Source organism: Ovis canadensis, chromosome 4 (genome assembly GCF_042477335.2).
Source record: "Ovis canadensis isolate MfBH-ARS-UI-01 breed Bighorn chromosome 4, ARS-UI_OviCan_v2, whole genome shotgun sequence".
Lineage (NCBI taxonomy): Eukaryota > Metazoa > Chordata > Mammalia > Artiodactyla > Bovidae > Ovis > Ovis canadensis.
Genome location: NC_091248.1, coordinates 101,060,196 through 101,558,536, shown reverse-complemented (window position 1 = coordinate 101,558,536; position 498,341 = coordinate 101,060,196). Strand labels below are relative to the sequence as shown.

General features: G+C 39.2%; 2 protein-coding genes, 1 non-coding gene and 1 pseudogene across 4 annotated transcripts; 1 reads left to right on the top strand and 3 right to left on the bottom strand.

Moving 5' to 3' along the window:
* Nucleotides 1–12,781: 12,781 nt before the first annotated feature.
* On the bottom strand, nucleotides 12,782–13,497 carry LOC138439818 (small ribosomal subunit protein uS5 pseudogene; annotated as a pseudogene).
* Nucleotides 13,498–29,145: 15,648 nt separating this feature from the next.
* On the top strand, nucleotides 29,146–112,232 carry AASS (aminoadipate-semialdehyde synthase). 2 transcript variants are annotated; one of them, XM_069588286.1, is made up of 24 exons: nucleotides 29,146–29,281; nucleotides 36,622–36,846; nucleotides 41,106–41,282; nucleotides 44,476–44,560; nucleotides 47,837–47,904; nucleotides 48,010–48,156; nucleotides 49,361–49,439; nucleotides 49,568–49,695; nucleotides 51,318–51,466; nucleotides 54,453–54,575; nucleotides 54,955–55,066; nucleotides 64,443–64,502; nucleotides 64,688–64,755; nucleotides 78,841–78,962; nucleotides 79,151–79,277; nucleotides 83,349–83,459; nucleotides 83,548–83,656; nucleotides 86,115–86,255; nucleotides 95,280–95,447; nucleotides 103,615–103,710; nucleotides 106,005–106,120; nucleotides 106,985–107,073; nucleotides 107,597–107,773; nucleotides 109,524–112,232. In XM_069588286.1, exons 2-24 carry the CDS (start codon nucleotides 36,637–36,639, stop codon nucleotides 109,640–109,642), a joined length of 2,781 nt encoding a protein of 926 aa, XP_069444387.1. In that variant the 5' UTR covers nucleotides 29,146–29,281; nucleotides 36,622–36,636; the 3' UTR covers nucleotides 109,643–112,232. The 2 variants fall into 2 exon arrangements, with proteins under 2 accessions (XP_069444387.1, XP_069444388.1); XM_069588287.1 differs by lacking the exons at nucleotides 106,985–107,073; nucleotides 107,597–107,773.
* TRNAG-CCC (transfer RNA glycine (anticodon CCC)) lies at nucleotides 79,517–79,589 on the bottom strand. Its single transcript has one exon. It is a non-coding gene; the product is annotated as a tRNA-Gly (tRNA).
* Nucleotides 112,233–116,202: 3,970 nt separating the features above from the next.
* PTPRZ1 (protein tyrosine phosphatase receptor type Z1) lies at nucleotides 116,203–324,182 on the bottom strand. The gene is made up of 30 exons (XM_069588278.1): nucleotides 323,983–324,182; nucleotides 265,684–265,749; nucleotides 214,620–214,799; nucleotides 212,284–212,435; nucleotides 208,733–208,828; nucleotides 207,878–207,944; nucleotides 201,980–202,137; nucleotides 201,685–201,835; nucleotides 190,378–190,562; nucleotides 188,192–188,318; nucleotides 178,786–178,832; nucleotides 173,066–174,065; nucleotides 165,524–165,668; nucleotides 157,760–157,851; nucleotides 154,992–155,077; nucleotides 148,783–148,803; nucleotides 148,520–148,616; nucleotides 145,016–145,098; nucleotides 143,315–143,449; nucleotides 142,366–142,500; nucleotides 141,195–141,358; nucleotides 139,512–139,647; nucleotides 137,356–137,502; nucleotides 126,292–126,385; nucleotides 125,912–125,985; nucleotides 123,065–123,193; nucleotides 122,472–122,618; nucleotides 119,634–119,776; nucleotides 118,719–118,854; nucleotides 116,203–117,172 (listed from the first exon to the last, which is right to left on the bottom strand). The coding sequence occupies exons 1-30, from the start codon at nucleotides 324,038–324,040 to the stop codon at nucleotides 117,032–117,034; spliced, it is 4,392 nt and encodes a 1,463-aa protein (XP_069444379.1). The 5' UTR covers nucleotides 324,041–324,182; the 3' UTR covers nucleotides 116,203–117,031.
* Nucleotides 324,183–498,341: the final 174,159 nt, after the last annotated feature.

The window sequence follows — 498,341 nt, the reverse complement described above, 5'->3', positions numbered from 1 at the left end:
GAGATGTATCATAAATGGAAGCCTGGTGGCTCTCTTTAGGGACTATCTCCTAAGTAATTCAGACAGCATCTTGTTCTCGCCTTCTGTCTAACCAGAGGCTATCTCATCAATGACTCTTGGTCCTTGGCTCTCAGTACCAAACTCACTGAATCTTAGGTCTTATCTTTATTCCATACTTAGACTTCCCAGGAAGTTTGAAGTGAGTCCTTCTGGCCTTCCTTTTTTCCACCCCATACACATTCCTCTCCATAGTGGTGGTAGTGGTGCTAGGGTGGGGGCAGGTGGGGGTGGGGCTGGAAGGCTGATTTAGTGGAGCCTGAGGCACTGTGCTAAATTAATGCCCTTTGGTGGCACAGACTCAGCTTTCTGACACTCTGTTGAAAGAAAGTAAAAGTGTTAAGTCAGTCATCTCCAACTCTTTGTGACCCCATGGACTGTAGCCCACCAGGCTCCTCTATCAATGGAATTCTTCAGGCAAGAATACTGGAGTGGGTAGCCACTCACTTCTCCAGGGGATCTTTTTGACTCAGGGATGGAACCTAGGTGTCCTAAATCGCAGGCTAATTCTTTACTGTCTGAGCTACCAGTTAAGCTTGATATGCTGTTGGATTCAAACAATAATTAGATACATTGGACAGTGTCTTCACAACAAGCAGAAGATGCTGCTTCTTCTCATCAATGCCGCTGGTTGGGTTAGTGATCAGATGTATGCTCTGCACAACCACCCACCTTCTACCTGCCTTTTCTTCCCTTAAGGTCCTCCCATGTAGATCTCAAATCAACTTAAAGCTAAACTGGACTTCTCATCCATCTTTTACCATTGAGATACAGAATACTTGCCCTTGTGTTACTAACACTGGAAATAAATTCTTGCTTAGCTATTTGATTTTTCATAATATCATCTCTCACCAGGCAGCCCCAGAAGGAAGGAGGGGCAAGTTACAGGAGCTAAAATGCTGCTGAAAACCCTCTAGTTTAGTTTTCACCACTTTGTCATCCTTATCCAGTTCAGTTTAATTGTTCTTGTGCCTCCTTCTCAGGCCTGTATCTCCTTGAACCTCCCCCTGACAACAGCTCCTCTCTTCCTTTCAACTGATATTCTGTTGTCAACAAGCTCAGAAATACTCCAGACAACCCTTTACCTTCCTTCTCAGCAAAATCTTGACTTTTGTCTGATGAAAGCACAGTTATGTTTTACAATACCCCAAGTGGAGACCATTTTAACCCGTTGTTACTGTTATTTTGTCACTTCAGTCATGTCCGATTCTTTGGCGACCCCATGCACTGCAGCCTGTCAGGCTCCCCCATCCATGGGATTCTCCAGGCAAGAATACTGGGGTGAGTTGCCGTTTTAACCTGTACATCATGGTATATGGAAAAAAGAGTATTACATTGCTATTATCATTCCCTCTGAACACCTCCAGCAGCAGTTTGCAAACCCTCAGTCTTTAAGCAGCAATTCCAGTTGTTAATGATTTTCACACGGGGGAACAAGGAGAATTCATGGATGTAGCAGGTGGGTAAAAAGTGGATATTGTGGAATAATATTCTAAGTTAGGAGAAAAGAGGGACAAAGATATATAGGTGAACTACATTCTGCTTAACAGTGAAATTGGTCCAGGAACACAGAATGTCTTTCTGTTTATTTATGACTTAAAAATTTCTTTTCAGCAGTGCTTTGTAGTTTTCAGTATACAAGTCTTTTGCCTCATTTGTTAAGTATATTCTAAGTATTTTATCCATTTAAATAATATTTTACTTTTATTTGTATTATTTTTAAAATATAAAAATTATTTAAAAATTTTTTGATTCCACCTTACTGCTTTAAAGTATTTTTATTTATTGACATAAGTTTTTATAATTGACATAACTTTATATTAGTTTTAGGTGTACAACATAATGATTTGATATTTGTATATATTGAGAAATGATCACCCCAATAGGTCCAATGCTTAACATCTGTCACCATTGTTGTTCAGTTACTCAATCATGTCCCGCTCTTTGCGACCCCATGGACTGTAGCACTCCAGGCTTCCCTGTCCTTCTTCTCCCGGAGTTTGCTCAAACTCATGTCCATTGAGTCAGTGATGCCATCCAACCATCTCATCATCTGTCACCCTCTTCTCCTCCTGCACTCAATCTTTCCCAGCATGAGGGTCTTTTCCAATGAGTTGGTTCTTCGCATCAGGTGCCCAAAGTATTGGAGCTACAGTATCTGTCCTTCCAATGAATATTCAGGGTTGATTTCCTTCAAGATTGACTCATTTGATCTTGCTGTTGAAGAGATTCTCAAGAGTCTGTCACCCTACATAGTTACAAAATTTTTTGTGTGTGTTATGAGAACTTTTTAGATCTACTCTCTTAGCAACTTTCAAATATGTGACACAGTACTATACTACATCTCCAACACTTACTTTTTAATTGGATGTTTCTATCTTTTGACTCTATTCACTGATTTCACCCACCTCTACACCCTGCAATTCCAATCAAAATCACGACAGTATTTTTTTGAGATATAAACACTTCTATGTGAAGGCCAAAGAACTAGGATAGCCAAAACAATTTTGAAAAGCAAGAGTAAAATTAAAGGAATCACAATACTTGATTTTAAGTCTTATAATGAACCTACAACAATCAGAATTGTGTGATGCTGACAAAGTGATAGACACATAAATCAATGAACAGAATAGATAATCCAGAAATAGAGCTACTTAAACACGGCTGATTTAGTTTTGGTAAAGATACAAAGGCAATTTAATGCTGAAAAGGGGAGCCTTTCAACAAATCATGCTGGAGTAAGTAGGCAACCACAAGCAAACAAATAAATAAACAAAAAAAGATCCTTGGTAAAACTTCATGCCAATGCAAAAATTAATCTTAAAAGAATCATAAAATGTAAAACTTATATCCATACAAGTGTTTAGTAGTAAACCTAGGAAAAGTATTCAGGACTGGGGTTAAACAAAGAGTTCTGGACAAGGTATCAAAAGCACAATCCACAAAAGAAAAATATTAACACATTAGACTTCATAAAAATTAAAACCTTTTTCTCTATGGTAGACATTTTTCAGGGAAAAAAAGAGAAGTTATAGATTGAAAGAAATTATTTGCATTCCAGATATTCTATAGAGGGCTTATAACCAGAATACATAAAGTATCTAAAAGTGAAGAGAAAGAAAACAACCCAATTAAAAATGTGGAAATGCTTGAAAAGACACTTCACTAAAGAGCTTGTGTAGAAGGCAAATAAATAGCACATAAAAAGATATCCAACACCATTTACCACTAGAAAAACACAAATTAATACCATAATTTTAATACCACTACAGTATCTCATTCAGAATATCTAAAATTAAGATGAGTAAATATACCAAGTCCTAATGCTGATACAGAGTAACTGGAACTCTTCTGGACTCCTGGTGATAATAAAACACAGTAGAGCCACTCTGGAAGACAGATTAGCAGTTTCTTTTTTTTTCCTTATTAAATTAAAAAAATTTTGTTTATTTTTCTTTGTGCTGGGTCTTTGTTGCTACATGCGGGCTTTCTCTAGTTGCAGTAAACAGTGGCTACTCTGTATTTGCAGTTGATATCTTCTCTTTGCGATGGCTTCTCTTGTTTCGAGCACGGGCTCTAGGGCATGCCGGCTTCAGTAGCTGTAGCACTAGAGCTCCGTAGATGCGGTGCATGCGCTTAGTTGCCCCACGGAATGAGGAATCTTCCTGGACCAGGAATCAAGCACATAGCCCCTGCATTAGCTGGCAGATTCTTAATCACGAAACCACCAAGGAAGACCTGGTAGTTTCTTAAAAAGTTAAATTTCCCTAAACCCTAGCAATCCTACTCCTAGGTAGTAAAATGAAAACATAAAAACCTCTACAGATATATGCAACTCTATTCAAAATTGCCAGGAGTCAAAACACTGAAGTGTTCTTTAGTGAATGAATGGATAAACTGTAGTATATACATACCATGGAATATTATGCAACAATAAGAAGGAATGAACTATTGATACACTCTACAACTTAGATGTTTTCTGAATATATAATGCTGACTAGAAAAAGGTTATCCCAAAATTGCATACAATATGATTCCATTTGTATGTTGTTTTTTGTTTTTTGCTACATTGCACAGCATGTGGGGTCTTAGTTCCTCAACCAGGGATGGAACCCACACCCCCTGCATTAGAAGGGCAGAGTCTTAACTATTGGACCATTGGGGAAGTCATTCATGCAAAGATAAAAAAATAGGAACAGAGAGCAAATCAGTGATTGTCTGGGGTTAGACATAGGAGCACAACGTTACTACAAAGGATGTTGTGAATATGGAGGGAGTTTTGAGGATGATATAACTGTTCTCTATCTTAATTGTGGTAGTGGTTGCCTGAATCTATACAAGACGTATCCTCTAAATTTTGCTGTCTATACTTCAGTTCAGTTCAGTCACTCAGTTATGTCTGACTCTTTGCGAGCCCATGAACCGCAGCATACCAGGCCTCCCTGTCCATCACCAATTCCAGCAGTTTACTCAAACTCATGTCCATTGAGTCTGTGATACCATCCAACCATCTCATCCTCTGTCATCCCCTTCTCCTCCTGCCTTCAATCTTTCCCAGCATCAGGGGCTTTTCCAATGAGTCAGCTCTTCACATCAGGTGACCAAAGTGTTGGAGTTTCAGCTTCAACATCAGTCCTTCCAATGAACACCCAGGACTGATCTCCTTTAGGATGGACTGGTTGGATCTCCTTGCAGTCCAAGGGACTCTCAAGAGTCTTCTCCAACACCACAGTTCAAAAGCATCAATTCTTCAGCACTCAGCTTTCTTTAGAGTCCAACTCTCACATCCATACATGACTGCTGGAAAAACCATAGCTTTGACTGGATGGACCTTTGTTGACAAAGTAATGTCTCTGCTTTTTAATATGCTATCTAGGTTGGTCATAACTTTCCTGCCAAGGAGTAAGTGTCTTTTAATTTCATGGCTGCAATCACCATCTGCAGTGATTTTGGAGCCCCCCAAAATAAAGTCAGCCACTGTTTCCTCATCTATTTCCCATGAAGTGATGGGACCGGATGCCATGATCTTAGTTTTCTGAATGTTGAGCTTTAAGCCAACGTTTTCACTCTCCTCTTTCACTTTTATCAAGAGGCTCTTTAGTTCTTCACCTTCTGCCATAAGGGTGGTGTCATCTGCATATCTGAGGTTATTGATATTTCTCCCGACAATCTTGATTCCAGCTTGTGCTTCTTCCAGCCCAGTGTTTCTCATAATGTACTCTGCATATAAGTTAAATAAGCAGGGTGACAATATACAGCCTTGACGTACTCCTTTTCCTATTTGGAACCAGTCTGTTGTTCCATGTCCAGTTCTAACTGTTGCTTCCTGACCTGCATGCAAGTTTCTCAAGAGGCAGATTAGGTGGTCTGGTATTCCCATCTCATTCAGAATTTTCCACAGTTTACTGTGATCCACACAGTCAAAGGCTCTGGCATAGTCAATAAAGGAGAAGTAGATGTTTTTCTGGAACTCTCTTGCTTTTTCGATGATCCAGTGGATGTTGGCAATTTGACTTCAGGTTCCTCTGCCTTTTCTAAAACTAGCTTGAACATCTGGAAGTTCATGGTTCACATATTGCTGAAGCCTGGCTTGGAGAATACTTGAGCATTACTTTACTAGTGTGTGAGATGAGTGCAATTGTGTGGTAGTTTGAGCATTCTTTGGCATTGCCTTTCTTTGGGATTGGAATGAAAACTGACCTTTTCCAGTCCTGTGGCCACTGCTAAGTTTTCCAAATGTGCTGGCACATTGAGTGCAGTACTTTCACAGCATCATCTTTTAGGATTTGAAATAGCTCCACTGGAATTCCATCACTTCCACTAGCTTTGTTCATAGTGATGCTCCCTAATGCCCACTGGACTTCACATTACAGGATGTCTGGCTCTAGGTGAGTGATCACACCATTGTGATTATCTGGGTCATGAAGATCTTTTTTGTACAGTTTTTCTGTGTATTCTTGCCACCTCTTCTTAATATCTTCTGCTTCTGTTAGGTCCATACCATTTCTGTCCTTTATCGAGCCCATCTTTGCATGAGATGTTCCCTTGGTATCTCTAATTTTCTTGAAGAGATCTCTAGTCTTTTCCATCTAGTCATTTCTATTGTTTTCTTCTATTTCTTTGCATTGATTGCCGAGGAAGGCTTTCTTATCTCTCCTTGCTATTCTTTGGAACTCTGCATTCAAATGGATATATCTTTCCTTTTCTCCTTTGCTTTTCGCTTCTCTTCTTTTCACAGCTATTTGTAAGGCCTCCTCAGACAGCCATTTTGCTTTTTTGCATTTCTTTTTCTTGAGGATGGTCCTGATCCCTGTCTCTTGTACAATGTCACAAACCTCTGTCCATAGTTCATCAGGCACTTTGTCTATCAGACCTAGTCCCTTAAATCTATTTCTCACTTTCACTGTATAATCATAAGGGGTTTGATTTAGGTCATACCTGAATGGTTTAGTGGTTTTCCCTTCTTTCTTCAATTTAAGTCTGAATTCCCCCACTGTCTATACTTACTAATACGAAATCCTGTCTAGAGCCTTAACCTAGTCTTCAACAACTCTAGTCTCTAACTCTAGTTTTTAATTTCTAAGTTCCTACTATACATTGTCATTTAGATACCTTGCTGGAATATTGCATTCAGTTTATCTAACCCGACAATTCAACTCCATCTACTCCTGTGTTAGTTACTATCCTTCTATTCTACTGTTTCCAGTTCGGCCATTTCTGGCTCCTCTGTTTTCCAGGCATTTTCAATGTTCTATTGATTCTACTCTGGACTATTTTTCTCGTCAATATAAGTCTTCCTTTTCATGTCTATGTACTTTTCTTCTGTTTCTGAAATGCCCCAGGTACATCCATGCTGGTGGTCATGAGAACTGAAAGAATACCTTTTCAGCTGTCTGTGTTTTGATTTGGAAACTTCTTCAGGCTCACTCTTCTTTGTCCTACTGAAAGTCTCCTCTTGTACTGGCTCCTATTGGTTTCAGATCACATGCTCCCCCTTTTTTCTTCTCTACTAGTCCATGTGCCTCCCCGAGTGTTCTCTACCATCTACACAGTCATAGCTCCATGCTAATAACTTTTTGACTAGGTGATTTCTGATAGGTATCAACATATCCCAAGAGAGTTCAAAAAAGTATATATTGTCACTAGGTTACTTCATCACAAACTTTAACAACAACAACAAAAAAAATTCTGTCAGTTAACTCTGAACATTTGCCAGAGAGGAGAAGGAAAGGAGATGTAACTATTGCCTGGCATTGAAACTGAGTTCCTCTGCCAAATTTATAATTAAACTCTCTCTCCAAAACATTATTTCCTTTCTTGTCTAATACCTGTTTCTCTCAAGACTGAGGATTATAAAAGAAAAAGAGGGACTGAAACTAAGTCAGGCCCTGTGAGACCCTCCCAGGTACAAAAGCCTTCCGTGTCCACCATTGTTAGTTCCTAGGAAAAAAGCTTCAGCCTGCCAGATCTTCCTTGAGTTCTAAAGGGCAGATTCCAAAAGTTACTAATTAGGGAAGGGAGGAAATGGAAAAACGAAGACCAAACGGTCAAGAATAATAGTGTGGAAACAACTCTCACCCCAAATTTTGTCTATAAAAACACTCCTTTGAAAACCAGTGTAGAGTTTGGGTTTTGTTTTGAGCACAAGCTACTCATTGTCATTGCTTGGCCCTGAGGTAAATCTTTCTCTGCTCCAAATTTGGACATTTAGCTTTGTTTGGCCTCATGGTGTTGGGCTCTCCAAATTGCATTCTATAACAACTGATGTTACATTAAAAATATACCATCTGGTAGAGATTCCTGGTGACAGAAGCAAGGTCCAATGCTGTAAAGAGCAATATTGCATAGGAACCTGGAATGTCAGGTCCATGAATCAAGGCAAATTGGAAGTGGTCAAATAGGAGATAGCAAGACTGAAGGTCGACATTCTAGGAATCAGTGAACTAAAATGGACTGGAATGGGTGAATTTAACTCAGATGACCATTATATCTACTACTGTGGGCAGAAATCCCTTAGAAGAAATGGAGTAGCCATCATGGTCAACAAAAGAGTCCAAAATGCAGTACTTGGATGCAGTCTCAAAAACGACAAAATGATCTCAGTTCATTTCCAAGGCAAACCATTCAATATCACAGTAATCCAAGCCTATGCCCCAACCAGTAATGCTGAAGAAGCTGAAGTTGAACGGTTCTATGAAGACCTACAAGACCTTTTAGAACTAACACTCAATAGAGATGTCCTTTTCATTATAGGGGACTGGAATGCAAAAGTAGGAAGTCAAGAAACACCTGGAGTAACAGGAAAATTTGGCCTTGAAGTACAGAATGAAGCAGGGCAGAGGTTAATGGAGTTTTGCCAAGAGAATACACTGGTCATAGCAAACACTCTTTTCCAACAACATAAGAGAAGACTCAACACATGGACATCACCAAATGGTGATGGTCAACACCAAAATCGGATTGATTATATTCTTTGCAGCCAAAGATGGAAAAGCTCTATGTAGTCAGCAAAAACAAAACCGGGAGCTGACTGTGGCTCAGACCATGAACTCCTTATTGCCAAATTCAGACTTAAATTGAAGAAAGGAGGGAAAACCAGTTGACCATTCAGGTATGACCTAAATCAAATCCTTTATGATTATACAGTAAAAGTGAGAAATAGATTTAAGGACCTAGATCTGATAGACAGAGTGCCTGATGAACTATGGACTGCATTGTACAGGAGATAAGGATCAAGACCATCCCCATGGAAGAGAAATGCAAAAAAACAAAATGGCTGTCTGGGGAGGCCTTAGAAATAGCTATGAAAAGAAGAGAGGCGAAAAACAAAGGAGAAAAGGAAAGATATAAGCATCTGAATGCAGAGTTCCAAAGAATAGCAAGGAGAGATAAGAAAGCCTTCTTCAGCGATCAATGCAAAGAAATAGAGGAAAACAACAGAATGGGAAAGACTAGAGATCTCTTCAAGAAAACTAGAGATACCAAGGCAACATTTCATGCAAAGATGGGCTCAATAAAGGACAGAAATGGTATGGACCTAACAGAAGCAGAAGATATTAAGAAGAGGTGGCAAGAATACACAGAAAAACTGTACAAAAAAGATCTTCATGACCCAGATAATCACAATGGTGTGATCACTCACCTAGAGCCAGACATCCTGGAATGTGAAGTCAAGTGGGCCTTAGAAAGCATCACTATGAACAAAGCTAGTGGAAGTGATGGAATTCCAGTGGAGCTATTTCAAATCCTGAAAGATGATGCTGCAAAAGTGCTGCACTCAATACGCCAGCAAATTTGGAAAACTCAGCAGTGGCCACAGGACTGGAAAAGATCAGTTCTCATTCCAATCCCAAAGAAAGGCAATGCCAAAGAATGCTCAAACTACCACACAATTGCACTCATCTCACATGCTAGCAAAGTAATGTTCAAAATTCTCCAAGCCAGGCTTCAGCTATATGTGAGCCACGAACTTCCAGATGTTCAAGCTGGATTTAGAAAAGGCAGAAGAACCAGAGGTCAAATTGCCAACATCTGCTGGATCATTGAAAAAGCAAGAAAGTTCCAGAAAAACATCTATTTCTGCTTTATTGACTATGCCAAAGCCTTTGCCTGTGTGGATCACAATAAACTGTGGAAAATTCTGAAAGAGATGGGAATACCAGACCACCTGACCTGCCTCTTCAGAAACCTATATTCAGGTTAGGAAGCAATAGTTAGAACTGGACATGGAGCAACAGACTGGTTCCAAATAGGAAAAGGAGTACATCAAGGCTGTATATTGTCACCCTACTTATTTAACTTATATACAGAGCACATCATGAGAAACGCTGGACTGGAAGAAACACAAGCTGGAATCAAGATTGTCGGGAGAAATATCAATAACCTCCAATATGCAGATGACACCACCCTTATGGCAGAAAGTGAAGAGGAGCTAAAAAGCCTCTTGATGAAAGTGAAAGAGGAGAGCGAAAAAGTTGGCCTAAAGCTCAACATTCAGAAAATGAAGATCATGGCATCTGGTTCCATCATTTCATGGGAAATAGATGGGGAAACAGTGGAAACAGTGGCTGACTTTATTTTTTGGGGCTCCAAAATCACTACAGATGGTAACTGCAACCATGAAATTAAAAGATGCTTACTTCTTGGCAGGAAAGTTATGACTAACCAAGATAGCATATTGAAAAGCAGAGACATTACTTTGCCAGCAAAGGTCCGTCTAGTCAAGGCTAGTGGTCCTGTATGGATGTGAGAGTTGGACTGTGATGAAAGTTGAGCACCAAAGAGTTGATGCTTTTGAACTGTGGTGTTGGAGAAGACTATTAAGAGTCCCTTGGGCTGCAACGATATCCAATCAGTCCTTTCTAAAGGCGATCAATCCTAGGTGTTCATTGGAAGGACTGATGCTAAAGCTGAAACTCCAATACTTTGGCCACCTCACGCAAAGAGTTGACTCATTGGAAAAGACTCTGATGCTGGGAGAGACTAGGGGCAGGAGGAGAAGGGGACGACAGAGGATGAGATGGCTGGATAGCATCACCGTCTCGACGGACATGAATTTGAGTAAACTCCGGGAGTTGGTGATGGACAGGGAGGCCTGGCGTGCTGTGATTCATGGGGTCACAAAGAGCTGGAAAGGACTGAGTGACTGAACTGAACTGAGAGGTTACTTTGGTCCCCCCTCAAAATTCATGCTGAAACCCTTAACCCTTAAACTTCAGATGTGACTAACTTTAAGATTATTCAAAATGATAATTAAGTTAAAACCAGCTTGTGAAGTGGACCCTAATCTGGTTTAACTGGTGTCCGTATAAAAAGATATGATTAGAGATTCAGAAAGATAGCAGTGAAGTGAGTGTGCAGAGAAAAGTCTCTGTGAGGACGTAGTGAGAAGCTGGCCATCTGGAAACCAAGGAAAGAAGCCTCAGGAGAAATCAAATGGGCTGACATTTGGATCTTGGATTTTCAGCCTCTAGAACTGTGAGAAAATTAATTTCTGGTTAAAACACCCAGTTTGTGGTATTTTGTTATGGAAGCCCTAGCAAACTAGCACACCATCCAGCAAGGCGGTGGAATGCATTCATTGTGCAAGCTGTAAACTAGGATAAGTGCTTCCTTGGTAGCTCAGCTGGTATAGAATCTGCCTGCAATGAAGGAAACACTGATTCGATCCCTGAGTTGGGAAGATCCCCTGAAGGAGGAAATGGCAACCCACTCCAGTATTCTTGCCTGGAAAATCCTCATGGACAGAGGTGCCTGGTGGGCTACAGTCCATGGGACCTCAGAGTTGGACATAACTGAGTGACTAAGCAGAGCACAGCACACACAAACCAGTATAAATACTAATGATCAGGCCTCAAGTGAAACAGCAGACCCTGGACAAATTGGATCATCATGATAAAGTAGAGCAAAAAGGAAATTCCATTTCTTCCCTTTCACCTCTTCTTTCCTTCATTTTTTGAGCTAATAATACATGTAATAGTTAGGCCATACTAATGTCATTTTAAATATACATATGTTGAAACGAATCTATCTATCTTTGTAGCAGCAGCAGAAGCCGGAACACAGGCCACCTCTTTCCTGTTTCCTCTCCTTGACTCAGAATGGACAATTATGGGGAACTGGAGAATTGATGCTTTGGAGCTGCGGTGCTGGAGACGACTCTTGAGAGTCCCTTGGACGGCAAGGAGATCCAACCAGTCCATCTTAATGAAGTCAACTCTGAATATTCTTTGGAAGGACTGATGCTGAAGCTGAAGCTCCAATACTTTGGCCACCTGATATGAAGAGCTGACTCATTGGAAAAGACCCTGATGCTGGGAAAGATTGAAGGCAGGAGGAGCAGGGGACAACAGAGGATGAGATGGTTGGATGGCGACACAGACTCAATGGATGTAAGTTTGAGCGAACTTGGGGAATGTGCAGGACAGGGAAGCCTGGTATGCTGCAGTCCATGGGGTCGCAAAGAGTCAGACAAGACTGAGTGACTGAACAACAGCAATGGGCAACAGTAGAGATGCAAGAGATGAGGCATTTGCCCACTATCCTTCAAATTCTTCTCTGGCTCTGTGAGATGGATATGAACGGCTGGGAAGAAAGCCATCCTTGCTGAGTGAAGGGACTCCTCTGCAAATCCCTCAAAATGATTTTTAATGCTTTCAGGTTAACTGTGTGAGAAGCTGGCAGCCAAGAGCTACAACATACCTTGGGATGGCTTGTCCCATCCTTTATTTCTGAACTATCTCAATCAAACCTCTGAATTTGAATCTAGTGATGTTTCTTCTCCTTTTTCTTCTCCTCCTCCCCCCTTTCCCCCTTCTTCTATTTTGATAAGGGCTGCAGATACTCCTTCTGATGGGGATGTCAGATTTGATGGGGGTAAAGGGGTAGGGAGAAGTCCATGAGCAGTGAGTATCTTTATTCTATTTTATACACATCTCATCTTGATTATGTTTGTTTAGGCAAAATGAAAGTATTGGTTTGCTTTTACCCAACTTTTCCAACCACTTTACTGGTCCCCAATCTCCTTCTTCTCAAGAATTTCATCTCTTCACCATTTCATATTTGATATGTCCAAAGTATGACCCAAAGTGTTACTTGATCTGAGCTTTACCCATCCACCTCCCCACCCCTTATGCCTCTTAAAACTCTAATTTTACTTTCATTTGTGCACTACTGGCAATCTTCAAATCTCTTTCTTTATCTCTCTCTTTTTTACCAGCTTCATTCACTTTATTTTTCTCATAGAAAAGTATGTGGTGGCTATAGTTGGAGCCTGGGTCGCCTGCATGGAAACTCTTGTGCAGGTCTCTGCAAGATGGTCAGTGAATTCCTAATACCAAGACTGGGTGAACACTGTCTCCTTCCAGAGATCAGGAGTGAGATAATTATAGATTTGAAATGGCATCAAAAGTGGCCTTGGCCAAGTTGCCCAGAGTGGTGGAGCAGCCCCTGACAGAGGTGTAGCACTCTGTCAGTTCCGGCCATCAGTAGAAGCTTCTTGGGCGCAGGGGCTGAGACCAGGCCAGCGCCCCTGGAGGCAGGCAGGGAGTGGGTGCTCCAGCACACAGCCCCAGTGACCAGTCACCTTGCAAGGGACAATATGGGGCTTACAGATCTTGTTCCCCCAGTAATCTCGTTGCACACTGACAGTGGAGAACTTGCCCAGAGTGCTGGCCCCACAGATGTCAGTGGTTGCCTCCTTGGGAACTTGACCCCAAAACTGACATGTCCCTTGTAATTCCCAATGGCAACAAATGCCTTGAACTTGGTCTGCTGGCTAGCAAAAGGCTGCTTTTGCACAGGCATATTCTTCAAAACCTTCTTCTTGAGGGATGTCCTGGGGAAAAAAGTCAGTGATCTCAGATCCTTTGATCAGCAGAGCGAAGAGATAGATCTCCTCCAGGGACTTGATCTTCATGTCGTGACCAGGTGGCCCAGCTTGGTGACAGTGGCAGGAGGGAGGTAGGTGGGTGTGGGGGGCGCCGAGGACGGTCCATGTCCTTGGTCTTGCCTCTGCCAGCTTTGCAGCGTTGGCCTCAGCTGTGACCCGGGCATGGACACAGGTGCCCAAGCCTCCCAGAAACCACTACAGGAGGGTGTAAACACACATTGTGTACACCACACTGTGTAAAACACAGAAATGTATTCCAGGGGTTTCCAGGTACTGCTGTGACAGCAGAGGCATCGTCTGCCATTCGCTGTTTTTGCACAGAAGAAGCCAAACACCTCTGCTTTTTTCCCTACATTTTTCTCCAAAGATCCTTATTGACAGCACTGAATTTCTCTGTTGGCCCATCTATAAGTAATTCCTTGAGGCTATTGCAAACACAGCTTCTTCTTCACCCCTAACCTGTATCTATCCATTTCTTTCCTTTCAGACACCATGACGTCTACAGCCTTGGAAATAAATAGATCATCTTGTATAGTCAGATTATATTTTCCATTGATTTTGAAGGTGAGAGAGGCTGCCGCCTAGAGAAGATAAAAGCTTTCATGCTTCAGGACCTTATAGCAGGCAAGTTCTGGGATAGAAAATTGTATAGAAAGGCAGTCATCTTACTAAAATTAATCACTAATCCAGGTTCAAATTCACAAATTATTCTTTCTGAGAATAACAGCATCGTGGTTAAAAGCTTGAGCTTTGGAGTCCGCCAGGAAATGGACCTAAGCTTAGTTCCTCAGCAAGGATCTGTGTGTCTTCATTTAACTTTTCTGAGTCTCAGTTTTTTCAAATTGATTGTGACTATTAATATCTATCTCATAGGATAGTGTATGGCTTGCATGGGCTATCATAGATTTAACACTTCACAATATCTGGCATGTAGGTGTTCAAAGATGGTACTTTTCTGATTACCATATAATTATCACATTGTTTGCATTTTACCCCTGCATACATTTGTATTTTAAATGTATTTCTTGTGTCAATAAAAATGTAATTGGTTGATCTAAGAAAGAAGAGGAAAATTTTATTAGAGCCAAATTGAAGATTATAACCCAGGTACAGTGGGAAGCCCCAGTGATTCAAGAGGTAAAGAATCTGCCTGCAGTGCAAGAGAAGTGGATTTGATCCCTGGGTCCAGAAGATCCCTGGAGAAGGAAATGGCAACCCAGTCCAGCATTCTTCCTTGGGAAACCCCACGGACAGAGGAGGCTGGTGGGCTAGAGTTCATAGTGTCGCAAGGAGTCGGACAGGACAGAGCACACACCCAGGAACAGCATCTCAGAGCACTCTGAGAACTGTCCTGTCCATTAGAGGTCAAAGCACAGAGATATAAGTTTTTTGAGAAGAGAGCTGTACTTTAAATGGTATATTTTTGACAGCTGACACAATCCTAGATCTGTAAGTACACAGTGGTGGGTCATTGTGACCCCTTATAAGATGAAGAAGTAATGTTATCTTTTAAGGGATTATCTTATTGGTGCTAGGAGAATGTTGCTGTTTATGCTTGAGCAGGTATTTCTGCCTATGGGGAGGTTTTGCTGATGCATAATGGAGACACACAGTGCGCAGTAGATGCAGGGAGAGGAGACCAATGGACCAAGAAAAATTTTTATGTTCAAATTTTTCTTGTCATAAAATATGAATTGTATTTCTCTTTCAAGACTTTCTAAAGCGTCTGCCTCCAATGCAGGAGACCTGGGTTCAGTCCCTGGGTTGGGAAGATCCCCTGGAGAAGGCAATTGTAACCCACTCCAGTACTCTTGCCTGGAGAATCTCATGGACGGAGAAGCCTGGTAGGCTACAGTCCATGGGGTCGCAAAGAGCTGGACATGACTGAGCGACGTCACACAAAGTGTATATTATATTCTTAGATTCTGACCTGTGCTTTCACTACTCTGTTGTTCATACTTGTTTTTTTTTAATGGAAACATTTCAGGTTATGGTTTTCATGTACTTTAGGATCATTTGCTGCATATTTTTCACCTGATATCCTATAGAAAATATTGAGGAACTCATTGATCTCATGTAAGAATTAGCTATCTGTGTTTATGTAAATAGTTTTCCTATATTCCCACTTTAAATACATCAGCACAGGAATCAGTCTTCTCCACAGAATGAAAGTAACATAAGCCAACCATCAAAATATTTTTAGGAATACTATGACAAGAATTAAAGCAAAAGAGCTCAGATCCTTAGAAGTTTATATTGGGGTATTTCTACAAATCTACATGCTTTCGATTATATGTGAGTCTGGAGATCTTAAGGTTAAACCAAGTCCACGTTAGATTATACAGATAAAATCATTTAAATAGAAATGATGGTTTTTCAGCCAGGATGCTGAGACATTTTTTTTAAATTCCTGATTTCATTATTTATTTATTATTGGCTGTGCTGGGTCTTTTTTGCTGTGAGAGTTTTTCCTCTAGTTGCTGCAAGTGGGGGCTACTTTCTTGTAGTGTGGGGGCTTTTTATTGTTGTGGCTTCCCTTGTTGTGGAGCACAGGATTTATGGTGTGTGGGCTTCAGTAGCTGCAACATGTGGGCTCAGTAATTACGGCTCTCAGGCTCTAGAGCACAGGTTCAGTAGTCAAGCATGGGCTTCCTTGCTCTGTAGAATGTGGGATCTTCCTGAACCAGGGATTGAACCTGTGTATCCTGCATTGGCAGGCAGATCCTTTACCACTGAGCCACCAGGGAAGCCTGATGCTGAGTCTTAATAAGATTTTATTTTGGTGATTCTTTAGCTCCTCCAATTACATATCTTTCTCCTTTCCCAATATTACTTTTTCCAATCTCTACTTCCCCACTTCTCCGCTCCGTTTCAAGGCTAAGTATAATCAGGACTGTTAAACTGAATTTCCATCCATCAGTAGCAGAGCTCTATAAATTCTCTGACTGAAACTCATTAGCAACTGTAAATATTCCTTAGTGTTTACATTACACTGTATTTTAATCTTATTTACGTGGATAACTCACACCTATCATTCCCGACTTTATAAGCCATCATAACAGGTCACAAAAATTCAACAAAGAGAATGGCAGTTCCAAGGACTATTACTATCATAAGGATAAGAGTTAACTATTCATTAGTGCCAGGAAATTAAAAAAATGTCCAGATATGCTCTGGTAATTTTGTTTGCTCCAAATGACATTAGCAAACATGTAGAGTATTATTGAAGAATATTTCCAGTTATAATTACATCAAATATAATTTTAATACATTATTTCTAAAATTGATAGATTCTAACAAAATTGTATCAGCATGTTATTCAAAGTCATTAAACCTCAAAAGGAAAATATAATCCAAGTAAAATAATTATAAGGCATGTTGGGATTTTCTCAGTAGTCTTTCCATTTAGAAGTGGGTTTAGATAGTGGGGTACAAGCCTCTATAACAGAGAGTCTTACATATACACGTTCATTTAGTCTTTCATGTTAATTGATTTAGAGGGACAAATATTGATGTTTGCTCTGTAAAGAAGCTTTAAAAACTCTTCTCAACCTTAAATTTTATAATTCAAGAGTTATAATTTTTAAAAAAAGTCTTTTCTTTTTTTTTTGATGTGTATGTGACCAAGATGCTGAGCTACATCACATCCATTCCTCAGGCTTCTAACTTGATCTGGGCCCGGAAGGCTGACCTCTATGGATTTCATCCCCAGGGTTTGCCCTAAGATCTCCTGTTGTGTTGGGTTGATGAGCTACTCTCGCCAAAGTTTGGAGTACAGGAAAAATATGCCAAGGGACTCTTGAGTTAGAGTCCCTGGCTGAGACCCTGACTTATGTTGGTCTCAAGAGTGATCCTCAAAATGGAATCCTCAGGTTGTGATATTCACATACTTGAATGCATAAATACCATCCTCTTTGGGAGGCAATGGCATATAATAACATCACATTACTCAAATTATCATTAAAGGTGGCATGGGATGGAATATGGGCCTTCACCAGTGACTCAGCAGTAAAGAATCAGTCTGCAATGCAGGAGACTCAGAAGACTCTGGTTTGAACCCTGGGTTGGGAAGATACCCTGGAAGAGGGCATGGCAACCCACTCCAGTATTCTTGCCTGGAGGATCCCATGGACAGGAGAGTCTGGCCGGCTACAGTTAATGGGGTCACAAAGAGTAGAACATGACTGAAGTAACTCAGCACACATGAATGTGATAGTGTACAGGGAGCGAACAAAGTAGTGAGGGACCAAACAGTCTTCCACTTAGTTGACATGGCACCCATGGGGTGGATTGTGGAATGGACTGGACACTTCTGGGTACTCTGGAGAGTGTACATTAAAAGATAAAGTCTAGAATTCCCAGTTCAAAACACTAGCCAATGGAAAATTCTAATAGCTCAATAAACCTGAAACACCAAGGACTCAGATTTTGCCGGCAAAAATGTTTGGGTAACTCCACCAGATAAAGAATTCTGTTCAGCCAAGATGCTGGTAGAAAGTAGAGAAATGCGTGGTAAAACACATAAGCTGTTGTTATTGGTTTTGTCGCCAACTACAAAAAGCTTTCCTAGCAGTTTTAAATGAATTGTTTTCTTCTTTTCCCTTCTTACATTTTATGAAGAGTGTCAGTAGCGGCTAACATCACAGTCTAGATTCCAGGGGTGGGAAGCATGACAGAACTGACATCACTCAACCATGACACTACGGCTGGTGAGATTTTGTGTTTCTCCTGTGCAGTGTTCACAAGTTCTTCATAAAGGCAAAGGTCAAGGGTAAAAGCTGAATACCAAAATGAAGGACTGTATGCCTTATTCTCTGTTTGCATACCCCCACCTTACACTTTGATCCATACCAGGCCCTTTAGCCTCTGTGTGTCAGACACTGACCTCTATGGATTCCATTATCAGGCTTCCCTTGTCCTTTGGCCTCTAGCTGGGTTTGGCCAAAGAGAGACAATAACAGGGTATTGGGAGGTGAAAAGAAAAGCATGTTGGGTTGCTTATTCCCTTTGCACCTTTACTTTTGCCTGGCCAGAGTTGTGGCAGTGGCTGTGTTCTGTAGCTACAGCCTTCAGTTCCTCCTCTACCGTCCCAAACATTTTCTAGGTTATGGAGACACTATTCCCATTCTCGTCCCTTTGGTTGTGAAGTAGCAATGATCTGCCACTCTTGCTGATGATCCCTGAGTGTTTCACTAAGCCTTGCCCATACTTCTTTCACGGAACTCTTTCAGTTGCAGCCTTTGTGTTTGCCATTTCTTTCCTGCTAGTACAACAATATACTATGGAAGGAAGAAAAAAAAATGAGAGGGACTTGATAAGGATAGCCGTTGGCAGTGGGATGCACCTACGAGTGGTGGAGAAAATGAGGCTAGGAAAGCAGAGCAGAGAATGCAGAGAATATGGGCACAGACAACAGCTGGTATTCTAGATGAATACCAATCAGCATTATAGATCATAGCAATAAGTAGTGGTGTTAACTGATAGGCATGTGGGGTAAAGGAGGTGAGAATCCAAGTGAAGTTAGTCTCTGGAAGAACCTGCTAGCTAGCCAAGTGAACAAAGTAAATGAATCAGGATTTTTCAGGCGTCAGGGCTTCAGGCACCAGAATTCTCATCTCTGTTTGGGACTTGGCAAGTGCATAGAAAAGCTTGGGTTTTGATGACAGTTTTTGAACAAATTACCAAACACTGTTCATTTACTTCATACGCTAGCTTGTTTTTTCATCCATTCATCAAATAGGTATTGAATTCCTTTTATACTGCAGGTCCTGAGCTGGACACCAAAGCTATAAATAAATGTGTGTAACATATATTATTTTACTTCATGGGATTCACAACTTACCAGGAGCTGAAGACATGTATGAATGTAACTAGTACTTGGTTACTAAACATCTTTTTCTGGGTATATCCTGTAGGTACCTCATACTAGATATGCATGCAACCTTACTCCTTATTTTCTAAAAAGCACAACTCTCTTCCACTCTCCATTTCATGAACAGCAGCACGGCTACGACCTTGTTTCAGAGTTGACCCCTTGGCCCATTGGAGTCAGTCATTCTTTTTTTTTTCTAAAGTCTGTTTTGTATACAATCTTATTAGAGGATTTTTCTTACTTATGCATCTGATAAGCAGCCAAGGTTGAGAAACTACTGTATTAGATATAAATTCTTCCTAAACTGAGGTCATAATTGGTCCATAGAGAATGTCTTGTGGGGGCAGTGTATGTGTGTTTGTGTATATCCAGGAAGGAGAAGAGTCCAGTATTTCTTGCTAAGTTGTATATATGGAGCTGATGGTGCTTGTTGGAGATGTCAGAGACATAGTGTGTGATTAGTTGTTCAACCATGGATTCTCAGGATGATATTATTTGTAAGAATCTCCACATTCAAGCTGTCATCATTGTTATCAGCACTCTGGGATCTTAGGGACTGACTTGTGCAGATTGAACTCAAAAGCCAAAAATGTCTATTTATTATTTTTTTTATAAGATGCACATGTCATTGCCTGACAGTGTATTCTGTCCTGTGCAGGGAAGTCTGATTATAGCTGGACACAACCCTCTCTACAGAATTGAATGTAGCATAAAGAAAATAGGTTTCAGCTTCGGCCCCTCCCTTACTTGAGCCCTGTGAGTGCTGGGCTTAACTGGGAACTGTAGATTATTCCCAGTAGAGAAGGGAAGCCAGAGTTGAAACCAGGAAATATTTCTATGTCAACATTTTTGGTAAATTGCCTGAAGAAATCTCAGAAGAATGGGACCTGAATTTTCAAGCCCTTAATAATTCACCATGAATTCTTTTCTTAGTATAAATAAGAATTTATTATTGTACTTAATTTTAAATTTATAATTTTGTCTTTTTTATTGAAGAAGTTCCAACAGATGGTATCTCAGGCTGCCCCCAAATCTGGATCTGTCCCTGTGTCTCTAACATGGGGATCTGGGCACTGCTGGCCTGACCAGATAATTGTCTTTCATGGGCAAGATTCTGTTCAGCTTTTTGATTCCATGCATCTCACAGTTCTGGGGTTATCGTTTCATTGCTTCAGGCAGAAAACAAGCAATTAAGTTACAGCTTGTTTACATGATTGTATCCCATAGAGATCTTGAGAGGAAAACAGGATCTCCTGAAAGGGACCTGGAAAATCCCTTTAGTGATTCATCGAAAAACAATTCCTACATCTTACCTGGTGGTCTTGTGGTTAAGAAGCTACCTGTCAATGTAGGGGACATGGGTTCGATCCTGGTCCAGGAATATTTCACAGGAGCCACTAGGCCCAGGCGCCACAGCTACTGAGCCAGAGAGCCTAGAGCGTATGCTCCACAAGAGCAGCCACCACAACGAGAAACCCACATCCTGCATTGAAGACCTCTGTTTTGGTGCTAGTCATCTGTTTCATTTGAGGGTGATACTTCTCTTTTTACTCATGTTGTCAGGCTAGTGTGCCCAGTATACCATATGTGATAATAGCAATAGTACTATTTTCTCGCCAGTGAAAACTTTGATATGCTTTTTGTCAATTACCTCATGAAGCAGCATTGGTTGCAGAAGACTTGTCAGAGATGAGTGATTAAAAATGTTTGTTTCCACCATTCTCTTTTCATATAGGCATTTTTGTAAGCAAAATAGTTTTGCTAAATGAGTCTGCAGAAAATGCAGGTATAAGGGCGTTTCTTCAAAATCTGTAGGCATAGGTCTTTTAAAAGTAGAATCAACTAGTCTCAGTGTACCTGTATTTCAGGTTGATTTTAGAGCTCACGATGAAGCTATAGCTCAATTTCATTTTCTTTAGACATTTAGAGCAAACAACCTTTGAAAGATCAATCTAAAGAAGTGATCTTGATTTAAATTCCTGCCAATACAGTTAGTGTATGTTTCTGCCTTCTTCATTCATTGCATGATTTTACTTTTTGTGTGTATCCTCACTGATACATGAGCAATCACCATAATATTGGGGGACAATCTGGCTGTTTGATGAATTAAGTCTGTACCAGGTTCCCAAGGGCCTCTCTAACAAAGTGGCAATGACTAGGGTTGTTGCTGTTCAGTCACTAAGTCGACTCTGTGACCCACGAACTACAGCGTACCAGGCTTCCCTGTCCTTCACTATCTCCCTGAGTTTGCTCACGTCCGTTGAGTCAGTGATGCCATCCAACCGTCTAATCCTCTGTCGCCCCCTTCTCCTCTTGCCCTCAATCTTTGCCAGCATCAGGGTCTTTTCCAATGAATCAGTTCTTCGCATCAGGCGGCCAAAATATTGGAGTTTCAGCTTCAGCATCAGTCCTTCCAATGAATATTCAAAGTTGATTTCCTTTAGGATTGACTGGTTTGATCTCCTTGCTGACCAAGGGACTCAAGAATCTTCTCCAACACCACAGTTCAAAAGCATCAGTTCTTCAGTGTGCAGCTTTCTTTATGGTCTAACTCTCACATCTGTACATGACTACTGGAAAAATCATAGCTTTGCCTATACAGATCTTTGTTGGCGAAGTAATGTCTCTGCTTTTTAATATGTTGTCTAGATTTCTTATAGCTTTCCTTCCAAGGAGCAAGTGTCTTTAAATTTCATGGCTGCAGTCACTATCCACAGTGATTTTGGAGCCCAAGAAAATAAGATCTGCTACTGTTTCCACTTTTTCCCAACTATTTGCCATGAAGTGATGGGACAAGGGGACTTAGAGTAACATAAATTTATTGCTTCACAGCTCTAGAGACCAGAAGTCTGCTATCAAGGTGTTGACCAGGCTGTGGTCCCTCCGTAGGCACTATGGGAGAATCCTTGCTTCTTCAAGTTCCTAGTAGTTTTGGGGGTTCCTTGGCTTGCAGTACTAGAACTTCACCTCTGTTTCTGTCATGGCTTCTTCCCTTAGTGTGTCCTTTTTTTCTTGTTAATTTGTTTGGCCGTTCCAGGTCTTAGTTGTGGCACATGAGTTTTTTTTTTAAGTTTTGGCATGTGGGATGTGGGATCTAGTTTCCTGACTAGGGATCCAACCTGGGCCCCCTTGCATAGCGGCCAGAGTCTTAGCCACTGGACCACCAGAAAAGTCCCCTGTGCCCTTTTCTTTTAAAGACATATTGTGATGGATTTAAGCCATCTGAATCAGGTATGATCTTGTTTTGATTCTTTCTTTTTATCTATAAAGACTCTATTTCCAGATAAGGTCACATTTCAAGGTTCTGGGTGAACATAAATTTGGGGGCAGGAGGGTGCCATTCAATCCACTACAAATCCTTTCAATTCCATTAGGTGCTGGGAATGCAGTTCCCTCCCTGACAAGAGAGATGGTATTTCCCTGTTGCAGGCTCAGCAGGTGGCACAGCCAGGCATCTACCAGCCATGGAGCTTTCATGGCAGCCAACAGGCTGAGTATGTAAGCAGGCCAGGTAGCCTGTGCCCTAGAAAGAGGCAGGAAAGGAGCAGAAGTGGTTTCTGGCAGTGAAAGTTTTCTTGAACTTAATTCCTTCTTAAAATTCAACAGAGGTGTTCTAAGATGTGGGTATCAACCCCCAGCCTTTGCTATCTTTGTTGTTCCTGAAACCCCTTTCTTTTCTCTTCTCTGTGGCAGCTCATTCTCCGGTCTCCCTCACATTGGACTTATGCCCAATGAGTAAACTTTGCCTTAAGCCTTCTGCCCCTGGGCTCTCACTTTCTACCCACTTCATTCTTTATCTTTGTTTTCTCCACTCTTCCTCATTTTGTTCTTGTTTCATCCTTGGTCTAAATCTATTTCTTTCACAAAACTGCACAGATCCCTCAGACCCAAGAGGGTGTAGTGTGGGCAGTGGACACTGGAAGTTTCCAAAGACAGAGCACAGGTCTTAGACTCCTAAGAGTTTATTCATTGCTGTGGTATTTGTCTTGACACAACTTTGACACTGGGCATTTAGCCTCTTAGGGTAGGGATTGTGTTTATTTAAACTATGTTTAGAAAGTAGCTAAGAAATATTTGGAGTTAGCCCGCATATATGGGCCCAGGAAATAATCTCTTTATCGAAAATTCTTGTCTTTCACGCTTTTGCCTTGGTTTTGTTTTAGGTCGTTCAGTGATAAATGAGAATGATGGACAAGCCTGTGCCTGTCATGGGCAATGTCCACATTACACCCTTCAATGAGAGCACCTTCTTTTGATGTCGTTTCTTCCTTTCAAATTTTTTATGTTTGTTTCTGGGGAGCTATACAGATGGCAATGATCATGAGAGTCAGTTCAATGTCAGGGATACATTCTTCACCTGACTTCCTGCTTCCTGATGTGACCTTGTCTATGCTGAGCTTATTTTTCGTAGCTGCTGCTTCTTATATTGCAGAAAACAATATGTATATTCTTTTCTTCTTCCTGTCTCTAGAGTGAGATGACTACAGTAAAGCATTGGTTTCATCCTTTCTCTAACCCAAACCAGGAGTAGAATGAGAAAACCTTGACCTTCCTACCTCCTCATCTTGGCCTTCTGTTTATCTCCAGCTCAATTACACTGATGATGACTCCAGAAAAACTGCGCTTGTATTTTATTTTTGCTTTAAATACTTCCTCCTTGCTTCAAGCTTTTCTCAGTCCTTTAAGACATCTTCTCTTTTGAGATTTTCATTCAAACAAGGCTGAGAGGAGGAACACTGGTTTTTCTTCCTTGATTTGAATATGTTTTAGTTACATCTGAATATATTAGATTCATTATTTGCCAGGGAGATATATTCCAAAATATATTCCAAAATTTGCATTTCCCCGATTTGCTTGTATTGCCATAACATATAACTGTTACCCAATTTATAAAATGCAGAGATATGGAACTGGAAATTTAGAGGTCCTTGTAGACTTATAATAACAATTACTAAGCAGGTGGTCAACAGATGAGCAGCAAACCTGTCCAGTGAGTTAAGCCTTGCTGCATAACTTTTGAGGGATGTTGTGAACTCTTGGGGATTTTGTGAAACCAACAAATGTTGATCCTGGGCCTTGAAATTTTCTTACAAATTTTTTTTCAGGGAGGCTCCTTAAATAATGATAATGGTAATGGCAGAGGAGATGAAATAAAAAGTAGTTTTCTCTGCTTTATTCATCTAAGGTGGGGGCAAATATAATCCCCCAGGCCATCACTATCTCCACCCAGAACCCGTTTGCAGAAATTGTGATTTTTCTGTGGATGGTTCCTGCTCTTATCTTACCTAATCAGATTTTTTAATTTCTTGGTTGTAAAGGAGGTATATTTCCTTCTCAAAATAATTCGGGACTTAGGCAACAATAGTAGTTGTCACTTAGACATTTTTCTTTCCTAAACTACTTCTTATTTTAAACAATATAAGACTTGGTACTTCCTGTCAGTAAGAAATTTATTTATAATAAGTTGAATATCTTATTAGGGTGAGTGATATAGGTGATACTATGAAATTTATTGTTCATGTGAGAAATACAGAGTATTGAGAGATCAATAAATCAAATGTCCACCTCTTTTCTTTCTATGGCAAAGTTCACATAAGATTGAGAATGAGTTCTGAATACAAGGAAGGAGTGCATGAAACAGAGTAAAACAGTAAACCCCAATAATAGTTCATGCATATTGAGTATGTCCGTCACTTAATCTTCTTGAGAACGTTGTGATGTTTTCCAATGTCCTGATAGGAAAATGACTTGCTAGAGAGTTGGTGAAGGAGGGATGAGTCTAGATCTGGCTCACTGTAATGCTCACATGCCTAACTACTACCCTTACGGCCTCTCAGGAAGAACAGAACCAAAGTAAGGAACAAAGGAAGAAAGTCAAAGAATGTGGAGAAAGAGAGGCAACTTGAGTGGCCTAGACCCAACTTCCCAATTTCAAGAGTATTGACCTAGCACCCCACATGGGCGGAAGGGTTCTCCCCTATTGAAGGAGTCTGAAGGATTGACTGCAGAAGTCCTATGAAAGCATTTTAGGTGTATCCCAGCCTTGTTTTTCATGCATCTATTGTCTCTCAATTGTGAAGAAATTTCTGATACCTGTCACACTTATTACAACAGTCACTATGATGAAAAACCTTTGAATTCTCCCATTTTAAGGAAGAGTATTTATCATGTACATATTTTGCAAAAGCCTTGAGCACCATAAACATCTGAGTGATGGTTTGGAATACAAAGGAAGGATTTGTTTTTTTGGCCAGGTTAATATTTCATTACCAGGTCAGAAGTGCATAGGATTTCAAAATAAAGCAAAGAGAGAGCTAATGGAGCATCGTGGGCTCCAGAGTCACCACAATCCAGGAGCCTTTCCTGGCTGTGCCCATTTAGGGATGCAGTTTTGATAGTTTTCTGGTAAGTGTTCCACCATTTGCAGGGTAATTCACGGTAACCAATCATTCATTTCAACAAGCATGTCTTGAATACCTTTTGTGTTGAATATGCTCCTTTGAACCTTCTAGAACTCCTGTCTCCTCTGTACCTGCTCTGTCCCTGAAGGGTTGACCTTTATGGACTATATAATAGCCCTCTGTTTTTCCTTGTGCCAAATTTGTAGAAAGCACTAGCAGGAGGTGGGAGGGCAGGAGAAGGAAGTAGGGTTATTCATTTTATGGGCTGGGGTTCTGCAAACTATGACCCTGGGTCCAAATCTAGCCTGCAGTTAATTTTTACAAATAACGTTTTATTGGCACACAGCCATGCTCATCCATTTAAGTATTGTCTGTGGCTGCTTTTAGTCTCCAGATGTCAGAACTGGTGAATTGTGACAGAGATTTAATGGCCTGCAAAAATTTAAAAGACGCTTACTCCTTGGAAGAAAAGTTATGACCAACCTAGATAGCATATTCAAAAGCAGAGACATTACTTTGTCAACAAAGGTCCATCTAGTCAAAGGCATTTTTTTTCCAGTGGTCATGTATGGATGCGAAAGTTGGACTGTGAAGAAAGCTGAGTGCTGAAGAATCAATGCTTTTGAACTGTGGTGTTGGAGAAGACTCTTGAGAGTCCCTTGGACTGCAAGGAGATCCAACCAGTCCATTCTAAAGGAGATCAGCCCTGGGTGTTCTTTGGAAGGACTGATGCTAAAGCTGAAACTCCAGTACTTTGGCCACCTCATGAGAAGAGTTGACTCATTGGAAAAAACTCTGATGCAGGGAGGGATTGGGGGCAGGAGAAGGGGATGACAGAGGATGAGATGGCTGGATGGCATCACTGACTTGATGGACGTGAGTTTGCGTGAACTCCGGGAGTTGGTGATAGACAGGGATGCCTGGTGTGCTGCAATTCATGGGGTCGCAAAGATTTGGACACGACTGAGCGACTGAACTGAACTGAACTGAAAGCCTAAAATATTAATTTTCTGGTCCTTTACAGAAAAAAGAAGTTTATTGACCCCTGCTTTAGATAAGTCCCTCTCTGGGCAGGGTTATTGATTCCCTAGGCATCTCCATTCCTGTCAAAAGTCACCACTGTCTGGTGGCTTTCCCTATAGCTTCTGTGACAACCCGGGTAGAGCTCTTTCTGTGTTCTGGTAACTGTCTCTTCCTCTAGACCTATTAAGGCCTACAGATATCTCACTGTTTCTAGTCCTGGGGAGCAAGTGGGCATCACAATCTTTTACTTGTTGCCTTCCTTTATCCCTGCATACACTCCTTTCATGTCTCCTAATTTACCCAAATGAAATGACAGAGAACTGCAGATAAATAAACAAGAGACTTTGGGAAAATAAATAATAATTGTCTGTTTCTTAGCTAGATGCTTGACAGAGCACTTTGGACATCTTCTCATTTTATATGCCCGCAATAACCCCTGAAGTAGTCCCTATTATTTTCCTATTAATAGATAAGGAAACCTAGGTTTATTTGAAAACTAAGTACCTTGTCCATGATTTATACTTCGAGGAGGAAAAGCAAGGATTCTGATCCAGGCTCTTAATCTTAGGAGATAACAAAGGACAGATTGTGGTTCACTATTCTTTTCAGGCTGTCGAAATAAAGCTGAGATGGCTGATTTTGGCCATATCTTGAAGGAACTCAAACATTGTATGAAGGACCGTGGGCAAAAGAGTCTGGGCATGACACACTAAACAGATGTGTGTATCTCCTGGAAAAAAGTTTTGAACTCATGACTATCACATTTGTTTAGTGATACGTACTTTCCGAAGTATTTTCACAGCCTCATAACCAGCCTGTGAAGCCAGATGACAATTCTTAGAACAGTTATAGAGTTCAGCACACTGAGACTGAAAGATTAAGTACAGCATATCCACACCCAATGAGTATTAAGAATTCATGCATATGTGACAAAGTCTAGTGTTCGTTAAAAGCCCTGACTAGGACTTCCCTGGTGGCTCAATGGTAAAGAATCTGTCTGCCAGTGTAGGAGACATGGGTTTGATCCCTAGTCTGGGAAGATCCCACATGCCGCAGAGTAATTAAGCCTGTGTGCCACAGCTATTGAGCCTGTGCTCCAGAGTCCAGGATCCACAACTGCTGAGCCCTCATGCCTCAGCTACTGAAATCTGAGAGCCCTAGGGCCCATGCTTGCAACAAGAGAAACTACTGCACTGAGAAGCCCATGTACCTCAATGACAGAGTAGGCCCCGAGAAGCCTGTGCGGCATCAAAGACTCAGCACAGACAAAAAAAGAAAAGAAAGTCCTGGATAATTGGCCCTGGAAGACAGGAGAATATTTGTTTTGTGAAGACTAGCTGCAGCTCTAGAAGCTGAAAAACGAAGTCCATCTGTAGTCTTCCTAGGGTGTCAGTGGCCAGAGAGTAATATTTCCTTCTGTTTTGAAAATTTTCTCCAACATGTACTTTTCTCATACCTGCCACAGCTGGGTTTCAACTCTCCTGTCAACAATATTGAACCTAGAACATTTTTATAAACTCCACTCATATCTCCAATTACAAAGAAAATTAGAGCCCTCTCTGGAAGTTGAGTTTTCCCTCTGTATCTTTAGCTTTACATCGCCAAGATCGTATTCCTAATCATTCCTCTAAAGACTTTCCTTCTTGCTATGTTTCTCTGCACTGTTCTCAGTATCACCTGCTTCCTAATCACCACTTAGCCAAGCTTGAAATACCAAATTTGCTTCAGTTCTTCCTCTAACCTGTCATCCTTACCCGTGGTGTTGACTCTGTCCTTTTAAAGTTTTTACTATTATTTTTACTCAGATCCCTTCTGTATACTACCTAGACCATATTCCCTTAAGCACGCAACTCTGATCATCTCGTTGATTTGAGCAAAAAACCTCTGGGCCTACACACTATTTATAAGAATAAAGTTCAATGTGAAATTATTAAATTCATTAATAAAATTAATATTCATTGGATGTGTACACACAACACTTAATTTCTCAGTCTCCGTTTGCTAGACTCTAAAACTGCTCTAAGAACGGTCATCAGGCTTCACAGTTTTGTTGTGAGGCTGTGAAAATGTTTTGAGAAGTGCATATTGCTAATGAGCGTGATATACATGAGTTTGAAACTTTCCCCCCCCTACCCCCAGGAGATACAGCCATCTGTTGAACGTGTAATGTTCGGACTACTTCCTTCACCGTCTCCGCCTGTCCCCTGCTGCGAACAGTTACAAACTTGGTCAATAACCATCCTGGAAGGACGTGAGGTCCCCGGCTACGGACGTAGGTCAGAGATCTAAAAAGGCAGAAAGATTTTCGGGGTGGAGCTGGGGCCGGGTATGACCTAGTACCTGGCAGCGCCGCCGATTGGCGGAGAAGAAGGTTGTTCCCTCAGGGAGGGCGCTGATTGGCTGCGGAGGAGGAGTCATGACGTCCTAAGAAGTTGAGCAAACACCTCCTCCTCACCGCCTGCATCCCAATTTCGGCTGGGAATTTGGAGCCTCCCCTCCCCGGGCCCGGGAGCTCAAAGGCGGCGGGGACCGGACGAGGTGAGGGCGGGTGGGGTGCCAGGAGGAGCTGAGCTGATGGGCAGTGGGCTCAGCCTGTGAGATGAGTTTGGAGACTGCTGGCGGGGCTCCGCCTATCCGCCGGGAGGTGCGGGCCAGTGTTCTGCCTAGTCCTCCCTGCGGCGCTGGGGACCCGGGAGCTCCGCGGACGCCGGCCGTTGCCGGGACAAGAGTGGGGAAGAGCGTGAAGAGCGTTCGGGCCTCCTCCCCAGGCCTCCCTCCGAGCGTTTCCCTGCGGACGAGGGGTGGGAAGTCGGGGGCAGTGGGCGCAGCCCCGGAATTGCTGTATAGGCAGGAGAAGGGATGGCAATGTGGATTTCTTTTTTGGCTAGGGCTGAGGTGGGGGGCGGTTGCTGGGGAGTAAAGAATTGGTATTGAAGTTGTAGAACAAAGCCTCTGTTAATTCTTGGACTGTGTGCTTATTTAGATAGGCGGCTGCGGCGGGTGGCTGACGGATGGCGGCGGGCACCGCCCCTCCGGCCCAGCACGCTCGCACCCCCAAGCTTGCTTTCGGCGCAGTTACTGGTTGACCTTTTCAGCCCCTGGCCTGCTTAAACAAATTCGCATCACAAACTTATTCACACTGGCCGTGTGTGCCTGACCTTTCTCTGGGATGCGGGCCATCCCCCTCCATCCTCTGCTGCTGCTGCTGCTAAGTCGCTTCTGTCGTGGACACGCACTCTGTGCGACCCCATAGACGGCAGTCCACTAGGCTCCCCCGTCGCTGGGATTCTCCAGGCAAGAACACTGGAGTGGGTTGCCATTTCCTTCTCCAGTACAGGAAAGTGAAAAGTGAAAGTGAAGTCGCTCAGTCGCGTCCGACTCTGTGCGACCCCATGGACTGCAGTCCACGAGGCTCTTCCATCCCCTGACAGACAGGAAAAGTGCGAAAGTTGAATGTTTGGATATCAGCGTCTCCTGAATTTCTGAGACCCCGCAGGCACTGTGCGGGCCAGTTGGAGAGTTCGCCCGCGGAGGGGACGCGGTTAGAAGCAGTTAAATACCCTGTTTAACTCAATGGGGCTAAATGCCCTGGGTACTTCTGGAAGCAATATGCTTTCCAGGTACTGATTTTAGGAGAGTGGAAGTGGCTTGTGGCGTGGGAAGAGGGAGAGAGTGTGTTTAGTAACTCGAACGAAGACGAGCATTTTTTATGTTGTGGGTCGTCAGTTATTCGGCTGTGAAAATGTAATTGATTAGGGCGACCTAGCTGTGCACACGAGTGAACTCTCATCGACTTTGACATATGGCTTTCATAAACTCTATATTGAAAAAACAACAACAACAACAACGACAACAAAAACCAACCGTGACACTTGGTGTGGGCTGCTTCTATATATTTATGTGTGTTGTGAACTCCTCTCACTCCCTCTCCCCCTTTTTTGCTATAAAGAGGAGTGAACTTACGGCCACAGGACGTTCTAGCTGTGTAACCTGGTGGCCCTTCTGCAAAATGAGCTAGGAGGACAAAGGTTTAAGTCAGTGTCCCCAAGTGACTTTCCCACTCTCCAGAAAATCCTATTTGTTATCAGCCTCGCTTGTTTTTTGGTGACAGCATCATCAGAACTCTGATTTATTTGTAACTGAAAATTTATACCATAAGTAACCAGTCCTCTAAGCATTAGCAGGATTTTGGAAATGATCTTTGGTGGGTAACCAATCCCATTTAACACAAAATTTTCATTTTTTCCAAATATTCTTGTATTAATTTTCTCATAGAGATAACACTACAAACAGTGACAAGTCTCTGTGATGAGGCCACAAAAAATTCTATGGAATTTATGGAATCACAGAAATGCTGTATATCTGGAATGGAAAGTAACCAACAATGTTATTACCATATTCATAGAATTAAGATACAGTCGAGATTATAAGATGTATCCTCCTTTCAAGGATGCTAAAATGTGGGGAAAAAAGTAATTTAAATTTGATGAAAAATAGTATTAAAATGATAACTTATTATCTTGAACCCTCATGCCTGAAGGGTGAAGGTAAAGAGAAGGCTTACTGGGCTTTTAAAATTTTTTTTCCTAAAAAAGTAAGAAGAGGAAGGGATGAACATGGAGTCATTATGAAGGCCTCCCCACAATGTGACCCAGAAGAAGGGAAAGTGATGTTCCACTGTCAGGGGTGATGGATGGCTGTGTTTACCTTTGAGGAGAGGGCAGCCTTGCAGCCTTTTGCTTAGCATTTACTGAGTGTTTATGACATGTAAGGCAGTGCTCAGCACTTTATGACTATTAGTGCAAGTAAACTTCTCAATAACCCTATGAGGTAGGTATAAATCCCATTTTGCAGGTGAGGTACAGACAGATTAAGTTACTCACCAAGGTCTTTGAGTAAGTGGGAAGCTGAGGAACCCAGGCCATTTATGGAGGAGAGTAGTCAGAATTTTTTGTGAGGTATCACCCTCCTATTTTTGGCTCCTGGTCACTGCAGTTAATGCAGGTAACTTAGGTGAATATCCTGTCTTTCTCCACAGTGCTTTTGGTATTTTGTTTCCCTGTTTGTGTACTTTGGCTGGATCTTCATGAGTCAGAGTGCCTCTTTATGTTCTAAAATGTGAATGCCTTTGTGATCCACAGTGTCCAGTCACTATACTTAATGTTGTTGTTGTTCAGCTGCTAAGTCGTGTCCGACTCTTTGTGACCCCATGGACTGTCCTTTACTGTCTCTGGGAGTTTGCTCAAATTCATGTGCGCTGAATCAGTGATGCCATCTAACCATCTCATCCTCTATATACTATACTTAATAGAATCAGCATATTAAAGCTGAAAAGGATGTTAGCATTATATTCCAGCTTGAATTATGAAATTGAAGTCAAGGAAGGAGTCCCATATCCAGTTATATGTCTCAGCAACCAGATCTGGATTTTAATACCATTTTTATTTGTATTTCATAATATTCATTGATCTATGAGATCTTAACAAGAGATTAGATCTTTCTTGAGCCTTGTTGGGCCAGTGGTAAATACGAATCCCTGTTCTTATTCATAAGTTTATTTTGTTTGCTTCACTGGTCTTTATGACATTCATTTGAATCTGCTCATTTATTTATTCATCCTTTCACCAAATATTTAAGTTCTCCTGTAGGGAAGTCACTGGAAATATAGAGATGAGGAAAACAATTCATTTCTTCGAAGAATTTATAGAGTTTAACAAAGGGACAAATTAAGCAAATAAACAGTGTGGATAAGACTCCAATTCAGAACTAACTTTGCATTCCATCTCAGTGAAGCTATATTTGTAGGCTAGAGACTGGGAGACTGGTAGGTGGTATTATCTTTGGATGACTTTGAGTAGCTGATGGGCTTCCCTGGTGGCGTCTGCCTACAATGTGGGAGAGCTGGGTTCAATCCCTGGATTGGGAAGATCCCCCTGGAGAAGGAAATGGCAACCCACTCCAGCACTCTTGCCTGAAAAATCCCCTGGATGAATGGAGGAGCCTGCAGGCTATATTCCATGGGGTCCCAAAGAGTCCTACAGACTGAGAGACTTGACTTTCACTTTCACTTTGTAACTATTTTAACATTAAAAGAATATAGCTATGCAACAGGAAATAGAAGTATGGAGGACAGTGTTGTTCAAGGCTCATGTTCATGCCTCGTTCAAGCCTAGTTCATGTTCATGTTCAAGCCTTGTTCTAACAAGCCTTGGGGTTGGGAGGTACTTGGAGGAGTTCTAGGCTATCACTAGGTATTCTGTTAACTTGGAACTCTTATGAACCTCTTCAGGATTATTACGGTCTGGATGCCAAATATGTAGTGTGGGCGAAGACTCATGGTCATGCAGTTGCTTGCCTTTATAAAGGCTTCCTGGGAAACTACGGCTTTAAAAAATATATTTATATATTTGGCTGTGCCAGGTCTTAGTTGCAGCACACGGGATCTACCATCTTCTTTGCGGCATGTGGGATCTCTAGTTGTGGCATGTGGGGTCTAGTTCCCTGACCAGGGGTTAGACCTGGGCCCCCTGCCGTAGGAGCTTGGAGTCTTAGCCAATGAACCACCAGGGAAGTCCCATCGTGGCTTTTTAAATACACTTGCATGTTTTGAATAAACTGGAAGTGAGGGTATAAATCATTTGCATTTCTCATGCTTTATTTATTTTAGTCAACTGAAGGCTACTCCATCCTTAGTCACTCTAAATTTAGCCAAAATGTATGCCTGATTATATGCAAACAACTTGACATTGAGAAATCTCCCCCTGTGATTTGGTGGTTTTAGTGTGAGTCACTGGATTGTATTCTAGCGGAATTATTTCAAAGATCTAAAATATATGGACAAAGAGCACATTTCTGATTGGGGGCTAGACACAGATGATATGGCCTTAAATTTTCTTTATTAGAATGTGTAATCCTTTTTACATATCCCAATGAAAGCAACAGAAATTAGAAGGGGCCAAGCCTAATTCTGTTTTGTATTTTATTGTTGAGTTGCTCAGTCCTGTCCGACTCTTTGCGACCCCATGGACAGCAGCATGCCAGGCTTCCCTGTCCTTCACTATCTCCCAGAGTTTGCTCAAACTCATGTCCATAAAGTCAGTGATGCCATCCAACCATCTCATCCTCTGTTGACCCCTTTTCCTCCTGCCTTCAATCTTTCCCAGCATCAGGGTCTATTCTAATGAGTCATAATACCCTCAGTTCAGTTCAGTTGCTCAATCATGTCCGACTCTGTGCGTATTCTATCTTGGAGCAATTCAGAAAGTCTCACTGTTATATATTTCTTGATGACCTGAGAATGAAATGAATGATAGTCCCAGAAAGTTCTATACTTGAGAGCAAGGTTCAAGGCTCAAGCAGTTACTGATATAATCAGACTCTCTATAATCGTCTCCTTGCTAAGCATCCAGAAAGTTAAAATTTACCTTGGCCGAGGCTCAGGATGGATTTTTGGTGACATGTAGGAAAGGGGTTGATGGAGGCACCCCATGCTAGGGGAGAACTGGTCATATAGCCAATACCATATGGATCTGATTTCTTTCTGAATTGAGCTGGCAAGAATAACGTGTCAGATATAAGAGGTGTGGATTTGCAGGCTTTGGCAAAGAAGAATCCCTAGTGTTAACTGTTAACCTAGGGATTCTTCTCTGGCTTAAAAGCAACCACGCTAGTCGGATTTCACTTCAGTTGCTTCATCTGTAAAATGATGAGAATAATAGTATCTGCTTAATTAGATTGCCACAAGGAGGAAATGAAATACTGTCTATAAAGTGCTCAGCATAGTGCTTGACATATAATGTTAAATCAGTGGTAACTATTGTTCTGTTTCTTTGAAAACAAAGTGTTGAGAATTGGGATTCCCTACAAAAAGTGAAAGTGAAAGTAGTTTCCTAAATAAAACAGAGAAGGTCAGCCTCTGTTACTTTCGTGTCCTCTTCCCCAGGAAAGTCTGCTTCTGCCAACACGTATGTGTATATTACGTGAGTATATATATCTGTGTCTCTCCTCCCACACCATACCCCCGACTCCAAACAAAGGAGGTATGGAGGAAGAGGAAAAGGCAGAAGAGTGTTTCTGAGAAAGGGGAAGCTGTGGTTTTAAATCAAACCTGGACTGAGGAGAGAGACTGCATTACTTGGATAGGTTTCTGAATCTTTGTGCCAAGAACTGCTACTAATTATAGAAGATTAGGATCATTTGGTCACCCATGGTATGTGAGATATAACCGCTGCTGGGAAGATGAGACTGTGGGCTTGTCAGTATGTTGAGAAAAATCACTTGTCTTTGGAACTGATTTCATTCGTAAACATATGGTTGCAAGTTCTATGAAATATTGCAGATTTTCCTTTGGCTTGAGGGAGAATAAATGGCTTGGAGTTAACATAGTCTGTTTAAAAACAAAGCTATATATATATAAATCAAAGCCTTAGATAGAGTATGTAACAGTCTTACTGAAATGTCGATTATCTGTATTTGGCCTGAGTAAAAGTTAGCCTGAACTCCTCATGATCAGACTGTTTACTTGCTGTGTGCTGTGTTTTCTCTCCCTGCCCTTCTTCTAAAGCCTTCTTAGCTGGACTCCTTGCTGTTTGCTTTATTCTTTCACTCTGCATTGTGAGTTATCCTACACATTTTCTATCTAGGGTGATAAGTAGTTCGCCTATAGGAAATGTACTTGTATGTTCCATTGTTTGGACAAAGCTTCCCTCTCTTTAAGGTGGGTCTGATTTAGAGATTTCAGTCTGATGTAACAGAAATGTGTTCTATAAGAATTTTGCTATATGCTAGGGAATTTCTAGAAGATGTAAGATCATTTAGTATCTATATTTTGATGCCAACCTTAAACATAGAAAAGCGAGGTTTAGCATCCAAATGATCTGAAATAACCTCTGACTACTAAGTTTATGTTCCCATTTGAAAACTGTTTAGTATTTATGCTTTAAAATTTTTTGTACAATTTACTCTGTGCTGACACATAGTAAGCCTCTTGTACATATTTCTTAATTGAACAAATGAATAGAGTTATATAATCTGGGACAGCAGTCTGAGAACTGATTAAGGTCTGCGTTTAATGTAATAGCAGGGAGGGGTGGTAGGGTAGAGGACAGGTTGGAAAGGCGAAAAGCAACAACAGGGTCAGCGAAGTGAAGCTGAGGGGTGTTGGGTGGGGCAGGGGTTTAGGGGTATGCTTTCCAGCTTCTAACACCTATGGTGAAAACATGTTTGTCTTGTTTTCCAATCTGCCAGGACCAATGCTTTTATAAAATTCAATACCAATGAATTACTGGAAAAAATGATCCTGTCATATAAAGATTTCTAAGTGCCTACTTTCTATTTCTGTACACATCTCATCCTGGACCAGTAAAAAGCAGCTCAGTGACTGACAACAGGCTGTAAAACACACTGAGTAGAACTAGGTTAGGAAATGATCAGAGATTAAACTGGAAAGAGGTTGGAGCTGGATTGTCAAGGATCTTGAACATTATGAAAGGATTCTAAAGTTTTCATCATTAAAATTGGTATAAATGATCTTCCTGTATTTGTAGATTAACTTGCTTAAAACCTTTGTGCTGAATGTATGGTTTGATAAAGCATATATTTTAAAAACACGATTTTGACACAGCGAATATTGATTAGTGTCCTGTCAGTGCTTGGAACTTTTTGTTTTTTAATTTTGGATTTACCTTTGTTTGTGAAAGTTCAGTTTTGGTTGGGTAAAGGAACACTGCAATGTCATCCAGGTTTTCCCTCTCCCTTCCTCACCTTGAATCTGTTACCACCTGGGTTGGTTAGATTTTACAACAGATTTCTCAGGAGACCAGAACTGACCTGTGAGCCCTCCTGCCTTTCATTGTCCTGCTCTTATAATGTCTTTACAGTCATCAGGTTTCAAGATGCTGCGAGTGTCCAGAACCAAACTGGGCAGGCTGAGCCCCAGCCTCTCCAGAGGGCTTCACCACAAGGCGGTGATGGCCTTGAGGCGGGAGGATGTGAATGCCTGGGAAAGGCGGGCTCCTCTGGCTCCCCGGCACGTCAAAGGGATCACCAACCTGGGATACAAGGTCTTAATACAGCCTTCCAATCGGCGAGCCATTCACGATAAGGTAATATTTCCAATTTGTAAAGATATGTGAAAATGAAATGACTGTACGTATGAAAATTACAGAGCATCTGAGTGAACCTAAAATGTTAGCTGTGCTGTGCTTAGTCACTCAGTTGTGTCCAACTCTGCGACCCATCAGGCTCCTCTGTCCATGGGGATTCTCCAGGCAAGAATACTGGAGTGGGTTGCCGTGCCCTCCTCCAGGGGATCTTCCCAATGCAGGGGTCAAACCCAGGTCTCCCGTATTGCAGGCGGATTCTTAACCATCTGAGCCACTAGGGAAGCTCAAAACGTTTGCTAGTGTCACTTAAGGACAACACAACAGTGTTTTTACTTCAGTTGTAGTGAGATTATATAGTTAGGAGACTTCTAGTTAGAATACTTTCTTGAGCCCAGAATTTAGCCAGTAAGTATTGTTTTCACTCATTCCATGCTTTCTCCAGTTTAGGGATGACATCCTTCCCATCATTCTTTCATATGTGACCCTGGTTTCAGGACTGGGAAGACCAATGTCTCCAGGAAATGCTTTACTATGTAGAGTTTGTTCATGAGTCCTAACCTTGCCAGTCACCTCACATTCATCATTCTCTTCATTCTTCACCATAATCTTATGACGCAGATTTAACTTTTATTTTTACTTTAGAGACACGCACGTGGTTTTTCTTCTGTGAGCCATTTGAAAATATGTTGCAGACAATGACACTTTATCTCTAAATGCTTCAGTATGTATTTCCTAGGAATAAATCATCTTCCTACATAACCATAACTGTCGTTTCATTTTCACACCTAAGAAATTAATAATTCCACAAGATCATCACACATACCCATTTCAAATTCCCCATTGTCCCTAATGTCTTTTATGGTTTTTATTTTAAGCAAGGTTTGAATAAGGTTCATTGAATTTATTATTATGTATCTTTAGTTCTTTTAATCTAGAACAGTACTAGGTTTATTGTTAATGGCACCCCACTCCAGTACTTTTGCCCGAAAAATCCCATGGACGGAGGAGCCTGGTGGGCTGCAGTCCATGGGGTCGCTAGAGTTGGGCACGACTGAGCGACTTCACTTTGACTTTTCACTTTCATGCATTGGAGAAGGAAATGGCAACCCACTCCAGTGTTCTTGCCTGGAGAATCCCAGGGACGGGGGAGCCTGGTGGGCTGCCGTCTCTGGGGTCACACACAGTCGGACACGACTGAAGTGACTTAGCAGTAGCAGCAGGCTTATTGTGGTGGTCTTTTTGCAATGTATACACCTGAAACTAATTTTGGTATACATCTGAAACGAATATAATGTTCAGTTCAGTTCAGTTCAGTCATATTCGACTACTTGTGACCCTGTGGACTGCAGCATCCTACGCTTCCCTGTCCATCACCAGCTCAAATTTGTGTCCATTGAGTCGGTGATGCCATCCAACCATCTCATCTTCTGTCCTCAGTAAGAGTATACTGAATGGAGTTTAATGTTTCTTAGAAGAATGTTTTTTTGCCTTTAGACTGCATCTCACAAAGAATATTCAGTGTGCTGTGTACAAAACATATCTGAACGTTTTCCTATGTGGTTACATGTCAGTTTGAACCAGTTAGATTTATTTGTTTTCGTTTCTATTAAATTTTAACATTTGCTTTTAAATCCTTTTTTATTTAGTTTTATTTTTTAAATAAGTTAAATATGTATACGTTTTAAAGATGTTGTTGCTGTTTTTCAGTTGTTAAATCGTATCTGACTTTTTGGGACCCCATGGACTGTAGTCCTCTAGCTCCTTTGTCTATGGGATTTCCCAGGCAAGAATACTAGATTGGGTTGCCATTTCCTTCTCCAGGGGATCTTCCCCACCCAGGGATTGAACTCGCATCTCCTGCATTGCAGGTGAATTCTTTAGCACTGAGCCACCTAGTGAAAGTGGAAGTCGCTCAGTCGTGTCCTACTCTTTGCGACCCCATGGGCTATACAGTCCATGGAATTCTCTAGGCCAGAGTACTGGAATGGGTAGCCTTTCCCTTCTCCAGGGGATCTTCCCAACCCAGGCATCGAATCTAGGTCTTCTGCATTGCAGGGGGTTTCTTTAGCAGCTGAGCCACAAGGGAAGCCCCTTTAAAGATTAAAACCATATAAAAAGATGCAACACAGAGAAGTCTTGCTCTTATCTTAATCCCCTACATTCCCATCTACCTTGTAGGCTACTGTTTTCATGAGTTTCTGATCTATCATTCCTGTTTCTTCTTACAAAAATATGTGTTATGTGTTTTCTTATTTTCCTTTTAATCTTATGCAGAACCTTGTATGCTGTATATACTCTTTCACACCTTGCTTTGTTCTTTGGCATATCCCCTAACGCTGGGAAAGATTGAAGGCAGGAGGAGAAGGGGATGACAGAGGATGAGGTGGTTTGATGGCATCACCGACTTGATGGATGGAGTTTGAGCAAACTCTGGGAGATGGTGATGGACAGCGAAACCTGGTGTGCTGCAGTCCATGGGGTCACAAAGAATTGGACATGACTGAGTGACTGAACTGAACTGAACTGAAGGCATATCCTGGAAATCTATCCATGTCAGTTCATAGAAATCAGCTTCATTCTATTCAATGTCTATGTAGTAATTACTCTGTTATTATTGCTCTCTGATTTATCATGATGTATTTAACCAGTCCACTATAAATGGGCAGATAGTTTTCAGAGAAACCAGACATGAACATGTCTATTACTTTTACTGTCTCTCCTCTAGATTTATGCTTTCCTTTCAGGTAGATTCCTAACTAGATTTATCTTCATTTTATTTAACTGCCGCCTCTGGTGCCTTAAAAATTCTGCCTGGATCATGCTGCTGCTAAGTCACTTCAGTTGTGTCTGACTCTGTGCGACCCCATAGACGACAACTCACCAGGCTCCCCCATCCCTGGGATCATGCTACCCCTTTATTTAAAAATCTGAAATAATTCTTTGTTACCTGTATGTACTAGTTATGAAATCTCAGTTTAATGTGTAAGACTTGAGTTTCTCATTGATAAAATGGGGATAATAATAGCACCTACTTCATGGGAGTTTTGAGAATTAAATAATTCACCCAAAGAGCTTAGCAAAGCATACAGTAATTTATTAATAAATATCAATGATAATTTTTATTTAATAAAGCTAATATTCACAATGATAATATTCAGTCTACTTTTCTAAATTGATTCACTTATTATGCCCTAAACATCTCCTTACTTTCCCATCTCCATATTTGTATGTGTTTCTTCAATGCCTCTTACTCGTATTACCACCTTGTATTTCCTATCTCTGTTCCTCCAAATCCTACTCAGCCTTTTAGATTAATTTAAATTTCTGTATTTCCATCATCATCTCTCCTGGGAGTTATCTCAATATCTGTTAAATTAATATATCATTTAGATTATTAATAATCATACTAATTATCATTAAGTAATGATTATTCATATTAAGTAAGAATAATCATACTATTCTTCAGAATTCAACCTAATACCTTGTGCCTCTGATTCTTTCTACAATACTTTGTGAGCTCCTTTACAGGAGGAACCTTGTCTGTCTTTCTTTGGGTTTTATCTCATCTCTATCACAATTCACTGTACAGAGTAGGACAATAGTAAATACTAATTGAACCCCACTCCCCCAAAAAAGAAAGAAAAGAAAATGTTGCAGATTTATGTCTTTCTTTTAAAAATATACCCAAGTAGTAAATTACTGGGCTTCCCTGGTGGCTCAGTGATAAAGAATCCACCTGCCAATACAGAGACATGGGTTCAATCCCTGGATCAAGAGGATACCCTGGAGAAGAAAATGGCAACCCACTCCAGTATGCTTGCCTAGGAGATTCTGTAGACAGAGGAGCCTGCCAGACTCCTGTCTGTGGGATTGCAAAGAATCAGACACAATTTAGCGACTAAACAGCAATAACAACAATAAATTACTATTTAGCATTTCATATTTCACAGCATTGTTGAAAAAAATATATTTTACAAGTATATTTAAATCACACGTTCTAGTGTGTTAGTGGCTATTAACTGTTTTCAAATAAAATTGTGTGCTGAATTTTCTGATTTTTGTTTTTGCTGCAAAAGTCAAACACGTTAAATTCATCTTTAGTCAGCAAGTAAGAATTTTAGAAGTAGTTTTTCCATTATTTGTTCCTTATGTTTTATTCTTTCAAAAGTTTGTGTCTTTAACTGCTAAATTTATTTAGTAAAGAAAATATGAATACAACAAATCAGGGGAATAACTTTCAATCAAAATTACATTCCCAGGAATATGTCAAAGCTGGTGGCATTCTCCAGGAGGATATTTCTGAAGCTTGTCTAATTTTGGGAGTTAAAAGACCACCAGAGGAAAAATTAATGCCCAAGAAGACTTATGCATTCTTCTCCCACACAATAAAGGCTCAGGAGGCCAATATGGGTTTGCTGGATGAGATCCTAAAACAGGTATTTAGTGGGCAATATTCATAAATGTTAACACTGAAACTTTTTTTTTTTTTTTTTGCCTTTAACGGTCAAGAGGAGTTTCAGTTTTCTTTTAGCATCTAGGAAATACATCATGTTATTCACCTCAACAGGAAAGACGATCTGTAAGATAGTGCTTGAGTAGTTCTGCTGCTCCTAGGGCTCCTCTGCGGGGCAGGGTCTTAAAAAGAAGAATCAAACATATTCATTCCTTTTGTATTCTAATGATAGAAGCATTTGTCCCAAATGATCATTAATTTATAAGGTTAGTCGGTCAAATATGGCCGAGCAGAATTTTAGAGCTGAAAAGAACCTTAGGGATCATACAACCCACCACCCTAATTTTTCAGATGGAGCCCAGAGAGGTGAAGCAAATTGACTGAGGTTGCTCTGTAGTACCAGAACTGAACTGGAGACTATTTTTACATATTCATAAGGGAAAAAACCCTTTTTTTGAGATTATTAATACTGTGGAAAAACTAGCATCTATTTAAATTACAGAGTATTCACTCAGCAAGTATTTACCAAGTGCCTACACTGTGTCTGACACTGATTACTGCAATGAACAGGGCTTATATTTGAGTGGAAGGAGACAGATGGTAAATAAATGATACCTCATACATTGCTTGGTGATATATGTAATGGAGGTAAATATGATACAGTAGAAAAAAAGGAGTTCTGGTCACCAGGGGAGGTGAGAATGCTAGTTTAAATAGGATGGCTAGAGAGAGCCTCATCGCTAAGTTGGAACTGAGCAAACCTTTGGAGATGAAGGATCAAGCCATACCCACCTGGGCAAAGTCAGCTAAGCTAAGAGAATAGTAATACAAAGCCCTGACAGTCTTTTTGAGTGGAGGATCAGAGAAAACCATATTCTAAGATGCTTTTTTTGCCTGCTGTGTGAATAATAGTTGGAAGTGAGAGGAGAACAAAATTAATAAGACTGTTAGTCTGGACTAGTCCAGATGCTAGGCTGCCAATGATGGTGGCTTGCACGGAGGTGGCAGAAGCAGAGGTGTGACACGTGGACAAAACCTGCATATATTTTAGAGGTCTGAGCCCACAGGAATCACTGATAAAGTGAGTGTGGACTGTGAGAGAAAGAGAGGAGTCAGAGCTGGCTCTTACGGGATTTTGGTTTCAGTAATTTAAAGGAGTTGCCTTAGATTGAGATGATGCCACTGCCAGAGGAACAGGCTTGTTTAAAAGGATAGAGAGTTGGGTTTAGGGCCTATCGAGTTTAATTTGTCCATTAGACATTGAAGGGGAGAAGCTGAGTGGGCCATTGACTGTGAATCTGTAATTCAGGAAGCCAGCTCGTCCTGATACACAGTTGTCAGAGACCAGAAGGTATCTAAAGCCATGAGATTGGATGAGGGTAGGGAGTAAATGTGGATGGAGAAGTCCAAGGTCTAAGTCCTGGAGTCAAGATATTAGACCGGTAGAAACTAGACTAGCATTTGACAATAGGCAGAGGACAGGAGAATTTCATGAACAGTAAAAGCAGTAGTTCAGTTCAGTTCAGTTCAGTCGCTCAGTCGTGTCCAACTCTTTGCAACCCCATGAATCGCAGCACGCCAGGCCTCCCTGTCCATCACCATCTCCCGGAGTTCACTCAGACTCACGACCATCGAGTCCGTGATGCCATCCAGCCATCTCATCCTCTGTCATCCCCTTCTCCTCCTGCCCCCAATCCCTCCCAGCATCAGAGTCTTTTCCAATGAGTCAACTCTTCGCATGAGGTGGCCAAAGTACTGGAGCTTCAGCTTTAGCATCATCCCTTCCAAAGAAATCCGAGGGCTGATCTCCTTTAGAATGGAGTGGTTGGATCTCCTTGCAGTCCAAGGGACTCTCAAGAGTCTTCTCCAACACCACAGTTCAAAAGCATCAGTTCTTCGGTGCTCAGCCTTCTTCACTGTCCAACTCTCACATCCATACATGACCACAGGAAAAACCATAGCCTTGACTAGATGGAGAAAAATGTATTTTATATAGGCATCCATAATACATTCTTACTATTTTCAAATTCGCTAAACAGAGACTGCAGATAATTTGCAGTGTTTCAAAAAAACAAATTCAAAAACTAATTAATGAAAATAATAAGAAGGTTTCACGTTAAGCAGATAAACTCCTCAAAAAGTACTTCAGAAACTTTTTTTGGGGAGTTGTATGAACTTTTGTTCATTTCAAGAAATTTAATAAAAACAGACCCAGCAGGGCTGCTTTTGGGCAACATTTTTATAACAAATTACTTGGAGTTGGATGAATATTAAATATTCTTAAATACATGGACATGTTAAAAATTATATTACCTTTGAGGAAATAAATAGATTATTTAAGACATTCTATAATTACAATGTATTAGTAGCTTTTAAGCATGAATTAATAGAGGATTTCCAAGAGAAAGGGAAGATCCCCTTTTCTTGGAAGGGAAGGAAAGGGGAAGGACATGATTTTCGAGAAAATGAGGAAGTGAAAAACAAGCAGCTTGTTTTATTTTTTAAATAAAGCTTGCTTGTGAGAGCCTGGAGAGAGAAAACAGAGAGAAAGAGAAAGAGATACTAAGAGAGTCAGAAAGAGAGAGAAGAAGAGAAAGAGAGAGGAAGAGAGAGAATGAGATAGATTTGTGTGTATGGACTTGAGAGGGTGTTTTGTTATCATTTTTAAGGTAGAAGGGAGACTTGGGAATATTTAGAATGGCTGAAGGGAAGAAACAGTAAAGAGAGAGAACGCAAGAATGAGAATAAGTTCAAGAGTGGTGTTGGAAGACACAGAAAAAAGTTGGTATCTAGCTCATAGGGATTTTCAGGAAGGACTCATTTTTGAGACTACAGGGAAGAATGTGAGGATGAGTGGGGCATTATGTAGAAATGTTGGTTGATAGTGCTGGGCTAAAAGTTCAAAGATATCATACCTTTATTATTTTATTGCCTGCCGTCAAGGGGCATTAGCATCCTGCTAGGAGCATTCTTTTGTTTCTCATCACAAACCTATCCTTGGTTTGTGACCCAGCATTTTCTAAATATTTCATGGTGTACCTCATGGTAACTTCTGTTAGCAAGTTAAGATATATTTTATAAGAGGGAAAAGTGTGAAATTTTCACTTGCTCATATATGTGTTCTACCCATTGAAATTAAGCTGGATGATTTAGAAATTTTTTTATCATTTCTTCAGGAAATCCGACTTATTGATTATGAGAAAATGGTGGATCATAGAGGAATACGGGTGGTGGCATTTGGACAGTGGGCAGGTGTGGCAGGTAGGTATCCAAGGCTGTTACATTTGCCTGTAAATTTGCCTGGAAAGTAACTGTGTTTTTTCTGTGGCAAGGGGATGGGAGTGTTCATTTCCACCAATAAAAATAAACATGGTGGGTGTGATGGATGAATGAATATCAGGGGAATAAAATGAGACACTACATTTATTACAGAGATAAAGAAAAGGAACAGAGAGAAGGACAACAGCTATGGATAGGCTTGGAATTCTTCTGTTTGGGAGCTGGAAAGAGAGGTCAGTTTGGGATGAGAAATTTGAAAAATGAAAGAAAGGGTGAAATGGGAGAGGTAAGATGTGGAGATCGGAGAAGACAATGGCACCCCACTCCAGTACTCTTGCCTGGAAAATCCCATGGACGGAGGAGCCTGGTGGGCTGCAGTTCATGGGGTCGCAACAAGTTGGACACAACTGAGTGACTTCACTTTCACTTTTCACTTTGATGCATTGGAGAAGGAAATGGCAACCCACTCCAGTGTTCTTGCCTGGAGAATCCCAGGGACGGCGGAGCCTGGTGGGCTGCTGTCTATGGGGTCGCACAGAGTCGGACACGACTGAAGCGACTTAGCAGCAGCAGCAGCAGATGTGGAGACAGGAACCCATGGAGGAGCAGTCTACAAGGATACGAGGTGGAATTTGGGGAAAATTAACACTTGATTTTTGTCCCAGCTAGTACTTGGAACCGTCTTTAGTTGAGAAACACTGCATGTTATAACTTTGTATCAGATTAGACTACTTGAAGGTCTGTGATTGTCAGAATAAGTAGACAGAAAATTTGTAAGGTATAGAACACAAAGCACTGTCAACCACCATGACATCAGTGACAGCTCTTGCGCACCCAGCATTCTACCTAGCAACTCGCAGAACAGAATAAACATTCCTTTCAGGTCATGTGGAACATCTACCTAGATGGGCCATGTGCTGGGTCACAAAACAATCCTCAATGAATTAAAAAGTTTAAAAACCATAGAGTATGTGCTCTGACTATAATAAAATCGACTTTGGTATTATAATACAAAGATATCTAGAAAATTTCCAATATTTGGAAGATAAACAATGTTTTATAAAATAATCCATGAGTGCAGAAGACCTCCCACAGGAAAAATTAGGAAATATTTTTAATTGAATGAAGAATTAAAGTAGCATGCAAAAATTTGTTGAATAAAGGTAAAGTGCTTTTTAGAAGGAAATTTATAGCATTTAATGCTTTTATTAGAAAAGAAGAAGGCAAAAATTTTAAAGCTGGTTATTTTAAAAAAAATCAGTAAATTTTATAAACTTCCAGTTAGATTACTTTTTAAGAAAAGAGACAGAGAAGTCACATTTAAAAAAAGCAATATTAGGAATACAACAGGAATTATCACTATATACGTCACAAATTTTAAAAGGATAAGGGAATATTATGGATAGGCCAATAAATACAACAATGTTGACAAAATAGGCAAATTGTGCAAGACACAACTCACAAAGAAATAAAATTCTTGAATCTCAATGTACAAAATAAATTATAGGCATTTGTCAAGAGAAGCAAATTTTTATTTGTAAAGAATTATTATAGTAGCTTCATTCATAATAACCCAGGCAATCAGCAGAGGAATGGATAAATAAATTGCAGTATAGTTCATAGAATGGAACACTCCTCAGCAATAAAAAGAAGCAAACTTCTTATACACACAAAGTATGCCTGAATCTCAAAAGCATTATTCTGAGTAAGAGTAGACAGACAACAGAATAATAAATATTTAAAATTTCATTTGTGTGCAACTATAGAAGAAACTATGCTACGCAGACAGAAATAGAATCAGTTGTTCAGAACCAAAGCTTGGGGAGGATTGACTGGGGTGATGGGAGTAGCTTGTATCTTAATTATGTTGTTGGGAATATGGGTGTGTACATTTGTTAACAGTTAACAAAGTTTAGACTTTAAATCGGTGTGATCTATAGCATATAAATTATTCCTTAAAAGTAAACATCAGAAAAAAGATCAAAGAAAATTTGTCAGGGATATGGAGAGGGAAAGTTCTCTTCCGAGAAAGAAGAAGGGGAGAATGGATGCTGAGATCCTCACTACGGGCATACTAAGTTTTTGCTATTTTGAAGGACATCCAAAATGAGAAATCCATGAGGTAGTTGACTGGGTCTTGAAATAAAATATCAGTGTTAGAGATACAGACTTGTAGTCATCAGCATACAGAGAATACCTGAAATTTAGGAATGAATGAGTTGAGCTAAGGAAAATAAAAATGCAGAGATTGAAGAGAAGAGAGCCTGGAACAGAATCCTGGGGGTGACAGTGTTAAGCAAGGGGCAGGGGACACTAATACACAAAGAATAGGCATGCAAAGAGGAGCATGCAGAAATTTAGGGTGATGGTGTGTTTAAGCCAGGCACGCTGAGGGAAGAGAGTTCCAACAAAAAGAAGCTCTATAATCTGCCTGCAGTGCAAGAGACCCCAGTTTGATTCCTTGGTCTGGAAGTTCCCCTGGAGAAGGGATAGTCTACATACTCCAGTATTCTTGGGCTTCCCTGGTGGCTCAGACTGTAAAGAATCTGCCTGCAATGCGAGAGACCTGGGTTCGATCCCTGGGTTGGGAAGATCCCCTGGAGAAGGGAAAGGCTACCCACTGTAGTATTCTGGCCTGGAGAATCCTCATGGACAGAGGAGCCTGGCTGGGTACAGTCTATGGGGTCACAAAGAATCAGACACAACTGAGTGACTAAGTACACATTGCCAAATGCCTCTGACAAGTAATTCAAGGTCTGCAAAGTGTCCACTGAGTTTAGCTGTGTAGGTCACTGAAATAGCTGAGGGTGGGAGGAGGGGTCATAAGGTCAATGGTGACTGTTTTCACATGTTCATTTGTTTTTGGTACCTGAGAAATGTAGGTGTGTTTAAATGTTAAGAATTAACCAATAGAGACGGTTAGAAAGAGGACATAATTCCAGAGTAAATTCCTGAGTGAGACAGGAAGGATGGGATCTGGAGCAAAGGTGGAGAGATTAACCTTAGAGAAGAAGAGGCACACTCTTTCCATTTTAGCAGGATTGGAGGTGGAAGGGACAGGAGGGGGGTGCAGCTGGGTTAATACTTTTGACGGCAGAAACTTGAGGGAATGGATAGATAACTTCCAGGGCCCCTTCCAAACTGAGATGCTGTGGTCCGTGCTTCCTCAGAGCATGGAGCAGGTTGGAGAACTGGCAGAGAAAAGAGTTTCCACTCCTCCTAACTAACGGTCTTTCTGTTGGTCTGATTCTGCAACAGGGATGATCAACATTCTTCATGGGATGGGTTTAAGGCTCCTTGCTTTGGGACATCACACACCTTTTATGGTGAGATGTTTATTGTATCTAATTTTTTTTTTAAACACGTCACATTTCAAACAGAAACGTATCTTGGGTGGTCAACTAATATGAACCACATATGCTTGCTTGCAGCACATTGGCATGGCTCATAACTACAGGAACAGTGGTCAGGCTGTGCAAGCTGTCCGCGATGCTGGCTATGAAATATCTCTGGGTTTGATGCCGAAGTCAATAGGGCCCTTAACATTTGTGTTCACAGGGACTGGTAACGTATCTAAGGTAAATTCCAACTGTCTTCTTTCCGTAAAGCAGTCTGGAACTTGGGCACTCACCTGAAGGATGTGGGCATTTTGTTGACGTTTCAGAGCCTTTTTCTTCCATGACTGGGCATTCTATTCTTGGTACTTTTCTTACCTATGAACTTTTCCTGTAGTAAAGAACAGTACTGGTCCAAACTCACTCTCTTTGCTTTTAGTTGATTCCAAGCTGTCAGGGGCTTTGAATGTTTTTTCTTTTCTTTTTAGACAGATAACTCTTTGCAGTGAAAAGTTCTGTTCTTAGGGTGCTCTATTTTACCTCCGTTACTGAGATGTCTGCAAATTTGGAAATAACCCCAAGATGAGATGCTAAAAAACTTAATTCAAGACTAGAATAAGTCTTATAGCTATAATTATGTCATAATTAATAAGTCTTATACCTATAACTATAGTTATAAGTCTTATAACTAATAAAACTAGAACTGTTATTTTCTCCCTTCTGGAGTAGTTTTGAGAATGCATTTGTGATCCCCTAGAGAAACTTATAATTGTAAAATAGATATTTCTTCCATGAGACTGTTTTACAGACAGGACATCACTATAGTATACTGTGAGATAGTCGTGTGATTTTATTTGGGGGGGGGTAGGAAATATAGTTTCCCCCCTTCAGATAATTTCTGCAATGGAGCAAAAGTTAAATAGAAATATTTTATTGCACTCTCAATTCTAAACACTTTTGTGTCTGTGCTGAATAAGCTTAAGTGAAAAATTAAAGCCCTTTCCAATGTGCATGCGTGTATGCTCAGTTGCTTCAGCTGGGTCTGACTCTTTGGGAGCCGATGGGCCGTAGCCCACCAGGCTTCTCTGTCCATGGGATTTTCCAGGCAAGAATACTGGAGTGAGTTGCCTCCAGTTGCCTCCTTCAGGTGATCTTCCCGACCCAGGGAGTGAACCCACGTCTCCTGTGTCTCCTGTATTGCCCTTGTTTTCTTTTACCTGGTGAGCTACCTGGGAAGCCCTCTCTCCAATGAGTGGTATTTAAATGGTTTGCAGGCTGTATGCAAGAAGCTCATCCGTACTTTCATGTTGTGGTCTTAGTTGCAGGGCAGGGCAGTAGAGCTATGTAATTGTGGAGAAAGTGAGTTGGAACCTTTTGAGGAAATGAGGAAAACATATTGGCTCTTTTCTGATTGATTTTTAAATTTTCACTCATGCATTATTTACAGGGAGCCCAAGAAATCTTCAATGAATTACCTTGTGAGTATGTGGAGCCACATGAATTAAAAGAAGTTTCCCAAAATGGAGGTAAGGAGGTGGGAGGGGAGAGTGACTTACGTATCTTTGTTTTTAACAGTTTGTGCATTACAATATTTTATCATCATAAACCTATATCACTTGTGACCCACTTTACTAATTTCTTTCTCCTCTGCAAGACCTGAGAAAAGTGTACGGAACAGTGTTAAGTCGCCATCATCATCTTGTCAGGAAAACAGATGGTGTATATGACCCTGTGGAGTATGACAAATACCCCGAGCGCTACATTAGCCGTTTTAATACTGATGTGAGTATCAGACCTAGCTTTTGAGTTACTTGCTCATGATACACTATAGTTAGGCTATTTTTAAGGCCTGAAATTGTGAATGTGTACCTTGATTTTCAGTTCCCCTTGTTGATTTGTTGTGAGTCCTTTGGGTATTATGAGTTGTTCTTAGGAATTGTTGGCTTTTATTGATGTTTGGAGTGGCAACAGCAACCCACTCCAGTACTCTTGCCTGGAAAATCCCATGGATGGAGGAGCCTGGTCGGCTGCAGTCCATGGGGTCACGAAGTCGGACACGACTGAGTGACTTCACTTTCTCTTTTCACTTTCATGCATTGGAGAAGGAAATGGCAACCCACTCCAGTGTTCTTGCCTGGAGAATCCCAGGGACGGGGGAGCTTGGTGGGCTGCCGTCTATGGGGTCGCACAGAGTCGGACACGACTGAAGTGACTTAGCAGTAGTAGCAGTTTGCCTGGTAACTTTGTGGCTTCTGTGGGTGTGCCCTTTTCTTCACTGACTCTGTTTCTACTTGAGGTCTACTTGAGGTCCTAATAGCTCTATATCATTTCCTGTGGGTTACTGTTTTCTGTATTTATCATGAGTTAGTACTTGGACAAAGCACAGTGTGGATGAGTTTTGATTTCAACATTGATCCATCATTTCTATGACCACAAGTTGCAGTAATAATCTTGGGCCAGCCATCTTGAAATACATTTTGATTACAGGGAACCAGCGTGAAATAGTATGGTCTCCACTGTACAAAAGTTGCTTCCAATTCACATGGGGACACCATGGTCTCATCTTGTAAAAGGGATAATATATGTGTGCTCTGTAATCATTGGTTATGCATTCGTCCTCCTCAAAATCACCCAACAAAAATGCATGCACCTGTTGTGGAAAGGCAGGTTTTAAATAATTTTAAATGTTTGAACAAATATAGCATTTATAGATTTTGGTATGAAATTCAGTGTTATAACATGTAGAGCATGTTATAGAAGAAGGACCTTTACCTGTACCTTGAGAATGCTTGAGAAACAGGAATTATAAAAACTAGTTTCAAATGGAAAAATTTTGAACCTAGTAAATTTCCGTCCCTTCTCTTTTCCCCAATCACAGAAGTATTGGTGATTGGATGCATCCTAAAACTTATAGTGACCTAGTTATCATGTATGCATGCATATAGCACGTTTGTCCATGGAGCTTACAGATGTTATCTGATTTAATCTTCACAGCATTCCTTTGAGGAATGGGGTACGTATTATCCCTATCTGGCAGGTAAGGGAAACAGAACCCAGGGAAGTTGAGGTACAATGCTTTTAGATCATACTCTACTAGAGGCTGAGCTGGAAATAGATCCCTTGGTTGCTTAAATTTCTATTTCTCTTTTATCGGCTATGTAGTATATTGTAGAACACCAGTATTGATATTTATGTTCATATGTTTTTCTATGAGGTAGTTCTCCACCAAAATCTGGGTGGGTATTTACTGCCTTTGCTTCAAAATGTAGCTACTGACTTGGCAAATAACAAAGTCAGTTAGAGGTAATGTTGTTTCTCATGAATTTTACTGCTAGTTCTCTTTCAACACACTGCACTGAAAAGGGCTATTTCCTATCGTGTTGAACTTGGAATTTCCTTTCCAGATTGCACCCTATACAACTTGTTTAATTAATGGGATCTACTGGGAACAGAACACCCCTCGTCTACTCACCCGCCAAGATGCTCAGAGTCTCCTGGCTCCAGGCAAGTCCCCAGTTGCTGGTGTTGAAGGCTGCCCTGCATTGCCACACAAGTAAGGACTTCAGCAATGACAACAGTATTCAGCAGCAGGCCTACTGGGAGAGTATCACACGCAGGGATCCAAATAGCACAGGACTTGACAGTTAGTAACGTGTTGTCTGCCTTACCTTACTTAATATCCTGGCAATATTTGACAGTTAACCTTCTCTCTCTCTTTTTTTTTTTTTTCAATTGAAGTATAATGATTTACAATGCTGTTAGTTTCAAGTGTATAGCAAAGTGATTCAGTTATACATATGTATAAAGCAACATCCCCGAAGTTAGAAAAAGTGTTCTGGACTTAACTGTGTTAAGTGATCACTGGACTCTGTGATAACATGTTAGAGAGAACTGATATAACAAGGTTTCTTTTTCTTTCTGTCTTTCTTTTTGCCCTATGCAGCCAGTTTATTTTTTATTGAAGTATAGTTGATTTACAATGTTATGTTAGTTTCAGGTGTAAGCACAGTAATTCAGTTTTATATATATATATATACACACACATTCTATTTCAGAATCTTTTTCATTATCGGTTATAATAAGATACTAAATATAGTTCCCTGTGCTATACAATAGGTCCTTTAAAAAAATCTATTATATATATAGTAGTATGTATCTGTTAATTCCAAACTCCTAATTTATCCCTCCCTCACCTGCTGTGCTCATTGGAAACCCTAAATTTGTTTTCTGTGTCTATGAGTCTATTTCCTTCCCTCCTTCTTGAAATTCTCTCCTCTTAACTTCTATGAATCCACATGTAGCTGAAAATTAAACTCCTCAGAGAGGTCTGTACTTGCTTCCACATTCCCATCTCTCTTCAGTTTGTTACTGTTTTTTCCCCTGAAATTCTTTTGCTTATGATTTTAAATTTTCTTGTATTTATGATTTTTCCTGCCTTACTAGAACTTAATCTCCTTAAGGATAAGGGCCCTATTTGTCTTGACCACAGATATCCAGTATGTTGTTTGACGTATAAAGTTCAAATAATTACTAATGTTGAATAAATTCAGTAATCAATAACATATTTGTGGAGCACCTGGTCTTCCTGACACTGTGCTAAGCTGAGTAATAAAGAAAAAATATGACTGTTACCCTCATGCATGTAGCTGGCATCAGGTAAATGCCACAGGAATGCTGGGAGCAATCAATATCAGAGGAGTTTAGAAGAAAGTGGGAGGGGGTGTGGGCTTGGCAAAGTCTTTAGAGAGGAGTAAGAATGAGGATTTCAAGTCACAGGGTTGGTGTTTGATAAATATGACACCAAAGCACAATTTAAGACAGTGAGTGGGATAGTCTAGCACTAAGATAGGGTTTATATGGGCAGTTGGAAACTAGAGATTGGGCAGGAAAATTGTGGTCAACCTCTAAAGGATTTCTAATCCTGGGCTGAAACTTTTGTTCATAATTTCAGAGATTTCCATGTATTAACATGTAAAGTTATACACTATTAAGCAGGGTGGAGGTAGTGCAATTGAAAAATCTAAGCTGTTTAAAGCTAACTAAGTAGTTCAGCTTCAGGCTATTGTCAGTGATTTCTCTAGGAAAGCTTTTTAAAAAAATCTTTTTATTGAGTATAGTTGATCCGCCTGCAATGCACGAGACAGGAGACATGGGTTCTATCCCTGGGTTGAGAAAATCTCTTGGAGGAGGAAATGGCAGCCCACTTCAGTATTCTTGCCTGGAAAAGAAAATTGCATGGACAGAGGAGCCTGGCAGGCTACAGTCCATGGGATTACAAAGAGTCAGATATGACTGAGTGACTAAGCATAGCTGATTTACAATGTTGTGTTAGTGTCAGGTGTACAGCAAGTGAACCAGTTATACAATACATATGTGTGCATACGTGCTAAGTCATTTCAGTTGAGCTTAGTTCAGTTGCTCAGTCATGTCTGACTCTTTGCGACCCCATGAATCACAGCACGCCAGGCCTCCCTGTCCATCACCAACTCCCGGAGTTCACTCATACTCACGTCCATTGAGTCCGTGATGCCATCCAGCCATCTCATCCTCTGTCGTCCCCTTCTCCTCCTGCCCCCAATCCCTCCCAGCGTCAGAGTCTTTTCCAATGAGTCAACTCTTCGCATGAGGTGGCCAAAGTACTGGAGTTTCAGCTTTAGCATCATTTCTTCCAAAGTACACCCAGGGCTGATCTCCTTTAGAATGGACTGGTTGGATCTCCTTGCAGTCCAAGGGACTCTCAAGAGTCTTCTCCAACACCACAGTTCAAAAGCATCAATTCTTTGGCGCTCAGCTTTCTTTATGGTCCAACTCTCACATCCATACATGACCACAGGAAAAACCATAGCCTTGACTAGACGGACCTTTGTTGGCAAAGTAATATCTCTGCTTTTCAATATGCTATCTAGGTTGGTCATAACTGTTCTTCCAAGGAGTAAGCATCCTATCCAACTCCTTGTGACTCTGGACTATAGCCTGCCAGGCTCCTCTGTCCATGGGATTCTCCAGGCAAGAGTACTGGAATGGGCTGCCATGCCCTCCTCTAGGGGATATTCCTGACCCAGGGATTGGACCACGTCTCCTGTGGCTTCTGCATTGTAGGCAGGTTCTCTGTTACTGAGCCACCAGGGAAGCCCACATATATCTATATCCACTCATTTTTAGGTTCTTTTCCCTGTAGGCCATTGCAGAGTAATAAGTAAAGTTCCTATGGTACAATAGGTCCTTACTAGTTATCTATTCTATATATAGCAGTGTTTACGAGGAAGGGATTTTTCCTTTTTGTTTCGCCTCTTTTCATTTCCTATCTTCCTCTTCCTCTTTTTGCTTGTGGTTACTAAAACTCCTATCAGGAAGATTCTCTGTATCCCAGAAGATCTGTTTCCTGAACAATGAGCCATAGGAAAAAGAGCTAAGAGCCTAAGAAATATTTGCCATTTACTTAAAAAAATTTCCAAGCACTTTTCATTTTTATTCATTTTTAATTCTGTTGGAAACTCCAGAGATCCATGCTCTCATCTAAGTATTGATGTTGTTTACAGACTTGTGGCAATCTGTGACATTTCAGCTGACACAGGAGGATCCATTGAGTTTATGACTGAGTGTACAACCATAGAGCGTCCCTTTTGCATGTATGATGCAGATCAGCATATTATTCATGACAGGTGAGTTTGCTAAAGGTGTTAGATGCGGTGAGATACATAGTAATATATTGTTTACTTCGTTTGATATGCTACTCTAATATACCCACACTAAGTGACTGAGCACAACAACAATGCAAATTTCCACAGATATGCTCAAACATATTTAAAAACTTGGTGGAAAAACCACATACAAATTTGAGCGCTTAAATGCACACGCATATATGTACTGCATTTCAAAATGGGTTGCTGAAGAAGGGAAAGGTTTTATTTGAAAAAGCTTGTTTATTTTCTAATATACTATGGCACAAAATTACAAATATATAATAGAGTAGACATCTGGAAAAATTAGAACTTACACATAAATTTTGTCCATCTGAATGAAACGTGTTGATTCTCCTAGTGTGGAAGGCTCTGGGATTCTGATGTGTTCCATTGACAATTTGCCAGCACAGCTTCCAATTGAATCTACAGAATACTTTGGAGACATGCTTTACCCTTATGTTGAAGAAATGGTAAGTGGACTGGTAGCATCAGCAACATCTCTGTGGCTTTAAGTAGAACTTTGGAGTGATCTTATGAACGTTCTGGTCTTCTGTATCTAAGAAATCTGTTGTAAAATGAAACGCCAGCCCTTCCCCAAAGCATGTACTGACACTCTTATTTCATCCATTCTGCTTACTTGTTTCATGGGAAATGTTATTATGTAACTGCCTTCATGCTTCATTACAATTGTATTTACCTCTCATTATGCATACTTTATTAAGAATGTTCCTGACATTGGAGACGAGGTTTACTTTATTTCCTCTTTTCTTCTGCTTTCTAGATCAGTTCATATTGGGGTGTTCTTACTATACTGTGACTGGATGTGTGTGTGTATGTGTGTGTGCTTGTGTGTGTGTGTGTGCCCGGTTGCTCAGTTGTGTCCGACTCTTTTCGACCCCATGGATTGTAGCCCACCAGAGTCTTCTGTCCATGGGATTTTCCCGGCAAGAATACTGGGGCGGGTTGCATTTCCTGCTCCAGGGGATCTTCCTGACCCAGGGATTGAAGCCATGTCTCCTGTATCTCCTGCATTGGCAGGAGGATTCTTAACCACTGCACCACGGATTTGAAAAATCAGAAATGGAAAAATTTGTTTGAGTTTAATCATTAATGCTTAGTTAAATGACAGCCTATATTCTAGTCATGTATTATTCACTGTGATCAGTGATTGTTGAAATACTGGGTGTATCTATTTTTAAAAAAAGAATTTACCTTTATTATTTATTTATTGGGCTCTGCTGGGTCTTAGTTGTGGCATGCAGGATCTTTAGCTGCAGCCATGTGGGATCTAGTTCTCTGAGCAGGGATCGAATCGTGGCCCCTGCTTTGGGAGCACAGAGTCTTAGTCATTGGACTACCAGGAAGTCCCAGTATTGTGTTATCTAAATTCCACTTTCTCTGTCAGAAAAAGGCTTTCTTGTTTCATTATATATTGTAAACATTCACACCCATCATGCTCTATTTCCTTGCTAATGGTTGTCTGCCTCTGGCAAGGTTCCAAAGGTCTGAAGAGTGGCTCTTGTGCTTTTCATCCATAGTTTCACCCAGGAGCTCTCATACTAAGATGGGGCAGTAGGTAATGTGGCTTGAATAAGTGCAGCTTCCAGTCTATCTTCTTTTCTTTCACTTACTATTCTATTTTGACCCTTTATTTTTCCTCCTGGAATATGTCAGCAGGGAGATATAACAGGCTTCAGAAAATGCAGGTAGCAGGCATTATTATGGCTGGAAACAATATTATACAGCATTGGCTATGTTCTAGACAGTGTTCAGATAGTTTATTTGGCTGCATCAGGTCTTGGTTGCATCACAGGAATCCTTTGCTGCAGTGCTCCCGCCTTCTAGTTGCGGCACTCAGCTCTGGAGCGCCCAGGCTCAGCAGTTGCAGCACACAAGCTGTCTAGCTGCAGCTCAAGGGCCTAGTTGCTGTGTGGCATGTGAGATCTTAGTTCCCCAACTAAGGATCAAACCCACATCCCCTGTATTGCAAGTGGACTCTTAACCACTGGGCCACCAGGGACGTCCCCAAATTACTTTATGTATTTTAATTTTTTAATACTCATGGTCACCCTCTCAGGTAGGTACCATTATCAACCTATTTTACTGATTAGAAAACAGGCACACGAAGAAGTGAAGGCTGAGAAGGGTTGCTGACGCATCTGGTGCTGGACCTGAGGCGTGTCTGGAATTGATGCTTAGGAGTTAAAGTAGCTTGACAAATTGTCAAATTTTACTGGAGACGTCAACTTGTTTTATGGCCTTGAGCCAAGCACTCACTTGCTTTCTGCACCTCGGATATTTACCTATAAAATGATATTTAATCTTTAAAAACGTATTTGCCGTTATTATTTTTATTTTTTGGCTTTGTTGCTGCTTGCCAGCTTTCTCTAGCTGTAGTGAGCGGGGGCTCCTCTCTCGCTGCGGTGCTCAGGTTTGTCCCTGTAGTGGCGTCTCTCGTTGCAGAGCACAGGGTCTAAGGCATGCAGGCTTCTCTAGTTGTGGTGCGTGGGCTTAGTTGCTCTGTGGCACGTGGAATCTTCCCTGACCAGGGATTAAACCCCCGTCTTCCTCATTGGCAGGCGGATTCTTAACCATTGGAATACTAGGGAAGTCCTGATAATACAGAATCTTAATGGTCCCTCCAGCTCTAACATTCTGTAACTGTAAATGTCTAAGTGGCTGAAAGGCACATATATATTTTAAAAGTAATTTACCCAGATGTTTACTATTTGCAGTGATGCTCATTCATTTCCCTCTGGGATCATTTCCCTGAAGAATCAGTAACTTTCGTTAGCCCTTTACATGAATTTTTGATTTCAGATTTTCTTTCTTGCAGTTCTAAAATTTCTGTTTGTTTCTTTTTTTTTTTTCTCCTGATAATTTCTTTTGATTTATCATGAGTGTAGTTTTCCTTATAACATGGAGCAGAGTTGTAAAAGCCACTCTACAGTCTACCTGTTATTTCCAAAATTCTGGGTAAACTTCAGCTTGAAATATAGTGATTGTCTTTTCCCCTGAGAATGAGTTGGGTCCTAGTTTTCTGATTTTCTTAAGCTAAATAATTTTGAAGTACATCGTGGATACAGTGAAGACTCACACTGTGGAAATGCCAGACTGTTACATTTCTCTGTAGTGTTGATTTTGTTTGGTTTATTTGGCTTTTTTTCTTTTTTTTAAAGCAGGCGATTAATGAGGCTAGACTTAAACTGAAAACTCTTTCTCACCTGAGACAGGTATCTCAACTAAAAGTTCTGGTTTTTCATCCTTTCTGGGCTGCTTGTCGTCTGACCTGCGCATGCTCAATCCTTCCAGACTCGGACCAGCGCTGACATGGAAGCTGGGCTTCACTTTTATCTGAGTCTGTCATTTCTGGCATTTCCCGCTCACACTCTGGAGCAGGTTGTGGTGCCCAGGGTTTTGTTCCTGTTCCCTTAGATCAGAAAGTCAGTAAGCTTGCTGCCTGTTTCTACTTCTTCACAGCACACGGCCCCTCCTCAGGGCAATACCAAAAGGACAGCACACACAGTTTCAGCACTGATTTCTTCCGAGTTTTGACACTCTCCCCAAACTGCCTGCTCGTCTTCATTCTCTGAAACTGTCATGTAGTTAGTTTTGTTTGTATTTTGTCCAGAGTTTATAGCTGTGATGTATAGAAGGGATAGTTAGCACTTCGTCCCTACCTGAAAAAGAACCCCTCAGTCACAATGCATTGATTAGATCATCTTGACTCCAGCAGAGTCTTGGAGTACCTAGAAGAGCTGTTGTTGAGCCTTTGGCTTTCTTTCCGTTTCTTTTTTTAAAATATAATTTTATTTATTTTTGGCTGTGCTTGGTCTTGGTTGCTGTGAGGGCTTTTCTCTAGTTGCAGGGAGCAGGGGATCCTCTTCATTGCAGTGTGAAGGCTTCTTATCCTGGTGGCTCCTCTCGTGGAGCATGCGTTTGAGGGCACGTGGGTTCAATAGTTGCTGTTCCCTGGCTCTCGAGCACAGGCTCAATAACCGTGGTGCATGGGCTCATTTGCTCCACAGCATGTGCGATCTTCGCAGACCAGTGATCAAACCTGTGTCTTTTGTATTGGCAGACGGTTTCTCTACCACTGAGCCACCAGGCAAGCCCTGAGCCTTTGACTTTAATTCATCTTTTTGAATCCTTCAAGTATGCATTTTAACACAATGCTTAGCTTATCTGGCCAAATTATGGAAAATATTGCATACTAATTTGCCTTTATGAAAGGATTTGATTGTTATTTCTTAAAATGTCATTTTGTTTGGCTGCTCTGACACCATTTACCATCTAAGAAGTTGCTACTAGCCATTTTCAATTCAAAAATGATCATGCTTCAAAATTTCAATTACAAGTTTATTTTTCTTGGATCTTAGACCCCAGTTTTTCATTGTCCTTAGTCAAAACTGCCTTTTATTGAGTACAGTTGATCTCATACAGATGTTAGGAGGAAAACGAGCCAATTCAATGAAATTCTTAGTAAAGTGTGTTTGAGAGTTAGCCCATGTAACTGATGAGGGCTAAATAAAATTTGAATGAAATTTTCTTTTTTTGTTTTGGCTGCACCCACGGCATGTTCGATCCTAGTTTCCTGACTAAGGATCGAACTCAAACCCTTTTCATTGGGAGCATGGAGTCTTAGCCACTGGACCAACAGGGAAGTCCTTAAACAAAAAGAAAAATTTTTTATTAAAGAATAAATACAATTTTTTATATTATATGATAGTATACAATATTAAAGTGTCACAGATAAGTGATACTTAAGTATATAGCATGATAAATTATTATCACAAAGACATGCAGGTGAACACTACAAGGTGAAAACTAGAACAAGGTTAACATCCCAGAAATCCCCTGTGCCTTTCCCAGCACTCTCCCCACTCTCCTTCCTAAAGGGACCTGCTGTCTTGACTTATAACTGTGGATTAGCTGTACCTTTTATGGGAAAATTTTATTTTATGAACATATTAATCAGAGTTTTAAAACACTTCTGATACTTCCAATGAACTTCTTGGGTCGTTTAATGTTCTTTGTTTTACTTTTTCTTGGTTTTCAGTCCGTTCTTATTACTTAATATGCCTGTTTATTTTTGATTGAATGTTGGTTATAGTTTATATAAATCTTAGAGATGATTTGAGGCTCTGGATGGTGTGTGTGTGTGTGTTTCAGAGAAGATTTCCTTTGTTTCTGGCAAAGAGGCTAGGAGAAAATCACCTCCGTTCAGTTAAGAATGGAAGTGATTCCAAAGCTGAGCCTTGGTCCTTTGGAGAACTACATTTTTCAGTTGACCCTTTATTTAGAATATCATCTTTCAGGATCCCAAATGGAAATCTGGCTTTTATTAGGATCCCCTTCAGCTGAACTTAAACCCCAGTGTTTGTTTTTTTTTTACCCTGTGGTCAGCCACAAACTCTTCTCAGTTTCTCTCTGCTCAGCATCCCAGCCACTGCTTCCACATAGGCAGCTACATCTAAGAAAAGTGCTTAGATTTGTTGGCACAGCCAACTTCTCTAAATTTTAACACCGTCTTCCTTTTATATGTCCCTGCTGCTAAGTTGCTTCAGTCGTGTCCAACTCTTTGCAACCCCATGGACTGTAGCCTGCCAGGCTACTCTGTCCATGGGATTCTCCAGGCGAGAATGCTGGAGTGGATGTCCATTTCTTCCTCTGGGAGATTGGTCTTCCAAACAGGGTGGTAGGATTGTCTTGGAGGCATCAGTCTCAGCGCTGGACATATGTAAAAACTGATAACTGTTTCTATGTAGTCTTGATAATACCTGTACCTGCTTGCCACTAAAAAATTAAGTATATTATCTATGTTCTTTTGATAACAGTATGAAGCTATATTTAAAGTACCTTGGATATATCTGGGGTTTAGTTTCAGACCACTGCAATAAAATGAATATCACAATAAAATGAGTAACGCGAATTTTTTGGTTTCCCAGTGCATATATAAGTTATGTTTAAACTATACTGTAGTCTATTAAGTGTGCCATAACCATAAGTCTAAAGATGATATACATACCTTAATTAAGAAATACAGTATTATATGTCAACTATGTGTGTGTATTAAGTTGCTTCTGCTGCTGCTACTGCTAAGTCATGTCAGTTGTGTCCGACTCTGTCCCTAGGATTCTCCAGGCAAGAACACTGGAGTGGGTTGCCATTTCTTTCTCCAGTGCATAAAAGTGAAAAGTGAAAGTGAAGTTGCTCAGTCATGTCCAACTCTTAGCGACCCCGCGGACTGCAGCCCACCAGGCTCCTCTGTCCATGGGAGTTTCCAGGCAAGAGTACTGGAGTGGGTCACAAGTGCCTTCTCCGATTAAGTTGCTTCAGTTGTATCCAATTCTTTGTGACCCCATGGACTGTAGCCCACTAGGCTTCTCTGTCCATGGAATTCTCCAGGTAAGAATACTGAAGTGGGTTGCCATGCCCTCCTCCAGGAGATCTTCCTGACCCAGGGATCAAACATGCATCTCCTGCATTTCAGGCAGATTCTTTACCACTGAGCCACCAGGGAAGCCCGTATCAACTATAGTTCAATTTTAAAAAAGAAAAAGAATATTGCTAAAAGATGTTAACCATCATCTGAGCCTTCAGTGAGTCATAATCTTTTTTGCAATAGTAATGTCAAAGATTACTGATCACAGATCAGCATAACAAAAGTAAAAATAATGAAAAATTTTGAAATATTGTGAGAATTACCAAAATGTGAGACAGAGACACAGAGTGAGCAAATCTGTTGGGAAAAGGGCACCAGTAGACTTGCTCAATACAAAGTTGCCACACATTTTCAATGAAGAAAAAAATCAATATCTGTAAACCACAGTAAGTTGAACCACAATAAAACAAAGTATATGGACTGTCCTGTTTCCCCCTGATTTTCTTTTTTGACGTGATAGAACCTATAGCATTCCAGGGCGTAGGATATCCTTTTGAACCAATATGGAAGTTTTGTTTCAGTTGAATTCAATAGATATTTATTGTCTATTGGAACAAGGCAGACACCTAAATGAAGAGAATTAAAACACAGCTGCTGACCTATAGATGCATGAGGTCCAAGAAGGGCATAAGACACATGTGCAATTCTACTGAAAGATGGAATGTGATAGTCACAGGAAGATGCTAATGACGTTGTGGAGGGAGAGGATCTGTCCAGTCGAGGAAGTCGGGAAATTGGAAGTAGGAGGCATACTGTGCAACGTAGACGGGGGAGCGAAGGTGGGAGCTCATTTAACATAAGGTTTCTGTGTGCTGTCAGATCAGGTGGAATTAAGGTAAATATATTGGTTCCATGTTAAAAGGGGTCTTAACACTGGGAAAATAGCTTGAGATTAATTTAGAAAAGAGTGATGAGCCTCAAAAGTGTTATATGTGAAAGTGACAAGACCTACCATATGCTTCAGGAGGCTGTGCTTGCAGTTTTGTATTGGATGAATTCTAGCAAGGGAGAGAGTTAAATGCGGTAATTTAGAAGCCTTTTAAAAAATATATTTATTTGGCTGTCTCAGGTCTTAGTTATGACACAAGGGATCTTGATCTTTGTTGCGGCATGCAGGATCTTTAGTTGTGGCAGGTGAACTGTTAGTTATGGTATGTGGGATCTAGTTCCCTGAGCAGGGATCGAACCCATGCCCCCTGCATTGGGAGAGGGGGAGTCTTAGCCGCTGGACCACCAGGGAAGTCCCCGAGCAACCTTTTGTCTTTGTTTGATATTTACCTCTCTTTAGGTGGACTCATGACAATTATTAGTTTCTTGGGGAAAAAATGCACTGAATTTTCAATAATGACTGCATGTATTCACTAATATATTTATTGAATATTTGCCATCTTACAATTAGTAGCCTTATAGCAAGATGCCAACCAAGTGCAGTTCCTACTTTCCAAGTCTGTTTGGGGGCAGGTTTTGATAAACTTCCCTTGTGGCTCAACTGGTAAAAAATCCACCTGTAATGTGGGAGAGCTGGGTTCAATCCCTAGGTTGGGAATTCCCCTGGAGAAGAGAAAGGCTACCCACTCCAGTATTCTGGGCTGGAGAATTCCATGGACTGTATTGTCCATGGGGTCGCAAAGAGGTGGACACAACTGAGCGACTTTCACTTTGATAGAGGCTTTACCGAGAAGGCTGTTCTTCAGCTGCATCTCGGAGAACAAAGAGAAGCAGTTTGAAGTGGAGGAGTAACATGTGAAGTGGCTACATGGTGTGGCCAAGAGGCAGGTGAGGACATGATGTGGGTACCCAGCTCCAGGCTGTTCACATGATTGAAGTGTTTGGTGTGAGGCCAGTGCGGGGGTTGAGGCAGGAGAGGCAGAGCCAGACTATAGTGGAAGCTTGAGACTAACTTGAAGGCAATGGAAATCTACTGAATTATTTTAAACAGGCACAGGAGCCTGTTTAAACACAAATAATCAAATTTGTGTTTCAGATTGGAGATAAATGGAGGGAAGAGATGTGGAAGGTAGTTCCCATGATCCCAGTAAGGCCTATGTAAGGCTATAGAATTAAAGAGCAGAGAGAGAGAGAATGAAAAGATACATAGGAGTTGAGTGATTTAACCATATACTGAGTGAGATGTGAACTCATTTTACTATCTGTTAATGGCTCTTGCCTTGTTGACAGGGTTGGTAGGTGGAGGAGTCAGCTTGAGAAGGAAATACTCCAGTGGGAAGACCCCAAGTGTCAGTTTCATCAATTCCCCTAACAATGCCTGGCTTATAAATATGTATACCTGCCTTTTTTTTTTTTTTTTAATGCTGGTTTCCCAGGAATAGCGAGCCTAGGTATCTGATGTTTTAGATACATGAAAGTAGTTTTGTATTTTTTTTAATACAGTAAATATATACTGTTCTGCCAGCATCTGGTTGGTACATTTAACACTTTCTTAAGTTGGGTGAGTGCTGTAGGGTCTTGATTGTCTCATTGACCTTAAGGCCTCACCCATCAGAAGCAACCACACTTATCTGATCTTTACCCTTTGGCGTCTATTCAAAGTTTGGATGCCTTGGAGGAAATGAGAAGGACTGGAATGCAAGGGTGTCAGTATGAGGTGTGGCTTTTGTTGTTGGCTCATACTTGTGAGATAGTGGGAAGGGTATGAAGGATTTTTTGAGTCTACTGGGTCAAGTCATTTTCCTTGACACTTCTGAAATGCTGATGTGTCTATATATGGAACCATTGCTGACCTGAGGGAGACTCCCTATGGTAGCATATCCCATTTTCTACTGCTAATAGAACAGGCTGAACCTTTGGGATGGGATGGAGGTCCTCAGAGTGAGGACTGTGGTGATAAAGCTTGTGGTGATATTTGCCAGCACGCTCAACAAGACACAGGCTTCCCTGGTGTCTCAGGGGTTAAAGAATCTACCTGCAATGCAGGAGACACAGGAGATGTGGGTTTGATCCCTGGGTCAGGAAGATTCCCTGGAGAAAGAAGTGGCAACCCACTCCAGTATTCTTGCCTGAAAACTCCCACGGACAGAGGAGCCTGGCTGGTTACAGTTCAAAGGGCAGCAAAGAGTTGGACATGACTGAGCGACTAAAGAACAACATACGCTCAACGTGACACATCTAACTGGTGGGGAAGTCTAAGTTTTCTGTGTTTCCAGTAAGCAAACGTGATTAAGGTTTTGGAATTGGAAATTGTACTGAATAAACATGTTTTGGGGGGGCAGAATTCATTGCTTGCAGAAGACTCCTTTTGCCAATTAATTATACAATTCAGTGATTTTCAAAAAACTTTTCTAAACATTTTTTCCTTTGACTAATATTTTAATATAGATAAAATAGCAAGACACCTTCTTTGCAACATCATTTATCTTTTTCCAATTTCATTTCCTTTTCAGATACTCTCAGATGCAACACAGCCTCTTGAAAGTCAGAATTTTTCTCCTGTGGTGCGAGATGTAAGTTATGAAAAGTATTTCTTTTCATGAATGTATTTTTTCCACCACTTTCCTTGATCCCTTTTCCTCTTTCCTTCCCTGTCTTTCTCCATCTCTGTCACTCTCTTTTCTCTGTTAGTCATGAGCCCATGGCTGTGGGACTAAATGTGCTGACTAAAGAATTGTCTTGTATCATATATATTCAGGCAGTGATTACATCTAACGGCATGTTGTCTAACAAGTATAAATATATCCAGAAGCTCCGAGAGAACAGGTAAGCCTCATTTACAACCTCTTGTTTAATACATTTATTCTTGGATCTCATGAGTATTTTTTAAATGCTTCCATATGAGTTCTTGATACTAGGATTATGCAATATGTATTTTTTAAATGTCTGTAAATACTAGGAATTTCAAATGAAGTGACTGGCTGAAACCAATGTGAGTTATTTTCCTTTGAACAGTACTGTAGCATCATTTTGGCTTTCTAATATCCATGTAAACTTGTGTGTAGGTAAGCAAAACTTCAAAAGCTCTCTCCCTGTTCTTTCTCTAGCATTTTGCATATTGTAATGTCCCAACTATTCTCTCAAAGGAAAATGAGCAAGCTAACCCTTTCCTTGGCACTTTTAGATTGATTTCTAGTTGAGGATTTGGATTCTCTTTCACTTAGGATAATGTTTAGCAAACTGGACTCTTGGTTAGCAGTTAAGAAAAGTACTGAAAAAAGAAAATGGTGAGAGGTCAGTTTTCCCTGGGATTCTTATTAGGAGGAAAGTGTCAAAAAGTAATGAGACAAATCCACTGGAGAGAACGGTTCTCTTAGGAAGATACTTAGTTAAGGCCTTGGTTTCCATGATTGGCGTTACTACTCAAAATTTGGAAACATAGACATCGACATTGGAATGTTCTGGTATCCAACTCTTTGTACTTGGTCTGTGTTTATACCTGCTCTATTGGTCTATCACATTTAACAAAATGACCCGTGCACTGAATTCTCAGGAGAAGCCAGAGTGGGAAAATTAGAAACAAACTGCCTGATCTTCTGTCTGTTATTCCACCTATAAGAAGTAAATAAGAGATCAAGTATTATCGTTATGCCTTTTCCATGTTTGTTGGTTAGCTTATACTTACTTTTGTATGTTAGTGAAGTATTCTGTCATGATACCAGGGGTATATAATTTTTTTTTTTTTTTAATGAAAAAGCAATTAGTTTATAGAACTCCATAGGTGAGTGTCTTATAGGGGAAACTTCATATATTTGTTCTTCATAGTTTTGTTTATCTTTGGATTTTCATTCTGATGATCTCTTTCTTACATGATTAATCTCAATGACATGTCTAACATGACTAGTCACTCTTTATATACCATATTCCATGTAGCAGCAGGTCTGACTGCTAGGACTTCCTGCCTTCCTTCCCAGGTAGAATCTTGTGCCAAGAGATTGAAAATGAAGATTGCATTTTGGAAGGAAATTAGAGTTTCCTTGAATCCCTGCCTTATTGTTTTGTTCTCTTTATTCGTTGTCCTGTGCTTAGTCGCTCAGGTGTGTCTGACTCTTTGCAACCCCATGGACTGTACCTTGCCAGGCTTCTCCATTCATGGGGATTCTCCAAGCAAGAATGCTGGAATGGGTTGCCATGCACTCCTCCAGGGGATCTTCCTGACCCAGGTCTCCCACATTGCAGGCAATTCTTTTACCATCTGAGCCACCAGGGAAGCCCCTTTATTTAGCACAGTAATTATTAACCAGGAGTGTGGGGTTGCTGATGGGGCAGATAGTATTAATATCTAGAAGTAAGTTTTTTAAAATGTATTTTGAACATTTTCTTTTTAGAGATCAAAATACTGTGTTTCATATACCCAAACTACAGAAGATGTTATTAGAAAGGATCTATAATAGCCAATGATAGTGCTTCCTTCTGGGAGGTGAAATGGGATAGAGGTGGAAGTTAAACGAAAGCTCCCATCATCAGTGATAGGAGTGTTGGGAGTGAAGGGAGGTGGGAGCATTTTATATTTACATTTATTTTTATTTACTTATAATTAATGAAATTAAGTGAAATTAGATTAAGGTTAAAGCTTGAGAGACATCCTAGCCTAAAAGATTCCAGCAACAGAGCCTTCTGCTTAAGTCTCTGGCACCAAACCGTATCCATGGTTTTATACTGCTATCTGGGCATTTGATTCAGAAGACTTTTAATGAGTATCTTTAAGACAGAATGCAATGAGCAATAGTGGGCTTATAAAGATGGAGAAGACTTAGTCACTATCTTGGAGGTCAGAGTTTGTAGGAAAGATAAATCATTAACTGTCAGGCAAGTACAAATTCTAACAGAGAAATTCAAGAATTAGAGTTCTGCCTAGTGACTCATCTTAGATTTCTACATTTAACCCATACCATTTGTGATTTCAAGATTATGGTTTTAGAAAGAGACTCACAAACTTAGAAAATGAACATAGTTTCCCAAAGGGAAGGGATAGTTAGGGAATTTGGGAAGGTCATGCACATATTGATATATTCAAAATGGATAACCAACAAAGACCTATTGTGTAGTACATGGAATTCTGTTCAATGTTATGTGCCAGCCTGGATGGGAGAAGGGTTTGGGGGAGAATGGATACACGTATAGCTGAGTTTCTTCATTGTTCTCCTGAAACTATCACAACATTGTTAATCGGCAATATCCCAATACAAAATAAAAAGTTTAGAGTTTGAAAAAAAAAAAAGAGAGAGAAAATCATGGTTTTCACTGGTTTCAAGTGACCCAAAAGATAAGTCACAAGACTGTGTCTAATATGGATAATAACCTCCTGCTCAGATTGTAGTATCCTCAGATTGTTGTGAGGAGTAAATAGGTTTCTGATAAAAGGCCCCTAGCATGATTTTGAATCAATGTCCTCCCCTGGAAGGATAGTGTGAGACCAAGTGACTCAGTTGTGAACAGCCAGGCATTGGTCCAGCACTTGTACCTCACAAGTGGCACTGGGAATTCATACATGTCGAAGATGTCTGGATCTATTGTTGATTATATGGGATATAAAATAATTAATGTAAAATGTTGGTATTGGGAACTCCTAGTGAGATTCTTATTGTAAGAAATGTGGGGGGAAAATGATTGCTTCACAGTCTAAGTTTTATTTATTTTTAAAATATAAATTTATTTATTTTAACTGGAGGCTACTTTACAATATTGTATTGGTTTTGCCATTCATTGACATGAATCTGCCATGGGTGTACATGTGTTCCTCATCCTGAACCCCCTTCCCAACTCCCTCCCTATACCATCCCTCTGGGTCATCCCAGTGCACCAGCCCCGAGCATCCTGTATCATGCATCGAACCTGGACTGGCAATTCATTTCACATATGATATTGTATATGTTTCAATGCCATTCTCCCAAACCATCCCACCCTTGCCCTCTCCCACAGAGTCCAAAAGACTGTTTTATACATCTGTGTCCCTTTTGCTGTCTTGCATACAGGGTTATCATTACCATCTTTCTAAATTTTGTATATATGCATTAGAATACTGTATTGGTGTTTTTCTTTCTGGCTTACTTCACTCTGTATAATAAGCTCCAGTTTCATCCACCTCATTAGAACTGATTCAAATGTATTCTTTTCAATACCTGAGTAATACTCCATTGTGTATATGTACCACAGCTTTCTTATCCATTCGTCTGCTGATGGACATCTAGGTTGCTTCCATGTCCAGGCTATTATAAACAGTGCTGTGATGAACATTGGGGTACACATGTCTCTTTCAATTCTGGTTTCCTCAGTGTGTATGCCCAGCAGTGGGAATTCTGGGTCATAAGGCAGTTCTATTTCCAGTTTTCTAAGGAATCTCCACACCGCTCTCCATAGTGGCTGTACTAGTTTGCATTCCCACCAACAGTGTAAGAGGGTTCCCTTTTCTCCACACCCTCTCCAGCATTTATTGCTTGTAGACTTTTGGATTGCAGCCATTCTGACTGGTGTGAAATGGTACCTCATTGTGGTTTTGATTTGCATTTCTCTGATAATGAGTGATGTTGAACTTCTTTTCACGTGTTTGTTAGCCATCTGTATGTCTTCTTTGGAGAAATGTCTATTTAGTTCTTTGGCCCATTTTTTTATTGGGTCGTTTATTTTTCTGGAATTGAGCTGCAGGAGCTGCTTGTATATTTTTGAGATTAGTTGTTTGTCCGTTGCTTCATTTGCTATTGTTTTCTCCCATTCTGAAGGCTGTCTTTTCACCTTGCTTATAGTTTCCTTTGTTGTGCAGAAGCTTTTAATTTTAATTAGGTCCCATTTGTTTATTTTTGCTTTTATTTCCAATATTCTGGGAGATGGCTCAGAGAGGATCCTGCTGTGATTTATGTCGGAGAGTGTTTTGCTTATGTTCTCCTCTAGGAGATTTATAGTTTCTGGTCTTAAGTTTAGATCTTTAATCCATTTTGAGTTTATTTTTGTGTATGGTGTTAGAAAGTGATCTAGTTTCATTCTTTTACAAGTGATTGACCAGTTTTCCCAGCACCACTTATTAAAGAGATTGTCTTTAATCCATTGTATATTCTTGCCTCCTTTGTCAAAGATAAGGTGTCCATAGGTGTGTGGATTTATCTCTGGGCTTTCTATTTTGTTCCATTGATCTATATTTCTGTCTTTGTGCCACTACCATACTGTCTTGATGACTGTGGCTTTGTAGTAGAGACTAAGTCAGGCAGGTTGATTCCTCCAGTTCCATTCTTCTTTCTCAAGATTGCTTTGGCTGTTCGAGGGTTTTTGTATTTCCATACAAATTGTGAAATTAGTTGTTCTAGCTCTGTGAAAAATACCGTTGGCAGGTTGATAGGGATTGCATTGAATCTATAGATTGCTTTGGGTAGTATACTCATTTTCACTATATTGATTCTTCTGATCCATGAACATGGTATATCTCTCCATCTATTAGTGTCCTCTTTGATTTCTTTCTTTTATAGTTTTCTATATATAGGTCTTTAGTTTCTTTAGGTAGATATATTCCTAAGTATTTTATTCTTTTCGTTGCAATGGTGAATTAATTTATCTTTCTCTTTTCTCATTGTTAGCGTGTAGGAATGCAAGGGATTTCTGTGTGTTGATTTTATATCCTGCAACTTTACTATATTCATTGATTAGCGCTAGTAATTTTCTGGTGGAGTCTTTAGGTTTTCTATGTAGAGGATCATGTCATCTGCAAACAGTGAGAGTTTTACTTCTTTTCCAATTTGGATTCCTTTTATTTCTTGTTCTGCTCTGATTGCTGTGGCCAAAACTTCCAAAACCATGTTGAAGGGTAGTGGTGAGAGTGGGCACCCTTGTCTTGTTCCTGACTTTAGGGGAAATGCTTTCAATTCACCATTGAGGATAAAGTTTGCTGTGGGTTTGTCATATATAGCTTTTATTATGTTGAGGAATGCTCCTTCTATTCCTGCTTTCTGGAGAGTTTTATCATAAATGGATATTGAATTTTGTCAAAGGCTTTCTCTGCATTTATTGAGATAATCATATGGCTTTTATTTTTCAATTTGTTAATGTGGTGAATTGCATTGATTGATTTGCGGATATTGAAGAATCCTTGCATCCCTAGGATAAAGCCCACTTGGTCATGGTGTATGATCTTTTTAATGTGTTTTTGGATTCTGATTGCTAGAATTTTGTTGAGGATTTTTGCATCTATGTTCATCAGTGATATTGGCCTGTAGTTTTCTTTTTTTGTGGGATCTTTGTCAGGTTTTGGTATTAGGGTGATGGTGGCCTCATAGAATGAGTTTGGAAGTTTACCTTCCTCTGCAATTTTCTGGAAGAGTTTGAGGAGGATAGGTGTAAGCTCTTCTCTAAATTTTTGGTAGAATTCAGCTGTGAAGCCATCTGGACCTGGGCTTTTGTTTCCTGGAAGGTTTCTGATTACAGTTTCAATTTCCGTGCTTGTGATGGGTCTGTTAAGATTTTCTGTTTCTTCCTGGTTCAGTTTTGGAAAGTTGTACTTTTATAAGAATTTGTCCATTTCTTCCATGTTGTCCATTTTATTGGCATATAATTGCTGATAGTAGTCTCTTATGATCCTTTGTATTTCTGTGTTGTCTGTTGTGATCTCTCCATTTTCATTTCTAATTTTATTGATTTGATTTTTCTCCCTTTGTTTCTTGATGAGTCTGGCTAATGGTTTGTCAATTTTATTTATCCTCGCAAAGAACAAGCCTTTGGCTTTGTTGATTTTTGCTATGGTCTCTTTTGTTTCTTTTGCATTTATTTCTTCCCTAATATTTAAGATTTCTTTCCTTCTACTAACCCTGGGGTTCTCCATTTCTTCCTTTTCTAGTTGCCTTAGGTGTAGAGTTAGGTTATTTATTTGATTTTTTTCTTGTTTCTTGAGATATGCCTGTATTGCTATGAAACTTCCCTTTATCACTGCTTTTATAGTGTCCCACAGGTTTTGGGTTGTTGTGTTTTCATTTTCATTCGTTTCGATGAATATTTTGCTTTCTTTTTTGATTTCTTCTTTGATTTGTTGGTTATTCAGCAGCGTGTTGTTCAGCCTCCATATGTTGGAATTTTTAATAGCTTTTCTCCTGTAATTGAGATATAATTTTACTGCATTGTGGTCAGAAAAGATGCTTGGAATGATTTCAATTTTTTTGAATTTACCAGACTAGATTTATGGCCCAGGATGTTATCTGTACTGGAGAAGGTTCCATGTGCACTTGAGAAAAAGGTGAAATTCATTGTTTTTGGGTGAAATGTCCTATGGATATCAATTAGGTCTAACTGGTTTATTGTATCATATAAAGTTTATGTTTCCTTGTTAATTTTCTGTTTAGTTGATCTATCCATAGGTGTGAGTGGGGTATTAAATTCTCCCACTATTATTGCGTTATTGTTAATTTTCCCTTTCATACTTGTTAGCATTTGTCTTACATGTTGTGGTGCTCCTATGTTACCGCTACTGCTAAGTTACTTCAGGCGTGTCCGGCTCTGTGCAACCCCAGAGACAGCAGCCCACTAGGCTCCCCGGTCCCTGGGACTCTCCAGGCAAGAACACTGGAGTGGGTTGCCATTTCCTTCTCCAGTGCATGAAAGTGAAAAGTGAAACTGAAGTCGATCAGTTGTGTCCAATCCTCAGCGACACCATGGACTGCAGCCTTCCAGGCTCCTCCGTCCATGGAATTTTCCAGTCAAGAATACTGGAGTGGGGTGCCATTGCCTTCTCCATGCTCCTACGTTGGGTGCATCAGTTCAGTTCAGTTGCTCAGTCGTGTCCGACTCTTTGCGACCCCATGACTCGCAGCACGCCAGGCCTCCCTGTCCATCACCAATTCCCAGAGTTCACTCAGACTCACTTCCATTGAGTCCATGATGCCATCCAGCCATCTCATCCTGGGTCGTCCCCTTCACCTCCTGCCCCCAATCCCAACCAGCATCAGAGTCCTTTCCAATGAGTCAACTCTTCACATGAGGTGGCCAAAGTACTGGAGCTTCAGCTTCAGCATCATTCCTTCCAAAGTAATCCCAGGGCTGATCTCCTTTAGAATGGACTGGTTGGATCTCCTTGCAGTCCAAGGGACTCTCAAGAGTCTTCTCCAACACCACAGTTCAAAAGCATCAATTCTTCGGTGCTCAGCCTTCTTCACAGTCCAACTCTCACATCCATACATGACCACTGGAAAAACCATAGCCTTGACTAGACGGACCTTAGTCCGCAAAGTAATGTCTCTGCTTTTGAATATACTATCTAGGTTGGTCACAACTTTTCTTCCAAGGAGTAAGCGCCTTTTAATTTCATGGCTGCAGTCACCATCTGCAGTGATTTTGGAGCCCCAAAAAATAAAGTCTGACACTGTTTCTACTGTTTCCCCATCTATTTCCCATGAAGTGATGGGACCAGATGCCATGATCTTCGTTTTCTGAATGTTGAGCTTTAAGCCAACTTTTTCACTCTCCTCTTTCACTTTCATCAAGAAGCTTTTTAGCTCCTCTTCACTTTCTGCCATAAGGGTGGTGTCATCTGCATATCTGAGATTATTGATATTTCTCCCGGCAATCTTGATTCCAGCTTGTGTTTCTTCCAGTCCAGCGTTTCTCATGATGTACTCTGCATACAAGTTAAATAAGCAGGGTGACAATATACAGCCTTGACGTACTCCTTTTCCTATTTGGAACCAGTCTGTTGTTCCATGTGCAGTTCTAACTGTTGTTACCTGACCTGCATACAGATTTCTCAAGAGGCAGGTCAGGTGGTCTGGTATTCCCATCTCTTTCAGAATTCTCCACAGTTGATTGTGATCCACACAGTCAAAGGCTTTGGCATAGTCAATAAAGCAGATGTTTTTCTGGAACTCTCTTGCTTTTTTGATGATCCAGCGGATGTTGGCAATTTGATCTCTGGTTCCTCTGCCTTTTCTAAAACCATCTTGAACATCAGGGAGTTCACGGTTCACGTATTGCTGAAGTCTGGCTTGTAGAATTTTGAGCATTATTTTACTAGCGTGTGAGATGAGTGTAATTGTGTGGTAGTTTGAGCATTCTTTGGCATTACCTTTCTTTGGAATTGGAATGAAAACTGACCTTTTCCAGTCCTGTGGCCACTGCTGAGTTTTCCAAATTGCTGGCATATTGAGTGCAGCACTTTTGCAGCATCATCTTTCAGGATTTGAAACAGCTCAACTGGAATTCGATCACCTCCACTAGCTTTGTTCATAGTGATGCTTTCTAAGGCCCACTTGACTTCACATTCCAAGATGTCTGGCTCTAGATTAGTGATCACATCATCATGATTATCTGGGTCGTGAAGATCTTTTTTGTGCAGCTCTTCTCTGTATTCTTGCCACCTCTTCTTAATATCTTCTGCTTCTGTTAGGTCCAGACCATTTCTGTCCTTTATTGACCTATCTTTGCATGAAATGTTCCCTTGGTATCTCTAATTTTCTTGAAGAGATCTCTAGTCTTTCCCATTCTGTTGTTTTCCTCTATTTCTTTGCATTGATCACTGAAGAAGGCTTTCTTATCTCTTCTTGCTGTTCTTTGGAACTCTGCATTCAGTTGCTTCTATCTTTGCTTTTCTCCTTGGCTTTTCACCTCTCTTCTTTTCTCAACTATTTGTAAGACTTCCCCAGACAGCCATTTTGCTTTTTTGCATTTCTTTTCCATGGGGATGGTCTTGATCCCTGTCTCCTGTACAATGTCATGAACCTCATTCCATAGTTCATCAGGCACTCTATCTATCAGATCTAGACCCTTAAATCTATTTCTCACTTCCACTGTATAATCATAAGGGATTTGATTTAGGTCATACCTGAATGGTCTAGCGGTTTTCCCTACTTTCTTAAATTTAAGTCTGAATTTGGCAATAAGGAGTTCATGATCAGAGCCACAGTCAGCTCCTGGTCTTGTTTTTGTTGACTGTATAGAGCTTCTCCATCTTTGGCTGCAAAGAACATAATCAGTCTGATTTCGGTGTTGACCATCTGGTGATGTCCATGTGTAGAGTCTTCTCTTGTGTTGTTGGAAGAGGGTGTTTGCTATGACCAGTGCATTTTCTTGGCAAAGCTCTATTAGTCTTTGCCCTGCTTCATTCCGTATTCCAAGGCCAAATTTGCCTGTTACTCCAGGTGTTTCTTGACTTCCTACTTTTGCATTCCAGTCCCCTATAATGAAAAGGACATCTTTTTTGGGTGTTAGTTCTAAAAGGTCTTGTAGGTCTTCATAGAACCATTCAACTTCAGCTTCTTTAGCATTACTGGTCGGGGCATAGACTTGGATTACTGTGATATTGAATGGTTTGCCTTGGAAACAAACAGAGATCATTCTGTCTTTTTTGAGATTGCATCCAGGTACTGCATTTTGAACTCTTTCGTTGATCATGATGGCGACTCCATTTCTTCTGAGGGATTCCTGCCCGCGGTAGTAGATGTAATGGTCATCTGAGTTAAGTTCACCCATTCCATTCCATTTTAGTTCGCTGATTCCTAAAATGTTGTTCACCCTTGCCATCTCCTGTTTGACCACTTCCAATTTGCCTTGATTCATGGACCTGACATTCCAGGTTCCTATGCAATATTGCTCTTTACAGCATCGGATCTTGCTTCTATCACCAGTCATATCCATAACTGGGTATTGTTTTTGCTTTGGCTCCATCCCTACATTCTTTCTGGAGTTATTTCTCCACTGATCTCCAGTAGTATATTGGGCACCTAATGACCTGGGTAGTTCCTCTTTTGGTATGCCATCATTTTGCCTTTTCCTATTGTTCATGGGGTTCTCAAGGCAAGAATACTGAAGTGGCTTGCCATTCCCTTCTCCAGTGGGCCACATTCTGTCAGGCCTCTCCACCATGACCCGCCTGTCTTGGGTTGCCCTGCAGGCATGGCTTGGTTTCATTGAGTTAGACAAGGCTGTGGTCCTAGTGTGATTAGATTGACTAGTTTTCTGTGAGTAGGGTTTCAGTGTGTCTGCTCTCTGATTCCCTCTTGCAACACGTACCATCTTACTTGGATTTCTCTTACCTTGGCGTGGGGTATCTCTTCACAGCTGCTCCAGCAAAGCACAGATGCTGCTCCTTACCTTGGATGAGGGATATCTCCTTACCGCCACCATTCCTGACCTTCAACATGGGATAGCTCCTCTTGGCTCTCCTGTGCTGTGCAGCCACCACTCCTCGGGTTGCTCCTCCTGGCCCTGGGCGTGGGTGGCTCCTCCCAGCTGCCACCCCTGGCCTCAGGCTCGGGGTGGCTCCTCAAGGTCACTGCCCCTGGCCTCGGGTGTGAGGTGGCTTCTCCTGGCCGCCCCTGATATCAGATGCGGGGTGTATCCTCCCGGCCGCCACTGACCTCGGACTAGGGGTAGCTCCTCTGGGCCCCCGCCCCTGACCTAAGACGTGGGGTGTCTCCTCCCGGCTCGTGCTCCTGCCCTCGGACGTGGGATAGCTCCTCCCAGCCGCCGCCACTGACCTCGGATGCAGGGTAGCTCCTCTCGGCTGTTCCTGTGCTGTGGCAGCTGGGCACTCTAGGCCGCTGCCCCTACCTCGGACGTGGGGTAGCTCCTCTCGGCTACGCCTAGTGAGCCGGCCAGCAGCCGCCCGCGCCTAGTGAGCCGGCCCGCAGCAGCCCGTGCCTAGTGAGCTGGCTCTGCAAGCCGGCTTGATTGTTATATCTTCTTCTTGGATTGATCCTTTGATCATTATGTAGTGTCCTTTTTTGTCTCTTTTCACAGCCTTTGTTTTAAAGTCTATTTTATCAGATATGAGTATTGCTACTCCTGCTTTCTTTTGGTCTCTATTTGCATGGAATATCTTTTTCCAGCCCTTCACTTTCAGTCTGTATGTGTCCCTTGTTTCGAGGTGGGTCTCTTGTAGACGATATATGTAGAGGTCTGGTTTTTGTATCCATTCAGCCAGTCTTTGTCTTTTGGTTGGGGCATTCAAACTATTTACATTTAAGGTAATTATTGAGTATGATCCCGTTGCCATTTACTTTATTGTTTTGGGTTCGGGTTTATACACCCATTTTGTGTTTTCTGTCTAGAGAAGATCCTTTAGCATTTGTTGGAGAGCTGGTTTGGTGGTGCTGAACTCTCTCAGCTTTTGCTTGTCTGTAAAGCTTTTGATTTCTCCTTCATATTTGAATGAGATTCTTGCTGGGTACAGTGATTTGGGCTGTAGGTTATTTTCTTTCATTACTCTAGGTATGTCCTGTCATTCCCTTCTGGTCTGAAGAGTTTCTATTGAAAGATCAGCTGTTATCTTTATGGGAATATCCTTGTGTGTTATTTGTTGTTTTTCCCTTGCTGCTTTTAATATTTGTTCTTTGTGTTTGATCTTTGTTAATTTGATTAATACGTACCTTGGGGTGTTTCACCTTCAGTTGATCCTGTTTGGGTCTCTCTGGGTTTCTTGGACTTGGATGATTATTTCCTTCCTCATTTTAGGGAAGTTTTCAACTATTATTTCCTCAAGTATTTTCTCATGGTCTTTCTCTTTTTCTTCTTCTTCTGAGACTTCTATGATTTGAATGTTGGGGTATTTAATATTGTCCCAGAGGTCTCTGAGATTGTCCTCATTTCTTTTAATTCGGTTTTTTTTCTCTCTGTTTCATTTATTTCTACCATTCTATCTTCTACCTCACTTATCCTATCTTCTGCCTCCGTTATTCTACTGTTGGTTCCCTCCAGTGTTTTTTATCTCATTTATTGCAGTATTCATTATATATTAACTCTTTTTTATTTCTTCTAGGTCCTTGTTAAACCTTTCTTGCATCTTCTCAATCTTTGTCTCTAATCTATTTATCTGTAACTTCATTTTGTTTTCAAGATTTTGGATCATTTTCACTATCATTATTCAGAATTCTTTACAAGTAGATTCCCTATCTCTTCCTCTTTCGTTTGGTTTGGTGGGCATTTATTCTGTTGCTTTACCTGCTGGGTATTTCTCTGCCTCATCTTGTTTATATTGCTGCATTTGGGGTGGCCTTTCAGTATTCTGGCAGTTTGTGGAGTTCTCTTTATTGTGGAGTTTCCTCACTGTGGGTGGGGTTGGATGGGTGGCTTGTCAAGGTTTCCTGGTTAGGGAAGCTTGTGTCAGTGTTCTAGTCGGTGCAGCTGGATTTCTTCTCTCTGGAGTGCAGTGAAGTGTCCAGTAATAAGCTATGAGATGTCAATGGGTTTGGAGTGACTTTGGGCAGCCTGTATATTGACACTCAGGGCTATGTTCCTGTGTTGCTGGAGAATTTGTGTGGTATGTCTTGCTCTGGAACTTGTTGGCCCTTGGGTGGTGCTTGGTTTCAGTGTAGGTATGGAGGCATTTGATGAGCTCCTATCGATTAATGTTCCCTGGAGTCAGGAGTTCTCTGGTATTCTCAGGATTTGGACTTAAGCCTCCTGCCTCTGGTTTTCAGTCTTATTGTTACAGTAGCCTCAAGACTTCTCCATCTGTCACTTCCAAGGTGGTTCCCTCAGTTTTAGCTTCTTCTGTTTGCTGGTCTCTTCAGTGTCTAATTTTTGTCCTGACACAAGGGGGCGGTGGTGGACAGTTCTTTAGGCTCCCTTGTTCAGTCGTTATGTGGGGAGGGAGGGACGCTGCAAATGAATAACACTGGTGTGTGCTTGCAGTGTCTTGGCCACACTGGGTTTGACCCCGCTCACAGCTTGTGTGTTTTCCCTGTCTACACTGCTTAGGCTCTAGGTTGCTCTGCCAGGAACTGTCTGAGGCCGGCCCTGGGTTGTATGCACTTCCCAGGTCTAAGCCGCTCAGGTTCAGATACTCAGGTACTCCTCAAAGGCACAGACTCGGTTGGGCCTGCGTTTTGTGCCTTTCCCAGGTCTGAGCAACTCAGGTGACCAGGTGTTTGGCGAGCGTGGTAGCTGCGACTTATCGCCTCCCCTGTCCCTACCACTTGGTTTTCTGGGTGTACAACCGGCACACCTTCTCAGGTGGCTGTCGACCGTCCAAAACCCCAAGAAGTCTTGGTTAGCAATGAAGCCTGCTTGCAGTTTGGTAGATGATGCCTCTCTGGGGCCACGATTGTCCCCTTCCAGCTTTGGCTGCCCTCGCCTACTTGTCTCCGGCTGGGGATGGGCCGGTCCGCAGCCAGCTAGCTCTGCTCAGTCCTTTGTTCTGTGAGCGGTCCTGACAGTGTCTTAGGTTAGGGCTTTTCGCATAGCTCTAGTCAGTCCTTTGTTCTGTGAGTGCGTCTGGCGGTGTCTTAGGGTAGGGCTTTTCACAGATTAGCTATCCCACAGTCTGGTTTGCTTTCTCAAGTTAGTTCCCTCAGATTGCCCTGGGGCATTCAGGCCCGGTCCTTACTCTAAGCAATGCAGCTCTCGCCTCCCTGCCCAGCCCCTGCTTGCTAGTGGGGGATGCGGGTGTCTGCGCTGCTTCTCCACTGGGAGTTACTGTTGGGCACGTAATTTGTGGGTTTTAATTATTTATTTTTTCCTCCCAGTTATGTTGCCCTCTGAGGTTCTAAGGCTCGCCACAGACTCACCAGTGAGAGTGTTTCCTGGTGTTTGGAAACCTCTCTTTTTTTAAGACTCCCTTCCCAGGATGGATCTCTGTCCCTACCTCTTTTGTCTCTCTTTTTATCTTTTATATTTTTTCCTACCTCCTTTTGAAGACAATGGGCTGCTTTTCTGGGTGCCTGATGTTTTCTGCCGGCATTCAGAAGTTGTTTTGTGGAATTTACTCAGCGTTCAAATGCTCTTTTGATGAATTTGTGGGGCAGAAAGTGGTCTCCCTGTCCTATTCCTCCACCATCTTAGGACCACCTCCTGCTTCACAGTCTATGTTTTAGTTTGGTTTGGGGACAGCAATTTTTTATTTAAAACTTTTTTTGTTAATATTTTCTCCCCTCCTTTTATTTATAGGGAACGTGCTCAGTCACTTTCAATGGGCACCAAGAAAAAGGTCTTGGTTCTTGGATCTGGTTACGTATCTGAGCCTGTATTGGAATACCTGTCGAGAGATGACAGTATTGAAATAACAGTAGGTAAATAAGTCCCAATTTTTAAAGACGAAGAAGTAAAACTGATTTCAAAACATGGTTACTCTGTGAATTTTAAATCACAGTCTTGTTTCTAAACTTCAAAAAATAATTTTTGGAGATGTTAAAGTGTGTTTTACTCTCTGATTAGTGAAAGGAAATCTAAAGCTTGGACTTTTTAATTCTTGAAACAGGTTCTGACATGAAGAATCAAATTGAACAATTAGGCAAGAAATATAATATTAATCCTGTTAGCCTGCACATTGGTAAACAAGAAGAGAAGTTGAGCTCCTTGGTGGCAACACAGGATCTTGTCATCAGGTTAGTATGTAGCAAGAAATGATTGACATATGTTTCGTTGTTATTTTTTTAGTTTCTCTCTTCTGTCTTCTCCTTTCCCCTTCTCCCTCTATCCTTCCCTCCTCTCTCCTCTCCTTTTCTCTTCTCTCAATAAACTTTTATTTTTTTTTATTTTTTTAAAAAATGTATATTTATTTATTTGGCTGCACTGTGTCTTAGTTGCAGTATGTGAACTCTTAATTGCTACATGTGGGATCTCGTTCCCTGACCAGGGATCAAACCCAGACCCCCTGCATTGGGAGTACAGAGTCTTAGCCACTGGACCACCAGGGAAGTCCCTCAATAAACTTTTAAATTGAAGTGTGCATCTGGGAAAGTGCATAACTCAGAGCTAGGTAGTTCAATGAATTTTCACAAAGTGAACACAGCATGTAACCATCACTCACATCAGAAACAGAATATAATAGCAACCAAGAAGCTCTCCTTGTGCCTCTATTTATTACTAGTCCCATCCTTCAAGGGTAAGCACTGTCCTGGCTTCTAACATAGAGATTCATTTTTGCTAGTTTTCGTTGTGTACAATCAAAATCTTTTAGTGTGTCCCGTTTTGTGGCTGCCTTCTTTCACTCAGTATTGTGACTGTGAGAGTCTTCTGTTTTGTTGTCTGTAATTGTAGCTTATTCTCTTTGCTGTGTAATGTTCCATTATGTGAATATACTATTATTATCCATTTGACTAGTGATGGATATTTAGGTTGTTCCGAGAATTTGGCTATTATGAATTGTGCTGCTATGAACAATTTAGTCCTTGTCTTTTGGTTACCATATATATGCATTTCTGTTGGATATTTACCTAGAAGTGGAATTGCTGGGTCATGAGGCACTCATGACTCATATTTTGGTGGCTATTTTAACCTTTGGACTTATAAAGCTTAAACGAGAGTGAGTAGATTCTTTAGCCCCATGACCATTTTTAGCCTTAACGGAGAAACAGACCTTGAAATAAATATATAATTTATTATTGTCTAATACAAATTCAGATCTAACTTCTAGATATTTGGCTACGTGATACTAGATACTTCATTTTGAAATTACCAAAGTGATGAGAATAAGCCGTTTATTCCTAGAATATATTTTTTTCCTAGAAGACAGAAGGAACTTAAGCTGCTCTTTCATAATTATATAACTTTCATAGTTCCAACTCAAATGATATCTTTGGGAGAAGTTCTGTGATGTCCTCCTTAAAAAAGATAGGGGTGCTTGGAAATCAGACACAATGAAAGGTAATTCTAAGGGGAACTTTCACATTATCTCTTCATATAGGATCACTTTGAACACTCAAAATCATTATTCAATATATAAAAATTTAATGTGCATTAATTATTTTTCAGTAAAAATTTATTAATAACCAATAGACCTTGTCTGTCAGGATATGAGTATGAAAGCAAGCCCTTATTCAAAATGAAATATTGTAGCCTACTGATAAAGAGAATTTGTTTTGCCACACATAGGTACCTAAATATAAAATTGTTGTTTGATTAAAAAAAAGAACATAATAAAACACATTTTGAACAAAATTGGAAGCAAAATATGAGAAAATCATGGACACAGACAACAAGCTAATAATAGGTATAAATTTTAAAGTTCATTGACCTTTAAGATTTAACGTTAGCAAAATCTGTTTTATATTTAATTTTTCTTAGTTGATTGAGTTTCTATGCTGAATAGTGGAAATGCTGTTAAACATTGCTATCCTGTAGGGTTTCTTAAATATCTTTTTATTTTTTAATTTGGAGAAAGAATGTTTTGATGTAAATACAATGTTAGGGGCTACCAAAGTAAAACAAATGGAGAATGTTTCACAAGATTTTGTAATAATATATCAAATTCTCATGGTCTTATTTTGCAATTTTAGTTTTTAATGAGCTAATGAAAAGTCATAATTGAGTTAGATATATTACTTTGAGAATTAGATTTATATTTTTTCTATGTTTGCACAAGTGGCATTTCCAACTATTTGGATTGAGTTATGTGCTGGTGAATAGATGCTCGCTTACATACATAATGAATTATGAGTTCTAATAGCTTTGTCTAATATAGGCACCCCAGTTAAAGTCCTATCATTCTAGTTCTCAGCATATTATTAGATTAGTGCTGATAATGACAAAATTAAAAAAATTCTTAGATCTTGATAAAATTTTGATCAGGCAAGTTTTCATTGTGAAGAATGTGACAAAAAAACCCTTCACTTAACCTTTAAGATAATGCCATGGAACATTTTCTGTTAATACTTTTCCAACAAAGAGTTTTGTAGATATTTGGCACATTGGCTTTTGAAGGGCTACTATATTCAGTAACAATTATTTTTGATTAAAAAAGCTGAAATACAGAGATAAGGAGTTTTCATATTGTCGTTGGCAAGATACATATATAATTCTGTTATGCATGGTAATAAATCTAAGTAACAGTACTCTGTTCTGTTAACCCGAGGAGAGATAAGTGCCTGAGAGGTGATTTTATTGTTTGGTTTTATGTGAAATACAGAAAATCTGAAATAAACAGGATGAACGTAACAAGTACAGTGATACACTATAATAATGTTTATAAGTTTGTATCTATATTTTCATTATACTGTGTAGATAGCTTTACCAAATAGGTAATAAGCTAGTAGAACTTACTGTTATATGACTGATAGGATGCGTATTAGTCCTTGGATAGAATATGAATATACTAATATATATCAATATTTGTGGAAAGTCATTTTTTTGTGATTGTGTAGTCCCAGCACCAAAGTAAAACATCTGAGCGAGATGCTTAGAAAACTTAAAGTTGAGTTTTGAGTACAGTTTCCGTTTTTGCTCACCATATAGACTTTTAGGGCTTCTTAGGTGGTGAAGAACCCGCCTGCCAATGCAGGAGACATAAGAAACGCAGGTGTCATCCCTGCATGGGGAAGATCCCCCGGAGGAGGGCATGGCAACCCCCTCCAGCATTCTTTTTCTTTTAAAAAAATTGATCTATTTTTTGAATTGAAGGATAATTGCTTTACAGAATTTTGTTGATTTCTGCCAAACATCATACTCCAGCATTCTTGCCGACAGAGGAGCCTAGTGGGCTACAGTCCATAGCGTCGCAAGGAGTCGACACGACTGAAGCAACGTAGCACGCGTGCATAAACTTTTAGCTGTTTTGATAGCTTTTACAACAATCAATACCCATAAAACTCATTTCCTCCTCTGGCCTTGCCTGCTGCTGCTGCTGCTAAGTCGCTTCAGTCATGTCGGACTCTGTGCGATCCCATAGACAGCAGCCCGCCGTATGTGCTCCAAGTCCCTGGGATTCTCCAATACGTGAAAGTGAAGTTGCTCAGTAGTGTCCGACTCTTAGTGACCCATGGACTGCAGCCTACCAGGCTCCTCCGTCCATGGGATTTTCCAGGCAAGAGGACCGGAGTGGGTTGCCATCGCCTTCTCCTCTGGCCTTGCCTAGACTCTCCTTTTTAATGTAACTATGGATTACCTTGACTTAGTTTAATGACAGCCGTTTGGAAGACTTGGAGGTAAAAAGAATAGCAACCTTATCTTTTATTAGGGAACTCAAGACAGAAAATCATAGAAATATAAGGATAAGTAAAATAAATTCTATTAAATGTTATAAAGGGAGTGCATACAGAGGAAGATCTGGATTTGGGAAAACCTGGGAAAGTTTCCTGGAGGATGTACCTTTTCAGACTTTTCTTAAAGGAAGGTTTGACCTGGATGGGGGTGGGCAGGTGAGGGACAATTTTAAGTGGATATAGTGAAAGTAAAGTTTCAGAAATGGATAAGTAAAGGCTGTGAGTGGAGAATTATAATAGCTTCTATAATTTATAAAGGAGATACAGGGAGGAAAAATGGAAGGGTGAACTGAAGATCATATTGAGAAGAGTTTTAAATACGAAAACAGGATGAATTTATTCTATGGTCTTCAAGGAGTAATTGATCATCTCTGAGAGAATTATCACGTGATGTCTTCACTTCAGCGCAGGTCAAGGTGTGTTGGAAGGAGAGTTGGAAAAGAAAGTTTCTAATGAGTTTCTCCCTCTGTTTTTAAGCTTATTGCCTTATGTATTGCATCCTCTTGTGGCCAAGGCATGCATCGCAAGCAAAGTTAACATGATCACTGCAAGCTACATCACCCCAGCGCTAAAAGAATTAGGAAAGAGGTAAGTTTCAGTCAGTTTTCAGCGGCTCCATGGAATTTTTAAATTTTTCTATCTGAAGTTTCCTTCTTTCTCTTTCTACCTCTTTTAGTGTGGAAGATGCTGGCATCACAGTCATTGGCGAATTGGGATTGGACCCTGGTCTTGATCATATGTTGGCAATGGAAACAATAGATAAAGCCAAAGAAGTGGGAGCCACGGTGAGCCCAACTGAGACCCAAAGTTCCGTTTAGGAAATTATTAAGAGGTCTAGATTTTTGTGTACAGAAATAATTTTTCTACAATTTTGATTAAAGAAACTGCTATGTTTTTTAAAGGTTATATTCCATTTATAATTATTATAAAATGTTGGCTGTGTTCCCTCTGTTGTATAATATTTCCTTATAGCTCTTTTTTTTAGGCACTTTTAAGATCATAGTTTATTTATTACTTCAGATAAAAAGATAGTATACATATTAGGGAATCCCTTAAAACTCAACTCTAGAGTTATACACCATCTAGTACTTTTGCACTGAATGTTAACCAAAAAAATCTCTAAACCCCTGAAAACCCCACTAGTAACATGAACTAAATTTTGACATTTAATTTGTTCAATATATAGTATTTACGTTATGAAACCAAAGGACTGTAGCCTATCAGGCTCCTCCATCCATGGGATTTTCCAGGCAAGAGTGCTGGAGTGGATTGCCATTTCCTTCTCCAGATCCAATAAACAGTGCTGTGTTTTATTTATACATAATAGTTTGTACCTCTTAATACCCTGCCCCTCTATTGCACCTCCCCACTTCCCTTTCCCCACTGGTAACCACTAGTTTGTTCTCTTTATCTGTGACTCTGCTTCTTTTCTGTTATATTTGCTAGATTTTTAGATTCCACATATAAGTGATATCATGCAGTCTTTCTCTGTCTGCTTATTTCACTTAGCGTAATACCCTACAAGTCCATTCATGTTGTTGCAAATGGCAAGATTTAATTATTTTTATCGCTGAGTAGTATTCCATTGTATACATATACCCCATCTTCTTTATCCATTCATCTGTTGATGGACAATTAGGTGCTTCCATATCTTGGCAAATATAAATAATGCTGTGATGAACATTGGGGTGCATGCATCTTTTTAAATTAATATTTTTTTCAGGTATATACCCAGGAGTGATATATATATGGTATATAATATGGTAATTCTATTTTTAGTTTTTTGAGAAATATCCATGCTGTTTTCCACAGCAGCTGTACCAATATACTTTCCCACCAATAGTGTGTACGGTTCCGTTTTCTTCACATCCTCTCCAACGTTTGTTATTTGTGTTCTTATTGATGATAGTTACTCTGACATGTGTGAGGTGATATTTCTGATTGTGATTTAATTTGTATTTCCCTGATGATTAGCAGTGTTGAGCATCTTTCTATGTGCCTATTGGCCGTCTGCATTTCCTTTTGGAAAAATGCCTGTTCAGGCCTTCTGCCCATTTTTAAATCAGGTTGTTTGTTTTTTTGATGTTGGGTTGAATGAGCTGTTTATATGTTTTAAGTATTAACATGTTATTAGTCATATCATTTATAAATACTTTCTCCCATTCAGTAGGTTGTCATTTGTTTTGTCAATGGTTTTCTCTGCTGTGCAAAAGCTTTAAATTTTAATTAGGTCTCATTTATTTATTTTTGCTTTTATTTCTTTTGCACTGGGAGACGGATCCAAAAAAAATATTGCTCTAATTTGTGTCAAAGAGTGTTCTGCCTATGTTTCCTTAGGAGTTTCATGGTTTCTGGTTTCGCACTTTGGTCTTTAGTCTATTTTGCAAAAAAGCTGCTGCATTCTAACTCATACTATGACTAGAAATTTCAAGTATAATTTTGAAACTGCAGAAATATTTGTGTGGTTAAAAAGAGTCCAAGTCTTAGCATAAATTTTTGGAGAAATAGATGCTACTATAATATTTTGGTTTGATCAAAGACTTAGACTGCTACTTCATCCAAAATAGACTAGAGACCTAAGTGTAAGACCAGAAACCATGAAACTTATAAAGGAAAACATCAGCAGGATACTCTTTGACATAAATTGCAGCAAAAAAATTTTGTTTTTTGATCTTTAGACTGCTTTGAAAATTCTGTAGTATGGTTTGACTTTTAAAAGTCAGAAAAAATTCTTTATAATATTATCAATCTGTTGGTATATAAAATATCTTTTATACATAAGAAGGAGCTATTGGACATAAAGTGTGATGAATCAAATTATATATAACCTAAAATAGATTATATATGTATATAATCAAATAAAATTTCTAATTAATTAAGCTGTATCATGCAATTAACAATATTTTATATTAATATATTAATCAGTATAAATAATTATGCACATATAACCAAATTATAATAAAATATATAATTTGAATTAAAAGGAGGCAATGATCAAGCAGAATTGAACTAACAGTTGGAGTTTTAATGGAGCAAAATATTAGTCACAGTATCTAGAGGATTAAAAAATATATATATATAAATATAATGGACTTAAGTGGTGTTTGGCTTTAAGGATGTATTTTTGAAAGCGTTTGTAACTTTAAGAAAGGAGAAACTTTAATAAGTTTACTTTATTTGTGTCATTGTACTTAATCATTTGGATAGATTAGTCTATCTTATTGCTGATTCTTTATTTTACAGATTGAGTCTTATGTTTCCTACTGCGGTGGCCTTCCAGCTCCTGAATATTCAGACAATCCTTTGAGATACAAATTTAGCTGGAGTCCAGTGGGAGTTCTGATGAACATAATGCAGCCCGCTACCTACCTGCTCAATGGAAAGGTAAAGGAGGGTCATCAAAGCTTTAGAGATACAAACCCAAAATAACTGCCTAAGAAAATCCAAAATCTTTTCCCCTGATTCCAAGGCCCTTTAATGCTGGCTGTGCTGCTTGTCCTCCATTTCCCCCTCCTGCAGTGTTTCCTGGTGTGCATTTTCTGTTCTATTCAGTGTGCTTTCCCCACCATCCCCAGCAAAGCTCATTCTTTCCTCTTTGCTTTCTTGCAAATTGTTTCTGCAGTTTAAACACTCAGCTGCTCTGCAAGTGTATCTGCTGGTCATCTTGCAGTTTGTTTCAGCATGGCAAATGTTTACTGAGTCCCTATTATATGCTAGACTTGGGCCAAGGCACTAAAGGTTATCACGCTGAGTGAAGTTCCTGATCTCAGAGAACTCATGACTGAAATGGAGTGGCTCTTGGGATGGAGAATTTGGTGGGTGAGGGAAAGAAACTAACATTTCTTTCCCAGCTGCTGTGTGGCAGAATGTAAGAGCATTCTGAGTTTAGTATTGTTTTCATCATTTTACTATAAGGAAACTGTGGCACAGAGAATGCTCACAGCCATTCAGCTGGGATTCAAATCCAGGTCTAAGCCTTTTTACCTCCTCTTTTACCAGATAGCTTCATGGCAGGAAAGGCAGACACTGGAAAGTTTGGTATAATTCAATGAGAGAAGTTCCAAAGTATGCTAACATGTCACAGTGATACAGATGAAAGAGTAGTTGACTTGATTTTGGTGAGGAAGTTGGGGAGAGGAAAATTAGCAGGAAGAGCTGTACTCAGCTTTAAGGGTTAAGAAGGTGCCAGCCTGGCAGAGACACTGCCACTCATGACTGTGCTGAGTGTCAATTCATCTAATTCTTACAATGCTATAAGGTTACCTTTTCATACTGTTCATGGGGTTCTCAAGGCAAGAATACTGAAGTGGCTTAAATACTGAATACTGAAGTTGGCTTAAGGCTCAACATTCAGAAAACTAACATCATGGCATCCAGTCCCATCACTTCATGCAAATAGATGGGGAAACAGTGGAAACAGTGGCTGACTTTATTTTGGTAGGCTCCAAAATCACTGCAGATGGTGATTGCAGCCATGAAATTAATAGACGCTTACTCCTTGGAAGGAAAATTATGACCAATCTAGACTGCATATTAAAAAGCAGAGACATAAGTAAAGGTCCATCTAGGTAAGGCTATGGTTTTTCCAGTAGTCATGTAAGGATGTGAGAGTTGGACTATACAGAAAGTTGAGCATGAAGAATTGATGCTTTTGAACTGTGGTGTTGGAGAAGACTCTTGAGAGTCCCTTGGACTGCAAGGAGATCCAACCAGTCCATCCTAAAGGAAAGCAGTCCTGAATGTTCATTGGAAGGATTGATGTTGAAGTTGAAATTCCAATATTTCGGCCACCTGATGTGAAGAGCTGACTCATTTGGAAAGACCCTGATGTTGGGAAAGATTGAAGGCAGGAAGAGAAGGGGACAACAGAGGATGAGATGGTTAGATGTCATCACTGACTCAGTGGACACAAGTTTGGGTAAATTCCGGGAGTTGATGATGGACAGGGAGGCCTGGCGTGCTGCAGTTCATGGGGTTGCAAAGAGTTGGACACGACTGAGCCAGCTGAACTGATAAGATTTTCATGATAGAAACAGGCATAAGAAGTGCTAACTCAACCTCAGTCAGAGATGGCAATTGGCATTAGTGAAAGTTGCTCAGTTGTGTCCAACTCTTTGTGACCCCATCGACTGTACCCTGGCATGGACTGTAGCTTCCCAGGCCCCTCTGTCCATGGAGTTCTTCAGGCCAGAATACTGGAGTGAGTAGCCATTCCCTTCTCCAGGGTATCTTCCCAACCCCAGGATCGAACCCAGGTCTCCTGCATTGCAAGCAGATTTTTTTTACCATCTGAGCCACCAGGGATTGCCAGTGTCCAAATCACATTGATCTGCTTTGATAGTTTATGCTCTTGACTGTAAAGAAAGACTCACACTTGGGAACAAATATAACCGGATCAAGGGTTCCTTTTTATGTTTTGTGCCCCAAGCACCTCACTCACCTCATGCTAGTCCTACCTCTACAGGGAGTGATAAATTATGTGATCAGACATGGGTCTAAAACAGATTATTCTGGCAGCAGTATGATAAGTTCTCAGTGTATCTGTGATCTAAATGTATTTTGTGTGAAAAAAGTAAATTGAAAGAATTTCTTAGGGTGAATGTTATTATCAACCACCTGGTTCTGTACCTATGATGACTGTGGCTCCCAGCCTTGCCTACAAACTGGAATTGCCAAGGCACTTAAAAAATACAGATGTCTGTGCTACATTCCCCAGAGATTCTGATTTTCCTGGGCTTGGGGATCTTTAAAAACCTCCCAAATGATTCTAATGTATAGCTGAAATTGAGGTGAACTGACTTAATGACCAGAGGACCAGAGCTGAACTTAAAGCATGACAGAGCAAGCAGGACACTTTACCTTGATTCTGGAAAGACACATTCACATGTTTCACGATATAAGACAGGACCCCTAGGTTCTGGTCCAAGTGCTGATATCCCTGAGTGTTACCAAAGACCATGCAGTTGTAAAGGTCAACTGGGCATCAGATGGTGGACACTAAAGTTCCATCTAGTTCTCCAGGTCTACAAATCATGAAGGTCTGGGCCCCCGTCTGAGGTTCTACCAGGCACACATCCTTTTCTACACCACTGCCGATCTCCTGTTGTGTGTCAACAGCCCCTTCCACCTTCTGCTGTGTGGATCAGAGACTGACCCACACTTGATATAAACTTACATATGAATGCAAGAAGAATTCTTGCTACCATTGCTCAAAATGCTTATTGTCAGGAGGCCATATAAAGATTATATGGCCAGATAAAGATTGTAGCAAGGAGAAGGTCAGTGGAGAGCAATATGTGCAACAGAAAGAGCAGGGAGCCTGATGCCAGGGGGCCTGGCATGGTGCTCTAGCTCTGCCATTTGCTGGCTGGCCAGTACTCAAGCCATCATTTCATCTCTCTGAGCTTTGGGTTCCCTGCCTGAAGATAAACATAATCACACCAGTCTTGCAGGGTTCTTGCAGTCGGGCTCTGTGAGGTCATATAGATTACACTCTGCTTAACAGCAGATTGTCAGGCATGTCTTAAGTCCCCAGCAAATATTAGCTGCATAAAGAAAGAAATGGTGATGAGAACTCAGGGAAAGCAAGAGGTTGTTTTCAGGCAGTAGCAGTTGTATTTGTTGAATTTGAAGTTTTCCCCTTTCATCCTGAACTCCTTTTGTAAAAGAAGAGTGCTTTTTTGCATCTCCCTGACACTGTGGAGGACACCAAGAGAAAACACGATGCTTTTCTTTTCTTTGCTAAAATGATACTTTTCTCAAGGTCTCCTCTTGTGACTGCAGCTTGTCCTGACCACTCCAGCCCCTGTTAACTATTCTCTTGTCTGAACTCCCACACTTTGATTGTCTGTGTCTAAGAACTTTCTGGATGCTGTATTATTCACTCAGCGATTCAAGTGCATCAGTCTATCTCCTAACCTGGATTGTTAGACTTCTCAAAGCCTCTCTTGTCCCTCCATCCTCTCTGTCACCATCACCTTCTGCCATGGAGCAGGCCTTACATAATTCACAGAATCATCACGGCAGAGCCAGGTGGCTTCTCTGGCTGCTGCTTGAAATAAAAACCTTAAGCTTTTCCAGCAACTCAGGCAGCAGCCTAGGATTTAGGATGTTTCTCACTGGAAATTACTGCAAGGATGTAGGACCACGAGCTCTATTACCGGTACTATTGTTCACTTCTAACTTCGAATCCTGTTTCCAACACATCTGATTTCCTTGCACATGTTTGGAGTCAGTGATTGTGTCTTCTCTGAGTTGTCTTCCCTCCATGGGTGGTGGAACATTGATGGCATCTGGGGGTGACGTGGCAGAGCTTTGCCACCATCTCCTTCAGCCTCCTCTCCCAAGTCACTCACAAGCAAAACACATAGCTAGAAGTAAGGATTGTGTTCTGCAAACACAGCTTTGAGATGGGCTCTCTGCCTCTGTCTCTATTGCCTGCCACTCCCTTGACTTCAGCACCCAGCCTCCTCTTTGTAGTTGCTGCTCTCCAAGCCTGCAGCCATTCTTAATGCAATTTTCAGGTGCATCACCAGTGGCATGATCAGGAATGCTGGACCTGGTTCATCCATATCCTTCTCAAAACATTGACCCACAAATGAGCACCATTAAGGGGACAGTATGGTATAGTAGGGGTATAGAATCTCTATAAAATCCCTCAGTGGTAAAGAACCCATCTGTCAGTGCAGGAGATATGGCTTTAATCCTTGGGTCGGGAAGATGCCCTGGAGAAGGAAATGGAAACCTTTCCACTCCAGTTTCTTGTCTGGAGAATTCCATGGACAAAGGAGCCTGGTGGGCTATAGTCCATGAGGTCACAAAAGAGATGGACACGATTTAGTGACTAGACAACAGCAACAAATGGTATAGTAGAAAGAACACGGATGTTGGATTCAAATACTTCAGTTTCATTCAATTGATCAGTCATATCCGACTTTTTGTGACCCCCTGGACTGCAGCATGCCAGGCTTCGCTGTCCATCACCAACTCCTGGAGTTTACCCAAACTCATGTCCATCGAGTTGATAATGCCATCCAACCATCTCATCCTTTTGCCATCCCTTTCTCCTCCTGCCTTCAGTCTTTCCCAGCATCAGAGCCTTTTCCAGTGAGTCAGTTCTTCACATCAGGTGGCCAAAGTACTGGAGTTTCAGCTTCGGCATCAGTCCTTCCAATGAACACCCAGGACTGATCTCCTTTAGAATGGACTGATTGGATCTCCTTGCCGTCCGAAGGAGTCTCAAAAAGAGTCTTTTCCAACATCACAATTCAAAAGCATCAATTTTTAAGCACTCGGCTTTCTTTGTGGATCAACTGTCACATCCATACATGACTACTGGAAAAACTATAGCTCTGACTAGATGGACCTTTGTTGGCAAAGTAATGTCTCTGCTTTTTAATAATGCTAAGTTGGTCATAGGTTTTCTTCCAAGCAGCAAGCGTCTTTTAATTTCATGGCTGCAGTCACCATCTGCAGTGATTTTGGAGGCCCCCAAAATAAAGTCTGTCACTTTTTCCATTGTTTCCCCATCTATTTGCCATGAAGTGATGGGACTGGATGCCATGATCCTAGTTTTTTGAATGTTGAGTTTTAAGTCAGCTTTTTCACTCTCCTCTTTCACTTTCATCAAGAGACTCTGGTTCTTTTTCACTTTCTGCCATAAGGGTGGTGTCATCTGCATATCTGAAGTTATTGATATTTCTCCTGGCAATCTTGATTCCAGTTTGTGTTTCATCCAGCCTGGCATTTCACATAATGTATTCTGCATATAAGTTAAATAAGTAGGGTGACAATATAAGCATTGACGTACTCCTTTCTGGATTTGGAACAAGTTTGTTGTTCCATGTCCAGTTCTAACTGTTGCTTTCTGACCTGCATACAGATTTCTCAGGAGGGAGGTCAGGTGGTCTCGTATTCCCATCTCTTTAAAAATTTTCCACAGTTTGTTTTGACCTACACAGTCAGAGGCTTTGGCATAATCAAAGAAGGCAATGGCACCTCACTCCAGTACTCTTGCCTGGAAAATCCCATGGACAGAGGAGCCTGGTAGGCTGCAGTCCATGGGGTCGGTAAGAGTCGGACACGACTGAGCAACTTCACTTTCACTTTTCACTTTCATCCATTGGAGAAGGAAATGGCAACCTACTCCATTATTCTTGCCTGGAGAATCCCAGGGACAGGGGAGCCTGGTGGGCTGCCGTCTATGGGGTCGCACAGAGTCGGACACAACTGAAGTGACTTAGCAGTAGTTTTTCTGGAATTCTCTTGCTTTTTCTGGAATTCTCTCGCTTCTTCAATGATCCAACAGATGTTTGCAGTTTGATCTCTGGTTCCTCTGCCTTTTCTAAATCCAGCTTGAACATCTGGAAGTTCACAGTTCAAGTACTATTGAAGCCTAGCTTGGAGAATTTTGAGCATTACTTTGCTAGCATGTGAGATGAGTGCAGTTGTGCGGTAGTTTGAACATTCTTTGGCATTACCTTTCTTTGGGATTAGAATGAAAACTGACCTTTTCCAGTCCTGTGGCCACTGCTGAGTTTTCCAAATTTGCTGGCATATTGAATGCAGCACTTTCACAACATCATCTTTTAGGATTTGAAATAGCTCAGCTGGAATTTCATCACCTCCACTAGCTTTGTTCATAGTGATGCTTTCTAAGGCCCACTTGACTTTGTATTCCAGGATGTCTGTCTCTAGATAAGTGATCACACCATCGTGGTTGTCTGGGTCAGGAAGATCTTTTTTGTATAGTTCTTCTGTGTATCCTTGCCACCTCTTCTTAATATCTTCTGCTTCTGTTAGGTCCCTACCATTTTTGTCCTTTATTGTGCCCATCTTTGCATGAAATGAAATTCAAATAGACCTGTGTTTAAATCTGCCTCTGAGTGACTGTCTCAGCCTCAGTTTTCACCTCTGAAAAATGGGTTATTGTGTGGATTACAGGTTATGTATATAAGGCACCTGGCACACAGTGGGCCCTGTATAAAGGCTTGTTTGCGTACTGCTTGTGTTAAATGTATTGTTGGTTTAGCAGTCAAGCTTATTGTCAGTGGTCCTTGGTGGCTGGGAGACATGTCAGTGTGCGTGACATGTGGGGAAGTCTTGCACTTAGAGCAGCCTACACCAGCAGTGAGTAATGAGCCAGTGTCTCTGCTGGAAGTGGATCTTGGATGTAATTGTTTTCGAGTCAGGAAAAAAATGCACATTCTCTGCCAAATAGATAAGTATGTCTTTCTTTCTTGTCCAAGTCATACAGGACAGGGCTTCTGAATAAGTAACATGGTAGGTCACTGCAAATACAACTCTGAATTGATACCAAGTTATCCAGTAAAGTTGGGGTCCAGTGGCTTCCATTTCAATCACTAAATGGATCATTACCATTCAGCTTATATTGCTCTATTTTCCTTATTAGGATCTCATGATGGACTTAGGAACCAGCTGATTTATTTCTGACTAGTACAGTGCTGGAATAGAGTGCTCTTCATTGACTTTTTCTTAAAAATCCCTAACCTTCAAACATGTAACCAAATCTTAGAATTGCCATAGGTTGTAGAAGAGAGTTAGGTGAGAAGACTCTAAAAGTTAACATTTGCCTATTTATTAGACTTAAAAAAAAATTTAGAATCCTGATGGAAGAAGTTTTCTCTAAAGAAAAGTGCATTTGGGGAATGTTTACTGTGAAGTTCAGAAGAGTTTCACAAGACAATTAAACTAAAAGCATTCCTCACTTCCTTCAGATTCTCCCTCTTGGAATTTTTGATGGTGCTTGATGCTGTTTAAAGTGAGGCTTTTTTTTAAATAGCCGTGCCAGGGATCAAACCCCTGCCCCCTGAATTGGCAGGGCAGAGTCTTAACTACAGGACCACCAAGGAAGTCCCTAAAGTGAGCCTTTGACTGCGGAGACCCCACCAGGCCTGACTCTGAGGTCAGAACTGCCCATTTCCTCCTGGGACTTCAGTTCTATATACATATGTTTCCATTTCCCCCTTCATACCAAGACACACATCAAACCTCCCGACAAATAAACCTCACAAAGCAGTACGTTTAGCCAGAGGCTCCTTTGAGCAAATTCCCCAGACTCCATCCAAAGGTCCATCGCCAGCTCCCTCAAACAGTGTTGTTTTGTGAAGCTCTCAGACGTGGTCAGAGATTGTTTCCAGGGGTGGGAGCAGGACCCAGTCTAATTCCACCAGGATGCTCACTTCTGATTGTATTCCTCCAGCATGTTTTCCATGACCTCAGGGATGATCACCTGCCTCTCAAGCTGAAAGAATTTAGCCCCTTATTCAAGATGAAAGGGAGAAAAATCCTTCACTGCATCTTGATTATGTGTGATGCAGGGAGAGGTGTAGGAAAGAGGACTCCTGGGACACCAGAAGAGCTTGGGATCAGTGTTGTAATTTCTCACCAGCAGTAAGATCAGGAGGTAGCATTTTTATTTATTTAGGTTTTTTTTGGAGTCTCACTGTGTGTTCATTGCATTGTCCTTGTGAGAGGGCGTCGCCCGCACTCCCTTTCCCGACATCCACAGGCTGGTTGACTGGTCTAGGCTGTGAGTGTCGTATTGCTGCTCTAGTGCCGCTCCAGGTCTTGGTGGACATTAAGTAAAGGTTTGTGCAGTGAAGAAAGGAGTGCATGGAGGCAGGAGCTGAGTCTTATTCATCACTGTCCTATTCCCAGGTGCCATCCTGGCACACACATAGCAGGTGCTCCGTAAATACCAGGTGTGAATGGATGTGAATGGTACCTGATGTAGCATTCAAGACGGGGGATGGGAGTGAAGAGAAAGAACAGAGTGAGAATGTGGCCATTTCTATGTGAACACAGAAGGCACCTTGAGTATCTGTTCTTATAGCGTCTTGCCTATTTAAAAACAGAACTCTAGGGGACATAATTCAGTGTCATCTTATCCAGGGTGAGGGAAAATCAGAAATAAGATCTTAGTGAAAAGCAAAGTGCTTTAAGTCAGATTTTAAAGTTTGGAAGAACAATGCCTTTGTGAATTAAGTAATTAGTGGGACAGGTTGAACATGGGATGTTGACCAGGGTGAGTGTTAGTTCCTCAGTCGTTTCTGACTCTTTGTGACCCCATGGACTGTGTAACCCACAAGGCTCCTCTGTCCATGGGATCCTCCAGGCAAGAATACTGGAGTGGGTTGCATGCCCTCCTCCAGGGGATCTTCCCAACCCAGGGATTGAACCCAGGTCTCTTGCATTGCAGGTGGATTCCTTACCACTTGAGCCAGCAAGGAGGCCATTTAAATATTTTTTTCAAATCACCTATTGCTTTTTTTTTTTTTTTTTTGGTAAAAGCTGATTTTTTTTTTTAATATATATGAAGGATGAAGATAAGTCCAAAGAGAGAATCCACTGTTTTAACTCCACACATGCCTTTTCAATGTTCCCCAGGTTGTGAATGCTGTAGGAGGTGTCTCCTTTCTGGATTCAGTCACTCCCATGGATTATTTCCCTGGATTAAATTTGGAAGGTTATCCTAACAGAGACAGTACAAAGTATGCTGAGATTTATGGCATTCCATCTGCTCACACTTTATTACGAGGGACACTGAGGTACAAGGTAAGTGGCTCTATTTGAGGTGAACAGGTTGACCATTTGGATGTAAGTAATGCAAGCATGTAATTTTTCTTCATAATCAAAATAATTAAGATGATAAACCAGATTGGAGTCTGTTTCCTGAGAACTCTTTGGAATCATTGTTTCAGGAGATAACACAGCTGGAACACAAATGGTTTTTGACTCATGAGAAGTGTGGGGGAAGGTGGAGGGCCAGCTTCAGATGTACTCAGGTTTGGGGGTCCAGTGACCTCATGGGGACTTGGTTTCTCTCCACCTCTCAGCTCTTCCTTCAAGCTTTGGTTGTGTCTCCTGTCTCACAGAATGGAGGGATGGTAGCAGGATCTTAGGTTCCAATCCAGTGAGAATGAAAAACTTCATCTTCACAGTCAAAAGTAGAGTTTTTATCTTGTGGGCCCCTGAGATCTGTGCAAAAAAAGGTGCCAGTCAGCTTTGGCCCTTGTTTTTCATCCCCAGAGCTGATAATGTAGCCAGTGTCACCTTCCCCAAAGCAAATCTTAAAATTTTTTTTTTTTTTTACCACAAAATAGAGTGTAGATACTAGGACCATAAATATGAATGTCCAGTACACATTTTTTGAATCACAGAAGAATAGTCACAAGTGTGACCAGATTAAGACAATCAGTATAATGAGAAATCTATATGCAGGTCAGGAAGCAACAGTTAGAACTGGACATGGAACAACAGACTGGTTCCAAATAGGAAAAGGAGTATGTCAAGGCTGTATATTGTCACCCTGCTTATTTAACTTATATACAGAGTGCATCATGAGAAACGCTGGACTGGAAGAAGCACAAGCTGGAATCAAGATTGCTGGGAGAAATATCAATCACCTCAGATATGCAGATGACACCACCCTTATGGCAGAAAGTGAAGAGGAACTAAAAAGCTTGTTGATGAAAGTGAAAAGGGAGAGTGAAGAAGTTGGCTTAAAGCTCAACATTCAGAAAACTAAGATCATGGCATCTGTTCCCATCACTTCATGGCAAATATATGGAGAAACACTGGAAACAGTGGCAGACTTTGTTTTGGGGGGCTCCAAAATCACTGCAGAAGGTGATTGCAGCCATGAAATTAAAAGGCATTTACTCCTTGGAAGAAAAATTATGACCAACCTAGATAGCATATTCAAAAGCAGAGACATTACTTTGCCAACAAAGGTCCATCTAGTCAAGGCTATGGTTTTTCTAGTGGTCATGTATGGATGTGAAATTTGGACTGTGAAGAATGCTGAGTGCCGATGAATTGATGTTTTGGAACTGTGGTGTTGGAGAAGACTCTTGAGAGTCCCTTGGACTGCAAGGAGATCCAAACAGTCCATTCTAAAGGAGATTGGTCCTGGGTGTTCTTTGGAAGGAATGATGCTAAAGCTGAAACTCCAGTACTTTGGCCACCTGATGTGAAGAGTTGACTCATTGGAAAAGACTCTGATGCTGGGAGGGATTGGGGGCAGGACGAGAAGGGAACGACAGAGGATGGGATATCTGGATGGTATCACCGACTCGATGGACATGAGTTTGAGTGAATTCCAGGAGATGGTGATGAAAAGGGAGGCCTGGCGTGCTGATTCATGGGGTCACAAAGAGTACGACACAACTGAGCAACTGAACTGAACTGAAATGATAATGATTTCCTAGGGCTGTTATAACAAATTACTATGAAAGTTTTAACAACAGAAATGTATCCTCTTAACAGAGTGTGTGCAATGTTTGGGTCTTCTGGAAGTTTTGAAACCTTCTCTTGCCACTCTCACCTCACTTCCAGTGATTGCAGGCAGTTCCTGGTGTTCTTTAAGTTGTAGATATATTGGTCCCATCTCTGCCTCCATCTTCATATCATCTTCTCTTGCTTATGGTACTGTGTCCTGTCCTCTTCTTACCAGGACACCAGTCACTGTATTTAGGACCCACCCTTTACTAATTACATTTGCAAAGAGTCACATGAGGTCTTTGAGGTCCTGAGTGGCCAAGAATTATGACGGGTACATATTGAACCCTCTATAACTAACATAGCTAAAATACATAGATCTCTAAAACTTAGGGATCTGATTTCAGATCTCACTGCCCTGTGAGATTTCCTGGAACCTGTGCTCTCATGAGTGTGATTTCCTCACTATCTGGGAACTAAATGAATTGTCAGTGATAACATCTTAAGTAGATAAAAGAACTGTGGATGTTTCATAAGCCTTTAGGCACAGGACAAATTCTAGTGGGAAGTGAAGTCATGCCCTCCCCAGGTCTGGCAGATTCTTGATTCTGTTTTCTTCTTCTTCTAAGATGGTAAGTAGGGACTATTTTTTTCAGGGGATTCAGGAGTTAGGACTTTCTGATCAGTTAGTAAGTTCAGTCACTTCAGTTGCTCAGTGGTGTCCAACTCTTTGCAACCCCATGAACTACAGCACGCCAGGCCTCCCTGTCCACCAACTCCCAGAGTTTACCCAAACTCACGTCCATCGAGTCGGTGATGCCATCTAGCCATCTCATCCTCTGCCATCCCCTTCTCCTCATGCCTCAAATCCCTCCCATCATCAGGGTCTTTTCCAATGAGTCAACTCTTCGCATGAGGTGGCCAAAGTATTGGAGTTTCAGCTTCAGCATCATTCCTTCCAAAGAATACCCAGGGTTGATCTCCTTCAGAATGGACTGGTTGGATCTCCTTGCAGTCCAAGGGACTCTCAAGAGTCTTCTCCAACACCACAGTTCAAAAGCATCAATTCTTCAGTGCTCAGCTTTCTTCATAGTCCAACTCTCACATCCATACATGACCACTAGAAAAACCATAGCCTTGACTAGATGGACCTTTGTTGACAAAGTAATGTCTCTGCTTTTTAATATGCTATCTAGGTTGGTCATAACTTTCCCTCCAAGGAGTAAGCGCCTTTTAATTTCATGGCTACAATCACTATCTGCAGTGAATTTAGAGCCCCAAAATAAAGTCTGACACTGTTTCCACTGTTTCCCCATCTCTTTCCCATGAAGTGATGGGAGCAGATGCCATGATCTTAGTTTTCTGAATGTTGAGCTTTAAGCCAACTTTTTCACTCTCCTCTTTCACTTTCATCAAGAAGCTTTTGTATTCCTCTTCACTTTCTGCCATAAGGGTGGTGTCATCTGCATATCTGAGGTTATTGATATTTTTCCCAGCAATCTTGATTCCAGCTTGTGCTTCCTCCAGCCTTCTCCAGTGTTTCTCATGATGCACTCTGTATATAAGTTAAACAAGCAGGGTGACAATATACAGCCTTGATGTACTCCTTTTCCTATTTGGAACCAGTCTGTTGTTCCATGTCCAGTTCTAACTGTTGCTTCCTGACCTGCATATAGGTTTCTCAAGAGGCAGTTCAGGTGGTCTGGTATTCCCATCTCTTGAAGAATTTACCACAGTTGATTGTGATCCACACAGTCAAAGGCTTTGGCATAGTCAATAAAGCAGAAATAGATGTTTTTCTGGAACCCTCTTGCTTTTTCCATGATGCAGCAGATGTTGGCAATTTGATCTCTGGTTCCTCTGCCTTTTCTAAAACCAGCTTGAACATCTGGAAGTTCATAGTTCATGTATTGCTGAAGTCTGGCTTGGAGAATTTTGAGCATTGCTTTACTAGTGTGTTAGACGAGTGCAATTGTGTGGTAGTTTGAGCATTCTTTGGCATTGCCTTTCTTTGGAATTGGAATGAAAACTGACCTTTTCCAGTCCTGTGGCCACTGCTGAGTTTTCCAAATTTGCTGGCATATTGAGTGCAGCACTTTTGCAGCATCATCTTTCAGGATTTGAAATAGCTCAACTGGAATTCCATCACCTCCATTAGCTTTGTTCGTAGTGGTGCTTTCTAAGGCCCACTTGACTTCACATTTCAGGATGTCTGGCTCTAGGTGAGTGATCACACCATTGTGATTATCTGGGTTGTGAAGATCTTTTTTGTACAGTTCTTCTGTGTATTCTTCCCACCTCTTCTTAATATCTTCTACTTCTGTTAAGTCCATATCATTTCTGTCCTTTATTGAGCCCATCTTTGCATGAAATGTTCCCTTGGTATCTCTAATTTTCTTCAAGAGATCTCTAGTCTTTCCCATTCTGTTGTTTTCCTCTGTTTCTTTGCATTGATCAGTGAGGAAGGCTTTCTTATCTCTTCTTGCTATTCTTTGGAACTCTACATTCAGATGCTTATATCTTTCCTTTTCTCCGTTGCTTTTTGCTTCTCTTCTATTCACAGCTGTTTGTAAGGCCTCCTCAGACAGCCATTTTGCTTTTTTGTGTTTTTTTTTCCATGGGGATGGTCTTGATCCCTGTCTCCTCTACAATGTCATGAACCTCCGTCCATAGTTCATCAGGCACTCTATCAGATTAGTCCCTTAAATCTATTTCTCACTTCCACTGTATAATCATAACAGATTTGATTAAGGTCATACCTGAATGGTCTAGTGATTTTCCCCACTTTCTTCAACTTAAGTCTGAATTTGGCAATAAGGAGTGCATGATCTGAGCCAGTCAGCTCCCGGTCTTGTTTTTGCTGACTGTATAGAGCTTTTCCATCTTTGGCTGCAAAGAATATAATCAATCTGATTTTGGTGTTGACATCTGGTGATGTCCATGTGTAGAGTCTTCTCTTGTGTTGTTGGAAGAGGGTGTTTGCTATGACCAGTGTGTTCTCTTAGCAAAACTCTATTAGCCTTTGCCCTGCTTCATTTTGGGCTTCCCTAGTGGCTCAGACAGTAAAGCGTCTGTCTGCAATGCAGGAGACCCGGGTTCATTCCCCAGATTGGGAAGATCCCTGGAGAAGGAAATGGCAGCCCACTCCAGTATTCTTGCCTGGAAAATCCCATGGACCACGGAGCCTGGTAGGTTATCGTCCATGGGGTTGCAAAGAGTCGGACATGACTGAACGATTTCACTTTCTGCTTCATTTTGTACTCCAAGGCCAAATTTGCCTGTTACTCCAGGTGTTTCTTGACTTCCTACTTTTGCATTCCAGTCCCCTATAATGAAAAGGACATCTGTTTTGGGTGTTAGTTCTAAAAGGTCTGGTAGGTCTTCATAGAACCGTTCAACTTCAGCTTCTTCAGCGTTACTGCTTGGGGCATAGGCTTGGATTACTGTGATATTGAATGGTTTGCCTTGGAAATGAACAGAGATCATTCTGTCGTTTTTGAGACTGCATCCAAGTACTGCATTTTGGACTCTTTTGTTGACCATGATGGCTACTCCATTTCTTCTGAGGGATTCCTGCCCAAAGTAGTAGATATAATGGTCATCTGAGTTAAATTCACCCATTCCAGTCCATTTTAGTTCACTGATTCCTAGAATGTTGACATTCATTCTTGCCATCTCCTGTTTGACCACTTCCAATTTACCTTGATTCATGGACCTGACATTCCAGGTTCCTATGCAATATTGCTCTTTACAGCATCGGACCTTGCTTCCATCACCAGTCACATCCACAACTGGGTATTGTTTTTGCTTTGGCTCCGTCCCTTCATTCTTTCTGGAGTTATTTCTACTATTTCTATGCTACTGATCTCCAGTAGCATATTGGGCACTTACCGACCTGGGGAGTTCCTCTTTCAGTATTCTATCATTTTGCCTTTTCATACTGTTCATGGGGTTCTCAAGGCAAGGATACTGAATGGTTTTGCCATTCCCTTCTCTGGTGGACCACATTCTGTCAGACCTCTCCACCATGACCCGTCATTCTTGGGTGGTCCCACACAGCATGGCTTCGTTTCATTGAGTTAGACAAGGCTGTGGTCCATTTGATTAGATTGGCTAGTTTTCTGTGATTATCATTTCAGTGTGTCTGCCCTCTGATGCCCTCTAGTAACACCTACCATCTTACTTCGGTTTCTCTTACCTTGGATGTGGGGTATCTTTTCACGGCTGCTCCAGCAAAGTACAGCCACTGCTCCTTACCTTGGACAACGTTGCCCCTCCTGACCTTGAACGTGGAGTAGCTCCTCTCAGCCCTCCTGCGCCCACGCAGCCACAGCTCCTTGGACGTGGGGTAGCTCCTCTTGGCCACTGCCCCTGACCTCGGATGTGGGATAGCTCCTCTTGGCCGCTCCTGCGCCATCGCAGCCTGGTGCTCTCAGTCACCACCCCTAAGCATCTGATAACTTTAGGTATATAATCTCTGGTAAAATGTAGAGATCCCCAAATAGAGGATTTTAAGAGATTTAAGAATAAACTAAAGCTCTCAAGAATGTGTAGGGGTGAGAACCACCCCACCGAACCTGAGAGAATGAAAGATGTCACAGATTTCATATCCGTGACGGCCATCACCCTGAGCAATGTCAGCAACCGTTCAAGTAGCCAGAATGTTCTTTCCAGTGTTAGAGATGAGACCCTGTCACCCAAATATGATCGGGAGACTTTGACTTTTTCCCTGCATGTGCTTATCACATGAGTCCTTCTAGACCCAGCTTAATATCACCTTCTCATGATATCTTAACTCCTCTCCTTGACTCCCCTCCCCTCAATCTATGTGAGTCCTCCTTGGTGCTCCCATAGCTATGCTAGCCCATTGTAGGGCAGTCTTCAGTGGTCGTGGTTTTGCTCTCTATGGACCAGGCCTCATTCATTTGTCTTATTGGAGCCTTCTCCTGGACTGTAGTGTCGTCATGGGTTGGGAATGCATATTTCATGTCTGTGGCCTCAGCCCTAAGCACAGTAATTTGCTAAGGATTTACTGATAAGTGAATATACATAATAAATTCATCTCAAGAGGTCACCGTAAAAATATATTTCTGAGATTGAGAAATAGCTCAGACACGTCTCAGTATCTGAGATTTTGGAAGAAGAGCACTCCGGCATTTGTCAGATCCTAGAAGCAAGCTGGAATTACTGCTTTTTTGTTTCTCCTCTTTGAACTGTATTTACATTGGGTTAGAGCAAATGAATGTGAATTCTTTAATTAGTAACCTTTGAACAGTTTGAGTAGTACAGCTTATCAGAAATGTGAAAATCCACACATTAAATGGTGAAATATCCAATGGCAACAGAAACTATATCTTAATAACTTTATTGCTTTCTGAAATAATTTCCTGCCTTTCTCTTCTTCCTCCTCTTCCTTCTCTTCCTCCTCATCCTTCTATTCTCTCTGTTTCTTTCTCTCTAACTGCAGTGGCTATAAAGCCCCTTATTTTGACTTTCTCATTCCACCCTCCCCCTACCATGATTTGCTCCCAAGAGAACATACATTATGATCTTCCTTCACTTTATTATCATTCAGAATCCATGCATCCTGTCACTTGTTTTTGTTTTAGCATACTGGATGATGGATAATGGGGTGAGGGCATGGGGATGAAGGACACAGATACTTTCTATGCCTACAGTTGAATAGACAGTGAATTGCAGTTTGTGTTAAGTGCCATTGTAGAGGTATGCACAAAATACTGCAGGAACCCAGAGCAGAAGGAAGTGCCCACTTACCTAGCAGTAAGTTCAGATGCACTGAACTGGGTCTTAAAAGTAAACATTTCATAAGTGATAAAGAGGTGTTACCACATTCCAGGCACAGGCAGTGTGCACCAAGGCCCATGTCTCTGGAAGAGCCCAGCAGCTTATTTAGGGAATGTGAGTGGTGGAGAAGATCATTAGTTGAGTCAGGCTGGAGGGGTGTATTGGCATGGGTTTCATGCCAAGAACTTTGGCCTGTCCTACAAGAATGAAGGACCCATGAGGAATTTTTATCAGTTGTGACATTTTAGAAATTTCGAATTCTTACTTTTTCCCCTGCTCCTTATTTGCATTAGAATAATGACTCAAGGAGTGGAATGGATTTTCTGCTTTGGGGGATATTCTTACATGCTCCTTCTTCCATTATAAAAGAGAGGACAACTGTTCTGTTAAATATAATTCTGCTGACTTGAGTGTGTAACACAAGAGGAAATTTGCTTTTATGCTGTCAGAAAAGCACCACTCACATGTTACCAGGAAAAAGTAAAGACCCTGTTTTGCAAGTTCTCTTAAATAAACCAGTGGAATGGTTGTTCCACTACTGATTTTGGTTTGAACCAACTGGTGGCTGCATCAATGCTAGCAATACAAATGGCTATCTTCTGTCAGTGAATTATGAAGATAGATTCTTCTTTTCAAAAGAGTTAAAAAAACAATTTTAAAGACATTTTCATGTGTTGCTTACCAACTCTCGTTACAGGGGTATGCCAAAGCTTTGAGTGGATTTGTGAAGCTGGGTCTCATAAACAGAGATGCGTTTCCTGCCCTTCAACCTGATGCCAATCCGCTCACCTGGGTGAGTGGCTCTGGAATTACACATTGTCTGCTGCTCTTCAGAAATGCCTTCTGAAATGGTCAGGTTTGCACCTGGGTTTTGACCAGCAAAGAACCCATCCTATGGTGTATGTGCAGGAAGTTAAGTCCTAGTTCCAAAGCCCCCTTTCCCTTCACTATTTTGGGAGGATGGAGAGGGCAAGGAGGCTGACCCATGGGGCCTATTTCCTGTAGCAACTCGTACCACTTGATTGCCCGTCAGCCTTGAGAGAGATGGGCTTGCCCTCTGCGTTGGGCTCTGGGCTCTGCCGCTTGTCTAAGTGCTGGCCCCATTGATGAGAGTTAAGCTAGGGCCTCCTGAACCTGGGAAGGCAGGAGAGCTCCTGATGGTTTTCCAGAACGGATTCCCAATGCCCAAATTAGGTCTTTCATTTGATCAGTTGTAACCATGAGGAATTTGAGTTGTTAAGTACTGAGTTTATGCACATATCTGTATTGTATTTAAATCCTAGAGTCTCAGGGTTAGAAGGAACTTTGGAGACTTGGAGTGAGTGAAAGTCGCTCGGTCGTGTCCAACTCTTTGCGACCCCATAGACTATACAGTCCATGGAATTCTCCAGGCCAGAATACTGGAGTGGGTAGCCTTTCCCTTCTCCAGGGGATCTTCCTAACCCAGGGATCGAACCCAGGTCTCCCGCATTGCAGGTGGATTCTTTACCAGCTGAGCTATCAGGGAAGCCCTGGAGACTTGGAACTGAATGTAAAGTAAAGCTTCCACTAACTGCCAAGAATTAATTTGTTACCAACTGGTTGTCCAACTTAAATTAACATGCCCATATTTCAATACAGATGCCAGAAATCTGTCCCGAGGAGATAAGAATCTGTACTGCTAATCCCATGTCTCCCAGTGAAGCTGTGGTATTATTAGCTGGTTGCTTTTAAATTCTCATTTTTTGTGTATATGAAAGTTTTTTCAATCTAAGTTTCACCTTTCATAAATTAGCTTGTTGGCGGAAGTGAATAAATATCCATGGAATGAATCTGATGTTGAGGCAATTTGATTGGGAAGGTTGGTACAAGCATTCTTGGGGCTGGTCCCCTTATCTTGGCAGCTACAGTCTAAAACAAGGGCTGGCAAACTGTTTTTTTTTTTGTAAAAGACCAGATTATAATTTTTCTAGGCTTTTATGGGTCACATGGTCTCTGTCAGACTACTCAGTTCAGACTGCTCATAAAAAAATGAGCATGACTATGTTTCAATAAAAGTTTTTATTTACAAAACCAGGTGGTGAGCTCAATTTGGTCTGTGAACTAGTTTTAATTTTTTTTTCCTCTTTGTGGGAAGGCTTTTGATTTTTAATTGAAAGATAATTGCCTTACAGTGTTGTATTAGTTGCTGCTGCACAACAAAGTAAATCAGCTACGTGTATAATCCTCTCCCTCTTTTTTCTCCCTACCAACCCCCATCCCCCCAGCTAGGTCATCACAGAGCACCAAACTGAGCTCCCTGTGCTATATAGCAACTTCCTGCTAGGTATATTTTACAGATGGTAGTGTATATGTAGTATGAAACTTTCCTATGATAGGCCATAGGCTATGAGCTATATATATATATATATATATACACATCTCCACTCTTCCCATTTGTCCCACCTTCTTCTTCCCTTGCTGAGCAAGCTTGTTGATCTTTATTTATTTATTTATTTTTCTTTGTTGATCTTTAATCTAGAGCACAGCCTGGAGAAAGTCTTGTTTAGAAAGTGGAAAAAGCTATGACCACTGTTTAACTGTTCTTCCTTGAGATTTTATTATCTGCACAGTCTCCCTCATTTCCTGAACTTACAAAAGAATCGTGGTTGCTACTAGCAACCACAGCAAAGATCCTTCCACTCTATCCTGGCCAAAACAAGAATACCAAATCCTAGACTTCTGGAGGGCAAGGGATAATGGGTGAAGGGTGATGAAGAGGATCTGCAAAGGCAGGCAAAGTGATCATAAATATGATATTACTCTTCTGGTGTTGATTTGGTGTTATGACTCATTTTTATCGCTGAAATATCATTCTAAAATACCATGCATTTATTGATGTGTAGGTGTGCAGACATATGTATGCACGTGTGTGTTCCACAATTTACTGTTTCTGCTGCTGCTGCTGCTAAGTCGCTTCAGTAGTGTCCGACTCTGTGCGACCCCATAGACGGCAGCTAATTATCTCTAATTTACAATTTGTGGTCCAGTGTCTTCCTAGGAAAATCTCTAAACGTATTTTTTATTCTATTTGGAACTTAGAAGTTGTATCTTTGTTTTGTTAACCAGAAAGAACTCCTCTGTGATCTAGTTGGGATTTCATCCTCTTCCAAATGTGATGTGCTTAAGGAAGCTGTCTTTAAGAAACTGGGAGGAGACACAACCCAGCTGGAGGCTCTCGAATGGTAGGCATGCACCAGTCAACCTAGAGCAAAACACTGGATCAATGATCACTTAGTTCTTTCTAGTCAGAAAAAGGTCAAGATAGAAACATTTCACATTGTCTTTGATGAATTTACTGCTCTAATGTTGGCCCGTTGTAGAGAGATTACCACATACTGTGTTCAGTTCAGTTCAGTCGCTCAGTCGTGTCCGACTCTTTGTGACCCCATGAATCGCAGCACGCCAGGCCTCCCTGTCCATCACCATCTCTCGGAGTTTGCTCAGACTCACGTCCATCGAGTCCGTGATGCCATCCAGCCATCTCATCCTCTGTCGTCCCCTTCTCTGCCTGCCCCCAATCCATCCCAGCATCAGTCTTTTCCAATGAGTCAACTCTTTGCCTACTATGTTCATAAGGGGATTGAAAAGTATGTAGAGAGAGGAATTCAATGGCAATTATAACTTGAGAAATACTTATTTTTGAGAAACATCACTACTCAGTTTTCGAGAAAGGTGGGGCATTTTTTCTCTCCTGTGGGAGATTCTCCTACTCTTCTTTAACTACTTTAAAATACACATTCTGCTGGTATCCTTCACATGGAACAACCGACCTGTAAGTTAATCTCAGGAGAAGCTTGGCAACAGTGTGCACTGATGGTATGTCAGATCTGGCTCCAGGCAGCACTCATGGGAGAGTCTGGGGATGATTCTAAAGGTGAAAACGTTACTGTTATTATTTTACAGTAACTTGGGAGTCCTATAACTTCAGCTGTCATCTTACGATTCTGCCCTTTCAAGATGAAATCCAATGAGTGTTCCCTTCTGCTTCCCAAGTGAGCGTATATGTAGGTCTTGGAATTAACGCAGCCATCTCTTATTCTTCTCAGGTTGGGCCTACTCGGGGATGAACAAGTCCCTCAGGCCGAGTCTCTCGTGGATGCCCTCTCCAAGCATCTGGCCGTGAAACTTTCCTATGGTAGGCCATAGCCTGTGAGCTGAACATCCCCGAAGAAGGATCTTAAGAGCCAGTGAATTAGATTGGCAGGAGTCACACAGTGGGAATGGACAAACGTGATGTCAGGGAAAGAGCACTAGGGCTATTTCTCCAGAGGGAAGAATAAGAGAACTACTAAGCAAGAGTGAACTTGAAAACATGGCAAAGGAAGCCATGATTAGTTTTACTTTTAATTTTTGACACATTAAGGGAATGCTGAAGCAGCATTCTGGGGAGAAGAGAGGATGGCCTCTCCAGCAGTACTCTCATGTCTGTAACTGGGTTACAGTGAGACCAGTCTGCACAGAGGAATCTGGTCAGAGTTATCATTTCCTTGAATTTTTAATTTGTCCTTTGGGCTACAAAGCAGTATATCTAATTATTTAAGGATACACATAATGGGAAGGAAAACTTCAAAGCAGAAGGGGAGGAGCAGGGGGATGAAATATGGTATTGGGGTTGTAATGATAATGACGTTTTCAAATGTATATTTATTAATTTTAAGGTCCTGGAGAGAAAGATATGATTGTGATGAGAGACAGCTTTGGAATCAGACATCCTTCTGGACATTTAGAAAATAAAACTATTGATCTTGTGGTTTATGGGGATGTCAATGGTTTTTCAGCCATGGCTAAAACTGTGGGGTTACCCACTGCTATGGCAGCCAAGATGTTACTTGATGGTAAGTTCTTTCATTGAAGGACCAACTCTGTCTCCATGTTATCTCCAAGTCATTCAACACCTGGATGACACCAAGACTAATCAAATAATTAGTCTTCAGTATGACACTGGCTTTCACTAAAAGTGAGCCAGTTCAGAAGATCCAAGTTCTGGCTGACTGGGAGATCACCCTGTGATGAGTAAAAAACATGGGCTTTGGAGTTAGACCTGATTTCTATTCCATGTAAGCCCCAAGATGGCTGAGGGATGGAATGCCAGTTACTTAGAATCTCTGCATCAGAGTTCATCTGTAAAGTGGGGAAATTGTCATCTCTAATTCATAGGGTTGTATGACATCAAAGTGAAATAATACATAAACCTCCTATCACATAGAAGGGGTCCCCAGGGAATATTAACTGCCTTCTTTCCTTTCCTTTTTTTTTTTTCCCTTTTTTGTATTGAGTGACTTCACTTTCACTTTTCACTTTCATGCATTGGAGAAGGAAATGGCAACCCACTCCAGTGTTCTTGCCTGGAGAATCCCAAGGACAGGGAAGCCTGGTGGGCTGCCGTCTATGGGGTCGCACAGAGTCAGACACGACTGAAGCAACTTAGCAGCAGCAGCAGCAGCAGCAGCAGCAGCAACACTGAAATACCAGATGGTAGTCACTTCCAGATCTTCAAAAATATAAGCCATGTTTTATTAATTTTCATATTTCAATATACTGTCAATGTTCAGTATATGTTTTGAACTAAAAGAATTCAAATTTCAACTTTCCTTAAGGTCATATATGCTTTCGGTAAGCTTATCTCTGAATATAACACCTCATTTTGTCCTTGTAAAGATGTGAAGAGAATAAAAAACATCAAAGCATATAAATGTGAAATAAACAGAAGATATATCAGTAGTAGCATATTGTTGTTGTTTAGTTGCTAAGTTGTGTCCAACTCTTTGTGACCCTATGGACTGCAGCCCACCCCCCCTCACCTGTCTGTAGAATTTTCCAGGCAAGAATATGGGAGTGGTTTGCTATATCCTTCTCCAGGGCATCTTCCTGGGCCAGGGATCAAACCTGTGTCTCCTGCACTGGCAGGTGGATTCTCTACCACTGAGCCACGAGGGAATGTTAGTCTATATACAGTGAAACTACTTACTAGTTATTGAGGAACTATAGTGAAGAAGTGATGTGGGATGAGGTCATCATGGCCTTTAAGGAAAGTGCCCAAATTTATTCTTTCAGCCATCCTAACAGATGCCAGTACCCAAGTTACCAGATTGGTTTCAGATATTTTATTTTTTTTTGCCATACCATGCAGCATGTAGGATCTGAGTTCCCAGACTGGGAATCAAACCTATGCCTCCTACAGTGGAAGTGTGGAGTCTCAACCACCGAACCGCCAGGGAATTCCCTCAGATTGGTGTAATTTCATTGTGTTGGTGTTAAAAAATGATATCAGCAAATCAGACCAGTTAGATTTTTACAAGTTTTTTTTCTTCTTATACTTTTTTTCTCTGATCTGGTAGTTAATGCAGTTAGGTGTATAAATTCAGACTCAGCCCCTAAGTTCAGCTGTGCTTTCCATGAACCCCTTACAGTGTGTTGATTATGTAATAATTTAGTAGGAGATATTTAAGCTACTATTAAAAAAAAATCCCTAGGCTGCCAACAATTCATTAACTTGGAGTTTACTGCTATATGGTAATTCTTGCTGTAGAAATTAACTGTTCTTACCACCTTTAAAATGGTATCTTCAAACTTACTTTTTTCTAGGTGAAATTCAAGCTAAAGGCCTGATGGGACCCTTTTCAAAGGAGATCTATGGACCAATATTGGAGCGAATTAAAGCAGAAGGCATTATGTATACTACGCAGAGCACAATCAAACTATAATTGAGAATTATATTTTATCTTCCCAGCCAACACAGCTCTGAACTTCTGTGCAGTAAACATGCTTGTTAATGTGATATTTTAAAACATGAAGCATGATATGCTTTGATATGTCAATACAATGGTGTTTTTGAAATATAAATCTCTATTTTAATATGAAAACATTTGTTATAAGAAATGCCAGTAATTATCAGAGCTTTAATAATTCTATCATGTATTTTTTAATGTGTATGTAAAGTGATAATGCTTATACCTCTTGTTAACTTATTATGCAACTTTTTTCCTTACAAGAATATATTTTCCTATAATTAGCAGATGAAGTTTTATCTTTTTAGTAAGAAGAAGATTTCTTCACACAGCTTTACTTTTGTTTTGCTTTTGTTTTTCAGACAGATTCAGCTGGATGTTTCTAGATTACCTGTCTACAAGCTTTTGCAATAATGCTATTTGTGCCTTTTTGTAAAATTATGATTTAAGAAAGTGACATTTCTGATAGTTTCCTCTTTAATGTTTAGAAAAGGAATAGGTAAGATGAAATCAAAATCTACAGGATCAGCTCAATAGGCACAGGAAAAGAATCTAACAAATCCAACATCCTTTTGTGATAAAAAACAACACTCAACAAACTAGGAATAGAAGGGAATTCTTTAACCTGATAAAGCATACCTATGAAAAACCCAGAGCTAATATTGTACTCAATGATGAAAGACTGACAGATTCTCCCCGGAAATCAGGGACAAGACAGAGATGTATACTCATGCCATTTCTATTCAGCTTATACTGGAAGGTCTAGATGGGGTAATTAGGCAAGAAAATGAAATGAAAGACATCCATATTAGAAAGAGATGTAAAACTATCTCTGTTTGCAGATGGTATAATCTTATACATAGAAAATGCAAAAGAATAATCTAAGAAAACATTAGATCTAATACATGAGCTCATCAGTTGCAGGATTACATTCAAAAATTGATTGTACTGGTACACAATATCAATGAATAAAGCAAAAATGATGTTAAGAAAACAATTCTTAAAAAAGTGTAGAATAGGAATAGAATGAGAGTTCAGAAATAATGCTTATTGAGTTTTGAAAAAGGTGCTAAGACAATTCAGTTGAGAAAAATAGTCTTTTCATCAAATGGTGCTGAAACAACTGGATATCCACATGCAAAAGAATAAAGTTGGACTCCCTACCTCACAGACCAAATACCCAGATATAAGAGCAAACACTGAAACATTTTTAGATGAAATCACAGGTGTAAATCTTCCTGACCTTCGATTAGGCAATGGCTTCTGAAATAAATGACACCAAAGCACGAGCAACAAAAGGAAGAAAATAGATAAATTGGATATCATCAGGATTAAAACCTTCTGTGCTTTTAAGAATATCATCAAGAAGGCAAAAGACAAGCCACAGAATGAGAAAATGTTGCAAACTGTATATCAGGTAAGAGAAGAACTTGAATAGATAGAGAACTATTGTATTCAATAAAAAGTCAAAGAGCCTAATTTAAAAAAAAGGATAGAGGATCGGAATTGACAGTTCTCCAAAGAAGATATACAAAAGGCCACTGAGCACATGAAAAGATGGTTAACACACGTCAGCTATCAGGGAAATAGAAGTCAAATCTACAATGAGATAGCACTTCAGCATCACCTGGATAGCTACTGTGAAAAAATAGTAAGTGTTGGTGAAAATGTGGAGAAACTGGAACCCTCATAAACTGCTGGTAGAAATATAAAATGGTCTGGCTGCTTAGAGAAACAGTTTGGCAGTTCCTCAAATGGTTAAACATAGAATTACCATATTATCCCTGGTGCAGGGTGAGGCTTCCCTGGTGGCTCAGACAGTACAGTGTCTGCCTGCAATGTGGGAGACCTGGGTTCAATCCCAGGGTCAGGAAGATCCTCTGGAGAAGGAAATGGCAACCCATTCCAGTACCTTTGCCTGGAAAATCCCATGGATAGAGGAGCCTGATATGCTACAGTCCATGGGGTTGCAAAAAGTTGGACATGTCTGAGCAACCTCACTTTCACCATATTATCCAGTAATTCCACTCTTAGCTATAGAAAAAAATGAAAATGCATCCACACAACTTGTAAACAGATGTTTATAGTGGTATTATTCATAACAGCCAGAAATAAAAACAAGTCAAATACCCATCAAATTAACAAAATGTGGCATATCCAGACAATGCAATATTATTCAGCAATTAAAAAGAAACTGGGTACTGATACATGCCACGACATGGATAAACTTCAAGTGAAAGAAGCCAGGCAGGAAAAGCCACATATTGTGTGATTTGATTTGTATGAAATGTCCAGAATTGTTAAATCTCTATATGGAGAAAGTAGATTAGTGGTTGCCTAGGGCTGGGGGATGTTGGGGGAGAAGTGGGAGTGACTACTAACAAATTTGGAGTTTTAGGGAGGGAGATGATGAAAATGTTATAGAATTGATTTCATGGTCATGGAGGTACTACTCTGTGGCTATACTAAAAATTACTGAATTGTGCACTTTGTGTGAATTGTATGGGGTGAGAATTGTTTATCAAGTTGTACAAATAAAACTTTATTTTTCTCCTTGAAGGAAAAATGCTTATGTTGAGGGATATAAATTAAACCTTCTGTGAGACTGTGCTCATATTCTGGCATATGAAACTAATTCTGCTGTCAAAATAAGCAGGTATGATACTTGGGACATATGGCAGTTGAGAAAATATCTATGCTATTTGAAAAGGATCAAAGTTGATTAAGGCTTGGTCTCAATTGCCAACATCCGCTGGATCATGGAAAAAGCAAGATAGTTTCAGAAAAACATCTATTTCTGCTTTATTGACTATGTCAAAGCCTTTGACTGTGTGATCACAATAAACTGTGGAAAATTCTGAAAGAGATGGGAATACCAGACCACCTGACCTGCCTATTGAGAAATCTGTATGCAGGTCAGGAAGCAACAGTTAGAACTGGACATGGAACAACAGACTGGTTCCAAATAGGGAAAGGAGTACGCCAGGGCTGTATATTGTCACCCTGCTTATTTAACTTCTATGCAGAGTACATCATGAGAAACGCTGGACTGGAAGAAACACAAGCTGGAATCAAGATTACCGGGAGAAATATCAATAATCTCAGATATGCAGATGACACCACCCTTATGGCAGAAAGTGAAGAGAAACTAAAAAGCCTCTTGATGAAAGTGAAAGAAGAGAGTGAAAAAGTTGGTTTAAAGCTCAACATTCAGAAAACAAAGATCATGGCATCTGGTCCCATCACTTCACGGGAAATAGATGGGGAAACAATGGAAACAGTGTCAGGCTTTATTTTGGGGGGCTCCAAAATCACTGCAGATGGTGATTGCAGCCATGAAATTAAAAGGCGCTTACTCCTTGGAAGAAAAGTTATGACCAACCTAGATAGCATATTCAAAAGCAGAGACATTACTTTGCTGACTAAGGTCCGTCTAGTCAAGGCTATGGTTTTTCCTGTGGTCATGTATGGATGTGAGAGTTGGACTGTGAAGAAGGCTGAGCACCGAAGAATTGATGCTTTTGAACTGTGGTGTTGGAGAAGACTCTTGAGAGTCCCTTGGACTGCAAGGAGATCCAACCAGTCCATTCTGAAGGAGATCAGCCCTGGGATTTCTTTGGAAGGAACGATGCTAAAGCTGAAGCTCCAGTACTTTGGCCCCCTCATGCAGAGAGTTGACTCACTGGTAAAGACTCTGATGCTGGGAGGAATTGGGGGCAGGAGGTGAAGGGGATGACCGAGGATGAGATGGCTGGATGGCATCACCGACTCGACACACATGAGTTTGGGTGGACTCTGGGAGATGGTGATGGACAGGGAGGCCTGGCGTGCTGCAATTCATGGGGTCGCAAAGAGTCTGACACGACTGAGTGACTGAACTGAGAGATCAATAATCTATAATTAAGTAAAGACATATCTGTTATGGCAGTTTTTTCTTTTTAATTACAACATTGATTTTAATATAATCAGTTAGGAGATAATGCTTGTGTTGAATATTCATTGGAAGGACTGATGTTGAAGCTGCAGCTTCAATACTTTGGCCGCCTGATGTGAAGAGCTAACTCAGTGGAAAAGACTGTGATGCTGGGAAAGACAGAAAACAGGAAGAGGAGACAGCAGAGGACGAGATGATTGGATGGCATCACCAACTCAATGAGTTTGAGCAAGCTCTGGCAGATGGTGAAGGACAGGGAAGCCTGGCATGCTGCATTCCATGGGGTCACAGAGAGTCGGACACGACTGAGCAACTGAACATTAACAACGTTGTGTTGCGTTGATTCCACTTGCGGTCTGGAAGAGCACTCAGATGACATGGGAACTAGGGAACTAGGGTGGGAGGGGAACCCACTAAGATAATATAGCAACTGGTTTGGGCTTTAAGTGATAAAGCGGTAGGATTGAAGAGGAGGATCTAGTGCTAGAAAAGGAAACGTCAGTAAGTTTGAGTAAAGGTAGATAGAAACACTGCATTGGCTCTCAATAACAAGTCGTATACTAAAGCATACCGGTGGAATCTAGAAAAACGGTACTGATGAACCTATCTGCAAGACGGGAATAGAGACGCAAATGTGGAGAACAGCTGTGGGGACACAGCTGGGGAAAGAGAGGATGGGACAAACTGAGAGAGTAGTACTGACATATATGTATGTGTGTGTAAAACAGATAGCTAGTGGGAAGTTACTGTATAGCACAGGAAGCTCGGCTCAGTGCTTTGTGATGACTAGGAGGTGGGGTGGGGGGAGGTTCAAGAGGGAGTGGAGATATATATATATACATATATGACTGATCTGTGTTGTACAGCAGAAACCAACACAACATTGTAAAGCAATTATCCTCCAATTAAAGCTGTCCAGCAAGGATTTCAGTAGTAAAGGTGGTGGTGGTAGGATCTGGGTATGAATGGATAGATTACAATTACAAGCATTTAGCCTTGAGCTACATTTGTGAATCCCTGGTCTATATCTTTTGATGGCTTAATGCTCACATCTTCCAGATTTTTCTACCGTTTTTGGCCTCCTCCAGACAAAACTGGTATTTCCAGTTATCCTTGCCCTAGACTCAGACACTAGAAGTTCCTCTGAGAAGCAGTGTGATTGCTTCTACCACATACTAGCTCTTTCCTTTTCCACAAACTGAGGACAACAATAACCCACAGCATGGTTATAAAGGGTCTGAGAGAATGTAAGAGCCTGATGTCTAGTAGATGTTAAAAAACACTAGTTTTTCTTTTTTTTTGCAATACTCTTCAATAATAATTTGCTTGAAATTTATGTTAAAGATAATGATATTTTAGCTCTGAGATATTTTTCAATGTTTTGGATACATTTGGAAGATTCCTCAAGGATCCATGCCTCTCAGGCAAGTCATAGATGTATCTGTTCCATAAGGAGAGTTGTAAAGTGGTTATAGAGAAGAGACCAAAATTATCATTAGGCCAGCTCTGACTTTACAGAAGAGAAAATATGTCTCACAAAGATAAATGACTTGCCTAAAGTGACAAGATGTACTACCGAAATTTGATCAGCATTCAAAAACCCAGGATACTTTATAAAATTTGGGAAGATCTCTGATTTATAAAACCTCCCTTACCGTGGGTTGTTAGGGTTACCACTAACCCAAATGAGGCCTTTTTGAGAATTAGAGAAAAGTACTCATAGGTACTTCTGTCAAAAAATTGTCATCAAATATGTAAATTAGAACAATATACTTATCGTCTAATGGAAAAAGTCATAATATTAATCATAACATAATAAATATTAATTGTATTAAATACCTATCCTAATACATGTTCAATGTTTGTGCTTTGATTAGCTCCCCAGTAGATGCAATGCACAATTTGCATAGCCATGCAGGTAGCTAGTCTTATCTTTTGTATAGATTAGTCTTCTTTACAATGGTTTACATTTGGTGATTGTATTGGAAATATATTGACCAGACTTGAATTCTACTGGAAAGGATCCAGTGAGAAAAGCTGCCTGTTCTGAAGAAATATATGTTAGTCACTGGCAGCTAATCTAATAACTTCCTATTTCCAATTTTCTTTTAGTCCTAACACTCATTCTTAATTTTACTTAATTAACAAGAAATACAAAACACAGAGTTAAGTCCTAACTTGAAGCTTCGTGGTGGCTCAAACAGTAAAGAATCTGCCTGCTATGCAGGAGATCCCTGGGTCGGGAATATACCCTGGAGAAGTGAATGGGTACCCACTGCAGTATTCTTGCCTGGAGAGTCTCATGGACAGAGAAGCTGGGTGGGCTACAGTCTATGGGGTCACAAAGAGTCAGACACGACTGAGTGACTGAATAACAAGAACCAAATAATTTAATAGGGGTAATTGTGCTGTGTTAGTACACACGGCTCTGCGGTCCTCAGATGTTCAATTCTGTTTCCTGTGGGCCTTACTGCACAGTTTGGGAATCAACTCTATACACTGTCCCATCCCATCAACCTTTTTTTACGTCCATCATTTCAGAGGGAACATATCCATAATTTTCTTCTACACATGCCTCAGTACTCCACAAGCAAACACAAACTGATGGTGATACTTATATTTATTTTTGCAATGCCTTAGATAAAAACCATTTAAACAATGTCAATAAGGTGTTATTCTCATAAAAACATCTTCCTTCAAAACAAATGTATTTTTATTTTCCATAAAAGTTAAAATTACATGCTAACACAGTTAATCACAACACAAAACAATATCAAGAAGACTCACAGAGTAAGACCAGATAATGAGCTGTATCATTAAACTAAATAATTACACAGAACTAGAAAACTGACTCAGTAGTAAAATATAAAAATCTACAATTATAAATATAAATTTGGTCCATGGAGACACTAGAGCAGTATTTACAGGAAGTATTAGATTATTTCTACATTAGGAGACTACTGCAGTTGTAAACTGTTGAATATCATAGGGAACAGGGTGTTTTATTTACAGTATACTATATTAAAAGTTATATTTCTAGCAAACCTGATGATTGCTACAAATACAGCTAAAAATTTGACACTAAAAACAAACGTGTTTTCTGTTTGGGATTCTAGTTGGGAATTCCTAGTATCTGTAAACTGAAAATTTCTGTTAAAATCAATATGAAAAAAAGATACCACAATTCCATTCTTAGAAATACTGTAAATTTCAATAATTTTAGTTTAAACACAATAAGTGAATTACAAGAAGTTTCGCAAAAAAGGCACACATTGTTAATGATGTAAATTTGGCAGCAGAATCCTACATCATGGTAGTAACTGTCAGGTGATGTGAAGTAAACAGATAACAGAAGGGAACTGATTTTCCAGTCTAATTTTAGAAAGAGGAAAGCAGTGCTCACATGTGGACCCTTCTCACCCCTTTCCATGTCAAACTAAAGACTCTAAACTCTCGGCTATGTTTCCATCAGCCAATGCCGCGCCATTACTGTCCAGAGAGGTGGACGGGTTCTCTTCCTGCCTTGTGCTCACAAGGCTGAGGACTGCTTTGTAGAGAAACTGATACTGCTCCTGGAGAAGAGAGGTGGTAAGAAACAGGAAACTCAGTGAAGACATACATTTGTAAAAAGAAGGCATGTTTGCAGTCATCCTTTGCCACCGTCCAAGGAAGCGAAGCTCACTGTGTGAAGGGCTCTGTTATAATTGGCGGAGGTACACCATCCATATTAACGTCTCCTTCTGATTAAATTTTAAAGTAGCTCTACAATTAGCCAACCCTTACCAACCTAGAACATTGGCCCATATACATTTGCCAATGGTAAGCACTCCATTCCTACCCAAACGTCATGGAATCAATCAGAAGGTGATGTGATAAGGTTCTAATACTGATTTATCAACTTGTGTGTAAGCCCTTTGGCACTCGACTCTTGTATCCCACTGAGTTATTCATTCTCCATTCTCCAGTTGTTACAAAACCTCAGGACTGCACTGTCAGCACAAGAATTCAAGGGGAATGCAGGCCTTTCACAGGACCCATTGTTTACCCAGTATTCTTCACACTCTACCAGTCCGGGCAGTCCTATGTCCTGCTTTGTGCAAAGGAGAGCATGTGTCCTGCTCTGGTTTCAGAGACACAGAAAAATAAAGAGTTGCTTTTTCAGATGCCAACTTGGGGATGGTGAGGTGGGGCAAGGCAGTTGCAAAGACTGTGAGCTAATGGCTGGCGCCACAGTAGAAAACCATTAGGACCACATGTCTTAGTAAATGCATTTGTGAAACCTGGATGTAGGTTTAGTCTCCAGAAAGCAATTTCAAATGACAGGCTTGGTACATACAACTCACCTTGCCTGAATGATACTTTTAACAAGGGCTCCTCTGAAGTGTGTGTGCACAAGGGTTTCCCTGCTCTCTGACCAGCTGTTGTGGGCTGGAGCTTTGAAGATGGACCCTTTATAAGGCCCTTCCATATACAGACCAGAAAGTTAGAAGGGAGCCTATGATTTCTGCATTCACCTAAGCTTCTCCCACTAGGGCATGCACAAAGTTCCCTGTTGTCTTTCTAGCCCTTGTTTCTATAATAAAAGCTTCCAAATTATTCTCAGCATTGAGACTTATCTTTCCAGATGTGTTATGCTCTTTCTTGACTGTTTGAGTGTCTCTCTCTCTTTTTTAAAAAGTACCCTCGGAACTAGCTACTTCTTAAGTTTAGAAAATGAATTTGGCTTGATAAAAAAGCGAAAAATTGAATTTTATCTTCTGACTGCTCTTTGAGGGTATGCAGAACTTGAATGCTAGAATGAAATGTTTATTTTGCTGGATAAATTAGTTGGTGCTTCTACTAAAGATATTTTTTCAGAATTATACTAAGTCTCACAAAAGGGCACACAATGAAATTGAAAAGTTTTGATCCATCAATTTTCTGAAAGATAACCTTTAAATGTTTATTGTTTATAGTTCCATTTCTATGGATTGCAAATGGAATATAATTCAGCTTGAAAACTTCATGTTAATGTTATCAATGTGTTCTTTTTGATACACAACAAAATGATTTTGGTAGCCCCTAGAAAGTAACAGGTGCTCTAAGAGGAAAAGCTTGAGTTGTTGTCTTATTACTTACAATGTCAGCAAAGACTCCTGGCCTCATCAAATTGATCATCTTGGCTACCTGGTACACATCCATGGAGTTTTCTTTTTCAAGTTGGTGCATAAGGGTCGTCAGAGCACAGAAAGTTCCAGCTGTCACTCCTCCATGCCTGGAAGCAAATGGAAGGGACAAAGACTCCATTCAGATCCGTCAAACATTCACATTTGGAACTCACAGAGCATGTGGCCTTGAAAATTTGGCAGTAAGAACACTGAAATTTTTAATATATTGTCTCATCACTTTATTGTCTATGGAACTATGGTTTAATTTGAAACACTGTGGCATGTTCACAATATTAGTAATGAGACACTTTATAGAAATTAAGTATTTGGTTATACATTTCGTTTTGTTATACTATGGAATGGGTTGGCAATAAATCAAAATAATCTGACTGAGGCTATATAATAATATATATTATAAAATGAGTATCTAAGTATCATATATAATATGCACATGCATTTTGGTTTACAACAGAAACCTGGAAAGATCAATTGGATACAGATTTCTATTTCTGGTAAATAAAAATGATGTCATGATATCAATTTTACTCCAATCCCATGAAGTCAGTGGCTGAGGAATGTCTCCTTGGTTAGAACCTGCAAAAATCCAGGTTCTAAAACACTGACTCATCACACAAAGTGTGCTCAGTGTAGAATGCAAGAGCAAATGCCTGTGACCCTGCACCCATCTTCTGTCTTCAACAGGAGCTCTAAGTGGAAAAAAAACACCCAAACTATTCTGTGTTAATCATGTCCATGAGAAGCAATAATCCACCCTGGCTGAATGATTCACCATGGGTCCAAATTATTAGGTTAGTACAAAGATAACAGAAATATACACACACCCAGAGCATGTCAGGTGTGACGAGATTTAAGGTGTGGCACTTACTCATCATGAACAATCATGGGCCCATCCCTGGTGGCAGCTTCTTCTTTGATAATACTTATAAGTTCAAAAGTTTTACTAATGGGGCTGTCAGGATTTGGCCATTTGGGACACTGAAAGTGCCGCACTTCAAGTACATAATCATCCTGCAAGAAGAGGTAAAATCAGTGTTTTAAAAAGTGTCATATTGGGTGGTGAGTAGATGAATTGAGGAAAATCAGTGACTACAGGAATGCAATAAAATCAAATCACATGCTGAGTGCAAGAGTGGTTACAGCCCATTCACTGCATCACAGTGCAATGAACTAGGTTTTTGGTTTTGTTTTACTCAACTCCTGACTATCTACAAGACACCGACTTGAATTCTTTGTCAATAATTATTTCTATGAAAATCAGGAATTGCAGGAAGGCGATGAAACCAAGTCACACACGGAGTGTAGAAGTCATCGTAGCCCGTACGTCATCACAGAAGGGAGAAATCGCCATGACACCACATCTCCCGTGTACGGACGTGGCCTCTTTTTTATTCTAAAATAATCCTTGTTGGTGGACTTTATATTGCCAGTCAAATCATGAACAGAGATGTGGCTGTGTCCATAAAATTAAACTTACAAAATTTGCTGTAAAAATTGCATCAGTTCAGTTCAGTTCAGTTGCTCAGTCGTGTCCGACTCTTTGCGACCCCATGAACTGCAGCACGCCAGGCCTCCCTGTCCATCACCAACTCCTGGAGTTCACTCAGACTCACGTCCATCAAGTCAGTGATGCCATCCAGCCATCTCATCCTCTGTTATCCCCTTTTCCTCCTGCCCTCAATCCCTCCCAGCATCAGAGTCTTTTCCAACGAGTCAACTCTTCACATCACGTGGCCAAAGTACTGGAGCTTCAGCTTTAACATCACTCCTTCCGAAGAACACTCAGGACAGATCTCCTTTAGAATGGACTGGTTGGATCTCCTTGCAGTCCAAGGACTCTCAAGAGTCTTCTCCAACACCACCGTTCAAAAGCATCAATTCTTCAGTGCTCAGCTTTCTTCATGGTCCAACTCTCACATCCATACATGACCACTGGAAAAACCATAGCCTTGACTAGACGGACCTTTGTTGGCAAAGTAATGTCTCTGCTTTTCAATATGCTATCTAGGTTGGTCATTACTTTCCTCCCAAGGAGTGTCTTTTAATTTCATGGCTGCAGTCACCATCTGCAGTGATTTTGGAGCCCCCCAAAATAAAGTCCGACACTGTTTCCACTGTTTCCCCATCTATTTGCCATGAAGTGATGGGACCAGATGCCATGATCTTCGTTTTCTGAATGTTGAGCTTTAAGCCAACTTTTTCACTCTCCTCTTTCACTTTCATCAAGAAGCTTTTTAGTTCCTCTTCACTTTCTGCCATAAGGGTGGTGTCATCAATAACCTCAGACATTTCTCCCGGCAATCTTGATTCCAGCTTGTGCTTCTTCCAGCCCAGCGTTTCTCATGATGTACTCTGCATATAAGTTAAATAAGCAGGGTGACAGTAAACAGCCTTGACATACTCCTTATCCTATTTGGAACCAGTCTGTTGTTTCATGTCCAGTTCTAACTGTTGCTTCCTGACCTCCATGAATCATTATATTGTATACCTGTAACATATAATATTGTAAATCATCTGTATTTGAGGCAAAAAAAAAAAAAGATAGCATTGACTTCTTCAAATAGCAGCATTATTCAGGTTCAACTAAGGGAAGAATATGATTGCATGACACAGTGCGGGAAGTGCTGGCAAGGAGGATGGAGACATGGGTTCCACTCTAGCCCCAGTTCGGATCCTTGCTTAAATGACCAAACCAAGTTGCATGATGTTAACGTTCTTAAACTTCTGATCCTCAGTTTCCTAAAGTGGCTTATACATATACAGGAATCTGATTTATGACTGAACTAGTATTGTTGGTCTATAAATGATGCTGGAACAATGGCAATTCACATGAAACAATAAATCTGGACTCTTGACTCACAAAATATAATATGGAACATCAATTTCAGGCAGAACTATAAAACATTTAGAAAACAATGTATTTGCATCATCAATTTTATAAGTGTTGGTCAACCAAATAGTCTAGCGAATACTGAATCTTCTTATATATGCTATATGTTTTACCAGTTTCAGAATTAAAGTGAAACATTTAAACCATCTAAAATATGATTTAATTTTTTTCTGATTGAGTAAGTCCTCTGAATTTCACATACCTTACTCATCATTATTAGCATCTTTTAGTCTTTTACAGGAGCCATACAATAATTTATGAACTATGCTGTAATTACAGGAATAATTATTGACAAAGAATTCAAACTGTAGATAATCAAGAGTTTAGTAAAAACAACCCTAATTCATTGCACTGCATGTTTTCAAAGCAGTTCTTCACTGAACAACCCCCTGTACATCAGTAGAGGACAGTAAACTTGTTTTTACTGGTAGGTAATATTTTTCCCATTTTACTTAGGAGAAGACAAGGTAAACACTGGCCTTAAAACATGAGAATTAGCATTAATAAAATTATTTGTTTTTACTCTGTTTATTTTCAACTTAACTTCTATCAGCAACTGCTTTGGAGTAAAGGAGAAATTTTTGACTTCCTGTGTGTGTAGAAATCAAGGATGGTGGAGTTTAGTGATGGCTAATTGTTTAATGATTCTATAAGATTTTTAAAAATGAAAATAACATGTAAGGTAAAATTTATTATTTGGGTAATTTGCCTCAATTTATAAGAAATCAGATTCCTTCTTTTAATTTCTAGGAGAGATCTTTAAACTGGCATATATTTAAAAAGATGAAATGTTTATCATTTAAACTATATCCATACCTGTGTAGCTTCTAGGATAAAATCTTGCATTATAAGTTTTTCCTCGTTAGACAGACATTTGTGTTCTTCAGCCATAAGAGTGACCTTAAAACTCTCACAATTTATAGGCTCATCTTTATTTGGCCAGTAAACAAATTCATCTTCTGCCTGGAGGATTAAAAAACAAAGATGATTCTAGATTTTAATAAAATGTCTAAGTCAGACTGTGAAACAAAGTTAACAGGTTGCTGTAGAGAATTCAACTCAAATTTTTCTTTGAATCTCAAAATTTACTCTTAAAATACCCTAACAAGTTTTATTTTAAAAATGCAAGCAGAAGTATATGGACTGACTTCATTCATGATTGCAATTCTAATTCCCTAAGCAGTATAATAAATACTTAAGTTAATTTCAACCTACTTTTATTTAAAACTGTCATTCAACAATTTCAGACCTAAGATATTGCATTCAAACTAGATCCAATAATAGACAAGGTACAACTTCAATATTAGTTCATTAGTTGAAAAAAATACTTTGTGTACTGGACTTTTGGGTAGTTGTGCCTTGATACCTACCCTACAAAGAAAGTGCCAAAAGTGACCTGAGGGACTTACCATGTTTTGACCATCTGGAAGCATGACCACCAGCTGGGCGTTATGGTCCCATATCATCCTCCAGAAATCCTTGATGGTGTGGAGAAGGGGATGCTGGGTGATGATGAATTCATTGCTCTGATAATAACCCTACATATTCAAAGAGAGGATAGAAAGAGCCTTGGCATATGACTGTAAACATTTAAGAAACATTTACAGGTTAATGGTCATGTTAGTCTTTTTATTTTTAGATTGTGTCTGTAAATAATAATGTGATTATTATAGCCAATGTTATGGACCCATCCTATATGCCAGGTGCAGTGCTAAGCATTTCCCTCCTTTATTCCTCAGAGCAGTACTATGAGAAAAGGAATGTGAGCTTCACTTCATACATAATTAAACAAGCTGAAGAAGTTATCAACCTTAAGTTATCACACAGTTATCACTTCTAGGAGGAGACTTAACAAAATGGCTTGTGGACTATGTCTCCCACATTAGATAGAACAATCCAGAAATTCTGCATTTCTTAAACTTCATAAGTCCCAATGGCAGTGCCAAATTTCACACCTACTGGCAAGAGGATACTTTATACATCTTGACTGCCTCTACCAGAGAGGAACTAGGGGTGTGAGTGAGGGAGTGAAGTCGCTCAGCCGTGTCCGACTCTTTGCGACCCCATGGACTGTAGCATACAAGGCTCCTCCATCCATGGGATTTTCCAGGCAAGGGTACTGGAGTGGGTTGCCATTTCATTCTCCAGGAACTAGGGGTGGCACCTTGCAAATGTTGCTGCAGAAACCTGAAAGCTGGTGCCATTGAATTAATCATGATTTCCATGCTGCTGCTTATCAAAACCGTGGCTCCTTCTGCAATGGAATCTCTTAGATCCCATTCCTAGCCCCCATAGACTCATTTGAAGTATGGAATGTTTTTTTTACTTTTTTAAAGCTTTATCTTCATTTATTCATCAAGTAAAATTCTACTCAATTTACTTTCTTTCGGTTACAATCTTATTTGATAAGCAGAAAACTTTAAGTTCATATATTCAGATTTGAATGAGTAGGTTGTACATAATTAAATGTTTTTCTCATTAATTGTAGATACTTTGGATAGGAAAAGATCTTTTTTAAAAAACAATTTTGTTTTTTTCTGGCTGTGCTGGGTCTTTGCTGTTTTGAGGGCTTCTGTCTACCTGCAGTGAGTGGGGGCTCCTCTCTAGTTATGGTGCACAGGCTTCTCATTTTAGTGGCCTCTCTTGTGGAAGACGAGCTCTAGGGCTCGCGGGCTTCAGCAGTTGTGGCACATGGGCTCAGTTGTTTGGGGCTCCCAGGCTCTACAGCACATGCTCAATAGTTGTGGCACATGGGCTTAGCTGCCCCTCAGCATGAGGAATCTTCCAGATCAGGGATTGAACCTGTGTCTCCTGCATTAGCAGGTGGATTCTTTACCACTGAGTCACCAGGGAAGCCCAGGAAAAGACCTTGAAAGGACTTCCAATCTATCCTGCAACTTCAGTCAATATCCCACATCATTCCAAGTAGATAAAAATTCATCCTATTTTGTAAATCTTCAGACGTACTGGGACAAGCTTTGTAGGTAGCCAGCATTTAATTATTATTATTATTTTTTTTATAAGAACAGCCTTTTATCTAACCAACACACAGTGCAATATTTACATTTGTTCTCAACCCATTTTTGATTTTTGAGTAAAAATATCTGCTTCCTGTAGTATTAAGAAGCCTCTCTTTAAGTATGCATGCTTTTAGATGTCTCCTGCACCTCTTGTATTGGCAGTCAGATTCTTTACCACTGTGCCACCTGGGAAGCCCTAAAAAATGTAGCCATTCCATTCTCCAAGGTATCTTCCTGCTCCAGGAATTGAACCCATGTCTCCTGCATTGCAAGCAGACTCTTTACCATCTGAGCCACCAGGGAAGCCCTTTTAGATACCACCAACATACATCTCCTTGTTTCCTATATAGACATGCCTTAGTATTTTCTTTTTTAGTTAAATAGAACAGTGATTTGGGCATGGGAGTTAGGAAACTCATCTGAAGGCAAGCTCTGTGATGGACTGGCCTGAAATGGAAATGAAGGTCAAAAAACAGCTACTAAAGCACTCACTGCTCTCATAGTAGAGCTAAATGCAGACAGAAAGTATCGAATCTTTAGAAATCTAAGTCGCCAAATGAGCCCAGTTTGCAGGGTGAGAACTGTGCTGCAGACCTGGAGTGATGTCAGTGAGACTGGACTTGCTAATGCTGGTGTGTCCTGGTTCTGCAGGAAACTTGCTTTGGTGAATGAAATGGAGCCACTTAGATGGGTAAGTGGATGTTTTGTATCTACTCATCATGTTGAAGCTGAAACTCCAATACTTTGGCCACCTGATGCGAAGAACTGACTCATCTGAAAAGACCCTGATGCTGGGAAAGATTGAAGGCAGGTGGGGAGGGGGACAACAGAGGATGAGATGGTTGGATGGCATCACCGCCTCGATGGACATTAGTTTGAGTGGACTCCGGGAGTTGGTGATGGACAGGGAGGCCTGGCGTGCTGCAGTTCATGGGGTTGCAAAGAGTTGGACATGATTGAGCGACTGAACTGAACTGAACATCAGTTCTGAATGGTGAGTTTGGTTCCTGCATCTACTCAGTTGTGCTGACTGAGGGCTCTCCAGTCCCAGCACACGTGAAAACACCAGGGAATGCTGTGATTCCACTGCTGCTGTGGCCGTGAACCTGCCGTCATCAGATTTGACTCGTGTCCACCTGCGCGGTATTTGCCAGTCACTGATTCAGGCAGACCACCCTGTTTTGGTTCTGGAAACATAAGCTTGCAGTCAGTCTTCCCAGTAGCTCTGTGACTTACCATGATGTAGGAGGCATTGATGTAGTCTGCGCCTTCTCCACTCAGGGATGAAATGCCAACCCTGGATCTTTCCACTGGGAACACAGAACATTCGTCATAAACAAGTAAGCTCTAGTACTATACCTCCTTCCCACCTCCTCAAATGGCAAAATATAGCTGCATTTTGCAAGTTCAGTGTCTTTGACTTTTTAGCTAATTTTTCTATGTATTTTGCACTCAAAGTTTGAGAACTTGTTAAGTTCCATTATCTGACATAATTAAATGAGTATATTGCTTTTGTTCCAAGATGGAAAAATATTGTTAAATTACCTACAAGGCTTCTATTAATATTATTTAAAAAGTTGGTTTTCGTTTTTCTTCCAAAGTTCAACATAGCTTACCAGGGATGATGGAAGACGTTCTGTTCTTTTCTCTGTTGCATTGCTTTAGGGCTGTAGAATAGTCACTCTGCTGTATATTTGACTGACTCAAGAGCTGTGAAAGAATGTCAAGGAAAAATATAAATCATTTCGTTTAAGCCACTCGAATATTCAACCACACACACACACACACACACACACACACACACTCATACTCATATTTACACGTGACTCAACAAAGATAAGACACTGAATATGAATATATTTGACTTATTTTCCAAGAATTCCTTGAATTAAAGTTGTTTAGGGGACTCCCCGATACATTTATGTTCTATATTCTATTCCAGGAGGGATGGAAGAAGCAGGGAAAGCTTGAATCCTAGTTTGACTTTGAGCATTGGGACCCTTGCTCTATGGTGTGTGCTCTCCATGTTCTCTATTTAAATCTCACACTGCAGCTGGAGATAAACTGCATATGTTGTTGTTTAGTTGCTAAGTCGTGTTCAGCTCTTTGTGACCCCATAGACTGTAGCCTGCCAAGTTCCTCCTGTCCATGGAATTTTCCAGGTGAGAATACTAGAGTGGTTGCCACTTCCTTCTCCAAGGGATCTTCCCAATCCAGGGATAAAAACCACATCTCCTGCATTGGCAGACAGCTTCTTCACCACTGAGTCACCAGGGAAGCCCTTATATATGCATATAGTTCTTTATTCATTATTTTGGGCTTCCCTAGCAGCAGCAGCAGCAGTGTATTTGACTAAAGAGTCCGCCTACAATGTGAAAGAGAATGGCAACCCACTCCAGGATTCTCACCTGGAGAATCCCCATGGACAGAGGAGTCTGATGGCCTACAGTCCATGGGGTCGCAGAGTCAGACATGACTGAGCAACTAAGCACAGCACATTCATTATTTTAATACTTCATCACATAAATAATCTACTTGCTATTTATCTATTCTGCAATCAGTGAATTTTTGCATTCTTTTCATTGTTGCTATTTCAAACTTTGTAGCAATGAATAGCCCTTGTATATTTCTCAATATGCACATATGTGAGGGTTTCTATAAAGAATTTGCAGTCATTGGTGTTCAATTTTTGACAGGCTAACAGATAAAAAGTGTGGTTTTGATCAGCATTTTCTTAATTATAGTACAATTGTGAATTTTAGTTATTTCTTCTTTGATGATTGCCTTTCCATATTTATATTTCATTTTCATTAATTTACAGGGGGTTTGATGCCTTAAATGTAAATCTACAGTCTACTAAGAAAGTTGCAGATGTCTTTGTTCTCTTTAATCAAATAGACATTTATAACTGAATTACTGTTTTTCCTTAAGATTTTTGTATATTACATTTTTATTTAAGAAGTTCTTCTCTACCTTCATGTCCTCAAAATACATTTTCCAATGTTTTCTTATAGTAGTTATAAAACTATTTCCATTTTAAGAATTTAATCCATCTTGAATAATTTCAGTGTTTGAGGTATGGTAGATATGTAATTTTACTTGTTTCCACATGGAAATTGTCCCAGTATCATTTACTGATACAGTCCATCTTTCTTCACCAATTTTTAATGTCATATCTATCACATAACAATTTCCACATGCACATGGTATCTCTGGCTGATTTGTCTGTTTTTCAACATTATCATTCCATAAAAGGTCTTTCACATATAGTTCAAGAAATTTCTATTCCTTACTGTTCAGTATTGCTTTGAATATTTTTGGTTCTTTACTTTTCAATGCAGATTTCAAAATCAGTATCAAACACAAAAGCCTGGCATGAGGTACATTTGTGATAGATATTATTGAATACACAGACATGCGATTTCATTTTAAGAATATTTTTCACTGGATAAACCTGAATAGATACGTTTTTATAGGACAGTGTACACACACACACACACACACACAAGCACACAAGCACACACCCCTAAATTCCCCTAGTTAGGATGCTAACAGGAAACAGTCAAATGTCTCTCTTTTTAAATGGATTCTGTTTCATAATTGATATTTTCATTCTGATCATGAATTACCCAGTATAAGTGATATAAATTCTTTTAGGTAATTGTATAAGGCGTAAATCATATTTAAGTGAAAATTATGTTGGAAATGGCTAATACATGTTATTTTTTAACAGAGAAAAGCCATCTTAGCAACATCCTCTTAATGCTTTATATTTCTTTCTTATCTGTTTCTGGAAGCTGTACTGTGCACTTTTCTTCCTTGAATTGTTTCTTAACTACTCAGATAAGTTTGGCTGAATAAACATGTATGTCTCCCTCTCTTCAGGTTTTAAGTTCAGGTTCTAAACCTAACCTGTCCCTTACTCCTCCCAAAGCCCAAAAGATGCTGAATGAGAAGGCAAAAAGTCAGGGAATTTGTAATGACTACATCTTCTATGTTGTAAGCTGGAGAAAAGAAAGAGAAAGAACTGCAATCTCAAGGTTTGTTAACTCTCCTGGGCTTTTCCAGGGCTTTCTGAATTCTTCCGAGATACTCCTTCACAAATTGGCCCTGCTTCTCCAGCAACCCAGGGAAGTAAGAGGCTGGTATAGGAATAAAAACCAAAATCATGGTCCCATTACTTCATGGCAAATAGATGGGGAAACAATGGAAACAGTAACAGACTTTATTTTCCTGGGCTCCAATATCACTGCAGATGGTGACTGAAGGCATGAAATTAAAAGATGCTTACTCCTTGGAAGAAAAGCTATGACAAATCTAGACAGTATATTAAAAGGCAGAGGCACCACTTTGCCGACAATGATTTGATTAGTCAAAGCTATAGTTTTTCCAGAAGTCATGTATGAATGTGAGAGTTGGACCATAAAGAAGACTGAGCGCCAAAGAACTGATGCTTTCGAACTGTGGTGGTAGAGGAAACTTTTGAGAGTCCCTTGTGCTGGGCTGGAAGAAGCACAAGCTGGAATCAAGATTGCCAGGAGAAATATCAATAACCTCAGATACGCAGATGGCACCACCATTATGGCAGAAAGTGAAGAGGAACTAAAAAGCCTCTTGTTGAAAGTAAAGAGGAGAGTGAAAAAGTTGGCTGAAAGCTCAGCATTTAGAAAATGAAGATAATGGCATCTGGTCCTATCACTTCATGGCAAATAGATGGGGAAACAGTGGAAACAGTGTCAGACTTCATTTTGGGGGGCTCCAAAATCACTGCAGATGGTGACTGCAGCCATGAAATTAAAAGATGCTTACTCCTTGGAAGAAAAGTTATGACCAACCTAGATAGCATATTCAAAAGCAGAGACATTACTTTGCCGACTAAGGTCCGTCTAGTCAAGGCTATGGTTTTTCCAGTGGTCATGTATGGATGCAAGAGTTGGACTGTGAAGAAAGCTGAGCGCCGAAGAACTGATGCTTTTGAACTGTGGTGTTGGAGAAGACTCTTGAGAGTCCCTTGGACTGCAAGGAGATCCAACCAGTCCATTCTAAAGGAGATCAGCCCTGGGATTTCTTTGGAAGGAATGATGCTAAAGCTGAAGCTCCAGTACTTTGGCCACCTCATGTGAAGAGTTGACTCATTGGAAAAGAGTCTGATGCTGGGAGGGATTGGAGGCAGGAGGAGAAGGGGATGACAGAGGATGAGATGGCTGGATGGCATCACCAACTCGGTGGATGTGAGTTTTGAGTGAACACCGGGAGTTGGTGATGGACAGGGAGGCCTGGCGTGCTGCAATTCATGGGGTCGCAGAGTTGGACACGACTGAGCGACTGAACTAAACTGGGCAGCAAGGAGATCAAAACAGTCACCCCTAAAGGAAATCAACCCTGAAAATCCATGGGAAAAGATGGCGGAGGAATAGGACGGGAAGATCACGTTCTCCCTCACAAATTCCTCAAAAGAACATTTCAACGCCGAGCAAACTCCACAAAACAACTTCTGTAGGCTGGCAGAGGACATCAGGCAACCAGAAAAGCAGACCATTGTCTTCAAAAACAGATTTTTAATCTTTGCTCTTAGGTTTTTGTTGTCAATTTTGTACATTTAAAAACCCAAACTTCACTACCCAAGTTTACCTGAGAGCGAGATTACTGGCTTGACCACTCTCTCCTCCTCTGGCCTCTCCTTTTTCTCCACCAGGTGGCCTCTGTCTCTTTTCTCCCCCATCTCTTCTCTATCCAACTCTGTGAATCTCTGTGTGTTCCAGACGGTAGAGAACACCTAAGGAACTGGTTACTGGCAGGATTTGTCTCTCTCCTACTCATTCCTCTCTCTTATCCTCCTGGTCACCTCTGTCTACTTCCTCCCTCTCCTCTTCCCCGTATAACTCTGTAAATACCTCTGAGCGGTCCAGACTATAGAGCGCACATAAGGAAGTGACTACTGGCTAGCTTGCTCTCTCCTCTTTTGATCTCACCGCATCTCATTCCAGTTACCTCTAACTACCCCCTCCATCTTCTCTTCTCCTTGTAACTCAGTGAACCTCTCTGAGTGTCCCTCAATGTGGAGAAACTTTTCATCTTTAACCTAGATGTTTTATCATCGGTGCTGTATAGATGGAGAAGTCTAGAGGCTACTGTAAAAATAAAACTGAAAACCAGAAGCAGGAAGCTTAAACCCAAAGCCTGAAAACATTAGAGAACTCTTGAATTCAGGGAACATTAAGCAATAGGAGCTCATCAAATGCCTTCATACCTACACCGAAACCAAGCTCCACCCAAGGGCCAACAAGTTCCAAAACAAGACATACCACCCAAATTCTCCAGCAACACAGGAACACTCCCCTGAGCCTCAATATACAGGCAGCTCAAAATTATCCCAAAACCTTTGATGTCTCATAACCCATTATGGGTCACTCCACTGCACTCCAGAGAGAAGAACCCCAGCTCCACCCACCAAAACTCCAACACAAGCCTCCCTAACCAGGAAACCTTGACAAGCCACTGATAGAACCCCACCCAAAGTGAGGAAGCTCCATAATAAAGAGAACTCCACAAATTATCAGAATATAAAAAGGCCACCCCAAACACAGCAATATAACCAAGATGAAGAGACAGAGGAATACTCAGCAGGTAAAGGAACAGGAGAGTTGCTCACCAAACCAAACAAAAGAGGAAGAAGTAGGGAATCTACCAGAGAAGGAATTCCGAATATTGATAGTGAAAATGATCCAAAATCTTGAAATCAAAATGGAAACACAGATAAATAGCCTAGAGACAAGGATTGAGAAGATGCAAGAAAGGTTTAACAAGGACCTAGAAGAAATAAAAAAGAGTCAAAATATAATGAATAACACAATAAATGAGATCAGAAACACTCTGGAGGCAACAAATAGTAGAATAACGGAGGCAGAAGATAGGATTAGTGAAATAGAAGATAGAATGGTAGAAATAAATGAATCAGAGAGGAAACAAGAAAAACGAATTAAAAGAAACGAGGACAATCTCAGAGACCTCCAGGACAATATGAAACGCTCCAACATTCGAATTATAGGAGTCCCAGTAGAAGAAGACAGAAAGAAAGATCATGAGAAAATCCTTGAGGAGATAATAGTTGAAAACTTCCCTAAAATGGGGAAGGAAATAATCACCCAAGTCCAAGAAACACAGAGAGTCCCAAATAGGATAAACCCAAGGCGAAACACCCCAAGACACATATTAATCAAATTAACAAAGATCAAACACAAAGAACAAATATTAAAAGCAGCAAGGGAAAAGCAACAAATAACACACAAGGGGATTCCCATAAGGATAACAGCTGATCTGTCAATAGAAACTCTTCAGGCCAGGAGGGAATGGCAAGACATACTTAAAGTGATGAAAGACAATAACCTACAGCCCAGATTACTGTACCCAGCAAGGATCTCATTCAAATACGAAGGAGAAATCAAAAGCTTTACAGACAAGCAAAAGCTGAGAGAATTCAGCACCACCAAACCAGCTCTCCAACAAATTCTAAAAGATATCCTCTAGACAGGAAACACGAAAAGGGTGTATAAACCTGAACCCAAAACAATAAAGTAAATGGCAACGGGATCATACTTATCAATAATTACCTTAAACGTAAATGGGTTGAACGCCCCAACCAAAAGACAAAGACTGGCAGAATGGATACAAAAACAAGACCCCTCTATATGCTGCTTACAAGAGACCCACCTCAAAACAAGGGACACATACAGACTGAAAGTGAAGGGCTGGAAAAAGATATACCACGCGAATAGAGACCAAAAGAAAGCAGGAGTGGCAATACTCATATCCGATAAAATAGACTTTAAAACAAAGGCTGTGAAAAGAGACAAAGAAGGCCACTACATAATGATCAAAGGAACAATCCAAGAAGAAGATATAACAATTATAAATATATATGCACCCAATATAGGAGCACCACAATATGTAAGACAAATGCTAACAAGTATGAAAGGGGAAATCAACAATAACACAATAATAGTGGGAGACTTTAATACCCCACTCACACCTATGGACAGATCAACTAAACAGAAAATTAACAAAGAAACGCAAACTTTAAATGATACATTAGATCAGTTAGACCTAATTGATATCTATAGGACATTTCACCCCAAAACAACGAATTTCACCTTTTTTTCAAGTGCTCATGGAACCTTCTCCAGGATAGATCACATCCTGGGTCATAAATCTAAACTTGATAAATTCAAAAAAATCGAAATCATTCCAAGCATCTTTTCTGACCATAATGCATTAAGATTAGATCTCAATTACAGGAGAAAAACTATTAAAAATTCCAACATATGGAGGTTGAACAACACACTTCTGAATAACCAACAAATCACAGAAGAAATCAAAAAAGAAATCAAAATATGCATAGAAACTAATGAAAATGAAAACACAACAACCCAAAACCTGTGGGACACTATAAAAGCAGTGCTAAGAGGAAAGTTCATAGCAATACAGGCATACCTCAAGAAACAAGAAAAAAGTCAAATAAATAACCTAACTCTACAACTAAAGCAACTAGAAAAGGAAGAGTTGGAGAACCCCAGAGTTAGTAGAAGGAAAGAAATCTTAAAAATTAGGGCAGAAATAAAAGCAAAAGAAACAAAAGAGACCATAGCAAAAATCAACAAAGCCAAAAGCTGGTTCTTTGAAAGGATAAATAAAATTGACAAACCATTAGCCAGACTCATCAAGAAGCAAAGAGAGAAAAATCAAATCAATAAAATTAGAAATGAAAATGGAGAGATCACAACAGACAACACAGAAATACAAAGGATCATAAGAGACTACTATCAGCAGTTGTATGCCAATAAAATGGACAACGTGGAAGAAATGGACAAATTCTTAGAAAAGTACAATTTTCCAAAACTGAACCAGGAAGAAATAGAAAATCTTAACAGACCCATCACAAGCACGGAAATTGATACTGTAATCAGAAATCTTCCAGCAAACAAAAGCCCAGGTCCAGATGGCTTCACAGTTGAATTCTACCAAAAATTTCGAGAAGAGCTAACACCTATCCTCCTCAAACTCTTCCAGAAAATTGCAGAGGAAGGTAAACTTCCAAACTCATTCTATGAGGCCACCATCACCCTAATACCAAAACCTGACAAAGATGTCACAAAAAAAGAAAACTACAGGCCAATATCTCTGATGAACATAGATGCAAAAATCCTCAACAAAATTCTAGCAATCAGAATCCAACAACACATTAAAAAGATCATACACCATGACCAAGTGGGCTTTATCCCAGGGATGCAAGGATTCTTCAATATCCGCAAATCAATCAATGTAATTCACCACATTAACAAATTGAAAAATAAAAACCATATGATTATCTCAATAGATGCAGAGAAGGCCTTTGACAAAATTCAACATCCATTTATGATAAAAACTCTCCAGAAAGCAGGAATAGAAGGAACATACCTCAACATAATAAAAGCTATCTATGACAAACCCACAGCAAACATTATTCTCAATGGTGAAAAATTGAAAGCATTTCCCCTAAAGTCAGGAACAAGACAAGGGTGTCCACTTTCACCGCTACTATTCAACATAGTTCTGGAAGTTTTGGCCACAGCAATCAGAGCAGAAAAAGAAATAAAAGGAATCCAAATTGGAAAAGAAGAAGTAAAACTCTCACTCTTTGCAGATGACATGATCCTCTACATGGAAAACCCTAAAGACTCCACCAGAAAATTACTAGAGCTAATCAATGAATATAGTAAAGTTGCAGGATATAAAATCAACACACAGAAATCCCTTGCATTCCTATACACGAATAATGAGAAAGTAGAAAAAGAAATTAAGGAAACAATTCCATTCACCATTGCAACGAAAAGAATAAAATACTTAGGAATATATCTACCTAAAGAAACTAAAGACCTATATATAGAAAACTATAAAACACTGATGAAAGAAATCAAAGAGGACACTAATAGATGGAGAAATATACCATGTTCATGGATTGGAAGAATCAATATAGTGAAAATGAGTATACTACCCAAAGCAATTTACAAATTCAATGCAATCCCTATCAAGCTACCAGCCACATTTTTCACAGAACTAGAACAAATAATTTCAAGATTTGTATGGAAATACAAAAAACCTCGAATAGCCAAAGCAATCTTGAGAAAGAAGAATGGAACTGGAGGAATCAACTTGCCTGACTTCAGGCTCTACTACAAAGCCACAGTCATCAAGACAGTATGGTACTGGCACAAAGACAGACATATAGATCAATGGAACAAAATAGAAAGCCCAGAGATAAATCCACACACATATGGACACCTTATCTTTGACAAAGGAGGCAAGAATATACAATGGAGTAAAGACAATCTCTTTAACAAGTGGTGCTGGGAAAACTGGTCAACCACTTGTAAAAGAATGAAACTAGATCACTTTCTAACACCGCACACAAAAATAAACTCAAAATGGATTAAAGATCTAAATGTAAGATCAGAAACTATAAAACTCCTAGAGGAGAACATAGGCAAAACACTCTCAGACATAAATCACAGCAGGATCCTCTATGATCCACCTCCCAGAATTCTGGAAATAAAAGCAAAAATAAACAAATGGGATCTAATTAAAATTAAAAGCTTCTGCACAACAAAGGAAAATATAAGCAAGGTGAAAAGACAGCCTTCTGAATGGGAGAAAATAATAGCAAATGAAGCAACTGACAAACAACTAATCTCAAAAATATACAAGCAACTTATGCAGCTCAACTCCAGAAAAATAAACGACCCAATCAAAAAATGGGCCAAAGAACTAAATAGACATTTCTCCAAAGAAGACATACGGATGGCTAACAAACACATGAAAAGATGCTCAACATCACTCATTATTAGAGAAATGCAAATCAAAACCACAATGAGGTACCACTTCACACCAGTCAGAATGGCTGCGATCCAAAAATCTGCAAGCAATAAATGCTGGAGAGGGTGTGGAGAAAAGGGAACCCTCCTACACTGTTGGTGGGAATGCAAACTAGTACAGCCACTATGGAGAACAGTGTGGAGATTCCTTAAAAAATTGCAAATAGAACTACCTTATGACCCAGCAATCCCACTTCTGGGCATACACACCGAGGAAACCAGAATTGAAAGAGACACATGTACCCCAATGTTCATCGCAGCACTGTTTATAATAGCCAGGACATGGAAACAACCTAGATGTCCATCAGCAGATGAATGGATAAGAAAGCTGTGGTACATATACACAGCTGTTAAAAAGAATTCATTTGAATCAGTTCTGATGAGATGGATGAAACTGGACCCGATTATACAGAGTGAAGTAAGCCAGAAAGAAAAACACCAATACAGTATACTAACACATATATATGGAATTTAGGAAGATGGCAATGACGACCCTGTATGCAAGACAGGGAAAGAGACACAGATGTGTATAACGGACTTTTGGACTCAGAGGGAGAGGGAGAGGGTGGGATGATTTGGGAGAATGACATTCTAACATGTATACTATCACGTGAATTGAATCGCCAGTCTATGTCTGACACAGGATACAGCATGCTTGGGGCTGGTGCATGGGGATGACCCAGAAAGATGTTATGGGGAGGGAGGTGGGAGGGGGGTTCATGTTTGGGAATGCATGTAAGAATTAAAGATTTTAAAATTTAAAAAATAAAAAACTAAAAAAAAAAAAAAAGAAAAAAAAAGAAAAAAAAAAAAAGGAAATCAACCCTGAATATTCACTGGAAGGACTGATGCTGAAGCTGAAACTCCAATACTTTGGCAACCTGATGCGAAGAGCTGACTCATTTGAAAAGACCCTGATGCTGGGAAAGATTGAAGGCGAGAGGAGAAGGGGACGACAGAGGATGAGATGGTTGGACAGCATCACCGACTCAATGGACATGAGTTTGAGCAAACTTTGGGAGACAGTAAAGGACAGGGAAGCCTGGCATGCTGCAGTCCATGGGGTCGCAAAGAGTCACGACTGAGTGACTAAACAACAACAAATAGGAATAATAGACAATGAAACAACAGAGCCTTCGTTCCTCTGGAAAGCCACAACTCTTCAAATCTCCCTATCTCCACCAGCAGGTCTGATAACAACTGCTTTCTGAATTCTTTGCTCACTGGTTTCTGGAAGTCAGACAGCTAAGTTAAGTTGTGGGAGGTAGAATGTCGAACAAAGCATGCACCCCTTGTGTAGCTGACTGCCTCGTGACAGGGTGGGAGGCAGAAACTGGGGTTGAAGAAGCTATTCTTACGGGGTGGCCTATTCTAGTCCAAGGCTCCAAGTGAGACAGTTTCTTCCAGGGAGCAGCACAGACAGCCGGAGCCACAGCACTCGTGGTTAAGTGGTCTGGTTTTCTCAAAGTGAGAAGAGCACTTAGCCCGTCTGTGTTAGAAGGCCTGCCTGTTCATCCTGCTCTGCTCTGTGCCCTCCGTTTCCTGGATCACGCCTGCATTTCTAGGGTTTCTGGGAACTTTCCCTCTTGCAACTCTAAGGTTCTCCTCGAAATTTACAAGTAGCTTTGTGGCCAGTTGTAAAGAACACAGTGTAGCCACTGGACCAACAGAGCACCCAGCCTGTCCACACGGCCTTGTCCACTCAAATGAGGAGACGCAGGAACATGCCAACCCACGGTGACACCCGAGAGAGGGACTCTGAAGAGAACTCACCTTGAATTGTTTCTCTAGCTTTGTTTTGCCAGTTGGTCCAGGAATGAGGAGCCCGTTAACATAGGCATGGATGTGGCTATCTGGGACCTCAGTTTCTTTACTGAGTATGGCCTCGACCAGCGCATCATGAATGAAGACATACTGTTCCTGGCAAAACAATGACACACAGGACCATCACTACAGGCTCTCCCTATACGTGATGAGTTCTTTGAAGTGTTAGTCGTTTAGTTGTGTTTGACTCTTAGCAACCCCATGGACTATAGACCACCAGCCTTTGCTGTCCATGGGATTCTCCAAGCAAGAATGCTGGAGTGGGTAGCCATTCCCTTCTCCAGGAGATCTTCCTGACCCAGGGATCGAGCCCAATCTCCTGTACTGCAGGCAGATTCTTTACCATCTGAGCCACCAAGTGTCTCGGTACAAAACTAGTATTTTCCAGGAACTTCCCTGGTGTTCCAGACCCACTGGGGTCTGCACTCCCAATGCAGAGGGCCTGGGTTCAATCCTTGATCAGGGAACTAGATTCCACATGTGGTAACTAAGAGTTGGAGTGCCATAACTGAAGATCTCCCATGCCACAATTAAAACCCAGTGCACACAAAACAAATTAAAAATTTTTTTTGAAAGTAGTATCTTTCATTGACAGACAAAGAGTTTTACAAAATGGAAGGGAGAACTCACAGAGGCTGCTTACCAGTCCTGGCAGGAAGTCAGATGGAGGAAAAGGAGTAATACAGAAAGAACACAACTGTTTCCACTCTCATCTCTTTATTTCATGTGCACTGACATTTAGAGAAGGAGACCACTGGAAGATTTGGGAGGCAAAGCAGTGTCCTCTCTGGCCACCCTTCATTGCTGAGACCCTCTTCCACATTTCCCACTGACTTCTCTACTTCTGATGGGTCTCTCCCTTCTGTCCATTCCAGTTCTCCTTTTAGCTAGTCAAATGTAATTCAGCAGAATTATTTACACGTTTTTAATAGTTATCTTCTATTTCATGGATGGGACTCGTCCCTGGTTTTATCTAACTAGAATGTCTTCTCCTTGATGAAGTCTGATTGGTTTCAAAGCCATTCAGTTATAGGCTTCTTATTGTTTTCAAGCTGCCATCCATAGTTTTCAATTTAAATCCATTTTTATTTAGAAATAGTGAAAAGAAAATACAGGTATGGAGACTTTGTCCTGTGTCACATACGGGCAACTGAAATGGGCTTAAAAAAGCATTTAATCTGAGCATGCATGTGTGCTAAGTTGCTTCAGTCATATCCAACTCTTTGCAGCCCTACAGACTATACCCCACCTGGCTCCTCTGTCCATGGGATTCTCCAGGCAAGAATACCAGAGTGAGTTGCTATTTCCTTCTCCAGGCGATCTTCCCGACCCAGGGATCAAACCCAACTCTCTTATGTCTCCTGCATTAAAGCCCCAATTTGAGCATAATTCATATTATTTAAATAGAATGAATCTATTTGCTCACTACACAGAGCAAAAGCTTGAGGATTCTGGTGGAGGAGATGAGTGTTGACTGATCCACTTACTCTTTTTCGGAATCTTTTTTGTGAGTAGTGTTGTTTTAAAGATAGTCCCCATTGATTATAAGATAGACAGAATATAGTTGGTCCATCAATGACATACATGCAGTAAGCTGGTGTTAAAGGTTGAATTGTGTCCCTCCCTAAAATGATATGCTGAAACCCTAACCTCCTAGTACCTCAGAATGTGATCTTATCTGTAAACAGAGATGATGTAGCTGTCATTAGTTAACTAAGATAGGGCTGACATCCTTATAAGAAAGGGGAAATTTGGACACAGACACAGGGGGAAGACAGCCGTGTGAAGATACAGGCAGAGACTGGAGTTAGGCTACTAAATCCAGGGAAATATGAGACTATCAGAAACTTGAAGAGACATGGAAGGAGTCTTCCCTGGAGGATGTGAAGGGAGCATGGCCCTGCTGACCACACCTTGATTTTGGCCTTCTATCCTCCAGAACTAGGAGATGATACATTTCTGTTGTTTTAAGCCACCCAGTTCATAGTACTTTATCAAGGGGTGCCCCATGGGACTAACGAATCTGGTAATACAAACTCTGGTCTATCCAGCATTTAGGGACATTTCCAATCCTTAGATAAATTAAATTATCCTTCTTATCATACCTCAGTTTGCACCAAGTAATTTCTTTGTGAACGAATGTGTTTTAAAAAGCCAAATACATTGACGGTTCCTTCATGTTGAATTTGCTGCAGCATACTGTCTAGCACAATGTATGTGCCCGTTCTTCCAACTCCAGCACTGAGGAGCACACAAAGAAAGAGCCAGTTCAATGTCAAGTATAAAGCACATTTGACAATAGGTCACAACTGGCTGTCTGGTAAATTAATTTTCTTTTCCAAGCCACTTAGTAGGTAATTTATCAGTCCCCAAAGTAAGCAGCTTAAGAGTTAAGCAGAATGCTTCAAATAACAAAGTTTTCTCTTTTCTTTTTTGCCGACAGGTCAAACTCCAAAGCAATCTGATCATTTCTGTTGGAGACTTTTTATGTTCAATAATTACAGTTATTATTCAGTTTATATGATACAATGAAAATATTATGTATCAGAGCCTAGCAAATAGACATTTAATTTGAGAAAAATGAAAACATCAGCTTCTCCAAACTCTGAAAAGACAAGGTCTCCAGGTCGGTACTGTCAGGTAAACAGGTTTGTAAAGGTTTCTGCATTAATGGGAAGAAAGCGTCTGTGAAGGCTTTCAGCTGAAAATATCATTTCCCTGAGATGGTGAGGAATAAAGCATAACTTCAGTCATTTCTAAAGGGCCATTATCTATCGACTTCTTCAAAGCCTCTAGCAGAGGGATAGAATTCAGAGACACGGATTCCTTTCAAACGCTCTGACAAGTAGGAAGTACTGGAGTGAAGAATTAGCAGCTGCTCTCAAAATGCTCTGGGCCTCCTCCATTCACCAGGAAACAATCTCTGACCTTCAGAGCTATTTTTCTTGCATCTTCCTGTTTCCCTCAACTTTCAGGCTCAGATAAAAAACCTGAAGATAGGTCTCTCAAACTTTGTCTGAGCCTAACTCCTGAGACAGGTAATTAGAATGTGTGAGATACACTGCATATCAAAGGAAAACACTTGTTTCTGTAAAAATACAGATGCTGCTTTGACAAAAGTACTCCATGTAGAAGCGAATTAGATTTTTGTGGTTTGCACTCAGTAAACATTAACTGCTATTTTTGTTTTAACTGAAAGATATTAAATTAAACCCTCTAACACATTTTTCTCTTTCTTTGAAATATCATTATTTCTATTAATCCATCCTGTCTTGGAAGTACCTGGGCTTTCAATAGGATGTATTAGAAAGAATGCAGGAATAAGAGTTTTGACCCCAAACTGTTAAAAAAAAAATTTAAAAGTATTTTGCTGAATTCCTCACATTCTGTGGGCTTTGATTTTTCTAATATAAACCTGGCTTACGAAGTCTACAATAGACCATTAACTCCTAGAAACATGGGTTGCATCTCAAGGATTTTTATCTTACACTATATTGTAATAAATGTTTGTTTAATTACAAGACATTGTTCTGCCTGCTTCACACCTTTCATAAGTTGAAATCCAAGTAAACAATCAAATAGACTAATTTACATCATAGAAATAACTGGTGCTTTGAAATATTCAGGAATCCAATTCTGAGTCTGGCATATTCACTTCCTAGGGACCAATATTTCATGCCCCTCCCTTTGTGAAATCATTTCCATTTTGGCAAAACCTGTGTTCCACTGATTCCCTTTTTATTAGCATAAGCAATTCTATGGGTTTACAACCCGGTGCTGAAACTCACCTGCAGTGGACAACAACAGGGCCTACTGCGTGGCGCTTGGCATGCGAGGCCTTTCTCACAAAGGTTAGCACTGGCAGCGAGTACTCAGGCACTCCCATGTCAGGCCACTGAGTGTAGTGGTACTGGGTAACCACGCGCCCACTGGGTCTTCCTTTCTGGGAACCCTAAAAGATACCAGACAGCTAATCAGCTAAACACACACAAATGGGGTCCTTAAACATCAACTTAGGATTCAGAGCTTGATGCTGGTGGTTCATAACAAAGCTCAGAAAAGTACATTGTCATTTGTGATGGTTAATTTCATATATCAACTTGGTTAGGCAATGGTGGTCACTAGCTTGGTCAAACCAGTCACACCAAATGTTACCATCAAGGCATTTTTTAACATATGATTGACATCTAAACCAGTAAGACTTCCAGTAAAGCAGATGAAGCTTGGTAATATCAGTTGAAGAACTCAAGAGCAAAGACTGAAGTTTCCTGAAAAAGAAGGTATTCTCAAGACTGCAATGTAGAAATCTTGCCTGAATCAATTCTTGCTTGGAATCAATTCTTTAAAAAAAAAAAAAATATATATATATATATATAAATATATAAAGAAGCACACATATATATGTTTCTGTAAGGAACCCTGACATAACTTGCTCTTCTTCTTTTCCTCCTCCTTCTCAATTTCCACTATTTTAGTTGGATGTGCAGTTATCATATGGCACAAGGACTGCTGTTCGTGTTTCACTGAAACTATTGGCACTACAAAAAATGTGCCAAAGCCACATCTGGGATTAAGAGGTTTGGAAGACATCTTTGGGACTGAGCTGTAGCTGTGATCAGAAGTTTTCTTTTCTTTTTTGACTGTCTTGGTGGTGCACGGGCTTCTCATTGTGGTGGCTTTTCTTGTTGTGCAGCACGCACCCCAGGCTCATGGGCTCTGTGGCTGCAGTGCCCCCACGACACTGTAGGAGCTCAGTTCCCTGGCCAGGGTTCCTACCCACATCCGTTGTATTAGAAGATGGATTCTTAACCACTGGACCACCAGGCAAGTCCCAATTAAGAACTCTCAGTGCCTTTACTTACATGTATTTTTACTCTGTTTTGGTTATACCACTTGTTCCCTTTAAAAAGGACCGAGATGTATAATTCAGCTGATGGTATCCATCATGTGTGGACTCACCTTTTTGATCTTTGTGTTTCTTAGAGTAAAATTCCTCACAGTATAATAAGCAAGCACTTGAATACTCTTTTGAGTGACCAGAAAGTTCCCATACTCTTCACTCCCATCCACAGGCCAGTACTGGTCACACTTTCTCTGTGAAAGAGAAAGTGAAAATGCTATTTTCATATTTCAAATGCTTAGTGTAAGTCACCCCCGAAATCAGTAAAGATCTGATACCATGACACCCTTATTCTCCTAAACAATTTCTTTCCTTTCTCAGTGACTGCGAGTTAGTTGTAGAGAAGAGAAAGGACAGAGCTATGGGGCTGAAAGACCTGAGATGATGGATCCAAACTCCTCCCTCTTTAGGATGAGAAAAGTGAGGCCAGATATCCTGAGTCATTGTGAAGCCAGGACTAGAATCCAGCTCCTGTGAATTAAAATCTACTTCACTCTGCATAGCTTTTCAATGAACCTCATTTGCTTTTTCTCACGGAATGAAGAATGCATTTAAATAACCCATAGCTTAATATATAGTGAAGATTTTGACCTCTGTTTCCCTTTATTTATTTTAAATGTATTTATTCCTCATTGGAGGATAACTGTTTTAAAATATTTTTGTTGGTTTCTGCCATGCATCAATGTGAATCAGCCATAGGCATACACATGTCCCCTCCCTTTTGAACCTCCCTCCCACCTCCCACCCCATCCCACCCTCCTAGGTAATCACAGAGCACCCAGTTGAACCCCCTGCATCATATAGCAAATTCCCACTGGCTGTCAATTTTACATATGGTAATGTATATGTTTCAATGCTACCATTTCTCTTTAGCTATTTTATCTACTAGAAAGAAACCCTGATAAGCTTTCCTAACTTTTGCTGCTTCCTAACGCTGACTCTATCACAAGCAACTTAAAGCACTTCCAATCGCTATCTTGGGGAGGGCTTAAGAGATAACCTACATACCCTTCCTTTCTCCACAAGGTTCGTTATCATGACAATAACTTCCACATTATGCTCCCATATCATTCTCCAGAAATCTTCAGCTGTGGACTTCAGTGGGCCTTGGGCAGCAATGTAAGCTTTTGGTCTGTTGTAGCCCTGAAGAGACAAATGACAAATGTTTCTCACTAACACATTTGTATGCCATTTTTACCTGTTCAGTTTCTAAGATTAGCACAGTTTTGCTCAAAGAAAACCATTAAAAAAATACTTCAAAGCCAGAAAAATGTACAAGCACAGCAAAGACAACAATTCTTTAACTATGATATATATATATATATATATATATATATAGTCTTTGCATCAACACAATCATTGTTCTCTGCACCTCCAGTCTTAATGTATTTAATCCAAGTCTGTTTACTGTGCTTACTATCTGGTTCTTAACTATGCAGCTTTGAAATGTGTTTGAGGCATTAGGGCTCAGTTGTCTATAATCAGGAAACCTTTGGTGTTTTCTCCTTATGGCAGACCTGAACAATGCTAATCATTTACAGCTATCTTCACTTATTACCTGCTGTTGGCCAAGTTTACAAACATTAACCCTAATCCACATTTTACATGCAAAATGGAAGAATCATTCATGATTTGGGGATATGCAAACTGAAGCTCAGAAGAGTTAAGTGGCTTTCCAAGCTTTCAGTTAGCCAATGGCAGAACTGCAATTCAGAGCCAGTTCCAACTCCAAAGCCCATATTCAGTCTGATGCACAAATTCATAGACACAGAAGCCTGAACTGACTGCCTAAAACAAACCCACTGGATACTTATATTTGGTGCTCACTTCTTTGAATTAGGGAGCTTCCCTGGTGGGTCAGATGGTAAAAGGGTCTGCTTGCAACTTGGAAGACCCAGGTTCGATCCCTGGGTAGGGAAGATTCCCTGGAAAAGGAAATGGCAACCCACTCTAGTACTCTAGACTGGAAAATTCCATGGATGGAGGCGCCTCATAGGGTACAGTTCATGGGGTCAAAAAGAGTTGGGACTGACTGAGCAACTTCACTTTCATTTTCTTTCTTTGAACTAACTGTTCTTTCTTTGAATTAATTGTTTCTTGCTTTGAATTAACCTGAAGGCAGCTAGACTGTAAGGTCAGTGTCAGGAAAATAACCAAGTTCCATTGGCATTCAACTGACCACTGGGAAACAGCAGGAAGTGAGTCAGTGGTCTACAGCCCCTGGAGATTGCCAGTAAGTTTCACAAAGCTAGGTATCCTGATACATGTCCAAGGTTATAAATGCTGGTTACTGGTTTAGTAATCACGTGTTTGCCTTTTAGCCAATTCTTCTGTGGGAAATTTGCAGTCAAAATTTATTGATCATCTGCTATCTACATAATTTTGCATTATGAACCATGGGATGGAAATGCCAAACAAGCATTGATGCTACACATTTTATTTAAGGAGTTACAAACTTATCAGAATACATACATCCTACCTTGAATGTACATTCTCAGCCCAAATTCCCTCTCTCACCTAGGAAATAAACCAGAGCTTGAGTGTCATTCAATCTGAAAACCTTTAGCCATGGGATCTCTTACTGCTGATTTGTATTTTTTATTATCTTTCACATAATATACGTTAAGCACTATTATATGTATAATACTCTGGTATAATATATTCACAATCTACTATAATTTTCATAAATTTTATTTTAAACATGCTTACATCAACATAATTGGCATTGATGTAATCAGTTAGTTTGCCATCCTTCTCAGCAAGTTGTGTGAGTTTAACCCTACTATGATCATCTGCAATAAAAAAAGAAAATATTTCACTATATCATGAACTGCTTTTCAACAGAAAGGTCATTTACATTTACATGATCATTTATCAAATACAATTAAAATCAGTGCAAACATCATTTACTTTAGTTGGCTTTTGGAAGATACAGAGGATACAAAGATGACAAAAATATAGATACATATAGATAACAATAAAAACCATTTCTTTCAGGAAGGTTTCCAATGTAGAGGTGGGAATGGACATATACACAAAGAAGAATGTTTGGGTGTCAAGAGAGAAGTGCAGAGTCCTAGGGGAACACTGGTTTGGGATGAAAATAAACCTTTTCATAGAGGTTGACTCCTAAAGTTGGCATTTTAGATGGGCTTCTAAAGGTAGATACTGGGGCTGTGAACACTGCAGAGCCAGTGAAGGGGAGAGAACAAGCTAAGGCAGGATGGTAGCATGCATGCTTTGAAAAGGAGGCTGACAGAGTAAAACAAAGTAGAGAAGGAAGCAGGAGGGCTCCAGGGAGTCTCTCTGAATAGTTACAGCAGGCAGCTCTTTTAAGGGAAGACCTCAAAGAGGAACTACTGCAAAGGGAGGCAGGAAAACAACAGGCCAAGAATGAAGGGCATGGATCCTGCACTGTCAGTGAAGAGGACATGAAGACCATGGTAATTTATACATAGTTCAGTTCAGTCCAGTTCAGTCACTCAGTCATGTCCGACTCTTTGTGACCCCATAAACTGCAGCATGACAGGCCTCCCTGTCTACCACCAATTCCCAGAGATTACCTAAACTCATGCCCATTAAGTCGGTGATGCCATCCAACCATCTCATCTTCTGTCATCCCCTTCTCCTCCTGCCCTCAATCTTTCCCAGAATCAGGGTCTTTTCCAATGAGTCAGCTCTTCGCATGAGGTGACCAAAGTATTGGAGTTTCAGCTTCAACATCAGTCCTTCCAATGAACAACCAGCACTGACCTCCTTTAGGATGGACTGGTTGGATCTCCTTGCAGTCCAAGGGACTCTCAAGAGTCTTCTCCAACACCACAGTTCAAAAGCATCAATTGTTCGGTGCTCAGCTTTCTTTAGAGTCCAACTCTCACATCCACACATGACCACTGGAAAAACCACAGCCTTGACTAGACGGACCTTTGTTGGCAAAGAAATGTCTCTGCTTTTCAATATGCTACCTAGGTTGGTCATAGCTTTCCTTCCAAGGAGTAAGCGTCTTTTAATTTCATGGCTGCATTCACCATCTGTGGTGATTTTGGAGCCGCCCAAAATAAAGTCAGCCACTGTTTCCACTGTTTCCCCATCTATTTGCCACGAAGTGATGGGACTGGATGCCATGATCTTAGTTTTCTGAATGTTGAGTTTTAAGCCAACTTTTTCATTGCCCTCTTTCACTTTCATCAAGAGGTTCTTTAGTTCTTCTTCACTTTCTGCCATAAGGGTGGTGTCATCTGCATATCTGAGGTTCTTGATATTTCTCCCGGCAATCTTGATTCCAGCTTGTGCTTCCTCCAGCCCAGCATTTCTCATAGTTATACATAGTGCATGGTCATAATTAAATGTGTTGAAATGAGGAGTTCTGGAATAACTTCAGTTCTACAGAGAAACTATATTTGGAGGAACTGCTTAATAAGAAATCAAAGCATCACTAGAAGGACACTTGATGGTTTTCCTGGGCAGACTAGTTTTTTCAAAGATGAAGACATGAATACAGACCAAATGAGATATTCTGGAGTAGTAATACTTTGGTGATTTTGGCAGCTCACAAAGATGCAGGAAATGTATACAGAAATAGATGTGTGGCCATGGAAAGATGGCTTCAATGCTACGCTGACCTATTTTTGTATTTTGGTGCTGAAGGGTCTTACTGGGTAAACACTCTGGTTTTTTCCTTCATCTGTAAAGTAGAAATGTTATTACCTATCTTGCCAGGTTCTTTCAGGGATGAAATGAAATAACAGATTTATTTATTTAATTCACTTAAAATATTTTTTAAATTAATTTTTATTGGAGTATGGTTTATTAGAGTTGATTTACAGTGTTTTGTTAGTTTCTGCTATATAGCAAAGTAAGTCAGTTGAAATAACAGATTTACAGTGCCAGGCATATAGTAGGTGTTCAACAAATGTTAATCTCCATCCTCTTCTTAATTACTGGTAGGGATTTTCTATTTGGGCTTCCCTGGGGCTCAGTGGTAAAGAATCTGCCTGCAATGAAGAAGCCATGGGTTCTATCCCTGGGTTGAGAAGATCCCCTGGAGGAGGGTATGGCAACCCACTCCAGTATTCTTGCCTGGAGAATCCCATGGACAGAGGAGCCTGGTGGACGAAAGTCCATAGGGTGGCAAAGCATTGGGCACAACGGAAGCAACTTAGCATGCCCCCATGCATTTTCTATGTAGCTTGTAGAGGGAATGGTCTAACAACCACTTCACTCTAAGAAGCAACTGAATACAACTGAGCTTTTACATGTAGTAAGACAGTCGCTTCCACTGAGGAGGCCAAACATGAAGCAGAATCTTCTATCAAAATTGAAAAATTGGTGTAAACCTTGTAGGTTTACACCTACAACCAACATCTATGTAAACTACTTAGCAGTGTGATCATAAAAGTTTCCATTCTAGTTTCTAGAATGGAAACTACTTAGCAGTGTGATCATAAAAGTTTCCAGAAACTAGAATGGAAACACAATTTAAACAACCATGCTGTAATACCATGTTCACACAAAGCTAGGAAGACTTACTGAATATATAAGGAAGGAAGGAAGTTGAAGTTTTGGGGAAGAATGAAGATGGATTTCAAGAGATGAGGGGGATATAAAGGAAAATAAAAGGGAACCGATGTAAACAAGATATGCTGTAAGAAGATGGAAGGAACATGATAATTTCATAGGAAAATAAATAAGTATACTTGCCCTAAAGAAAAGAGCCAGACAGCTATTCATGGAGGAGAAAAAGACAATAAAAGGAGAGAAGAAATAAAAAGAAAGAATCCAACTAACCTTTTTATCAGCCCCCAGGGAGAACGGCAAGAGAGGAACAGAAATGTTAGGGAAAAAAAAAGAGTCTAAAAAAAATCCCTTTTGGTTAGTAAATTCACATAAAGTAGGGGGATCTCAAGTGAAAATAGAACTACGGAATAATAATAATGACAGAAAACTTAAGAACAAATTTACAGGCTATGAAGTCTGAAGAAAGGACTGGATTAAAACATGAGTTTATTTTGTTCAAAAGAAACAGACGTCATTAATTGAAAAATGTATTTAAGCTGGAGTAGTTAAACAATATGTATTGTCTAACACAAGTCTCATGTCCTGATACAAAGGTCCTGAAACAGCTTCACCGGGGTTTGCTGTCAGAGAACTTCAGGACACTGAATTAAAAGCAATGCAACAATAAGGTCAGAGTTGCGTGAAGGATATACTTACAGGCAACAATATTTATGTATCGGTTCTTGTGCTTATTGTCGGGGTGATTGGAGCTGTCTGCTGTGATACCTAAATCAACAGTACAGCTCTGCACCTCCTGTAAAGAAATTGCATGGGTAACATTTTAATACACATCCTTTCAAACAAAGTGCCTTAAAATACACTAAGGAAGACAACAAACAAAACAATCTATCAAAAAAATTTTTACATGTTACATCAACTATTTCTTGGCTATAAGAAAATGCAGTGAAATAATGCCTTACCTGGTAAAACTCTTTCAGTGTCTAATGAGGGAATGAATGCCAAAAAAGTAAAGAAATCAAATTCCACAGCACACGACAAATGAGAAAAAAAAGTGTTCATATTAGGTTTACAATGGAAAACCATGATCATGCAATAAATACATTTGTCAAATACTAACACAACAGAATGTTTCAAACAGTTGCATGCAAATCAAAATTTCTAACAGTTCGGAACCTTAAAATCATGTAAAAGGAAAAAATAACACTTTCAAAAGGGGACAGTGGTATAATAATATGATGAATTTTTAAAATGTTGATGAGAGAAACCACATATTTGATGACACATTTTGACATATGAGTCAGATTTGCTAATATTCAAATATAATTGTATTTGATCATGATAGAATTAATTGAAACTGAATTAGTGATACTTTTTTTGTGGTTGATTTTGAGTAATTTTAAGACTAAACAGTGTCCTTAATTAGGTGGTTTGTAACAGATTTAGAGTTGTCAACACATTAGACATCTCCTAAAGTTTTTTTTATCATATATACTATGTCTTTTGAAATAAAATTTAAATAGTATAACTTTCTACATACTTAATTAGTAGACTTCTCATTAATTAAAACCTCAATGAGTCAAGAAAAATTATTCCTGCCATTTCGCTTTTAAACAGAATTAAAATCCTTCTCAGGGATGTCTTCTATCTAAATATATCAGTTTGGAATTTTCAATTATTTAGTACATATTAAGATAATAACATGAAAGCCTTATAATTTTTGAGAAAATATATAATCTAAATATAAATCTGATTCATTGACAAAATGGCTCAGCCCTTTACTAAACAAGCACTCCAAGGCCTCTTTTGCAGCAAGTCATCCTGACTCTCGATTTAAAAACAATTTAATATATGACCCACTTAAAGGTACAGAATTATTAATTATTAAGCTAATTATTAAGTTAATAAAAAGCTTTCTTCAATCAGTGAATTAAGAACAATGGAATTAAGAATACACTTTTTGAGTAAAAGTGTGAGGTTATTTTATTAATTTAATCATCATGAACTCCCTAATACTACTTAAAATGATTTATGATTTTATAATTATGAAAACTGTGTATCTACTTTTGTATATATGCTATCAGCAACTTTTACAATAAATTCTCTATTTTTCCTTATGGTTTTTAACATCTGGAAAGTTAGACAAAACATATTCTCCTTTTTGCAACTAGGATTTTGTTTGATTGATGCCTGATAGTTTCTGTAAATTCATACTGCACCACCTAGTAACCTCTGTTATGGTAGGAAAAAATAATTTGATGTCTTAAAAATATAATTCTTCATATTATTCCATTTTATTTAGTGGTCACCTCATAGTACTTTCTTATTCAATATAGCTATGACTGAAGATTTCTTTTAAGATTAAACTAGCTGGCTTCTACTGTTTTTAATTTAGTGAAAACATATATTTCATTTATTTTTCCTTTGGTTTTTTAAAGCTTTCTAATCTCTGGCATTTTCCTTCCATAACTATGCTCTTGGGGATCTGATTCATGGGAAGAAGTTGAGGGGTGTATTAGGAACTGTGGTATAGCCTCTGATCAGGGTCAGATCTCGAAGGGCTTCAAAGAAAGAGGTCAACTGATACTTGGAGAGGCTGCAGTTGGGCTGGGAGCCCCTGGTTTCTAGAATGGAAAGGACAGGAGTGTTAGATTTCAATCCCAGCCCTGCTATTTGCTTGAATGATCATTTGTGACTCCTTGCAACCCCATGGACTGCAGCCTGCTAGTCTCCTTTGTCCCTGGGATTTCCCAGCCAAGAATATTGGAATGGATTGCCATTTCTTTCTCTAGCGTATCTTCCTGATGCACAGATAAACCTATTTTCCTGCATCTCCTTTTTTTTTTTTTGCCTTTTCATACTGTTCATGGGGTTCTCAAGGCAAAAAGATAGGACACTGAAAGATGAACTTCCCAATAGGTGCCCAATATGCTACTGAAGATGAGTAGAGAAATAACTCCAGAAAGAATGAAGGGATGGAGCCAAAGCAAAAACAATACCCAATTGTGGATGTGACTGGTGATGGAAGCAAGGTCTGATTCTGTAAAGAGCAATACTGCAAAGGAACCTGGAATGTTAGGTCCATGAATCAAGGCAAACTGGAAGTGGTCAAACAGGAGATGGCAAGAGTGAACGTCAACATTCTAGTAATCAGTGAACTAAAATGGACTGGAATGGATGAATTTAAATCAGATGACCATTGTATCTACTACTGTGAGCAAGATTCACTTAGAAGAAATGGAGTAGCCATCATAGTCAACAAAAGAGTCCGATATGCAGTACTTTGATGCCATCTCAAAAATGAAAGAATGATCTCTGTTTGTTTCCAAGGCAAACCATTCAATATCACAGTAATCCAAGTCTATGCCCCCGACCAGTAATGCTGAAGAAGCAGACCAGTTCTATGAAGACTTACAAGACCTTTTAGAACTAGCACCCCCAAAAGATGTCCTTTTTATTATAGGGGACTGGAATGCAAAAAGTAGGAAGTCAAGAAACATCTGGAGTAACAGGCAAATTTGGCCTTGGAGTATAGAATGAAGCAGGGCCAAGGCTAATAGAATTTTGCCAAGAGAACACACTGGTCATAGCAAACACCCTCTTGCAACAACACAAGAGAAGACTCTATACATGGACATCACCAGATGGTCAACACTGAAATCAGACTGATTATATTCTTTGCAGCCAAAGATGGAGAAGCTCTACATAGTCAGCAAAAACAAGACCAGGAGCTGACTGCGGCTGAGCTCATGAACTTCTTATTGCCAAATTCAGACTTAAATTGAATAAAGTGGGGAAAACCACTAGACCATTCAGGTATGACCTAAATCAAATCCCTTATGATTATACAGTGGAAGTGAGAAATAGATTTAAGGGACTAGATCTGATAGACAGAGTGCCTGATAAACTATGGACAGAGGTTTGTGACATTATACAGGAGACAGGGATCAAGGCCATTCCCAAGAAAAAGAAATGCAAAAAGGCAAAATGGTTGTCTGAGGAGGCCTTACAAATAGCTGTGAAAAGAAGAGAAGTGAAAAGCAAAGGAGAAAAGGAAAGGTATAAGCATCTGAATGTAGAGTTCCAAAGAATAGCAAGGAGAGATAAGAAAGCCTTCCTCAGTGATCAGTGCAAAGAAATAGAGGAAAACAATAGAGTGGGAAGGACTAGAGATCTCTTCAAGAAAATTAGAGATACCAGGGAACATTTCATGCAAAGATGGGCTCAATAAAGGACAGAAATGGTATGGACCTAACAGAAGCAGAAGATATTAAGAAGAGGTGGCAAGAATACACAGAAAAACTGTACAAAAAAGATCTTCACGATTGAGATAATCACAATGGTGTGATCATTCACCTAGAGCCAGACATCCTGGAATGTGAAGTCAAGCAGGCCTTAGAAAGCATCACTACAAACAAAGCTAGTGGAGGTGATGGAATTCCAGCTGAGCTATTTCAAATCCTGAAAGATGATGCTGTGACAGTGCTGCACTCAATATGCCAGCAATTTTGGAAAACTCAGCAGTGGCCACAGGACTGGAAAAGGTCAGTTCTCATTCCAATCCCTAAGAAAGGCAATGCCAAAGAATGTTCAAACCACCGTACAATTGCACTCATCTAACACACTAGTACAGAGAAGGCAATGGCAACCCACTCCAGTACTTTTGCCTGGAGAATCCCATGGACAGAGGAGCCTGGTAGGCTGCATCTATGGGGTCACACAGAGTCGGACACAACTGATTTGACTTAGCAGCAGCACACACTAGTAAAGAAATGCTCAAAATTCTCCAAGCCAGGCTTCAGCAATATGTGAACCATGAACTTAAAGATGTTCAAGCTGGTTTTAGAAAAGGTAGAGGAACCAGAGATCAAATTGCCAACATCTGCTGGATCATCGAAAAAGCAAGAGAGTTCCAGAAAAACATCTTTTTCTGCTTTATTGACTATGCCAAAACCTTTGACTGTGTGGATCACAATAAACTGTGGACAATTCTGAAAGAGATGGGAATACCAGACCACCTGACCTGCCTCTTGAGAAACCTATATGCAGGTCAGGAAGCAACAGTTAGAACTGGACATGGAACAACAGACTGGTTCCAAATAGGAAAAGGAGTACGTCAAGGCCGTATATTGTCACCCTGCTTATTTAACTTCTATGCAGAGTACATCATGAGAAACACTGGGCTGGAGGAAGCACAAGCTGGAATCAAGATTACCAGGAGAAATATCAATCACCTCAGATATGCAGATGACACCACCCTTATGACAGAAAGTGAAGAAGAACTAAAGAACCTCTTGATGAAAGTGAAAGAGGGCAGTGAAAAAGTTGGCTTACAGCTCAACATTCAAAAGACTAAGATCATGGCATCTGCTCCCATCATTTAATGGCAAAAGATGGGGAAACAGTGGTTGACTTTATTTTGGGGGCTCCAAAATCACTGCAGATGGTGACTGCAGCCATTAAAAATTAAAGGACACTTACTCCTTGAGAGGAAAGTTATGACCAACCTAGATAGCATATTAAAAAGCAGAGACATTACTTTGTCAACAAAGGTCTGTCTAGTCAAGGCTATGGTTTTTTCAGTGGTCATGTATGGATGTGAGAGTTGGACTCTAAAGAAAGCTGAGCGCTGAAGAATTGATGCTTTTGAACTGTGGTGTTGGAGAAGACTCTTGAGAGTCCCTTGGACTGCAAGGAGAATCAGCTAGTCCGTCCTAAAGGAGATCAGTCCTGGTTGTTCACTGGAAGAACTGCTGTTGAAGCTGAGACTCCAATTCTTTGGCCACCTGATATGAAGAGGTAACTCATCTGAAAAGACCCTGATTCTGAGAAAGATTGAGGGCAGGAGGAGAAGGGGGCAACAGAGGATGAGATGGTTGGATGGCATTACTGACTCTATGGACATGAGTTTGAGTGAACTGCAGGAGTTGGGGATGGACAGGGAGGCCTGGCATGCTGCAGTTCGCGGGGTTGCAAAGAGTTGGACATGACTGAGGACTGAACTGAACTTCCTGCATCTCCTGCTTGGCAGACAGATTCTTTACCACTGAGCCACCTGGGAAGCCCCACCCTGCTATGTATTAAGATAAGATACTTGAGATAGGGAGGTTATACTGTATTATCCAGGTGAGCTCCAAATGCCTTCAATCCTGAATCCTCATAAGAGTGAGGCAGATAGAGATTACACATTTGTAGGTGCTAAGTCCATTCAGTTGTGTCCAACTCTTTGCAACTCTATGGATTGTAGCCCTCCAGGCTCCTCCATCCATGGGATTCTCCTGGTAAGGATACTGGAGTGGGTTGCAATTTCCTTCTCCAGAGGATCTTCACAACGTCTCTTAGATTGGTTCTTTACTACTAGCACCACCTGGGAAGCCCATGCTGTTTATGAGTTGTTAATTAACTTTTGTTGAAGTTGCTTTCATCAATATGATTAGAAATAAAAACAAGTTCCAGAATTGGGTGAAGGTTGATTGTAGATGCATCTAGTACAATGACTGACATGTAGGGAGTGCTCAACGAAGGTGACTTTATGCTGTGGTTTTTACTGTTAACTGTTGGCTGAGGGCACACTATTTTGAAAAATCTTAATTGATAATTCAGTGGGCCATGATAAATTTAAAGTAAATTTCCCTCTAAGAGTGTTTTACAGAATACTACTGGAAAAATTTTCAGTGATTGTGAAATTCCAATGTTTTTTAGAAATGTGTATTTTCTTGAGAAGACGGGACTTTACCTTGGATAATATTTATTATGCCTTGTATAATAAGCGTTTTTGCATTTACACTGGTGTAATCCTTACAGGTAGGAGTCTGTATGTACTTTGGCTGAAAATTATGAAATTTACTAGTTTATTATAATCTATATAGTTTAGAAAGTTAAAAGGAATCAGTGTCACCAATTCAGATTAAAAAAAGAATACTATAGTTCTGATTTTATGGGAATTAACTATGGTTTTGTTTTTTCCACTAGTACAACTGAATTTTAAAATAGAAAACCAATTTGCTAAATTATATGATAACTATCACACATATCCTAAACACATAACTGATTATGGAAATAATAATTTCACTAGAATGGAAATGGTTTCAATTCAAGAAATAGCCTATTGGTGAATTTCAAAAAATTACTATTTTCCATACTGTTTAAAAGAGACATATTAAAATCATACCTCAAATTCTTCAGTAAACCCACTACTTGCATGTAAGTCTGCAACATGCTTTGGAAAGTGCTTTATTGGAATTGCTCCAACATCATCTAAGTGAATAAAAAAAATTAAGTTGGAAAGGATAACTCAACAGAAATAAATGTTCCTCTCATTTGTGGGGATTTATAAAGAGCTTTCTTCTAAAACAACTTCAAAATTCAATTAGTCCTATAATCTCGACTGAACCTGTGTTCAGAGAAACAATAAACAACAATTATCAATTTTCCCTACATTTACTATTAATCATAACCTGCATTTTAGAATTCTGATTTTGATCAGGAATCTTTTCCTTTCATATACTAAAGAGAAAATAATTAATTTCCAATGTTAAGTTATAAATAACACCCAATGGACTGCATCACTTTATGGATAATTTTTTTTAACATGAGTGGGAATTGCCTGTCAATTCTGAGGAAAAAAATGCAGAAATAATATATTTTCAATGTCATTATGGATTTAACATAATATATAGTGCAATTTCAGTTTTATACAATTGTACAGTTTAGAGTCTCTCCAATAAATTGTCAGATGTTTACATTTGAAAACATTTTTTCTTTTTCTCCATAAATAATAGAAAACATTTATATGCAGACTATTCATTAAGTATACTGTCAAAAACCTTTGGGACTTTTAATCTGTAAAATTTCAAGAATTCTAACTTGAAAAAATGCTATGTAAACAAAGTCACTGGATCTGTTAATTAATTGTGAAGGGGCCAATTTTTTTTACCTGTTTCTGTTTTTTTCTCTTTTTTTCCCCCCTGGAAAGGCTTTCTTAGATTAAACATATTACTAGTTCACAGTGTGCAACTTCACAAGTGATATCTCTGACAAGGAAACATCAAACACATTTCACTAGAAACAGTTATTTACATCAACAGATGTTCAGCATCTAGGCCACTTAATATTTTTAAGCTTCAGTTACCAAGAATTTGTTGATTTAAAAAAAAATTAGAATCCATCTGTTCTCTTTCAGATAAGTGTACCTGAATACTAAAATTGAATTAGCGAGTTAAGCTTAAGAAACACTAGACAAAGGTGTAATTCCACCTTCACACCTACAGAAGCATCTTGCCTGGAAGTAGCTTTTATAATTAGATAAGAAAACAGAAATAACTCGTCACATCTAAATCATTAGTCCTAAGCTCTGCCAAACCCATGGATATTCCTCAGCAGAGCTAACCTCTTTCCATGAGCAAATTGATTACTTCTCATGTGCTATCATGTCTTCCAGTGATTTCTTTTACGAATTGGTCTGCAAGTAGGTGAGACTAGCTTATCTTTTTATTTTCTGATTTCACATGAACATATGCATATGTTGGGGGTGCTCAAGAGTGCTTCCTTGAGAGCTGAGCAGACGAAAGCAGGAAACGCCCTTGATCACCATTCTTCTGAGAAACAGGACAGGGGGTTCTCGATTTCCTGGACAACCCAATTTTGGATTATTTTATTTATTGTTAATAATAAACTGTGTTGGACTCTAGATAATGTTAGAGTTAATTTGCTTACCCATGCTGACAGGGTATGTTGGAGAGGTATGTTTGACAGTGAAGGGAACTAAACCCAACAGATAACTGAGAGCAATCGGTCTCAAAACTTCTAAGTATGTTAATAAGAAATGGTGCTGTACTAAAAGAAATGACAGAATTTTAATATAAACTGGAAAAGCCAATAAAACAGTGGTGGTTAAAGACACAAAGCGGATAAAAGAGGTGAAAGCGCAAAACAGGTCTAACTCCTATGTCTGTTGAAAATTGCAATGAAAATGCTTCTGTTTTATTTTTCTGTTTTTTAAATCGCATGAGACTTCAGAAGATAACATCCTGTAGAATGTGCACCTCAAGCAGTAACATGTGGCGTCTCAGATAATTTAAAAAGAGACTTTTGTACAAAGACACGGAGAGGAATGTTTCCTTTTGCTTTCCCTGGTCTCCTTGTCCTTGTATCATCCTCTGTCCTCCTGTTCTTCTTCCTTAATTCGCACATTTCTAGACAACTTTTTGTTGTTATCACTTTTCATCCTGAAATGTTATAAAATGTTAATTCAAAACAAGTGTCTGCGACCTTAGTGACAATGTGATTTCCAGAGTCAGTAAGAGTCTTAAAGTGACTCCTGTTAATTCTTGAATATTGTTGATTAGGTAAGTTCTGATAAAGCAGTTGATGCTTTTCCAGGTATCCAACGGTCTGACATTTTTACTTAAAATATTTCAGGCAACCACACTTTCTTTGTGCTCATGTTTCTCTTCTACCCTCACCATTATATAGTTTCTTTATTTTCCCCTAATGTAGTTAAGAAAGCTTTTCTCACATTCACTCAGATAATCAGAAAGAAATCAAAGTTTATTCTAATTTTGGTGGGTTTTGTCCTGTCCATCCTTACTGCATTGATTTAGTCTGACTTTTGGTGTTTAGATATCCACTAAAGTAACTGAAATGACTGAAAGTCAACATTATTCCTTACTTATATATTATTGCTATAAATATTTATGTTCTTTAACATACAACATCTGAACAACTATAAATTATTTTGTCACATCATCTGTATGGTTAAGAATGTTCAAAAATAACAAGTTAAAAACCTGAATGCCTGATACATAATATTTTAGGTAACACAACATTTACTAATCTACATTACAGCATTTGCAAAGTACTTCAACAAGGACAAACCTTCCAACATCATGCTTTTCATTTAACATCTACCAGCTGCTCAGGGTCACTTTAAGCTATTACCTGAAATTGGAAAGATAGGTGTTGGAGGTGTGGATATTACTCGAGGGGATGTACTGTCCTCTAAATAAAAATGTGCAGTCTGGAAACATTTCCTGGAAAGAAAAGAAGGCAATTTATACTACTATCTGGAATGGACAAGAAGACGACTTCTGAGGCTTAAAAATTATGACAGAAATCTTCAGAATTAAAGAACATAAGTGGAAATCTATTACCTACTTTTACACAACACAGGTATTAAAGAATTTTACAGCCTCCAAATTTATCTCAGTTTTACCTGTACCAGATGCAGAAGAGCGAGCAGGTATCAGACATGCTATAAGCAAAGGTTAACACTTGAACTTGCAGGTGGTGCCAAGGAGTAGGATACCCGGCTTACTCTTCTACTGTTTCTGTATACCAGGATGTCCTGCCACTTTGGACAGGATCAGAGTGGAAAAGATAGTCTATCCAAAGCTATTTTTCACTCAATATTTAAAGGACCATGCCATTCTGAGGCTATTCAGCTGCTAGCAGAAGGCAGCAAGGAATGACCAGGTAGAAGCTAATTTCCACTATGGTAACATTTGATGAAAAAAGACAGCTTTATATTACAAGTGTGACAATGTCGTAATGACAAAATGAAGTGAAGAAATAATGAGCATGTAACCAAAAACAGGGGTGATTTTCTCTCCAACAGATGCTAGCCTTGATGAGGGTTTTGAGAATGAATATATTTGGAATCAACCACAACTGTGACCTATAAGGTCACCTGAATCTATTTTCATTTAGATAGTAAGAGTAACATCTGGTACGAGCTCGTGCAAACTATTGAGAAGAGCAAAGAACCAACTGCTGCTGTAAACTAATGCAAACTATCGTTAATTAAAAAATGTAGATAATTAAAACTGCTAATGACACTCTTTGATGTGGGTCATTTAATTTATTTGAAGCATTACTCATGAGTGGTTAAGTTTAAATGGAAAGATCTGTTTGAGTGAAAATGCCAATCTCGTTTTTCATTTGAAAAATCCAAGCAACAAGGTATTTATCCTAATGAACTTTAACATTTGTTCTTATGACACACTTCAATTGTGATATTTTCTTTCAATAATCAGTTCCCTGCATAAAACTCTTCAGTGGTTTCCCACTGGAATAAGAATGATATTCCATTATTTCAGCAAGGGTGGTTAGACCCTCTGTGACCTGGTTCCCCCTTCATACCCCCACCAGTAGTCTCATCTCTTATTACTTCTGCAACCACTAGGCTCTAACCCACTGGCCATACCTTTCTCCTTCCAAGAAGTCCTGCAATATTATCCCAGGGTCGTGGTTCTTGGTGTTCCCTCTGGCCACTTGCCTCTTTCCCATCATTTATACATTGGCTCAAATGCCACTTCCTCTGAGAGTCCTTCTCTGACCACCTAAGCTATTAATAAAACTATAAGCCCCTCTGGCTAAGTCACTATTCTGCCCCTTTTTTGTTTGCTTTATGGCACTTATCATTCTCTGAAATACTTTATTTATACATTTGTTTGTTCATAGTTCATAATTTTAGTTGGTTCTCCCTCACCAGAATTTAAGTCCCCCAAAAGCAAAGATGCATGTGTGTGCTCAGTCGTGTCTGACTCTTTGTAGCACTATGGCCTGTGGCCCACCAGGCTCCTCTGTTCATGGAATTTTCCAGGCAAGAATACTGGAGTGGTTTGCCATTTCCTTCTTCAAGGGATCTTACTGACCCAAGGATTGAAGCCACATCTCCTGTGTCTCCAACACTAGCAGGCAGTTTCCTTACCACTGAGAACATGTGGAGCCCAACAAAAGGCAAGACACTTGGTCTTAAAGTAGTGTTAGTCCTCATAATAATGTCTCACATGTTACAGGTGCCCTGGAATATTTGTTCAATGAATTCACTGCCATACGTATCAATAGTACAGAATTATACAGTTTATTTATAACTCTAATGTCACAAGTTTAAAGACAAATCCAAAGGTAATGATGTGCACAGCAAAAAAAAAAAACAAAAAACAAAAAACTATCTGCTGTGATAGTATAATCATAATCAAACCTGGGAGAGTATAGATAATTGACAGAACACACTAATGTCTTCAACAGAGAAGAGGTGATGTAGGAGGAAGACAAGTGCATGCACCATCAACTACGATGTGGGGCAAAAAGACCCAAGCAAGGCTCATATCCTGAAGAGTGGAAAAAGCCTGGCAGAGCAATGAGAAATGGGAAAGAGGAGGGCTACAGGTCTCAAGATAAAGATTCTTTCCTATTGAAAGTCCATATCTGAGCAGAACTGACACCAGTCTAGAGCAGAAACTTCAGGAAAGTGTGGGTCATCTGTGCAACCACAGATGTAGTATCTTCTGCCCCACTGATAGGCAGACATTATCAGATCTTTTAAGATCACAGAATTAAAAATCTCTTTGATTCCTTTAAAATACGGCTTTTTATTTATCAATGAATCTTAAAGTTGTAAAATATTTAATACCTTTAGGGAGCTAGTACAGTATCACAGCTAATACCAGAGTCCTTCCTCCAGCATCTCTGACATATAAAAAGGATTCAGTTTGAATCCTTCTGTGACAAGGAGCTTACTTCTCTATGAATCATCTTTAGCTACTACACATTTCTTACACTAACCCAAAAATCAATCCCTTGTAAGTATCTCCAAATGGTACCCAAAGAGGAGACCCTCCTGTTCCAATGTAACACCTCTTACTATTGATATTTTTCTTATAGGTTGAGCCTCAAACCTATCTCCCTTTTACTTTGACATATTGGCTTTAGTTCTGTACCTTACAGATTTTTAGACTGTAGTATCCAAATCTTTAAATACCTAAACCCTACCTATCTGTGGTCCAAACCTTTTTTGACTTTTCTCCTTGAAGTTTATGTCCAATAACAAACATGTTGTAGATCACTGAACATGTCTTGCCTGCTCTAACCCAGTTATTTCTTCTCCCTGCTTTAACCATGGTTCTTCTTCTGACCAAAATGCCTCGGTCACTAACGTGCCATGCAAATATTTCCTTTCAAAAGACAGCTCAGCGGCATCTTCTCTGTGAAACAGCCTCTCATTTCTTAAGCAGATTCTTGCACTCCAGTTTCTGTTTCTATTATAATGAACACAAACGTCCATCCACATTCTTGTTTAAAAAGATTGCTTTGAAAAATATGCTTAATTAATCCAAGAATGACATTTAATTTATTTTAAATATTTTAATTAATTGGTGGTAAAAGTAATCATTTTGTAGTATATTTGTTTTGGGCCTTTATCCTCATTATATATATATTTTAAAGATGGGGCCATGCCTTTTGATTTATGTAGACCAAATTTTAAATACAATGCCAGGAGTGCAATAGGTATTAAATGTTGAATGGTTAGATGGATTTCCAGTAGAATTTCCAGTAGAATTCCACCAACCATAATGTATACAGCTGTATCCTAGACTCTCTTGCCTACTGGAGCCTCGAATGAGATTAACTTAAAATTTCAAAACATTTGGGAGGAAGAGGAAGAGAATATACAGGTAGAGAAGGATGGATTGATGGGTGGATGGATGGATGGATAGATGCCTAGACAGAGGATGTGTCTGAGAAAATGGGAAGAAGGCAACATCTCTTACAATGGGAAAAGGCAAATTAAGATGTATCAGTACCAAGGTTTAAGATGTTGCTAATATTCCTTGTAGTAAATTCCAGCTCTTCTTTTCAGCTATGTAATCAAATATTTGTTGGTTTTAGAAAATAAGTGGTGTAGTAATGTTACTTGTATTAACAGGTAACAAAAGAATCTTATAAATCATACCAATAAGCTTAAAAGTAGGAAACAATTAAAATAGTACAGGATTCATTCTGGATGAAGAGCATCTGTATGTGGCTTAGGAACTCTTTATGGTACAGTCTTACCTAGGAGGTGACACTCTATATAAAAGGTAGCATGGCACTGGGAGTCCTCCATTCTGGATGGTAGCTACCAATGACCCATAAATTTAAATTTAATACCAAGAGAAAAATTATACTGCTTCTCTTCCCACTCTCCCCAGTCAGAACAAGGGTGCCTATGGAAAACTCTGTTCTATATTGCTTTTGATGGAGTGCTGTTTATTTGAACACATTTTTGGTATTTTTCAGATCTAACTATTAAAAAAAGCTCTCCAAAATTTCCTCTTTGTCATCTTTAAAAAGAACTTTTTGCAGCTATTCTTATGGAAATAATTTTGTGTCTTGGAAACTTATGATTTGGCTCATGTAAATTATACCTTAAAACATCTGGAAAATAATTTCAAGGCATATTATTTAATGTATGACAAAATTCGGTACCTATGGTCCATCTGTTCTGTATCAGCAGTGAGTGTCGTCACGTCTATGTGCTAAGTGTTGATAACTACGTCTCCTGCTAATTATCACTCAGCCATGAAGAAAAAAGTGATGACTGTTTTAAACTTGTAGACATAGGTCCTATCAATCAATGTTAATCTGATTATTTAATTTACACCTTTTCATCACAGTATTTGGAATTAAAAGCTAGAAATGTATAATTATTATTCCAGTTTTTGGATCCTTACACAAATATGAAACAATATTCGTTATGCTGTATTCAACACAGAAACCCTGAAGAAAGTCTGACTCCAATCTAAAAGATGATCTCTCCCCCAAACAGTAAAAAGAGGACACTAATTCCTAGATGGGTGAGTGACTTGCCCAAAGCCATATAATAAATGTTGGGCAGAACTGGAAAAGAGACCCAGATTTTATCGCCTCTGATTTGTTCTGTCTTCCTGCTATGGCATGCTTTCTCTTAAGGTCTATACCAAACATAAGAGACCACTTTGAGTTAGGTAAATTAGGCAAAAGAGAGGATTTATCATACCATTTGTGATTATTTTTTTCTCCCAAAGAATTAGGTTAGAAAAGTGTTTTAATATATAAACTGGAAAAACTTATAAGGACAATGTTACTATTAAGACTCTTGTTGGTATGTCATTAGATTTTTAAACCTTTCTACAGGCTATAGTTTGCACAAAGGTCTAAAATGTTTCCATATTGGTGAATGAAATCATGCTCAGAAATGCAGCTACCCTAGAATGTGAATAATTCATACAAACCGTGAAGAATGCACTACCATTGTAATTTTGTAGTTTAGCAAATTACTCCTAGTGTATTCATCTCACTGATTTTAAAAGTTACATTTGGGAGTGAATTAACTTCAAATGGCTGTGAGATGGACAGTTATGTCAAATTTGTAAATGGATAAGAGTAACAAATTTTATCAGGACATTTGATTGTTAGATATAAAATATATACATAAAACTCTAAGAGTATTCATATTTTAAACTAACACTCTGTACTCAAATTATATGTGTTATTTGTAAGGAAAACAGAAATGTTTCATGGAGGAAGGTCAAGTTAGTATTTTCCAACTTATATTTCATCTTTTTTATCCACATAAGTACGGATGGAATGGCCTACTAATAACAAAAGATATAAACCACTCCAGACTTGACTTTACCATGAAATCTCAAATCGTATTAAATAAGGCACTGATTTTCAATTTTGTAGAAACTAAACTTGGAATATTAAGTAACAGATTAAAAAACTCATTCTAATTACTTCAACCTTTTAACTATAAACTATCTAACACTTCAACTGAAATTTATTCTAACACTATTTACTATGGAATAGAATATGATCTCATTTCCTACCCTATTTTATGTTTGTCTAACTTCAATTCCCATTAACTTCAAAAATTGACTTGGCAGGGAAAATTAGCTTAGATATAAAACAGTAATCTGAACAAACATGATATCAGTGTTGGTAAGAAGTCTGGCCAACAAGTCCCGTGGGGAGTAAGAAGAAAAGCAATATGAATTCTTGCTGAGCAAACGTTTACGCATTAGGTACTGTGCTGGCGGTACTCTGCTAAACATGAAATCTTCTGTCAAAAGAGGCATTGGTGATTACAGGAATCATTAAAGAAAGCAGTTTTGTTTGCATGATGTTATGGACACAGCAGACTCCTAAGCCATTCATGACAACAAAAGCATGATTTGTTCTCTATAGTCTGCAGTCTACTCTGTTCTGTAAAAGAAGTCAGATGTGAAATATGGCTGCTCATGGAAACAGTCTACCTTAGTCAACCAATATACAACCACACACAGCTAGATGATCCAACCCCACAGTCTCAGACACACACAGCTCCTTTCCAGTCTTCCTACCTGCCGGGACCCTGCCTGGCACACCCTTCTCCTTTAGTTCCTTTTTGTGAATCCTATCTAGCTCAAGCTCGACATTTCTCATTTATGCTGCCCATTCTGGCCCATCAAGCTCCTTTTTTTCTCTGACTACTCTTAGCATTAAGACATTTCAGCTGCCGTGCATACACTTCTGTGTAATATTTTACACATTTTTCACGGAAAACTCTTTCTCTTCAATAAGCATAAACATCTTGACAGTGGTGACTCTCCATTCATTTATTTTTTATATGCTTCCACAGTATTTCACACAATACTGAGCACATGGGAAACAGTCAATAAACATACTAAATATTTTTAATAAAGTGAGAGAAGATATTTTGGAATAACACAAAGAGTGGTGATGATAAACTTATAGACAGATGTTGCTAAACTGAACAAAACTCTCTTTTAAAACAAAAGGATAAAGTAGTAAGTTATGCCCTTTCTTGGTTTAGATAGGTTTCCTTATATTATCATAAAGTCCTTGCTTTCCAACAGACATGGTTATAGCATTTATACTGATTTATATTACATCCCTAGTAAGCATAAATTTGTACTGTGTTCTGTTTGCCGTAGGATCAGACTCTTATGATAGATGCAATGTTCCTTGCCTTTTAAAAGTTTCAATAGGTTATTGATAAGAATGAAGCTATATCTCATCCTCAAAGCAAACAATAATGAATTTTAAAATCCCATTCCTCTTAATATAGTCATTTACTTTATCTTCAAATTGTATTCTATTTTAATGCTTGATTTGTACTTTTGTGCATGTTATCATTTTTTTTTGTATTAGCATGCAGTTAATATTGTTCTTGTACAAAATCCACTGCTATAAAAAAAAAAAAGACACAGATGTATAGAACAGTCTTTTGGACTCTGTCGGAGAGGGAGAGGGTGGGATGATTTGGGAGTATGGCATTGAAACATGTATAATATCATATAAGAAATGGATCACCAGTCCAGGTTTGATGCAGGATACAGGATGCTTGGGGCTGGTGTACTGGGATGACCCAGAGGGATGGTACAGGGAGGGAGGTGGGAGGGGGGTTCAGGATGGGGACCACGTGTACACCCGTGCCGAATTCATATTGATGTATGGCAAAACCAATACAATATTGTAAAGTAAAAAAAAAAAAGAAAAAATATTTTTCACTATATCAAAAACCATGTTTTCCAAAATAATAACTTTCAAAGTTCAAAAAGCTCAAGAATTTAATTGAGAACCTTAGACGCTATGGTAACATCAGAATGTTCATTAGATTAACATGAAAGTAAAACTGTCAAAATACTGTATTAAATATTAACTGAAGTAAAAGTTCCTCCATTTTACCTTTAATTGTTTGACACAAGTGTGAAGAATAGTCAGATCTTTTATTATTATGTCTTTGGATTCACAAATTCTTCTTACTCAGAGTTACCTGGATAAATTAGCGGTAGCTCTCAAGTAAAGTGAATTTTGAGTATGTTTTGCAGAACATTCAGGTAAAACAAAGGTAAAATCTGAGCTCTATGAAATACACATCCAAAACATTCAACTTACCTCCAGTAGATGAGAATACCCACAAGAACCACTAGACAGATAAAAGTCAGAGCCGACACGATCACAAGGGGTATAACTGCCTTCTTCTCGGATTCCAGCCCCTCAGCTAGACCAATACGAGACTCATGGCTACTATTACTGGCCTCTGTAGTCGGAGAAAATTGAGAAAGTTGATATTTAAGCTTGAGGAAAAAGCACAACATTTTTCAACCGAATAACTGCAATCTTCTTGCTGTTGCTTACCTTTAAAATTTCTCTGACCCAAAGCTTGAAAAGTAAGGCAATTGCAAAATAAATGAGTCATAGGTGTGAAGTATATAGTGTGGGGAATTTAGTCAGTAATCATGCAATATCTTTATGGTAATAAACTTACTGTGGTGATCAATTTGAAATGTTCAGAAGTATCGAATCACTATGTTGTGCAATAAGGACTAACATGGTGTTACAGATCAATTATACTTCAAAAAGAAACAAACTCACAGAAAAAGAGAAAAAAGTAAATCAGGCTATCAGAGCTGAGGAACTATAATATTCAACAAAGATTGGTAACCAGGAAGCATAATATTGCCTTGAAAAGCTTGTGAAAAGGGAAAAGAAAGTATTAAAATAAAACTATTCAGTTTTTAATAAAAATGATCCAGAAAAACAATGCTTCTTACTGAATCACCATATATAATCTTGATTTCCCAAAATGTAGTGGAAATACTTTTCATCCCACAGTTAGGTAAATAATTAGGAACAATTAATAATTTCATAAAGAGAGACTCTTAGAATAACTCTTCTTACATTAAGATAACCCTTCAATCCAGCAAACTATTTAAAATTTAGACATTTTGAATTCCCTTCTTGCCAACTGTTTTTCTCTATCAAAAATAAAAATACCTTTGCATGTGAACTGAAGGAATGCACAGATCTAAGACATTTTTTTAAAATACGCAAGTGTAAATTATGAAAAAGTCTAAATTCTGTCCTTGGGTTATTTCAGAAGATAGAAAAATTTTTTGTGACAAGTCAGGTACATTTTTGTTCTAGAACTTCAAAATCACTGCAAACAAAGCTATCTTTCTAAGTTGTTAAAAAAAAGTTTCAGAACTTCAGAGTGTCAGTGACCAGTCACAATTTCTCCCTTCTACTTTGAGGTGTGTGCAGTGGGAAACCAAGGTGATTGTACATCAGAACTCTAACAGGATGCTACAACAAGCTGACACTGCTACAAACTAACAGTCATCCTGTCCACCTGTAGGATCTCTGGAGTAACTAAGTTTAAATACCTCATCAGAGTCTACCTTGCTTCCAACATATATGGTACATTTGGTATAAAAGTACCTATACTAAGTACCTTATTCTTAGTGATAGACAATGGGCATTAATTTAATTGAAAATACTATCAATTTAATGGAAAATATCTGAGGATAAATTTGACAGTCACATATTCATAAATAGAGCACTGAAATATGTTTAACTGGAGAGAACTTGAGACTCAAAACGATGGATTCCTTCTGTAAAGAGAGGTGATGCAGAAAGGGTCAAGAATTTAATCTACAGATAGGAAATGCATCAAAGGATTATAAGTGGCAACCAAATATTCCAAGATGTGTATTTTTATAATTACACAAGCATTTGTGAGAAAAAAATAGGATTCAAAGTTGTGATTGGAAATAATGAAACTGTATAAAAAGTGGGAATATTGTAAGTCAATTGATCCTTGAGCTGTAGTTAATATTCTTATGAGAGAAGGCTAAACTTAGCCTTCTATTACATTAATCTTACACTCTGGTCACTACCTACTGGATACTCATTCAGAAGCCTAAATAATCTGAGTTTGAATGAGCTGGTATTGCTTTATGAAATTTAGGAAAGCATTTTGTTTTATACACAATTGTCTTCCCATTTTTTTTCCATTGTTGCAATAGAAAGTTTGCGGTTAATAAAGGAATTAATCCACTTAGCAAAGTCTCTGGTACCTAGAAATTACAAATGAAGGTTAGTATTATTATCTATTTCAGTCATTCTTGAAGTAGGTCCCCCAGAATAGTGGCATCGGCTTCCCCTGAAACCTGTTAGAAATGTATATTTGGGGCCCTTCTTCAACCATCCCAAATCTACTGACAAAGAAACTCTGTGGGTAAAACCCAGCAATCGATGTTTTAACAAGCCCTCTGGGTGATTCTGATCCACATTAAAGTTTAAGAACTAATGATGTACATTAACTTACATACAAAGTGAGTTTATATAATTTCACTAGTCTTCAATGACTACAAATATTCATTGTAGTAGGCACATAGCTGTATGTATATATATATGTATTTAGATGTGTACACATCTCATTTATATAGATGTATGTACATACATATATATATGTCAATCAAATATGTAATACATATGTCAGATATATAACATGAAATATGTAGAAAATTGCAATATATATATATGCCATGCATACTATATACATCCATTATACACACACATGCACACACACAGAGTCTTGTATGTAGACTTTACTCATAAGTTCTCTGGGATGTCTGATTTTAAAACAAACCTTTCAATTAGGGAATTAGAATGATAAAGCCAAGATAATTACATATAATGAAACCTAAATATTTTATATGAGCTACCACATGAAAGTAAAAACAATCAACTGGCTGCTTCGTATACTATAATGAAGAGCAAACTAGTTATACTGCTTTTTATATTCATTAGTTGACACTAAAATATGTTTGGGTATGGTTCCGTAGTATATATGAGTTACCTAAATGATAAGACAAGAACGTGCTAATGCTTAGGAAATAAAGAAATGATAATATTGGTTTACAAATTAAGCATTATTTATATTTATATATATATATTCTATTGTTCTCAATCATGACAATGCAGTCTCTAAGAGACAGACACCAATGACACAAGTTTCAAGTCTGAGTTTTTTTTATTAACTTCCTGTGTGATTTAGATCAAGCAATCTAGTATCTTTAGGACTCAGTCTATGCATTCATAAGTTCTAGGTACTAATATCTGTCTTATCTATATTATTTTGAGAAGCATGTCTTATAAGTTATTCTACATTCTAAAAAACAGGTTATAAATTGGTTAAGTTTCAGAATTAGTCTATATGCATTTGATATAGAGGCATTTTCAATTATTGGATAAGACAAACTACAGATGATTTTTTAGATATGTTTGAAAAACAGGCAAGAATTTTCCCTATATGATCTTATTTATTCATCAATTACATTACTTGATGCTGTTAGATGTTATATTCATATTGTTTTCTCACCAGTAGGAAAACATCCTCAAATTAAATAAATCTAATTAGTGCATTGAAGAGAAAATGCAGTAATTTTAGTCAGTAATTTCAGGTTTGACATTTTACAGTATACAGTCTTTCCATAACAGAATAATCTAGCAATAACATATAGATGATGTCACTATAAAATAAGATAGAAAAATGGATGCATTCCTGATGTTTTCTTTTTAAATCAATCTAATAAAAATGAAAAAACCAAGAAAACTATAATTGAAGCCAGGTAACAATTCATATATAAGATGATACTAATGAATATGGTGACCCATGAATTCATAACTTATTTTCACATAACAGAGTTTAAGTGTTGAAAACTGGAATGCAATGTTGAGTAGGTATCAAATCAGAATGTAGAAAAACTTCTCTATCAAAATGTACATGCTTTTAATTGCTGCTGCACTGAAGGAAAAATATATAACTCATTCAAGGAAAGGAAATAACAAAGAGGAAAACTATCCTAATAAGATTGGTATCTATGTTCTGGATTTTAAATACCTACTTTTACACAATAATAAGAGTGCAAGATGTTACTTTATTTTTTGACTCACTGTTGAGATTTAAATATCGTTCGTTGTTCATTTTTAAAAAAATGCCTTAAAATGTAGTAAAAGCAAATTATAAAACTTAAGATCAAGGCAATGAAATTATCTAGTATTTCATACTCTTGCGGCTGCTGCTGCTAAGTCACTTCAGTCATGTCCGACTCTGTGTGACCCCATAGATGGCAGCCCACCAGGCTCCCCTTCATATTCTTAATGGCATTGAATTTCCCCTTTCCGCACTTCCCCCCACCCTCCACCGCCCGGCATCTAAAGCAAACATCTGTATTATATATGCTGCAAGCAATCTGCTGAAAGAAACATCTGGCTATAAATTAGTTTGCATAAAATACATTAACAAATGAAATGCATTTGTACAGAAAATATTCTTGTGTTGTACACCTTGTCATACAATACCTATACATATTATGCATATTAATGGCCATTATCTAACTTCTTAGAAAGGTATGTAACAAGTAGAAAGTAGAAGGCATTTTGTTAGTTCACACTGCCCTCTTTAGGCAATGCTAAGGTAATCAAAGAGACATTCTTAAAAAATTAAATCTTAAAAAAAAATCTTACCATTAAACTTTCAAAACTTAGCAATAGAACTTTTTTCTAAAGCCCCCAATCTGATGTGGATGTCCAAAATATCTACTTCCTTTCCACTGGGTTGGTCAGAGAGAGACACATATGTCATATTATATCAGAGTTTGTAATTCGATGTATTTAGTTGGCAATGTAATTTAAAATATGCATAAATATTAATACTAAAATCACCCCCAATACACTCCAATCTATTATTTAAAAAGCAGTGCACTAAAAATGTATCATGTACACATAATTGCTCTTACACGTAACAGGCATCTTGTGGAATATGAAAAAATTGAAATCATCTATCTGTTTTGGAGAGAGTTAATCTAAGGATGAAAACACATTCAGTATTTCTTTGAAATAATGAAAAAAATCAAATTTTAAAACCAGTAAATTGATTTATAAATATCCTGACTTTTAAAAATGATGGCCATTTTACCAAATACCTCTTTCCAAGATTTTTCTTTCTTTTTATTTTGAGGCAGAAAGCCATCACACCTCAATCTATCCCTTGGATCCATAACTAACCTGCCTCTGAAATGTTGAACACTTCTGAATGCCTGCTAGTAATAGTCGGTGTTGAGGACTGTGGGGATCCAGGAGTTATTTCTGAGTCACCTGTTTCCAGTACCCCATCACCATCTTTTTCATTAATATCAGGAAAACTGAAATCTGTGGAAGTCTCATTATCATTAAGGCTATCTGAGGCACCTTGCCCTGATCCACTCTCTTCATCACTTGTAAGAACTGCCCAAGCTTTAGATTCAGGACTGAAAGGAAGCAGGGCATTGTGAGTCTGAACATTATTTTCCTGTTTTCCATCATTGCGCTTCTGGGGTGGCACATTTGTTGGTGGTGATTTATCAGGACTTCTTTCCATATCAGTCTGATCGTCTGATATGACACCTGTGATTTTATTTCCTTCTTCAGAATTCTGAGATAGTGCATATGAGATTGCGTTATTCTGATCCACAGAACTGTTCTGCTGCGTGTCTGAGTCATTCATCACCTTTTCCTGTGATTCTCTATAGGAGAAGCATGACATACACCTGTTGATGGATAAGCCATCTTTATCTCTGTCATCATAATCATCATCACCATAATCATCAATATCACCATCATCACCACCACCCACCAAACTGGCATCAGATCGGGCACTTTGAATTGGCTCAGAAGTTGTTCTGGAAGGAAACAGCAAGTTGGTTGTGGTTACAGAACCATCCTTGTTGGGAGAAATGGCTGAAATGGAAACATACACATTTCCTAAAGGGACAGAAGGATCAGCAGTTACAACTGGATCAGAAACAACTGTAGGAATACCAGCCAATACCTCATCAGTGACAGGGCCCTTGGTGGAGGTGAAGACTTCATCAGAATAAACAAGCTTATTTATAAGCGTATCTGGTGGTGCAACTGATAAAACAGGAGTAGCATATGCATGCCTTCCTTCTGGAGGAAAGGCCTGGTTAAGCTCCAAATTGGCAGTTTGGAACAACTCATCATTACTGTACAGCGAAGGTACCGTTTGGTGGTAACTTTCGCTTTTATGCAAAAGTGGTTCAGAATATTTCTCACTTGCATAAGAAATGGTTAAAACTTGAAGTGAAGCAGCATGCGTATTAGGGGTAGGTGATACATCAGAGATTGGTACAGATGGAGAGTGCAGCGTATTTTCCCTTGAAGCGGCATTTGATGCCATGAGATGTGGTACTGTAGAACTAATGTGATCAACCTTGGGGGTTTCAACCACTATTGGGTCACTAGGCACAGCTGGCAGAGCAGTTTTAAGCAACAAGTCAACACCAGAAACCTGAAAGGAAGGTTGCAGCAATACTTCAGTATTAAAAGAAGCTGAGGGCTCATAAACTAAGAGCTGAGTTGAAGGAGATAACATTTCACTAGAAGTAGGGTCAGAGGATGCTGGCTCTGAATGTGCACTAAGCGCAGGTTTAAGCGAAGTGTCACCAAATGCTTGAGATACAGCGTGTGAAGACTGAACAAGAAAGTTATTTTCTGGAATTTGACTAATCTCATGATCGTAAACCTTAGTGGCAGTAAAAGCAGGAAGCTCTGGGAGGACGCCCTCTGGGCTAGAAGTGGAGGCAGAGGATTCTTGTAAAGAGGCATTCAGTGTATTTACACGATTATACAGGTCAGGCATGACTGTGCTTTCAGAGGGGTAAACCAAGTCACTGAAAGAAGAAATGTGCCGTTCTGTCTCCTCTCCGTATATTCTGTCACTTTTAGAAAGTAGCTTGTTATCATCACCAGACATAGAGGTTGGATATGTAAATTCAGCTACAGAAATGGGTGAAGACATGTTAAGGGCTGTCAGACCGTCTGTGTCAGGCACAAAAAAATCACTATCAGAGGAGGCTCCAGACCACTCCCCGTCACCAGAGAGGCCCTGATTGGGCTGCAGCAATGATGCGCTTGGGGTTACTAAGGGAGACTCGGGCATCGGTAGGTGGTGACTAGGGCTGCTAGATAAGGAACCCTGAACAGAATCACGCCCAGGTACCGCAGAACTGTCAGAAACCCTGAAGAGGTGTTGGGAGCCCTCCTCATTAGTTAAGGCATAAGAAGGTTCAGGCCCTGAAGAACGTGCATGCATCAGGACATCACTGCTGGATGCTTCAGCTGGAGAAAACACAAGCGTTTGATAAAGAACAGCAGGCTTGCTAGCACCAAACTCCAAGGTCTCCGAAGCAGCACGCGTAGTGATCTGATGCGGCATGGCATCAGAATACGGAGCAAGGCTGGGCTCTAATAGCAAATCACCCCCAGCCACTGGCAGAGAAACATGCAGGGACCCCTGATCGCTCTCAAGAGCTGCAGTAACTTGCGGAAGGATCTGAGAGATCGTATACACACGGTGAAGCAATTCACTACTGGAGGAAGCGGAGGAAAATGGGAGCAAAGGCGCGCCATCATAGGAAGACAGGATGGATTCGAATGACACACCGACACTGGGAAATACAGGTGTAGCATGCAAGGCCCAATCACTACTTGAAGCAGCAGGGGTAGTGTTGAGGGTCTGGTTGTCAAGCAACAAGGGGGTGACTAGAGGAAAGACTTCACTACTGTAGGAAGGTTGGAGAGGTGCCTCACCATTGTACACTGGTTGAGTTGTCTGCGCGTGTACCACGTTGATGGTGGGGACCGAATGGTGTTGTCCGGAGGACGGAGTAAAAGCGTGAGGTGTCACCTCAGTGGGGAAGTACGCAAAGGTAGAATACTGCGGCATTCGCACATCTGAGACCGAGGGACCCTGTGACAGCAGTGGGCCTGGAGGAGAGGATTCTGTTGTCTTCTCAGATTCGTCACTATCCACGTCGGTGTAATTAGTCTGGAGAAGGCGCTCTCTACCTGACCCGACCTCGGGCAGTGTCGTCACGTCTGTTGTACTAGGAAACCACACATTTGCATCAACGGAAGGATCCTTGAGAGAGTCTTCCGAACCTGAGGAGGCTGAATCTTCTGAAGCATTTCTCGCAGATTCTGGGATAAAGACATCGTATGTGACGACCTCTGGGTTTTCTGAAGGAAATACATCGCCATGGGGTGTGTTCTCAGAGACGAACGGCACAGCGGAAGTTGCGGGACTGGAGCCGGAAGAATCATCGGCTCCGGGATCGAGCTTGAAACTGGTCAATAAACTCTCTTCCTCACTGATATCAGTAGATACCTCTTGCGACTCCGTCGTAGAAACTGTATCTGAATATTCCACCGTCCCGGACAAGTTCATCTGTGGAAATCGGAGAATGGTTTTAGAGCCGTCACTTGAAGATGCTGAAGTGCCTACCAGAGTGAGAGGGGGAGGCTGGGTCACAGTCTGTGAAGTCGAAGGAACGTCTTTTTCTGGGTCTAATTCAGGGACTGGCTGGGAAGTGGAATCTAAAGGTGTGTTGGGAATATCACTCTTTCCAGTGAACTCGCTTCCTCTTGCTGGGGAACGGTTAGTCTTAGCCTCGTTGTATTTGGTCCCCACTCGGTTGTAATTTGTTGTGGTAGGAATCTGGGGTTCCTTTCTCCTAATCTGGTTTGTGGCACCGTCTCTACCAGGATTCACAACAGTGTCTCCTTCCATGTCCTTTCCCTCTTCTTCTTCCTTTGAAAAGCAAGTAAGATTTAATGGGATATAAGGAAATTAGAGAAAAATGATTTTTTTTTTTTTTAGTTCTACCAGTTTATTGCTACCAACCCATCTCCTTCCACCCTTCTCATGCATGCGTGCTCAGTCATGTAACCCCATGGACTGCAGCCCTCTAGGCTCCTCGGTCCATGGACTTTTCCAGGCAAGAATATTGGAGTGGGTTGCCATTTCCTTTTCCATGAACTCTTAATAATATCTTAAACTGCATTATACTGTGATTCTTCACTTGTGGGATTTTGGAAACTTCTCATAAAGCAACCCCCCGCCCCAGAAGACACGCCTCTATCTTGTAACCAGTATTATCTACCCTTGCTAAATTGCTTCAGTCCTGCCGGATTCTGTGTGACCCCACAGACGGCAGCCCACCAGGCTCCCCCATTCCTGGGATTCTCCAGGCAAGAACACCGGAGTGGGTTGCCATTTCCTTCTCCAATGCATGAAAGTGAAAAGTGAAAGTGAAGTCACTCAGTCCTGTCCGACTCTTCACGACCCCATGAACTGCAGCCCACCAGGCTCCTCCGTCCATGGGACTTTCCAGGCAAGAGTACTGGAGTGGGGTGCCATGAAGGACAGTAATTAAACTCAATGAAAATATCTTATTTATGGCTGCTTTTTATTTACTTTATGGAAGTAATTAATAGATATCACAGCTCTGAAAAGATGACACAATGTAGTGGTATTTACTTACTGAGAGTGTTATTTAACATGGTATTTATTTTCTTGTGTTTATATTTCTCTGTTCAGTTCATCTGGCAACAAGCTAAATAATAATTAGCTTCTTGTAATGTAAAATGGCAATAAAACATCTTATTTCAAAATCAAAGTAGTTGTATATTCAGACTATTTGTATGTATTCAGAATACATCACAATTTTAAAGCTATTCTAACAGGAAAGTTTAAGACTGGAAGAGGTTTTTGGTTTTGTTCGTTTTTGTTTTAAATACTTTTCCCTAGGAGTTCATCTTAAACCTAGGCAGATATTTTTAACAACTGGTCAAAATATGGTCCTAGTTCTAGTCATTTAATTTTGTGTTTCCTTTAGAAATACCATTCAGGTGACCCAGTCTCTCATGAGCACTTAGTTACTATGATGGCCCAGGAGTGATCTGGCTAGAGGTTAACCAAAACCCATGGTTTCTTTTTATAAAAACTGTATATATTATAATATGTCTAATCATATGTTTAAAACATTGAATTGCCAAACATATTAAGATATGATATTTTTTGTTCACATGGGACATGAATCTGTCGGTTTGGTAGCACTGTCATCTATTAGATCTTTTAAGGTCACGCTCCTTGAAAAAAAGAAAAAAATGACCAAGTACAAATTGGTCTGTGAGAACCTGACCAATATCAGTAGAAAGAATCTGAATCTTAAGCCATGTGTGCTCATGAGCTTTTGTCTCAGACACACGGAAAGCTACACGTATGAAACACAAGATTTCAAGCTTAATGACTGCATTGTTATCTAGAGCTTAATTATTCAGTTGGTTTAAAGTTTTTTTTTTGTTGTTGTTGTTGTTTTAATCTTAAGGCATATGAGACAACCCTGAGAAGTGAGTCAGCGTTAATGCTCTGGATTGTATTAATGCTAAAATGGATATTCTCTTAGATTCCCCAGATCCATTTCCTCCCTAGTGGTATTTCTTGATAAAATTTTGCATTCTGATTGATGCCATGTTCACAAGGACAACTAGGAGATTTTACCACATAATTTTCTGAATAAATATTCCTCTCATCTTCAAGCCCCAGATCTTCATGCACAAGGAAATAAGAACAGTTTGCCTCGACTCACTCTTGGTGGAAAACACTCTTCTTTCCTTAGACGTGCTTACAAACATTTGCTTTATAATCTGATACAGTTTTGGTGAGGATCAGTGTTAACCTTAGCAATATGTAGTTTCTGAATTCTTTCTCACTTTTGTAAATCTGGATACTTGCCAGTTTCTGGTATCACGACACACTCTTACCCTCTACCAAGACTTTTAAACTTCACTCTGCTCTATTCAAACCTCCATTTCCTTCTCTTCTCATTCTCAGCAGATGGTTTTCCTGATTATAGAGGCAGTAGAAGCCACCAGACAAAAACTCAACTCTTCCTAGCATTAAAACATCAAAACCCACCAGGACCAACCAAATCCATCTCCGCTCTTCTCATCCTGTTGTAACAGAGTTGTTGTTCTACTTCCTCTCTAATTTCTGCATTTGTGTTCTAATCCATTCTCTATCATCCTCTCAGGAATTGAACACAACTATTTCCCTCCACTTTGTACTTTCAATTTTGCTTTCTTAATGGATCATTCTTACCAGCTCAAACCCAGATCTCTCCTATTTAAAAGGAGCATAATGGAAAATCTCTAATTCAATGACTAGTATTCATTTTACCTCTCTCCAAGTCTTCACAGTAAAGTTCCCAAAACACATGTCATCTATCTTCTCTATATCCTCTGACAATTTCTTTTCTTTAGAACTTTTATTTTTTGCTAAGTGTTTTCTTTTTTTTTCTTTTTGCTTCATTGTGTAGCATGTGGGATCTTAGTTCCTTGGCCAGGAATTGAATCCATGCCCCCTGCATTGGAAGTGCGGAGTCTCAACCACTGGACCACCAGAGACTAGAAGTCCCTGATCTGACAATTTCTTTCAAATTCCACATAACATTGCTTCTCTTCCTCTTTGCTTATTATCCCACACAAACCTCCTTTATCATCCTCCTACTATAAGCTATGTAGACTTCTATAACATTGTTCTTAAAACATAATGCCAGTCACACTTTATTCTGTTACATTTTGGGGGAATAAAAACTATACACACATGAAACACAAGTTTCTCTTTCATCACTGTGAGATTCTTAGAATCTGATGAAGGTGATGGACCTTTCATTAATCCACCCAACTAAGTCTTGTACATCTCTATGGGGTCATGCTATCTCATGTCAACGTTTCAAGAAGAACATAAGATTCATATTCTATGATTACTTTATACATATATGAAAATACAAATATTTTAATGGACACTGCTTCCCAAGATTAAGTTATTGTGAATCTTTCCTCCTCTATGGTTTTGATATGGATCACACCTGTTATCCTTTATGATACCTATTAAAAATTTTTTACTGAAAAGCCTTGATTGTGCTGGAGATACTTTGTCTTTCAAAGTCAGGCATTCCTATTGGAAGAAAACTTGAGGAATATTCCCCAAACTATTCATTTCCACGTTGTTGTTGTTTTTGTCTAGTTGCTCAGTCATGTCTGACTCTTGTGACACCGTGGACTGTAACCTGCCAGGCTCCTCTGTCCATGGGATTGCCCAGGCAAGAATACTGGAGTGGGTTGCCATTTCCCTCTCCAGGGCACCTTCCCAACCCAGGGACTGAACCTGCATCCCTTGCATTGGAAGGCATATTCTTTACCACTGAGCCACCAGGGAAACCAATATTCAGGCTTAAAACCATTACTGGTACAATCCAGGTGTTTGCCAACTTCTATCATTCATTCCTGCATGAATCGATGATCATGAATAGTGTTATGAACTGTTTGTGTCCCCTCTAAATTCACGTGCTGAAACCCTACCCTTTCAAAGTGACAGTTTTAGGAATTGGGGCCTTTGGGAGTCATTAGTATTAAATGAGGTCATAGGTGGAAGCCTCATGAATGGGATTAGTGCCTTTATATTGAGTCATGAAGGGCTGCTTCTTCTGCTGTTCTTCACCATATGAGGACACAAGTCTGCAGTCTACAATTGGAAGGGTGTTTGACACACATCACACACACACACAGATATGCTTAGCTGAATTCTGTTGTGAGCTCTTGATGAAATGTGGACTGCTTATTTTTCTAAAATAGTCCTTTGTAAGAGAGAATGGCCATAAGATAAAAAAATCACTGAGGTAATGGTTCATGTGGAAACACAACCTAACCACTATTTACTGCTAGATAAGAATATTTGTTTTCACAAGTTATCAGCTCATACACATGTATGTACTAATGGACACATTCCTACTACCATTAACAATAGAAAACCTGGATTTTACATATTATCTCAGTTCTGATGAATAGCATATTTGGGCTTAGGATGAAATATAAGATATAAACAGTCATTTTCTCTATTTCAAAAATTAAGACAATGTTAAAATTTGTAAATTTATAAATATCCTTAAAGGACCTTGTGCTGGCAACAGACTTTATAGTATGCATAGTCAAAACAAAAATAATCAAATTAAATGGGCAAAAGAATATATACACTTTATATTCTGGTTCATATTTATTATCAATCTATCTATCATTGGTTAAGTTATTCAAAAATAAGCTGTAGCAATATTATGAATTGCTTAAATATTACTTTAGTTTGTTAGAAACATTTAGAAAATGAAAAAGTTCCAATTTGCAACTACAGTTCATAGCTATCATTATTTTTAAAGTTCATCATTTTTCTAATTATCAACAAACCTTTCCTATCTCTTTTTAAAAACTATGCCAATTAAAGTATCTTCCAACTTCTTCATAAAACTCATGTTATTAATTATACATTAATCTACAAAGCTCAGCAACTAATCTTACAAACAATGAATCATGCATGCAACACGAACTTTTTATTAATGCAACATCTGAAACCTAACCAATAATTCAAAATAGACTTTTTCATGTTTAAGCACTTGAATAAAAAATAGCTATGATACCTTGATTATTTCTTCAGTTCCAATTAATTCGGGAAAGAGGTCAAGTTCTACAAAATTAAAAACAAAATTATTAACATTTTTATTCAACTATTTCGGCCTTATTGGTCTACTTTTGTATGGAAAGAGAGAAAAGGAAAAAATAATACTGTTAGCTTGGAAAATACAGAATTGCTCAAAGAAAATTTCAAATTTCAGTTTTCAAGACTACTGAACATTACATAACACAGCACTGTGTAAACGTATGGGAAAGTGCACTCAAAACCTTGATCTCTATCCTCCACACCAATTCCTTTCCCTATTTTCACCCCAACTGTGATTGAAACTAAGAAGGGGAAAGAAGACAGTGAGACTGATATTACCGGGTGCAAAGAAACCCAGGTAACTTTTCATCGGTGCAGACTTACTGCTGATAAAAGCATAACTGGGAAAATGCCAGGAGATAAGTGACAGATATTCTTATTCAACTACTTATTCCTTAAGGTCTTCTGACTGAAGGTCAAATAGTTATTTTTTTTAATTAATTAATTTTTGGCTGTGCAGGGTCCTCAGTTGCTGCGCGAGGGGCTTTCCCTAGTTGTGGTGAGCAGAGGCTATTCTATAGTTGCGCTGCATGGACGTCTCTTGTTGCAGAGCATGGGCTCTAGAGCATGGACTTGGTAGTTATTACACATGGACTTTGCTCGGAAGCATGTGGAATCTTCCCAGACCAGAGATCAAACCCACGATCCCTGGATTGGCAGGAAAATTCTTAACTACTGCCCCACCAGCGAAGTCCCAAATAGTGCTTTTTACTCTTCAGATTTGGGCTCATATGTATTTGTACACAGGGTGCTGCCCCAGGTAAAAGCGAGAATGTTTTCTAGCAGGTCCAGCCTGGATTGGCAGCAGGAAGGACAGACCAGAGTGATTCCCATGACTTCTTCCTAGGGATACTCAACTAATACTGCTTATGAAAGGAATGTAAGGACCAGGATCATTTAAGTCTGACTTTCCCAAGTGGACACAATCAGCATATTTCATATTGCTGTGCCATGCTTAGTCGCTCAGTTGTGTCTGACTCTTTGCGACCCCATGGACTGTAGCCTGTCCATGGGGATTCTCCAGGCAAGAATACTGGACTGGGTTGCCGTGCCCTCCTCCAGGGGGATCTTCCCAACCCAGGGATCAAACCCAGGTCTCCCACATTGTAGGTGGATTCTTTATCATCTGAGCCACCAGGGAAGCCCATGAATACTGGAGTGGGTAGCCTATCCCTTCTCCAGAGGATCTTCCAGATACAGGAATCGAACCAGGGTCTCCGGCACTGCAGGCGGATTCTTCACCAGCTGAACTACCAGGGAAGCCCAGTCTAAGGATAGCTCAATCCTAAAACAAGATTCATCAGTAAATGTTAGAAAAGATGAGGAGCTACTAATAGTTCTCTCTCTCCAACAGGGAATCTAGGCCCTCTGCCAAGTTACCAATGGGCTTGAGGACCACTTGTCCTCACTCTTCATCCAAGCTGTATCAGGGAGACAGAAGACAGGGTAACTATTAGGGCTTGAGCATTATTACAAAGATACCCTTCTTATTCTTATTATTTTAGAGAATCTATCCCCTCTCCAAACTTTATGCTTTTCACTATCCTAAAGCTGTTTATGTTCTATTTTTTTTATGCCTCTGTAGATCTTCAAAAGAAATGCATGTTCTACAGAATTTTCAAAGGCATAAATGAACTAACATTAAGTATTTATCAAATCCAGGCCTGCTTTATCATATAAACTGTATTGGGTTTATTTTCATGAAAAAATTCTAGGTACTAAGAAATGTAAAACTATAAAATACAGTAATATGCTTGAATTTTATTTAGAAGAGAATTCAAGTAAAATATAGAAGCCCAGCCCCCATGAGGTTTTAGATAAAATTAATACTGACTAGTTAAGTATTTTTAAGTTACTTACCCTGTACAATTTTTGGTGCTATAAAAATGAAAATAGTCACTGTAAACAGGCATATCTTAAATTTTAACTCTCAATTATTTAGTCTTTACTTTTTAAAATTAAAATGATTTCAATAGTCTGATACAACTTTGTCTCTATAACCTTCAAGGAAACCAATATAATGTGAATTCAAAAATGGGATTCAACTTAACTGTGAGAGAGAAATAAAAGAACCTTTAATATGATTTTCTAAAAACTACAATTAGAGAAGTTCATGCATGTAAAAATCTTCAATTTCAGCATATGGGACAATACATAATTTTATTAAAATATTTTTATATGGAGTCACAGCTTTTCATGTACTTTTAAAATACTTTATTATTAATAAGGGTAAATCATAGTCAAATACTTATTTTGAGATATACATATATATATATATATATACACACACATATATATTATACTTTAGATTTTATTCTGTTAAGAAGCTACAGAAAAACATCTCAATGGAGTCCATTCTCTTCAACATGCTTACAGAGGTATTTTTAAAAAATGGCTTAACTTCATTTAACTTAACACAATTGTAATGACCAAAGCTGATTCTCTTATTAATTGTCAGGGTTGGGGTAGAATGTATATAATTATCACATTAAGGACAAATTTTTTCTTTCAGTACTCTGTGTGTACTACATTTGATTAATTGTTATCCTTTAATCAGAGCATAACTTAACAATATAGATTATAATTCCTACTAAGCTAAAATACATAATTCTACTTAATCATACTGTCTATGAGTACTGGGATCAGCGAGTTCTACTATAACTGGCTTTGCTGTTTACTGCAATAAGAAGTAAAAAGTTTCCTTTAGGCCCCCTCAGGCCCTAGGAGCAGAATCTACAGGTCCAAGAAGCCCTTTGATCTCTTTTTATTTCATAGCACACACATGGGTGAATTAGGTTTGGATGCCTTCATGTTGGTATGTAAAAACCCACTTTGAAGGATCTTCCTTATGAATTCCTACTAGACTCAGATCATTTGAATTGACTGAAATACTGGCGTTGTCCAGAATACTTTAAGAGCCCTGCCCAAAACAACCCAGAAGTCTTCTGCTGAGACTCCTCAGAACAATTTTGAAGTAAAATAATTTTAAAAGATTGCTTCTAACTCCCTGGAGAATCTGAGCCATTCTCCTGGGTCTGCGAGTTCATAGCACTCAAGGTCTAACTGCTGACTGATGAAGGTCTCAGGATGGGTCCCCACTGGCCTGCTGTTGTTGTTATTGTTAAGTTGCTAAGTCGTATCTGACTATTTGCGACCTCATGGACTATAGCCCACCAGGCTCCTCTATCCATGGAATTCTCCAGGCAAGATACTAGAGTGGGTTTCCATTTCCTTCTCCAAAGGATCTTCCTGATACAGAGACTGAATCCTTGTCTCCTGCCATTGCAGGTGGATTCTTTACCACTGAGCCACCTGGGAAGTCCTTTGGCCTGCTGCTTCCTTGCAAATAATAACTAATGTTTTAGTGGTCACCAGTCTGACTCAGGAACTACTGGGGTTTACAGAATCTTCTCACTTCATCAAAACAGACTCCAAGAAGGTTGCAAAAACAGTCCAGTAGTGAAGATTGTCAATATATTTTTTTGACTGAACACTTAAAATTCACATTTATGGGATAACAGAATAAAACCTATGGGTCATTCTGGTTTTGTTAGATTTTCTAAAAGAGCATGTTACTCACACGTGTTACTCAACATTCCACAAAACAAAAAAGCAACACTGATGTAGGTAGGCAAGCAAGGCTTATTTAATTGTTCAAAGGTTTTAAGCCAAGTTTCACAGTGCGAAAAGGCAAAAGCATTGTAAACTGCAATCTTTTTAAAGGGTGATTTTTAAATATCATTATATGACAGTACCTGTAGTGTAGTATGGTACAGGCTGAACAAGGACAATGTATAGTGATTTAACAAAGACAGTTGTTATACAAATAAAAAGGACACAAAACAGGAAAATGCATTGATCTAATTCACCACGTATTTAAATTTAATACATATGATTATCAAGACCCTAAGACATGTACTCAAATAATGTCTTCTATAACTATGTGAAAATCAAAGTGAAGTTGCTCAGTTGCGTCCGACTCTTTGTGACCTCATGGCCTGTAGCCTACCAGGCTTCTCGGTCCATGGGATTTTCCAGGCAAGAATACTGGAGCGGGTTACTATTTCCTTCTCCAGGAGATCTTCCTGACCCAGGGATTGAACCCAGGTAACCTGCATTGTAGGCAGATGCTTTACCGTCTGAGCTACCAGGGAATGCAAAAAAGCAAAACGGCTGTCTGAGGGGCCTTACAAATAGCTGTGAGAAGAAGAGAAGCGAAAAGCAAAAGAGAAAAGGAAAGATATAAGCATCTGAATGCAGAGTTCCAAAGAATAGAAAGGAGAAGATAAGAAAGCCTTCTTTAGCGATCAATGCAAAGAAATAGAGGAAAACAACAGAATGGGAAAGACTAGAGATCTTGTCAAGAAATTTAGAGATACCAAGGGAAGATTTTATGCAAAGATGGGATCGATAAAGGACAGAAATGGTATGGACCTAACAGAAGTAGAAGATATTAAGAAGTGGCAAGAATACACAGAAAAACTGTACAAAAAAGATCTTACAGTAAGATCTTTTTTATCTGGGTCTTAATACGACCCAGATAATCACAATGGTGTGATCACTTACCTAGAGTCAGACATCCTGGAATGTGAAGTCAAGTGGGCCTTAGAAAGCATCACTACGAACAAAGCTAGTGGAGGTGATGGAATTCCAGCTGAGCTATTTCAAATCCTAAAAGATGATGCTGTGAAAGTGCAGCACTCAATATGCCAGCAAATTTGGAAAACTCAGCAGTGGCCACAGGACTGGAAAAGGTCAGTTTTCATTCCAATCCCAAAGAAAGGCAATGCCCAAAAATGTTCAAACTACCACACAATTGCACTCATCTCACACACTAGTAAAGTAATACTCAAAATTCTCCAAGCCAGGCTTCAGCAGCATGTGAACCGTGAAATTCCAGATTGTTCAAGCTGGTTTTAGAAAAGGCAAAGGAACCAGAGATCAAACTGCCAACATCTGCTGGATCATGGAAAAAGCAAGAGAGTTCCAGAAAAACATCTATTTCTGCTTTATTGACTATGCCAAAGCCTTTAACTGTGGATCACAATAAACTGTGGAAAATTCTGAAAGAGATGGGAATATCAGACCACCTGATCTGCCTCTTGAGAAACCTATAGCAGGTCAGGAAGCAACAGTTAGAACTGGACATGGAACAACAGACTGGTTTCAAATAGGAAAAGGAGTATGTCAAGGCTGTGTATTGTCGCCCTGCTTATTTAACTTCTATGCAGAGTACATCATGAGAAATGCTGGGCTGGAAGAAGCACAAGCTGGAATCAAGATTGCCGGGAGAAATATCAATAACCTCAGATATGCAGATGACACCACCCTTATGGCAGAAAGTGAAGAGGAGCTAAAAAGCCTCTCGTTGAAAGTGAAAGAAGAGAGTGAAAAAGTTGGCTTAAAGCTCAACACTCAGAAAACTAAGATAATGGCATCTGGTCCCATCACTTCATGGCAAATAGATGGGGAAACAGTGGAAACTGTCAGATTTTATTTTGGGGGGCTCCAAAATCACTGCAGATGGTGACTGCAGCCATGAAATTAAAAGACGCTTACTCCTTGGAAGGAAAGTTATGACCAACCTAGATAGCATATTCAAAAGCAGAGACATTACTTTGCTAACAAAGGTCCGTCTAGTCAAGGCTATGGTTTTTCCAGTGGTCATGTATGGATGTGAGAGTTGGACTGTGAAGAAAGCTGAGTGCCGAGGAATTGATGCTTTTGAACTGTGGTGTTGGAGAAGACTTTTGGGAGTCCCTTGGACTGCAAGGAGAGCCAACCAGTCCATCCTAAAGGAGATCAGTCCTGGGGGTTCTTTGGAAGGACTGATGCTGAAGCTGAAACTCCAGTACTTTGGCTACCTCATGTGAAGAGTTGACTCATTGGAAAAGACTCTGATGCTGGGAGGGATTGGGGGCAGGAGGAGAAGGGGATGACAGAGGATGAGATGGCTGGATGGCATCACCGATGGAGATGAGTTTGGGTAAACTCCGGCAGTTGGTGATGGACAGGGAGGCCTGGCGTGCTGCGATTCATGGGGTTGCAGAGTTGGACACGACTGAGCGACTGACCTGAATTGACAACTATATAATAATTAGATGTATATTATAGAAATAAGCATAATTATAACTACAACCAAATGAAAAAAATTTTTAAAAGAATATCCACTTTAGTTTAACCTTGAAAAGGTTTAAATTCTTTTCTGAACATGAGTTTATGCATTAATTTTAAAATAGCAATTTATAATATCTATGGTGATGCTGCTGTACACAACAAATGTAATTAAAATGCACAAGCAATAAATTAATCAAATTATCCAAATTTAAATGCACAATTTGGAAGATTGAGTTTTACTTCACAGATATTGATTAGAATATTTAAAATCTGTGACTGAAAGGATGAGGGCAATTATACATCACCTCTGTCATTCCTTTTTAACAGAAGCAACAAATAGTACAGTCTTTAGAAAACAGCTTATCCAAAATAATAATAGAATAAGTCAATAAGGTACATTACAACATTAGGTAATGAAACAACATGATTAATAGGATGAAATGGTACTAGTAAAACCCATGAAATAAACAGCAAACTCAAGAGACACTTACATCTATATTAGCCACATAAATCGTAAAATTTAGAAATCTTGAAGGAACCATCACACTGAACCACAAGACAGTACTGCTGTCAAGACTTTTACTGCTATGTATTTACTACAGAAACAATATTTAAGATAACATAATTTCAATAATGGATTAAAAATATATGGACTGAAATGCCATTGTAGTCTTCCTGATCAGAAAGAATGAGTTCTGGAGAGAACCAATATTTTCCTTATAATAATAGGAAGAGCTGAAACTTTGCATAAATTGGTCTTCAACAAGAACTTTCTGGAATAATTAAGGGATAAACTTAATTTTAACCCTTGATTTTTAAGAGTAATATCATACCAGAATATCAAATCAAATACCACCTTTTACTAAAACATATTAATATACAAAATGTTCTAAGGCCCTAAGACATCCATGGAGATTAAGTGATGTGTCCAAGCTAGCATCTCATTAGTTCAATGGTGTTCCAATCCTTTGAATAAATAGAAATTAAGTTATAATACTTTTGATTTTGTACAAATGTGAAAGTGCTACAAATGATACAAGAACTTTGTATTTTGTGTCAATATAGATTCATTCTAAAAGGATCACTCAGAAATTATATCTATAGATAATAGACATTTGATCTGTTTTTCCATATGCAATAAGCTTCTTTCTTAAAAATAAGGAAGAAAAAATTCAAAAAGTCTAAACTTTTAGTGTAGTGGCTAGAGTTAGAAGTGTTAGTTGTTCAGTCATGTCAGACTCTTTGCAACCCCATGGACTATAGCCCACCAGGCTCTTCTGTCCATGGAATTCTTCAGGCAAGAATACTGGAGTGGGTTGCCATTCCTTTCTTAAGGGAGAGTTAGAAAATGCAAAACATAAATAGCTAAAATTATTTTTTTGACTGGAAAATTGTACTATGTTCAGAAATTAGAGTGGTATAATTAAACCAAGACAGTAAAATTAAATGAATGGTTTTAATATAATTCATCACCTAAAATACACAATAGGACTAGAAGGGATTTTTATATACCATATGTAGTTAATTCACATGTGATATTGGCCAACATAGTCAATGGTACACTGCTAAAGATATCATTTTTGGAATGGATCAATATGTGGGACTTCAGTGAGGGATGACATTCAATGGAAAAGCATCATATGGTATAGCTGAAACCATGGTCAGTTAATTTGATACTCACCTTTCAATAACAGAGCTCACATTCCATTTAAAAATAATCTGATTTTGCAAAACAATGCTAAATAAGAAGAGTAGGAAAGATGGTTATACCTAGGACATGAGGCAGCTCATAATATTATTTTTAAATAATGATACTGCCATTATAAGAGTGCTTAGTTGCTCAGTCATGTCTGACTCTTTGCAACCCCATGGATGGTAGTCCACCAGGCTGTTCTGTCCACGGGGACTCTCCAGGCAAGAATGCTAGAGTGGGTTACCATGCCCTCCTCCAGGGGATCTTCCTAACCCAGGGATTGAACCCAGGTCTTCTGCATTGCAGGCGGATTTTTTACCATCTGAACCACCAGGGAAGCCCATCATGAGAGCAGTAATTTTCATTAGCTGTAAATGTTCTAAGTTGGGAAATACTTTGGCAAGTTTTATGGCCTGTGGCTTGGAAGGATCCAGAATTGAACATCTAATGTTCTGTTAAATTCTTTAACTTAAATACTCAACTAGTTAAGAACTATGATGTTACGAACAAGTTTATAATAGATTAAAACCCTGCTATGGCACACAGACCACAAAGGAAAATCAACAAACATCAGCTTTCCTTTTATACATAAACATAAAACATGCTCCACTTAATATTACTTGTAACCACTGCTATTAAAAACCTGTGAAAATTTCAGAGAGTAGCCTCATAAAAGGGATGACCAAAGATTATTTACATTAATGTATGTGTGTGTGTTTGTATACATTTATGAGCATGCATATATATGTATGTATATATGCATATACATGTATATGTACTATAGAATTCCATTTATTACTTTAAAATTGCTTATACTAACAAAAGAAAGACTTTAGTTATGTACACTTGTAAATTGTCCAATTATGATAGGCAGCACTTTCTTCAATTATTGCATATGGTTTGAGATCAAAGATTTTCCTGTAACACTTAGAGAAGATGCATGCAAATAAAATACAATTAGAAACAAGTTTTTGCTTGTTTTTACAGAATAAAACTGGCAAACCTAAGAAGAAAGATCCCCCTCACCACAATTTATAAAAGATAGATGAAAATATCTAAGATAAACTTCTGAGATGCTTTGTATAAGTATTTCAAAGTACCTCACATGATCCTTGAATCATGTACATACTTACTAAATACTTTGGGGGCTGAAAGGGGGAGGAAATAAACACAAATGAAACAAACTTTTCATTATTCAAAATCAAAGTCTTTATATTTTCTTAGCTATTTTCATTTGACGACCACTATAGACACTACAATAGGTTTGGCAGTTCTTATTTCACAAACAGAAAACTTCAGTATTAAGAATAAATTCACTTATTATGCTATACCATATCTGCTGAATGAAAATGAAAAAGGAGCTCTGCGCTTTACAAAATTACCTGATAATTCAGACTAAAAAAGAAATCACTTTGCCTTTTGGACAAAGAACATGAAGTCAGAGAGAAAGCACCAATGCATTCAGAAATTAAACTAGCCTCCTTTATTTAATAAGGCGTATCAGAGGGACACTTACCAGGGTCATCAGAAGGCATGTCCACAATCAGCTGGTCACTGTATTTTCCATATAAGCCATTAGCGCATATGGCTACTATTTGAAGAACATAACTCATATTGGGTAGTAAATTATTAAGAATAGCACCCTAAAAGAAAGATGGCAATAACTATACAAATTTGTCATTCTCAGAGGAGTGTTAACATACTAGACAGCTCTTCTTAGAAAACATTTTCTCATTTGTCAATAAAAAATTTTATATTTTATTAACCTAAGAAAAAATTTTACACAATGTTATCAGGCTGAGCTTGTGATATTTGTGAGTTAGGAAGATACTGGTAAACTATGCTTTCATTTATTTATTTATTTTTTTGCTCTGTAAAAATCAGATTTAGTTTCTGAAAATTTCATTTTTTAACTCAAACTCATGAAATTCATAAATGAGTAGCCAAAAGTGTAGATTACTATTTTAGACAAGCATGTAGCATTTATAAGAAGCAAAATGTGAAACACTAATTTCTTTCTTTTTCTTAACAATATGTAAACCAGACAATAATAGAATTATTACCTTCTTCACATCATTACTACTACTACTACTACTACTACTACTACTAAGTCGCTTCAGTCATGTCTGACTCTGTGCGACCCCATAGACGGCAGCCCACCAGGCTGAAATGAAAAATAGTATATCTCATAAATTCCACTTACAAATTTCTCAATTCACAGTGTTTGTTCTAGACATCTAAATTAAAAAGTTGTTACAAATCTCATTTTGTTTATATGATATCCCACACCAGTTTTTGTTTAGATGCAGGTTCCTAGGGCTTAAGGGACTCCTGCTGTCTGTATTCAGAGTTCAGTGTCTTGGACCTGCACTGGGGGCTTCCCTAAGCCACACCCAGATGGGATTTTTTCAATTACACCACAAGTGCCAAGGAAAAGTTAATACTGAGATGCTCAGAATCTGTTCTTTATTTTCTTTAATTCTTGTCATGGGTGGAGAGGAAGAAGACATGCATCATTTCCCAAGGATTACCTGCCTCGTGTCCCAAAAGTTCTGTCTCAATTGACTTCACATTTGTTACTTGGGAATTTGAATCAAAGAAAAGGACTTTCAAGACCTACACTATTTTCTACTCTATTTCCCTTGTGCTGATACAGTACGATGAGGAAACAACAGACAGCTGTATCACAGCACTGAATATTCTAGACCCAATTCCCTCCCTAACGGGAAGTTGTCGTTCTGTCGCTAAGTCGTGTCCGACTCTGCGACCCCATGGACTGCAGCACAGCAGGCTTCCCTATCCTTCACTATCTCCTAGGGCTTGCTCAAACTCATGTCCATGGAGTCAGCGATACTATCCAACCATCTCATCCTCTGTCGTCCCCTTCTCCTCCTGCCCTCAATCTTTCCCAGCATCAGGGTCTTTTCCAATGAGTTGGCTCTTCAGAACGGGTGGCCAAAGTATTGGAGTTTCAGCTTCAGCAGCAGTCCTTCCAATGAATATTCAGGATTGATTTCCTGAGGATTGATTGGTTTGATCTCCTTGCTGTCCAAGAGGCTCTCAAGAGCCTTTTCCAGCACCACAATTCGGAAGCATTAATTCTTTGGCACTCAGCCTTCTTTATGGTCCAACCCTCACATTCAACTGTGAAAGTACAAAGTATTTGACTGTTCTTTGAGTACTTTTCTTTGTAAAGAAAGGCTATACTAGATGATATCTAGCTCTAAGTCTTCTGAAAGTTATTATTGGCGAAGTTGTAGTCTCCATGTAATTAAAAATAGTAGTAAGAACCTAGGGCTTGCCTGGTGGCTTGGATGGTAAATAATCTGCCTGCAATGCAGGAGATGTACATTTGATCCTTGGGTTGAGAAGATTCCCTGGAGAAGGGTATGGCTACCCACTCCAGTATTCTTGCCTTGAGAATTCCATGGACAGAGGAGTCTGGCAGGCTATAGTCCATGGATTCGCAAAAAGTCAGACATGACTGAGCGACTACATTTTCACTTCACTAGTATTAATCACTGTAAATTTTGAATAATTAAATATAGCTTCTGCATCCCTATCTCCCCGCTAGAGATCTCATACAAAGCCTAAAGCCATCAAAGGCAACAGTATACAATCATTTGTAAGTTCTTATCCTAGATATTAAACCACAATGACTACAATGCTATCAATACATGAAACAATTGATCTTATAGTTACCAAATCTTGATAGCCATCTGTCAAAAACTCATGCTTGGTTTGGTCTTCTCCCTCCAACTGCTGGTACAGAACGGCAAACTTCTCGATCATGGTATCATAAACTACTCGAGGTCTCTCCCACGTAACAAGAAGGCTAGTATAATTCTCTGGGTCAGCTTGAACATTTTCTGGTTCTGAACTACAAACTTCAGAGGAAAAAAAAGTACAGTTATTGACACAACTGTCACCCTCTAGAATCTTAACAAGTGAAACATATTCTATGAACATTTTTGTTGTATTTTCATAGAGGTTGAAAAGTTACACCTTCCCACTGTGGCTCTTTTGTTCACGCCATTTCCTGTATCTGAAATACTTCCCCATTCCCCACTGTGAATGAAAAAGTTTGCCTTCCTAGTAAACAAAGGATGTTGCAACCATCAAGCCATCACATTAGAGCCTCCCTAATGGTGTACCCTGAGGAAACTCAGGATGAGAAAACAGGAAACTGGTCCCAGGTAGCTGAGGCCTATACCCAAGGAGCAGTTTCAGTGAGACCAGACTCTTGAACTTTCACATACACAGAAAAGTGCTAACTTCCTTGAGAGTTCTGGTTTTCTCTAATTAACAGTAATCTTTTGGTGTTCCTACTATGTAGTCTTTGATGCAAAAACTCCTACATATCCTGATTCCCCCCTTGCTTCTTTAGAACAGCCCCTCAATGTGATCTGAGAGTCCTGTCTCCCAAGGTTTAAGCCCTCAGAATGTTCACCAAATAATCCATAACTCTCGACTTCTAGCTTGTGCATTTTTTTTCAATCAACATCTCCTACCTCTGTTCAAGTCTGACCTTCAAAGAATGTCTTCACCAAGTGCAGTATTTTCTGTTATGCACACTCTGACCTCTGCTGGATTGATATCTGTCATTTTCAATTGTCTGTCTTGTTTTACCACGATTATTGCATTAATTGTATGTTCTCTTATATTTTTCTTTTCTGAACAAGTCTTTGCTCCTCTGTGTGTGCATGCTAAGTTGCTTCAGTCGTGTCTAACTCCTTGTGACCCTATGACTGTAGCCTGCGAGGCTCCTCTGTCCATGGGATTCTCCAGGCAAGAATACTGGAGTGGGTCGCCATGCCCTTCTCCAGGGGATCTTCCCAACCCAGGGATTGAACGCACATCTCTTATGATTCCTGCATTGGCAGGCAGGTTTTTTACCATTAGCACCACCTGGAAAGCCGATCTTTATTCTGCGAGTAGATTATAAGCATAATAACCAGAGGGTTTTTTTTTTTAAATTTCTATATTGCATAGAAAACTGTCTTGAATATAGGGGGAATACAAATTCATTTTCAGAAATAAACAAAGGATATCTTCAAGTGTGTGGTATTTTTATTATTCTTATTTGGCACTGACAAATATGCTTAGCTCATATGAGGAGAATTTCAAAACTAAAAGATGGTCTTGTTTGTAAATCTTTGAAATCATTAAAAATTCCCTATCACAGAAAACCATAGGAGAACAACTGAAACTATTATTTCAATATTTTTGCTGACAAAGAAGTCCCACTTTGGCCTCATAAATAGATTAAGCAATTAATTCCAGAGAATTATAAGATATGTCTGTCTCAGCTGAAAAAATATTTTGAAACTCGTTTGGGGACTTCTTAAAATGAACTGAAGCCTGTGCTGGAACTCATGGCAAAAATGCAGTCCCATCAGAAAGAGCACTCTGATACTTTCTGAAATACATTCATAATGTGATCCTCTGAACTAGTTGTGAAGAAAAAAAATTAAAAATGCATGATATCATGCTAATGAAGCACAGTAATAAATATAATATCTTCCAGGCTGGAAGAGTGGGGGAAGAGAGGGAGAGAAAGGTCTCCAAAGTCAAACAGTAATCACTATGCTCACAGAATCCAGGCTTTGCTTTAAAGGTATCCCTGAAGTTACAAAGTCACCGCACGAGACCACGCAGTCCACTGAAGTCAACCAATCATCACCACTACCAAAACTATTTCTAGGACTCATGCAAGCAGCACCCTGAGAATGTAACCAAAAAGCCTTGTTTTATCTTTACTGGGCTGTAGTTTTCCTCATGAACACAGGAGGGCACCTAAAACTACCAACTGACCTTATAAATGGAAACATTTTATATACAGTATTCAATAACAGACATTTTAGCATATGTATGCTATGCTAGCAGTGGTATACCAATGAGTCAGAGCAATATAAATACATATACACATATATGCTTTAAATCAATAGAGGAATAACTTTATATGAGTTAGAGACAGAACTTTTCACTGTTAAAATTATAGTGTTATTTGTTTATCAGGGATACAGGGTGCAGTGTTCCTTTGGAAATAAGAGAACAATTCTTTCATTATCAAAAAACATGAATTCAGAATAAGAAAATGTGTTCCTATTTAGGACTAGACTGCATCATCATTCCTCTATCTAGTGACACTTCTACAAATGTCCACCAGATGGCAGAAGAGCATCACATCATCTCAAAAGTGAGGCGGTCAGGTAACTTACCATTAGAGACACAAGACTGCCTTGGTCTGCTTCTGATGAACCTCGTCTGTTTTTAAAAGGCTGAAAGTGATTTTGGATAATATCATTTGTGGATTTTGTTCAAAAGTCAACTCCACTTTGCATAGAGTGAGAATAATTTAAAGTGAACTCTCTTTTCCTCAAAGATGAAACTATCATAAAATGCATGGAAGTTTTATACACGCACACAAAACATGAAAGTTGGAGAAAAATACAAAATTACTGACTTCAAAATACACAAAGGACTGCTTCCTCAATAGTGCAAGGAATTTTGATCAGGTGTCTGTGTTTATCTCCCCTTAATATTAGAAATCAGCAGGTATTTCAAATTCTAAGAATCAGTATTAATATAAAATAGGACTCTAAAAAAAAATTCACATTTCTTTGCCACCAGGATTTAATTCATTTACTTACTTCTTTATATATCTGTAAAAGCTTGTTAGTAACAACAGACTGGTTCCAAATAGGAAAAGGAGTATGTCAAGGCTGTATATTGTCACGCTGCTTATTTAACTTATATGCAGAGTACATCATGAGAAATGCTGGACTGGATGAAGCACAAGCTGGAATCAAGATTGCCGGGAGAAATATCAATAACCTCAGATATGCCGATGATACCACCCTTATGGCAGAAAGTGAAGAGGAACTTAAAAGCCTCTTGTTGAAAGTGAAAGAGGAGAGTGAAAAAGTTGGCTTAAAGCTCAACATTCAGAAAACTAAGATAATGGCATCTGGTCCCATCACTTCATGGCAAATAGATGGGGAAACAGTGGAAACAGTGTCAGATTTTATTTTGGCGGCCTCCAAAATCACTGTAGATGGTGATTGCAGCCATGAAATTAAAACTTTCTTTGGGAGGAAAATTATGACCAACCTAAATAGCATATTCAAAAGCAGAGACATTACTTTGCTAAAAAAGGTCCATCTAGTCAAGGCTATGGTTTTTCCAGTGGTCATGTATGGATGTGAGAGTTGGACTGTGAAGAAGGCTGAGTGCCGAAGAATTGACACTTTTGAACTGTGGTGTTGGAGAAGACTCTTGAGAGTCCCTTGGACTGCAACGAGATCCAACCAGTCCATTCTAAAGGAGATCAGTCCTGGGTGTTCTTTGGAAGGACTGATGCTAAAGCTGAAACTCCAGTACTTTGGCCACCTCATGCAAAGAGTTGACTCATTGGAAAAGACTCTGATACTGGGAGGGATTGGGGGCAGGAGGAGAAGGGGACCACAGAGGATGAGATGGCTGGATGGCATTACCGACTCAATGGACATGAGTTTGAGTGAACTTCGGGAGTTGGTGTGCTGCAATTTATGGGGTCGCAAAGAGTCGAACACAACTGAGCAACTGAACTGAAGTGAACTGAATTTAATAGTTCAAATGTATATTGTAATTAAAAGCTTATTTTTAAACACTCCTTTTGTTTATTGATAATCATAGCTTAGTAACACATTATAAGCTATAGCTGAAGCTTATCTTTTAGATGCTAAAATACAGAATTTTCTAGAAAAAACTATATACTTTAGAATGTATTCAAGAGAAAGACTAGTACTTCTATATATAGTCTATGACCTTGCCAACGGGTTACTTTTCTAAGGTAGGACATCCTACCTATCTCCTAAATAACAATCTTGCTAATTCACCACTTGCTGTTCAGACATAAAACTGGGTAATGTTTCAAACATAAAACTGACTACAGAGTAAGTTATTAATTTTCACTAATTTTTCCAAGCTTCCCTTGTTCTTCATATTAAAATTAGTTTATCTTATTAGAAGGGCATACATTTTATAAAGCATATTTCTAGATTGAAAAATCAAGACAGGCTTTCCAGATCAACATGTACTGACACCAGTTACAAGCTACATAATAAGAAAGTAACAAAATATAATTTCATTGATTATAGGGAGCTCAGTACTATGTTGTGGAGAAGGAAATGGCAACCTACTCCAGTATTCTTGCCTGGAGAATCCCATGGACAGAGGATCCTGGTGGGCTACAGTCCGTGGGGTCACAAAAGTCAGACACAACTGAGCAAATAAACCTACTACCAGAACTATGTTGAGGTCCCATTTCCTTCTTTAGGAGAGAATCACATGCCCTGATTCCTTTCTACGAGCTACATGTGACTTGTATCATAGTCACTGATTCTTTAAAGAACACTGACCAAGGAGAATCTGGTTCCTGCAAGCTCAAGGCTATGAGCCAAGCTGTGACAAAGCTGGGGTCCTTGTCAAGTTGCACAGAATACAAGCAATACTTTAGTATAAGTGCAAACCAGATGGCACTAGCAGTAAAGAATCTGCCTGCCAATACAGGAGACACAAGAGATGGGGGTTCAATCCCAGGGTCCAGACCATCTCCTGGAGGAGGGCATGACAACCCACTCAAATATTCTTGCCTGGAAAACTCAATGGACAGAGGAGGCTGGCAGGCTACAGTCCATGGGGCCTCAAAGAGTTGGACATGACAGCACTCAGCACAAGTGCAAAGGATCCTCACATATAAAGAATGAGAGGTTCTTAATTAAAAACTTGTTTTTAACATTGACTTCTCATCTGCTTGGCTCTAGGCACTCTTGGACATACAAATAAAGGAGGTACCATCTTTGCCTTCAGGAAACTCATTTCTAGGATAGCCTCTCACCCTTAAATTTAGTAAGCCATTAAATGTAATGGGTGCTTTTAGTTTCCAAATCCTAGATGCCATTTACAGAGGAATGCAAAATAAACTGTAAAAAAAAAATTCTGTCATTTAGCCAAATTAGGTTGTGCTTTTCAAAAGTATAGGTTTTTACCCACTAGAAATTATAAAAACTTCATAAACATAGCTCACAAAGTCCTCCACCTTCTCATTACTTAAATGAATGGATATGAAGAGTGAACACCTCCTACACAGGAATGTCCACGTCTTGCAAGTCCCATAAGATTAATAGGCAAGGCACTGAGTGTCACGAGGAAACAAGAAAAAAAGGTAGGAAAAGAAAAGGAAATAAGTGAAGAAAAGCACAAAGGAGGAGAACATGACAACTTTCACTGTGGCAAGTCTCGTGATGAGCTCATCATTAAGCTGGTGCAGATGGTCCAGGGGAGACAGACAGTCCCTTCTGTCCCTGCTGCTCTACATGCCCCCTTGGGAAAGGGACACATGCCCTGGGGGAGAAGGTGCAGTCTTAGCTCCATGGATCATGAATAAAAATGAAGAGGGAGGTGAAAAGATGGGGTGATGATTTTGAGGGAGTGGCAGAGAAAATGTCACTAGGTTTTTACCCAGTATTTCCCATTGTCTTTGAGGTTTGGTACAGGTGGACACAGCCCATGGCAAAGTACTTCCATGAATTCACACTAGTAAATCCACCACCTTCTTGCTTGGGGTTTATGAGTCTCATTTTAAAAATTATCGAGACAGGTAATGTAATGACTACTGTGAGAAGAACCTGAAGAGTAACGGACTCAGAAGACAATCGATATTAAGGTTGTGATCTCCCTTCAGGGAGTAGCAGATGTTAACAAAACTAATGTAAAGATTGCCACAAATGCTAAAGAGAATAACTAAAAATGATCTGTTATTGCTTTGTACTTTTCAATGATTACATGCCATTCCCTTTAGATAAGTAACCAAAAAAAAAAAAAAGTCTTTCAAATTGTACCTCAATCAGTCAGTCTTCTTTAGGAATACACAGTAACTTTGTCAACCATTCAATTCATAACATACAATCTTCCAAGAAGTAAATAATCTTCCTGTACTTTTCTATATATAGTTAGAGCACAGTTAATGTACATGTGACCTTAATGAATGCTATTTACAACTACTGACCTTCTCAGGAAGGTGGGTCTCCTGATGCATAATTCATCGTGACATTTTCTCAGGAAATTACAGAAAATTTGTCATAGCTCAAATACAACATTAAGCTATGAAGACACACTTTTCATGCTACCCTTTCTTGAAAATCATTTCATATTTTATAGTTTTTTTACAGTTTGCATTATGTGTATTACAATGCTAGCAAATGAGATTAAAAGTGCATTTGTAACTCTACTTAACAAATAAAAACCTTAAACATGGAAAACTTGGATAGCACCCTATACTTGTGATAGCTTGCCCTCCGTCTCTATATACAAATATACAGCTGCACGCACACACACATATACAAGAGTACATACACAAACACACACACACTGTATTAATAGAAGCTATAAGTCTGGAGTATACAATAGTATACACACACACACACACACACTGTATTAATAGAAGCTACAGATCTGGAGTATATTATGTTCAAGGGACTGGACTGCCTTGCAAACTTTAACTTATTTAAACCTCACAACAACCCTACAAGGTGGCCATTTTAAAAAATTAAAAAATATATATGTATTTTGGCCATGTCTTGTGGCCTGTGGGATTTTAGCTCCTTGACCAGCTACTGCACTCGTGCCCCCTGCAGTGGAAGCATGAAGTCTTAATCACAGCACAGCCAGGGAATCCCAAGGTGGGCATTTTAAACTCATTTTATCAGTGAAGAGAATGAGGCTTAAAAAAATTAAATAACTAGACCATATTTATGTAACTAATAAGTATTTGCACTGGGGTTTGAAACCAAAAGTTGACTGGGCTTTAAAGCCCCCGCTCCTTCCCACTGTACTTCAGGAGGCCCCGGCTTCTAGGGGGAGAGTCTTGCTAGTGGGAGGAGAGGGCAGTGGGCAGGTATTGGTTCCAGGAAGGCAGGGGACAAAGCTGGACATCACCTCCTGTTTGTGTGGTTACTGACATATATTTCTCATTAACTAAAAGACAATCTTTACTAATCCTTCAAGATCAAATGGTTCTACTAAATTCTGTGATTCTTAGAAGAGCCAGCACCCATTCCATGATGCCCAAAGTGCATGCCTTTTAATAAATAGCAATGCTATGTAAAAATGCAAAAACAGAGGACTGAGTTCTGGTAAAATACTCATTCATTCACAAATGTTTACTGAGTTTTCCAATGAATGCAAAAAAGCAAATAAGGCTTGATCTCTCCCCTCAAGAAGTTTACATGGATATGCAGACCTCACATGGCTTTTGCAATTACTTGTGATATATTTTGCAAAATATATTTTTCTACCATGCATTTACCAATTGTAGGATTCTAACAATTTTCATGACACGTTTTCCTTCTCTCTTGCTCAAAATGAGGACATTATATATTTAAAATAGCAAAATAAATATGTATAATCTGAAAGTCCCAAGCTGGGTGACAAATTTAATAAATTGCTATGATGATACTATACATAAAATTAAGAATGGTATTAATGATACACTGATATAATGCAGTAATGCAAAATAAAAAAACAGAGAAGTATGATACAGCCTCATTTTTGTGAGACATAATAATATATTTTTAACTTAAGAGAAAGGCTAGAAAGATATTCCCCAAAATTCTCATAGCAGTTATCTCTGGGTAATAATATTATAGGGGATTTTTATTTTCTTCTGTGTGCTTATCTATTTTTTCCTTTTTTACAATGTTCATGTAATAAAAACATACTTTCAGATTAAATTTAATAAAGATTAAATCCTGAACATAAATGCAACCCTCAATTCTTATTTTCAAATTCAGTTCAAGAAAGTAAAAGGGCAATACTGTATCATTAAGGAAAAAAAATCATAGGAATATGCACATGGGAATTAAGAGCTTGTTGAATGCAAATACTCGTTGCAAGAATTCAATCATAGTTCTAGTTTTTGTAAAAAGCCAATACTAAGTTTTTAAAAAACTTTTGTTATTAAAGTCATCAGGTTTTACTAAAAAGTTATGCAAGGATAAATTATGTTCCCTTATAAATATAAAGCATAGTGGAGAGAGCTTTGGAAGTCTTCAGAATTGGGAAGACCAGGGTACAAATACTCACTCCAACCTTTTACAGTTCTGTGAACTTGGGTGAACCAGTTAATATCAGCTTCCCAAACTATAAAATGAGAAAAACAAGCCTAATGCCTGGTTGAACACACTGGTTCATTTGATATATGTTAGCCATTACTGCTTTTGTTATGATTACTTTTAGTCATAATCACTTAACTGTGAAAACGGGGACTTCCCTGGTGGTCCAGTGGTTAAGACACTGAGTTTTCCAAGGAAGGGGATGCAAGTTTGATCCCTGGTCAGGGAAATGAGATCCCACATGCCATGTGGTGTGGCCAACATTTTTTAATTCAAAAAAAAAGAAAAACCAATATTCTACACTAAATCCATTCATATGGGTTTACGCAAGAAGCACCCATCAAGCTATATCCTGCCATACTTTTATTATACACAATTCAATTCCTTCATTTTGTGACTAGCTGATGAATGAGAGCTTTACTCTTGCCCAGCAATGGAGGCAAAGTGATAAAAGACTTCGTTACTTCTTTCAGAGGGTGGTGGTGGGGACAGATAAGTAAACAGACAATATCATACCGCAGCACCTGCTGGGAAGTCTGGATGCACAGAGTGTAGGAGCTCCTGGCACACTGTGCACCTCCAGAAGAGCATCGTTTATCTGGTATCCTATGGACAACAGAGGATGAGATGGCTGGATGGCGTCACTGACTCGATGGACGTTGAGTCTTAGTGAACTCCGGGAGTTGGTGATGGACAGGGAGGCCTGGAGTGCTGTGATTCATGGGGTCACGAAGAGTCGGAAATGACTGAGCGACTGAACTGAACTGAATGGGCTCAGCACTTCCATAAACGCACAGTCCTTTCTTGGGCCACTGCCAGGCTTGGTAGGGCTGGGTGGAGGGTCAGACACGGCTCCTTGGTGGAGGCAACTGTTTATGTACTTGAGTCTTAAGGACGAGGAGGAGGCAACAAAGGAAGACTGCAAGGAAGAACACGCCATGGGAAGGAAAAAGCGTGTCTGGGTGCCACCTGGGAGAGTGTGGTCTGCCCTCTTCAGGGACCTCACTGAATTCAGGATAAAGGAAGGAAGCTGGCCGGGGAAGAGTAAGCACTGAGGCCAGTAAGTAGACAGGACCTATCACGTAATGACAAACAATTTGGATTTTATTCTAAAGGCAGTGGGAGCCGCTTGTGTGTGCTGTGCTCGCTCACTCAGTCGTGTCTGACTTTTTGTGACCCCATGACTGCAGCTCTCCAGGCTACTCTGTCCATGAAATTTTTTAAGCAAGAATACTGGAGTGGGTTGCATTTCCTCCTTCAGGGGATCTTCCTGACCCAGGGATCAAACCCATGTCTCTTGATTCTCCTGCACTGGGGCAGGCAGATTCTTTACCAATGAGCCATCTGGAAAGCCCATGGGAGCCACTGAAGAGTTTTAATACAATATAACTAATAACTAGTTCGACTAATACAGTATGACTAACACATGGCCAAAACATTGTATATATTTTGTTATTTGGTCATTTGTATTTCAGAAAAGGAGATGGTTAGATCTATTTATTTTTTTTAAATCAATTGGGGATTATTTACCACACAGGAGGTTTTAGTATTTAGTATTGTTGGTAGAAATATAATTAAATTTCCTCACTTTGGAGCAACTGATTTGAAACAATGTCACAGTAAACACAGCAATTTATCACTGTTGTACTTTGTTTATGTTGTGGTTAAAGGATAAACAATTTTCACAAATATTACTTTGAAACAACAGAAATATGCTGCTTTAATGCCTAATCTTCAAAAGCAGACGATTATTGAATTAATATTATACACAGCCAAAAATTCCTTACAGGACTGGGATCAAAGACCATGTTCTTGGAAAGGTTTTCAGTCCCCAAAGCAGAGGCCACTTCAACTCTTTCTTTCATGAACCAGCACACCCTCACAGTGAACTGAAAAGAACAAGTCAGTAGATGCAATGACTGTGTCCTCTGGACACTTTGAAAGGCTTCTGACTGCTGTGTGAGCTTCAAAAGACCCAGAGGGCACTCCACAGGCTTTCCCTCTGCCTCCTCTGCATCGCCTGGGCTTGACAAGGACAAACTTCTTTTCTTTCAAAGAAGGAAACTGGGGAAAGGACTCACTTTTTATTCATTAATAATTCAGTGCCTTGGGTTTCTGTCCTTACTAGGCACTAGCCTCTCTGGGAGCTGCCAACACACAGATGAGTACTTCTTTAAAACCCCAACACACGTTAAGACTCAGGTCAAATGCGCTTCCCCCACGGAGATTCCCAAGTTATCTCAACAAGAAGCAATCTTCCCAAGCTCTGAACACCTCACCCTTATTCTTTCCCTTCTTATAGCTGTTAACACAAGCAAATGCCATAAAGTGAATTTGGAGGTGTGTAGGTGGCTGCCACCTACTACTATATGTTTTAGGAAAAAACTTTCCTTCCTGAATCTCAGTGTTTCTTACTTGCAAAATGGTGTTATGCATGGAAGGAGGAACAGATTTTCTTTATCGTGTATGCACATAATTCACAACTGTATTATTTATTTGGCTGTGTTGGGTCTTACTATGGTACACTGGATCTTCGTCGCATCATGTGGGGTCTTTCCTTGTGGCATGGACTCTTTAGTTGTGCCTGGGTGTAGCTGCTCCCTGGCATGTTGCAGGGAAGAATCTTAACTGCTGGACCACCAGGGAAGTCCCAAGGACAGATATTTGTAATTGTCATTTTATAAATATGGCAACTGAGATTCAGAGAAGTTAAATAGCTTACCTAAAGGCTACAACTCTATAATCAAAATATTTCCCAAAATCAAAGTCTCGTATATTGTCCATGATATCACAATTACCTCCTATAACACTGAATTTAATAGGACTTACAGAAAAATTATATTTCAATACACACCTGCTTCATGAATCTCTTCCTTTCCAGTATATGAGGAAAACACCTGCCTGGAGAACTTGTATTGTTGTTCTCGAAAATTATTTTGTAAGTAGTCCATCAACATGACATAACCAGACTGTTGCATTGTAAGAACTTCACAGAAAACAGCCAACTGGAAAGAAGATAATTTAACTTATAATTTAACATACTTGCTTCAAAGGCATATCAGCAAATGCTTTAAAACACATATTCTGTAGAAAATATTTCTTTTAAAATTGCTTCAAATTACTCCATTTGTTTGAACTTCCAAGATTACCTGGCTTTCAGAAATGCTAACTGTCTCTTTAAAAACAATCCAGTCAACGGTGTCTGTGCAGGGAGGAGATGTCAGGGAGCCATTGTAAGTGTAATACTTGTCAGTTGAGTTTGGCAGAAGGTTCAGCAATGTGAATGGATCCAACGCAGCCTGTTTCCCTACAAAGGAATCATATACATCTCAGCTGAAATCTTAACACTGGAACTTAGCTGTTCAAAGCCACTATGAAACTGAGACATATATTTTGGTATGTATTTAATCAGAACTTAAATTTTAAGAACGTTTTAGATACATATCTAAAATGGAGATAAAACTGACATATTCTAAATTTTCTTGCACATATCTCAACATAGTGTTAGTTGCTCTATCTTTACATGGGCAAGATGCTGGAAAGATTATTTTTACATATGAAAGATTCAGAAATCATATGGCCGTATGAATAGATATTGGGAAATCATTCAGTAAGATTGAATACCAACTTCTGGAAAACAAAACCATATTCTGATGAAAAGTATCTATAATGAACATCATATTTTAGGATGACTTACTGAAAGGTCTTCCCCTAGTGATAAAGAATGGGAAAATCACGTCTTATAGCACCATTTTTTACACTGAACTGGGGGACCAGGACATTTTTTTTACTTACAATAAAGTAAGAAAAAGGAAAAAAAAGGCAAAGATGAACTAAGAGAACAATGGAAGAGAATAAAGAGTCCAGACCCACACATATGTGATTATTTGACTCATAACAGGAAAAATTATTATGTAGTTGAAATACATGGCCTTTTCAATAAACCATGCTGTATCAATCAGATATACTTATGCAAACCATGAATCTTTATTCCCTCCTTCACACCATAATCACAAATCATTTCTAAGTAGAGTCTGGATCTAAATGTGGACCGAACAATAAAGCTCTTAGAATAAAACATAGAAAACTATCTTCATAATCATAGGATAGGTTGAGATTTATGAAATAGCTTGCAAAAAGTGTTATTCACAGAGGGAAAAATGATCTACCTGATACTCAAAGTCTATTTGTCAACAGTCACCATTTAGAGAGTAAAAAGGCAAGACAAAGAATAGGAAATGTATTTCAAATTTTATACATGTAATAAAAAATATTGATTTTTTTATTTATAAGTTGAATTAAGAATAGCGAATTCCTACAAAAAATTGGTAGAGCTTTCCTAAGTCTGGGAACCTCGAAACAACCCAATTATAGCTGTCTCCTTGAAAAGTCTCATTTTTGATCTTGCATCTTTCAAATGACTCTTACCAAAGGTACTGCCTTGGCTATTTAGCCCTCTGTGTACCAGTTCTCACTCATATGGGCAGCAATATGCTTCCCAGGAGCTTCCCAGGTGACTCAGTGGGTAAAGAATCTGCCTGCAATGCAAGAGACGCAGGAGAAGTGGGTTTGATCCCTGGGTGGGGAAGATCCCCTGGAAGAGGGCATAGCAACCCATTCTAGTATTCTTGCCTAGAGAGTACCATGGATAGAGGTGCCTGGCTGGCTACAGTCCATAGGGTTGCAAAGAGTCGGACATGACCGAAGTGACTGGGCACACACGCATGCTTACTAGTATCTAACTTACTTTCCCATCCTCTTGACTTACCCAGCCAAGTGCATGTCTTCTTTTCTGTCTCATACATTTAGGTCATTAAGAAATAGTCCTTGAAGCTAATTTCATCTAGTCTAAGTGAGGCGCCACAGTGCATAGTTGTACCATATGAATTATCTGGGGAGCATTAAAAAAAAAAATACTAGTGTCCCAGACCCCATCTGCAGCAGTGGGACTTAGGTACCTACTTTTTTTAGGCTTGGTGTGCCTACATATTTTAAAAAGAATCCCCAGGTGATTCAAACATGCAGCCAGGGTTGAAAACCTCAAGTAGAGTGAAGGCTTTGCAAGATTTTAGTCTTGGTGAATCCCACATTCCTCCTTTTAAAATGAAATAATTGGATCAGATGACCTTAACAGTATATTACAGTTCTATATGATATGAAGACTGGACACAACCTCATGGAAAAAAAATTATTTCCACTGGGCTTTCCAAGTGACTCAGTGGTAAAGAATCTGCCTGCTAATGCAGGAGATGCAAGAGACCTGGGTTTGATCCCTGGGTCAGGAAGATCCTCTGGAGTATGAAGATGACAACCCGCTCTAGTATCCTTGCCTGGAAAATTCCAGGGACAGAGAAGTCTGGTGGGCTACAGTTCATGAGGTTGCAAAGAGCTGGACACGACTGAGCACACTAGCACACACAAAAATTAAATTATTGAATATTAATTTTCCTGTAATACAGAAATTTTTTCAGGAAGAGGGCTAGTGCTAATAAAATTATAGATAACTTCTTTCAGCCTGAAGTTAAGACTAAATCTTAGAAGTAAAAAACCTGTTGATTGAATTGATAGTGCTGTATATGTACAACCTAAATCTAGTTTTAATCCACTAGAAAATTCAGGTTACATTAGGTTTAAAGGATTAATTAGTAACTTCTAAAAGTATGTCTTCCTCTCCTGCAATGTCAAGACAAGATTATTTAGAATTCAGACTCAGATTCAAGTTCTCAGAAACTAAGGAAACTATTTCAAACATGTGAATATTTAAACATTTTCAAATTTATGTTTTTGATATCTGGAACATTTGTGATTAAATAGCCTCCTTTTTAATCATCAATGGACTACAATTCTTCCTTTGATGAAGGAAAAACTTTTACAAATGTTCTGTGGAAATGTGGAGGTGGAGAATACTAATTAAGTAAGGAGCCAGAAATTGACTCCCTGCTAATTTAGGTAGGAAATGAAACTGACAGCAGGAGACCCAGAGGCCAGAAAAGGAAAATCAGATTTGAATAGGGATGGTGAAGTAGATAATTTTTGTGAAATCGGGAAAGAAAAGGGAGGCAAAGTTAGGAAGAAGCGAAAGAGCCAGAAAAAACGGTGACTCCTCCCTCCCTCATTTCTATGGAATCCATTCTTCCTGCCTCTGAACCTCACACCACTCATCTAGTCACTGTTATGAATATGTTGAGTACTTTCTACCTTTTTATTATGGACCTGCATGTCCTAAGTTTCTTTCCAACATGACAAGACTTTGAAATCACAGTAGTATTTTTTAATTGCAACATCACCTTATAAGAAAACTGGACTAAAGTGGTTTCTTGTGGCTTGCAAAAACATGCACTTCATTTGAATAACCTCACTATTGCTAAACAAGAATCACACATGAGCCAGTGTTGCTCTATTCATGATCAGTCATTCACTCTGTCATCCTCTTCTTTCTTAATCAGTGATAAACACACCAATCAGATCTTCCTTCCGCGGGAGACTGATGGCAGGAGGGGGAAAGATGAGGAGAGTGAGAGGGAGATAAAGACAAAGACCATTTCTAGGTCCAGGGCAAGGAAAGAGCCATTTAATACTTAAAACCAATTCATCACCTAGGATAATTAGACTTAGGATGGTGGTGGTGAGGATTTGTCAATATACAAATTCCTGGGCTGCCTTTGTGATTAGGAATGCTTTTCTAATCACTTGACTAATCAGATGACTTTTGTACACAAGTCATCTGATGAGAATTCCCATTTGAGAATCACTGACTATGTTACCTGGGTGTGTCTCTTCCTTGCAACTTGAAAGATTTCAATTAACAATTATTGTGTGCCTGTGCGTGGGCTCTGTTTGGGGAAGATTAATGCATTATCTTTCTATTGTTATCTTTGTATTGCTATATGCCCTATTTCTCACCACTCCATGTGAGAGCAATGCCTAATATAAAGTAGGTGTGATGGAAGAAAGGGAAAGAAAAGAACACAAGAAAGAGGGAAGGGAAAAGATGGGCTTGTCTCTTAGAAAAAAATACAGGAACTGAGCCACCAGCTCACACTGTGATAAGACAGATTTTATAATCAGAAGGAAGTTTGGAAAATGTTGGTTTTTGTGGAACTCACGTTATATGAAGAATATGTGGCAGGATTTGGGAGTTTAGCTGCAGTTTCTGAGTCACTTTCTAAAGACCAGCATCACCTTCAAATTCCCAGCAGCGATGGAGGGCAGCCAATATTGGGAAGCCTTCTGATTATTGGGCACTGGGGGACTTTCTAGACTCTGAAATAGGACTAAATTTAATCCAAGAACTATCAAAATGGAAACGTTTAACTCTGGGAGGACTTAATTTACTTAGTTTGGACGGATCACATTTCACAACTATTTCAATCAAATTGACAGGTGTTTTATATGTGTTTGGAAATATAGAACTAGTATAAATCTCTACAATATATTGGAACAATCCTTTTGGACAGACAGGTTCTAAATCCTGGCTTTACCACTTACCAATTGTATGGGCTAAGGTGTCCTTGCTAAGTATATGGAAATATTAAGTAGATGAGTTGATAGGTGTGGAGGATTTTATTTTTTGTTGAAAAAAAAAAAAGGAGGGAAGAAGTTGGTGCCCTGGTAGAGAGACAGAAGACAGAGAGGGGAACAGAGGGCAGATCAGTATGTGTTCCCAGGCAGCCCAGGGGACCATTTGTTCTGCTTCCAGGACAGAGGCAGGATGCTATTAGGAAACCCAAATTCCCAGGGAGGGTATTATGCGACAGGTTCTGATGAAGTATCCCCCTCAATGGCTTACAGACAGTAGATATTAGAAAGGAAAGTTTAGTCCAAGAACATGAGCAAACTGATTTCCTAAGCTCATACTATACTCTCCTACAGTCCCCCAGAAACACTCAAGAGGCTTCAATTAAGTGGTCCAAGTGTCATAGTTACACAAATCAGGACTAACAACTAGTATTAGCATCACTTCTGTGGTCCCCACAGCCTGGTGCAAGGCCTGGGAACATTCATGTTCACATTTTACATCATTTTAAGTGTAGGATTTCAAACTAGTTGCCTTCTTGCAGTCTGCAGAGACTCCACTTTCTGACTAAATGAGGGAAAACTTAAGTGTGGCTTATGGTATTCAGTGTTAAATTTTATAATCTGGGTAGATGCAAGGAGATAACTAACAGCTTGATGCTGTGTTTGACTATATCTTTCAAAAAAAAAAAAAAAAAGAAAGAAAGCTAAACTGTAGGAGCTCACATATTCCCAACTTCTGAAAAGATTGGTTAATTCAGGTTCCCACATAAAATTGACAAAGATGAATTAATCCTAGGCCAGACTTCTGCTTTCAAGAAAACGATCAGTTGTGAGTTGTGTTTCTGATTTCAAATTTTGCAGCTTTCCCGAGAGGAATAATCCTCTTTTTATTGATAACTCAGGACAACATTAATACCCTGTTTGTGGGTGCTTAATAAAAATAAAATAATGTGTTTTCTGTTTCCTGCCAACGTTGTCAAAAGCATGTGCTGTGACAAATGACAAGATCTAAGAGAAAGGAAGCAGAACAATATAAAAGCACAGCGTGTCTTGTTCTATGTAAGCATCCGCCTTCCAAAAAATCTTATATTGGTAAAGCAAAGGACTTACCAAGGAAACCACCATGGAATAATCTGAACTTGAGTAACAATTCCCTTTTCACTTTAGAATATAATTTTTATTAAAATTAACTGGTTTCAGATCACACATTGGAGTCTTTTATAGATGAACCATGCAGAGATAGAGTAAAAAAAATACACTTAAATGCATAATGTGATTAAATTATTTTCAATAATTAGAAAACTTCAACTTCCTACTTAAATTAACATTTTATGATTTTCTGTGACAAAAATTTCTGATTAAATTGTTCTTCAGTGAGAAATGTATAAATTGTCAAGGGTTAGATGTGAGAGGTTTCTCCTCTTTACAAATATCTTCCCTTATTCCTTGGTACAAGCAATTTTAATAATATTACAAATTCATACAAATCCAAAGTAAATCTGGAAGAGAGATTTCTCCAGATAGCTTACCAAAACGGCTAACCCTCTCCACTCCATCTATAATTGCCTTGTAGTCCAAATTTTCTTCTATTCCAACCTGTGAAAGAATGACATTCTAAAAATGGTATAAAATATTTGACTAGGTATTCATGTATAGATTAGTGAATTCCATTTTAAGTATTCCAAAGTAACGTCCTCTAAAGGCACACTTTTTTCCACAGCAAAGTAAGAATAAATAAAATAAACACCTGATATCTTCAATTTTCAATTAAGAAAAGAATTTAAAATGTTACTATTCACAGTTGGTGCTGTATCACACTGATGCTTTGCAAATGGACAAATCTCATAGTGCACAAGTATAGAGATTAGAAGTGACATTCCTAACTAAGGAATACAAGAACCCCTCTACAAAAACCTTTTTATTTTGTATGGGTGTATAGCCTATTAACAATGTTGTGACAGTTTCAGGTAAACAGTGAAGGGACTCAGCCATACTCATACATGTATCCATTCTCCCCCAAACTGCCCTCCCACCCAGGCTGCCACGTTATATAGAGCAGAGTTCCATGTGCAACACGGCAGGTCCTTGTTGGTTATCCATTTTAAACACAACAGAATGTACATGTTCATTCCAAAATCCCTAACTATCCCTTCCCCCCAACCCCTCCACTGGCAACCATAAGTTCATTCTCTAACTCTGTGAGTAAGAGTCCTCTTTAAAACATACCAGGCAAGAGGTTGTTCTCTTTGAAATGATGACCAGTTATCATTAAACTTGTGAGCCCTTCTATTTGTTAAAAAAAAATGTGCTTTGATATTCCCCATGATTGAAAAGTTAGTGCTAAATCCCTATGTGAATATATATGTATATACACATATGATTACCTCAAATAAAATGGATAAAGCTCTTAACTTCCCTTTTCCTTTAATTGCTTCTTCAAAACTTGAAAATCGGTCTGCATCAAAGCAGTAAATCTGCATCTATAAACATAATATTGATGGCTTTATTACATACAGACTTCACAAAAACTTCAGCAAAGAGACAGTAAAATAATTAGATCATTTATCAGTTCAATACATTCAAGTTGAGACATTTTATAATTGATGTAATTCTATATTTTGCAAAATTTCAAAATATTTTATTAATTACATGTATACAAAGCTACATTTACTATCAATTACCCTTCAACAAAGAACAAAATACGAAGTTAGACAGATCTAGACCTGAAATTACCACTATGAGATTGAGCAATTTTCAAATGTAATAAATTTATATTACTTTAATTTTTTTGGCTGTACTTTGAGCGGTTTGAAGGATCTTAGTTCTCCGACCAGGGACTGAACCTTCATCCTTGGTACTGAAAGTACAAAGTCCTACTCCCTGGACTATCAGGGAATTTCCAAATAAAATAAATAATCAGATGCTATTTTAAATATTTTGATGGAATTCTTTCAAATATGGTTTCAACCTTCCTTGAATGGATGTGACTTACTTGATGGTCTGAGTTACCAGTTTTGGATATTACTGTCTTGAGCTCTACTAAGAGTGAAACCCTCAAGGAATCTCTGCTTCTACCTAAAAAATACCAAAGGAGTCCTAAATTCCTTATTTCAAGCCTCTCCTCCTGCTGTGAGGTTATGTGTGTGTTAGTCGCTCAGTCGTGTCTGACCCTGTGATCCCATGGGCTCCCACGGATTCACCAGGCTCCTCTGTCTGTGAAATTCCCCAGGCAAGAATACTGGAATGGTTAGCCTTTTCCTTCTCTAGGGATCTTCCTGACCCAAGGATTGAACCCAGGTCTCCCACACTGCAGGCAGAGTCTTTACTATCTGAGCCACCTTGTTAATTTCTACTTCAGTCCATACATCTAGGATAGCCTTCACTCTCTGATAGGTTGATGTTCCTTGTGTCATGGGCTTGGAAATTAGATAACTCAGGTAGTTTAGCGATGTAACTAAGGTAAGAACAGAACCCTCCGAGATGATTAATGTGCAGTGAGGGCTGTGATCAGAGAAATAGTGGGTGTGAAGCAGAAGAAAGCAGTGTCTCCTGTCTTGGATGGTCACCAAAACCTTTCGGCCACCCTGAAGCATGAATGATTTTAAAGCTGGCAAATGAGAAAGCAGAAGAGGAAAACGTATGTTCAAGTCAGAGGGTCCAGCTAGGAAAAGCCTACAGGCAAGAAAGTAAGAGTAGTGTGGGAAACTGAAAGTGTGTTAGGATTTCAGCTGAGCACATGCGAGAAGAGAAGAGAGATATGAGATTGGAGAAGTGGGCAGGGGTCCCGGCAAGAAGGACTGTGAGGTAGCCCCAGCAGTTTGGGCTGGAGGGCAATAGAAAGTCCTTGATGGGGGCAAGGTGGGGGGGCAGGGCTAAGGGGTAGGGATGGCCAGTGGAAGGGATTAAGACTGGAGAGAAACTAGCTTCAGGGACTTACACATCCAAGTAAGAGACCAAGATGGTGGGAACCTTTTTCTGACGTCACACATCATTTAGGGGCAGAACTGAGGAGATGATTATAGGATGTGAGAGGCCAGGAAAAAAGAGCAAATCAAGGATACCCTCTAGTTTCTCCACTTGCACAATTTTTTTTAAATGTTTCAATAAATTATTTTATTTGAGAATGACCTAGCTATTCAATAAACTTCCATCATTTAATTTAGCACAACTCAAACCACCAAAATCTGGAGAGACAATTTATTATTTTTTATTTTTTCTTGGAGTATAGTTGTTCCTGCTCGCACAATTATATGGTGTTTTAAACAATAAACAACAGGGAGTTCCCTGATGCTCCAGTAATTAGGATTCAGGGCTTTCACTGCTTGGTTGAAGAACCAAGATTCTGCAAAGCACATGGTTTGGCAAAAAAAATATAAATAAATAAATAAATAAATAAAATAAAACCCATTAATGTTTAAAAATTAAATAAAAAGAAACAACAAACAAATGACATCTCTGAGAGATGATTTGAGGGGCTTCTAAATAAGAAAAATACATGAGGTTTAGTACACAGATTCTGTACAGTTTATTTTACTGAATCATGGCTAGTGTTATTTTTAGGGTTTTCTTGATTTTCACCTTTGTTCTAAGGAGTACTGTGAGAGAGCTAAACTCTTAGAACTGAGAATGTTACATGTTCAATGAGTTGATTTTCGTATTTCTGACAAACAAGATTTGATAAATATACTTTTCTTTAAGGATATTTAAGAAATTATAAGCCACACATTTGAATGTGCTTATCCACATTATTTTTTTAAATCCTTTATTAAGTAACTAACTCATTTTATTTTCATTATCAATAACTGCTTTGAATTATAAAAGTGAAAATGCAACTTTAACACAGGCAACCTAGAAAGTATGAGAATTTTAAAGGAGAAAAGGTAATAATGCCATCACCCAGAGAAAATTACAATTAATGTTTTCTTGGTTTCCTTCCATTATTTTTACAATAGTAATAATTCAACCTTTCATTTAATCCTCCTAATAACTCTATAGAGAAGTGTTACTACTATTACATCAATTTCACAGATGAGAAACAGAAGCTTAGGGAAATTAAATAATTCATACAATGTCATGTCATATAACAATAACTAAATGTGAAGCCAATATTCAAGCCTCGTCCGCGTGACTTAGACACTGTACTCTCTCTCTGCCGTTAATTAGTTTCCTGCTTTACAAAATTTAGAATAATAACACTGTATATACTATTTTACCTTCTGCTTTTTAAAAGCATTCATATCTTATGATGAACCTTTTCTGTTATATAAATCATTCTAAAACAGGATTTTTACAAGATCTATAATAATCCATTGTAATGTAATCATTTCTTTTTGTTTCAACTTTTATTATTGTAAATAAGTCTTTGGCTCCAAAATTTTGAGTATGTCCTTAATTATTCTTTAGACTAAATTGCTATAAACTGAAATGTAAGTATTGAGAATAAAACATCTAAAGTTATTGATAAGAACAAGTGAAATGCTTCCCAGAAAGTCTTACCAATTTACACCTTCTCCAGACATGTGTGAAAGTGTTCACATTTTTCATTGTATATTACTATGCATTCTATTTATTTGCTGATTTTAAATTTGAAACATTTTATCACTTTAATTTGAAGCTTCTTGATTTTCTAGTACGTTGATGAAGTTTCCCCCTTTTTTCCCTAATGGGCTATGGGAAGAATTTCATTCATTCATTCACTCATCAATATTTACTAATCGTCTATAATATAACGTGACACTCAGCATTACTAGAAAGTGGAAAATCAACTACAGATCTTATACAGCTCAGTCCAGAGAGAAATGCAGATATTAACCAAGTAAACAAAATATAACTGTGAAAGTCATAAAGTTACATTACAAAGGAATCAAATTATATGTTAAATGAAATCCCAGTGACTTAGAAAATGAAATAGTAATTAGTGGGACTACTGACTTACCTCTAGTGGAAATTTTTGCCCTTCTAAACTATGTTCTGATCCATCAGATGACATATTGCATTTTCCCCAGTGAAAAGCTATCTTGCTTGCTTTGAACACTGTTTCTGAAACCCCTCCACTGAGACGGTAGTCATTAGTGAGATTAATTTCCACTTGAAAAAAAAAAAACCAATAAATTGACATCTAAGTTTTTGAAAATCAAAATTACAAATTTAAATTTGCTTCTATTAAGGTACATTAAGAACGTAATGTATTTGATAAATTCAAAAAGTAAGCTATAATTTTGAAAGCTGAACTTTGTAACTGCATAATATACTTAATGTATTCTATTGCCACAAGTGTAAAATAAATCCAAGACCTTAACTGCCATACAACACTTAAAGCAAGAGACAGGTAGTTCACCTACCCTGTCTGTTTGGTAGCCTACGTTTTGTTTGTTTGGCATCCAAAACCCTGCTCCCCTAATGCCTCACATGGTGGTGAGGGGACAGTTAAAGTGAGAAGGAACAGAAGACTGGAAAGGAAAGGTCTTTTCTCCAACCTTCTCATGTTCCTGTTTCGATTCCTTATCAAGCTGCTGCTGCTTTTGTCCCATCTCCTTATGTTTCCAAGCATCACCCCAGGCTTCATCAAGCTTCAGAATTTCTGTCCTAGACTGTGGCAAGGAAGGCGGGAGGCCTTTTCCTTTTGAAGGGGTTTTAGCCATCTCGTGTTTGAACCCTCACTGGCAAGTCTCAGAATCTTAAACTCTAGAGATCCCTAGCAGATAACATCTACTATCTGTATTTTAGGAGTCATCTGGGAATTAATGATTCCCTTCAGAGTGTAACGCATGATTTCAATGTCTCTCAGTCAGATTTAAATAGTCTTTGTTTCATTTGGCAGAAATCACTTTTGGCATTTGGAACCAAATCCAACATACTGTGCAGTGTAAAGACTTCTAAGTAAAATATAATTAATTTCTAGGCTGTGTTGTTTTTTTCTTTCCAGCAGACACCAGCTAGTCAGAGATATACATTTTCATGAATAATAACAGTAGCAACAAACAACAATAATGGTCAACATTCATTTATCACTTATGACATGACAGGCATTACATTTCTTTACATGTATTAAATATTTGATCCTACACAATGGAAGATGATACCATTACAATCCCTATTTTACAAGGTAAGGAAATTGGCCACAGCAAAGTTAAGGAACTTTCTCAAAGTTCCATACTGTGCTTTAAATGGTCAGAATTGAACCTAGAAAGTGTGGCTCTAAAGATCAAGGGCTTGACTACACTCGACTAAGAAAAATGAAGCAGAGATTACATGCTTTACTTCTCTGTAACACCCACTAAAACTGGTAATTAAAATGTCTAACATTTAGGAGAATATACTATTATATATTTAATTAATAATACATTATCAGTTCAGTTCAGTCGCTCAGTCATTTCCAACTCTTTGAGACCCCATGAACCGCAACACGCCAGGCCTCTTATAACATATAAAATCATTCATTCAAGAAATACTTATTGAGTGCTTATTATTTGTCAAGCACTGATCCAGAAAAATTCCTACCTTCACAGGATTTAAATTACCATATTCACACAATTATATCAGCAAAATATGGAAAATAGAGAAAAATACCACTTACAATTAAATCACCCCAACATGGCTACTACTATAGCGAATACTTTTTCTAATCTTTTTCCCATGAGTATATTTGCTTTTACATAACTTGTTGATATACATATAATTTCATTTAAAACATAGCATCAGAAAAAAATGCTAGCTTTTGTAAACTTCTATTTGTTGCTTACTGGAATTTTTATGATATTATAATTTGTATACTAAGAAAAAAAGCTTTATTAGAGAGTGCTTCCTAAGTATAGTATATAATTTAAAACTTTCTATCTAGAAGGACCAATACTTTCTTAAAATTCAATTATAGTAGATTGCTTTTTTCACATCCAAATATTGAACGTAACATACAACTGAGTAGAAAAGATCAAATAAAACGCACAAGAGAAAGAAATCCCGATTGACTAAGTGATTAACCAGTGATAAAGTTATTAAGTTAATTAGCTATATATTATCTTTATCAGTTCTTCCTGTGGAGGCATCTTTATTGCTATATTACTGGAGAACATTATGACTTTGGTTATTTAATTTTTTGTACACATTTCAAAAGATCTAAACTTCCAATTTTCTATTTGATTTCTTGTACCTATAGTTTCTATCCAGTTCATAATACATACATCATTCAAAGAAAAATATAATGAAAATAATCTAAATATACTCTAAGTTTGATAAACATATTAAAGACAGAAAAACATGCAAGTATTTTACCTGTTTTCCCAGTGTTATGAATGAATGTGTTTTCCAAAGATGTTTTATCCCAATCCTGAAATTTAAGTTTCTTAAGATTCACATTTACTTGTGTAAGATCTTCATCAATATTGATAGGAGACTGTTTGGGGCTATTACATGTTGGATATTTCTTTCCCCAATTTTTTTGATTCAATGCTCCTAGAGGAAAAAATGGCAATAAGTTTGGTTTTTAAATAACTACGCAAAAGCTAAATTTTATGTTTATAAAGTAGTTAATGTTACATAAAAATAGACACAACATTGGGAAAAACTGAGACATCTTTAAACCAATTCTTAAGAACAATTACAGAGGCCGCGAGGCTCCGCCGTGCCCTAGAAGCTTAGGCGGCCTGTCGCGGGGACAACCTGCGCTCGGCGGAGCTTCGAGGCTCTAGGATGTCTTTCCTCGGCACAGAAGCAGCCGGGCCGCGGACCGCCAGTGAGCTGGGAGGTCCTTCCATCCAGGGAGACAAGCCTCTCCCGCCCAGCCCCCGCAGAAAGCCCGGGCTGTCAGATCCTCTAGCAAGTCGGGGGTTCACCAGAGCGACCCCTGCGAGGCCGGAGCCGTTCGTTGGCAGCCTTAGGAGGACGGAGTGAGCCCCAGCCTCAGGAATTGCTGAGAGGCGGCCCGTCCCGGCCGGCGCAGGCGGGGTGGGTGCTAAGCTTGGGAACAGGTATGATACCGACAGAGCCATCCCTTCCCCGGAAGCCCACTCGCAGTTAGAGGGTCGAGGGGTCCTCTCTGGCACTTTGGTACTGACCTGCGGCCCACTCGCCTCCCGGAAACCGTTCCCGGGGAGGCTGCTAACAATCTGTGGGCTGCCTTCGTGTGTGTGGCCTCCGTCTGGGGCTCCTCGCTGCCCTTCCGCTGGGGGCTGACCGGTTAGGCCCGGCCTGCCGCCAGGAACTGGGCCATAGCAGAGGGGCTGGGCCGGGCCGGGCCGGGCCAGGCCAGGCTCCGGAAGTTGTAGAGTTGGCGAAAGAATCTCCCTAGAAGCCGCCTCCGCTCAAGATTTCAGAAGATGGGGGATCACGGTGCTACAATCCTGTTCAGGGCTGCTGGCTCCTAACTCAAAACTGGGGACCGCTGATGATCTATCCCAGAGCGGGTCATCCTGAAGGATAATTTGGAAGAACCCTGGAGATGGTACAGTCTCTCCAATTAAAATATTTTTCAGTTAGTAGTGGAAAGGGCATAGTAAAGATTTTGGTCCAAACACTTCCTTTTTCTGGGCTTAATATGAGGGGATTGAACTCTCATATGTGGGTTTCAAATTTTGCTTTCATGGAATACCCGTGTTTCTTCCTCTAAGCAAAACTTTAAAGTGGTCTTTTCCTAGTTTGTGGAAATGCCTTAATAGATAGAATTTTCTCAGTATTTTTCTCACGTGTGATTCTTGTTGCTGCTAGACTAACACAAGAAGGTGTCTGATATTATGCCAGGTATTTTTAGACCCTTTCAGTCCCAAACGGCAGGACTAGATGACCTTTCACAGGCCCCTCCAGGCTGCCCTGTCAGTTTCCTTGTCAGATTTTCTTAGTGGGTATCCTACTGGCCAGTGTCAAATGTGTCTGACCTTAATGCACTTGTGGATTCGTGATTGCTAAAAGCTGTCTCATCAGCAAGTTTGGGATCAGTTTAGGGATAGCTGTCTAGGTCTGGATCTGAAGGAGTGCTTTTACTCTTTGGCTAAAACCTCAGAGGCCTTCCCTTCAAATTTGTTCTCAGGGCCCTGATTGGGGGCACAGAGATCTAGAGGAATATATAGTAGTGCCTCAGCAAGTACACTCAGTCTGGGCAGAATTTGAGTTACACTGTCTGACATTGGTAGCCACTAGCCCCAGGTGGCGACTGAGCACTTGAAGTGTGACTGACTGGAACTGGGATGCACTATAAATGTAAAAATGTACTGAATTTCAAAGATTTAACATAAAAATCATATTAAAATATCTCATGTTAACCGTAAAAAAAAAAAAAAAAAAGAACAATTACAATTGGTCCTCTGTATTCACGGGTTTCACAACTGCAAATTCAACCAACCTCAGAGCAAAGTATTTAGGAAAAAACTCCAAAATGTTCCAAGGACACTTTAATTTGCTAAGTGCTGACAACTATTTACATAGCATTTACATCATATATTCAACTGTTTACATAGTATTTACATTGTATTCAGTTCAATTCAGTCCCTCAGTTGTGTCTGACTCTTTGCCACTCCATGGACTGCAGCACACCAGGCCTCCTTGTCTATCACCAACTCCCAGACTTTACTCAAACTCATGTCCATTGAGTCAGTGATACCATCCAGTCATCTCATCCTCTGTCATCCCCTTCTACTCCTGCCTTCAATCTTTCCCAGCATCAGGGTCTTTTCAAACGAGTCAGTTTTTCGCATCACCTGGCCAAAGTACTGGAGTTTCAGCTTCAACATCATTCCTTCCAATGAACAACCAGGACTGACCTCCTTTAGGATGGACTGGTTGGATCTCCTTGCAGTCCAAGGGACTCTCAAGAGTATTCTCCAATACCACAGTTCAAAAGCATCAATTCTTCCGTGCTCAGCTTTCTTTATACTCCAATTCTCATATCCATACATGACTACTGGAAAAACCATAGCTTTGACTAGACGGACCTTTGTTGACAAAGTAATGTCTCTGCTTTTTAATATGCTGTCATATTAAAGTTGGTCATAACTTTTCTTCCAAGGAGTAAGCGTCTTTTAATTTCATGGCTGCAATCACCATCTGCAGTGATTTTGGAGCCCCCCAAAATAAAGTCTGCCACTGTTTCCATTGTTTCCCCATCTATTGGCCATGAAGTGATGGGACCAGAGGCCATGGTCTTGGTTTTCTGAATGTTGAGCTTTAAGCCAACTTTTTCACTCTCCTCTTTCACTTTCATCAACTGCTTTTTAGTTCTTCTTCACTTTCTGCCATAAGGGTGGTGTCATCTGCATATCTGAGCTTATTGATATTTCTCCTGGCAAACTTCATTCCAGGTTGTGCTTCTTCCAGCCCAGCGTTTTTCATGATGTACTCTACATATAAGTTAAATAAGCAGGGTGACAACATACAGCCTTGATGTACTCCTTCTCCTATTTGAAACCAGTCTGTTGTTCCATGTCCAGTTCTAACTGTTGCTTCCTGACCTGCATACAGATTTCTCAAGAGGCAGGTCAAGTGGTCTGGTATTCCCACCTCTTTCAGAATTTTCCATAGTTTGTTGTGATCTACACAGTCAAAGGCTTTGGCATAGTTAATAAAGCAGAAATAGATGGTTTTTGCAGGGAACTCTGGCTTTTTCAGTGATCCAGCAGATGTTGGCAATTTGATCTCTGGTTCCTCTGCCTTTTCTAAAGCCAGCTTGAACATCTGGAAGTTCACAGTTCATGTATTGCTAAAGCCTGGCTTGGAGAAGTTTGATCATTACTTTACTAGTGTGTGAGACGAGTGCAATTGTGTGGTCATTTGAACATCCTTTGGTGTTGCCTTTCTTTGGGATTGGAATGAAAACTGACCTTTTCCAGTTCTGTGGCCACTGCTGAGTTTTCCAAATTTGCTGACATATAGAGAGTGCCGCACTTTCACAGCATCATCTTTTAGGATTGGAAATAGCTCAACTGGAATTCCATCACTTCCACTAGCTTTTTCGTAGTGATGCTTTCTAAGGCCCACTTGACTTCACATTCCAGGAAGTTTGGCTCTAGGTGAGTGATCATACCATAGTGATTATCTGGGTTGTGAAGATTTTTTTTTGTACCATTCTTCTGTGTATTTTTGCCACCTCTTCTTAATATCTTCTGCTTCTGTTAGGTACATACCATTTCTGTCCTTTATTGAGCCCATCTTTGCATGAAATGTTCCCTTGGTATCTCTAATTTTCTTGAAGAGATTTCTAGTCTTTCCCATTCTATTGTTTTCCTGTATTTCTTTGCACTGATCATTGAGGAAGGCTTTCTTATCTCTCTTTGCTATTCTTTGGAACTCTGCATTCAAATGGGTATATCTATCCTTTTCTCCTTGGTTTTTTGCTTCTTTTCTTTTCACAGCTATTTGTAAGGCCTCCTCAGAGAGCCATTTTGCTTTTTTGCCTTTTTCTTGAGGATGGTCTTGATTCCTGTCTCCTGTACAATGTGAGCCACATTGTATTAGCTATTATAAATAATCTAGAGATGATTTTAAGACTATGGAAGCATGTATATAGGTGATATGAAAATACTACACCATTTTATATAAGGGACTTGCACATCCACAAATTCTGGTATCTGAAAGAATCCTGGACAATCCCTCTCTGATATTGAGAAACAACTGTATTCCTAGATTTAGATTCTGGGTTTTAATATGGTACATCATGAGAACAAGAGAAGGTGTCAACAAGACCCTTGTTTAGCCATCACACTCTTACAAATCCACAGAAAATTCATTTGTCTTATCAGATGTTAGCCCTAATCCAGGGTTCCAGATTAAAACATGTCCAGTTGATAGGAGTCAGATTCTGATCTGACTTCCTTAGCACTCTCCACAGAGTGAGGGTGGGAGGCTGTAGACTGTGTGTCATCCCAGCCATTGACTAATTTGGTTTAATTTCCATCTGTGTGTGCGATGTGTGTTAGTCACCCAGTCATGTCCGACTCTGCAATCCCACGGATGGTAGCCCACCAGGCTCCTCTGTCCATGAAATTCTCCAGGCAAGAATACTGGAGTAGATAGATAGTCATCCCCTTATCCAGGGGATCTTCCCGACCCAGGGATCAAACCCCAGTCTCCTGCATTGCAGGCATATTCTTTACCATCTGAGCCACCAGGGAAGCCCAAATTTCCATCTGCTCAGGGTCTTTTAGAAACGTAATCATCCAGGCTATCTTTGAAATATCTCTTTTTATTCCCTCTCTCTTTTCTTTCTTTCTGGTCATAAAACTTAGATTTTATTGTTTAACAAGAAGAAAAATAAAACAGGGCTTTCCAGAATTTTGTTTACCGTAAAGTGAATTTTCATCTGTTCCACAGAATGAACAGTCCTCTCAACCAAAACTGCCCTGTAATGCCTTTGTTTCAACTACCTGAAGCCATAAACCATCTCTCACAACCTTGCCTCACTGGATATTAACTGAGCTAAGTACCCACGCAGTGCTAAGAATGGGTATGTCTTATTTAATGTTCATTTATTAAAATACATGAAACGTTGCAGATCCAAGTCTCAACCTTTTCTCTGGCTAAACTCTAGCATTTCTGCAGCCATTCCATGAAAGAGCAGGTAGCAGCACCATTTTCAGCTTCTTCCTTTCAAATGCTTTTCTTTTTGAACATAAGTATGGGCAAGGCCAAGATTTTAAACGATTGATGTTCAGAGAAATTATAAGAAAAGATACCATCCATACAACTCTAGTCTATACCATCTTTTTGGGATAAGGGAATCAGTGAGGGTGACTTTCATGCAAGCTGTCATAGTGTCTTAAAGCTCATTTTGCATAATTTAACCCAGGAAAGAAATAATAATTAATCACACCTTGGAATTGCCTGCATAGCCTGGGAAAATTAGGCAATTCATCTCCTAGTGAGGCATTCACCAGAATCAATAATAGGTACTGAAAACTTATTTTGTTTTAAAATCTTAGCTCTAAGCTTAGAGAATGCTTGAATACAATATGCTTTAAATATGCACAGTGATGCACACTTGGGCTTCTAGGAACGACTTTAAAGAATTGAGTAATAATACTATGTTAATTTCACTGTAAAGAACATTGGCATGGAGACAAGAAAGCACTGCTTGCTTTACTCATGTCATTGTAAGAAAAACAAGAGAGAGAAACTGTGGTACGAATCAATAAAGCTCTTCCTATTGCTTAAATTTTAAAAAACGGTACAATAAATTCTGAGCACACTTAGGAAGAGTCTTAAAGTTGTAATGCATAGAAACACAAAATTTTAAGTCTCTAGTAACACTGAATATGATTTATAACCTGTTTTGTTCATAATATTCTGTGCTCATCTTTATGTGGATTCTAACTTAGCACATCCATAACTGAACACTTGATTTCTGCCCTACAAATGCCTCCTACGTTCGCTGTCATTCTTAAACATAGAAGTCATCCTCGTGCCTCTGTTTCCTCCTCAGCAAGCCCTTTGCGATCTACCTTCAAAATATTTCCTTAATTAGGTCATTTCTCATCTCCACTGTTAGTACCTTAATCCAAGCTACCCTCATTCCTGGCTTGAAGTCTTGCTGTTCCACAAGGAGCATCACCATCAACTAGGAGATCGTTAGGAGAATCAGGTCTCCACTGCAGCCTCACCAAGTCAAAATCTACATTTTAACACAATCTGCAGGAGATTCATATACACATTAAATTTTGACAAACAATGACTTCGACATATCCAGTAGTCATGGATGTGAGAGTTGGACCATAAAGAAGGCTAAATACTGAAGAATTGATGTTTTCAAACTGTGGTGGTGAAGAATACTCTTGAGAGCTCCTTGGACAACAAGGAGATCAAACCAGTCAATCTTAAAGGAAATCAACCCTGAACATTCATTGGAAGGACTGACACTGAAGCTGAAGCTCCAATACTTTGGCCACCTGATGAGAAGAGCCAACTAATTGGGAAAAGACCCTGTTGCTGGGAAAGATTGAGAGCAGGAAGAGAAGGGGGCAACAGAGGATGAGATGGTTGGATGGCATAACAGACTCAATGGCCATGAGTTTGAGCAAACTCTGGGAGACAGTGGAAGGCAAGGAAGCCTGGCATGCTGCAATCCATGGGGTTGCAAAGAGTCGGACATGACTTAGCAACTAAACAAAATAAAGTGACCCATGTCTACCATGAGATAATACAGGTTAAGCTACTAAACTTGCTGTGTGCTATAGTAATTTGCTGTGTGGCATAAGAAAACTAATGCAATCTGTAGCTAGTCATCTTTTAAAGAACATGTTAGATTACACATAACTCCTTGACTTAGGTCCTTCCAATGCATTTTCATATTAGAATAAAATATAGAGACTCTTTCCCAGGGCTAACAGACCCTGTATGATGTCACCAGTCACATCCACTTGGATCTCATTTTCTGCCAGTCTGTGGTGATGACTCTCTACTCCAGCCATACTGACTTCTTTTCTGTTCCTTAAGCATGAGAAGCCTTGGGGCTTGCCACTTGCTGCCACTCACTTTCTGGAATCTTCTGCCCCATTTGTCTGCTAGGCTTCTTCTTATCAGGTCTCTGCCCAAATGCATCTCTTTAGAGAGAGGCTTTCTCTGAACAATCTGTATAAAATACACTTCCCTTCCTCAGCAATTCTCGATCACTTCTCCTTATTTTATTTTTCTTCTCTTAAGTTACTAATTGGGGCTTCCTAGGTAGTGTTTATTTAACTTATATGCAGAGTACATCATGAGAAACGCTGGACTGGATGAAGCACAAGCTGGAATCAACATTGCCGGGAGAAATATCAGTAACCTCAGATATGCAGATGACTCCACCCTTATGGCAGAAAGTGAAGAGGAGCTAAAAAGCCTCCTGATGAAACTGAAAGTGGAGAGTGAAAAAGTTGGCTTAAAGTTCAACATTCAGAAAACGAAGATCATGGCATCTGGTCCCATCACCTCATGGGAAACAGATGGGGAAACAGTGGAAACAGTGTCAGACTTTATTTTGGGGGGCTCCAAAATCACTGCAGATGGTGATTGCAGCCATGAAATTAAAAGACACTTACTCCTTGGAAGAAAAGTTATGACCAGCCTAGGTAGTATATTCAAAAGCAGAGACATTACTTTGCCAACAAAGGTCCATTTAGTCTAGGCTACGGTTTTTCCAGTGGTCATGTATGGATGTGAGAGTTGGACTATGAAGAAGGCTGAGTGCCGAAGAACTGATGCTTTTGAACTGTGGTGCTGGAGAAGGCTCTTGAAAGTCCCTTGGACTGCAAGGAGATCCAGCCAGTCCATTCTGAAGGAGATCAGCCCTGGGGTTTCTTTGGAAGGAATGATGCTAAAGCTGAAACTCCAGTACTTTGGCCACCTCATGCGAAGAGTTGACTCACTGGAAAAGACTCTGATGCTGGGAGGGATTGGGGACAGAGGAGAAGGGGACGACCAAGGATGAGATGGCTGAATGGCATCACCGACTCGATGGATGTGAGTCTGAGTGAACTCCGGGAGTTGGTGATGGACAGGGAGGCCTGGTGTACTGCAATTCATGGGGTCGCAGAGAGTGAGAAACGACTGAGTGACTGAACTGAAATGAACTGAGGTAGTGCTAGTGGTAAAGAATGTGCCTGCCAATGTAGGAGACATAAGAGACGTGGGTTTGATCCCTGAGTGGGGAAGACTGTCTGCAGGATGGCATGACTACCCACTCCAGTATTCTTGCCTGGAAAACCCCATAGACAGAGGAGCTTGGTGGGCTATAGTTCATGGAGTCGCAAAGAGTCGGACAACACTGAAGCGCCAGCACAGCAGAGCACAAGATACTAATTATGTTTATTTATTTGTTTCCACACTCTAGCATCTAGAGAAAAGCCTGGCACATGGTAGGTATTCAATAAATGTTTGCTGAATGACTGAATAAGACAAAAAAAAGTTACCTTAAAAAGATTTTAATATATTTTTTAAATAAAATGCCTTTCATTTTATTAGTCTCAGCTCACAGGGGTCTAACATAGGATGAAAATAAGGGGAGGGGGGAAAGAAAGAAAACTGACCAACTAAAGAACATTTCTAAATTCAACTGCAGGCCACATCTACCTGTCTGTTATATGACGATTTTGTTGAGTAGTCCCCACTAAACTTCTGCTAACGGATCTCAAGAAAGAGCTGGTGTCCAAACTGTGCATTGTCTGACAGTATACGATCCTGAGTCACTGGATTATGTTTGAAGTGCACCAAATGACTACACTGAGTGTGGACTGAGTTTAAATCACCTACTAGCTCAGCATGCCAACTACAGCACAGGTTCAGGGAGACTCCTTAATTTCTGTGATTAAAACACAAAAGAGTTAGAAGAGGGAAAAGAAAATTGTTCGGCGAAAAGGCTGTAAAACGGAAAAAGTCCCAAAATATAGGACCTTGATGTTATTTTTGCAAGGGACTCTGAAACAAGGATGTTTCAGATACTCATAAGGAGAAATCCAGGGAAAGAAAGTTGTGTTAAAATTGTGCACAAGGATGAAATATAAATCAAAGAAGCATTAAATATACTCTAGCTGTAGCTGTTTTGATAATGAAGCAATATTTAACCCTATGCTTAAATATTGTTTTTAAAATTCCCAAATTAATGGTTTTAATTTTGCAGCTGGGAGACCGCAGTCCATGTAGTAATTAAAGCCACGATGATGGATCCAAGAAAGCAGGTGTGCAGAATTCATTAGAACTACAGTGTATCACTTGAGGGGTATTAACAAATGCTGTGATGGGAGAAATTAGGACATGCATTGTCATTGCAGCAGCAGATTAGCAAGATGATTTACCCATCAGGAGGACTGCAGACTACTTAATGACAGCTCTGGAGAATTAAAATAAATTATTCATTCACACAGTCATCCATTCTTTCATGCATTTATTGACTTACCTGAATTAGTGCCACCCCTATGAATCTCCTGCACTCACCTCTACTGGAGCACTTCACAGACTGTACGTTGTTTGTCAACTTATCTATCGTATCTATATCTTATCGCCAAAGTCTGAGTCTAGCACACGGTAGACACAAATTAAGTGCTGGGGCAATAAACTTTGAACACTAAGCGAATATAGCCAGTATCTACGTCCTATGCACTCTTGATTCCAAGCAGAATGGAAAGCAATTGTAGGCTCTGTAGGAAATATGCATGAGCTCAAGTTTGTTTGAGCCTTGTTTATTCTTTCATTCCAGAAGGTTGGGAATGTGTTCAATAAAAAGTAAGACAAGTGCATAAAGGAGTAGATGGGATGAAAGCAGGTAATCATGGTTACCAACGCACGCAATGCAGGTTTTGAAGGATGGACAGAATCCAGAAGGCAGAGGGCAACTGAGAGCATGTCTGCTTGGGTGATGAACCTGAGCAAACTCACTGTGGGAGAAAAGTGCAGGCAATGCTCAGAGAGAAGTGAGCAGGGAGTGAATGCCTCTCTTTCTACCGAGGGAGACGGAAAGGCAGGCTATAATCAGATGTAGTTAGGGAGGCCAGTGGGAGGCACTGAGGCTTTGGAATGCTACGAAGCTGACTGCTGCCTAATCAGACAGGCTGAACTGGCAGGAAGCAGGATGAGCAGGAAGAGGGAGGCTGCATAATGAGTGGACACTTCCACTGGCATCTTCTATGTGTCTTCATCTGATTTGATACAGTTAGTTGCTCAGTTGTATCCGACTCTGCGACCGCATGGACTACAGCCTGCCAGGCTCCCCTGTCCATGGAATTTTCCAGGCAAGAGTACCAGAATGGATTGCCATTTCCTTCTCCAAGGGATCTTCCCGATCTAGGGATTGAACCTAGGTCTTCAGCATTGCAGGCAGACTCTTTTTTGTCTGAGCCACCAGGGAAGCCCAATCCCAGTGCAATGGACTGAATGTTTTGTTAGAATCCTAATCCCCATATGATAGCATTTGGAGGTGGGGCCTTTAGGAGGTGATTAGGCCATAAATAAAGAGACCGCAGAGAGATCCCTCGCCCCTTCTAAATGTGAGGTTACAGTGAAGAAACAGTGATCTAAGAAGCAGCCCTCACTAGATACAAAGTCTGTTGGTGCCTTGACCTTAGACTTCTAGTTCTTCAGAACTGTGACAAATAAACTTCTGTTGTTTATAAGCCACGAGTCTATGGTATTTTGCTATAGAAGCCTGAATGGCTAAGATAGCCTGTATCTATTTGGAATACAGTATGTTTCTGTTTCTTGCTCATACTGTAATTTCACAGCACCTTTCTTAGAACCTGGCACTTAAGGCCTAAATAAATATTTCCTGAATGAACAATAGTTCAATAAAATATCTACAGCTACCTGTACTACAATATTTTTGTACTACATACCTTCTAAATAGGAACATATTCTAAAAAACATTCTGTGTAGGGAAGTATTTATTACTCCATCAGTCTCCAACATAAAAATATCAACTGGGGAAAAGCAGAGTTTAAAATAAAGAAGAGTGAGTAAAATACCAATGCAGATTTTAATATTTGAAAAGTGAGAAAATGATGAAAATGAAAATCAAAGGAAACTGCACAATTCTTGAGTCTAACCTTCCAGTATAAAAAAAATCAATAAAATAATCAAAATATAGTATAAGGCATTCAGCAAAGATCCACTGAAATTCATATAAACATGATTATTTCTTTTCAAGGTTACCATAGATTACTGATATTGAACAAGATTTGAATAACAGAGGACTTGGAACTGATTCTTTAAAAATCAAGATATTGTTAAGAAAAACATATACTGCTTTTAATCTTAATGGATTTCTTATCTAGTCCAGGTTTTGATGTGAGAAAACATTTGTGTCTGTACATATTTACATATAAAATATTATTAAGGGGCAAATATAAATGTAATATTAGAATGTAGACTACAGTAATGATTGTGACATTAATGCAAGTAACTGCTTTGAATAAACACCTCTCAAGATTCCATATGCCATAAATCAAAGCTTTATAAAGTACACTGGACTTGCTTCATAGGTATTACCAAATACATCAAAAGCTAAATGTATAATAGCACAAAGCTATCAGCAGTGAGATGTCATGGATTCAAATTTCAGTTTATTTAAATACAGAAATGTAAATCAGTGTTACTTTCAATAAAAGTACAGCATATAACTGTACTCCAGAAAAATGGATAAATATATTTAGGTATTTAAACACTTTTCAGATGACATAATCAGCTGCTTTAGAAAGTGAGTTTCCTCAAAGATACGAAAATAAACTCCCAAAGTACTGAGTAACAGTCATTGAGTAATTTCATGTTACACCAGTAAATGTCTTCACATAACTTGAAAGCAAAGGAAGAAAGATGTCTGAGATAAGTTTCCACGTTAAGAAAAGAATGAGGATGTATTTTTCTAAGCACAAATTGGCATGCCAGCTTATGGTTTTGGTTAAAGGGAGGTTTTCAGAGCTAGACAGATCAAACCAGTTGGCAAATATAAATTATGGTTGCTATTAAAAAAGTGCTGAAACCAGATAAAATACAAACAATTTCAGCATGACATGTTGTTTAGTCAAGACGGCATTTTCCATTATTATCTGCCCTAATGGGATGCTGACATTAGGGCAGCAGAGAAGCGTTGCAAGTCTGACAGATACAGCCACCTGACAGAGGGTTACAAATGTCAGGGAAGGTAGTTATCAATTTATACAGGAAAAGGCTAGCACAAGATTTCCTTAAGGACTATGATATCAAAGAAGATTGTTAGCTAAAGTTCAGTATAAATAAATAGAGAGAGTGATTAGAAATTTAATTCCAAGATACTGTCTAAAATTTTATGACTTTTTCTTCTTTAGAAGAGAAGGGAAAAGCAAAGGAAAAAAGGAAAGATATACACATTTGAATGCAGAGTTCCAAAGAATAGCAAGGAGAGATAAGAAAGCCTTCCTCAATGATCAGTGCAAAGAAATAGAGGAAAACAATAGAATGGGAAAGACTAGAGATCTCTTCAAGAAAAGTAGAGATACCAAGGGAACATTTCATGCAAAGATGGGCTCAATAAAGGACAGAAATGGTATGGACCTAACAGAAGCAGAAGATATTAAGAGGTGGCAAAAATATGGCAAGAATACATGGAAGAACTGTACAAAAAAGATCTTCATGACCCAGATAATCATGATGGTGTGATCACTCACCTAGAGCCAGACATCCTGGAATACAAAGTCAAGTGGGCTTAGGAAGCATCACTACGAACAAAGCTAGTGGAGGTCATGGAATTCCAGTTGAGTTATTTCAAATCCTAAAAGATGATGCTGTGAAAGTGCTGCACTCAATATGTCAGCAAATTTGGAAATCTCAGCAGTGGCCACAGGAATGGAAAACATCAGTTTTCATTCTAATCCCAAAGAAAGGCAACACCAAAGGATGTTCAAACTACCACACAATTGCACTCATCTCACACACTAGTAAAGTAATGCTCAAAATTCTCCAAGCCAGGCTTCAGCAATACGTGAACCGTGAACTTCCAGATGTTCAAGCTGGTTTTAGAAAAGGCAGAGGAACCAGAGATTAAATTGCCAACATCTGCTGGATCACTGAAAAAGCAAGAGAGTTCCAAAAAAACATCAATTTATGCTATGCCAAAGCCTTTGACTGTGTGGATCACAATAAACTGTGGAAAATTCTGAAAGAGATGGGAATACAGATCACTTGACCTGCCTCTTGAGAAATCTGTATGCAGGTCAGGAAGCAACAGTTAGAACTGGACATGGAACAACAGACTGGTTCCAAATAGGAAAAAGAGCACGTCAAGGCTGTATATTGTCACCCTGCTTATTTAACTTATATGTATCGTACATCTTGAGAAATGCTGGGCTGAAAGAAGCACAAGCTGGAATCAAGATTACCAAGAGAAATATCAATAACCTCAGATATGCAGATGATACCACCCTTATGGCAGAAAGTGAAGAGGAGCTAAAAATCCTCTTGATGAAAGTGAAAAAGAGTGAAACAGTTGGCCTAAAGCTCAGCATTCAGAAAATGAAGATCATGGCATCTGGTCCCATCACTTCATGGGAAATAGATGGGGAAAGAGTGGAAACAGTGTCAGACTTTATTTTGGGGGGCTCCAAAATCACTGCAGATGGTGACTGCTGCCATGAAATTAAAAGACACTTACTTCTTGGAAGGAAAGTTATGACCAACCTAGACATCATATTTAAAAGCAGAGACATTACTTTGCCAACACAGGTCCGTCTAGTCAAGGCTATGGTTTTTCCAGTAGTCATGTATGGATGTGAAAGTTGGACTATAAAGAAAGCTGAGTGTTGAAGAATTGATTCTTTTGAACTGTGGTGTTAGAGAAGACTTGAGATTTCCTGGGACTGCATGGAGACCCAACCAGTCCATCCTAAAGGAGATCAGTCCAGAGTGTTCATTGGGAAGACTCATGTTGAACCTGAAACTCCAATATTTTGGCCATCTGATGTGAAGAACTGACTCATTGGAAAAGACCCTGATGGTGGGAAAGATAGAAGACGGGAGGAGAAGGGGATGACAGAGAATAAGGTGGTTAGATGTCATCACCAACTCAATGGACATGAGTTTGGGCAAACTCTGGGAGTTGGTGATGGACAGGGAGGCCTGACTTACTGCAGTCCATGGGGTCACAAAGAGTTGGACACAACTGAGAGACTGAACTGAACTGAACTGAACAGCCAAATAACAATGTTGTGATAATTTCAGTTGAATGGTGAAGGGATTCCGTCATATATAAATATGTATCCATTCTCCCTCAAATCCCCCTGCTATCCAGGCTGTCACATAATATTGAGTAGAGTTCCCTGTGCTATATAGTAGGACCTTGTTGGTTATCCATTTTAAATATAGCAGTGTATACCTATCAATTTTACCAACTTGGAAAAATCCTAGATACACAAACAAAAATCTGAGATAATAATAACAATAAAAATTACTGCTCTAAAATGTAACAATGGCTCAGTGGTAAAGAATCTACCTGCAGTGCAGGAGACAAAGGAATCGCAGGTTCAATCCCTTGGTCAGGAAGACCCCCTGGAGGAGGAAACGGCAACCCGCCCCGGTATTCTTGCCTGGAAAATGCCATGGACAGAGGAGTCTGGCGGGCTATAGTCCATAGGGTCACAATGAGCAGGACATGACTGAGCACACACACATGCACAATGTAATAAACAACTTAAGTTTTTCCAGATCACAGGAAAAAAAATAAAAACACAAGGTGAGGAAGATCGAAGGACAATGACACAGTGGAATATTATTACTCTGAAGATAAGTAATCTCAACCTGATAATATGTGGTGGGTATAAATGGAATCAATGCGCAGAACAAGTAGAATGGTATTCACAATGAGTCACAATTAACCGGTGTTTTAATCTGAAAATGAAATGAAGCCTATAGAGAAGGAAAGAAGAATTGAATTAAGGCAGGAAATCGTGCGGGGTACAAACCAACACAATAGAATTAAAGACTAAAAGGAGGATGCCGTTTCAAGGATTTAGGAACGTTTAAATGATTTTTATTTGAAAGTGAGAAAGAACTCAAAGTGCAAGTGTTAGTTGCTCAGTCGTGTCCGACTTTGCGACCCCACGGACTGTAGCCTGCCAGGATCCTCTGTCCGCGGAATTCTCCAGACTCTGAAGAATACTGGAGCGGGTAGCCATTCCCTTCTCCAGGGGATCTTTGTGACCCAGGGATCAAATGCAGATCTCCGGCACTGCAGGCAGACTCCCTACCATCTGAGCCACCAGGGAAATGAAAAAGGGAGAGAGGCAAAAGATGACTCCCAAGATCCTGACTGGAACACAGCTGGGTGTATCATGGTACCTGTGCCACTGATAGAGAGAACGGATGGAAAGAAAGACTCTGCACCTGGATTTGGATCTGCAGACTGAGATTTCCATGGAAGTTGGTTAGGCAATCAAAAATATGAGTCCGAGAGCCAATAAGAAGTCTGGACTACAGACAGGTACTGGGGAACACAGCATGAGAGGACAATTTAAAACCATGAACATGGATGAAATACTTTAAGCTAACAAGCAAGAAGGTTAATGATAAGACAGTGAAGAATATTAACATTTAGGGAGTCCAAGGGAAGGAGGAAGTACACAAAGAAATTAAGAATAAGTGGCCTGAAGGAGAATTGCAAATTCAGAAGAAAACCTTATCCTGAAAGTCACAGAAGGATGGTTGCAGCAATGAGAGATCATCTCAAAGTAAATATCACACACATTAGAAAGCCCACAGGGTCATGACTGAAGAACAGCTATGGGAGCGGGTTATTTCTTAACTCCAAATCCTGTATTCCGAGAATAAAACTATTCAAATGAAATGGTGGCTCTGAAAGTTAGACTACAGTAGGCAGAAGATTAAAGTAGAGATGACAGAGTAGCATCAAAAAAGAGCTTTTTAAAGCTTGTTATGAAGTAAGAACAGGGCAGCACACAAAGACTGATGCAAGCAGGAGGAATGCTTTTTATTTAAAGACAAATTTAAGCACGCCTATTAAAAGGGGCCAAAGAGTTATTACAAGGAGGAGCTTGAATAATGTGAGGTCCGTGATTGAGGCCTCCCTAAGGGAGGAAAGTAAACTGTGGATGGAGGATTATCACCTGTGAGAGGAAAAGAAACATTTAAACAAATCAAGGAAATATGGATTTGCAAACATTTAGAGATGGAGGAAATCTGATGGTTCAAGCCACAGAGCTTCAGGTGTGGAGTAGAATCTCATCCCATGGAAGGAAAAGAGGTTGGTAGTTGAGCCGACTACAGTTCAATCCCAGGGCCATCATTTACAGGCACCATTCACTTGAGCCTTAGTTACCTTCTCGGTCACAGGAACAATATTCTCTATCTCTCACACTGTGCAAATTAAATCAGATAATACATGTAAATATGCTGGCAGATAGCATGAATTTCCTTAACCCTTCTCTTTATTTTCTCAGGAAAACTGGAAGCAAGATACATTGGCTGTGGGAGAGATGGAAGGAAGAGAATGGGCTTGAGGAAACTGGTGGAAAATGAAATTGTGGACATTCCAGACTGATGGAAACACTGAGGGCTCCACTGGTGTGGGCAACCATGAGCTTGTCGAGGCAGCACTGTAAAGTGTGTCCGTGTGGGCTTTTGTTTTTGGAAATTTAGTATTCCTGGTGGACAAGTACAGCAGGTAGAGAGCTGCAGTCCCACTGTGGAGATCAGTAGGATGTGTGTGATGGAATAACAGGTCAGGGAACTGGAGACTCTGGATAAAGAGTACTGAAACTCCCTCCCAACCCCCAGTCTCAAATCTGGTGGAGGAAAAGAAACAATTTTTTTAAAAGGCCATTAAACAGCTACAACCACAGAGTCATCTGTCATCCTTCATTTTGTTATAAAATGAACTGTTATAAAACAGTGAAGCCCAGTATTGCAGTGCTTCCATTGCTATTGCCTGGTATCAAATACTTAATCAAAATCAGAAAAATACCGCTGAAATTCAACAATCCCCAGAAACCATGAGGGGCTGGATGAAGCACAAGCTGGAATCAAGACTGTCAGGAGAAATATCAATAACCTCAGATATCCAGATAACACCACCTTTATGGCAGAAAAGAGCCTCTTGATGAAAGTGAAACAGGAGAGTGAAAAAGTTGGCTTAAAGCTCAACATTCAGAAAACAAAGATCATGGCATCCGGTCCTATCACTTCAGGGCAAATAGATGGGGAAACAGTGGAAACAGTGGCTGACTATTTTTCCGGGCTCCAAAATTACTGCAGATGGTGACTGCAGCCATGAAATTAAAAGATGCTTACTCCTTGGAAGGAAAGTTATGACCAACCTAGACAGCATATTAGAAAGCAGAGACATTATTTGCCAACAAAGGTCCATCTAGTCAAGGCTATGGTTTTTCCAATGGTCATGTATGGATGTGAGAGTTGGACTATAAAGAAAGCTGAGTGCTGAAGAATTGATGCTTTTGAACTGTGGTGTTGGAGAAGCCTCTTGAGAGTTTCTTGGACTCCAAGGAGATCCAACCAGTCCATCCTAAAGGAGATCAGTCCTGGGGGTTCATTGGAAGGACTGAAGTTGAAGCTGAAACTCCAATACTTTGGCCACCTGATGAGAAGAGCTGACTCATTTGAAAAGACCCTGATGTTTTGAAAGATTGAGGACAGGAGAAGGGGATGACAGGACGAGATGGTTGGATGCCATCACTGAGTCAATGGACATGGGTTTGGGTGGACTCCAGGAGTTGGTGATGGACAGGGGGGCCTGGTGTGCTGCGGTTCGTGGGGTGGCAAAGAGTTGGACATGACTGAGCGACTGAAGTGAGTGAGTGAGTGAGTGAGTGATTAATGTTATGACCTTTATATTTGCCTGATTCTCTCCAAATGAGTCCATTGTGTTTAATATTCAGGATTGAGACTGAAGGCAGTGACGACTGATAAAGTGCAGGACTTCAGTGTAGCATCTGCTCTTAACTATCTGAACTCAATGAAAGGCAGGCAAACTATCTAGGGAATGATGAGAGAGCTATGGGACAAGATTTCATTGTTGTTGCAGTCTGACTATTACCAGGGAGATGGCAAATACAGACTCCAAAACATCCTTGGAAATTACTCGTTGAGAAAATACTCTTGTAGATTAGCTGTGAAAGTTGCTTTAGGGTCACTGTAAACTCCTCTGTGGTCATTAAGTCTTCCTCTTCTCTGACAAATGAAGAGCCAAACTCTTTCTGCAAGGAAATAGCAGCACAATGGAGAAGAGTGGTAGCAGTGGTGGCAGGGACACCACCGTCGTACGTGTGCTCAGCACGGATTGCCCACATACTTGTTATCGGTATATGATAACTGCTGCATGACTGAGGCTCTGTTTCCTACTTTTGCTAGGAGGATCAGAGATTCGGAGTTGAAGTCTGAGACACAGATATAACCTGAGATCTTTCCATTTGTAATTGCTATTCAGTTGCTAAGTAGTGTGCGACTCTTTGCAACCCCACGGACTGCAGCATGCCTGGCTCCCCTGTCCTCCATTGTCTCCTGGAGTTTGCTCAGATTCATGTCCACTGAGTCAGTGATGACATTCAACCAACTCATCCTCTTTCATTCTCTTCTTTTGTCTTCAATCTTTCCCAGCATCAGGGTCTTTTCCAGTGAGTCAGTTCTTCGCATCAGGTGGCCAAAGGATTGGAGCTTCAGCATCAGCATCAGTCCTTCCAATGAATATTCAGGGTTGATTTCCTTTAGGATTGACTGGTTTGATCTCTTTGCAGTCCAAAAGACTCTCAAGAGTCTTCTCCAGCACCACAATTCAAAAACATCAATTATTTGGCACTCAGCCTTCTTTATGGTCCAACTCTCACATCCATACATGACTACTGGAAAAACCACAGCTTTAACTACATGGATCTTTGTTCCCAAAGTGATGTCTTTACTTTTTAATACACTGTCTAGGGCTTCCCAGGTGGTGCTAGTGGTAAAGAACCTGCCTACTAATGCAGAAGACATAAGAGACACAGGTTCGATCCCTAGGCTGGAAACCCTGGAGAAGGGCAAGGCAACCCACTCCAGTACTCTTGCCTGGAGAGTCCCAAGAACAGAGGAGCCTGGCAGGCTGCAGTCTATAGGGTTGCACAGAGTTGGGCAGGACTGAAGCGACTTAGCATGCAAGCGCAAGGTTTGTTACAGCTTTCCTTCCAAGAAGCAACCAAAAACTTTATTTGTAATAGAACTTCTGATAATTTTCCTACAGTGTTGTTTCAATGTTTTGATTACAGAACATGCTGCCTATTAGACCAAAGTTTCTGATTCAATTCCTATATAGACCATCTCCTTTCTGTATATGTTTATTACAAAAGCTGTGGGTGAATATCACAAATACATTGCTCCAGCTAAGAATTCTGTTGTATATCATCTTCAGATCCCATCAAAACTTAATTTCATTAAATACAGCTTTTACTTGTTCATTTATTCACTCATCAAATATTTACGGAGTGCCTCGTGTGAGACAGAATAAACATCTGGTACAAAAGATTCAAAGACAAATAAAACAGCATCCTTCATCAAAGAACTCATTTCCTAGTGAGAACCTAAGACATAGCAACTGTTAAATATAATACAGTCTACTAAGGATAATAGCAGAGATATGCATAGAATATTCCAGGAACATAAAAGAGTTGTAGCTAACCCAGATAGGATGAGGGACAAAGAAGGCTTCCTGAATGACAAGCTGCCTGAGATAAGTCTTAAATGATGGGTCAACTCAGTCATGTCTGACTCTCTGCAACCCCAATGACTGTAGCCCACCTGGCTCCTCTGACCATGGAATTCTCCAGGTAAGAGTACTGAAGTGGGTAGCCATTCCCTTCTCGAGGAGATCTTCCCAATCCAGGGACAGAACCCAGGTCTCCCACATTGTAGGCAGACTCTTTACAATCTGAACCACCAGGAAAGCCCAAATGATGGGCAAGTATTATCAAATTAAACGTGGGGAAGGAATCCAGGGCTGAAGGTACCCAAGAAGATAGAATTGCATGAATTCAGAAGAGAGAGAGAAAGAATGGTTATCTGAGAAGATAACCCAGAAATTTTATATGCTGACACATAAAAGGCAAGGTAGAGAGGAGAGAGGACTGAGTACGGTGAGGAGACACTGAAGATCTAAATGCCTCGATAAAGGGTTTGAACTTTTCCAGGAGGCTATTGAAGAGCTTTCAGTTGTAGATGGCAAAGTTATGTGTAAGTTTCATGGAGGTAACTACGGTTATAGAGTTGAAGAGACAAAACTGATGGCAGGTCAATTAAAAGTCTGAGCAACTGTTTAGGTGAAGCATAGTTACGATCTAAACTGGAGGAGAGAGAAAGAGGGAGAGGAAAAAACTCAGGGCTGAGGAGCTGATTAGCAGTAGGGTGGTGAATGGTCACTTTAACGACTCTGGCTTGGGTGGCTGAGGATCGCAACGCCGCCAGTCAAGAGGAAACAGTTTATATTCCCCCAAGGGACCTCTTGCCAGGTCATTCTCTCCCATGTCTTTCGCCATGGCCACCATGCAACTAGGCATTCGTTTCAGGGGAGGGAGAACCACAATCTTCTATGGTCCACACTATAGACCCAATAGGGCTTCCCAGGTGGTGCTAGTGGTAAAGAACCTGCCTGCCAATGCAGGAGACATAAAAGACATGGGTTCAATCCCTGCCTCAGGAAGATCCCCGGGAGGCGGGCATGGCAACCCACTCCAGTATTCTCCCCTGGAGAATCCCATGGACAGAGGAGCCTGACAGGTTACAGTCCAAAGGGTTGCAAAGAGTTGGACACGACTGAAGCGACTTAGCTGGAGAAGGAAATGGCAACCCACTCCAGTGTTCTTGCCTGGAGAAACCCAGGGACGGCGGAGCCTGGTGGGCTGCCGGCTATGGGGTCGCACAGAGTCAGACATGACTGAAGTGACTTAGCAGCAGCAGCAGAAGCAACTTAGCATGCACGCACAAATGCACACAGACCCAATAACCCCAGGGAATAGCATGAAGGAGGCCTAACTGAATGCTTCTGCAAGTCAAGCTCTGCCGTGGCTGTGGCTAAAGTGCCACCATTGATTCCAGGTCTTTGCAGAGCATGGGGGCCGGTTTCAGGGAACTAATATTATATAAAAATTTTAGCCTGATGATTCCATACAAGAGAAAATGGAAAATGCCAATAAAAACATCGGTTTCACCAAAAGCAACATAAAGAATAATTTAATGATACCAGACTTTTCAAACATTAGACTGCTGAATAATAATAAACTATGTGACATCAGTAATCATTTTGATTGCTCTTAAAACAAAATAAAACCAGAAATGTTTCTGAAAAGAACAGAAAGGGTTAGAGTTAAAAAAAAAAATTCCTCCAAAGAGTTGAAGGCCTGTTTGCCTTAGGCATAAATCCACCTTTCTCAGTCTTGTTATTATATCAAGGCCCTTCCAAACAAGGTAAAGGCTATATAGACAGACATATGGATTTTACTTGGAGAAAATAATGATAACTAAAATTGTTTTCTTCATTAACAATTTGAAATAAACTGTCCAATTAAAGCTAACAGAACTTATGAAATATAAAAGAAATAGATGATGAAACATCATTACCCCAGTTAAAAACATAAAATGAGAAGAAAGTGGTTAAGTGCTAGTAAAACTAAATTTCTATTTAAAGATAGCAAATTTAATTCTTGGCTTAAAAAAAATCTTAAAGTTGACTCATGAATTACAATAAATGTTTTAATGTTGTAATAAACGGCTTGTGAGAAACACACAGTCTACTGCTGTGTTTCTTCTGCCTTTCTGTTTTCTGAATCTCCACTTATTTTTTTAATTAGTCTCAAGTCAGGAAACTTCTGAAAACAGAGAAGTCTGAGCACTGATTCTTTCTTTTTTTTTTTTTTTCTAATTTATTTTTTAGTGATGCTTAAGAGTTTTTGAAGATAACTAATTCTAGCACATGGCAATTTATAATTCAGATAAAATGAAATGGTAATCAAGTTATACCACAAAGAGATTTATTGCAGCAGCCCATTAAACTTGCAAGTGCCCCTGCTCTTTAAGCATACACATAGAAGGCTAAAGGCTTTAACTAAAATGATGAGTCTCTGCCAATGGATTATCAATCTCCAATAAGAAAAAAATATTAAAACTGTCAAGCAAGTCAATTATATTTGATTTTTAATCAATTGATTCTTCAAGGTTTTACCTTGTATGTAAAATAAGGATGTATTTGCATGGAATCGAATATATCTTGTGTCCAGATCAGTGAAAGATTGTGTAACAGTGTTTTCAGTTACTATAGATTTAAGTAGATTCTCTTTTCAAATGAGCAGGTTCCCTCCCCACTTCAGGATGAAACAAAGATGGTGTGACAGGAAGCTGCAGCAAAGGAAGTGAGAGAGAGCAAAGGAAGGCAGAGAGAAGCCCCTTGAGAAGTTACAAAACTCCTGGAGAGGGCTCAGGACTTACACAGGCGCCAGAACCTGAGCGGATGAAGCGGCAGGGCTGGCCTTTAAGCCAATAGAAGCTAGATCTCTGAAAAGTTGGGGGGCCCCAGCTGACATCTGTTTTCGATATTCCCAACTAATTAAAACCGAGGAATGCCAAAATCAAGAAAGAGGTAAAAAGCAACAATGCGTGTACAGAAGAGCAAATGTCTTTGTTTGATCCGGTTTAATGTGGTATCCATGACTTTGCATACACCATTAACAAATAATAAACACCACATTTCTAAAAAGGGTTCAAGACAGTCACATTAGGAAAACTCTTCAAATAAGTCCCTATTTTTCACTCCCTCAAGACAAGACTTTAAAAAGTTATGCTAATAATACCAAATGGTATTGCAAATGTTTTCCTCAGTGGTAGACTACTGAGGTAATAATCATCTCAATATCAAAGAGTCACTGGGATTCTTTAAGAAATCTATTTAAAATGTTGGGAGCTTCAAAGAGGCTGACCCTAGACAGTATCTCTGTAACGATTGACAAATTGGTTTAGCACAAAATATTTATTTTCAACTAATTCACCATGACTCCATTTGATAGATCTCTAGAACACCAAATGGAGAAAATCTTCCAGATCAAAGATCTAATTCCATCACAATGCATCATGACTTTCATTAAATCACTAAGTCATTAATCTTCTAAATCAAAAATATATTTAATGAATTAGTCTTCTGATTTCATGTTTAAAAAACACAAGTCTATGACTTTGATGGGTAATTGGAAAGTGATTGCTGGCCACAAATGTTGTTTCTACATTCAGCTTTGACTTTTTCTGATCTATTCTCTGGACTTGTAGGGATCTACTACTGGTTATCTCAGTTACTATTTTTTTGGCAATACTTCTAGAGCTGAAAACACAAACATAAGTTTTTGTTCAGTCAGTCTAAGGTCTAGAAGGAGAAGACATATGGATAAACAAATCAGTGGAATGAGAATTAAAGGTAATTTAATAGAGACATATTTACATGGTCAATTCCCTAGGGTGATATATATATTTATATTTATATTTTAATGTTTCATTTTATACTGGAGTGTAGCCAGTTAACAAAGTTGTGATAATTGCAGGTGGACAGCAAAGGGACTCAGCCATACATATACACGTGTTCATTCACCCCTGGGGTGATATGATTGGTTCTGAAATGTAGAAAGCTGAGCACATGTTCACTAAGACAGGATTACTCCTCTTTCTAGCCCAAGCCAGATCACCAGTTCCCTCTGAAACTAGAGAAGAAATGGTGATTTGGTTTTTAATTACAACCCTCCTATTTGGGATCTTACTTCGCTCCTTCACCTATATCTAGCATCTGGGTTCTACACCATGCTCTGTCAAGTTTTCTATCCTGATTTCTGATTATGGCTTGTCCACCATACAATATAAGGAATGGGAAAACCCACCCTGGTTCAATTATCCCACCATTGCTTGAATCCTCTCCAGGGATCCCCAACCTCTGAGATCTAATGCCTGATGATCTGAGGTGGAGCTGATGTGATAAAGATAAAAATAAAGTGCACAATAAATAAATAAAGTGTAATGCAATGCACTTGAATCATCCCAAAACCATGTCCTCCACCATTCCTGGAAATACTGTCTTCAAAGAAACTAGTTCCTGGTACCAAAAAGTTGGGGGATGACTGCCACATCACCCTTAATAGATTTTTCTGCCTAGGCTTAAATATCTCTGATGTTAGGGTCTCTTTATTTCCCCCAGCATAGCTTATTCCAATTTTTTATTTTTTCAATATTAGAAAGTCATTTCTTCTATCAAAATTAGTTCCTCTCCAAATGTAATTTCTCTCCAAATTACATCTACTTGGGGCCATATAAAATGTTTATTTTTCCACAAGATGACCCTCTAAATATAGAGATACTGGCCCTGCAGTCTCCTGAATCTTAACTTTTAAATGATAGGATCACACTTGTTTCACATCTATCAAGATTCTCAACCAACTAGAGGGCTTTCTTCCAGTCTCTACTTTGCCTGCATTCTTTGTAAAGGCTGGCATCTACAAGAGGGCACAACGTTCTTTAAGAAATGAAATATGGAAATATAGGTGAGTTTTCTAACCTATAAGAGATAACTAAAACTTTATCATAATTTAATAGTGATACTAATTAACATTGTATGGTTGGGAAATAACATGGCATAATGTTGGAAGTGTGGGTTATGAAGCCAGATTTCCTTGGTGAAAATCATGTCCTCATCACTACTGGATGACTAATTTTATAGGCAAGACTCTTTTCCTCTCTATTCCTCTCTATTCCTCAGTATTACTAGTTGGAAATATGCATCATATTAGCATGAGCCTCCTAGAACTAAGTACTATGAGCTAGTATAGGGAAAACCATTAGCGTAGTAGTTAACACAAAATAATGGGTTATGTACTCTCCATTTTATGATCACACTTCACTCTCAGTCACACTACTCTTTTTTTTTTGGCCCAGTTCCTTTGCACTCACCATGCTCCTGCTTGAAAAGCTGACCTCTCTCCTCCTCAGTGGCAGTCTCCTTCTCTTCCTTCATATCTCAGCTGAAACGTCCCCCTCTTAGAAAGGCCCTCCCACTTCTGCTAGGTTGGTGTCTATCATATCACTGCTTATTCTGTTGAAAATACTTCTCACACTCTGTTGTTATCTTGTTTAGTTATTTGTTTTTCTCTCCCTAATGGCAAGGAAACCTAATCAGAGCAAGTACCTTATCTGTTCTGTTACTTGTTCTATCTATAGAGACTATATATCTATAGAGACTATCTATAGAGACTAGACCAAGTGAAGTCGCTCAGTCGCGTCCAACTCTTTACGACCCCATGGACTGTAGCCTACTATGCTCCTCCATCCGTGGGATTTTCCAGGCAAGAGTACTGGAGTGGGTTGCCATTTCCTTCTCCAGTGGATCTTCCCGACCCAGGGATCAAACCCGGGTCTCCTGCATTGTAGGCAGATGCTTTACCGTCTGAACCACAAATTGGTAAGTATCACCTACAATTATTCTTTTTATTGTATTGATTAGCATGTATCATTTCTCTTAGTTCTCATGAATGCTCTTTCAAGCAGGCAGATAGATCAATGCATTCACATTTCTGAATAACTAAAATGTATAGCAATATATATTTCACAAATGTAAGGGGAAACAGGGTGACTAAAATTAATAAATCCACTAAAACTCTCCAAACATTTCTAAGCAGCTGCAGAGAATTCAGTTCAGTGGAGCATGAAACTCCATTTCATGTGCCCCAGTTTGTCATAGTAAGAAATTTCAATATGTGCATTAAAAGAAAACACTTACTTAGAATCCAGAATGGTAATGCTACCACAACAGATCAATTTATAGTTTTGTCTGGATTTGGCCTCACAAACAAAATTTTAATAGAGGCTAAGTAGCACAATCTTAAAGAATTACAAAATAGATTTTTCACTGCAATATCCTATTTTCATTTATTTTAGTTAGAATTTCTGGCATACTTGAATAAAGGGTAGTTCAAATAAAATGATGTATTTATGAGGCTCCATGCATGATTTTCTGGTTTTTTTTGTTTTGTTTTTTATTTAAATTTATTTATTTTAATTGAAGGCTAATTACTTTACAATATTAAATTGGTTCCACACATTATTTTCTAACCCAAATTACTTTTATAGAAAAAGTTTCTATAAATTCGATGTAGAATTACCAATTCAACTATCTTTGTTTTCAGTTAAAACTAGAGGTAATGCAGTATTTGAAACTAGAGTAATCTCATTTCTGCTCTGATAGGCATATATTTGTGGGCTCTGTGATAGTATCTTTCCTTTTTTTTCTATTAAACAAAAAAATTTGCATATATTCTCAATGTAAAGAGCAACCCATATGAACTGTAAAAAACTCCATAACCTTCTTCACCTTCTATTCCTTTTTTTAAAAAAAGTAAGACTTGTTAACTAGTTGGTATAAAGTTATCCCCCAGTATCCATGGGGACTGATTCCAGGACCCTCTTGGATACTGCAGCTGATGGATACTTAACTCCTTTACATAAAATGATGTAATATTTGCATATAACCTATATACATCCTCCCATACATTTAAAATCATATCTAGATGGCTCATGATGTTGAAAACAATGTAAATGTCACACAAATATTTGTAAATACAACGTAAATGCTATGTAAATAGTTACCAACACCTGGGCAAATCCAAGCTTTGCTTTTTGGAACTGTCTGGATTTTTTTTCCTGAAGATTTTCAATCTATGGCTGGTTGAATCCAACATTCCTATATGACATTCTTTTTGAACCAACAGGTCTCCGATTCCCTGGGCCAAACCATCATCTTGAGTGGATGCCCTCCTCATTGCACTTAACACTGTCCTGGTTAGTCCACCTTTGGTTGATCATTCCACTGTCTCAAACTTTTATTTTGCTTGACCTCTCCCAGTGGATTTTTAAAGAACAGAAAACAAAAAAACCTTTTATTTTATATTGGAGTATAGCTGATTAACAATGTTGTGATAGTTTCATGTGGACAGCAAAGGGACTCAGCCATACATATACATGTAACCATTTTCCCCCAAACTCCCTTCCCCTCCCTCCCCTCCCTCTCAATGTTATGTAAGCTGCTACATAACATTGAGCAGAATTCCCAGTGATATATAGTAGATCCCCGTTGGTTATCCATTTTAGATATAGCAGTAAGTTCACAATGTTATATCCTAATGGCTTTAAGACTGAAATAGGAAAAAATGCAATGAAAGGGAAATGAAGGGAAGAGGAAAAACAGAGGAAGACATCCAGTTCTTTGTTTATGCATTTACATTTGTATATATAAGCACATATCTGTAATCATTTATCTTCTTAATTTTCTACATAAGTGAGAATCACGTTACATATGTCGATATGACCTGCTTGTTGCCTCTAAACAATAATGTGCTGGAGATCATTCAGAATAAGCCACATTTTAAAAAGTGACTGGATAATATCCCATAGCATGGATATATGATAGCTTATTTTACACACACACAGACACGTCCAGTTTATTTACCCCCCTACTTTTGGACAGTAAGGTTGATTACAATTTTCTTTATTACAACCAGAGCCTCAAATAATGTATATGTACCCCCATGTTTTTAATCTCAGCATACAAATCTCATCACATTAAAACAGAGCAACAAATTTTAGAGAAACTGTAATGCAATCATAACTTCCTTGATTTATGGCTTCTAGAAAGCTGCTAAAGCATGAGATAACAAGCAAAATATTCTATTCTAATGAAAATGAAACTATTCTTTTATCTGATATGATTTGAAAGGCATAAAAAGGCTTGCTGATCAAAATTATCTCCCTTACAAACTGACACCGTGCCTGCAGTTCTTACGAAATTACTCTTTCAAGGATTCATCCTACGAAGACAGTGTGACATCTCCCCTGAGAGGGCTCCCGTGAGCTCATTAGTTCCTATTACTGTCTGCAAGTGCAGCTCATTAGATCGGGAAAACAATATTTGAGAACAAGTACTTAGAGATGAAGTTGTCAAGGACAGATAGCTCTGTATGAGGCTTTAGATGAAAGGTTGATAAATGGAAGAGCAGATTACTGGTAAATTCCTAAGAATGGGGTGTGCCTGAAAGGCAGGTCCTGTGGAGAAAAAAAGATGGTGCTCAGGGTAGCGGCTGGAGTTGCGTGAGGGGTGCCTGAGGTGGTTTATTGGGAGAAATGGTGCCCAAAGAGCAGTTTCAGGGACTTGCTTTGAGTCGAAGCACGCATGCTTCACAGTCTCTGAGGGAATGGAGAAATATGACAAATTTGAATGACCACAAAATTCAGATGACCACAACAGTTGCACTTTGCTTTCATTGGTTAGCCAAAACTGGCTTATTTTGTTAAACGATAATTCTTCTATTTTAACAGTTTTGTTATATAAAAATAAGAAATTGTGAAATCAAAGAGAACAAATATAGCTGATTAACCATGGGTAAAATATAATAAAGCTGTATTCCTCAGTAATGTTACCTGAATGAAAACGTCACATCATCAGTTTCTTAGTGCAGGTGTAAGTCATTTTAGAAACACTAGGGTGTTACTACAAGAATATCTCATATCATATATGTTATATTGGAGGAGGAAATGGCAACCCACTCCAGTATTCTTGCCTGGAGAAGCCCATGGACAAGGGAGCCTGGCAGGCTACAGTCCATGGGGTTGCAAAGAGTCAGACACGACTTAGCAACTACACATATATAATCTATAAGCAGTTGTGTTAAGTAATATTTACAAGTGTTGTGATATCATTTTTTTGAGATGTGAAAGTAATACAGGGTTTTTAATTAGATTAAATTACACCCTTGCCAAGGCAATTTTGTTAAGTAACTGAATATGTTTAAAAATAGAGACATCTCCACTCTTGAAGTATAATTTTACTTAAATTTTATCTCTTCTTTTTACAAGAAAACTGTGTACAAAAAAATCAGTTATTATGCACTCTTACGAAATCCAACACCCTTCAAGAATAAATTAACCAAGGCAACCAGAGTATCACATTTGTAGCACAAAAATAAGCTACTCTGAATTCCATGATGGTAGGGTGTGGGGATCCGTAAGTCACAAAGTTAGCAAGACACAGGCAGGTAAGAGGCCAGGAAGAAGCCAACCTGTGTGTCAGATTACAGGGATTGAGGAAGAATACAAAAAGACTAGGATTAGCCAGGATGAACGTCTACAAAACTGAATGAAGCTGAAACAGGTTAGACTAGACTCTTCACAAAGTGAGGAAATCATATTTTCTTGGCAGGCTGGCAATACTCAAGGGAGTGGAACTCAAACCACCCCCTTTCAGTAACTGCTTCCCCACCCTATCAATCCTACTATCTCACGAAGGGCCAAGCCAGTCTGTGTATCCAGAGAGCTGGTAAGGGAGGTGTGCTCACTGGGTGTGCCAATGCTGAGGGTTGAGACTGCAGGCTGAAGTTTTGGGAACTCTTCAAGAATAACATCATCTGTCCCACGAAGCTCCCTTAGCCTTTCAGTGACCCCCCTTAACTCTCACAGTTGATTTGGCTGGTAAAGATAAACCTGATTCTTCCATTTCTCAGAGGTCCTAGGGGTTCTCCTTTTTAATATTTATTTATTTATTTATTTATTTATTTTTGGCTGTGTTGGGTCTTCATTGTTGCATGCAGGATCTTTTGTTGCTGCACGGGGGTTTAATTGCCTTGCAGCATGTGGGATCTTAGTTCCCTGACCAGGGATCAAACCCACGTCCTCTGCATTGGAAGGCAGACTCTTAACCACTGGACTACCAGGGAAGTTTCAAGGTTCTATTCGGGAAACACTGAGTTATCTACTAGGATCTGGGGACTCCTATCTTGAAGAACATGAGTCCTAGGGACCACTACTCAGGGTTGTTTCCCATTTTACTCTGCTGGGTTAAGGTGGTCTTTCAGTGTGCAACCATACCAAGAGAATATCTTTAAATCTTGAGGATGACACCATTTCTAAAGGAGGCTCTGTGCAACTTTTCTGCTTCTTGTTATGTTCAGTCTCTTTTCCAACAAATGACTAAGAGCCATGGCAACTGATTTTAGGGTTAGCGTAGGATAGAAACAACTCCAACGTTCCACAGGCTCCTAGGAGGGAGGCTTTGAATTCCCTGCCAAACTCACGTTCTCCCTCATCATGTAAGCCCCAAAGCCTTCACTACGTACAGGAATATGGAGATCTTCAGACTGCTGAACAGTGGCTCTATATTGCTGAATAGTCCCTTAGGTATTTATAGTTAATCACTAGGTCCTTTCCCCACTTCTCGGACTAGGATGAAAATTCTCATTTCAAATTCAAGACCTCTAACAAGTATTTCCCACTCATAATCAGACTGGAGTCTGAGTGTTCCTCTGGCTTCTCTGTCACTAATCACCTAGATTCCTGACCAACATCTAATAGTACATGCATGAACGTTAAATGAGTAAAGGAGACTTCATAATCAGGACATGATCCCTACTGAATTCTATTCTGCAAGTACTTGGAATTTGACCAAAATGATAAGCTGCTTCTTCCAAACTTTTGAGAAAATGACCCTGTCACTAAGTCTAGCATTCCTCTCAGGGTTCTAGAGAAGCAGCTGTCTTTAACCCAGGAGGGATATCCTATGGCTAACAAGAGAGAGGGAATATCGTCTCTCTGCACTGGACTTGGATATAGATGTTATACTTGACCCACTGCCACCAGGGTGTGAATGAAGGGAGCTTCAGAATGCAAAGCAACAGTAGATAGCCTAGTTATAGATCTTAGTGAAAACTAGATTGTGTTCAGTAGTTTTTTAGGAATTGCCAACGTTGACTAAGTCCAAGCAAGGCTTAATTGAAACTATATCACCTGGGGTAATATTGTGAATCCTCCCAAACCAAAGGGCAAAATTGAGTCAAAAAGAAATTAAAAAAAAATTTTTCCCCAAACTTTCCATTCAAAAAATTTATCAAAACTAACATTTATTTAAATTAAGACAATGGCGTGTCCTTACACATTTTGTTGTTGTTTATTTACTTGAATGCACGTGGTTCAGCGGTAAAGAATCTGCCTGCAATATAGGATACTCAGGTTTGATCCCTGGGTCGGGAAGATCCCCTGGAGGAGGAAATGGCAACCTGCTCCAGTATTCTTGCTTGGAACATCTCATGGAAGAGGAGCCTGACAGGCTACAGTCCATGGGGTAGCAAATAGTGGGACATGACTGAACATGCACACACATTTACTTCAATAAAGTTAATCTGTATAATTCTGGAGAGTGTCCAAAGGATAATAGACTAAAATGACTGTACACAATATTTATGAATGAGGTGGCATCTTTATGCAACTTTAAGTTGAAGTCACTAGGAGTCACTTCCTTTACCTAGAGATGCTTGTTTTTTTGCTGCCAAATAAGCAGTGCTCAATTAAAATTTGGTGAATGAATGAATAAATGAATGAAGTGGATTATCTAGCAAGATAAGGCTCTATATCCACTGTAAGAGTTTCAAACAAGTTTTCTGCTGGGATAATGAGATCTGATAGATGCTTTTTTTCCCCTCAATTTATATGGACAAGTATTAAAACTTTCAAAAATATAGCCCCCTCCCAAGAATGAGAGACTAAATTCCAAACAAAATGCAGCCTGGCGATGGAAAATATAATTTGCATAAATAGCAGTAAAATAATTTATTCTGTGTGGTTGACATTGAAAGTGAAAGTTGCTCAGTCGTGTCCGACTCTTCGAGATCCTATGGGGTGACTGTAGCCTGCCAGGCTCCTCTGTGCATGAAGTTCTCCAGGCCAGAATACTAGAGTGGGTAGCTGTTCCCTTCTCCAGGGGATATGCTCAATCCAGGGATCAAACCCAGGTCTCCTGCATTGCAAGTGGATTCTTTACTGTCTGAGCCACCAGGGAAGCCCAAGAATATCAGAAGGGATAGGTAGCCTATCCCTTCTTCAACTGATCTTCCAGACCCAGGAAACAAATCACGGTTTCCTACATAGCAGGTGGACTGTTGACAGGGTGAGCTCCCATTAGTAACTTGAAAAGTGACAAACATATGAGTTACTTACTTTGAAACAGCTACTGAAGAAAGAAATGGATAACATTTACTAAAAAACAAAAATTCAGAAAAAAATTCAATCTTACTTGTCAAGTTGTGAAGGTGGCATTAAATTACATTCAGTTCAGTTCAGTCACTCAGTAGTGTCTGACTCTTTGCAATCCCATGAATTGCAGCACGCCAGGGCTCCCTGTCCATCTCCCGGAGTTCACTCAGACTCACATCTATTGAGTCGGTGATGCCATCCAGCCATCTCATCCTCTGCCGGCCCCTTTTCCTCCTGCCCACAATCCCTCCCAGCATCAGAGTCTTTTCCAATGAGTCAACTCTTTGCATGAGGTGCCCAAAGTACTGGAGTTTCAGCTTCACCATCATTCCTTCCAAAGAACACCCAGGGCTGATCTTCTTTAGAATGGACTGGTTGGATCTCCTTGCAGTCCAAGGGACTCTCAAGAGTCTTCTCCAACACCACAGTCCAAAAGCGTCAATTCTTTGGCACTCAGCCTTCACAATCCAACTCTCGCATTCATGCATGACCACAGGAAAAACCATAGCCTTGACTAGACGGACCTTTGTTGGCAAAGTAACGTCTCTGTTTCTCAATATGCTATCTAGGTTGGTCATAACTTTTCTTCCAAGGAGTAAGCGTCTTTTAATTTCATGGCTGCAATCACCATCTGCAGTGATTTTGGAGGCCAAAAAATAAAGTCTGACACTGTTTCCACTGTTTCCCCATCTATTTGCCCTGAAGTGATGGGACCAGATGCCATGATCTTTGTTTTCTGAATGTTGAGTTTTAAGCCAACTTTTTCACTCTCCTCTTTCACTTTCATCAAGAGGCTTTTTAGTTTCTCTTCACTTTCTGCCATTAGGATGGTGTCATCTGCATATTTGAGGTTATTGATATTTCTCCTGGCAATCTTGATTCCAGCTTGTGCTTCTTTCAGCCAAGCATTTCTCATGAGGTACTCTGCATATAAGTTAAGTAAGCAGGGGGACAATATACAGCCTTGACATCCTCCTTTTCCTATTTAGAACCAGTCTGTTGTTCCATGTTCAGTTCTAACTGTTGCTTCCTGACCTGCATATAGGTTTCTCAAGAGGCAGGTCAGCTGGTTTGGTATTCCCATCTCTTGAAGAATTTTCCACAGTTTATTGTGAGCCACACAGTCAAAGGCTTTGGCATAGTCAATAAAGCAGAAATAGATGTTTTTCTGGAAATCTCTTGCTTTTTCAATGATCCAGCAAAACTCTCTTGCTTTTTCAGTGATCCAGCAGATGACGGCAATTTGATCTCTGGTTCCTCTGCCTTTTCTAAAACTAGCTTGAACATCTGGAAGTTCATGGTTCATGTATTGCTGAAGCCTGGCTTGGAGAATTTTGAGCACTACTTTACTAGTGTGTGAGTACAATTGTGCGGTAGTTTGAGCATTCTTTGGCATTGTCTTTCTTTGGGGTTGGAATGAAAACTGACCTTTTCCAGTCCTGTGGCCACTGCTGAGTTTTCCAAATGTGCTGGCATATTGAGTGCAGCACTTTCACAGAATCATCTTTCAGGATTTGAAACAGTTCAACTGGAATTCCATCACTTCCACTAGCTTTGTTCGTAGTGATGCTTTCTAAGGCCCACTTGACTTCACATTCCAGGATGTCTGGTTCTAGGTGAGTGATCATACCATTCTGATTATCTTGGTCATGAAGATCATTTTTGTACATTACCAACAGCCAAAATATTTAGGAGGAAATCACTATTAGAAGTACAGTTTAGAAGAACTTGGCTTCCTTGGTGGCTCAGACAGTAAAGAATTTGCCTGCAATGCGGGAGACCTGGGTTTGATCCCTGGGTTGGGAATATCCCCTAGAGAAGAGAACAGCTACACACTCCAGTATTCTGGTCTGGAGAATTCCATGGACAGATGAGCCTGGCAGGCTACAGTCCATCGGGACGCAAAGAGTTGGACACGACTGAGCGACTTTTGGTTCAGTGATAAAGAATCAGCCGGAAAATGCAGGAGACACAGGAGACATGGGTTTGATCCCTGGGTTGGGAAGATGCCCTGGGCAAGAAATGGCAACCTACTTTAGTATTAAGAGAACTACAAGACTGGAATTTGGAAAGTCAAAAGAAAAGAAAAAAGAATTCAGAAACTAATAATACCATTCGGATAGCATTAGAACCCAGGCTCTTTTGGAAATGTCAATAGAAAATGATTTTTAAAAGGTTATGAAAAAGAACTTTCCTTGGCAATTACTAGAGATAAATGTGTCTAGAGTAATTCAAGATAAAGATGGCGTGCAGCCAGACTCACTAGTAAGTGGTTCTCACTGGACTCAGGCAGGCAGGTAAAGATGCCTTGTCTAAATAAGCTAATCAATGGAAGTTGTGTTAACAGCTGTTCAAAAGCTTATCTTCTCTTTTTACTGATGGGTTTTGAAAATAACATTTAGAATGTTATCATATGTTAAACAGAAGCAATAATAATATTCTTCCAAGTCAATATACCACATCCAGAGAGCTAAAGCACTTCCACGTGGATAAATGTATTCAAACATGTGCTTTCTCTTTTTTACTCTATTATTCATTTATTCCCCCAAGTTATTTTTAGTTGATGCATCTTCATATACTGTGAGCAACTATACGATAAACTATTTGTGATAATTTAGCAAGAATCTTAACACTATGAAACAGATAATTTTAGCAATAACCTATAACATACAGTCCTAAGACGTGTGAATTTCAACATGTCTTGCAATCTATTCTGCTGCTGCTGCTGCTAAGTCGCTTCAGTCGTGTCCAACTCTATTCGACCCCGTAGACTGCAGCCCACCAGGCTCCCCTGTCCTAGGCAAGAAGACTGGAGTAGGTTGCCAGTTCCTTCTCCAATGCATGAAAGTGAAAAGTGAAAGTGAAGTTGCTCAGTCGTGTCTGACTCTTAGCGACCCCATGGACTGTAGCCTACCAGGCTCCTCCGTCCATGGGATTTTCCAGGCAAGAGTACTGGAGTGGGGTGCTATTCTATTCTAACACAGACCAAATATGGTGAGAAACGTATGTGTGTGTGTGTATGTATATATATATATATAATTGGCAAAGTTTAATACTTATCTGACCAACAGCTGCTTGCTGTTTAATTGCTTAGCATTAGGAAACTGGAAGGTGACGAGACTATTTAATGTCAAATAGTAATTAGGATCAGATAAATACGGTTCCTTAGATCTCTGTAGTATCTAATCTATATAAACATCTTGCAGTGATAACTCATAAATGATTAAACAAAGGTCAGACACATTAGAGGAATTTGCATCATGTGCCCAAACTTAATTTTCCACTCAATTTACTTTTTAAAAATGTTGATGGGATAAAAACATGTCAATATGACTTAGACTTTAAATCAAATCTTCTTTCTTGTGTTGAAGCATAAAAACAGCAACCTCAATCACCATAAATGAAAGCAGTATAATAGTTATTATAATTTACCAAAACACACACACATGCGGGGTAGAGGATAATAATTAAAAGTCACAGAATTTTCTCCTCAAATCTACTCCAAAGCCCCATACACATGTCCCATACTGGCTTTCCTCACTACATCCACAGAAATTAAAGATGTAATTATTCTTCTAAAGGAAACAATAGACACTGCACTCTAAAGAACCGTTCTCCTCGCAACAGAGAATGAACTCTTTCATGTCTATAGAAGCTCACTTAGAAAATGGGGAAGTGGAATGGGGGCTCCTTTGATCTACAGGTCAGCAACACTGTCGATCAATCTGCAGAAGCATTTGGGCTCCAGGAGTGGGTGACTGCTCTGAAGCACATTCTGAGGGCAGAGTGAGGCTACAGGTTACCTGCATAAATTGTTCTGACGTTTTAAAAAACTATACTTTCTGGTAAATGATGTAGAAAATGTGACTGAGTTGGCAGTGATTCAGACAATCAACTATGAGAAATTGATTCTCACTGAGCTAGGATAATGATCCTGACTGTGAAACGAATGCAAAGTGAATATACTGCACTACAGCGGAGAAGAAAATCCAATTGTGTGAGATTTTAAGTGCCCTCCCTGGAATCCTGGTTAGATCGAGTTTGGGTAAAATGCAAGTGGACCGTGATATGCCTATCCTTCTAAGAGCATCATATCCATTTCCACACTAAATTTATTACCTGCTTTTTAAGGATATTAATGATTAACACAGTATTTCTGACTTTACTGATCAGTAAAGAAGTTCTGCTTCAGTCAAGTAGGAAGAGACCCAGATACAAGGCCCTCAGACACACAAACCATTAGATCATTATATGAAATGAGGACATACAATGAAGCAGAAGACTTTCTGTGATGCAAAACAACTCATTCATCACACATAGAATTTTTAAAAATTAATTTAAATAAATTTATACTATACTATATTAATTAGATGTTTCGAGCTCCCTTCCCCCAACTCGGCTATAAAATAAATATATATTTAGTGTAGACAGGCTGGAAGATATGGACAAACAGAGATGAAAATAAAAGGCCCCCACAATTTCACTTTTCAGAAGAGACTGCTCTTGATACATTATTTTAAAAGATACATGCATAAAGCAAAAAAAAAAAAAAAGACCATATCAAACACACTGGCTTTGGAATCAGCATTTTAAAAAATATTTACATGATAATTAAGAGATCTAACAGCTCTGTGTTGTTACCCACATCACTGAAACACAAGACGCACATGTGGCCAGAAGGAGTCTCAAGAAGAGCACTGGGAGTCAAGCCCCAGGGTCAAGGTTCCAGTCTTCTGCTCAGTTTTTAAATCTGAGCAGGTGACTTCATCTTGTAAAATGAAAACACTATCACATCCCAGCTTTATTCACTCATGCCAGAAATAAATTGCAGGGACATACCAGGTGCCACTACCCCATGTCCAGGAGCAGAGGCTGAGCTTTGCTGGACCCGCCAGGTGGAGATACCCAACGGCCAAAGCCAGAAAAACCCCAGTAGGCACTGGAGCAGCTATGAGGAGATACCCCACATCCAAGGACAAAGGAGAAGCTCCAGCAAGACTATAGGAGGGGCAAATTTGCATTTAGAATCAAACCCGATTTCCGCCAGAGAAGCTCAGAGGGCTCACACAAACCTTGTGTGCACTAGGAGCCAGGGACCCCACAGAGACTGAGACAGAACTGTGACTGAGCATCTCCTGTGGAGGTGCGGGTCGGCAGTGGTCTACCGCAGGGACAGGGGCGCTTGGTGTGCGTGTTATGCTGGAGTCGCGAAATCTCCCAATGACCACCAGGGAGCCAGTATCCGCTGCAAACGCAAGAGAGTTTTTATCACCAAGCTCGAGCTGGGGCTCCCACCATTACCGACACAGAGGCTAAGGAGGAGAGCCCTGAACTCTGGGTTACATTGCTTATATAGGGTATTCTCGCGCAAAAAATTCGAAAAACGGGAGTTTCCGGGTTGGGAGATGTCTAATTGGTTACCTTCTGTGGAAGGGTTAGGTGTTGGGTTCTGATTGGTTTTCATTTCCCAGGCTGGCCACGGGTTCTGATTGGTTCCCATTTTCCAGGCTTAATTCGAATTTCCCGGGCAGGTCATAAGTCCTGAATGTAAAGTCAGGAGATCCTGATCTGGGATCTGATTGGCTCACAGATGGTGGGGTGAGGTCAGGGGATATCCAAAGACTCTTTCCTCAGAACTCTAAAATGGAGTCTTTTTTTAACAAAATGGGGTGTCTTAGGTTCTTCATGGGTATGGATTAAGTCCTCTTGGAGAAGGTCACCATTAACCCCACTATAGAGCTTCCAGAACTTATATAGGACTGAGACTCTTGGGGGACACAACAGAACCTTGTGCACAAGAACCCAGGAGAAAGGAACAGTGACCCCACAGAAGACTTGCCTGTGGGTGTCCAGGAGTCTCCAGCAGAGGCATGGGTCAGTGGGGGCCTGCTGCAGGGTTGGGGGCACAGACTGTAGCAGCACGTGCCTGGGATCTTTTGAGGCAGGTCACCATTATCTTCATTACCTCAGAGTTTGGCCCCAGGTAAACAGCAGGGAGGGAAAACAGCTCCACCCATCAACAGAAAATTGGATTAAAGATTTCCTGAGCATGGCCCCACCCATCAGAACAAGACCCAGTTTCCCCCTCAGTCAGTGTATCTCATCAGAAAGCTTTCATAAGCCTCTTATACTTCTCCATCCAAGGGCAGACAGACTGAAAACCACCATCACAGAAAACTTACCAATCTAATCACAGGGGCCACAGTCTTGTCTAACTCAATGAAACTATGAGCCATGCCATGTAGGGCCACCCATGACGGGTGGGTCATGGTGGAGAGTTCTGACAAAATGTGGTCACTGGAGAAGGGAATGGCAAACCACTTCAGTATTCCTGCCTTCAGAACCACATGAACAGTATGAAAAGGCAAAAAGATAGGACATTGAAAGATGAAACCCCCAGGTCAGTAGGTGCCCAATATGCTAGTGGAGATCAGTGGAGAAATAACTCCAGAAAGAAGGACGAGAAAGAGCCAAAGCAAAAACAACGCTCAGTTGTGGATGTGACTGGTGATAGAAGCAAAGTCTGATGCTGTAAAGAGCAATATTGCATAGGAATCTAGAATGTTAGGTTCACAAATCAAGGCAAATTGTAAGTGATCAAACAGGAGATGGCAAGGGTGAATGTTGACATTTTAGGAATCAGCAAACTAAAATAGACTGGAATGGGTAAATTTAACTCAGATGAACATTATATCCACTACTGTGGGCAGGAATCCCATAGAAGAAATGGAGCAGCCATCATAGTCAACAAGAGTCCAAAATGCAGTACCTGAATGCAATCTCATAAACAACAGAATGATCTCTGTTTGTCTCCAAGGCAAACTATTCAATATCATGGTAATCCAAGTCTACGCCACGACCAGTAACGCTGAAGAAGCTGAAGTTGAATAGTTCTATGAAGACTTATAAGGCCTTCTAGAATGAACACCCCAAAAAAGATGTCCTTTTCATTATAGGGGACTGGAGTGCAAAAGTAGGAAGTCAAGAAACACCTGGAGTAACAGGCAAATTTGGCCTTGGAGTATGGAATGAAGCAGGGCAAAGGCTAATAGAGTTCTGCTGAGAGAATGCACTGGTCATAGCAAACACCCTCTTTCAACAACACAAGAGAAGACTCTACATATGGACATCACCAGATGGTGACTGATTATATTCTTTGCAGCCAAAGATGGAGAAGCTGTATACAGTCAGCAAAAACAACACTGGAAGCTGACTGTGGCTCAGATCATGAACTCCTTATCGCCAAATTCAGACTTAAATTGAAGAAAGTAGGGAAAACCATTAGGCCATTCAAGTATGACCTAAATCAAATCCCTGCATCACTGACTCGATGGACATGAGTCTGAGTGAACTCCGGAAGTTGGTGATGGACAGGGAGGCCTGGCGTGCTGCGATTCATGGGGTCACAGAGTCAGACACGACTGAGTGACTGAACTGAACTGAATTGAACGGAACTGAACTGAACAATTATACAGTGGAAGTGAGAAATAGATTTAAGGGACTAGATCTGATAGACAGATTGCCTGGTGAACTATGGATGGAGGTTCATGACATTGTACAGGAGACAGGGAGCAAGACCATCCCCAAGAAGAAGAAATGCAAAAAAGCAAAATGGCTGTCTGAGGAGGCCTTACAAATAGCTGTGAAAAGAAGAGATGCCAAAAGCAAAGAGAAGGAAAGATATATCCATTTGAATGCAGAGTTCCAAAAATATCAAGGACAGATAAGAAAGCCTTCCTCAGTGATCAATGCAAAGAAATAGAGGAAAAACAATAGAATGGGAAAGACTAGAGATCTCTTCAAGAAAATTAGAGATACCAAAGGACTATTTCATGCAAAGATGGGCACAATAAGGACAGAAATGGTATGGTCCTAACAGAAGCAGAAGATATTAAGAAGAGATGGCAAGAATACACCGAAGAACTATACAAAAAAGACCTTCACAACCCAGATAATCACGGTGGTATGATCACTTGCCTAGAGCGAGATATCCTGGAATGTGAAGTCAAGTGGGCCTTAGGAAGCATCACTACGAACAAAGCTAGTGGAGGTGATGGAATTCCAGTGGAGCTATTTCAAATCTTGAAAGATGATGCTGTGAAAGTGTGGCAGTCAATAAGTCAGCAAATTTGGAAAACTCAGCAGTGGCCACAGGACTGGAAAGGTCAGTTTTCATTCCAATCTCTAAGAAAGGCAATGCCAAAGAATGCTCAAACTACCACACAATTGCACTAATCTCACACGCTAGTAAAGTAATGCTCAAAATTCTCCAAGCCAGGCTTCAACAATATGTGAACCGTGAACTTCCAGATGTTCAAGCTGGTTTTAGAAAAGGCAGAGGAATCAGAGATCAAATTGCCAACATCTGCTGGATCATCAGAAAAGCAAGGGAGTGCCAGAAAAACATCTATTTCTGCTTTATTGACTATGCCATAGCTTTTGTGTGGATCACAATAAACTGTGGAAAATTCTGAAAGAGATGGAAATACCAGACTACCTGACCTGCCTCTTGAGAAATCTGTATGCAGGTCAGGAAGCAACAATTAGAACTGGACATGGAACAACAGACTGGTTCCAAACAGGAAAAGGAGTACGTCAAGGCTGTATACTGTCACCCTGCTTATTTAACTTATATGTAGATTGCATCATGAGAAATGTTGGACTGTAATGAAGCACAAAGTGGAATCAAGATTGCCGGGAGGAATATCAATAACCTCCAATATGCAGATGACACCACTCTTATGGCAGAAAGTGAAGAAGAACTAAAGAGCCTCTTGAAAGTGAAAGAGGAGAGTGAAAATGTTGGCTTAAAATTCAGCATTCAGAAAACTATGATCATGGCATCTGGTCCCATCACTTCATGGCAAATAGATGAGGAAACAGTGGCTGACTTTATTTTTCTGGGCTCCAAGATCACTGCAGATGGGCACTGCTGCCATGCAATTAAAAGACGCTTACTCCTTGGAAGGAAAGCTATGACCAATTTAGACAGTATATTAAAAAGCAGAGACATTACTTTGCCAACAAAGGTCTGTCTAGTCAAAGCTATGGTTTTTCCAGTAGCCATGTATGGATATGAGAGTTGGACTATAAAAAAAGCTGAGCATCAAAGAACTGATGCTTTTGAACTGTGGTGTTGGAGAAGACTCCAGAGAGTCCCTTGAACTACAATGAGATCCAACCAGTCAATCCTAAAGGAAATCAGTCCTGAATACTCATTGGAAGGATTGATGCTGAAGCTGAAACTCCCAATATTTTGGCCATCTGATGCGAAAAGCTGACTCATTTGAAAAGACCCTGATGGTGGGAAAGACTGAAAGCAGAAGGGGATGACAGACGATGAGACGGTGGGATGGCAAGACAGACTTGACCGACATGAGTTTGAGCAAGCTTCGGGAGTTGGTGATGGACAGGGAAGGCTGGCATGGTGAAGTCCATGGGGTCTCAAAGAATCGGACACAACCAAGCCACTGAACTGAACTGAAGAATGTTCTCATCACATTCCTATTTTTCTTTCAGGGAAGAAACATACTAAAGAGGCTGGAAGCATAGCAATTTTTCTCTTGCCCATAGGTTAACACAGCCGCTCTCTTTGCATGCAATAATCTTTCACTTGTGTTGGTTTAGTTAGCTCCTACTTATGTTTTATTTCAGTGTAAAGGAGCTTCCCCTGAACCCCTTAAGGTATGTAGGAGTCTACCATTGGGGTGTTTGTCACCCTTGGTAATCACCATAATTGGCATGATTGTGACTGCTTCCATTTTTCAATACATCCCTGGAACATGACACAGTGTCTGGCTCATGTTTATGTACCCAGTAAGTATGATTTCATTAAATGAATAATCTCAAAACTTTAAATTTCCCTTTGCCAAGGAATATGTATGACAACATCCAGGTAGAAGGCAAGTCAAGCAATCAATAAGAAGTCAACTCCTTCACATTTTAATACAGATTAACTGAACCTAAGAATCTTGTTCAGGATATATGGGGCACTATAGGTATGGGTCGGAGAAGGCAATGGCACCCCACTCCAGTACTCTTGCCTGGAAAATCCCATGGACGGAGGAGCCTGGTGGGCTGCAGTCCATGGGGTCTCAAAGAGTCGGACATGACTGAGCGACTTCCCTTTCACTTTTCACTTTCATGCACTGGAGAAGGAAATGGCAACCCATTCGAGTGTTCTTGCCTGGAGAATCCCAGGGACGGGGGAGCCTGGTGGGCTGCCGTCTATGGGGTCGCACAGAGTCGGACACGACTGAAGCGACTTAGCAGAAGCAGCATAGGTATGGGTGCAAGTTTGGGATTTTTAGAAAAGAAAAACTATATGTTTTTAATGTAAAAAGTGCTGCAAGGAGTTCTTATTTACTAGAAATGCTAATGAAATATGAAAGAAAATACCTATGTAAAAAAGCTAGACTAGCCATTAGTTTTTTAGAAATAATCCAGTTTGGCATGTGCCAAGTTTTGAATGTACTTTGATGCTGATTCTGGGTAGTTCTGCTATTGTTTTAATTTCCAAATGGCAAAGGGCTCTAAAATACAGCTTTTCTTGTTTTCCAATTAAGATTTATTGCCATTTTCTATAAATTTCAGCTATTATACATACACATTGTGCATAAATTTGTTTTATATATTTACATAAATATATCTGTAGGTAAATATTCACACATACATTTATATTATGCTTATAAATACCTACATATATTCAAAAACATAAATACATTTATGTATTTACACATAACTAAGTCTACAGCTACAAATAGTGAAGTGAAAGTCACTCAGTCGTGTCCGACTCTTTGCGACTTCATGGACTATATAGTCCATGGAGTTCTCCAGGCCAGAATACTGGAGTAGGTAGCCTTTCCCTTCTCCAGGGGATCTTTCCAACCCAGAAATTCAACCCAGGTCTCCTGCATTGCAGGCAGATTCTTTACCAGCTGAGCCACAAGGGAAACCCACACCTATACATATATATAGAAAGAAAGTGAAGTCGCTCAGTCGTGCCCGACTCTTTGTGACCCCATGGATAGTAGCCTGCCCCAAGCTCCTCCATCCATGGGATTTTCAAGGCAAGAGTACTGGAATGGGTTGCCATTTCCTTCTCAAATATATATATGAGAAGGATATATATATATTTCTTAAATGAATATACATTATTTTTACAATGAGAAATAAATGCAGTGATTTTCACTTTGGGGGGGAAACATATACCAGATCATTACTCTTGATACTAATCAAGATAATGGCTCAGAGCTCTACACTTCATTGATTTGATCACTGGGAGAAACGACAGGAGCAGAGAAATGATCAGAAAGGTATCTATTATCTTATCACACTCAGTTTCCTCAGGCCAGATATGGTCTCCTCTTTCTCAAAATTTTGTTATCAAAATTTACTCTGTTAAATTAGAGAACTAGGTAGTATCTTCTAAGGGAAAAGGTTTAGTCCAGGTGGACAAGAATCTGATTTTAAGTCCAAGGTTGCTGCTCCTTCCTAGACAAGAGCCTGTCAATTGCCTCGTGGGCTACGGGCAGGGGCTGGACTGGACTGGATGCCTGCACTTCAGCTGGCTTCATGTGAGTCTGCCTGGGGACTCCCAGGGTGGTCTTCTCATTTCAGCCTCTTTGAAAAGGAGCCCACCGTGGAGCTTGCTTGGGCTCTCTGTTTCCAGGACAGTGCCTGCAGGCATTTGAGAGGGAGTGGCTTCTTAGGTGGGGAGAAGCCCCCGCAAACAGCTGAGAGCATCACAGGAAGCTGGACCGGCTGATGCCAGGCTCTACTCTGCACTCAGCCTCTGCTGCCAGGCTTCTTCCTCAGTCACGGTAATTATCCCCCAGGGCCCCCAACTGCTTCTCTCAGTTCTGGCTTCCAACAAGTCCACCTCCCTAGGTTATCAGCTACTACTTTGAATCTACCTGTAAAAATCGTTCAAGTTCGCTTCCCTCTCCATGGAACCTGGGCACATACTGTTTGAGGAAGGAATCTAGACAGCTTTCAAGTGTCCCAGAATATTCTATGATAGTTAAGAAGCTCCCTGCACAGTTTGGAAGCTGGTTTGCCAGAGGCCACAAAGAACCTCTAAGATCCTCTGCACTCCAGCCAAGAAAAGTTCCACCTCTGGCTCAGTCAAGGCATTTCTTAGCTGAACAAAACATACCACATAGTTAAAAAAAGAGACCTGGTATTAAGAGGCAGCAGGATAGAGAGGTAGCCACATAGATATATATACATTCACTGGATAAAGGGGAAAAAAGTCAGTCCTAAACATATCTGAATATATTCAAAATAGCTTTTATAATTCTCTGCTTCACTTAATACGAAATATTTCTGAATGTAAAAAATGAGTCACGACTTCCTTGTTGGTACAGTGGATAAGAATCTGCCTGCCGACATAGGCGACATGAGTTCGACCCCTGGTCAGGGAAGATTCCACATGCAGTGGACCACCTAAAGCCCCTGCACCACAACTACTGAAACCTCACTCTAGAGCCTGCAAGCCACAACTACTGATTCAGCATTACATCTGCTGAAGCTTGCGCGCCTATAGGCTGTGCCCCGCAACAAGAGAAGCCACCACAACTAGAAGGGATGAGTAGAGAATGATGATGCCAGGCTCGGCAACTAGAGAGTAGTCCCTACACATTTGAGAGCAAACAGAAGGAGAAATAGCCAGATGTTCTCATCTTGAGCTACTAAGGAACTTGCCCAATCCATTCAAGACTACCAAATACAGTCAGCAGGGGTAGTTATGAGGCTGGCATGGAGAATCTATGCAATTTTCATCTTACTCATAGGGGAATACTGCTGGCATATTGTTTTATTCTTAGATATATTTATAACATGGTTATTTAATTGTAATGCTAGTCTGTAGCCACACCTTTATTTCTTCAATCCTAAAGTGATAATTTTCAGGTAAATAAATTCTGAGTTTTAGATTATTTAATGAACCCTATTCAGCCTCTCATGAAGCATTCTCTACTCATCCCTTTTAGCATAAGAAACATACATCTTAGCTAAACTTTTTAAAGATGTATAGATGATAGGAAATATCTGTCTATAATATACAATTAAGCAAGTCAACTCCCTCTAACCCTCTTGTGAGATTATCAGATACACCCAAATTTAATTTGTTTAATCTGTTTAGGCTCCAGTTAAGATACTGCCAACTAATGATCACTTGGATCTGTTCAAGTGATTGGATCTATTCAATCTGTAGCGTAATTGTTCAAAGAGATTTCACAAAGTGAAACACTGATTTAATTCATGCACAATTAGGCAGAGTGTTATTAAAAATTACTTACTGAAAGAAAGTTGAAATACAGAGCAAACAATCTGGTCAGTCTGAATGTTAGGGATGACCAGGAAGTGAGTCCTCATGCTCTGATTAGATATCTTCGGCAGCCTCACACCTCAGCTCAGCATAGTCCCTATGTCCTGACTGGTGAAAATGCAAAGCTGGGGTCATTATCCAACTACCTTGCCCTTCTTAGCTAAAACTAACAGAAGCGTGTTGAAAACCTTTTGCTAGAATATACGTGTTTAAAAACTGAGCATGATACAATAGCATACAGTAAGAGGTGAAGGTCTCCTGCCTCCAGCGGCCCTCCACAGTCCCATTCTTCAGGGGTAAACCACTGCCAACAGGGTGGTGTATAACCTTCCAGGTTTCTCTTCTATACCCATATAAATATAGAATATTCTACAAAAATGAGGCAACTCTATACACAGTTCTAGAACGTGCCTTTTCATTCTTAAGTTGGAAATGAGAAATGAACAGTCTAAGATAAGGAGCGATGATTCAGAGGAAAACATCATATGTTAAAAGAATTTTCAGATTCCAGATGTAAAGAGATGACCAAATGAGTCAAAAATCAGTCATTATTCAATACAGATTTAAATTTTCTTTCTGAGTTACCTATTTCTCCTAGGTTAAGAGAAGTAAAATTACTAAACCCAACTATGTCCAAAAATAAATGCCAAACACCAAACCACACAATACACAACCTTATATTACGGTTCCTTTGTTTTCCATAAGTAGTATCTTCTAGTCTACATATTTGTTGGAAATACTATTTAGACAGGATATTCTATTTGAGGAAGCAGGATCGGTTTGGCATTCAGAGCTTCCCTCCTTCTGAGGTGTTCAGTCACATTTCTAGTAGTGACTCCTGTGTGGTCTAATGCAATCTTGTGCAGACAATGCAACCCTTTAACTAAAACTTTAAAGTTCTCTGGGTTTAAGAACACTTTATATCAATATACAATTTCCAGTTTCAAGCTGTCTTAAAATATGGTGAAAAGAAACATCTGAATATATGTATTTCTAAATCCGGGAAATCATTTCAATAGTGATCACTTCTAAGAAATAAGCAGTGGAAGTTCATCCATTTCTGATGATCTTCTCATTGCTTAAGGTGATAAGGTCTAACAACTCAGACGGAAAACTTTAATCTTGTGATCATTGTGGGCTACATGTTCATGGTATATATTTAAAAAAAGACCAAATGACTTAGTTTTTTTTTCTTCATTGAATTGTCTTTGTATAGACATTGTTTAATAGAAAATTTATCATTAATAGAAAGAAGGAAATTCATTTTCTGAAATCCTTACATGAAATGAAGTTACTAAGGAAAGAACTGGCTTTTAGTGCTGATGTTCTCAGATTTACTATTCACTCTTTCATTGCAGAGTGATAAACTTTGCTCACCTTGTAACAACTTTAAAAATGGGACTGTTCACTGTATTTACCAACCCTGCCATTTCTCAGCATAATTATAGGATATATCCTGAACAGAAAAGTTGTTTATAGTCGATGCTAAAAAAAAACACAACTAAAAGAGTAATATCTTCTCCTCCTCTTCCACTCTGTTTCTCTATCCATCTGATAGCCAGCATGGATTTTTATTGTTTCTCCACATATTGCAGTTGTATATTTCTGAAACAACCTTAGCTTAAGAGATTCTATTTAAATCATGTTTGATGTGCCATGTGACATTTTGAAATAGCTTATGGTAAAGCAATGAGCTCTCTTACAGGCAGATGTTATGATGCTCTTAGTAACTTTTATGAATAGAATTCTATATATACATTCAAGGGCAAGTCTTTTCTTCCAAGATTGAAGATGGTCTAACAGCTCAACAAGATAAGCTATTATGAACAAAACTAGGACTAAATCTGGTCAAAATCAATTTACTTCAGCTGTTCATCAATTAAATTTAAGACTCTTAAAACTAATTTATCCTGAAATTTTATAGTTATCACACATAGTTTTTCATTTTCCAGGTGAGATAATAAGCATAGAAATTGAAAATACTACCAACCTTTATTGTATTAAAAATAAAAAGAGATAATATACTTAATATTAAATAATCCATATTTGAAATTCTTGACTTGGGTGTGATTTGCTTGGGAGAGAAGTGTTCATTTGGATAAAGGCTTTTTTTCATTTGTTTTCTTTCTGACATTCTATGAATTCAGACAAAATAATCAATCTGCACTCAGCTTTAGCTAAGCAGCTGTAAAATGTCCTCATCTGAAACTGTAAGCAGGACCTGGAATCAAATCCAGAGAAACTAAGACACAAATTTATTCAAAAAGAATATAACACACCCTTTTACTGAAAACAAAAGTGAAACTAAGTTAAATAAATGGATTGTCCTTTTTTTTTTTTTAACACCAGTTACTCAAGTCTACCATTCTTATTCAATTAACCATTAGCCCAGGCAGTATTTATTTACCATACATCCTCCCAAAACCCTAACCTAAACCCTGTTACTTGGGTTAATTTAAGAAATTAAGTAATTGACTGCTTTGATCTCCTTGTTGACCAAGGGACTCTCAAGAGTCTTCCTTAGCACCACAATCTGAAAGCATCAATTCCAGTCAATCCAAAAGGAAATCAACTCTGAATATTCATTTGAAGGACTGATGCTAAAGCTGAAGCTTCAATACTTTGGCCAGTGATGTGATGAGCCAACTCACTGGAAAAGACGCTGATGCTGGGAAAGATTGAGGGCAGGAGAAGGGGTTGACAGAGGATGAGATGGTTGGATGGTATCATTGACTCAATGGACACAAGTTTAAGCAAATTCACGGAGATAGTGAAGGACAGGGAAGCCTGGTGTGCTTCAGTCCATGGGTTGCAATTTGTCAGACACTTTAATTTCTTGTTGCTAGTTTCTGAACAACAAGAAATTAAATAATTAGAAAAAAGCAAATTAAAAATAGGATTTTACTTTTTGTCAATCAAGTTGTCCAGGTTTTTAAAACAACTATGAGTAAAAATGTGAGGAAATGGATAAAAATGTGGGAAAAAATGATTTTCTAAAATTTGACCATTATATCAATATTAAAAACACTTGGCAATTTGATCCAACAACTCTCTTTTTGTTAAAGTCTACTTTTTCTGAAAAAACAATTGCTCAAGGAAATAGAATTCGAGGATGTTCATTACCTTGGATATACAATAGCAAAACATAAACAAAATTTTACAAAATAATATATTTAAATAATTTAAAATGGCACAAAGTTATGGGGAATCTTTGTTTTATGTATTTCTAAAGATTAAAAAATTAATAATAAGAAGAATGTCCTTATATATAGGTTGTAATTATAAATGGGTAAAGGCAAGTCTTTCTATATAATGTCATGTAGAACTACCACACACCCATCTGCACAGAAGTCACAAGCTAGACATGCCTTAATTTGTTCAATTTTTCCTGCTTTAATGTATATCTTGATTATTCTATGTGCTGATTTAACTTATTTCATCAAAAAGGTGATATAAATGGCTAATAAAAATTAAAATCCTGACTTCAAGAGTAATCAAACAGAACAAATTAAAATTAAAATGTTATTTTTTAAGCATATCAGATTAGTGAAGATTTTCAAAATGACAGTCTTTAAATCCTGGTTTATTCAGTGGGGTGGTCACTTACTTATACGTAAGCACATACATGTTCTCTAGAGGCCAACTAGGTCACATGTATCTAGAATTTTGAAAGTATTTTTTTTTTCTATTCAGTAATGGTATATCAAGGATTCTTTAATAAAAATGATAAAAATATAAAGCCATTTCTATTCATCTATTTATCACTGTTTATAACAGCCTGAATATTCAAATATTAAAAATGAAACATTTATCTCATAGACTCTTACGCAGACACTAAGTACCAGGATCAACAAGGATTATCACTGAAATAAGGAAATGCTCAAAAATAATTACTAGAATAAACTGGATGCAAAACTCTAGGTAAGAAGCATATACACATAATATAATAATATAATATAAACATAATATAGTAAAAACTGTCCTGAAAAGAATATACCAAATTTTCTAGTGGATATACTTGGAGGGAGTAAAGAGTGGTTTTATATTCTTTGTATTTGAATGAATTTTTAAAAAAATTTCTACTTTTAAAGTAAGAATTAAAAAAAGAAAATGCATGCCTCACTACAAAATTCATGGTGCTGCTGCTGCTGCTGCTAAGTCGCTTCAGTCGTGTCCGACTCTATGCGACCCCATAGACGGCAGCCCACCAGGCTCCCCCATCCCTGGGATTCTCCAGGCAAGAACACTGGAATGGGTTGCCATTTCCTTCTCCAATGCATGAAAGTGAAAAGTGAAAATGAAGTCGCTCAGTCGTGCCAGACTCTAGCGACCCCATGGACTGCAGCCCACCAGGCTCCTCTGTCCATGGGATTTTCCAGGCAAGAGTACTGGAGTGGGGTGCCATTGCTTTCTCCATGGTGCTGCTATCTTTCATCTATAAAACAGATTGGCTAGATTCATGTTAAAGGTCTTTTAATTTGATTCCAATTTATTAACCCAATCTTATCTCTAATGAGTACCCAACTCTACCACTGAACTCTATCTCTGATGGTCATCAAACATGTTATGTTCCCTCCAGAGTCCACCCAAGCTCATCTAATCAGGCCTAGAGCTTCTCTTCTTTCCTAAGATTTTTCAATCATCATTTCTGATGGAACTATTTTAAGCCAACATCAGCTATTCATGATACTCTAAGTTAAGTCTGGTAATCACACAAAATCACCTTTAACCCTGATTCCAATTAACTCAGCACACTAATTCAGAAGGAAACTCCTTTTGAAGACAAGACTACCATCATTATTTGTTAATATTAATCATAACAACAACTGTGATCATAACAAGCATAGCTGATAAAGTTTATTGAGAATTTTCTATTTACAAGGAGGCACTGTGTCAACTCCATTTAATGTTCAGAAAACTCTTTTCACAGATGAGAAAACTGAGACTCAATTAGGATACATACTTTTTCCAAGGAGATGTAGCTAGTGTGGATCTGAGATTCAAATCTAGCTCTGTCTGAGATCAATATACTCTATTCTGCCAATTTGCTAATGGAAATTCACTAGATCATTTTGCATATATTTTTAGTGATTAACTTCATTCCCATGTAGCTAAGTTAAAATGATGTGTTGAGCTACAAAATTTTCTTTTACATATAAGTTCAGTTCAGTTCAGTTCAGTCACTCAGTCATGTCCGACTCTTTGCAACCCCATGAACTGCAGCACGCCAGGCCTCCCTGTCCATCACCAACTCCCGGAGTTCACTCAAACTCACGTCCATCGAGTCGGTGATGCCATCCAGCCATCTCATCCTCTGTCGTCCCCTTCTCCTCCTGCCCCCAATCTCTCCCAGCATCAGAGTCCTTTCCAATGAGTCAACTCTTCGCATGAGGTGGCCAAAGTATTGGAGTTTCAGCTTTAGCATCAGTCCTTCCAAAGAGCAGATACAAAAAGCAATGATAATTTTCATTGAATTTCATTATATTCTAACATATTTACCTGTATAGGACCAGCCAATCTCTTCAACAAGTTTTCTCTGTTGTCTGTAGTATCCATAAATCCAATCTACAACCAAAAAAAAAAAAAAAATCAATTGATCAATGTGTAGAAAAATATATGTGTACAAATTTTAAAAAACATAAGAAGCCCAAAGCACCATTCATACAATAATGGTCCTCGATTACTCTTTTCTATGTCATATTCACAATTTCCACTTCCACCATTATAGACTCCACCATCCCTGTTCTGGTAATTAGTGTAACTTTTAGCACGGCACATTTTAAAACTGCTAAAGTTCAGGCAGAGACAAAGAAGGTATTCTGTGAAAAGCATGAGCAACCTAGAGGATTTCATCTCATAGAGTGACTAGGGTCAGAAAGGACAGCTCATTTTCTCTTTAGATTTTTCTTACCATTCCCTCGATTGAATACTTGAAATCCTACTAACTAGTGATGCTTTTCAAGTTACAACCCACGTTGTATCTGTAAATGCTTTTAGGAGATCCAGAGGTTACCATATTTTCAAAATTTACTTCTCTTATAAGGCACAACAAAATTAATAGTCTTGAAGAAATGGAAATTTCAGTGTGTGTGCGTGTGTGTGTGTGTTGGCTGGGAGAAAGCTTGTGTTAGATGGTGTAAGTGAATTTGTCTCTTAGAGGAACAGCGATGCCTGAGGGTGATAATCCAGTGGGAAGCTTGGGGCATCGTAAAATATGGGCTCTTCATGACTTAGAGAGAGAAGCTCTAGTTCTTGAACATGGGGCAAGGGCTGCAGAAGGGAAAATGGATGGAAGCCAAAGGCTCACTCTGAATAGTTCAGAATTTTGCCTGGAGTCATGCCTGTACCCAAGAAACGGGGATGTTATGAACCATTCTCCTCCTCGTGCTACTGTCCCTTTATTCCAGCCTGTCTTAACACTAGTACGCCGTTTCAGCTACATTGTGAGCAAAATACATCTTTGTGGGCAAGGCTTCGAAGCTGATCAGCGTTGACAAAACTGTTTCTGTAGAAAAGGCGACAGGAATTTCCTGGTTGCCTGGTGGTTAGAATTCCAGGCTTTCACTGCTGTGGTGAGTTCAGTCCCTGTTTAGGGAACTGAGATCCTGAAAGTCACATGGCATGACCAAAAAAAGAAAAGGCTACAAATAGCTAGTTTACAAATGAACATGTGGAACATTACATATTCATAAATTGGGGTTCTGTCCATATGGTTTTCATTTGAATACAAGGATTTATTTATACCATACTATAGATATACATACATATTATATATATTTCTCATCAATTTTGAAGAGAGACTTATTTCCTCTTATTCTCTTTACACAGATGTTTTCTCCTTTTTTGACAGTTCCCAATTTAAGGGAGGCAAATATCTCAAGGACATTTCAGAAATTATTTTTCTTCTATTCCATGTTATACACAATCTGATTAGCAGAATATGTCAATACATACTAAAATTTTACAAAAACTTAAAAGCAAGCTATCTTACAGAAATACACATTCTGAATCCATAGATTATTGAAAACCAAAACCTACCTTGGAGAAAGCAAAAAAATTGTTTTAAAAATTTATCTACCCATAAATATACGTAAATATTCTATTGGCTATGTAGCACATTTCAACAAACATTTGTTCTGATAATGTTTTATTGAAATATGATTTACACACCTTACAATTCACCCAGGAAAGTGTACAACTTAATGGCACTTACTATATTCACAGAGTTATACAATCATCACTACAGAAAATTTTAAAACATCTTTATTATCTCCCCAAAGAAACCTCATACCTTTAGCTGCCATCCCCAACCCCACCTCAACCTCCATTAATTTATAGATTTGGATATTCCAGATATTTCTAAATACATAATCATGCAATACATCGCTTTTTATGGCTGGCTTCTTTAACTTAGCATAATTAATGTTTTCAGGGTTTATACATGTTGTAGAATATATGAGTACTTCATTCCTTTTTTTTTTAACTTTTTATTTTGTATTGGAGTATAGTCAATTAACAATGTTGTGACAGTTTCAGGTGAATATCCCCTGGAGAAGGAAATGGCAACCCACTCCAGTATTTTTGCCTGGAGAATTCCACGAACAGAAGAGCCTGGTGGGTGACAGTCCATGGAGTCACAAAGAGCTGGACACGACTGAGCAACTAACACTTTCACTTTTCATTCATGTATCTGGGTTTCTCTGGTGGCTCAGCTGATAAAGAAATCCAACTGCCAATGCAGAAGACACAAGAGACTTGGGTTTGATCCCTGGGTCAGAAAGATCCCCTGGAGTAGGAAATGGCAACCCACTCCAGTATTTCGTGCCTGGAAAACTCCATGGACAGAGGAGCCTGGCGGGTCCCAGTCCATGGGGTGCAAAAAGTCAGACACGACTGAGCACGTATGCAGCCACATACACGTATCCATTCTCCCCACACTTCCCTCCCATCCAGGCTGCCATAGAACACTGCATGTGCTATACAGTGGGCCATTACTGGTTATCCATTTAAAATACCGCAGTGTAATACTTCACTCCTTCTTATTGTCTAATAGGATCCCATTGTTCGGTGACCAAGATGGCCTTAAAGCTCCCCTCAGCTTCACTAAACTTTGGACAGGCTACTTCCTAGCTCTATGTTTCTGACCTCCTATTTCTTCCAGCATTTCATTTAGAAAACTTACACATTCTTTCTTTGTTACTTTGAGAAGTAAATCTTTTTAAATAGCCCATATGCCATTCTACAACTAGGACTGTACTTATCAACACTAAGGAAAACATCTCTCTGAAAAGCAACTATCAAAGGAAATAAGCACCCTTATCTCCCATGTTCTGTAGGAGGGTAGGAGCCTAACTTCCATTGAGGTGTCTTGCTCCAAGTTGTAAAAACTACTTCTGTCATAATGATATAGGCTTATTTTTCTTTTGAGTGGAGCCAACTAGCAAATGCAGATGGCGGATGACTTTCTCTGATGTCCTGAATTACATTTACACTGGGATCAACCCAGCTCTCAAAACACCTTACTTTCTCGGCCTTATCAGAGTTGAGTTCAGATTCGGGTCTGCCTTCTTGCCCTACTGCGACTGCCTTGCATAAAGTTTTCTCTGCCTGTTTCATGTTGTACGCTGCAATTTTTGTTTTGATGTTGGCTATGCCACTTTCTATTTATCCATTCATCAACTGTTGGACACTTGGGTTGTATCCTCTTTGAGGCTATCATGAAAAATACTGCTTTGAATTTGATTTTCTACTTAAAAATTAAACATTAGGCTCATAACCCATTTTTTAGCATTGTCCATAAAAGGGTAGTCATTTAAGGTTAAATTCTGGGGACAAGCGTTTTTTCGTGATCAAGGAATACATACAACTAGATGTGAGGACCTCAAAGGTCATTTGATTCAGAATTTAACAGCCTACAAAAATTCCTATTTTAGAGATAAGACAAATTTTTTCAATGGAAATTTAAGTGGTTTGTACAGGCAAAAAGTGACAAAAATGGAAACAATAATCCATGATTCCTGCCTCCTACTCACTAAGTCTTCCCCAATATCAAGGGTTCCTAACAATCTGGAGTTACTGGTTATTCTTTTAAGTTCTCTGCCTGAGTAGGAACCTCTTCAAGAGAAACAAAACAAAACAAACAAAAAATTTACTGGGGTTGAATTTCCCAGCAGGAATTATTTGGGCAAATAAATTAAAGAGAATTGATCTTATATATATCTGATCTGACCTGGCCATCACTTGGAATTTTCCTCTGAAACTCTGCCCTGCCCACAGGGAAAATATTTATTCTCATCATTTATGTTTTGAATAAAAACATTTTTTAAAATGTAAAGACATTTTTGACATATAAATGCATTTTGGTGATTTCAGAAGACCAAATGCCATGTAGAACCTATAATTAACAAGTATTCCATTGAAAAAAATAAAACAGTAAGCTCTTGTTTTAATGATTCAGGCTAAAGGACGACAGCAAAATATCAGCAGATTTTAGCTTTCCTTGTAGGGCTTTATTGCTACACAATCAGCATTTGTCCTTGGTTTTTAATTACTTACATTAAGAAAGCTTTTTTCAATACAAGATTCCCAGGTGTTGGTAGCTCTCTTCAGTTCCTTTATGTATTGTTCCCTTAATTGTTACTTCAAACAATCCGTTACACATTCATATGCTAATTACATGGTCCTTGGGCGTGAGAGAGTACCCCACTTTTAAAATTCTGCTTAGAGGTCTGATAGATGAGATGTGATAGCTCCAATGAACAAGAAAAAAAGAACCTAGGTTCACTTTTTTTTGTTGCATTGTATACTTTGAAAACCAGTAAATCCTATATCGAGTCTATCAAAGTGCTTACATATTTTAAAGTCAATTAAAATAATGAAATATAGAATTTTTTTTTGTTTCTGTGGGTTTGAGCTTCCTTAGCTTATATATTTTGTTGCTTTCTGTTTAAAAGTATTTGCTCCGTCTGTTTCAGTGTGAGTGTTTTGTAGGGATAAAACTAAGAAATAAATTTCAAGAATGATTGGTACACATGAAGCAGAGTAAGAACATAAACATTAGTAAACCTTTTTAAAAGGTAACTCTAAAATTTGTCCTGAAAAATTATTCTTCATGAAGGGGCTACCAAAATTGAGAGAAATTTGGTTTATACTATTTTAGGTAACTTTAAATGTCACTGCTTCAATCTATTCAAGCTTATACTTATTGTGATCATTTACTTATTTTGTAAACATTTATATGCCACATATGCCTTTACTTTTCTTTAGATCCACATAATGGAAATCTCAGTTCTGATAACAACTACAGGGAAGATGTATATAAATTCAGCATTTTTTGCTTATTTTTTTTAAACAAAGAAAAACTCAAGGTGCTCATTTTGTACTAAAATATCACTACAAATATTCTGAACTACATAAATGCCTCTGATTTTTCCCTGAATGGCTAAAGAAAGTCTCTGCTTTATGCTGATCAACAATTCATCACCTGCATTCTACCATATAATCTAACAGCCATGCTCTGACAAAACACACACACACACACACACACACACAATGTTATTATGAGGCCAAATGTAAGTCAGAAAAGAAATAGAGTGGTCCACAGAAAAAGACTTCCCAGGTGGCACTAGTGGTAAAGAACCCTCCTGCCAATGCAGGGGACGTCAGAGACCTGGGTTCAGTCCCTGGGTTGAGAAGGTCCCCTGGAGGAGGGCATGGCAACCCACTCCAGTATTCTCCCCTGGAGATTCCCATGGAAGCAGAAGCCTGGCAGGCTACAGTCCATACGGTCTCAAAGAGTTGAACATGACTGAAGCGACTTAGTAACACATAAGCAGAAAAAGAAACTTCAGGTAGAAAACAGCCACAGATAAAAATCTGAAGACTGGGATGGGATTCTGAAACTGGATTTCTCAAAGTAGACTTTTCCAAGGTAAATGATACTTGTATATTTCACAGCCTTTAAAAATATCACTAAGGAACTTCAGAGGAGGGGGAAAAGGAAGTCAGTTGATGGGAGAAATCTGGAAAGGTAGAGAAGAAGGAAAAGAATTAGAAATGAATCCTTAAAGCTTTTGAGTATAGACTTTGATGAGGAAAGACTTGGGAGAGGGACCAAAATGTTTCATATAGAGGAAGGGCATTGACCCCAAGAAGTGGCAAACCAGGGATTTGGGCAGCCAGCTGGGCTCTCCTATGGGGGCTGTATAGGTCCCTGCTGCTGCTCCTGCTAAGTCACTTCAGTCGTGTCCGACTCTGTGTGACCCCATGGATGGCAGCCACCAGGTTCCCCCGTCCCTGGGATTCTCCAGGCAAGAACACTGGAGTGGGTTGCCATTTCCCTCTCCAATGCATGAAAGTAAAAAGTGAAAGTGAAGTCGCTCAGTCGTGTCCGGCTCTTAGCAACCCCATGGACTACAGCCCACCAGGCTCCTCCGCCCATGGGATTTTCCAGGCAAGAGTACTGGAGTGGGGTACCATTGCCTTCTCTGGTATAGGTCCCTAGGGACTTATTTTTGGTGATGGCTCACCATGATACAAAGGTCACATCAATTTTCACTTTTTGTTTTCATCTTATCCTCTCCTCTTGTCTAGAATTCCTTTCAAAACAAGAAAAACATACTGGAAAGTGTTAAATATATTTTGTATATTGAGTATACTTTAAAGAAAAATATTAAATAAACAAGCACAGAAACGAAGAAATATTTCTAACTGACGTGAAAGAGGTAGAGGGCAGTAGAAGAAAATAGGTCAGTGGCTACTGACCACTTGAAGAAGCAGCTGGAAAAGCCCGTAAACAGACTAGGATTATCAGAGTGATTGACAGATACAGATAAGGCTGACGGGCCAGTGATAATAAAGATTGATGGTTACAGGAGTCATAACCATCAATTACTGAAAACAAAAGAAGAGCAGTCCCCTCTCAGAGAAGAAAAAAAGTAAAATCAGAAATGAGTTTCTTTAAGAAGAAAATCAGCTGTGAACACATCATCTGGCTACAAAAGTCTTTTATTCCTTTAGATATTCTATTGTCAATATCTTTGTAAAGGAAGCTGAGTTTATGATTCAAGGGATCTAAACCAAAACCTTGATGAGTCAACCAAGGCAAAGTTTCCAAACAAAATTAAATCTGCTATATTGTGAGTACACCAGAGAGTCCATAAAATCATAATACCATACATGGCAGGCTTGACCCGTGTATTTTCCTGTCATTCAATGTTGAGTATTAGTTTGCTTTTGAACTGTGTTAGCACATTTTTTTAGGGCTTCCCTGTGGCTCAGCTAGTAAAGAATCTATCTGCAATGCAGGAGACCTGGGTTTGATCCCTGGGTTGGGAAGATCCCCTGAAGAAGGGAAAGGCTACCCACTCCAGTATTCTGACCTGGAGAATTCCATAGTCCATGGGGTCTCAAAGAGTCTGACACAACTGAATGACTGTCACATATCCCATTTTTACCTATCTGGAATATATACTTGTATCCAGTATATATGCAAAGACATTTGTGAAACATAATTTAATTAATTATGGTAACTCAGGTAACTTGTTTAGTGCATATTTATAGTTCAAACACGACACTGTTAATTACTACAGATGTAACTTTTAAAAATACACATATATTCAGTTCAGTTCAGTTCAGTTGCTCAGTAGTGTTTGACTCTTTGCAACCCTATGAACTGCAGCACGCCAGGCCTCCCTGTACATCAGCAACTCCTGGAACTCACCCAAACCCATGTCCATCGAATCAATGATGCCATCCAACCATCTCATCCTCTCTCATCCCTTTCTCCTCCTGCCCTCAATCTTTCCCAGCATCAGGGTATTTTCAAATGAGTCAGCTCTTCGCATCAGGTGGCCAAAGTACTGGATTTTCAGCTTTAGCATTAGTCCTTCCAATGAACACCCAGGACTGATCTCCTTTAGAATGGACTGGTTGGATCTCCTTGCAGTCCAAGGGACTCTCAAGAGTCTTCTCCAACACTACAGTTCAAAAGCATCAATTCTTCTGCACTCAGCTTTCTTTATAGTCCAACTCTCACATCCATACATGACCACTGGAAAAACCGTAGCCTTGACTAGATGGAACTTTGTTGGCAAAGTAAAGTCTCTGCTTTTAAATATGCTGTCTAGGCTGGTCATAACTTTTCTTTCAAGGAGTAAGTGTCTTTTAATTTCATGGCTGCAATCACCTCCCCCAAACCACCTGTCTTCCAATTCCAACTGTTTTCCAAGGTTAGAAAAAAGAATATCATTAGTTTTCTCCCCTCTGTAGAGGTTTAAAAATATAAGTACTTTTTACTGTTTCAAAACTTAAATTGCAGCTTATCTCCAAACAGAAGGGCACATGAATTCATATTATTAAAGATAAGAATTCTGGAAAAATATGAGTTATTAGAGTACAGGTGATTTCTTTATTTAATGATAAGGTTAAAGAGATGAAAAAGCAGATCCTTGAGGCACTGGTAAATTGTAAAAAGAGATGGAAAGATTGAACCTAATGGACAATGTGAAAAACAGGGAGCCATTTCCTCCATATGTTTGTTTTGGTAGTCAGATGTCCAATTAAATACACATTTTTCACAGGACTAGGGAAGGGTTTGGAGGTGAGCAATTATATCTTAGTGCTCCTTAGACACTGAGGACTGTGTATACCTTCCAGAGAGGGTTTGTACATTGGCAATATGTCTACCAAACCTATTCAATGAAAACTCAAAATATTCATAGGCTTGTCTTGGAAAGTCACCAGGATATTTTCTTAGATATGTTTTACCTAATGTGATTTATCTATATTCATAAAGTTGAAGCATTTTCTGTTGAAAACATGTTAATAATTTTATCTTGATCATATAGTAATACCTATTTCAGATAAATTTAAAAAATAAAGTTAAGCAAAACTAATTTAAAAGATCACCTATAATCCCATCTCCAACATAAACTAGTATTTACAATCTTGTACATTATATATGTTTTTTAAATGTTATGCTATGCAATATAATAAGTTCAAATTAACTGAATTACATTATTTCATTATCTGGTTACTTGCTTTTTCTACATAATAATCATTCATGTCTCAAGTTAATAAATATGGTTTTATAGCACCATAATAGTTCACTTGGAGCATTCACTACTTTTTTGATATTAAAATAAAAGGCTGATTTAAATTTGGAAAATTTATTCCTTAGGATTAAATGATATGAGTGATGAAATTTTCCATTAAGCTAGTTTGAACTTAAAGCTTTTGAGTATAGATTTTGAGGAGGAAAGACTTGGGGAGAGGGACTGAAATATTTCAGATAGAGGAAGGGTGTTGAGTAGGAAATTAAGTGCCACTTTTTTCCCATCAATCTTCTTCTAGAACACCAAGAAAACACTAAAATGGAACAAGCTCATTATCAGACCCCCATGAACTGTAGCCCGCCAGGCTCCTCTGTCCGTGGGGATTCTCTGGGTAAGAATTCTGGAGTGGGTTGCCATTTCCTACTCCAAAAAGTAATATCAATATTAAAAGCATGCAAAAATCCGTATGCAAAATGTATATGAAAAATGAATTCATCACATTACAAAATATGCTATTATATTTGTGTTATGTATTATTATATTATTATGCCATTGTATACTATTGTAAGGACTTCCCTGGTAGCTCAGCTGGTAAAGAATCCTCCTGGAGTGCAGGAGATTCTGGTTTGATTCTGGGTCAGGAAGCTCCTCTGGAGAAGGGATAGGCTACCCAGTCCAGTATTCATGGGCTTCCCTGGTGGCTCAGATGGTAAACAATCTGCCTGAAATGTGGGAGACCTGAGTTCAATCCCTGGGTTGGGAAGATCCCCTGGAGGGTATGGCAACCCACTCCAATATTCTTGCCTGGAGAATCCCCATGGATAAGAGGAGCCTGGTGGGCTAGAGTCCATGGGGTTGCAAAGAGTTGGACATGACTGAGCAACTAAGCACAGCACAGCATACTTTCATAATATTATCTGTATAACAGCAGTGTGTTATTATTCAACAATCTAAATAATGGTTCTGTCGTGAAGTCTTATGCCCATGTGCTCTTACTAAAATTGGGTGTAGAGCAAGAATGTCTGCTGTGTTGCTCAAGGATTAGGATTGGTGGAAAATTCTGGACAACTGACATCCTAAAATAGCCAAACAGAGAATAAAATGGGATTCCATTCACATCTACCATGAAAAGCGTAAAACACCAAAAACTGCCTAAAGAGATGAACTATTATTAATATAAAAATATGAATAAATAAAGAGGTCTACCACATCCTTAAATGGGAACACTGAACTTGGGGAAAGTTATCAGTTCTCTCCATATTAATGAACAGTTCAGGTCTCAGTGGGGTATTTTTAATAGGCAAAATGATTCTAATGTTCATTATTGTTTAGTAGCTAAGTCACGATCAACTCTTTTGAGACCCCATGGACTGTAGCCCACCAAGCTCTTCTGTCCATGGAATTCTCCAGGGGAGAATACTGCAATGGGTTGCCATTCTCTTCTCCAAAGGATCTTCCTGACCCAGGGCTCGAACCTGGGTCTTCTACATTGCAGGCAGATTCTTTACTTTCTGAGCCACCAGGGAAGCCCAAAATATTCCACGTTTGTCAACAAGTATAGATTGCATGTGTGCATCCTAAGTCACTTCAGTCATGTCCGACTCTTTGCAGTCCTATGGAGTGCAGAGACCCCACCAGGCTCCTCTGTCCATGGGATTCTCCAGGCAAGAATACTGGAGTGGGTTGCCATGCCCTCCTCCAGGGGATCTTCCTGATCCAGATATCAAACTTGTGTCTCTTACTGTCTCCTAAATTGGCAGGACGGTTCTTTACCATTAGTGCTACCTGGGAAACCCCATTAAAACACATTCAACAAATATAGTAATATATTTCAAACATATAGAATTCTTACAAATCGCTAAAGGCAAATATATGAGTGGAGAAATTTTTTAAATGCAAAAATAATTATTAAAGCTATACAGAACTATTAGACTATCAAAAACACATAATTTAAAATACCACTGAGACATCATTCTCCAGTTATCAAATAGTCAAAGGTTTATTATTTTAATTTTTAAAATATTCAATGATGCTCAAAATAACTTGAGATGTTCTTTTACATACAGGTGGAAGTATGAACTAGTATAAACTCTACAGAAAGTAAGCTGGCAAAAGTTAACAAGATTCTTAAAATACTTCATAGCCTTTGAGACAGTAATTCTATTCCAAGGAATATATTTTAAATGATGAGCAGAGATGAGAACAAAGTGCCATGTACCAAGATGTTCAAAGCACTGAAAGTAACAGTGAACAATAGGAAAGTTATGTTAATGTTCAAAAAGTGGAAGAAATCTAAATAAATTACATAATGTTAATAATATGAAATTATGTGATTCCATTACAATTAAGTTTCCCAAATACTTATTGATGGGAAGAAATTGCACATGATATAAAACATTATCAAGTTATGATGCCATTTTGAATCTATCTCATAGATTCAAAAATGTAAATCTCCTCATGTGGTGACACTTGGAGTGATTTTTACTTTTTTATAAGTTCTTATGCTTTGCATACATTTTATGAGTTTGTACATTAGTATTTTAAAAACTTACAAGTATATATGCGCTTCTGAAATAATATTCCTAATTCTACAGCCAAATTGCTTAAAGACAAATGTATAACTATATTTTGAAGATGGGGTAAGGAAAAGCTTGAAACCCATTTTTTCATTGCTTAATCTTGGATTTTACAATAAAAATCTTCTCCTTATTCACAAGAGCCTGCATGCATTAGCTACTGTTAATGCTAGTGTTAACCACATATTGAGGTTAAGCATAGCCAAGTCTACACATGGTAGGCAATCTGAGCATTTCAGTTACCAAGAAAACTAAAAACAAGAGCCATAGCAAAATAGGCAGTACAGTAACTCACGGACCATCTTATTGGCCAAAATTATCAGACTGGATCATTTACTTTTGGGTAGACCTTGAAGCAGTCTTAAATTTGTGTCTTCTAATAGCACCTTTTGCTTAGATAAAATCAAGCCCAAACGTAAGACTCTATCCATTAAGTGGGAAAATCTGGCAACTTGGAGTTGGCAACCTCCTCTGAAATAGGCGTGGTTCATCTGTTACAACTGCTGCCAGAATGTTGAGTGATTGACTATGTAGCTACATCTGGGCAAGACAGAAAGATTTTCTTGACTTCTTTCCAGAGTACTGACTGAAAATTCATTTTCGTTTTTCATTTTGACTTCATTGGTTTAGAAAAAAGGAAAACTTTTTTTTTTATACAAAGCTTATTCACTGTATAAAATGTATTTTAAATTAGTGAAACTCCTCAAATCCTACAGGCTCAATCGGTTGGTACAGTACAGGGATGCTCCATCTGGCTAGCAGATAAGTTTTATTTGATTTCCTCTGCCTGATATCTTCATGAACACCACCCCCAGCCCTATTCCCCCTACAAGGCCTCTACTTTTTGTAGAACATACCACTTGTACTCTCTTATCTTTATCCTGTAGATGTACACACTCTCCATGGAACTTGGTGGTTCCGTAATGGAACCACCAACATCAGTCGTCAATCACAACACATTTATCTTCAAATCTTGCATTGGTGACAGCTCCACACCAACGACAGCACTGGGTCTTACTGGCCCGCTGTTGCAAAAGCTTTTGCTAACTTCTGCCTGAAACTTGAAAGCTCTCTGCAGCAGCAGATGCTCAAAGATGCTCATTAGGTTGCCTAGATAACCCAGGTTTACTGCACTCAGAGGAACAATATCTAAAAAGCATTCCTGTTCAGAAGAAAATTAACAACCTTGGAGAATACCGCTCATTAGTTACTTTTTTACACACAACCACAAATGGTTAGCCAGGGGTTGGATATATTTATTTTGGAATAGTTAACTCAGTTGGAACAAGTATGTTTTCTCTCCAGGCTTATCATTCTGTTTGTAAGGACGTTAAGAGACTGAACAAGTTAATGCAGTGTTTTCAACCTGGACTGCAACCAGGACTCAGCTGGCATTTTGCCTTAGAGTTACTGGGCCACTGGGCCACCTCAAGATAATTAACACCTTCCTGTGGTGTCTAATATGACAACAGTGACCGTTAAATTTAAAAAACCACCTTATAACATATAAAGGGGTGGCATCTTTGCAATATGAAAACAAAAGGTGTTTTTCATAAAAACATTTAGGCCTTGGGGTTCATATATGTATATCATGAAGACACAGATACTGAGATAGAACTTACATTTTCTTCAGTGCATTTTTAAACATCCAGCTGACTTCACACTTTCCTGAAGTTCATGCTTTTTGCCACCGATTTCATTAATGGCTAATATTTTTGGTGGAAAATGTTTAACTGATAACCTACCATATATCTAGCCAAAACAGTGATTTAACCTTGGAAATAAAATATCATAATACCCTACCCATTTGGTGCTCAAGTAAATGCTATTGTATTGATGTCTTGAGTTTTACAACAGGAGAACAAAGGAGTGACTGAACAGATCCATGGAAGAGAAATGCTACAATCATTCCAAGTCTACTCTTATATATAAAAACAATGAACTTTTGATTAAAAATAATGCTCTTCTTTTCTCCCATATTTATTCTTTAAATGGTCATACTGATTGAACAGAAATTATAAGATGAAAAGGCAAAGGCTAAATGTTTAGAGACCTTAGGCCTTTATACTTAGCACCAATATTTCACTAAAAGGTTTTATATTGGACTTCCCTGGTGGCTCAGACGGTAAAGCGTCTGTCTACGATGCGGGAGACCGGGTTCTATCCCTGGGTCAGGAAGATCCCTTGGAGAAGGAAATGGTAATCCACTCCAGTACTGTTGCCTGGAAAATCCCATGGACAGAGGAGCCTGGTAGGCTACAGTCCATGGGGTCGCAAAGAGTCGGACACGACTGAGCAACTTCACGTTCACGTTCACGTATATAGTTTACAGCTACTTGCCTCCTACATCTCAGCTTCTCCAGTAAAGGGTGCTGCTCACAAAAAATAAAGAGCTGGTTTTCATTTGTGATATACTTTGAAAGACTGTGTATCATAATAGAAGAGATCAGAACTAGAGATGGAGACAAAAGAGCCAGGAATTTAAATCCTGGCTATTAAACTTCCCAGCTGTGGGCCTTTAGAAGAGTCATTTGCCCCCTCAGTGCCTCAGTTCCTCTACCTGAAAAATAATTCCCTCCTATACTGGTAATGGGCAGAGAAGGCAATGGCACCCCACCCCAGTACTCTTGCCTGGAAAATCCCATGGGCAGAGGAGCCTGGTAGGCTGCAGTCCATGGGATCGCTAAGAGTTGGACACGACTGAGCAACTTCACTTTCACTTTTCACTTTCATGCACTGGAGAAGCAAATGGCAACCCACTCCAGTGTTCTTGCCTGGAGAATCCCAGGGACGGGGGAGCCTGATGGGCTGCCATCTATGGGGTCGCACAGAGTCGGACACGACTGGTAATGGGGGTTGGGAGTCCAAGGAATGAATTCATTTGAATGTATTTATAAACATAAGCAATTATGTTTTCATCTGGGAAGTAAACTGAAGCTGACTGACACATTATTTTATAGAATGAACAGTGTTTATTTAATGAACTGTGGAGGGCAAGAATTTTCTCTGTCCATTCTCTCATGTTCCACGTGAGAGACATTAGTCAATTAATATTGCTGAAAATGACTGTTGGATTGTTTATTAGCTCTTTGGGCAAGTCGATGTTTCTAAGTCTCAACTCCCATATCTACAAAGTGGGTATAATAATCAGTATCAGCATTTTGTTGTTCAGTTACTAAGTCCCGTCTGACTCTTTGTGACCCCATGAACTGCAGCACACCAGACTTCCCTGTCCTTCACTGTCCCCCGAATTTTACTCAAACCCATGTGCACTGAGTTGGTGATGCCATCCAACCTCTGTCAGCCAATTCTCCTCCTGCCCTCAATGTTTCCCAGAATCAGAGTCTTTTCCAGTGAGCTGGTGCTTCACATCAGGTGGCCAAAATATTGGAGCTTGAACTTCAGCATCAGTCCTATCAATCAAATTATACACACACCCCCACACACATTTTTTCAAAACAGCAAACTTAATTTGCCAACAAATGGGGAATGGCAAGTCATTTTACATGAAGATATTTTCAGAAATATGTCCACTGAATTTCAAATCAGGGAAAAGAACACATTTTCTACTGATATAATCAGATTTACTCAATAACATACTTAATATAACTGAAAAAGATCCAAAGGAGAACTAAGCTGTCAATAATAAACAAAATTTAATCTAACAGACATTGATTCACTTTAAAAGCAGAATAGTGTAATCTCCTCATGGTCGAGTGGTTAAGGTTCCGTGCTTCCACTGCGGGGGGCACAGATTTGATCCTTGCCCATGGAACTAGGATCTCATGTGCTGCGTGGTACAGCCAAAGAAAGAAAAAGCTGACTGGTTACAGAAATAGCTTCAAAGCCAATGAGGACATATAATTTTTTTATTATATCACACTAGCAATACCCGAAGTTTATATTTTGGCATCTTCAACATACATGTAACTATCATGAATCCAGATGAAAGTAAGTTGCAAAAACTATCCCGCAGTAATGGATCTAATATATGCAACTGTGTCTAATACAAAGAAGAAAATTTGGGGCAAGAAATTCAAATATCATCAAAAAGTAACAGCAGATAGTTGAGGACGTTGACCATACCACCATTAAAAATCAGAAAGACAAGCTCAAAAGTAGAAATGAATTACTTAATGATGGGAAAACTGGCTCTCATTCTTCAACAGCATTTTAAAAAGTTACTACAGATAAGAATACCGATAGATCATTTAAAAAGTTAAATTATGTGAAAAATCTTTTTGAAAAGGTAGAAAAATCTATTTATTTTTTTAAAGATTTTCATCAAAATACCGGGGAGATTTTAAAATCACTTGTGCTTCAAAGGATATATTTTAATTACTTAAAAAATCCAATTCTGTAGAACGCCCCATTGCATCACAGTGGTGTCAAATGGAATGTGCATGCACGATTCATTTACTAGTCAGTGGCTTCACATTTAAACCCCATGCACTAGGGATGCACAGCTTAAAACAGGGGCTCTTCAAAGAGGTCACAAACTAGCAGCATAATGCCTCAAGTGCTTGAACATGTCACTCAAGGTCACTGGCAAGCTAAGAAAACAGTAACTACTGAAGTATACATTATGTTACTTTATTATTATTATTTTACTTTTATTTTTTAATTGGAGTATAACTGCCCTTCAATGTTGTGGTAGTTTTTTTATGTATAACAAATGTGTACAGCTATATTTATGTATGTCCCCTCCCTTTTGGACCTCCCTCCCATCCTAACCCCCCAGCCCCATCCCACCCCTCTAGATCATCACAGAGCACCAACCTGAGCTCCCTGTGCTAAACAGCAGTTTCTTACTATTTACTTTACACAAGGTAGTGTATATATGTCAATCCCAATCCCCAATTAGTCCCACCCTCCCCTCCCCTCTGTGTCGTATATTAACACATATATACAGAATCTAGAAAAGTGGTACAGATGGCCCTATTTTCAAGGCAGGAATAGAGATGCAGATGTGGAATATACATATTTTACACTACCATTTTTAACCCCAGAAAAAATACCTTACAGGAATTGACAACCCTTTTAGCTGTCCTCTACGTACTTCCAACTAACTGAAATGTTTTGGTTCATATAATATTTAAATGTTTCTTATAAGGGCAGAATTTCCAGAAGCCTCTCTGGAGTGAGAGCAAGGAGCACTGCTTGGCTTTTCTCAAGAAGATCTGAGCTAGAAGCCTCAGGCTAAGCACTCACTTTCTGCCTGAAAACTCTAGGTGGTACAATGTCTGGAGGATGCACTGTCCCCGCACCACCGAGCAGGGAGCACGTGCTGATCTGAGGTAGTGTTCCAGGCCAGGGGAGTGGGTGGTAATGCCATGCCTTGACTCGGCTTCCCATTTCACACAGAGCCCCGTCAGTCAGCAGGAGCGGGTATGCAGTATAATGAGATGCCATAGCAGGCCTTGCTGTCTCTCCCCAGAGGGGAAAAGCCCACCCCCATTTCCCTGGGACATCCAACAAAAATTAGTGTAGTTTAATCAGCCCCTCATACCACGTTGCCCTTAATTCCCTGTCCACCAAATTATCTATGGGAAACCTAGCAGAAAACCGTGGGATGTTCTCATCTGTAAAACCAGCCTGGTACATAAGCAAATAAATGAATGAAAGATATCAATCTCACGTTACAGTCCGTTCCGTGCTCAGAAGTATAGCAAGTGTCCACTAAAAACTCTTCAGGAAGAGAAAGACATTGAGAATTTCATTCCACAGTCTTCAACAACCTTTTGTGTTCTGGTTTTAATCATATTTTTCATTTTGCTCTTTAAAATACCACTGAGCACTGAGGACATTTCAGATAAAAAAAGATTAATAAATAGTTTACGATTATAATGAACCTGATTCTTTGAATTCAAGGCACATCTTGAGGGGTTTTCACAAAAACAATTGATCCTTTTCATGGCTTAATGCTGCTGTAACTTCCTGCACACAGCCAGCAGATTACCATGGACACACACACACTTGCTTTTCACACTCTCTGGCCTCCAGAAGTTCGCATTTGGGTACAAGAAGAAAGAGCAGTGGGGTCTTTTCTATGATGAAGCTTACTTAGGACCTGAAACAATATGTACTTTTGTAAGTGATGATACAAATCACCATCAGAAATTTATAGAACGTTAAAAAAATTTTTTTTCTACACAAATAAAGTATGCTTTAAAAATTCCAATAAAATCAAGTAACCATAAACCAACAATTTAAGACAGTGGCAAACACATATGCTTTCACAGAAGTGTAACAAGCCACAGATGACAAAAGCAATGCCAGGTTTTTGCTTCTCTCTAAATAGGTGTCATTTACAGAGGGAAAGTAGATAAGTATGCAATTTAAAAAGTAAATATAGTCAGTAGAGCTGGGTAATTCCAGGCAACAGTTTTGGTTTTCTCCAGAAACTAATTTGGTTTATTTTTGCCTGAACTTTATGAATGATTTTCTAAATTGTTTATTTAATCTGTCTGTCTGAATATTACACTGGGAATTCTTTTGCTTCAATATTAAATAATTTGAAATTACTCTCAGTCTGATTCTATTGTACTGACAGTACTCAATACAAATAAAAGAAATGAGAGAAAACTTTCCTCCATACCAGCTGCCTAAAATAAGAGAATTGTCCCAATTTTTTTGGTAAGCAACCCCAAGATAAACTTTCATTTCACACACTATCAGTGGGTTGGTTTATAATAAGATGAGCACAGGTCAAATGTAGCATCATTTTATCAAATACATATTTGCTAAATAAATTCAGTGACTGTAAACACACAAAATGTAAAAACATCTGGAGAAGAGTGTGGGATAAATTGAGAGAGTAGCAATGAAACCTACGTATCACCATATGCAAAATAGCCAGTGGGAAGCTGCTGCATAACACAGGGAGCTCAGCCTGGTGCTTTGAGACAGCCTAGAGCGATGGGGTGGGGTGGGTGGTGGGAAGGAGATTCAAAAGGGAGGGGATATGTGTATACTTTGGGCTGATTCACTGTTATATGGCAGAAACCAACACAACACTGTAAAACAATTATCCCCCACCTAAAAAGAAAAGAAAAATACAAAAGAAAATCATCTGGAGATGTGCCAAATTTGAGGTAACAACATAAGAGCTGAACAGACGACTCTGCGACACACCTACAGGCACCACACCACTGATGGGTGGGAAGCCCTGCCCACCACCTGCCAGCAGCTCCTTCCCCATGGCCTCTGCTCAGCATTCCCCTGCCTGGGTATCTCCACCCATTCCTTTCTCTGCCTCCCTACCCACGCCCAATCCTTCTCACCCGTCATGTGGTATCCTACCACCACCACTTCAGAGAAGTCCTTTCTATTGTGACTCCTGTATGCAAGAGTCTTTCTCAAAATTACAATGAGTATTAAGTAATGTAATAATTGATTGATACTTGTTTACCATGCAAGACTCTGAACTCCTTGAGAACTGCAAATGTGTCTATGTTGTTCTGTTGTATACTCAGCACCTAACCTAGGCACACAGTAGGTATTCAATACATATTCACTAAATGAGTCAACTACACATTTAGGATTTAAAATCTCAGGGGACGGTTCCTGCCACATTTAATTTATTTACCCTTCTCTGGCCATCAACATTTTCCAGACCAGTGATTGTGCTGAATCTCCTCATTTATATTAGGAGCTGACTCAGTATTCTGTCACGGCCAGGAAAACAGAAGCCCCTGGGCAGGAAGATCTGCAAGCCCCTTCCTCTCTACCTGTTAATCACCTTTTATCTTCACTCATAGACCTCTTTCACCTTGTATCTCATATGGAAAGAGTCTCCATAGTTTCCCCTCCCCTGACCTCCTCCAGGGTTTCTTGGGTTTCAATCTCTCTCTCTTCCCTGAATTGTGTCCTTAGCCTCTTGTAACTCACTCAAGCCCAATACCCTAAAAATGCCCCTTCCCATGACCCCTCTACTAAATACACTAGGCATCTGTGCATCCATACCTTCTTCTATGTATGGTGGCTGGCATTCTCCTTCAATGAATAGAGGCTCATTTGTCTCTCTTCTGTCCAGGTTCATTTTAAGAGCAGAAACTGCTGAATCCTTGTATACTCTCTAGTACCAGGCACAGAATAAGTGCTCATACATACTTAACACAAAAATGAATAAAAAGGGTCAATGAATATAGGATGATGTGAAACAGTGCTAAACATATTATCAACTTTATTAAAATCTCTTATTTTGATTTTCCACACTGGACTGCTCTCAAATAACAGTGGATAAGAAAACAAAATTGATAATGAAATGCACACTTTGCTTTGTCATTATTTTCATATTAGATGGTTACAGCTAACAATAAATATATGAAATTTATTTCAAACTCTCTCTTGAATTGATTTTTTAATCTAATTCTTCTAATACTAATACTTAAAGTCTAAGATTATTGGAATCTTTAATTATACATTAGCCCTTTCCAGGTAAAAGAATTTAAGTTTTCATACTGCTGGAAAATATTACATCATAATTTTCTATTTCAAATACAAAGACATGGAAGGTGATGGTTCCCTTTCCATAACAGGTCATGTTATGAAACAGATCTTTAAGTTCTTGAATAGAACTTTAAGAATTTTCCCATGTTAAATTCTTTCCATGTAAATTTAACTTTGAGATAAATATAAGACAGACCATCTACTTGTCTGTTACTGCTGCTGCTGCTGCTGCTGTTGCTAAGTCATTTCAGTTGTGTCTGACTCTGTGTGACCCCATAGACGCCAGCCCACCAGGATCCTCTGTCCCTGGGATTCTCCAGGCAAGAACACTGGAGTGGGTTGCCATTTCCTTCTCCAATGCATGAAAGTGAAAAGTGAAAGTGAAGTCGCTCAGTTGTGTCCGACTCTTCGCGACCCCATGGACTGCAGCCCACCAGGCTCCTCCATCCATGGGATTTTCCAGGCAAGAGTACTGGAGTGGGGTGTCATCACCTTCTCTGCTTGTCTAGGTGTTTAAAATGTTGAGTAGCTTATTGAAATGTTGAATAGTTCATTAAAATGAAAAATATTGCATCTCTGTGTGTTTGCAAAATTGAAGGCTCCTAATATATGATGCTTTTTCTTCTATATTATATAGCATATGATAAGATAGGTCTTATCCTCTGAAATGTGCACTGCTGAATGAGGCTACAGTCAACTGCTTGGGAAAATACAGACATTATCTTGGTGATAAAGTGGGTTTGGTTCTGGACCATCACAGTAAAGAAAATAATATTGAATAAATTGAGACCCAAATGTTTTAGTTTCCCAGTGCATTTAAAAGCTATGTTTATACTACCTTGTAGTCTAATAAGAGTATAATGGCATGATGTCTAAAAAAACAATATATAAACTTTAATTAAATAATTTCTTATTAAAAATTGCTAGCCATCCTCTGACAACACAGGTTTGCTACAAACCTACAATTTATAAAACACAGTATCTGCAGAGCACAACAAAATGAATCGCAATAAAAAGAGGTGTGCCTGTGATTGGATTGCCACTGCAAACTGCTTGAGAATGCAACCGCTTTCTCCATAACTTCTCTTAGTTTTGAAACTTTCTCTCAACACCCCCAGCAGGGGAAAGGGCTTTAAAAGTCTGTGTGTGTGTGTGTGTGTGTGTGTGTGCATCAGAGTTTTATTAAAGTATAAAAAGGGACAGAGAAAGCATCTGACAATCACAATTTCCTACCATGTGGTGCCACCCATTTAGGTTCCAAAAAGAGCAAGAGGCTGTGGAAGAACAAGAAAAAAAGTTTAAAAAGAGTCATAGATAGTGAGAGAACCACTGTACAGATCACTCAGGTGTACACCAGATTTTAGACATGAATTGTGACTTTAAATGTATTCAATGTAGAAACATTTGTCCTTTACGGAAGAAAACTGCAATATATACTTACTAGCTATTACCATGCCTGGGCCAAGAAAACATAAAATTGGTTTTATTAAACTGGCTGACTACTGTAATCAGATTAATCCATAATTGATGTTTTCAAATAAATAGTGAAAATGAGAACACAGAATCTTTTCCCAATTATCCCACAGCTTAAACCTATGTAGGTTATAACTGTGTATAATTATTAAGAAAAGTACCTACTTTCTTTTCTAAGTTTTTAGATGTTAGGGAAATTGGGTTCTGTATGTTATCACTAAGAATTGAATGCAATTTTTTTTAATAGAAGAAAGACTATTAATAAGTACAATATCGAATATTTGGTTAATCTTAGATATGAGTCTTTATACCCAGAAGAACAAAAACATCTTTGTAACCTACACACAGGCTGAAAAGATTACAAAATGTTTTGGAAAAATTTCTATAAAGGTTTTCCTGTGGTAGTTAGCTAAGTTATTGTACCATTCTTTTTTTTTCATTCCATATTGAGAACATCTATGGGTTTTTATGAAACAGTTCTCCTTAAATTTCATTTTCGCAAGACTATGAATGCTGTTAAGCTCTAATAATATGTATTGGAATCTCGGGTTTCTCTATTTTCAGGTATTTTCTGCTCACAAAATTGATGCAATGTTGGTTTTAGAATCATATATTCTTCCCATTTTATCAACTTGATGTTCAAAACCTATCTCAAATCACTTCTCTCTACTTAACTGACCTCCACCCAGACTCAAACCATCACCATCTTGTCTATAAAATAATGCAACTGCCTCCTAGCTTGTGCTCCTTGTTTCATCCATCCCTCCACTGTCTGCCCTTTCTTCCTTTAAGCCTCCTCCCTTCATTCAGTTAATTGATTGATTCAACCAAAAAAAAAAAAACAACAATCAAAAGCACCCAGATATACCATGAAAAAGCAACCAGCAGTCTATCCTTGAGGCTCTTATTTTACTAAGAGAAAACTGAAAGTAAACAAGGGAGATAACAAATAAGTCGATCATATGCAGGTAAGAAGGTGATAAATGCTCTGGGGAAATGCATTAGGACAGGATACGGCAGATGAGTAAGCAGGTGCAATTCTACACGGGGTGGGCAAGGACAACCTGGCTGAGAGGGTGCCATTTCAGCAAAGTCTTAAAGATGAGTGCGTATGCCTACAGATATCTGAGGGAAGAGCAGTGGTGGCGCTCCTGCAGTCCTCAGGACAGAGGCACGGCTTTAAGGAGCAGCACGGAGGCCAGCATGGCTGAGGCACAGAGACGGGGGAGACCGATGAGAAACGAGGTGGAGAAGACAAAGATGGCCGCTTCCATCTCCAACAGCCATCCGAGTATTTTTTCCTTTCAAAAATAATTATTTTGATCAAATAATGCATATATACAGTTTAATACTTCAAGTACTACTACAAGACTGAGAATAGGAAATAGCCATACCAGTCACATCTTACTCCACTTTTCTATCCTGGTTTCCCAGACGGCACAATCTTCAACTCTTTAGCTATCTCTTATGTAATTTAGCCTCAGAATTTTAGGTAGCACAGTTTTACTATGCTTTTCTGACTTAGGAATTTTAGACATTTTATATATATATATATATATACATATATATATATATATATATATATAGCCTTGTTATTTTAATGAATGTGTTATCCTCCAAGTTAAACAGCCTCCTTCTCTCCTCTCCAAACTTACAACATGAAGATCAAGTTTTAGAAATATTCAAAGTTATAATGATGTCAGTACTGACTGCCAAGTAAAGCAGTACACTATGATTGTTGTTGTTTAGTCGCTAAGTCGTGTCCGACTCTTTGTGACCCCCATGGACTGTAGCCCGCCAGGCTCCTTCTGTCCATGGGATTTCCCAGGCAAGAATACTGGGATGGGTTGCCATTTCCTTCTCCAGGGGATCTTGCTGACCCAGGAATCGAACCCATGTCTCCTGCATTTACTACTGAGCCACCAGGGAAGACCTACACTATGATGGGTGGCGGTTCAGTTGCTAAATGGTATTCAACTCTTGCAACCCCATGGACTGTAGCCTGCCAGGCTCCTCTATCCATGGGACTGTCCAGACAAGAGTACTGGAGTGGGTTGCCATTTCCTTCTCCAGGGGATCTTCCCACCTCAGGAATCGAACCCGGGTCTCCTATACTGCAGACATATTCTTTACCGACTGAGCTATGAGGGAAGCCTCAAAGTGAAATTCACTCAGTTGTGTGTGACTCTTTGTGACCCCGTGTACTATACAGTCCAAGGAACTCTCCAGGCCAGAATACTGGAGTGCGTAGCTGTTCCCTTCTCCAGGGGATCTTTCCAACCCAGGGATCGAACCCAGGTCTCCCGTATTACAGGCAGATTCTTTACCAGCTGAGCCACAAGAGAAGCCCACTATGATTATGTCCCTTCTAATCAATATTGTCTTCTTCCTGCAGTTACTTAATGCTTTTAGTTTTTAATTTGAATCTTCTCAGTGCAAGGGCTTTGTTGTTGTTCAGTCTCTAAGTCACATCTGACTCTTTGTGACCCCATGGACTGCAGCACACCAGGCTCCTTAGCACTAGCTGCCAGAGTTTGCCCAAACTCTCGTTCTTTGAGTTGATGATGCCATAATCATCAACATCAACTCAACCATCTCTTCCTCTGTTGCCCCCTTCTCCTCCTGCCCTCAATCTTTCCCAGCATCAGGGTCTTTTCCAATGAGTCAGCTTTTCCCATCAGGTGATCAAAGTATTGGAGCGTCAGCTTCAGCATCAGTCCTTCCAATGAATATTCAGGATTGGTTTCCTTTAGGATTGACTGGTTTGATCTCCTTGCTGTCATAGGGACTCTCAAGAGTCTTCTCCAGCACCATGGTTCGAAAGCATCAGTTCTTCAGTGCTCAGCCTTCTTTGTGACAGTTAATAATGGCTTTATTTTTTAATGTGACTCATTTTAGTACCAAGTGCTAATTTTCCCCAAATCTGTAAAACCTCTCTGGATCTTTAAAACACATACAGATTACAAAACTGTTTGCTGCGGTAAATGAGTTACATCAAACAGCAATTCTATTTTTGCCTCCCAAATCCTTCTGTTTTAATCAGCAGCACAGCCTGCTGCCTACCTGGTACCCTCAGGGTCTCCTTCATTCTGGTTGCTATTTCATTGGTTGCAACTCTGGTTTCCTGAATTCCATGAAACTCCCTTATGGGTTTATTCCCTTGCTAATGGTGGAGCAGTGAAACCAATTCTCTAACCTCTTCTACGCAAAAGTATATGAGATGAAAGTCTTCAGACCGTCTAAGTCTGAAACCATCTTGTTCTCTTTATCATTTGAGGTTGAAATAACTGTGTCCCCTAATTCCTCAAGGTATGTAATGCTCTTCTAATTTCCAGTACTGATGCTGAGGAACTTGTTGTCTTTTTCAGTCTTTTGTAGATTGAGTCTGTTTTTCCATTTTCTCTTTAAACTTCAGAATCTTTTCAATATCTAGTATTTTGAACTTTCATAATGATATGCCTTTGGTTTGAACCTTTTATCATTGAGTATAACTGGGTCCATTTTGGCTCTTTCAACTTAGAGATCTATGTTCTTCAGTAATAGGATATTTTCCTGCTATTTTCTTTATAAATATCTCTTCCCCCGCCCCCTTTTTTTTCAATTTCTAGAGGAATCTTGTTTTCATGTTATGACTGAAAAATCTTCTATTATTTCTCCAAATATATTAATTCTATATTTTATAAAATTTAATTCAGCTTTCTGCTTTCTCTCAGTTTCTTCTGAGTTTCTTCTTTTATGTTCATTTATTTGTTTGTTTTGACCACTTTCATGCTGGAGGCTTTGCTCTAATATCTGGTTATCCTCAACTAACCCTTCTTATTTATGAGAAACACACAAAAATATACAGGAGAGGTATCTGAGAGGAGTTTATCAAATGATGTGTTTCACTACAAGTTGATAAGATAACTTTTTCATTGTAGAGTTCCAAATACTCAGATCCATTTACACATGCTTTTGGCATTCTGGGACCAGGACACAGAAATGCACTTGAAGGCTTCACATATGTCCCTCTTCCCTGGTGGCTCAGATGGTAAAGAATCCATCTGCAGTGCAGGAGACCTGGGTTCGGTCCCTGGGTTGGGAAGATCCCTTGGAGGAGCTCATGACAACTCACTCCAATATTCTTGCCTGGAGAATCCCCATGGATAGAGGAGCCTGGTGGGCTAAATATGGCCCACAGGGTCACAAAGATTTGACACGACTGAGCGACTCAGCACAGCACAGCCTGTCCCTCGGACTTTCAGTTAATTCCCTTATTTTTACCTCCTATGCTTCATACTTCTTATCTCTGCTATGTCTGGGTCTCCAAGGCAAGATGTAAAGGGTAAGATGAAAGTTTAATTTGAAAACAGAAGAGCAAGCAAACTGATTTAAAGATAACCTTAGCACATATACATGATACATACATAGGACAACCAGACCTGTCACAACAATACTGAAGCCTAAACAGGTGTGCAGATATCCAGCACATCCTAAATAAATTTCTACAAAATCCTCAGCATTCTATGAAAAATTTAAGACTATAGATTTTTTCCATGTACAAAAACAATTCGCTCTATATTTGCAGTTTGCCAATTCTTACCCAAGATATCTGCCATTTATTGCAAAAAGATCAGTAGCACTATCACTAGGGTGTCATACACAATGTTATTCTAGCCTGAACATTCTAGCTTACTGGGAACATTTTTAGGATCTAAATGGTTATTTACTGACCTATTTTAAAACCTCAGCTCATTCAAGTTTCTAATGTTTAAGAGGTGCATACCTAAAGTGTGGTTGCTTATAATTAAAGGGGGAGCCTGGTGGGCTGCCGTCTATGGGGCTGCACAGAGTTGGACATGACTGAAGCGACTTAGCAGCAGCAGCAGCAGCAGCAGCAGCAGCAGAAATACAGAACAAATCATTACAGAAATATAAGATCCACTCCAGAACACAGCAACTGTTAAGACTGAAGCATATAACATCTGAAGCCCCAGAGGAAGGCTGGATAAAATAAAAATCTGATGCAGAAACTAAAATATAACACAGACAAAAAGGAACATAAATGTTGGATGCATCAGCATTCTTAAAAGGAAGAGAAAAAATAGAACACAAGCTAAGAAATACAGATGCTGTGCAGTTCACATTCTTTTCTAACACAACTGAACCATATATTTGATGAAATCAGCTATTTCAGATGCATAAATTCAGCTGCTAAAGAAGTTAGTTGACCTATATTGACATGCAGTTTAATACCTGCGGCCAAACATATAAGGTTGTGATTATGTGGGCCACAACTAACTGCCATCACCAACACATTTCGCTGAAACGTTGAAGAGAAATTACTCATAACTGTTCTACCGGCAAACGATTAACCATTCCTAATTTAAAACACGGTGCTTGTCTTCTTCTTCTACTCTTACTTGACAACAGTTGACACATTTGATTAGAGTTTGACATGACCAAGACCAAAGTCATTGGTTTAATTCTCACATCAGCCATTAATGTCTCCTTGTTTTGTACTTGAATATTGAATAGCTAAATTTGGTTATCATTTCGTGATTGGGCAGACACATGAGTAGATAAATCCATTTAGTAGGTTATATGAAGAGCATATAACCTTCAAATAATGACTCAGTTTTATTTCATTACATATTTGAAAAGTGTATGACATTTAATCTTGTGAAGTTTATAGGTGGAAAAGTTAATATATATCAGATAAATTAGACTGTGACAATATGCTAATTTACGTATTTTTTAAAACACCTTGACCTCAGGCCTTTCTACTGCTTTTAATGTAAAAGCACTCAAAGTCATGAGAGAAATGAGGCTATTTTCTTATCACTTAAAATATTCTCCTAAATTTACCAGTAAAAAAAATAAAAGGTGAAAAGTTAGATACACGCTGAGATCACTCTTTAATGTAGGAGCCTGGTTCAACATCAGCAAAATGTAAAAACATTGAGCATCTACATGCCTCCTAATAAAATAATAGGATACCTCAGGCTCCCATTCATAAAGTATCTGTTGTTAGTTGTTCTGGTAGACACAATAATGTAAAATGAATGCCTTGGAGTTATTTCCCACATTTAATTCATTTTGAATACATGAGAGCTGTTTGTTCAGCTCAGTTCAGTCGCTCAGTCATATCCAACTCTTTGGAATGCCATGGACTGCAGCACGCCAGGCTTCCCTGTCCATTACCAACTCCCAGAGCTTACTCAAACTCATGTCCATCGAGTTGGTGATGCCATCCAACCATCTCATCTTCTCTCATCCCCTTTGCCTCCTGTATTCAATCTTTCCCAGCATCAGGGTCTTTTCCAATGAGTCAGTTCTTTGCATCAGGTGGCCAAAGAATTGGAGTTTCAGCATCAGTATCAGTCCTTCCAATGAACACCAAGGACTGATCTCCTTTAGAATGGACTGGTTGGATCTCCTTGCAGTCCAAGAGACTCTCAAGGGTCTTCTCCAACACTACAGTTCAAAAGCATCAATTCTTCGGCGCTCAGCTTTCTTTATGGTCCAACTCTCACATCCATATATGACTACTGGAAAAACCATAGCCTTGACTAGACGGACCTTTGTCGGCAAAGTAACATCTCTGCTTTTGAATATGCTAAGTTGGTCATAACTTTTCTCCAACGAGCAAGCGTCTTTTAATTTCATGGCTGCAGTCATCATCTGCAGTGATTTTGGAGCCCCCCAAAATAAAGTCTGACATGGTTTTCATTGTTTCCCCATCTATTTGCCATGAAGTGATGGGACCGAATGCCATCATCTTAGTTTTCTGAATGTTGAGCTTTAGGCCAACTGTTTTACTCTCCACTTTCACTTTCATCAAGAGGCTTTTTAGTTCTTCTTCACTTTCTGCCATAAAGGTGGTGTCATCTGCATACCTGAGGTTATAGATATTTCGCCCGGCAATCTTGGTTCCAGCTTGTGATTCATCTAGCCCAGCATTTCTAATGATGTACTCTGCATATAAGTTAAATAAGCATGGTGACAATATACAGCCTTGACGTACTCCTTTTCCTAATAGAACCAGTCTGTTGTTCCATGTCAGGTTCTAACTGTTGCTCTTGACCTGCATACAGATTTCTCAGGAGGCAGGTCAGGTGGTCTGGTATTCCCACCTCTTTCAGAATTTTCCACAGTTTGTTGTGATCCACACAGTCAAAGGCTTTGGCATAGTCAATAAAGCAGATGTTTTTCTGGAACTCTCTTGTTTATTCAACGATCCAAAGCAATTTGATCTCTCGCTCCTCTGCCTTTTCTAAATCCAGCTTGAATACCTGGGACTTCACATTTCACATACTGTTGAATGCTGGCTTGGAGAATTTTGATCATTACTTTGCTGCTGCTGCTAAGGCATGTCAGTCTTTGTTAGTGTGTGAGATAAGTCCGACTGTGTGGTAGTTTGAACATTCTTTGGCATTGCCTTTCTTAGGGACTGAAGTGAAAACTGACCTTTTCCAGTCCTGTGGCCAGTGCTGAGTTTTCCAAATTTGCTTGCATATTGAGTGCAGCACTTTCACAACATCATCTTTTAGGATTTGAAATAGCTCAACTAGAATTCTATCACCTCCATTAACTTTGTTCATAGTGATGCTTCCCTAAGGCCCACTTGATTTCACATTCCAGGATGTCTGGCTCTGGATGAGTGATCACACCATTGGATTGTCTGGGTCATGAAGATCTTTTTTGTATAGTTCTTCGGTGTATTCCTGCCATCTCTTCTTAGTATCTTCTGCTTCTGTTAGGCTGATACCATTTCTGTACTTCATTGTGCCCATCTTTGCATGAAATGTTCCCTTGGTATCTCTGTTTTTCTTGAAGAGCTCTCTAGTCTTTTCCATTCTATTATTTTCCTCTATTTCTTTGCATTGATCACTGAGAAAGGCTTTCTTATCTCTCCTTGATATTCTTTGGAACTTTGCATTCAAATAGATATATCTTCCCTTTTCTCCTTTGCCTTTTGCTTCTCTTCTTTTCTTAGCTATGTGTAAGGCCTCCTCAGACAACCATTTTGCCTTTTTGCATTTCTTTTTCTTGGGGATGATCTTGATTACTGCCTCCTGTACAACGTCACGAACCTCCATCCGTAGTTCTTCAGGCCCTCTGTCTATCAGATCTAATCCCTTGAATCTATTTGTCACTTCCACTGTATAATCGTAATGGATTTGATTTAGGTCATACTTGAATGGTCTAGTGGTTTTCCCTACTTTCTTCAATTTAAGTCATTTTTTATGATGTGTAGTTTTTAGTAAAACTAACAAGATTTTTAACAAACATGTCATTCTGCTTAAAAATCACTTTTAGATTTGCTACTGTATACCTAATAATGGCAAAATAATATTCCAATATTTATTTATGTGATAGTTATAACTAAAATTATATAAAATCTCATTCTTGTTTTTATCTTTTATTGCATAGTCCCATTATTATTCAGTGAAACTGAACCCCTGTGAATAGTGTTTATTAAGGTAATGAGATATTTACATAAAATATTCACAAATAAGAGACTTATTTAAGCTCTAAATTCTAATACCTGCACTGAAGAGTTTAAACTGGAAAATCATGAACAAAAATTGAGTCACAGATGTAAAAACAAACTTATGGTTACCAAGAGGGAAGTGTGGGGAGGGATAAATTGGGAAATTGGGATTGACATACATACACTAATATATATATATACACACACAAAATAGGCAATTAATAAGAACCTATCACATAGCCCAAAAAACTCTACTCAATACTCTTTAATAATCTATATGGAAAAGAATCTAAAAAAGAGAGGATATATGTATATGTATAACTGATTCACTTTTGTGTACAGCAGAACTAACCCAATATTGTGAATTAACTACACTCCAATAAAGGTTAATTTAAATAAATAAAATAAAATTGGGAGCTTATTTTGGGCTCAGGCTTCCCTGGTGGCTCAGATGGTAAAGAAACTGACTGCAGTGCAGGAAACCCAGGTTCAGTCCCTGGGTTGAAAAGATCCCCTGGAGGAGGAAATGGCAACCACTTCAGTATTCTTTCCTGGAGAATTCCATGGACAGAGGAACCTGGTGAGCTACTGTCCATGGGTTGAAAAGAGGCAGACATGACTGAGTGACTAACACTTCATGACATTACATCAAATTGTCACCTTACAAATGTGAAAACAAAATAATTAGGAGAAATACTCATAAAATACTATAGATTTTCTTGTGGTAGGACCACATAGAAAGGTAATAAAATTTCAAAGCAGGTCTTAATGGGAATACTGAATACAGCCCAAATTTAACTTCTAAAAATATGGATCATATACTTCATATTTTAACAGTGAGTAAAATCTGCAAATTCACTACTTTTATTAATGTCAGGAAATGAAGAACAGGCAAGCTCTCTCAATGATGTCCAGCCAGTGAATGTCTCTGATATGCTTTAAAATGTGTAGTTAAGACCCTCTGCTATTTCCCATGCTATTTCACCCAGGATCTCCTCTTGAAATGGAAGGGAAAATTCAACCACCTAAAACACCTTCAAACCTTTTGAAAACTCGACTAGGTAAAGTATCCAATAAACAATAACAATGCTCAACTCAAGCATAATTCTTTATAAGCCAAAAAGCTTAATTTGAACTATGGAAGCCCCACTTGTGACACTCTATCTAAAATACTAAACTGAATTTCAGACTGCTAGGTAGAGACTGGGTTGAACAAAATGGATAGAATTTTAATAAAAAAAATTCTTTAATTTAACTTCCAGTGCATTAGTCAGAAGACAATCCACATAATTTTATAAATTCACTGCTACTAAATATAAAAATAAATAAACATGTTTCATATCAGGGAGTGATTAATACTCACCCATATGCTTTCTGAAATCCAAAATTTGTGTTTTAAATCCAAAGGTTCACAAGACAGAAAACATTCCAGATATAACCTTTCAAGTTTTGAAATAGTATTTAGTCAATCACAGACCCTGTGGTTTTAGAATAACTGCTTCCTTTAAATACAAGATGAACCCTTTTAAAACTATGACCAGGTTAACATCTAAGACTAGAAATTCATCAACAGAAGTTTCCTAGAATAAAGTACCACTGAAACATTACAGTGAGAGTAAGAGTATTATCACACAGACAGAGAACCAAAATTTTTTATTTGAAAAGCAGCGTCTTAGTAATCAAGGTCCTTGTGCCCTTTGTGTAGTGAAGGCAACTGAAGAGTGGAGGCAATAAGAAAATTACTTGTACTATCATCAGTATCTCTTATAAATCTGGCTAAAAATCTAGGAAAGAGATATATCAGGGTGATGAAAACAATACATGGGAGAGGTAGAAAGCAAAGAGGAACTAAACAGGCTCTTGATGAAAGTGAAAGAGGAGAGTGAAAAAGTTGGCTTAAAACTCAACATTCAGAAAACTAAGATCATGGCACCTGGTCCCATCACTTCATGGCAAATAGATGGGGGAAACAATGGAAACAGTGTCAGACTTTCTTTTCTTGGGCTCCAAAATCACTGCAGATGGTGACTGCAGCCATGAAATTAAAAGATGCTTGCTCATTGGAAGGAAAGTTATGACCAACTTAGACAGCATATTCAAAAGCAGAGACATTACTTTGCCAAAAAAGGGTCAGCTAGTCAAAGCTATGGTTTTTCCAGTAGTCATGTATAGACCATGAAAAAGCTGAGCACTAAAGAATTGATGCTTTTTTGAACTGTGGTGTTGGAGAAGATCCTTGAGAGTCCCTTGGACTGCAAGGAGATCCAACCAGTCAATCCTAGAAGAAATCAGCCCTGAATATTCATTGGAAGGACTGATGTTGAAGCTGAAACTCCAATACTTTGGCCACCTGATGCAAAGAACTGACTCATTAGAAAAGACCCTGATGCTGGGAAAGACCGAGGAGATGGGGATGACATGGTTGGATGGCATCACCAACTCAATGGACTGAAGTTTGAGTAAGCTCCGAGAATTGGTATGGACAGGGAAGCCTCGTGTCACAGGCAGACATGGGGTCGCAGAGTCAGGCACAACTGAGTGACTGAACTGATTAATAATTTGCTCCTATCTTATTTCTGAGTAGTCCTCTATAGATATACCACAGTTAAGGTATGTCTCACAAATTTCAATAAGCTGTGTTTCAACATGTTTTTTAATTTCACTTCAGGCTTCTTTGACTTGTATTACTGATTCCATAGTGGTTAGAGACACATTTGATATGATTTCAATACTGCAGTCCATGGGGTTGCAGAGAGTCAGACACTACTGAGCAACTGAACTGAACGAAACTGATCAGAATAATATTGCAAACTGACATGGGGCAAGAGCACATAGAAAAGGTAATATATTTTCAAAGCAGGTCTTAATGTGAATTCATATCACCGATCCTTGTTTTTCTTCCCACTGTGTGTGTGTGTGTGTGTGTGTGTGTGCGATTATAAAGACCAGAACAAAGAAATTGCTGCACACATTGCATATACTTGTAAATCTTAGCAAAATCTTAGATTTCAATCTTATGGTTGTCAATTTCCACTTCTTGCAGAAAGCCCAGATAGTCCTGAATGATTCTCATGCCCTAATTCCTCATTTGCGTGGCTTTGCTGTAGGCTAAAGTCAGGAAGTGAGGAGAAGTACCCTCACCAGAAGCACTGTGTAGGGCAGCTGCCTTTGATAAGTCACCCTACGTCTCGCTTGTCCAGGATTCCTCCCACAAAGGTTAGGAAGAGCTGACAGGGATGCCGGGGTGATGGCTGACTATGGTAGGATTTGTTCTCTTCGTAAGTCCTGGGGAGAATACTGCCTCCAATTGTCGGTGGTTTCCATTGAACATGGCTTGATTTTCATCCCAGGACAACTATCAGCAATTCCAAGGCAAGAGGAAAAGTTCTCAGCATCACACTGCAGGATTACATTATCTATAGTTTGTTTCATTAAATTAACTTGAAAAGCATATCTTGAAGTTCAGATCAGTAAAAGAACATTAAGAGTTTTAAAGGTTGAGATAGACCTACATAAATATTTGTTGCTGTTGTTTACTTGCTGAATTGTATCTGACTCCTTGCAATGCCATGGACTGTAGCCCACCAGGCTCCTCTGTCTATGGGTTTTCCCAAGCAAGAATACTGGAGTGGGTTGCCATATTCTTCTCCAGAAGATCTTCCCAACCCAGGGATCAAATCTACATCCTTTGATTTGGCAGACAGATGCTTTACCACTGAGCCATCAGGGAAGCACATAATTTAAAAAGATTTAAAGACCTTTTTAATTTAAAAATAATAATTAGGTTCATGTAAAAACCTAACTATGATAGACTATGTATCAATATATAGTTATTTTTCTAGGTGTATGCTAAGTCACTTCAGTCATGTCTGACTCTTTTGGACCCTATGGACTGTAGCCCACTAAGTTCCTCTGTCCATGGGATTCACCAGGCAAGAATACTGGGATGAGTTGCCATTTCTTCCTCCAGGGTATCTTCTCGACCCAGAGATCAAAGTTAGCACATGAAGAAAAATACAATACAGAGTAAATGTTCTCCAAATAGCAGTTGAAAAAAATGAATGAATATTTGAATAAGTGAAATAAGCATAAGAAATTAAAGTCAAGAATTTGCTAAAAAGTTAATCCTGATGGCTCAGATGGTAAAGAATCTGCCTGTATGCAGGAGACTTGGATTCGATTCCTGGGTAGGGAAGATCCCTTGGAGGAGGGCATAGCAACCCACTCCAGTATTCTTGCCTGGAGAATCCCATGGACAGAGGAGCCTGGCGGGCTATAGACCATAGCGTTGCAAAGAGTCAGACATAACTGAGGCAACTGAATGTGAATGCACACAATCCAAATATATATAGGACTGTGTCTAAATTAAAGAAATAGTAGGTGTTTAGACCTGAAGAGTTTGCAAGAAAAAAAATCAAGTGAAATTCACCTCCTCTGAATATAAATTATTTTTTTCTATATTATTCTGATAAATGAGTATGTCTTGGAGCTTTCACTGACAGATCCCCAAAGAATTTCCCATTATGTTGGGCAGCTCTTTAACAACAGTGTATACTGATCTTCCATTTCCTTCGACAGTAGAGGACAAGGGGATTAAAGGCACCACGCTGTTTTTCCAGTATGCCACTCAAGAGGATGGCTGCCAGCTGAGAGCACCCCAGGAGGAAGGGAGTGTGGGGTGGATCACTGGTGGTGAGGTCTGAGACGGGAGGAGGACAGTCTGGAGCCAGGTCTCCTGTGGCAGGGATCTGTGCCTTGAGGATTCCTCTGTGCTTGCATGCTAGGTCACTTCAGTCGTGTCTAACTCTTTGGGACCCCATAGGCTGTAGTCCACCAGGCTCCACTGTCCATGGAATTCTCCAGGCAAGAACACTGGAGTGGGTTGCCATTTCCTTCTCCAAATCTTTCCAAAGATTTGGGGATCTTTCCAAACCAAGGATCAAACCCAGGTCTCCTGCATTGCAGGCAGACACTTTAACCTAAACGGCAACCCACTCCAGTGTTCTTGCCTGGAGAATCCCAGGGATGGGGGAGCCTGGTGGGCTGCCGTCTATTGAGTTGCACAGAGTCAGACATGACTGAAGCGACTTAGCAGCAGCAGCGTATCTAGCAGGAAAACAGGCATTTTTTTTTTTTGCAATCACCATACAATATTGTATGTGATACTTAGCCATAAAAAGCAGTTGCTCAACATTCAGTTCAGTTCAGTTCAGTCGCTCAGTCGTGTCCAACTCTTTGCGACCCCATGAATCGCAGCACGCCTCCCTGTCCATCACCAACTCCCGGAGTTCACTCAGACTCACGTCCATCAAGTCCGTGATGCCATCCAGCCATCTCATCCTCTGTCGTCCCCTTCTCCTCCTGCCCCCAATCCCTCCCAGCATCAGAGTCTTTTCCAATGAGTCAACTCTTTGCATGAGGTGCCCAAAGTACTGGAGTTTCAGCTTCAGCATCATTCCTTCCAAAGAAATCCCAGGGCTGATCTCCTTCAGAATGGACTTGTTGGATCTCCTTGCAGTCCAAGGGACTCTCAAGAGTCTTCTCCAGCATTGAGTGATGCTACAGTCATTAGCAGTGTATTAGCACCAGGTCTGTACAACAGTAGTATCCTATGAAAGCAAGGGACTGGGCAGGCTTGTTCTCCTCTGGATTCCCACCACGCAGACGTGTGTGTGCGTGTGTGTGCGTGTGCGTGTGTGTGTGTGTTAGTCGCTCAGTCGTGTCCCACTCTTTGTGAACTGTAGCCCGCCAGGCTTCTCTGTCCATGGACTTCTCCAGGCAAGAATACTGGAGTGGACTGCCATTTCTTTTTCCAGAGGATCTTCCTGACCCAGGAATCGAACCCTGGTCTCCCGCATCACAGGCAGATTCTTTGCCAGTTGAGCTACAGGGAAGTCCTCAGCCAGTGCCTGATACATAATAATTGCTGTGTATTGAGTGGGCTTCCCAGGTGGTGCTAGTGGTAAAGAACCCACCTGCTAACGCAAGAAACATAAAGAGATGCAGGTTTGATCCCTGGGTTGGGAACATGGCAACCCACTGCAGTATTCTTGCCTGGAGAAATCCACGGACAGCAAGCCTGGAGGGCTACAGTCCACAGGGTCACAAAGAGTTGAACACGACTGAACAAACTTAGAACACACACCTGAATGAACGTTAGAGCATTCAAAACGGAATCTGCGGTAGGCAGCTGTCACCTCTGGTTCTTCTTTCTCCTACATTAATAAGCAAATCTACTCATTTTCTACATTTTCCTAAATAGCAACAGAATCCTGAGAAAATACAGAAAGCAATATTTTAAGATTTTTGCTTCACTATGGGCATGAAAGATATAACAAATACACCTTCAGAAATGAATAAGATAAAGAAATTAACTTTTTATGACACTGGATTGCAATAGGTGAAAGAAAATTCTGGATAACAAATTATTGGAACTAAAGAATCTTTTGTATTCTGATATGCATTTATGAAATAACTCATAAAATCACTTCAGTAAATAAAAGCTAAGTAATCAAAATTTTCTAAATATACTCTCCTGAAAAAAAAAGTCAAAGGCTAATAAAAATAAATTCTGCTTTGACTTGTGAAATATTCCATCAAGTTTCATCAAATTTTAGAATGTACTAACCAATAAAATCATTTTAATAACTACATAATTCCAAAATACTCACTAAATCATTTTTAAGTGATCTATGTTTTATATCCTGGAACAAATAAACAGAAAAAAATTTTGAATATCTCATTGTTCTGTTTCCCCAAATAACCATTTTAACAAAATACATCTTTCTTGCAATAATATTCACCTAAATTTAGCTTTTATAACATTGCTCGGGAACTTTACATTTCCTTGTTCCTAGTTTTAGCTTTGTTTTCTCACTTTGAGTAGGCTGTGTATATGAGAATGAAATTACTGGCACACATGACTTTGGCTGAATTATGGAGGGGACTTCTGAAAATATTGCTCTCTGTTACTACTTCCATTCTAAAGAAAGAGCCACTATTACTCAGAATCTAAGGGCATTCACAATGATAAATACTAAAAACAGATTGAGGTACACACACAGGGGCAAATACTACCAAGAGCCTCTCTTTTCTTTGGGCTGAAACACTTCAATGTAAGTTCTCCTGCTTACCAACTACATGACATTGAGCACATTTTTTTGACCTCTCCATACTCCATTTCATTTGTAAAGTGGATGCAACAAACCTCTTGGGGTTGTTGTTACAGCTCAACTGAGTGAAAAAAAGGAAACATCATTGCTTGATACACAGATTGTGTATAAAAACCAGTGGTCTTCATGCTTCATAAAACTTCACAGGTAGGAATTTCATCTTCATTTTATATCCAAGCACTGATCATGGTGCCTATCAAAATACATATAAAATAACTTCTGGTTTCAGGTGTGGGTGTGTGTGTATGCTCAGTTGGGTTTGACTCTTTGGGACCCCATGAATTGTAGCCCAACAAGCTCCTCTGTCAAGGAAATTCTCCAGGCAGCAATACTGGAGGGGGTTGCCATTTTCTACTCTAGGGGATCTTCCATTCCAGGGATTGAACCCATGTCCCCTACACTGGATTCTTTACTACTGCACTACCTAGGGATTTCAGGTATGTCTGTATATTCCTGAGTCCTTTGACAAATGTAAAGATTTAAAGCAAGCAGGGAGAAGCATCTGACTGAATACGGCAACGAGACTTACCTTAAATTCTATCCCAGAATGAACCAATATAGCAAGGCTATTTGTTGGGTTTTTAAAAAACATATACAGGCCCCCAAGATGTTTTTACCAACTCAACAACACTTATATGCTCTAGGTGAGTTAGCCTCTGGCATCCAAGAGGTCACAGACTAGAATGGGATGAGAAATGTATAAACAATTACCATACAATGGATGCAAGCAATGACAGAGACCTCAGAACAATACAGCCTCACAGAACAGAGAGTGCCCTCCTGAGCAGTAAGAAAGGTATCACAGACAAGGTGATGCTTGTCTTCGGTCCTGGAGGGGCCTGGAGAGGCCTCCACTGGGCTGACTGGTTCCCTGAGTTGCCAGGGCTTTGACCTTGACTCATAGTTGATGTCTGTGTCCCTGGCATCTAGTTTCAGTTGATCCTTTCTATTTAGCCTCTCTCTGGTCATGTTTCTTCTTTTCAGCTCCCAAACTTGACCTCTCCACCCTGAAAACTAAATATGATTCTTGACACCTGTATCTCAGGTTTCAACATCTGCTCTTGTGTCCTGTTCTGCCTCAGTTAAAGGCTGACTCACCTCTGCTCAGATTTTGATCATGAGAGTATCTGCTGACTAGGTCAGAATATTCTTCAGGAAATGGATTTGGGTCTCTTCCAGGGAAAGCAAGGCAAGCCCCAACACTTACTGAGAACACAGTTATCACTGCTACTACACAGCTAACTCCCGAGACACAAACAATCCCAGAATTTGCCTGGAATTTAAAACCTCTCTTGTCCGAGCCTCCAAGCTTGGTCTTTAATAATCCATAAAGTACCCTCAACCCGTAGACTCTATGTAACACTGCCTCCAGGGATCTGTGAAGCTCCAGCTGAAGGCTCCTCCATCTACATAATTTTTCTAGATTCTACATATGGGTGGTTTGGGATTGACATGTATACACTATTGATACCATAATGGAACCTGGTGGGTTACTGTCCATAGGGTCACAAAAACTCGGACACGACTGAAGCAACTTCACACACATAAAACTGTTAAACAATGAGAATATACTCTATAACACAGGGAACTCTACTTAATGCGTTGCGGTGACCTGAGTGGCAAGGAAGTCCAAAAGGGAGGGGACATATATGTCTGTATGGCTGATTCATTTTGCTGTACAGCAGAAACTAACACAACATTGTAAAGCAACCCTACTCCAGTAAGAAGTAATTTTAAAAAACAGAGATGTTATACCTAAAAAAAGAAAAAGAAAGTGCCTTAAAGTGCCAACCTGGCCTGCACAGGATGTAGAACCTTCCAGTCAGATCTGATTCTGGAACAGGCCTGAGGTCTGGTCTCCTGCAGCCTCAGTCCAGCCACCCAACCACCCCCTGCCACCCCTCCACGGAGCTTCAGCTCTGACTCCCAAGAGCTCCAGGAGGGAGAGACAGTCTGAAAGAAATAGAAAAAGTTCCTAAATGCTCATTCTGCTCATATGAAACCTGAGCTTTCAGTAACTTTAAAACATTAAAAAAACTTTAAAAGATTTAAACCAAAAAACTTAAAAGATTGTAAAAAGCTTCCAATGACACAAAAATCATGATATGAACTTGCACAGATGGTAGAATTATCTTTCATATATTCAGTGTTACACATAAAAATATTAAGAATAAAATGAAGGAAGAAAGATGCAGAAAATGAACTTGAGAGATCTGGAAATCCTGTATGAATATTATCTCCAAGGATTAGAAGTTAGAGATATTTTGAGTCATGGCTGAAAATAAATTAATTGATTTGAATTGGGTCATGAATGGCAATGCCACATAGTACTGGCAAAGAAGAGAAAGAAAACAGAGTCAGGACCCCATAACTTTTGTTTCAATCCAATGAGAGCTGTCAGTACTTTTGGAGCTAAGAAAATTTTAATGTCCTGGGACTTCAATGTTAAGATAAACTTAGAGCAAGAGTGAGAAAGAGGGAAGAAAAACAATGGTAGTTTTTTAATTTAGGAAAGTCTTACATACAGCAATAATTTGAGACTTTATGATGATACACAGGAGCATTAGAATTTTCTGGGTTCTCTAGCAGTGTCACCTTATATTAGTTCCTCATGCTCGCCCATCATTAACTATTCTGTTTTATGCCTTCTTCTACTTCTCACAAATACACCCTGCATTCATTTTTCCCTTCAAGCTAATCAATCTGAATTACTACAATGTTAAGTAATTCACTCTGCACTTCGGTAGACTATAAATGTATGAAAAACCTCACCATGCAGCAAGATGTACTTATTGCTGGAGTAGCATCCACCCTGGTCTGATGTCTAAATCAGCAATGCAGTCAGCAGCACTTCTCGGGCAGAATTCTCAGCTTACTCAAACACATTCACGATTATCTCTTCATCTACTCAAAGGAAGTGTAGGAATACAAATGAATTTGCCACTATCTTTGCAGGAAAAAAAAAAATAACACTGCTTTTTCTAAATCAGTAGGGGTTGACAACAAACTCCAGTGTCTCATCCTTTACAAAACACTGTTTGAATATAACAGAGATGACACCAAAGAGTCAGACATGACTGAAACAATTTAGTACGAAAATCTATTACATTTACACTATGCCAACCCAAAACAGCAGATGAAAGACTTCCAAGAAATTCCTTTAATACAGAGACACCTCCTGAACTGCATGCTATGACAGCATTTTTGGACTGGGGAAACATCTATTTCCTACTTCCTTTGGATGTTTTTATACTTACACCATACCTAGAACATGAGAAAGACCATCCAATCCTTGCATGATTAGAAGAGATCTTCTCTGAAGAGAATTCAGTGAGTGTGGTGAGATTTATGAAGTCTGCACGTATTCTTGGATGTCTTCAAATGCTTGTATGTTTAATTGTTTCAACACCAGAATGGGTCATACTTCTCTCTATACATTTTCAGGTTATCAGTTTCTGCTATGACAGACTGAACTATACCAACCAAAGGAAGTGACATCCCTTCTTCACTGGGAAAAAAATTCTTCATCTCCTTCCACCTCCACTTATTCCTCCTCTTTGTCATCCTCTTTACTTAACTAGGACAACCAACAGACTACTATGATATCATAATTTTTTAGGGAAAATAACCATTGCTCAAAAACCTGAGTTAAATGACTGAATGAGAATGAATTCAGAAAGTGGATAATGGCATCATACACCATCACACTCCTTGCTATTTCTGGCTACCACAGTCCCTGAGGGTCTCTTGATCACTTGCACTTTTTGCCCATGAAGAGTAAATGTATCCACTGCAAGCTGCTTTGGGAAAGAGGCAGAGAAAGTTGCTCTGCTCAGAAAGGTCATTTGCCCAGGTTTCCTTCTTAGCAGGGAAAGTGAAGATGACTTTCCAGCTGGTGAAAAGGAGGGATCTTGGTGAAATATGGGCATTAAGACAGGTGGCATAGGGGGTAGACAGACAGCCCCAGCTGGGTCCCAGCTCTGGGGAGAGAGGCAGGCACAAAGGCAGACAGAACAGTGACAAGTGTCCATGCTTCAGAAAGCACCACTGGTGGTAGTAAGCCTGGAACCAACAGTATCATGTAGAAATCTCAAGATTCAGGTTGCCAAATCATGTTAATTTTTTCCCTAAAGAGATCAGTTCTTTGAAATGTATGTGCTAAGATGAAATTACGTTAAACCTTAACTCCAACCATGATTACAAATAAAGCTATTTTCACTGAAAGGCACAGGGGTTAAAAGCAGAGGTTTTGGAAGCAACAGACCTGGGTTTCGATATTCACTCTGCCACTTTCCAGGTGTGACTTGAAGGAAAATAAAAGACGAATAAGAAGGGGCACGACAGTAATGTCTATCATAGCACTATAATGGTTACATGAGAACACAAAGTGTTTGGTACCATGGATGTCTCAACAGTTAAAATCTGGGAGTCACCCAGGTAGAGAATATGCTTCCCAGGTGGCTCAGTGGGTAAAGAATCTGCCTGCAATGCAGGAGACACAGGCAATGTGGGTTCGATCCCTGAGGGAGGAAGATCCCCTTGAGGAGGGCATGGCAACCCACTCCAGTATTCTTGCCTGGAGAATCCCATGGACAAAGGACCTGGCTGGCTACAATCCATCACAAAGAGTCAGACATGATGGAAGCAACTGAGGACACAGGCAGGAACATGCAAAGGTAAAGAAGCCGCCTGCCAGTGCAAGAGATGCAAGAGACTTGGGCTTGATCCCTGGGTTGGGAAGATTCCCTGGAGTACGAAATGGAGACTCACTCCAGTGTTCTTGCCTGGAAAATCCCATGGACAGAGGAGCCCGGTGGGCTACAGGCCATGGGGTCGCAAAGAGCTGGATACGACAGCACACACTAGGCAAATAGTGCAGCCAGAAAAAAGAAGCATCCAAAGAAATGAGTCTTGAAGACTCCAATACTTAAAGGTTCGAAACATGAAAAGAAACCATCAAAAGTGTTTGAGGTTGCCAGCGAAGTAGGTAATCAATAAGCTATCCAGGTGTGGGGCTCTAGAAGTTAAGTGACCAAAGCGTCCCCAGAAAAACAAAGTGACACCTGTCAATAGATGCTTGAAGATCAACAAAATGAAGACCAGGGACCTTGACTACTGGGGTTAGCCATGTTGAGGACACTGATGTAATTGACGAGGACAGTTTTCTGAGTCGTGGATAAGGAATCCTGTTTAGAATGGTTCAGCAGTAAATGGGAGGGGAACAAAGGGAGAAGGAAATACTTTACAAAAGTTTAACTGGAGGAAAAAATGGAGCACTGGTCTTTTTTTAATGTTAGAGCTAATAGCACGTTAAGAAACACCCATTATTTTAAACACATTTACCGATTAATTTGTATTATCATATGTTAAGCTAACAATGTGAAAGAAAAAAATAAATGATTTAATTATGAATGTATATAATGCCCCCCCCCCCATACACAAATTCTGCTGCTAAAAATGTGACCGTTAGCTGTAAGCATTTGTACAGAGACTTATTTCCGGATGGAAGTTCTTCCAAAACACTCAGAGAACTCTCATCTACATTTTATAATATCATGTTGCCCCTTCTGCTTTTGCACAGAAGATAATTTCTCATCAAAAGCTTCCAAAGTCACAGTAAGCTTTTTCAAAAACATAGACCACTCATAACCTTAAGACTAGCATTACCTCCAATGAACCATAACATTATTGGCTGAATTTTGTGTGAGGATTCTCATACAGAACTTTTAACTCAGGCCTCATTTTAAATAACCAAAATAATTAAAACATCTTTAAACAACAGGATGGAAATATCAAAATTCATGTTAAATCCACACAATTCTTCTCTGTGCTCAGAATTTTAAAACTTTAATAAATTAATTCACTCCTTATGTAATTGTGTTTTAAAACCTTTCCCAAAGGAATCTCACAGGAGCTTTAGTCATTACTTATAGCTATTTGTCAGTTCTTCATGAGATCAAATATTGCTCTTTCCAGCTATTATATAATAATACCTTTAAAAATTTTTAATAACCTAGTTGATATTCTATCAAGCATCACTATTTATTTAAATAAGCACTCTTTTTTAATGTCTTTTCATTAAACATCTGAATATTGTAATTATTTTCCTCAGACATTCTGTTTTCTCTTATTTTATATTTCTTCATTTTTAATGATTACATTTTGTCCTGGACATAGTACAACATAAACTTTAAAATAACTTCTTAAATTACCTGTTATTCAATTCAATATTCAATTCACCCTAAGTTAAAACTAATGACTATTTTTCAGTACAAGTGATTATATATTTCAGTGGATCCTCTGTCTTACTCTAACCAGGATAAGTTTTCCTGAATTAGATTTTATCCTTGTTGTTTGCAGAATTGGGAAGTTAAAGAATTTCTATGTGCGAATAGTTTCTATGTGTGTTGGCCTCATAAGCGCTTAAACCATTTTTATTGAACAGAACACTAACTTCTATAGTATTTCACTAAACTATCCCATCTCAATAGATAGCAATCTATTTGTTCCCATAATCTCTTTTGTGTTTTGCATGTCTTCTTCTCCAGCTATGTTGCAAACAAGGTCAGGAGCCCAATGAAAAGATACTCTGATTCTTGTCACAAAACATAGTTTTACAACGTCCCTCAGGCGTGGCAAGGCATAATTCTGCTATTTTCAAATTTTTAGAGACTTTCAGGTATGAAGAACACTGGCTTTTTCTTTTCCAAGAAAAACAGCTTTAAGTCTACAAATCAAAAACTTAGGCTGCTCAAAAAATATTTTAAAGCTTTGGGTCCAAGATAAAAGGCTGACAATACAGCTATTGACAGCAACATGTAACCAGGGGCTGTAAAATATAGTGTTTTCTCCATGCCTGAATCAAACAGGATCTCACATATCTCAGATCTTACTCTTGGTTTAAAAAAAAGAAAAAAAGGATAAAAAGAACTGAGAGGAATGCTTTTGGTTGGCACTGGCTGGGGTGTTGGAGGGACGAGGAGGTGTTAACAAGAGGGATCCGGTATCTTTTTGTTTCGTGAAAACCCTGGCTTGACAGGAAATACAGGGAAAACTTAGCCACAGAAATGGTGCATCCGCTGTACAAGCCAAAAAGTAGATTCTCCCACCGCTGCTTAGAATAAAGAAACTTACAGTTCTCTTTCTCTCCTGTTTCTGGCCAGTCACCTCTCTTCCCTTCTTCTGCATTCACTATTGCACTCTATCCCAATCACTTAATTTCCCTTCTTAAAAGTCTGAATGCCAAGAGGAAAAGCCCCTTAGGAAGTCGTCCACGATGGTTTGCCAATTCAGTCCAAAATCTATATAGACTCTTGGACCTATTAAAGTGAGAATGTGATTTGATTGACCTATTTTTGGTTTGTTTTTGTTTTTAAATAAGAGGGATTGAGTGAATTTGAGGGTGAACTGAATTCTAATTCCTAATGCTAGGAATGTAATCCCAAGTTTCTTACCCTGCCGAGGACTGCGCTGAATGAATTGAGGTGGTGGCGATACTTTCATTTGACTAGAGAGATTCGGTTATATTTTCTGTTTTTAGAGTGACTGCTTTGGAAAGAATTTCACTCACTGACTTATGCCACAAGTATTAACTGAGCACCTACTATATGGGCCAGGGGTCTCTAGAGTCTTGATATAAGGCTCCTTCAAGTGAGAGAGCTTTAAAAACAACTGAAATACAATGGGAGTAATGTATAGTAGTACTGATTAACCCTGAGCCAAAATGAAGGCTTACAGGTGAGAAAGCTCAGGACAATCTGGACAGGTAGTCTGAGTTCAGGTCTTGAAGCAGCTTGTCTTCCTAAGGACACCATACGACATCAAGAGTTACATGAACCTACCTCATTTCCCCAAAATGAGTAGAACAATACAAACAACACAAAATCTGTTCTATTATTTTCTCAATGGTTTCCAGGGATGGAAACCCTCATTCCTATATTGTGTTTCATTACTGAGGTTAGATGCAGGAGAATTTCTTCCTGAGAATTACAGAAGCACAGTAGTAAGAGGAAATCTTTCTCCTGTGATGCAAGTTTCTAACTTGCAAAAGGCCTTGCTAACACTGGCCTTCGACAAGCAATGATTTCTGTCATGTAAGTAATGACTATAGCGTGTTTATTGAACTGTATGCATTTTGGTGAGGATTTACTAAATTAATAAGAGATGTGTTTGTTGCTATTTTCATGGCCCATGTATGTGTGCGTTTATGTGTGTGTAAGCATGCATGCCTGAGAGAGAGAGAGATTTAATATGGTGGAACTTTCCAGATATGTTTTGATCAACCAATATGTGTGTCTGGAGTTTATAGGTGGTGCTGCAAGAACATAGGCAATATGCAAAAACTTTTCATTCTTTGTTATTGAGTATGGTATAAGAATTTTAAGAAGTTCAATCAGCGGCAACTTAAACAGCAGACTACAAATCCTAAGTGGGATGATGAGAACATATTTTCTCACTGGCACTGCACAGTCTGGTATACTAGAATGTAGCAGAATGCAATAAACAAGCATAATTACTTTCACACAAAAAGTCTATATCAATCTTTTCTTGATGACCTACTTTCACTGAGTTTTCTCCAGCAATGCAATCACCCAAACAAATCAAATCTCCAGTAGACTGTGTATGACAGTCTCAAAGCCTCATGTTTTAAAAAGTCAGCACTCCCCATGTATTGAAAAGGGAAAACTCACTATGTGGAAGTACCCATTCTCTGCCAGTATTCAGAAAAGACCCAACCCCTCTCCCAGTAAAAGGGTTTATATGCCATTATCATTAGTAGTGAGATTATTTGGCTAAACATTTTCTTATCTTCACTGCTTGAAAGCCACTGTGTTGAATATAACTTAATCTCTCATTATGTTTGTAAAAACTAACAGTTGTTTTATTTTTTCAAATAGATGCTGTAAAATTCTAATTTTAAAATGTGGAGGAGAAGGAGGAGGAAAGGGGGAGAAGAGGAGAAAACAGCCACCTTGAAAAGTTCCCACGAGGTATAGAACCAGAGTACTTTCATAGGGATGTTTAGTCGTTTTGAAGGGGGATGGAGGGGGTTGGGGTAAAATTCTGAATAAACTATTGAGGAACAAAGAAGCATCTTGTGTGTTCTTGATCTCTTCCGCCAAGAATACTAAATGACTAAAATGTAATGAAAAGTTAGGAAGAAAATAAGTTGGAATCACAGGCAAGAGAGAAGCATTATGGGATATTCTCTTGCAGGATGGATGATGCCCAGGTTGTACTGTTTCATAAAGGATTTCAGGACAACATGCACTAGCCATACTGGCTAATTAAAAATGACTTCATTCCTTGTGCTTCCTTCCAGGAATTCATTTAGCAGACAGCACCGCTATATCCAAAATTCTTGTCCCATTCTGATAGACTTTTAACTAAGAATCATATGCATATCAATTCATTCTTTGAATTGTAGCACCAAGTGTTTACCTTTGTCACAGAATAGCAGCTGCCACCACCAAAAAGTTAACCTCAAATCGGGACAGACTTAACTATGTAAATTATGTGACATTTTCTTAACAGTAAGTAATATTGAAGAGAACATACAAGAGTGTTTTAACCCGCACATTTTGCCTATATATTTTGCTACTTATTTCGAATGTGGTAGGGTAGAATATTGAAGGGGACACAAAAAAAGCTTAAAATTACTGAATGAAACAGTAAATGCTCCATGTTCAAAAAAGAGGTACTGCTGCTTATATGCTCACAGAGACTTTTTTAAAATGAATTCACATCTTTATTTTGTATTTTGAAATGACTTTCACAGACTTAAAATCTGATTCATACAATCTAACATGTATTTCATTATTCTCTATTCTAATATGCTCCCACTAGGTTACGTTTTATATCTGTAATCAGATTAACTCCTCAAAGAGAAAAACTACTGAAGTCAAGCATAGCGACAAGCACACAGTGGTTGTTCAGAGAGGTTGGTGAAATGAGTTCCACTGATCACAACCGGACTCAACCCCTTTGGAGAACAGCACTGTATTCAGGTCACAGGAAAAGACAGACCTTCTTCCTCTCCTTTCTTTACACAGGAGGAAGGAAAAGTCAGGCTTAAAATATCCTGGATAATTCCTTTCATTATACTTAATGATTTTTCCCAAAGATGTAATCTTTGAATGCTCAATAAGTCAGTATCAGTTTTGAGAAGCAAGAAAACATGCATGTGTGTGTGTATAGTATATATCCATATTTATTTATCATGTATATATGCATATCTACACAATATATGGCTTCCCAGGTGGTGCAGTGGCAAAGAATCCACCTGCCAATGCCAGAGACACAAGAGACCTGGGTTTGACCCCTGGGTAGGGAAGATCCCCTGGAGTAGGAAGTGGCGACTTACTCCAGCATTCCTGCCCAGCAAACTCCATGTACAGAGGAGCCTGGTGGGCTACAGTCCATGAATCACAAAGAGTCAGGCATGACTGAGCAACCGAGCATGCACACACACAATACATAATATATGCATATATACTTACTTATATAAATATATATACTAAATGTCATTTCCCCACTCTGAAAGCCAAGGAAACTTGACCATACCCAAATATTACTCATGAATTCATTTAGCCATACATCTTAAATACAAAAGGCTTGCATTCAACTCATACAACATAATATAGCTGCATTTTTTTCATTACACAAGGAAAATATGCTTACATTTCTACCCTTGATAGCTGCCATTTTATCCTTTTCTGAAACTTCATGATTCATTAATTTACCACTTCATGCATTCTTAATACATCTTAAGAGATATACAATAGATAAAATCCTATTGCGTCTTTCACGATTTGAAAGAAAAAAATTGCTAAAATCAACTTTAAAACAAATTCTAGGAAGGCTATTTTCTGGATCATTTTTCCACTGCACTGTTTTTATGTAAAACACAAGCTGCCAGCAATATACAAAGGTATTAGCTTATGTGATAGGAATATGATAGCCTTCAAGTAATCTGAAATCATGGATATTAAGAAAGCCTACTTACTGGCAGACAGCTGACTGAAATGTCACAATGAACCTGTACAGCTCATTTTAAAAAGGACAAACACAAGGATTTTAAAGGTGAATGAAGTAGAGAGTTTTGATAAGACACTAAAGTTAACCTGACACTATGAATATCCCTCCTATCCTTAAAAAAAAAAAGCTTTTTTAAGAGTTGTGACTAAAATCAATAAAAATAGATCATTTTTAGCAGCACTACTTCTTATTACTTCTCAAGGCACTGAGTTAATCAGTTCTGAGGAAACGTTTACCATCAATTCCTCCGACTTGAGGTAACAATCTGTTGTTCTACTGGTCAATAAATAAGCAGTCTTCACACTATCTTCCCCTATGTCTCTTTCTTCTAATTATTAAACTCTGTAGAACTGTATGTACTTGCTGCCTCCATTTTTCCTTCCCTGATATTTCTCTGACTTTAAACGGTCCTAGCTACATCTTCACCTTTCCAGGGAGGACATTCCACCGAGGACCACCAAGGATTTGCTCTCCAGAGTAAGTAAGAATGACATCAAGTCCGAGCCATCACACCAATGACACATATCATAGGAGGCAATGTATTTGAAATACTTTTCAACATTTAATTACTATACAAAGAGGAGGGTATTATTCTACCTCCCAATGATCTATCACATTTCCACTATTACACAGGGTACCAGTCTTTTACCTGAGCTTCCTGATTCCCAGTCTCACTCTGCATCAATCCACCCTACGCCGATATACTGAAGTCATCTTCCTAAAGAAAAGAGATCTGCGCGAGTCATTCCACTGCTCAAAACGCTTCAAGAGCTCCCCTTCATCCACGGGACAAATTCCAAAATCCTACCTACCATTTGAAACTATTCCACTAATACATGCCCGTTCCAATTTGTTCCTCCCTCAAAACACCACATTATCATTTTCATTCCATGCTTCTGTGCATGCCATCCTTTTTACCACTAATACCCTCCCAAACAGTGACCCTTGAAGACCTGTCCTTTCACCCTTCAGGATCTCCATCCAACCCCATCTCCTCTTAGAAATGTTCCCAGAGGTGAGTTTAGCCTACACTCCCACACAACTTACACTTTCATATTCTACAAACTCTGCCAAGTATGAGAGCTACTTATGTATGGATTTTTCTCTCTTCCAAAGGTTTAACAGACGCTAGAGGAATATTCTCTCTAGGAGAATATTTATCACAAACAGGGTGCTCAATAAAGATTCAATGAATTGATATGTGCTTATGTTCTCACCATTTAGTCATTTAATGATTAAAAATATTAAAACAGTTATCTGGACCATCTAAAAATGTTCTTTGTTCACTTTAAAATGGGGTTATTAATGCTTTTCAAATATGGTAAAAACAAACAGCCTAGACCTGACCAATAATGAAAATGTAAAATAAAAAACACACCCACAAAATAAATTGCTGAAACGAAAAGATACAGCTAGACCTTGTATCTGCTAAAGAGAAAACAAGAACTCTAACAAATTATGCATGGAGAAAGAAAATAAACAACTCAATTAAACAGTAAGAATATGTATTATTGACAAAACAAACAATATTATGTGTCCATGTCCTGATAAATGCACCCGAGTCGCCCATCTCCAAGTGGTTCAGTAATCCTCCCATCTGCTAACAGACTTGAATCTCTGGACCAACTCCAAGACTGTCTGGCCTCCTGAAGTTCCTCTGGACTTCAAAGACTATGAGGTTAACCACTGTAGTCTATACTCCTCCTCCTAGGGTTACTCTGAAACTGAAACTGCCTTAAGAAGAGGGGGTAGGGATGGGAAGGTTTCCAGGGCCTTTGTCCTGTGGCACTAGCTTTGCTTTAGGATGGCATGAAACTTGCCCACATATCTACCTTAAGAAAAATGAACTAAGATTTAGTAGCATCACGAGGTTGACCCAGATCTGGCATTTTAAACACTGGCCATACTCTGTAATCTACCTTGGGAGTTTTAAGAAAATACTCATGTCTGGGCCCACACTCACACATGTACTTGATCCAGGGTAGGGCCCAGACATCAGTATGTTTTCAGTTCCCCTGGTATACAGTCAGCTCAGGCTGCTATAAAAATACCATAGACTGGATGGTTTAAACATTTATTTCTCACAGTTCTGGAGACTGAGCAATCCAAGAGCCAGGGGCTAGAAGATTTGTTTCCTGGAGAAAGTGCTTTTCCTGGCTTACAGACAGCTGCCTTCTTTCCGTGTTCTCCCTAGGTAGAAAGCAAGCGCTCTGGTCTCTCTTTTCTCATGAGGGCCTTAATCTCATCAAGGGGATTCCACTTTCATGATGTCATCTAAAACAAATGATCTCTCCAAGGTCCCACCTCCAAATACCATCATACTGAGGGGTTAGACCTTCAACATAAGAAGAATGTTGGGGGAAAATAAACATTCGACCCGCTAACACCAGAAAATTTCAAAGTGCAGCCATGACTGAGAGCCACTGACCTAGACCACAGGTTATCAACCTTCTATCACACCAAAACAATCAGGATGAGAGATCATGTGTGCAGTACACTCCAATGGGCAGACCAAGATCCTGCACAATTCTGTGTTTCAGGTGAGCTGCGACACTTAGGAATCCTGTTCAAGAAGATGCAGTGTCAGAATGCAAGGGCAAAAATGTTATTACAGAAAGGATTTTTAATTTGCTGACCAGGTGACTGAAAACCATGAGATAATCCAGAAAGTTCCTTACATCTGGCCAGCATTTTGTTATTCCAAACACATAACTGGGACTCCAGTGGTAACCAGGATCTCTGCAAAAAGAAGGCATTCTAAACAGCAACATTTTCTTTTATTCCTACTCAAGGTACTAAGTTAATCAGCTCAAACAAAAGGTCTAGCATGAAGACCCATAAATAAATAAATAAATAAATAAATAAATACGTTAGTGCTCTCAGCATCAAAAAAAAAGCAGTTTGGTCAGTGGCAGTGAAAGAACAGAAAAATTGTGAACTTAAGTGGGGAAGGCAGAGAAAGAGAAGGCTAGAACAATTCTCCAAGAATGGAAAGGTACTAGCGGACACTGTTTATGAATATTTTAACAGAAAATCCTTCTTACTTGCTAATTAATAAATCATTTTTTTCAAATATGTAAAGGCAATATTTCCAAGGAAACTTGTAAAAAATTTACTTTTGTCAATGTGTACATAAATTAATACTTGCTTACTGAATGAAACCAGAAAGTTCACATTAACCAGGACTCTGATTAATCACATTTACTCTAATATCTGTGTGGAAGTATCAGAAACAATAAAAAAAAAAAGACACTCTTCCCATGTTAACCATATTAGAATTTTTTGGCAGAAGGAAATGTTAATACATAATTTAAAAATTATGTTAACTACCAAATTCCCCAAATTATATTAACACATCAAAAATATTTTTAAATAAGGATATCAAATAGTATCAATTTCCTTCCTATCAAACTCTTTATCACAGTGCTGAGCCATGTTGAATTTCTTTTCACCTTAAATTCTTGCTCAAAGGAAGTAGGGTATTAAGGAAATAGAAGCCAATTTAAAAAAAAAAAGGTGAGTGAGAAGAAAATACAGCAAAGATCCTAATCAAAGAGCAAATCTCTTTTTCTGTGTTTGACTCTTGTGAAAATTTAAATTCAAATATTCATGGAATATCGGCTCTGTGCAGGGCTGAACTATGTGCAATACATCACCTCTGGGATTAACGACAAAACAGATTGCTAAAGCATGAATAGCAACACAAGGTAACTGCACTTCCTGTCACTGATCTGCATTCCAGAACTAACTTGGGCCACTACCTAGGCCACTGACTAGGGCCAGCTTGATCAGAGAAGACTTCATCCAACATGATGGTTTCTGATTAACTAAGAATACGGCCTTCACGGGATCAAGATACTGCATTTTTCATTGCTGACTACTGACCATCCCTCACCCCCACTGCCCTGTCTCCCTAACAGTTAAGCATGTGTACGCATGCACACACGCACACACACACACACACACACACACTGGCTTGATGCCCTGCTCCCAGGACATATCCAAGCTTCATTGCTGCCAACTCACCTAGAATTAAATGCTCACTCAAAATTGCTTCTGCCACTACACCTGCAGCATATATCATGGGGGCTATATTTCTCATTCACGGATAGTGTCAGGATCTAGGTGATGCTTAGGTGCATTTCTGGGCGAATCAAAGAAAGGGAAGGTCTGGTGCTAGGAGTGGCGTTAAAGATGGATGGCTAAAGATCAAAGCTGACCTCACTTCAAATTGAAATCAGAATCAAAAAGAAGGAAATGCCAGAGGAAACTGGCTGATCTCAACAGCAAAAAGCTACTACTAAGAAGCCTCACAGTACTGTCTCTCTATGACCTTATGCATTAAAGATTTATTAAGCACCTATTACAGGTGCTAAGTCCAAGAAAGCTAAGTCAAAGGGCGAATGAAATACAGTCTTTGCTCTCAAGAAGCTTGTCTAGCTTGTCTAGGGGAGACAGGCAGAGGCATGCAAAGCAACACAGTGAATATTAGAACAAATTTTAGAAAAGGAGTTGTGGGAGCTCTCATTCCTGGGCCATCAGCTCATCTCTTCTCTCCCAGTAACCCCAGTCCATAAAGGCCACATAGTGGCCCTTTAACTTTCTTCATCTTTGGCTGCTCTATTTCCAGCCACCAGAATGTCTCTGTGATTTCTGCATGGCTGACACAGCACAGGACAAAAATAACCAACATGTCTACATTTCAAATAATTTTAATGACTCTAGGAGTCCTTTTAGCTGAGTTGACTTTTCATCACTACTATCAATCAATATTTTATCAACTTTTGATTCTAAAGCAGCACTGTTTAATAGACTTTCTGCAGAGATAGAAATATTGTCTGTGTGCACTGCCCCATGCAGCAGTCACTAGTTACATATGCCGACTAAGCACTTGAAATGGGGCTGGCGTGAATGAAGGACTGAATCAATGCATTTCAATAAATTTCTAATTAAATAGCCACATATGCCTAGTGGCCACAGCACTGCACAGCACAGTTCTAAAACAGAAGTGTTTTAGGATTGTGCCATATGATCAAATAATTTTTCCCTTAATGCCTGTATGGATGTTATACACGCTTTCAAAGAATTACAAACTCAGATAAAAACTGATTTCCTTTTGTAACTTGTGACTGCTGCCAGGAATTACTCCCAACAAGACATTAAAAGTTAAAGCACAATCGGAAGTACCTATATCTCGTTAAAACTGGTTCTGACTTTTATCATTCTCACGTCATGAAGTGGGCAACATTTTAAGATATTTTAAAGTTAAGATATTTAGCACATTAAGAGAGATTTTTGGAAGACTTATTCTCAACTAGTTCTATAAGAAGAAAATACCTTCAAAGGGAGACTTAAAGGAGGTGTTCAATGTGAGGACTGATTCAGATCAGCTGGACTGAAGGTAATGAGTATTAGGACTCTGGACGCTGATGTGCTGCTTAATTATCAGTGCCTATCAGATGCCGGTGGCAACCCACTCCAGTGTTCTTGCCTGGAGAATCCCAGGGACGGCGGAGCCTGGTGGGCTGCCATCTATGGGGTCGCACTGAGTCGGACACGACTGAAGCGACTTAGCAGCAACAGCAGCATCAGATGCCGGGCACTTAGGAAACTTGCAATGGAGGAGTAGTTAAAATAGTATGGGGAATTCCCTGGTGGTCCAGTGATTAAGAATCCACTGTCCAATGAAAGGGACATGGGTTCAGCCCCTGGTTAGGGAACTAAGATACCACATGCTGCAGGGCAACTAAGCGACTGCAACTAGGGAGAAGCCACTTGCTGCAACTAAGACCCGAAGCAAGCAAAAATAAATAAATATTAAAATAATTAAACAGTATGGATGGGAATTTCCATATTTGGATCATGGTGGTTGTTATCTGACTACATGCATTTGTCAAAACTTTTCAATGGTACATCAGAAATGATAAATTATGCCTTCTTTTAAAAAAAAGAGAGAGAGAAAGTAATATGGGAGCACATGGAAAAAGTCATGAATGGAGATCTGAAAGAAAGCAAACGGGAACGTGAAATGTAGCATCACCTCTTATATGAAATGAATTAGTAAATTCCAAACAGCAAACTGATCTCCCAGGAATGAAAGGGGTCTCACACTTAAGAGTCAGAACACACAGACTGAGACAGGCTATGTGACATTTGGTAAGTCATCTGACTTCTCTGTGCTTCAGTTTCCTCAGTTGAAAGATATGTAGAATGAAAAACCTATCTGAAAAAGTTTGGGGAAGAATGAAATGAGCAAATATATGTAACTTGTTCAGCATTGGGTTTGCACCTGGCAAGCTCTGACTACATGGTAAACAGAACTAAAACACAAGCTCATCTTCTCAATCAAACTCTTCCTTTAAGGTCCTCTGGTCCTGAAGGAGGGAGGTTCATTTCCATACAACAGTCTAAACAGTTGGCAAGTCAGTGGTCAAGCAATGCTACCAGGTAAGACAAAACTCAAATCTCCTCAGTCAGCAGAATGAAGAAATGCAGTTCATGCTTCCTGAAAAATCTGAATTTTTGCCAGAAGCAAAATTCCCACAACATAAAATTATCAGCAAGTTCCCAAATGTCTAGTGCAGACATGTGAACATAAGTGAATTCATCAATGAAATGATTTATTCTGGCAAACTTTCGAGTGGAAGCAGCTATAGTCTACATAAAAAGGAGAGAGAAATGACATAAAGAAAATTGCTACTCTGCAAATCAAAAGTAATTAATTTTTTGAATGGAGACTAGTTATTATTGGGAGAGAAAAGGCATGAATATTTTCTGTCCCTGGTTACAATTTGTCTTCCGAAGATAAACAGACCAAGCTGAGAGCCACAACATACTGGATTGTACTGATTCCACACTCAAGATAAATTAAGCAATTAATTCTTGCAGAGGAACTGGGTATAATTTGTAGTTAATGTGGCCCTTAAAGCAGTAATACATGACGTAAAAGTTCAGAATTTGATTCAAATTTAACAGTACTATTTAAACATTTTAGTTCAGTGTACCTTGCATGACTATAACTCATTTAATTCAAAGATTCTGAATTCTCATTAGTTGAAACTATTCCTCCTTAAAACACTTCTTACATACCTACTTCTCCTCCATGACTCACAGTTAAGCCTCCTTACAGGAAGTCACTGTAGATTTTCCCATTACCTGTTTGTTGGGTCACAATTAAATAATAGAGTTATACAATCACTATATTAGTTCTCCACCTCATAGAAAACCTCTCAATTATTTTAGAGAAGGTCCAAATTCACTTAGGGAATTAACTTGGAGTCATCTTTATTTTCTGCCTCTTGGATAAAGAATCATCTTCAGTTGAATAACACTACATATTGTGTTCCTCATGTGATTTTTAAAAAAATAATATTGTCAGGTATCAGAAATCAAGTCCACAGTGAAAAACTATTAATAGTCCAGAAACTTTATGGACATTTAAATGTCAAACTAGCTCTGCAGTTGTCAAAGTGTGGACCTGGACCAGTAGTATCTGTATATCACGGGGATTTGTTAGACATTGCAATACTCGGCCCCACTCCAGACCTACTGAATCAGAAACTCTTCGGGGTGGGCCCCCACAATGTGTGCTCTAACAAGCTCTCCTGGTGACTCTGATGTACCCTAAAGTTTAAGAACTGTGATCTAACTAATTTTGGCAAAAACATTTGAGGCCTCAGGCCAATCTTGATATGATTATACAAACAGATAAACTCACAGATAGTTTAAACCCCTCACTTACTCCCCCTCCGCCGAAACCTATGAAAAGTGAAAGTGTTGCTCAGTCGTGTCCAACTCTGCAATCCCATGGACTGACTGTAGCCCGCCAGGCTCCTCTGTCCGTAGGATTCTCCAGGCAAGAATAGTGGAGATGGTAGCCATTCCCTTCTCCAGCGGATCTTCTCGACCCAGGGATTGAACCTGGGTCTCCTACATTGCAGGCAGATTCTTTACCATCTGAACTTAAAATGATCTCTAGTAGTAATTTCGAAAGAAAGAATTCGTTTTATTCCAAATAATCTGATGAAGATTTTTCTGTTTGGAGAGTTATTTAAAATAAGCAATTGGGTCCATATGTCCAATTCAAAATATCAGGACATTCTGGAGACAAAAAGTGATAAGGTCATTATGACATTCTAAATTGCTAACAATGAACACCTTATGAATTCTACATCTTGTTCTGGATAACGCTAAGGATTGGAGCCGTCAACCTGCACAGCAAGTCTCAGTGGGTGGACCTTTCCTGAGCATATATTACACATGCCAGTCCTCTCATTGGTTCCAAAGACCCTGAAGATGAGTAGTAAACACATCCACAAATTCGCTAGTGGATGCTGAGAGGAAAATAATTGAAGTGGAGACCAAACTTATTTGTAGATAATGTGCTCTCATTTTTCAAAATGTGCTATCCTGAGATCAAATATTCATTCCGTCTGAGGTAGCCATGGCCCCAAGGCCATGTAAGCAACAATATAAAAGGCCAACTTTGTTTAAGTGGGAAGGGATATGAAAGTATTTATCTGCCACTCTCAAAAAACTCATTCTGAGTTCTAATGCAAGCTCACATTCAATACCATCACATAAACTTGTGATATTCTTAAATAATTCAATTCTTTCCAGTTAAATTTTATATCATCAAAGCATTAAAGAAAATGTACAATAAGCTGAAATCTATAAGCACCAAGCAACAGGCTACTAATAATGCTTTACTGAGAACAGCCTTTGCAAAACATGGTGTATTGAAATGGAATAGGATTCAGCCACAAAAGGGAATGAAGTACTGATACATGCTACAACATGAATGAATCTTGAAAACACTATGCTATGCGAATGAAGCCAGGCACCAGAGGCCACATATCATATGGTCCTATTTATATAAATGCTCAGAATAGAAACATCCATAGAAAAAGAAAGTAGATTAGTGATTGCCAGGGCTAGGGTCAGAGAGAATGAGGAATGACTGTTCATGGAAGTTTCTTTCAGGGCTGATTACAATGTTCTATAAGTAGACGAGGAAGGCTGCACAACTTTGTGAATATGCTAATACCCACTGAACTCAACAATTTAAAAAGATGAATTATGCCATGCAAATTATATCTCAATTTTAAAACTTCACAATATACTCAGGTCATGTGGTTTAGGTGGCATACAAATAAATATTCTCTGGTTTATTTTTATATTACACTGAGATTTTAAGTACCAAGAGAATCTGGCTTTATTGTTAACACAGATCTATAACAGAAACATAAATTCAACAGGTGTGTATTTGATGACCGCAGCGCTTTCAAAAAATGTCTTCCTCTCACCAGAATCAATTGCATGGTTTTAGAGAAAACCAGGACCAGATTCCCTGCAAGTCTTGAAATGTCAACCATGTGCATCACATCATCCCTGAGCACTTTCCTAAATCTTTTAGAATTTAAATCATGTCCATGTATCTGGCATGCTATTGGCAACTCTCACCATATTTACAATGCAATTCCCATTAGTTAGAACATGGAAATTATTTCTTTTTGTAAAGATTACCATGCCAAGAGCAGCACCATCTCTTGGATGAAAAATATAGGTTAATATCTATTTTATTATGAACAATCTAGAAAACAAATGAGGATCCTCTAACTGAAAAAAAAAAGTCAAGCACGAGTACTCACAGAGGCACATCTTCTACCTTTCAGGTTAATGCCTCCAAACCTATTACATTCCATCATAATAGACCATCTTCACGAAGGAAAAAAGACATTTCGTTAACAGAATACAAAAATCTAGTTTTATAATTCTTCCAGAAAATGCTAGGAACACTTGGATCTGCATCCCAGGTAAATATTCTACCTGGCTTTTTCAGAAGGCAGTTTCAATATCAAAGGTGTAACCTGGAAGGTGGTGGGTGAAAGATGAATCCCAATAACTATCAACCTGCACCTTTCCTCTGACGCTGGCAGCAGTGGCAGAACGTTGATGGAAATTTTGATTAAAACTTTTTTTTTTTTTTTAAGTAATGCCCAGACTTGAATGTGACTAAATTAAAAGTACAGAAAACCACGGAAAAGTCAGGTTGGTGCCTGCTCCTGTTACTACCTTTCGGGTGTGTGTGCGTGCGTGCGTGTGTTTAATTCGCAACAGACACGTGTATTTCTCATTCAAGCCCCAAATATCCATAGCGTGAACTTAGCAAGAATGCCATACAGTACGTAGCCCCGCCGCACGACTGTATTTATCTTTTTTTTTTTTTTAATGTGTATCGAAGAGGCTCTTTCCACACTTTGCAAAGAGGAGAGAGAAGAGCTGCGAGGACAGGGGGCGCGATGGGCAAGCCCCCTCTCTCGGCGGCGGGAGCAACATTCCTGCCCGCAGGTGGACCGCGGTGGAGGTGCGAGGTGGGAAGCGGGCGCATCCTCCCGCGCCACTGACACCCGCCGTGCCTCCGCGACCACCGCGGCGGGCGCCCCAGTCCGCCGTCCCTCTGTCCTCCCTGCTAGATGGCGGCGCGGCAGCAAGTACCGAAGGCTCTGAAAACCCCCGACCCGTGTCCCCGGAGGGGAAATGTAAATGTTATCACTCACCCAGGCGGCAAACACAGAGGAGCTGAACACAGGCGAGGAAGCGCTTTAGGATTAGCATTTCCAGACGATCTGGGGGTTCCCACCGCGCGGCTCCTCTGCGGGTCTGAATGGAGAGGGAGGGGGCGCCAAGGAAATGTTTTCTCCTCCGGGGGATGGACTGGTGCGAGGTTGTGCGTGTGAGCGCGCGCGCGTGTCTGTGCGTGTGTAAGAGAGAGAGAAGGAGAGAAATAACCGAGGGGAGGACGCACGGTGCTCGCGGGCGGGGGTGTCGCTAGCCGAGGCGCCTGTCGGGCGTGCAAGACTCGGTCTCGCTGGCCCGCGGCGGCCGCGGTCTGAGCGCTCGGAGCGCGGCGGCGCCTGTGTGCCGGGTGCGCGCTCCGGCCGGGCTGTGCGCGCGGCGGGGGCGGGGGCGCGGGCACGGGCGGGGGCGCCGCGCCGCTGGGAGCGTGCGGTCGAGCGGGGTCGCGCGCAGGGGGCGGAGGGGCGTGGCTGCGGCTCTGGGGCCCGGTCCCAGAGTGGCGATTCGCAGAGCGACCCCCCTCCCTCCGCCCCGCGCCAGAAGCTTCGCTGCCCCGGAGTTTGTGGAACCCGCTGGGGTTTAGAATCTTCGCCGGAGAAAACGCCTCTTCATTAAGACTCCTTTATCCGTTTGGAGGAGAAGAGGAAGCCCAATCCCCATTGTCCGGCGCAGCCAGAGACTGACCTTTGGGGTTCACCCCTGGAAATGTTTTTCATTTGATTGTTGTCCTCTCAGCGTATGCTAAGTTGGTACACTCAGAAAGAGGTGGGGGAGGCGGGCTGGGTTACTTGGGTTCCCATTTCTTTTCATTTTTCAAATCTCCAAAGTAGTTCCAGACCACATTTCCTTCGGGGCGGTTAACTGCAAATAATCTCCGGCCGTGACTGTGAACTGTTAGACCCTGCCGCTGCCCCTGCCCCTGCCCCTACCTCTGCCCCGGACTCCAGTCGAACTCTCCTGCTGTGCACAGCTGCCTGGAGTAACTTTAAGCTCAGCCACGGTCCTCCCGGGCGCACGGAACTCCCCAAGTGTCTCCTTGCAGAGTCGAAAGGGAAGATTTTTTATTTTTTTAATTGCTCTATTGCAGGATATACCAAAACAAACAAACAAACAAAAAAAAAAAAACAAAAAAAAAGTAACACATGCCTTGAACTGGAATGTCACATAGTATGTACCTTCCATGTTTCTACTTATATAAGACCATTTGTAGCCTTTCGGGAGTCCGGTCTAAGGCACAGAAAGTCAAGTTCTGGAATTATACTTGTATTCTTAGTAATCATTTGATGTAGGTTATCTGTACAGTGTGTACTCCCGTGTCTTGTTCTTGTCTCAAAAATAGTATTTCAGCTTTAAATTTTTCAAGAAAGCTTGCCACACACACAATTGGGTTCTGAATGTATTTTGGTTGTCACTGCTGCTTCTTACTAATATCCACAGTCTCTAAACTAAGTTAAATACACAGAGTTAATATCATGAAATTTACTGTTGCTTCTGAAATTGATTACAGTCATGTAGTACATTTCAAATCTCTGTGTTTATTATATGTGTTTATTCAGGAACACATATAAATAGTAAGAAAGTGACCCTTGATCTTGTTTTTTCCCTGAATAAAAATAGGAATGCTGCAATTTTTGTAAGAATTGTGATGGAGATGGATGATTGCTCAGGTGAGTTTGCACTTAAGAAGAAAACTTTGGCTTGAGTAGCAAGAAGTGTGTATATAAACTAGAAATACAATGAAAGTTCAGAGAAAGTGTTTCGACATGGACTGGAGTAAGTAGAGAAGGTTTCCTAGAGATGTGTAGTTAATCCGGAATGACTGGCTGGAAAAAAACTGATGTCAAAGAGGGTGGAGACAAGAATGAAAGAAGCAGATGTTATGTGCTATAAAAACAACATGAATTAAATTTGAGCAGATTGAGTGGGGTGTGATCACAGGGAATGTTGATTGCCTAGTGGAGGAGCTTATACCTGAAATACTAAACAAGAGTTAACTACAGAAGAAACTTCTGAGAACATCTGTTTTGAAACAAGGCTTGCTCAGGGGCCTGTATAGTGTTCTATGTGATCTCAATTATCAAATCTAGACGAGACTGCCAGAATAACCCAAGAGTAGCACAATTTACTCTTAACTCTCCTCTTATGCAGCCACAAAGTCGCATCACTAGTCACTTTTTTGAGTTAGATCACTAAGCACTGTTGAAATCAAAATTATCCTGATAAAAAGGATAGGTGGATCTTGTGGTCTCTGCTAGTTTTATTCTCACAGTTAAAAGAATTATCATTTACCCAGGAAGTACAAAAACCACCTTGAGAGAGTAGTCAAGTTGCTGTTGCGGTTTGTATGGGTAACAGGATGGAAACCAATTCTGTGTTACTGATTTACAGGACCAGCCACCACGGATCTGATAGTCCCAGGGAGGGCAATGAAGTGACAGGCTTCAGAGGTTCAGTCCCTGGAAAATAGGTCTTTGCAGTCATTGCAACAGCTCAGGTGTGGAAGAGAAGCCATCAGAAGGGTGGGAACATCAAACACATTGTAACTCACATTTCACAATTTTATAGCAGTCACAGCCATTTCTGAGATGTGTTACCGGAACAGTGTGCATTAACCATTGTGGGTTAAAGTTAGAAAGCCTTAAAATCAGGAGCCTCTGTTCACAGGCTCAGTCTATCATCTATTTATCTATCTACCAATCTACTTATTTATTCACATATGAATATATATTCTCTTTCTATATAAATATACTTACATATTTTATATTTATTTTCTTTAATATATAATCAAGGTATAGTTTGTGTATGTACATGTTCTGATAAAGTTTAGTTGCAGTATGCTGTTTCATGTCAATCACATTTAGGTCCTGGAAGTTTGTATTTATTTACATACAGAGTTCAGTACATTCCTGGAAGAATACTTTTTCTCAAAAAAAAAAAAACAAACAAAAAACAGGATACAATTCATATGATAGTTGGGTAACTTAATGAACCTCTTGCTTCTTGAAGGATCTTACCTGGGATTTTATGGTGGACTCTAGCCAGAGGCTGCCAGTAGTAACTCATGAGAGTCATAGATTTCTTCACTTTTCACCATAAACTCTTTGTTTAATTTCTCAGCGTTCAGATGAAGATTTGGATCTTCTAGTGGGTCTTCATTTTAGTTCTTGGCCGGAGCTGTGGTGTGTGCTTAGTCTCAGTCATGTCCAACTATTTACCACCCAATGAACTGTAGCCCGCCAGGCTCCTTTGTCCATAGGAGTTTTCCAGGCAAGAATACTGGAGTGGGTTGCCATGCCCTCCTCCACAGGATCTTCCCAACCCAGAGATCAAACTCAGGACTCCTACATCGCAGGCAGATTCTTTACCGTCTTAGTCACCAGGGAAGCCCCAGAGCTGTGGTTTCCTCAAATATAACCAAAATTTCAGGCAGGCATCCAGAGTTTTCTTGGGCAGAAGAATGCTGTGTTCATTTCCATCCATTGCATAGCCACAGCTATACCCAGAAAGAGAGTAACAGCTGGGTTGTTGCGCGTATGAATTGCCAAAGGGTGACTCTGGTGGGACTGGAACTCTGGCTTCTTTCTTTTTAAGGTCAGTGCAATCAATTAACAACTTATATCAAGAAATAGAAGAGAGTTTTATTTGAGCTACAATGAGGACTAGAGCCCGGAAGACACAAGTTCAAGAAGCACTTGAATTGTGTTCCACCGAATTACAAAATGGGGGAGGCATTTATTGCTAAGACCTGTAATAGTATAAAAGTTATTGGTCCAGAATTGGGATTGAGGCTGGCAAGAAGTCAAGGTGCTTGTTAAGCAAGGATTGATTGGGGACTGAGATGATTGCATAGTTACAGAGGAGACCTGAAACCACAGGCTTGCATCTGGCAACTGCTAGCTGCTAGCAGATATTGTTTTGAATATGGTTGGTGGTGTCCTGAGTTTGACAGAGTCCAGAATATTAAAGTTCTCAGTGATGCAGGAACCTGTCTGAAACCATGTCCACGATAGCCACATGGCTCTGTTTTGAATACCTAAACCACAATTACTCCATTTTGATTTTTAAATGCATTCTTTAATGCAATTAAATTTTTTTAACTCTTAAAAATTTTTTGTTTTTACTTTACAATACTGTATTGGTTTTGCCATACATTGACATGAATCCGCCACGGGTGTACATGAGTTCCCAATCCTGAACCCCACCTCCCACTACCCTCCCCATATCATCTCTCTGGGTCATCCCAGTGCACCAGCCCCAAGCATCCTGTATCCTGTATCGAACCAAGACTAGCGATTCGTTTCTTACATGACAGTATACATGTTTCAATGCCATTCTCCCAAATCATCCCACCCTCTCCCTCTCCCACAGTCTCCAAAAGTCTGTTCTATACATCTGTGTCTCTAAAACAGATGTACAATCCATAAGAGACTTTTCTACATAGCATAAAGTTCAAGCCAAATCATATGTGAGCCAGAATGACTTCCCCATACTTGAATATGTGAAAATTTCTCTCATTAGCTGGTACCAATAATAATTACTTTGTTGAGCTATGCCAACAAAATAAGCTAGAGAATAAATATCTACATCTATATATATACCACCATCTCTCTCTCTCTATTTCTATTATTTCTTTAAAATCCATCCTTGACAGTCACTCATTCATTCAACACATTTCTATTGTGCATCCACTATGTATCATGCATTGCTTTAGGTGCTAACCATTCAAGTGTGGATTACTCCAGCTCTACCATAAAGGAACTCAGACAGAAGAGGAAGACATAGTTACTACAAACTATCATTGCAGAAGATTTCCAGATAAAATACAGAATGCCAAATTAAATTTGAATTTCAGATAAACAGTGAATAATTGTTTAGTACAGGATAATTTAGTACATTATAATGCACTAAATTTAATGGATAAATTTAAAGAGTAATTTCAAATACAGTAAATAAATTTTTTAGTGCAAAGTAATTTTTAATGTACCCCATGCAATATTTGGACATATTTCTATTTTTTAAAGTTTATTGTTTATTTAAAACTCAAATTTAACCAGATGGCATATATTTTTATTTGCTAAATCTTACCATCTCACATTTATATATCTGGGAATTGTCTGATGTCAAGGTTAGTCATTTGTGGTTGTGAAATGTCCATGGTTTCCCATAAGCATCCTTACTCGGCAAATTATTTCCAAAGTGATCCTAACATAAATAAAGATAGAGGCAGATGGTAGAAGGGGGGTGTTTTATCTGCAGAATCTGTTTGACTCGTAAATTCAGTGGAAGTGCTAAGAAACTGAAGAATACTGTAGAGTCAGTGAATAAAATATGGAATTAAAGGGGAAGTAAAGTATTTGTACTTTTTATAGTTGACAGTAATACATTGTTCCCATATAGCTCATATGGGTATGTGCTCAGTTACTGAGTGGAATCCAGCTCTTTGATTCCCATGGACTATTAGCTTATTTTGTTGGCATAGCTCAACAAAGTAATTATTATTGGTACCAGCTAATGAGAGAAATTTTCACATATTCAAGTATGGGGACGTCATTCTGGCTCACATATGATTTGGCTTGAACTTTATGCTATGTAGAAAAGTCCACCAAGCTCCTCTGTCCATGGAATTTCTCAGGCAAGAATACTGGAGTGGGTTGCCATTTCCTACTCCAGAGGATCTTCCTGACCCAGATATCAAACCTGAATCTCTTGTATCTCCTGCATTGGCAGGTGAATTCTTTTTTTTTTAAATTTTATTTATTTTTTACTTTACAATACTGTATTGGTTTTGCCATACATCAACATGAATCCGCCACGGGTGTACATAAGTTCCCACTCCTGAACCCCCCTCCCACCTCCCTCCCCAGACCATCCCTCTGGGTTATCCCACTGTGCCACATAGGAAGTCCCATAGCTCACATACATTATTACTTATTTTTATCTATTGTCACAGACAAATATATTTGAGCAGAAGTCATCAGGTTGGATTGATTAAATGTTTACCCTCTGAAAAAATAATTTTTTGTAAGTAAGACACTTCTTAGTAGATTAAGATAATTGTTAGTTGTACTAAGACAAATCTATTCCGTAGAATGGGAGAGCGATTCCTCTTCTACCTTTGCTGGTTATAAGCTAATGACTGATATTTCAACATCTACATGTGCCCCTCCGTTATCTCTACCCACCACCATCAAGATTATAAAACATAGTAAAATAATTATTTTTTTCTTTTCCCCTAACAACCGTGATCTGAACGGTTCAAGTAAGTTCCCAAGGATGTATTCTCAAAATTCTATGGCCTTAAAGAGAAAATCTAGGTTTATTGCTACTTTCATTTCCTTGCCATTTAAATGTGAAAACGCACTTTTCCTTGTTCTGTCAGAGACAAGCATAGGATCTAAAGCCTTCTTACAAGCTTAATTTAAAATCAATATTTGCCTGTTCTCTAAGCCTTTGAAAAATGTCTACAATGGTATTAGATTAGAAAGCAAGTATGTAAAACAAATTCTGAAGACCAGAGAATCAGCATTGGACTGGGTCATTGGAATGAGCTATTCTGTTTATTGCCTGTCTTTCATCAAAAATAACATATAGCCACTCTAGATGATTCATTATACTTTTGACAATGTTAAAAATCATTATGTTCATTTTTTCTTCTTAGCCAAAATATTATCTCTCTATAACTGCCATCCATCAGATTTTAGGACCAGAACAAATCTCTTCCCTTTACTTCTAGAAAAGAGATACTTCTAGATTGCTTTCCTCCAATCTCAGATAATGAGGTTTCCTTTCCCTGGCTAAATGCTCATCCTTCCAAGCTTGGTCTGAACCCTCTGACTTTCTGGAGCCAATGGTTCATCATTTCTTTGAACCTCTCCTTCCTGATACATTCTTCTCACTAAACTATTAAAATATTTTTCCGTTAAAAATCTCTTCTTGACCACATGGCTCATTATAATTATAGCATTGGGTGTGTCTTCCTTCATATTTTTCTTGTTAAGAATAGACTGTAGTCATTTTCTCTACTTCCTTACCTCCATTTGTCTCAAACCACTAAGTTTCTGCCTTCCTTATTCCATTTATAGAGTTCTTCAAAGAGTATAAAGTCATATCCTAATGATCTTGCAAGTGCATAGCACCTGAAACTAAAAACTCACCATTCTTCCTAAACGAGCGCTTTCTAGAGTCCTCAAAACCTCAGAAGTTTTATTGATCCCCTCTTCCTCAACACCCCCATCTAATCAGTCACCAAGTCCTACAAATTACTCTTAAATTCCTTTCTGTCTGTATCATTATTTCTGTACTTATCAATGGGCCTGACACATATTCTGTACTTAATTAATGTTTGAGAACATGAACTAATTTATTGGAAAAGAGGCACTATCACAACAGTACTACTGGCTCCTTCTCTTGCCTGCTTCTAATGAGGTTTCAGGGAGCTCTGTGACATTTCCCTGTCAGTTCCTAGAGACTAATTTAGATCCCCAGACTCAGGAGGTAACCCCTGTCCCTTGTCTTACCTGTTGGCTTTTCGGTAACAGACTTAGCTCATGACATATTTGCCTTGACTTAGAACTTACCTGGTGGTTGCTGTTCATCAGGTGACAGCATGGCCGGTGGGCCTAGAACATCTCCAGTGTACTCCCAGCCTACTGTGATCTTCTGTCCTCTTCCTGCACAATTAACTACTCTGCTGATTGTGTAGAAGCAGAGAACAGGCTGGATCTGAAAACTTCAATCTTTCCCTATTGCTTCCAGCAGAAGTGTTTGGCCTTCAGTTAATGTACAATTTTTTTCTATTGATACTTTATATATTTATATATATATATATGCAACAGACACATATGTATATGAAATTATTTCCTGCCATATCAGTAAAGCAAAGATGTCACAAGCATAGCAATTCCAGCCCTCTAATGTAAGCCCCTGAGCTCTAAAGGCACTCAGGAAAGAGAAGAATGCCTGCGATCACGCAGCCATCAGACTGCACCTACTGCCTATGGTGAGACCCAAGGAAGCTCAGGATGTGAAAAAACACAAGATACTGGGCTGGATAGGGTAGCTGAGATGTATATGGAAGGAATTTCAGTGAGCCCAGATTCTTGCATCTTCCCATACAAAGAAAAGCACTAAATTGCTTAGCTTGGGCTATCTGGTTTTCTTTAGTTAACAATAATCTTTTGATGTTCAGACTACCTGCCTTGGATACAAAACTTGTGTATAATCTGCGTCTTCCACTGGCCTCCTCAGAGCAGTCCTCTCAGGGTTACTTGAGATGCTGTCTCCCAGGCTGGAATTATTGAAAATTCCCACTGCATAAAACATAACTCTTAACTTTTCAGTTCGGTTCAGTTGCTCAGTCCCATCTGACTCTTTGTGACTCCATGAATCTCAGCATGGCAGGCCTCCCTGTCCATCACCAACTCCCGGAGTTCACTCAGACTCATGTCCATCGAGTTGGTGATGCCATCCAGCCATCTCATCCTCTGTCATCCCCTTCTCCTCCTGCCCCCAATCCCTCCCAGCATCGGAGTCTTTTCCAATGAGTCAACTCTTCTCATGAGGTGGCCAAAGTACTGGAGTTTCAGCTTTAGCATCATTCCTTCCAAAGAAATCCGAGGGCTGATCTCCTTCAGAATGGACTGGTTAGATCTCCTTGCAGTCCAAGGGACTCTCAAGAGTCTTCTCCAATACCACAGTTCAAACACATCAATTCTTCGGCGCTCAGCCTTCTTCACAGTCCAACTCTCATATCCATACATGACTACTGGAAAAAACCATAGCCTTGACTAGACAGACCTTAGTCAGCAAAGTAATGTCTCTGCTTTTGAATATGCTATCTAGGTTGGTCATAACTTTCCTTCCAAGGAGTAAGCGTCTTTTAATTTCATGGCTGCAGTCATCATCTGCAGTGATTTTGGAGCCCCCAAAATAAAGTTTGACACTGTGTCCACTGTTTCCCCATCTATTTCCCATGAAGTGATGGGACCGGATGCCATGATCTTCATTTTCTGAATGTTGAGCTTTAAGCCAACTTTTTCACTCTCTTCTTATTGCTATCAACACTATGCCAAATATTTTTGCATCTGTGATCTTTAATTATTCCAAAACTTAAAATTGGATATACCATTTCTCCATTTCTTAGACATTTTCCAAGGCTGAAAGAGCTTAGAGTAAATCAGAGTCAAAGAACTTGTGATGATAGAATTGGAATTAAAAACCAAGTTTCAACAGATTCCAATGTGTATGCCTTTCCCATAAACAAACCTTAAATTTAGTCACCCAGTGGAAGGCATCTTTCTGAAACAGCAGTAGCTCAATACATACCAAATCCCCTAGTGAGCACCATAGTTCAAACTGAATTGACAAGATTCCTGTGTGCTTTATATTCCAATGAAACTAGTTCTTCATAGCATTTTATGCCTGTCTATCTTTGTATATATAAATTTGGAAAATTAAAATTTGAAGCCCAATCAAGCATATTTAGTGAAGAAATGTCTAAGGATATGGGTAAATTGATAAAATAATAAAAGCCTACATGGGGAAAATACATAATGAAGAGTGAAGTTGGCAAAGAAAATTAAAATATTTGGGACTTGACTGGATAAAAAAAGTTAATTTCTCAATCACTAGAAGCCAGTTTAGCTGCCTTGAATAGGGCTGTTGGGGAATCTAGGCTGCTTTGAGCTTTTTGTATTTCCTTCTCAACATGCATTTTCACAATTTCAGGGTAAGAAAGTATTGGTGGGTGTTTCATGTCAGCTGAGATATTTCCACACAGCTATGACATCTATCACTTCCCTTCCAGCCCAGTACTTTTCCAAAGTGCCTAGAAGGAAAGGAGAAATGAATATAGGTAAATAATAGATATGTCTTCTACGCAGTGAAAACAAGAGAGAGAGAAACAGAGGGAGGAAAGTATGAAATAAAAGGATATAAAGAAACTCAGAATCACTGTTTCATGACTTCATAATAGTCTGATAATTGTTTTGCTATTTTTTCTTTGATTCTGAGTATTAAAAATTATCTTAAAGACTTTCAGAGAAAAAGGTCTATGGAAATCTCCATTGTCAGAGTTAGAACAGCTCACAAAATGTTCACCCATTGTTGTTCAGTTGCTAAGCCATGCCTACCTCTTTGAAACCCCATAGATTGCAGCACACCAGGTTCCTCTGTCCTCCACTACCTCCTGGAGTTTGTTCAGATTCATGTGCATTGAGTCAGTGAGGCTATCTAACCATCTCATCCTCTGCTATCCCATTCTCCTTTTGCCTTCAATCTTCCCTAGCATCAGGATGTTTTCCAATGAGTCAGCTCTTTGTATCAAGTGGCCAAAATATTGAAGCTTCAGCAACAGTTAACCCATACCCTCCATCAATCTTTGACATGTTGCTTCATCCCCTGAAGGCTCCTGTAGGAGGCTGAAGAGGATGGATGTATAGGAATGAAGGGGCTGACTATGACAGTAAGACAAATAGCTTTGTATTACAAAAGCAAATCACTTCTCTGAATCTTTCCTACTTTTTTCACCTTTGAAAAGAAAAACGTTGATTACATTTATATACTTTAAGATCAAGAAAGCATGAACTCATTTCTTTCATTTATAATAACACTAGTCATTCTATCACTGCTTAGAAAATGAAAAATGATTTTACCACTTTGACTTGAGCTGTATTTCCTTCGGTTTACAGTAAGAAAATGGTTTGAGAAAACAAAAACAAAAAAAAACACACCAAAACCCTACTGCTGGAAATAAGAGCCTGAGGAAAGAACATGGCCCTTCAGCTCAAATGATGGACATTGTGCCTCTCTCTGTCATCTCTTCAGAGCTCGTGTAATCAGTTCAGTTCAGTTCAGTTGCTCAGTCATGTCCAACTCTTTGTGACTCCATGAATCACAGCACACGAGGCCTCCCTGTCCATCACCAACTCTTGGAATTTACCCAAACTCATGTCCATTAAGTCAGTGATGCCATCGAACCATCTCATACTCTGTCACCCCTTTCTCCTCCTGCCCTCAATCTTTCCCAGCATCAGGGTCTTTCCAAATGAGTCAGCTCTTCGCATCAGGTGGCCAAACTACTGGAGTTTCAGCTTCAGCATCAGTCCTTCCAATGAACACACAGGACTGATCTCCTTTAGGATGGACTGATTGGATCTTCTTGCAGTCCAAGGGACTCTCAAGAGTCTTCTCCAACACCACAGTTCAAAAGCATCAATTCTTCGGCACTCAGCTTTCTTCACAGTCCAACTCTCACATCCATACATGACCACTGGAAAAACCATAGCCTTGACTAGATGGACCTTTGTTGGCAAAGCAATTTGTCTGCTTTTGAATATGCTATCTAGGTTGGTCATAACTTTCCTTCCAAGGAGTAAGTGTCTTTTAATTTCATGGCTGCAGTCACCATCCGCAGTGATCTTGGAGCACCCACAAATAAAGTCTGACACTGTTTCCACTGTTTCCTCATCTATTTCCCATGAAGTGGTGGGACCAGATGCCATGATCTTAGTTTTCTGAATGTTGAGCTTTAAGCCAGGGATTTAATTTAGGTCATACCTGAATGGTCTAGTGGTTTCCCCCACTTTCTTCAATTTAAGTCTGAATTTGGCAATAAAGAGTTCATGATCTGAGCCACAGTCAGCTCCTGGTCTTGTTTTTGCTGACTATATAGAGCTTCTCCATCTTTGGCTCTTATAATCTGTTACATACAAATTGAATGGGCTTTCCAGATTTTCACTTACTTGCAACAAACAGGTGATTGAAGAATGTAGACTCATAGAGGTAAAAATATGAGTTTACATATTTTTCATTAACTGTCCTTATGAGTTAGTATGCTATAAACTGCTTTTCCTATCCCTTGTTGCATCTTGGTTAGAGTTTATTCATTTTTCAGGCACTTTTGTTTATTAAAACTACACTCAAGTCTACACCATGAATACTGTATGGATTCAAATGTTCTTCCTTGTCTTCAGGGGTAGACAGATTTAAGCAATTTGGTGATGGTGCATTCTTCTTAAAGGATTTTTACCCCCAAATTTCTAAGGGTTCTGACTCCTGAAGGAGTTGGGGTAGAGATATCAGAGAAAAGTGAAAGTATCTGCTCACTTACCGGTATGAAGACACAATTCTCCTCTTATTACTTTTTTTTTTTTTTCCACTTCTCTGACTGTCATTGATTGACTGTCGATGCCCTTGAGGGAGGATTCAAAGTGGAACTCTTGATTGTTGGGCAAACATATGGATGTCGTGGAGCTTCTCCACTACGAATTTTTCTGATGTGCATGATTTTGTCCTGGAATACGCCATGTTACATGGCAAAGGGGAATTAAGGCTACAGATAAAATGAAGTTTGCTATTCAGCCTCTAGGTTTCCGAGGTCAGGCTGGGATCTGTCCGTCAGTGAAGGAGACAGAGAGATTCAAGTTTGATCCCTGGTTGGGAAAGATGCCCTGGAGTAGGAAATGGTAACCCACCCAGTATTCTTGCCTGTGAAATCCTATGGACAGAGGAGACTGGTGGGCTACAGTCTGTGGGGTCACAAAGAGTTGGACATGCTTGAGTGCACATGCACACACACATACAGTCAGCTTGCAGAATTGAGTGAGATAAATTTTTGTTGGTCATAAGCCACCTAGTCTATGGTATTTCTCCTATAGCCATTTGAACAGACCAAACACTTTCTAATTTTTATTTTCTCTCCTACCTTTCTGTTTTTGTTTTTTTCTTCTTGCCAGAAAATTTTTTTAAGTCTTTTCCAACACATCTGTCAAGTTTATTGTTTCTCTTATCACAGTTTTAATTTTTAAAAGCTCTTTTGGTCTCTAAATGTCCTTTAAGAGTAGTATATTGTTTTTGTTCCATGAATGCTGCATTTTACCATCTATTTTACTCTCTTCAGAGACTAAAACCCCCAGTCTCCACCAGGAGGGGAAAGTATCTGAGTGTGTGAAGTAAGTGAGAGGATCTAGAACCCTAGCTTCTGCAAATTCAAATATGAGTTTGTTTTTGTATATAACAAGAAATAAAATTATGGCTCTATATATGTTTACACATCAAAATCTCCTAATTTTTTTTTCAGTTTTCTCACTTCTTCTGGCAGTATGACACTGCTAGATTTTCCTCAACAGTTAGCTTATCCACAAGACAACTCCATGGGTTCCAAGCCTAGTGTCCAGAGTTCATTTTCATCATCATGTTTATCTAATGAACTTACTATAGGTATGATGTCGAGAGAAGAGTTTCCCTCATCCTATATATCCTGCATATACTCATTTTATGATACCACTTTGAAATAATATGATATTTTATGATATCACTTTCTACAAAAACTTCAATAGGTTAGAGCTGTAATTTCTGGTAGCTAATTCAACCACAGTGAAAAAAAAAGAAAAACAGGAAAATTGTGCTGTCATGAATCAATCATTCATATTAGGGTGCTTACTTAGCAAAGTGAAGCTTCAATCTTTGCAGTGATGAGGACTACATTTTGTAGGCAGCCAAGCAGGAAAGTAATAAAACAAGAGTAAGTGCTGGCCTAGAATTGAACCAGTTTGCCTAGAGCAAAAGGGAAGAATCAAGACTAGCAGAGGGGTGTCAATTCATGAAGGGTTGGTTTTTTTCACATGCAGTAGCTGAGATGTTACAGGTAAAGCTCAATGTGAGTTTTGAAGCACAGGGAACATGCCTTGTCTCTGGTCTCTAAACCTCAGTTGTCTCCTTGGTAAAACAAGGACAGGATTCTTCTGAGGATTAAATGAGATAAAGTTTGTGAGTGCCCTTTGTAAATTTTAAAATGCCACGAAGATCCAACTGGTATGATTGTTTAATGCTTCCTATAGCTGAAGGAGGACTGCATTGCAGGGCACTGCCTGATGTAGCAGATGCTCCACAAAGAGCATCTTCCTTAATCCAAGGAAGAAAAATAAATGCCCTCTCAGTAATAAACAATTATAAAAGACAGCCTAGAGATTTGAGTGTTACATTAACATTTTTGGGGGGAAGGATAATGACATGGACTGTTCTAAAATCCATATAATCTAATTTTTTGAAGATTATCAGTGTTGTAGAAAAAGCAGCAACTATACTTACAGGGGATATATATATATATATATACATATATATATATATATATATATATGGCACAAGTGGTTTCTCCTTTTCCCAAAAATGAGACTAAATAAGTTAAAATTTACATGACAAATCAACAGCTTAGGTGATCATCATAATAATAATGGTGACATTAAACACTTTTTTTGGACTAGAAAAGAAATTAGAAATCCTCTCTTTTACATTTCAATGAAACAAGATTATTCAGAGATCTAGTTGAAGTACAATAGTTATTTACTTAAATGACTAAGTTACTAAATAATCTAATTAGTAAGAAAACCAGAACTAAAATACAAATATATTTAGCCTTCATGTAGTCCTCTTTCTACAACACCAGGCTGCAATCCAATATCATTTACACTTTTGTTTCTTTGATAGGATTTTAGAATATAGTGGTCATTGGCAAATATTCGATTATTAAACATTCTCTTATTAAAAAAACAATAAATGTTTTCTCCCGAACATGACTATTTCTAGAAATTATGCTTCCTAAAAATACTCACTGATTGTATACCGTGTCTCCTTGGCTTCTCCCCACCTATCCAATTGTTAAAATTATGTAGATAAAATAAACTATTAATTTCTTAAAAGTAGTAATAATCCCTATGGATTATCTCCCTCAACATGTATTCCAATCTTCTTTTGTGATACAGAGGCTGGAAAGCTAAAAACACTACGTTTCTCAGATGCAGTCAAAGCAAAAGAATTTCACCCATCAGATGACATAGGGGAGACCTATTTGGAAGTAAGTGTGGTCAGACATAGGGGCCCCTTTTCCCACTGGTTCAAATAGTAGTGGAGGAGGCCTAATTCTGGGACTGTCAGAATTTTGGAAATTCCTCAATCTACAGATTTTGTATTGAATTAGAGGTAGCAGCTTTCTGTACTTCACAATCTAGTTGCCATAATTATCATATAGTGTTTGCATGCTATTCCACTTAATGACCAAATTATACTTTTATTGAATGTTTTTCTATTATGGATTTTTTTTTATTGATGGCTTTCAATTTGTACTATTATAAATTATATTGTAGTCTGAATGCATACGTTATAGCCTTCATTTTTTTTTCTCCTGAGGATAAACAGAATTGAGGTTGTGAGCTGAAAGCCACACTCACTTTTACAGGATCTTATTATGAAGATATGCCTGAAAAGGGGCTTTTTCTGGACAGAGGGAAGAGAAATGGATATATGTACAAACTGCAAAATTGCAAGGTATTTAGACTAGCCTCAGTCACTGAGACTAGCGAGTGATTGTTTTGTCTTGACTTCCTCTGCAGACCACAGCTAGGAAGATTCCTCTTGAAGGAATGATGCCAATCAAAGAAGGTGCAGGAAGGATGGTAGAAGTTTGGAGAACCCACTCTTTGGATGGAGTAAAAGTGAAAAATAGAACTGCAGTCTGGCTTCTACTCAGCCCCCAGGAAGGAAGCTAGAATCTACAAAAATATTTACTGGATAACCTTTATAAAATTAGACATAGTTACTTTCCAACTATTTATAAATGGCACAAACTTTATAGAACTATAGAGAATTAGAAACTTCCTCTTATTTTAAACTGTCATTTGCTTGGTAATTTTCAGTGAAATAATTAAAATGAATAAGGATGTGCTTATGATTGGGAGCACCAAGAGAGGAAGGAAGCAAGGGACTATTATTCTTTGGAATCCCACTGGAGTAGCACTATTTATTGTGGGCTGCTCTGTGAGGCGAGCTGGCTGGTCCCCTCCCATGCATGAGCCTGGTTCTAGTGCCTCAGTCAAAATGTGTCTGGAGGTGGAAAGTGCTCTTATACAAATAGCCAAAGACCACAATGGTGTCTAAGTGGTATATTTGATAGGACCAAAATCAGCTAGCAATATTTTCTTTCTTTGTTCACACTAGTGCTCTTAACAGTTATTTTATGTCTGTCTTCATTTTGTTCTTGGCAGAACAAAACTGTCTGTAATAATATTTAGTATGTAAATAAATGCAATCATAATGTATATCTCTAACCCAGTTAACACATAAGAAGGCCTAGCAAATCAATGGATAAAAACCTACCAGACTGAGAGAAAAAAAATGATTCCATTGTCAACTCAATGAAAATATTTATTTACCACCTGCTTTGGACATTGTACTAGATGCCATGGGGATGGGGATAGTAGGAAGGTACCAAGAAGCATGAGAAATATCTTTTCCTATCCTTGAGGAACTATTAGGCTTTAATTTAATGAAAACTGATTGATCCTAGATAGCTCGACAGTTGGACATTAGGTGAGGTGAGACATATACATGCATACATGTTACATTTCGTTCTTTGTAAATACAGTATAAAAATGAAGTCTTCAGTACAAACACGCACACATACAAGCATATGTATGTGAGCCTGTGAGTCTCCTCTTAGGCTACCATTCTTATAATGCTCATGTTTAGTGTATTTTTAGAAATGATTGTTGGATATACCTAAGAATGTACTCTAATTTTATCATGGAAATGGATTTTTTGATTAAGAACTATAGAACCTCTACTATCCTGTCTGATGTGTTGATTTCTCAAGCTGGCATTCCGGACGGGTGAGTTGCAAAGTACAATGAAGCAATTCACTGTGGGTGAACAAGAACAAGCTTAAATGTGTTGAAATGATTTTAGGGCAAATTTCACTAAGCTAATTGCACTTCAAAGCAATCTCTCTTTTGAGTCAAATCTAACCAAAGAATTAAATGTCATCCAGTTATTACATAAAACAAATGTAAACTAGATCCCAGTATAGTACTCTAACATAGGGCAATACTACATAAAATAAGTAAACACATCTTTTGGATAAATTAGACTATGTAATATAAAATATATATATATATATATATGTTAAACTATGTTATATAAAGCATAAGTGATTATATTTATCATGTCTTTCATAAATATAGACTTCCCTGGTAGCTCAGACAGTAAAGTGTCTGCCTACAATGCGGGAGACCCAGGTTCAGTCCCTGGGTCAGGAAGATCTACTGGAGAAGGAAACGGCAACCCGCTCCAGTATTTTTGCTTTGAAAATCCCATGGACGTAGGTGCCTGGTAGGCTACAGTCCATAGGGTCCCAAAGAGTTGCACATGACTGAGCAACTTCACTTTCTTTCTTTTTTTTCTTTCTTTTTTCATAAATATGAGAAATTGGGCAAAATATATAATAATATTGCAGTATTCATTTAATCTCATATGTGAAGATAAGTCCATGTTTTTAAAATATATTATCCTAAAGCAAGATATAAAATGTTATGCGCTTTCATCATTATGCAGAGGAAATTGACATTCCTTAAAATTTGGCTGTTATATATATCAAATAATTTTTACAGATAAGGCAAGAAACCTCATATGCTAAGATTATATTTTTATAAAATAATTTACTTTTTTAAACAAAATTTATATGGGAAACTATCAATTAACTGTGTTGATTTGCTATTTGTTAAAATTAATTTTAGAATTGTTTAAAATATTTTCTGAAAATAGGCCCATCTGGTAAATAACATTCAGTATTCCTTTTAATTCATTGAACTGCTTTTTTTCTGACAAATATAAAGAGCTTTTAAACTATCCTCATACAATAGTTTTACCATGTAATGATTCATTTTTTCAGCAATGAGATGAATTAAAAACAATAGTTAACTTGAACAGAAATTGCATTGCATCCAAAATTAATTATCCTTAAAGTTTCCAATTTATTTCTGTATTTTTATTATTGAGGTTTTAATCATTTAGAATGAAATGAACAAAACTAAGTGTTGGTGGAATTATCCTGTGCTGAAACTGCATTTTGTGGCTTGTGTCAGTTATGATTTATTATACTGGCTTGTTTTCACTTTTGAGAAAAACTGAAGAACATGCCAAATACTGCAATAAATCAGTGTGGATTGGCCAATCATTGCAATTTCAAAAGTCTTTATACTTTCTATATCAGCCTACACAATATCTCATGAAATGAGAAAATAAGTTCCTATGCCATAATCTAGTGGTATTTTATGCCTTTAAACACTAAAGTTTTATGGTATTTTTATTATTAATGTAGAAATATGGAACTCGTAAAATTACTATAATGTAAAGAGTGGAGACATTGTTTATGATTTTATGAACAGATCAAAGGAAATATAAATTATCTCCTGAGACCAGGAAGCAATTGTTTTGTCCTGGTTTCTTCATAGACCCACAGGCTGAAAATTCCTCTTCATGAAATGATAATTGAAATTAGGGGCAGGAAGAATGGTAGAAGTTTGGGGAACCCTCCTTCTGAATGGAGTCAAAGTAGAGAAAATTTTCTGAAATTATTTGTAAAAAAAAAAAAAAGATAAGCTTTGAAATGTACTTTAAAAATAGCTTACTATCTGTATTAGTTATCTATTGCTGCATAACAAATCACCCCAAAGCTTAACAGCTTAAGGCAAATAACATTCTCTCACATCATTTTTAAGGATTAATGATCCAGGCTTAGGACTTCCCTGGTGGTCTAGTGGTCAAGAATCCACCTGCCAATGCAGGGGACATGAGTTCTATCCCTGCTCTGGGAAGATTCCACATACCTCAGGACAACTAGATCCATGTGCTGCAATTACTGAACCCACACTCTAGAGCCTCCAACCAAAACTACTGAAGCTTGCACACCATAGTTTGCCCCACTTGTGCAACTAGAGAAAGTCCACTTGCAGCAATGAAGACCCAGAGCAGTCAAAAATAAATAAATAAATAAATATATATATATTTTAAAGAAGAATCCAGGTACAGCTTTACTGGATGGTTCTGGCTCAGGGTCTCTCAAGAGACTGCAGTTGAGCTGTTGGTTGGCATTTCAGTCTTTGATGCCTTGCATGGGGCCTGAGGGTCTGTTTCCAAAATCATTCACACATGTACTCCTTCAGTTTTTCACCATGTGCTGCTCATGACATGGCTTCCTCCAGCGCAAGTGATCCAGGATGTAGGCTGCAGGCTTTTATAAACTACCTTCAGAGCAGCACACCTTGACCTCCACTGTGGTCTACTGGTCACATAGACCAGCTGTGGTGTAATGTGGGCTGACTATACACGGATGTGAGTACTAGGAGTCAAAGCTCAGTGGGAGTCATGAGCTGTGGAAAGTGGTTACCACACCATCCTTCATTCAGTTGTTTATGCATTCATTCATTTGTAAACATCCACCAAGTCCCCTTTATGTGCCAGAAACTGCGTTAGATCCTAGAGATAAAATAACCAAAATAGACACAGTTTCTACTCATGGAGACAAAGTATCAGACGCTTACAGCGGTTAAAGTTATATTGGGCTTCCTAGGGGGCACTAGTGATAAAGAACATGCCTGCCAATGCAGGATACTTTAGAGATGTGGGTTTGATCCCAGGGTGAGGAAGATCTCCTGGAAGAGGGCATGGAAATCCGTTCCAGTATTCTTGCCTGGAGAATCCTCACGGACAAAGGAGCCTGGTGGGCTACAGTCCATAGGGTCGCAAAGAGTCAAACATGACTGAAAGGACAACAGTATCAGCAGTCATATTAAACAATTCCATAGGCTGTCTCACAGGCTCTCATAATATTGTGTATTTCTTTAGCATATTTCTGGTGCTTGTTTGACTCCATGGATAAAGGGAACTTTCCCACACCAACAAATGATACACTTCTTCTCAGATAATCTTCATTTCCATTCCACCTTACTACACACTCTATGCAGACCATGGAACTTTTCTCCATCTAAAGCCTTTCACCTCCAAAAGCACTTATTTAAATAATCCAGGACTTCCCTCGTGTTGTAGTGGATAAGAATCTGCCTGCCAACCCCGAGCACATGGATTCAATCCCTGCTCCGAGAAGATCCCACATTCCACAGAGCAATTGAGCCCACGTGTCATACCTACTGAGCCTGCAGGCAGCAACTACTGAAACCTGTGTGCCTAGAGTCTGTGCTCTGCAACAAAAGAAGACACTGCAGTGAGAAAGCTGCACACTGCAACAAAGAGTGGCCCCCACTCATCACAGTTAGAAAAAGCCCACACAGAGCAAATGAAGACCCAGTGCAGCCACAAATACATAAATAATCTGTTGAGCACAATTGATAGTCCCAACTTCCTTATAAAACTAATTGTAGTAGGATTGTGCTTCAACACTCTTATGATTTCTAGTTCACTTATCCGTACTTTATTCACATCTGTTAGCTTTCTCCTGTCTCCTCTCCGCTTTATATCCTCTTAGTCTCTACAATCCATCATTTTTAGTTTCCTCTTCCAATATTCCAATTTCACTTCCCCTTATTTTGCAAAACTTCAAACTAGGAAGAACCCAATTATCTGATTTTTTTAAAATGCCTTTAAGTGACAGCTAGAGCACTGCAAGAAAATTTAAAACAAGGTGAATAAATTTATAATTGTCAAATGCATAGGTATCCCAAGAATGCCAGAAACCTGATCTCATTTTCCAAATCAGCTTGTTTTCCACTATACACCACAGTGATTCCATTTCTTTTTCACTCTCCTTAAGTACCTGACCCATCTCCACTTTAATGCCTTCAACTTAACAGAAAACTTCCAAAGAGGAAATAGAAATCACCATCTGGAATTTCCCCAATCTCCCTTCACTGTATTTCCAAACATAATTTTGCATCTGTTCTGTCTTTCATCTCTTTTCACTTACTGAAGGAAATGCACTGCTCTGTTTCCATCCGTTCTGGGTGCACGTGGATCACACCTTCATTCTAGCTGCTGCTGCTAAGTTGCTTCAGTCGTGTCTGACTTTGTGCGACCCCACAGATGGCAGCCCACCAGGCTCCCCCGTCCCTGGGATTCTCCAGGCAAGAACACTGGAGTGGGTTGCCATTTCCTTCTTCAATGCATGAAAGTGTAAAGTGAAGGTGAAGTCGCTTGGTTGTGTCTGACTCTTGCAACCCTATGGACTGCAGCCTACCAGGCTCCTCCTTTCAGGGGATTTTCCAGGCAAGAGTATTGGAAGGGGTTGCCATTGCCTTCTCTGCTTCAGTCTAGAGGCACCCACATCAAAGATTACACACATCATTTCTCTGATATCTTTTTGGTTTCTTTCACAATGTCCTGAGTCTTTGAATTCCTGCAAGGAGCAAGGTGTTCTCAAATTTCTAACAGTGGGAACCGCCTTAGATGGCACCAACCTTGATTTCCAACTGGAACAATTGTCTACAAAAGGAAAAGTGATGGCATGTATGTCATAAATCTAAACAGAACAGAGGAGAGTTCTGCTGCTTGTACCACGTGGGTGATGCCAGCCTCCTATCTTCCAGGAATACTAGCCAGCGAGTTGTGCTGAAGTTTGCTGCTACCACTGGGGCCACTCCTATCGCTGGCTGCTTTACTCCTGGAACCTTCAGTGACCAAATCCAGGCAGGATTCCCAGAGACACCGCTGCCGGAGCCTCCCGATCCCAGAACTAATCAGTAGCCTCTCACAGATGCATCTTAATATGAACCCACCCACCATTGCTCTGTGTGACACACTCTCCTCTGAACCATGGGGACGTCGCCATCATCGCGGGAACAACACAGGAGACCACTTCCAAGTCTGCAGTAGTGGATGCTGGCTGCAGAAGTTCTGCGCATGTGCAGCATCATCCCTAGCTTGAGATCAGCATGATCTCTACTTCTGCTGTGACGCAGAAGAGGCAGAAAAAGAAGAGCAGCCATTACTGGAAAGTCTGAGACCAGAGAGGAATTTTGGGCGAATGGAATGCTCCAGCTCCCAAATGTGCTGCTCTCCTCCCGAGGTCACCTGAGAAGGCGCAGTTCCCTTCCGAAGATGGAGCCGTAGCCCAGCTGTGAAGGACTGGTCTGCAGTCCCCACCGCGCTGGCCACTGAATGGGTAGGAATAACCACAGAGTGGTCTTAAGCTGTTCTCTCACAGACTCAAACACAAAATTGAAGTAAGGTTGACAGGAGATAAACAGTTTCTTTATAACCAACCAACCAACAAATGAAGAAATTTAGTTTTTGGTCAACTAATGTTTACAAGCAAAAAATTACATCATTAAAGTATTAGAGGAAATGATAATATAATTATCATCATATTATAAATGGTAGTATAATTATTAATGATAATGATAATTATCTTTAGAATGAAGATCCCAAAACCCAGAATCTACCCAATGAAGCTAAGTAATATTAATACTGTTAGCTAATTGTTATGATTAATAAGTATCAGGAGAAACAAGATAGGAGAAATACAACTCATGTAAGATTTTAAGAGTTGTTTTAAAAATCTGTACAGACCTTATTCAAATCAATAAGAAAAAAACTAAGAACTTGATAGATTATTGGGCAAAGGATATAAACAGGTTTAATCCAAGCTCTAAAGCCCAAGTGGCTCCCAGTAGACTGAAGTTGTGAGCCAGAAGCCCAGGGAAGAATCACATTCTGCCTGAGAGAGATCCTAGGGAGGCTTGAGGTGAGGCCCCTGGGCATTCCTTTAGGATGTTATTGTTGACCTTTGGCCAAAAAGAAGCCTTTTTTTTTTTTTTTTTTTAAGTGAAAGTCTCTCAGTCGTGTCTCACTGTTTGCAACCCCATGGACTATAGAGTCCATGGAATTCTCCAGGCCAGAATACTGGCATGGATAGCCGTTCCCTTCTCCAGGGGATCTTTCCAACCCAGGGATGGAACCCAGGTCTCCTGCATTGCAGGCAGATTCTTTACCAGCTGAGCCACAAGGGAAGCCCCCTCCCTACCTTTTTAAGGACAGGAATAATTAAATTAAGCATTTTTGCAGATTGAACAGAAGGAATCCCTGGAGAAATTTCTAAAAGAATAGATAATTAATGAAGCAAGAATCTGGAGGAGAAGAATAGAAAAACCTTCTGAATTTTTGATAAAGATTAAGGTGCTTTAACTTTAAAGCTCCTATTTTAAATAAGTCTAGCAAATGCATGCTTTAACCTGAAGAGATATAACTAAATAAGTGCTCCTGCTGTGTTCCCACAGAATCCCCTCCCCATGGATTCTCCTCTTTCTCCTTTATCTCTGTAACTGTTTACAAGCCTGTCTCCCCAGCCACCCCTACCCTTCCCTGCGTCACCTATTCAGAGGAGGGCCTGATGTTTGAGAAATGGATGAGACTCTTCAGCATGGCTCAAGCGCTTCGAGTTTGCCAGCTTAGACCAAGTTTTATAAATAACACAAAATTTCAAAGGATCTGGGAGGAGTCAACCAAAATGACAGGGAAAATAGAAAGTATGTAAGATTTAAAAAAAAAATTCTAAAAAAAAATCCCATCACTCCTCCTCCCTATAACCTAACAGTTAAATAAGGGAGAAATATTAGTAAGTGAGAAAACAAGGAAATAAGTTGAACAGTCTATTAACAATTACTGATGATAAAGGCTTCAACTGCAGAAAGCTATTGAATTCAAATGTTTGGTGCCTCAGGAAACATTTTCCAAATTATTAAACCCATTCCCCTCTATCCCAGTGAGAGGTTTCCTCCCCTTCTTCAGCAGAAGTCTTATAAAGATAATTGCTACAGCTCTCCAGATGTGATTTCATAACTCTGGAATCAGTTTAAAGAAATCTTACGCCTCCCATTAATGCTGCAGTTGTATAGCTTATTTTTCTGATAAAAAAATAAGCCCAAGAGATACATGAGAGGTGAATTCTTCATGACAGTTACTTGTGGTGGTAAATTTATTTGAACTTTTTATTGATTTTATTATTATTTTTTCTTGTCTTGGAATGAAATGGATGAAGAATTGGAGTTGAGCTGAGCAGGCCTCTTATGTTATGCTATGTGTCAGTGGGTGTACATGTATGCACATGTGGGTGTGTGTATACATCCAGGGGACAGGTTTGATTATCTTTTGCTGCCACGTTTCTTACACTATCCCTTTACTTTCTGAATTTTTGATGTAAGACAGTTGATCAACGTGAAAATATAGAATTAGCAAAGGTACCATTATAAAAACCACTGTTGCTGTTCTTTGGTCACTAAGTCACGTCTGACTTTTTGTGACCCCAGGACTGTAGCCTGCCAGGCTCCTCTGTTCACGGAATTCTCCAGGCAAGAATACTGAAGTGAGTTGCCATTTTCTTCTCCAGGGGATCTTCCCGACCCAGGGATCAAACCTGCGTCTCCTGCTTGACAGTTGGATTCTTTACCACTGAGCCAACTGAGAGGTCCGAATAAGAACTATTAGGTTCACTTAAAAATGAATTTATAGTCATAAGAGGCTAACAAAAGGCAACATGGTAAAGAAATGAGAAATAATGAAAAAAAAGTGGAAAGCCTGAAAATGCACTTATAAAAACCCTGCTATACTGACATTTCCACAACTCAAGTTCTATGAGATGCTCTGTCTCTCTGTCTCTGTCTCTCTCATACACAAACACATTTGTTATTCTCACAGTTTAGAACTACACGTAACAGAAGAAAACTGTTATAGATTATAGTACTATAGATTATAGGGAGGTTTCTGTGACTCCACTGAGTGAGAAACCCCTCTATCTGCCTGGCAGAGTAGGATCCCATATACCTGCTTGTGAAGCTTAAATGCTGCAGAGTGGACGGGTGGGGTTGATAGGGGGAAGGACTAGAAATATAGCTATAAACAAAGGCCGGAGAAAAGCAGGAATATTTTCTGGAAGATTGGCTAGCTCTGTGGTTGGTTCAGTTGTGGTACAGTCAGATGACTCTGCAGTAATGGTCGCAGTGATCAGTGAAGATCTTCACACTCTCTCTTCATGCCTTTGGTGGCTGACAGTGGACAAACAGCTGCCGCAGCAGGTGGAATTCTCACATACTCTCTTAGAAAAGATGCTGGTTTCTCTGATAAAGAAATGGCTGCACACTTATCATCAGGGAAATTCAAAACAAAACCAGGATGTATCATCTCACATCTGTTAGAACAGCCACCGTCCGGAAGACAAGAGGCAATAGCTGCTGGCGAGGATGTAGTCAAAAGAGAATCTTCTTTTTCTTAAATTTTATTTTTAAAATTATCTAATTTTTACTTTTCTCCAGAGGAAAGCATTCTAAGATTTAGTCCCTTAAACACTAATTCTTATAAAAGCTTTTTTTCCTGAAAAGGCAATGTTTATACACTGTTGGTGGGAATGTAAATTAGTTCAGCCATGATAGAACATAATAGGGAAGGGCCTCAAAACACTAAAAACTGATCTACCATATGATCCAGAATTTCCACTCTGAGTATATATTAATACCTTAGGGAAATAAAAACGGGATTTCAATGAAATATATACATGGTTATGTTTATGGGAGCATGATTCATAATGGACAAGATATGTAAGCTACACAAATGCTCATTTATGGATGACTAGATAAGAAGTGTGCTACATATACACACTGGGATATTATTTAGCAATGAGAAGAGAAGAGGCTTTTCCATTTGTGACAAGAAGGGTGGACTCTGAATGCATTATGCTGAGTGAGATAAGTTAGATAAAGACAAGTATTGTATCATATCACTTATATGTGAAACCTAAAAGAAGTGACAGCTGTAAAAAGCAGAGTAAAATGATGGTGACTAGAGAAAGGAGATAGAGGGTCCAGAGTGATGGTGTTTAAGGGCACAAACTTGTAACAATTAGCAAATAAACCATAAAGATCAGTACAATGATATGGATATTATACTGATTATATTATTGTATCACTGTATTATTGATATGTACAATAATATCCTGCTGCTGCTGCTGCTGCTATGTCACTTCAGTTGTGTCCAACTCTGTGCGACCCCATAGACGGCAGCCCACCAGGCGCCCCCATCCCTGGGATTCTCCAGGCAAGAACACTACTACAAGGAAAAAAGAAACGGTTACAAGTCAATAATAGATTGGTCAATTAAACACCTGTTTCTAGCTGACTAGTTTGCAAAACCCAATTCCTTTGTATTATTTTGCAGTATATGATGTAGCAACCCAGTGTTGTAGCCAGCAGCGGAGCTTTTGTAGTCCTCTTGTTATGTGATGTTTCTTGGAATGAGTATGGTTGAAATGATATAATTAGAAATAATTGATGGAGAGTGCATTAATATAATATCTATACCTCCCAGATATCTTCTCATACTTTAAATTTGCTGAAGCACCAAAAAGTTGACTGTTAAGTTGGAAGTGTCTGGAAACAATGTAGTACATCAGAATTCCTTCTATCACATCAAAGTGGTAATGAAGTCCACCCAACAAATAGTCCAGGCCATACAACAATGAGTAAAGGAAATCGTGTCAGATAAGCCAGACGTAGTTTACTGCTTTCTGCTTGTGAAATGAAAGTGAAAGTGAAGTTGCAGAGTCGTGTCCGACTCTTTGCAACCCCGTGGACTGTAGCCCATCAGGCTCCTACATTCATGGATTTTCCAGGCAAAGAGTACTGCAGTGGGTTGTCATCTCCTTCTTCAGAGGATCTTCCTGACCCAGGGATTTGCATGGTAGGCAGATGCTTTTACCATCTGAGCCACCAGGGAAGTGAAATACAGTCATACAATCTCCTGGGAAAGATAACTTCATTTCAATTTTGAATACTTTAAAATTTCCAGAGATAAAGCTATTGGTAAGATAATATTAGATACTGAAGATAATGAACAGAAAAATTTCTAGATGTCATTCCATATGAATAGAATCCTTCAATACCATATAACAGGAGGTTTTCAGTATATTATCTTGAATGACTACTAAAGATATGATGGTTGAGATATGACTGCATGTAGGTATGTAAATTGTAAGGCTGATATGTTTAAAAGTGTTCACAGATCAGTTCTATTTTAAGACGACAGTTTCTGGCACTTGGATGGTCACATTTGATTCATTAATTCTCTGTGCAGTCTGATTTTATTACAGTAGTTATAAATGGTGATTACAAGTATTATGTTGCACTACGAGGTTCTTACACAACTAATGAAATTGACTAAATCATTCATATAAATAGAGGAGAACTTGGATGCGGTGCTCTGATAGATAAAACTTCATACGGTTACTCACAGAGATACTGTTTTCAATAAGAATCACGTTTGAGTTCCTGAATCAAATGGGTTATTATCTATAGAAGCACTCTCTAATAGAACTCTGTGATGATTGAAATGTTCTATATCTGCATTGTCCAATATGGTGGCTACCAGCCATATGTGGCTCCTGAGCTCTTGAATGTGGCTAGCATATCCGAGAAACTGACTTTAATTTATATTTGTTTAAGTCTGAATTTCAATAGCCACATGTGACCGACGGTTACATTTTTAGAACAGTGCAAGTCCGTGGCATTGACCTGTATTGGACATAAAAGTGAATGCAGGGGTTCCGACCTCATCCGCTCTTGCAGGTATGACGATGTGATTAATTAATCATGAAACAATGTTGAAAAGGGTAAAATAGGAGATTATCATTTGTTGATATAATTAATGGGAGTTGAATATTAAAATGATTATATGAATTTTAAGTTAGTCACTTAGTCGTGTCCAACTCTTTGTAGCCCGCCAGACTCCTCTGTTCATAAAATTCACTAGGCAATAATACCGGAGCATGTAGCCATTCCCTTCTCCAAGGGATCTTCCTGACCAAGGGATCAAACCCAAGTTTCCTTCATCGCAGGCAGATTCTTTACCATCTGAGCCACCAGGAAAGCCCCCAAAAGTTAGTCGCTCAGATGTGAAGGAGTGACTCATTTTAAAAGACCCTGATGCTGGAAAAGATTGAGGGCAGAAGGAGAAGCAGGCAACAGGGCATGAGATGGTTGGATAGTATCACAGACTCAATGGACATGAGTCTGAGCAAACTCCAGGAGATAGTAAAGGACAGGGAAGCCTCGCATGCTGCAGTCCATGGGGTCTCAAAGAGTTGGACACGACTTAGTGACTGAACAACAAAAATGACTTTTACTGATTTCAATAAAGGTATAGCTGTAATGCATCTGGTATTAAATTTCCAGGGACACCAGTAAAATTTTAAAGGAAGTCATTCACCAACCTCAGTAGTAAAGCAGATATAGCAGATAATGAAAAAACAAATTTAAGCCCTTGAGCATCTAGAAAATAAAACAGACCTGTTGTAGAAACTGTCCAGATTCCATTACAAAAAATGATCTTACTTCCTTGGACTGAAAAAAAATGTAATTTTTAAAACCTCCAGTAAAAATAAAGGAGTATAATTCATCAGTTTAATGAAGAAATGTTTTCTTTATTTGGATGAATAAAGAGGCTTCATTCCTAACATCTTTAAAGATAATTAGGGACTACAGTTATCTGAAGAAGTTTACACTAATGCAGTAATTGACACTGAAGACTCTGGAGTACTAATAAAGCTGTATCCATGCATGATTGCTATATTCCTTCACTATCCTGCCCAGTCAGTTTTGAGAAAATATCCCACTATCCTACAAGTAGAAACTGGCCAAGAAATCCAGATAAAAAAATTTGGATGTAATCTGGCTGGTGAAAGAATGAGGCATTATAATAAAGTAATTCAGTTTTCTTCTATAACTCCTGTCAAAATGCTAAATGATATAAGTATAGGCATAGAAGAGGCATTTCCTTAGTTATTATTTAATTCTTCTTCCCCAGGATTTCTTAAATAATTATAGGATAGAATTCACCACACCAACAAAGACAGCAACATTTCAGGAGTATGTTGTAGTGTATAGATTTATATGTAAAATAAATATATACTAATATTTTTATAAAAGTGAAATAGAGGGAAAAACAATAATAGAAACAAAGAGAAGGACCTAAGCAGTGTGAAAATAGAACAGAAATATTTGAAACCTAGCAATGAATTTCTACTGGAAAAATATATTTGAGGAAATTTCTGAGAAATTAACACAAACATAAAAGGATGGAAAAATATGAAAGATCAGTTCAGTTCAGTTACTCAGTAGTGTCTGACTCTTTGCAACCCCATGGTCTGCAGCACACCAGGCTTCCTTGTCCATCACCAGCTCCTGGAGCTTGCTAAAACTCATGTCCATGGAGTCAGTAATACCATCCAACCAGTTCATCCTCCATTGTCCTCCGTTGTCCAGCTTATTCTCCTCCTGCCTTCAATCTTTCCCAGCATCAGGGTCTTTTCTAAAGAGTCAGTTCTTCACATCAGGTGGCAAAGTACTGAAGCTTTAGCTTCAGCATCAGCCCTTCCAGTGAATATTCAGAATTGATTTGTTTTAGGATTAACGGTTTTGATTTCCTGGCAGTCCACGTGACTCTCAGGAGTATTCTCCAACACCACAGTTCAAAAACATCAATTCTTTGGCACTCAGCTTTCTTTATGGTCCAACTCTCACATCCATACATGACTACTGAAAAAAACATAGCTTTGACTAGATGTACCTTTGTGGCAAACTAATGCTTCTGATTTGTAATATGCTGTCTAGGTTTGTCATGCTGCTGCTGCTGCTAAGTCACATCAGTCATGTCCGACTCTGTGTGAGCCCACAGATAGCAGCCCACCAGGCTCCCGTCTCTGGGATTCTCCAGGCAAGAATACTGGAGTGGTTGCCATTTCCTTCTCCAGTGCACGAAAGTAAAAAGTGAAAGTGAAGTCGTGTCCAACTTTTCGCGACCCCATGGACTGTAGCCTACCAGGCTCTTCTGTCCATGGGATTTCCCAAGCAAGAGTACTGGAGTATTGCCTTCTCCCTAGGTTTTGTCATAGCTTTTCTTAATAGGTTAAGATAAAGATAGATTATAGATTTTCTTGGAAATAATGCATCCTCATCTAGAGTATAACACAATTTCTTAGATGCAGATCAGAAGAAAAATGAAATGAAGCAAAATTTTAAAACAAGAAGTTAACTAACTGGTGCAATCATTTTACAATGAGTCAAATCTTCATGTTGTATACCTGAAACTCATTCAGTGATGTGTGTCAATTGTATCTCAATAAAACTGGAAAATAAACAGAAGAGGGCATAAGCTACTGTGAACAAGGATCAGGAAAGAAAACAAACAACAGCACTAGACCCTCAGAGTTACAGGCATAGTAATTATTAGAAATAGATTGTAATAACATGAATAAAAGTTTAAGGAAATTAAAACATAAAGCCACCAAAAGAAGCAAACCATAAGATCTAAATAACAAGGTAAATCTGAAGAACAAACCAGAAATTCAAAACAAAAATCACTGAAACTATAAAATAGATCTAAGAGATTATTGAGAATTCAGCAAAGAGAAGGAAAAAATAAAAGACAAATTAGGACATAGGAAGGCTAGAATGAGAAAGAGTGGCATACACCTTATCAGAGTTCTGAAAGGATAAAAAGGCAAGAATGGGAAGAAGTAATATTTGATGAGGTAGTGGTTGAGAATTCCCCCAGTTGAGGAGAGACATGAATTCTCAGATTCAGAAAGCATTCCAGATCCCAGGACAGTGAATAAAAATAAATCCAATAAAAATTCCAATTCAAGACATATTTAACTTTGAAACTCCAAAGATAAAGACATTAAAAAAAACTGGAGAGTAAAGGTAACTTACCTATAATGTAGCGCCAGTTAGATTTACCACAGGTCTCTCAGAAGCAACAATAAAAACCAGAAGATAATAAATTAAAATCTTAGCAAGTCTTGGAGAAAGAACTATTAACTTAGAATTATATACTTGGCAAATTATCTCTTACGATTGAGAAAGATAACTTCAAACAAAAACAGATTTTATACAAGTACACATACTTAAAAGGAAATGTTACAGAAAGAAGACAAAAAGGAAATCTATCTCAAACTAATTCAGACATACAAATAGGAATTAAAAAATTAGAAATTTAAAAGCATGTGGGTTAATCACAAGTTATGAACTGTAAATGGAGAAGGCAATGACACCCCACTCCAGTACTCTTGCCTGGAAAATCCCATGGATGGAGGAGCCTGGTAGGCTGCAGTCCATAGGATCGCTAAGAGTCAGACATGACTGAGCGACTTCACTTTCCCTTTCCACTTTCATGCATTGGAGAAGGAAATGGCAACCCACTCCAGTGTTATTCCCTGGAGAATCTCAGGGACAGGGGAGTCTGGTAGGCTGCCATCTGTGGGGTCTCACAGAGTCGGGCATGACTGAAGCAACTTAGCAGCAGCAGCAGCAGCAACATGAACCATAAATATCTGCCTTGTAGGGTTAGTAAACTAGATAAAACTTATGTGTGGACAAAGTTTTACATTTAGATAGGAGTTGTATATAGGTGTTGAAGATGTATATGTTAAGTGTATGTGAAGCAGAAGAAGATTATTGTTTAGTCACTGAGTTGTATCTGACTCTTTTGTGACGCCATGAACTGTAGCCTACCAGGTTCCTCTGTCCCTGGGATTTCCCAGACAAGAATATTGAAGTGTCTTGCCATTTCCTTTTGCAGGGAAACTTTTCAACCCCGGGGAACAAACCTGTGTCTCCTGCATAAGCTATTCATCACCACTGAGCCACCTGGGAAGCCTGAAGAAGAAGGTAGGCATTGATTGTTTTTTATTTTATAAATTAAACGTGCATGTTATTTTTTTAGGATACCAATTCGCAATAAAAGTAGAGTATATAACATTCAAATTAGTAGTGTATGTAATATATATATATATATATATATACAATTTTAAAATGCCACTAAAAAGCAAGAAAAGAAAAGAAATGAGGGTTAAATATATCAGTACAAATACATGTAAATGGATTAACCTCCTCACTCCTACACACAGCTGAAAGATAGAGACTGTTGGGTTATAGGTTGCTTTCAGAAGCTATCTATAAAGCATAAAGACACAGAGCATTGAATATACTTTCCAGGATTACCAAGTAAATTCAGATATTTTCCTTTTTCTTTTCTTCTATAAATCATTTAAAAGCAATAAAGGGAATAAAAGCTAAAAATACAAAGGCTGGACTTTTCTGGTAAAATGAGGCAGTAAAGAAAACCTTAAACCCTCAAGTGGTGAGAGAGCTGGGAAACCAGTAGCCAGAACAAGAGTAGGAAGGAGGACCTCACGTCATCCAAGCTCAGAGAGTAGTAAAGAACGCATCCTGTCCTAAATACCTCATCTGCAGCGATTGAAAGATGCTACATGAAATCTTTTATGACCTTTCTTCGATTTGTTTTTCTTCCAAGTTGGAGGAGTCTCGTTTAAACCAGCAACCACACAACAAAGAAGCCTCTTCTCTAGCAAGCAGGGTGGCCTCTCTAGCTGCAGTAGGAAGTCGGGTATTATAAAATATTGTCCATTTCCACTGGGGGTCATAAAGAAAGGTCTTGCTAACCTGAAGTACTTCCCCTCCCTTCCCTCGAAAACGTGAGATCTTTTGTTTAGAAATTATTAAAAATTTTAAGATGGTGACAGAAGAGCACAGAGTCCTCTGTGAAAAGAACCTTCTGCAACTGCACAGGCTATGTGTCCACAAAGTTTTTTTCAAAGGAATTCTCTTTCCCAGAAAAAAAAAAAAACAACAAAAAACTTACCTCCTTAAAATATGAAATAAGGAAGAACCAGAAGAGGGTTTAATTGGAGATACTACAAGAAAATGGAAGCAAGGGAAGAGGAAAACAAATTCATAAAAGCAAAAGCTTCACCAGAAAATGTTGCCATGGAATGCTGAGAAACTGTCAAATTTTAACCATGAAAAATAGAAAACATGGAAAAAAAAAGCGGGTGGGGGAGAGAGAGAACTTAATGAAGCATGTTCCTCTTTGCGCAAGAGTACTGAAAGAAATGAGACATCAGATGATGAGAACTGAATTGGCTGAATGCCTGAAAACAGTAAAACATAGTGTGAACCAGTGGTTCTCAAGCCTGGCTGCATATTAGAACCACCTATGGAACTCTTAAGTCATGCCAGTGCCCCAAATCTGGGCGCATAGATTTTTCTTTAGTAGTTCTGGGCTGGAGCCTGCACACTGGTATGTTTCAACATCTCCATGTGTGTGCCTGCTAAGCTGCGTCAATTGTGTCCGACTCTTTGCAACCGATGGACTGTAGCCCTCCAGGCTCCTTTGTCCATGAGATTCTCCAAGTGAGAATATTGGAGTGAGTTGCTTTTCCCTTCTCCAGGGCATCTTCCCAACCCAGGGACTGAATCCGTGTCTCTTACATCTCCTGAATTGACAGGCAGATTCTTTACTACTAGTGCCACCTGGGAAGCCCACAGATGACTAATGGGCAGCCAGCATTAATAACTCCACACAACCAAAGGAAAAATTAGAAGGTAGGGAGACAATTTAACAAAAAAATTAGGAGGATGGGAGATGGTGCACCAATTTCCTTATTTTTACTGCTACTGCTACAGCTAAGTCACTTCAGTCGTGTCCGACTCTGTGCAACCCCATAGACGGCAGCCCACCAGGCTCCCCGGTCCCTGGGATTCTCCAGGCAAGAACACTGGAGTGGGCTGCCATTTCCTTCTCCAATGCATCAAAGTGAAAAGTGAAAGTGAAGTTGCTCAGTCATGTCCGACTCTTAGTAACCCTATGGACTGCAGCCTACCAGGCTCCTCCTTCCATGGGATTTTCCAGGGAAGAGTACTGGAGTGGGGTGCCATTGCCTTTTTTACTAACTGAAGATAAATATAAGCCTGTAAAAGCAATGAATAGAAGTATAACTACATTTTTCAGCACAAATGGAAAAACTAAGAAAGATATTAGAGTTAACTAAGATTAGATAGAGGAAGAAATGAGCTGAGATAAAATAGATTTCTTCTTTTTTTAAGGAAATTTAGAAATATATTGACCAAAAATGAAAAAGACAAATTTAACATATGAGTTATAATTATAAGGGGAGCCAGTAGTACAGAATATAGTATTTCTCTATTTTCAGGAGATGCATACATCAAAAACAAACAAAACAGAGAAAATAACTTTTTAAGATATCTTTAGAAGATATGAAACAATTTAATGACTATGACATCCACATCTGTCATAATGTAAATGTGAATTGTTTTAATTCACCTATTAAAGTAAAAATAATTGTTCTTTTGATCACATAGAAAGTCCCAGTTCTATTATATATGCATGTGTATGTGGGTAGGTATATGTATATAGAGAGAGTTTGGTTGTTTACCTCCAGCTCATAGAGTAAGAAGGCTAGGATATTTTATGCTACTTTTACTGAAGTTGGGTCAGGTTTCTAAAAAATAAGTAAAATTACTAAGATATTTCATAATTTTTAAAAGTAGGTAAACATTTAGTGTATTAATAGCTAAATATTATTTTATGTGCTAGAAGATAAAAATTATATTTGTGTGAGGCTTTATGAATCAATAGACTTCTCTATCAAAGGACTGAAGGAAAAAAATTAAAGAAAATGATTGTAATGTTTAATGTTATATACTGTATTCTTTGGGTTGATTTTTATCCAAAAATGTTAAGCATAGTTTTAATTTTTTTTATCTGTTGGGTTTACACTGATTTTTCTGTATTATGATGTCTATTTTAGACATTTATTTATGTATACATTTATTCAAACATTTGCAGGGAGTATTTTTATTCTTTTATTTATTTATTTTTAATTTAAATTTATTTATTTTAATTGGAAGCTAATTACTTTACAAATTGTATTGGTTTTCCCATACATCAACATGAATCCGCCACGGGTGTATACGTGTTCCCTATCCTGAACCCCCCCTCCCACCTCTCTCCCTGTACCCTCCCTCTGGGTCATCCCAATGCACCAGCCCCAAGCATCCTGTATCCTGTATCGAACCTGGCCTGGCAATTCGTTTCTTATATGATATTATACATGTTTCAATGCCATTCTCCCAAATCATCCCACACTCTTCCTCTCCCACAGATTCTAAAAGACTGTTCTTTACATCTGTGTCTCTTTTACTCTCTCACATACAGGGTCATCATTGCCATCTTTCTAAATTCCATATATATGCATTAGTATACTGTATTGGTGTTTTTCTTTCTGGCTTACTTCACTCTGTATAATCAGCTCCAGTTTCATCCACCTCATTAGAACCGATTCAAATGTATTCTTTTTAATGGCTGAGTAATACTGCATTGTATATATGTGCCACAGCTTTCTTATCCATTTGTCTGCTGATGGACATCTAGGTTGCTTCCAAGTCCTGGCTGTTGTAAACAGTGCTGTGATGAACATTGGGATACACATGTCTCTTTCAGTTCTGACTTCCTCGGTGTGTATGCCCAGCAGTGGGATTGCTGGTCATAAGGCAGTTCTATTTCCAGTTTTTTAAGGAATCTCCACACTGTTCTCCATAGTGGCTGTACTAGTTTGCATTCCCACCAACAGTGTAAGAGGGTTCCCTTTTCTCCACACCCTCTCCAGCATTTATTGCTTGCAGACTTTTTGATAGCAGCCATTCTGACTGGTGTGAAGTGGTACCTCATTGTGGTTTTGATTTGCATTTCTCTGATAATGAGTGATATTGAGCATCTTTTCATGTGTTTGTTAGCCATCTGTATGTCTTCTTTGGAGAAATGTGTATTTAGTTCTTTGGCCCATTTTTTGATTGGGTCATTTATTTTTCTGGAATTGAGCTACAGGAATTGCTTGTATATTTTTGAGATTAGTTGTTTGTCAGTTGCTTCATTTGCTATTATTTTCTCCCATTCTGAAGGCTGTCTTTTCACCTTGCTTATAGTTTCCTTTGTTGTGCAGAAGCTTTTAATTTTAATTAGGTCCTATTTGTTTATTTTTGCTTTTATTTCCAGTATTCTGAGAGGTGAGTCATAGAGGATCCTGCTGTGATTTATGTCGGAGAGTATTTTGCCTATGTTCTCTTCTAGGAGTTTTATAGTTTCTGGTCTTAAATTTAGATTGTTAATCCATTTTGAGTTTATTTTTGTGTATGGTGTTAGAAAGTGTTCTAGTTTCATTCTTTTACAAGTGGTTGACCAGTTTTCCCAGCACCACTTGTTAAAGAGATTGTCTTTTCTCCATTGTATATTCTTGCCTCCTTTGTAGAAGAGGGATAGTAAAGGAAAACAAAAAACTATTTCTCTCCTCACAACACTTAAAAAACTGACTACGTGGAGTTAGTGTAGACACACAGGGATTCCCTGGTGGCTCATATGGTGAAGCATCTACCTGCAATGCAGGAGACTCAGGTTTGATCTCTGGGTTGGGAAGATCCCCTGGAGAAGGGAATGGCAATCCACTCCAGTATTATTGCCTGGGAAATTCTATGGACAGAGGGGCCTGGCAGGGTACAGTCCATGGGATTGCAAAAAGTCAGTCACGACTAAGCAACTAACACAGACACAGGCTAAGGGCTCAGTCTCACAAATTGGCCCCCACTTAAGATGACGATGAAAAGTCCATGCCTCCAGTACTTCTAAATCTTCTGGCTATAAATAAGGGGTTCCCACAACCCCCTCTTTGGGTTCGATACTTTGCTGGAAGAGTTCACAGAACTCTGGAAAGTGCTGCACTTATTACCCATTTATAAAAGGGTGCAACTCAGGAGCAAGACGTGGAAGGTGAACATAGCACAAGGTATGGGGAAGGAGCAGGAGCTTCTGGGTTCATGTGTTCACCAATCCAGAAGCTCTGGGCACCCCTTCATATTTAGGATTTTTTAATGAAATCTCCATTATGAAAGAATGATTTGTTGAAAACATTGGCCATGGGTGATTAAGTCAATCTCCAGCCCCTTTTCTTTCCCTAGAGGTAAGGAGTTGAGGGGTTCTTCCCTTGTAGCTCAGTTGGTAAAGAATCTGTCTGCAATGCAGGAGACTCTGGGTTGGGAAGAGACCCTGGAGAAGGGAATGGCAACCCACTCCAGTATTCTTGCCTGGAGAATCCCATGGACAGAGGAGCCTGGCAGGTTACAGCCCATGGGGTCACAGGAATCAGACACGACTTAGCAACTAAATCACCAACAAGGAGTTGGGGCTGAAAGTTCTAATTCTCTAATCACGTGGTGGGTTCCTCTGGCAACCAGTCTCCCTTCTCCAGGAGTCACCACATTCATATAAATTGGGGTTAGATCAAGAGGGGTTTGTTATGAATAACAAAAGATGCCTCTCTCACCTTTATCACTAAGGAAATTCCAAGGGCTTTAGGGAGTTCTGGTCCAGAAACAAGGGGCAGAAATCAAATACTTATTTCTTACTATGTCACAAATGGTTAAAAAAAAATAAAAGAAGGTATGCCTTGCATATTAAAGGACATATAAATTAATGACAAAGGATGGGATAGTTAGAGAAACATGAAACTTTTGACAGTTTGGAATCCAGAAGGAACTTATGCTTCCATTTAGATTAATATGTACATGCATTAGAGTTTAAGTCATGTTTATTTACTTTTAAAGCACATTAAAAATAATCTTTATAAAATAGGCTAAAATTTTTCAAGGTTGAAAAGTTAATTAGTAAATTTGACTGCCTTTTTTCAGTACCTAAAATGCAATCTGTTAGTCTGTGGGCGGAACTTGTTGTTATTTTGTTGTGTTATGCACTGACCAACTGTTAATTTATATTAAGCCAGGTATGGATAAATAGAGCAAATTATTTTTTAAAACAATCAGAAATATGTCCTACTCCTTCCAATAAAATTCCATCCGAGTACTGTTAATTGCCCCTGGCTTTGTATAGGACAACAGATGGACTCCATGGCTGAAAGGAAAAATTCATGCATTCTAAAGGAAATTTTAGTAGCAATTCTCAAAGGAAAAAAAAAAGGGGGGCATGGGGAAGACAAAATCATACGACATTTATGTGATTATGGGCCAGACATACATAATTGCTTTTAAAGTGTACAGGTAGAAATACAAGTTTCCCTTGCTGTCTAGAAGTAGAGCTTTCCTATGAAAGCTTTCATAAGCCAAAAAAGTATAAAGGGAAGAAGCAATTACCTTAGGACACTCCTTGCTAATGGAAGCACAGAATAAATGGAGGTGAAAGCACAAATGCTTACAGACACAGTTCAAAGCTTAGGTACCTTGATGTTGAGATGCTGCTGAGGTAGGTCCTGGGGAAGAAGCTTGGCGAGACCACTCTTACTGCACGGGGTGCACTGCCTCTGTAACAGCTTGCTGCAAAACAAATAGCTGAACGGTATTTTAATTTTCTCCTTTTTCCATAAAAATGAAAATTCTCCTGAGATTTCTTTTTGTTAGCTAAAGCAAGCACTAATGTAGGTCTTTCATGAACATGAAGTGGGGTAAAATGAACTTATGAAAAATGGAGAATACTTGTGAATACTATCCATTTGATAATAGTAGGGAAAGACAGTTTTTAAATTTATAACTTATCTATAGTTCCATGCTTTTTAACTGTATCATATCCTTTTTGTTCTTAAGTTTGATATTCTGTTAAAAAAACACATATTTGGTGAGCAACATATTTTTCTCAAGGTTCTTATTCTATGTTTGAGGAGAAGGTCCCCCCTAGTGCGATCTAACACTTTTGTATTAAAGGATGACTAATTATGCCCTCCTTCTCTTGTTCACACTTTTCACTAGTCAGATGAAATGTTTTGCAAATTTATAGTTTATGCACCATCTGGCTTTGGTACATAATTCACACAGTCAAAGACAGTGTAGTTTAGTTACATGACTGAAAGGAACGGATTTGAATCTAGGGAGATCTTCCTTTGTCATAGGCTGTATGAATATGAGTTAATTATTTACTACCTCTGGTCTGCAGTTTCCTTATCTGTAAATTGAGGACAACATACTTACCTATGGAGTTGTGATATAGATGAAGTGATTTAAGTATAGAAAGGTGTTGGTTTAGAAACACAGCACATGTCTTTTAGAACTGAACATTCACTGCTGCTAAGTCGCTTCAGTTGTATCCAACTCTGTGCGACCCCATAGATGGCAACTCACCAGGCTCCCCCGTCCCTGGGATTCTCCAGGCAAGAACACTGGAGTGGGTTGCCATTTCCTTCTCCAGAACATTCACTAGTAGTTGACTATTAATTTTTACCTAAGTATAAAGAAAATGTAACCATTCAACCTAGTCTAATATCTTTTATGAACTGGTGGCAGTTCCTACAATGATGATCAGAGAAGCAAGTGTTGCAGGACACGAAGAAGGGGGTATCAATTTGATTTTGGAGACAATAAGAGGCCTAAGGAAATGTAAAGATGTTTCAACTAAAAAAAGAAAAATAATTTGAAAAATTTACTTAATATGCCAAATGTTTGATGGTGAAAAGTGAAAGTTTCTCAGTTCTGTCTGACTCTTTGAGACCTCATGACTATACAGTCCATGGAATTCTCCAGGCCGGAATACTGGAGTGGGTAGCCTATCCCTTCTTCAGGGGATCTTCCTGAATCAGGAATCATACCAGGGTCTCCTGCACTGCAGGCGGATTCTTTACCAACTGAGCTATCAGGGTATGGACACCAAATCAATACAAAGTTTGTGTGATCCTCCATTTTGTCTATCTATCTGTCTAAAATTTTCAGCCCTGCTCCGGCTTTGGGGCTCAAGTTACAGTTCTCCCAGTCCTCAAGGTTCCATGCAGTCTCTTGGAATTCACAAAATCCTGTCAGCCCTCATCCACCACCATCTCTACCTCTCTTCCATTTAAACTGTAGAATCCAAAAAACTCTCTAATGAGATTAAGAAAGCATGAGTTCAATGTTCAGATAATTTCATAGTTTTGTGTGTTGTGATTTTTTTTGGCCTTGCATTTTGTGGGGTTCCCTAACCAGGGGTCAAACCTGGACTGGCAGTGAAAGCCTTAAGTCCTAACCACTGGACTGCCAGGGAACTCCCTGATAGGGTTAGTTTCCTGAGAATAAAAGCCACCCTGAAGAGGGAATTGATAGCTGTGATCATTTTTCAGAAGTCTCTGCCTTTATTCAGATAAACGAGGGGCTTCCAGGTGGCTCAGGGGTAAAGAATCTACCTACTAATGCGGGAGACACAGTAGATGTGGCTTTGATCCCTGGGTCGAGGAGATCCTCTGGAGAAGGAAAAGGCAATCCACTCTAGTATTCTTGCCTGGAAAATCCTATTGACAGAGGAGCCTGGTGGGCTGTAGTCCACGGGACCGCAGTCTGTCACGACTGAGCGTGCATGCACCTCAGATAAAGGGAGTTCCAAGAAGTATTTTCCCCTGCATCTGTTGAATCTCAAGTATTTCTTCAGCTTAGATTGTCTTTATAATAACCATGTGGTTAAAGGAAGTGTTTCCATACAGTGAATTCTATCCCTGTTTTGAGATGTGCTTGTGATTGCAGGCTCCCAAATCCCAGATTTGGAGGTCTGGGAAAGTCAGTGATTATGTCGATCACCTCAGTTATTAAGGACCCTTCTTTCCTGCTGATCACAGCAGTACTGCTGCTGTTGAGGGTCATCTTCTGGGTAACCGATGACTCTGCCTCATATGATCCTCGTGTATTCCCCTACACAAATGTCTTGTAGGCTGCATAAAACATACAAACTGGGACAGGGGAAAGAAATTAAAGTGATTTGCTTGGAATTTACAGCTACAATATATTGACTATATAGCTATACATACCAGAACTATTCAATAGATACACAATATAAGGCACATGTAGAATTTCAGATTTTCTCGTAGCTACATATCTTAACAAGTAAAATTCATTTTAATAGTGTATTTTATTTAATACAGCATATCTAAAATATCATTTCATCATGTAGCTGATACAAATACCTTATTGAGATATTTTCATTCTTTTTTCATATGAGAGCTTCAAAATCTGGTGTGTACTTTATATTCATATTGCAAGTCAATCAGAACAGCCCGAGTTTGGGTACTGACTGGTCTCTTGTGGCTTGTGCCTTCCATATTGGACAGTAAAGAGGCATATGTTTAATCCGACTGAAGGAAAAACATGGTAACACAAAGAAAGATACTCTTATTCTAGAATTTATTATTATATTTTATTTTTATTGAAATCTCATTGATTTAGAATGTTTCAGATGTACAGCAAGGCTATTTGGTTATTTGAAACAACTTTCCAAGATACACAAACTAGGCAAGGAGTGAGTAATCTAGCACACAATATTTCACATCTTCAAGATGCAAAGTATGACCACCTAGAGATCCATAGAATTAGGACCAAATGTCAAATATGAAATTGATCACAAAAGAAAATTCATATCCTAGACCTGAGAAGACTCAAGAAAGCTGCATAGCTGCCTTTCAATATCTGAAAGAGTCTCAGTAGACAACCAACATGAATACATGCTTTTTGTTCAAAGGAAACTAATATTTTAAATGCATATTGAGAACTCCTCTGTTGTTATTTGTATCTAATGGCAGAATGGCATTTCTGCTGAGAACTGACTTCCTGTATTTCCATCCTGAGGAGGAGCCTCAATGTACCCAATTCCCTCATTCTGTAATTACAGACCTTGTGTCTCAATCTCCTTCTGGAAAGAGCCCCCCACCTACATGTTAGGAAGTCATTAAGAATTCATCTCCATTCAATCTTCTGAATTTCTGCCAAGATTGCTAACAGAGGGCCAAACAGCTCTTAGATGCTTGTAGATCTGGGCTGAACTGAGCAGGAGAATTTACAGTGAATCTCTATTTACCATTACTGATTCTGAGTGATCAGATTTCCTATTAGATTTAATTTCAATGATTTCTATTGGTTTTACTAGTGAAAACAATGGAAAAATGGAAAAGAGCATATGAAAAATGTCTTCAGTGAAATCACATTACTAATACGGATATTTCATTTCTTAGGAGCTCTCCTGGTCACAGTTTGCAAATCACTGTCAGCTAGGTACTGAATTTTTCAATAAATAGATTTCTCTCTTTTGTGAAATTAGCTTACTCTGCTTCTTCTTTTTTGTAATTGTCATAAATCGGGAAGCATAAAACATATGGTAGTTTTATTTCTTCATCATTATGAAGATGTATGACACCAGGGAGAAAAAATTGAATGTAAAGTGTGTGTCAGCAACAGTATAGATAAATAATTGCTACTTAAGATAAATAGGGGATGGTTTTTATTATAAGCAATCTCTGTGTTTTCCAGGCCTTTGAAGAATTATATTTATGACCATTTACTATTCAGGATATAACCTGAAATCCTCCCCTCTGCTTTATAAAAACAAATCATGCTGTCAAGCAGTGTTTTCCCTGTGAGTTTATCAAGTCACAAGGTAAGTGATAGTTCACCATATAAAGCTGTTTAGAGTAAATAAAGATACAGTTGACTATAAGTGATTACCCAATCTCTTTTTAATTCCTGTAAAGTCTAGGCGTAAAAGTAGCTTGAATAAATGGCAATGGGGCATAATTTGAGATGATGTATTGTAAAAATTTTTATTTTTGAGAACTACAGAAAGTAATGATTATGGAGATATCCTTTATATTAGGAAAATATCTTTTACTGAGCACTTATTTGCTTCTTTTGAATAGCCCCTCTCATCTTGGATGTTAAAGGAAATAAAGTATACCTTTCTACCATATCAGACCCCAGAAATTGAATATTAAGTGTCATATATATGTATACAACATATGCAACACCTCTAGAATATACTAGGAATTTTAAAAATAGAACAACTAATTTAAAGTTGCACTTTTCTGGAGATCTTTAAAAAAAAAGGAAAAGTCATTGGATAAAAAAGACAGATCCATTTAAAACACTCAACCCAAAATAGAAACAAAACCTTATGTGTACATGTGTATATATTAAAGGGAAAATCTTGTATATATAGCATATGTATATATATTTATGTATATACCGCCTCTCCTTTCAAGTAGCACAAATGAGGCATCATCAGCCAAACTGGACACTTCATGTCTTGTAAAGTCACTTTTCATGCAGATTACTTGGAAGGTTACTGTTCCCTTCTCTTGTGCGACTTCCATGAAATCAGCATTCAGTAAGCCTGGCTTCCTGGCAACAACGGAACATTCAGCTCATGTGTGAGGGAAGAGACCCCCTCCAATGAGAAGGGAGGCAGAGAGTGGGAAAAGTGGCAACTCGGGTACAAAGGAGCAAAGAACGGTGATTCATAAGGAGGGTGGGAGAGCCAGGCCTGCCTGCCTCCACGCCTGCCACAGTATAGATTCCACGCCTGGCACTTACTTGGCAGATGAACCACGAGCGCACTGACTGCCAGCTTTATAAAGGTAACTTTTATGTGAAACGGAACTGTTCTTCGACAATGTCTCCAATTTGGTTGCCACGAAAATTTTTTTCATGAACAAAAAGGGGGAAATTCATGAAGAAGTATATTTCATTCTTCTATCCTCATTTACCTCTTGCTACAGAGGCAACGTTCAGGATTCATTGTGAAAGAATTCCTGTATGCCTTGTGTGTCCTTCATTGTCCTTAAGGATGTTTAAAAGTCAGTTAATTAGAGAACACAATAACAATGGCTTTCATTAGTTCACTGCAGTTGCATTTCAATTCAGGGCCGTACAATAACTAGTCCTCCCTGGTAACCTTCTGTATGGTTAATTCTTTCAGTCCATCTCATTCCCAATAGGTCAGTTTCTACCTAGAATGTGGCCTTCTGTCCTAGTGTTCCTTCTTTCACCCACATGCCACATTATAAAAATAGCTGTGACGGTGGTCTTCTTGCTTCCATTTAGATGTCTATCAGCCTGTAATTTGTTATTCTCAGAACTCATGTACTGACAATCAGAGGTGCCAAAAGAGATAAGATGCCTTATGTCTGAAAAAGAGAAAGCTCTTGCTTAAGAGAGTTGGAGGGAATTTTATACTCTCACAGTTAGATGCATGAATTCAGTGGACGAAAACAAAAATAAAATCTCACCTTGTTTTTTGATGAATATAGAAATACCAGGAACAGTCTCCATACTGAAAAAAAAAAGAAAAAAAATGTGTATTTGAAGAGTTTACCTGCCTGTGCATGCTGAGTAGGCTGTCAGCTGAGACTGGTGGTAAGCCCATTCAGAAATTTCAAACCATAGCTCCTTCAGGAATAATGTGCTATTGTGCCTGCTAGCTCCAAGCCAGAAAGGGCTTCTCCCCTTACAGCTGGCCTCAGGCTTAGTGATGAATCACTTGCTTCTTTATACTTTTGCTCTTCGTATTTTTTGAAGAATACTGGCCATAATTGATGGCTCCATGCAATTAGTAAAAGCAGAAAATAGCTGCTCTAGCATAAAACAACAGGAAGAAAAAGGCCATACTGTATGTCTACCTTTTACTAAACTAGTCTGTATGCCTGCCCAAGAATGGGAATTTAGTTTCTTATTTTGTCGCTCAGATATTATGGTCTTTATTCATAACTGGATCATGCTGTAAATCAAGAAAAATAATGTCTTCTAGACTAGCACATGGAGAAGGAAATGGCACCCCACTCCAGTACTCTTGCCTGGAAAATCCCATGGATGGAAGAGCTTGCTAGGCTACAGTACATGGGGTCGCAAAGAGTCGGATACGACTGAGCAACTTCACACACACACACACACACACAGACTAGCACATACTTTTAGGCTAGACTGAATATGCCTCCATTGAAAGGGTGTTTTGGATTATAAAAACAGTATCATATGTTCACTTTCTATATACTGATGCTGCATTGTACACTTTTTATTTTTAGTATTTACCATAATTCTAATTTATCAATTATTCATTCATCACTTATTTACCAATAAGTTTAGCTTTTGTAAACTAAGCCCCAAAAGATTAGAGACAAATTCCTCTTGGTCATTGCTTATCCGCATTACCTAGCACATCTGAGATGCTTGATACACATTTCAAATCATTGGATGAAAGACTAATACAAGGATGTATAGCATAAGGTCTCACTATATTATGCACTTTGTTATAAAAATCAGCCAATTATATGCATTTATATGAAAATATGAGCGAGAGGTAAAAGTAACAAGATAGGGAGTGATATAGAAGTTTGGGGGAGGATACATTTACTTTTTTAACCCAGGAGGGAAGATTAGAACAGGTTACAAGGCAGGAACAGTGAAGCAGGGCTTGAAAACAGAAGAGCAATAGACAAATTGAGGGGCAAAGCTGAGCGCCGAAGAATTGATGCTTTTGAACTGTGATGTTGGAGAAGACTCTTGAGAGTCCCTTGGACTGCAAGGAGATCCAGCCAGTCCATTCTGAAGGAGATCAGCCCTGGGATTTCTTTGGAGGGAATGATGCTGAAGCTGAAACTCCAGTACTTTGGCCACCTCATGCAAAGAGTTGACTCATTGGAAAAGACTCTGATGCTGGGTGGGATTGGGGGCAGGAGGAGAAGGGGTTGACAGAGGATGAGATGGCTGGATGGCATCACTGACTCAATGGACATGAGTCTGAGTGAACTCTGGGAGTTGGTGATGGACAGGAAGGCCTGGCGTGCTGCAATTCATGGGGTCGCAAAAAGTTGGACACGACTGAGCGACTGAGCTGAACTGAACTGAGAAGCATCAAATTATTTGGGTAGAACAGATTGAAGCAAAGGGCTGATTTATGAAGTTGTTGGAAATCATGCTGGAAAAGACAGATAAGGGGCACTTTACCAAAAGTTTTGTGTAACAAACTGTAGGATTTAGTTTCTACTTAGTCAGAAAAAGAGTCAGCAAGGCTTTTCAGTAAGTCAAGGCTTTTCAGGATCAGAGGGAGGCATTGGGAAGACTAATCTGAGAGCACTGGGAACGATTTGTTACAATGTGAAGAAGAAAGAAAGAATTGCATTAAAATGCTATTGTTATTGTTCAGAAAGTGGATAATGAAGTATGGTGAAGAAGGAGCATTTAAACTTTGGAGAGTGATGACTTAAAGGTTATCATCAGCTAATAAGCCAGTCATGGCACTGTTAACAGAAATATGAAAAACCAAGTAACAAACAAGTTTGGATAAGAGGACTTAAGTACTAATCATGTTAGATTAGAGGCACTGATAGACCATGTTTAGAAATTTGACAATGCAATTGGAATTTCAGAGTTTAAAATCTTCATGGTAGAGCAGTGTAGGATAGTGGGAAACACCAACATGAGGAGCAGTTGATGGATTAAGTGGATTGGAGATGAAGGTCATTGGGTTATCAGAGTTAAGAGGGTGAGGTTCATTAGTGCTGAGTAGTCTAGGGGTAAAGGATGAATGGGAAGAGACGATTTACTTCTAAGGAGGCAATGAAGAATATGTTCCTTATTGCCTCCTTAGAATGAGCTATGACAGACTTTACTTTCTTGGGCTTCAGAATCACTGCAGACAGTGACTGAAGGCATGAAATTAAAAGATGCTTGCTCCTTGGAAGAAAAGCTATGACAAACCTTGACAGCATATTAAAAAGCAGAGACACCACTTTGCTGACAAAGGTCTGTATAGTCAAGGCTATGGTTTTTCCAGTAGTCATGTACACCTGTGAGAGCTGGACCATAAAGAAGGCTGAGCACCGAAGAATTGATGCACCAAAGACTCTTGAGAGTCCCTTGGACAGCAAGGAAAAATCAACCCTGAATATTCATTGGAAGGACTGATGCTGAAGCTGAAGCTCCAATACTTTGGCCACATGATGCAAAGAACTGACTCACTGGAAAAGACCTTGATACTGGGAAAAGATTGAAGCCAGGAGGAGAAGGGGATGACAGAGGATGAGATGGTTGGATGGCACCATCGACTCAACGGACATGAATTTGAGCAAACTCAGGGAGACAGTGAGACAGGGAAGCCTGGTGTACTGTAGTCCATGGGGTTGCAAAGAATCAGAATGACTGAATGAATGAACAACAACAACAATGCGATTTTTAAAGGCTCTTGCTATATATTGACAATATGGTGCTATTGTCTCTCTCTCACCACCCCCCACACATGCATATACATATTCATGTTACACGGTTGGTTCATACTAAATTTGAGGCACTAGGTACTATTTCTTCCTGGTGGCTCAGAGGTAAAGAATGTACCTGTCAATGCAGGAGACATAGGTTCGATCTCTGGGGTTGAGAAGATCCCTGGAGAAGAAAGTGGCAAATCACTCCAGTATTCTTCCTTGCAGAATCCCATTGTCAGAGGAGCCTGGTGGGCTACAGTCCATAGAGTCCCAAAAATGTCAGACATGACTAAGCGAATAAACAACCTTTCTTTTTCACACATATAAACTGCTGCTAAATTAGATATTCTCATTTGAATACAAAAGCAATCTATAAGACTCAACCTCTTAAGACTCTATTTTGAATCCTGTTTCTGCACTATCTCCAATCCAGGTTACTGTCATCTGTAAATTACATAAGCAAACCTTCAATATCTTCATCTGTCTATGGTAAAAATTCTGAACTGTGCAAAACCCAGGTCTTCTTGTAGTTTACTAGTCTCCTTATATACTGACATCAAATTAGTTGAACTTTAGAATCTTTGAATTTTAGAGTAGGAAATCAGCTCAGAATAAATCATCTCCTGTGCTTAATTTTTTAATCAATTAAGAAACAGACCCAAAGAAATTTACTGTTTTCAAGGTCACACAGTTAGGATGATAAAGATACACACTGTTGCTGTTCTGCATATTTAATTTCATTCTTATTTTCCTCTCTACCTGCCAGTTGTTTTTATCCAAAATTATATCATTGGAAGATTCACTACACACATCACTGAAATCAAGAACTTTATATCAGCTAATTACTCAGTTCAGTTCAGTCGCTCAGTCGTGTCCGACTGTTTGCGACCCCATGAATCATAGCACGCCAGGCCTACCTGTCCATCACCAACTCCCGGAGTTCACTCAGACTCAGGTCTATTGAGTCAGTGAGGCCATCCAACCATCTCATCTTCTGTTGTCCCCTTCTCCTCCTGTCCCCAATCCCTCCCAGCATCAGAGTCTTTTCCAATGAGTCAACTCTTTGCATGAGGTGGCCAAACTACTGGAGTTTCAGCTTCACCATCATTCCTTCTAAAGAAATCCCAGGGCTGATCTCCTTCAGAATGGACTGGCTGGATCTCTTTGCAGTCCAAGGGACTCTCAAGAGTCTTCTCCAACACCACAGTTCAAAAGCACCAGTTCTTCAGCGCTCAGCTTCCTTCACAGTCCAACTCTCTCATCCATACATGACCACAGGAAAAACCATAGCCTTGACTAGACAGACCTTTGTTGGCAAAGTAATGTCTCTGCTTTTCAACATGCTATCTAGGTTGGTCATAACTTTTCTTCCAAGGAGTAAGCATCTTTTAATTTCATGGCTGCAGTCACCATCTGCAGTGATTTTGGAGCCCCCCAAAATAAAGTCTGACACTGTTTCCACTGTTTCCCTATCTATTTCCCATGAAGTGATGGGACCGGATGCCATGATCTTCGTTTTCTGAATGTTGAGCTTTAAGCCAACTTTTTCGCTCTCCTCTTTTACTTTCATCAAGAGGCTTTTTAGTTCCTCTTCACTTTCTGCCATAAGGGTGGTGTCATCTGCATATCTGAGGTTATTGACATTTCTCCCGGTTAATCTTGATTCCAGCTTGTGCTTCTTCCAGCCCAGTGTTTCTCATGATGTACTCTGCATAGAAGTTAAATAAGCAGGGTGACAATATACAGCCTTGACGTACTCCTTTTCCTGTCTGGAATCAGTCTCTTGTTCCATGTTCAGTTCTAACTGTTGCTTCCTGACCTGCATATAGGTTTCTCAAGAGGCAGGTCAGGTGGTCTGGTATTCCCATCTCTTTCAGAATTTTCCACAGTTTATTGTGATCCACACAGTCAAAGGCTTTGGCATAATCAATAAAGCAGAAATAGATGTTTTTCTGGAACTCTCTTGCTTTTTCCATGATCCAGCAGATGTTGGCAATTTGATCTCTGGCTCCTCTGCCTTTTCTAAAACCAGCTTGAACATCTGGAAGTTCATAGTTCACGTATATTGCTGAAGCCTGGCTTGGAGAATTTTGAGCATTACTTTACTAGTGTGTGAGATGAGTGCAATTGTGTGGTAGTTTGAGCATTCTTTGGCATTGCCTTTCTTTGGGATTGGAATGAAAACTGACCTTTCCAGTCCTGTGGCCACTGCTGAGTTTTTCAAATTTGCTGGCATATTGAGTGCAGCACTTTCACAGCATCATCTTTTAGGATTTGAAATAGCTCAACTGGAATTCCATCACCTCCACTAGCTTTGTTCGTAGTGATGCTGTCTAAGGCCCACTTGACTTCACATTCCAGAGATGTCTGGCTCTAGGTGAGTGATCACAGAAATGCAAATCAAAAATCATAATGAGATATCTCTTCACACCAACAAGAATGGCTATCATCAAAAATCCACAAGCAGTAAATGCTGGAGAGACTGTGGAGATAAGGAAACCCTCCTTACACTATTGGTTGGAATGTAAATTGGTACAGCCACTATGAGTGTCCTTAAAAAACTAAAAATAGAGCTACCATATGACCCTGCAATCCCACTCCTGGGCAGATATCCAGGAAAAAAACCACAATCTGAAAAAATACATGCGCCCCAGTGTTCATTGCAACACTGTTTATGACAGCTAACACATGGAAGCAACCTAAATGTCCGTAAACAGAGGAATGGAAAAAGAAGATGTGTCCATTATATATACAGTAGAATATTACTCAGCCTTTAAAAAGGATGATATAATGCCATTTGCAACAACATGAATGGACCAAGAGATTGTCATATTGAGTGAAGTAATTCAGAGAATGAGAAATATCATATGACATCCATTTTGTTGGAATCCAAAAAGAAATGCAAATAAACTTACAAAGAGACATTACTTTGCTGACAAAGTCCATCTAGTCAAAGCTATGGTTTTTTCCAGTGGTCTTATATGGATGTGAGAGTTGGACTATAAAGAAAACTGAGTGCCAAAGAATTGATGCTTTTGAACTGTGGTGTTGGAGAAGACTCTTGAGAGTCCCTTGAACTGCAAGGAGATCAAACCAGTCCATCCTAAAGGAAATTAGTCCTGAATATTCATTGGAAGGAGTGATGCTGAAGCTGAAACTCCAATACTTTGGCCACCTGTTGCAAAGAACTGACTCATTGGAAAGACCCTGATGCTGGGAAAAGATTGAAGGCAGAAGGAGAAGGGGATAACAGAGGATGAGGTGGTTGGATGGCATCACCAACTCAATGGACATGAGTTTGAGCAAGTTCTGGCAGTTGGTGATAGACAGGGAAGTCTGGTGTGCTGCAGTCCATGGGGTCGCAAATAGTCAGGCATGACTGAAATGAACTGACTGAAACTTAGAAAACAGAAAGAGACTCAAAGACTTAGAGAATAAATTTATGATTGCTGGAGGGAAGGGATAGTTAGGGAGTTTGGGGTGGACGTGTACACACTGCTATCCTTAAAATGGGTAACAAACAAGGGTCTACTGTATAGCAAATGAACTCTGCTCAATGTTGTGTGGCAACCTGGATGGGAGGGGAGTTTGGGGAAGAATTCACATATGTGTCTGTATGGCTGAGTCTTTTCTCTGTTCACTTGAGACAGTCGCAGCATTGTTTGTTAATCTGCTGTACTCCAATACGAAATTAAAAGTTTAAAATAATTAAAAAATGAGAAAAAGAAACTTTATGTCAATGACATTTTCCTCTCAACATATCAGCAGAAATGAAGTCAAAATGGCATGCCTTACTTTAGTGTGGCATTTATTAATTCAGCCTGTATTTTCCCACTGTCCTAAGGAAAGTATGTACACTCCCCTTCTTAGCTTGAAGATCATTCTCTGTTATGAACAACTGGAAACAAAATTAATTTGATGGGATCTCAGTGTCCAGCACCTTTTCACTTGAGGAAGCAGAAAATTGTGTCACAGAGAAATAAAATGGCTTGCCCAAGAGCGATATTGAGTCAATTGCCTTTTCTTTCTTATTTGCTAACATTACATCTTAAGCCCTGAGACTGTTCCTCTTTCTTTTTACTTGGAACAAGCCATGAGCCTCATCCTGTTCAGTGAGGACTTCAGTCTTCCTGATACTATTCATACAAGTTCACACTAATCTTTGGATTAGTCTTGGTCATTTGCCCACATTCCGTGGCTTGTTCTAGTTCCTTTTAGAAAGTGTCTTTACTTGCTTCCCTCCTTACGATTTTAGGGCATTTTAAAGTGATTACTTTGTTAAAATTCTTTCCCTCCAGCCCATTCCAGATTATTCCTGTTATCACAGAGCCAATCTTTTTATAACAGCCTGTTTTTGCCCTAAATTTTTAAAATATATTTTCTAAAATAAAAGTAGAACTTTCTCTTCCCATACCTTACTGTTACTTGGTAATAATTGTTGTTACCAAGTCTTGTGCAGCACTGTAGCCTCTACCCAATGTTGCCATTTCCACATTGTCAATTTGTTCTTCAGTGATGACTAAAATTAGGTAGAGGGGATGATAGATTGGGATTTGGGGACTGACATGTGCACACTGCTGTATTTAATACAGATAACCAACAAGGACCTACTGTATAGCACTGGGAATGCTGCTCAGTATTGTGTAATAACCTAAATGGGAAAATAATTTTAAAAACGATAGATCCATGTATGTCTATAACTGAATCACTTTGCTGTACACCTGAAACTAACAGAACATTGTTAATCAATTACACCTGGCTGGAGGGTTCTTTCCCATTTCTGATGTTTCCCAGCAATGCCTGTGACGGGGTGTGTAAATCTGTCTAAGTGTACAGTTCAGTACTGCAAACCTTCCCCTTGGATGCTGACATAACCCACATTCTCCACAATCAGCTTTATTGGTAATAAAGATGGTATATCTTTATATTTTTTCCTTTTCTATTTGTGTTCTCTGTCTAGCTCTTCTCTCTGTTAGCTCAGCCAGGGGACAATGGACATTAACACTTGAGTTCCATCAAACCCAACACCTAAGAACCATGTCCTGAAACACTGAATACAACTCCAATGCCTTTGGTGAAAGCTTGTTAGCCTGCTGCTTTCATGTTCCTTAAAGATTGCTCTGAGGGACTGTGTGGGCGTGAAATGAGGAAAGCTCTGCTGATGGAGAGAAGACGAAAAGGAGCTAGCAAAGGAAGTAGGAAAGCAAGGAATAGATGGAAAGTGAGCGATGGCACAGGAATTTACAGATACACAAAGCACGCAGGTTCTCCAAATAGCTTCAGATGTGTTATATATTGTAATCACATGTGGTGATTTTGATGGTAAAAAAATAAGAAAGATGAAAAGGTAGCCAGAAAGGCTATTAGGACAATAGATGCTGTAATCTTTTTTTTCTTTTTTAAGATAAATAAAGGATATTGATAGAAGGAAAGAGTCCATGAAAAAGACTGAAAATGCTAGAAAGGAAGTATTTGTGTGTATTTTGTTGTATGAGGGGGAGGGAGAGGGAGGGAGAGAGAGAAAGGAGAGAATCTTACATCAATGTTTCTTAAGGTAATTTTAAAATTCAGATTCTTCAAAAAGCTCAGGGATCTGTATCTTAACACCTGCTAAACACACTAGAGATTAGTAACTATCATTTAAGTGTCTTGGAATGGGGTGTAATTTTGGTTTACTGGCAAGAGATTAGCTTTAGATAAGAAGTAAAGGCCCTCAAAATTCTCTAAGCCAGGCTTCAGCAATACGTGAACCGTGAACTTCCAGATGTTCAAGCTGATTTTAGAAAAGGCAGAGGAACCAGAGATCAAATTGCCAACATCCGCTGGATCATGGAAAAAGCAGGAGAGTTCCAGAAAAACATCTATTTCTGCTTTATTGTCTATGCCAAAGCCTTTGACTGTGTGGATCACAATAAACTGGAAAATTCTGAAAGAGATGGGAATACCAGACCACCTGACCTGCCTCTTGAAAAATCTGTATGCAGGTCAGGAAGCAACAGTTAGAACTGGACATGGAACAACAGACTGGTTCCAAATAGGAAAAGGAGTACGTCAAGGCTGTATATTGTCACCCTGCTTATTTAACATCCATGCAGAGTACATCATGAGAAACGCTGGACTGGAAGAAACACAAGCTGGAATCAAGACTGCCAGGAGAAATGTCAATAACCTCAGATATGCAGATGACACCACCCTTATGGCAGAAAGTGAAGAGGAACTAAAAAGCCTCTTGATCAAAGTAAAAGAGGAGAGTGAAAAAGTTGGCCTAAAGCTCAACATTCAGAAAATGAAGATCATGGCATCCGGTCCCATCACTTCATGGGAAATAGATGGGTAAACAGTGGAAACAGTGTCAGGCTTAATTTTGGGGGGCTCCAAAATCACTGCAGATGGTGATATTGCAGCCATGAAATTAAAAGACGCTTACTCCTTGGAAGAAAAGTTATGACCAACCTAGACAGTATATTCAAAAGCAGAGACATTTGCCGACTAAGGTCCGTCTAGTCAAGGCTATGGTTTTTCCTGTGGTCATGTATGGATGTGAGAGTTGGACTGTGAAGAAAGCTGAGCACTGAAGAATTGATGCTTTTGAACTGTGGTGTTGGAGAAGACTCTTGAGAGTCCCTTGGACTGCAAGGAGATCCAACCTGTCCATTCTGAAGGAGATCAGCCCAGGGATTTCTTTGGAAGGAATGATGGTGAAGCTGAAACTCCAGTACTTTGGCCACCTCATGAGAAGAGTTGACTCATTGGAAAAGACTCTGATGCTGGGAGGGATTGGGGGCAGGAGGAGAAGGGGACGACAGAGAATGAGATGGCTGGATGGCATCATGGACTCGATGGACATGAGTCTGAGTGAACTCCGGGAGTTGGTGATGGACAGGAAAGCCTGGTGTGCTGCGATTCATGGGGTCGCAAAGAGTCGGACACGACTGAGCGACTGAACTGAACTGAACTGAACCCTCGGACTCTAGATGGAATGATGACAAGATAGAAATACATTTAGTATATGGTGAAGTAAAAAATATATATATATATATATATATACCAAAAGGTACAAGAAGACCTGTGTTACTTAATGTTGCATGGTTTTTTGCTTTTATTATTCTTTTACAGAGAGGAATAATTTCCTCTGTGTATTAGTCCTTGTGCATATGTTCTCAGTCGTGTCAGCTCTTTGTAACCCTGTGGACTGTAGCCCTCCAGGCTCGTCTGTCCATGGAATTCTCTAGGCAAGATTATTGGGTTGGGTTAGGTTGCCATTTCCTCCTCCAGGGGATCTTCCCTACCCAGGGCTCAGACTAGCAGCTCCTGGGAATCCTGCATTGGCAGGCAGGTTCTTTTACCCATTGAGCCACCTGAGACAGTCCATGAGTCTCTGTGCTTGGTACTTTGTGTCCCACTTTGTGTTAGGCACTCAGTCATGTTTGATTCTTTGCAACCCCATGGACAGTAGCCCACCAGGCTTCTCTCTCAATGGGATTCTCCATTCAAGAATACTGCGGTGGGATGCCATTTCCTTCTCTAGCTTGGTACTTCTATTCTATGCCTTAATACTCAGCTGTCTCTATGGAGTTGACATTATTTTCTCCTTTGTCTTGAAAAGAAACTAAGATTCACAGAAATTGAGAAATATGTCAGGATGACACGTTCAAGTACTAGTAGAACTGGGGTCTGGTTTCAAGTAAATCAGGCAAATCTGTCTCCAAATCTCCAACTTCTTTAGTATAAGGCAAGGGTCATCAGATATTTTCCGTAAAAGGCCAGGGATTAAAGGTTTTATGTTTTGTAGACAGTTACTCAACACTGGTACTGACTGCAAAACATGCTGCAGATAATAAGGTAAATTGTGGGCATACCTGGTTTAAGAAAAGCTTTATTTGTGGATACTGAAATTTATAGGAATTTACAGATATAGAAATAACACAAGTTCCCCAAATAGCTCCAGATATATTACATAACTGTGCAAGTGGTGATTTTGATGTTAAAAAATAAGAGAGATGAAAAGGTAGCCAGAAAGGCTGTTAGGACAATAGATGCTCTATTTTTTTTTTTTTAAGGTTAAGGATATTGATAGAAGTAAAGAGTCCAGGAAAGAGACTAAAAATGTCAGAAAGGAAGTATTCATGTAATTTCCATATATAACAAAATATTTTTCTTCTCTTCATGTTTTTTCAACCATTTAAAAATGTTGAAACCATCTTAACCTTGTGGGTGGTACAAACCCAGATGGTGGGCCATATTTGGTCCGTGGGCTTATCAGCTCCTGACATAAGGCTCTGGCTATCAGATGCATGCTCTCCACATCATTCTTCCAAACATAGGATCTGAGATTATCCAATCAGAGCAAAAACTAAGGTTAATAGTGATAAGTAACTTTCTGAAATAATCATTGTTTTTTTTTGGAGGAAAAACATGATTTTGTTAGTTCTGTATCATTTTCCATCTTTTGAGCCTGGATCAAAAAAAGAAAAAGCAGACTATAATGGAGACTATGCTGCCTGTCATCTATTTGCTTTTCAGATTCTTTTTCCCCACTGCTCTGAGATGGAAGAGTCTTGTCTGTATGGATGCCTCCTTATTCTCTGGCTTTTGCTTAGTGTTGGCCAACAGGAAGCCCTGGTAGGGAATGAAAGTGAGGGAGGAGAGTCCAGTTAGGATCTTCATTCATCTACTCCCTCCCTAACAGGTCCATGCAGTTTGGATGTTGGCTCTAAGGTCTCAGCTCCTTTTCAAGCATCTCTCTTTGTGGTACACCTTCTCCCCAGGTTCTAGAAACCACTCTCCTCCTCTCTACTTCCAATCTAGCAGGAGTTCTTGTCCCCTGCGCTACTACCCAGGGGGAGCTGCACTATCTCCAAGGTTTTTCTCCATATCTTTCTTATACCTTTGTATCCAGTCCTTTTATTGCTCTCTTCCTATGTTACACAATTTGATTGTGCCCTGTTCCTTGTGAGAAACACATGAGGTAGGGACCCTGTCTAATATAGAGAACGAGATTGTGCTTGTAGCAATATCTGTTTAAGAGGCTTCTGCAGAAGGTCTCATCCTCTGCAGGAGAAAAAAATGACCATTCTTTCCTTTATGTCCACACTGTAACCTGTAATATATTTTTCACAGCTTTATTGAAGTTTGACATACAATAAATTGCACATATTTAAAGTAAACATTTCAATGAGCTTTGATATATATGTGTACCCGTGAAATCAACATCAGAATCAGGGTAATGAGTACATTCATCACACCTGAAACTTTTCTTGTGTATTTACTTATTTTTTAGCTTGGTCTCTTTCTTTACTGCTTTCCCTCTCCCGTTTGACTCCATCCCCAAGCAGTCACTGATCTACTTTTGGCTATTAAAAATTTGTTCATTCTTTTAAGAATTATTTATATCTAAAGAATCATTTTAGTATGAATTTGCTTGTTTTTGGTCCAATCTCTTTCTCTTGACATAATTGCTTCTTATAACATATTCAGTTGTCATATTACAAACTGTTCATTGCCTGTACATGCCAGCATATCTATTTGCCTCTATTTAGACTTCAAGTTCTTCAAAGTATGTTGTGCTTGTCATTGTATCCCTAGAACGTGTCACAGCACTTGACATAGAGAAGATACTCAGTAATTAGGGAAGGAAGGAAAGGAGGGAGGTGTGGGATGGCACCTAGCATCCATCCCCTGAGAGCTCTTTGCTTCTCTAGCAATGAAATTTCTTAAGTAGTTCTGTGGACAGTGTTTAATGATCTGTTCAGAACTGAAGCCTGTCAACAGGACTGGCTCCATCAGGAGATGAAGCAGATGACTTTCTTCCTCTTTTACAAGCGAGCTATCATCTTGCACTTGCCTTGTCCTTCCTTTCTCCAATCTCCTCTATAGAATCCAGAAATCTACCTGTCTGTTGTATGTGGAGGATATACCTGCAATTTCTCACCACCCAGGCCAGCAGGGGAGAGAGGAGGAGTGGAGAGGGGATTCCTGGGGAGGCGTGATAAGGTTAGACAGCATGGGATTCCAGGGCTGAAGCAGAAATTGTCTTACATGTGTGTGGGGTAAGGGTGTGGATGACATACTCCCATATAGGTACTTCTCAAGAGAAAGGAACAGAAAATATACTTTCGCAGTTTCTTCTGCTATCATTTTGGGCTAAATCTGTGGAGTCTGAAGGATCTGGATTGCCTTTATCGAGAGCTAAATAGTATGATTCCTTCTATTTAGGTTTCTGAACTTTGAGACAACAAGATTGATTCTGCAGGAAAGCACAGGCCTTGAACAATCAGCTTTGGCCTCGGGCTACAGTGGGTACATAAATTGGTTTGGTTAATGGTCTGAAAATCCTGTGATAGAACCCTCTCCCCTCATTCAGATCGAGATGTCTCTGTTAGTCCATTCAAGTTCAGGCATAGCCTGGAAAACTCCTCCTCTATGTTCTCTTCTCCCATGGGCTTATCAACGCTGTTAACATCATGCCTTTATTCTGGGACACAGATGGACAATAAAAGCCCTACAGGATTAAAAAAGGTAGGTAATTCCAACTGCCTCTTCCATTTTTTTAAAATGCTTCGTGGTCTTCTTTCATCAGCCCCTTAACAGAGTCAAGACTGATTATTTACATTTTCGTGTGATTGAGTTCTATACCCAAGCTCAGGCTTGCTGGGCTAGCAGCCAGCTTACTCCCAAGGCATCCTGGTGCCATGGAGTGTGTGTAACTAAAATCCCAGGCTATAGATTTCAAAAGTGTTGCTTCCAATTCTTTGCAGTTACATAGATATAACAATTTATACAAGAATGAAATAGATTTATGGGTTACCCTGGAAACTTAACTGCCATGTGTAACATGTTATAGAAGTTTCCTTCTATTCCTTCTTTGCTAAGAGATTTCTTTAAAAATCAGTAACTATCTCACGCCAGTCAGAATGGCTGCTATCAAAAAGTCTACAAACAATAAATGCTGGAGAGGGTGTGGAGAAAAGGGAACCCTCTTACACTGTTGGTGGGAATGCAAACTAGTACAGCCGCAATGGAGAACAGTGTGGAGATTCCTTAAAAAACTGGAAATAGAACTGCCATACGACCCAGCAATCCCACTTCTGGGCATACACACCGAGGAAACCAGAAATGAAAGAGACACGTGTACCCCAATGTTCATCGCAGCACTGTTTATAATAGCCAGGACATGGAAACAACCTAGATGTCCATCAGCAGATGAATGGATAAGAAAGCTGTGGTACATATACCAATGGAATATTACTCAGCTATTAAAAAGAATGCATTTGAATCAGTTCTAATGAAGTGGATGAAACTGGAGCCTATTATACAGAGTGAAGTAAATCAGAAAGAAAAACACCAATACAGTATATTAACGCATATATATAGAATTTAGAAAGATGGTAACGATGACCCTGTATGCGAGATAGCAAAAGAGACAGAGATGTAAAGAACAGACTTTTGGACTCTGTAGGAGAAAGTGAGGGTGGGATGATTTGAGAGAATAGCACTGAAAGATGTATATTGCCATATGTGAAATAGATCTCCAGTCCAGGTTCAATGCATGAGACAGGGCACTCAGGGCTGCTGCACTGGGATGACCCTGAGGGATGGGATGGGGAGGGGGGTGGGAGGGGGTTCAGGATGGGGAACACATGTACACCCATGGCTGATTCATGTCAATGTATGGCAAACGATAACCCTGTATGTGAGACAGCAAAAGAGACACAGATGTATAGAACAGTCTTTTGGACTCTGTGGGAGAGGGAGAGAGTGGGATGATTTGGGGGAATGTCATGGAAATATGTACAATATCATATGAGAAACGAATCGCCAGTCCAGGTTCGATACAGGATCCTTGGGGCTGGTGCACTGGGATGACCCGGAGGGATGGTACGGGGAGGGAGGAGGGAGGGGGGTTCAGGATGGGGAACATGTGTATGCCCGTGGCAGATTCATGTTGATGTGTGGCAGAACCAGTACAATATTGTAAAGTAATTAGCCTCTAATTAAAATAAATTTTAAATTTTAAAAATATATGGCAAAAATCACTACAATATTGTAATTAGCCTGCAATTAAAATAAATAAATTAAAAAAAATCAGGAATGGATGGTGCCTTTTTTCAAATACTTTTCCTGAGTCTTACTGAGATTATCCTGTTATTTTCTCTTTTGTTTGGTGATATGGGCAATAACACTGATGGATTTTTGAATGTTAAATCAACCTTGTATTTCTGGAATAAACTCTACTTGATTAACAAGTATTATCCTTATTTTTGTGGTATCTTTTTTTAAATTATTATTATTTTGCTGAGGATTTTTTCAGCTATGCTCATGAGGGCTACCTTCTGTGATTTCTGTTATGTTTATGTCTGGTTTTGGTATCAGAGTAATACTGGCCTTATTTAGAATAATTGGGAAGTATTCACTCATTATTAATTTTCTGGAAGAGTCTGTGTATAATGTTAACTCTTCCTTCAGTGTTTGGGAAAATTCACCAGTGAAACTATCTGTGCCCAGAGTTTTCTCTGTGGGAAGGTTTGTAACAAAAAACTTAATTTTTTAATGGAAATCTATTGTTGTGTCTTCGTATATTTCTCATTGAAGTTTTGTTTTTCATTCCATGCAGTTTGAAGTTCTCTCACTATTTGTATAAATGTCTGGGATTATTATATCTGCTTCATGAATTGACCTATTTACCAATAGGAAATGACCTTTTTCTGTATCTGGTAGTCTTTGTTCTGAAATTTACTTTTTCTGATATAAATATATTGATTTCAGCTTTCTTTCGATTAGTGTTAACAGTAAATCTTTTAACATCCTTATACCTGTAATTTGTGTTTTTTTTATTTGAAGTGCATTTCTTATAGGCAGCATAGTATTATGTCTTGTTTATTTATCCTGTTGGAAAAATCTCTGCCTGTTAATTGGGTGTTTAGACCATTTACATATTTTGTGTTTGTTCATATGCTTTTGTTTACATTTATCATTTTGCTACTTGATTTCTGTTTCTTCCACCAGTTCTTTATTCCCTTTTCCAACATTTTCTGCCTTCTTAGGGATTAACTGAATACTTTTCATGATTTAATTTTAATTATTCCCTTGGCTGAATGGCTGTAAATCTTTGTTAATTTTAGTGGCAGCTTTAAAGGTTATAGCATACAAGTTTAGCTCATTACAGTCTACCTTCAAATGATACTATACCACTTAATCAATAGTATAAGAACCTTATGGGATTTCCAGGTGGTACCATGGTAAAGAATCCATCTGCCAATACAGGAGACTCAAGAGATGGGGGTTCAATCCCTGGGTCAGGAAGATCCTCTGGAGTAGAATGGCAACACACTCCAGTATTCTTGCCTGGGAAATTTTCATAGAGAGGAGCCTGATGGGCTACAGGCCATGGGGTCGCAGAGCTGGACATGACTGAGCAGGCGTACACCTATACGAATCTTATAATGAACTTCCATTTCTTCTGTACCAGCCTTTGAACTAACACTGACCTACATTTTACTTTTATATTTGTTATAAAGTCCACGATACATGGTTTCTACTTTTGTTTAAACAATATCTTCTAAAGAGCTTTACATAATCACGCAAAGCTTCCTCATCTTTTACCCAACGACATATGAGGTTATGTATTTTCCGGTGCTCTTCATTCCTTGTGTAGATCAGATTTCCTTCTGGCATCATCCTTTTCTGCCTGAAGGTCTTTCTTAACATGTCTTATTATGCGTGTGTGTTTGTGATAAATTCTCTCAACCTTTGTATAATTGAAAGTCTTTATTTAGCCTTTGTTCTTTAAAGATATGTCCTGCACTTTTTTCTTTCCGCCTAATAAAGATATTTCTCTACTGTCTTTTTCACTTACATTGTTTCTGGTGACAAATTTGCTATAGTCCTTATCTTTATTCCACTTACATAGTGTCATCTTTTTCCCTGACTGCTTTTAAGTTTTTTTGTTTTTTGTTTGTTTCTCACAGGTTTTAAGCAGTTTAATTATAATACGGATTGAGGTAGTTTTCTTCATGCGTATCATACCTCAGACTTATGAATTCTTCAATTTATACAGTTATAATTTTCATTGAATTTTGACTATTTTTAGGCATTATTTCTTGAAAAATTAATCAGTTCCACCCTCCAGCTCCTCTTCTTCTGTGATTTCAATTAAGTGTATATTAGGCTGCTTAAGCCTGAGTGCCGAAGAATTAATGCTTTTGAACTGTGGTGTTGGAGAAGACTCTTGAGAGTCCCTTGGACTGCAAGGAGATTCAACCAGTCCATTCTGAAGGAGATCAACCCTGGGATTTCTTTGGAAGGAATGATGCTAAAGCTGAAACTCTAGTACTTTGGGCACCTCATGCGAAGAGTTGACTCATTGGAAAAGACTTTGATGCTGGGAGGGATTGGGGGCAGGAGAAGAGGGGGACGACCGAGGATAAGATGGCTGGATGGCATCACTGACTCGATGGACGTGAGTCTGAGTGAACTCCGGGAGTTGGTGATGGACAGGGAGGCCTGGCATGCTGCGATTCATGGGGTCGCAAAGAGTCGGACATGACTGAGCGACTGAACTGAACTGAACTGAACTGAGGCTGCTTAAAATTGCTCCACAGCTCACTGATGCTTTTTCACTTCTTTTCTGGGTCTCTTTGCCCTATATACTTCATTTCTGATAGCTTCTATTGCCATGTCCTCAGTATATTTTTTTGCAATTTATTCTATCTAGGTTTTTAATTTTAATCTCTATAAATTTATGAGGGTCTTTAAAATTTTTAAATATCTTCCATGTCTACATACCTTTTGAATACATGGAATACAGTTTAATTGTTTTAGTGTTCCTGTTTGATAATTCTAACATAGATGTCAATTCTGGGTTGGTCCTACCCAATGGAATGATTTCCTCTTTATGAGTCATATCTTCTTGCTTCTTTGGATGTCTGAGAATTTTTGATTGGCATTGGGAATTTCACTGGGCATTGTGAACTTTACATTGTTGGATGTAGTTTATGTTTGTATTTGTATAACTACTGTTGAGATTTTTCTGTGATGTAGTTACATGTCTTGAGAAATTGATTATTTCAGGTGTCACTTTTAGGATTTTTTATGGACCAGAGCAGCACTCATTTTTACACTAATCATTTTCCATCTTCAAGGTAAAAATCTTGTGTGTACTCTACTTACTGTCCCTCTATTTGTTATAGTTATTCAGTTTGGGAGGTGGCAACAGGCCCTATGCCCTGCCTTGTGTGAGCACTGGATATTGTTTTGTTCTTGTTTAGTCACTGAGTTATGTCCAACTCTTGAGACTCCATAGACTGTAGCCCGCCAGGCTTCTCTGTCCATGGGATTTCCGAGGCGAGAATACTGGAGTGGGCTGCCATTTCCTTCTCCAGGGGATCTTCCTGACCTAGGGAACGAGCCTGTGTTTCTTGTTTGGCTGGCATATTCTTTAGAACTGAGCCACCAGGAAAGCCCCATAGGGCATTGTTACTGTTAGTTTTTTTGGGCGGTTCTTGCGTGACTCATGTAATTTTCTCATTGAAATCATAGTTCAGCACACAGGTGAATACTTACAGGGGACAACTTACACATCACTTACAATCTTCTCTCTGTTTGAAGTTTCTCCCTTTGCTGCTCTTTCCTAAGAACTCCAGATGCTTTGTTCTTTCCAGATGGTCAGTTTCATCTCCTCAACTCAAGGAGTTTCCAATCTCCACCTGGTTTCTTCCTTCCTGCACTATGGTTTGGAAACTCTCAAGAATGTCATAGGGCTCATCTCATTGTTTCCCATCTCTCAGGGATCATTGTCTTTTGTTACCTGATGTCAATGCCTTGCAAGTCATGGTTTCATGTTTTCAGTTTTTTGTTGCTTTGAGTGGAAGGATGGAACTTGTTCCTGTTTCTCCATTTGGGTGTGGGCTGATGTCTGTAACTTTTTTATAAAGGGAAAGTATATCAACAATTTAGAACAACTGAATAGGGATAAATTTGGAAGCATCAACTGTTTTTAAGTTAGGTATTGGCTATATAATCAGTTCTTTCAGAATTAGAAAAAAATGAGGAAGCTAAGATAACTTTCACTGTTTTGAGCAATAAGAATTGTTTATAATGAGAACTTTTGATACTTAAAATAAGCTGAAATATCTTTTGAGATATCAAAAACATGTTAGGCTATTTTAGCAAAGTTTTACAGTTCCAAATTATCTTGCATTCCAATAAATAACTCATATTATGTATATGGTAACTCTCACTTAAAGAGGATGCTTGTATCATTTTTCAACTATTTAGGAGAAAGTCCAGCATGGATTATCCTAAAGGTTTTGGTCATTTTATACTATTTTCTTACAAGTTTATTTTCTCTTCACTCTCAGTTCCTTCTGGGTGGCTTTCTTTTATTAGTATTGATTGTTAAAGCAAAGATCATTGTATTGAGTTTTAGATTTGGTCATTTTCCAGTTGCTCATATAAAAAGTTATAGGAACAACTTGAGCATTCCTGGCCTACTTGAAGCACCAGATTGTGTTTGGGAATATATTGATGACAAAAGGAAAGAGATTAAATCTAAAGAAAATACCATATGCCTGATATAATCTCATTTGAGGTCTGTTAAAATGAGATAGGTGCAAAGCAGAGTTATACAATCATAGACCATAGTATAGGGCCATATTCCTTGAAGTGCCAGTTCATGATTAAAACCTTGCATGGGAATGCGAATAAACTCACTAGATCCTTTATTGGGAAAGTTTTTTTAAGCCTTTATTGAATTTGTTGCAAATTTGCTTCTGTTTTATGTTTTGGTTTCTTGGCCAGGAGGCATGTGGGATATTGGCTCCCTGACTGGGGATTGAACCTACACCCCTTGCTATGGAAGGTGAAGTCTTAACAACTGAACCATCAGAGAAGTCCTGAGAAAGCCTTAATATGGAAAAAAAAAGTCAATGGAGCTAAGAGAGTGTGCTTAGTAACGGTAACAGACTGAATGCTTATTTTCCCCCAAATTGATATATTGAAATCCTAACCCCGAAGGTGATGGTATTAGGAAGTGGGGTCTTTGGGGTGATGAAACTACAAGGGAAGAGCCCTCATAAACAGAATTGGTGCCCTTATAAAAGAGAAAACTCCTTTGTCCCTTTAGTTTACGTGAGGTTGTAGCAAAAAGACAACTCTATAAGTGAACTTTCACCAAACACCAAGTCTCCCAAATCTTGTTCTTGGATTTCCAGCCTCTAAAATTGTGAGAAATAAATTTATATTGTTCATAATCTACCCAGTCTATGATATTTTGCTATAACAGCTGTCAGGGAGGAAGAAATTTTCTTCTACCCTTCTAGATGGCCTAAAAATTAAATTGGCATGAAACAGATTTATGGGGGGAAAATCAAACAAATGTTTAATAACATATATATGTGAGAGGGACCCAGAAAAACTGAGTAACTCACCAAAATGGCTGAAATCATCTTCTTGAAATACTCTCTTCTGCAATAGACAACATATGTTGCAGATAATGGTTTGGGACCTCAAAGAGAGGGAGTCAAATGGAGAAAGAAAAGCAAATGTTTGATAAGCAGATTTATGCTAGGCTATGCAAAGACAAGGAGATACAGAAAGAAATTTTAACAAAGAGGCTTTGCTAGGTTTCTTCTAGTCTACACAGGAAGTTGACTGTGGTCAATTTTCGTAATGTGGAAGCTGACTAAATGTTAAGAATCAAAGTGTAGAATAAAGCTGATACCCATACTCAACATTGTAATTTGCTTTTAGTTACATTTCTTTTCCTAAAATGTTCACAATAGAGGTATTCATTTCTCTTGCCCATTTTACCTCTAAATACCGTCACAGTTACTGAGATTTTGTGAAGTAAAGGAATAAACCCAATGGGTATTAACCCAATGTGGCAATCCGGAATTGTGATAGAAGTTACTTATGGCCATGTCTTACAAAGTGCTTAAAACTCAACCTAGGACCTTACATAAGGCTAAAATCATTAATCGCTCCCATCCTGGAACAAGGCCTCTGCATTCATCAGGCAGTTAAGAGGAAAATCAAAGTTTCTTCCTGAATCTTTTGGGCCTTGATTGTTTTCAGCACAGAATAATTTGCAGGTCAAACAGACATTTTGGGGTGGCAAACTTTTCCTCCCCTTAGTCCCCAAACAGACTAAAACAGTGACATCAATGGTTTACATTATGACACAAGTTGCTTATTGCATTACATACAGCTAACAAAACAGTTCACAGACAAAAAACTGATCTACTGCACTTTGAAGAGCATTCGTGTGAAAAATTCTATGGGAAATTATCTCTGACTCTTGACTCTGCATGGTATGCACAAATCTGGATATTAAGACTTTAACAATGACCTTATCAGCAGTATTGAAGAGGGAGGAGTTTCTTCTCCATCAATGCTATGAAGGTAGACGCATTAGAAAAAAGATCAGGTTACAATGGTAGAGGTAATGTATAATTGGTAGAACATGCCTGGTATGAATCAGAGCATACTTAACTGTCAGGTACCTTCTAGCATAGGAGAAAGTGTGATGACCTGAAGAGGTTAAAGTGCTGGAGCACACACACTGTATCTGTATTAAAGTCTTAGAGATTCAGAATGTAATTAGGGGACTATGGAAAGGGAGACTGCATGGTATGACAGTTATGTGTGTGAGTATATTGCTGCACTGCCTAGGTTAGAAAGCTAGTGACCATATTTCCCAGCTGTGAACATTCACGAGAGTAAGATAACCTCACTAAGCTTCAGTTTCATTATATATAAAACAGGAGCAATGGTAATCATACCTACCCCACAGAGTTGTTTTAGGTGCGAAGTCTTGTCTGACTCTTTTGTGACCCCATGGACTGCAGCCTGCCAGGCTCCTCGTTCACTGGATTTTCCAGGCATGAATACTGGAATGAGTTGCTATTTCCTTCTCCAGGGAAACTTCTTGAGCCAGAAATTGAACCCATGTCTCCTGCTTTGACATGTGGATTCTTTACCATTGAGCCACCAGGGAAGACCCCTATAGAGTTGAAGTGAGGATTAAATAAAATATTTACATAGAGGACTCAGCATATACCATGCTCAATACGTGTTAGCTCTTATAATTGTTGTATCAAACTAAAGTACTTTATATAGTATTTGACCAAACACTAAAATAAATCATAGATATTATGAAGTGTTATTAAATAGGTAGGAAGAAAATGTATGTTGTGGGGGAAAGGATCACACCAAGTTTCAAAGGTTATATCACGAGAGGATATACATTTATTAAAGGTGATAAAATTCTGTACATAGCTTTGGTCAGCTGCAAACAGCAGAGTTGCAAACCAATATGTTTCAGACTCAATGAATCCTGAAGATTTCCAGAAACAAATATTAGGTCTTCCTTTGAAATTTTCTACTTGACTGTGCAGGAGTCACCTGGTAAAAATCACTTACAGGACATTCAACCAAATCCACACCTGGATGCTTTTCTAAAGGTGAAACTTTCAGGAAAACAGTCTATATATTCACAATAATTTCTACTGTATTGGAGGAGACTCTTACTTTAGATGCTAGTAAAACAGCACTCACTGAAAGAGACAAAGAGTATATAATGTCATTCAAGTCAAGAGGTTGTACCATGGAAAAAGTATCCTTAAACATAAATCCCATGACATCAGAGCCATTCCTGGTGCTCTGGAAGAATACTCATTCAAGGGCTTAGCATGCAATGAATAATTGCTGAACAGCAAAGAGGAAAATACCAGCAACATGAGCTTTTGCTTGGTTCTTTTGGGAGGATTCTAATTGGAACCAGCCTTAGGCAGATTCACAGGTGCACTAAGGTCTTGACTGCCACACCTACAACCACAAAGAGAAATATGGTGCCTCTTCCCACCATTCGGGGGCTCCCAAGTCTGGCTCTGGTGAAGGAGTAGTGCTCAAAGAGATCAGCTCTTGGGAAAAGTACAAAGTGTCAGCAGCATCAGAATGATATAGAAATCTCACTTAGGATGCAAACCCTAGCCATGTGCTACTGGGAGGGGTCAGCCTGCTATCAATGGGAGAGGGTATCATCACATAACACCATCTCTTCCTCACTACCTTTTCATTGTGACTTACCTTGTAACCATCATGCCTTCAATTATGTATTTTATACTGCTAACTCTGATAACGTTTCACTGTGGTCTTGCTATGTTGTTAAAAAGGCACCACTTTGGGACTTCCCTAGTGGTCCAGTAGTTGAAACTGGACTCTATGTTCCTAATTCAGGGGGCCGGAGTTCAATCCCTTGTCAGGGAACTAGACCTCACGTGCCGTAACAAAGATCCTGTGTGCTGCAACAAATACCCAGCCAACCAAATAAATTTTTATATTAAAGGCATTGCTTTGAGAGAGTGTACTCTCAGGAAATTCACTCTCTCATTTTATTCTAGACTCTGCCTGCATGTCACATTGTTGAGAACCTCTCTGGCCACCCTCTTTAATGACACCTTACCTTCTTGCTCACTCTAAATCCTTTTCCAACTTTCTGTTTCTTCCTAAAATGTCAGTATCCTATGTTATTTCTTGTCTATCCAAACAACTCAAGTCAGCTCTTAAAAAGTACCAATTCTACAACATAAAGATTTATGACTTCAAGATCCAGGGCTTTTAAATCTCCTGTTTTTTCTTTAAATGTGTTTCTTCTGTGAACTGTGTCCCTTCCTCAGATACGTGTCTATGACTTCCTCTACTACCTTCTTGTAACAGATGTCTTACTATAAATAAGGTCAGAGGAGGCTTGGAAAGGAGACTTCGTGAGTTTCTGGATCAAGCGCCACGACTACTAGTGATTCAGTTTCCTACCACCTTTTATAAAAACCTGTTCTATCCAGTTACATAATATTTGGAAGCACGTGTCTTCTAAATCCACTTCTAGAGCTGTTGACAGAGAAAAGGGTGTATGAGTGTTGGGCTGGGAGCTGGCTGCCTTCTTCAACTAAAATTGCCCAAGTGGCACTTTCTGATGAGTCATAGCGTCTACGGGCAGGGTGCTCCATGTCATTACCAAGGTAACTGCAGCGCTCTACTCTCCGAACACATTTTCAACAGGGCTGGTTCTCCAAAGAAACAGACAAGGCAGTCATTTTTCTCTTTTTTTAATTTGAGGGCCCTCAAAAGGCTAGCCTGAATACAAATTTTATTCATATTTACTTGATCTGAAATTCCTAGCGTAGTCATCTTCTAGAGATACCCATCTCCTAAATAAATGAAGATTTTTTTCCTCTAGAGTTACAAATGAACTACTTGACGCATCAGCAGGGGTTAGTCACCTGATCAATATTTCATCATATCTTTCTTCAGTCAGGGGGCTCAAGTACCTGACAGGCAAATGAAGTGTGGCAGTTGATTATGAGAATTAAGATATTGTATGTAAGACACTCAACACTTAGATGGTGCTGAAAAAATAATAGCTCTCATTACAGAGGAAAAACAGGTTGAATAAATGATTCCTATAAACCTACTAATAACATCTTTATGATATTGTTCCTCAGATTCTATGTAATTGTTAGGAGAATTAGAAACATTGCTTCCACATGTGCTCCTGCAGACCCAACATCTCTGACAAAGAAGCCCAGCTTGTTTTCTCTTGATCGTTTCCACTTCTGAGCTATTCACACTGCGATATAAATGATTAATATCAAATTAATCCTCAATATGGAAAAGAGAACATCAAAATGTCAGGTAACTTACAAGAGACAGGTGTGCATCGATAAGTACAGTGCTGATTTCTTCTTACTTCAGTCTCAGACAACCCTTATTCTCTTTTCAACTCAGCCTCATGTTTTTCAGTCACTGAGGGCCCTGCACATTGTCTTGGTAAACTCTGAATTTCCTGAATGCTAACATTTTTTCAGATGCTGGCCACCTGAAGACTCCAGCTTACTTCTTATGTTCAGAAGACGCCTCAGTTTCTTCATTACTATGATCATTTCTCCCCAGGCTACCTATTTTCTTAAGTGAAGACACAGTAGAATAAGTAAATCAAATGCTTGAACAAATGATTTCATGGGTATCAATAGGGGATTTGATTTTTCTTTTGGCTTTTGCAGACTTGGGGTAACAACATTGATCCACAGGTTCTAACCTTTCTGGAACTATGATGTTGATGCCCAGCGGGCTCCCCTTATGTAGACTTTGTGATCAAAAGGGTTAACAAATGTATGCTATTCATAAGACTCTAATTAGAGAAGGAAAAATAGTCTCATTTCCTATGAAAGGCAAGATCTAGTTTCCTCTGGAAAATCACCAAAGCAAACTTCCTCCATCAAATCTACTGATGCCACATGCTCTTTAGAGTTCTTACAGGGAGTTAGGAAGCTAGGTTCTTTTCATCTCAAGCTCTTGCCCCTGGCCACTCACTCAACCTCTGACACTTGGTTTCCTCAGTAAAATGAACATTCTGTCTACATTAGTTACTTTACCATTGTTAAGAAAATCAACTAAGATAATATATGAATTTTTATTCAGGAAACATCATGGAGCAAGGTGTGGCAGATAATCTCTGGGACCCTGCAAGCGTAACAATACATATATAATAGCATAGTCCCCTCCCTCAGCTGGGGGTCAAACAAATGAATAATGAATGCTCATCATAATAAGTATGATATGAAGATACAACAGAAACCTATTTACCCATGAAGTTCAAATTGATAGAAGACTCGTTGTCAAAAAAAAAAAAAAAAAAAGAATTTAAATGGACTACCTGGAAAATCCCATCAACTGAAGAGTCTGGCGGGCTACAGTCCACAGAGTCACAGAGCTGGACACGACTGAAGGAACCAAGCATTATTGAGTGATACACGTAGAACTTTAATGTACCCATATAAATATAAATTTATTGGTCAATCTTTTAATATTCCACATAATTCTTTTGAATATGGGTTTACTGATTGAAGTTCTAATTTCCCTTTCTTCCATAAACCATACCTGTAAGACATTCTGTATAATACCCAGTTAATTATAATTTGCTTAAAGCAGGATGAGAGTTTGAAGTCACTTGGAAAACAAACTAGTAAAGACATTTATAGAATCCTGTTATATTTTTAATGATTTTCTCCCCTAGTCATTATTAACATCTAACCAATATCTCGCTCAATAGAATTTTTCTTAGAAGTTTGCCCACACGTATCTTGGTTTTCATTTCATTTATATTGTGTTGGCTTACATATTAAATAAATAATGAAAGTATTAAATACAAATGGCAACTGTCCCTTGGTGAGCATAGAACTCACAGGGCAGTGGAAAATGATGCACTGCCCTGGAGATAGACTGCCTGTCAGGAGCTTTGAGCAGGTGTGGCCAACAGTTTATGTCCTTTTACAGGGAGTGGAAAGGGTGTTCATGAATTCACTATCTGTGGCGTTTGTTCAGTGAAGATTAGTTAAAACCCCTTTAGCCTATGTATCAGTACAAAGTGCTAGGAGAGCAGAGAAGAGTTACCTCTGCTTGGATTTCATCTGAGATGGACATCACAGAGAACATGTTATTTGCATCCAGATCTTAAATGAGTTCAACAGGTTAAAGAAAAAACTCAGTTGAGGAGTTGACAAAAGGCAGGAGGGCTTTCACAGTGAGGAAAGAGCTTGTGGAAACCAGAGAGGGAAGAACCATGGAGATTTGTTCAGCCACATTTTTCTAGTGCCCATTTGGGAAACGTAGCCAAAGAATGGGGCACCAGAAACGAAGTGAACAGAGACGTATGATTTTAATCACTATGTTCAATTTTTCAATGAGTCCACAATATTCATCCTGGAACATCTAAGCTCTCTGAACATTCAGGTCCTTTTCATGTAACCTTGCTAAAGTTTCTGAACAAGTTCATCCACTAAACATCCTCCTGTTGATGGGAAAGAAGGGAGGTCAAGAAGAACATCAATATGGGCACTGTCCTGGCCTATAGGACCCCCAGGGAGACTTCATCACTGGTGGACTGAGAGGATCAAAGACTCATTTGTACCCAGGGAAAGTGCAAGCTTCCACCAGTTCCCCCCACTGAGTAATTGTGATTACAAAGAAGTGGAATTGCTTAGTAGTGTCCGACTCTTTGTGACCCCATGGACTGTAGCCTACAAGGCTCCCCCCTCCACGGGATTCTCCAGGTGAGAGTACTGGAGTGGGTTCCCAAAAGAAGGTGTTCCAAAACACCTTGTAACATTAGGAGGTTGACCTTTACCCACTAAACCTTCCTTTAGGGATCACTCATTACCTAATGCAAATCTTACTCCTTTTCCAGTATCTACTCAAATGCCACCTATTCGTGGACAGTGTTTCCTGAACACTGTCCCACTGCCTCTTAGTCTGATAACATTACTCATCCCTTTGCCCTCCATGCATGCTTCTTAAACCTCTGTTAGAGAGTTGCTATCTGTGGGGTTGCACAGGGTTGGACACGACTGAAGCGACTTAGCAGCAGCAGCAGCAGCAGCAGCAGCAGCAGCAGCAGCAGCAGCAGCAGCAGCAGCAGCAGCAGAGAGCTTATTTCATCCTGCTTTGAGCCAGGGTCTGTTGCATGGGTATCTGTCACTGTTAGGAAATTGTGAACTTCCTGGAACTGAATCTTTACTTTCAAGATTCTATTGTCCCCAACAGCACCTTCTACAATGTAGTCAGTACGTTCGCAGTAAGTACTTACTTGCTCACCTGAAGAAATGATGATATGAATGAGAGGTCTTGATAGCCTGGAAAAGAAGTACAGTTGTATTTATGGAATATGCCCCTAGAAGTAAATGATGGCAAGAGTTGGGAAGAGTAAAGAATTTGGGAGAGGTCTAGTGCTCAGTACAAGCAGATTAGTGGTCTGGAGAAAGGATCTTTGAGAAAAGTTCAGAGGAACTAGGGTGGATTAGCATGGAAATAAGAAAATTTAGGGGAGCAATTAGAGGCTTTAATTATATACATTAAATAGCTAAGCAAAGGAAGATTCCCAGCTGTCTTTTGGCTCTGCTGAGGATAAAAACCAAGAGGAACACAATATAATTTGTCTAATTTTCTTTCACATATTTCTTAACCTCAGAGTCTTTTCTTTGTCCACCACGTTACTGTGCAACTCTGTAGAAACAAAGTAAGCAATAATACTTTATTGTGCTGTATGTGAACATACTAGGTTGGTCAGTGTGTGGGCCTCTGTCCGTTTGTCTGAAATTCATTTAAACAATAGTATGGCCACCTCATGTGAAGAGTTGACTCATTGGAAAAGACCCTGATGCTGGGAGGGATTGGGGGCAGGAGTAGAAGGGGACGACAGAGGATGAGATGGCTGGATGGCATCACCGACTCGGTGGATGTGAGTTTGAGTGAACTCCGGGAGTTGGTGATGGACAGGGAGGCCTGGCATGCTGCGATTCATGGGGTTGCAAAGAGTCGGACACGACTGAGTGACTGAACTGAACTGAACTGAACTGATGCGTTGATTCCACTTGTCAAGGCTCTCCCAGAGTGTGCACACGGGACCCCACCAATCTTTCATGGGTGTGTGTTGCATGTATAAGCATGTCTAATGGCCATGAGGAGACTAAGCCCCAGGGTGGAGGCACTCTATCCTGATGACACTTTATGTTGGCACTGGTTTAAATGAGGAAAAGAGAAATCTCATGGAGTACTGCACAGTTATCCAGGATGTGATAAAAGAAACGTGGGAGCTTTCTCCGGTTTTCAGAATGAGAAGGCTGATGGCTTTCCCTCAGAAGAGTGGGGAAGCAGCTGGGGCCATCACCTATGGTTAGCTCTTTCAGCAGCCTACACTGGTACCCATAGAACTGGACATTCCTTGAAGACTCACTGAGACCATAAGGTGAAAGTTATTTTTCATGTGAGAATTAATTATATTTTAAGAAGTGATAACTCTTATCAAAACAGAGGAGGATGCAAGCTTATTTGTGCAGTTGCTTATTTGTGTGTGTGTGTGTTTACTTGTTATTGTCCGCAGGCAAAGCTTCACAGCTGAAAAGAGATGGCCTGACCCTAGGGCTAGCCAGTGCAGAAGAAAATCATTTGCATAAATAGTTTTCTCTCTCCTGGGGCAGACCTGCAGCTCATCACTACGGAGCTGTAGTGGGGAGGATGAGGAGAGGGAGAGAGGACTGTTTCTTTCACTTCTGCAGTAGGTTGACCTCACTTTTCCCTTTAGTGAGTCTGTGGTGTTGCCAGCATTCATGCTTTTCCACAACCTAAGCTGTACAGAGAACCACAGCTATTTTCAGTGGACTCAGACCCCAGCTGAGTAGCATCCTGCCCTTTTCCTTTTTTTCCCAGAACTGAAAAATACAAAACGATCTGGTACTAGACCCTAAGAACAAACGCTCTTCTCTAATTCTTTATTTCCTCCCCCAAGCATACTAAGGGTGATAACAAGAACAACCCGCTCCGTCTTCCTTCACTTGAGACTCACTGAAGCACATCATTTACCGTCAGTGTGATTTACAGATCATTTTGGTTTCTCAGATGACAATTCAAATGAACATTCTGGTAATTATTCCCTTTTAATGAGAGTGAGCACTATCTTTTTCTGATGAGAATCTCAACAAGAACAGAAACACAAATCAAAACAAACACACACTCTAAACATCCTGGACTGATGAAATTAAACAAGAAAACAAGCTGTGAACCCTTCTTGATTCAATTTGAGTTTTGAAAATAATGAACGGTAGTCATGAATGTTTTAAGCTTCACACAAATGCATATTTTAATAACTCTGAACGCATCCACGAATTTCTCTTTTATTTTTGCCTTTTGAAAACAGTAAAACTGAAACTGCTTGCATTTAAAGAGATATTAGCTTTCTCCTCACATATTCTGTCTGGCCTTGGGAGAGTGGCCCATTGTACTCAAGGACAACAGTTTCTTTGCAGTGCTGAATCTTAGACACTAAAGACAGCCTCTCTTCAATGGGGTTACTACAGGGGAAAAAAAGAAAATTTCAGTGCATCATAGCAGGGACAATCTAATCCTCTTTGCTGGTACATCTGCTCTGGCAGTTTTGCTCTGCAAATCAAAAGGCAACCCATCAATTAAAGTTCCTTTCCCTTTCATTTTTATTCAGCTTGTGAAATGTGACCAGTATTCACCAAAAAAAAAAAAGAAAAAAAAAAGTTTCAGACCACTTTGCTCACAAATATCCACCCCAAGGGTGTGCACTTTGATTTGTTGTCTGGTTTCCGCTGACAGTTCTTCCTCGTTTTTTTTTTTTAAGAAGGAGCCCTTCTGCTTTGGCAGAGTGCAATATATTCAGAGAGCTTTACAAAACAAAGCTTTCAGCTCTGAGTCAGCAACAAACTCATCTTTGTTCGCGTGGTTCTATTAAGGAAAGAAGGCCAATTTTCTGCAGGTTTCTATGGCTGACTTCACAAAGGCATCTCTCTGTGTGCAAGCGCTCTGGCAGGAACCTCCGACTCTGAGATCATCGTTTTCCGTAATGACCAGCTGCAAGGATGGGAGAAAGAAAATCATAAACTGGTTTATAGAGTGATTTTCCTAAGGAGCCTGAAATACAGATGCATTCACTGGGAGACACGAAATAAAGGCAGCTTACTAGTTGCATTCCCATGTACAGGCCAAGGCCTCCTCCACATTTTCCTTTATCTCCACACACGCTTTGATGGGATATTCAGGTCATTTGTCTTGAGGAGGAAGTGAAGCTCATTTGCATTTCCCTGGGTTTCCCAGGGAATTCCCAGGAATTCTTGCCCTTCCTTCTATGGTGTTTTCTTGTGTTTGGTATCACATTAAATTATAATCTCACAGTGTGTCTCCAGGTATTGAACTTTTGTTTACCCCTGGAGCTAGAGCTGGGCTTCCCAGGTGGCACTAGTGGTAAAGAACCCACCTGCCAGTGCAGGAGACACCGTAGATTCCTGTGTCGGGAAGATTCCCTGGAAAAGGAAATGGCAACCCACTCCAGTATTCTTGTCTGGGAACCCCATGGACAGAGGATCTCAGTGGGCTGCAGTTCATGGGGTTGCAGTCAGATATGGCTGAAGTGACTTAGGATGCACGCAGAATTACAGCACTGTTAAAATCTCCAGTTGGCCCACGAGGAATATGGTAAAATTCAGAATAAACATAATAGTCTCAGACTCCTGAATCAAGGTTTTGCAAAACCATCAACATAATCCTACTTGTCATGAGGTTTAACAGAGTTTGCAGATATGGAATTGTGTTAGTGCTGCTTCATTAGAAGTGTTCTAAGGATGAATTTATACATATTTGGATTTCAAAGAACATTTCCAGATTTAAAAAATTTGGGAAATGCTGGTCTTAACAAAATGAAACTTCTTTTTACTGAAGTCTTAGCATATTAAATATACTAACACACACTGTCATTTTCTAAGAAAAATGCCTTTCCTCTACCCTCATCCCCATGGGAATATCTGCTTATAAAAGTACTCCAAAGATCTCAGGGCTTCCCAGATGGTCCATTGGTAAAGAATCCACTTGCCAGTGCAGGAGACACAGAAGACTGGGCTTTGATCCCTAGGTGGGGAAGATCCTCTGGAGGAGGAAATGGCCTGGGAAATCCCATGGTCGGAGGAATCTGCTAGGCTATAGACCATGGGATCGCAAAGAGTCAGACGTGACTCAGCGACTGAGCATAGATGCACATATGCCAAAGATCCCACTTTGGTGGGAATAAATGCTGACCAAATCCAATGGGATGACTGAAAACCAAAGGCTTCCAAAGGTTAGTCTATCCCAATGAAGTCTGCAAGAGGAGTTTGAGGCATTTGTTTTAATTTGAGTATATCAAATATTTATAGTCAGATGTTATCTGAAACTAGCTATTCAGAAATCAATTACAGTGTGAAATAAGAGAGCACTGGACCTGTTTTCCTTCCAGATGCTATCTTTTCACAGGCAGAGTCTTAGGAGATGTCTATTGGTTTATAGATATACTGGTTGTATGACTTCCTTGGCTCTAGGTTGTAGAGAAAGAGGTTTAATGAAATGCAGTAGAGAAGCTGGGGCTGTGTAAGTACATGGAAACCTTGCAAGTCCCATGTTGTTCCTTCTCAAGTCATGGCTACCATTAAAGATTCTAGAAAACATATTATCACCATATGAAAGCATGCTGTATTTTTTTGTCATTATATGAGAATGGCTAGCAAAGACTTTAAATTCTTCTTTTTAATTATTTCAAATGAGGAATATTTATGGAGTGCTTACTATACAGGTACAGTGTACAGTACTTATATACTTACTTATTGTACCAGGTACAGGATAAATTAAACAAATACGATCCTTGTTTTTCTGGAGCACACTAGCTAAAAAAGATAAATGCCATGTTTTATAATTTTAGTCATGTGATGATTTGTTTTGTTCATTTTCCAGAAAGGATTTCTGTGCATTTAAAACTATGTGGGTAGGGCAAAAATTACTGATATTTTGAAAGAATGTGGTTAGTCTCTCAGTCACGTCCAACTCTGCCACCCCACGGACTGTAGCCCATAGGCTCCTCTGTCCATGGACTTCTCACAGCAAGAATACTAGAGTGGGTTACCATTCCCTTCTCCAGGGGTTCTTCCCAACCCAGGAATTGAACCCAGGTCTCCTGCATTGCAGAGATTCTTTGCCATCTAACCCACTAGGGAAGCCTCCTGGTGGATTCATCCTGAAGCTTGCCTGACTTAGAGGGGTCATCAGATTCTTTGCCATCTAACCCACTAGGGAAGCCTCCTGGTGGATTCATCCTGAAGCTTGCCTGACTTAGAGGGGTCATCTCATGGGCATCAGACCTACACTGTGTTGTTGCAAACACTTTGCTTTTAGCATGACTCTATTTAGGGTTAGAAGTTCAAGATGGAGGGGATGGGCCTTCTGAATTACCTGCCCAGCACTCCTGAACAACTGTTTCTGTTTTCCTGTGACTCATGAGTCACAGTTCAGAGGAGAATATAATCAGTGTGTCAACTGTAAAAAGATGAAGCTGAATTCTACCTTGGAATCCCTGAAACAAGTCTAAACTTATCTCAAGTTGGAAAATAAGTCCTCAAGGGACATATCTTAGAGCTTGATAAACTATAGTTCATAAAGGATCTTTCTGCACTCTTGAAGCAAGTTGGGACCTGGTTAAATGTTTTTGTTTTGAAAAAGGGAAAGATAATGGCTGAATTCTGGAACAAGACCATGATAGAGAAGCTGTGATAAAATGGTTTTAAGAAGTCATAAAACTTGCAAAAGTCATGAGTGCATGCTAAGTTGCTTTAGTCATGTGTGACTTTGCCACCCTATGAACTGTCGTCTGCCAGGCTCCTCTGCCCATGGGACTCTCCAGGCGAGAATACTGGAGTGGGTTGCCATGCCCTTTTCCAGGGGATTTTCCTGACTCAGGGATTGAAGCCGGGTCTCCTGCGTCTCCTGCATTGCAGGCGGATTCTTTACTGCTGAACCACTGGGGAAGCCCCACAAAAGTCATAATGTACATGAATTAAATGTAGCCACCACATAGGGAAAAAATTACTGAATTGAGTAGTATAAACTTTGAGCCAAGGAAATTATATTAATCAATTCAGAATGTAACTTGAATATATATTGTCTTAGAGTGTAGCTCCCGAGTGAATGTACTTTAATGTATGTTGCTTCATCTTTTTCTATTGTAATAAACTAGTCATTTGTATAATATCTACTGTAACTTTTAAGGTTTGTCTCTGCTGTCTTTTGGGCTTCCCACATGGGGCTAGTGGTAAAGAATCCTGACAGTGCAAAAGAAACAAGAGATGTGGATTTGATCCCTGGGTTGGAAAGATTCCCTGAAGGAGGAAATGGCACCCAGCTTCCAGTATTTTTGCCTGGGAAATCCCATGGACAAAGGAGTCTGGCAGGCTCCAGTTCATGGGGTCACGAAGAGTCAGACATGACTGAGTGACTGAACACACTTACTTAGCACTGAAGATAAATGTTTAAAGAATACTCTTATATGTTACTTTAAAAAAATTGTTTTTATATATATAATAAGAAAAATCATTATCTATATACATATCAAAATGATGTATACTTTATATTATTATTATATCAAGTAGAGACTATTTCTTTAACTTTTACAACTTTATTCCACCCACTTACTGTATACCAAGTGTTAACAATTACTTATACCGCACAAATGACTTTTCCCTCTTACTTTCCAATCTCCTTACATTTCCGCACAAGCTATACTGTCAATTGTTTGAAGGATTTTAAATGGATGGAAAATAAACATGACTATAAAAATATGAAATCTTTATATCATTGCCAACAAACATTCTTTGAAATCAAACAAATAATACACCATTTAATTACTGAAAGAGGAAAGGCTGTTAAAATGTTGAAGATTGCAGCAACTCATTCTGCTTAACTAAAATTGACATCTTGAGTAAACTGCAGATTCATTCATTCATTCCCTTCTATTTTATGTGCGTGATATGTTTGTATGTGTGTGTGAGAGAGAGAATTTAGTACTTGTCAAGACGTGCACTACCAGCTGGGTGTACAGCAGTAAATGAAACAGACAGAGGTGCCTGACTTTGCGGAATTTAATTCTAATGGAGGGAAAGCTGTGATAAAAGGCTAGGTTGTGCTGTTTCAGAAATGTGCTGTGACAAGAACTGAAGGAGTGTAAGGGCAGAGAGGACCATGGACAAAAAGTGTTTGCTGTGCTGAAGAAAGATGGCCTCTCTGATGAGGCCACACTTGAGAACAGACTTCAGTTAAGTCTGGAGCCAAGATTTCCCCAGAAATTTCAGCTCTTTGGGAAAGAGCATTCCAGAAAGAAGGACCTGTAAGGGCTCTGAGGCAAAAGCACACCAATTGTGGTTGAGTATACAAAATACAGCCCGCAGGAGTAGAGGGAGGACAAAGGGAGAGGTAGATGTATTAACTGAGCTAGGAGGCAGCTCACACCTAACATTCATGGGACCAAGGGCAAAAGCCAATGGAGACCTCTGTGACTCAATGTCTAAATAATTAAAAGTTGCAAATCGAGCCAATATACTCTTAAATAAAATATGTTCTCATTCCCTTCTTTAACCTTTATAACCCCCAGGGGGCCAGATGTAAATGTAAAATTCTCGGACTCATGATTCTAGGCTGATGAATAGGAAGTTGTCCCTGATCCCTGGTCTGCCCCCTGGTCTGCCCCCTTCGCTTTCCACCTTCAGTCCCATTCTGTAGTGTGAGTGATTATACATATATATGGATATCCCAGATCATTTTATCCAAGATCCAAGTGGATTCAGCCCTTCCAGCAGCTGCCTCTTGGTTACCTCTTGGGTCTAGAGTGTGCGCAGCTGCAGTAAGGCCTGTCCTTAGAGAATCGGATCGTATGGAATAGACTGCAGCCCTGGAAACAGGCTGCAGACATCTGGGCAGGGAATACTGGAGAACCAGGGCACGTTCTATAAGTAGGCTGTCGACTCCTGTTGTGCATATTCCAGTGACTTACTTGTAGACTGCTAATCTGGTGGCAGGTGTGTAGTGCAGTTGGGGAGAGGTGAAAACTGGGTCCTGAAAAGCACTTGCTCCAGCCTGACTTCTAAGAGTAGTACCAGCAGGCTTTGTAGATCTTGGTAAAGATTTGGCTCTTAATGAACAAAAATGGGAAGACATGGAAGTGTTTTGATTTGCGTTTTCATTCTCACCTTGAATACTTGTATGGAGAGTACCCTAGAATAGAACAAGAGTGAAAGGAGGGAGCCCATTTACGAGGCTGTTGTATTAGATGTAATTGAAGATGAATGGATGAAGAAGACGTGGTGCATATATACAGTGGAATATCATTTAGCTACAAAAGGAACAAATTTGAGTCAACTGAAGTGAGGTGGATGAACCTAGAGCCTGTTATACAGAATGAAATAAGTCAGAAAGAAAAAAAACAAATAATGTATATTCACCCATATACATGGAATCTAGAAAAATGGAACCAATGAACCTATTTGCAAGGCAAGAATAGGGATGTGGATGTAGATAACAGACTTGTGGACACAGCGGGGGAAGAAGAGGGTGAGATGAATTGAGAGAGCAGCATTGACATACAAAATATTCTTGAATCTCTGGAAGATGGTCTTTAGCTGAGACCTCAAGATTAAGATTCTCTGGATCTGCCCAGACACAGAGTCTTCTGAAGGATATTGTTTCATCTCAAAATCATCAGACTGAGCAGATGACTAGGTGATATATATACATCTATCTCTATATCTATAGATAGCTTCTACCCAAGATCCACAGTAAAAGATTGTGGATTGTAATGCTTTAATCTCATTATTTTGTTGTTTATTTTTCTAGGTATTTTATTTCTTCTTTTGCTGAATTAAGACTATCTTTTTAAAAGATTTTTTTTTAATATGGACCCCTTTTAAATTCATTTATTGAATTCATTTATTGAATTATTTATTGAATTCAATATTGTTTCTGTGCTATGTTTTTGATTTTTGGCCACAAGGCATGTAAGATCTTAGCTTCCAAGGATCGAACCTGCACCCTCCCCACACATTAGAAGGCAAAGTCTTAGCCACTGGGCTACCGGAGAAATACCAAGACTTTAACTATGTTTTTTTTTAAGAATCCTATTCATAATTTTAATGTTTGCTTTCTTAGTCACTCCATTGTATAGCTCCCATGCATGACTACAATTTATTAGTACACTAAAGCATATAAATAAAGCAGAAAACGTAGCTTCCTTTGGGAGCCATTGAGCTTTTCTTGGTACCAATGCCTTATAATAAATCCATTGGTTGCCTGGGTAACTAACTGTATTTGACTGTTAACTAACACTGTAGATTGAAAAAGCCTACAGCAGACCAGACAGTGAGAAATCTGAAACCCCATATCATATTGTACTTAGAAAAGGAGGTTCCTGTCTCCACTGAAACAACATTCAGTGATCTTTTGTTGGGTCTCACTTTTGAAATGCAGCTTATACAAAAAATAGAACTGAGAAGAGGATTATGGTTCAAGTGGTATATATTTGCAGGCCAACTAACTTTGAAAGATTTGAGAAAGAAATGCTGTTTTTCTTCTGACTTAAATCTGCTTATGGATTTTGATACTGTAAACTTCATTGCCTGGTGCTGAACCATTCTCAAGTGATGCCAAAATTTACAATGCTATTTAACAATCCACCAGTGTAGATTGTCCAAAACATCTTACTTACTGGATTCCAATGACTGGCATTGGATTTGTGTACAAAGGACCACTGATTTCTACTTGCCAACTGGACAGGAACTTGTTATATTGGTAATCTGATTCCTATCTTCAGGATAATCTGCATTCCAGGGACCATTTTGGCCCATCTAATTTTCCTTTTAGAAAAAGTCCACCTGGTGCTTTAGAATAGGCTTGGGGAGTAGGAAGAATCCTACAAGCCGTGGTTCACAAAGTAACAAGAAAGCTGGAAAGTGCCATCTAGAGAAGTGTCACTTGAGAAACTCATGAAATTGGACAGGTGCTGGTTCAGAGCAGAACTTCTTTAGATATAATACTGACCACTTAAGAGGAGTATGTGTTGTTTCAGGAGAAGAATTGTGATTTCCTTCTTGCAGACTTCTTTAGTATCTTTAACATCACCAAAAAAATTTGAGAGGGAAAAATCCATCAGTTTGGCTAATAAACCAATCTGGTATGAAACTGTTTGGGTTAAGGCTGTAATCTATTCTAATTTGGATGCCTTGATTCCTGATTGACAAGTGAATTACAAACTCTAGTCATAACTCTTCTCTTAGTATGTCTGGTTGCAGTGTTCAGATATGTGATCCCCAGATTATTTGAACATTGGTGTGTAGCCACTGTGCCACTGAATGATTCAACAAGTGACTATCCAACAAAAAGAATAGGAAAACATGACACTTGTGGAGGTTAAAACAACCATTTCTGGATACACGATACATGATCATGACAAGTCATCGGATGACAGTTAGAATTGACCACATCACCATGTTAATGGATGCTTTCTTATAGCCCATACTAAAGAATGACTACATGACAAGACAGCACTGAAACCTTCCACATGCATTCTGCTTATGGTCTCTATAATGATGACTTTTATTATTTGGCTAGCTTCATTAATATGACTTTATTGCTCTTTATCAACATGAGTTTAATATTCCAGGAAACTCTTGTCTAGAAAAAGAGAAGATGAAAATAATTTTGTTTATTCCCAGGACTTCCTAAAAAAAAAAATTACAGAATTTCCTTGGTAGTCCAGTGGTTAAGATTTCATGGTTCCAATGCAGGGGATGCAAATTTGATCTCTGGTCAGGGAACTAAGATCCCAAATGCCAGATGGTGTGGCCAAAGATAAAAAAGTTTTTAAACATTTAAAAAATGTTTAAAAACCCATTAAATAAACACCAAACTGTTCAACTGTTCAATACAGAGTTTATGACAACTGTTTACTTCCCTGAACTCTCTGAAACTCACACTTTAAAATCTTCATCATGCTGTGTCTGTCAGTCCTAAATTGTAACGATCCTTACCAATCTTAAGCTCTGCACTGAATATACACCTTGAATCAAACTCCCAGTCTTCACAAATACCATGATTTTGCCATTTCTTTCTGAGATGTTATTAAAATCCCTTGAGATTGTGTTCTTCTTTACTGTGGTAAGAATGCAGTCAACTTTATGGTGTCCATAGGAAATCTATATTTATATCTATACATTTTTATTCTTAACCATATTAGTGGGCTAAATGTTATTCCATTTTGATTTTAATTTGCACTTTTCTGATGACTATTGATATTAAGATCCTTTTTATGTACTTATTAAAACCTGAATCAATACAATTATAAAAGTCCAAACAATTTATAACAAATAGTTTAACGGTGATTAAAATCAACAATAATATAGAATTAAAAGCAAAAAAATAATAGCAAGTGAATCCTGTAATTTACAAAAAGCTATAATGAAGTACACAATAATAGTATACAATTCTACTAGAAAACTTTAGGAATTTCAGCTATCTGAAGAGATGTGCCCAGTAGAAAGAACTTTACAACATTGTAAAGCATAGCATGCCAGCCAGACTTCATAACAGAATGCTACTTTAAAGCCCTTAGAAAATTCTTCTAACAGTAACTTTGGCTTATAAATGGCAAATAATGAACCTTTATAGCTCGCTTAATAGGTTTCTATTTAGTGAAGAGGACCTTCACAGTAGTCCTTGGATCACACTTTGAATATCACTGATCTAAGCATTGGTTTCCAAAAGGAAAATCACTGTGCTATTTTCTCAAAGAACAGATTTATTAACATGATTTCCATATATATATATATTAATAAAGTAGAATTCCAAAATGCTCACTTTGGAAAAAAAAATGTCCTAAGTTGTCTAATAACGATATATGTTTAGAAGGTATTAGTTATTTGTATCCTATATGTACTAAGAATGACATGGTTTTATATTTGTGCTGTGCTTAGTCATTCAGTCATGTCCAACTCTTTGTGACACCATGGACTGCAGCCAGCCAGACTCCTCTGTCCACAGGGATTGTCCAGGCAAGAATATTGGAGTGGTTTGTTATGCCCTCCTCCAGGGTATCTTCCCAACCCTGAGACTGAATCCAGGTTTCCCACATCGCAGGCAGATTTATATTTAGGAGGTTTATTCAAAATGTGGTGCAAAGAAAATAATAATGACAAATGTATTATCAGTTATTATGTATAGATTCTCACTATCCAACAGATAGTAAGGGATTGATCCATTTGGAAATATACCAGAATGTACCTGCCAAAGTGAGCATTATTCTCTTGGGAGGCTAGTTTTCCTAACACATTTAGCTGCTAAATAATTAGCAATATATTTGCATAAGAGAATTTTTTTTAATTCATTAAACAATTTCCTTAACAGAGCTGCAGGTTCTAAAGCTTGACTTCTAACAAAGACAGCTGATTATTGTTTTAAATTCTCTTTAAAATTATTAAAATTGAGGCAAACTAAATTTTTGTTAAAAGAAAATGTATATGAATAAACCATGACAAAAACACCCAGCAGTTTCTTAATGAGCTTCAATGGAGTTGTCCAAAATGAAACGCCAAAGATACTTCCAGGAACTGGAAACAAACCCATGGAGGCCAAACTTCCTGTCTGAAGCTTTGCCCCAGTTAGTATTCCTAAAGCCTGATATAAAAATATCAAAGGAAAATTTATTTTCATTATCCTTAGGAGATAATCCCCAATAGTAGTCTAGAATTGCCACTTATAGCTCACTGAGAATTCAAGATCTCCCAATTAATGGTGTGTTTAAAAGTACCATTTATGAGGTGGGGGTGGGGGGGGTTCGTGTTTGGGAACGCATGTACACCCGTGGTGGATTCATGTCAATGTATGGCAAAACCAATACAGTACTATAAAGTAAAATAAAGTAAAAATAAAAATTAAAAAAAAAAAGTACCATTTATGACCAGAAAACAAACTTTTGGCCTAAAACATTTTGTAAATTTGTAAATGAAAAGAAAGGTATCGTGGCTTTTGTGAGTCTAGGGTATTTTATAAGCGGCCCTATGGTTTTCTAGCTAGAAGATGTAGGAAAGTGTTTTCTTTCTCTTTACTGTCTGAAATTTCTTTTTGAAATCTTCCTTGTTGGCTTCAGTAATTAGCTTGACTCGTCCACTGCACTGCAGGTGTTCCAGAGCCAGAGGACTGGTCCAAGAACTTAGCACTCTCCACTTGTTTAGTCCAGAGAGGATGCGGCCCTGAGTGTCATGCTGATGGTGAAAATGGAGAAGCTCAAGAAGATAAAGAAAGCAAAGAAAAGGCTGAAACCCTTGGATGCTGGTCTGGATGAGGCAGACTGAATCTGGGGGAGCAAAAATGAGGGTTGCATAGTTGTCATGCTGATCTCCCCTGCAGGATGGGAAACAAGAGAAAATGGTGACTGCTTTGTAGAGACCCTTATCCAATAGTCCCTGGACACCATGTTGTGCATCCTAAATATTGTCTTATTTAATAAAGATGATCCCATCATAAGAAACCCAGTAAAAGCCAGAAGCTAAATTGGAGAAGGCCAAGACTAGGATAGAAGAAACCATGTAAAACAGTATCAAGGTTTTGTTTGTTCATTTCTTTGGTTTAACTATGCAGAAGTAAACTGACATCAGTTCTGTTCAGTTCAGTTCAGTCGCTCAGTTGTGTCTGACCCTTTGTGACTCCATGGACCGCAGCACACCAGGCCTCCCTGTCCATCACCAACTCCTGGAGTTTACCGTACAGCTTATCAACTGATAAGCTTCAGGTTACCTTACCTGTGCTCATGCTCAGTCGCGTCCTGCTCTTTGTGAACCTATGGACTGTAGCCCAACAGGCTCCTCTGCCCATGGAATTTTCCAGGCAAGAATACTGGAGCGAAGGGCCATTCCTACCGCAGGGGATCTTCCTGACCCAGGGATCGAAACCAAGTCTCTTGTGCCTCCTGCATTGGCAGGCAGATTCTTTACCAGTGTATGTATGTTAGTCGCTCAATTGTATCTGACTGTTTGTGACCCCGATGGACTGTAGCCTGCTAGGCTCCTCTATCCATGGAATTCTCCAGGCAAGAATACTGGAGTGGGTGGCATTCCCTTTTCCTGAGGATCTTCCCAACCCAGGGATTGAAACCAGATCTCCTGCATTGAAGGCAGATTCTTTACTGTTTGAGCCATCTGGAAAACCCAACATTTCTGGGAGTTATTGCGTGTGAGTTTTCGATAGAGGGAGAATCCAGCTTGGTATCAGGAAGCATTTCTCTGTATTTCTGGTAAATGGCTCAAAAAATCTCTGAAGAAAAGGACCATGCATCTGTAGTAACTTCGATGGTTGATTTTCTTATTCTAAATAAATAATCACTTTTGTGATTATGCACAACCTCTTGCTGTCTTGCATTTTTGTATTTCTTCTAAAGGGTCTCCCAATATTGTATAAGCTTCAGGCCCAACAAAATGTGGATTGGTCCTTGATTTTGTTTTATAGTTAGTTCACAATTTCAAACAGGCAGTTGGACACTTTCTTGACACTTTAGAAATATATATCCTGTGAACAGATCTGTAGTGTTTGCTACTCATGTCTGAGTGATCTTCTTGGAAAGACTCATCTCAGAGACAAGGTCACTAAGAGAGGAAAGGGTCTCCAAGAGGAGACTGCCTTCTAACAGTTTTATTAGAAGAGTAAAGAAGTTATTTAGTCTTCTTCCAACACATAGCTAAAAAGAGATGAAAAAACCTGGTCATCATATATATTAGGTATGAAAAATGAGACACCACATAATAGGCAGCAGCTGGAGCCATTTGGGTCATTGATGCTTGTAGTATGTTATTAAATTTGGAGAGTAATTTTAATGCTTCTGAAAGCAAGAATTTCACGTCCTTGTGTACTTTGTCAACATTTTTCATGATATAAAATGTATTTCCTCTAACAGAGGATACAAGATAACAAAAAGTTCTCTGCTGGGGTCCAGCCCCGGTGGATCCAGGGTGATTCGAAGGTGGGGACAGAGTCGGCGTCTTTGGAAAAATACATATTTAATCACAGATATAGAGAGATTAGAAATGGATAGTGTAGTAGGAAGATTAGTGGAGAAAAGAAGGCTGAATAACTTGGATTACGTGGAATAGCATCCATGCTCCAGATGGGAATTCAGCCAGAAAAACGGGCACAAGAAAGAAGCGACATGGGGGAATCAGTCTTTCTGGAAACTGATCCGATTTCTTTATTTTTGGGTTTGCTTATATACCTTTTGTTACACATAGGGATGAATACAGAGTCACGCGGGGGTCAGCAGTCCTGACCTTAATCAAAATCAGGTGCTTCACATAAATGTATAAAAAAAGGTACATCATCTTCTGGCCATGAGTGAGACCTGCTGACATTTTATGATCCTTTCTGATAACCAAAAAACTTATTTCTTCCAAGGGTATTTTTTCTTAAACCAGGCACCACCCTCCAAATAAAGTTACATTCCTATAGGGTGAGGGTGTAGTGAGTTACAATCAAGAAAGGAATTTATTTAACCCAAGGTTAACATGATTAGTCTTAAAGGTTAATACTTATTTCTCCTATATGCTTAAAGGTTAATACTTATTTCTTCTATATGTTAGTTATATTCATTATAAGGGTAGGGAACATGGAGATTTAGCAGCAAACATCAGCCCAACAAATGAAAATCCTTTCACCAATGCTCCCCTTAAGATCTGTTTAGTCTTAAGATATGATAAAGTTACATTTTTACATAGCAAGGACACAGTGATTTATAACAAAGTACAGTGATCTATTACAAAAGAGAAAATCCATTAACTCAAAAAGTCTAGTATTGCTAACGTCAAAAACTACTATATTTCCTTTGCTATATTCCAAATACATTGATTAATATATTCCCAGGTGCCTAAGGATATGGAGGCCTGGCGGCAATCATTGACTCAACAAGAAGAAAAAGTCCTATGCTAATTAAGACTCTCAAAATACTCCAAAACTCTGTGCTGTTTATGGTTAAGAGGTAGTAAACAATCATGTGGCAGGAGTATGGATAATGCTGTCACACAAGCTAGTCTGTCAGCAGAGAGGTTTGACCTGAGACATCTTTGTCCCACCCAGAGCAGGGAATTAGCAGCAATTATTGACACAACAAATGAAAAACCCTTCACCAATATAATTCCTAACCAACCCATTATACTAATAATTTCTAACTCCCCAAAAGAATTTGCCTTTAGTAAGTCTAAAACATCTCATGCCTCTCAGATTGGGAGGCTGTAAACAATCACATGTGGCAGGACGAACCTATACAGGTGGGCTAGATAACCTTCAGAGGAGTCCGTAAGCTGAAACACTCTTGTCACGCCCAGGAATTTTTATTGCCTTGGAGCTGCACGTTTACTCCTTCTCCGAGAGAAACGGTTATGGGGGAGAGCCCCCCGTAAAGTCAGAGGTGTAGGTGAGAGCATAAAACAGACTCTGGTTTTGGGGTTAGATGCTTGGGAACAGGGGGTTTCCTGAGGCTTGATCACGCCTTTGCGTATGCCAAGCCTCCTTCCTCATAACCTTTGCCATGGGCGGAGTTCCTCACGCTGGCCCCTGGCAGTTCTCCTCATCATGGAGTTTATTTGTGTAAGCTTTTAGCACCTAGTAGGTATTCAATAAATATTTATTGAATGAAGAAATTATTTCAACTCTCAGATAATGACTCCTAGATATAAAGGGTATATATTTAAATGACCCAGTGATAATCAAACTTCAAAAATGACTAGTGCTTGCTCATGGATGGGAAAACAATTTTTAAGGACTTTTTCAAATAATTGATTGTATTTTATTTTAAAATACATATCTTTTCATTTCTAGCTGCTAGCATTAGTTGCTAACATGTGGTAGAAGCTCAATAAATGTTTGTTGAGTTCATGAATGAACTAGGCATATTAAGGGTTAGTTCATCAACCTGAAATTACACATAGTTTGTTTACATTTAACCTGACAATTTATTTGAAAAATGATGTGGAATTGTCAGCAATATATAGAAGTTACGTCTAATGACAGCTATGCATGAGACGCCAAGGAACATTCAAAAATAGACTAGATGAGAAGTAGAGAAAAATTTTTAATCTTAAACTGACATCCCTGCAGTAATTATATGGTTAAAGATAGTAAGGAGGGCCAGTAATAAGCATGGTCCAGTAGAAAGGACAAAGGTGGAAATTTGAGGTTGTGAAAAAAAAAGCACGTAAGGGGGATGATTAAGATATATGCAGGAAGTGATGGTTTACTTGATGAAGCTAAAGCAATAGTATGTTAAAGAGTAATAAGATGTTTGTTTAGAAAATTTGGGTACTGTGGGCCCTGTTGATGAAGGGCCTTAGATGCCAGCCTCAGGGATTTAGATGAGATGCCAGGCAAGAGAAAGTGATTCTAAGAGACTGGCTTGATGAAAATAGTGTTTGAGGAAGATAATCCTGGCAGCTGTGTGCAGTATAGAATGACAGGCTCTGAGGCTAAAGATTTAGCAGGTAACTGGGGGCTTCACAGTAATCCTAGTAAGAAGATGAAGTTCTGCTCTTGGGAGGTTTCTAGAGAAAGGAAGAGGAAAATAGAAATGCACAAAGAGGGGCAGGGCCAACATTTGATTGACTAGGGGGAGACTTAGGATGCCAGTTAAGTGGTGGGGTCCTTTGACTGGGTTTAAGACTTACTTACATGTCACGGACTTCACAAGACATGCTGTCTGACATAGCTGATGGAAAAGTATGAAACACTGAGATGCAAATTGTAAACTTTGGGAATTACCAACATGCATATGGTAGCTGAAACTGCACAAATGGGCAAATAGAATATACAGAAAGAAGACCAAAAAAAAAAAAAATCATAGCTTTATGAGTTAAGAATAGGAAAGGAAGGACTTCCCTGGCGGTCCAGAGGTTAAGATTCTATTCTTCCCACGCAGGGGCCACGGGTTCAATCCCTGATAAGGAGGGGATGGGGAAAGGGAAGGGGAGGGCAAAGGAGATGGGAAAGAGGGAAATCACAGCTGAAGAAATAGGAAGATCATGTTTTATGAGGAAAAGGAAAATTCCAAAGAAACAGTGACCATTGGGACAACTATAGTCAAGGAGACTGAAAATGAAGTTGGAGATGTGAAAACTTAGGAGGGTTATTCATTCATCTGGGGGAAAAGGAGGGAGAAGAAATTGTTTCCTTCTTTTTAAACAACTTTTTCATAATTACCCGGAAAAATATGAGAATTATATTACCAATGCTTTCAAAAAGATTAATACAAGTTTTAATATAAAGGATTACATACTGATGGACATACTTGATTCAGTGTTGCTGCTGAAAGCTATAAAGTGAAAATAGATGATTTTAATCCTCACAGCTGAAGATAAGCAGTTCAAACCAACTCCTAAATGGAAGAATTAGATATACTGGTAACTTTAGGGTGGATGAGTCATATTTTAAGCGTTCTTTGCTGGACTATTCTTAGTGACTAGATGCAGAGGCTGGTGGATATGTTTCTGTTCTCTCGCTTAGTTTTCAAAGCACTGGAAATAGAAAGGAGTGAAGAATTTAACCTTGTGGAAAACATTAACAAATGCTTATTTCTAAACTTACTGAAAATCTGTGAGAGATGTGAAAACAAGTCAAAAGTTGAAAGGAAATTGAGATGTGTACTCCTGTCTCTATGCCTGTGATATTTACAAAGGGGGTGAAACAAAAATGGGCTTCTCTTTTAAAAGATAAAAGTCTATATGTATTTGATAACAAACAGTAAATTATATTTAAGTACATTTTGTGATACATGGTAAAATATGATTTCCTGTTAAAATGAGTCTATGTGGTCAGTTTTCTTGTGCTGTGTGCTTCAGCCATGTCTGACTCTGTGACTGTTCTTATTGGTAATGTAAGGCTGACAAGGCTGAAAGTTATTTATAGTTAATTCTTTGCGGTACTGTTGTCCAATATGTATGTGATGGTGCTCAGTGCTTACATAGGTAACTGGTTTATTAGGCAAGTTCATCCTGGTGGGGTATAAAGTGAAGTGAAGTGAAAGTTGCTCAGTCGTGTCCCACTCTTTGTGACCCCATAGACTATACAGTCCATGGAATTCTCCAGGCCAGAATTCTGGAATGGATAGCCGTTCCTTTCTCCGGGGGATCTTTCCAACCCAGGGATTGAACCCAGGTCTCCCGCATTGCAGGCAGATTCTTTACCAGCTGAGCCTCCAGGGAAGCCCAAGAATACTGGAGTAGGTAACCTATCCCTTTTCCAGCAGATCTTCCTGACCCAGAAATTGAATCGGGGTCTCCTGCGTTACAGGCAGATTCTTTTCCAGCTGAGTTACCAGGGGTGTAAGTATGAAATTATTTTTTTTTCCAATTGCTACTTTCAACCATGCTCTATGAAGTCATTCTTTCCAGATCTCATAAAATTATCTTAGATTGTTTCCATAACCTAAAATTTTTAAAAAATTGGGATATAGTTGCTTTACAATGTTGTGTTAGTTTCTGTTGTACAACGAAGTGAATCAGCTTTAAGTATACATATGTCCCCTCCCTCTCGGACCTTCCGCCCACTCCCTTATTGCACCCATCTAGGTCACCAGAGAGCACCAAAGTGAACTCTCTGCACTGTAGAGTAGTTTCCCAGCTATCTATTTTACTCATGGCAGTGTATATATGTGAACCGTTCATCCATTCCAAGATACTGAAAAATTGATTCCATTCTAGGATGACATAGGTTCAACTACATGCCAAATTATCCCAGTTTCCCTCTGTGTCCTCTGCTTGTTTAAAGGTCTGAGGAGACTGCACTGTGAAGTTATGGGTCCTGTTGTTTCATTTCTTCTCTCTTCTTCTCCCTTCTCCATTTCTCTCCCCTCCTTTCCTGGGTTTACCTTTCTCCTCTTACAGCAGAGCCTGGGAAGAGAAATACGAAACAGGTCAAATGTTTACACCTGCATTCCAAAGCTGGCTTTCTTATCTGGGATGCAAGTATGAATTATTAAAGAGTTCTACTCAGATTCTCACTCTCGGGTACCTCCCATATTCTCTTGTTGCTGTACTCTTGTCGTTTGTGATATTAGTAAGGCAACTCCAGCATGAATATTCTACAGTTTCTATCTGGCTAAATAGTGGGCATGCAGGCTGCTCCAGTAGAGCCTCTTTACCACTGACTGTCACCAGTTCAACTGTTTTAACCAGGTAGACACAGAAGGCATATCCCCAGCAGTGCTGTCCATGGGAAATTAGGTGCCGTTTCTCCTTTGTGCAGGTAACCCCAAATTCAAAAGAATTCTCTTCACTTGACTTGTGGTTGCTCAAGGGATAGAATCACCATCTTTTCCCTTTTGCCTTTCAGGCAAGCGATAGCTCCCCACCTACTGTAGCCAGCATCCCAGGTCCTTAATCGTCACCTGTTGGCTGGCTTCTCTTTATTAACTGTCCACATCCTGTGCATTGTTCTAAAACTCTCTTCAATAAGCTATTAGAATGTCTTGCATTTCCTGTCATGACTCTGACTAAAATGAATGATAAACACCATCTCTCCAAGTGCATACCATGTATGTTTTAAGGTGAAAATGTGATTTACACATGTTGTCTTATGAGCTAATCATATCCGAATTTACTAGAGAGAGAACTTTGGAATATGCTAATTTGAATTAAATCTCAGTTCTAACATACACAGACTCATTTGTAAAGTAAGTATATACATGCCTGCTTCATGAATTTGATGTGAATATTCATAGAGTTGAAGATTCAGTGAGATAAAGGTGATAAAGGATACCACCCACATAGGTCATATTCAGTACTCATTCAGCATCTACTTGATGCCGGGCACTATGTTCTTCCTATATTGTAAAATGTTTTATAAATACAAGTTAATGTAACTCAGTCTGATAGAGGAGAAAAACTTGAAGCCATGAAAGCGCCCTTGTTTGTGTGGAATGAGGAAGACCAGACTGGAGAAAATATACCGGCTCTTTCTAGTGTCCTTCATTTGATTCTCTTACTGTAGCATCAGTGTCATCATAGATACCCAGTTTTTAACCCTCTACTAATGCCCTGGGACTTCTTTGGAGAGAATGATGCTGAAGCTGAAACTCCAGTACTTTGGCCATCTCATGCGAAGAGTTGACTCACTGGAAAAGACTCTGATGCTGGGAGGGATTGGGGGCAGGAGGAGAAGGGGACGACAGAGGATGAGATGGCTGGATGGCATCACTGACTCGATGGTCGTGAGTCTGCGTGAACTCCGGGAGTCGGTGATGAACAGGGAGGCCTGGCGTGCTGCGATTCATGGGGTCGCAAAGAGTCGGACACGACTGAGTGACTGAACTGAACTGAACTGAATGAAATTTAGGAGAGCAAAAAATATTTTAAAATATTGAAATTGCCTGGGAATTACTTTATATATGAGAGTAACAAAAGTGAAGGGAAAAATTATCAAGACAGTGCTACGATTACTAAGTGGAAATACAACAATAAAATTGAGTCCCCCTAATTTAAAACTTTTAAAGTAAATTTCAAATGCTTGTAATTAATGTATGAGTAGATTTTATTTCAAAAAACTTTGTTTAAAGAAAGAATGTCATGCTGAGCATTAGCAAGTTTGGAATTTGGATCTATTTCTTCCATTGACTGGCTATTGCCCTTGAACAATAATTTAACTCTTAGAGGTATTATTTCTAGTTTGGTGGTTCAATTAAAATATTATTAACATAAATTTATAAGTAACATGGTTAGTATTCCCCAAATTATTGATTCAGTAAAGTTGAGAAAAATATGTTAGACTCCAGTGATGTGAAAAGCCCTCTGCTAGGTACCCCTGTGGGAAGATAACTGAACAAAGATCTCGACCTGACCTCAGTGAGATAGAGGGAGTAAAATGGCAATGGCATAAGAACTACATACATCTATAGCCAAGATTAATAAAGTATTTAATGAAAATGCCAGAAGGAGCCATTTTTCATGTTTGAGGGAAGAAATGACACTGCAGAGTAGACAGCTTTTATAAATCAGTAATTCTAACTGAAAATTGTCTTCAAGAGAAATCATGCATTAAAAAAAATAATAGTTCTCAAAAGTATTTGCATCTTTTTTGTGGGGATGAAAAAATATCAAACTTCAAAATTACTGAAAAAAATTGATATCAAGTAAAAATGAATATTTGTTTTTCTTTTAGTAGATTTTGGCCTAATGCCTAACAAGACCACTAACTTATTAAAATAGAGCTTTAGAGTCAACACCAAAGTGAAGGCTTCTGTTTTCTCTATTCAACATTTCATCAAGGATCCCATCTCTGCATAAATACAGGGGAAAACACAGTCTCTATACAGTCACCTGATAAGTTTGGTGATATGCTAAGATCTCTAATGATGACAACGATAATAACCTCTTAAAACTGTCAAATATTACTATGTCATTGTGATAGGACTTTGAATATACGTTATAACCAGTGGTACCAGGGGTTCTATATCATAGTCATCTGTATTCTTATACATTCAAATATGAGATGAAATTTCAATGTTTAGAAGTTTCTAAATCCCAGAAGAGAAGATGATTCTATAACTATGGGAATTCTTTAAAGCTCCATTTATATGGGTCAAGTATATGAGTGACTGTATAATACATATATTTATAGATTAATCTCTTGGAGTTGCAACTCAGTTTTGTTATTACCAGTGTTTCTAAAGTCATAGATAGGTTTTTTATATATCTGGAATTAAGTTATAATTTTATCAGGAAAGCAATCTACTTGAAGGAAATATATGAAGTACCCTATGTAAAGTGAATAATAACGTACAATTTAATTTTGACTAATGAATATTTTTATACATTACTTTTAGCTTAAAACAAAGGCACACTGGCATGGTCATTAAATTTCAGGGTCTTAAAAATCTCTGAAAAGGAGTTTATCCTTTGACATATAGGCCTGGGCAAAAGTGAGGGGATTTCCCTGGTGGTGCAGTGGTTAAGACTGTGCTCTCACTGCAGGGGGCGCCGGTTCGATCCCTGGTCAGGGAACTAAGATCCCACGTGACGCATGGCGTTTGTTGTTGCCGTTTGGTCGCTCAGTCATGTCCAGCTCTTTGTGACGCCATGGACTGCAGCACGCCAGGCTTTCCTGCCCTTCACCATCTCCCAGAACTTGCTCAAATTCATGTCCATTTAGCTGGTGATGCCATCCAGTCGTCTCATCCTCTGTCGTCCTCTTCTCCTCTGCCTTCAATCTTTCCCAGCATCAGGGTCTTTTCTAATGTGTCCTCTCTTTGCATCAGGTGGCCAAAGTATTGGAGCTTCAGTTTCAGCCAATTCATTCACCGATGAATATTCAGGATTGATTTTCTTTAGGGTCGACTGGTTTGATCTCCTTGCAGTCCAAGGGACTCTCAAGAGTCTTCTCCAATACCACAGTTCAAAAGCAACAATTCTTCAGCACTCAACCTTCTTTATGGTCCAACTCTTACACTCATACATGACTACTGGAAAAACCATAGCTTTGACTATATGGACCTTTGTTGGCAAAGTAATGCACAGCATGGCCAAAAATAAAATTTTAACAGTGGTAGTGGGGCGTGTGTATGCAAGTGTGTGTCTTTTGGAGGGGCAGTAAATAACAGCCTTCCCTTTTCCATCTGGAAAAGAACATATGGGTTTTGCCATCTCATCTTGTTTCCCTCTCCTGCCCTCTAAAAGGAGAAGAGTGCGGATGCATTCTCCTGAGTAGAGTTGTCATAGAGAATGGCTAATTGCATTTCCCCAGAGGGATGAGTAGGTGGAGGGAATTGTGATGTGCTGGGAGCATAGCAAGGGAGAAGCTTGGGGTGAAGAAGCTAGAAATGATCTAGGAAAATAGACCGTAGAAAAGATAGTGAGTTCTTTTGTACTAAGGCTATAAGAGGAATCTAGGCATTTCAAGGTGTTAAAAAAGAGAGGATTCTAATTAGCATTGCACAAATTCCATGCTGCGTTGCATAAATGTTTTTAAAATATGCAAGAAATGATTGTTTATGTTTGGGCTATGCTGTTCTAAAGCAAAATCGGTCATGAAAACAATCATCTATGTAAGATATATTCTTTTATAATAAGTAGGGGAGGTTACTTGATGTTTATGGTATACAGTGTTTTAGTCAGTCATATCTAATTCTTTGTGACCCTATGGACTGTAACCCGCTTAGGCTCCTCTGTCTATGGAATTTTCCAGGCAAGAATACTGGAGTGGGTTACCATTTCCTTCTCCAGGATGTCTTTCCTACCCAGGGATTGAACCCAGGTCTCCCGCATTGCAGGCAGATTCTTTACAGTCTGAGCCACAGAACTCTATAATATGTTAGCAGTTACTGTCAAGGATTTTCTTCAAGGAGACAAACATACATGTTACAGGATACCTGTAGAAAGAATCTCTGAAAAAGGATTATTTAATTTCCTGTATAACAAACACTACTTAAGCCAACAAACAAGCTTTTTGTGTTTTCTGATCTATTTGATTTCTCATTATTTCAAGTAACATTCTATATAACAATATTGTAGAACAATGAGATAATTTGAGCAAACTCATGGAATTTTCTAAATTACAATTTGTTCTAAAGCAAAGGAGAAAGAAGCGAACGAATGGGTTCTGACCCTATGTGACGGGGAAAACTATGACAGGCTTAATCATAAAGAACCTTACACTCTTTAAACTTTTCACAAGTATGGCTTAATTCTAACCTCTCGGTAGATCACAAACCCATTTAGAGCCCACAGACTCCTTTGAAATCCCCACTCAGTGCTATCCTTTCCACACTTTAAAAAAATAATTATTAATTTTCTCTAGAATATATTTCCCTTCCTGTGAAAGCTGTAAACCACTTAAATTATAAAAACTGCCACAGATATAGGACGTTCATAAAATTCAGTGCTGCAAATATGTGGGGAAATTTGCACATTATCTGAAATATAAATTAGAAGATTTGAATGATGGATAACCAAAGTTTTAAAATGGTACAAATCTTTTGTGTAACAATCAGATTCTAGAAATTTATCTTAAGGAAATAATCAAGCATGAACTTAAATATTCTACAGTAATCAAGATGCTCTATGATTATTACTAGTAAGAAAAACTTATGACAAGAAACAAGTAACAGATTAACAAATGTATTAGAAATATGTGTGTGTGTGTATATATATATATGCATATATACACAGTAGAATTCAGTCATTTAAAGTATGTTGTGTTCTAGATAATAATGGCCAACCTTCCCACTAGAGGCATCTATGAAGCCAACAAAACATGTTTTACAAGACTTTAAAAGTATGAAAATATTATCAAGATGGTAAATCAGCTTCAATATGGTTTCAATAAAGAAAGCACACCAAAGACTGTGAAATAAAAAGAAATGTACTGACATAAGGTAATTTCTGAGTTTGAATTTCATACTGAAAGAAAAAATCCTCCAAAATAGAGGCATAAAAAAGACAATTTCAAGAGAAGTTCTAAAAATCTACTTTGGGTGAGGAAAAATTATCCCAGACAGAAGTCAGAAGTCTAAGAAGGAAAGAAAACAATAATAATGGCAAATTGACTATATGCAAAAGTAATGATGATCTGATGATTATTAACATAGAACTAAAATAAGTTTTAGATAAGTGAAGAGAAGAATAAAAGATAATTACTGTAAGGAATATGTTCAAGGAATATGAAAAAGAATTAATTTTAAGGTATTTATAAGTTCAGTTCAGTCGCTCAGTTGTGTCTGATTCTTTGCAACCCCATGGACTGCAGCACATCAGACTGCCTAGTGCATCACTGTAAACTAAAATAACAGGAACTGGGTATATAACTTCCAAAGAGAGAATAAATTTAAATATTAAAACTTTATTTTAAAAATGTAAGAAATGAGAGGTAGAAAAAACTGTGATAAATGGAAACAACAATTAAGTTAGTAGACTTGAAGTCACATAATATACATCCCGTTAAATGAAAGAGAGACTGAATGCTCCTATGAAAAGATTAATGTCGTCTGACTACATATTTTTAAAAATACAACTATTAGATTAAATCTTACTAAATTGCCAATAATCATAATTTTTGACCATGGGAATTATAATTTCATATGATTCAGCTAACAATGTTATTTGGAAGAGACAAATGTAAAACACGAGGTACAGAAACATTGAAGTTAAAGAAATGGAAAAAATACCAGCGCAAACACTAACCAAAATCAAGTTGATTTCAGTTCGGTTCAGTCACTCAGTTGTGTCTGACTCTTTGCAACCCATGAATCGCAGCACGCCAGGCCTTCCTGTCCATCACCAACTCCCGGAGTTCACTCAGACTCACATCCATCGAGTCAGTGATGCCATCCAGCCATCTCATCCTCTGTCATCCCCTTCTCCTCCTGCCCCCAATCCCTCCCAGCATCAGACTCTTTTCCAATGAGTCAATCTTCACATGAGGTGGCCAAAGTACTGGAGTTTCAGCTTCACCATCATTCCTTCCAAAGAAATCCCAGGGCTGATCTCCTTCAGAATGGACTGGTTGGATCTCCTTGCAGTCCAAGGGACTCTCAAGAGTCTTCTCCAACACCACAGTTCAAAAGCATCAATTCTTCAGTGCTCAGCTTCCTTCACAGTCCAACTCTCATATCCACACATGACCACTGGAAAAACCATAGCCTTGACTAGATGGACCTTAGTTAGCAAAGTAATGTCTCTGCTTTTGAATATGCTATCTGGGTTGGTCATAACTTTCCTTCCAAGCAGTAAGTGTCTTTTAATTTCATGGCTGCAGTCACCATCTGCAGTGATTTTGGAGCCCCCAAAAATAAAGTCTGACACTGTTTCCCCACCTATTTCCCATGAAGTGATGGGACCGGATGCCATGATATTTGTTTTCTGAATGTTGAGCTTTAAGCCAACTTTTTCACTCTCCTCTTTCACTTTCATCAAGAGGCTTTTTAGTTCCTCTTCACTTTCTGCCGTAAGGGTGGTGTCATCTGCGTATCTGAGGTTATTGATATTTCTCCCGGCAATCTTGATTCCAGCTTGTGCTTCCTCCTGCCCAGCGTTTCTCATGATGTACTCTGCATAGAAGTTAAATAAGCAGGGTGACAATATACAGCCTTGACATACTCCTTTTCCTATTTGGAACCAGTCTGTTGTTCCATGTTCAGTTCTAACTGTTGCTTCCTGACCTGCATATAGGTTTCTCAAGAGGCAGGTCAGGTGGTCTGGTATTCCCATCTCTTTCAGAATTTTCCACAGTTTCTTGTGATCCACACAGTCAAAGGCTGTGGCATAGTCAATAAAGCAGAAATAGATGTTTTTCTGGAACTCTCTTGCTTTTTCCATGATCCAGCAGATGTTGGCAATTTGATCTCTGGTTCCTCTGCCTTTTCTAAAACCAGCTTGAACATCTGGAATTTCACTGTTCACATATTGTTGAAGCCTGGCTTGGAGAATTCTGAGCATTACTTTACTAGCGTGTGAGATGAGTGCAACTGTGTAGTAGTTTGGGCATTCTTTGGCATTGCCTTTCTTTGGGATTGGAATGAAAACTGACCTTTTCCAGTCCTGTGGCCACTGGGGAATTTTCCAAATGTGCTGGCATATTGAGTGTAGCACTTTCACAGCATCATCTTTTAGGATTTGAAATAGCTCAGCCGGAATTCCATCACCTCCACTAGCTTTGTTCGTAGTGGTGCTTTCTAAAGCCCACTTGACTTCATATTCCAATATGTCTGGTTCTAGGTGAGTGATCACACCATCGTGATTATCTGGGTCATGAAGATCTTTTTTGTACAGTTCTTCTGTGTATTCTTGCTACATCTTCTTAATATCTCCTGCTTCTGTTAGATCCATACCATTTCTGTCCTTTACTGAGCCCATCTTTGCATGAAATGTTCCCTTGGTATCTCTGGTTTTCTTGAAGAGATCTCTAGTCTTTCCCATTCTGTCGTTTTCCTCTATTTCTTTGCATTGATCGCTGAGGAAGGCTTTCGTATCTCTCCTTGCTATTCTTTGGAACTCTGCATTCAGATGCTTATATCTTTCCTTTTCTCCTTTGCTTTTCGCTTCTCTTCTTTTCACAGCTATTTGTAAGGCCTCTCCAGACAGACATTTTGCTTTTTTTCATTTCTTTTCCATGGGAATGGTCTTGATCCCTGTCTCCTGTACAATGTCACGAACCTCTGTCCGTAGCTCATCAGGCACTCTATCTATCAGATCTAGGCCCTTAGATCTATTTCTCACTTCCGCTGTATAATCATAAGCAATTTGATTTACGTCATACCTGAATGGTCCAGTGGTTTTCCCTACTTTCTTCAATTTAAGTCTGAACTTGGCAATAAGGAGTTCATGATCTGAGCCACAGTCAGCTGCTAGTCTTGTTTTTGTTGACTGTATAGAGCTTCTCCATCTTTGGCTGCAAAGAATATAATCAATCTGATTTTGGTGTTGACCATCTGATGATGTCCATGTGTAGAGTCTTCTCTTGTGTTGTTGGAAGAGGGTGTTTGCTATGACCAGTGCATTTTTTGGCAAAACTCTATTAGTCTTTGCCCTGCTTCATTCTTTACTCCAAGGCCAAATTTGCCTGTTACTCCAGGTGTTTCTTGACTTCCTACTTTTGCATTTCAGTCCCCTATAATGAAAAGGACACCTTTTTTTGGTGTTAGTTCTAAAAGGTCTTGTAGGTCTTCATAGAACCATTCAACTTCAGCTTCTTCAGCATTACTGGTTGGGGCATAGACTTGGATTACTGTGATATTGAATGATTTGCCTTGGAAACGAACACAGATCAATCTGTCGTTTATGAGATTGCATCCAAGTTCTGCATTTCAGACTCTTTTGTTGACCATGATGGCTACTCCATTTCTTCTAAGGGATTCCTGCCCACAGTAGTAGATATAATGGTGATCTGAGTTAAATTCACCCATTGAGATGGCTGGATGGCGTCACTGACTTGATGGACGTGAGTCTGAGTGAACTCTGGGAGTTGGTGATGGACAGGGAGGCCTGGCGTGCTGCAATTCATGGGGTTGCTAAGAGTCGGACATGACTGAGCGACTGAAATGAACTGAACTGAACTGAGTCCTTTTTAGTTCGCTGATTCCTAGAATGTCGACGTTCACTCTTGCCATCTCCTGTTTGACCACTTCCAATTTGCCCTGATTCACGGACCTGACATTCCAGGTTCCTATGCAATATTGCTCTTTACAGCATCGGACCCTGCTTCTATCATCAGTCACATCCACATGTGGGTATTGTTTTTGCTTTGGCTCCATCCCTTCATTCTTTCTGGAGTTATATCTCCACTGATCTCCAGTAGCATATTGGAGATAAAGTTGATTTATCTACATTAATATCAGAAAATCAGATGAAAAATAGAAAGCATTAGCAGAGATAAAGAGGGTCAATTAACAATGATCAAAGTTTCATTTCAGTAACATACCACAATTTATAATTTTTGAGCATTTAAATATGGTAGTCTCAAAATATAGAAAACCAATAATGGACAATAATACAAAAAAAATTGACAAATCCACAATCATAATAAGTTAGTTTAGTGTGAATTTCTCAGTGAATAAAAACAAGATAAGGGAAAAATCAGTAAAGAATTCTTGTGCTAAAATCCTTAGATTTGAGCAATAGAATTAGCAAATAAACTAGAGATGGATATAGAACATCGAATTTAACAACTTCTATATAAACACTAGTGGTAAAAATGGGAAAAAAGGATTCATGAACTTGAAGGAGATCAATACAAAGAAAGTTAAAAAAAAAAAAAACCACAAAAACAGCTGGCACATAACACCAGAAACAACCTCAAAGAATATACAAATAATAGAACATAGAAAAAAAAAGAATATACTATGAATGTAGAATATACAAATAGTCATATCATACATTAATAAAACTCCGGAAGAATATTTACCAAGGAGTTAACAGATTAACGATAGATAATAAATATTGTTTAATTTCCCTTTCTTTTTCTATGTTGTTAAATCTCAGTAAATGCTTTTTATAAATAACTTATTTTTCATCCATCAAAATAAGGAGAGAATATTCTAATAATTAAAGTGAAGCAGTATTTTCCAATGTGAGACAGAGGTAATCTGTACAAAATCATCTCAGTTTTCTATTTTAAAAAGATTCCCAGGCTCTATGCCAGACCTGTAATCAGAATATTTGGAGGTTATGCCTGGAAACCTGCAGGTTAATCTTTTAGCATTCACGTTAGAGAACCATTGAAATAGAAGGAAAGTGGAGTTGGTCTAATACAGGAAAGCTAGCAATAATCTCAATGATTGACAGTTATAATAAATGCCAGATAGATTTCCTTCTCTGTAATCAACTTGATATGGCAGGGTGAGTCAACTGTGGATATAGAATCTGTTATTTTACCGTCATATTCACATTAGAGTTTGGTTTTGTGATTTGAGAAATAGAACCCCTTAATGGAATTAATTTTGACATTCACAAACACTGATGATTCACTTAGCTTTACCTTACATACTTCTGAAGTCAGATTTCAAAAGGTTATTTTGTTATTATTTCAAGCATAAAGGATCAAATCCTTAAATGCACTCGGTTTAGATGTACCTGTATATTCCTGCATGTACAAATCTAAAGACTAAATATGCTTTTAAGTGGGTTGGCGGCGGGGGGGTGGGGGGGATAGTAGTTTGAACAGAGGCTCTAAAGAATAGGCGCTAAATAAATTATGTCTTCAATTCTTAAAAAAAATAAGCTCAGCAATTTGATAAATGTCTATGAAGTTAGATTTCCTTTCATCCCCTACTAAGGAAACTTACTCACAGTCCAAATGGTTAATAACTTTTATTTTGCTAGAATTTTATATAATTCAAGTGAATAGAGTCAGATTTAAATATAGGAGATGAGACCACCCACAAAAATAGTATACTATATCCAATACTATAGTATACTATATAGTATACTATATAGCAATATAGTAAGAACACTAGTGCTGAAATCAGGCCTGGGTTCAGGCTTAGTTCCTGCACTTATTTGTGTAATATTGGGTGTGTTATTTAACCTTTTTAAGCCTCAGTTACTCATCTGTAAAATAAAGCTTGAATTATTGAGCTCAAAGCTCTTCTTTTCTAGAAGAGTAAATGCTCAATGAATTATTTCTATTATAATATCAATAAATGTTAGCATATCAGTATTAGGGTTCTCCAAAGAACCAGTACGAACCTACAGAGATATAGATACATCTGTATTAGTCGGAGTTCTCTAGAAAACCAATATGAACCTATAGAGATATAGATGTGAAATATATAGATATGTGTGTGTATGGGGGGAGGAGAGAGATTTATTGTAGGAATTGGCTAATGCTGTGACAGAAGATATGAAGTCCCACAGTTTGTTATCTAAAGCTGGAGAAACAGGAAAGCCAGTAGTGTAACCTAGTCTAAGTCCATGAGCACGAATGTCCAAGGGAAGGAGAAAACGGATGTCCGGCTCAAGAAGGGAGCAAATTCACTCTCCCTATACCTCTCTGTTCTATTCAGGCCCACAACAGATAGGGTAACACCCACCTGCATTGGTGAGAGTGATCTTTGCTCAGCTTACCAGTTTAAATTCTAATCTTTTTCGGGAAACATTCTCATGGATGCAGCCAGAAGTAATGTTTACTAACCATCTGGGCATCGTTTAATCCAGACAAACAGACATATAAAATTAACAATCACAAATTCATATTCCCATTTTCCTTCTAATGAAAGTGCGTTTATATCTGTGTTAATTTTTTCTTAAATATCTTTCTTAAAGTTTTATTTGTCAGAACTCAGGAAAGTTCTGTATATGTTTGAAGAAATATTTTGATAAGCAGCTTGAGTGAGAGTATGAGAACTTTAGGGGGTGTTTCTGAAAAATCTCTTGTCCCCCAGAATTCTATCCCAGTATCAATCACTTCTACCATTTTCTGTTCATTTTTCTAGCCATATCAGCTCCATCTTTTTCCTGTTTTAAGCCTCCCCTCAAGTTCTCCTCTTGGCATGTGAAGTGAAGTGAAATTTTGGCTTCTATAAATTTGACTTTCATACTCATTACCAAATATGACATATGACAAAGGTTTGTTCTTGGATTCCACGCCCTTTAGAATATGTAGAAGCATTAGGAAGTTTAAATAATTTTGTCACATGTAGTATGTATAATATACATATTAATGTTTGTCTACATATATATAAAATTATCTGCACCCACCCGCTAAACAGTACGCAGGTCAAGAAGCAACAGTTACAACCAGACATAAAACAATGGACAGCTTCAAAATTGGGAAAGGAGTACTTCAAGATTGTGTATTATCACCCTGCTTATTTAACTTATATGCAGAGCAAGAAAAGAAAGCAAAGTCACTCAGTCATGTCTGACTCTTTGCAACCCTATGGACTGTAGCCTACCAGGTTCCTCCATCCATGGGATTTTCCAGGCAAGAATACTGGGGTGGGTTGCCATTTCATCATGCAAAATGCTGGGCTGGAGGAAGCACAAGCTGGAATCAAGATTGCCAGGAGAAATATCAATAACCTCAGATATGCAGATGACACCACCCTTATGGCAGAAAGTGAAGAGGAACTAAAGAGCCTCTTGATGAAGGTGAAAGAGGAGAGTGAAAAATCTGGCTTGAAACTCAACATTCAGAAAACTAAGATCATGGCATCTGGTCCCATCACTTCATGGCAAATAGAAGGGGCAAAAATGGAAACAGTGACAGACTTTATTTTCTTGGGTTCCAAAATCACTGCAAAATGTGACTGCAGCCGTGAAATTAAAGGACACTTCCTTCTTGGAAGAAAATCTATGGCAAACCTAGACTGCATATTAAAAAGCAGAGATATCACTTTGCCAACAAAAGTTTGTACAGTCAAAGCTATGGTTTTTCTAGTTCAATGCAGTTCAGTCGCTCAGTCATGTCCAACTCTTTGTGACTCCATGGACTGCAGCACACCAGGCTTCTGTGTCCATTACCAGCTCCCAGAGCTTGCTCAAACTCATGTCCATAAAGTTGGTGGGTTTTTCCAGTGGTCATGTAGAGATGTGAGAGTTGGACCATAAAGAAGGCTGAGCACCAAAGAATTGAAGATTTGGAACTGTCATGCTGGAGAAGATTCTTGAGAGTCCCTTGGACTGTGAGGAGATCAAACCAGTCAGTCCTAAAGGAAATGAACCCTGAATACTCATTGGAAGGACTGATGCTTAAGCTAAAGATCTAATACTTTGGCCACCTGATACAAAGAGCTGACTCATTGGTAAAGACCCTGATGCTGGGAAACATTGAAGGCAGAAGGAGGAGGGGACAGAGGATGAGAAGATTGGATGGCATCAACTCAATGGACATAATTTTGAGCAAACTCTGGGAGACAGTGAAGGAAAGGGAAGCCTGGAGTGCTGCAGTCTATGGGATCACAAAGAGTTGGATATGACTGACCAACTGAACAACAGCAACCCACTATAAAAATACTTACATGGTCTTACAGGCACAGGATAAGGTACGTAAACTAAAGAGGACTCTGTAGGGTAAAACATTGTCCTGAGCACTCTATGGAGCCTCCTGATACAGGGCACTGGGACTACAGCAATCGATGGAAGAATGACATGTCATCAAAACAACAACAGTCTTTAAAATCTTATCCTTTTTGCTCCAGTTTTCTTTCTAACGTACTTTATTGTCTGAAGTTTAGTAGTTTCCATTAAAGTTGATTCTGCTGATTAACTGTAAGACAGTAAAACAAATCAATCAGGATTTTCTTTCCCACTGAAAATGACATGAGATGGCATCACCAAACAGGAACACTTCAAAGATCCATACAGTTGATGAATTAAAGAAGAAGCATAATTATTGCCACAGTCAAAGTGTAGCTGTTCATTGTTCAGCCCACATATGCAAATCATGACATTTGTGACTACCAGTTACTGCCAGTTGTAAAGGAATGACAAGGATTTATTGATGTCAGCATCTCTCAATCAATGAGATGTATTACAAGTAGTAACATCATCAACATCCCTTCCCTTTCCTCCTGTCCTCTTTGTAGGCTCTAGAAGGGCCCTCCTGGGAAGGACATGAGGCACTAAGTAAAGGAAACAGAGAGAAGGAGCCTCAGCTGTGGAGCCATGGATGTGGAGGTGGGAAGTTGACAAAACGTATGAACTTCATTCTCCCTGGGACCAGCCCTAGCCAAGAATGTGCAAATACCATCATTCCTTGGGAGGAATTAGACTATCTCAAGGCTACTGTCAAGACAATGTATCCTAGCTCAATTTCCAAGCCTCAGCCACCATAGCAGGGTTATAAAGAGCCGAGGGGGCAACCCCCATGGGAAACTATATCCTTGATATCAATCTCTTTCCGCTGGTGTTCCTCTGATCACACATTTTCCTGTAACATGATATCCACTAAACAGTACACTCATAGTCTTTTCAAGTGTGCAACTAATCCTTAGTGAAAAACTGAGGAGTGAGGGTTGTTCACCAGACAGGTTTATGACATTAACAGCTCCTTGTCAATCCATGTGTGTCTCAAACGTGCTCCTGTTGCATCTGATGGCCTCTGGAAACCGTTTTGAATACCTCTACTCAGTCCTGCTCATTATGACCTGCCTATTCGCCATTTCAGTCCTTTACTACGGATACCCTTGTTGTGGCCCTGCAGTCTCCTGGGACAAGAAGTTGGATTTCAGTCCCTCTTTACTCAGCAACAGAGGTCAACAGAAGCTACTGAATCTGCAGTCTTGCACTTTATATTTCTTAACATTTCCCTGGCTGAGCCTTCATGTTGATAAACGGATCCTGCTGTCTCTCAAGTTCATGCTTGTTTGTTTGACTTGAATTAAAAATCCTTGAATTTTGACTCAGAAGATGTATTTTCTAGTCCTATATCTTCTACTTACCCACAAAAGACCCAAGGAAGCAATATCTTAAGCCTCAATTTCTACATCTCTTTAAAATAAAGTGATGGTAATTGTTCTCTTTTTATTCATAGTGTTGTCAGGAAGCTAAAGCTAAATGTGTGTGAAAGAAAGTGATAAATTACAAAACACTGTACAGGGGCTCTCCTGGTGGCTCAGTGGCAAAGAAGCTGCCTTGCCCATGCAGGGGACACAGGCTCAAACCTTGGTTGGGGAAGATCCCAGGTGCTGAGGGGCAACTAAGCCCGCATGCCACAACTATTGAGCCTGTGCCACATCAAGAGAAGCCAGCTCAATGAGAAGCCCAAGCACCACAGCTAGAGAGTAGCCCTCACTCGCCGCAACTGAAGAAGGCCTGTGTACAGCAACAAAGGCCCAGCACAGCTACAAATAAATTAATCTTTTTAAAAATGAAAAATAAAAATAAAACATTGTATGAATACAAGGAGCATTGTGGTGGGCCAATTCCTAGATCCTAGATTCCTTTTACCCAAAGAGGCTGTTCTATGTGCAAAAAAAAAGCAATATTTATGGATCCATTATTCTATTATTAAGATGTGCAATAAAAAATTAAAGAGAAGCCTATATAAAAACTTCTGATTGTTATATTTTAGTAGATTTTGGCTATTTCTATTTTAGAAAAAAAATTCTCCATTCAAACAAGGAACTATGTTGGTGGGATCATGAGCAATGAAAAAGAGTGGAATTTGTTAGAAAAAAAAAAAAGGGTGGGGGAGCTGAGAATAAAAGAATATGGACATAGTGATGCTGGGATTCTGTCCTGTTGTCTGTTTAATGGAGTCCTATCCTTGGAAGGTGAAAGGCTGCCTGAGGCTCACACTTGATGGGAGTCATTATGTCAGGGATCACAATCTCAGGCAAGTGTATGCAGGTTTTTCTTTCCACTTCTCTCCGAGGCTTCCATATTAAATTATGCTGAAACTACTGTACTTCAGGACTGAATTAAGCCATTATTTCTTCATTCCAGTTTCCTTGACTGAAAAAGCTAGGGCACAGTTCATGCTTCCATTATTGCTTGATGGAAGAGTTAAGCTCCCTGGGCCACCTTTGAAAAGAAGCTGTGGCTAATGTTCTCATACAGATGTTTGCCTTGAGTCAAGCATAGAACTTACGTAGAATTATATATGGGCTAGTGGTGAACATTCCATTTATAAGATAAGGAATCATTTAACATTATTCTCATTTTACTTTAGTGGTTGGGATCCTTTTATCCCAGCAAAAGCACTTGACTCTGAAAGAGCAGTGATAGAAATGCAAATATTAAATGCCCCCAAAATATAATATTTTGACCTCTAGGAAATTCATCCAAAAGTAAAAAATTATATTCAGAATCAAACATTTCCTTAAGCAACTATATTATCACTATATTTTATAAATTTTTCAAACTTACTTTGTAATGGGCTGTGCAGTATTATTTTTAAATACACATTTAATGCAGCATGTGATTTAGAAGTTTTTATTTTTAAAAGAGTAAGGATCCATTGAACAAATCAGTAATAGAAACCAATGGTAGGTTTCTTATCACAGTAACATCACTTTAATAAATTTCAGTGGGAAAAAAATCAATAAAATATGATATGAGTTTCAGACATCTGTGTGTTATTCCTTCTTTCACTCAGACCTTTGCGTTGCTGCTATCTTTAGGACCTTAAGAAAATTATTAATTTCTCCACATCTTAGTTTCTCTTTCTGTTAAATGTGGTAGTTTTAAAGATCAAATAATTTACTGTATGTGCACAGCACATAGTAAATCTTCCATAAGTATCAGCCATTATGATTATTGGATATAAGTAACTTTTAATTTCATGTCTTAGATAGGATAATTCTGTTTTTAACACAGCATAAATGTCAGTGCAAATAATTATATTTTTATAATCATTATTGAAATGTTTCACTTTTGCCAAATACAATATATTTTTCAATTTGAAATGATATTTCCAATTGCCTTTAGTTTTAAATCACTTGGTGTTAAAAGTGTAGCCAATCAATGTTTTTGTAATGCCTGCTATGAATCAGGTACACTCCAAAATTCCTTGGGAGATTTAAACATTAAAAAAAACACCTTCAATTCCCTAAACCATTTAGAATTTGTTGGCAGAGACAGGTACATTAACAAGTTAACTTTTAGTACAAAGCAGAATGGGAAAAATGATTTAGAAGAAAAATAGATTAAAATGTTCAGGAAAACAGACCAAATATATAATAGGCTGTATTGTTAGAATACATAAAAACCAGATGTTAGTAGAATTTTGGTTCAGGAAGAACATTTCAGGCAGAGGAAAAGATGAAAGTAAAGACATTGACACATGAATATGCATGACATACACAGAAAGTGATCACTAAACATTTGACCTTGAATCATGAGGTGGGAATGTGATAAACCTCCAAAGGTTGGGACACATCTCAAGACTGGCCAAATCCAGGTGTGAAAGAATGAGGGTGGGAGTATTAAGCTCATGACAAACCAGTGGGGATGGAGAGGAGGGGCAGGTGAGGGAAACTTGGAGGCAGATGTAGTAGGTTTTCATAACTAATTGAATGTGAAGATAAAAGATCACCCTGATTCTCAGGTGGCCTTAGAGGTAAAGAACCCTCCTGCCAATGCAGGAGACATAAGAAATGAGGGTTTGATCCTTGGATTTGGAAGATCCCCTTGAGGAGAAAACGGCAACCTACTCCATTATTCTTGCCTGGAGAATCCCACGGACAGAGGAGCCTGACGGCTTGCAGTCCATAGGGTCGCAAAGAGTCACACATGACTGAAGCAACTTAGCATACACGCACATGCCTGAAATAATAATAAAGTTGTTACTAAGAAAGGAACAAAGGAGATTTGGTGTATCCATGCCAATGTTAGCCATGTTAAGTTTAAAAATCACTCATAGGATTTTTTGGTGAAGACATTTGACAATAGAAAAACTGGGTTTGGTATTCAGGAGAGTGGTCAGTCATCAGTGACTTGAGTGTAATTGGCATAGAAATGATAGTGATGCTTTAAAAATAAATGAAGTTTAATTTTTAAAAAAAGCTATTTTGATAGTTAACATTACTAGTCAAAAACTACCTAAAAAAGTATAAATGAATTAAAGTTCATCAATAATTCCAGCAACCTATATTCTGTAGGGGGCTTCCCTGGTGGCTCAGCTAGTAAAGAATCTGCCTGCAGTGCAGGAAACCCCAGTTCAATTCTTGAGTCGGGAGGTTCCTCTGGAGAAGGGATAGGCTACCCACTCCAGTATTCTTGGGCTTCCCTGGTGGCTCGGATGGTAAAGAATCTGCCTGCAACATGGGAGACTTGGGTTTGATCCCTGGGTTGGGAAGATTCCTTGGAGGAGGGCATAGCGACCCACTCCAGTATTCTTGTCTGGAGAATCCCCATGGACAGAGGAACCTGGTGGGCTACAGACCATGGGGTCACAAAGAGTCAGACATGAGTGAGCAACCAAGCACAGCACAGCTTACACTGTAGATAAATTCACTTTTTGAAAATTGGTTTAGTTCTTAAAGTTGGATTATTATTTCAATTGCTGCTTAATGATTCATGAGTTCTTATTTATTTATGTGTGTTTTATTTGTAATTTATGATTTTAAACTTTTTAAAAAACTTTTTTTTATATTGGAGTAGAGTTGATTAACAATTTTGTGTTAGTTTCAGGTGTATAGCAAAGTGATTCAACTATACATACACTCAATATTATTTTCATTTGTCTCCCTCTGTCTCTTGTCTCTCTCCCTCCATTCCTTCACACTAAATTTCTTTGTTCTCTCTGATTTCTTTTGACTTTCATCTTCTAATGTAATAAGAAATGATTTTCTAATTTTTGGACTGTTAGTCCATGACATTCTGTGTGATTAACTAAAATGCTTTGAAAGTCAGTTATGAAAATATGGAAATGCATTAACATAATTTTGAATGATGCCTCCAAAAACCTACAATCTAAAACCCTAGCCAATTTACACTGAGGAGATGGCTCTATTTCTGGATAAGCACAACCTAGCTTTTCTCCTTAGAGACAACATATATACTCAACAAACATTCATTGTGTACTATGTTCCAGATACTAAGGATTTAAACTGAAGAGCACAGAGTCATCTTCTACAAGTAGCTCACAATGTAATGGCCTTCCACAACAGAATTTGCTTTAAATTGTTTTCTTCCCTAGGGCCCTCATTACAGGCATTAGTGTTGGCCAATCCATTGTATGCAAATGTATTTAATTCGATAATTAAAATTGTTCTCAATTTATCATCTGTGGTTTGCTGCTTGTTTGGTCGGATTATTCTTGAAATGGATGACCATACTTTATGTTTTAAATGATTCAGTAAGTATAACCTTATACAACTCTCATGAAAATGATCAAGTAGAAATTTAAATTCTTGAAAATTTTCTTCTTGTATCTTTTTATCTTAACTACAGCATTTCTGAAGTTTCTTCTTTGGTACCTGATATTATATATTTAGTGGCTTTCTGTTTGATCATCTAAACCATCATTTAAATCATCGTGCTGGAATTTCAGAAAAAGAAATGAAATTCTGACGTCTCTGCATTTTTGAAAGCTTTACAAGAAATAAAGTAGGTGTGCAGAAAAACAGGCTTTACTTTGTTCAAAAAAGTCAATGTGAAATGTGCAGAACAGAGCTTTTTGTTTTCCTTCAGCTTTTGTAGGTCCTGGAGGCAAAGATGCAGTGGTGCTTATTATGATCAATAGAAAGTGGTGTCTGGGAACACAGATTCCTGCCAGGGTGAAGTTCTCAGGCCCCTACATTTGTACTTGGCCATGTGCACCTAAGAGTCTTTTCTCACTAAGAGTCTCTCCCCTGCAGCTCCCAGTGGTAGGGAAAATTGATTCAGGCATTACCCCCTCATCTGATTTTAAAAAATGTAAGGATTTAAAATGTTGCATTTAATTTATAACCATTTTATTAAAAATCTTTTAATATATTTTTGCTTATTTTCCTTTCCTAAATCTTTTAAATCTTTTGGATTTGAGGATAGCCACAAAGAAAATGAGCAGAAAGAAAAAATATGACAAACTATAATAGTTTGTAACTTTCTTAAAATACATAAAACTTGAGAATCACCAATTATGCTGTGAAATGATACTTGGGAAGGAAATCGCTTTTCACATTGGGTACTAATCCCTGCTGCCAGAAAACCTCGTTATTAGTAGTTAGTTTTAGCCAAGTTGCTGTGTTGTTTCTTTGCCCATCTAAGAAAGACCTCATCCTCTTCTGGTCCCCCTCCCAGATAACAAGCTTTTGCTTGGCTATAAAATTTGAGAATGGATGTAAGGATGCTGACTAGACTACAACTGATTTTTCATTTTTTCCCGCTCATCTTGTTACATGCTTCTCTCTGTTACTAATTAGTATAATATTCCCTGTCATTTTGAACTTGGGCTTCCCTGATGGAGCAAGTGGTAAAGAGTTCACCTGCTAACACAGGAGATACAAGAGCTGTGGGTTCAGTCCCTGAGTCGAGAAGATCCCCTGGAGAAGGAAAGAGCAACTCCCTCCAGGATTCTTGCCTGAAAAATTTCATGGACAGAGGAGCCTGGTGGGCTACAGTCCATGAGGTCACAGAGATGGACATCACTGAGCTGATAGCACAGCATATTTTGAACTTGAATTTGATTGTACTTTGATGAGATATATGCTAATTTTTTTTTTTTAAATTAGAAAGTCAACGTGGTATATTTAAGAGAGAACAGGATTTAAAGCCAGGAGGCCTAGTTTCCACTTCCATCAATTCCATTTGCTGTCTGTATGACCATGAACACATATTTTAAACTTTCTGAATATCAATTATCTTTTAAATACTATGAATCATAATAATTATTCTACTTCCCTCATAGAATTATTGAATGGGTCAAAAGACAATGTATGTAAATGTATTTAGTAACCATATGAAAATGATTGCTAATACTGAGTTAGAAAGAATACTTTAGACTATATTCAGAATTTGAGATTTGAATTGGAGCTCACATTTAATTGTACATTATTCACAAAGAAAAAGGTAAGAAGAAAGGAAATTAATTAATGTAATGACAAAATTACAGAGGAAACATTTTGACTAAAAAAGACCATTTTTAAGGACTTTGCCACACTAATTACTACTAATTTATACATAATGCTGCTGCTGCTGTTGCCGCTGCTAAGTCACTTCAGTCGTGCCCGACTCTGTGCGACCCCATAGATGGGAGCCCACCAGGCTCCCCCCGTCCTTGGGATTTTCCAAGCAAGAACACTGGAGTAGGTTGCCATTTCCTTCTCCAATGCATGAAAGTGAAAAGTGAAAGTGAAGTCGCTCAGTCGTGTCCGACTCTCAGCGACCCCATGGACTGCAGCCTACCAGGCTCCTCCATCCATGGGATTTTCCAGGCAAGAGTACTGGAGTGGGTCGCCATTGCCTTCTCCAACATAATGCTACCAAGTCTAAATAAATGTCTAAGTTGAAATAACGCTTGCATATAATTTCATACATCAGTTTTTAGTGTAAGAAATCTAAACAAGAGTGGAATAAAGCTTAATCTAGGATATTAGAAACTTGGTCATTTGTTTGTTTATGGTCTGTTAATTTCATTTGTTGGCTGTTTCTTCCATTGTTCTCTGACTTACCAGCAGAAAGATTCAAGAGACAAGAAGTTAATTTTTGAAATGTTTCCATTTATAATGAAAATAACAGTGAATTTAAGATAACTAATGTAAAAAAATTCTAAAGACCTTCATTTCATTGTCTGTATTAATGATTAGTCCTTCTAAAAATTCCATTAACTTAGTATTTCATGCTTGTAGTTCCTGGAATACTGGATGTGAATGGTTTGAGATATTTGTTAAAATGTACTTTGCTCAGATTTACTGAATCATAATCTTTGAAAATGGTGGTAAGAATACCATCATCTTTCATGAAAGGCAGGATTTCCTTCTTTGTAAAGGTTGAATAATACTCCACTGTATGTATGAACCACATTTTATTTATCCATTTGTTTGTCAATGGACACGTGGTGTTGCTGTACTAACACTGTGCCTTTAGTTGACAGGCTTGTGTTGTACACTTAAAACTTCTCGAAAGAGGGGATCTCATGTTCAACCTTTTTACTGCAAAACAAAAACCAGGAAAGCACAAGCACACTTTTGAAAGTAATGGATATGTCTTTAATCAGTTGCAATGATGGTCTCACAGGTGTTTGCCCATTCCAAACTTAGCACATTGCATATATTAAATATGTGTGGGGTTTTGTAGGTCACTTATACCCCAATAAAACTTAAAAAGATACCAACATTTGCAACACAAACAATTATGGTGAATGAGTCTTCAGCACATTAAAATTTGCAGATCACCACACTGGTCTATCAGAGAAGGCAATGGCACCCCACTCCAGTACTGTTGCCTGGAAAATCCCATGGACGGAGGAGCCTGGAAGGCTGCAGTTCATGGGGTCGCTAAGAGTTGGACATGACTGAGCGACTTCACTTTCACTTTTCACTTTCATGCATTGGAGAAGGAAATGGCAACCCACTCCAGTGTTCTTGCCTGGAGAATCCCAGGGACAGGGAAGCCTGGTGGGCTGCCATCTATGGGGTCGCACAGAGTCAGACATGACTGAAATGACTTAGCAGCAGCAACACTGGTCTATAAACCCATGTATGTGTGTATATATATGCCCCATCTTATTCCCATGCTCATGCAACCTGGAAAAGCACATATATTGTGGGCACCACATATTATTAATTTAAAGCTTCAAAAACACAAATTATTTTTTAAATTTCATCATTTTAAGTTTAAAATGATGAGTTTAAAATTAGGTCAGCTAGTGGTAACAAAGGGCTTCCCTGGTGGCTCAGAGGTTAAAGCATCTGCCTGCAATGTGGGAGACCTGGGTTTGATCCCTGGGTCGGGAAGATCCTCTGGAGAAGGAAATGGCAACCCACTCCAGTATTCTTGCCTGAAGAATCCCATGGGTGGAGGAGCCCGGTAGGCTGCAGTCCACGGGGTCGCAAAGACTCGGACACGACTGAGCGACTTCACTTACTTACTTACTTACTTACTTACTTAATGGTAACAAAGAAAGTGTGTTACAAATTAATCTTTGTTTTTATGTGTTAACTATTTGCATTTGAGCACACTCAATAATTGAGCAAGATTCACATAGATTACAACTGTTTGAAATGATCACTACAATCACATTATACTTATCACCTCACAGAGGCATGGGCTGACTTGTGTCTTGAAGTTAAAGGTCATAATAGAAGGGCATCCCATCTGGCTGGCCCAGGCATTGTTGGATACTCTCCAGCCAAGTGAAGGCCAAGGTGTGAGACTCTTCTGCAGAGTGGCAGTGCCCTTCCTCATTCAATTTTCTGAGGCAGGACTGAGGCCATGTGTGAGCCCCATCCTATATGCCAACTGGCTTTTTCTAAGCTGTCTCAGAAACTGAGACTGCAACAGATGTATGTGAATGATTTGAGATCTTTCTTCTCTTTTAACTTTCAGCTATTGCTTTCCCTCTGAGCACTACTTTCACTGCATCCATAAGTTTCCATATGTTGCATTTTCATTTTCCTTTGTAGAGGAAATCAGGCAGAAAGAGTATGAATTCATCTTGGACTATGTTGAGTTGAGGTACCTGTGAGACAGGTGCTGATTAGGGAAATATATTTGTACCTTGAATTCAGGAAAAGGTATTGACTTCAGTTACGGATTTGGGAATAATTCACATGGAGTTAGAAGTTGATTCGGTAGAGAATAGTTAAACCCATGTAAATGGCCAAGAGGTGGAAAGTATACACTGAAAGGAAAAAGTCTCTTAAGAATGCCACTATTTGAAAATTGGTTAGGGAAGAACCCAGCAAAACAGGCTGAGGAGATGATAAAGAGCTGGGAGTGGGGATCGGAGGAAAACAAATAGTGTTTCAACAAAGAAGTGGAACATTTTGATAAAAGATGCAAAGATGCTAAGATGTTGAGAGATATGAATAGTGAAAAGTGCCCTCAGGCTGTGACGACTTGGGGTGAATGGCAGTCTTAGAGGATACAGTGGAGGGATGTGATTGGATTGGATGGTTGGAGATACTAAGGCAGACACTGGTTTGAGAGGTTTAATTGTAAAGGATAAAACAGGCATAATGTGGCAGCAGATTAGTAACATAAGGTTGAAGAAAAGTTTTTTTTTCATGAAGTGACTTCAAAAGATTTAAAGTTGACAGAAAGAAGCAATATAAAGGGAGAGGAAGAGATTTAAGGGGACAAGGGATAATCAACATCCTGTCATTCCTAAAAAAAAAAATATGGATTTTTATTCCTTGAAGGTTTGTTTGTTTTTTAAAGCACATGTGTCATTTATTTAGCTAAATATTCTTTTTTGGAATAGGTCATTCTCATGTTTGGATTTCCATGCTCTCAATCCCCAAATACACCCCCTCACACACACACACACACACACACACACACACACACACACACATTCGCTACTGGTGATGGTACATAATTGATATTTCATAAATATTTTCTCATTACTTGATAGTTTAAAATATTTCAAGGTTAGTGACCTAGAAAAGGCATTTCTCAGCAGCCTCGCCAATAGCTTTCTTCTCTATTGTAATAGAAAATGATAAGCCATGTTCTCATTCTCTTGTTAGTATTCAGTAGCAATGGATGAATGCTAAATCCTCACTGAATAATTTAGCTCAAAATGTTTACCCTTTGATGTTCAAGGAAGGCATGACTGGAAAACACCATGTACTGAATCTATTCTCAGAAGGTATCAGTTCAGTTTATTTAACACTTTAAACGCCAGGTGAAACCCTGAGAAACAGAACAAAAAGCCTCTGAGCAAGTTTCAGATTCCTGTGATGCATTTACACCTCTCTCCCTGGCCCTCCCTCCCCTCATCTCATCTCCATTTTACACGTGTCACGGAAAACCTAATTGAGGATTCCTGGGCCACTATGTTTGTTCTTTTTCTGGGCTCAAATATTAATGGTCAAGAGGTTTGTATTATACATATATTAGCTTCAGCTATATGGGACTTCCCTGGTGGCTCAGAAGGTAACGAATCTGCCTGCAATGAAGAAGACTCGAGTTCAATACCTGAATTGGAAAGATCCCCTGGAGAAGGAAAGGGCAACTCATTCCAGTATTCTTGCCTGGGAAATCCCATGGACAGTGGAGCCTGGAGAGCTACAGTTCATGGGATCACAAAGAGCTGGACAGGACTGAGCAACTAACTCACACGTAATTTTTAAGACCTTACAATTTCCTGGGCACTAGGATTTATGAGGGAGGTATTGATAGAGATGTGGCAGTTAGTAGGAAGAATGTCGAACCAAAACAAACCAGGGTTCATACTCTGCCTTTGCCATTTAAAACCTCCCAGTTGGCCAAGACACTTCAGTGAGTCACCAGGTCCTTGTTTTTAAAGCCAGACAGAGTTTACTTACCAAGCTCTCTATTGTAAGGGTTAAAGATATTAATAAATGGGATGGCACACTGTGAGCCTACAGTGAATGGGTGCATTTTGCTGTAGGCAGTTTCTTTTGGAGCAATTTCTTTTGTCTTGTTCCCACCTTCACCTTCAGCAAGAAAACTATGGGATTTCAATTCCTTCTCTCTCTTGGATTTCTTGTTTGAGCCAATTTATGCTCAAACCTGTGATGTGTTGGGGGGAGGTCCTGGACCATTTTTCTTGTTCCTATGTCTGGTGATATATAGAACACATGATTGAGATTCACTGACTATAATTATGGCAGCTTTCCTTGGCAGCTGAGCTTTTTCTGCTCTTTTATGTCTTAGAAAGGCATATTTATTAATATTTAACTTTTATGTATGTGCCTACCTAGTGGTGTGTGTTATACAGATAACACAAAAATACCCAGTCTTTGGGCTTCAGAAGCTAAGATGACGGACAACTCTATTCATGGCCTTGAGGGGCAAAAAGTAGAAAGCAGCTGTGTGCGGGCAGGGGGTGCCACTCTCTGACCCAGCCTGCTTTCTATCCCCTGTCTTATATAGACTCAGTCTGTTTCATGTGCACCTTCGAGCTTCCAAGAGCTCTGTAGGGGAGCACGTGGTCAGCACACAGTGCAGGATGGTGGCCTGCAGGGTTTCCAGGCTGCGAACACAGAGGCAGAGGCCAGGTTAAGTTTTCTCCCACCTGTGATTCCTAAGAGACAGAACTCAACTGGGCGGCAGGTTAGGGCACCTGCCACGATCCCAGAATCAGGCAGTCTCCATGAAGCAACTAAATAGAAGGTAGAGAAGACAGGAGTCAGAGTTGAGGGCTCTTGGGGACTTCAAGACAAGCCTGACTCCTAACAGCCTGGCTGTGGAAACGGGCCAAGAACTATTGAGAACTCGTCGCTTAGCAACGGGACACCAGCTAATAAAGGCGAGTTGGAGGCTTTTTAGTTTCCCAGACTGCAGGTAATTTTTCTAGGGGGAGCCTGGAAAGCATGTGCTTGTATCTTTTTCTTCTGTGGAGTCTAGCATTTGCTCAGCCCGTCAATTGGGCAACACAATGTCATGAGTTCTCCCTGTACGCAGTGAGATCTGGGGGTTCTGTCTCTTCATCAGTGTGAACATAGATACTATATTTAAAGTAGAAAGCTCAGGGGTAAGTTGGTAAGCGCCACTTAATGCAAAGAGCAGCAGCCGCTGCATACATTTCTGAAATAAGAAGGCAGATGGAGACTACCAGCTGTAATAAGAGAGCAGTAAATAAAACATCAGCTGGAGTTCTAAAAAGAAATATCTTATCAAAGACTGATGGCATCTTCTACTTAGGAAACATTTATAATTCCTAGGTTTCCTTGTCTTCTGATGAACATGTTGTCGAAAATCAGGATAGGAGAACTGCATTGAAAAATATGGGGAGTCTGCCATGCTCCCTTCAGTCATGTCTGACTCTTTGCAACCCTGAGGACAGTAGCCTATGGGATTCTCCACGCAAGAATACTAGAGTGGGTTGCAATACCTTCCTCCAGGGGATCTTCCTGACCCAGGGACTGAACCCATGTCTCATTATGTCTCCTGCATTGGCAGGCAAGTTCTTTACCACTAGCACCGCCTGGGAAACCCCTCTAACCTGAGAGCTGTATATAGGCAAATAGGTACCAGGTCACAATCAGAAAGAAAACTGAGAGAAAGCATTTAAACATTTTTAGCAGTCTGATAGAGTAACTTTATGTCTGTTGAATCTAATATGTAATCAGGCCTTATATTTTTGTCTCTTTGGTTTATTTTATATTAATAGTAATTCATTTTTATTGTATTAAAAGAATTAGTCCATTATGGATTGAGAATTAAAATCAAACAAACATAGAAATAAAAAAAAAAAACCTGCTCTAGACCAGGGGTCAGCATACTTTTTATTCTTAATTAATTTGTTTATTTGCCCACACTCTTCGACATATGGTATCTTAATTTCTCAACCAGAGATCAAACCTGTGCCCCCCTGCAATTGGGAGCATGTAGTCTGAACCACTGGACCTCTGGGGAAGCCCTCAACATGCTTTTAAAATAAAATCTAGATAATAAGTATTTTAGGAATTTTGCAACTGTACAGTTTTGTCACAACTAGTAACTTAGTTGTTAAAGGGCAAAAGCAGTCACAGAAGACAGTACATAAATGATTTGTCAGAGTTCCTGAAAGGACAAGAACTGGGACTTCACCACGCCTACAGATCAGACTGTAGGACACTTTTTGTGTCTGCTGGCTGGTAAATATTTCTGTAAAGGGCAAGATGCAGCATAAGACTTCCTTTGCCTGAGTAGTGAGGTTGTGAGGGAGGAGACACATAGCTCCATCCACTTCTAATTTCTCAAACCTAATAGTGTGAATGGCCAGATTGGTGTCTGACAGTTTGCCACATCAGATATCATCAGTGTCTTTACAGCACATGACCCTGCTAAAGAATATTATTTTTCTTTTCCCTCACCTTCTAAAGGAAGGTGCAAAAAAGAGATATCTTGGGCTTCCCTGGTGGCTCAGCAGTAAAGGATCTGCCTGCAATGCAAGAGAGGTAGGAAATGTGGGTTTGATCCCTGGGTTGAGAAGATTCCCTAGAGGAGGGCATAGCAACCCACTCCAATATTCTTGCTGGGAAAATCCCATGGACAGAGGAGGCTGGTGAGCTATAGTCCATGGGATCTCCAAGAGTCGAGGCATGACTGAAAATGACTGACGCGACTGAGCACACACACAGGCAAGGAAGACATCTTGGATTTCCTGGAGGAGAAGGACATCCTGAGTCACTGAAGACAGCTGTGTTCAGAAGGACAGGGATAGGGTAAGCTTTGTCTACAACATGGATTTGTAATGGGACCTTTGGTGTGCAGCAATGACGGAAAACAACCCTGTGTAGAACGGAAAGGGGTGTAGTTTTCCAGGCTTTGAAACAGAAAAACTGGCTGGTATGAGAAAGAGAGATCCCTTGGGAAATGGAAATGAGATCCGGGGTCCTAAAGTGGAAAGCAGCTAAGTCGATTTTGACACTTTGTTCTGAGGGCCAGGGGTCTCCTCTTGGTGTATCTGTGAGAAACCTTTCCTTATATTTGTAGTAGGAGGCAAATCCAAACAACCTTAACCTTGGAGACAAAGTGACCTTTCAAGACTAAATGAGGCATAGGGTGTGTTTTAAAACTCTTCTGGGCACTTGAAAGCCCTTGGTAGGGACCTACATTGAAGGAAGGGGAGGGAAGTGCTCTGGGTGGATGCATTGTTGGACTCAGCAGCTTTCTTGAGCTAGATGGTAACCTGTGAGTGACTGGGTAGGACTGAAAATGAGGGCTGAGTGCTGCAAAGTTGGGAGCTCAACAGGGGAGTCCTCTGTGCTAACTCAGTCTATGAGAATGAGATCTTCCATCAGAGAGATCAACAGTGTCCTGGGATCAGCACCACCAGAGTGGCACCAGTTCTCAAGAGTGACACCACGTGGCAGTGAGAAGAAAAGCAGCCTTGACTGAAGTCTCCTGCATTCTCCCAGCTTGGATGTTAAAGTTGGATTGACCCCTTCCTTTCAACTTCATCAACTGCATGACGCTTGATAATTCATGGGGAAGACATAGGCATGAAAAGTGAGATGCCTGATAATAAGGGGATGGGATCTTGAGTCACTAACTGGAAAATAAGAGACGGGATCCTATCAGTCTCATTTGTGAAAGAGTTCAATGGATTTTTGTTGTAGTGAAATAACCAGTGTATAGATTTCTTGAAAAGAACAAATGAAATGATGTTATTGATAATAAAGGTATCAGGTTTCCCTGGTGGCTCAGTGGTAAAGAATCCGCCTGCCAGTGCAGGAGAAATGAGTTCGATCCCTGATATGGGAGGATTCCACGTGTGGCAGAAACTAAGCCTGTGCACCGCAATGATTGAACCTATGCTCTAGAGCCCAGCAGCCACAGCTACTAAAGCCTGCACCTGTGGTAGAGCCTGTGCTCCATGACAAGAGAAACCGCTGCAGTGAGAAGCCCGTGCACTGCAATCAGAGAGGAACCCCTGCTGGCTGCAACTACAGGAAGGCCTGCACAGCAATGAAGACTCAGCACAGCCACACATAAATATAAATTAATAAAATTATTAAAAAATAATAAAGGTGCCACAAGGTAGTACATATTACATCTCCCACATTGCAGGCAGATTCTTTACCAGCTGAGCTATGAGAGAAGCCCACAATTAGTATCAGAGGCTGGCAATTTGATATCAAATAAAGAAATGCAAAAAGACAGAATGGTTGTCTGAGGAGGCCTTAGAAATAGCTGAGAAGAAAGAGAAGTGAAAAGCAAAGGAGAAAAGGAAAGATATACCCGTTTGAAAGCAGAATAGCAAGGAAAGATAAGAAAGCCTTCCACAGTAACCAATGCAAAGAAATAGAGGAAAACAATAGAATGGGAAAGACTAGAGGTCTCTTCAAGAAAATTAGAGATACCAAGGGAACATTTCATGCAATAGATGGGCACAATAAAAGACAGTAATGGTATGGACCTAACAGAAACAGAAGATATTAAGAGGAGGTGGCAACAATATACAGAAGAACTGTACAAAAAGATCTTCATGACCCAGATAACTACGATGGTGTGATCACTCACCTAGAGCCAAACATCCTGGAATGTGAAGTCAAGTGGGCCTTAGGAGGTGGAGATGATGGAATTCCAGTTGAGCTATTTCAAACCCTAAAACGTGATGCTGTTAAAGTGCTGTACTCAATTTGGAAAACTCAGCAGTGGCCACAGGACTGGGAAAGGTCAGTTTTCATTCCAACCCTAAAGAAGTGCAATGCCAAAGAATGTTCAAACTATCACACAATTTCACTCATCTCACACTGTAGCAAAGTAATGCTCAAGATTCTCCAAGGCAGGCTTCAACAGTATGTGAACTTCCAGTTGGTCAAACTGGATTTAGAAAAGGCAGAGGAACCAGAGATCAAATTTCCCAACATCCATTGGGTCATCGAAAAAGCAAGAGAGTTCCAGAAAAACATCTACTTCTACTTTATTAGGCTTCCCTGTTGGCTCAAATGGTAAAGCATCTGCTTACAATGCGGGAGACCTGGATTTGATCCTTGGGTCAGGAAGATTGTCTGGAGAAGGAAATGGCAACCCGCTCCAGTACTCTTACCTGGAAAATCCCATGGACAGAGGAGTGTGGTAGGTTATAGTCCATGGGGTCACAAAGAGTGGGACATGACTGAGCTACTTGACTTTCACTTTTCCTGCTTTATTGACTATGCCAAAGTCTTTGACTTGTGTGGATCACAATAAACTGGAAAATTCTTAGAGAGATGGGAATACCAGACCACCTAACCTGCCTCCTGAGAAATCTGTATGCAGGTCAGGAAGCAACAGTTAGAACTGGACATAGAACAACAGACTGGTTCCAAATCGGGAAAGGAGTATGTCAAGGTTGTATATTGTCACCCTACTTATTTAACTTCTATGCAGAGTACATCATGAGAAATGCTAGGCTGGATGAAGCACAAGTTGGAATCAAGATTGCTGGGAGAAATATCAATAACCTCAAATACGCAGATGACACCACCCTTATGGCAGAAAGTGAAGAAGAACTAAAGAGCCTCTTGAAGAAAGTGAAAGAGGAGAGTGAAAAAGTTGGCTTAAAACTCAATATTCAGAAAACTAAGATCATTGCATCCGGTCCCATCACTTCATGGCAAATAGATGGGGAAACAATGGAAATAGTGAGAGACTATTTTTTGGGGCTCCAAAATCATTGCAGATGGTGACCGCAACCATGAAATTAAGAAGCTTGCTCCTTGGAAGAAAAGCTATGACCAACCTAGACAGCATATTAAAAAGCAGAGACGTTACTTTGCCATCAAAGGTCCATCTAGTCAAAGCTATGGTTTTTCCAGTAGTCATGTGTGGATGTGAGAGCTGGACTATAAAGAAAGCTAAGTGCCGAACAACTGATGCTTTTGAACTGTGGTGTTGGAGAAGACTCTTAAGAGTCCCTTGGACTGCAAGGAGATTCAACCAGTCCATCCTAAAGGAAATCAGTCCTGAATATTTTTTGAAAGGACTGATGCTGAAGCTGAAACTCCAATACTCTGGCTACCTGATGTGAAGAACTGACTCATTTGAAAAGACCCTGATGATGGGAAAGATTGGCGGTAGGAGAAGAAGGGGATGACACAAGATGAGATGGTTGGATGGCATCACCAACTCAGTGGACATGAGTTTGAGTAAGCTCCAGGAGTTGGTGATGGACTGGAAGCATGCTACAGTCCACAGGGTTGCAAAGAGTCACACACAACTGAGCAACTGAATGGAACTGAAATAAAATGTCCTGGGCAACTGTTGTTCTTGTTTTACTTTATTTTTAAAATTTTCCATATCTGGAGGACCATGATCAATCAAGTTGTGTCCCCCAAAAGATATGTGCAAGTTCTAACCCTCAGGGCTTGCAAATGTGACTTTAGTTGGAAGAAAGATCTTGGCAAATGTGATCAAGTTAAAATGAGATCCTTGGAGTGGCATTATCCAGTATGACTGATGTCCCTGTGAGAAGAGGGGAGACACAGAGAGAAGCACACACAGGGGAATCCTGTGTAATGTTGGATGCAGAGATTGGCATTACGATGCCATGAGTCAAGGGATGCCTGGAGCTCCCAGACGATAAAAGAAGCAAAAAAGGATGCTCCTTTAGAGGATCCAGAGGAAGCATGGCCCTGCCAATACCTTGATTTCAGACTTCAAGACTCCAGAACCGTGAGAGGAAACATTTCCATTATTTTAAGCCACCACATTTGGGAGGCTTTGTTATAGCAGCCCTAGAAAATTAATACAAAGACTAGTATATTGAAAAATTGAGATTTTTCTTATCACTCAGAAAGAATGTCAAGTCAACGTAGACAAGCTACTGAAAAGTGTGAAAGTGTAAAGACCTTCACCTATAGCTTGAAGTTGAAGAATGAGCCTAGACAAGGCTGGAATCTCTTTGTAGAAGGTGCATATGGCAGCTTCCAGGACTGGTGCTAAGTCACTTCAGTCCTGTCTGACTCTTTGTGACCCTATGGGCTGTAGCCCTCTGTCCATGGGATTTCCCAGGCAAGAAAAATGGAGTGGGTTGCCATTTCCTTCTCCAGGGGATCTGCCCGATGCTGGCATCAAACCCAGGTCTCTTATCTCCTGCACTGGCAGGCGGGTTCTTTACCACTAACTTCCTCAGGACAGTTAAAGGAGTCCAAAAGATGAGATGGGACTCCTTTCAGGCCTCTGAGGGGAGAATGGAAATGAGACATTGCTCAATTTCTGCCTTCCTCAAGAAGTTCCTGCTTTTTTCCATCTTTCCTCTTCTCTGTCTCTTCTCCCTTGACCCAGTAACCTCTGCGATGTCTTTAGTAGAGTCCTGAAATAAGAAAGCTTGTACAAAACCCATGCTAGCTAAAAGATGCCCAACAATGTCCTAAAAAGCTCTCCTGAGACCCTTCTCACCTTGGGAACTGACGTGTAAACAAAGAAATTCCCTAAAACCCAAGTGATTCCTTGGGATTTCAGCCAATAAGCTGAATCCCTTTTATTTCTCAAAGTTTGTTAATGAATGTACTAGATGGCTGGTTTCTCTCCCGGAGGAAGCACCTAGTTTTGAGCCTGAACCATTTGAAAGAAAGGGAGTAGAGTAACAGGTGTATCAGTGACCAGCTTGTTCTTCCTGAGAAAGACATTTGGATTATGTCAAGAAAGGGCACAGGAGCCTTCTGGAAAGACAAACTCCCTCACCCCAGCATTTACTCTGATACACAGACCCCTCACAGAGATGCTACTCAGGAGTGACAGGGGAATCTCAGAGATAGAGGAAAGCTAATAAATACAAGCTCTGGTACTCGAGATGGAAATACCAGCAGGGGAGTCTTCTGAGTTAGTTTCCTAGCAACACAAAGCCAGTTCAATTTGGGCATTTTGTTTTCATTCCTTGAGAATAATGACTCCTGAAAAGAGCTTGCACATTTAAAAAAAAAAATGAGATAAGGAAGAATTTACTGATGGTTAACTTGTCATTGGATTCCTGCATCTTAACAACAAGTTGTGTCCAACTCTTGCAAACCCATGGGCTGTGTAGCCTACCAGGCTCCTCTGTCCATGGAGTTTTCCAGGCAAGAATACTGGAGTGGGTCACCGTTTCCTTCTCCAGGGGATCTTACCTCCCCAGGGACTGAGCCTGTTCTTCTACACTGCAGATGGTCTCCTGCAGGTGGATTATTTCCTGACTGAGCCACAAGGGAAGCCCATTATAATGCCTAGATTGTCACTAATCCATGCCTGTTCAGTGAGTAATGACAACAGATTCTAGCTCTGTGATGTAACACTATAAAACGGGAAGTTCAAGTTCTCTGTTCTTTTATGCATACTCAAGTATTTTCCACAAAACATTCAATCAAGACAGAATATGATACTTACTCCTGATACCATTTATGCCACTAAGAACCCCTCTAGTAAAGACTTGTATATGGAGTGTTGAAACTTTTAGAAGCTGCCTCTGAAAACGGATCACCACTTTCAGTTATTAACAAACCATCCTTGAAGTATGTATATCTGATTAGAGTACTAAAAAATATTTACTAACTTATCCCACTTCCCCTCCCCAGAGGTTACACAAAGTTAGCTTATATACATCACATTGTTCAAAATATTTTAAAGTACATTTAGAGAACTTGACATCTAGCCTTCTTGTTCCATCAGATGTTCATTTTCCTCTGAGTTATGAAAACCTGCTCTCAAACTTTATTCATACAAAAGATTAGATATTAATTTATTTGAATATGTTTATGGGGGCAGAGATAGAAGTTAAAACCTTTTCTATCTTAAAATATTATATTAAAAATAGGACTGATCCCATAAGATCAGCTCCTTTATGTCCCTTAGCATCCTCCCCTGTCACCCTCAGTCAATTAATCAATTGTTTGAACTAAAATCTTGCTAGTCAGAGGGAAGAAAAATATGTGTCACTTTAAGATGCCTCTGTTTAAATTTGCTGTTGATGAGACTTAAAGAGCAATGGCCACTGCTATATTATCTCACAGGTAATCAGGTCCATCTAGTCAAGGCTATGGTTTTTCCTGTGGTCATGTATGGATGTGAGAATTGGACTGTGAAGAAGGCTGAGCACTGAAGAATTGATGCTTTTGAACTGTGGTGTTGGAGAAGACTCTTGAGAGTCCCTTGGACTGCAAGGAGATCCAACCTGTCCATTCTAAAGGAGATCAGCCCTGGGATTTCTTTGGAGGGAATGATGCTAAGGCTGAAACTCCAGTACTTTGGCCACCTCATGCGAAGAGTTGACTCATTGGAAAAGACTCTGATGCCGGGAGGGATTGGGGGCAGGAGAAGGGGATGACTGAGGATGAGATGGCTGGATGGCATCACTGACTCGATGGATGTGAGTCTGAGTGAACTCCGGGAGTTGGTGATGAACAGGGAGGCCTGGCGTGCTGTGATTCATGGGGTCGCAAAGAGTCAGACACAACTGAGAGACTGAACTGAACTGAACTGAACTGAATATTTACCTTGTTGAACGTATTAAATACCAGAAACTGGCTCTTAGCTTAAGAGGCTCAGAATTTGAGTTTAGAACTGATCAGAACTGTTTAGAACTGACTGGATTTGGGGACACCCACTTATGCTAATGAAGCAACCAAGGGACTAATGTGTAGACTGTAAATGTTTAATTCACAAAGAAAACCATGACTGTCAAGTGGACGTAGTACTGACATTAATTTGACCAATATGTTTTCTCCTTGTGTGCATACCACTGGGGAAATCAAAGGATCAAGTTTGCAATTGAACAATGGAAAGAGAAGGGCTTGGTTATTTGATAGAAATAGTTTATACCAGTGGGCTCTGTCAGGCTCATGGGTTTCCATTGTTGATATTTACCTGCCGAGAGGACTATTTCCTCATGTTGATTCAGTAGGTAGCCTTATGCCCATCCCAGCTTGGTTGGGAACTGAATTTTGTGCTTTCATGGCTGTAAATCTCATTTTTTATGCTTTCATGGTTAGAGAGCTTCCTTCTACAAAACACACCCCCTTCTATAAAGATGAAAGCATCTTCAGTCTGGTTAAAGACTGATGGTTCTTGGAGCCTCCGGCTTGCATATCTGTTTTGAGCTATTAGTCAATTTTATGTTTGAGCTCACATGGCAACTTAATTTCTAGCAGAATGAATTCTCATAGGCACATCTTGTTTTCCCATGTACCACTTACAGCTAAGGATTATTTTCCTAATCCACATGAAAGAAACACAGAAGTCTTGTGTTATTAGAAATGAAATTCTAGGTGACTAGCTTTTGTAACAGTGATTTGTATAGGCATCGGTGGGGTTCCCAAGTGACGTAGTGGTAAAGAACCTGTCTGCAAACGCAGGAGACACAAGAGACTCCGGTTGATCCCTGGGTTGGGAAGATACCGTGGAGGAGGAAATGGCAACCCACTCCGGTATTCTTGCCTGGAAAATTTCCATGGACGGAGGGGTCTGGCGGGCTACAGTCCATGGACTTGCAAAGAGTTGGACACAACTACACATGCACGCATAGGCGTCAGTAAATATCTGTTGAGCTAATTAAGTTAGTAAATGCCACTCATACTAGATCTGGAAAGAAGTTTCAAAAGTGGTGAAATAAAGGCAGGGACATCTTCTGAAAACCAAGATAACTTGGCATGTTTATCAAAAGCTTGGAGCCCAGACTTGCTGTTCTGAATGAGTTTCCTTGCTGTCAGAGGGAAAGAATCGCATCCAACAACTGGATATGAATCCACCAGTAAGTCATGGGGAACCTAAAACTATATGGAATGTTTCCAACAGCCTCAGTCCTGTTTTTCAGGAAGAAATGCTTCGTGTCTTCCCCCTTTCCCTGTACCACAGCACTGAGCTCTCCTTACGTTTGTTCTCAACAGGAGTAAATAAAACAGCATCCAGTGTTAATGAGGGGGAGGCATCATGACAAGAGATAAAAGGGGGAAAACATGTACTGGGAAGAGCTTTGAAAATTAATTAGCAAAGAAAGGTAGTTTTGTTAACTCCCAGTGCTCTAAGTAACCTACTTTTGAAGATCATGCGTGCATTTTGAAAACTTCTGTTAAATCACTTTTATTGGACTGTGCTCTGATTATTTGCTTTTCCTTTGAAATAGGATCATCTCTTTAGAGATTTTAGCCTACTTGAAAACTTAAATACATTTCCAAGATGCATTATGATACCGCATTCTGCTTGGCTTCAGTTTACTTCAAGAAAGAACCAAAGTGAAAAAGGAACAAATACTTTTCTAGTGTTTCATTTCTGTACCTTGTTTCATTTGTTTTAGGATGTGCTTTCTCGTTGATCAAGATCATGCTTGCCCAAGATGAAAGTCTTTTTTTTTTTTTTTTTTGCAGTAAAGAATTAAAGGTTTTTTGAAGCTAGCTGGAGTTATCTGGAGTTACATGTTAATAATAAATTTTAAGTACTATAACAATTAACAGTTCTCTAGAGAAAGTAAGAGAGAGAGCTTTCTCTGTAATTCAAATGAATCAAGTGGGATGTTTGTAAACATGTATCTTACCATGGTTCTTTCCTGCTCTAAGCATTTCAGTGTTTTCGGGTAGTTTAGTTCCAAATCAAAGTCACATTCCTGCTTGTCTCTCCAGCCTCACCTTTCAGCGTTCCTCACCTCTGCTCGCTCTCTGTGCTCAGGCAGGACTGAAAACTTGCAACTTCAAGAATTTGCCACCCTTTCTCTCCCCTTCTATCCCACGTACCTGTTGTTCCTATCACCTCGGATGCTAGTTCCTCGTCTCACTATCTCCATCCACCTACTTAAACATTGTCCTTTTTTTTAACCATTACCTTACAGGACTCTACCAACCATGGTGCCATCACTTGGGACTGAAATGGCCTCTATACTCTATCCTCCAGAAATACTGAATGAAATAATAAAGTGAATGAATAAATGAATAATTCCTTAATTCTATTTTTTAGTGGATAGGGCTAGAAGTTTCTTCTCTCCTCTTCTACTTCACAAACTTTACTCTTGCTGTCCAAGTTATTGGCACCAGTAATTTCCATATAAAGTTTTAGAATGTTGCTGCTCTGTGAATATCATTTGCATATAATTATGGTCTTAAATTCAAAGGTCTTTAAATGCCTTCTTCGCTTCAGTCACGCACAACTCTCTCTTTGTGACCCTGTGGACCATAGCCCTCCAGGCTCCCCTGTCCATGGCATTCTCCAGACAAGAATACTAGAGGAGGGTGCCATTTACATAGCCCCATGATTCAATGGTAACTTTTCAGATACGTAGAGAATATCTTGTCCCTACGACCCCTCTCTTTCCCTTCCGGTTAGGTTTTATTTTGAGTTACTCCATACTGGGACTCACCAAATACATTAGCAAGTACCAGAAAGAGAAAAAACTTGTGTCTATCAATTTCACTACTTATTTCCTCTGGTAAAATATGTTCTAAAGCAAATCCACTATATTGCCTTTGGAAGAGTATGAGGAATGAAGAGGGTATATGAAAAAGAGATTGTAGTTTGTGTATACCCACCACCAGAAAATTTAAATGGTGTTGAATGAACTCCTCTTTTGACTAGTTATCCTATATTTTGAAATTTGAATCTTAATCTACAATGTTGAAAAATATCAGGTTTGTTTGGCTTCTACAACAAAACTTACAGTTGTGAACTATTTTTTTTTTTGGTTATAACTTAAGATAATGCTTTATATATATATATATATATATATATATGTTCTAAAGCATACCTTCATTACATAAAATGTATATCTATAGATATCCATATATCTATATTAATAGATATATATATATAGTAATCTGTGCCATCTGAAAACAGATTCAAAAGTAAGTTAACAAAAAAAAAGTAAGTTACCATATTTCTTCAGTTCTAAGATCCCATTTTGTATAGAAAGGGAAAAGTACTTCCTTCTTGAATAAATACACTAATTGTAAGACATATTGGGAAAGGAAAATCAAAATGGAGTCGGTGTTAGCAAGAGAGCTCTCTAAAATAGAGCAGGGAGGCCACCAAGGAAGAGTAACTTAAGCACATCTCAGCCTGGATGGAACCTACAATATTCCATAAACAGCCTATCTATTTATCAGACACTTACCTTAAAATAACATGCAACAGCCCATCCCTTAAGGACAAATATTTATTTTCTCATGACCGGACCAATCATAATTCTTGTCAAACAACTTTAACACTTATGGCTTTTGCGCTTATAAGGTCCTGACTCATTCTCCTCCCCAGAGTACTCGTTCAGTTTTATCCACATCTGTGTCTAAGGAATTGCAATTCCTGAGACCCCAAGTAAACTTCATATATGCAGCCCTCTGCATTTTCTTGGTCAACAATATCCCAGTTTTAGAACATTAAAAGTATAAAAGTGAGCATTTTGAAATCAAAGATATATTATGTATTTTTTTATTCTGTCAGAAATCAAGCTTGATTATGTGGTCCTTGTTATACAAGTATATTCTAATTTTTCCATTTAAATGTGTAGAATGAACACAGAGTTACAGCTGATTTCTAAATATGGCTAAAGGAAAGTCTTGCTTTCTCTACAGTGAAGAAACATCAGTACATCAGATGCCTCTTGTCAAAGCTGTGATGGTTTTCTGTCTGCACATGTACAGGTTACACTGCCTCATGGTTGAGTATTTCAATATTGATCCTTTACTGCCTCTCTGTTATTTGAATCTGTAATATTTTCTTTTATCTTTCATTTCATCCAGAGATGTGTCAATGCCCAAGCATAATTCTGGAATGAAACAAAAGTATTACTTGGGGGCTGAGTGTAAGTGTCATGTTGATCTAGAGTTTGGCTTATCCTCATTTCTGCCTTTCCTTTGATGTAATCATCAGTTAATAAAATTAGGGTTTTGTCATCATCATAGTCCAGTGCTTTTCAAAGTGTGGGCTAAGGATCACCTGCACCAGAGTCTCCTGGATTCTGGCAGAAATAGTAACTCCTAGATACCCACTCTGACTTCCGGTGCTTGAATATCAAAGGCTGGGCCCTGGAGTTTGTATTTTTAACAAGTTATCCAGGAGACTTTGATGCATGCTGAAGTGTGAGGAGTTCAGCCTAGTGCAGTGTGCACTCAGGAGCTAGACTGTCTGGGTTTGAATCCCTGTTAAAAGCAGAGTGACCACAGACAAATGATCTACAGTGTGATTCAGTTCACTCCTCTGCAAAATAAGATAATGCCAGTGTTTTCTTCATAGGGATCTTTTGAGGATTAAGTGAGTGAATATTTGTATAGCACTTAAAATAGTGTTTAGTATGTTGTTGTTCAGTCACTAAGTTGTTTCTGACTCTTTGCAACTCCACGGACTGCAGCATGCCAGGCTTCCCTGTCCTTCACTATCTCCCAAAGTTTGATCAAACTCAGCTCCATTGAGTTGGTAATGCTATCTGACCATCTCATCCTCTGCCACCCCTTCTTCTTTTGCCTTCAGTCTTTCCCAGCATTAGGATCTTTTCCAGTGAGTTGACTCTTTGCATCAGGTGGCCAAAGTACTGGAACTTCAGCATCAGTTCCTCCAATGAATACTCAGGGCTGATTTCCTTTAAGATTGACTGGTTTGATCTCCTTGCAGTGCAAGGGACTCTCGAGTCTTCTCCAGCACCACAATTCAAGTGCGTCAATTCTTTGGTGCTCATGTAATAAACACTATATAAGTGTCTTTCCAAATCTATAGGAACCATAGAAAAATAACAGATTTTTTATTTAACAAATATTTAGCAAACACCCACTATGTTCTGGGCACTGGTCCCAGTCTACAAAGTGCTTATTTTCTCTTGGAGGAATTTCATGCGAACACTCATTCACTCTGTATGTGTATGTACTAAGACCTTCAACAGCTATCACCTGATTAATTCTCTCAGTCCTCAGAGGTAGGTAATGTTATTCTCCTCCTGTACAAATGTGTAAACTGTATCACAAAGAGGTTAAATAATTTGGCCAAGTTTGGACTGTAAGTGCCAGTGTTGATAATGAATATGGGCAGCTGGACTCCAGTACACGCTCTTTTAACTTTGCTATCTTGAACTGTGCATGTACTCCATTTAAAGGAATGCTCAACAGACCAAGCCTAAGTTGACTCTTGGTTGAATGAGGACATATTTGGAGGAGAGAAAGGAACTTGTATACATAGGTTTCACTTCCCAGTAGGTGTGGGTGGGGTGGGCTCTTACCCTCCTTTGGGGGTTTGGCTCAGACGCTGTAATATATTCACAGTAAGTGAGGCGTCTCAAAAATGATATTTTTAAATAATGCAAGTTTAATTCAGAGTTAAATCTTGTTTAATCTCCACTGGCTGAATAATCTAATTGTTCCAAGTAGCTATGCTAACCTTCTTAAGCCTGTAATTGGTGTCACTTGGTGGTCAAGTTGATTAGCAAGCTTTTGGGTTTGGGCTCTGCTTCATTTTCTTTTCTATTGAAAGAAGAAAGTTGTTTAGGGTGTGGTATCCATGAACAGTACCTTATATTTACACAAAACTTCTCTCTAGGTGTTGAAAGACTTTCATGCCCACTCCCTTTCAGTCTGGGGATACATGTTCAGAGGTCATAATTAAGGATTGAGACCAAGAATTATTTACTGGTGTATTATTCAAGTTCTGGGTTGCCGTTTGTTCACATGGGGCATGAATTTCACGATTATAGATAAGAAGAGATTATGTGAGGTAATTCACCCTCTTGGTTTCAAAGAGAACTCTTTCTTTTATAACTACACTGGAAATTATTTGGTGACAAGGGAGGACTGTGGCTTTAGTAAAGTTTCTGATGTATGGTAGTTGGAGAGGAAGGTGTTTGAAAACTAAACTGAAGACTACAATTTCTACTTGCTGTTTGCCATAAGGATTATAGCCATTTTCAAATTTCATTTAGCAGAGATCAGACTAAGCTTAAAAATTCATAAAATAGGCATGAGTTATGTGGCCCTACTCCCCACAGTCTTTACTGATCCACTTTATTGCTTCCTCAAAAGTGTTGACTTGTGAACATGTAGACAAAGCACCACCAAATTTCCAAAATTTTAAAGAGGTTTCAGAAATCTGGATTTCTATATAAAATCTTCTGAATTTTACATTTACCCATTTTATTTTAATCATTGAGTGGGCAGAACAAAACACATTTGCATGCTGGATACAGCCCACTGAGCAACAGTGTATTACTTTTGCTTTAATCTTTCTGTTCATTACAGCATCAGACTTTACTTTCACCACCAGACACATCCACAACTGGGTGCCTTTTCTTTTTTGGCTCAGCCTCTTCATTCTTTCTGGAGCAATTTCTCCACTTTTCCCCAGTATCATATTGGACACCTACTGACCTAGGGGGCTCCTCTTTCAGTGTCATATCTTTTTGCTTTTTCATACTGTTCATGGGGTTCTCAAGGCAAAAGGTTTGCCATTTCCTTCTCCAGTGAACCATGTTTCACCAGAACTCTCCACCATGACCCTTCTGTCTTGGGTGGCGGGCCCTGCTGGGCATGACTCATTGCTTCCTTGGGTTACATAAGGTTGTGATCCATGTGATCATTTGAGTTAGTTTTCTGTGATTGTGGTTTTCATTCTGTCTGCCCTCTGATGGATGAGGATAAGAGGCTTGTGCAAGCTTCCTGATGGGAGGGATTGGCTGTGGGGAAAACTAGGACTTGCTCTGGTGGGCAGGGCCATCCTCAGTAAATCTTTAATCCAATTTTCTGCTGATGGGTGGGGCTGTGCTCCCTCTCTGTAGTTCGGCCTGAGGTGGCCCAGTCCTGGAGTCTGTAGTCTCTCTGGTAGGGCTAATGGCAACCTCCTTCCAGAGGACTTATGCCTCCCAGGACTGCTGCTGCCAGTGCCCCTGATCCGAAGGCAGGCCACTAGCTGGACGTCTGGCTCAGTCTCTCGTGGCATCGCTGCTCCTTTCCCCTGGGTCCTGGTGCACACAAGGTTTGTTTGTGCCCTCGGAGAGTCTCTGTTTCCCTGGTCCTATGGAAATTCTGTAATCAAATCCCAATGACCTTCAAAGTCTGCGTCCCTGGGGATTCCCAGTCCTTTTGCCAGAATGAATTCAAGATGAATACTTTTTAGAAAGAAAATATCATCGTCACTGTTCTATAATCTCTTTAATTTTTCAACAAAAGGAAAATGCACTGAACTCTTCAGTGTCTCCTCAATGCCCACATTATGCATATGAGTGCATGCATGCATGCTCAGTCGTAGCCAATTGTGTATGACCCCAGGTACTGTAGCTCGCCAGGCTCCTCTGCCCATGGAATCCTCCAGGCAAGAATACCAGAGTGGGTTGCCATTCCCTTCTCCGAAGGATCTTCCCGATCCAGGGATTGAATCCAGATCGCCTGCATTGAAGGCATGTTCTTTACTGTCCAAGCCACCAGGAAAGCCCGGTTCAATGCCCACAATCAAAATTCTTTTAATGAAATTCAAGTTCTATTAATATTTCCTGCTCCGTATTCCACTGCTACCTCTGTGTGCGATGGTCTCACCAGGTGGCTCTTTCTCTCCCTGTCCTGCTGAGAAACTACCCATTATCAACACCAAGTGGAATGTTGCCTGCTGGGGGAACTTTCTAAGTGAATGATACGGTGATTTTATAGTTAACCAGAATGATGTGCAAGAGGAAAAACCTGAATAGAAACTATCTTTATAATTGATGCCTACTGACATGATTTGATTCACTTTCAATATTTTAAAAATCAATTCAATAAATATGTATGGAGTTCCTCCTATATGCCAGTCACTCTGCTAGGCACTGGAATCATGAGGATTGAAAGAACAGTCTGTCCCTGTCTTCAAGTTGCTCACACCTAAATGAAATGCCATCAAGCAGTTGGAATGCAGCATTAAAAATGTTTTATTGGATTTTGTTAGAAGGTGCCAAAGGGAAACAGAAAAAGAAAGGGCTGTAGAAGTACTCTCCAGAGGAGCTACAGGAGATGAAACGGAAGGATGAGAAGAAACTTTACATGGGGCAGGAGAAAGGAAGCCATTGCAGGCAGAACAAAAAGGCGTTTCAAGCAAAGGGATCAATATGCTTATATAAGAAAGCCTGGTAAATTCAGAGAATAGCATGTTGCTTCCTAGAATTATAAATTCATCGCAATGTTTAGGTGACTACCAACATTGGGTTATCACTCTTACCCTGTGCTGTAGTTTATATGGAACTTGGCCATGAAATCATTTTTCAAGGCTTCTTAAGATAAGCTATGAGCCTCTTAGTGGAAACCCTTACTGACTCAATAGATAAATACTGCTTTTCAAGTCCCTGGACTACAACCAAATTAAGGAATCATCTCCACATACCCAAAGTCTTGTGTTAAAGTAAAAAGATATCTTTGTTTACAAGTTCTATCTTGCCCAGTTCCTTGGCTCAAACCATGAAGATTTCCATACCACCCTCCCTGCATTCTGTTGGATCAAAGTCAGTATTTTCTTCAGAAATTTTAAATAATCTCAATGAAATTTCATTGCATATAGTTTGCAGAATTGAGATCCTTATTTGATATTTGCTTGTTTTGCAATATTTGAACTTAAAATCGGTAAAAAAAATGATCCCTGATTGCTTCATCTCTAAGAATCTCATTGCTTCATATGGCTTGAATTAGGTATGTGGATCCGGACAATAACAGCCGCTGTGAATGAATATGTCACCTTGTAGAAAAATAGGCATCCTCCCTCAGGTTCTCCTTAAATAATGGAACGTCTGAGAATATTGCTAGAAAGTAAAAAAACTTTAAAATTATAAGATTGTGGGATTATATTTACTTAAATTAAAAAAAAAAAACAACAACAAAACCTAGGACTGGCTTTTAGTAACCAAGATGATAAGCAGCAAGAGCTTTGAAATTGCTTAGTCCTTAAAAGATGTGGTTTTACCAATAAGGCAAATTTCCTTGGGGCATATTGAGTCAGCATATAAAAAGGCAGTGAGCCCGGCTGTTGTCATTCACAATTTTGTCCCCATTAAACTCCCTTTTGAAATTAGGTCAAGAAGGAGCAGAGGCAGTGTGAGGTACAAAAAGTCCTTAAATGACAGCTGGGAGAATAGTTGATAGCTTGCTGCCACGTCTATCTTTGCTTCTCTTCACCTTCCTTCTTTTCATAATTTTTTCTGCACTGATACACCTTAGGCTTGTCAGTAGAGCCAGAGGCTTTCATTCACTCTAAAGGTCAATTTGAATTAACTCTCTCCTGCTCCCCAGTATTATAAACCTTTGAAGTCAGGGACCGTGTTACTGTGCCTGCCTGTTTTCAGTGTCTAGGACAAGGCCTGCTTTACACTTAACTCCACAAATACATGTTAAACATGAATGAGATAGGTTGTATACCTTAAATGTATACAATGTTATATGTCAATTATACCTCAGTAGAATTAGAAAAAAATGTGAATAAAAATGCTTTTATTATACAGGTAGCAAATATTTGAAAGACTGAAATACTGGCTGGTTCCTACTTCTGCTTTTTAAAAAAAGTAATCATAGTTGGAAATTTAGACGTTTAACTCAGACAATATCAAAATGTATATATAGATATAAATATATACATATATAGATATAAGTATATTCTCTGGTGACTCAGATGGTTAAGACTCTGCCTACAATGAGGAAGACCCAGCCAGGTTCGATCCCTGGGTTGGGAAGATCCCTTGGAGAAGCAAATGGCAACCCACTCCAGTATTCTTGCCTGGAGAATTCCATGAAGCGAGGAGCCCAGTCTACAGTCCATGGGGTCACAAAGAGTTGGACACGACTGAGGAACTCAGCACAGCACAGCATATCTTAAATATTCTACAGCTGATTTCAGGTTTCTCGTAAAATTGTTTGTAGTACAGACAGTTGACTAGATAAAAGAAATGTAGTCTTTTCCAGGATACCACCATCCCTTTTTGTGGAAGGTATAAATACTCTGTATTTCATCCTTTTTCCATCTCTTCCTTTTCAAGGTGGCCTTAGGATAAAGAAGGAAGTTAGGTTTTAAGTGCTTTCTTGCGGGAGAGACAGGACTTCACACTGGTGAGCAGACACTTATGCTGAGCTTTCAGGTATTCCAGGCTCTAATGTTGAAGTCTTTGGCAATGAAATCTTGGCAAAGCTCCCAGGTTGTTTGGGCTATCTCCTCTGCTGCCTCAGCCCTACCTTGGCTTTCTCTGGCCCGTGGATCTCTCTATGGCTTGGATGAAATTCTCATTCAGTGCCTTCATTTCAGGCATCTCATCATCCAGCCACCATTTTTATTCTTAGACTATCCGTCTTTCCTGTGAGAAATCTCCTTCCAGCCTGAACAAGGAAGCTGGATTGAAACTTTTTCCTATGTGCTCCCTTTTAAAAAAAGTTAATCATTACTTTCCTTTTCATAGTTGAGAATTGAATCTTGGGAGTGCACATGAAGTAGTTTGGAATTTAGTGTCTGACCTCTTGTCTCACAACCTGTTGCCTTTCCCTCCTCTTCCTCTAAAGCATAAAAGCTTTCTTTTCATTTTCATTATTGTGTGTCAGGGACATCCCCCAATGTCATATCCTCTAACTTATGGAGGTGGCATCAAGGGAACGTGATTTATAGAAAGGAATAAAAGCACATTGACTCAATATTTTCCAGGTATTATCTTCATTTTACCCAAGAGAAAGCTAAAGCCCAAAGAGGTTATAGTAACTTGATTGCAAAGTAGCAGAGCCTAGATTCAAAGCCGAGCTGTAAAGCTTAATGGTGGCCTGATGCAATTTGAAGTTTTCGAGTGTTTTAATTCAAAGTTAGCAGCTTCTTATTTCTCTTGGCAAGTTTTATCACCAGACCTTGCTTCTTATCAAATTAAAAACACAATTTGATAGCACTTATCCAACCTCATATAATGTTCATCACTTGAGACCAGAAGCAATTGCCCTAATTAATTAATTTGACAAAACAGTTTATGTGTGAAAATGAATTAATGATCAGGTGAAATTAAAATCTAAATTAGGGAAGCACATCTTTCACTTCTCACTCATGGTGTGAAGCCTGCCTTCAGTTGAGTATTATCCCTGATATAAGAAATAACTGCATAACTATAATTAGCAAAATTCCTTTCATTTGATTCTAAGGAAAAGCAAAGAAACACTTCTGCACTTAAAACCACTGATCCAGGAGAATAATGAACTAGGATACATATTGTTTAAAAAGCAATGACTTTAAGTTTTAAAAATAGAAATATAAGATATAAAATTCCTTTTTAAAAGCAAACTTTAGAACATGATATTTCAATACATACTGTAGATACAGATATTCGACAGTTATATTTTCCTTCCATCCATTGCTCCAGCCTGGTGTTAACAATAAGGTACTCAAAGAAGAATGTTTCTGGGTCTCACCACTATGTCAAGGACATGGCAATTTTCTCTTTAAATTAATTCTACATATCCAATTTCACATGTCCTCCACCAACCAGTCATCTGGATGGCTCCATTGCACTGTTTTTTTTCTTGGTGATAGTCCCAATCAAGGCTACCCATGTGTGCCAAGCACTGCTCTCCCTGATGGTCTTTGTAAAGCTTTCCCTCTGCTGGCAATGCCCATGGACTGGTGAGCCAAGACCCACCAATGCCTGATGTTTCAAAGATTTATGCTTGCTCTCATGAAGCCTTGACATGTCTCATGAAGCTTGCCATTTGTCAGACAGTTTACTCAGCTGTCATCAATGACGCTGGCACTGTGATCTCAAGACACTATCGAGCTTTCATTAAAGCCAACCTATTAAGCTACCGCATTCTTAATACAATTTTTTAAGGTAAAGCTTATGAGAGCTTAGCCTTAAGCTAAGGATGGGTTGAAAATAGACAACATATTATGCAAAGAACTGCCTCTTTCCTACTATACTCACCTCATTGTGTCCTAGCCAAATGTACCTCATCTCTTTCTTTTCTGGCTTGAGTATTTTCCTAGGAACTTTTTCATTCCTTTATGCAAAAAATAGCTGGAGTGAGAACATCTCAGCTTTTAATGAAGATTCTGCAGTCTTTCTTCCTGACCTTGTACTTATGTTTACAACTGCCTGCTGGATATTTCTATTAGATATCCCATCTCTTTCTTGAATTCAAACACTCTGAATTGAATTCATCATTTCCCCTGAACTCGTATCTGGGTTTCCAGGCTCAATAAATAGGACTACCTTTCATGCAGTTACCTGTATCAGAAACCTGGGCATTGGGACTTCCCTGGTGTTCTAGTGATTAAGAATCCACCTTGCAATGCAGGCGGATTCTCAACAGTCCCTGTTGAAACTGCCATGCTCTCTCTCATCTTCAGGCCTTTCCGAATACTGCTCCCTGCATGAAATGACATTATTAAATATTTGTTGAATGAAAGATGTAATGAATAATATTTTCCCAGGGCAGAGTACATTAAAGACCCATGAACAGGCAGTTTCCTTCAATCTATTTATCTTTACCTGAACAATTTTACTACATTTTAAAATGTTTGCCATTTTACAAACTAAAAGTGAAAGTGTTGTGTCTGACTCTTTGAGATTCCATGGACTGTATAGCCTGCCAGGATCCTCTGTCCAGAACTCTCTAGGCAAGAATACTAGAGTGTGTTGACATTTCTTTCTCTAGGGGATCTTCCCAACTCAGGGATTGAACCCGTGTCTCCCGGATTGCAGGCAGATTCTTTACCTTTATGGGGAAGCTCTACAAACTGAAAGTAGTACTTAATTGGCATTTCAATAGCCACCTTGCAGATTTGTTTTGAGGTTCTAGCAGGGCTGTTCAACAAATTCCGTTGCATGGGCTCCAGTATGGTCCTCCTCTGTCTGAGAGTATCACCCTCTCTGATTTGGGTGACATCATGAAGATGTAGCTGGTGCCTACAGCAGGAGGACGACTGTAGTACAGTGAGGGAATCGCTGGACGTCTTCCAGCCGGCCAAATCCCTCAGACCAAGCCTGGCATAAATGGAGTGACAGATGTCACTGTCAGATTGCTCTAGCGTCCTTCATATGACCTACCGCTAGATGCTCCAGTTTTGTTTCGAAAAGCTTGAGTGAGCTTTGCAAGTTTGGATAGTGAAAAAAGAGAAAATAATTTTATGGCTTGGCCAATGGCATGCAGTCCATTTAGAATCAGAGCTAGCAACCTCATCATTCATGAGAGCATCTGGGTGCCATCTCCAGGATGCTGGGCATGTGCCAACTTTGATAATTACATTCAGTTCACCCACCTTTCCTCATTGCTTCAGTTGGATGACACACATTCAGTTCTGTTCAGAAGGCACTGTGCATGATTGCTAGAATATCCTACAAGGCAACTACCTCACTTTAGAAGCTGTAGCACTTTATGGGAAAATGAAGTGAAATATTCCACAATAAGTTCAGAAATGTGGCTTAAAATGGCAAATTATGAGATAATAAAATTTTAATTGTATTACTCAGGGAAATTTAAATCTGTTAGCTGGCATTGACTCTCCAGTTTATTAAAGAAGAAAATATTTGTTTTTACCTGATTTGACATTTCAATTTGGTTTTATTGTAATTAGATAATAAGATCACTGTAATACTAGACACAATAGGCACACACACATTGAAGAAGTTTTGTTTAGTGTAAGTTGAACCTTCTTTTTTTCTAATTTAAATTTTACTTTTGTGGCTGCTCTGCGAAACATTTGAGATCTTAGTTCCCTGACCAAGGATCAAACCCGTACCCCCTACATTGGAAACATGGAGTCTTAACCACTGGACCACCAGGGAAGTCCTGAGTTGGATTTCACAAAGTTTAAAATGTGAGCTAAACAGCAGACAAGTATTAATTTACTAGTGTATAGCAGTAACTGTGAAACAGCAGAAGCCCTTTTTATCTTCATTTCCCTAAGTTTTCTATATTTACAAGTCTTTCATAGTTTTGTTAAGTCTGACACTTTATTTGAAATATTTGTGTCCATAGTTCAGATATTTTAAAAATATATTTTTGTCTGTGCTATCCTGAAAATTTTTGAAAGTGAAAAAATATTTTGTAGTCATCTACTATTTCAAAAGAATCTACTATTCAAGGAAGGGGGAACTTAGGAAAGTATGTTGAAAATTAATAATAGCCAACACATGCCTCTTGAGAAACCTATATGCAGGTGAGGAAGCAATAGTTAGAACTAGGCATGGAACAACAGATTTGTTCTAAATAGGAAAAGGAGTGCGTCAAGGCTGTATCTTGTCACCCTGCTTATTTAACTTCCATGCAGAGTACATCATGAGAAATGCTGGGCTGGAAGAAGCACAAGCTGGAATCAAGATTGCCAGGAGAAATATCAATAACCTCAGATATGCAGATGACACCACCCTTATGGAAGAAAGTGAAGAGGAACTAAAAAGCCTCTTGAAAGTGAAAGAGGAGAGTGAAAAAGTTGGCTTAAAGCTCAACATTCAGAAAACGAAGATCATGGCATCTGGTCCCATCACTTCATGGGAAGTACGTAGATGGAGAAACAATGGAAATAGTGTCAGACTTTATTTTGCGGGACTCCAAAATCACTGCAGATGATGACCTCAGCCATGAAATTAAAAGATGCTTGCTCCTTGGAAAGCAAGTTATGACCAACCTAGATAGCATATTCAAAAGCAGAGACATTACTTTGCCAACAAAGGTCCATCTAGTCAAGGCTATGGTTTTTCCAGTGGTCATGTATGGATGTGAGAGTTGGACTGTGAAGAAGGCTGAGCACAGAAGAATTGATGCATTTGAACTGCGGTGTTGGAGAAGACTCTTGAGAGTCCCTTGGACTGCAGGGAGATCCAACCAGTCCATCCTGAAGGAGATCAACCCTGGGGTTTCTTTGGAAGGAATGATGCTAAAGCTGAAACTCCAGTACTTTGGCCACCTCATGCAAAGAGTTAACTCATTGGAAAAGACTTTGATGCTGGGAGGGATTGGGGGCAGGAGGAGAAGGGGACGACCGAGGATGAGATGGTTGGATGGCATCACTGACTCGATGGACGCGAATCTGAGTGAACTCCAAAAGTTGGTGATGGACAGGGAGGCCTGGTGTGCTGCGATTCATGGGGTCGCAAAGAGTCGGACACGATTGAGCGACTGAATTGAACTGACCTGATATTTAAATGGCCGCCACAGACATAGCCATTTTGGGAAGGGGGATTTTTCTATTTGTTGACTTGAAATGTTTTCTTTTCCTGATTTTAGACCAGTATTTGATGGCTGCTGCTGCTGCTAAGTCGCTTCAGTCGTGTCCGACTCTGTGCGACCACATAGACGGCAGCCCAACAGGCTCCTCTGTCTCTGGAATTCTTTAGGCAAGAATACTGGAGTGGGTTGCTATTTCCTTCTCCAATGCATGAAAGTGAAAAGTGAAAGTGAAGTCGCTCAGTCGTGTCTGACTCTTAGCGACCCCATGGACTGTAGCCTACCAGGCTCCTCTGTCCATGGGGTTCTCCAGGCAAGAGTACTGGAGTGGGTTGCCATTGCCTTCTCTGGTATTTGATGGCATTCAATAGCGATAAAATAGCAGTGTTTAGAAAAACCTATATGAGATGATTTCCTAGGAAATGGCTCTGAGTTGGATGAGTCTGGCACTTTGCCCTGAATGTCAACAGTATTCAGGTTGTGTCAGAAATACCAGGAGAAAATGTGTTGCCGATACCTCAGGATGACTTGGCTTCCATTTCTCTGCAACTCTGACCTGGAGACCGGTAACAGAGGTGCCCCACCTGTTTTCTTCTACATAAATGAAATAGAGAAACAGAAGGCAATTTCTAAAGGAGATAAGGATTGGAATTTGCAGAGTGTCGTATAACAAATTCAGAAGTGTTCTCCCCAGAGAAGAGCCAATGGCTAGTATCGACTACAGAGCACAAAAGCAGCATGTTTCTCTTGGCAGTGCCCAGAAACAGCCAGGTCCCCAAGGAGTCTTTCTGGCCCTGGGTCCCTTAGGATGGAAAGACCCAAACTCTTGGGAAGAAAGTAATACCGAAAGGAAATGAAAATTAGATTTACATTTGTGCCCTTTATGCAGATATAGCATAAACCATAAAAGAGAAAGGAACTGTTATTATCAAAAGCCATATTGTGAAACTGGAAGTAGACTCTTTTTTTGCTCATTTTGTATTGATTTCCACATTCTGAAAAACCATAAAACTCAGAAAAAGACTGTCAAGTTCCAGTGCTCTAATTCTGTTATTATTTGGGATAGATAAATGAGATAAAGACTTACAAGAGAAATGTAGCTACATAAACTAGGCAGTCTTTCCTCTACTCTCAAAAGTAAAGTTTCCATTCTTAGTGAAGTTAGGAGACAAACTGTAAAACATTCTTAAGAGTATCTTTCAATGAAATGTAGACGCCTACCAGAAGATTATGGAGGGAAGCTGGGGAGAGAAAAATAAGGATACTGTAATTCTACTGTCCTGCAGCTAAGAATCTCTTGCAAATATCTGTGCAGCTAGTCTAAAAGACATAATCATTTGCAAGGAACTGGTGCAACTCATTTAAAGGCAGGTATGAAAAGTAACTGGGACTTCCCAGGTGGTAAAGAACTCTCCTGCCAGTGCAGGGGACATAAGAGACACGGGTTCGATCCCTGGGTCAGGAAAATCCCCTGGAGGAAAGCATGGCATCCCACTCCAGTATTCTTGCCTAGAGAATCCTATGGACAGAGGAGCCTGGCAGGCCATGGTCCACGGGGTCACAAAGAGTCAGACATGACTGAAGCAACTTAGCTTGCATGCACATGAAAAGTATTTAGCAGAGTATCCATACAAAGACACTAAAAAGAAAAGAGAGGAAAATATCTGCAAATTTAAAAACAGATGGATACTCCAGGAAAAAAATGTTGACATTGAGCAAATGAAAAGTCTGAACCAAAATCTTGCCCTTAATTAAAACAAGTAAATTTGCCTGGAGAATCCCATGGACGGAGAAGCCTAGTAGGTTACAGTCCACAGGGTCGCAAAGAGTCGGACATGACTGAGCGACTTCATCTCACCTCAAACAAGGGCAAAATTCAATGAAGCAATTGTTTCTGTGATAGAAGACCACAAAACAGAAAGGCAAAACTCTGGGGAAAGATGGCAAAAGATCAGGAAGAGGTGAAATTGTGTTCAAAAAGGAAAATATAAAATTAACAAAGTTATACATATATATTATTTTCAGATTCTTTTCCATTATAGATTATTATAAGATATTGACTATAATTCCCTGTGATATACATAGGTCTTTGTTGTTTATTTTATATATAGTAGTGAAGTGAAGTGAAGTGAAGTCACTCAGTCATGTCTGACTCTTTGCGACCCCATGGACTGTAGCCTACCAGGCTCCTCCCTCCATGGGATTCTCCAGGCAAGAGTACTGGAGTGGGTTGCCATTTCCTTCTCCAGGGGATCTTCCCCACCCAGGGATCGAACCCAGGTCTCCTGAATTCTAGGCAGACGCTTTAACCTCTGAGCCACCGGGAAAGGTGGTATGTCCCTGTTAATCCCAAGCTTCTAATTTGTCTCTCCCTGCCTTACTTTTCCCTTTGGTAACCTTAAGTTTATTTTCTATGACTGTGAATTTATTCCTGTTTTATAAGTAAAATCATTTGTATCATCTTTTTAGATTCTACATACAAGTGATATCACATGACATTTGTCTTTCTCTGTCTGACTTACTTCACTTAGTATGGTAATCTCTAGGTCTATCCATGTTGCTGCAAATGACATTATTTCTTTCTTTGTTATGGCTCAGTAATATTCCACTGTGTATATGAGTGTATGTATATATATATATATATGTGTGTGTGTGTGTATACACATATATATGTGTTGGAGAAGGAAATGGCAGCCCACAAGAATACTTCCAGTATTCTTGCCTGGAAAATCTCATTGTCAGAGGAGCCTGGTGGGCTACAGTCCATGGGGTCGCAGAGAGTCAGACATGACTTAATGACTAAACAACGTACATATGTGTATATATACACCACATCTTCTTTATCCATGCATCTGTGAATGGACATTTAGGTTTCTTCTATGTCCTATGAATACTGGAGTGCACATATCTTTTCAAATTAGTTTTTGGCATTTCTGGGTATATGCCCAGCAGTGGGATTACTGGATCATATGGTAACCCGTATTTTTAATTTTTTAAGGAACCTGAAGATTGTTCTCCATAGTGGCTGTACCTATTTACATTTCCACCAACAGTATAGGAGGCTTCCCTTTTCTCCACACCCTTTCCAGTATTTATTATTTAAACAATCTCATCTTTATCTACACAGAACCAGTTAAGTAAATGTATCCATAAGGACTTGTGTATTGACATAAGTTCTTCAAGAAGCGTTTAATGGAGACCAAACACCAGTCCAAAACATTATAGTACACCATCATCACGTGGAAATGTACATGTTTTCCTTATATTTAAAAAGTGTGAAGAAGAGACTAGTAAGAAATAAAGTTACTTATAGGAAAGAAGAAACTAGTAGGAAGTAAGAAGTTTACTTACAGGAAAAGATGGGAACAGTGCAGATGGTGGACAGGGAAGAGCAGATGACTTGTTACCGCTTACTTTTTATTTTTCTTTGATATTTGTTCCATGTTTATTAAACAATGGAAATGTATTAAATAAACAGTTTTAAAACCTGAGATAAATAAATAAATATTTGCCTCAGTATTGCAAAACTGGATTTTTAATATGGAATCTAGTTTTGTTATATGTTTATAAACTGCAGTGGCACAGCAAGCATGCCCTTACAGCTTCGTGTTCATTCCTTGGCCCTCTGCAATTCAGGTTCCACTGAAATTGCTCTTTTAAAACTCACTAACAGCCTGGCCTCCTAATTGCCAACTCCAATAATCCCTCTCTCATTTGAATTTCCTGCAGTGGTCTATGCCGCTGTCCGCCCCCTTCATTACTGAAACACAGTTTCTTTGTTTGCATGTCACCAGCCACTATAGTCCGGCTTTCTGCACCCCATGAATGCCCAGGCTCTCCTTCACAGGATTCTCTCCCCCATGGGTCTTGGGAACAGTGGGATAAGAAAGCTTTGTTAGTTATCTTTCCTGATTGAATGCCCTACCACTCCTGACAATGGTGAGAGCTTATAATGCCAATTGTGTCAAGATTTTAATAATCATTGGAAAAAAGACCCTCATTGGAAAAGACCCTGATGCTGGGAAAGATTGAAGGCAGGAGGAGAAGGAGATGACAGAGGATGAGATGATTGGATGGCATCATCGACTTGACGGGTAAGAGTTTGAGCAAACTCTGGGAGCTGGTGATGGACAGGGAAGCCTGGAGTGTTGCAGTGCATGGGGTCACAGAGTCTGACACGACTGAGCGACTGAAGTGAACTGAACTGAACTTTAATAATCAAAGGACCTTTCCTCCAAACTAAAGATCATTATTGATTGGAGAGACAGAAAGTAATTGGTAGTTCTATTATTTCATTTCTTTATAATTATTGTTCTCTTTTTTCAAAATGGCACCTAGAGTACTTGAAAAGAGTAAAAGTCATGCTGGGATATGAGATGTGGCAGGGACCTAGCCTCTGGACCAGACTACCTGTCTTCAGATTCACCAGCTTCATTCCTCACTAGTACACGACCGGGAGTGAGTTATTCCAACTGTGTGTGTCTCATTTGCTCCTCCCTCAAAGGGAGTGGTCATAAAAGCATCTAATTAATTGGGCCCTTGGGCAGTCTTTATGAAGTAATAGATATGAAGTCACTTTGAGCTGTTGCTCCATCCAAGTTCTTGCAACTATTGCTGACAATGTTCCAAGCAGAAGCTCCTAGAACAGTGAATCTAGAGTCAGAAATCTGAATCCCAGTCACATTTCTGCTACTAATTGGATTTATGTTCTGAATAACTTTTTATTTACTGCCTGTAAAGTGGAAGGTGGGAATACGGTCTCTGAAATTCCTTGTGGTCCTAACAACACCCAACTGCTTTGAGGAACAATGTATTAAGCATGTTTACTTCAAAGTGTGATAGCTTAAGCACTGCTTGTGTATAAACTGGAAGCTATTTTAAGGTCAGAATTAATAGTGTCACAGAATGAGCAACAAACTAGCTTATTCTATGAATTTGTGGTGTTTTACTTATTTTTGTCCACTTCTGTTAGGAAGGATGGAGTTAGGAAGGAAAAGAATCCTATTCTTCAGAGATAAAACAGCTCTTATATGTATGTAATAAACACAGTCTGATAGAAATATCTAATATTGGAGAATAAAATAAATGTTGTGTAGCTTAGAAATAGGCTGCTCAACAGAAGAACACCTATGTTAGAAATAAGGTATTTATTTTGACATCACAAATGTAACTTGACAGATTTTATCTCAATGTTATTTTTGAAAACAAGTTATCCCTTAAATTCTGCATTCTTCCAGGTTTCTTGGTTAAAACTTTAAGCCTCTAAATTTAACAATTTATTATCATTTATTCTTTATATCCAGGACAGCCCTGAGCCCTGGCTGCTCTTTTGCTTCACGCTCCATTGCCACTGGGTCCAAATCCTTTTCACATCTTGATATGGGAGCAACAGACTGGCCATCTCAGCCTTCCTATTTTCAAACTACCACACAGGCTCCTGCCAAGTGCCTTCTTCTTTAAAGCACTAAGTGCTAATACTCCTATTTCCAGAAATCACACTGGTTCACTGCCACCGTGTATTAAGTTTAAATATCTCCACCAGACTCACAAAACTCCTTTAACTGCTCCAACTAACTTCCTTTCTCATTGCTTTCTTCACCTTTGCCTCCTCCCAGCATAGATTTCAGTTTCCTCACAGTCTCTGCACACAACACTCTTATTCCTGATTTTATGCAGAAATTTGGTTCCTCTTCCTGAAAGTGTGTGTTCAGTCACTCAGTCATATCTGAGTCTTTGTGACCCCATGGACATTAGTCCACCAGGCTTCTCTGTCCATGGGATTTTCCAGGCAAGAATACTAGAGTGGGCTGTCATTTCCTCCTCCAGGGGATCTTCCCTACCTAGGGATCGAACCGAGTCTCTTGCATCTCCTGCATTGGCAGGCGGATTCTTTATCAGTGTGCCACCTGGAAATCCTCTTCCTGAATAACTTTTCTTATCTTCTCTACTCACCCTACCCACCAGTCCATCCATTCTCTCCACCCTTCATGACATGTCAACTCAGAGTTTTGAATGAAGCTTCATATATTTACTAATAGTGATCAATACACTGGGGCTTCCCTGGTGGCTCAGATGGTGAAGAGTCTGCCTGCAATGCACGAAACCTGTGTTTGATCCCTGGGTTGGGAAGATCCCCTGGAAGAGGAAATGGCAACTCACTCCAATATTCTTGCCTGGAGAATCCCATGGACAGAGGACTGGCAGGCAACAGTCCATGGGGCTGCAAAAGAATCGATCATGATTGAACAACTAACACTTTCTTTCACTTTCTATGCACTTAGTATCAGCAATACAAAATTTTATTACTCTTCAATTATTTCAGGTTCGTGCATTGTAATAAATGAGCACCATAATATAATAGAAAATCCACTGACTTGAATTTAAGAAATCAGTTCTGCTTTTGACCAGCTGTACTTCCTTTGGCAAGTCAGTCTCAGAGTCTCACAAAATTGTTATAAATATGGAAGCCTATTTTGTAAGCCCTAACTGCAATGCCAATATTACTGTTGTTAATATGTTATTTCTATGAAGAACAACACATCTTTGGCAGTGTTAGATAAATAAGAGTCCTGTTAGAAGTGTTTAACAAATATATCAAGTTAAAGAAACCACGAAGCAAAGTTTGTATTAAAAAAGGAAAATTGGAATTAAATGTGAAGCCATAGGGGCTAAACTTGTTCAGTCCTAAATACGGAATTCAATGGCAACTCTCAGGAGAAGGAATTCTTATGTAAAAAAGGATGAAACATCATTTATTCAAGTGTTTCCCAAGGAAATACTAGTAGCAGCTGACTGCACCCATGGCAAGTTACAAGTGACTTCCCCTAATTGCACTGTATTGTCACTGATGAAAGATCTATTTCTATGAATGGGGAAAACCTAATTAGGCCCTCTTTGCAGAGTGAATCCCAATCCTATGTACATATTTTCCCCTGGAACCATTCTGCGTGATATCTACAGGCATCTATTGAAAGCGGTGGAGACTTAGCCTACTAGGGAAGCTTAATGGGAAATGCTTTAAAGCAGAAAATGTGAATGAATTGAGAACACATATTATATTCCAGCAAAGATGAAAATTATATGAGAATAATTAACATTGCAAATCACAGTTTGGTTGCTAAACTATTATACAAAAATTCAAGAATATAGGATGAAAGTGGAAATGTAAGGTACTTTCAAAAACTATTTGTTGAAATGCTTTTTGTATGGAATGAATAAATTCTAAGGGTTCATGAATATTTTCTTCTAAATTTTCCACAGCGCTGAAATGGGAGGGAAGGGACAGGGCACAACCTTTAAAAGAATGACGTAGACACAGGACATGACAAAGACTTAGGATCAACTAGGTCCACGACGGTGGAAGATTCGACTTCCAGTGGAACTTGATCTTCATTATATGCTCATTATATTAATAATGCATTAGCATGTTAAGGAAGCATTCACCAGCACCATGACAGTTCCATGAACAACCATCAGAGATCAAAAAGTGAACTGGTGGCCCAATTCCTGGAAATCTCTGCCCCTCCCCCCCAAATAATTAGAATAATCCTCCCATTCATCAACCAATGAAATTACCCAGTCCATAAAAGTTAACTACCCCATATTTTGAGGCCTTGTGTCTTCTAAGACAGCCCACACATTGTCTGTGGAGTGTGTTTCTCTTACCCATCACTTTGTCTCTCACTGAATTCTTTCTGTGAGGCGACACCAGGAACCTGAGCTTCATTAAGTCCTGAGACCAGGTGTGTGATCTCAGTTGAAAGAAGATAGGTTCAAGTCCTAGCCTGTGTTACACAATTGCGACACCAAGTCATATATTTCTGCTCAACCTGAAAGTTAGAACTGAAGAGTAGTAACCAAAGTGGACTTGAGGTATATCTATAGAAAGCTAAGATTTGGGGTCAGTATAACAGAGACCCCTAATTCTCCATCATTAGTTGTGCTTCCCATAGTCCAAGGTTGCTGTGGGCAAACACTTGCCCAGACAATAATTACATTTCCAATCTCCCCTTGCATCTAAATAGGACTACATGACCAGTTCTTCCCAAATGGCATGGGAACAGAATAGATCAATTTCTGGCCAAAATGGTGATGCAGAGGTGTGTATTCTCTTCTCCCACCTGCTTAGAGACTCTGAGCGAATGGTACGGCTGCTGGAAGGAAGAATTCATGTGCCTGAGTCACAGGATGAAGGAAAACCATCCACTTGCCAACTAGGAACACTGAAACTTGTTTTTGTTCAGTTGCTCATCCTGTCCCGCTCTTTGTGGTCCCATGGACTGCAGCACGCTAGGCTTCCCTGTCCTTCACCATCTCTTGGAGCTGACTCAAACTCATGTCCATTGGGTTGGTGATGCCATCCAACCATCTCATCCTCAGTTGTCCCCTTCTCCTCGTGCCTTCAGTCTTCCCCAGCATCAGGGTCTTTTCCAGTGAGTCAGCTCTTCCCATCAGGTGATCAAAGTATTGGAGTCTCAGCTTCAGCATCAGTTCTTCCAATGAATATTCAGGACTGATTTCCTTTAGGACTGACTGGTTTGATCTCCTTTCTGTCCAAGGAACTAAAAGTCTTCCTCAACACCACATTCTTTCAGTGTGTAAGAATGATAATAAAGTCTTTATAGACTTTATTGTTTATAAAACATATTCTTATATTGTAACCTTCTCTAAGTGACTTTGGGAATTGTGTTCCTATCCCAGTTTATTTTAACTCAATCATACCTTGTATTTTGACCAGTAGCCCTTTTCAAAATTAACCATTTTAACTCTGAGTACCACCAAGAAGGTGTTTTCTCATCTTTCTTAGCAGTTTACAAATAACCTACCTCATTTACCATTGTTTCTCAGTACGTCTTTGCATGTTACTTTTCAAATTTTTAGTTACAACATCTGTTTTGACCAACCCCACAGTGGTTGTTTGGAACCCTAGTATCCATCACTTATTGCACATATCAGCTGGACAATGTATAGGAAGCCTTGCTTTGAAGAATTAAGCTGGTTGTGGTACAAGACACAGTTGGTCACGATAGCATTTGGCTTCCAAGTTAGCTTTAACTTTGGCTGAGCAAGAATAAAATTACTGTGACAATGTAGTATGCAATGGGAGGACATAATTTGGTGGGAAACTATACTACTGAAAATGTCAAACATTTCAGAACAGTTTTTAAAGTGTTGCTTGGAAGTTTTACTAGGGAAAAAAAATCTAGATTTAAGACATGCAGAAAACAGGCTATAAAATATTTAGAGCCAGTGGTTACCTAAGAATTGATTCAAGGCAAATTAACAAAAGGTGCTTGAAGAGGGGAAACTATAAATGATGTGTTTGCTTGGGAAGTGAGAGTAACATTTGCACCTTAATAAGTGTAAGACTGGATAACCATGGGTTGAACAAAAGCATGTAATTTTTCTTTATTTTCCTTTGTGATCTGGATAGGAGAGGTCAAGGCTGCATGAGCAACTTAAAAGAAGCTATACTTCTGAGACCCATAATTAGGACCAGAGAATGGAAAGTTAATATATTCTAACTAATTAGTCTAAATTGGAGCAAGCAGAAGTGCTGCAGCTTCTAAATCAAACTCTAGAAGCACTGAGCACACCAGAGGAGCTTGTAAAATTACAGATTCATAGGCTCCGCCCCAGCTTCTGATGCAAGTCTGGAGTGGAAACCTAGAATCTGAATATTTGATTTGAGGACAGATGTTCCACAGAACACGCTTTTAAAAAACACTGCTAAATGGTATGACAAATTTGTATTTCCTGTTAAATAAGAAAGGGAACTAGTTTGGATAGTAAAATGAATGAAAATGATCACAAAATGTGAAATGTAAAATTGCCTTATGTGCCAGAATTGCCAAAATTCTGCAAGCAAAGCAGCTGTGCTTTGAGTATTTATAAGCAGATATTTGTGTATTTTGTAATACTATATAGACTCTGTTTCTTTAATCATTATCTTTTAGTTAGAACCATTGAGATAGCTTTTATACGTACATCTATGATGCGTAAATGGGTACAATGTTGAGTGTGAACACTGATGATAAACTCCCTAGGTTCAAATCCTGGCTCCAGTGCAGAAAGGATATGCAGACTTGGAGAAGTTCCTTAACCTCTTGTGCTTCAGAGTTCTTATTGTCAAATGGGAATGATGATAATATTTACATCATGGAAATTACTTAAAAGTAAATTATTTAACACATATAAAACAGAAAATTTCCTGGAAGCCCAAGATTATTTCCTTATTATAGTTATTGCCTAATAGATAACTACTGAAATAAAATAAATATATGGATATATTTAAATATATATCTATGGTGACAGATTTGGAATGAATTGAAGGCAGTTGTTGCTCAGCCTAAAATATGAACCCATAAGGAGGAGGGTAAAGTAAACAGAATCAAGTCAAGGTTTAAGTGAAGCCTGCATTTTGATCTTTTGTTATCTGTTTCCCAAGCTCTTTATTGGTATATTCTCTCTTGGAGGTTTGTTTTTAAAATTTTCTTAATTAGCTATATTTTAAGGGATGAAAGCCCTAGAGAAGGGAACGGCAATCCACTCTTGTATTCTTGCCTAGAGAATTCCCTGGACAGAGGAGCCTGGTGGGCTACAGTCCATGGGGTCACAAAGAGTCAGACATGATTGAGCAACTAACACTTTCACTTTTCACTTTCAAGGGATGAAAGAAATGGCTGGAAATCATTTAGGGATACTAGAACAAACTTGTCCTTTTCTTTGGAATCCAGGCTTCTCTTATTCCCTATTCTCCCCAGATTTGATTTTTCTGAGCCCATGGCAAGACCAGATACTTTTCAGGTTCTCTCCTGTATTTCAAACACTTGGTACAATTTTAAAATAATATTACACATAGGAAAGAAGGAAACCATAAAATTTGCAAAATACTGTCTTCTAGTTTAATCCCATAGCCAAAATGTAGGCAATTTGAGACTAAAAAGCTAAAAGAAAAAAACAAGAGTCATCTATGTCTGACGAAATGAGCCTGGCAATCATCACCTCAATTCGACGGTAGAGTATCCAGTTAGGAACCAAAACTGAACTCACCAGAGAGATATTCATTTGGAAATCCATTTTACAGCAGCAGAACTCCAGTTTTGGAGCTGGAGTCTGTAACAAAGGTCTGTATGATGAGAGTTCTGAGTCAAAAGAGCCCTCACGTATGAAGCCAAGATTCAGAGTGAGGTAAAGGGTTGGGACTCAGGAAGAGATACCAGGCACTCTTTTAACAGCATAAAGCAACAGGGAGATCAATAACATAGACCTAGAGAAGTCATCTGTAGATACTGGAATTTTAAATCTAGCAGAGGAAGTGAATTTTAAGGCCCATCTTATGGGGCATTAGCAGCTGTTGATAACTTCCTGCCCGAATCTGGCTCAGCAACTAGAACAAGATCAAACTTTCATCGGACCTTCAAACAATAGATGGGTCTAATGAACCTTGTTGAATAAAATAGAATCATAGATCATTTCTGTTGTGCTGTACTGCTGTGCCAATTTGTGATTCAAGGGATAATAAATAGGTCATGGTGAATAGAATAGCACATGGACTGTGGAGAGGATATTGCCAGCAAACAGCAGCAGCCATAGAAAGAATGTCTCACAAATGAAAAGGCCTGCATCTTGACAAGATGTGTTTTATGCCATGTGACTTCAAATGATTTTAAGAACTGCTTTGTTTTGCTCAACAGAATAATGTGTAATTATTTTAATTAACCAGAAAAATGAATTTCTGCATGAGGTTAAAAAGAAAAAAAATGCATGGTAAACATTTATGAAGAAAGAGATACATAAAAATCAGGCTGATGATCAAAAAACTTATTATAAACCTTGTGATAGAGATGGCCAGTTCCATCATAATTTTATGTGAATTAAACACTGACATTTATCCTTTCCTAGAGAATAACAATTCTGGTGTGCAAAGAAAATGTACATTGTATTTTTAAAAAAACTTTTGATGTGGACCATTTAAAAAATCTTCGATGACTTTGTTACAATATTGCTTCTGCTTTATAGTTGTGTTTGTGTGTGTGTGTGTGTGTGTGTGTGCGGGGCGGCAAGGCGGGTGTGGAGGGTTTGGCCACAAGGCCTGTGAAATCTTAGTTCCCTGTACCAGGATCAGACCTGCAACCCTTGCATTGGAATGCAAAGTCTTCACCCCTGGACCATCAGGAGAGTCTCCCAAAACATACATTGTATTAACAGTGCTTATAACTCTAAGTGATACCTTTGACAAAGAGCTATTTCTTGCTTTCTTGTTTTCTTTCTCAAACTTTAATATTTGTTTAAAAACTTTTCTTCTGTATTAGCTCAGAACCTAGAAAAGATTTTTGACTATAACAATTCAAGGCGAGCACTAAACTATATTACTTCAGGGTTTGTATCTTGGCAAGAAGCAGGAATGGTTGGTATTAATGGGAGCATAACAGTTCTGAAAGAAAACCAGCTCATGGCATTATGAATCATAGGGCTCTAAAAAATTTATAAATGAATGAAAAGGCTTGGGGCTGACATGAATTATGAGTCTCATTATAGCACTATAATATCTCCAGCAATGCTTCAGAGGGACATGACACCTCCCAAGAAAAAGTGGTAAGACTTCCGTTACATTATTTTTCTGCTAGTAATTGGCTGTGGTCAAGGTGGGCTATGATCTGTATCCCTGGAGTACCCATGGCAACATATCTCTGCATATAAATATTTCCGTCTGTCAAGATCCTATAAGACTCCTTTCTTCTAAGTGCCAAGCATTACTGTTGACCTTCAAGAAATAATCACAGGCCCTAGTATGAGGACAGCATTTCCAATCCTTCCATTTCTTTAAATAGAGCTTAGGTAGGCTACAATGATCCTATTATTTTCCACATGTTGATAGACACTCAGCAATATTAAAGAAGATAGTTTCTAGAAAAAAATATTTTTTACTTAAGTGGTTATGAAAAGGAAAAAAATGGTAAACTCCTTATTCATGCAAATATAAATGCTCTTAGAGTTAGCACACCTTTGATTTTTATCATCTCATTTCAGCCTTGGCTAATGTATCTTCACTAATTATGAAGTGAGTGAATTGAGAAAGAAGCCTGCATTATCAGTCATTCCCAAGAAAAGCTTGTATTATTGTGAAAAAAAAAAAAAAAGGCTTATCAATGCATGGCTTTTCTAATGTCTATCTCTCTACCAATCAACTATGATGATGACTAATTAGATATATTGTGATTACAATGTGTGGCAGGGATACTGTTCTATGATTGTTAAGCTTCTGTTTCCTCCTAGGACAAGATGTAGACTTCAGAGTCCAGCCTCCTTTTAGTGACATAGGGCCATGTTACCGAGTTCTGGTCGATGAATGTTAATGGAGGTGATATTTGCTCCTTCTAGTCTGGCCTCTAAGAACATCCTGAGTGATACCTTCTGCTCACTCTTTTCTTCTTGCCAGTTGATCAGGGTCAGGTAGAGGACTCCAAGGCCTTAGCAAAGTGGGAAGCTAACAGATAAAAGGATCCTAGGTGCCTGAAAAATGCCGCAACTCTTTGATAATCCCTATCTGATATAAGGTAAGGGATGAACATTTATTATGTTAAGTCACTGAGATTTGGAAGTCATTTGCCATAGTTCTTAGCCTACTTTTGTGGATTAATAATAAACATATTTTTAATTTAAAATGTGTTTAAATACACACTCAAACTATTTCCAGGACACACAGCAAAATGGAAGATGTGTTTTCCTTCCTTAGTCATGGGTTACAGGAATGTCTTCTCAGAGATTATAGATCTTAATTTATTAGAAAATTGTGCTATTAAACTGGTAAATGATTGGACCAAATTAAGCAATTCTTAAAGCGCATTCGGGAATGTAGTTTGGCAGATAATCCACCAGCCAATTCAGGAGACACAACAGACTTGAGTTCAATTCTTGGGTCAGGAAGATCCTTCTGGAGAAGGAAATGGCAACCCACTCCAGTGTTCTTGCCCGGGAAATCCCATGGACTGAGGAACCTGGCAGGCTGCAGTCCATGGGGTTCCAAAGAGTCAGACACGACTGAGCAACTGAGGGTACACACATACACACAGAGTAGCGCAAGTCCAGTCATTATTTGGATCCCATCTTCTGTCCCTATATCCCATTTTCTACTGCTGGCTCAGCCTCTTGGCCTTCCAATCCCAGTGACCATGCCTAGGTGTCAGTGTTCAATATCTGACCACACACCATCAGTAAAGCTCTGTCCTCCATTTTCCTTTTCTTCTCTATTACAATTTGGTTAGTTTGTAGAATAACTACAATTAGTATGCAAAGTTTAGCATGTTCTTTGGGATTTGCTCTGCTAATCAGACTAACTTATAGCTTATGAAAGCCTTTTTTTGGGGTAGTGATTAATATCTACATGTTTTCCATGTGACTTATCAGTACAGAAGACCTGAATCACTGTAGCAACTACAGAAGATGTTAAAGAGAAGAGAAAAATAATGTTTTTACTTTGAAACCTACCATAGAATATAAAGCTTATTTTGGTATATTTTAACCCTAAGATATGAATACATAAGGCACATACATAGATAGATAATTAAGAAATCCATCTATAGTATTCCTAATGTCATAAAACTAAAGTAGGGCTATTTTCTTAAATCATGAGTTCTTAAACTTTCCTTTAGGAAGAACTCTACTTGTTTCTCAGGAAGCTTTACATCTCCCTAAAATTTGTATCCTGATGACTTAACCTTCCAGGACTTCAGTATGACTGTTTGTAAGTAGGGTCATTGCAGATGTAAGTGGTTAAGATGAGTTCTTACTGGTGTAAGAGGGGTCCCTATTCCAGTTTTACTGGTGTCCTAATAAAAAGGAGAAATTTGGAGACAGACACACACACATGGGGAGACTGGCCATGTGAAGACAGAGATCAGCCAAGGGACAGATTGCCAGCAAGCCATCAGATGCTAGGTCAGAGGCATGGGACACATTCTTGCTCCCAACTCTCAGAAGGAGTCAAACTAGGAGTGATATCAAGAAGATAATGGAATAGAATAATGATCACCCACTTCTTTTCCCTCAACTCAGCAACAATAACTTGGTGACCTTCCATAGGCAAAAGGACCTTTGTGGAAGCTTTGGGATCCAAGTAAGAGACTGTGAGACACTAGTAGAGGCCATGACCAGAGAGGGGTGTTTTGAAAAGGCAGACCATGCCCAGGAGGCAGACTTGCCAAGCCCAACTACAGACTTGAAAATAGCCCTGTCTCCCGGGGGCCTCATCTACAGCCCTGCTTGGCATCATCCTGCCACAGTACATCTGCCAAGGGATTGCACAGAAGTCATGCCTACCCATGCCCCAGGTATCCAGCCAGCCAACCCCAGTCCTGGCTGTGGACCCTGAAGGGGCCTGTGTTCTAGCTCCAACCCCTCTCAAGATGCTAATCTTGACCATCCAGGGATCCCCTGGGAGATCTGTGCCTGAGGCAGGCCCTCCAACCTATGTCCAACTGCAAATCCTGAAATAGCTCTGTAATTTGGCTCCAACTGCTCTCAGTCATGAATGAGGAATTCTCTTGTCCAGCCAGGGACCCACCAGACGACACATCCTTGTGTGTACCTGGAGATAGGCCTGATGACCTCGGTCCAACTGCAGACGATAGACGGACCCTGACACCCTTGACATCTGTCTTCAGGCCTTCACAGCCATGGTCCAGGAGCAGTCATGTCTGCCCGATGACCTCTTCTTGCTTCTGATGGCTCTTCACACTCGCTGGCTTGTGGCAGCAGAATTCCAGTCTCTACCTTTGCCTTCCTCCTTATGTCTTAACCCCTCCTCCCCTTTACTCTTTTAAGGATACTAGTCATTGGATTTAGGTAGGGTCCACCTGGATGAATTCATCTGAAGATTCTTAAATAATCACATCTACACAGATCCTGGGCTTCCAAGGTGACGCTAATGGTCAAGAATCCACCTGCCAATGCAGGAGATATAAGAGATGTTGGTTCAACCCCTGGGTTGGGAAGATCCCCTGGAGGAGGGCATGGCAACCCACTCCAGGATTCTTGCCTGGAGAATCCCATAGACTGTAGTAGTTTATGGGCTACAGTCCACAGGGCCAGAAAGAATCTGACATGACTGAAATGACTGAGCATGCACTCACACAGATCCTACAAATGTTTCATCCACAGGTAGTGGGGATTGAGACCCAGATATATATCTTTTGAGGGGCCAATATTCAACAACATCTTAAAATAGATAATAACTAGAGAGTGATAAACCTTGGGTATATAGACAGGGCTGAAAATAGGCAATATAACTGCTAAATAAGGATGACAGCATCTTAAAATAGATAATAACTGGGAGACAATAAACGTTGGGTACATAGAGTGCTAAAATATGCAATATAACTGCTAAATAAGGACTTTTGAAATGATAATTTTTGTAATACTGCAAAGGAAACTGTAATAATAGTCTAGAACTAAAAATACTAGTCTATCTCAGCAAAACTTGGGAGTAGAGGGGAGTAGAAGGTTAAAGGAAATTAAAGTATTTAAAAACTGCTAACTCGTTGGAGGGAGGATGAGAGCAGTGGGAAAGTAGAACATCTTGATGGAGAAACAGCTGGAGGATTATTTTCTATTATCAGAGAAATAAGTGATGTGTGATTCAGAAAGTGGAAGGAAATTTTCTTTTAATAAGAAAGAAGAAATGAGTGACAACTCTATTAACTCCTCCCCACTAAAAAAAGAAAGAAGGAAAGCAACATTGCAAACAGGTACTAGCATAACAAAAATGGAAGCTGTATATTAAGTAAATCACTAAAAAGACAGTTGCACCAAAATTATTACATAAATCTAATATAATTGCAATTAGGAGCTCAATAGGGATTAAAAAAAATATTGAGTTTCAATAATCTTAGAGTTCGTGTGGAAGAATCAGTTCAGTCACTCTTTGTGATCCCATGGACTGCAGCACACCAGGCCTCCCTACCCCTCACCATCTCCCGAAGTTTGCCCAAGTTCATGTCCATTGCATCAATGATGCCACCAAGCCATCTCATCCTCTGACACCCTCTACTCCTGAAAAGAATATTCTCATATATTCTTATGTATACGTGGCATAAACAGGAATTGTTACAACATCCATGGGTATCAGTCTGGTAGTATTTACTAGCTAATTCCACACAGCCATTGCACTCTTGCAATGGCTAAATAAAAGCCACGATGTAAATTCTAGGGACTGGATTATGTCCCTCCCAGAATTCATATTTTGAAGTCCTAACCTCCATCATGATGGTATTTAGAGACAGGGCCTTTGGGAGGTAGAGTTAAAACAGATCATGAGGTTGGTGCTGTCATGATGGGGGGTTACTGACCTTATGAGAAAGGATGCCAGAGAGTGCATCCTTGCTCTTGCCCTTGCCTGTCCCTTCTCTGAAATTTAGTACATTCCTATAATTGAGTTCTACTTAATAGTGCTTTCTATTATGCATGCTTGTATATCACTATCATGTCAAGAGCTTGTGAAAACAGATTGCTGCTTCCCATTGCCAGGATTCTGATGCAGTAGACCTAGGTAGAGACCTAAAACTGCGTTTCTAAAAAGTGTGTAAAATAATACTGATGGTGTGGTCAAGGGCTGACACACTGAGTACTAGTTGTCACTGAGTACTCAGTTGAAGTACTAAGTACTTCTGTGAAGTAATAAAAGAGAACATCTATGGTTCCAAATAAGAAAAGGAGTACATCAAGCCTGTATATTGTCACCCTGCTTATTTAACTTATATGCAGAGTACATCATGAGAAACGCTGGGCTGGAAGAAGCACAAGCTGGAATCAAGATTGCCAGGAGAAATATCAGTAACCTCAGATATGCAGATGACACCACCCTAATGGCAGAAAGTGAAGAGGAACTAAAAAGCCTCTTGATGAAAGTGAAAGAGGAGAGTGAAAAAAGTGAGCTTGGCTTAAAGCTCAACATTCAGAAAACAAAGATCATGGCATCTGGTCCCATCACTTCATGGCATCTGGTCCCATCACTTCATGGGAAATAGATGGGGAAACAGTGGAAACAGTGTCAGACTTTATTTTGGGGGGCTCCAAAATCACTGCAGATGATGACTGCAGCCATGAAATTAAAAGACGCTTACTCCTTGGAAGAAAAGTTATGACCAACCTAGATAGCATGTTGAAAAGCAGAGACATTACTTTGCCAACAAAGGTCTGTCTAGTCAAGGCTATGGTTTTTCCTGTGGTCATGTATGGATGAGAGAGTTGGACTGTGAAGGAAGCTGAGCGCTGAAGAATTGGTGCTTTTGAACTGTGGTGTTGGAGAAGACTCTTGAGAGTCCCTTGGACTGCAAGGAGATCCAACCAGTCCATTCTGAAGGAGATCAGCCCTGGGATTTCTTTGGAAGGAATGATGCTAAAGCTGAAACTCCAGGACTTTGGCCACCTCATGCGAAGAGCTGACTCATTGGAAAAGACCCTGATACTGGGAGGGATTGGGGGCAGGAGAAGGGGACGACAGAGGATGAGATGGCTGGATGGCATCACTGACTCGATGGACGTGAGTCTGAGTGAACTCTGGGAATTGGTGGTGGACAGGGAGGCCTGGCGTGCTGCAATTCATGGGGTCGCAAAGAGTCGGACACGACTGAGAGACTGAACTGAACTGAACTGAACTGACAGTCATAATGAATAGAAAAAGACTCACCTCTAAACTACATTCGGAGTTCTCAGTCTCTAAGTTGTATCTGGTTCTTTGTAACCCTGTGGACTGCAGCCCACCAAGGTCACCTGTCCATGGCATTTTCCAGGAAAACTACATCTATAATGAAGTAATTCATATAATATTCAAATATGCGTAACTACATACATATGTAGTTATATATATATGCATAACTACATTATGTTTAGAAATGTAAACAGAGATGCTAAAGCATTTTTTTAAGCAAGAAAATAATTATCACAAAATTTGGATAATGGTTATTTCTGATGGGAATAGAAAAGGCAGGAATAGAAAATGTACCCGAGGAGTGTTCAGTTCTGAAAATGTCCTTTTTCTTTATATAAATGATGTTTTCATAGTGTTGACATTACAATTATTCTTTATTCTATTTTTTTTTTAATGCAGTCTTCTGCTCTTAGATCTTGTAGACTCTTTGACGATGGTCATTCTGACCCATGTAAGATAGCACTTCATTGCAGTTTTGACTTGCATTTCTTTAATAATTGGCATTGAGGCTGCTTTTTGTGTGCCTATTGGACATCTGTGTGTCTTCTTTGAAGAAATGTCTAAGTCTTTTTATTGGGTTGTTTTTGATTTTGAGTTGTCTGAGTTGTCTGTGTATTTTGAAAATGAAGCCCTTGATCAGTCACACTGTTTGTGAATATTTTCTCCCAGTCCATAGGTTATGTTCTCGTTTTCTTCATGGTTTCCTTTGCTGTGCAACAGCTTATAAGTCTGATTAGGTCCCATTTGTTTATTTTTGCTTTTATTTCTTTTGCCTTGGAAGACTGATCTAAGAAAACACTGGTATGATTTATGTCTGAGAATGTTTTTCTGTGTTCTCTTTTAGGAGTTTTACAGTGTCATGTCTTATATTTAAGTCTTTAAGCCATTTTGAGTGTATTTTTGCGTACGGCGTGAGGCTGTGTTCTGGCTTCATTGATTTACCTGTAAGCAAAGGCAATCTTAATGACGGAGTAACAAAAGTTATGTGAGTATCTGTGAAAAAAAAAGTTTTGAAAAAAACTTTATGGAATTAATAGATATTGTAAGAAGGTCTTAACTTTCCCTATTGACTAAACTTGCTGTTGAACTACAGACTGTTTAACAATAGAATACTTTTGCGACCCCCGTGGACTGTAGCCCACCAGGCTTCTCTGTCCATGGGATTTTCCAGGCAGGAATACTGGAGTGGGTTGCCATTTCCTACTCCAAGGGATCTTCGCCACCCAGGGATTGAACCCATGTCTCTTGCATCTCCTGCATTGGCAGGTAGATTCTTTACCACTAGCACCACCTGAGGAGCCCAGAATAATACTAAGAAGTAAGTAAATAGCCTGTTGAATGTTTTTGCCCACTGTATACATCGTGGGGGTAATAATAAATATTGGTTGATGATCACAGTGGATTTGGGGCTTACAGATTTCTAGCAGGAATTCAGATTTCAAATTTTCACAAAGATTCTAAGGTAACACCTTTCGATTTTAAGAAGGATAAGAATGATGCTGGGCCCCTGAGTGATGCACACTTTTAAAAATATTTATTGTGTTATGAAGATATTTACTGTCAGTTCTGTATCCTGGGAGATGCTTTATTATTCATTTCAAAGCAGCCCAGTCATGGATTTAATTTTACTGAAGTCACTGCAAATAATCTGCTCATGAAGTGATGGGGATACCCCACTCCTTGACTCACATCAGGAATTAGGTCTCACTTATTCCTTGCGTGGAGGCATGTGTGTATACACTCCCCTCTGCTGGAAGAAAAGGATTATAGAGACACAATTTCATCACTGCTTGTGACAGATGCTAAGAATATGGGAAAAATTAGAATAAATAAACTTCTTACTAACCTGATGTTACTTATTATAATCTCCAGTGCATGAAAAATAGGCTTCAGAGTAGAGAAAAATGGTTAAGAAGCTGGCAAGAGAAGATGTGTCTTGAACTATAAGCTTTGGATCATATCATTTAGATATTCTAAAATAATTATAAATAAAAATGTAATAATTATGTATACTCATCCTCTCATTTATTAATTTTTTTCCTCTGGAAATATTTTTCAAAGTGAAGTAATCTCCTGGGAACCCACAACTCTTGTATAAATTAAAACAGCTATTTTCTTGAACAGCAAAGCCAAGGTGTATTAACTTTGGCCCTTGTGACCCTCACTGGGCCCAAGTTAAGTAGTGAATAATCTCTACCTATTCCTAGAATAGAAACCTTTATAACAGGTGATAAAGGAAGAGAACACAAAATAATTTCCTATTTACATCTTTCAAAAACTTCCTGAAATTTTTCTTACTATTTTGTTTGTTTTGGAACTCAGGTGCAGAGAATTGGAGTAATCATACTCCATACTTCCATATCACTCTTTGTGCTTGCATAGTCTGGTTAAACTGCTTTCTCAGGTTAATCTTCCACCAGCATTGCAAGAGTTCCTTTTTACACACATCTTCACCATCACTTGATGTTATCTACCTCTCTCTGTTTGCAAAATGAGAGGAGAACAATTTTTACCTGAAACTAAGATTATGAGCCTTAACCCTGAACAGATTTTGTGAACATGGAATTTGAGAGTGATCAATTAATATGAGGAAGCTTTTCTTCCAGTAACATTAAAAAGATTTTCATGTAATATTCTCTTATTGCATACAAAGAAGTTACATAGAGAAAATATAATTGAAGGTTTTCCAGAAAATACGTACCTTTCATTATTTGGTCAAATCTCTTCAACTTGAATATATTTGAAGACTCATTTCCACATGAGTACATTTTTTTTCCCTTTTTAAAAAAAATTTCAAGTAGTTTACAGCAGAAATAAATTTATTGAATGGACATGAATCTTTTATATTGGTACTTGAAAAATTCTAGTGACTATCTTAAAATAAAAGAAAATAGAACAATAATGATGTAATGAAAAAGAATACCATGTTAATACAATCAAGGTCTTTTCTTTCCCAAATAGCTTTTCTTCCCCAAAGTTATTTTCTATACAGACTTTGGTCTTGAAAGCAATAAAAAAAGAGAAAAAGTGGTTTATTTTTAAAATTAAACACGAGTAGTAGGTGATTTTAATACATTAAGACTGCCAACTAGAAAAAAAAATTCTAGATTATAAGACACCTACCATATGGCAAGTAATTAGGAAAAATACCTTGCAAAGAGTTATAGATTAAAGAAAATTATTTAGTAATGAATAGAAACAACTATCTAAAATAGCTCATTTAATTGTCTTGGCATTTCAAACCAAACCTCTAAAGAGAAAAATTTTTAAATCTCTCTATGGAACTAATTTAGCTGGAAATTACTGGGAGTGTCTAATAGTTATAGAACCTAATGAAGTTGGGCTTTGTCTTTTCATGAATGGAGAGAGAATAAATAATGGATTTGGTGTCAAAAATAATTTCCCGTGTAATTGTGATTTACTGTGGAATTGTGATTGATTCTGACTATCCAATGACTAGTTCTAAGAGAGTCGGTATTAAAATCTTGTTATATCATTTGACCCATGACATTACTACTTTGGCTACATGATGCAAACAGCCTACTCATTGGAAAAGCCCCTGATGCTGGGAAAGATTGAAGGCAGAAGAAGAGGGCAAGAGAGTATGAGATGGTTGGATGGCATCACAGATTCAATGGACATGAACTTGGGCAAACTCCCGGAGATAGTGAGGGACAGCGAGGCCTGGCATGTTGCAAACCTTGGGGTCGCAAAGAGTTGGACACAACTTAGTGACTGAACAACAACAACAAATCATGTAATTTTTTCTGAACTTGTTTTATAGCATATATATATATATATAAATCACCCTCAACTCTTTGTCTCTACAGAGTGATGATAATCTAAAGATTTGAGGCAGTTATGACTACTATGTAAAAGGTGGAGTTTCCGGTGCTCTGTAACTGCAACAGGAAAAACTGCTGGGGGGAGAATGGAAATAGGCTGCCTTTGTTATGCTAAGTTCAGTTCAGTTCAGTTGCTCAGTCGTGTCAGACTCTTTGCGACCCCATGAAGCAGCACGCCAGGCCTCCCTGTCCATCACCAACTCCCAGAGTTCATCCAGACTCATGTCCATCGAGTCAGTGACGCCATACAGCCATCTCATCCTCTGTCGTCCCCTTCTCCTCCTGCCCCCAATCCCTCCCAGCATCAGAGTCTTTTCCAATGACTCAACTCTTCACATGAGGTGACCAAAGTACTGGAGTTTCAGCTTTAGCATCATTCCTTCCAAAGAAATCCCAGGGCTGATCTCCTTCAGAATGGACTGGTTGGATCTCCTTGCAGTCCAAGGGACTCTCAAGAGCCTTCTCCAACACGACAGTTCAAAAGCATTAATTCTTCTGCGCTCAGATTTCTTCATAGTCCAACTCTCAAATCCATACATGACCACAGGAAAAACTGTGACTAGAAAACTTGACTAGATGGGCCTTTGTTGGCAAAGTAATGTCTCTGCTTTTGAATATGCTACCTAGGTTGGTCATAACTTTCCTTCCAAGGAGTAAGCATCTTTTAATTTCATGGCTGCAGTCACCATTTGCAGTGATTTTGGAGGCCAAAAAAATAAAGTCTGACACTGTTTCCACTGTTCCACTGTTTCCCCATCTATTTACCATAAATTGATGGGAACTTAGCTGTAGGCAAATTTTGTTTCAGACTGAGGACAAAGCACCAGATCTATGGGGAGGAACCCTTTGGCTAGGCAGGAATAATAGCTTTCTATAATAATAAGCAATTTTACATAAAATCAATAATGTTGAACTGAGAGCTGTCCTTACTCAGTGAAATAAGGCAAAAGGGAAATTGCCCCTGGCTAAATCTTGAGATGTCAGCCTTCCTTTCCACTGTGACCATCTCAGGTTTTTTTTTTCACCTTCTCTGACCTCAAACAGGGAAGGAGAAACTAGTCTTATTGAAACCGATTCCTTTCCCTCTTCTTTAATATATTAAGAGAGCGGATTAGATGTGGAGATAAAAGAAAAGGGAAAACTCAAAGACAGGAAATTCGCTGAACAGTGAAGTCGTTTACTGAAATGGAGAAGACAGAGAAGAAATAAATTGTAATTGAGGGCAGCCAAGAATTCTTTATTTGTCCCAAAATATTTGAAATTATTTGTTAAACCAAAACCTTGTGGGGAACATATGTACACCCGTGGTGGATTCATGTCAATGTATAGCAAAACCAATACAATATTGTAAAGTAATTAGTCTCTAATTAAAATAAATAACTTTATGTTTAAAAAAAGATGCTTTCTAACTTTTTAGAAACTGGAATAAATGAAATATTTTAATAATTTTACTTCAGCCTTTTAAATTTTTAGGTAAGATACAAATATACCAATTTTTAAACCAACTTTTAAAATGTACCAATTTTTAGGTAAGATACAAATGTACCAATTTTTAAATCAAATTTAAAAGTGTACCAATTTTTAAACCAAAACAAAAGAGTATAAAAATACTTTCTTTAAAAAAAAAAAAGTAAAATTTCACATTTACATAAGACAAATCAATTCAAAAGCTTCTACAGAGCACATAGGTAATAAGATTTAGCCTCAGATGAATTTCCCCATGATTCCTTTTACCCACCCAAAGAAAGTATTTGACATCCCATTACCATTAATACAAAAAATATGGGGTATTTATGGGGATAAACTCTCTTCTAGGGAGGTCCTGATATGATGAGATCAAATTATGCCAAAAATACTTTTGAAATGCAATATATATGACATTAACTGAAAGTGAAAGTTGCTCAGTTGTGTCTAACTTTTTTGCAACCCCATGAACTGTAGTCCAACAGTCTCCTCTCTCCATGGAATTCTCTAGGCAAGAATACTAGAGTGGTTTGCCATTCCCTTCTCCAGGAATCTTCCCAACCCAAGGACCAAACCCAGGTCTCCTGCACTGCAGGCAGATTCTTTACTGTCTGAGCCATCAAGGAAACTCTTAACTAGAAAGATGGTTTTGAAACTTAAAAATGTTGAGAAATTTGGATTACAATTATAATAATTACAATTATTACAATTATAACCTGTCTGGTTGATTGATCCCATAAATCTATCTTCACAGTTGCTTAAACTAAACTGACTTAAAAGTATTTCTGTGATACTCAGCTCAAATCTCACTCTTCCTCTTCCGTAATTCTTCAGTTAGTGGCTTGCATGCTAAGTTGCTTCAGCATGTCTGACTTTTTGTGACGCTATGGACTCTAACCCACCAAGCTTCTCCGTCCATGGGATTCTCCAGGCAAAACTACTGGAGTAGGTTGTCACGCCCTCTTCCAGGGCATCTTCCCAATCCAGGGATTTAACCCTAGTCTCATGTCTCCTGCATTGGCAGGCGGGTTCTTTACTGCTAGCCACCTGGGCTTCCCTAGTAACTCAGATGGTAAAGCATTTGCCTCTATGCAGGAGATCTGTGTTCAATCCCTGGGTCAGAAAGAGCACCTAGAGAAGGAAATGGCAACCCACTCCAGTATTCCTACCTGGAGAATTCCATGGACAGAGGAGCTTGGAGGGCTACAGTCCATGGGGTTGCAAAGAGTCAGACACAACTGGCAACTAACACATCTCCCCCACCCCACACACACCCCTGGGAATGACTAATTCCAATTTCCTTGGTAAAAGAATAGTCCCAGTGACTGGTTCCCTGGCCCTGAACCTCACTTGCTCAGTGACTCTGACATGTCTGATCGTCTGCACTATCCACTATTTCCATCCACTATTTCCATCCTTTCGCCTGCTGATGGTGCAGTCTTGTCTCATGGGGGAGATGGCCTGAATCCTGGACTCACCGTGCCTTGTGTATCACTTATTTTTTCCTTCATGGATTGCACCTCAATTTAAGTCTCTTTGTTTGCATTATCACCTGACTCTCTCACTTGGCTCAAATAAAATTCTCCGCTTTTGTTCCCACATTTATATTCCAGAGCTATTACCCAGATCTTTAACATTCCCCCAGACTAAGTCCCAGGCATAATTCCTTGATTATCAGGATCAATGTCTGTTTCTCTCTTTTGCCCAGAATTTTTTGTATGCTTCATAATGACACTGTTGTTGATAAGATACTTTGTCTCCATATATGCTCGAATTCCTATTAAAAAGTATTGCTTCGTTTATCATCATCACAGAAGAATAAAGCTTTCAGTTGTATATGGCACTGTTAGATACTTTAAAAAAGTAAATTTGACAGCACTGGTTCCTATATTTCAGGAAGTTATGATTAAAAAGCAGATAGAGGCACACATTTTTAACAATGAAATTCTACATTATCTGAGTAATTTGTTATACTTATAGTCCAAGGGCATTAGTCGAACCCACCAGAGATGATGGATGTTGATTCCGTGTCATCCTATTTCAAGGAATTTATTAAATGTATCTATCAATGTTTTTATGAGAACAGTGATCCATGACACAGTGATGAAATGTAGCTTTGAAGCAGATTCCTAAATCCACCATGCTGCCGATCATCACTCCCACTACGTTTTCTTCCCTCTTTCTCATGTTTCTGGGATATTTATTTCTTCATTTGGTGGTCACAGTATTTAAAATATGTGATTAAAACCAGTAAGCTTAAGTATATAAATATGGTCCTTGTGTGCAAAAGAAAAGACTCAGCTGATGCCAGAGACATTAGAGGACTAATATGGCAAGCACTTACCATTCCGTAGCCAATGTCACCGCTTGGTAAAACAGGACCACAGGGAAGGACGTTCTTTCTTTCCCCTTTAGGCTTATAACATAAACTGAAGTGTCAGGCTGGACCAGAAAAGAATCAAATCAGTTATAGAATGAGTCAGTCATGGGTACCATTCATCAAGAAGAAATAGATGAAGACTTCTGTTATTGTAGAATAAAAGAGATCAGCCAATCTTCTCCACAAACAAGAGGAATAAAATTGGGGAAAAGGCTAACAAAAATAACCAGAGTTCTTGAAATCAACCAAAGGCAGATAAATTGAGACACTCGTTCTTGAAAATTTTCTAGATCTTCAGATAAGAATAGCACATGATTTCAAATTAGCCGTTACAAATATGTGCAAAGAATTAATGGAAATTTAATTAAGAAAGTGAAAATATGATACCAATTACTAAATACATAGGGAATTTTAATAAAGGAAGCAAATGTATTAAAGAAAACCAAACTGAAACTTAGACTTAAAAGTATAATGACTGAAATGAAAGATTCACAATATGGGCTCAATAGCAGATTTGAGATAGAAGAAGATAAAAATAGAGAACTGTAAAGTAGATCAACAGAAGTGATCCAATTTAAAAAACAGTGAAAAAAGACTGAAGGAAAACGAACCTATTGAATTCTATAAAGCACATAAAAATATCTGTAACAGCAGCTCCAGGAGAAGAGGAAAATAAAAGTGGGCAGAGTAGATATTTGAAGAAATAATGGCTAAAATGTCCCTAGTTTGATGAAAACCATTAATTTACATATCCAAGAAGCTTATCAAGCTTTAAGTTAGATAAACACTAAGAGATTCATAGTAAAACTGCTGAAAGCTAAACACAAAAATAGAAATGTGAAGGCAGCAAGAACAAAATAATTCATCATGTGCTGCTGCTGCTGCTGAGTCGCTTCAGTCGTGTCCGACTCTGTGCGACCCCAGAGACGGCAGCCCACCAGGCTCCCCCGTCCCTGGGATTCTCCAGGCAAGAACACTGGAGTGGGTTGCTATTTCCTTCTCCAATGCATGAAAGTGAAAGGTGAAAGTGAAGTCGCTCAGTCGTGTCCGACTCTTAGCGACCGCATGGACTGCAGCCTACCAGGCTCCTCCGTCCATAGGATTTCCCAGGCAAGAGTACTGGAGTGGGGTGCCATTCCCTTCTCCTATCATGTACTAGGAAACCACAAAATGATCAACCACTGACTTCTCTTCAGGGGTATAGTCCACGGGCTTGCAGAGGTGGACGTGACTGAGTGAGCTCACAACACGCACTCTCATCAGAAACAATAGAAATCAGAAGGCAGTAGACTGACACAGGCAGAGTGTTCAAAGAAGACAAACCTGTCATCCAAGACTTCCATAATCCTCTAAACTTTCCTTCAGAAATGAAGGTGAAATATACACATTCACAGATAAAAACTGAAAAGAATTTATTGCCTGCAGACTTGACCTAACAAATACTGAAGGAAATTCTTTACGTTGAAAGAAAATGACTATAGATATAAACTTGAGTCCACAGTAAGGAATGAGAAATGCTAGAAGTTTTTAACAGGTAAATAAAAAGAATCGTATGTGCATATTTTCCCTCTTTTTTAAAAATGTAAGATTGTTCAATGTAATAATTATAATACTGTTATTGGGATGGGTAAGTGTGTGTGTGTGTATGTGTTTGTATGTGTATGTGTGTGTGTGATAATTATAGCAAAGAATGGAGAAAGAAATGGCATTACATTGGAACAAATTTTCTAGTTTACAAATGTTAAGTCAGCATTAAACTCAAGTAGATTGAGGTAAGTTTAAAAAGTATATTGTAATATCAAAACAAACACAGATCAAGAACAAACACAGATAGATGGGTAGGCAGACAGATTTTTTTAAAAATGGTGAAAAAAACTATGGAATTAAGATGGTAAATTAAAACATTTACTCAAAAGAAGTAAAGAGGAAAAAAGAAACAAAAACATGAGATATAAAAAAAAATAGCAAATAGTAGATGGAAATCCAAATGTATTAATAATTGGCTTAAGTGTGAAGTGATTAAACATTTCAATGCAAAGGCAGAGGTTGCCAGACTCAATGAAAAGCAAGATCCAAAGATATGTTGTCTAGAAGAGACACACATTAGATTCGAAGACACAAAATAAGTTAAAAGGATAGAAAATGATACACTACACAAACAGTAACTGTAAGAGAGGAATTTAAGTAGCTATATTACTATCAGACAAAATTGAGTTTTAAAAAATAAATATTAGTAGAGACAAAAGAGGGACATTTCTTAAAAAGGTTAATAGCCTCTGAACAATATACAAATTTTAAATGTATATACTCTTCACAAAGCTCAAAATATTAAAAAAAAAAAACAGCAAGATTTGACAGAACTGGAAAGACACAAAGAAAATTCAATAATTATAGTTGAATATTTTAATACTCCTCTTTCAGTAATTGATAAAATAACTAAGCAGTAAGTATATAAAAGAACTGAAAACATTATCAACAAATCCAGTCTGTGTAACTTATGGAACACTCAACTCATCAACATTAAAATATACACTCTTTTCCAGTGCACATGGAACACTCTCCAGGATAGACCATAGGCTAAGCCATAAAACAACAAATTTAAAATGACTTATAATAAATTTTTAAATGATTGAAATTCTACAAAGTTTGAACTGCAGGCATATTTAAATCTCCATGGACCGAAAGCCTGGCAGGCTACAGTCCATAGGGTCATAAAGAATCAGACAAGACTGAACTGACTTAGCATGTAGCAAGAGAGAGAAATTAGGGAAACTCCCAAATATTTGGAAGTTATACAACATACTTCAAAATAATCCCTTGGTCAAAGAAAAAAATACTAGAGAAGATTTAAAATATATATCTTGAATTAAATAATAAAAAAGTACAAAATACCAAAGTGTAATACCAAAAGTGAAAGTCACTCAGTCGTGTCCGACTCTTTGCTACCCCATGGACTATACAGCTCATGGAATTCTCCAGGCAAGAATACTGGAGTGGGTAGCCTTTCCCTTCTCCAGGGGATCTTACTAACCCAGGGACGGAACCCAGGTCTCCCGCATTGCAGGCGGATTCTTTACCAGCTGAGCCACAAGGGAAGTCTGTAATACCAAAAGATGATTCTTAAAAAAATAATAATAATAAGGTTGGTAAACCTTTACTTAGACTGATAAAGAAAACCATGAAGACACAAATTGTCAAAATCAGAAATGCAAAGGGGAACATCATTATAGACCCTACAGAAATTAAAAGGGCATATTTAGGAAATATCACAAACTGCATGCCATAAACTGAAAAAAAAAATAAATGAAATGGAAAAATCTTAGAAAGGACTCAAATTACCAAAAATTTCTCAAAGGAAAACGGAGAGGGGGGAAGCTGAATAAATGTTTATCAAGTAAGAACCTAGAACCATAATTTAAAACATTCCGATTAAAGAAAAACAGCCCAGGCCCAGAAGACTTTACTTTTGAGGAAGAAATAATATTAGTGCTACAAAGACTCTTTCAGAAACAGAGGAGGAGAGACCACTTAGCCTCTCATTTTATAAGGACAGTATTACTCTCATACCAAAGATATCTTGGAAAAGAAAACTATAGCTCAACATCCCTCATGAAAAGATTCTATAGCACCTGAGCTGTCAGGGAAGCCCAGGATCCTTTAAAAAATATTAGCAAACTGAATCCAGAAAGGTGAAGAAGGATTATATACCGTGAACAACTAGTATTTATCTTGGGGATTAAAGGAGGCTTTTAACATCCGAAGTTAATTACTATAATATGAAAGTGAAAGTGTTAGTCACTCAGTTGCGTCTAACTCTTTTCAATCCCATGGACTGTAGCCTGCCAGGCTCCTCTGTTCATGGGATTCTCCAGGCAAGAATACTAGAGTGGGTTGCCATGCCCTTCTCCAGGGGACCTGCCCAAACTAGGCATCAGACTCAGGTCTCCTGCATTGCAGGCAGATTCTTTACCATGTGAACCACCAGGGAAGCCCAATTAATATAATACACAATATTAATAGAATAAAATACAAAAACAACATGGTCATCCATTATAATAGGTGCAGGAAAAGAATTGGATAAAATTCAACAGCCATTAATCATAAAAACTCTAAACAAATTCAGAATAGAAGGAAACTTCCTTAATTTGTCAAAGGGTAATTAGTCTTGTAAAATTTACCTGTAAAAACCTATAGTTAAGATCATATATAATATGAAAGATTGACTATTTTCTCCCTAAGATTAGGACTGGACTTCCCAGGTGGCCCAGTGGTAAAGAATCTGCCTGCCAATGCAGGAGATAGAGCAGATTCAGGTTCCATCCCTGGGTCAGGAAGATCCCCTGGAGGAGGAAATGGCAACCCATTCCAGTATTCTTGCCTGGAGAATCCCATGGACAGAGGAGCTTGGCAGGCTACAGTCCGTGGGGTCACAAAAAGTTGGACACAACTGAGTGACTGAGCAGGAGCATGAAGATTAGGATTAGTAAAAGGAGGGGTGCTTGCACCACTCCTAGTCAACACTGTACATGAGATTCTAGTCAATGAAATAAAGCAAGAGAAAATTTCAAACGATCTTTATTCACAAAGTTGGACATGACTGAAGTGACTTAGCAGCAGCACCAGCAGCAGCAGACATGATCTTTTAAAAAATATTCTACAGAATCTACAAACAAAAATTTTTAGAACCAAGAAGTGGCTTATCAAGTTCACAGACTACAAGATTAATATAAATAAATTGATGATACCTACATACTAGTGACAAAAAACCCAAAGTATAATTAAGAAAAGTTTCATTCACAATAGCATAAAAAATAAAAAAAACTATAAATTTAGCAAAAGAATCATACATCTACATTGAAACTACAAAATATTGTTGAATGAATTTAAAGAATAACTAAATAAATGCAGAAATTTACCCTATTCATGGACTATAAGTCTCAATAATTGTATGATGGCAGTTCTTTTCAAAAGGATATAAAGATTCAATTAAGTCATTATCAAAGTCCCATCCAATTTTTTTTTTATAAATCAACAAGCTGATGTTAAAATTTATCTGGAAATTCAAGGGAATTACAAAACGATTTTGAAAAACTTATGCTACCTACCTAATTTTCAAAATTTACAATAAAGCATTGTAATGAAAAGTATGGTATTATTTTGAGAACAGGCATACAGATCATTGTAATATATTAGATAATCCAGAAATTTATAGTCATTTGAATGTTTACACAGATGTCAAAGTGCTTCAGTGCGAAAGGATTCCTTTTTTCAAGAAAGGTGTTAGAACTATCAGATTTTGAAAGGTGAATTTAGTATCTTTTCAAATGCCATACAAAAAATTTTACTCAAAATGGATCACAGACTTGAGTTAAAACTATAAAATGCCTAGAAGGAAACAGTAGGGGAAATTTTTGACTTTGAATTAGTCAAAGACTTCTTTAAATAAGACACCAGAAAACATACTCCATAGAAGACAAAATTGATGAATTAGTCTTCACCAAAATTAAAAACGTTTGCTAAAGACTGTTAGAAAAATAGAGATGAGAAGAAATTATCTGAAAATCATATTTTATAAAAGACTTGTATCTGAAATATATAAAAAACTCATCACTTAATAATAACAGAAATCAACAAGATTTTTGAATAGACATTTTACTGGAAAAGATATACACGTGGCTACAAAGTAAATGAAAATATATTTAACATCATTAGTCATTAAACAAAAGATAATTAAAACAACAATGACATTAGAAGATGGCTCTGCAATCATTCAAAAAGACTGACATGATAACCCTGTATGCGAGACAGCAAAAGAGACACAGATGTAAAGAACGGACTTTTGGACTCTGTGGGAGAGGGAGAGGGTGGGATGATTTGGGAGAATGGCATTGAAACATGTATACTATCATGTAAGAAACTAATCGCTAGACTAGGTTTGATACAGGATACAGGATACAGGATACAGGATCCTTGGGGCTGGTGCACTGGGATGACCCAGAGAGATGATATAGGGAGGGAGGTGGGAGGGGGGTTCAGGGTTGGGAACTCATGTACACCTGTGGTGGATTCATATCAATGTATGGCAAAACCAATACAGTATTGTAAAGTAAAAAAAAAAACAAAAACAAAAACAAAAACTGAATATACCAAGCATTAGTAAGAATGTTGTGGTGGGCAGACTCCCTTGCTACCCAGAGATGTTCATGTCTAGTCCTCAGTGTACATCTTACCTTGCATGGCAAAAGGGACTTTGCATATATGATTAAGTTAGGAATCTTAAAATGGGAAGATT

Coding starts and splice junctions, on each gene's coding strand:
- AASS (XM_069588286.1), top strand. CDS start 36,637: ATGCTGCGAGTGTCCAGAACCAAACTGGGCAGGCTGAGCCCCAGCCTC. Junction 41,283..44,475: donor TGGATGAGATCCTAAAACAG/GTATTTAGTGGG, acceptor TCATTTCTTCAG/GAAATCCGACTTATTGATTA. Junction 49,440..49,567: donor AGAAGTTTCCCAAAATGGAG/GTAAGGAGGTGG, acceptor CTCCTCTGCAAG/ACCTGAGAAAAGTGTACGGA.
- PTPRZ1 (XM_069588278.1), bottom strand. CDS start 324,040: ATGCTAATCCTAAAGCGCTTCCTCGCCTGTGTTCAGCTCCTCTGTGTT. Junction 148,617..148,782: donor CACTGAAAGAGTTTTACCAG/GTAAGGCATTAT, acceptor ATTTCTTTACAG/GAGGTGCAGAGCTGTACTGT. Junction 122,619..123,064: donor TTCCAGATGGTCAAAACATG/GTAAGTCCCTCA, acceptor TTAATCCTCCAG/GCAGAAGATGAATTTGTTTA.